The sequence below is a fragment of the Vidua chalybeata genome, chromosome 3 (genome assembly GCF_026979565.1).
Source record: "Vidua chalybeata isolate OUT-0048 chromosome 3, bVidCha1 merged haplotype, whole genome shotgun sequence".
In the NCBI taxonomy this organism is placed as follows: Eukaryota; Metazoa; Chordata; class Aves; order Passeriformes; family Viduidae; genus Vidua; species Vidua chalybeata.
This window is the reverse complement of record NC_071532.1, coordinates 73,822,897-74,379,333: the sequence shown is the minus strand read 5'-3', so window position 1 is coordinate 74,379,333 and position 556,437 is coordinate 73,822,897. Positions and strand designations below refer to the sequence as shown.

The following is a 556,437-nucleotide window of genomic DNA, read 5'->3' as shown; positions in this document are numbered from 1 at the left end:
CAGTATCTCAGCACATGCAAGTTCAGCTGGCTCTTGTACTCTGCCAGTGGACAGGTACCAGGTTTTCTTCATGCTGACTATGGCTCAATGCTACCAGAGGAACTTTAGGAAGGGGATGGTAAGGTTTTGCAAGGAATTCTAAACAAACACTTCCTGGGCCAGACCTGTCACAAGAAGGGCTGATGGGGTGTGTCTGTGGGTGTGTACATGTTCAACTCCAAAGAACTGAACAGCAATTTCAGCACCTGCTCCAAGGTTTTATGAATCTCACTTGGTTCCATAGAACGGGTGTAAAGCAGTGTATTGTATTTCAGGAAGTAAAAATAGTGATTTTTATACAATGACAAATAACAATAGGTGAAGGAAAGTGATGTTAAATGACTGCCTGAGTAGAAACTGAGAGATCATTTCTGTAAATAAAAAAGTTGGAATCTAAATGTATAGCCAGAACAAACTTGTTTACCAAACGAGCAGGAAAGCTGCAATAAATTGTCTACATTCTTGCTAATAATATCTCAAAGAAAATATATGTATGCGCATCCATGCTCGTTCCAAAGCATGAATGGACTGAGTCATGGGAAACTTGTCAATTTAAACCAAAGTACAAAACACCTAGCATGGTTATAGACTAGTATAACCACAACGTTTCAGTTCATAGTATTCAAAAGTGCCATTATCTTGATCAGAAGTACCGGGTACAAGTAGTTCAATACAAGAGATAAAAGTACCAGGTATGACTTGTTCAATACAAGAGATAAGTGCTTTGGAGGACAGACATGTTTGTACTCAGGGACATAACGCTGGTATGTTATCCAAATGGCAATACACAGCTGCAGTGGAGGATTTAGAGATATCAGCTTTGGCCTGGATCATTAGGCTTCTCTTAATTTGTTTGCAAGTATATTTCTCCAAGAGCATCCACTTAAACACTTCTGTAGGCTTTCATCTGCATTTTTCACCCAAATCTTTATTGTAGCTTCTTGAAGATGAGGGCAGACATAAGCACAGTCACACAGACCTGCACAATGCCCATAAGAACCTAGATTTTCTCAGTATAAACCAATTCCATGTCAGAAGAACCATTGCACAACATTATATCCAAGCTAATAAACCTTATCTCTGTCTTGAATATAATTCAATATCTGGTTTCATTAACTTGAGCCTCTGCTGTACCTCTTTTACTGTCCTCTCCAGTAAGATATTCAAGACATTCACCTAATTCACTGCAGATTTTTCACAGCACCAACTGAATTGCAAGTTATTGAATACAAAAAGCTGCACTACCACCACATCCCTGAAAAATAGGAGCCATAAATCCCTTTCATGCATGATGTGTGTGAGACTTTGAGAACAAATCACCTTAAAACAAACAAAAAAAAAAAAAAAAAAAAAAAAAAAAAAAAAAAAAAAAAAAAAAAAAAAAAAAAAACCAAACCCACTCAGCTCCTTCCTGTAGCCTGGGCACAGATACAAAGGCACAAAAACACTCAGATAAGATCATCACTTATTGAGCGAGCAAAGGAGCATGGCCTCAGATGTTTCAAGAACTGTCAGGAAGAATACCTAGCAAAATCAGGAAACAACTGAGCAAGTTTTTTGGGGTTGAGATGTTTAACTCCAGGTCTCAGTGCTCTCTCAAGTCACTTCTTAGCTCACACCCAGCACCTCATGTCCTAACTGTCCTCAGGCGTTCTTATAATTTCCACTTGTGAGAAGGAAAGCAGACCACTGCAAAAGGATGTCAGTCTGGCACAATGACTCAGCCTCAGAAATCTCATGGGTGACTTATTCAATAGAGGATAGGCCCAGCTGGAAGTAACAAAAGTCCCATCAGTCTTAGATAATTGCTCACATTTAAATGCCAGTGCTCATCTTAAGAGTACTTTCATAGCAAAGACATACTTCAAGTAGGTAAATCCAAATTGTTCCTGGATTAAAGTCCTCATTTAACATCTTCATTTTCAACTTGGATTTTGGAATAGCTTTTGCTAGACTTAGTATCAAATAAATAAATAAAATCTCTTCCATCCAAGCCCAACTTGCCTGGATTAAGAAAAATAAAACTACAGTGTAAAGTAATGCAGTTTATCCAGTTCTGCTGAGTTACATTTTTTGTTGTTGTTTCCCAAAGGAAAAAAAAAAAAAAAAGACTACTTATTTCTTGAGAACAAGATCTTTACTTGTAAAAAAAAGCAAATCAAGCACTTAGTCAAACATTTTCATTGGAAGGACAGCAATCTAAGTAGAAATTTATGGCTATGAATGCAGATGACCATAAAAGGCTACTAACATGGAGAATTTCTCACAATAGCCATCTTATTCCCTGTTAGCTTGATTATTTTTTAAATGCTACAGAATTCTTATTGTAATCTTAACTCTTAACTCACTGGAAAGTAAACCCCCCCCCGACTGACTGGGGGGGCAATGTCTGTTATTGGTTACCAAGGTCTTTGATTCAGGGTATGTTTCCACTTGCCCATAAAACACTGACAATGTTAAACGCTTTGTGCTGAGCCCTGTGCCAGACTTCTCAGGCCAGTGCCTGCTTTCTTCTTCACGTTTTTGCTTTTCATTCTCAGAAGATTTCAGTCAAAACCATCTTACCTTTCACAAAACAAAACACAGGAAAATCGCAATGTTTTCCCTATACTAAAGAAGCCTGAACCTTTTCTTTGAAGAGTTAAGGTGCTTCAGGAACCTAATTGATAACATAAAAGAAAAATTTCTTTCATGGAGATGTCTCCTGACAAAAAATCCAGTTGTCCCAGTTGCATGTCTTCTGCAGTAAGGAGCTGCATTTCCCCATTTTCTGAGGCAAATATGTGGTCCAGTTACTACGTGCTCAGCAACAGTCACTTTGTAAGCATTTGAGATTGGGTACATGTCTCAGTTCCTACCTTGAAAATGTCTAGCTAGACAACTGTAAGAAGTAATCCATCTAAAGCACTGCCACAGCAGGCTGCTGGTGACCAATCTGATGAGGTCAACCTCTAAGCTGAACTCCCCATTCGGTCATTAAAATAGTGTTCAGCATGGAGCCACACAGGGAGCAGTGCTGAGAGTCCCAGTGAGCCTGGCCACCACAAATGTGAAAAACTCTCTTCTTAGTCCAGCTTGAATTAAGGATTTGAACTTCCTTAAGAAACTCTCCTGTCCTGAGCACTGGTTATTCGTGCTTTTTGGAATCAAGACAAGCACCACACTTCTTGCTGAAGAAAATTTCCTATTACATAGATGAATTAAACATTCTACCATACACAATGTGAGAAGACCTCTACCATACATAATCATGTTGCTCAGCTGGGAAATCTGGAGTATCCAATTCAAGCTGCAGCAGATGACAATTCCCTATGTGACTGTATCTACCAGCCCCAAGAATCAGACATGGATTAGTTGGGATGCAGTTTTCCAGAGGAAAGGCTGCTTCTGCAGACATCCATACACTGGGGTGGGGGCATTTTTAGCTTCTCTCCTCTCAAGGCTGCACTATGGACATCACAGTATGGATTTAGCTGAGAAAGCCTCTCCAAAAAAAGCATAGAAGATGTTTGAGCATGGTGGTACACAGCCATGGTTATCCAGTACTATTTGCTGTAAAACTCTGAGCAATTTATTTTCCCAGAACAGTAAACAAGGGAAGCAAGAAATTTAGCTCATTCATAAATACTATCAATAGCACCACAGTTTCAAATACTGGTCCTGATGAGAATTGTCTCTCTCCTGAGCAGCAGGAGAGAAAAGGGTGTGCAGAGATGCTGCTGGACTCCCAGGTGCTGGGACAATGACAGGACAAGGGGTGGTGGGTCCCTTGAAAGGCGTAGAAGGCTGTCATGACCTGCCTGTGGCAAAAGGACCCGAGAGCTCCTTTTAGACCAAAGTTCCCATGTGCACTCTGAAGGTGAAGACTCATACATTTTATCAGACAACTGGGAAACCTTTCAAACATATGTACTTTCTGCTTCTCATTCTACGCAGCCAGATGGGAATTTTACAATTATATAGAATGAAAACTCTCAAGAATAACTCTCAATTGGCCTATTCCAGGAGGAATTGATGGGTTGAAAAGGATTCTTTTTACTCTGTTGAATGACTGGATAAAAGTGACTGTCTTTACTAAAGTCCCTGATGGATACTAAAGGGGATAGAACTAATAGTTGGATGAAAACTTCCCAAATACAAGGGTGTGGTGTAAGCAACAAAAGAAGGGTGTATTAATGAAAAAATAAATGCAGCAATAGCTATCAGAATGAGACAGAAAATAAATAAATAGGTCTGTTACAGCTACCTACAGATTTATTTATGGGAATAATGCTTTTAAGTACTGAACCGAAAGCACAGGTGCAATTCCTCTGAATATCAAATATTAAACATGCAGAACACACTCTAAGAGTGACAAGCATAGTAACAGAAAAGTGAAAGGAAGCAAGTGAAATATAGGAAAATAATAATAATGCATCAATCAGTATTGACAGCAGAACTTTCTTATTTTAAAATTATGTAGTAATTTAGTCATGGAAAGATGACGTCAAATCTAAAGACTTTCCACATGAATCAGTAATCTTTAGCAAAAACCCAAACAAAAACCCAAACCATAAAAATAAAAAAAAAAAACCAAAAAAACAAGAAAAGTCTATTTTACTGTTAGAACAGTCCCCATCTGGGTGAAAAGTTAATAAAGTGCTATGACAATTTAAATGCATTTCTCCTTATAAATAATTTATATATTTTCAGCATACTTAGCATTTCTGACACTTAGGCCACATATAGCTGAGTCTGTGTAAAGGCCTATTGTTATAACCCATGCTAGCTGAGATTATTTTTACTTGATGAACACATTTTGTGTTACCACACAGATTCCCTTATCTTGGTAACTGGAGAAACAGTAAATGTGTGCGCATATTTATTTCTCACTTGTCCCAAAGCATTCATCCACAAAAAAGGGAATTTTCTTTGTTCAAGTGAATCTATGAAAAGCAAATCCTTCAAGATTGTCCAGCGCAATTAGGACACTATTTTAAAACCAGTTTGGCTACCCTACCTTATGGCCACTCTCACAGTTAGAAACTCAGTCCTATGTGACATGGAAAACAGCAGAAAAGTTGGTTTTGCACTCACACAGTTTGGAAGAGCTGGTTTCTTCATTCCCATATGGAGGATCTCAGTCAGATAGCAATAAGCCTGCCTTACCTCACTGCACATGAGAAAGGCTCCTCAGGACACAAGCAGCTTGAACAGCTTCTCTGCTGTTACACAGCACCCAGAGAAGCATGAAAGTTGGTAGGGCAGCTACTTTTAATCCAGCTTTGCAGTCCATCCTCTACTGTGCTCAAAGGAGTCTATGATAAATTATTTACCACTGCAGTGACAGATGTAGTCTGTCACACTGTGTGCCAGCCACATGAGATGGCTCAGAGATAAGCACACCCACACTGACCTGCTCAGATGAAGCTCACACAGCAGCCCCCCACTGTCCTGCGCAGCAGACTGGTGCTGAACTTGCCTTCCAGAGTGCATTCTCCAGTCAACTCAAAACCCTCAGCTGTCAGGTCATGAAAGAGAGGTGGCAGTTCTGACAGGTTTAATGAAAAACCACCACAAATGCCTTTTACGCTCAGCCCTCTGGAATGACCAGAAGCTCAACTTTCAGCATGAAGAAGCAGAAATGCAATTCATTTGCCATTATCCTTTACAAACACAAAACTTTCTAAAGATAGCTGTTGAAAGGATGGTCTCTCAGAATTGGTTAAACATCACCTGCAGTGCAGTACTTTTCTTTCCCACCACAGGAATCTGTCATTCATGTGTCAGTCAGGTCAGCCATGGTACTTCTCACAAAGGGCTCTTCATAGAGCCCGTCATTTAAACCCAGACAACTGCAAGAAACTCTCACTAAGTTCATCATTAAGTTCTTCATTAAGTTCACCATAAAACAAGCTCCAGTTCCTTGGAAACAAGAAGTTCAATGTGACATACTTTTGCCATTTCTACATTTGGTTGAAAGTCATCCCTCGCGAAATGTAGCAGCTTTGTGTTGCTACAGGTTCCTTGGCAAAAAGCCTGTCAGAGAAAGTCCATCACCTCTGTAATTAGTCAGGTTTACTGCATGACATTGTGTGAAGGAGAAAAACTACAGTATTTCTCACTTACCTTCTGACTGTCAATCCAGCCAGTGGTTCATCATAGGTATCAATAATACTTGGTGAGTAACATTCACCATCTCTAATGACAAAATCAAAGATAAATCTATCCTGAGTCAGGAGCTCTGGCTCTGCCTGGAGGTAAGGTCTTGCTAATACTGACTAGGAGTACATCTCCTCTTCAAGGATGAACTCTCACTGACAATCTGTCAGCACACCTAAGATCTAGTTGAGTGTTCTGCTTGTAAAGGAAAAAATACATTGGAGACTGTCTTCAGAAGCTGTGGATTTGTGGCCATGTGATGACAACTACTCAAGATCAAGAGAATTTCTACATTTGGCCTGTCAGTACTGGCTAGCTGGTCTGGGGTTGTTTCTGAAGATCATCAGCAGCAAATGCTCATGAATCAGTTTAACACCCAGGATAGGAGAGAAAATGCTTTATTAGGACCATCATAAGAGTGAAGATGGAGGCTTTTCTGACATTGATGCATTTAGAATTGGGGTTATACAATTACTGAACTCTGATTTTTCTTTTTTTCATATCTGAAGCATTAGGCTTTTATTTTTAAATTCAAGAAGCACAAATCTTTATTTAATGATATTTGGTGGTTTTTCACCACAGCACTTCCCAGTGCTTTAGAAACATTAACCACATTTTAAAGGTACAGAATAACAGCTAAATAAAATGATTGATGTATTTATAGTCATAGGCAGTTGGGAAGCAGGGGAAAATGGGCACGTAACTGCAGTTCTTTATTCTGGGGTGAAACAGAAATCTCACCTTCATAAAAACCTCAGCAAGCAAGATAAACAAAACCAAAAGCTTTAGAAGCACAGTGGGAATAAATCAACATGTAAAAATACAGTTCATTTTACCATGTAGACACATTTTGAGACACTTACTAGAACTATTGCTTAACTTTGTTAGTGACCCAAGTAGCAAGAGAGAAAGTACCCCAGGAGGCTCTGGACCACATGCAAGTACATGTGAATGTAATTCACATGCTAGAGGGCTGGATTGCCATTCAGAGAGCCCACAGAAGCTGGGGACGTGGGCCAACAGGAACCTGATGAAATCAAACTGTGGGAATGAAAAATAGACCAGAACAATCCCACGCACCAGTACGGGCTGAACTCCAAACTGTGGTTTGTAGAAAAAGATCTGAGGGCCTGGCAGACATCAAGCTGAACATGAGCCATCAATATACACTTGCAGAATAGGAGGCCAAACACATTTTGGACTGCATTAGAAAGGCTACTGCTAGCAGGTGATGGGGTGTGATGTTTGCCCTTGCTTCAGTATTGGTGATGCTGCATTCACAGCCCTGTGCCCAGTTTTGGGCTTCTCAGTCCAAGAGAGACCTTGCTAATCTGGAATGAATGGGTCAATATGCCATTCTTATTTCTGAAACAGAAAATGAAGACACTTGAAACAGCATGGAAAAATTCCTTCAATTCCTTCCCTCTACATAAAGAAAAAAGTTACTGTGTCACATAATGGCATTAATAGTCTAAGGGAGAAAGCATAGAAGAAAATGTAATTTTAACCAGTGTTCTCCAGAACCTTCTCTTTATATTCTCTGCTGTTTCTGGAACCCAAGTTGCTATAGGAAAGCTTTGGCAAACCAGTGACTATCACACAACATTCTGCTTACAGACAGGATGAATCATTTCCTCCAGTAGCTCATTCCAGATAGATCCCAGAGGCAACAGCCTCCCACCACTGATACTTAATTAGGTCAGCTTGGGGCTGATTCTTTCATGAGAATGCACTGAGAGAGGCAGGAGCAGTACATGGCCCTCAACAAGCTGAGAACAAGGCCCATGATTAGAGAAATGGCTTCTGTGTTGTCAGCCCTGCTGCATTCAATTTGCTGCCAGACAGCCTGACTCTGACCCAGATTAATCATTGTACATGTGCATGTGGTCATACACAGCAAGTGTGAATATGCAGCAGCTGTCTGATGACCCTCTTTGGCAGATGGTATTAGCCCTCACAGGCTGATGCATTCCATTCCCATATTTTTTGTAATATATTGCTCCCATAGATGTTGGTGAAGCTTGTCAGGTGCCATTCAGTACAGACATACATTGAAATTCATGGGGTTACAATTGCTTGTATATCTATGACTTCTAAACATGACCATGAAAACTGCTTCTGTGCTGAACATAATCCACAGTCTCTCATTACAAAATACTTCAATATGCACAATGTAGAGTTCCTATGTTTTCAAGAGCCCCTTCTGCAAAGCTAAATCAGTCAACAACATCTAACACCATATTTGCGACCTTTTATAATAAAAATTTCCTTAACACCATTGATAAAGCTGAAGTGATGCCATTTGTTGCCCATTAATATGGACATTCCTTTCTTCCATGGTTAAACTTTTCTAGTTAACTTCTACTGATGTATAAGGCTTATCCTTGCCATTCATCCATACAGTGAAAACCTTACCCTGAATGGGATCTCAAGCTTGTGTTCCAACATTTTTAAAATAACCTTTCAGACAGTGATTCAGCAAGGCAATGTAACTTGCCAGATTTATTTGATCTGTATCTTTGGAGCAAACAGTTAATCTGCCTGTCTCAGAAAGAAAATAAAGCACTTGAACTCTTGCCTTGGTCCTATTTTAGAGTTCTGTTTGCATGTTTGTTTTAGCATCTTCTGGGAACATTCTGTCTCCTCAAGGGCTATTCTACCAACATAGAAACACAATTTGATTGAGTTTTTTTCCATCGGCTTTGTCAACTTGATTTTGTCTTAAATATGCAAACCACAAAGATATAAGTTATGCTTGGCACGATAAACATATATGGCCATAAATAGAAAATCTCAGCAACAGTTATACTGCCACTAAATGTGAATACAATATTTGGTTGCAAAATAGAATATCAGCTAGAGATTTTTATAGAAAAGCTGAAAGATGACCAGTTTCTTCCTCACAAATAATTTTCTCCAAACTACCTAAATACCTGTAAGACATAATAGCGAAGTGCAAGATCACATTTTTATGGACTTCTCACTTCTGTGTGTTTGAGTGTTAATCATGCCTCATTGAACTTAATGGTATTTTACCTTCTTAAATTACTGCTACAGGAAAGCAAAGGGAGCAGTTCTTTGGGTTTTGATAATCTGATCGGTAGGCTAAAAGTCAATTTAAAGCAATTTCAGCAAGCTGTAGCATTATAATCATATCAGAGTACTTTATAGTAGGAAAAAAAATGTCTTTTTTTGATGTGAGCACAGCAAATATCTGCCAGAATTAGAATCATTGTTCTGCATACATTAACATATTTGTCACATTGCCGAATAACATAAAAACTCACTGTAGAGTGAGCCAGTTGCACAAACACAGGGGAGAAATCAATTTATTACCAAAAGTTTACACTTTAGTCAAGAGGCTGTTTGTGACAACCAAAATGGGACAGAAGTACAATGGGATCTGCGGCGCTGCATTGTTTTCCCCGGCCCCGGGCAGCTCCGGAGAGCCTGGAATGGCGCTGCTTCTCTGCAGGACCCGGGGCTGCCGCTTGTCCCGGGCGCTGCTGCGTTCAGCGCACCGGGGTGGGGCTGGCTGTGCTCTGGAGCTGGCGCGGGGACGAGACAAAGCGGGAAGGAATGTCCAGTCTGTCTGTGCGGTCGGCTGGAGAGCTTTAATTGTCACAGGGAGCTGCGATGGAGAACCGCAGCCACTTCTTAGCGCCACGTGGACAAAACGGCGCTGGGACCGGGGTCATGTGGGATTTATAGGGGGTGGGATGAGGGGGCAGAAGCCCCCCTCGCCCAATGGGGGCAGGCTATGGGAGAGTGATGTGGACTGGGGTAACCAACGGGGACACAACAGGGGCGGACACAGGGCTCCGGGACAAACGGGGTTGCGGGGACGGGGTGACAGACACAGAACTCTCCGGAGAGAACAGGGGAGTGGTTACAGGACTGGCATGGGGATGCTCCAATGGTAAGAGACCTGGAGCGGACCATCGCGGGGGGAACATGGGGGTATACAGGGGTACACAGAACCGGCTAACTAACACATATCAGAACCCCTCATCTGAACCCAAACCCGGGATGCAACAGGATTGACTGAAGAATGGGGCAAGCCATAAAGTAAATAATTTTGGACCACTGTAGCATGTTTACATTGGACGTTCTCAGCTGTCATCCTCGGGATAATCTCAGTTGTAGCCAGTCTGTCAATATGAGACGTTTGCTTTGCAGCTGTGCCAGCCTCAGAGGCTGATCTTCTGCACCAGCCCAGAATGTCAATACTGCACTGACACTACTGCACCAGAAATTATGGAGTTTTAACCACTTGTTTTCTCATTGCTGAACACCACTTACTTATGCTAATTCTGGAGTAATAAAAAAACATTTAAAAGGAGAAAACAGTTCATAGAATCACAGAATATCCTGAATTGGAAGGGACTCACAGGGATTATCAAAGTCCAGCTCCTGGCCCCGCACAGGACAGCCACAAGAATCACACCATCTGCCTGAGAGCAATGTCCAAATGCTTCTTGAACTATGACAGGCTTGGTGCAGTGACCACTTCCCTGGGAAGCCTGTTCCAGTGCCCAGCCACCCTCTGGGTGAAGATTTTCCTAGTATCCAACCTAAACCTCCCCTGACGCAGCTTTAGGCCATTCCCTTGTGTCCTGTCACTGGTCACCACAGAGAAGAGATCGGTGCCTGCCTCTCCTCTTCCCAGTATGAGGATTTTGAAAACTGCAGTGAGGTCTCCCCTCAGTCTCCTCTTCCCCAGGCTGAACAGACCAAGTAACCTCAGCTGTTCTTTGTATAGCTTTTTCCCAGTTTAGCTATTCCCCTTCTACTGTGGTGAAGGAACTGGCTGAAGCAAGCTCAGCATACAACATACATTCTTTTGGGTGACAGAGAATACTCATGTGCAAGGTAATGGTAGATTACAATGGGACACAAAGCTGTAGTGTTTCACAGGTGACAAATTGCCTTTGAGACAAAGCCCAGGTGTCTCTCAGCTGGTGATCCTCTGGCTCACACAACATCACAAACCTGATCAGTATGACATGCAAAGAGCCAAATGGCAGCTATCCATTGCAGTATCAGTGGGTGGGATGGCAGTGTACCCATGGGAAAAACAAGTCGGAGTAGCAGCTGCCATTGTAATTTTTGAGGAAGAAGAAGAAAAGGTAGGTTTGAAGCATAAACAGCTCTTTTAAACAGTCATCAAGATCTAAATATAGTACAAATATGTAAAATAGAAGTATCAAAAAATGAGCACCCCAGAATACAATGCATCTTAGGCCTGTATGAACAACAACAACAATAACACCACCCCAAATAATAAAAACCTATTTAGTAAACATAGTTGTGTTAAGACATTTTATTTTAAAAACAAATATCCTAGACATAAGAGAAATTCTGTGGTAAGAAATCTGTTGATATAACAACATCGCAAAGGATTTAGATCCAGCATATGAGCTTCAATTTGGCTTACCAGCAAATAGGCTTGCCTTCCCTCCTGTTTTACTAGATAAGACAACATGAGTGAAAGACCCATGCTTCTTCACCTACTTACTCTCTTGGTGGAAATAAGCCAGTCACACTTCTCTTACCTTGGTAGGTCTGAGGACTGAAGCAGAGGACAAAAACAGCTGTTCTCCATTCCTCTCTTCTCATAGTTTTTTTCCTGGGAGAACATCTAATTAAGTTTTGCTTGGATGCAGTTTATGTGGTATTGAGTAAACAAACCCATATATTTACTAAAGCAAGAGAAAATTCCCATTGTCTGGCTGGATCCTACTGCTTAAACCACAGCCTGGAGCCACTGCTATATCCCATGTATGACTGCAGGGAAATAGACATCTGAGGCCTGGTGCATGGTAGAACTAACACTAAGCACCTATACTTAGCCAAAAAAACCACAATACACTGGAAAAGCAGCTAAGAAAAATGGAGTCTTGTTGGACTTGAGAACTCACTAAAGGGAAGGTGACTACATCATCACCAAAATAAGTGTCCAGTGGTTAATCCTGTGTTTATTAGGACAGTAAAGTCCAGTGTCTCTTTCATTAAACCAATAGCCCAGATGTTTTGAAAAAAAGGAGCAAAGCTCTAAATCAGGCAATAGAACATGCTCTAGCTGAAAGCCATCAGTTTATTGCTAATACAGTGTAAAAGGCCTTTTCTAGAGCCAATACGACCATTACACAATTTGGTATCTAGAAATCTGGCACTCTCATCAAGAAGAAGATTAACTAAAGAAAAGAATCTGTTGCAGTGCAATAGTATATTGATCTTAAAATCTGAGGTCTATGTTTTCCCCTTCAAAGTCTCACGTAATTAAGTCTTTTCCAGCATGCAGGGAAACACCAAAAAAAAAAAAAAAAAAAAAAAAAAAAAAAAAAAAAAAAAAACCACAAAATATCAGATAATTGTTACAATAAGAAAATAGTAGCGATTGATAAATGGTGACTACTCTCTGGAAATTGTGAAGTAAGTTTAATACAATCAAGGAGGAAAAGGTGTAAGACAAGAGTAAGCTCCAGGCAAGACTTACAGAGGCAATTGATGTTCAGTTCACACCAAAATTAATGAAAACCATTTTAAAGCCCCTTAATCAAAGAATTTTGCCTTTTAACCTACAATCACATTTCTCCTAATTTAATAAAAGAGTTTTATTATAAAGTTCCTAATAAAAGATGCAACAAAATGCCATAATAAAAAGATATTTGAAATACACCTGAAATAAAATGAAAAATAATTCTTCATGATCTTCTCTATATGAGAACATTTGTTCCTATAAGTATTTCCAAGTTTCTTAACTGGATTCTAATTCTGGAGCGGGGGCAATATCATTGCAACCCTGTCCCAAATGCTATTAATTTGGGACCAAAAAAATGAGGCTTTCCCTGTCACCACTTTTCTAGGGAGACATCTAAATAGAACATAAAACCTCATTTCAGTCAAACAAGATATTCTATATCTTATTCAGCTCTACTGAACGAATGCACACCTTCCAGAATGTATGGGCTTCCTAAAACATTCAGACAAATTGAAGAGCAATACAGCTCAATTATTCCAAATGCAAGAGACTACACTGGATACTTTCATACTAAAGCCTTGACAGCTCTGATTATTCACCAAAGTTCTCTGTCCCTCCTCCTACATCTTCTTCCAGCCTCAACTGAATTGCTCCCAGATGTTCTTAAGCTCCCTATATCTTTCCATATCTAACCATCCCTCACTCCTCCTGCATCTTCTTGCAATATTCTCCAAGCCATGTAGAACCCACCTTCCAAATGGATGTCAAAAATCTTCAGAGTTAGCTGAATCCAACACATGGCATTCAGATGCCAAATGATTTTCTCTTTTAAACAAGCTGTGCAACAAGAAATCACATTTTGGAAGTTAGTTTGTAAAGGTGCATTGGTTTTCAAGTTCAGTGTTGTGAGTGACTGAGGGCTTAATAACTGTGTCTGATTATGGAGTTCTACTTCCCCACTTCAGCTTTTCTCAAGACATTTACTAGGACTCCAGGCAGGTTTGTGTACACACAAGTAGTTTTAAAAGCAGATTAAAGTTTTTGGGGAAATGAGTGGACTGCAGCAAATTCTGAGAGCAGAGGTTTCAAAATGCCTTTTTCCTCTCTGATCTTCCTGTCAATTTTCCAAGGAACTGAAAAAAACTATAAATCTATGAAGTATGGTCAATGTCAGAGAGTCCAAAATTTTAAGACCTCAGTCATGAGATTAAAAATAGTTAAAAACAACAGGAAGAACTAAAAGATCTTTTTGTTACTACTGTAGCTTTTGTTAGTATTCAGCTTTCAAAGTCTCCAGTAGTTTGATTCCAGTTGGGGAGGATGCTTGTCTATAGCACAGAGAAACTGAAATGTGTCTTATCTTTTGTAAAATATCTGATATTCTCATTGAATCAACAAAAAATTGGTCAATAAGGAAAAAATGTACACCACAAGCCAGGTAAGAAAATGGGAATTGTGGCAGTACTGATGCCATTTCTCTCATCCTTCCCAGAAAGGCATGGAAACACTGACAGTTTAGTTGGCAGAGAAAAGACAAAAGGAAAGAACTAACAGCTGCAAAGAGCTGCTCCTTTTTAATTCCTCTGAAACTGACACTTGCCAGAGCAAAGATGTCCCAAAGACTTGATCTGGCACCAAAGTGCAACCTTTTGGTACTTATGTTCTTTGTTGTCCTCTGAGTATCAAGGCAACCTCTCTTGAGCTGTAGGAGGTTGTGAGCTGGTTTGTCTGAGCTTACAAATGAGCAGCTATTGTCAGGGTGGCAGCTTGAGCAGAGTCACCCACCAGCCTCACAACCTCCTGTCTTTGGAGTGCCGAGAGCAGTCCAATATCCAGGCCGGGTGGCCTCATTAAAATCATCCTGGGATGCCTCCCCATGTTTGTGTGCTGACTGCCTGTGCCACCATTAGGTACTGTGTCTAATCCTCAAAACTAATGAGGTCTATCTCCAGATCCAAGGCAGGCTCATCATTCTCAGTCTTCATGAACTGACAAATCTCCCAGGGACATAGCATGCTGGAATAACTAACTACGGTGCTAAACATTACTATAGCAACTGGGGGAAAACAGAAGCTCAGAATATAACTCAGCTACATTTTCTTCTTCTTTTATCATTCATACTCAATCTTTAGACAACTGGAGCACAGTCCTTTGGCATTATAAACCTTCCTATTTGTTAGAAATAAAGTAAACCAGCGTTACTCAGCATGGTTGCATTTGCTTCCCTGGAGAATCACCTTGCACATTCATTGACAGGCTAGCTCCCTTTCTGTGTCAACAGAGAAAATTAAACCTTTCTGGCCTAAAGTGAACTGAAGAAGAGTAGGAAGCAGCATGACAGAGTTTATAATGAAAGCATTATTTATTTCAATGTAAATCATATAGCTTCTTTTTTAAATGAAGTGTTTCATAGTTTTTTACTGTAACTCTCATCACATTGTAAGAAGCAGGAGAGAGATCTGAATGCTGATTTTTTTCTGGCTTTCCAGATTTAGTATTTCCCTGGTAGGTGTTTGAAGGAGCAGAGGATATGGAGTTTTACTTGACAGTATGACAATTTTTATATGTTAAAGCCCCAATAATTTTTTCCTCTTTCATTCTTTTATCCATTTAAATGTACAACGTTCAATGAAGATAATTTAGTCTGTCAAAGAGTGTGCTAAAGGGTACTCCAGTACCTGGATTCCAAAACTGCCTGGGACTAGGGACCACACTCTGGATTCCACTCACTGTTCCGGCAATTCCCTCTAGCTTCATAACACTCTGCTGAACTTTGCCATAAAAAAGCCAGAAAGAAAATTCATTTGCTTTCCAAAAATATGAGTTACATCCTTTATTTTTTCTGTCAGCCTTCAGATATCAGTAGAAGACAGTGATTTAAGTTCCACATGTGTGCCCTGCAATGACTTCTTGTGTAAAAAACAAACCTTTTAAGGTTGCTATTATTAACTCTCTATATAGAGAATGTTTCATGGAGGTGGGTGTATTTATCTCAGATGTTTTTTGATTAAATAACTCCCTTTTTTATCATGAATTTTATCTGAGATTTGGGATGATTCTAATAATTTTCAGACACCTCAGATTAGAGTATATTTTAAGGAGATTTTGAAAATTTATCTTTAAAATTAATAATCTTGTACTCTCGTATTTGGAGTAACCAGAATTTGCTTCACTGCACAGATATTTTTTTTCACTTTTGTTTAAGGTGGTACTTTTAATAATAATCCTATTAATGTCCTACCCTACTTAAGAGTTCTCATATTTGAGTAACTGATTTGTTAAGCTGAGTCAAACAATTAAAGCTTTGATGTGCATAAATTTTGATTCTTTTTAATAAATGTCTGGCAAGATATGACTAATTTATTTAATAAAAACAATGCTATAATTCATATTCATTGGCTACAGTATAAATCTGGAAAAAGGACATAATGGGTTCAGGAAAATTTTGAAAAAATCTTTGCAACTGGAAATGGGTCATAAAAACTTGACTATTTGTAAAAAAACTCCAGAATTTTTTTTATTTTAAAGGCATGTGTGTGGTATAGGTCAGGTAAAACAAATTCATATAGCAGTAAGGATAACTGAGGTATTACTTAGAAGAACTCAGCCTGCCTTAATAATCAAATAGTTGCTTCATCATCTGCATTTTTGAGCGTAAATTTACATTTCAAAACATTGAAAGCATTCACTGTTTATAAGTAAATACAGTATAATCAGCGAGAGAGAAAAATTTATGAGAGTAATTGCTGAAACAATAACAAAAAAAAAAAATGCTACATGAACAGAGAGACAGAAGAGGCCTGGAAATATCAATCTATGTTGTTTCTCTTCCCCCTGCCCTGATTCTTACCCCAGCACATCCACATGCTCTGGGACACAGATATCAGTTAATATGACTCGTCTGGGGCAGGGTCCGTGTGGATAGGCCAACCTGTTACGTGCATGCCTTATTACCCAGAAGGTCACTATGAAATAGGGATACTGTGCCTTCCTCAGAGGAGTCATAAATTTCTCCTTTATCCTGATATTTGTTCCCATTAGACTAGGAGGAAAACATCTTTGAGTACTCCACTGTTTTTCAAAGCCAGTTAAAACTATCCAATATCAAAAATAATGGGGGGAAGGGACTTTGCAAAGGGATCAACATGCAAATTATATAAAAGCCTTTTTAAAAATTTATTTTTATAGGAATTCAAGTCTTAAAGGATTATAAGTTGAAGCATTCATGCTCTGTTTTATTATAATTGGTTTTATACCCATCCCAAATGCAGAAAACTGAGATGTTGATTAATTTCTAAAGTAAACAAGTTTTTCACAGCTCATAACTTGAACCCTGACTTGCAGTGAGTGCTGAGTCTGTTGCAAGCCCCACGGGACTCAGTGGGGTTGAAATGTCTTGGATAGAAATGTGGAGCTGCCTACCTAGGTTGTTTTAATGAGAATATTTACTCAGCCAACATTTCTTTGGTAGCTCAGCACCTCATAAACTGCAAGTTCTTTATTTTCATCTCTGTGAAGCACAGAGGCTCCTAGTTTACATATAAGATACTTGTTAAAGTTACCTCCACCAAGGGAGATGACTGAAAAATCTTTTAGCACTGTTGCAGTAAATTTTCGGATGCCAGGTGCCTAAAGAGACATGATTTTTCAGCAGGTCCTTGATTTCTTTTTTTCTGCAAAGCTGAGCAATTTACGTGCCCACAGCGGGGCAGAAAATGTGTTAGGGTACCCCACCTTGTCTCCAGATGCCACTCCAGAAAGAAACACACCTCCAAACCTACTGTGCTGTATCTGTCTGCTCCACATTGATGTCTTGGAAACCAAGGCCATCTCCACTGGCACTTGGCACCTACATTGATGTATCAATGTCCCACCATAGATAGAGGAATTCACAAGAACCAGGAATCTCTGCATAGATGAGATTAAAACATCTTTTTTTAAAAAATAAGTCCAGAATAGGCAGGAGTATTAGAAAAAGTATTGAAGGACTCAAAATTTGTGAAATTTTATAGGGTTTGGGTATCAAGTGGGCAAGCGTTCACCAGGAAGATACTGCCCACACTGAGCTGCAGACATGAAGAATTTTATAAGACTTTGCTTTATCACTGACAAACTAAGGAGGATCTGTATACTTGAGCCAAAATTATTTGATTTGTCATAAAGAACATCTGCAGGAAAGGAGGAAATTTGACCTCTCTCTTCCATCACCTAAAGCACTGACCCATCCAACCTTACAGCATGCTGGCCTGAAAAACAGTATCGTAGCAATACCAACCCAGTCCCTATTTGCTTGATTCTTTATTTTGATTTAATATTTTTTTGTCTTGGAAATGATTCTCAGAGAAGTCTAACTATATTAAAGAGGTTTAAAGAGAACAAAAGGGATACAGACTTTATGGGAAGTGAAAGACAAAGCCTGAAAAGGAGATTGGAGGAGGTTAAATGGGGGTCACTTGTGCTATTGGGAAGTGCCACTCAAGAAAGGTCTTGCTTCCTTTAGTTCTAGTACCATAATTGATGAGTGTTAAATGCACTGGCACTGCAGAATGATTGGTAAAAGAATTGAAAAGCAAAATAAATGGCAGCCCTTACTTTCCCTAATTAAAACAGTTTAGTTATGGCAATTTATTGTCACAATTAATGCAGCAGCAGCCAGGCAGATGTGATCTATTAAACAGTTCTGCTTTTGCCAAAAGGAGTTAATTCAGTACAACTGGATTTTATAAAATCTTCTTTGCATCTAAACATCTACATCTAAATCTTCACAACTTTATGGCATTTTTTACATTCTTTTCCTAAATGTTTTATTACCAAAGCATATTCTATGCTTTAAGGTACACATTTTTAAATATGCATTTCTTTATCTGTGTCCTCTATTGAGAACACAGTTGCACTGTAAGGCTTTGTCTAGATCACGGCGGCAATTATTTCAATCTCACCAAGAAGAGGAAAAATCAAGAAAGCTACAGTTTAAATGGCACTGGACCTCCATCTAGTGAGAAGAATAGTGCATGTTTTTATGTCAAAAGATTTTCATGAGGGGAGTTGTGCTTAGCTGCCAGAGGAGGCGTAGATGCATTTGCATAAAATACAAAGGAAAATGTTATATTTTATGCAAAAACCTTTACAAAATCCATAATTTCATTTTAAGTGACAGGGATTGCTCACAGATTTTAGTAAAGGAAAAAGACATCGATAAAAACCTGCTGTAGTCAGACACGTGTGAGAGCTGATCTTGTTTTGCAATGCCATGCTCCACTGTCTATCCAATTTAAAGACTGAAAAGGCCTCTCAATCCCCTCTTCTGAGGTGGGGAGGTGAAACCACCCCATTTCACAGATATGGGTGAAACACACCAAGCAAGGGCTGGATTTTAAAGGTGTGAAGCTAGACACCTACTGATCTTTCCAGATATGCCTAAGTCTGTATTTTTAGGTCAAGGTGTTAAGTGCCTGACTCCTCCTAAGCATCATGGCAGATGTCTGTCTGCACCTAGTGCCACATAAATGCCTGTAAAAGTTGTCCTGAGCTGCCAGAGTGATGCTCTGCTCTTCTTCCCATCTGGAGGCGAGCAGAACTGCAGAGTTGGTATCTGCTCACTGATATACCTGCAATAATGACAGTTCGACAGGGGTTGCATCAAGGAAACCTTCCAAGCATGCCTCATGACGTCATTGTAAAAATTTTGTCATTAAATTTCATAGCCTGGAACTCACTTCACTTTAAAAATTTGCAATGTCATCATAAAACCTAAGGCAAGACACAAGCTGGTGTTCAAAGCCATGCTCAGTTCTTGTTTTAAAGGTGGTACCACTACACAAAAAGGAGCTCTGCATAAAGCCAAAGTTAACCCCAGGTAAGGTCTATAATGAGAAAAACAACTCATTCCTCAAAAAAAAAAAAAAAAAAAAAAAAAGCAACACATATCAACATATCATTGGACAGTGTTTATGACTTGCAAATTATAGAACACTGAGATATGTTTATCCAGACTGAAACTCTCTACATATAAAGATAAAGACACTAGGCATTCAATTAATTACATCTAAACATCTAGACAGTTACCAAGGCAGCTTAAAATACCCTTTAATGTGTTGAGCTGTTAAATTGCAGGATCTGTATTTGGCACACAAATCAAAGCATCCAGCTTAGCTCACATGGATGCCTATTGCAAAATACTGTCTAATAACTGTGTCCCTTTTTTTTCTGCATTAGCAAATGGGAGTCTGACAGATTAGACATTGGTTCTGTTTATTAAGATGCTCTAGACTGTTTTTAAGAGGGCTGGGAAATTAATTTTCCTTTTGCTGTGGAATTACCTCAGGGTACCAAGAGAGTATTGGCTTTCTATTAATCCTGTTTTATAATCTTACTACAGAATAAATGTATGTGTCCAAAGATAATGTACATCAGCTATTTAAATCCATGTCTTAAACCATGTAAAGAAGATTGGTTTAAACAGTAAAGAAGACCATGTCTGGGAGGGATGCCCAAGAATATTAGAGGAGTTTACAAAAATTCAGACAGACTGGAATGGTTTCTCTGCAGCTGTAATTATAAACATACCATAATGAACTCTAATAAGTTACTATTGATAATCAGGGAAATCTATCAATCATTTGAAATACGTTCATCAAACAATGCAACATTCTGGAAAGAGGAGTTGAGGAATTATTGTAGAAATAATTGAGAAGAAAAGGAAGAAAATCTCTTAAATTCCTCTTGAACACTGCATATAGTTTTTGTCACTTCAACTTGAAGATAACAGGCAAGGGTAGAGGAAAGGATGACTGAAATGATGGAAGATAGGAAATAGTTTCCTAACAGGTTTGGAATAGATTCCTGACAAGGAAATACTGACTAAAGTAGGTTACTTTTATTGAAAGGACACAACTGAGAGAGGATACAAACAACTCTACCCAACACGGTGCCAACAGGAAAGGGAAACGCTATTCAGGATCATGAAAGCTTGGCCCCGCCTTTGCTCCCTCCTTTTCTTGTGCCACGTTTGCGTTGGAGGAAAGCCTTCCTGTGTCCTTGGGGGATCACAGGTGCCTGGGCAAGGAATCCACTGAGTGGGTTCTTCTTATGAGGACCTTGCAACAACAGCCAATGCCTTTGACAACAGGATGAACATCTAACAGGAGGGACATTGAACGAAACCAAGGTTCCAGGCTGTGTACCAAAGGGCAAGGCTTTATTGGGGCTCAGCCAGACTCATCACATCCCCAAACTATAGCTGGATTTCCTCCACTATGCTCTCACTATACTGCCACCTGGCTTTAGACTGTGCTCATTTTACAAGCCCTGAAAGTGCTTTTCCAGGGCAGTGGTATATGTTCTGCCTCACCTTCATCTTCCTGATGTAGAAATAAAGTCCAGGTGCAATTCATTATGTCCTAGTTAGTATAATTTTCCATTTTGAAGACAACAATTACAAGAAAAATATGTAAAATCTTAATTTTGGAAGAAAACAAGGTGGCACTTTTCTTTCTGACTCCCTAAAGTTTCCTTACTTATCTTGGGACCTCAAGAGCTTTTGCAACCCTACTGAAGTTCAGGAGCAAAACACTGCCACACAGAATAAATAGAACAGCTTCAGCCAACTTTATTCAGTTTCTTCAGGTGTTTCAAGAATTTATGAAACATGTCAGGGAAGAGTATATAATTTCCTTATGTACAATAAAAATATATATAAAGTATGTATATGTCATTAAAATTGCCTCTGATGAAATAGTGACAGTAAGATGAAAAGCTATTTAATGAATATTGAGCTTTGCTGCATGCAAACTGGACAAAAGAATGCATAAAAAAATATCAGAGGCATCATTAATGACATGGCATTTTTCCTTCCTCTTTCTTAACTCCCTGAATACTGTGAAGCCCACATAAGCTTTAAGAAACTTCCTGTATGATTGTCAGCCACAGACTTGACACCTCACTCAGAATAAAAATATCAAGGCAGTGTGCTTCTTTTAGTTGAAAAGATTCTCTTTATTAGCAGGAGATTTGCACTACCAGATATCATTTATATCTTCCCTTCTTCCCATTACTTTTCAAGGCTGCACAGATGTAATGGATCGAGAACACTTATTAACTGGCATAACACAAAAGAAATCCAGGACTGGAAATGAAACAGAAATGTTGCAAGAACACAAAAACTGTGTACATGAAACCACTGATTTCCTAAGGCTCATTGCACCTTGCTGTCATTCACTTTTAAGTGCCTTAGCTTGTCTGCAAACACCACTACTTGCTCATAAAAATATTCTTGTGCACTTAATAGAAGAAAGATGTGCTAAATTCTGAGGGCTTTGTGTCAAAAAAAAAAATACATCCAAACTTCCTCTTGAAACTCAAAAGCCTATGACTGGAAAGAATCACTTCACCTGGATAAGACATCTGAAACATGGCCATAAAATTACAAGGTTCTGCAGCCACGTGTACAGTTATAGTCTGCCTTCCTCTAGGTATTTTTGGTATTCAGAGTTACCTCATTGCTTTGTTATCTTGTGAGGAAGCAAGGAAGGATTGTGCATTCATACTCATACATAAATACTCACACAGAAACTTATCACTCTGTATATATCCTAGTTATTCTCTGGTGTTTGCCCATTTTTAGTACAGCTGTCATAACTCATTACTTAAATTCAAAATGAAGTAAATTATTATTCCTTTGTTCTGGTCTGTGTATTTATTTATTTGTTTGAATTTATTCTATGTGAATGTATTATAACACTCTGCAGTAATAATTTACTTTTAAAATTTAAATTCCTGAAATATTATGCATGTTTGGATTTACTTAAAAGATAAAAATGGAGGGGGGGATGTTCTGAATATGCTATTACTTTGTTCCCAGCACATGCAGTAACTTTTTGTCATTTTAATTTCTTATGTTTTTAAATTCCTTATTACATTTCCTGTTGTCCAGTTCAGAAAAGCCACTCTTAGGTACAGCAGGCTCAGGTGTGATGTGATTCTTCACAACTATTTTTAGGATGCCCTTGCACTAAGATTTATACCATTCTCTGGAGGCGTCTGTCGCTCTACACTGATTAAATTGGCAGGCTGTGTGATTATGCTTCTAATTTAGGCTTCTTGATGCTGGGTTTAGGCACAGGCTGTTCTCAAGGGTCCTGGCCACATCACCTGCATATCTGGCATCATTAAGAAAAGCACTTCCCTCCTTACAAAAATTCTTCACCGCACTGACAGTGACAATTTATTAAGTCCTTGGCCATTGGAACAGCAAAATTCAGCAGTGCCTGACCTTCATGTGAAGACTTTGGCCACTTCAAATGGCTATCTCAAGGCAGCTGCCTATGATTTTCTAAGTCCCAGATCAGCATCTCAACACACAACTTGAGTTCAGGTGATGAAGACTGCATATGGGAAGAGTGAACATGTACAAAGCCCACCATGCAACGGGGGCTCCCGTTCAGGCATTATGGGTCAAGAGGTTGCTACTGTCAGTACTGCCAGGAGCTAGCTAGTTGCTGTTCCTATTCCCTCTTTTTATCCCAGATCTTGTCATAAGAGTCATCCATCATTTTTTTTTCTCAGTTTTATTCTTCATAACTGAAATATGTCATGTATTTTCATCCTGAATTTCTTAGATGATTTTCAAATATAAGAACTTTATAATTCAGATAGGGATGGAGAATTTTAAATATTTTCCTATTTTAAACATGAAAACAAAAACATTTCTGACCCCTTGATTCTTAACCATCCATTGATTGGATCACCTAATGTTTTAGGTTTGAAAAAACCTCTTAGATTATTGAATCTAACATTAACCCAGCACTGCCATATTCACCACTAAACAATGTCCCTAAGTCAATGTCTTTTTAATATCTCCAGGGGTGGTGACTCAACCATTTCTTTGAGCAGCCTGTTCCAGTGCTTGACAACCCCCTTTTGTGAAGAAATTTTACCTAATCTACACCTCCCCTGGAGCAACTTGAGATGGTTTCCTCTTGTCCAATTGCTTGTTACCTGAACAGCAAGGTCTCTCCTGAGCCTCCTTTTCCCCCTCAGCTACTCCCCAAAAGACTTTTGCTCCAGACCCTTCACCAGCTTTGCTGCCTTTCTCTGGTTACATTCCAGCACGTCAATGTCTTTCTTGTAGCGTAGCGAGGGGTTCAAAACTGAGCTCAGGAGTCAAGGTGCAGTCTCCCAGCTCAGAGGGGCTGGATACCCAGAGAATAGCTGGTCTTGCTGTTAAAGACTGAGACAAAGAAAACAAGTACATCAGAATCTTCATCATCCTTTGACACTACATTTCCCCCCACACCCAATAAAGGATGGAGGGTCTCCTTAAGCCTCAATGAGTTGCTGATTTATTTATAGAAACAGTTCTTATTGTGGTGTACAGCAGTGGCCAGATTAAATTTTAGTTTGGCTTTTCTCCCTGCATAACCTCACATCATCCTTGTAGTCCTCCTGAGTTGCTGCCCCATCTTTCAAAGGTCATAAAGGTCTTGTTTTTTCCCTAAGCTCCAGATGAAGCTCTGTTCAGGCAGGTTCATCCCTGCTGGTTCATCTTTCAGCACACGTGAATGGCCTGCCCCTGTGCTTTTAAGATATCCTTCCTGAAGAATGTCTGGTCTTCCTGAACTCCTTTGCCTTTCAGGACTATCTTCTGAGTCTGTCAGCCAGGTTCCTAAGGAAGTGATGCCTGCCCCACTGAAGTCCAAGCTCACAATTCAGCTGGCACCCATCCTTACTTCCCTGAGAATTGAAAACTATCATTTTGTGATCTCTGTGCCCGGCATCACCCACCAGTCCTTCTCTGTTCATGAACAGCAGGTTCAGCAGGGAGCCTTCTCTAGCTGACTCCTTCACCAGTTGTGTTAAGAAATTGTATTTCACATACTTCAGGAATGTCCTAGACTGCTTCCTCTCTGCTGTGCTGTGCTTCCAACAGACATTTGGTAAGTTGAAGTTCCCCACAAGAACAAGGCTAGTGATTGTGAGACTTCTGCCAGCTGCATATAGAATATTTTGTCTACATCCACATCCTGTTTGGGTGGTCCCTAATAGACTCCCACCATGATATCTGCCCTGCTGGCCCTCTCCCTGTCTCTTACCCATAAGAACACAGTCCTATCATCACCATCATGGTGGAATCCCATGAAATCCTTTCCTGGTGGAAGAAACCCTGCTGCCATGGGCAGGGACATCTTCCACTAGATCAGCTTGCCCAGACTCCCTTACAACCTGGCCATGAACACTTCCAGGTATGAGGTATCCACAGCTTCCCTGGGCAACCTGGTGCAGTGCCTCACCACTCTCACAGTAAGGAACTTCTCCATATATCTAATCTAAACTCACCCTCTTTCATTTTAAAGCCATTTTGCCTTGTTCTATCACTACATGACCTTATAAAAAGTCTCTCTCCAGCCTTCCTGTAGGCCCCCTTAGGTACTGGAATATGCTATAAGGTCTCCCCAGAGCCTTCTCTTCTCCAGGCTGAACAATTCCAACTCTCTAATCCTGTCATCACAGGAGAGGTGCTGCAGACCTCTGATCACCTTTGTGACCCTCCTCTAGACTTGCTCCAGCATTTTCATATCCTTCTTAATGGTTAATTTTTGTCACCTGCTAGTTCCCTCAGGACCTGATGGGTGCATCTCATAAGTTCCATGGGCTTTTCTGCTTCGAGGTTCCTTAGATGACCTCAAATCTGATCTTCCCCTAAAATAGGCAGTTCTTCATTCCCCCAGTCCCTGACTTTGCCTTCTGTGACTCAGGTGGTGTGGCTGAAGTACTTGTTGGTGAAGACTGAGGCAAAAATATTGTTGAGTACCTCAGCCTTTCCTACATCCCAGGTAACCAGTTCTCCCCTTTCCTTATGGAGAGGGCTCAAATTTTCCCTAGTCTTCCTTTTATCATTGACATACCTATAGAAGGTTTTTCTTGTTGCCCTTGATGGCCCTAGCCAGAATTATTGCTATTACAGTTTTAGTTTTCCTGACCTGATCCCTGTCTGCTCAGATAATTTCTCTGTATTCCTCCCAAGCTGCCTTTCCTTTTTTCCATCCTCCGTGGGCTTCCTTTTAGTCTTTGGGTTTGTCCAGAAGCATCTTGTTCTTCTCTTCGGGAGGCATCTTCAGGATGTATCAATCCTGAGCTTGGAGGAGGTGACCCTTATTTACCAGCTTTCTTGGGCTCTTCTTCTTCCAGGGTTTTGTCCCATACTTTACCAAGCAGATCCCTGAAGAGGCCAAAGTCTACTCATATTATAAGTGAAAATGAGGGCACTGTCTTCTTATCCTCTTTATTTTTAAAAGTATGAATCCAGGAGATAAAATTATGTTTAGCAAGAAAGGCAACATTTTTCTTCCAAGTGGTTCTCTTTAAATGTTTCTTTCTTTGGTGTGTGGGATGGGGTTGTGCTCTAACTATTACATAGTAAGAAATGAGAAGAAAGTTCATTAAATAAGCAGAGAAACTAAACATCAGACCAGCATGATCTATTTCAATTTAGTATTAGAGGTCCACCGAAAAGAGTGCCTCAGGAAAGTAAATATGTGGATTTCTCTGACAGAAAGAACAGTTGCAAACTGTAACAAACATAATAAGAAAAAAAAAAAGAGTCACATGGTGAGTTTGAATGAATCACACACAACTGTACATAGTGTGTTCATATCCAGGAAAGGCATTTTTCTTAATATAGCCCCTTGCTGACTCCTTTAAACACTGTTATTATTTCTGCAACTCAAAGGTAAAAAAAAAAAAACTAGCACAAACTGAAAATGGCTATATCATCCCCCTCCCCAATCATAGTTTAAAGTTATCTAAATGTGGATAATTTTTAGATTTACATTATGTTTGATTACAACACATTTTGGAAACTAAAGCCTTAGGATAAAACCAATGGCTGTGAAGGGTAAAAAATCCTTGAAATAATAAACCCAGCTCCTGCTGGAACACAGATTCAGCACTGCAACAGTGAGAAAGAAAATCAAATAATCACTTTGGATTGCCAGAAGATCAGGACTCCCCAGCAGCTGCCTTTTTAGTTTCTTAATGGACACCAACAAATGGAAAAAAACTGAAGAGAGCAAGCTTGTTTTTTCTGCATGCTGAATTATTTCCTTCTTATGTCTTTTTGTCTATCTATAGCTTACAGCTCTATTTACCCAAAATGATTAGAGCTTTCTGAAACAGTTTCTGTTTCTGAAACAGAAGCTTGGAGGAACATAGAATGCACATTCTAGCTGATACAGTCACCTGTTGTCTTGCCACATTCTCCATTTATTTACTATTGACGTGTCAAATGGGACCTCGATTTCTTCTTTTCGCTTTTGATAATAACATGACAAAAATTGTTTGCCCAATTTTGTAACCTTTCTCTAGTGACATTTGTGCTGCCTTTACCAAAAATCATCACCATCTTACCTCCTGACACTCGCTCAGCCATACAAGGGAGGTGATGGTGCCATGGGTTTCCAGAAATAGGAAACAGTTTTGAGTCAAGTGCACAGTCAGTAAGGTATGAGAGGGGAGCAAGACAGAATATTCATATTGAAGTCACTTCACAATGGCAAAACAACTAAGCCCCTGGGTTATTTTCTGAAGCAACTTGGCTCTGCAAGAGATTAATTTTCTCTGCAGGACTTTTGGCAATGTTGTTATAGCCTGCTGAGACACTCTGGACTGCCAAAATCCACACTAGTAAGGGTCTCCAATATGCTGTCATTTCTAGGTCAAGCTGGTTCTGAGATAAGATTTTTATAGAATATATCACAAGGCATTTCAGAAAATGAAACACCTACATTTTTTATAGCCCCTTCTCTGCAAAATAGGCATTGTCTAATTATGTTGAAACTTTCCCAGAAAAAATGTACCTCTGGCCACAGCTCCACTGTACCTGGCAATTTTAGATTGAAAATACTTTAAAAAAAGAACAAGAAAAGTGGTAATCATTAGTTGATCGGATGAAGATGAAGCAGCCAGAATTAGACTTAGAACAGAAGGCAATTCCCATTTTATCTTTGGATTTACTGTGCAGCATTTGTAATTTCACCTGTTCTCATTTTGCAGGAAGGTAAGGAGATAAAAAAAAGACAGGGCTGGAGATAAGCTGAAGGAGGCCATGGGCACATGCCTCTGACTTTGAGGAGTGCCCAGGGGAAATTCATATAACAACTTCAGTGGCCTTTTGTCACAATCACTGTCTTCTGCTTCTCTGAGAAGCTGGATGAACTGAGTCACGTATTTAAGAGATTTTCCCAATTGCTTTCAAATTTTAATGGACTAACCCTTTAGACAGGTCATCTAGACTTCTTCCATGAAGAAGCAATGTTAGTTTTTATTTTCAATCACAAAGGTTTTAGTTCAGTGTTTCTAAATGGTTTTGGGATGATCTGAGATCCTTTGGTTTCTAATGAAACCAGTTAACTGCGTGGACTGAAAGAGCAGCTGGACATGCACCCTTTTTGGGGGGTAAATCTTGTTAATAATACTTTCAGTGGGAAGTATTAGGCTGTCTTAGCAGCATCAGCATTTTATTTCAGAAATTCTGTTACATGATCTATCAGATTATATTCACTGTTTGAGGTTTTTTTAGGAAGAGGCACTCAAATTAGCCTTGGAAATATTGCAAAGCAATGAGATATGCTAGAGAAAAACCCAGGGAAAAAAAAAAAAAAAAAAAGATGCTACTGAAAAGAGAATGAGAAGAGGTCAGATGTGGTGTGTTATATGGGCTGGTAGTAGCCACCTGCCCAAACAGCACGTGCACAGCTCTAGATTACTTAGGTCTGTTCTGGCTGTCATTTAGATCCTAAGAGGAGGCTTCAGCACCCAAATAGCTTGAGCTGGCTCCAGCAAGCTTCATAGTTCCACACATGCTTGGTTTCAGCTACTTGGGGAGAGCCATTTCTTCTCCAGTGCTATACCAGTTGCCAAGAAGAAACCCATCAAGAACACTTTTTTTTCTACTCAGAAAGTGTCTGGAAAGGAGTATGAAGTTACATCTTGGATAAATTGAAGTAGGGCACACTAGGACAGAGTGACAAAGGAGATTTAAGTAGTAAAAAATGAATAGCTCCCATCTCAAGGGCTAGGATTACATTTCCCATTCTGAGTTTGGACACTGTATCCTACTCTCCCAGTGAAACCACTCGAGAAGTCTGACAGGAAATCTGCTTGTCTAGATCATAGAATGTTAAGGATTGTAAGGGATATTAAAGGTCACCTTGTTCAAACCCCCATTAGAACAGGTTGCTCAAGATCTTATCCAACCTGGCCTTGAACACTGTCAAGTATGGAACATCCACAACCTCCTCAGGAAACCTGTTCCACCTCAAAAATTTCTTCCTTAATCTAACCTTAATTTCCCCTCTTTCTGTTTGTACCCATTACTCCTTGTCCTGTCCCTACAGTTTCTAGTGAAGAGTCCCTCTCTGGCTTCCCTGCAGGCCCCTTCAGACACTGCAAGGTTGCTGTGAGCTCTCCAAACAACCTTCTCTTCTCCAGGCTGAACAATCCCAACTTTCTCAGCCTGTCTCTGTAGGGAAGGCACTCCAGTCCTCTTGTTAACTTCATGGCCTCCTCTGGACTTGCTCCAACTCTTCCATGCCTTTCTCATACTGAGGACACCAGAACTGTATACAGAATTCTAGGTGGGATCTCGTGAGAGCAGAGTGGAGGGGGAGAAATCATCTTCCTCATGCTGCTGGCCATATTTCTTTGGATGCAGCCCAGGAGTCAGTTGACTTTCTGAGCTGCAAGCTCATGATGCTGGCTTATGTCAACCTTTTTTTTTTTTAAGATTCCTGTAAAATTTTAACTATAGAGCCAAGTTTTTAGAGCCAAGGTGTAGCCCTTCTGGACACCACCAAAGCTCCCTCTTCTAGCCAAACCTGAAACTGATAATAAGTGACAGCAAGAAATATTTTAGGTGCTTTTTTCCACCAGCCTCCTGCACAGACAGACTTCTGCTGTGGCCCAAAATATAGGTCCTGAAAGGATATTTCTGTGGCTATATGTGGCAGCCAGGGAGCAAAGAAGTGAAGAGGCTGGCTCTGCCCCAGGATAACACCTGCAGTGATAATCATTATTGATTCTGGAGGCAAGGACAAGATTCTTGCCTTCACCTTGCCCTTGGTGATACAGACAATGGACACTCATGGGATAGTGGCCCCATAGGTGCTGGTTCTGTGGTGTTCAGTGTAATGTTCAGGCCATCCAAGAATCCAGGACATTTAGGAAAGTCCATCAAATGTTAGGCAAGCATCCAAATGCATGTTCTATCCAGACAGAGAACATGGAGAGACCTTATTTTTACAACAGGAATCCAGGGAAAAAAAACAGAATAGTATGTGCCACATCACAAGCTGATAGCCTGGCTTTATTGGTGTTACTCCACTAGAAGGAACAGGTCGTGGGTCTAGCACTGAAAAAGATGAGACTCGTGTTTGACCAAGGGATGTTAGTAGTGCTCATAAGCAAGCTGATCCTGATGTTTCTGCTTGCCTAACTGAGGCATCCATCCACCAGAGGAGACTGGTTTGTGACTCTTGGTCCTCAACAGAAACCCTGAACAACTCTTCCCCTTGCCCTGAGGGAATAGACACTGAGCTCCAGACAATGAGGGCAGGCTGCTCAAAGTTTGAACAGATGTCCCAAGTTTAGGCCTTTTTCCATTGCAGATGGGTGCCTGCCCCTTGAGCAGTGAGTCAAAGAAGAGAGAATTTTGCAACCCTTGAACCCTTGCCATTAAGAGTAGGCAGAGCTGATGCAAGTGATGCTGGAGAGGTGATGCAGACAAGCTGAGGGAGAAGTGTGGGTAGAAAAGCCAGCGTTGAGGACACATGAGAAGTCCATGAAACAGCAAGATGGGATTTGCTTCTGCCAAGCTTTGCATGCTTGGAGATAAATGGCTGCATCTAAAGCAAGTGGAGACCAGAGCAAAAGCCAGGCAATCTGTAGTGCTCTCTTCAAGGAAAGAAGGCTTTTTAAGGTTTATGTCTAATTTCACTGCTAGAATAGCAAAGCACCCAGGCTTCCCAGAAGATAGAGAAAGGAAATTGAAGAATTCAAGCTATAGTGTAATGAAATGCGCTTTCCACCCACTTAGATTTAAGACTGTGATTCAGTACTGCATTTATGCAGTTTCTGGAATGGAAGGGCATTGTGATGCATCTAAATAAGATTTCTGAGCCAGTGCTAGCAGATGGACCTCAAGGAAAAAAACCCACACAGTCAGATAGCTAAAATAAGGAGATCTTTTTCACCACCACTATTTCAGTGATGGTGTCACCCTCTGTCATTGCCAATTCCAACAAAACTAATAATCTCTTTAAAAATTGAAACACATGGGAGATAAAAATATCAAAAGCAGAGATTAGTCAAATTAGTAACCTCACACATTTTCTGCACAATTTGCATCATCTATATCATCTGTCTGACACTTTGACAAACAGTTACACACAGAGCCTTTACTGACAATCCAGGACACCAACCATAAAAGGTTATTCCATGAATATTACTGTAAAAAAATACATTAATAGACATCTTGAGAAATTGATGACAGCCTAACTGATAATTAACTCAATTTTAAGGAAAAGCATAATAGACTGTAATTTTGTAGTTTTATTTCATCATTAATTTTCTTTATTAAAATACAACTCTAAAATTAAATAAACCAATGAGGCATTGAAAATCTTTTAGGTCTAATCTTAATCTTTACAGAGCAAAGTCCCTTCCACTTTAAAGTCACCCAGCCATTCTGCAAATTTTACTTAGTGTTTCCCTACCAAAGCAGCATTTGTATTTCTTATTCCTGCATTGGGAAGTCCTGTACTCTCACTTGCTGTTTTAAAAACCCAAAACACAAAAAATGAAAAGTCAACCAACCAACTAAGCAAATAAAAACAATACAAATGCCCCCCCCCACCAAATTTCAGGACAATATGATTGCTTCTTATTTGATTTGGACAATCTAGTGTTCACCCTAAATATTCAGTTGAATCTAAGGGAGATAAATCACTCCAACATAAAGCCAAACACTGCTGTGGTTTCAAGCAGAGGAATAATTCTTGCTTTCCAAGTCTAACCTAGGTGGGGATATTAAAAACAAGTAAATTTACACTAGCATGTAAAGCAGAAAAGTTCAATCATCCTGAGGCAGATCAGAATAGTTTATAAATTGGGAAGACATATGCGCTGATTTAACAGTCTTTGCTTCTGAGACTTCCAGTTACAGAAATTGCTGTACTTGAATACGTCATTACCATTTCATTCACTGCTTAAGATAAAATGTGGCCAAAAGCATCCATCTGTTCATCTTTAGCACCCACCCAGACAGAATCTATAGTGCCAATTTCTACTCAGAAGTACACTGAGGTAAACCAGTAATAACCACTTTGACAGTAATGTATTCAGGTTTAATATAGAATAAAATTTGTTTCCTGTTTGGTAGCTCTTGAAAGACTAGAAAATCTCCTTGGAGCCCTACCTAATATTTCTTCTGAAAAAATCTCCCTAGAGACCTACCTATTACTTCTGGAAAAAATAATGCTTATCTACAATAGTGTTTAAATCATTGTTTGGCAGGTCAGTGTAAACACTCTGACCATTGTTTAACTGCTGGGCAATCTGCTTTAAGGCATATTTTAGAAAAGCATCATATAATGATGCCAGAGTATATTAAATATATAGGCAAACCCCTCCAAACAACATTCTTTCTCCGGTATCATTTTCTCTAATTAGACAATAAGATATCTGTAGGATATTATAAGTTTTGAGTGTTCTTCTTCAAACATCCAGTTTCACCTTGCTTGGAGCAAAGCTACAGAGGGCTAAGGTTACAACAATCTTCAAATCAATCCACTCTGTGTCTCAAATGGGCTTCATAAGCATATGAAATCTCACATGAGACTCTGCACTCTCATGTTCAATGGAGATCACAAGTGAAATAAAGTTGAGAGACCTCAGAGTGCAGCTAAAGAATCTGTGATTATTCTCACTCTCCAGCAAAAGCCTGTGATAAGTCTGTTTCTTAGTAGAAACATATTAAAGGGTGGAAACAAGATGAGTTGCCCATATCAAGGTCTGGGAAAAACCATATGAAAATTCCATTTTAGGATTTTTCTGGAAAGAGTAGTTGGAACTCACTATCAGTTTCTGAGAACATTAGTGGTTGCGAAAGCCCTCCTAACCTTGGTCTTTGATGACTCTAATCTAAACTATTCATATGGGTTCAAATCTATAATCTTAATTAGAGTTTTGTTTCACTTCTGCAACTTTCAAGCTCTCTCAAAGGCAATGGCATTTCTAAATGTTAAGAAATAAAATGTTTGTGTTTGTAGCAAATGAGTGCATCTCAAGTTCACTGCTGTACTTTCTACTTGGCTACAGAATCTACATATGAAATGAGTAATAAAAATAAATTGATGTTACGTTTGGAAGGCCCACCTGTTATTTGATAGCTTCAGAAATCTACTTTGAAACTGAAACATATCCAATACAATTCATTAAAAATTTATTAAACTCTGTTCAGCCTAAGTATAAGAAGCACAGTCATAATTTCCTGATGAGACTATGACCAATGAAAATGTATGCCATGACATTGTGTGATAAGTGAGGTTAAAATGGCAGTGTCTGGAATTTAGAAACTATCCTCACTGCATTCCTGCAGTGTGACTTTGTTTGCTTTAGTGGGAGTTATGCAGCAATATCTGGCAAATGGGTTTGTCTACACATTCCCATGGCTGACACTCACTAATAGGATTGTGCCCACAGAAACATCGATTATCCTATTTTATTATGATTCTCCCACATAGCAGGGTAACCATAATATAATCTGCATTTCTGTCCATTTTCACATTTACCTTTGCTCAGACAGTAAAGCTACACTGACAGATCAGAAACTGCCTCCGCGTCCACGAGTAACTTTCCAAAAAATTGACCTTTTTCAGCTTCCACACTTTTCAAATAAATGTACCAGTTCTCGCAAGGGCTAAAACCAGTTAGGCCCTCAGCATCTCCAGCAAAGAAGAAGCTCCTGCATAGTTACTGACACCCATTTTGATCTCTGATCAACAGATGTAGAACCATTCAGTGCCCTGGACAGACCTGGCAGGAAACCTTTCTGATGTGTCTGCAAAGGTGTTGATAGCAGCTTGTTATAGTTTCGAAAGAGTTCTTGGAAACTCATCTTGCTTACCCCACATTCTTGCTGGGAATAACACTCTCTGCTATGACACTGGACAGTCCTTCTCCTTCCTTTTTAAGACAGCACGAGGTTAAAGCAACCTGGACTGTGCACCACGGTCCCAGAGTACATTACAGTAACTATTGTGGTACTCCTGTACCACAGAACATCACAAGCTGTGTTGTAGCTTTATTTAGGTCCTGCATTGTGAGGACAATTCTCTGTAGGTGGAATTGAAAAACTTATTTGCTGAAGATATTAAAAATATCATCGGGGAGGGTGGATGAAAGAGAGAAATGCTGCTGGACACAGTTTGGAGCTAAGAGAGAAACTTTTAGACAAATTTTCCTCTGTCTATATTTTATATCAATATTTAAAAAAAAATATTTAAAACAATATCACATAACTGTACCATAGCAGGGAGTGGTATAAAACAACCTAACTAAATGTAACTAACAATACAGTTACAGTTACAGTTATTAGATACAGAATATGACAGTAGCAACATCTTTGTTATTATTATAACGCTGAAATATCTGCTATAACAGAAGTTTTGACTTATTTTTTCAGCAACTGAAAGTCAAAATCTTAAGTAATCATGCAAAGATACAGTAAGTTAGCTAGAGGTAAAATTAATGAACTGAGTTACTGTAAGAAAGTAAAATATGATGAGTCCTGAAAAAAGGGTGAGGGTGAGTGCAAGGCCTGTCACAAGAATGACACTGAAGAGTCTGAGAACTCTTACCTGAAAATTTGAGGAGTCATTTGCAAGCTTTAAGTAATGTCATAAAGGAGAAATACAAGGTGCTCATTATTTCTGCTGCTGACACAGAAGCAAGAAAAAGCAACGATGAGATAACAGTGGCCAGTCAAAATTTGAACTAAAGCAATCTACTGCCTCTTTATACCTCTGAAGAGAGGGGACTACTGCATATATTCAAAAGACAATGGGAATGCCATATCAGGTACCTAATTTGCCTGCTCACATAGGACTTGATTCAGTAAAACTATTAAATAATGGGATTTAATGGGATAATCACAGTGTAATTCTGTGCTTCTCTCTTTTTTGAAACAAACACAGTAATAAATAAGTCACAGATGAAGAGAAGCAAACTCTTAACTTCATCTTACCACACTTTGGAGATGCAAAAGTTAACTGCTCCAGTTTAAACTTACCCTGCTCAAGGGTCACTGGAAGCAGGTGGACATTTCTGAATAATGACTCATCCTTCCTAAAATAAGTTTCTTGGATAGAAGGGATGATTCACCACCTGAAGATACCTAGAGAGCACATGGGAGTAGTTTAGATTAGAAGCCTAATCTCTTAGTGCTGAAAGTTAGGTATAATGAATCCATAATACAGTAACTATCTGATATTTCCCAGAATCCAGAAATAAAAAATAAAAAAAAAAAAACCACAACACAAAAGATTCATTAATTTCCCTCACTCTCCTAGACACCTACATTGCCTTTTAGAGCTGGCAAATAGTTACAGTTCATTCTTGACAAAATTCAAAGCAAATGCTGCTAAAAGACATGTACTGAGCAGATAAATGCAGTAACAAAGCAACATTTTACTGTTTCTTTTATTTCTCACGTTGCTGTTATGGAAAGGAGGCACACAGTTCAGGAAACCATAATGAGTCCTATTATTAACTTTCAAATACAAACCTCTTAAAGGTTCAACATTCAGAATCAGTCATCTGGAAAAAAAAATCCATCATGCAAAACTTACGTACAAGATACAGAATGTTCTGGAAAAGATGTGAGCCATTTCAGGTCTGAAATGAGAATAGATCTGCAGTTGAGCATAACCCTTATCTGCAGCTTCAGGTCAGTCCAATTCTATTTTCAATTTATTTACCTGCTTGAGTATTGAGATAGTGCTTCATGGTGGTATCATAATTCTCATGTGATAAGGCATCTCCCAGAACAGCCAGCCAAACATGAGCTGCAGAGTATTCCTGGGACAATACTAAACTGTGCTGAGATACTCATTAAGCCCAAAACCACTTATTGCTACAAGGTGTGATGGCTGCAGGGGCTTCTGTGGAAGAAGAGAGACCTGAATTTAAGTCCTTGTGTAATGAATACATGTGTTTTATTCAAGTCCTGGGTTCTTGAGGAAAAGAGTAGGCATGAGCTAACTGTACCACCTCTGTAGGCAGGAGTTGCATTAAATGCCTGGACACTGGCAGGGCTTTGGTGTGACTTAAGCACCTCCATCACAGCCAGATGAGGACACAGCTGCTCCTAGACATGTCCAAAGAACCTGCTTCACATAGCTTGGAAGTGTAGACACCTGCTGACCCTCAGTACCTCCAGGGACAAGAAGCATATGGACTAGAGGGCTATGCTTACTTCATTTCTCTAAAAATTAGTGTCTCTTGTGCCTCACTGGTCACTTCATAAAACTCTGTAAAATAATAAGTCTTTCTTTCATGGTGTCAGAAAATATATTTTGAAAAGAAATTGTGAATGCAATGATCAGAGCAATTAGAAAATACTTGGGTTTCTCTGCTAACAACTGCTTTGTATATTCTGTTCTTACCTTTGGGGAGATATTTTTTAACTCAAATATTTAGAATATTTTACTTATTTCCAGAGTGTACATATCCTACATGTACCATGATTAGTGGGTTAAATTGCATGATATTGGAAAGTTCATTAATTCTATTGAACAAATTTGAAATTCACCTCACGCAAATTCTATGCCAGAAAACTACACCACTGACAGAGTCACCCAAAATGAACACAAGAAAGAAAAGAACAAGACAAAATGAGCTCACTTATTTAAAAGGTTATTGGAAGTAATCGAGGGATTTGGGTTTTTTCCCCCTTTACCATTTGTACCTTGTATTTAGCTAAGCTGGTGGATAAAGGCAAATCAAGAGGATAGAATGAAATCTCTATCCTCAAAAATCTGAATATCCAGGTGTGCTTTTTTTAGGCAAGGTGCAAATACGTATTTGTACTCTGACACAAAGCTGCATAGAAGATGACATCATCTTTTGTGACTCAAGAAAGCACTCCTGCATCTCATTCCCTCTGCTCTCACAGCTGGAATATCCATTCTTCTTTTAATATCACTGAAGTATATATTACAGATGATTGCTTTTCTCCAAAGAATTATGGATGCTGAAATGTATTTGGTACTAGTTTTTTCCCCCTTTGTCATGCTCTGGTGTACCTCTACATTTGAGTACAGGCTGAACCTTGCATTACGTTCACCATAGATGGTGATACGGTTCATGCTGAACTTTTGCTTCTGCAGGAGCTTTCCTGCTGGTCAAAAAACAGCTTTCAAGGAAGGAGACTCCAAAACAGGCCCTGGCCATGGTACTATTTGTGGCCTCTGTGTCAGGGAATAGTATTGCATCATTTTTTGTGCTGTGTTTTGCTTTAGGCTTTGTACGTATTACAGTTTCAGCCCTCCAGGAGACATTCTGCAGAATCTGTTGCTTAGTAATAGTAACCTTCATGTAAATTAGCTTGAACTTCAAAAGAACATTAGTCACAGGTTTTCAGTTAATGAATTCCTCTGAGAAAGTTGATTAGAAAAGCAAAGTTTCCAGAATCAAGTGCCACCAATGTTGACCTAGGATGAATTAGCCTCTTGAAAGTGCAATTTCTTTGTCCTCTTTAAATTATGTTTGAGATTGTTTCTATCAACAGTCAGGCTTACCTTGACAATGGCTCTAATAAGATTAAGTTTCATGTAAGTGGAATCAGAATCTCATATAGAATACAGCCAGAAAGTTACTACAGTCAGGTAGTCTGGCCTCCTATGTAATATACATCACATGAATTAATTATTGTGCTAACAAAAGCACCTCTCAAATTTTCTTTCTTCTCGAAGACCTGCTTTAGTTTTTTAAAAAAATCTCCTGTTGTGCAATAAAGATGAGGCATTAAGGACCAGAAGGGCACCAGATTTGCTGCAGCCTCCTGTTGAGAGGGTCAGAGGTAGGGACCTACACCTAATGCCACCTCTGCAGGCTGTCTTAGGTTGTCCAGGTGACAGAAAAGCAGCTGTCCAGTAGAAATACTTGGCAGGACTGACACCTTTCTGCTGAAGTCCTGGTTTCCATCCCCCAACAGCACCTACCTGAAATCCTACATTTCCAGTTCATGTGGAGGAAGGCAGGGATCTAACGATAAAGAACTCACCTCCTTTAAAACACAGACACATGGAAAAGGGCTTACCTCTCAGCAGGATGGTTCAGCACATGCTGCTGAAGAGGCAAAGAGATCCAGGTGCCTCTCTCACCACTTACCTGGGAGGCACAGCACAGTGCAAGAGGCCATAAAACTTCATGGGGACAGAATGAAGGGAACAGGAATGAATGAGATGCTGGTGCTTGGAGATCAGGACATGTAAAGCTTTAGCTCCGACTGACATTTACAGGATTGCTCCTGAACTTCACATTAGGTAATACCCAAAAAAATCTGAAATCAAGCGGGCAGTTAGGGCTGTCTTCAAGGATTCTGATTTGCCCAAATTAGTAGAGGTCCCCTCAATAGAGTCCCTTGGTTTCGTTCTTACTTAAATTTAGTCTTACAAATCTTCCATTGCTCCATCTATCTAGTCTAACAAAATAGATATGAGAGCAGCTCAGCCTATGCAGTGATGTCTTCTGGATTTCTAAATTTGACATAACAGAAATGGAGTAATTTAAAAACACATGGTAGAAGGCTGGGTAATTTTAGAAGTGACTTTGTATCTTGTCTACATTGGAACATGAGAAATCAAAGACCAAGTAATTAAAGGTACAAGGGCAATGCATTCTAGTTTAACAATACTAACTCTCATTGTAGGAGTTCTCACATAGAAGCAAAGGGCTGTAATTCCTTCTGAAAAATTGGACCAAACTGAGCCAAATTTAATTTTTCAGGAGAAAATTCACATCATGGATAGAAGTACAGGAATTTGCATCTCTTCTACAAAGAAGTACTAGAGAAAGTAAGTTCTACATTGCCTAATCTTTTTTCCAGTGGTGTCATCACCAGAAATAATAATAAAAAAAAATTGTTTAGAGCCTTTTCATATTGTTTCTCTCACTCCTTTTAGAAGGTAACCTTCTAGAGGAGCTCTTAAAAACTTGAAAGCATCCACTCATCTCCACTGGCTGCAAGAGCCTCAAGTGATTGGTGGAGTTACCTATGCTACAGATAGCTGAAGTATCAGAAATGTATCTCATCATATACACCTGCTTCTGCATATGTCCACAAGTGCTGCAGCACTGATAGTAGTAAGCCATGCCCATCCCAAACTAGAATTTACAAAACAGGCTTTACATTATGCCACAGAGAAGATCCAGACATAGGCATTTTCAGAACTCAACCAACAGCTTAGGCTGCAAAAAAAAAAAAAAGCCCATAAATGAAACAGAGAGTCTTGGTAGACCACCCCCTTAACCTAATAATTCAGTAGTGAAAATATTAGGAAGGAGATGTGGTTTCAGTCATTCTCAGGATCCCAGGGGATTTTCAACAGTCTCTCCTCATACCTTGAATTGGTGAATTATTACCTAAACTCGGGAACAGAAAGGGCACCCTCCCTCACCTCTGTAAAAGCTGTTTCACTTTTAAAGACTAATTAAATGTTCACCAGAAGGGAGACACCTGGGCTGGGGTAGTTAGTGCACTGATGGAGAGAGCCTGGCTTCCACTGCTGCTCTCCCGACAGCCAAACTATGAAACTCTGTGTCATCTGGTACCAAACAGTGGCTGGAGCACATCCTCCCACTTTCTTCCCACACTCACCCTTTCTCTCCAGCCCAAGGAGTGTTAAGTGTGAAAGAGTTCACAGGAGGGGCTGATGGTACCAATCCTCTTCTCTAGATCAGATGCAGAACACAGGCTGATAAATGACAGCTTCAATTCCCCTTCAGTGAGGAAGGCAAAGAAACCCAAGTCCAGGGAACCAAATTGAAAATTACTATTCTCACAGTTAAAGTGTCAATAAAGAAGCAAGAAATGATGGAAGAGATGTCATTTCATCTCTCTTCCTTTGAAAGGAATTACTATTACAGAAAAAAAGCAGCACCGACACCTGAAAGAACAGTAGGGCTCAAACTATAGCACTGAGATTTTCACATAGGCTTCAGTAGCTTCCTCTTGCCATCCTGGGTGTTCAGGCAATACCCTCAGCCACCAAAAACTTCCCTCTGTCTTTGATACAGAGCCTAAGCCCAGTAAATCAAAAGAAGATATTGTTAAATTTATTACAGCTGTGACTACATCCCCTCTGGAGATCAGATTAACTGACTCTTGGAGGAATTGTCATTTATCTCACAAGACCTTCTCTTTCAGAACACAGGGAAATATTAGTGGAATTTCTACTCATGATGGCAAAAAGGCCTAATTTTATTTCAGGTCAACCATAGAGGTTTGGATTGCAGTAACCTATTGAAGGCAGAGCTCCAAATAAATGAGGAGTATATCTCATTATTGCTATGTTCTGTGCCCACACATTGGCAAAGCTGGTTATGTAGACAGGATAATAATATAAGCCAGGAACAAGTCCTACTTTGGTATTTATGAACACTATGTTACTTGTCAGCAGTACTTTAATGATTTGGTATCAAGCTGCATTCACTGTCACACAATAAGGCAGAACACCACAACCCAAGAATCTGTGCCTAAATATTCATACATCAATTTTAAAAACAAACACTGTCTCTGTAAGGGGCACTTAAGAAGTCCCATCACAACTCACATTTTCCTCCACCATATAGTGCAGCCACTGACTTATGACTCTTTTTCCACTTACATCTGAGCAGAGTTGTGGTTGTCTCCATGTATGCCATTTTGTTTTGAGAGCAAGCTGTAGGAACTTTTATTATGCTGGAAGCTCACTGGCAGATCCTGTGCCCAGAACACTCATAGAGACATAGGTCAGCTCAGGGATTCTTATTGTTATGAACTGTCTGAAGATGGATGCAGCTCAGCTGCTGAAAGATGAGGTAAAATAAAATTTCTAACACTACTGGGGATAAAACAAGGATCCTGCACTTGCACTAGAGGAAAATGTATGTGCTCCTGTAACACCTCTCCTATCCTGGAAGAGTGTTAAAACCAGAAGTGTTAAAACTCATCCTCAGCCTGTCATTGATGGTCCAAGCTGAACTCAAAGACAGGAAAGAGTGGCATGGGGTGAGAGGTTTGCTGCCTCCACAGCTTGCCCAGGGACCTCCACCTCCCTATGCCACCGCTGTACCTGCTGCAACATAAGTGATGCAGAAGGAGCTGCCTTAGGCAGATTGGGGGCACCAAGAGAGGATGAGGGAGGAAAAAGTGGCTGTTGCAGAGGTATGGAGTCTCAGAATGAGGCACTTCAGCAGCTGAGTGCAGCCATTTTCAAGCAACCAGAAATACCTATCCCCTCTCAGACACTCTTTGAGGACATGTCTTTATCACTTAGAGAAATTACTCCAGCAGCATTTCTGCTATGTCATCATCAAGCTGAAAGTTTTCCCCAAAACAGCTGAGATGCTTAACTTTTTTTACTCCATTAACATAAAAAACTAATCCATCACATACAGACCATGCAGCACTTGAATCATAAAGGTCACTGTCTTGTGTTGATATGAATCATGCCCTGCAGTACTACTGCCTGCTTTATTTATTGCACAGCAAGATGATCTTAATTACTTAGTGCAAGCTAAAAGGTAGGACACCCAGTTCAGGTAGTATTTTAGGAAAGTTTCTTATTAGGCTCTCTCTCTCTTGCTGGATACTATTCCAATTGTTTTAGATACCTTGACATACCTCTACCGCAGTGTCTCAGAAAAGAGCATTCTGCAAATGTTTTATACAAGAAACATCAGGCAATCCTGGTTATTTCATAGACAGATAAAAGAAGTGTTTGAAATTATGGAGGTGGGCATTAAATACAGGAAACAAGTTCATTTATAAATGAGAGAGTCAATTCTAAAGACTTTTGCTATATTTTTGAGAATGTTTATGTTTATTTTCTCTTTTTTTGTTGTTGTTTCTCAGATATTTTCATGGGTGTATTATGCACAGAAAAGACAACGCAATTCTACTTAACAACCTTTTTTAAAACAATAATTCAAGGTTTCTCCACATCAGAAAATGACTAGCCAAAAAAAATGAAACCAGTTCAAAGTAGTGGCAAAGTAATAGCTCCTGGAAAATCGGACTTAAGATATTTCTCACCATTCCAACCACAAAAACTTGTGCCCTGAATTTTTAGTTTTATACTAAAATAAATTAAAATCTCAAGGAGGGCGTTGTTGAATGATTTAAGAAGTAAAAATCTCAAATGGGTTCAGAAAGATCACTGAAATCTCACAGTTATTTATGCATACACCCAAAATAAAATATAAAAGCATTAAGCATACAAGTGAAAAAAAATAGTGACAGAAAGCAGTAAGAGGCAAAACAGTTTTCTTCTCTATATACAGAAATATTTTTACATAAGTAACAAGAAATGTCAAAAATACACAATTTTGAGTACAAAAGAATAATTTCAGCAAGAGATTTGTACAATTGAGACCTGTGTAAGCAGCATGCTTTGACTGAATGAATTAAACTGCAACATACTTCAAAATACATTCATTTAAATCCTCCATACTAAAGATGTCTGAAAATAGAACATGAGGGAATACAGATTAGTAATGACTATCATCTCTGGAGAGGAAGAAAATTATAATTTCCCTTTAAAGTCAAGAAGGATCAGTCTGAATTTTTAAATTCCTTGGTCTTGGTCAAGACCATTAAATTGTCTCAGGAGACCCACTTCTGCCAATGTGTATGTATTTTAACATTACATATCTCAGCGAGGTTATGCAGGATTCTTGGCAGGATCACAGACAGCAAGACTGAGCAGTTCAGAGGTCTTCAACTTGGTCCTAGGACTTCAGCTGTAATTATCAAGGCACTGCTCTCAAGACAGTACATAGACACAATAGCTCTAATGATTCTGTAAACACATAATTACCCTGGGGATACTTCTACACTAAACCTTGTTTCTTTTTTTGAACACCCTTTTGTTCAGTATATGCTTTGATCACCTCAAAAAACCTGGCAAGTGTGAATACTGTATCACTATAGAAATCACCTCTGAATTTGGGTAACACAATTTGGGTTTCTTTTCTCCAAGGATCAGTAGATGCAGCTTTGACCAGAAATCTTGTTACAGTCAGTGTAAACAAGTGCTTAATTATCAAGACAAATTAACTGTCTGATGTCTGCAATTTATACTTCACAGCCAGTACATATCAGAGATCACAAAAATCCCAGAAAATGTTTTCCCTGCCTCCTTCAGGAATGTAATTTCACTAAATTTCCTGTATTGCTGATCTTCTTTTCCTTCTTGAATTACTGTGTTTTACAACATTCAAATCTCTTGCACTGTAGAGCTGGAAGACAGCAAAAATACCTGTTCCTGCCATTTGGACAATGTACACTCTCACTCTGCTACATTAACCCTAAGCACAATTTTGCTGCTTTCAGAAATAAACAGGTATAACAGTTTTGAAACAGAAAATTCATACTAACCAGGTCATAAACTTGTGCTATCAATGTAAATTGAAAATGTAATTGAAAAATAAAAGCCTTACTGCAAAAACACACTAAAACACTCTGCTTTATAGTGGAACTCCTTTAGATCAGAAAAATCTATACCATCATCAGTAAAACTGACAAGAAAGGCATAGCATGGCCATCAATAACATCACCACTGCCAGGTGCCTTTACACATAATCCACAGTCTCAGCTGGCAGCTTTTTTTTTTTTTTTAATGAAATTAGTGAATTCAAAATTGTTCCTTTTATACTCCTAAAATTTAATTAATGACAACAGTTTTACTAATAGCTGTCAATGAGAAGAACAGAGCTAACTTAGCTTAAAATAGTTCTTTATTGAAGACCTTTAAAAAAAATCTGGGGTTTGAATGCTTTGTTGCCATCAGGAAGCAAGCAGTCCTTGGACATCCACATAGGACATTTCCTTCATACACACGTGTGTAAAGGATACACAGAAGTAGATGAAATTGCTACTATTTTTGCTCCTCTCATACAAGAACAACAGAGAGCTGCCCATGCTTTGGGGCACTGAAAGACAGATGGAAGCAAGAGAAGTCCAAACCCTAGCTCTGATTGTTTGTTGTACATGAATCCCTCTGTTCTTGATCATGGCCCCAGAAAGTTGATTCTGCAGGTATTCTTCCCAGCCTCAGAGCAACTGGGGATCTGGCTCCAAAGCCCAAACCTAAGTCTTAATTCTACTTGTCTCACAATAAATATTTATTAAGCTGATTGAAAAAAAAAGTATCTGAGTTTGGTTTGCGATCATCAAGGAAAATCTTTGTCTTTCTGCTCTCCAGGAAGATACCAACACACCCTGACATTAATCTGAAAGGTAGTTTGGCATTTTAGGGAGAGAAGCTGATGCCTAATAGATGAGAACAGTGAGTAAACCCTTGAGGCAGCAGCCACTACAGAGAAAAGAGATAAGGAAAAGATCAATGTGAAGTAGTATCAGAGGGAAAAGGAGAATTTAACTTACACCCCCAGCAAACTCTGCCAGCTGACTGTTATAAAGGGTAATGGTTGAAAGAGAGTAGATTTAGAAAAGATCTAGGAAGAAATTCTTCCATGTGAGGGTGGTGAAGCACTGAAACACGTCTCCCATGTTCCATCCCCAGAAGAGTTCAAGGCCAAATTGAATGGGGCTCTGAGTAGCCTGGTCTAGTGGAAGGTATCCCTGCCCATGGCAAGGGGGTTGGAGCAGGATGATATTTATCATTCCTTCCAAGCCATTTTATGATTCTGTGACTGTTTATTGTTTTGATCCAATACTTAAATTGCAAAACACATCAATAATTCTTTTTCTCCCTGCAATTACTATGTAGACTAAATCCTAACCTCAACTATGGTTCATTTGCTATCTGTGTGCTGGTTTACCCTACTATTTCTAATCCTATCCCATCAAATACCTGACAGCATGATTTCAGCATTGTAGAGCACACCTAGCCTTATAGGAGCTCCAAGCAGAAACAACATTTCACCAACACAGTATAAATTGCAGGCCCAAAAATCATTATTTCAGATGGGTTTTCAGGCATATCATGAGGTTTGGACAGCTTGCAACAGCCTCAAATAACAACTACAGTCACCCTTTACCCTGTAACAATTTTAACAAGAACACTATTCTTCTAAACCATGTGTTAGCCTAAATATCAGGTCATGGTATTTTTCTTACTTTCTCTTTCATTCCTCTGTTTTCTCCTTCTAACTTTCCTGATAACTGAGCAGGTAATTTTGATCAATTGTTAGAAAACCAGAAAATATATGACTGCACTTGTAGCTATACCAACATAAATCACCCTCCTAGAGCTTACATGGGTCTTTCATTGAAATTCACCAACATAACAAATAATAACAAGCAATATAATCTCTTCAATACAGAACAAAATATTCAAATGAACAAACTATATAGTAAATTTTGTAAAGTGCACAAAAATATTAATGGAAATATTAAAAAAAACAGGTTTTTAATGTTATCATGAAAACTTCAGAAATATCATTAAATTAGATAGAAATAATCTAATGAGTTTTTGGCTCTAATATACTGGCAGACAACAGCAACAGTTTTCAAAAAAATTACACCAACTAAATACACCGTATCTTAGCAGCATAAAAGAAGTTCCTACAATTAGATAAAATTGCAGGCCTAGTAAGCATAAACCTGACAAGATGTTCCAAATATAGTATTCATTAAAATAATGGATTTCCATGGAATCCTAGAGGTAACATTTGTTATTCTGCTTACATTGTATTCTGGTAGTAAACCAAACTATAGCCAATCATGTTCCCTCCCTCTATCTTCCCAAAATTGCACAAAGTACTGAAAATTTAATCAAGTTATAAGATATGGCCACACTGAAAAAGCCATATGAAACAAAACAAAATTCAACCTAAAGCCTAAAAACAAATTACCCCAGCAAACAACAATCATTGTCAAACAACTGCAGTTTCAAACTACCGACCGATGCTCCCCACACACGTAGATGGCACTGGGCCGGATGCGCCGCCTTGTATGGCCAGGGAGCTGTGGCAAGAATTTGAAGAATCTGGGCATCAAGTCTAAGCATGCATCATGAAACTTCTTAATCCTCCAGTAGTAAATCAGTGGGTTCAGTGCAGACTTGAGGTAGCAGAGCCAAAGGAGCCAAGTGCTTATCTCGAAAAAGTTGTGCTTGTAGTAGAAGTGGCTGTTGAACGTGGCAATAAGGCTGTAAGTGGTGAATGGTGCCCAACAGACTATGAAGACAAGGAATAAAATCAGGATGGTTGTGAAGGCACGAGTTTTAAAGCTCATATCAATATTCATCTGAAAAGGTCTCTGTAAGCTCATGAGACCAAGTTTGCTGGCCTGGCTGAGACATATGCTATCAGGGTGGCTGTGGATACGAACTGCGTTGTGGCGGACAGTGTTGAGTATGCCCATAAAAGAATACAGCATTACCAGGAATGGAATAAAAAAAGCAATTAGCAAGATAACTATCACGTAGGCTCGGTAACCTGGGCTTGTAGAGTAGCCAAAAACACACTGAGGTGCTCTCGAGGGTATCTGCAGATTAGGATTCCCTACTGATAATGGAAAAGCAACAACAAAGGATGCTGCCCAGGAAATCACAATAAGAATCTTTGCACGGTAGGGGTTCAGTTTATCTTGCCTCTGAACTATGATAAGAAATCGGTCAATACTAATAATAAGAAGAATGGCTACCCCCTCTACAACAAAAAGCCAGAAGAACATGGCAGAAACTCTGCAAAATATATCCCCAAAAATCCACTGAGTGGTAATGATTGTTATCAGAGCAAATGGCATGTTCAGCACTGCCAGCAGCAAGTCTGCAAAAGCCAGGCTTGCTAAGAGGATATTAATTGCAGATCGCATAGCTGCCTTCTGGTAGACCATCAGGCAGACAACAAAGTTTCCAAGGAAAGAAACCAATAGGATAAATATCATAGCAGCAGAAAGAATGATCTGGAGTGGCAAACTCAAGCTCCTGAAAACTTCTTGTGGCGGCAGGATAGCTGTGGTGTTTACTAGGAAAGTACTTCTCTCAGTGGTGAGCACAGCACCTGAACTATATCTCAATGGCTGTGTTGTGCCACTATGAAGCAAGAACTGGGGAGTGGTAAAATTTGTGTACGCATTTTCATAAACAATGAAAGTAGCATTTGAGGTCCCAGAGTGGGCCAGCGTCAACATTGCTGAGAAAACCATTGCTTCAGGAAAAATGAAAGCAGAACCAAAGGTCTTCAAGGCATTTCATCTTGTTCAGGCAGTATTTTGAACTGGTCATTTAACAATCAAAATTCAATGTTTGAAAGCATCAAAGTTCTTAAGTTCATGTCAGTACTTCCATCTGAAAAAGAAGAAAGAAATGTAAATTCACAACGTAAAACTCTGAAACCAGTGGTAACCTAATGATTGCTCCGCTTTCCTTAATGAGAATAGTATCCTTGATATATGTTTACACTTCAGGTTGACACAATTTACTTAAGCACCAGACATGGGAGTCTCATAATAGTTGGCTTTTTTCTCATAGGCCCCACTCCCATAGTCCTGCTGATACTGTGCAATACTCTCAACTCACCACACTTTTTTCCTACCATAACCAAGGCTGGAGAACTTCTGTGTTTGAAAACAAACTTTACTGATTAAGAGTGAATAAATCAAAGAAGTATTTTTATTTGAATCTTGTAATTTTTGAACTAGCTTTGTTATTTTGTTTTGAAATTGCCTACAAGTGGAAACTTTAATAACATTTTAAAATAGCTTAAATAGTATCAGTATATTGCCTACTGCCTGTTTGGTAAGCACTGAAAGCCTATTTATCCAAGTTATTGCACATAATACAGAATTCTTGGTTCCTTGTCAGTCATCCACATCAGACGTGCCAGGAAAAACGTGCAGAATGTCCTAACCTGTTATTATGAAATAACATGTCCACAGGAAAAAAGAATTTCTCAATTTGTTGCATTTAGTGGGTCACTGATATTAAGGTGCAGGAAACCATCACTTCTTTGGTCACTACAACTCTTCCCCTGGCAGTAAGCTTTCCTGCTTCCACTGGTCTGGGCATGTTTTTGTTAATTCAGCTTGGTATCCCATATAATTCAACCACGTGTGCTCTCTTTTTCCTTGTAAATCTAATTCTTACACATCCTGCTGAACTCCCTCCCTTGTTATTATAGTCATAGAATGGTTTGGGCTGGAAGGGCCTGTAAAGATCATAGAATCACAGAATAATGAGGTTGGAAGAGACCTCTAAGATCATCAAGTCCAACCTATGCCCTGATACCTCAACTAGACTATAGCACCAAGTGCCATGTCCAGTCTTTTTTTGAACACATCCAGAGATGGTGATTCAACCCCCTCCCTGGGAAAACAATTCCAGTACTTTATTATTCTTTTGGTGAAAAACATTTTCCTAATACCCAACCTGTACCTTCCCTGACGTAGCTTGAGACTGTGTCCTCTTGTTCTGTCAGTGTTGCTCAGTGGAAGAGACCGACCCCCACCTGTCTACAGCCTCCCTTCAGTAAGTTGTAGAGCAATAAGGTCACCTCTGAGCCTCCTCTTCTCCAGGCTAAACAACCCCAGCTCCTTCAAACGTTCCTCACAGGGCTTGTGTTCCGAGCCCCTCACCAGCCTCGTTGCCCTACTCTGGATGCGCTCCAGCAACTCAATGTCCTTTCGAAATTGAGGGCCCAGAACTGGACACAGCACTCAAGGTGTGGCCTCACCAGTGCTGAGTACAGGGGAAGAATGACTTCCCTACTCCTGCTGGTCACATCATTCCTGATACAGGCCAGGACGCCCTTGGCCTTCTGGGCCACTAAGGCACATTGCTGGCTCATATTCAACTGGCTGTCAACCCCCAGGTCCCTTTCCACCTGGACACTGTCCAGCCACTCTGTCCCCAGCTTGTAACATTGTAGGGGATCTTTGTGGCCAAAATGTAGAACTCTGCCCTTAGACTTATTAAACTTCATGCTGTTGGACTCTGCCCATCCATCCAATCAATCGAAATCTCTCTGCAGAGCCCTCCTTCCTTCCAATAGATCAACACAAGCTCCCAGCTTCTAGATCTGACCCCCCTGCTCTAGCAGCAACACTTTCCACCAGACCGTGTTGCTCAGAGCCCAATCCAACCTGGCCTTGAACACTTCCAGGGATAGGACATCCCCAACATCCATAGGCAACCTGCACCAGTGCCTCACCAGTCTCACAGTAAAGAATTTCTTTCTAATATCTAGTGTGAATATCTCATCCTTCAGCTTAAGACCATTGCCATGACCCTGTAGAAAGTCCCTTTCCAGCCCTCCTGCAGGCCCCCTATAGGTACTTGTTGCATCCTGGGATTGGGTTTTAGGGGTTCTTAACGCCGCAGGTACTGACACAATCCAACATTTCCTTTTAGTTCCAAGCACTGTCTTGCTGCATTATTCCTACTAGTATTGTACTGCTACATTTTATTCTTAACAAATAAAATGCAAAGGAATTGAGAGCTCCCTCACCTTTTCAGTGCTATCTTCTCCCCTATGTCTTGGACTACTCAGAGCACACTGGCATCTGATCAAGCTGGAAAGCAGAAGCATTCAATACCCTTTTAAAAAAATGATCACTACAGCCAGAAACAAAGTGGGCTTCACCTCATTCATTCTGGATGGCTGCAATAGTCCCTTCTGGCTGTTTTCATGTTTATCATTAGAAAAGGGATAAAGGCATTTTCAGAGGGCAATCTCTCTCCTCCATCTCTGCACACGATGACAAGCTTGTGCTACTAACACAAGCAGCTTATGGTAGCACAAACCCTGCCCACAGTATTTATGCAGGTTCTGTTCAGTATCAATGTCAGTCAAAAATAAAGGGAGGAAGGGATGTTTTTTATGAATTTACACAAGGACCACATGTTTTGTGTAGGATAAAAAATTTACCTTTTTCTGGATAATACTTCACCAACAAAGAAATTAACTGTAAGACAACAAAATCTGATCTGTGCCCCCTGTTTGGACCTCTAGCAGTCTGAAAGCAAGCCTGCTCAGGCTGCTGTCAGGAATTCATAAAATAAAATCAGTACCCTTTCATTCCCCGACTATCTGCAGGCTCTATCACTAGATGATTTCCAGGGCCAGGCTATCACCAGCATTTTATTTCAGATAAAAGATAAACCTCTCTGTGTCCTCTAATTTTCAATGGTATCACAAAAGCTATTATTACAAACATCCTAATTTAACTGACTCTTGTGGTGGGCTGATCCTGGCTGGACACCACACACCCACAAGAGCCGCTCTTTCACTCCCCTCCTCGACCAGTCAGGGGAGAAGAAGTATTACAAAAGGCTTGTATGTTGAACTAAGAACAGGGAGAGATCACTCAACTGTTACTATGACAGGCAAAACCTCAATTGGGGAAATTAGATCAAATTATTACCAATTAAATCACAGTAGGGTAATGAGAAAATAGAGCTAAATCTTAAAAATACCTTCACCCCACCCCTCCCTTCTTCCTGAGTTTAACCTTCTGCCTAATTATCTCTATCTCCTCCCCACCAGCAACGCAGAGGGACAGGGAACAGGGGCTGTAGTCAGTTCATCACACGTTGTCTCTGCTGCCCCTTCCTCATCAGGGGCAAGACTCAAACTCTTCCCCCCCTCCAGTGTAGATTCCTCCAATGGGAGAAAGTCCTCCATGAACTTCTCCAATACAGTCCTTTGCACAGGCTGCAGTTTTTCTTGAACACTCATGTGTGGGTCCCTTCCATTGGCTCTATAGGGCATAGAGGAAGCTTCTGTCAGCTTCTCACAGAAGCCACCCCTGCTACCAAAACCTTGTCACACAAACCCAATAGACAGTCATACAAATTCCACTTTCTTACTGCTTGAATGAAAGTTATAATTTTCTATTTTGTCCTATTATATTTCAAAGATTGTAAAATTTGTCAAAAGTATATAAAGCTGTGTACATAGACATTTTGCAAAAACTACCAATTCCATTAACCTTATTATAGATTTTTCTTTCCCTCCATTCTCTCTCTTTATCTTTTATTTTTACACTAACTCTTTTAGAGAAAACCTCAATGTTAATTACAGGCTAAAGCATATATACTAGCCAAAGGACTTCTTTCTTTGATCTATATAAACTTTTCCTCCATTAGTCTTCTTTAACATTTTTTAGAATAAACTATGTAAGCAACAGGAAGAAGGTTAACAGAACTTTCCAGAATAAATAAGAAATATTTTAACAATGAACAAGAAAATCTCACCCAAAGTTCCCATGAGGTTTATGACTCCACAAGATGAGAACACTATGAAGGAAAGGAAGCTGTAGCATTCTGCAGGAACTGCAAAAGAACATAAATTCAACAAATAATTCTGGATTTAAAACCTTGGAGCAAGAAAATTAGATCCCCAGGGTAGTATCTTTTAGAGCTGTGTAAGCAATAAGTCAGCAAAGGTAACTTCTGCATTTCTGATTGGCTTTGTATAGGTCTTTCCACCAAGGCTCTAAAAGAAACTAATCTGCCCTTAGATAAATGTAAAATCTCCTACAGACAATAATCAGTTTCAAACAGGAAATAAAAAAAAGGGAGTCTTTAGTTCTGCAGAGAAAAGAGGTCACCGGAATGATCCTACAAATAAAATCTTTACTGGGGTTCAAGCTCTTTAATTTATAGAAATGAAGAGGGAAATGCAAAACCATGACATTCGCTGATGATGAACATGAACTGCTTTTCAGGTCAATTTAATAAAAAAAGGTCAACTATAAAAAGGTACAGAGTGATCTCTCAAGAGTTAGTGGCAAGCTAACTATCTACCCCATAAAATTCAGTGCTAGAGATAAAGCTGTGCCTATACTGAAAAATGTTATCTGCACAGTAACAGATGCTAAACCAATAATTACCATCCAGAAAAAAAAATAGATCTTCAAATTTTCATAGTCTGCTCTATGAAACCATCAGCCATGTGTTCAGAATTGTTAGCAAAGGAACTGAGAAGAAAACCAAGAGCTAGCTATATACACTGTATATTTGGATACACCACCTGCTACAATACACATCTATGGCATCTCTTCAGTACTATGTTCAGTTCTGCACCACTTGATCTCTATTAAAAAGCAACTGAAAAAAGGTATCATAGAGGTCTACCAAGTTTTTAGTGACACAGGAAAGTGAATAATTGCTGTCTCTCATAACAAGAATAGGAAAAGTCAAAGAAATCACAAAACACCTCTGGAGATCATCTTCTCCAACCTCTCTGCTCAAAAATGCTCAGATATTGGTTTGGATTTACACTTATCTAACCTGCAGGCAATGCTCTTTCTTGGCTATCATCCTTCATGGAAGTGACTGACCAATTCAGCCAATAAACTCAAGAGGTTCCATTCTGTTGCCACCATATATAAATTTTTCTCTTTTTTTTTTCCTCCCTCCTTAAAGGCCTTCTTTCATGAGCATGCACATGATTATTAAACATGTCCCTCCACCCTTCTTCCTACCCTTCCAAATTCTCCAAAATTATGTAAAGATAGCAGTATAAGATGAAAGAAACCAGTAAGATAATTTCACAGCAACAGTGTTTCAGTCCTCACTCGTTCTTTGAGAAAGGCAGATCCTGTCATTTCCAAGCCCCAGTCCTCACTGAATGGTAAGAATGGTAATCACACAGCTTGTAAAAGACAACCACGCTTTGATAGTTCAAATGGGTAAGTCTACTGATGGTCAGGTACTCAAGCAAGAGGCAGATAGGTACCTTTTTGTCACAGCATTCTCACTTTTGGAACATAGACTCTCACAGATTCTTTTCAGATGCAAAAAAGCTTCATACAATCACTTTTTTCAATTTCAGTGCTGAAATTTACTGTGCATACACATTTTCTCTCAAGCAAGGTTCTCACTGATATACAACTTTCTTTTTATGGAACATAATAGACACAATTATTTCAATGAAGTACATACTTAAAGCTAAATAACACACAAATTCCATTCATCAAATATAATTATTGCTAGAACTATGGCGTCTGTTTTTAACAGCTTTGGAAGCTAAAAGGTTCCTGTTCAAAATTGGCATAGCATGATCAACTGGAAATCACTATGAACAGCTGCCAAAATGTTCAATGACTTCATAAATTTGTCTGCTAAAATCAAGCATATATTGGCAATACTGACCAGCACCAAGACTTCATCAGACAGCACACAAAAACCATTCCTATTCAGAAACCTGAAGGTAGCACTGCCTGGTACAGTGATCCTATTTCTTTGGGATATTTTAAGTGGTCCCAGAAGCTTCTGCATGCTTTATAGCTACTATCAATGGTCTTATTTAACAGGCAAACTTCAGCAAAAAATGATTTTTTGCAACATAAAAACCATTTCAAAAGCAAAATACTCATAGGGGAAAAATAATAAAAAGAAGCACGAAGGACATCGGCTTATTTTGTTTTCAAAAGAATTTATGTGCCACAAGAAAATACTCGAATGCTGCCTGACACCACATTATTGTTCTAATAAGCCCAGGACACACCCCTCTAAATACGAATCAAGCATTGTTTCCTATGCAATTAAACAGAGGCAGGAACATGTTACAATGGAATCCTTTCTGCTAACACCAGTGAAAAGAATGAGTCAGAGCACAAGGCAGCAGGGACAATGTTCTTACTCACCTAAAAGAAACCAGCAGTTTTCAGTTTTAATACCTATTTACATATAACCTAAATTGAAACTAATCAACTACACTGAATGAGTAGATGACCCATAAAACTGTTCACAAGAGGCATTACTTTAATTTAGGGAATTGTTCTTTTTTCCACACGATAAACACTGCTGTGGCAATTTTCCTAGGAAAGTACTGTGGGAAACTCTGTCACCTCTGCTTTGGGTCATTTAGTACAACTAATTGCTCTCCCGATGATATTTCCTTATGACCTTAATTCAGAGAGCCATTAACTGTCAAGAAACGTCAGTCATGGTAATCATTATCGCTACGGTAAACCACAAATATTCAAAATGTAAAAAATAATTCTGTTTTCTCAGCCCTTGGGAAAAATCATGTTCTCACTTTGCAGACCATGTGAAAGGACTTGGGCAGTTCTAGGTTCATTTCTAGTTCTGCCATATTTCCCCTGACTTCTAACTTTCCCACCAGTTCAATGGTCACAGTAACCATAATCATCATGAAGAGCTGAGTGAGTACTGTAGTATCTTGAGCACCAGTAAACATTGAACATTATTGAAAAGATACTGAAAACATTCATAGTCTCCACCTAGCTATTAATATGCAACTAACAAGTTGAAAGCTTCCTAAATTCCTAAATTTTAAGTGAATCTTTGAATTATACATGCAATCACTGTGTGTCAGTGTAGCAAAAAAAACCAGAGCAAACAAACAACCCAACACACAAAACTCAAAGCATACCAATCCAGACAGGCTCCCATGAAGAACAGGAACCATAAGTCATCTTGTGCTGTTTTGTTCAGCTAATTATTCTCTTCCCAAATAACCTGCCAAAAAAAAAAAAAAAAAAAAAGTTCACATTTAAGGCAGGACAAGACCAGAGTAGCAAAATTTTCCCTGTAACAAAACTTTATTTTTCTTGGGAGAAGTAGAATATTCTGTGTCTCTTGACAGAAGGCAGACTGCATGCCCCTGTTCTGGCAGAAGGTATAGAAAGGACTGAGGCATCAAAGTTTCATCAAAGAAATCCTCAGCTACGTTACCTGTGGATCGTGAGAATCTCACCATTTCATACTAGTATCTGTCAGGGCTGGAGTAACATGTTGTTTCAGGTCTCATTCAGCTATGGTTATTTCACTTGTAGACAAGCACACAGCAGCCAGCTGCTGTAAGTCTTGCTGCATCTATCAAAATAACCTTAACCATCAGGATCCTGATCTTTATATTCCTAAAGGTGCTCAAAACAGTAACATTTGAATCTACTACTGAGCATCATAAAGACCATAAATAAATTTTCCCCAAACAGCAAAGATAACAGCATTGGACAAAAGACAAGAAAACAGGTCTAGTGAGAAAGAATAAATCATTGAAGTTTCAATGCAGGATCTCAGCACTTCCTTTACGTGTGGTTGTACCAATCCATCATCATCACAGTGCTAATATACCTCAGGTAACTATTTCTGCAAACTGGGCCTAAAATAGCTAAAAAACTGCATATTCTATCATGAGTTCATGACAGAATCAGTTATCATCAGATATCATCAGTTCTTAACTGAGAATGTAAATTTTCAAGGTAGTTTTTCCTTATACTCTTAGAAGGAAGCCATAAAATTTCAGTGAGCCTTGAAAATTGAGTTTATGTCACACTAATAGTTTTAAGTGACCTAATTAATTTATAAGTATATATATATATATATATATAAAGAGGACAAATATATGAGACACTCTACATGCTTGCTTTTAAAAGGCTACACAACATTTAATTTCTGCAAGAATAAGCTTTAGGAACATCTCTGAGTCACCTCCACATTGGGACAAAAGATATCAGGATCCTTCAGGAACAGGTTTCTAAATAAATGATGCACACAGGGGCTGAAGGACAAACCAGCCAATGAGTTTACAATGGCCTTCAGCAAGGGAAGCAGTAACAACAAGCTGCACTCCCATAATGTACTGACCCCTCCAGCCATTCTAGTGCTGAGTTTCTGTATCTGCAGCCAACTCAACACAGACTTCAAACACCCAAAACATCAGGCTTCATTTGCCAGACTAGTGTCTGCTGAGACATCTGCCTTCTGCAGAACACATTATCTAGCCACGAGGGAAGCTGGTGTCTGAAATTTTTTTTCTGATAATCTATTAATACAAGTTGTTTTCCATGAGCACAAAAATTTGGTCTTTGCATTTATTCCACTGAACAAAGAAGAAAGGAAAATAATTCTCAGCTATACCTATGCATAAAACAGATAAAATGTAGCCATTGGATTATTATAGACTTTCTCCTCCTCTGTAGTGAGGTAAGTAATATAAACTGGTAATCTTCCATTTTCTGCTTTCTGAAGTGTCAAAGAAGTGAATAGGTTTGCAAGGAGGCAGAAAACTACCAGGAGCCTGGACAAGATTAAATACCTCAATAACCTGTAAGATCTTCCCACCAGACAAGCACATCCTCTGACACAAAAGCCATTTCCAATCTCTACTTATATGATCATAGAAAATATTCCCAACTCTCACAAAAATAAAAGTACCTTTAAAATTAGTTTAGACAAGCATCTGAAACATCATGATGAACTAGGAAATTCTTTCACTTCTAACCTCCAAGAAGAAAAAAAACAGAAGTACTTTTCCAAAGTAAATCTGGAAAATTTTATTAAATTGGAGTACATTGCAGGGCTTGCTAGGCAAGATTGCTTTGGGTAGTTTTCTGTTGACAGTTAAGGGTTAAAACTGTTTCATAATGATATTCCTTTTTTTCCACTCCATTATAAATTATTAGTCACGCTTTTTTCTAAGAACAGAGGGGAAAAGCTTTGTAACCTTTCATAAAATTTGAGTACAAGGATTCCTGATCCTGCAAAGAGCTCTACTTGAGGAATTACAACCTTGATTACATCAGCATTTCAACTGGCAGAGGTACTGAAAGGATAGTCCTGACCTTTTCCTTCTTTATTCACTCATTCCTGAACCCAGCTCCCCAGGCCCAGAGAGAAGGAATAAACTGAACTAAAACAGACCCTGGCAAGCAAATTTAAAAGCTTCACATTCCTGGCCTGAAGCTGTGAGATGCTGGGGAACACAGATCAAGGCTTAAGACATAGATTTAACTTCTACATACTAAGAGGTATTTTAATTTAACAGGCAGTCCTGTGCCACAAGCAAGAATAGTGCAAAACCTGTACTTACTGATGATCATAGAAATATTTGCATCTTTGATTCCCCAAACCAGGAGCTGTCATTTACAAAGAACTGAAATAGTGGAACTATTCAGTCACAAAGATCTTACACATAATTAAACTTAAAGGTGTTTCCCACAAGCATTCAGATTACATTAAAGACTTAGCAAGGGACTAGAGAAGTAATGTTATGAAATTCCTTCAAAATGAGTCATAATTTTGTTACATACTTTACTGACAATTCGCTACATCTCCTCATGCCTAGTTTATAGCCATATTTTATCAAGTTTTCCTAACATATTTTGGGATCCTAAGTCAAACAATGAAGTGAAATATTGAAAGCTTACTTCCCTCACAAAAGAGTCAGTCTATCAGAAGATAATAAACAAGTAAAAAAGTCTGCTTCAAGTCAGAAAGCTTTAAGAGAGTTGTCCTAAGGCTGTTTTGGCTTTTCAACTACAGAAACTTATCCACTATATTCTCTGAGCTCTGTGAAAATGTTCCACCTTCATATACCTTAAGGTAAAGATCTAAAGACTCCTGGCATTACATCATTCTTACTTCCTCTGTAGTGCCCCAGTATACCCAACATACACTATTGCATTGCTTTCTGCTAAAAACAGGGGAAGATGAATTTTTCTGTCAGTAGTTTGGACAACAGCTGTTAGCATACTGTCTTTTGTAAGCAAGGGCTTACAAAACTCAGCCTATAATAATGGTAATGCCAGCAGTAGCACTCTACACTGATGGAATTTAAGCTGTATCTCCCACAGAAAAATATCTGTTTCTTGAAACAAAATTTATGTTAACAAAAATTCATGTACTTGTAAAAAGATGCAGGGATGCTAATGAAAAAGTGATTAGAATGACCAGATGTGTACACTCTTCACATAGTGTGCTGCCCACAAGTTCCTGGGATGTGATTTAGCTCCCAGAGCAAAGTCATCAGCCCTGCTTCTGCTTTTCCCTCAGGGATTCAGGTCATGCTCGAGCCAAGTTCTGTGCCTGCCCAGGAGTCCTGCTGCTGCAATACAGGTGTTATGGATCTCACTTCTTGGCACTTGGCTCCCATGGAAGAGGTGCTGGTAGCAAGTTAAATCAGGTGACTCCCCACTCACAGCATTCTGCCCCGAGGGCTCAAAGGCTGCAATGGCAAGATTTAGCTGAGAACTAAGCAAAGATTTACTTTATATGCCTATTTATATTATAACCTTTCTTCTCATACATATACACACGGGCATATATTTCCAATAGTTATTATCATTCTATTCAGCCAAAGGCAAACATAAAATGTTTAATACAAAAAAAAATCTTAAGTTACAAGGTTCTTTTGATTTTTTTCCTCAGATTTACCCTATACTTTGCTTTTTAGTCTAAATTAGTCTATTAAAAATCAGCTACATGTTACAATAGTAACTTATTTTTCCTAATACAGAAAGAGAGAATAAATAAACAATCAAATTATTGACAGTTATCTGTCTCATCTGATTTGATAGCTTCAGAATTATTTTTGGGTCATGTCAGCCAACTGGAATAAAATTTAAGACAGCAACTATTTTGGAGAAACAATCCTAGTCAGAAATGTATTCATGCTAGAGATTAAAAGACAGTTAAATTAAGAGCTCCCATCTGGACAACTCTCAGGGTGAGATGACGTATTACAGACATTCAGAGCCTGTGCAATACAGGCACTAACAATTTCTGTTCAAACCCAACAAGCAGGGCTTGTAACATGCATCCCAGAGATAAAAAAAATGATTACATTTGCAAGCCAAAAACATTTAAATCAGCTAGTCTGATGATTTTTAAAGCACACTTTCTTTTCATGTAATACAAGAGATCAATACTTCATTTTTTTCTGTGTTTTTTAATTATAAAAATGAAAAGTAAACAAATATCAACTGAAGAATTCAAATCCTTACTAGGAACAAAATTTTAAAGTACCTCATAATTCCTTGTTACAAATAAATTAACAGTCAATCAAATGGATCCTGTACTACTCATTAGTTCTGTGCTACCTGGCACCTTTTAAGCAAACAGAAAACCAAATCATATGCCTTCCATAGATAGTTACAGCAGTTCTAAGTTCACAGACTTCGTATTTAAGAAACGTTTCTTTCCGTGGAAAAGCTCCTTCAGTAATAAGTTAGGGATTTTCACACTATTTTTAAAAAGTAGAGAAATAAAAAACTAAAAATCTGAAAAAACACACCCCCCCCCAAAAGAACAGCAAACCAACAAAAAAACAAAAACAAAACAAAAAAAAAAAACACTAAAAAATAAAAACATCCCAAATCCCTTAAACCTACAAAGAGAAGTATTACCTTACTAGAAAGGTGCAATCCATTAATTCCTGCTATCTTCCACTTTGGTAGCTAAAGATCATATTTCCCTACTCAACCATTAAGTATGCTCAACTAATTAATTTTGCAAATAATAACGGTGTTTCTTCAGTTACTGAGACGTTTACTCACTCTCTGTTTAGACATGAAATTGAACCTGAGAAAATACTGTATGGAATTTATTATCCTGCACCCAGAATAACTCTAAATAGCATAAATGTAACATATAACTTCTAATTCAATTACAGCTACTCAGAAACAGCTGAAAAATTCAGACCAAGAGACTCATATCAACCTTTTAAAACACTAAAACAGACAAAAGTTACAAACACCTCCAAGTTATGGGCATGATTTATAGGGAAACAAGGACAATGACATCTGACATGAGATCAGAAAATTAAACCCTTGCCTCTATGCTCTCTGTAAACCTCTTTATAGACCATAATGATACTGCTGATATTAACATTATTCATCGTTAGACATCAAAAACAAACACACATAAAATCAGAAGTGATGCTTCTCCTGTATTTCCAATTCAAGAGAAAAAAAGAAAAAAGCTCTTTATCAACAGCTTTCTCATGGATCCTACTGCTCCTTCCATAACACAGTGAGCACACAGAGAGTGACTTATAGGAAGATTTAAGGCATCAAGAGCAACCAGCCACCAGGACAATTAAACTTGCTCAGTTCCAAAGCCCTCCTCAGCAAAGGAATGATTATAGAGGAAAAGTCATGTTTTAATGCCATGAAATTCTAGTCTGTGCCTAGCTACTGCTCCAGTGAAAAGACAGTGGCAGATCCTGATCTGTATGCATACTGACAGCACTCATAAATCCAATAAATCCAGTCATTTGACAATCATGGAGGGAAAAGTTATAGTGCCTTAAATGGCATATCCACAAAGACCTCTGTTGCCTACCTGGCAGAAAAGACCAGAAACAGTTCTCTCAAATGTACTCTAAATAACAGTTCAAATGCTGCATGTTGAGAAGCATTTGAACAATGACACGTTTTCCAGAATGTGTTTTACTGGAAACAGTTTAATTTCAATTCACAACACATAGAATGGGAATTCTACCAACCACCTGTACATACTTGAAAACCTTCCTTAGCCTTCCATTTCATATTTCGCTTACAAACTATCTTTGCTTGGCAAGTTCTTACCAATTTCAGACTTACTAAGAGCTCTCCAGACCTTTTTGTTACAAAAGGAGCTAAGGCAAGTTTCTGAAGCTCCACAGACTGAACCATTGCCCATCCTCCCAGTCCACTTTATCAATAGGAGAGGTTGCTGTCTGTCCTGCAGGCTCAGCTTACTTAAGTCTTTATCCCTATTTGCTGTATGCTTAGCTAGAATGCCCTTTTCACTGGTAAGGAAAAAAAAATCCAAAAACACCACCTCTGCTGCATCAGACTTTAACCCTGGTCTGGAAACCTGATACATTTTCAGCAAAAGCACTAGGAAAAAAAGAGCCAGGTATCTTCTTGGGCAGAGCAAGTATCAAAACCACAATTCAATTCCCTTGCTCTGAGCAACTCCATGCATGTGTATCAAATAGCTATAATATATATGTTTAAACATGAAGTTCAAAACCTGTAACTTCACTAGATCTGTAGAAGCTCTGTTCTTTTCCAAGTACTCTGAAACAACTCAGCTCACTTCCTCATATCAGTTTTTCAGTCAGACCATACTGCTGCCAGGTCTTTATACACTGTTACCTATCCACTAGTCAGTAGTTTGAATTATTATTTTAGAACCTGTTTCTCTGTACAGCTTCTGTCCATTTTCTAATTCTCATAGCAATTTTTTGTTCAGTGACCCACATGCCAGGTAAATGAGTGGGAAGTTAAGGTACCTTTTGTAAATACTAATAAAGCAATGAAAATTAATGAACCGTAAAATACAGGAAATTAACTTCTCATCACATCATCCAGCTATCCACCTAAATGAGTTAAAAATACCAGCTTCAAGCAGTCTGATATTCTAGGGACACCCAGTTGCCACTTCATTTATAGTCTGTTTCCTTAGCAACACTATAATCCATCTGTCTGCAGAAAGCTAAATTCTCAAACCATATCCTCCCGTACACCGGAAATAGGCTCAAAACCATTTATATTTTAAACAGTCATCGTGATTACTGAGCATATAAATGAATCTGGAACAGCAATAATGTCCTTAAAACACACATGCAAATTCTCACTGCTCTAGTTTGAAAAACTGGTTCCCATACTGAGAATATCTTCCACCAAGAGTTTCAGAAATGAAAATACTTCATCTTTGTTTCACCATGTCCAGCTGAAGAAGCTTTGAGAACTGCACCTGGTCAATCAGTTCTCTTAAGACTTTTCAAAGAGAAGTAATTTGCAAGACCTAGAATGCAATGCCATTAATGGTGGCCACAAATACCCTGATGAAAGTTGATCACATTACAAAGTAGAGCCACTTGTCTTAGAAGTACTTACTCTTCAACTTTTTGCATCTAAAACTATAAACATCATCTATACAAACCAAACTAAAAATCCAGTCCACAACAGTAACTTTAAACATTGAGGGTGTAAAAATAACAGGTTCAAAAATATTCAGGAAATCCAGGTGAAGAACTGGATGGTAACTAGCAATTTCCCAATGAAACTGCATAACCTTCTATCACAGGATGAATGGATACAACTTAAAATCACAGAATATATTTTAAACATACATGATTTTGCATGAATTTGGCAACTTCAGCCTTGCAAAGTTATGTAGAATAGAACCACCGCTGCCTGTATCTCAAAGACTCATCAGCAGCAAGCCAGTCTTTAATCCACAGATTTCAGTTCTGCATAACTTTGTGTGACTCAACTCTACAGTGGTGGCACACAAGTCCCCATTGCCTGACCTGCTGACAGCAATGAAGAGAGATTTGAGCAGGCTGAGCATTAAACTGGGTAGCCCTTTTGGCAATGTTTGGCAAAACTGGTGTTTATCAATATGAAGTCCCAACCTCAGACCATAGGGAATTCTGTTTCCTTACCAGCATCTGGTTTTACACACACCATGACCCTCCTCCTTTTCTTTCTACTAGGGCTGAGACTGATTTCACCTAACTCAACACAGCTTTGAGGTAACCACATAACATAAGCTTACTCAGCAGTCAGACAGAACATGCATTCCTAGAAAGTGAAGTCACCTAAATAATTTCACCTATTTCTCTTGTTTTGTAACAGTACTCTGTATGAACACCTCAATGGTCTGCACACATCTGCCTGAAAATCTGACTCATCCTTCTATATAAGAGCAACATAATGCTTAATAGGTACATTCTGCAATTCTGTAGTCTCAGCAAACTACAGAAATTGCTGTGTCAACAGATGACACCAGCCTCCCCAAGGAGTGATTCACCAGGGTCCCCCTCCCTGGAGTTCAGATGCTGGGATCCTCAGTGTGCTCTGAAGCTAGCCAGGATGCTACAAACACTAACAGAATCAAGAAAACCCATCTTTCCCGTCATTTCAGAAGTGTGAAATCTTGGAAGACCACCAAAGTTGACTGGTGGGTCTCTGAACCAATGCCTAATTCACACTCATTTATAATGGCATCAAGAAACAAAGAATCTGATTGTTTATTCAAATAACTACATATCCAAGAACAGAGACAGACTTTGCAAACAGCGCAAAAAAAAAAAAAAACAGAGAGAATATTCCAGGGCTATTTTATTTTCAGCCTTGCTGATAATAGCTTGAAGTACATCACCATATTGGCAGTGTACCATGAAGATGCTTTTTCAAGTCTATCATTTGTGGCTGCCTTGAAAACATATTTAATCCAGCTCATTTGGATCTAACAGTTTAACAGCGTAAGTGCTATTACCTGAGATTTCATGCTTTGATTTGATATCTCCAGAAAAGATGAATGCAGTCGGAAATTGCCTTCTAATCAAAATGAAGGGAATGGGGAGGGAAAACACTCCTAACTTCAGCCAGCAAATACACTCAACCCCATCCCTGTCGTCACAATAAATGCAATGGAAATTTCTGACAGCAGATGCAGATGTCCCTATATCAGTAATGCATAGTACAACTTCTCCCTGTTATAAATACTCTTAACGTGCCTTATGAGTCATTATTAAATATTGCCAAATTTCTTTTAAATGTCACCTCCTTATCATAAGTGGCACACTTGGAGCTTGAGCAGACATGCTGAATGAATTCAGTTGTGTAAAGGATAGAATTAGCTTTTCTCAGCTCTACCAACTCACAAACCCTTGAAACCAGAAATAAGGCATGTGGTGGGAGGCCCTACTGCAAGTTGATTTTGCTTCAAAAATAAAGAGGTAGTTCCTTTCCAGGCCACATGATTTTCCCAGAGTACTCAAGCATATGAAGGTCTGGGGTACTAGTGGGCATGTGTGCATTGTTGGGAGAATGGAAGCACAAATACAGCACACTCATTTCGTCTATGTTTCATAACATGTCTTTGGCTAGATGTGGGAAGTTTGGATTTTTGTTTGGAGATTTACTTTGGTTCTTAGTCATTTTGGTAATATGACTGGCTATGTCATTGTGTGAAGCACAGGAAATTTGGATATGAATTTCAGATCATTATTTGAAGTTTATATATGCAAAAGCATATGCACATATAGTTAGTAATATCAAAATATCATGTGTATATGATGTTCAGTGCTTTTAAACACATCCACAAGTCTCATGTAAGACTCAAGAAAATAGTCTAGAGAAAATTCAGAAGTGACAACTGATAAGAGTCAAAATCAAAATTATCAAGTAATAAAAGGCTTGTTGGAACATCCACTGAAAATAAGAACTTAATCAAGATATATAACGTGTTTTCAAATTACATTTCAAGTCTTTGACAAAAGAAAGTCATCTCTATTTTTCACAAGGTATCAGTCTCTTTCTATCATTATACAAAATTAATCTTGTAAAATCCTTTGAAAGGGATAATTTCATGAATTACACCACTGATGTGGAAAACTAGTAGCAATAACTGCTTCTAAGTAGTATCAGATTTTGAAGTTCTAAGACAGCTTTAGAAAGACAGGATTATATCACAATTTGCATTAAAATACATGCATTTTCTTCTGCTTTGTTGCATGGCTTTCCCCTTGTGCTCAAAGCAATCAAAACTGAACACCTCTTGTTTCTGAAATTTTCTGCCCTCGCCCCCTCACTTTTTTGCCTTTTTAAAAAGGCAGGATAACTTGCACAAGACAGTAAGATAATGAAGATAATTCAACTTTTCCTGAAGAACTCAGATACAGAGATGAACATCACTACAAAAGAAATACACATTGAAGTTAATTATTAAGCATTCAGAATAGGCCACAAGTAAGACATGTGATCATATATTGAGCAATGGCAAGAAAATAAAGGACTGGAAAGGTGCTTGCTAAGGATTAACCTTGCCTAAATGTAGCTGGATAGAAAGGCTAAGAGCCATTGAGACTCTAATGATACAAAGCAGAGAGACACTGAGTAAATAACACACCCATAGGTAGAATAAACTACTTTCTGAACAGGCTTATTTTTTTTCCCCACTGATTGTGCCTGAAAGGCTAGTTGAGACTACTTCAGTGTTAGTGTAGTACTCTGTAGATCATTTCTAACAGAGCCCTCAAAAGTAGTCAGTGAGTTTAAATTTGCTATGCAGAGGGTCATTACACCTAATAAGGTGGGAAAAAAAAAATCACACGATGACATAGCTGGCTTACAGAAGCCCAGCTTGAAGATTTAAATTTACCTCCTAAACCACCAGCATTTATTCACTAGACACAATGAGGCAGTCACCTGATGGAAAATACAATGCATGGTCATATGTGAGAAAAGAGAAATTTCAAACATCTAATCTGTTTCAAAAAGCAAGGCTAGCAAAGAACTTTTATTTTGCCCCCATAAACAAAAAAGCAATCCAACCGATTTGATCAGCCTGTTCCTGAATGAGGTGTGCAACCATGGCTGGAACAGAATTGTTTTTTATGTACTTGGCAAAAGTTATCTATATTCCTAACACAAAGTGAGCTACTAAGCATTAGAAAAATATTTGTTGCTTTTAAGAGCACAAGAATCTCATTCTTCTTGGAGGTTCACAGCAAAGGACCAGGACAATCGACACAAGCTACAGTATGGTAACTTCAATTAGGCCTTGGGGAAAAATCTTCAGTGACAGTGGTCAAACACTGGAACAGGTCACTCACACAGGCTGTGTAATTTCCATCCTTTGTGATTTTCAAAACTCCAGTGGACGTGACCCTGAGCAACCTCATCTAACTTTCAAACAGACTCAGCTCTGAGCAGAGAGGTGGCCTACGTGACCTCCAGGGGTCTCTTCCAATCTCAATTATTCTGTAGTTCTGTGCCCCAGCCTCAGTTCACCTAGGTTATAACAGCGATTATTTCCTCGCTACAGCCTGCAAAGCCAAGCACTGGATCTGAAAGCCAGTTTCCTTTTTGCTTTCTAGACCTGATCTGCTTGGCCAGCTGACCTGACCCATGCAACTATAGGGCTAGATTAGGACAAAATAGTCACACTGGCCAAATGAAGTGACTAGCAACTACAATTTATTAAATCAACAAAGAAAAGGATGTGGCAGAAAAATATAGAAAGCAGCAGGGCAACAAGATAGCCCAGGAAGAAACAAGTAAGTAGAATACTACAGGGAAAACAACAGTAAAGTCACCAGACAGAATGGGTGGCCAACAGAATGGGAACTGTGCATCAGACCTTCAAGTCAGTTGTATTATATTACACAAAAATTAGAAGGCAATGTGAGTTATTTCATAACAGATGTATAAAGGCTGCTATCTCTCTTCATTGTCAATCCACCTATGGATCACAACCTACCACTACATTTCAGACAGTTACAGCCTAAGCTGGCATTTAGACATTCTCACTTTGCTAACGACATCAGAAATGATCAAAGATACCCCAGAAAAAAGATACACCTTTTGCCTCTATTTCTTTTAGGGGTGAAAAAAAAATCCACTGAGAAAATTGCACACCCAAAAACTATGCTAAAAAATTAGGGTTCAGAAGTCAAGCTCTGAAGACTTGTGAAGTAGCAGTTAAACCTTGTGACTTCAGTTAAACCCTGTGACATAGGCTTTAACTACATGACTAAATACTACTCATCCACAAAGAATCCATCTTCTTTCAGAAGGTCACCAAGATGAACAAGTGTTCAAAACCTTGCTTTCTCCACAATTATTGTATGTCACCATGTCACATTTAGTCAACGTGATTCAAGCCTTGCTTTAGTAACTACAAGGAGGAAAAAATCCAGGAGAGATGCAAAAGTTATAACCAGTCAATAATTTTGGTTGCCTTATTCGAGATGCAAAGCATTCTGAAAAAAAATTGGGTCCTAGATAGTATAAGGCACAGTTCCCACAGGCCACATCGTCACTACTTCAAAGCTTTAAATTTCCAAACTCTTCTGTGCTTATGTGGTCTTGATAATATTCTTTTAAACACAGCTTGTGTATAATAAACATCTAGATTGAAGTAAATTAGGTTACAGTTATGCAAGAAATTTCTCAAAGTGCCATTCAGACCAGTGGGACTCCTCAGATACATCCAGCATATGTTTAAGTGTAATACACCTTACCAAACCAGTGCTTTTACACAGGCAAGGGAAAAAAAAAAAAAAAAAAAAAAAAGATAGCTCACCTTTCTCCTAAACCACACGCAGAAATAGCTCAATATTAAGAAGTGTATTTTATGAGGTTTGATTCTAATGAAATCAACAGGAATTTCACTGTGCCAAGCTGCCTGTTTGGGAAAGTACTTTAGAGCATTAACCAGTCCCATCACATACTTCAGGCTTACAGAAGTATCTAATTATCCTTAGCTGGAAATGAGATGGTTAAACAATTTTCCTATTCAAGTTCAAACTGTGCTACTAGCTAAGTTAGCAAAATAAAGACTGCCAGCAAATTACATAGATAAAAAGTACACCATTCTATTAAAGTATTTTATACGTCTATGAGAGGCAGCACGACCTGACACTCCACTTTTGCATACTACAAGTAGGATTTCTTAGATGACAGTTACACTTCCTCTTGCCTCACCTCATTTTGAACAACTAAGTCTGACATCTTTTGAAGCATTAAAAAAAAACCCCAAAACAACAAACCCAACTTGCTCTGCCCAAGTTGCTGCTTGTAACAAAATCATTATGGAAGTTCCGTGTGACTGCAGGCCATGGACCTTCACATTTAGCCATCAGGACCACTCAAGGACGTGCACTGCCCTGGGAGCACATTTCCAGACAACCAGAACAAGTCATGTAAGGCTCTTCCTGATCTTCTTTACCTCTCCCTTATGGACAAGTGGGAAAACCACCAAGCCTTCACCTACTCCCTCTTCAACCACTTGCACAAGCAGAGAAAAAAAGGAAGAAAGCAGCCCTGGCACTTCTAAGCAGCCGACTATGAAAAGCAACATTTTGTAGTGCCAGAAATCCTCAATGCAGGGAAATTAGAGCACTACCACTGAGCACAGAGTTAAGGGAGGCTACCTGCAGACAGACTACATTACAGATAGACTATGTCCACACCAGTTAATCCAAGCAATGCCAGGAATCTTTCCCTGGCAATGGAATTCACTGTCACACAGACTGCTGAGCTGCCACATGCCAGCACAGCATCCTTCTAACACAGGCCAGCTACAGGTCTCCCATGCAAATTTCCTGTTCTGGAAGGCAAGAGAGTTAAACAGCATTGACAAGGCCTAACCCACAGCACTTAGCTTCAGAACCAGAGACTGGTCTTGGGTGCATTTCATTAACTGCAGAGAAGCAATCACAGCCTCTCCAAGCTTTATCTGCTATTATTCCTAGAGCAATATTTGAAAAGTGGCAGATGCAATGATGAGGCACACCAGCAATGCCTGATCAGCAGCACCTGACAAAAGTCACCTACACATTGTAGCACACAAGAAGAAAATTAGAAACTCATAGAGTTCATCTTGCCTTCTTCCTGTTTCCTCTGAGTAGGCAGACATTGCATGTGAACTAGTAATTTCCAGAGTCTCATTTATTTTCTCATTTAAAAAAAAAAAAAGTTTTATACATTTAGAATACATTCTTACTGTAAGGCTACTCTCTAATAAAGGAGTAAGGTAGAATAGCTAAGAGAATGTACTTTAGAGTGCTGATCATCTGGCAGTAGATATTTCAAAGGGAAGTTATTTAGAAATTACTTCTAATTACTAGTCATTACCAAATTTGCTTCTGTAGATCAAGAATGTAATTACTAGCGGGTCTATACTGTTATGCTGGAGCTACAGCAACATTGGTAAATACATTTTCATAAAAGATAATTGTGCAAAATCAACAAAAACCCCATATTTGACAAGTGGCAATACACAGCTATTCTGTGTTACCAATCTTGAAACAAATATCTTTGACATTTCTTTACATTTTCAGTTAACTTGAAATAGTCTATTTAAAACTGCCCTTTTCTTAATCTGATGCCTCTGACGCCTTTGCTCTAATGTTAGAATGTGCAATATGTCCCACAGAAAATGCATTATGTAAAACCCATTTGCCACTGCTTAAGCATTCATCACCCATTTCAGTAAGGACAAACAATTTTGTTTAATAACCTCCCTGGGCACGGATCTAACTTTCCGGCCATGCCTAGCTCTGACCATTGAAAATTCCTATGTTACCTGTATCTTTCTGTAAATCAACTGTTTCCTTGGAAAAGTGTTTTTGTTAATTTACAAGAAAAACTTTATCATATACTTTGTTATATACATGCATATATGCACATATACATACTAGGCTGCACTGTACCATTTGACTTTCACAAAACAAGTTCGGAACACCATGGGGCACACCCAGACAAAAATTACATACTCTTTTAAGTAGATGGAAAACAATCAAAACCGAGAGACACGTTTCTATTTCTTTTCTCCAGGAGCGACACGCACACACCGTACCGACACCGGCGGGTTCAAGAGTTGAGAAGCAGCAGCAGCCTCCCGAGCAGGTGCCAAGCCAGCAGACAGCTAGCTCCCCGGTGCCCCGTGCAGTATCCCGGGAGCCGATCCCGGGGAGCCGGCGGGAACCAGGCCACCTCCCGGGACGGCACCGCGGCCGGAACCGCGGCCCCCGCCCGCCGGCCCCTCCGCGCCGGGGGAGGAGGAAGCCCCCACAGGCGGCTCCACGGGCCCCGGGACGCGGCCGAGCGCGCCCACCCGGCTCCGGCAGCGCTCCTGTCCCCGCTGCCCCGCCGAGAGAAGAGACACCCGGTGCCCACGCAGCCTCCTCGGGGCGCCAACCCCCGAGCAGTCCCGGCCCACGGGCACGGATCGCCGGGGCTAGAACGCTTCCCCGGTGGTGGGACCGCGGCCGGGGGAAGCGGCACAGCCGTGGGCGCTCCCTGCGGTCCCCAGCGCAACTCTGTCCCCGCTCCCGCCGCCCGTCCCGCCGTCCCCCTGCCGGGCGGAGCAGCAGCCGGTCCCGCGGAACTGCCGCCGCCGCTCGCCTCGCCTCACCTCACGGTGTGGCCGGAGCCCTGCGGAGCCCGGCGCAGCACAAGCCCGGCCTGATCCCATCCGTCCGGGAAGTTTCCTGCCATCACAGTGGCCGGGGAAAACAAAAGCTTCAGAGCCGGCAGCGGGAGGAGAAGGAGGAAGGGCAGTGCAAGCAGAGAAGTGAGGGGCATTGCTCGCCCGCCGCGCCGCTGCCCTCGGCTGCTGACTCCCGCGGAGAGCAGCCCGCTCAGCGCCGCCTCCCCATTTGCTTCGGCGGCGGCTCTGCTGCCCGGGCAGCGCCGCGGAACCGGCGGACCGAGGAACAGGCAGGCGAGCCAGCGCTCCCCTCGCTTCCCCCAGTCCGTCCCTGCCCGCCCGCCGGCAGCACGCCCCGTCCCGCCCGCCGCCGCCGCAGAGCCGCCGAGCCCCGCCCGCGCCGCGGCTCCGCCTCCCGGGGGCGCGCGCACGCTCCGGCCGAGCGGCTCCCGCCGCCCCCGGCGGCCGTGGGCGCTTCCCGGCGGAGCGGCCGCGCCGCCCCCGCGCCCCGCTCCCGCGGGCGGCGCACGCTGGGCTCAGCAGATCCGCAACCCCCCCCGTGTCATTTCTCACCGCCCAGCGCCGAGCAGGCTGCTGCTGTAAAGTTGGAGGCGTCTCCTTAACAATCCAGGTAAAAGATGCTGAGCAGCAGGATTAACAAATGCAGAGCCTCCTGCCAGGCAGGGACACAAATACGGTATGCCCTTAGTGGTACTGCAGTCCTGGTGTACGTAAAGGGAAAATTAATGTATTTCTAAGCGTCGCTTTACTATGTAGAGTTGTGCCAGCTGATTTTTAAGGACCAAGACAAACCGTTATGTCTCCTCATTGTCCACACGGCTAGCTTGGTAAGGAGTAAGGAGGATCTTCCAAATAGGATGCAGTTGCAATGCTAGGGTTGCATAGTATGTGGCATTGGCAGCCATATCACTTCCAAACTGGGATAGGGTGACTCCTGATTCTGAGAAGGGCAAGGCCATAGATGATAATTTCAGGCCAAAGTCTATATGGTTCAGGGTAGCTGATGTAGTTGTAAGTAATTGTTTTAATATATTAGTATGTATTAGTGCCAAGACTCACTATATCATATTAAATGGCTATAAGAGGATGCAAATTGATACGAAAGCTATATTTTCTTACAAAGCTTGGTGTCTGAAGGAAGAGTCTTTCACGATCCCTATTCCTGTTCAAAGTGCATTTACCTGATTGCCAGCAAACACGTCTCTCTCTCATCAGATCACAACTGCACAAAGTGGACTCAGACCATTAAAGAAGAGAATAAGGAAGCTTCTCATTCTCCCAAATGGATCTCTTAAGCACACGGCTGATGGGATATCAGCAGAATGCTAGCACCTACATCTAATCAAAGCAGTGATATGGCTTTGATTTTTGAGGAGTTCAACTCTAGTTTGAGTTCAGAAGCCTTGCACCCACAAGGCTATGGCTGGGAACTGCAAGGCAGAGAAAAAGCAATTCTTTCTGTCTTCTTTACAAAATTCTTGACTGAGAATTATTTCTTTATTCTTAAAATTATTTCTTTATTCTTAAACTTTCTTTTACAAGTAGGTGTGAGCACTATTTTTCGGTTGCAATTTCCTGTCAGAGTTAAGTTCAGTTCTCATCACTGTTAAGTTCTGCTGCTCATTTTGAATGCAAAAGAAAAGACCTAAAAGAACCTGTGGGCTTTGTTTTTTGGGATGCACTCTGAACTCCTCTCATCTGAAATAGCCACAACCAACCTGCCCCACAGGGGCTTCTGATTTGTCTTGCTGTGGTTGGATAAAGTTTTTAAAGGATTTTTCTAGCATAGGGGAGACATGATATATTGATTCAATTTGAAAATCCTCAGATACTATCGCTGCACTCCATCTTGTGGAAGAGACAACAACATGTTTTTAAATGATTCTGTAGTGGTTTGAGTAATTAAACTTAACAAAGTTTGGCTTGTACTGCCAAAGCAAAGAACTACATATAGCAATGGAATCAATAAGTTGCTTAAGTCTTAATTTGCCTAATTGTACCCAGTGGGTTTCTGTAAATGTCCCTTGGTTTTAGATATGAGCTTCACATATTCTTTGTTTTGGAAAGGAGCTTTAGGAAAGCATTCAAAGAGCCTGATTTGAAAAGCAAAACTAAAGAAGGAAAGAATCTGCTTTCTAGGTGAGGTTGCCAAGGAGCACTCCAGATTTGGGAGTTTTGGGGATGGTGATCCATTGGGAATATGTGGCTGGGTAAAGACTCTGCTAAGCAAGATTGCTCTCTAGGGAACTTGCATGGTGGTTTGGGGTTTGGTCTGTGTGGTTTTGGTGTTTTTTTGTTACCCCTGTATTAAGTACAATAATCCAGTTGTATGTGGAGAGTGTTTTAAGGATCACTCTCTTACAACTTACAAAAAAAAAAAAAAAAGGAAAAGAAGTGATGAGATTCTGAGATTCACTCATGTATTTCTGAAACTGCCTTTCTGAAACTGGCTTGTGACCTTTTTCCCCTTAATGTCTAGTGCTGCTTTGGGAAATCAAAATAGGTTTTGAGGCAACAACTGTGAACTATAGCAGGGGCATAGTCATACATACCTGTGTCTGACCAGATTCAGAGAAAATTGAGAAACTTATCTGAATTCACTGCTATAAAAAGGTTAACCTTATAATAGTTGCCCTAGGACAAGCTTGAAGATAAAGCCATTTAACTTTAATGAATAACTTAAAATACAAAGGGTTAGTTATTCTAACTGTTCCTGGGGCAGAAGCAAAATGGTTTTATTGAAAAAAGACTGTAGAAAAGCTTAGTCATTCAGACCCAAAGAAGCAGGGAAAAACAGGTCTTGCATGGGAAGGAGTTAGGGGAAAATTCTATTGTACAAATGAGGATCCTCTGAATTACCTCACCCCAGAAGTAGGTTCCACAAGGAGACTGAACTTAATTAGCAGTCATGCTTTTCTTTTTCTTTCTTTTTTTTTTTTTTTTTTTTTTTGTTTTGTTTTTTTTTCCCATAACTCTCCCATCTCTTGTAGTAGCAGTAATGTCTGTGCCTGTCCCTGTGATGTGGCATGGAACAGCAGTGCTGAATGAAGCACTGGCCTTTTCTGTACCATTTACCAGCGAGGGGGTTGGACAACAACTTGCTGAAGGCTGGTGTGATTTACTGCTCCAGACTGAGCTGTCTAGTAAGGTTGAATTGATCTAACAAATGCCTCAGTGCAAACAAGGCCTTGAAGGGGGAGTATCCCTGTCTGCTATTCTAATAGTGGAGGCAGGTCTCATTAATTCCTGATGTATACTAAAGGCAGGCAGTCTTCATTGACTACAGTGTTTGTTAGTCTTTTCCAGACTCCTTGGTCATTTTCCTGAAGCAATGACTCACTACTCCATCACTGCGCTGATTACATTAAATTGTTACTATTATTACAATGAAAGTAACATAATGTTTATGTTAATTCACTTTGTGCAAAACTGCCAGAATTCTTGAACCAGTCCTCAATTGAAAGAAACCTACATGAGCATTTTGGCATTATTTCGACTCTTTCTGATTATGCTTTTTGATATTGTAGGTAAAAACTTGGAGCAAATTACCAGACCTTTTTGTAAAACCATTAGTATTGTGTGAGGGAAAATCAGGAGATTACTGCTCTTAAATATCTACTCCAGTTCAGCCTCACAGATTTTTTTTTTTTTTTTTTCCTTACAAAACAGGCCAAGAGTAATCTTGGGGCAGGGGTAAGAGGGAAGATTCCCTAAAATTAAGTCTACTTTTTCAAAGCATTCAACATGGATGATAAAACAATGCAGTTAAATTTGGGGTTTTTTCCAACGGTAGCAAGAAAACATGCAGATGAACAGAACAAAAATTAAGAGAATTTATATTTGCATTTATTTTATTAAGCAGAGAGTTGTACACAATCCCAAGAGTCTTGAGTTTCAAAACTGCCTCTGAACTCTGTGCCCAGGAGAGAAAAGATTTCAAAATGTAGTTTCTGCTATATGCAACATAAGAAAAACCTTTATCATCCTTTTTGCCTGCTTTTTTCTTTGTAATAGAATGAATTTGAAGACATGAAAAAACACAGTATAGTGTAACAAGAAAAAGACAGTACTGAGGTCTGACCTTGGTGGATTATTCATATGCTTGAAGTTACACAGGTATTTTGTTCTGCTTACCACAGTAACTGGAGCAAGGGAAGAAAGACTGGGTGAGTAAGGATTATAGTGGAAAAACAGGTGCTGTTTTGAAATGGAAATTTATGACATTGACCTGAGCATTGGTGCAGAAGGCTGGTGAATTGGAGCTGAGTTTGAAATGTAACACAAAATGCTTTCATGCCTTTTCTCTAGAAAAATTAAATCCTCTAGAGCTGTGTTTGCAATGGAGCACATATCAACTAATCATTTCCTCACAGCTTCATTACTTTGTTTTCTATCCTGTTTTCCCTCTGAGAGAAAGAAAGAAAGAGAAAGCATGTCAATGAATTTTTTCTCATTGCCAAGCAAATATGAGATACTTTAGTATACAATTTCAGGTATTGCCACACATTCAGTGTCTCTTGTCCTCCTTTGGCTATCTGACTGCTATTGAATTCCTCTTTTATTTCTTATAACAAAGATGAAAAGATGGTCAACAAACCTCATGAATTCACCTGCCTCCCAAAGGCCATTTGTGGCTTCAGTTGCTACTGTTTGCCTTTGAAGCAAGATAAACCAAAGCTCTATTGCATCTGTGCACCATCCACATCAGCATGAAAAGAATGTTTTGAGAAAATTCAGCTTTCAGTTTCCAATCTACAAGACCCTGTCATGTCTGGGCTGTAACTTAAGTAACTTAAATCCTTCAGTAATTATAATAATTTAAGGAGCTTGGGGAAGTGGAGGACAAAGCAGAGAATAGTCTCCAATTTTGCTCTTAATTTTTTTGCTCAATTCTGAGAACCACGTATATTCATCCCATATGCTAGTTTTAAGAAAGGAATGAGACTCACAACATTTCTCTTCATTTGAACTCTCCCATCCATAATAGAACCAGCAAACTTCTTCTTGCAGTTAATATTCTGGACAGGGAGGCTATGTCCCGTATTACTGAAATTGATAAATTCTTTTTAATTTGTTTCCTTTTGTTCTGTCAACCAGGAACCAAGGGCAAACAATATTTCCTGGATTTCCTAGAGAGAAACTATAAACTTTTTTCCCCACTCTCTGCCCTCCCCTACTCCCAGTTCAGTGTTTCCCATGCTTCCATGATTAGAGTGTAATAAAAGAAGTGTAGTCCTTCCCCCATTCCAATTCCATCTGTGCCTGGTTTTGGAAATTTGCTATTGTATCACTTTCAGCCTAGATTTATATCTACTTCAGTTACTTGATATAATTTTCAGTAGGATCTCTATGATACATCCTGGTATATCTGTTTCAAAACAGTTTTTTGTACTGATAACATAGGAATTAAAATTAGCAATGTTAGTTTTCAGCAAATCCTTTAGGATCCTTACATTACAGTCTAGAGAAACTGGCTGGAATCATTTTCCATTGTCTTTGTGAAGGAAACTACAGTGAAGGAATCTACAGTGCAGTGTCTGAGCGTGTCCAGTTTTTTGTTTAACTGCACTCTAAGAAAAGAATAACAAAATAGGACTTCTGCCACAAGCACCTTTCTTTTGTGGTGGCACAAATTTGGTAATCTAATTCTGTGCATCATGTTAGAATTGTTGCCATTCATTCATTGGCAAATGTGACTTCTAGAAGATGCTAGAAGTGAAGATGGACAACCTAGATGCTATTTATTAGAAACATTTTAGTTTCTTTTTATCCAGAACCAAAATCAATGCCCCATGAACTTAATCTTATGAAATTATTTTTATAATAAAAGAGGTTTCTGAACTGAAAACCAATAATGAATGCTACACAGATCCTCCAGTTAAATAAAAATATTGGTGAAAAACTCATTTATCATTGAAAGAAAGCATTACATTAAATAAGACATTATTCCGATTTACCACTGGAAAATACCTGTGTTGGAATCCCCTTCTCTGAACTGGTAAGTAACTTCAGCAAAGAATGAACATGAAATAGTACTTTAAAACAAAATTTTCTCTTCAGTCATTTTAATGAAAATATAAGAATTTTACTGCTGCACATAATTTTTAGTTCTCTCTTTAAAATAGTTGCTACCCTATTTTAATTGCACCTGGGATTATCTAAGTTTTCAAATTCTCTGTAAGTTCCCTTTGTCCTAAATATGCCATACCATTTTTTGAACAGCATTAGTAACTCAAGAGTGACTTTCACCTGTGGAGGCCTTTACAATTCACACCCCTCAGAGAGGAAAAAAATGTCCTAAGAACATCCCTGAATGGGGAAAATGCTCTACTGAGTTGGACTGTGGATCTTTTTTTCTCAGAGGGTGGCGAGAGACCCTCTCGCCAAAAGACATCAGGTATTTTGATGGCATTAAATGCCATCTCTCCTCCAGATATGCTCATTGAAGTTCCTGCTGTGCTTTTCCCTCTGCACTTTTTATTTATACGCTCCCTAACCAAGACCCTTTCAAGTTGCAGGATCTCCTCATCAACAGCTTCCTGGTCCTATTGGTTGTTCATGTCACCAGAGGAAGGAAGCTGGATGGAGGGATCCTGGTGACAGTGGAACCTGGAATATTCATTTCATCATTCTCCCACATCTCCAGGCAGAGCATCACTGGGCAGCATCCACCTGCTCCTTGGTTAACCTTCAAGAAGTGATGAGTGATGTCAGGGTTTCTCTGCTTCATGCCCTCCTCCAGTTCCCTAGCTCTGAATTTTCAGAGCTGTAATGCTTCCCTTTCTGTCATTTGTTGTTTGTGGTTGTCTATTTTTTGTTCTTGTTTTCATTACCTATAGCCCTCTCCCTCCCTTGGGGGTCTTCAAGGTTTTGCTTATGCAAGATTCTGTTTTTCTAAACAGAAAAGCAAATAGAAACAGCAACAGTAGGAGAAACTATTTACAAAGTGCACACAAGCTTGGGCACTGTCTTTAAACTCTTCTTTGTACTCCCCTAGCTTCTGTGGCTCTTACAAAGGTAAATCCTTGCCTAGTCCTTTCACTGTCCTTTTTTAGGAATTGTTGTACATGAACTTATCCAATTCCTGTCTGAACTTATTGCTGGGATCTGCTTCCACAACATCTTTTGGCAGCAAGACCAGAAATACACTAGCCACTGGAAAGTAATGTGTTATTTTTATCTGTTTTAATTTAATTCCACTGAATGAGCCAAACTCTGAAAATTGATGAAAAATATTCATCCTTATAGCCACCTTCATGATTTTATGAAACTTGAAGTTTCACCACTGCCTTCTCCCAGTTGAAAATTTTTGAGTTTGATCTCCTAAGATAGCCTCTCCCTTTAATAATTTCAGTTGTCTTCTGTGTATCTTCCCTACCTTTTTCATGTCCTATTCCAGATATTAAGACCAATTTCTTTTTAGGTCTCGTGAACTTTTACCGTCTTTTGTATAATGCATGAACATGTCTATTGATCCCAGTGCTATAAGTCTTCCAAAGGAAAAGCTCTAACTGGAGTGAAATGGAATTCTTATTTAAATAAGCTCAAACATATCTTTGTTATAAGGTAGATAAGGTGAAAAATCAGTAGATCCTAGCTAGGCAGACAATAAAGGGAGCAAATTAGAGTTGTTTTTGGATCAGTACGTGAGACCCAAGATTGAAAAGCCAGCTGCTTATTTTGGGGCTGGTGATCTCCATGCTGAGGATGGAAAGAGGAGAGGAAGGAGTGTTCCTTAAAATCATTGAAGTCTTCATACATTCTGGGTTTTTTTCTTAATTTCATTTCCAATTTTCAGATGCAGAAGTGCCAAAAGTGAACAACTAGGAGAGGTTTTTGTGACAGCAGCTCTCTGGCCGCAGAAAGCAATGCACAACTTTTCCAGGCATTGTCCTGGGGAAGGCTGTAAGAAGATCAGAGAAAAAATGATGAACAATTCTTATCTTCACTTGCTGCAGCTGTTGTTGTGAACATGTAGAATGTGTTATGGAGATTTGTTTACCAAAGGATGGTTTCTTAATTGGCCAGTGGTGATGGTGTTTGGATTCAAGGGCCAATTGGGTCCGCTTGTTCGTGACTGTCTGTAAAGGCGAGGGGTTTCTTAATAAGTGCAGAATAATAAAGTGCTTGATCAGCCTTCTGAGAATCATGGAGTCAGTGCTGATTATTACCCAGCTGGGGGCCTGTGGCGAAAGGTTTTATCAGAGGCTTTATGACATTGAACTCTTTGTGTGTGTATGTGTGGAGATATCCCTCATATGATGCACTCCTTGGCTTGAAGGCCTTGCACTAAAGTTCAAAGAGACACAGGTTGAGGAAAGAATTTTTTTAAAATCTATTTTCCTTAAATAAGTAATTGCTTTCTAGAAATGAGACATTTTGAAAATTATATTTTTCTTGGCACATTAGCTCTTGTCAATTCACTATTCATATCAAATAACAATGTAGGACACCTGTAAAGGCAATTGCACAGACAGCAGACTATTCTCTTATAAGGTTCTTTGCTGATTTAGTTTTGTATTTTAAAAATCCAGACATTTTAAATCCCATTTTATAACAAATAAAAGAAGGTGCTATCTTTTGGGAGTTTTTAGGGAATGTTGTAAAATATCCAAAGAATACATAAAATACCTATTTAAAAATTAATATTTTCACATTGTTCTATTCTTATGCATGCCCATTACTGGAGAGGAAAGGATTGGTAATATGAAAGCCCTATACCCTTTTGAAGCAACTCTGTATTACTAAAAGTAAACAAGTTTGAAGAATGAATCTTTTACTAATGATCAGCATACCCTCTCCATTTTTGTCTTCAAATAGACCAGCTGACTCCAGATCTTAATTTTTTTTTTTTTTTTAATGCAGGGAGGAGATGATTACAGCAAAACTGTGTTTTAACTAAAAAAACTTGATAAAGCCATCCTTTTTTCAATTTCACATCATGTCTACTGAAGCATATTTCTCCAGATTGCTCTGCATAAAGTCCTTTATAGTATTATGATCGATGCCTATAAGTACACAGGCAGTGAGATGGCAATCACCGAAGAGGGAGAAGAGCTGTGAATAAATTTAAGGTTGAAATTTTGAACATTTCTAATAATCAGAAGAATCAGGTTCTGGAATAGTTTTTCAGCAGAAGTCTTGGTAGGATGATCTTGGTAGAGACATATGTGATTTCTAGCTCTGCCAACTTAATCACAAGACTGTAACACAGTCTGCAGTCTTTATTTTTTGTGCAGAACCAAAAAATAAAAACCCCAATCCTGAATTCCATAGTCTAAGCATCGAACTGTCGGTGTGGGACATAGCTGCATTTCTAATTTAGGGAATGAAAGGAAAAAAATCTACATTTTTTCTCTACTACACCTTGTGTGTGAACTCTTACTGAGCTGTGGATTATTTAACATAATTTTCATGAAAGCATCGGTGGATGTTTTAGACACAAATGTTTTTCTGCTGGAGGGCACTGCCGTCAGAGTAGAGCTGGCAGAAAGGCTCATACAAGAGTTTCTTATTTTCTTCAGCAAAAGGTCAGCCAAGATTAGCTCAAAATACATTAATCAGTAGGTTAAACTATGCCAGCTGACTTTGTGCAGAAGTAGATTAGGAGTGCCCACAAAGGCCATCCCACAACTGAGCTCCAGAGGCAAGTGAACTCAGAAAGAAAGGACAGCTTCTGCCATTTCTGTGGTGACTGACACAGCTCAGTAGCTGTATCCATGCAACCAGTTATTTCTGCTTCCATCTGAATTACAGTCTCCTTGCAGAGAGGACTGTTGAAATATTAGGCTTGTAATATTTCTGGTCAGGTTGAAAATGCTGTGCTTCCAGATATATGCATTCTGAGATGCTTTCCTGTGGTGCACTGAGAAATGCCTGATAGATGGAAGGAAAAATCAATGGGCAATACAGACTTGTGCTTGCTTCCATGCTGCCCTGGTGCCCATTTCTTCTTGGCCTGTTTGGATGGTTCTGTACCACACTGCTGGTCCTTGTAAGTGCTGAAACGCTGCTGAATGGGTGTTTGACCCCCTGACCAATGAATGTCAGTAGATCTTCACAGGAGCAAGAAGTAAGAAACGTGTACCAGATGATAACATCTGCTTTCCAGCAGTGAGTGACTTATGAACTTCCTAAACCACTTGTTCTTCCTAGGAGTTACATCCCAACTGCTGTGTTTATTAACTACACATGAACTTTTACTTCAGTGTTGATTTTTTGAGATTATTTTCTACTTTGTTTGAAATCTGCTTATGCTTTTATCTCATGGCAATGAGTTCCACAATTTAATTATACATTAAAAGAAGGACTGGTTTGCAGGACTTGCAATGCACTGTAGCTACACATTCCTCAAAGCCTGCTTGCCATTTTAGCGCCCTCGTTGCAAAGTTCCAGCCTACAGGGACACACAGAGAAACTAGAAATGGAAAAGATCTATTGTATCACAGGGTTAGCTCCAGCTTTAATAGAAAATGTTTCAGTCACAGCTTGACATGATAACATCAATGTACTTAAAAGATACAGCAGGTCTCAGAACAGTCTGCAGGGTGTGAAAACAAAGACTTCTACAGCCCCCAGGGTGTTTTTCCTCAACAGAATGAACAGGGCAGGATTCATGCTAGAGCTGCTGTGAACATCTCTATTGGAATAATTGATATTTTGAGTAGGCTTGTCATTTTCCTGACCACTGTGGTTCTAAAGATATTTCCTGTCCTTCTTCAACAGTTGCCAGACTAACACTGTGTGCATTTCCTTGTATAGGCATTACAGAAATTACATTGTTGTATTAATGAACCACAGATTGTAAGTATCTTCATGGGGAATACAAGTGGTTTTCCATACCATAAACATTGGTTAAAGAAGAGGCAACAAATTGGTGACAGTTTACCAGTCAGTTTAGAAGTAGAGCTCAGTCTTGAAACAATGAAGGTAGTAACTCACTGTGGCAATTTTCTCAAGATTAAGCAGGATTGTTTCTCACTGGAAATTACTTGATCAATAGTGGGTTTCTTATTTTTCCCCTAAGCTGCTTCTGTATTTCAAAAGAAATGGGAAATTAAGGAAGCATTACATCACTTTATTTTAGATCAAATTAGTGTATCACAGTGGTCATTTCTAAGATTATATAAATTATGAAATAAAAACAAAAGAATAACTCAGAATAACCATGAATGATTGAAAACCACAATTTCCTCTGGAATAATTCAGAATAAATAAAGATCTGCTAGTTTAAACAAAAATTCCTTCAGAAACCTGCTGAGGGCTTTTCCTAACAAACAGCAACATCAACACTGCAGATTTATATAATACATTAATTTAGTGCCTGTCCAAAGTGGTATAAAGATGATTTATGGGAATATTTCATACACTTCTAAAAAACAATCTCTTCTTGAATAGAAAAATTGTAATTATCAACAATAATACACTGTATTCTGGATCAGTGGTGTGTTTTCTGGGTATCTGAATAATTCCATCTGTAGGCAAAATATATGAGCTGCTGTCCATTTTCCTCTTCTCAGAAAATAATAGGAAACAAATGTTGAAGAAAACGCCTAACTATGTGCTAAAAACATTCCTCCAAATCAATCCTCAGTATTTGATTAAAATATCATAGATTTTACATTAACACAGATATTTTTTTCTCAAAGAGGAAAACTATATTATGTTTTTTTTTTTTTTTTTACTCAGGAAGTTTTAAATCATTCAGTCCTGTTATTGGATGAAAAGTTTTATTTTCATCCTTTTTTAAATGGAAGTTTCTAAGCCTTATGATTGTAGAGAAAATATTATAAACCTGCAGCAAAGCTTCAGTAATTGTAAACCAAATCAACCCTAGGATCCCCATACTTCTTTTAAAATTGTATGATGCTTGAGGGCATTAATACAATTCTTGACAACTGGGACAAAAGACTTTACCATGCTTGGAACTGAACAGTATTGTAATTCCTACCTCTTTGCAGCCATTTGTTGTGATGAGAAATGACTTAGATGGTTTTATAGCCTCACTTTGCATTCCAACAAACTCATACAGATTAAGTGACTCCAAAGTGAAGATGTTACTTATTTTTAAATGTATATCCTTTGTTCCAAAGTGCTCTCAATTAATGGGAACGTTCAGTGGTATGCTGAACAAAGACAAAAAGCTTTTGTAACAGATAAAATTTTGAAAAACTCAGTAAGTCATCACATCACCTGCCTGAGTTTATTTTACCTAGATAGAAATGCCATACACATTTTAATTAGCACAGTATATACTGTTGCTAGGTTTTAAACCAGGTTCAGGTTTTTAATATCTGATAATATGTGTAGCAAGAAGAGTAAATTGCCAGTTATAGTTAGCTGAACACAAAATTGGCAAAATTTAGTGTAGGGCAGTTACTTAAAAGAACTCAATTCTATCAACCCAGATCTCAAAGCTCACCATAGGTTTTTTATACACTTTCAAGCATTATAAGTGGCTCTGATTTATATACATTTCTAACTGAAGCAAGCCTTCCAGACTGCACATGCATGAAATCCACCTACTAGGCATATGGGGACTGTGGAGCAAATAAGATACAAGCAGCTCCACAATTGTGCATTGACTTTGAGGAAAAAATGAATGCCTAGTGAAGCATTAGCATCAGCACAAAAGTTTTGGAAGTCTGGTCAAAGCTGCCCTTCTCCACTCCCACTGAGAATTCGCATAGTTAAAAATAGTAGTTGTATCCAATATTCCTATTCTTTTTTTTTTTTTTTTATACTCAACATTAATTTTTGGTGTAATTCTCTTCCAGGTGTTTGTGTTCTACAAAAGGTTTTTGTTTCTAAGTACATGTTCTGCTCTGGTAATTATCCCTCCTGCACTGTAATTCAAGCCTGAAAGTTGATTTATTCTCCATGTGTTCTTGTTACAATTAAATGTCTCGCCTTTATAACTGACTTACATCTGACAAAGCTGATCTAAACAGTTGCAGAAATGTCTCATTGCCTTCGCAGTTATGAGCCCAATTAACTTGTCAGCATTTTCCAATGGTTATTTACTACAGATTTACCACAGCTCTAATCAGCTACAGAGGCAGGAGAAAGACAATTGGGGTAGGGAGTGTCTTTCCTTGCACTTTTCTAGTAACAAGTGGATCCTCATGACACAAGTATTTCTGGATCTGTAGGAGTCAAAATGGTAGTGGATCAGAAAATCATAAAGAGGCTTGTTCAGTGATTGTGATCTGACTCTGAAGCCTACTGAAATTAGTTTTTGTATGAATAATTATTTTATTCTTGGTTATTTCTACAGCCACATTTAAAAATTAGATTATCAGATTATCCCATCTGTCTTAGCATACTTCAGATGTCATTGGTGTGCAATTTGCTACTTAAAGACCAGCTTCTGCTAGCTTTGTTCATCATATCTCAAAATACCACAGCTGCATGGAAAAGGTGAAAACAGAACAAAATGACAACATAAGCTATTGTTCTGATAGCATTAATCCCTTTCATAATTTGCTTTTTGCATGTATGCTGTATCACCCAAACTAAATTACTGTAGAATCCTCCTAGGGAAGTATCACAATTAAAGTTGTGTGATTTAAATACAGCTAGAGACAGCAGAGAGCAGGTCAGTGTACATTGTATTTTCTGGAGCTGTTGAAAAGTCCAAAGATCAGAAGCTGTTGATCTAGCCTGACACATTTACAATAAATACTGTGTTCAAAACACCTTCATTCTTTTATGAGACAACAAGCAACTACTCCCTTTGAGAGGGCTCTGCTCTCCCACTGCAGATCTGTTTTCCTCACTGTAACCAGAGCAGCAGAGCACTCCCTCCTGGCAGAGGGGCAAGAGCAGCAGCAGCATTGGTGCTGCCAGAGGTTCCCAGCAGCCTTCTCCAGCTCTTAGGTCCATCACTGCCCACTAGTGACATGATGCTGCCATGGTGTTGGTGGTGCCAGATGGATTGGGAAACACATTCGCTGTCGGAGTGCATCAAAACCTGTGATGTCCAGAAGGTTTGGCACTCTTTGTAAAAAGGCATCTCTGTGAGTGTGGTTATTTTCAAACCTTGCTGTAGTGAGGGGAGATGGTTTGGGTCTGGGAAAGTATGTATGGTGTTCAAACACAAAAGCATGTTGATCTGTCCAGAGATAGGTCAAGTTGTAATCCTGGTTTTAAGATAATTTGAGTTGTAATTTTGGTTTTAAAATACCTAGGAGTTACATGTAATGAATATAAAACAGCAGTTGTTTCTTTTCAAAGAGGGCGCTGTGGCTGAATGGAAACCGTGGTAACTAGGGTGGCATAATGCTGCTACCTTGCTCCTGAGTGATAAAAATGCACACAGAGTAGGTTTTGTGCTTAGCAACAAAAAGGTTGGGTTTTCAAATAGCTCCCTCTAGCCCTCCATTACAGCTGCCACCCTTGTCCTATGCAGTATGTATCCCAAGCTTCATACTTTCATGTTCATTAATCCTTTAGGCATTCAATAAGCAGCAGAAAATACATTTCACACAAAAGAAAGTAATTTAATTTTTTTGGCTATTGCTTCAGAAGAATACAAAACTCAGATCTCTTCCCTGTAGAGCTGTTGTGAAGTATGACTCATCCTTGCCCAACATGTTGGATGTTCAATTTAATTAGATATGTGCATCTAAAGATTGTTGTAAACACTTGCAGTTAATAGCGTATTACTCCCTATTTTACAATGGGAACCATAAGCAATCCTAAAACATTTAATACATTAAGCTGTACATTTTAAGTCATGTTAGGGCAGCACACTGACAGAAATTAATTAGGGAAATTCTCTAATTAGCATATGTTGGCTGCCTTACAAATCACGTTGGGATGAAAAATTGGAATAATGCAAATTTTAATCTACAATGATCCTTAAATATTTTCTAAACACTAAATATTGTTACACAGATCTTTGGTATCTGCCTATATGGTAAATCTGGATGGAGCTCCAGTTTATTTATAAGAATGAGTGAAAAGAGATAAAGTATTGCTAATTTCTTGTTGGTACATGTGAAGTGCATGTGGTACAAAATAGTTTGGGTTGGAAGGGACCTTTAAAGGTCATTTAGTCCAACCCCTCCACAATGAGCAAGGACATCTTCAACTAGATCCAGTTGCTCAGAGCCCCATCCAACCTGACCTTCAGTGTTTCCAGGGATGTGGCAGCCACCATCTCTCTGAGCAACTAGTTCCAGGGTTTCATAACCCATGTCATAAAAAGAAAATATTCCTTATATCTAGTCTGCATTGACCCTCTTGTAATTTAAAGCCATTCCCTATGTTTTTATCACTGTCTGCCTGTGTAAAAAATCTGTCCCTTTCTTTCTTAGAGGCCCTCCTTAAGTACCAAAAGGCACCTATAAGGTTTGCCCAGAGCCCTCTCCAGGCCTCTCCAACCCCAACTCTCTCAGCACTTACTCATTAGGAGAGGAGCTCCAGCCCTCTGATCATCTTCGTGGTCCTTCCCGGGAGCCATTCTAACAGGTCCATGTCCTTCCTCTGCTGAGGACCCAGGCTGGATGCAGTACTCCTTGTGAGGTCTCACTAGATTGGAGTAGAAGAGTCCTCCCTTGACTCGCTGGCCACACTTCTTTTTCATTTCACATACACATTTCTTCCTCAGTACAGGCAGGCGAAATGTCTTTATACTTAGCTGGGATCTAACCAACCCACACACCAGTGCCAGCATATGACACAGCACACATTGATGATCCAGAGACTTTACAATCTCTCTCTTGGGAGATTGTAAAAAAGAACAAGAATATTATGTCTTTCCAAATGTGGCTTAGCATACTTGAGTAAGCTTGACTGCTCTCAAAATCTAATATGAGAATGATAATATCATGTGGTATTTTTTGTGTATATGTCTTTCTCTGCTGTGCAGAAATGAATCATATTTGTCTGTAAGCAACATATCTTTTTTTCTGTTTTCAAAGTTCACTGACATTTACTGACTCAGGATGTACAGTATTTCATAACCATAATGCTGTATCACCATGTGTTAAAAGGAAGGCTCTAGGGTGTTGCACTGACTTTATTAACATCATCTGTACTTTAAGAGTGTTTTCACATGGTCAAATCAATAGCACATGATTTAAACATTATCGTGCCTGTCACTGCTCAGAAATCTTCACAGGGTACCATGACACTTTCACAGAAGAGTATATTTCAATGTTTTTAGTCTGTCAGCCAGAAAAATATCTGAACAACAAAATCTGAACTAGTCTTATCTCTGAGAAATTTATAGACACCTTAGTGTTAATCTGAAGACCTAATTGTTCATACTTTTGATAACACACATCATTTCTTTTGGTGGAAACCTGACCATTTATGTAAATAAAGATTTATATCTAAGCTGCATGATCAGGACTTGAGAGTCTAGGTCATTCCATTCAGTTAATGAGGCTAATGGTGCACCCCTGCACTGGCACAGGCTGGACTTCACCTTTTCTCCTACAGTCCTTTTGTGGCAGGTCAGAATTTTTTGGCTTTCTTTTACCTTTAATTTGCACTTAAACACCTGCCAGAAAGACAAATGCTTATATGTCACAGGATTATCAGAGAGTCTTCCTGGAGTGATTTAAGTGACATGACAACAACTTGGTGTATGCTCCTGAGGCAATGATCAAAAAAATAGCAACCACATTTTTTTATGTGTCTGATGTAGACCTGAGGCATAAAGAAATTGTGGAAATTTTTGTGTTGTGTCATTAAGAAAATGTGGAAGAACTTGAAAGTAAAATGTCACCTCACTTATGCCTTTCGATACCATTAAAACATAGAATCAAGGCATCCTAACAGTCTGTAACAGATTTGTTTCCAAATATTTCATTAAGTTTGATGCCTTAGAAAATGAATAACAACTATGGATCTTTTAAGCATGTAATAAATGGAAACAATTTTCAGAAAGTGTTCAGACTGTAATGTAGATTCTGTAACCTTATTACCAGAAAATGTTACTACAGAGGAGTTGCTAAGAGAAGAGGAGCAGTTGTGAGCTTATGTATAATTTTTCTACATTACTGTTCATTAAATAAAATAAGGCAGTATTATTTCCATTGGTAAACCACAGAAAAAAACAGGGATAAGTTTTGCCTGGATTTTTGCTCATTTCCTTGTTCACCCACCCACAGCCCTGGCTGCTGCTTTCCAGAGACAAATGCATTGCCTGGTACTAAGTATATGTAGAGAAAACATGCAAGCTGACAGGAAGAGTGATGGTGTTACTATTGCAGGAATAGTCCTTAAATTGTATGTTTATATTCTGTTGAATGATTTCTTTGTGTTTTAAGCTATATTATAGTGCCTTTTCCATCTATTCATGTTTTATAGATGAGGTGGTAGAGTTAGCTCCAAGTAGAAACAGGAACTGGGAGGATGATATTGCCAGCAAAGGAGTAAAGCTCAGATGGATGGAACAAAGTTTCTTTCCAATAATTTTTAATATTCTGGTGATGCCGAAAGATATTTGGCCAGGCATAAGCAATATGGAGAAACTCTTCCATCTCCCAGTCTTCTAGCAGAACAACAATGGGCAACAGTCAAAAGTTGCAACAGGAAATTTCACCCAGCTGTTAAGAAATTACTTTTCTCACAAAGACAGTTAAGCACTGTTAAGCATGGGTTGCCCATGCTGTAGAATCTACAGGTTTGGAATGATTCAAAGCTAGACTGCACAAGATAAATTATTCCTTTGCAATCTAAATTACTCTGTGATTCTATGAATTCAAAAATGTTTACAACAAAGCGCCCGGTGTTTTGAAGTAGCAAGTGTTCTGCCTCATTCCCAGATGAAATGCTTCTTCCAAAATCATTCCTCCTGCCATTAGATCCCAAGTCTCTAGATGGCTTCCTGCAGTTGACTTGGAAGCTGCCCAGCCATGGTTAAAACTGTCATCTAGGTCCTGCAGGTCAGTAAGACCCCAGTGCTCCTTATTCCTTATTGCCTTTGTATAACCTTGATGGAACAAGGACAAGCTTTGGAAGTATTACAGGCCTTATAGATGCTGCTAATCATCTGCAACTTTATGAGCAAAATTAAAAAGTGGAATAGAAATATTTTGGTAGCATGGCAAGAGATACATACGTAAAAAAACGTGCCTAGGAAAAATCTATATTGATTTCTCATACCTATAATTTTTTATTCCTACTCTGCTGCTAGCAGATCTCAAAAAAAATAGGTAATATTATTCCTAATAGCAAAACAGAGAAAAAACATAGCAGTAAATCAAGTAATGTTTTGTGTTATGACTTATCCAAGAGCTATGAAGTGTCCTTGCAGAACACAGTGAAAACAAATATTATTCTTGTTATCGTAGTTTACATTTAGTAGCTGATCCTGGTAAGTCACTTTCCCAAATGATGCAAACAGCTCCCTTGAGATGTCCCTGCATAAATTTAAGGTTCTTATAAAAATATCTGGCCACCTGCAGCATATATAGATTTGCCAGGGCTTTGGGGGAAAGTTTGATTTGCAGAGAGGGGTTATTTGCAAGGATTCAGCAACAAAACCATCCGCCTGCATCTCCTCCACAGCCTGAAACTCTATTTTTGTCTAGTGTATCTAGTGAAGGGATACAACAGATAAGCTGTTTTCTCATCTTTAAGCCACATTTTTTCAGCTGCATCTTTAGATAACCACTCTGCAACTCCAGAGACGGTTTGACCAATTGGAATAAACATTGGATTTTTATCTCTTAAGTAACCATTTTTTCTTATCATGAAAATACCTTGAAAACCAATAGAATGTGAAGTTAGTTTAGATTCAAGTTGTCTTCCATTTGAAACAAACCTTTTGTAGAAGACTGGAAAAATGCAGAGCATCCATATCTAGTGCCATGTGTAGAAAGGATGAAAATCCTTCATGACACATTCTTCAACCTGACATTTGACTATTTATCTACCATTTTCCTCTCTCATTCAGGAAGCCAAGATAATCTGTGCAGGAGAAGGCAAAGGAGATGCTATCATTTCACCAAAGACAAAAGATGATTTTAGAAAAGGCATTTCATGTTGTTAAAAACTAAAAACAAGGGAAAATGTCACAGAGCCTGTGTTAAATTCAAGACAGAAATGAGTAGTAGCACGTCAAGAGCCCCATGTAATTTATATCATCATGTCCTGCATTTTGACTTGATTTTTACATTTAGGTTTTCATCTTTCATTTTGAGAAGTATTGAGCAGCTAAGACAGAAGAAGCAGTTCATTTTTCACAGTGTGTTTTAAGTTGCAGCAAACTCAAGAGGATTTCAGTAAGCATGGCTTACTGAAAGTTCAGCTTTTGTTCTTGATTGAGAACTAATTACACTTTTTTGGCAACATTAAACATGTTTTGCTATAGTGCAATGTGGTAGCAAGGGCTGAATTCTGTAACAAGTTCCAAAGTAGCAGAATGATAGCACAAATTTTTGAGCCTAGAAGTCTAACAAGGGTTTCTCATACTGCTCTGTCAGTAAAATTATGTATTTCCTGAACATATCTCCAAAACATTGCAGTTTCACTGATTTCTGAGGGCTAGAGAATTATATATGTATGTATAGGGTCATGCATCACAAGCAGGTATTTATGCTATCTATTGAAAGAACAGACTTGCTTTTAGTAGCATCTTCCCAGCTTTTAGTCATAGCTATGTGTCCATGGTAAAATTCAAATAATTTTATTCAAAATGTACTCAGCAGTACATTTATTTCAAAAGGGTTAAGAAGCCATGATTAAATGTCAACCTATTAAGAGAGTCACAAGAAAAATGGCTCAATTTCTCAAATTGCTACATTAATGAAAACTTTGCAATATAAAAAGGGTTTAATACTGAAGAATTGCATGTGCCGAAGTGAGCTGATAGAATTTATCTTTGTTAAGTGATGACAGCTGTGAATTTCTTCCCACAAAGGAAATCTTTAACTGGTGACAGGTAATTGAGAAAGGCAGAACACAGTATGAAATTTATTTCCACTTTCTTCCTCTGCAGAGAAGCAAAGGCAGGAGTCTGGTATTTTTTCTTCCTGAAGACATCTTCAGCAGCCTGTTTTATACTGATTCATTGCTATTCAATGCACTTGCTTTCTATTTATTCCAGTTTCACTATAGCTTTAGGTAGACAGTAAATCAGCCTCACTCAATGTACACAATTAATTGCCTATCTATGAAACAGGACTAGAAACCTGACAGATGATGCTTGTCAGCAAAGTAAAGGGTATGAGGAGGACTGGATTTAGCTAAGGGTAGGAATGGTAGTAAGTAGAATGTGACAAACTTCATTTAACACAAGTCTTAGCATTTATTTTGGAGATTGACCAAAGGAAAAAAAGAGCCTCTGAACAAAATATTTTGTATTGTTTGAACTGTTCTTAGAAATAAATGTCATCTTATGCCACCACACTTAAATATGCTTTTAAAATTTAAAATTTAAAAAAGATTTTAACAGTATGCTTTTCAAATAAATAACCTAGGGATAATGCATTTCAAAACATTGAAATTTTGCAGCAGCAGTTTAGTACATCTGCATGTTCAGCTTTTTGACCCTAAATTTTGTGCAAGAAGAACATGCCCAATTGCAATAACTTGTTTCTCCCTGTAGATATGTCCAGTAAGCTGAATATATGGTGGTTCCAACCAAAGGATAGCTCCTGATGCTGAGAATGGTAAAGACTTTCTTCTTCTCAGTTACAAAAATATCTCTTTTGCTTTGTTTTCTGCCATGTTAGTGAATTAAAGTGGTTCATCAAGTGGCCTGAGCTAGCAAAAAGAGAGGAGGTAGGCTGTAGTGGGCTGTAGCACTGGGAAAGGGGTGGGGTGGTAAGGAACAAAGAAGTCTTCGCTCCCTGAGCAGCAGTGAGCCCCTTCCCCTGCCCACCATGCTGTAGCCCCTACCACTGCCCCACCAAGAGGGACTTGAGCCCTGCTGTGCTTGGTTGTCGTGAAGAAAATTGATGGTGTGGAGGAATTATGCAACTGAGATACACAGGTTCCAGGTTTTAGGGGGCATGGAGACTGCTAAGATAGGCTCTACCTAACATTCAATTTCTGCTTGACCTTAAGAGGGATGCAAATCCACAAGCCCACTTTACAAGGGGATACCTAATCATCAAGCCTGTGGCATCCTTTAGGCCACAGTGTTGTGCTGTGAGCCCCAGAGACTGGGACAGAGGGCAGTGAAGGGTGACATGCAATGCACAACTCCTGTACATATGGCAGCTGAACGAGGATCTGAGCATCCAGCCTTACTGTGCTCTGCCCCTACTTCATTGCTCTGCCTCTACTTCACACTCCACACATTGCTGACCAGTCACGAACTGTGTTGATTTTTTTGGAACAGAGCCCTGTGCAATTAACAAAAGGGCATACTTTAGGTCAGAGAAAATGTCTCGAAGACTCCACTTTTATCTCTTCTCACTCTGTCAACACAGGCAATTATAACCAGCTCTGCAGTCCCAGTGCACCTAGGTTACCAGTGCTGTCTGTTGTCCTTTCTCCAGACCCCAAGCTCTGTGTAAGTAGCTTCCAGCTGTGACTTTACACTCAGGCTTCCAGTTCCTGCAGCCCTGGCAGGACTGACTCTAGCTTTCACCAGCATCACATGCAGCTCATCCCACTCAGCAGTGTGATTCCTTAGTCCCTGTGTGATCCCAGCTTCCAGGTGTGGGTGCCACTGAATGACTTTTGAAAAAGTAGAGATTCATGCAAGCACACCATCATTTCCCTCAGCTTGCTAAAAACAGTGGCCCCATGCCACTCATGCATTTTCTATTCCCATGTGAGAAATCCTTATAGGAGATAACTGTGGTGTCTGTCTGGCCTCAGTTGCTTCCCTCCAGGGCAATGCAGCACTACTCCTCTCAGGAGGTCAAAACATCTCACCTAAAAACAGCTTCTGCAGTTGAAATAACCTACACTGAAGGGAGATTTTGCACAACAGTCACAAAAGAACCACCTTGGCAGGCTTATTTTTTAAAATTCTTTTCCTGGTGGCAGACATCAAATCCCATTCTACCCTGCAGAGGCACAAGAGCACCAGAGTGCTCTCCCTTCAGCATGATACAGATGTACTGCTGTTACTTACCACTGCTGCTGTGTACATCAGTCTCTGTTTCAGACCAAGAAAACTAATGTTAAGGTTCTAAGAGAATTTAATCCACGGGATCTGTGGCTTTTTTCAGGGGAGAATACTTAGCTCTGGTAACAACATGGCAGTACCTAAATTGTGAAAGGTTAACAGATTTCATGAGACTTGTAGATTGCTGGAAACAGATTTAATAACAGACACCAACAGGGTGTTTTGATTGGAAATAGCACATCAGTTGTTGTACAACTTGCTACAGTCTCAAGTACCAAAATCTGTTTGTGTTGTTCTGTTTTTTTTTAAGTTTTAAAGTTCTTTTAAAAGTTTTCTATACTTTCTGATGTTTACATATTTTTACTGGAGTTTCTCATGCACTGTTCATGCAAATGATGATTGTTTTATATTTTTCTTTGTGGGAGGAGGGAATTGATAGAATGTTAGTTTAACTAGCGTGGTTGGAGAGGTGACAATTTCATCCTCCAATTCACTGTCACTTTTAGAATTCTATATATTGTAAAGTTAGAAATAAAATTAACTTTTTTTATTCTTTTACATTTTAGAGTGAGTGTGTGAGTCATTTCGTGTCGTAGTGCGACATCTTTGCACTTGAAGCTCCCCTGCTCTGGTCATGCCTGCCCTGTCACTTCAACAGTGGCACTGTCTGATTAAGAGCCAGGAAACTCCTGTATAAAGGGGCTTCAGAAAGAGCTGTGAAATGTGAAGCTTCATGCAATCTCAAACATGCAAGCATGATGCTCACATATAACAAAGTGAGACAGCCACCTATTTTAACTTCCACATTTTGATCCTGTTGTATGACTACTTGAGCTTTGATTTTTCAATACAGAAATAAGACATTCAATTTTTTAAGTTTAATATACACCTCACAGAAATACTTTTCTTTTCTCCTTGAGCATAAAACGGCAGCTTAAAAGACAAGTTCCCTGCGCTGGGAGGCTACAGAAAACTCACATTTTGTACTGAAGGTCCCTCTGACTAAACTGCGTGGGGAGCAGAGTTAAAACTCACTCCTGCCTCACAGCTCCAATCTTGCTATCTTGCCATCAGTCTGCAGGAACCAAGCTACAATTAATACACATGTGGTGAGACAGATTACTTTGAAGATGTCAAAGCTAAATTACTTTTGAAAACCTGTCCTATTCATAAGTTCTGCAACGCAAAACGTGTTCAGTCTTCTCATCTTTACTTCAGCTGATGTGCCACTCTTAGAAGGCAAGAGAGCTCTGCAAAAATAAAATAGTTATTACTGAAAGGGCAGAATACAACCAACATTTGCATGTGATGTAGAACAGAGAGAGAATGCAACTGCATTAAGTTTTCATAGCAGCAAAGACTGGCTGCAGAAGGCTGGGAATAGACTTAATGATAGAACAAGACTAGAGAAAGAGGACTATATCCAAGAAAACCTGAGTAAGTTAGCTACTTGACTCCCCCTAAAGAAATTTTCTTTAAAAATTTCAAGCCAGGAATTCCAGCATACCTGCTGGAACTCCCCTGAAGAAATTAAATTTTATGACTCACCAGGAATGTAACCCTCGTTATCAAATGAGGCTCAGCCTGCTCACAGTATTCACTCTGTATCAGTGCTCAAAGTGGCCTGGGGTTTATTCAGTGATGTTTGAAAGACTGGTATAATAATGTCACATATAAGAAGTTTGTCCGCTGTGTGCCACACTAGAAATGAAACAAATCCCTGCAGGCTCACAAAGTATTTGCAACACATTGTACATTAATTCCATAATAACACAGCAGTCTGAGTGAGACAGGTTGTTCCCTACCAAATGTAATGTTTCTACATGGTGGCCAAAACCACCTGAGCTAAATTTGTTTCACCACATGAATGGCAATGAGACATGAAAAATTCTTCACATAGAAGTACCTGAAAACTGAACTTCAGGTTCCCACAAATTCCCCATAATTACCTCTTCAAAACAGTTGCTTGAAGAACACCTCCTTCTTAAGCTGACAGCCAAACAGGAAAGGGATACAGACACAAACGGACACAGACAAAACCATGCTTCAAGTGTAAAGAAAATACCATTATTCTTCCAATTAGAAATTAGTAACCAGTAAAATGTACCTTGAAACTGGAAGAAAGGATATAAGTAATTCTAAAAAAGATGCAACAGTGAGAATAGTCTTGTTCCATACATGAATCCTAAAGACAGCATTACTGTCCAACACATACTGGAACACCATAGGCACACACACATGTTGTCAGCATCCTACACGGGACAGGATAGTAGTGTTGGAGAGCTTGACCAAGGACAGGCTTTCCCACAAGAGCAGGGGAAAGAACCATGCTCTTGGCTCTTGTGAGCCTGGGGGAACTAACATGCTCCACGTTGGAAGACACAGTGAAAGCTAAACATTCAGACCTCAGATGATTTGGATAGATAATGGTACAGACTTTTACATTATCCTGTACCATTGTAATACCTTTGTAATACTGGTTTGATGCTGCCCACAGGTGGGGCAGATGGCCAGCACAAGGGTCTGTGCTGACAAATTGCATTGCATCAAATTTTCCTGGGGTGAACACACTTTGCCAGAGAACTACCCTGCTCCAGAGAAGCCTTCTGGGCCACAAGTTCACCTGCTTGCAGGGAGATGGATTCCTACACCAACTCTTCTGTGGGACATCTGCTTTCCAACTGTGGATAATATATTCTAAGGAAGAGATCCTGGCTCCACAGAAACAGGGAACAGCTTTGCAATCATCACAGCTGTGGATAGGATTTTATCCTGAAGGTGTGGCTGGGGCACTGAATGTGACAACACCAAACATCCCAAAGTACATGCCTGCTCCTAGAGGGTGTAAGCAACACAGTAGTATACCATGAAGTGAAACAGAGCACTGTCATGGTGCAGCCACATCACAAGACTTTCCATGAAGGCAGACAAAAGCTGCCAAATACGTATCAAGGTGGTCAGAGGGCATGGTTAAACTGTTGTCTGGTGCTGGTTGTACTGTTTTGAATCAACTTCATAGTAAGATTCATTTTACAGGAAATTGCAGCATCTTTGAAATCAACAGTATCTGTACTAAATGCATTCCACAGCTGTTTTCTGAATGCTACCTTAAATATTACATTGGGATGAACAGTACTCAAACAATTAAATATTTCTGTTATAACGTTTTATAAAGCAGTATTTTGTGCAAAGCAATCTTAATAACTCAGGTGCATTAGTTTCAGAGTGCAGCTCTGTACCCCACTGTAGTAGAGGACAAATGACAAGCCACACATCCAAAGACTAACAATTTTGAATTTTTATACAATGCACATAGTGTCATCTTCCACTATCGTACAGCGTTATGAACTTCAGAAATGAATCAAACAAAACCTTCAAATACACTGTGGCAAACTGTACTGGAGATACCGTGTTCCAACTCAAAGAAGGTGAAGGAATCTTGCTGTGAAATAAAAAAGCTGATCATCTTCTTGGACATTTACCAGACTCCAAATCAAAGACTTGGCAGAAAGGTTCTTGAAAAGAAAGTTACATTGTATGCCTGGCACTGACTTATACCCTTTAATTTCACTGTCTTTGGTGACAGGCATAAAATGAAAGATTCTGGGTTTGTTTTTTAAAAGAAGGCAATCATAATGCATTTTTAAATATCAATTCTGATTATCTGCTGCCCCATCTCCCCATCTTATCTGACCATGTTTTGCTACAGGATTAACCATCAGTGCAAAACTTCTTACCTACACAGACATGAACAGTCACAGTATCAGGGTTAAAATCTACCCCTACCTCACAGTTTGTGTCATCCTTGTGTCATCTGTGTAGATGTGTGCTGTGAGTAAACATGACCTGATCTAGCCCACAATGGGATCAGACAAGGCTTCCACAGGGGAAAAGGACTGTTGTAACAGGATGGGCAAACATTCACAGAAGTCTTAGTAGTGGGTCCAATTGGTACATCCATTTACATGTCCTTGCTACCCATTAATATGAAGCATTGTTCCTCATACAGCAGATGCCACAGGCTGCTGCAAGAGACTTATGCCAGAAGATTATCACTCTACAAATTCCCTAACAGCACCTGGAGAGGTGCAGGTATTTAAACTAAATCAGAATAGAGAAGAGGAGTTACATATGAGCCATTACTGTTCCAGCACTAGAAAAAGGCTTTCTTGCTTCACCTTCTTTTTATTTTGTGTTTGACACAGCTGAATTTTCCAAATGCCCTTGTGGTTAACCTTCTTTACAAAGTATAAATACCATTCCATTCTTATACAAAAGAAATAGTTGTTTGTTACATACACACACCTTGACAGCAAGTCCTTGAAAGAACAGTACAACATGAAATTATAGAGCCAGCATCCACAGAGCATCTCTTTATCTGCACACCAGGAAGTCTCTGCTGAGAAAGGCAATCTTTTAAGGTAAAATGCTTTAATTGAACTCATAACATTTGAATGGGGTATTCAAAGCTGTGTGACATGCTGTGATACCACGAATTAGTCATATTCTGATTTACAAACTGTAGTTGCTGCATTTCACTGAAGCCATCCAATGTAGAATGGAATTGGTTGAATACATCTCACTGGCATAAGGAAGTAGCCTTGCTGGATGACACATTACTGACTGAATTTCCAGACATGGAATATACTTGAGAGTAAAATGAAGACACAAGTGAGATCACAAAAGGTTTTGGCAAATATTTTTATGTTAACTGTTTTGGTTTATGGCTTGTTATGGCTTTTTTGGTTTCTTTAGGAAATTCCTGCACAGCAAAAGGAATGAAGAATTCCAGAAGAGAGTTGACCTCCTTCAGTTCCAGACTGTATTCTGCTGCTATTTTCTCTGCAGTCCATATTTGAGGTTGAAGTTTATGATTATTAAGAAGTGTCAGAGCCTCCACAAGGGAAATTTTGCCTTTGGGAACTTTCTTAACATCTAGACCTTCCAAGTGGCCTAATTTTGTAAGTCTCTTTTCCTCCTGTTTACTTGGAAGATGTTCACCACCTCCGTCTTTTACCTAATTGAGGGAAGGAAAACAAAACGAGCTCAACAGCAGTTCTGTTTACTGTGCATACTGTAGTACCTAAGTTGCCTTCCTAAATATTTTTTCTGTTTAGCTTTTCTTGTTAGCTTTCCCCATTAAAAAAAAAAAAAAGCTTAGCGAGCCTAGCTTCTTCCACAGCCATTCTACACCGTGTCAACTCCCAAGCAAATGCTGAAAAGCTCCTATTCACTGCACTCTAAGTGTTGTATTGGCTTGGCAGCCCTTCATACAAGGCAAACTACAGATTCTGGTAGGCCAATATAAGTCCAGATAGCCTAATATTGGTACTGATTCATTGGAAGGGACAAAAAAAATCATGCAACAAATTCGTATCCTTCTGATACCACTGGAAAACTTTTTCATGTAGTCTCTCTCCCCTTTCTTTTGTTTCCAAATTTTAGTTTTCCTACTAAAAGAAATTCCTTCTTTTGCTCTGTCTAGAGAACAAGCTTTCCTGCTATTTTGCAGCATCATATGGAGTTTAATTGCCATGACTACTGCAACATGTAGACATACAAAGTGTCTTCTCTAAGGTTCCTTCATATTTCCAAAAAATCTCCAAAACAGCTTTCACTTCCTCACATTTCCTTTTATTAAGATTTAATCAGGGAATCACATTGAAAAAAAAAAAGGCACAATTAAACCTTTCTTTAACTTTGAAGTATTTATATAGTAATCAGAGCCCACAACCACTGATAATTACACAGACATTCTGTATTAACTCAGATGCTGAGAAGACTGATGTGGATATTACAGCACCTGTGTGTGTCTGTTTCTGAGCTACAAGGAATATCTGGCCTGTACTCCATGTGTTCTAGTTTTTGCTACAACTGTGCTTGGATAATGAATGATTTTTCAACTCTAAATTAGATCATCTGTCTCTGGGAATCTGCCACTTCAGGGCTCTCAAGTTGGTGTTTTTCCACTTACCACAGGCAGACATCCCAAACATACACAGAGTTGTGTACACATCATGTACACAATGCACAAAGTCCTCAGGATAACATCAGCAATGGGAGAAAGCTTTTGTATTGCTCTGCCCACAAGTCTCTGTGATTACACTTCAGTTGTGCTCTAACAGCTGCAAGCAGACAGCACAAGGGCAAGTCTGTGGCAGCAAACTCAGAGTAGGCATGGAATCAAGCAAACATTTGTTCCACTTTGGGCTTTTCCTCAAATCTCTCTTGACAGGTTTATACATTAATATTTAAAGATACTGAAATTAGACCTTCAGCACTTCAAGATTAGAGTCCTAACCTCTGTGATGGAAATTAAGGATAGAGATTTCTTGAAAATTTCAGGTAGAGACTGAGAAAATCTATTTGCATTTTAAATATTTTTGGACTTGAATACCATATAAGTGGCAAATTAGAGAGACTTAAAGATTTTGCTAGAAGACTATAAAAATTTAACTGCTGAATCAATCATCTGGAATAAAGTTGTCTGATAATGAAACAGGTAAAACACATAAACCATAGCAAAATGTGATGGAAAAGAGGACACTGAACCCCAGTCTGCATTTTATGAACGAGTATGCTTTGGCTTTCAAGTAAAAGATTGCAGCCAGTGGCAATAAGGAAATGATGATCACACAACCCACAAGGTTATGTAGAAAAAAACCTAAGGCACTTCATGAGCTGGGTAAAAAAAAAGTCTCTGCTCTGTACAACATTTAATGGAGTTAAAGACTCCATTAAAGTGTAAGCATCTTTATCCTCTACCACATCCCTGCTCCCCCAGCAGTCCCAGTCTTTTTGAACTCCACAAATGATCTCTGGCAAACTACTTTATCTTTGCAAAAGGCTTGAGATGTATCCTGCCTCATAGGAAGCAGAAATAGGAATTTAGGTGAAAAACAATAAGATCAATGCAATATTAAAAAGGAAGACTGTGTCAGCATTTACAAGCTTGTATAATTACAATCTGTCACATGTTTAAAACCGGGGGTCAGATACACTCAGTGTCATTGATGTATAGAAGAGTAATAAAACCACCACTTTTATCTACTGAAGAAAGGTAGCTTTTATGCACAAAGAGCATTTTTCTCGACACAGCCTTTGTGCTGAGTTTGAAGAGCACAAAGCTGATGCTGGTATGGCTCGTACAGAGATGCACTCACCTGCACCGGTGGATCTCTGGACTCGACATAAACATCTTTGAGCAAGGTGAGGAGCCTATCGTCCTTTCTGAGAACTTCTTCTTTTATCTCTGGGCTATCTAAAGGCAGTGAGAAAAAGAAGGGACGGGAGGAAAAAAAAAAAAAAAAAGAAGAAAAGATTGATCCGAGTCAAATAGTTTCCTTTTTTGTTAGTTCTGCCGGCTCATCGCTTCCCCAGCGGCACGGCACGGCTCCCGCAAATGCACCTGCCTTCTTGGGAAGGCGCCATTCTTCCCACAGCCCTGACCTTGGCGACACGGCTTCACATGGCGGGGCTGGGCCGGTCCCCTGTCACAGCACAGCGGGACACACACGGTACCCACACGCTCGGTACCGCTCCGCAGCGCTGCCTCAGCAATGCGCGCTGCCACCGCCCCAGCTACCACCGATCCCAGCAACTGTCCCCAGGCCCTGTCCCCATCAGCCACCTCCACCGAGCGCCCCTCGCAGCCGTCCCGGCAGCCGCTGCCATCAGCCGGCCCACGCGACCCGGCCGGCTCCATCGGCCTCCCTCACGTTGCTGCGCGCTGCAATCGCGCCGGTCGCCGGCAGCCGTCCCGCAGCCGCCCCATCGCCGCGGCTCCTCCCGGCATGCCCCGCGCCGCTCTCAATGTCACCGGTGCCGCAGCGGGAGCGGGCGAGCGGGAGCGGGCGGGCGGGCGAGGCCAGCACTCACCGGCCATGGTGTCCAGCCGGGCGGTGCGGTGCCGCGGCGCGGGCGTGGGCTTCTCCTTGCTGATCTCGCGGCGGGCCCGGTTCTCCACGTTGAAATTCCGGAACACGCGGGTCACCCGCCCGCCCATTGCCGCCGCCAGCCGCGCCTGCGCCCGGGGGCACGCCGGGATGGGGCGGCGTGCCGTGCCGGCGAGTGCACCGGAAGGAAATAAAGCGAGTACCGCGGGCACCAAACACACACACAAACTAACTAACACACAAACAAATACACAAACAAACAAACAAGCGAGCGGGAATACGGACAACGCGATTCGCTCCGCATTCACGGCGCCGCGGCGGCGCTTTCTCCTTGCCCTCGGCGCTGCCTCGGACGGCGGCCCGCGGCGGCGGTGGTGCTGCCGTGCCTTTTCCAAAGGCGTGCGTGGGCGCAGCCTCCGGGACGGGAGTGCTCGCGAAGCCGCGGGCTGCCCCGGAGTTCCTCTGCAGCCCTGGCTGCTGGCGCCTGAGCCCCCGGCCGCGTCATGTCGTGATTGTCGCTGTTTGTATATCGGCGGCGATAGGCACGGGTCGAAACTGCGGCGAGGGACAATTCCCCCATAGTGTTAAGAATTTGTAGGTTACACAACGCTTTCAGGGTGCAGACTCTTTTATTTTTTTTTTTCAGCTCAACCAAATAAACTTCCTTCTGACTTCGCAAAAATTGTGAAAACTACTTGTGAGAAAATGTTCTGAAGGCCTTAAGCCACGCGTGATAAGAAAGGCAGATTTGTCAGCAGAATCAAAATTGTTGAGATGGAGTCAGCAGTACATGGATTCAAGAAGTGAAGTGTGAAAAGATACAGAATCCTCAGAGAAAGGAAGGCAGAAAGAGTAAGAGCTGCTGGCCTGATGCAAAAAGCAATAAAGCCTGATGCTTGACTACTTTATTCAGCCACGACTGATATGATGTCTTACCAACAGAGATTAATGACTCGTTCATTCCAGCTGCTGTGTGAATTAGCCAATAAGTAATTCCCTTATGGCTTTAAATTGTGTATGTGCTGTTTGCAGAGTCTTAGTGCCTTCTGGGCCACTACTTAGTTCATGGTAGTAGTTGCCTGAATGAAGTGACCTGAAGACTGTTAATGAATTTAATGAAGGACACAGAAAAGACCAGCCTTCTTGTGGTTTTATTTTTTGGTTTTGCTTGTTTGTTTGTTTGTTTGGTTTGGTTTGGTTTGTTTTAGGTGGGAAACACCTTTTTTCTGCCCTTGCATCTACCTAGTTTTTCTTATTATTGTGGGTATACAAAACCTGGGGTTCAGAACTTGGTCTTCTACTAGCAGCATTGTTTAGTAATAACAATTATGATGCGATAGTTTCAAGGCTACAGTGTGCTTTAATGCTGGATTAATGAATGGCTCTGTTTTCCTTAGAGAGAAGCCAAATAGATTTAGAAAGGCAGTGGAGACAAGGCAGGACAAACATGGTGTGTGCTGGATTTCTGCTCACTTTGGGAATCAGGAAGATGCAGTTTCTCCATTTGTTTATTTTAAAGACTCTCACAGTCTGTAGGAAGATAGAAACATGTTTTTGTTCTCTGGTAATAAGCTTACTGACCCTGTCTTATTTTAGATATTGCATGCAAATGAACTAGGGACATGAGTGATATAGTGATAATAGGAAGCTGTTAAAATCTCCTGAAGTCAGGTGACAAGTTTAATTAAATATTTGTAGTCAATTACTTGCTGACTAAACCTGTGTCCTTGAGTCCAGGATTTGATACTTTTGTAAGTGGTGAATCTGTGTGGTGTGGCTGTAATGGAGAAATCCACGTGGATGCCTTTGGTGGTTGTAGACCTTTCATAGGTACTTTGGCATTTGTGTTCTTACTGATCTGTCTGCGGATCAGCTGTTGTGGCAAATTTGAAATAAAGTTTCTCCTTCAAAAGCTAAGAACTCCCAACTTGTGGAATCAAACTCAGTGCAGGGCTTCTGTCTTCATAAAGCCTGAATGTGATTAACACTGCTGTAATATGTACTGACAGCAAAATAAATTCACGAGAAAGCAGTCAGTTAAAAATAAAGAGTGATGTCATGCTCTGCCTGTCACTTCCTACGACTGAGGATAGCACAAGGCTGTTCTTTTCATGTATAGAGATGCATCAAAAGTTCAAGATTTTTTTTCTGAAGAATCTTTCTTAGACTGTAGCAAGCAGAAGAACTGATATTAAAAACAATCTTTTTAATATAATTTGGTATTTTACCAATGTGACCATGTTGATATTAAATGTCAGTAATTAAAAGGTTGGATTTTTTTCCATATAAAGCAACTGCAAGTGAGATGATTTAAAAAATGAATGTATGTGTACTCAGCATAGATAGAGTTTCAAATGGGATGCATTTTTCTTGAACGAGGAGTCTGAATTTTTCCAGGGAATTCAAAAATAACAAAACAGCCCATGAGAAGAACAGAGACTATCCAGCTGGATTCATACACACCTGTTCTCAACAGGTTCTCATAGCAGCCTGTTCTCAACACTGGACAGCACCAAACACATCAGAGAAAAATACTGTAACTCTCAAGATATATGTGTGCCATAGGCTGCCACACTAGATCTCCTTGTAATCCTTCCATACCTCTTAAGAGAGAAATTTCTAAAGCTACAGGGTGCCTGGAAAGTAAGAAGTATGTTTGTGACTGTTCTTTGAATCTGTTTGGTTTTCCATCTCAATTTTATATTATATATGTTGTGTGTACCTTTTCTTTCTCAGCTAGTTCTGACGCTGAGTGGAAAATTAAATATTAATTTTTGTATTTAACTAGCATCAAAAGTCTGATTGACCTACTGAAAATTCCCTTTAGAGAAGAGAGAATAGGAATGTCTGTCGTTAACTTGTGTTACTGTGTGGGTGGGTACTACTAAAGTTTCTTTGCTGTCTTTACTATTCAGAAGATCAGGAATCAGAATATGAGTCCAGATGGGCAGGTAATTTCAGTGAAATAAGAGTCCTTTTTTGGTAATAGATGCCCAACTGGAGAATTTTGGAGAGGAGGCAGGTGAGGTTTGCTTTGTGATTTGAGGTCTGGGAATGGCACAGCAGTTGACCACAGAGGAAAATGAGGAATGCCCTTATACAGCAGCAGCACAGGTTTATGTTTGATTCTGTCCACATTTTCTACCCTGAAACTGTTTTCCTATTCTCATCTTTCTGCTGTTGTTTGTTCATAATTGATATCAGTCTAAATGGATACTTGAGCAAATTCATGTATCATTAGGATTCAGGGAATTGAGTCCTCTATGCTGATTACTGGTTTACCAGTAAACACAATGAAAGCATTGATCCTTTTGTTCCTTATCTCATCAGTGTTAGGCAGAACCAGAGAACATAGCATTAGCAAGAATTGATTATGAGCCAAGTAAAAATGACCTGCAACTTTTTAAAGACGAACTCAAGAGAGATAGACTTACTGATGGATCACTTTCACCTTTCAGTGATTTTTGGTTGTTCTGTTACTTAATTCAGATTATTTCTCTGATCTTTTACTGGCCTCTGAAGTATCTACTGAAGGATCTACGTTGAAGGATTTTGCTTAATTCCAGTCTGTGATCAGAGTGTTCCTGAACACTTGCATATTTTCAAGGCTAGGTGGCTGCAGTGCTTTATTTAAAGGAGTTTTTGTCAAGTCCTTATGTGGATGAAGTTTATGGCAAGTGCAGCAACTCAGTGTTGCAGACTCACACACCAGCCCAGACAGATCACTAGCTCCTTGGCAGATAATACTAATTTCAAAGACATTGCATTTAAATTCTCCTGATGGACTGTGGCTTGATATACCTGACATCATCTTCCATATTTTTCCTGTCTGATTGTACTTTCTCAATTAGCAGGTTGCTTTGACTTGGAAACGCACAGTAGGAGCCAGCATATTTGAGAATGAGGCAGCCTGGTACTGGAATTAATTAATTTCATCAGTTACACGTGCCTTTTTACTTCATTTTTACTCACAGGATTCAGTACCCCATGTTCTCTTCTCAGTTGCAATACTAGTTGAGACAACTGACAACCCTATTATTTCTTGTAACTCTGTTTCCAGTTCATCCTTCTTGCCAGTGTGAGGGTGTAGGAACACCTCCAGAGCAAACAGCATCACACAGATGGTCTGATTTAAGAAAGAGCTCCCACAACTTTTCGAAGCTGTATCAATCACTGATGGTTTGGCTGGTCCACAGAAAGCTACTGGAAACACAGGAGGAAAAAAAAAAAAAAAAAGGCCTGTGACAGAAGGAGCAGGAATACTGTGAACTGATATTGCTGCCAGGTTGGCTGGTTGGTTGGTTTGTGAGAGTTTGCACTTTGCTCCCAGATTGTTTCCGTGCAGCAGTGAGAGAAAGCACTGTACCAGCTCCAGTGACAAGGAGGTGAACCAGCAGTGGGAAGAGACTGGATGGAGTGGAGTGGTGACTGCCTTATCTTGAGCTGCCTTTGCTGGTGCTCCAACATCACCCAAGGCAAACAACATCCTTTGTACTGACTTGAGGCAGTAACAGTAGCCATGATTTTACTGCTCTGCCACTGCAGTAGCTCTCTGATAGTCCAGAAGAGAGTTGGTGAATGGATTCAGAATATTAGGTATCTGCTGGAGTTTCTTTTATGAAATATAACGCATAAAATATAATAAATATATAAGCTAAGTGTGCTGGCAAGATGCTCTTCTACAATAATGTAATATTTTTCCATTCCCAAATGATATTTTAGTCTCTCTTTATGGTTTTAATTTATGATGATGATGCATATTTATACAAGTGTGATGCATTTTTGTATACATAACTTTATAATTTAGTTGTATTATCTGATGTATCAAGGGATTGATTTTCCATGCTTTTATAAGTAGTTGCAGAACCAGTTTTATTTATTCATTTTACACTTTAATTGCATTCTTCTGCAATTTACAATTTGGGTGTTTGCAGGTGTGAATTACATGAAAAACTGAAGTCTTTAATTTCCTATGGGGAGGCAAATTTTGTGTAGAACAGGAAAGCTAAAATGACCTCAGTGAACACTTCTAAAACCATTTTATATATATCTCAGTCCTAAAGAAGGCTTATATATAGATCTTAAGAAGCTGGAGAAGTTACAGTGTGGTTTAATAGCTCAGTGGCTTAATCAGTGTTATGCTGGGTAAGTAGCATTTGAGTCCATGTCCTATACCTGTATTTTTGTAGATGCAGTAGCTAAAAATCTGCCTGACACATGCAAGGGATTCTTTGCAGATATTCAAGGAATACCATACTGAGATTACATATCTTTCTTGGCAGCTTCCACAAACTATTTCAAGTCCTCTAATTTCTAAAATGCAAACAGATCTACACTAATTCTGGAAGAGGATTCTATCAGGGGAAGATACCAGACTGCAGACCAAAGAAAATGTGACCATAGGGTTACAGCCTATAACCTTTAATTAAAAGCCTTGAAGTAAAGATGAATGTGCAATATTGCATTACCAGAAGACTGGAGAAATACATTAAATTCATTTAGTCAAATGAATATTCTGAGATGTGCGGCCACCAGTAGAGTTACCATATTAAAGTCTGGCTGATTTAAGCACAATTTTTCCTTAAATTTCTGGTTGAAATAACTTTATTATAAACCCTAAGTTTAGGAACTGATCCTAAACATATACAACAGTTAAAATCCCTTTGGCTTCAATAACATTTATACAGAACAGGATAAATAAAAATGAAAATAGTGGGAAAGAATCCAAAGCTCTACACAAAAATCTGCATTTGAAATTAATCAAAAATTCTTAGAATTTGGAGTGCAATTCAGTGGGTGTCAGAAAAGGAATCTACAAGGGAGGATTTTTCATAATTATGTTCTGTCTACTACATGGATTTTGTTTCTTTTGTATCTTACTGTGAAATAGCCTGTGGAAGCCCTTATTAGAGAAAACATGTATTCATATTGATGATTAGGGAAAAATAGATTTATTTTCTACTTGCTTTATTTACCATAAAATATCACATTTCATTTGATTTAGGAATATAACAGTATGGATTATTGTAGCAGTGTTGTAACAGGAATAATGTCCACTACAAAGGATTTGGTCTACACATAATGCAGTAGTACCCATAAATGTATGTCACAGAGAACATAAATAATGCTGCATTGTTTTAGTTAATTTTGCATTATTCCTTAATACTCTATGTACAATAATACAGAAATTTAATTGCATTCTTCTTCCAGGTCTCCTGAGCATTTTCATGGGTATGTATCCCCATTTACCTGAGTGATTACATATCCAAATTGTGCTGGTAGAGAATGCACTGAAGAACAAGAAAAGGTTTCAATGATACCAACATATGACTACCCGTATTAGAGTTCAGGTGGAAATAATTATTGAAGTTAGAGAGCCCTTTTGTGTGCCTCTTCTTCCCACAGCATCAAAAACCTAGGGGCAGCATGTGGGACACAGATGTATTTTAAACAGTTACATTTACTAATTATATAGAGAGATACAGTGGTTAAGTATGCAAGTGTCAGGTTGCTCTGGGGGCTACTAAAATAGACCATTAACGAGGTCCCCAAATATTTAAAGTACTACCTCTATATACTAAAAGTTCATTTTTAGATTGTATAATAAGGACATGATTAATCTTCAAAGCTCCAGCATTTTAATGCAGATTTACTGAGACTCCTTGAAGGCAGAGTTCTTTCTTTGTGTAAGATGTCTTTGGGATCATGATGAAGTTACCATGCTTTCCTGTATACATAATAAAATACAAAACCAGTGTTCTCAAGCAGTAATTCAGGTACTCTATAGGTACTATTGTACTTTTTGGGGCTAGAAAATGCTGAAAATGGTCAAGTTTTCTTTTTAGCTGATAAACAGTTTGTCAGGATGTCTCATGTTTTTCTAATATAAATTAAGGAATTTTCTACAGGATATATTATGAGTGATAACATGATAAAATTCAAATGAATCAAATTGGTAGAAGTTAGGTGCTCAGAGAGATTTTTGTAACTTTCTGTGGGATTAGGTGTCAGCATAGAAGAGCTGTTGGGAGATGAGGTTCCCCTGCTACCTACAAGTAGCAGGTTTCAGCCTGTGGGTGACAGAAACTTTAAATAATTCAGTACACTGAGTTACTCCAGAAGAAATGTCTGAATTATGGCAGCAAAGCTTTTCTTGTCAGAAGTACTGCCAGACTCATCAATGGATTGTGACATGGGCCAGTTCCATCCTGGTGTAAAATCTCTTGTCAGACTGTAGAAATGATTCCTGCAGGGCATCTCTTTTGCAGCATGAGGAAATTCACCTCTCACCCCAAGAACAATTGAGATTTTTAGATTTCTGCAAGCTGCTCCTGTAGTCTTTCCTGTAGTTTTTGTTCAGACATCAGAGGGAATGTGCTAAGTTGTTTGTTCTTGTTTAATACTTTAATCTGTTTGGAAAATGTGGGTCATCTTGTAGTGGTTAATTCCTACAACAATGAGGTAATTTCAGTTTTTTCTGACACCCCTGTGGATGGACTACACTCTGTTTTTTGGACATGGGGTCAAGCAGAACTACAGACTCTTCACATGGGAGACAGAACAGCATTGATTTCAGAATCTGTTCTCTCTCTCTCTTCAAGTGCTGAAATGCATATACCAGTGATCTCCACAAGTTGTTGCAGCTCCCAGTAAAAAAGCAAGATACACTTTTCTCTATTTAATGGATGGATTATTTTGACCATTGCCTTTTGTTCTATTTTGTTCTATTGGTTCACATGTATTTCAGACTCTTCCACAATATCCTAAGACAGGTTAGAAAATGGAGTGGAAGGTAACACTGCAATATTTTTAAAAGAGCAGTTACACTTTTTGCTAAAATTAATTTTTTTTTCAGATGTTTTGTCTTTCTGAGGCATAAATAAGGTGTGGGTTTTTTTTTTTTTTTTTTGGTAGTGCAGTGTATAAATTGAAAATAGAGCGCACAAGGCTAAAGTATAGTCAGCAGATGTATAAGAGCTGTTATGAAAAATTGATAAAGTGTGTTCCTGTTTCCTAATAATAGGGGAAATCTGAAAGGTTTAAATTCTGATACCTTTTACAACTTAGCATTTTATTAATGCATTACATGTGTTTGCCAGAGGTGACCATACGTATGTTTTCTTAACTGCCCCTGTAGACTGGGGCTTAAATGGGAACAATATTTGGTTTAATGCTAAAATTTTATCTGGTGTTTCTGGTTTTGCAGGTTATTCCCACTGGGCAAAACAGAAGATGGCTTCAATGACTCTTCTGAAGGCATATTGCTCATTTGAGTTCTGCTCCTTTCAGACTGTACACATAAACCCCTTTTTTGTCTGGGCACAGCAGGAAACAGTTTCCATGCTCAGTCTCAGGTTTACCAGGCAACATTCACACACACGTGTACACAGACACACAGTTGTATGCTATTGTTGCTTTTTTGGACAGGAGAGGCTGTTGTCCTCTATAGCCCTTGCTGTCACAACCCTAATTTTTCATTAAATGACTCTATAACCTGTCTCACTCCATGCTGCTTTTTTGTATCTTCATCTTGGATGTACAGAGTGACTCCCCAGAGAACACCTAACCATCCTGGTTTCAGACCAGATTATTCAACTTGTACTCCGTGCCTCTCATTCTGGTGAATGATTTGGGCAGCGACTTCAGTTGTTTTGGATAAAATAAATTTAAAAAAAAACCTAAAAAAAAGTATTTGATTGTAGTTGGAAGTAGGCTATCAGTCCTAGTAACCTTAAATAGGATTTAGACTTTTCATAAATCAGAGGTGCATCTCGTGAAAGTTAGTTGCAATCTGCCTTTTAGTGTCTCCTGCACCATTATGACTTTCTGTCTATTTGAGCAGACAAGTGCCTGCTTCCCAGAGTGGAATCCATCATCCTGAAATTACTTTCAAGCATCTTTTTTGTGTGCTTACCAGAAGTAAATTAAGTCTGCAGTCTAACAGTGCATTGTCTCTAAAGGAGAATCTTCTGCCAGTGGTCACCCCTCAGCCCCCTTGGTAAGAAGGGCTCTTCTGCCTGCATGGAAAGCCAGCTCAACCAATTGACTGTGCAGAAAACCTCTCACTTTCTTCTCTATTGTTTTTCAGATACCCCTTGTTTAAGAGGATGACTAAGAAGCATAGCACATACGTCTTCTCAAGATTTCTTTCAGGAAACTGTCTATTCCAGATTTCTGCTGTTCCATAACTAAGGAGTTAAGGATTGGAATGTCAACCTTTGAGGGTTCAGTTACACTGTTAGGTGAATCTTTGGTCTGAATATGTATAGCCACTATTCTGCCAACAGTTCTAAGGAAGTTCTTCCTCTACTGATTTAACAGCACCAGTCATGTACATGAAAATAACAGGCTTTCAGAAATTAAGGTGCTCATATTACCCAAGTACCACTGTGAGTAGAGTCATCTATTCTATGAATGTGTTGACTAGAATATCTTCTGTTTCCAGTGCACAAATCCTGACAGAGGTGCAGGGGTCTTAGTTCAGACACTGAGGAGCTGAGTAAGCTGTGACCTTGTTGCTGGTACCTACAGAATATCATTCTTTTGGAAATCTACCTAGCCTTTCCTGCCACTGTCTATGAATTCATGCTCTGACAATATGAAGCCATACAGAACCTTCAATAATGCCCTAAAAACCACAGGGAACTGTTAGAACACATACTGAGAAGGATAAAAGGCTGGTAGCATTTGCTGAAACAACCTAAAATGTAATAAACCTCAAAATGTAAGCTCTGAGTAACAGCCTAAGATAAGTGATTTCTGCAGGTGCTTTTGCATGGGGAAATACTGGAAGTCCTTGATAAGATATGGAATCAACTATTCTCAGGATGGTGCCTGGAAAGTGAATAGTCCCAGGTAGAGGAAAACTACACATGCTTACTGTCCCATGTTGTGTTTCTAATGTGTACCCACTGGCTCTTCTTATTCATTTCATCTTCAGAGGTTTGAAACTGGGAGAGTTTTAAGATTAAACAGTTAACTTTTTTTTAACTGCGTGAGGAAGCAGTTGCTGCTGTGCATAGTTAACTAGGGGTCAGCTCTGCCAGCTGTAGTTGTGGAAGGGATGATAGAAAATCCTTTGGTTCTTCAGACAGACTAAGCTCAATAAATTACTTTTATGAGCTCTCCCTCTCCCTGAATGTTTCTAACACCAGCATTCTCCCTCTTATGAGGAGGAGGACTGGTTGTCCTGGAATTAAAAGTGAAGCAAACATTCAGTCATTCTTTCAGATCTTCAGTATCCCCATGCTACTTTCTGTTGCAGAAAGGCCCTGGAATGCAAGTAAAGGTTGAAGGAAGAGTAATCTAAAGACACTGTTATACAAACAGAATAGAAGTCCAGCATTTAAAAAAGGAAGGAAAAACTCACTGGTTTTGAAAACAAAGGCATGCAGAGTGCTCTACACAAAGGCCTATGCTTTTGTTAGCAGAGTGGCAGTGCCAAGGCTTGCAACAGGCTCCATAAAGTGCTTTCTGTCACAGTGTAAAAAGCACTGCAGGAGTGCATGGTCTTTCTCCCTCTTCCTTACCCCAAGTTCTATCCATACTCTTCCTTTTGCAGCCATGTCATGATCCCTTTCATCTGATCATAGAGGTTTTCACACATCAGAGCTTCCAGCCTGATGTTCTTGCAGCAGCCAAATGCTGAATGGAGCCGCTACATTTTCAGAGTACTGGCAGTAAAAATGTTTCCTTGATGTTGGAAATACACCTCCTACTTCACAGAAATAAAATCTGTGGAGTATCACATCTAATGTGCCAGACTATTTTGATTTCAACAGTTTAGAAGTTGAGAATGATTTTGTTTAAAGCAGCCTCAGGCTGAGCCATGCTCAACTATTCTTTGGGAGTTGGGGAATCTGGGAAAGGGAGATGGAAGAATAAGAAAATTGTTAATATTCAGTGGCCAGCAATTTACCTACCAAAAGTACTATACAGACTGCTTAGAGAACTGTTTTTTTTTTACTTTCTAGTCTAACCTCCACTTCCTTTTCCCCTTTCTGTAAATGTTAAGGGCTGCATCCAGGGCTGTATTCAAAAAACTTACGTAGCAGAGGAAGCATTGTAAGGTTCAAGCAGGACCTTACACACCCTGCTACCTGTCAGGAAGCTTCTTTCCTCCTGTAGGGGATGTCACCTCATGTGACTAAATCTGTTCCAAATGAAAGAATCAGGTCAAAGCAGTAACCTAGACAACTTCAATGTTACAGCTAACACTACTATTTATATAGCTTTTACTGAGAAGGGAATAGTTACTCCCTCACTTGTTTTAATTTTCTTTTGCCCACTGGGCTTTTTCTATTTAGGTGCTCTCATGTAGTTTATGCTTGTCAGCTTCACCAACAAGCAGAAAACCCAAGGCACTTAGGGGTTTTCTTCTAGCTCCAGTTGCAATGAGGATAGAGGGTGGGATTCCATATACTATGTTTTCTTCCTTTTTTGATGTTGGACTTCTGTTTGTTTCTTTTAGAAACATTTATTTGTGGTACTGACATTTGATGTTTGTGGTACTGACATGTAACCTAGAAAATGCTCAGCTGAGAGAACTGCTCAGAACATAATGTAGTATTTAATGTTTTCATGTTTTTAATCAAAATAGTGGTGCTGGGTATACTTTCAGATGTAACTAGGAAATGCTTGTGTTTATCTGACTAATTTTCAGAATGTTGAGATAACATGCACCACCAGTACAGCAGGTTTGCATTCAGCTTTGCAACTCAGGGAGAGCACTGTAAGAGGAAATGATGGGCTGAGTACAGATGAGTTGTAAAAAAACCTCTGAACAGAAAGTTTACACAAACATTGATTGCACGTGATCAGAGATTGCTGTAACTTGTGGCTATGTGGGGAACTCATCATAAATCACTGTAAGATGAGAATTTTGCGAACCCATACTGGAATCTAAACTGCAGAAGTTTTCAGTATGGATAGCTGAGTGATACATGATCCTGACACAGTGACTGTTAATCATTTTAGATATTATCAAAAAACTAGAAGGAAAAAATACTTTCTAGTGTCACTGGAACCCCAAGGCACTGTAGGGTTCATAAAGATTCCAGCGACAGAAATGTTATATTTACTTTTCTTCATAGTGTCTGAAGGGGTAACACAAAATTCTGTATTTATGTTTGAAAGCAGTCTCAGTTTTAAGTTCAAGCCAGCTGTACCCTGAGGCTGAAACATGGCCATGTTTTGGCAGCAGGGAAGACTGCCATATGTTGCAGTGATAAAAAAATTACACTGATGCCAATCTCTGAAGTCAGTCTTCTAAAAAATATATAAGAGAGCATATTTGTGGCAATATAAGCTTTTAGAGAGAGAGAGTAAAAGAGCTTGACAAGCCTTTATTTAATGATAATTTTTCTGTCTCTTTAACAGTAAATGCTGTAAGTCATAATTCACTGTTGCTCTTGAGAGGAGTTGTATATAATACATAAATCCATTGCATCTCCCCGTTACACGGAATTGCTTGCTGTCTAGCTCCCAGCTTTCAATTGCCATAGGACAATTCCATTCATTGAATAAGTTCTTACTTTATTGACTGGCTTTTAGTGAGCACAAACTGGAAATTGATAAGAAGACATTTTTTAGGAGTCTTTCAGGCAGGCCTCTAAATGAGAGCAGGGATGTGGACCCTGGATCTAGCTGGCAGCACCATGACATATCCTTTGCTTTTTTGAGGTCAATATAGGCTATTGGTTTGTAGCTCTCATGGGTGATTTCCAATGCTTTTAAAATTGGAAATTAGTTTGGTTTAGTTCCAGCAGTATATCAAGGATCTTTGAACACAACTATTTGTATTCTTGATATGCATATAGTAAAATGTAGGATATATTCTTACAGTGCAGTATTTTCAAACTGTATCTACTGCAATCTTAATGCAAAACAAAATATCCAGTAAAAAATACAAATCTCAATCATAAACCTTCTGTTCTCTACTGTAAACACTGAAGCTGCTGTTTCTTTTTGCTGAAGAAGGAGCATTACTGATCCATAAAGCTGACTATTTGAGTAGTTTTAAATTCCCTCCATTTACCAGTATTCTAAGGTGCATGTTTTAGATTGCTAAGAAGTTGCTGAGAACAGACTATGGATTCCACCAGCATCTTCTTTCATGTCCATGAAACATATGGCCATAAACTACCATTTATGTCCTTGAGCTTTGGAAAGAAATCATCCAGAGATGCAATAAATTTGTTTTGAAGCAGATGTTTTACTACTGGCTAGGTCAGTAGTTTCCAGATAAACATTTTCTTGCCCAGCAGTGATGGAAGTCATCAAACTTGCATTTTTTGACAGTATATAAGCTAGAGTTCTTCTGCATTTCCTGTGCCAATACATTCAGCTGGCTTTGAAGTGAGGACACTAATTCATTTGCATTCTTTGTATATACACACTTTTCCATTTCCACTTCTCTTAAATTCCCACAGTACTTTGCATCTGAGAAAAAAAAAAAAAACAACACTGGCTGTTTCTGTAATTTTTTCAGAGTGAGACAAAGATCTCCTAAGAAGATATTAATTGTTTTTTATGGTCCTCGATCTCATCAACCAGAAAATTTCCTTATGTTATTCTGAAACAAACAGTTTAGTTCCAAGACAATTTCTACCATTGCTGTCAAGATATTTAATGCTTCTCCTGATGCAGATATTTGCTTCTCAGTCAATTTGAATGGCTCAGCTTTACTAGCAAATGGCACAGTCCTACTTTGTTACACATTTTCAGACACTTGAGAAAGTTCAGTGGTCAGCAATTTTTTAACAGAGGTGAAAGACCCTGATACAGCTAAGGCAAATACGTTATCTGCTGAACAACTGATAGGAGGACACCTATAAAATATGCATAAGATGGCAACATCTGTTGCTACTTCAGATAGTTCTCACTAACTGAATCGTGTACTTTATTGACCAGAACATTAATTTCTCCTGCAAATCTATTTGGATGATAGCACTGTGATGATCAACAGCTTTCTTATGATACAGCTTTGCTTAGATACATGATTATATTAACAGTACTGACCAAATGGCTAGCTGTGCTGTGAAGTTTTTGTGTATTCAGAACTGAAACCATATATTCTTTCTCAGCTAGAGAAATCTTGGCTTCTTGCAGATCTGTCTGTGCTTCATTTCAGTTATTTCTCCTTGAATTGCAGATCTGTTTTCATTGTTTCATTGCTTTCATTAATTGTGAATGGTTTAGTGATAGTTTTCACTACTTTTTCCATGGTGCTCATTATCTCAATATACTCTGTAACTTGTTCTTCCCAAACTGTCAGCTTTCCTTTAAGGGCTACATGAATTTTCAATGAAAATGAAAATATAGATTCCATTTTACTCTTGTGCAGCAGTGAGGTCTCCTTTCAGGTGCTTAATCTCTTCAGTATCTTCCTCAATAACAGCTCCTTTTGGCAGCTGCTGGTTAACTTAAGGTTTTATCACGTTCTTTGCTCTGTGAGCCTACTCCACTGTATTCTGTTTTCCCTTGGGATTTATAGATGTAGGAGAAACTCTGGCTATTACTGATGTCCTTCTTGATCTCTTAGAGTCTTGAAGGATCCTCTTAGGATGTCTTCTGTGTTTTCTTCCACAAGAGCAGCAGTAACTCTTTCATGGTTCAGGATAGATTACTTGGTATTTCCAGCTTCATAAACTCTTTTATCAGCTGCCCCAAGCTGAAGTGTTTTTACCTCATGCAAGCTTGTATTCCCAGTTCTAACATGCTCTTGTCCATCTCAAGTTACTTTCATACAAATGGTAAAGGAAAAACAGGATCAACTGGAACATGCATTCATGTAAGTAGTTGCAATAATTCTTTTTGCTGCACCTTTTCCCAAGATCTGGTAGGCTTCAACTTTGTTGTGTTCAGGTATTTCTTTGGAGCCTTTCACATTTACATGTGTCTTGTGTATGGGATCATCAAACACCTGCAGTATTTCTCTAGAGCTAGGATTACGTATTCATTATGTATTTCCAGAACAGAGAATTTAAAAAAAAAAAGAAAAAAAAAAGAGAATAAAAATCATTGTCAATCTCTGTGATTTTTTCCTAATATTTAATATGATGCATTGCCAGACTCCTTTCAGTGATGTCCAGCAACAGGACAAGGAGCAGTGACCATAAACCAAAACACAAGTTCCACCTGAACAAGAGGAAGAACTTTACACTGAAAGTGGCAGAGCCCTATAAGAGGCTGCCTAGGGAGGTATCTCTCTCTGGAGATATTCGAAACCCACTTGGATGCAATCAAGGAAAGGTACTGTAGCCGTAACAGTTCTGTGTTGCACATGAATTAACTGATTCTAATGAAGCACTGGCCTTGTCTTTATGCCTCTGTTTTGTAACAAAAATGGGCCTCTGCCTGGTATTGCACTGTAAAAGCACCAAGCTGCTTGACCCTTGACTTGGGGAAGCTTTGCATTTCTACCCAAAACACTCCATATACTGCATCTGGTGCACTTTCTGAACTAACTTTCCAGTTGTTACTGTCGGCTCTGCAGATGAGAAATAGGGGTATTTCTAGATACCTTTCACAAACACCTAACAACAAAATAACTCTTCTGTCAGTAGGCTTAACTGAAGGCCCACATGCTGTAAAAGTGTCTTAAGGGATTGTCACCTGAAAAAGACTTGAACTCCTCTAAAGCGGCATGTATGTAAAATTTAATCTGGAGGTATGTTGGAGATGGAGGCAGAGATTTTTAGGTTCTACTGTTTTTGTATTAACTTCACAGATCAGAAAACAGAAACTAAACTCCTAAGAAAATCCAGTAGCAAGATGAAAACTGCTCAAAAGTAGAGGTGCTCTGTGCAATTCTCAAAATAGTATTTTCTCCTGTATATTAAAGCATGTTCCAGTCTTGCTGATTATGAATGGATCACTAATCATTAGATTTATTAATTCACCTGAATGTTCTTCGCAACCACGGGATCAGTTAGAGGGTGCAGGAAGAAAAGTTTCCACCACTTCTCAGTTTCGTGAGGTGAGGCTGAAAGAATAGCATTGTTACTGAGCCTCACTGCAGAGCTGGGTCCTGTGTCCCTGCAAAGATGGCATTTGGAAAAATACACAATGGCGCAGCACTTGTATCTCAGACGGATGTTCCTCATCACTTTCACACAGAAGATTTTTAAAAATTCACATTAAACCCCATAACAGGATGATAAAGCAGTAATGCCTTAATATCCTGGGATGTAGCGCTCTGGCCCTGACCCTGCAGAAGCCTCATCCTTTCCAGCCGTATCTCTTGTCCTAAAGTCCTTCCTCCCAAATGCCCCCCTAACAGCCCTCCTGACCCCGCCGTTATCCCGCCTCGCAGGTGCTCTTCCTACAAACTTAGCGCTACTTAAAGGGCTCTCTGCACCAGGCCTTTTCCCTGCAGCCCTCCCGCAGGGCCGTGGCCCCGGCGGGTGAGCAGCGCGGCAGCCCTCGCCTCCCGGGGGCACCGCGGGCTGCGCTGCGGGCCCTCCCCCGCCCCGGGCGCGGCCGACCCCCAGCGCCGGGATCCCGCGGCCCGACCCGCCTCCTCCTCCTCTTCCTCCGGCAGGTGCGGCCCTCCCGGGCCGCCGCTGCGCGCTGGGCGGGGCGGGGAAGCTCCTCCTGCTCGGGCACCGGAGCGGCACAGCCGGGACGGCGGCTCTGCGGCGCGGGAGCTGCTTGCCCGCAGCTCGTCCCCCCCGCTGCCGTCGGAGCGGAGCGGGGCGGAGAGGCGGCGCCGCCACCGCCACCGCCGTGCGCGGCCCCGGCACCTGCCCGAGGTGAGCGAGCGGCCGGGCCCGAGGCGCGCCTCGCCGCCCGCGTTACCTAACCGGGACCGGGGCGGGGGGCGGCCGCCGGTCGTGCCCTGCGGCCCCGGCCGCTCAGCACCGCTGCGGTGGGGAAGGGGGGGGGCTCTGATGGGGAAGAGGGGGCGGCGAGGGCGAGTGTCTCCGTTGCCAGGGAGACGGGTCAAGCGGCAGCTCCAGCCGCCGGGGCGCCCCCGGGCAGCGAGCGGCGCTCCCGCCGGCCCTCGGCTCCGTGTAGGAGGCGGCGGGGAGCGGCGGTGGGGGGAGGATGAGCCCGAGCCCGAGCCCGGGGTGGCTCCGGGACGCCGTGAGTGCCGCTCCCCGCGGGGTTGTGCGGGGACGTGCTCCAGGTGCTGGGCTGGCGGCGGCTCCGTGAACCGTGGCTCTGCCGCCGCGACACGGGCGCTGCAAGGCGGCTCGGTACTTGGTGCGAGCCGCGCTCTCGCGTACCGGCACTTGAAGCTACTCGTTTGACTGATAAAAACGAGCTTTTTTTCCCCTCCTCTCCGGCGTTTAAACATGCGAGAGCTCACAGCTGCGAATGATCCAGGCACTCGGATTGCTGGAACATTGTATCTGCAGCCCTCGCGATTGAAAAGGTGCTGCTCAGGTGGTTGTAGCTGATGGTGGGGAGAGATTTGGTTCCCGGCAGGAAATTTCCAGCTTGGTGGATCTGGAGCAGTTGTACCGAAGAAGCGCGGGTCCCCGCGATGCCGCAGGCTGCGGATTGCTCAGCTCATTGCTGCCGCTCTCCCAGGCCATCGGTGCTGGGTGGATTCCGCCCGTGGAGCGGGGTCGGAGTGACAGCTGATCCACGGCTGTCACACCAAACACCGGGAAGCAGCGTGCCTGGCACCAGAGACCGCAATGCAATGTGAAAGAAATGGAATTATGGTTTAAGTTCTTACCACGGGGAAACAAACTACGGACGTTGATGATAGCAAATCGCGTGACTGTAGTTTTTAAAGCTTGTCATGAATTTTTCCAGTTTCGTAGGGCTAGGAAAATATCTTACAGACGTTTCAAAAGAAAGTTTGGGTTAGTCCTGTTTGGGTAAATGTTCATGGCAGCATTTGTTCAGTCGTGAAAAGACCAGGAGCAGACCCAGAGGCCACAATCCTGTTAACTGTAGCACATAGGGTAAAGGATTACTGGAGCCCTGCCAATCCCTGTTGATTCTGGGATCTGCCTCCATAAAGCAGTTGGCAGGAGCAAGACCGCTGAGGCGTGTTCAATTCTTCAGAGTTTTTATCTGAAAACTGTATTTGTTGCTTAAATAGATCCTACAGAAATCCAGCGATGTACTGAATAAGTAATACAGTTGCCACAGATGCTTGAAAAGCCACCCATATATAGCTACTCAGTCACATCTCCTTGTGTTATTCAAGTTCACAGATGATTACAGAGAAATTTTTTCTTTACTTTGAAAGTACTCCAGAAAAACTCCTTTAATCTTTTGTCTGTTTTTCAGACTGAATAATTTGACAGCATCTGTAAAGCACTTTACAGTTATTATGTACAAAGTACTATGCTAGGTATGGGTATTCTCAGAAACTGTTAAGAGAATAATAAGTTCTTGATTAGCAGGACACTAAAAATAATGCAGTTGTGCCAATTAACATCTCCTAAGCACAAGATTTTAAATTTTTTAGGTGTCTGCAATGTTTCTAAAAATATTGTATTATACTGTACATACAAGCAACAAAAGGCCCTGTTAATTTCTGTATAGGCATGCATGGAGAAAATGTACATTTGGGCAGCTATTGAATTGGCAGATGGGGCAAAGATTGTACTCCCAATATGTCAAGAGGGAAAGAAGTTGCCTTGGGGTTTCTTTGAAAATGGTCCAGTTAGATTGGCAGGTATACCTTTCATTTAATCCCAAATGAGAGAAAATGCTGTTAGGGAAGAGAATTTTAATATGGAAATTGAAGTAGTCTTTATTTAACGCTTTGTAGCTCAGCACAAACCACACAGAAGATGGGATTAACCCCTGTTTTTACTGTCAGAAAGCAATGGAATATTTTAAAAGTAAAGATGACCATGCAGAAATTTAATTTATGGATATATTTTTATGAAAGTGAGCTTGGAAGTAACTGTGCTTCAAACTGCCTCTGAACAAATAGTGTAGAATCTTGCCGTGGACAAGGCAATGAGATTCCCACTGATCTTCTAGTGGAGTTGTAATCTTTCTTCAGTCTTCTGTCTTCTCTTTAAGACAGGACATGAACAACTGTGTTTAAAATGGCAACTTCTGTTGAAAAGTCTGTGTATTGCCAATCATGTAAGTGAATTTGACCCAGGACTTGAATTTGAACGTACAAAGAAATTTGAGTAGCATCAAGGGAGGTGATTTTGTTTTGGTTTTTTGTTAAGGGGAGCAGTAACTTTTGATTTTACAGTAAGGAGAAGTATGGTTAGAAGATCAGTAGTAGATGGAATTTTATGCTTACATGGGTCATTTCTTCAGTGGGCACTTAGAAAGTAAAGTGCAATTTGAACTGAGAAAATGCTGTGTTCATTAAAAAAAAAGACTTTTTTGTTGTCTATCTTTGATTCAGAATATCTTTCTTTTGCCTGAAAAGTCAGAAATGGTGTAACAGCTTCTGACACTGATGATCAGCTTCTACAAAGCAGCAAAAAGGAATGTATTCAATAAGAAATGCATGGCACTGCTGTGGTGTTTCTGATCAATTCTGTTGACTGGAGTATGATGTGCTTAATGGTCAAGAATGACAGTAATTTAATGCCACACTAGCATGGGGAAGTGATGATTATAAATTGAACTAGAAGTGGGAATTGGATTAAGTGAAAAATGAAATTAGTCACTTGTGTGAGAACAGATGACAGTTATTGGGAAAAACTAGCAAAACAAAAATATCATGCAGTATAATTATACTTACCTACAGCAACCACACATTTCTCTCATTTTAATTCTTTTATTAAAAGAAAGAGTTATCCATCATATTCTCATCCATCTAAGACTTCCATATGATAATTGCCAGTGTGTTCTCTGCTCTTAGAACTTCAGTTACTCTGACTACCTTGATTGCAGGCAGTGGATGGAATCTTACTTTTGATTTTTTTCTATCTCTTCTTTGGAGATAGAAGAATAAATTTTAGCCAAAAGGCTAAAAATTGCAAGATTTTCCTAAGAAATTATTGAATTTTTAGTAACCTAATTTAAAATTTTTTTTACAGTTTATTCCCCACACAAAAAAAAGAAAAAAAAATAAACCCACCCTCATATTACTAACTGGTAGAAGTAGTATATCCTCTCACATTTCTTGAATTATTTGATGCTTATACTTAGTAGTGAAAGACAGGATCCTTGACATAGTGATTTCTAAACCCTCACTTCTTTGTGTTCTGACTTTGATGGCTTTTTGACTGCTTATGAAATAAAATGAGGTCTCATGCTCTGGCATTCTGTGTGCATACTATATTGCATGACTGTGTGCTTGTAGATGGGATGCTTTTATTTCCAAGAGATTTTTGAAATTTTCCCATCAAATTCTGATTGCTGAAAATAAGTAAAGAGTAGAAACCCTTCACAGGGTCTTGTAATTGTTTTAATTATTATTATTATTGAAAAATTTTGTCTAATGTGTGGGTTTTACCCCTGACTGAATTTTGGGCTTTGAACAGTTAGAACCTTCACATTGAGAAGAAACATACTTAGGAGACCATTTTTGGTGGGCATTCCTGCTAAGCCTGAAGAAATTTCAGGGACTAGAGGCCACTCTAGGAGGTAGCTTCAAGAGAAGAAAATGAAGCAATTCTGTTGGAGTTTGACAGTTTAAACTGGGAGACCAGGAGAGCTTTGAATCTCCTGGTTTTGGGTGTTCCCATGTGGACCAGCCACCCTGAATCTGCCTGACCTTTATAGAAAGGGAAATGTCTCATGTAGGCTGGGCAGGTGCTAGCCTGTGTTCTAGATTCTAGAAGAATGTTCTGTCAGGATTTATCAGATGTATTTTAATTGCATTTAAACTATAGAAAAATCTGGACTAAGCTAAGATTCAACACTGAAGTCTGTTGCTGGGCTTGCTGTGGACCTGCAATGCTCATCTTCCTTTCTGGGGCAGGAGTTTTCACAGACGAGGTACCTGAATTAGGAAGCCTTTTGTGCTCCTTGCTGTTAGTGGCCGTGAAGTCACTCAGGGCAGACAGCTTGTGGGAACTGGGCCAGTACCAAAGATCTTCAAAATCCAGCTCTTCTTCGGCTTGAGACAAGAAAGATGCTGTTTCACAAAGTGACATTCCAGTAGTGAATGCTGTACAAATTCCAGTCGCACTCATGCCAGTTGGAAGCTATTGACCTTGATATTGACAGTTGGATATTTCCCTGTGATGAGAAAGCAATGAAATATGTAAACAATTATGAGTAAAATAAATCAGAGGCTTCAGAACATCAGCAATACTTGAGAATGCATGGGTTTTTTTCCTCGAAGTTAGGTGACTACTCTCAACAGTTATGTAAATTAAGAATTTGTTCTGCCAAAATTTCTGTAGCGATATGCTGTGGCAGTTTAGAAGAGCTTTAATTGTAGGGAATGAGCTTTGTAGGGGGATAAATATTGTAAATATTTTGATTTGTCAGTACGTGAAAGTTAAGGTTGTTCTCAAGAGTGTCTTTTTCTACAACCATCTGTCTTTGTTTTTCCTGACAGGAATGATACATATAGTGGTGGTATCTGACAGTATAGATGTTGTAATGTTGGTGCCTAATTTACTTTTGTGTTTTTCCTGAGTGCTGTTATTGTTTAGGATGGATTTTAAGATCGTGGATTTTTCCCCTCAGTAGTCTAAACTCTTCAATTTTTTTTAACCCCTTGTGCCTCCAGAATAACTTTTCATTCTAGTCTTCACTAAGAAACCAGTTAGATTTACTAGTTTGGGTTACAGGGGGGTTTTGTTTTGAAGGTATCATACCTCAGAGTGATTGAGGTCCATTTCTGCACTGTTCTTAAGGCTTGATTTCTGTTCTGTATGATTTGTTTGTTGTTAAAAGTGATCGCTTAAGTGAAAACAGCATTGCTTAGATTAATAACAAATTTTGAAGAAGATGTGAGCAAGCTTATGGCCTTATTATGTCTGAAACAGTTTCCATCAGGTTTCACTTCAGGTCAAATAAAGTAAAAGCGCTTCTGCCCTTTGTAAGGTAAACTGTGCCTCTGCCTGGCCTATAAAGACAAAACAGATACAAACCTGTGGTTGAAGAAATGTCATCAGGATATGTGGAATGTATATTTTCCAAGTTTATTTTTGAAGTTTTCTAAAATTTGTCTTATTGGTTTTTTTTCCCCCAACAACTACTTTTATAAGACAGTATTTTTAATAATAGTTTTTTTCCTGATCTAATACAGATTTTAAAATTATGTCTTTAAAACAATAAGAAGGTTCTCCTTTTGAGGCGATACATCTTCTGTGGTTTTTACCTTTTCTCTGTTAGTTTTGAAAGCCCCCTTTCAGTCAGTGACCTATATTTTAGTTGCATAGAACAACAACAAAAAAAAAAAAAAAAAAAAAGAAAGAAATGAGATGATGCTTTCAGAACAGAGCTGGGACTTTGACTTTAGTGAACTGTGGAGATGAAAATAGAGGTCTCAAGAGCAAGGCTGAACTGACATGCTGCCTTCTTGTGGGGATAAAAGTACCTGTTTTGTGAGTTTGGTGTATTCCTTAGCTGAACCTCCTTTTTTTTCACTTTTTCTGTTTCCGTAGAAAACTCAGAGAACAAGCAGGAAGGGAGCAGAACTCCTTTTGGCAGGGTCTTAGTGCATCAGCACTGCCGAGTGCACTGAAGAGCGTGCCACCCTCCTGCTGCACTGGGCTTCCCATCCTCAGTGAGGTTACATTAAAGTACACTGGCCTTTCTTGTGGTCTGTGGTGACTTTTGCATTTAAATGCAGAAGGGAAAGTAGGGAAAGTGTGTAGGAAATTGAATGATGGCAATGCAAGTGTTGTCCATTTGCATTTCATATATGTGGCTCCATCCTCCAAACACACGCACAGAATTGCAGAAACTTTCATGTTGCCGAAATGTAAATAGAAGAACTAGGTATGCTTTGCTTGCTTACTTAGGGAGGATAACTATGAATGGAGGTGAAACAGAAGTAGGAATTCAGTATTAGAGAGCAAGTCAAACTCCAAAATATTTCAGTAGCCAGGGCTGGCTGCCTAATAAAGGAGGAAGCTCTCCTGGACCAGTGTGACTGGGTCCTCAAGTATGTATTCAGTTTGAATGATGCCATTTCTTTTTTGTTTGTTTTTCTTTTTATTAGATTTGCTCTATTTCTTTAAGACCTTTTGATCAGGTCCATCATGCATAATGGCATCAGATTCCATGCTTCACATCTTTGGATGTAAGTGACAGCAGATGAGAAGAAGTCTTACACAAAATTAGTGGAGTTCATATTCCTTGCAGCTGTTCACATTTCCCCAGGATTCCCAATCCACTGTAGTGCAGCTACCTTAAAGGCTGGAAAGCTGCTAGACAGGCTGTTTGAATTTACTGTCTTTGCTAATTACAACTAACTATTGCACTATGGACTTGCATTGATTTTTAGCGGTGTTGCTGGGTAGGTGAAGAGAGTTAAGGCTCTAGTAGCAGAAGCTTGTCAGTTGTAATTTGCAGCAGTTTAAGACATAAATACCTCCAGCTTTCCACCTCCCTCTGCATGTACTGCAGAGCTGGGGGAGTAGAGCAAGTGCCTGCATTTTGTCTGGTGGCAACACAAGTGTCACCTGTGCACTGAGGCAATAATATGTGGCAGAGCATGGGGCATGCAGGGGAAAGGGAGTCAAAGCATCTTCAGTGGCATAGGTTGATTCTGTGAATTACACATTATGTTTCTACATTTCGTCCTGTCTTTGAGTGTTGAAAATTGTAGTGGGAAACCCAAGGAGTGAATTTTCATAGGCTGTGTCTTTAGCTCCTGATATATTTATTCTTTGGCCCTGGTAGTGAGGGAGATTACTGTGTGATCACCAAGTAGCCCATAGCAAACCAGATCAAGCCCTGAACACCTAAAAGGAGAAGGAAAAAAAAAAGTGGTGATATAGCTACAGGGATCTAAAGATAGAAGAGAGAAGGGTGCTGTTCTGCTGTTTGTTTGGGATTTTGTGACTTTGTTGTTTTGTTTTGTTTGTTTTTTTTTTTTTCTGAGCTAGTTCGTATAGTCTGTGGGAGGAAAGAAAAAAGTGTGAACAGAAGTGTTTCTTTTGCTTAGAGCTGGAGAAGGCACAGAAGTCTAAACACTTGTCCATTCTTTTTATAATTCAACTTCTGCTCCTAATTAAAGACCAGAGATTAAAAATTATTTAATATTTTATTTTTAGGTATTTTTCCTTGAAACAGAAATTTTTGTCCAAGTAAAGAAAAGTTGTGTCTCAGACTGAGGAGGGCTAGGGAATGGTTGAAGAAAATCTTCAGCTGTAAATTCAGACCCTTCTATTTGAAAGGGAAAAAAAGCCCCTCTATCTGTTGTCAACTAAGGTTATTTTCCATCTCTTTATCTCTGTTACACACATTTGAAAGCTGTCAGAAGAATCAGACTTTATCAGAAAATTCCATCTAATGGGTTTATGACACCTTATCCATCTTGTTTTGACACAAGATGTTCTGCAGCTCTACTGGCTTGAGGTACTCCTGATCCCTCTGCCCTCCTGCTGCAGCTTGTTGCTCATGTGCTTTGCTGGCATCACTGTGATGTATTTTTTGTGATGTATTTTGTGGGTATTGGGGATTGGATCACCAGCATGTCTCTTAGAGCTTTAAGAAAAAATAAAAAACCTCCCCCTAAAAATTAAAAAGCAGCCCCATAGAAGTCTCTCTTACAGGCTTAAAACAGGTCAGGCAAAAGAAGGAAGTACAGAAGCCAGCACTGCTGCTGAACTTGTACCCATTCTGTCTTGAAAGAAGAGAAAGTTGCTTTGACCTGTGATGAATATATGCAGACTAGAGAAAGGCATGTGGACTGTGTTTGGTTTTCTTTCATATAGTTGGGGGTAAAAGGTGTTAAAACAGTGGGTTTATTTAGCAATTTCTGGCACTGATTTGTAGTAAGCAAATGTTTATACTGCAGCTTGCCATAAATAAACAGAAGGGTGTTTGGAAACCCTGACCAGCTTTTGTGTAGGAGAGAACAGTCATAACAAACTGGTTCTGTGAAAAACTGAAAACAAATAAAAGATGGGCTGTTATTCATTCTTTGCAAAGGCAGAAGAGACTGTGAACAAAAGAAGCAAGTAATTTTCAAATACTGAAAAACGTTGTTTGTGAACCTGGGATAAATTTCAGTGACATTTCATGTTCTCCTGTTTTCAGTCTTTAGAAAATCTAAAGAAAAGAAGGGCAAATTATTTTAACTAACTCCAGCCTCAGAGAAGGGTGAAAATCTTCAGCTGCATTCAATACTGCTGTGAGTCTTTTGTGTCTTCCCAAGATATTTTCAAGAACATTTGCTACCTGTTTCTGAATGTTAACAGTCTTACAGCCACTTAAAATGCTGTAGTTAGCTGAAGAAAATAATTATTTCAAAAATCCCCTAACAAGCCTTTTCTCACAAGGAAAGCTCTTCTTTTAGTACTTAATGAGATTATTACCTACTACAGGGAAGTTATTTTCCTTATTATTTTGTGTTCTTGGGATTTTTTGAGTTTAACATTATGGTATAAAGAAATAGGTAGTCAATAGGGCTTTTCCAGTTGGATAGCTGAAGGATCCATTTATGGGGTTTTTTTTAAGTAGTTAAATGGTACCAAACCCCAAAATCAGTATTCCATTTTTATTTTATACTGACACATATTTTTCGTGATTGAGTAATATCCGAGTATCTTAGTAGCTGATAACTCATATTGCCTTTTTTGCAAATTTTTTTGTGGTTTTCGTGCAACCACAGCAATATAACAAAGAATCCCTAGCCTTAAAAAATAGACTAGATCAGATTTGGAATGGAGCTGATGAAATGGTAAGAAAAATCATGGCTAAGGCTGATCCTTTTTCTTATTTATTCCCTGTGTGGAATGGAAATGTGTCTTCAGCAATCTTAGGGTCTTCACAGAGAATCTCTTGGTTGTAGGGTTCCACTGGAGACAAGTAGGCAGGGAAATTTTATTAATAGCTCAAATGTCTTTGTGACTGTGATGGTAGGAAAAAGAAATGTGTTTTACAGAAGAGATGAAACCCTTTACATAAAATGCCATTAGGGCATACAAGTTGACTATGCTGTGTAGAGGTACCCACTAAGCTCTGAACAAATTAGTCAAATATGTAGGAACACTATTTGTGGTGTAGTATTTTGTGTGAGTAATGTGTTTAGAAATTACTTGTATGTTTGCAGGTCTCTGCACTGGGCTATGTGGAATGCAGGTGAGGTGGTGATCCCTTGGGAACTGCAGGTCAGTAAACTCCTGTCCAGATTCAGAAATGTTATTCTTTCTCTCTGTGAGAAATAGACTTCAAAGACCACACCTACATGGTAATAAGTTGAGGAAACTATTGAATCCTAATAGTATTGCTGCATCAGACTCTGATTCATCTTTGAGAAGGTTTGTATTGCCAGTAGAACTTACTAAAGGAATTTCATAGATAGCTTTTAGTTCTAGTTAGCGTGCAGATTGTGCTCTTCCTCTCCTAAAAATGGGTGGCAAAGCCTTTATTTAGTTATCTTGAAATTGCTATAAATACAGAAGAAAAAGCTTGCATCTGTGTTTCAAATATAACCAAGAGTTAGCCTGAGAGTTGCTAGCAGTGAAGCCAGTCCTAGTGATGATGCAAGAGCTTCTATATGCTCAGTGACTGACAATACTGTCAGATCTACAGGTTAAAGTGCTTTCAAGGTGGGGAGAGATCTTTCAGACTCTATCTATCTATCTATCTATTGGAGATCAGTTGTCTCCTGATTAGATGGGGGTGACTGTAGTGTTGAATAACTAAGGTAAATGAATAAACCTGGCTGAAGTAGTCCTGCAATTCTTGTCTGCATTTGGCATCTTACTGTCCAAAGATGGAAAAGAAGCAGTGAATGTGTGCTTAGAGTGCTGGATCATGTACAATGCAATGGCTCAGTTCCTTGGCAAGGTGAGGAGCAGTCTGTCCCCTGCAAATTCTCTGATTCAAATCCAGCTTCTTGCGTGTGTGCCATTTGATAAAGAGAAATCAAGCACAATTTAATTATCCTCTTAGTCCTTGGATGTATCTGCAGTATCCTTGGGCTTGGCCATTGGAGGGAAGAAGGAGTGGGTGCTTCAGGCCATCTTTATGCCAGTCAGCATTTTTTGGGCCACTGTGTCTCTGTTCCCAGCTCAAGACACTGATGAATAGCTTCTACTTGTTATATCATTGAATGGCTTTTAATCTTAGCACTGTCATTCTCAAGAATTCAAAGTCTAAAAGTCAGTTCCCAGACATCAGAAATCACATTTATTCAGGCATTCCCCAGTAGGAGTCATAAGCCTGGTGTTAGAGTATGTTTTCAAGATTCTCTCAGTAATCTTCAGCCCTATAAACTTTATTCTTTTTTTGTGAGGTGAGAGCTTCAGGTACAGTTTTATTCCAGGAGATACATTTGGTGACAGGGAAGGAAACCACCATGAATGGCTTATTTTGGTTATTTTGTACCTTAAAATGTGTTTATTTTCTGATCATGGCTGACCTGTGATTGCAACAAAACTATTCTCTAGTGTTAGAGCCTGAGTTAGCATTTTCCTTCCTAAATCAGTCTGTGTCTAATTTTGATTTAGAAACTCAGTTGATATTAGGGATCCTGCTGTCCCATTGATTCTTCTAGATCTGTACTAACAGTAATGTATTTAAATTTTATTATTTGCTGTGTGATCCAAATGTAAAAGCAACGTAGATAGCTTCCATGTGGGTTAGAGGCTAGGAATCTAAACTAATGAAGAAGTAGCTGGACTAAAAATAATGTGGAAGTGTTCTGATACAGCATATAAGTCAGAATAATATAGGAAAATACAACAATTCAGATTTCTCCTGAGCAAGTTAACTTTTTAAAATTTTGCCAAGTGTCTAGTATAAAATAGTATAGTTTTGTTGGACATAGGCAGTTCAATTTTATCACCATTCTTTTGTGGAGTTGGTTGTCCCTTTTATGTCAGCAAATGTTGCTTTTGCTTGTTTAAAGGTCCATAGCAGCTGGAATCAAATGCTTTACTCTCAAACAAGAGTGATTATTAAGAAGTTAATCTCCTCCTGCTGGTACCAGCAATATTTAATGTCTTTTAAATAATTAAAAATGCTAATGTGAACTCTTGTAGATAAAGTGCACAGTTAAAGCAATTAACAATATAAGATCTAGTCAAATGAATTATTTGATGAAAGTTCTCTTCCACTACCAAAAAATCCCAAACCAGCCAACACTGACGTGAACCCCCCCACCCAAACCTGTGTAATGCAATCTTGATGACTCCTTGCTCTGCTAAAAAGATTGTGGACCTTTCAATTTTAGTTGGAGCTTTGACTTCTTTGAGTACTTTAATAACATTTTTAGGAATGAAGGGACTATTTTGGCCTTACACATGTCCATGAAGAAGAGATTTGGAGGAAGAGCCTCACTTCAAGGCTCTCTTGTAGAGTTTTGTTGCTACCACATCCAGGAAAATATTCATTGTTTTCTGGGATATGATAGTAATTGGCCACTGTTGTCCCTTTGATGATTCATGGTTTCCTTTTGTTTTGATTTTCTTCTCTACCTGGCAGTGTAGTTTTAGTAGAGATGTCCACTGTGGCCTCCAGGAGCAGTGGCTTTCCCAGACATCAACAGTTAGCAGAATTATCTTTCCAGAAAGCTTCTTAGTGCAGCTCAATTCTGATACATTCTAATTTGTTGCCTTTTGATTTTCAGAAGCATTACATTTAAAAGCAAAAATTTTATTGATTGTTCAAAATTTATTCAAGATGCTTTAAATTGCTTGCATTTTTTTTTTTAGCTGATGACCATCTGTTGGAAAACTTTGAAAATACCCTCACTGAAATTTAGTTAAAGAAAATAAATTCTTTTGCTCTTTGTCAGGAGTCATGCAGGGCTCAGCTTACTCTCTGGAATAGGAATGTCTAGTGCCACTTGAGATACTGGTGCAGAAAGGACTGAATGTCCTGTGTGTCCTATGTCATCTTTCTCATCACACCAGGAAGATGGCTTAGATACTCTACAGGGTCTGAAATAACAGTAAATTTTTGTATATTATCAACTGTATTCAAGTCTTATTTGAGTTTAATTGGAAAAAAAATTATAAAGTGCATGCATATATTGATTAAAATATTATTTTTGGTTATCAAGTGAAATAATCATCAAACTTCATATGAACAGTAGTTGCACATATATTGCTACCAAATTAAAAAAAAAAAAAGAAAAGCTACTTGCTTATGACAAAAGAAGTATTTAGTGCTACATACATTTGGTTTGAATTGGTATTATTTCTAGACAAGAGTCTAAAGGATTTCTAGGCAGTTCCAATAAATGGAAAAGACTGAAACTCATAAATGTGCCCTACTTGGACACATAACAGAGGCATGTGTATTTGCTATGGTTTTGATAGAATTTCCCCCTTTTGCCCCTTCTGTTTCCTTTTATGAGATAAAATGTCTTCAAGAAGATTGGAATGTGGAATAAATAGGTCATATGGGACTAATATGCTCTTGCATGCAATGCAGTACATTCGTAGTCTTCTCAGCTGTACCACAGAGAATTGCACAAAGCACAGACTTGTTGAGGTTGGAAAGGACCTTTTGACATAATTTAGTCGAAGCCCCCTATTTAAGCAGGGTCAGCTAGATCAGATTGTCCAGGATGGTGTCCAGAGGTGCTTTGAATATCTCTATGAATGAAGACTCCACTAGCTCTCTGGGCAAGCTGTTCTGATGTTTAACAGTTCCTCACAGTAAATAGCACTTTCTAGTGTTCAACAGGAATTCCATGTCTGTTAATTTGTGCCTATTAAGTAATAGAAGAAACAGTGTTTTAACTTAAATTATAAGTAGCTATTTGTAGCACTTAGTGGTTTTTATTGCCCTTAAATTAAAAATAAATGTTATTTTAGAAACAAGGAAACAAATGCCTTTTTAATTTTTTTCCTCCTCCTCGGCACTGTTCAGCTTTCTCAAATATGGTGGGATTCTAGTGACTGGCATTCAATTTACAAACTTCAGTTAGGCATGTAGGTCTGTCTGCACAAATTGTCTGATGTTTGCTTCTAGGAGTATTCACAAACCCTAGAGACTTGCTGAGCCTATCAGTTTAATGTCCTGGTGGTGACAGATGCTTCAGAACAACGACTCAACAAGCTGCAAGTTGCTTGCATGTATATAAAGATGTCAATTTAACTGATAGAAAAAATCAGAAATATACAAGTATTAAATTCTTCACTTCTGCAAATAAGCACTTTAGCTTTATACAGACTTTCATAAGTGCCCTTGGGAATTTAGACAGCCACTTGTTTAAAAAAAAAGTTTTTACTTCTCTTTTGAAATGTAGCTTCTGGTTTGTTTGTTTGAGGTTTTTGTTTGTTTTATTTGTTTTGTGGCTTTGTTTTGTTTTGGTTTTTTTTGTTTGTTTAAATAATCGAAGAAGTATTGATGTAACATTTGCCTAAAAATAGATCTAGGACTGTCTTTAAATCTGTGTGTACCCAAAGGATTTAAATTATGAATTCTTGGATTGTCTCTGAAAAGCAGAGAATAGAGCACATTCAAATCTGTTGTTTCCAAACAAGATCTTATATGTTTCTCTATTAACCTATTTGATAGAGCTTAATTAGAGTGATATTTTACTTTAGTAAAAAGTATTTCCTTAAACTGAGTTTTTAAAGACATTGTCAAAGTTATGACTCATACTACAAATATATCATATGCATTTTTTAGACTATATTTCCTGTCACCTCCCCTCCCTACCTGGTATGTCCCTTCTGCTCTGAGGGAATTTTCATTTATTGTATTGACACTGGGTTTTAATGACAGTGGTTGGTATCAGAACATTTTCTAGATAGCTGGTCTGGAATATTGAATAAAGTCTTGTTAGGAATGAAATGTGTTGAGTAAAGGATGAGAGAAAAAAGGAGATCTCTTATTTCAGTAAAATACTCTAGCATGAAATCTAGATTCTGGCTAAATCCGTGGAGAAAAAGAATCCACTCAATCAATTACCAGCTTGGGCAGGACATTCAGCAGTTTACCAGTGTAAGCAGTCAGGTGTCCTGATGTTTTCCCTTGTGTTCCCAACAGATACATGAACCACAGCTTCTTCTGGTAGGAACTGTACCATTCCCAGCTGTCCCAGTGCTTCAAAAGCTCACACTCTAGCAGACTGTACTCACAGGCAGCAGGGAGAAGGCCACAGTACCCTAACAAATCTGCCCATTGATATCCCTCTTGAGTGGAGAGCATTTTTCCTTCTAGTGGTATTGTAAGAGCTTTCTCCTTTGTCCAGCTATGGTTTGTAAGGTCCTGTGTGCATAGCAAAACTCCTGCAGATTTTTGTCTATGCAAAAAATCCATCTGACATCTTCAGTGCCATTTTGCCTGTCCCAGGCCAGGCTTATCTGTGTACTTGTCTAGCTAGGCTCACTGAGGTTATAGAGGTAGCAGTGACTGTGTAAACATGTTGCTGGTGGTGAATATAAGAAATCATGGTCTTACAGTAACAAAATATTTACATAATGGAAATTCTGTCTTTCCTAAAATACAAGTTTTTGGTTTTTTAATCTGTAGAAGGCACTGTAAAATAAGGTAAAGAGCTAGAAGAAGAGATGACTGTGCAGGCTTCACTGCTTATGGCTTTTGTGATTGCAGTGTGTAATACAACTTGGAGACAGGCAACCCTTTCCACTTTCTCCCACTGTTTCTCACCCACAAACAGAATTTTTCTGTAGATTTTATTTATTCTGGTCATCTAATTAGTTTTGATTTTCAATCTAGATTTATTTAATGCTTAAATCAAATATATCTTTTCAGTAAAGAAGTGTTTCAATTGATCTGAGTTTTTTGTAAGGAAAAGGTCTAAATTAGATGGATTTACTTCTTCTGAATTCTAGCTAACTTCAGGTCCTGTCACTCCTACTTACACTTCTGAGTCAATTATGAACAGCTATATGTAGAAATTTCTTTTATACTTGAAGCACCTTAAAGCTAAACAGTAATCCAGACATCCTTGTAATACAAGAGTTTATGCTGGAATGGCATTAGCCAGGCTTTTAGAAGTTTTGATGCAATTTAAGTGTAGAAAAAGGGCCCTAAGGGAGTTCAAACATTCATATTTTAAGAAGTGATGGACTTAGGAATACCTGTGCCTTTTCTTGTAGTAAGCTGATTGTAGGGGACTTCAATTTTGGTATTGGAGCACATAGCTTTTTGCCTTTTCCAGCATTCTTAGTTTCATGAGCATGTAAGCCTTTCACACTTTCTCAAAGGTAAACTAAAAAATTTTGAAGAGCTGTACCAAGTGAATGGAAGAGCAGCCTGATTGGAACCATTAGCAGTAAGATAAGTAAACTGTTAGGAATTATTCACTATAATCCACACAGTAAGCAGAAAGGGAAAACAAATGTTCTGCAGCTGTTTCTCCACACAAAAAGGTGCAAGACTTGGTGATCTTGATTTCTAGTCTAAAATCTAGACAGAATGGGCTTTAATAGACATTGATTATTTTATTTGCTTTCTTCTCAATCTGCTGGTTTTGTCACATACATGTTTTAGCCCAGGATCTTCCCTGCCCTTGTCTCTTTGTCTTTCTTCTGTGTGCTTTCACAGTCTGCTCTCCTGAGCATTCAGGCTTCTTGTACAGCAATTGGAATTATTCCCTGATCACCTCTAGCTTCTCTTCCTACGATTGCACTGCAGAAAAAGACATGCTTTCTACTCTATTTTCTCAGATATTAATCTGATTTTAGAATTGTGTACTATTCCACTGTTTCCCCTTCCCCTTTGCAAAAGAGGAAACCCAGGAAGTAACTGTAGCAGGTCTTCATCCAGCTTCCTCCATGCTGTTTTTGTTTCCTCTTCCTACTTCTTTCTCACTTGACATCTCCCTCTTGGCCTCATCAAAATGTGTTTCATTATCAAGGTGAATCACACTGCCCAATTTGCTTAAAGCTGTTGAAAATCTTCTGATGCCCATTTCTCTTAACAGAAAGGTGTTTGCAAATATCTTTGTTCTCTTACATTGAAGAGTGGAGGAAAAGTCCATAAGCCAATTATGTGTCTAGTTCTGGGGTCCTCAACACAAGAAAGAATCCAGGGAAGGATCACAAACGTGGTCAAAGGGCTGGAGCACCTTTCCTGCAGAGACAGGCTGAAACAGTTGGGATTGTTCAACCTGGAGGACAACTTGGAGTCTGGCCTCACAGTGGCCTTAGAGTAAGGGGCCTTATAAAAGGAGACTGACTTAGGCAGGTAATGATAGGGGAAGGGGAATGGTTTTACAAGGTTTAGGTTAGATGCCAGGGTGCAATTCTTTATTCAAAGGGCCAAGAGGTACTGGAACAGGTTGCCCAGAGAAACTGTGGGTGCTCCATTCCTGAAATGTTCAAGGTCAGGTTGAATGGGACTTTGGTCTAGTGGACCCTGCCCGTGGGAGGGGGGTTGGAACTAGATGATCTTTAAGGACCCTTCTAATCCAATCCATTCTGTGATTCTTTGATTCTGTATGGGGTAAAATTGATAGGAATTTTAGTGATCAGTTACTCTATGACTTGAATATTTTTTTCAAAATAGAAATATGGAGGTCAGTAACACGTTGCAGTGTTTTGATGTTTATAGAACTGCTGTGTAGTGGTACTTTTATGTACAGACATTTTTTTTTCCCTCTGATTCCTGGCTTTGAAAGCACCAACTGGACACTGAACAAGTATTTTACATTGTTGTAATTATGCTGTAAGGGGGGGAAAACCCACTCTTTGACATACTGTCACTGTCCTGAAAGTTATATTGAATTATAGTTCTGCCACCCTGTGGCTACTGAAGGCCATTCTTAGGAAGTACATGTTTACTTAACTGCTGGTAGTCACAGCCTTTTAACTTCATGAATGCTATTTCACAGAGAAAGTTGAATGGCTATTGTAGGTCCCATAGAGATGTATAAACTCTCTGATTTTATTCAAATATATAAATAGTTGTTCACTGGAAATGCCATGTAGACACATAACTGATCACCTCAGTTATGCAAGACTATGCACTAATAAGAAATCACACTTTTCTTAATATTTTTATGTGGTTTTTTTTATGTTCATAGATTTGAAAAGTTCATGTGGCCCTATTGTCAAGATACAGTACTGTATATTCCTATCTGGTGTAGTCTATATGCAGATTTGAAGTGGTTTCAAAAACATGTTTATGTATTTTTGACTCTTAATACTCTAGAAAAGAATAATTGTTGTGTTCAATAAAAGCATCTTGATGGTTGTGAAAGTTAAAAATCTAAGACTTATGTGTGAGTGAGGCCCTGGTGAAGTTGACACCATTTCCGACCACACCTTGCTATTGTATGTCCCTTTCCATGTTTGTTTCTAGAATTATCAGGAGAAATAATTATGATCTTTCTAGTTAAATTTCTGTTACATCCCATTATAAAACATTCTGACTTGATTTGGAGAAGCCTTCCACATTTGTGGACTTATTAGAGCAGATCCAGAGGAGGGCCACAAAGATGATTAGAAGGATGGAACACCTTTCCTATGAAGACAGGCTGAGAGCTGGGGCTTTTCAGCAATGAGAAGATAAAGCTCCAGGGAGACCTTCTAGCAGCCCTCCAATACCTAAACGGGGCTTGTAAAAGGTGGGAGAGGGGCTTCTTACAAGAGCATGTAGTGTCAGGACAAGGTACAAGGGACAAAAGGTTTAAAACTGCAAGGGAGCAGGTTTAGTTTAGATGTTTAGGCAGGTTTAGTTTAGTTTAGGAAGAAATTCTTTACTCAGAGGGTGGTGAAACACTGGAACATGTTGCCCAGAGAAGTTCTGGTTGCCTGGAAGTGTTCAAGACCATGTTGGATGGGGCCCTGAGCAAACTGGTCTAGAGAGTGGTGTCCCTGTCCCTGGCAGGTGGCTGGGACCTAGATGATCTTTAAGGTCTCTTCCAGCCCAAACCATTCTATGATTTTGCAACAAACTTGACAAATTTTCTAAAAATATAAGTTTAGACTTGAAGAACAGGGTTCTTTGTTTTTTTTTAATCCAATGAAAATGCAAATCAAATTCCAAAATAACATGCTGTTACAAACTACTAAAGTTGCCTTGTCTTTTATTTCCTTTTTATGAAGTCTAGAGGAAAAATCTTGAAAGCATAGTTTTGCAAAGTGACAAAGATTTTGATTTATGCCAGCAGCAGAATGCCTTAAAGCTGACCAGAGACCTTTTGACTTGTCCCTTATAACAACGGTGAACTCAGTGTAGATACTTCACTTTGAGATTGCTTTGCATATTTGTTGCTTATCTTTCAGAAAGATGAGAAAATAAATTCATAGAAATATAGAATAGTTTGGGTTGGAAGAGACCCTTGAAGGTCATCTAGTCCAGTCTTCTGCCATGAGCTGAGATTTCTTCAATGAGATCAGGATCAAGTTGTAATAGTGTTCTCCCAACCATGACTAATGAATCTGCTGGGAGTTATGTCCTACTCCTTTGAGCAGGTGAGTAATTAGTATCAGAGCTTAAATGACAGCAACCGTGAGTGCTCTGAAAAGCTAAGATGATAGAGCATGAAGGTGTGTTACTACAGTTGTATAAAACTGTTGTCTTTTTTCAAATGAAATAATGAAACTGTGTGCACACATCCTGGAAGCAAATCTTGTCTTCAAAATCATCAGACTTCATCTGTGTCGTTTCCAGTTGGGTTACATGATTGTCTATGGTTTTATCACTGTAATGCAACAACCTCTTTCTCAGGTGGTAGTTTAGATAAAATATGCCTTAAGTTGCACAAATGACCATGAGCCTGGCTTTTTATTTTATTTGAATGTATATTCAGAAAAAAAAAATCTTCTGAAAGCCGATATATTGAGATATGTAGAAGATATAATGCCACAAAGAAGATGCAAAGGCATAAAGATGTTGTTCTACTCATACAGCCCTTAGCCCTGTTATTTCATTTTATATTTTTGTGGTTTAAGATCTTAGTTATTCTGTGAAGTCAGATGGTAATTTGGTAGTAATAGAAAATAAACCTCATTATTCTAATTGACTATAGCTGATGGCCTGAAGATAGCAATGCCCTTTCCAGTCTCACAAGAAAATAGTTTGTAATTAATCAGAAGACTGTAAGAGTTTGAATTTTTTGTGGTTTTATTTTATATTTATTTTACTGAATTTTTTCTTGAGGTGTTTTGACTGACTTCTGTTTTCCCAAACAAGTCCTGGTTTTCAATTTTTTTATTCCCTTAATTTTGTAATTTATATTAAATCTAAGGGGTTTTCCAGTACTATGAAAGCTTTTTCTGAAATTCACTGTATTGAGGCATTAAATTAGTTGACCAATTTGTGTTTGAGCTGAGTGATGATTTCACTGACAACATTGGGTAGTGGCAGAGTTTTTCTCACACTTGACATTCTTGAACATTTTTTATGGAATGAGAAAAATATGTCAATTCTCAAAGATAGTGAAAAGAGGAAAAAGTGTTTTCTCCCAGGCATGTGGGAAAAGTGTGTTAATATAATCAGAAGAGCAGGTTTGTGGTCAAACTTTAAATCTGTTTCCAAGTATTTTCCTTTTGACAAATTAATTTGGCAGAGATGTGATTTAAAAAAGTAGAAGATAATATTGTCTTTTAATTTCTGTGAATTAAAACCCCATAGTTTTGTTTCTGAAGAGACTCTTACTTTGAGAGAAGGTGAAGTATAGCTTGAAAGGATGATTTATTTTGACTTACTAAAACCACAGGCAGAAGCTCCTGTGAATAAGGAGCCAAGCTGGAATAGAAAATTGTCATGGGTAAGTCTTAATGGTCTAATTCTGTATCCATGGCAGCCTCTCAGGATGTGCTACAATGCCATTCTGGAATGAAATTAATATAGTGTACTGCTGTTAGCTTTTCCTTGTTGTATTTTCTTTTTTTTTAAAAAAAGGCCAAATTTAAATGAGATATTTGGAGCTGTCAAAGTGAAAATACCATTTCATTGCATACAAATGCTTTATCTTCACGACTTATCCAGTTGGTTCAAAATTTGAATTTTTTGCAGGAAAGAGCTCATGATCCCTTCACTTTGTCCATGCATCTTGTTGAAGTGGTGTGAGTTTAAGTAGAAGTGTTTTTCAATACTTAAAATACACACTTGGAAAAGGAGTGGCTTGAGGGAAAGAAGATAAGTAATTAAAGATAACTGCTTGAAAATGCAAAGTATCTTTTAAATTATTTATATATTCAGTATTTTTAGTCTTTTTAGCCAGTTCTTGAGAATGTGAATTTTAATAAATTTCTATGTAAAATAATTTGGCACACAGCAAGTTTTATGTAATTTTGAGTTACTGTTTTCCAACATAACAACAGTCATAATTAAGAATGTTAGTAAATCTATCAAAATGAAATATTGCTATCTGAAAAGATACATTATCTGTACACAGATAAATGAAAAAAAAAACACATTTAATGTGAAGTTTTATGAATCAACAGTTTTTTATGGTTACTGACAAATGAAATGAAGTCTCAGAATGTAACTAAAAGCTACCTGTGTGAAATGAGATTAAAATCTTTGCTTAAATACTCAGAATTTGGCTACATGGCTTGAGTGAGTTAAAATTAATTACTTGAAATCTATTTTTGATAAGCAGCATTGTTTTAAGTAATGTGGTAATCGATAAATGAGTAGCTTTCCCAACTCAAAGTAAAAATTTAAAGAAATTAGAGGGCTTTTCATACACTGGAGGACTTTGAAGGCAGAGCAGTACTTAACTAATGCAGTACCATTCTGTGAAGTTTAGTGGTAAACAGAAAATCAGCAACTTTCTTTGTGATCAGCTAGGTGAAAGGTGCCTTAAGTGGTGCCAGTGTAAAGGACTCCACAGCTCCCAAAGGCCATGGTGAGGAGCCAAGCTCTGGCTCCTTGCAGACATCCCCAAGGGTTCTTGGCTCTTCTGCCTCCCTCCAAATGTGGATTGTCACAAGAGCAGAGATTGCATCTGGCTGCAGTGAAGATTTATGTATGTTGGCTGCCTGCATCTGAGTGAACAGTTTGAAAGATATTTAGCTTAAATTTTGTGTTGCAGCTTTTCACGGTTAAGCTATTTTCTTTATGGGATAGAAGACATCAAATGCTCTGTAATTTTCCACCCTGTCTTTTAAAGGAGTTCTGATCCTGGCCATGTTTGCAAGAGAGCATTTCTTCTGTCTACAAAAGCATCTTTTATTATCTCTTGAATCTTGTATTAAGCTGAACTCTGTGAAGTGGTAGTTGCCTGTGTTTCACATTGATTTTTCTCACTTTTTTTGTCAGTTTCACCAAATATCTGAGGAGGGCAGAGTCTCACCTCTCCCACCACAGCACAGTGTGTTCCCTAGAACCGTGGAGGCAGTCAAGTGGGGTTTTTCTGACTCCTGCATAGGTAACAGAACTCTTGCTTTCCCCTAAACCTAGGCTGGGACTCAAGGGATGGGAGTGGGATAGTTTAGTAACTCCTGCCTAAGAAGGAATTACCTTAGTAAAGAAAAGAGTACAAGCTTTTTATCCAATGCTATTTTATTTTTGTATTAAGAACACATTTAAAATCAGGGTTTTAAAATAATTTCATTTTTGACCTAACAGAAATAATGCTTATATCGTGTTCTGTAAGTGAGTTCACACTGAAGTTGATTGTAACTCAGTTCTTATTTACTTAGAGCAATTGGGAAAATTAATGATGAAACCACCAAGGTAGTAATTATTTTATATAAGTTTGAATTATGTAGAAAACCTGCATGTTTTCAGTCATTATTAATAGATTTTCATTTCCATTATGAATATACATTTTTTACTAGTTTGCAAGACAAAGGAAGCATAATTAGGGTGGAAAAAATGTTTCTTAGCTACCCAGTATAAAATACAGAGCCTGTTTATGCAACAGAATAAGTTTTGTGATGATCTGACTATGGTTTGGGCAACTCTGTAAAATCAGGTATGTGAAATAAAAAAAAGCTTGTTACGTCAAGGGGGAGGAAATAGTGAATTTCGGGACATTTAAATTATTTTCAGAAAGTAGATTGAATATGAATTTTATTTTGATCTCCTACACCCTTCCCCCCTTAATCTACTTCATATTCTGGTGGCTTGTATTTTCAAGAATTAATCAGAAATATTTTCTTGCTTTCAGTTTGTTTCTAAATGACACAAGAAAAACAAATAAACCCCCCCAAATAAACCCACCAAAAGGATGAGAAAAGGTGTAACTGAAATTCTTCCAATGCCTCATGCATTCTGTGTGAACTAGGAATATGGTATTGGCTTCTCAAGATCAGTTTCAATGAATGAGACTTGTTCTGGAAAAGGGCACATGCATTCTGCCAATATTTTTGGATGCTAAACTACTTTGTCTAATATTTCCAAACCAGTGTTATATCCAATTCAAATAAAGGAAGAAATACTACCTACTTAAATGCTTTTTTTTTTTTTTTTACTAATCTTTGAACAAATAATTCCTGAACTCTACTGGTGATTCAGATTAAAGAAGTGGCATAGCCTAACAGTGTGCAATGGATGCAGCAGAGTGACTCTTCATTCCAAGATTTCCTGAGAGTGCAAAAAACTTTCTGTTTATTTTGCTGTGTCATAAGACTGCAACATAAATATATATAGAAAGACTGACATTTTGTCAGGCAAACAGAGCAAACACTGTTTTGATGTATTAGTTTGTCATAATCGTTTGCATGGACAGTGAGATTTCTTTTGAAATTTCTTTTACCTTTGGAATCCTTAGATACACTGTGTTTACATAAGGAAACCCTGTTGTGGTTTTTTTTTTTTTTTTTTTCCCATTTAGGAATGGTGCACCATTCTCTACCAAAATATGATGTTCTTCCAGTGCTAGCTGGATCATTACTAGTTTTATTAATTTTTAATTTTAGCACTTTTCTAGGATGTGAGAAAACTAATGGAGCAATAAGAAAATATATTTTAGTTGTAAAATACTATAGTATTGGGAATTATTGTTCATCACAAAATCACAAAAAGTGAAATAATATATTATTTTTTAAAAAAAGGGTTTTGGCAATTTTAGCATGTATCTCAAACCTAGGATGTAATGAGCATTTTCTGTCTGGCCTATATTTTTCCTGTTAATTTCCAGAATTAAGGAGTATTTCACTATAACAGAAGGATTTAGGTGGATTTAAAGTTTTCCATTTAAACCAAAAGTCTTATCCTTAAGTTTATAAACTAATCTTTTAAACCGATTTGATTACTTAAAGTAGTTAAATAGAAAGACAATAGTATGTCTTAAACATTCTAATGCAAAGAGTTTCCTTAGGTATCACAATTTATATAATGGAGATGTATCCAGCTGTCTAAAATAGAAATAAACTCTTGGTGCAAATGATTTTAGAACTGTTCCGGCACAGCATTTGTATACAACAGGTGGAAGTGCCTCCTTAATTCTTTTTCTTCAGTAAGGATAAATAATGCTTTCAAATTTCCTGTTATTAAAAATGTTGAGCTGACTTAATTCTGTATGGCTAGATAAAATTAGTGCAGTATTGATATAATGATTTACACACTTGTGTACATGGTGTACATTTAAGTGAGGCATGCAGTGCTGGAGCTTTGGAAGAGAAAGGAGGAGTGCTGAAGTTTAGGGAAATTTGGTTTGATATTGTAAAATCACTAAATGCAGTGTGGGACTGTTTGAATATTTTGTTAATTCTTTGATGTATGTGCCTTAATTATTGTAGAAGGAATGCTTTTCCCTGCAGGTCTTCATCCTTCCTCTCTTTGCTCTCACTGCTGCTTGTGGTTTGGCCTTTTTTTTTTTTTTTTTTTCTGTGTGTGGGCCAGAGAGTTTGGACCTCTCAAAGTTCTGAGAAAGGCTGAATTTTTTCTCTCCCTGTCTCTGGATGGTGTAGCATCTCTGAAAGGCAGACATCAGTACTGACCTATGGGTGTATGCAAGAGCAGGTGCATTGATCAGAAGTGGTTTTGCTTCCTTAGTTGATAATACCAACTTAATATGCTGTGTTTTTCTGTCTCTTGAAGGATAAGGTGAATTGCCTTAATAGAACTAGAATGGTGATCATTGATGGAGAGAGCAAAATGTTCTGAAACCACCACTGGAAAGCACTGCATACCCATTTGCTTAGTATCCCACTGAACCATCAGCATAAGTTCTCTATGACCTCACCCATCTGCTCAGAATTGCAGTCTTTTTGGAAAAGAGAGAAAAATACGGAAATCTTTCCATTCTTCAGATTTTGCTGAATTGTGTTACTTCAACTGAGTTACATTAGACAATCCACACATGGCTTAAATAAGCAAAGTAGTGTACTTTTCTTTTTTTGACTATTCAGTTAAAACCTATTTTTTCTTTTATAATTCTTATATGAAGTTGAAATGTCAACTGTGCTGGCTGCTACACCAGTTAAAAATTTGCTGTACAGCCCTGTTTTCAATAACTTAGGTCTTTGGACACTTCAGCTGTTCTGTGTTTATTCATATGGTCACTGCAGTATTCTGCCTTTTAAAAAAAGAGCTGTTGTGTTTATAAAAATGATTGTACTATACTGCCTATATTTGCCAGAATCATTATAGCATCATAGGGTCCTTTAGGTTGGAAGAGACCCTTAGGATCATTGAACATAAAAACTGTGTGTTATTCTGGGAAGCAAGCAAACACTAATACCTGCCTTTGGCTTGCTCTTCCTATTGAAGGATTTTGGGTACAGTTACTTCCCTCCTCAGTATTCTTCAGCTTTTTTGAAATTATGTGTGTTCCTGAGTTTGTGGAAAGCATTCCTCAAGGGCAGTAGATGCAGGATGTTCAGGTGGCAGGGTGTGAATCTCAAAAAAAGACTAGAGGAAAGGCCACTTTCAGACTGTACTCAAATCTAGACAGTGAAAGTTGCTTTTGAATTGCACATCATGAAAGTATTGATCTTTAAGGCTGAGGCTGTGTATGCTTTGAATTTTAATGTTCCTCTCTATTCTCTTTTTCTAGCTGGAACACTCACAGCTTTCCCTAGAGGATTATAAATTTTGATATTCAGAAGACTGAAGGATGCCATCTGAGAGGTGCCTGAGGTATAGTACTTGGTAATGTGTAGGAAGTTATTAACATTTAGGATGATGTTTACCAAAGATTTAAGAAAGTAGAAAAGAGTAAAACTAATGATTTTGTTCATTAGATAGGAATTCACATTATTAAATACATATCCTTGTTATAATCTGCAAAATATTACCTTGTTGCTTCTTATCTCAAGCAAGGAAGACTGTGCCTGGGATTGATTGGAGGCCCACAGTCTCTTCATATCTTATCTTATTTATGCCTTAGTTTATACTTGGAATTTTTGGTTGTGGAAGCAACTGGAATTTTACATTTATGCATCTGAAATGGTGGCTGGTGATAATTTTGGGTCTGTGTAGTGTTCCACTGTTTGGGACATGCTACTTTTCCAGTTATGTGAAATGTCTTCCAAGGTTCTCTCCAAATTCATCTTTCTGCCTTCCCTTCTGTCTCTTTCCCAGTGTAGCCTTTCTCATATGTTTGTACTACCCATTCTTGCAGTAGAGAATTTGTCATTTATAACTTAATTACTTTCTGGGAGCAGAACATGGTTCTTTCAGACAGAACACTCTGCAGAATTTATTAACTGAATTGGTTTTCTGCAGAACTTTGCAGTAGTGTGATATGGTGGTGGTTCTGTTTTACATAGTAGTTAACATGCTGATCTGGGAGGTCAGAAAACTCTGTGATATGACTGGGACACCTTATCATTCCAGTTGTGTTCTCCCTTCCCTGCCATGATTCTGCAGCAGGAGAGAATCAGAACTTGCTTGCTTTTATAGCTATTGAATTGATCAGCTGACAATATCACTACAAATAATCAGTCATGTTATGCTTAATTATTCTATGTATTTTCATTCATAAATTCCAGTTAAATTGCCTTTCATGTGTATGCATTCTTCATATGTTATTAGCACAAGTGTTACAGGCAACTGATTTTTCACTTTAGTCACTGAATTGAAAAATGGATTATGATAGAACTCAGTTTAAAATCCCAGATATGTTCTCTATTGAATGAAATAGTCCTCTGGATGATGGTGAAAAAAGCAAGAGGAATTAAGGTCTTGATTTACCACACTTGGAGAGAGGCTAATGAAAACAGAAGTAAAGAGAAACCATTTCAGGGTATCGTTAATATATTATATTTGCCCTAGTTTTAGTTACTTTGCTATAGAAATTACAGAAGAGAAATAACTGTTAAAATAATTCTCTGGTGTTTAGCAAGTTAGATTTCTTGATAACTCTCATTTAGAATGAGTTGGGCTCCACAAACAGAACAGCTGAAGAAAAAAGAATAATTTGAATGAGTCCTTTTGAAATGTATTTAGGGCATGTCCATATGTGAAACCTAAACTGTCAGAGAGGCAGTAAAATTCAGATACACTTTGCTCCTGTGTTATTTCTCTTTGGCCAGTCTTCTTCTAGAAGTAATGTTTTAGTTGTTCTCTTTCTAAAAGGTTAGATTAGAGCAGACAGTCTGCAAGGCAGGTCTGCAGTAGTTTACAGGTGCCTGAGGTGCAGGAGTAGGGTGGGCAGAGAAAGATTATTGCAGCCACACAGCTGCTGCATAGTACATGTATGCAGTGAATGACATGATTGTGCTGGAAAGATGATGGGTTATTCACACCTTTTAAAAAAATCTTCACTTTCATTTATACTGAGATGACTGACTCTCTGTAAACTCACTTTCTATAAACACATAGGTGGATTCTCTGGCAATTGAAATTGGTAGTCTCACAGAGCTCAAATCAATTGCATTGTTTTGTACCAAACAGGATTTGCTGATATGTTTTGATTTGTTTCCATTTACATCAACAGTTATCTTGTCTCTTCCTTCTGATGCAAAAAAAGGAAGCTGCAATCAGACCTAGACTGGATTATATGCAATTCATACATGGAAATATTCAGAGGTGGAGGAGACCTTGGCATTTTAAAATTGAGCAAACATCTTCTCCCTTCCCCCAACACAAAACAGACAATCAAAAAAACACCACAGCATTTCATAAATATGAATAGCCTGAAGTAGTCTGAAAACATTCAGTAACTCAGCATCAGACTTAAACAGGCCACCTGAGACCATGAGGCATCATTCTTTTTAGTAGAACTTCTTGCATATGTACATATACCCTCCTTTTCACCAGTGCTTCAGTTTGAACCACTTAAAGTTTTTTGGTGATCCACTGACCTAAGCCCTCTATCGTTCTCATTTAATCCTAAAATGAATTAATCCTGTGAGTTCAGCTGACTTCTGGTACATGAAGTGAGAAATCAGAACCACTGAGGTTTTTAAATTTGAGTATATAATCAGTTTTCATAATACTTTGTTATATTGAGCTTTTCTTCTGATGTCTATGCTGTGTAAAGATTTTTGCCTGACAGGGTTCATGACTTTTTTGCTTTCCAAGAATTATCAAACTATCTTGTCTTAAAAAAAGTTGTTCTGTATTCCTGACAGAATGTGCTTGTTTTGTACATGGGTTTTTTTTTGACAGAATCTTTCCCCTTTCCCCTCTCAGTGTTCAGGAAATGCTGACAGGTCAGAGGCTTTGTCAGTCTAGCTCCCACAACGATGCTGTCTTGGCAGCTCTGAACCAACAAAGAAGTGATGGCATACTTTGTGATATTACCCTAATTGCTGAAGAGCAGAAATTCCATGCACATAAAGCAGTCCTGGCAGCCTGCAGTGACTACTTCCGAGTAAGTCCCAAGACTTTTCTCTTTATATAATAATATTAAAAATTATCATTGTGGGGGATGGAGGCAATTATAGTTATCATATTGAACAAGATTTAAATTTGAGCCTTTGGAAAATGCAGGATTATTGCACACTTGGTAGAGTATGCAACATTAAATATCCATAGGAAAGAAATGTTAAGCATATAAATCAGATTTTTAAAATAATTATTTATTGTAAGTCTCCCTCTCCCTCTGCCCCCAACAGAGATAGGCAGTGTACATCTTTCTATGAATTTAAGGCCCCAGTAAAGTGAGAAAGTGGAAGATATTTTAGTATGTAGAAATTTTTGTAGAACATATGAGAGTTGTGATTAGAAGATGGTGGAGAGGAGACTGAGGGAAGACCTCACTGTGGTTGTCAACATCCCCACGAGGGGAAGCAAAGGGGCAGGCACTGATGGCCTCTCTGGTGACCAGTGACAGGACTCAAGGAAACTGCATGAAGCTGAGTCAGGGGGCATTTAGGCTGGATATTGGGAAAAGTTTTTCACCCAGAGGGTGGTTAAGCACTGGAACAGGGTCCCCAGGGAAATGGTCACAACACCACATCTAACAGAGTCCAAGAAGCACTGGACAATACCCTTGGACATGTGGTGTGACTCTTGGGGTGTCCTTTGCAAGGCCAGGAGTTGGACTTGACGGTCCTGATGGCCCCCTTCTATGATTCTGTGATTAAAGCATGGAAGTATGGGCTGAGGGAGTTTAAATTTAATCTTTGCTGTGAGGCTGGTGAGGCACTGGAACAGGTTGCCCTGAGAAATTTTTGCTGCCCCATCCCTGCAAGTTCTCAAGGCCAGGTTGGATGGGACTCTGAGCAACCTGGTCTAGTGGGAGGTGTCCATGGCAGCAGGTTTGAAACTAGGTGATCTTTACCCTTTCAACCCAAGCCATTCTATGATACCATGATTGATAAATGCAATTTATTTCAACTTGAGATTGGATTTTTGTCTGTAAATGATTTTTGATGTAAATGGTTGCTCTCAAAGAGGAAGCCATAGTAATTTCTTAAATGTGATAAAACTTACTTTCATAAACAAGTGTTTCCAAGATGTAAAATAAAATATCCCCTGGGAAATCTGATTCAGACAATTCCAGTCTAATTCCAATCTAGAATTGGAGTAACTGAAAAATCATATTTGCTCATAGGAAAAGTATCCTTCATATAAGGCAATTCTACTAACCTTCATTACCATGTGCCCACTCAAAATGTTGGACCATCTATAGCTCTGTAGTTGACTGGTATTTTTAAGTGTGAGTCATCCTGTTGTTAATCAGAGAGTAAAGCTGAGATTAATTTAAAGATCTATTTTCTCTAACAAAGTAAATTTATTAAATATTTTATCTACACAGTAATTGTAGTGTGATGAACTTCTTTATGGGGATCTTTTTGTCTTGTTACAATAGTAATACAGTGTATGACAACTTCTCTATATCTCTGATTACCTGAACAGGGTTTTTATCTTCCTGTCAACTCTCTCTCACTTTTGGTTAGAATTTCGACTTAATTTATTCTGTGTATTTAAGAAATGTTATTAACCTTGATGTGACTTTTGCTGTAATGGTTTTGAGCCAATTGATTGCTCATTTTTTGAGCTTATCTGCATGCTTATGGGTTCTGCTACAGCATAGTTTGTGCTGCCATGGTTGCTGATGTTGCTTCATCATGATCCCCTGCTGTAACAGAAATTGCTTTGCATTTTTATTTCCTTTCACCCCCATGCACAGAGAGGGAGTCTGGACCTTTCTATTTGTAGCAACTGCCAATGATAGATATAGTGCCTGTTGTTCTGGTTTGGTTGAAATATTTTCATAAGGGTGCCATATCATCTGCACCTGTGACACTCTTTCCAGAGCTCATTGTACCCTGTGCACAGAAACATCATGCCCAGTGTTCCAGCAGTGTGGTAGGAACATACTTCTACTTTGGTCACTTATTGATTGATGTTGAGATTTGGGGCGCTGTGGTTTATCCTGTTATTTCCAGTTGAGTTACTTGTCCAGTAACTGGGCAAGTTACTGTCCAATAACTCAAGTTACTCAACTTTCCAGTTGAGTAACTTGAGTTACTGGACAGTAATTGTAAATTAAAACCTGAATGGTCATTATTACTACATAAATATTTTCTCTTTAAAAAGTGTTGAGAGAATGCTTTATGCAGCATTGAGTAATTTGGTCTGCCTCTAAACTCTCATGCTTTGGTAGAATGTATTCTTCAGACTTTAGGTATCAGCTATAAATATGGAACCTGTGCTTTCTGAAATCGGGCAAACAGGTTTTTTATTAATAGGCAAACATATTTTTTGAGAATATTGTGAAGTAAGATCTATATTCTGGAGGAGGGTGGCAAGAACGTTACACTATGTTCCTGATTTTAATAATTTAGAAAAAGCAGGCGTCGATTAAAAAGTAATAATATTTTGTGTTTATCCTGAGATTATGAATCTTTTTATATCCAGGGGGATTTTACCTAAGTTGAGCTACTTGGGTATTCTTTTTCTAAGACTTAGAAGAATAAATCAAGCTTAATTTTAGAGTTGGTGAAAAGAAAGAGGCATTTCCAGAGGATGATAAAGGAGAATAGCTGTTAATATTATATAGTTTTTAGTCTTATTTTTTTTTCCTGGAGGAATTCTTAGCTGAAACTTTCAGATTTTCTAAACCTAAAGCCATTCATGAAGAGCTCATTGCCTTGTGAAACTTATCAGGATGGACCCACTGCCGGCCAAGGCTGAACCAAGCAGATGATGACAGTAGCACCTCTGTAATCTGTTAAGAAGGGGGAAAAGTTGTTGTACACATGTAATTGTGGCCAGAGCAGAGCAGGGTGAGAACATGGGAGAGGAACAACTGTACAGACCCCAAGGTCAATGCAGAAGGAGAGACAGGAGGTGCTCTGAGTGCTGGAGCTGACGTTCCCCTGCAGCCTATGGTGAAGACCATGGTGAGGCAGCTGTGCCCCTGCAGCACATGGAGGTCCAGGAGGATGCAGAGATCCACTTGCAGCCCGTGGAAGATACCCTAGCCAGTGCAGGTGGATGCCTGAAAGAGATCTGTGAAACCCTGGGAAACTGTGCTGGAGCTGAATCCTGGCAGGGACATGCAGACCCGTCGAGAGAGAAGCCCATGCCGGAGCACGTTTCCTGGTAGACTTGTGGCCCTCATGGGAGCCCAGGTTGGAGCAGCCTGTCCTTGCAGGACTGCACCCTGTGGAAGAGTGAGCCACATGGCAGCAGTTTGTGGGGATCTGTTGCCTGTGGGATGGACTCAGACTGGAGAAGTTAATGGGGACCTGTCTCCCCTTGGAGGGACCCCATGGTGCACCAGGGGAAGGACTCCCCTCCCTGAGCAGTGGGAGAAACCACTGGTGATGAACTGACCAAAACCCCCATTCTCTGTCTCCATGCACTGCTGGGGGAGGAGGGAGGGCTGAGAAGGAGGAAGAGGTGCAGGGAAGTTCTTTTTAAGGTTTATTTTACTTCTCACTATCCTGTACTGATTTTGTTAGTAATGAATTCTGTTTATATTCCCAATTTGAGTCCATTTTGCCCATGATGGTATTTGTTGAGTGATCTCTCCTGTTCCTTATCTCAACTCATGAACAATTCATTATGTTTTGTCTCCCCTGTCCATTTGTGGAGGGGAGTGAGAAAACAGCTTAGGTGGGTGCCTGGCATCCAGCCAGCATCAGTCCATTACAGTCTTTTTTCCAGGTCTCCAAATATATGTTCAATTCTATGCAGGGCTCTATCAGAGTGAACAGTTTGTTTTTCCTTTTTTGCCCTTATTGCAAAACAGCTTCTTCAAAATACTGATGTTTGCTTTCTATGGAGGGTTTGTATAGTTTTCTGTGGTTTTGTTCTGTGTCTACTTTGATTCAGATGGATTTACTTCTTAAATTGTAATGTTTTCTTGATCAGGTATTTTCTTAGAAATTGATACTTAGGTCTTTCTTTTATTGGAAAGAAAATTTGTTAATGCTTTAGAAAGAAAACTAACTGTGTGTCATTTTACAGACTGGGGCAATTGGAGCCACTTATGTGAGGAAGAGTGGGCAGAGAAGGCCAGAAGTTTCCTTATCAAATTTTCTTTGAGATTATACTTTGGAGTAAAATCTTTTGCTTTCCTAAGACAAGCCAGAGATCTGAGCTTCAGCAAAATACTTAAAGGCCAGCCTTCTAGGGTACCAACAGGCCTTCCATTCTTCCTGTTGGTATAGTTAGTCTCACAGTTCCAGCTGTGCAGAAACATTGAAGTTAAATCCTAGGAATAACTCCTGATTTGGTAGTTTGTTACATTTGTACACCAGAATTTGATGGGTTTTCTCTTTATGAAAAAAAAAATCTCTTAGGGAATTCGATACAAAGACTCTTTATATGGAGTAAAACTGCAAGATTAGACACTTGAAAATTAGGAGTTTTAATTTGTTTTCTGCTCCTGAAGTACCCCTTCTTTCAAAATGTCCTAAGGAATATAGTAGTTATCTCCATACTCTAAAAGACCACCATAAAGAATAGTAAACATCTGTATTTTTATGTGTTCTTTTTAAAGCAAGAAGCATCATTTTAGGCAAACTTGTCCATATTGACCTGCTGTGATTTGCCATTTGTCTCAATCTATTGCACTGAGACAAGGCAGTTGAGTTAATATGTGTAACTGTGATAGCTCTAGCAAGCTAAGTCATTTCCAATTAAAAGATTCCTCTGCTTTTTTCCCCTCTGGGAGCAAAATGAAATGTTACTGCATGACTTCATTAGTAGGCATTTACAGTGTTGGCAGGTGATTATATAACCTCAAGATTTTCTTCTACAAAATGCATTGGTTTTCCAGTCAGAAAAACTCTTCTTCTTCCCTACTTTTCATTTGAGTGGGTTTTTAGTTGCAGGACTTTGATCTTTCTCAAATAGATGCAGATTTTCCATCTAATTTAGATGAACAATTATATCAATTATCTGGAATAAGTTTTAAAATGTCAATAATATTCTGATTTTTTTTCCACAAGGAGCATGCTCAATTCTTAGAAGAATTTTTCCTATCTAGAATGAACTAGTAGATAGTAATTTTGTACACAGACTTTGTACTACTAACTGCCACAGTTGATTCTTAAGCAGTTTCTTCTCGGGGGCTTTCTGTGCTCTCTTTCCTGCCCATTGTCAGATAGTTTCCTCCTTTGTCCACAACATTGCTGATTGTTCATATTTTACAGTATATTGCATTGTTTTATTATAAGGTTAGGGGATTAATTTTTATAAACCAATCCCTGAGGACTGAAAGGGTGATTGATGCAAATAACTTTCCTTGTCTTGTTATATTAATCATAAAGAGGAAAAAGCTCTCCCTGATATGTCTTAGAATTAGATCTAAAGACCTAGTTCTGAAAAACAGGGTTACCTGCTGCTTTTGCAGTATAATGTGATTTTGTCTTTCAATAGTTTAGTACACACATTGCTATGTGTCTACTAAAAAAACAGTATCTTCCTTTCTATCATACCCTGAAAGTGATGCTACTTAGCAATTGTCTTTCCAGATAACCTTTAAAAATGTAAGCTCTTCCCATTGGGCCAAATCAGCTCTGTTCTTCCAAACAAACAGTTCTGCTTGCAGTCCTTCCCTAGCCCCAAGCCACATATGGATCGGTATGGCTGCTCCTGAACTTCCTTCCTGGAAAACAGGATAATCAGCAATGGCCATAAATTTAATAAGAGAAGTTCCACCACAACCTGAGGAAAACTTTACATTGGGGTTAGCACAGCACTGGAATGGGCTGTCCAGGGAGGTCTTGGATCTGTCTGGTTTTGTCAACATGTTATTTTTATGCCACCTGTTGAGAGTGAGAACTCAGTGCTGCTTGCTTCTCATTAGAAAAAAAAAAAAAAAGAACTTGTCTAAAATAGGAGGAGGCCTGGAAAAAATGGAGTTAATTTACTAGGATAGTATAAAAGTTTAAATACAAGTTAGAATGTTACTGCTAGTTATTCAGTAATCCAGTTCCAGTTGAGTATCAAGAAAGCTGCACATTCCTTCATTTCTCAAAATATTGTTTGATATAGGCACTAAATTTAATCAAAGCATTAGAAGTAATATAGCATGGACAGGTGTGACGTGTCTTCTGTAGTGTTCATCTGAACAAACTCTTCTGGAGTATGTACAAAAATGGTTTGCAAACTTTTTAAAGCTTTCTAAATAAATAATATTCTTTTGAAATGGAAAAAAAGGGAAATGTATCTGAGTTATTTTATTTTGTTCCTCCTTATCTTTGTATTTAATGAGTTTTTATTCTGTGAGGCTCTGAAGCAATTTCTCTTTGCTGCAATCAGAATTCCCACAGCTCAGCAGTGTTGGTGCTAACAAAAACATCTACAAGAATCTTCTCTTTTCTGAATTCTGTGTTTAAATTCCCAACAGTTGTTATTCTGCCTGCGTAAATATGTTGATGTTGCCATTCTCATAGCTCATGAATGAATTAAATTCAATTCTGTCTGTGTTGGATGGTAGACAATATGCTGTGGTACCATCTTGGGGTTTTTTTTGTTTTTTTTTTTCCTTTCCTTTTTTGAAGTGCCTGTATCAGGCTGTAACAGCCTGCTATGGCCTAGCTCTCTAACTGCAGAGTTGATTTTGCCATGTACAACCATGGTGCACACACTTAACCATACAGGCACTTCAAAAAAGGAAAAGAAAAAAACAAAAAAAAACCAAGATGGTACCACAGCATATTGTCTACCATCCAACACAGACAGAATTGAATTTAATTCATTCATGTGGCTGCCTGTCTCAGATTAGTGTGCTAACAACATGTGCTGTTTGGCTACTGGATTGATGCGTTCTCTCAGTTCAAAACCAGGAGAGAAAGGAGTCATTACAGCCATGTTCCTCTGGTTGCCCATTTTCTTTACTGTTTTCTTTGCTTGCTTCAGGCTACCTCAGTTCAATTTTGCAGTACTGCCATAACAAGAATTCTGAGTTTGGGCTGGGCTCAGCTGCATTTCTATGTGGCTTAGTGTTTGCCCATAAAAACCAATTTACTGGGGCAGGCCTGTGGCAGAGAAGCATTTTGTACCTGTTTTCTTCTCAGTCTCTATAGCCTGGTGGGAAAGTCTTGTGTTTCAGTACATTGTTGGATGCAGTAGATGCTCTTGTATATCTTGTAGTCTCTGTCAGTATCTTCCTACACAACCTCGGGAAAAATAAAACTATTCTGTGGGTGTAGTGAAGCTGAAAATACCCGAGGGAATTATTTGGGCAGCGTATCACTTTAAGCTTCAGTGACTAGTACCCACATACTATTTTGATAACATGAGAAGTATCCAACAAAAAAGACAGAGATGTGTTAGAATTTTTTAGCATTCTTGAAATAGCTGTTTTTGTTTTGGACACCCCCTCAGGGAGTGTTCCAGTCTCCTTTGTTTGTATAAGAAGCCCATTACAATGAAGTTCTGGCTTTTGTGTTGCACAACATGCTTGTTTGAAGTTTGGAGGAGATACCTTTCTTTAAATAAATTCTTTAGTTGCTTCATTGTCAACAATGCCACTGTTTTACATCCTTGTAGCATCTTCATTTTAGTAGACTGAAATATAATATTGGCAAATTGAATTGATGTCACTGTAGGGAGCAAATCTTGTGAAAGGCTGGATTTAAGCTGTGGAACCTTTGCATTTGATTGTCCTGAACAGCTTTGTGGAGTGCTGCTGGTCCCTTGTCTTTGGCAGGAGTTAGTCTGCCTGAGCCAGCCAGTTTGCAAACTTTAGACATCAAAACCATCTCTAATCCCAATCCACTCTCACTGAATGACCTAATGTGTGTCTGAATGGATCGAACTGCCTCTCAATCTGCTACCTGATAGGTGATACCCCAAAGGAGAGAGATGCCCTTAGCAACCTTACGTGAGAGCATAAGAACAGCCACACTGAGCTGGATCATTGGCTACTTGCTTTAGCAGTAACTGTTTGTGATGTCTGGTGAAAAAGAGTAAATCCAGGGTAAGTGTATGTGGTGTGTTCCAGAGAATTCCCCAGCTGTTTTCATCTCAGGGACATTTCAGAGCAGTGTGTTCCTGTCTGTTCAACAATCCTTAATATGTCTTTCTTCTAAGCTTTTATCTTCTTTCCCTTTGGGCCTGTGTAAGATTTCTCATCCACCTTACAGGGTGGACAACTGCCTGTTGTATGAAGATCTGCTTTTGTTTATTGTCAATCTGATTTCTACCAGTTTAATTTTATTCCTTCTACTTCTTTGTCTGGAAAAGATAACCATTGGTTCTTCTCATGTCACTCAATCATCTCTCTTCCAGGCTAGAAACTTCTGTCTTAATCAGATGCTATTTAAATGGAAGCTGTGCAGGATGCTTGAGGAAGCCTCTTGCCCTTCTCCAAAGTTTTGACAGCTCTGGTATATGTTTTGTGAACTGAGGGTAAGGGAATTGCATGCAGTAGGCAAGGTGTAAATTTCTGTTTGGGCACAAGATGGATTTCTGGTTTTTGTCTCTTGCAAAAAAAAAAATTCTAAGATTTGATTATATTTTAATTTTTTTTTTCATTTTGTTGCTGAGGACTGGGATGATTTTTTATTAACCTCATATGTTCATTTTTATAATTGCCATTTTAGAAGCCAGCTGTCTATTCCATGCAATCCTTTTACAGTTTATCACATTATCCGTGCCTTTACTACTTTGCATAGCTTTGCCTCAATGGACTTTCTACCTGCACTGCTCTTGCCCTTTTCCAAAACTGTTCTGCATATGTTAAACATGAGTTGCTCCAAAGGAATCACCACTCCCTGTGAAAACTGTCCCGTCTTTCCTTGTTCACTGTTTTATGAATTCAGTCACTTACCCAGGCAAAGATCTCTCCTTTTTTCTCTCTTGCCTAGTTTGCCTTCCAGGCATTTAAAGGCCTCTGTCAAAAGTTTTTTGTGACTCCATATTGTGAAAAAGTGATTGTTACAGCCCAGCATAACATAGCCCTCACCATTAGGCTGCATCCATTACTTCTGTATGTACAGAACACAATATGTGTGTGTATGTGTGCATACATCAAATTACCATCTCCTTAGACATGTGGAACCTTCTTAGCTACTGATGAAGTAACCTGCCCCTCCAGTGCCACAGAATGCCAGTTATGCAAATAGGCAACAAATGTACACAAAGCACATTTTATATAAAAAATAGGAATATTAGGGCAACTTATGAAATGTTCATCTGCATTTTCAGGAGCTCTTGTATCTGACACTTAATCATCTACCTTGTCAGAGTTAGATTTCAGCCAAGAAGCAATAGGTATCAAGCCTGGAGAATTTATGGGAATAACTAAATTAATGTTGTCGTGGTCTGTTAGCTCAGAAGGGGTTTGTTTGTTAGAGTTGAAGGAAAAGCCAAAGGATAAATGAGCATGGTCAAGTGCAGACAACTAAAAATAAAGTGAAGAGATGATTTTATAGAGGCATTTTTTCCAAAGGAAATAGCTGATGGAGGGTAGAGCTTAGCTGATGATGAAAACTACTGTGACAAATTACTGCAACATTAATACAAGTTTGGTTAGTCAAGTCATTCTTCTTTTATTTTGTAAATTGTTAGTGTTTGTTTACTTTTTTAGCTTTTATCAGTAGAAGGGTATGAAAAAAACAAAGAAAAATAGTCAGTAAGCTGGTTTTATTACTTGGCCTTTGTATAGAAGAGTTTAATAAATATGTTGGTGGGAATTAAGGATAGTACTTTAGCAAAATTGCACTATATTCTTAATGGAAAACAAGATTTGGAATCATAATGGAAAATAGAATTATTTTAAATGACAGGAAGGTTATCAAGTTCAAACTCTCATAAAATGGGCCAGATAGGAAAAATATCTAGTGCAAACTTTCATAAAATGAACCATTTAAAATTTCAGCATTAGACTTCTCACATAACAAGTATGCTTTTGCAGTTACCATGCAGACTAGAAGTAATTGCCATAGTTTACTACTGCTTGGAACATTTGAATGTCAGTGTCTGATGATGTTCACATCCCATTATATAAATGGCTTCTTAGAGAGGTAATTATAATAACAACTAAGATTGTTAGTACAGCTCTGTTAGATTAAGCCTTGCTGTACAACTGTTGTATTAGAGCCTGCATACACTAAGGTGGGGCACTTGTCTTAATGGTACTGTATGAAGTGTGTTTTTAAAATCAAGTCCCTTAAAGGTGTCTGAGTTTGGGTCATGGTTTTTCCTTGGAGGGGGAAAAAAATCACAAGAAGTTTTGCCTTCCTGAATTAAATGTATTGTGGTAGTTAAAATGCTAGTTCAAGAGCCAAGTGACTTTTATTGCAATTTTATTCTGGGCTTGCTTTTGATATCACTTGTTAAAATCATCGAAGGACGTGAACAATAGGCTTATGCATTCACTGGGAAGCATTAAACCAATTTAAGCCAAAATTTGCAAGTGTGACTCATACTTTTCAGTGCTTGACTGGAGATGCTGGCATAAAAGTCTGGTTTTAGTTTTGCTGCTTTCTTGATTCTCCAAAAGGCAAGCCTGCTTATGGGTGCCTATTGTTAGGACAGACTGTACATTATTCGAGTTTTATGCAGTGCTTTGCACAGCTGTGCCCTTGCAATTCAGTTTTCTTGCATTTTCCATAAAATAAACAATAATATTGATATTCAGGACCACCTGTGGTGACTTATTCATTTTGAAATATTTAAACTAATAACTTTAGTGTATCTGTAATAGTTCACAGTTTTGTGTGTTTTTTTTAATTCTGATACAGAGTTGCACATGGAAATTGTAGAATTATTTTGTTTTTATGGCACTACTTACTTTTTGAATATGAGTCTTTTTAGTGATGATGCAGCAACTCATTATGAGTAGCATGCTACAGAGTTCCTTTTTCCACGTGGCTTAAATTAGGTTTGTGTACCTAAGCAGAGCTTTGGGGAAGGCACACTGTTAAACTCTGACTATCAAAACATGAGTTATGTTTGATGCAGGTTCAATCAGGGATATAACCTGCTAGCAACACATTTTGGTTTTTTTTTTTTTTTTTTTTTTTTTTTTTATTTGAAATTTTGTTTGTTTTTGTTTTGTTGTTGTTGTTTTAGGGGGATTTTGTTTTGGTTTTTTGGGATTTTTTTTTTTTTTAATCTTGAAGTTTTTATTTTGACTAGGAATAAAGACCTTGTGCCTTGTTACAACCAAGAAAATCACTTTGTTCTGGATGGAATGTCCAATATACAACAGGAAAAAAAATCTCACATCCTTAGGTTCTGTAAACACTAAGGTAGTTCTTTATTGCAATTTTCATTACTTATTTTGAACGATACCAAGAAAGCTATATCTTTTTGTATCCAGAATGTGATGTAACAAGTGCCTTGTATATATCCTTGATTTGGTAAGCTCTTTGGGGCTGTGTAATTATGTAAGACTGTCTGACACTGACATACTAAAAGAAACTCCAAAGGTTCAGTGGAATTTGCATTACTAATGGTAATATGTTACACTTGAATATTGTGCATAAAGTTGTATAGCTTGCTGCTCAGTTTTATTTCTTTAATTATATATCCTCTTAAACTATGAATGATAGCTGACCTTTCCATTTCATGGGATTCATTTTAGTTGCTTGACAAATGCTTAAAAACCAATATTTAGGTAAATTTCATAGAGGAGATGAATTACTGTAGGCTCAGTTATCAGTGACTGATGTTATGTGACAATTTCTCTGTGAATTTATATAGAACTTTTTTCAGAAGAATTGTGTAATGAGCCTCTTAATCATATTTCATGCAGTTGGTATTGATGGATATGTTTTTCAGTGTTCAAGGGACTCCAGAGGACATGGCTGATTGGCTGATGATTGATTTAGGATAGACAGGCTTGAATTGGGAGGGAAACAAAGCTAGTTATAAGAAGAACAAGGCACATTTTTATGTGCTGTAAAGAAACATTCACATATTAAATTGGTTATTCAGATAAGTATACATTGCACAACTAGAGCATAGTTGATACTTGATGTGGGCATGGTCATCTGTCAAAGCTGTATTTTAACTCCTCTTCATAGATTCTGAATGTATTCTTTTTTTGTTGTGATAGGTGAAAACAGCAAAGGAAAAATGACATGGCTTATGTAATGAAGAATAAGAACATGAAGCTAAGGACACCCAAAGGTTATTTCAGGACTAATAGAACAAAGTAGATGAAATAGATTATGATTTATTTCTTTAATATTACCGTTACATGATCAGGGAATTGCTATTTTTAATACAAACTGCATACTGTAATGTTTTGGCCTGAAAAAGTTTATAGCCCAAATAGAAAAGATTAGGTCAGGACTGGATGCTTTGTAGCCCAAGTGACAGACAAACTGAGGTCCCAGATCAGAAAGAATGTGCTGTTGATCAATAGATCACTGACGCCAGTAAGATTTTTCACAGGCCTAAAATTACACGTGAAATGGAAACAATCTTCAGGTATCACATCACAACTGAGTTCCCTGAGCAGTGTGGGAAATTGATCTGAGATCTCTGAAGTGCTGGCTTACTTTCTTCATAGCTTTTCTGATGCCTGAAATGAGAAGTACAATCAATTTCCCATAAAGAAAAGGCTATGGAACAGGTGAATGTAGAATTAAGTGCATTCCCCATAGGATGTGGGAAGTGAATTTGAATAAAATACTGCCCTTAATGAAGATGCCTATGTATTTTAAAATAATTTTTTAAAGAACTCAAATCTGTATCGTTTAATTGTGGAGACAGAAATTTGAGATGACAGATCATCTCTTTTAAAACAATGCTAGATAGTGTTAATTACTTAGAAAATTCAATGCAACAAGATGAATAGCTAAGGAAAACCTTGGTGACTTCATTGATCAGTTCTTTAGCAATTAATTTGCTAAGTGGAGGTAATTCTAAATTACCTGGGTAATTCTATCCCAGGACATTATTATTGTGCAGCTAAGTCTGTGGTTGAGCAAGAATTTGTGTAGATCAGGGCTGTGCTTTGGTGGGAAGTTCCAAATGTTTGTTTTGTGTTATAGTGGACTTGGATCTAGGGCTGCTGGTTGTTACAGAAGCAGTGTTTGAGAAATCAGAGGGAGGAAATGTTACTCTTGGAGTTACTGTAGGTTGCTGTAGCAAGCTCAGTTTACTTGCCTGTTTTTGAAAGCTTACATTTCTTTTGAATGTTGCATTTAACGTTGAATCAAACAAAAATGGAAAGTGATGAATGTCTCTTCACAATCATGCTGAGGGAACTTTGAGATATTGTAGAGGTTATTGCTATGCACTGGTACCATGTACTTTACATAGAAGGGAGGGTATTTCTTGAAGGCCTCAGGTCACAGCAGGTAGTTACTTATGATTTCAGTCACAGTGCTGTCTTTTTAACAGCATAAGGCATAACCATTTGTTCATTTTATATAATTTACCTGTCTTCTGACACTGCATATGTTTTGATTCTGTTTCTTGCCTTTAAAAGGCCACTAAGATTTGTGGAATTCACTGACAAAATGTGCTTGTTTAAAATACGTACAGCTTGGTTAAGTTGTTTTATAATCGTTTGCTGTTCGCTATGACTGCCATGGCTGTAAGATTGATGTGTACAGATGAGGAAAAGCTCATTACTCTCATGGATATGGAACACCTGAGTAAGTAAGAAAATGACTCAAAGGCAAGGAGCAATTTATATGTCACCGTTGTGACAGTGAGCAATTTGTATTTTGGGGATTTTGACACACATCTTGTGTATTTTTACCCACGTATCTGAAGTGGTATGTTGTGAAGTCCATATATGTTGCTGCAGTGCTGCCTGACTGGTACAATCAAAGTGTCTGGACATTTTAGCAGTAATTTGGTGTTATTTTACAGCTATTGTGCATTTTCCTTTTGAAAGCTAAACAACATGCTGAGAGCATGGAAAGTCAAACACAATGACTGTGCTAAACATCTTTGACAATTCTGCCTGGTTGCATCAGATCTGATCCCATCTAAGTCTATACACCCCATGGTTGTGTGTCATTCAGTTTTGAGCTCTTGTTGACTTTTGTATTCTATGTTTGTAGAAGAAAATGTTTTTATAAAGGTGCCTGTAACTACTCAGGGCCAAGTGTTGAAAGTACGGGTGTGCTCTGTGTTAAATGCTCACCAGCTTGCCACGTTTCTTTGAAGTTCTCAAGAGCCTGAGAATTTTTTTATGGCTTGAATATTTTTATCTAAGGACTGTGTTTTGTTTTCTTTTTCATTTGGGTATAGTTCTGTAGCTTTGTTTCTGTTTCAGGCCAAGATTAGAAGACGACTGGAGGGTTGATTCCTTCCTTCTTCCAAAAAAAGGAGCTAATAAAGTATCTGCCTGCCTCCCAAAAATAAGGCCATCCAAATCCATAGTATCTGAAATAAATGTGACCTCAGGTGGAATTCCACAAAAGGAATACATCCATTTGTGTCAGCATGTTGAGACCTGAATTTTGGAGCAGTTGCCAAAAAATCGCAAGTGGATTGCACTTACTTTGCTTTGGGAGATTTGCTTTACTTATTTTAAATCTTAACTGAAATATCAGAATTTAAACAATCAATTTATTTACCACAATGTTACCTAGCTATATGATTGGGTGGCAGAACAAGATATGGATATTTAAGAAGCTAAAAAAAAATGTTAAGTCCTCTCATTAGTGGGTTTTATTATAAAAGAGATCTTTGATTAACACTGGCAACCTGTGCTTTCAAGTCTCACAAAGGTCTTGAAGCAGAAATGAGGCATAATCAAATAGATTTTATTTCAAGCTGAAGTGCTTTAAAATAAAGTATAATAGCAATGTTGAATGAAGTCAATAAATAACATTATTAACGTTTCATGCTTAGTCAAATTTGGTAGCTTTTCTGATAGGTTTGACTTTGAGTCGTGCATTTGTCGAAATATTTTGTATTTAGTTTGTTTTTCTTGTCTGTCACTTCTGCATTCACCTGAGATATTTATCTTATTGCCTCATTTTTAATGTACCCAAGGGAAAAATAAAGTAGGCTTTGTATTACAAGGCCTTGTATTACAACCATGACTGATGGATCTATATAAGCTCACAAAACCTTTGAGTGTTTTCAGGGATGCATCTGAAATTGGAGTTTAACAGCTCAACCGTAACTCATTCTCCAGGTTTTGGTGAAGTCTCAAATCAGAATGTAATGGTCCGTATTTTTTTTACAGATAAAACTACAATATTCAGGTATAGGAGTGCAAATTAAAGGCTGAGTTTGAGTTCAACTTCTGCCTATGGTAGAACAGTTTTTTTCTCATGCTGGACTAAATGTCAAAACCATGAGGCTAAGAAGGAAATTTGCCTGTTGGTGAAGGCAGTGTGGATCAGTGAGCAGTACAAAGTTCATTTAAGTAGGAGACTACTTTCCTGGAGGCCAGTCAAGTTCAGCTGAATGTGAACTGTCTGAGGATCATTGCAGGCCTTGTCTTTTGATCTAATTCTTTGGCTTTGTTTCCTGAAAAATAGATGTAGTTCCGACTCAGTTTCAAAACCCCTCACAGAATATTTGAGGCGTGACTACCCCAGAGGACAAGGGAAGAGCTACAGACATCACCTATCTGAACTTCTGTAAAGCCTTTCACCCAGTCTCCCACAACATCCTTCTCTCTAAATTAGAGAGAGATGGATTCAATGAGGGGACTGGTAGATGGATAAGAAAGTGTTTGGACAGTTGCTTCCAGAGGTCAGTGGCTTAGAGTCCTGATGGACATCAGTGACAAGTGGTGTCACTCAGGAGTCTGTATTGGGACCAGTGTTATTTAATACCTTCATCAAAGTGCCTCACCCTTGGCAGGTTGGCAGATGACACCAAGCTGAGTGTTGCAGTTAACACACCTGAAGGATGGGATGCAATCCAGGGGCCTGGACAAGCTGGGGAAATGAGCCCCTGGGAATCTCATGTGGCTTAGTAAGACCAAGTGCAATGTGCTGCACCTGGGTCTGGGCAGCCCCCAGTATTGAGGCAGGCTGGGGGATGAACAGATGGAGAGTGGTTCTGTTGATAAGGACTTGAGGGTGCTGAGAGATGAGAGGTTGGACATGAGCCAGCAACGTGCCCTCACAGCCTGGAAAGCCAAACATGTCCTGGGCTGTAGCCAGCAGGGAAAGGGAGAGGATTTTCCCCTCTATTCTGTTCTCATGAGACGCCACCTGACGTGCTGCATCCTGCTTGGAGGTCCTCAGTATAGGAAGGACTTTGACCTGTTGGAATGAGTCCAGAGGAAGGCCACCAAACTGATTAGAAGGGGCACTTCTCCTATGAAGAAAGGCTGAGAGAATCATGTCTGTTCAGCCTGAAAAAGAGAAGGCTTCAAGGTGTGTGTCCTTTCATTATGTAGAGAGAATCTTCAAGAAAGCTAAAGAGGGACTTGTGCTAAGGGCATGTAGTGATAGGAGAAGGGGAAAGGCTTTCAGTTTAAGTGAAAGAGAGTCAGTTTAGATTAGATATTACAAGAAGTCCTGTACTGTGAGGATGGCCAGAGAATTTGTGGGTGCCCTGTCCCTGTAAGTCTTCAAGGCCGGGTTGGGTGGGGCTTTCAACAAACTGGTTTAGTGGAAAGTACCTCTGTCCATGGCAGAGGGGTTGGAACTAGATAATCTTTAGGGTCCATTCCAACCCAAACTGTTCTGTGATTCTCCACAAAATCACAGTTTTGTGTCTTACTGGCAGGTACAGTTCTGATAGCCCACTGCACTCTTAGACTAGATCTGTAGTTATAAATAAGTTGAACAAGGGCTTGTTTTTTGGCCCTAGAAAGACTGGCATAACATGGCGTGTTGCAAAATGGCTAAACCTGTGTGAACATTTTGGCTTTGTCCATGCTACCTATTTGGAACAGTCATGGCTTGAGTTATCTCCTGGACCATAGTCCAGGCATTGCCTGGGAGAGTGCTAGTTGGCAGGGTCAAAGCTCTGCTGGAGGCTGTGTTTCTTAAACACTGTGGGTGATCATGGACAGTGACTGAGTTAGTGGCCTGATCTTGCTGACTTTACGAAGTTAGGTGTAGTAGTAGACCCTGTGTAAAGACCATGTTAGAATCTCTGTGTTAAAATAATCTCCTTAAGGTAAAGTTAGTAAGTGTACACAGAAGTCATATAGGAATGATTTTTGGTTTACAGATAACATTCAGTTAAGTGTTTCTTTGTATTTGTAAGCTTAAGGCTTTGTGTGGAATATTATTCTTTGACCAGAAAGAGAGCTGTATTGGTAACCACACTGTCTTTAGAGGGCTCCTATGTTCAGGTCTGTAGTGCACAGGATGTTACTGTAGCATGGTTGGAGGACACAGAGCATCTTTTGCCTCTGAGCATTTCCAGCCTTTCTGGAGGCATCAGTTATGGGGTTGAGCATACAGAAAGTGTGCAAATCTACCCCTCAGCAGACAGGTGTTTCTTTGAGACTTCACTCTCTTTAGTCAGGAATTGGTGTGTGAAAGGAATATTTTCCAAAATATATATCTAGTTGTGAATTTCTGAGAAGAGAAGCTTATCTCTCCCAGACAGCGACTGCAGGTCTGCTTTTCCAAAGAGTAGGTGGCTGATGAGTAGCTTGCAGCTCCTGACAAGCCTCACATTAGCTACTAGATGACAACAAAATATTCACCTCTTATTACATTTTTAATGGATAAGAAAAGTGACTGAACTTGTTAGAATTTTTTTTTTTGGGTTTTTTTTTTTTCTCCTTAGGTATATTTCATGGCTGTGTCTTACTGTATTTGTTTGATAAAGCTTTTAAACTATTTGTTGCTTCTTTTCTGTTGCCAGTTTGGAAGAAGCCCTGATAGCACTTTAATTCAACAGAAATTGCAAAATCAGAAGGAATGACTGTATGATAAATGTCATTCTTGTTTATATTGGATGATTTCCAGGAAACAGATTTATGCCAAATTATGGTGTTTTAACAATGAAAAGTACTAATATTTTCTGAAGAAATTACTTATTTGCAGGAAGCACTCAGTTCTTGAAGTCACTGAGTCTAGGTGAAACATGGAAAAGTTTGGGTAAAGATGATGTAGTCATTCATATGTGCTAAATAGTTAGAGAGAAGGTAGAGCTTATTTTTTCCCTTCAAATTCAGCACTGCCTGGAGGACAGATTGCACATATGAAATCCAGTGAGCTTGTTGACTGTCTCAGCTTCTGCAGGTATCAGCCAGAGTACAGAAAGAAGGTAGCAGGGGTTATGTCCATGAGAAGTGCTTTGTTACTGGAGTTCCCCAAGGTGTAGTTTGGTAGCCTCTGTAATGACATTGAGTATAGCATGAAACCTACTGGGGATAAGTTTAGACTTCCTTCAGTAGTGGCAGATGGCAGAACTGTTCAGTTTATTTATTCACAGTTTACTGTTCAAAAACTCTGAGTGGTGTATTTTGTTAAAAAAGTGTGGGAGGGTGCCAAAGAATGGAGAATGGGGCTGAGAAGTAGAGAAGGAATGGTAAGTCGAGGTAGTGTAGAAGGAGTACAGGTTGGGAGGGAAGAGTGAAGGGCAAAAAGGTTTACTGGAGATGAGAAGAAAAAGATTCTCACAAGAATTGTACTCAAGAGACTGAGTACAATTGTTTAATTCCAGGGAGACACTGAAGACAAATGATCTGGAAAGTAAGACAAATGATCTGGATGAAAGGGAGAGTTGCTCTCCTCAGTGGTATATTCAGGGAAATTCCATAGCACCTTGCCTGTCTTCAGTTTAGACTTTATGATATGAGAAACTGAGGCAATAACAAGTAAGGGGAGGTTGTAAGTTTAGGTGTCTGCATCTCCATCATTCCTTCTTATTAATAAGTTGACTACTGCATTGCTCATGTTTCAGTCTGAGATGCTTATTTGAAAAGGATTGCTTCTAAAAGACAGTTTTAACTGCCCCTTCTTCTCAAGTAGTTGTGTATGGCTTACTGCTCCTTCTTATATACAATGATACTATACATAAATATTACTTTTAGTGGTGCTTGTGTAGATTATTCTTTTCCCAGAGTCCAGTTACCTTTTTTATTGAATTATACCTTATTGTGTGACTGTTCTCACTGATTTCACCTGAATTACTTAATTAAGAAGTATATGTATATTGAAGAAAAGGATTTCTCTCAGTTTATCTAGAATAAGTTTTTATATTTCTTTAATGAGAGAAAGACTCAGTTACAAGATTGCTGTGGCGTTACTGGAAACTTGGTATAGATCTCATTCTGACTCTCAAGGCTGTTGCTATTTGGAATTCTTATCTAAAATTGCTTAATGGCATTTCTGGTTTTTTTTCCATAGGCAATGTTCAGTCTCTGCATGGTTGAGAGTGAAGCTGATGAGGTGAATTTACATGGTGTCACAAGCCTTGGTTTAAAACAAGCCCTGGACTTTGCATATACTGGACAGGTATTGTACAGTTCTTCAAATTAAGAAATGCAATCAAAAGCAACTGCAGTAAAAATTGACTATGACCTTTTTGGAGATACTAGAAAATATCTTTCTTATACAATGCTCAGTACAAGCTATTTTGATTTAACAGATTTTAATTTTCTTATACTGGTGGTGGATTTTTTCTTTAGAAGAATTGTTTACTAAAAACACTGTTTTATGTGCATCATTGTCAGGTAGGGAACCATGTAGGGCTTGCAAGCCCTTTTTATGGTTGCCTGACTATTCATAAAATCTTAATGTGAGTTACATCTCCTTGCTAAATTTGCTAAATTACATGTAAAGAAAAGTGTTTCCCTTATAATAAATATTTATAAACTCTGCTGTGTGTGAAAAATTATATAGTTGAGGGGGAAAGTAGTCTCTTATTCTCTGGACAGATGCAATTGAGGCATCTTTGTAAATGCTTATAGGTAATATACATCTTCATTTTGGCCTATTCCTTATGGTACTTCAGAAAATGCAGAGTGATGCTCCTTTTCCCTCTGCCTCTTACCAAAAAAAAAAAAAAAATAGGAAAAAAATAAGTATTTATGACCTGCCATATTTCTGAACTGCATGCTTGGAGAGTGTTGCTGTGTGACTTTGTCTCAGTTCAGAGTTCATGGATAGTGGGCTCAGTACACCCAGCTATTTTTGCTTTGGACTTTAAAATTCTAGATAACCAAACTATTTCTGGAATATCACTACAGCAGTTGAGTCCATTGACGCACTAGTGACGTTTATTAGTTAATTTTGAAAAGGAAGGCTTAAATGCATGCTATGATATTCTGAAGAGTTGTTGGGTTATAAAAATTTAAGGCATCTGCCTCCATACTGTGAATTGAGTATACAGCCTTATGTGGGTTTTTTGGTTTTTTTTTTTTTGTTTTTCTTTTTAAAGGAAGCTAAGTAGAAATAAGGGGAGAAAATATTCCTTGTTTTAAATGAGATATTTTTGTCACCAGCCCAGAAAACAGTTATGCTTTAGCATTGGTCTTGGAGATTAGCACTTGAATTTCTTTGAAAAAATATTGAGTTTGTGCTGTTTTGGAAAGCATAATTATATCTTTGATATAAATGATAAACAGAGATGCCATACTATATTAGTGAATTAGCTGAAGATCTCAGTACATGACTTGTCATTGGTATGCTTTTTTTCTTTCAGTTGAAAGCTTTTGTTAAAAATTGAGTGTCTTTGATAAAAATGAAAATGTTAGGTGCCTATACATCATCATATTAGTAATTTAAAACTATAGGTTGATTATTCTGAAGAGAAAACTTTGGTTAAACAAAAGTATCTTTTTAAAAAACGGGTTGTAATTGATTTCTATCTGACCCACCCCATCTGCTGTGATTAGAAGCATTCCCCATCTTTCTGCAAAATTCAAAGTCTAACAAACCCATGTAAAAGACATTGAGAACCTTTGGAAGGATGGATGTGGCTTTTATGTAACCCAGCAAGTGACCCCAGGTTGCTTCCAGGATAGTATCCTCAGATCCCTAGGAAATATGTACCTTCTGTCATTGGCCCTTTAGAGACTTTTGAGTCTCTCTTTTTCAGGTATAACCTACTTTGAATAAGTGAGTGGGTTTCCTGAGTTAAATATAGATGTGCACCTATGTACAGCTGCTCATACATATAAGTGATTGTAAGGCAAGGCTGGCTCTGTCGTGTCTGTCAGATGCACCAAGTGCTACTTTGATGCCCAGACAAATGAGAAGGGTTCTGTAGGAGTTGTCATGTAAAGATGCCTTTGAAGCACAACTCAGTGAAATGTGGGTCTGAGAATTAGCAGTGTCTCATTTCCCTTTCATCCTTGGAATTCTCTTGTGGCATTGTGTATGTATTGAGCATTGCTTGTGTTCTGACTCAGACTGACAGAATCTGGGTGAACATTTCAAGGTAGTGAGTGGGAGTAATCCACAAAGGCTATTAATAAATAAGTGGATTACTCCATGCTTATATCAGAGAGTCCTGAAAACAGAATCATCTTTAGCTTGGTTTGCAAACTCTTCCTGTTTTTATAAGACAAACAAAATATTTCTCAGTAATCTGACAGTCACTCATGCCAAATATAACCTTATATTGCTCTCTTAAAATTGAAAACCATGAACTAACTGTTACTCTTCTTTTTTTTTTTTTTTTTTAATCAAATTTCACCAAAATGTTAGTTCAAAAAATAAGAGTTTCCCTAGGTAACACTGTGGAACTCCCTAAAATATCCATGTCTAAATAGATAAGTAATTAGTTGCAGCTTTTTTCTCTTTACTTCTTTAATATGCTACACTTGTATTTGGCACATTACACTCCAAATTGAGTGCAACTTTCTGTGTAAACTAATATACTGGAGACATCTGGTGGAAATATTTAATATTACATGGCAGTATTTGGTGTCTGCAGTTTTGAAAGTTATTAAAATGAAGAAATTTAATTTTTAGGATGACCATGAAATCTGAAATTAAACTCTGTCATCCTTGCCTCTTTGTTAATTTGAAATCCTCCTGCGGACTTCAAATACAGCCTTCATTGTCCTGTCTACTTAAGCAGGACTTATTATTGTCTTATTGTAATTACTGTTGAAAATATTTTGGTTTATAGGAAAAATTGATTGTTCAGAAGAAAATAATGTTTCAAAACTCAAGTTAAATATAAATAATATAACTCCAACTGAACTAATCTATTACTATGGTCCTTAATAATTACAAAGAAAGAAATTTTGGTACAGAAATAGATAAAAACTGACAAAAGGAATGGCAGTAGACTTTGATTATGTTCTTTGCATGTATGTTCTCAGTAATACTTTAATAATAAAATCTTCAGCAAAAAATGTCTTAGATATGTTTCATCTTGTCTGCAGGCATTTTACTATGTAGACCCCATATTCAGAATTCAGAGATACAACTCTTTTCCTTTTTAGTTGACTTTTTTCCTGTTGTAGTTGCTGTGTCCTTTCTTCCCAAGAGGGCTTTAAGGTCATTCTCTCTTCTACCTCATAGCTGGCAGTGGTAAGGCCAGGCCAGAGTCTCAGTGAGTAGATTACTCACCCTTTCTTCTCACAAGGGCATTTTGTGAGTGTCAGATGTGCCTTGGAAAGGAGATGGATCAAGTACAATCAGTTTACAAACTATATGTTTTAGAATACTCATATAGAGAAGCATTTCTAGGCAAAGAGTTTGGAGCTCACAGTTCCTGCTGTCAAAATAAGAGCCATAATCACTGTGTCAGAGACTCATGGGCATTGTTGTCTATTCTTTTTGACTACCTTTTTTAAATTTTAACTCATTTGTTAGAAAGAGACATAATCTTACTTGGAGGAATGGGAGAGCCACTAAATAGGCCAGTGTAGCTGGCTGACAAGTGCTCAAGAGGAGCACTGGCTTTAATTTGCAGTGGATGATTGTGATCCTAATTCAACAAAAATACAAAATAGAGTCCCATGCGTACTGAAATGCTTCAGACTTGGATCTTTCTTCTTTGTTAATATGTTCTATCATATGGCTTTAATTTATAGTAACAAATATTTTGTATTTAGATAGAATTTTATTTGAGGACCTCAAAACACATTACAAAAGCAAGTAATCCCTGTCCTTATTTTGTTGCATCACAGACAGGAAATTAATTTGGGAGAAAATAACTTTCCAAAGACAGTACAGCACACTAGTGGCTTCTTAGTACTAATACCAAGTTCTCCTAAGTCCTATTTTCCTAAGTGGCTGGTCTGTTTTTTCCCCTAAACACTAATATTTTGGTTTTGTATTAATAGAAATTACATCTTCCTTAAGTTATAATATTATTCTGAATTAGTAAAGCTGAAGTGAAAGAATTAGTGAGGACCCCCTTTATATGAGGCTTTTTATGTTCAGCTCTTTCTCCCATAGTGAATTTTGGGGTAATTTGTCCTGTGATGCCTTCTTAGCCCAAGGTTAACACAGCCTTACTTCCTAACTATGCCATGTCAAAATGTTTCCTTGTATTAGAAGCCACATACAAAGTTGCACTTACAATGATTCAAAAATAGGCTTTAAACTTTCTGTTATTAGCATATTTAACAGGTTTTCTTTTACTCACAAAATGCTAATGTAGCAGCAGCATTTCCATAAAGGTAATATGGGTATATTATTCCAGTTACAAATCTAGAACTTCAGTTTATTTCCAGGTATGTTGCTCCCAATATTACTTCAATGTATTACCAGTGTGAGTCCTACTTAACTATTGCCTTTACTTTGTATTCAGTTAGTTTGAAACCTGTCATCCTCTTAACAGCTATTATTACTTTACCAAACAGGTTTCAGGAATTGGTAGACTACCATTATGTGATTTTTCACATTTACACACACAGACCCCTGATTAGTTAAAGTATTATCTTGCAGCTTCTTTTTGAAATTGTTCTTTTAGCTTTGCTATTTATTTAACAAAAAACATGAAAGAGTAAAATACCTTCTTAGATAGTAAAGAAATAGTAGAAATAATTATTATTTCTAAGTACAATTATTTGTCCTTATAATTTTTTTGATTCCTTTGTAGAATCTTGGCTTTCATCTCTCATCAATTCCCCATCTCATCTGATGCTGACAGTTTTTCTAGTGATCAGCCACTATTTTATCTGCCATTTTTATTTAAGACCAGGGTAAGGCAGCTGTCAATATCTTAGTGCCCCTTATTTTGTTAATCCTCTCTTGTGGGTGGAGGTGTATTGCAAAGCTGTATTGTGATGGTTGATTTTCTTGGGTAAGTGACCTCCTGCATCCTGTGCACAGCAGTTCCACTGGCTGCTTTTAGATTAAAATGATTCAATTAAATTACCTGCTGTCCCTAGCAAAAGTGATTTCAGCTCTTTTCTACTGGGGACAATATGCCAAAGTCATGGATAACTGAATACAACAGGTCTGTGTCTTACTGCAAATACTTAATATAATTTTTCAATGCAATTTCAAAGCAAAAAATATGAATTTGATACTTAGATTTGGACCACTTCCTTTTTAACTTCTCTCAGGATAATCTTGTTTCTGTATCTAGCACTAGGGGTTACAGCTAGGTCCTAGTTTCACAGTCCAGCTACAGATTACCTAAAAGGCTTAGATGAATACAGAGCTCTAATTAACTCACTTTATGCAGTTTATTGTAGAGAAAATTAAATCTTTCACTTTTTTGCTCTGGACAGAAATTTAGCTATGGACAAGACAGTTTTTCTAGTGCTGAAAGTGATTAAAGAATAGTGAATTTGCTTGGAGTCTTCCTTATCCAAACCCTCTTTAATTGTGGTAATGGTACTTAATAGTGAATCTATGTCAGGGAAAGTTCAGGATGAACATAATGAAAAGGTGACAGGTCACTGGAACAGGTTCTCCAGGGAAGTGGTCATGATACCAAGCTTGTCAGAGTTCAAGGAATGTCTGGACATGTGTTTAGTTTTGGATAGCCCTGCAATTAGAGGGCAAGCCCTGCAAGCAGGGAGATAGGACTAGATGATCTTTATGGGTGCCTTCCAAATTGAAATACTCTGTGATTTTATGATGTGTATGCTGTGCACTTAACATGGATTTTCTTCTAATTTTCTGGAAAAATATTATGACGTATCAGAGAAATGCTGGTCGTGATGCTTTCTGGCATTGGCTAATGAGACATCTGGATTTTGTAGCAAGTGCTGCCAAACATTGTGTGCCAGGGCTTTGGGCAGTTGCCTGCAGGGGACTAGAACATTCTTTCCTCACTCACTTTCTTGAAGCTGCACTTGTCAATGTGCAAGGAGCTCAGTATTCAACTGAATCATGAATGAACAGGGAGACAGGTAGAAGTGCTATCTAGTTGGGAGTGAAAAGCAGTCTAAATTACTTTAAAAGAAAAGTTAAGGTGTTTGATTGCTCTTAAGCACACGGAATGATCTCCATCAGGCAAAAACAACTGATACTTGTGTTTGATGCCTGTCCTGTTCAAAATGCTGATCACTGCAAGTGGAGTCAAGGAGGATTTTTTTTCTCTTCAGAGTGGCAGGAATCTTAGAATTATTTTTCTTGTTTTCTGTGTTAAATTCCATACAGTTTACTTTCTAGAATATTCTGGCAGGGCTGCATATTTCCTTATTCTTGGGAAATGGAACTTAGGAGAACTTGGTATTAAGCACTAAGAAGCCACTAGTGTGCTGTGCTGTCTTTAGAAAGTTATTTTCTCCCAAATTAAATATGACTACATATTTCCTTACTGTTACAGCATAAAACTGGTGTATTTTTAATGTGAATCATGCCACCATCTCACTTTTCCATTGTCCCACAAACAGCTGTATGGAAATGAGAAAAATATGGGGGATATATGAGTAGCTGGAATGCAGGTGATAAAAGTCCATCTTCAACCTCTCAATCTTTGTCTGGGTATGCAGTTTAGTCATCTTGGGCCTAAAGCAGCCATTATTTAGTGTCTTTAAAAATGGTGGATAAATATAGTGGCCTGCAGTATTCAGGGAATAGAATGTTCTAGTTGTTCTTTCCAGATATAAATCTCATGAGACTCCACAGATGTGACAGTTAATCTGGATCTTACCTTCTCCCTCAGGCTGTAAATTGATTTGTTAGAAAGGACAGTTTAAGGAGTTTCCTTTTCATTCTTTTTTTTTGGCTGTTATTGCCCTCTTTGCTCTGATTTTTTTTTTTTTTTTTTTTTTTTTTTTTTGGTAGGCTGTAGGAGGGTGGGTTCAGGAGGCATTAAAAGAGTAGGAGGACATTTTTGATTTGGACAATGTGGAGGTGAGGCCTGAGTAGTTGTTCTTAGGAAAGGTTGGTGGTTCTTACACACTGTTGCCACAAGTCTCAAAGAAGATTGAATAGAGAGGCAAGATACATGATACCAGTTAAGTATTTTCCCATGCTTACCCAGAGACCTAAAGTGTTGGAGGGGGATGCAGGTTGAGTTGGGAAAAGAAGAAATAAATCTTGGACTAAGAGGGAATAAATTCTAGTTTTGAACTGCTGGCTGGAGGGTAAGAAAATGGGGCAGGGTGTTAAGGTCCTTGGGTTTCTATAACAGTGGGACTGGTTATAAAATTCCCTTTTCTGCCTCAGTATTGTGCTTTACAAGGTCAGGTTTAATTTACCATTTTCTAGTTCTTGCATTTGAAGAGAAACTTTCTGCAATATATCCAGGAAGTATAAGTGGATAAGTTTCCAGATAGATTAATTTTGTATGTCTAAAAATAATGGATCTAAGAAATTATGTAGTCTGCCTTTCTGGATCTTGTGACCTCAGCATTCTGTTACCAACAGCCAGATTTTGCATTGCTTCAATCCCTTGGGCTGTGGAGCTGACCACAGTAGGGACCAGACTGTATTTTATGCATCCTCTCTGGAGGGTTTGTGGCATGATGGAGAGTAGAAAGGCTGCTTTGAAGGAACAGGTTTCCTGTTTGAAAACAGTCATTGTAAGAGCAAAGTAGTTTGTCAAAGTAAATCACTTTGAAAATGGAGCAGTATGTCAGGCTTGATGGCTTAGGAAAGAAAGTTACTCATGTATCACAAGATCTGCCTGTTGTATACAGGGAAAAGTTGCTTAAGGGGATTTTCTTGGGTACCATCATATGCCAGAGAGAAGTTGAAAGTGTAATGAAAATTAACCCTTCAAAATAAGGATTGAATACAGGGGTGATTGTAAGGTGCAGCCAGGTGCAATACCAGAATTGCATCTAATTAATCTTAGTGTAAAAATAGTACAGCAACCTGTCTAATATTGCCTGTGTCATGAGAAAGCACATTCTTCACTGGTGAAGGTTGCCATTTTTGTCTGAATTTGATGAGTCCAAATTATTTTTAAGTTTCTGCCCCAGTAATTATGCCTCATAACGCTTAGGTTGAGGATGGATTACAGAAAATGACTAAGCTTCTCTCTATTTTTTCATACTAAAATTTGTGATGAATTTTGAAGTTGTGAATCCAAAGTAGACCTTAGTTTCACTCTCCTTAATTGCAATAAGCATCGTTCTGTAGACCTCAGAACTATTGTTTTAAGAGTTAGACAAGCAGAGGTGAGTCAGTCACTGTGAGTGCTTGTGGTGTGCATTTGGTGGTATTTATGTGCATTTACTGTTAATATTGAAATGGAAGGCCTGTATAACATATAAACATCTATGCAGGTAATTAGTAAAAACCAAGAAATTTCTTTAGTGTATAAAAGCTCAAAGGTGTGGAATAACTGTGAATTACCCCAGTTTCAGTAGAAGGAAGGCTTGCAATATTTTCTTCCTTCTTTACTTATCATTTTCTTTTCCTTGTGGATTTTACCAGCATGCAGTTTCCCAATGGTAAACATTGAGCATGGATGAATTAGTATTTTTTACCTATATCCAAATGAGTATTGAATAAAACATCAGGTAGTTCAATTTAAAGCAAAGTTTTGTGAAAAGATAAACTAGACTTTCAATCACGAAAGTGATTCTGTTTTCTCAGTAGAATATAGTTTGCATGGTATAGGACGGCTGTAAAAATGGAAGAACATCTGTAGGAAATACATCTGCCACCTTGAAATGAACTTTTGTTGGTGACTTTCTGCAAATCATCTCTAGACAGTAGCCAGCCACTCTCCTTGCCTCTTGTCCTTGTACTTATCTCAGTGCTACTAGTATTACTTGTAAATGGATTGCTGTAGCTTTAAAATACATTAATATTATCTCAGTTAAATAGTTTGTCTGTGCCTACAAGGTACTAATCTGCTTTGGGTTCTGGTTCTCTGGCTGACACTTAGTAAGTGATGTGCCATAGGATGGCAGCTTCCTCAGTGTCAATCATGTGTGAATGAAAACCACTGCAAGGTCTATACCAGCTTGTTTAGTCTGACCTTGAGTTCTCACTTGAAAATACTTGAGAGCGACATGCTTTTTTTTTTTTTTTTCTTTTGTTTGTTTGTTTTTAATATCCGTGTCTGTTGGAGATATATTTGTCTCTGAAATCAATTCTAACTTTCTGTTAAACTACCTCTCATCATTCATAGCAACCTCAGTAGCACCAGCCAAAAACCTGGACTGTGCTGGGCCTGATTCTCATTTACAGTAGGATCCTTACATGAATTTCTGGCTAGATAAAGAACCTTCATGTTTTATATAGCATGTAAATGACATATAATGTTCACTTAAAACCTGGTATTAATAAATGTAGTGATTTGCACAAGCATTAAGGATTTCATACGCTGCCAGAACTCAGTGTAAATGAGTTCTTGATATAAGCAAGGATCAGTTGCCTACTCGCCTACTCCTAAAATATCCATTATGTTGGAGATATTTTGTGGTTTTGCTTGAAGAAATGTATACACTTCTTTTTCATTTCCTTCAAAAATAGTTAAACTACAAAAGATGCAGTTAAGCATCTTTCTTTGTGTTTTCCATTTTCCTTATTCCATTTCACTAGAGGTATACAAATGATGCTATGACATAAAACTGAATTGTGTGAGCAGAAAGAAAAGGATCTGTAAGGAAGCTTTACTTCTCTGTGAAGCAGTGAGAGACTGACCTCATGTGGTGTGAAACCAAAGGAGCCAGGGAAAGTACAAGGATAAAATTGAATAAAGTGAGCAGCTTTGAAAATTTAATTTTTCTCATGCATTTTTTTTTTTTTTTTTGGATGTTGTGCTACTTAAAAAAATTTAATCTAGATAGTTTGTAGTCTGATTGCTAATAAGAAATTGACCAGTGTCCATATTCCCAAAGACATTTTTGTGTCCCAAAAGGGATGCTCTAACAAGCTGACCCCAAGACAGTGGTCTATGAGCTGTGGCTCAATTATCCTTACTGCTGCCTGTACATGATTTTAATTGAAATGAGTAGGAGTTTCATGTGAGCAAGTAACTGAATAATCAGTCTTGGTTTCCAAGCCCTTCCTGGCACTTCCCCAGCAACATGCTCATTGTGCTTTCAGAGCCCTGCTCTCTAAAATGAAGACAGTGGTTAGGAAAATTATAAAGTGGTACCATGCAGAATAAGTGGGGTGTTCCTAGTCTGTATGTGCTTTACATGCATGAATAATATTATTAGAGGAGACTTCTGAGTCAATTCTGTTGGCCTGATTCATCAGTATATGTGGAAGGATCTAAGTATACAGATAAGAAAAGGAAGTTCTGTTATTTTGAAAAGTCTCCTTCTTAAACAGCACACATTTAGTTTCAAAGGATTTAGGGGGTATTGTGACATAGGGACTCTCACAGGAAAAAGAAAATAACCAAAATAAAGTTTAAAAATCCTTTGGGAAATTCAGATGAACTTTAGAAAATCTGTCCCTATTCTGTAAAGTCTTCCCTATTTGCTTTATTGTATTCTGTTCTTTATGTTGACTTAAATATCTGAAATAACTAAGGCCTTTAATGTTTTCTACAAATACTCTGAGTGCATCTTCCAGATGACAAACCTTCCATTTTCTTCTTTACAGATCCTTTTGGAACCAGGGGTGATACAGGACGTCCTAGCAGCTGGGAGTCATTTGCAGCTGCTGGAGCTTCTCAGTTTATGTTCTCACTATCTTATTGAGGTGAGGCTTTTTGGCCTGATAAGCTGTTTCTGTTTGGTACACTTTTGTTTCAGGCCTAATTTCAGTAGGAGACTATAAGTACAATACCTGGTGTAATCTAAATGGCAAAAACTGGATTTCAGAAGAACTTTTTTGGGTGTAATTTAGATATCAGTTTATGGTAGATGCTTTATCCTTCCATCCATTTTGTCCATTTCATTCCTGAAAACAAGAATGATCTACTGATTAATATCCACACGTGGGAGGTTGATTCCCCCTTTTATCAAGGAATTTGCTTTCTTCTACTTCAGTGTACCAAATGTGAAGATATTTCCCTATTAGGATCCATGATTATTGTGACAAATTCAGATGTGTAATTCACAACAGAACATTGACATGTATTCCAGGGCACTACAACCTCCCACTGAAGGAGTAGGGCTTATTTTAATGGTAATTTATTCTTCATAAAACTTATGCCCGTAATGCCAATGCCTTTATCAAGCAAAAAAAATTTGTGTTGTGGTAAAGATTTTTTTTCATGCTTGGCTTTTATAGGAAATGGCTTATGATGGTAGCAAGAACACAGCTTTGACGGGTGTCTGTGAAAAGCCTTCTAAAAATAAAATGGCAGTAGCAGTTCTACAGAACTGTTTGCTCCTCTCAGTAACTTTTCAGCACCGTTTCTGAAATGGGAATGTGTTAACTGCACCTGGGCAGCACTTGGGCATGGAGATGCACATCAGCACAGTGCTCTTAGTGTGCTCTTGCCTTCCAACAGCGTAACTGCCTTTGAGCAGTTGGAGCGTGCTTGGCAGCATGCTGAGCTCCTGAGCACCAGGGGCATGCAGAACCTCGTGTTAAGAACTTCAGCATCTACTTAAAGGCTTTGTGTCTTACAGAGAAAGAATCTGCTCTTTGAATGTTAACCTTAGGAACCCCTTCAAAATGTATATTCAGATAATAAGTTGGTATTAATTTGTGCATTATAAATGGATTACAAAGTTAAAGGAGCTGACAGAGGGTGCAATTTTTTTTTTCAGGAATGCAGGAAGAGATTTAATTTTTCTGAGAAAACAGACATGGGTTTGATGGGAAAGATAGTTGGTTTGAGAAATAAGAACTGCGAGATACCAAATAAGCCACAAAACCATTTGTCAGGCAGGCATGGGAAGCGGTTACTATAATGAGAAAGATGTAAATATAACACTGGTAGTCATATACAATGTATTTAATGGTCCTCAAACAGACCAGTTGGTGTGAGTATGTCTTTGATTCTTATGTGGCTCTTACTTTGTCAGAAATTGAACTAAAGAGACTATTACAGCAAAGAAGCTACAGAACATATTAAAGAGTAGGGAAAAGTTTGTTTGTTGTGCTCATCAAATAGGGATGTGAGAGAATGTAGGAAGAGGGCAGGTGTATACTCAACATAAATCCTTGTGCTAACTTTTTCTATTACCTGTGTTGTGTGGCCTTTGGTATTTGTAGCTCTTCTCTTAGCACCATCTTAGTACTTTTTGATCCTAATGCCATTGCAGGGGAAAGACAGACAACTACAGAGTTAGCAGTGCTTTGAATCTTGTCCTTAATGGGCAAGCTATAGTCAATTATTTAGAAATAGATTTCTAATGAATTAAAAAATTAAATCAACCCCAAAATCACACTAGCCCCATAAAAAACCGAATACTTTGGAGTTAGTAAATATTTCTTCCAAATTACTTGGTAATTAATAGAGCAGTAAAAATTTTCTGAACACGCCGGAGAAACCTTTAGGTTGGAAAAGCCCTTTAAGATGAAGTCCAAGCACAAAATAACTTGCAAAAGAATGAGAGGCATTTTAATTCCTCTCCTGCTAGTGCTTTTCCTGTTGATCTCATGTCTTTTGATGCATTGTGTCTCATGCATATGTTTATTTGCATGTTTTTTCTATTTCTACAACTTACAAGATTACCGTGTCTTTCATGAGTGATAGAAACCACAACTTTGTGGCCTGCAGTTGCTGGAGGATGTGTGAAAGATGTGAAAAAGCACTGTTGTGCCCTGAACAGTGTGCCAGGTTAGGACAACTGGAGCTACACTGTTGTAAAAATTAAAGAGGAAGTGGGACCCACTGTCCAGATTTACAGTAGTGGAGGTAGGGAATAAGGTAGTGGATGAAGGGGAAAAAAGAGGAGAATATGTGTTGGAAGACAGAGAGCAGTGCTAGTTCTGTAAACTATTTTTGAATCAGGGTCTGATCGTAAAGGTTTGGAATCTGCATGCACATCTGTGAGGTGGCTGTAGCTTATATCATGTTGGGGTTTCGGCTGTATTTTACTCTTTTTTACGGTGTTTTTTTTACCAAGTTCACCTCAGCAAGGCATACATGTAGACAGACCTGCAGTCTGAATAGATCACAGTAAGAATTCACCTGTCTTGTTTGTTTTGTGTGGTTGCAGTCCATACAAGTAATCAGCCTTGAGTGGTTGCTGTAAGTCTTTTTAACAGAGGTCAACAAAGTACTGCATGTTAAAACTGTGATATCTTTCAGGTCCAAACTAATTAAATCAAATATCTGTTTATGTTCTACATACTATTGTGTGACTTTAAAAAATAGCTCTTGCCTTATTTTAGTACTATCTGCAAATAAAATCCAAGTAATTAAAAGAAGGCTTATCCTCTCTTAAGAGCACTTATCCTCTCTGCAGTTGGTAACTGGGGTGTCTTGTCACCCCACGTGCTGCGATACAGATGCTGGAAAAGGAATAGTGCTTGCCCTTTCTCTTCTTTCTGATGAATGAGTGTGCCAGAGTTCTTCATTTACAGTGCTACTGAATTACTTTGAGCTGCTTTGAGCTGTTCAGATATAATGAACTTAGCTTACTTTAGCCTAAATTCAGGAAATACGGTGTGTGGGATCTAGCTGTCATTTACTGTTGTGTAATGATGACACAGAGTTTTAACTTGTTAGGATTGTCTTTAACTGTTTTGATTAGACCAAGCTTTTCCTGTATGAGTGCTGCTCTTATTGTTAGCACTTGTTTCAGCTCTTCTCTAGATGATCCAGCCTGACAGTTCATTGGAACTGTCTTGAAGACTTTCTTCTCTTTTGGATACTTTTATCTGGGACCTGTAATAATGCCATGCATTTCAATAAGGATGGGGGTTTTTGGCACAAATGCAATTGGCATTGCCCGCTCATGTATCTGTTTTGAGGCACATTGGTAGTCTATGAGGTTCCAAAGAACACTGTAATGATCTGATTCATCTCAGTTGATTGCTGAAGTGTCTGATTGTCAAGAATTATTTCTAGTTCACTGGGGACAGAATAATTTCCAGCCGACGCTGACTTTTATATTGACTGGTCTTTAAGGAATTTCCTCTTGATTGTCTCAGAATAAACAAAATGTTATTTTGACTATGACAGATCCTCTTTTTTGTAGGCTAAACAGATTAGAGGACTTTAATTTTTTGATGCATTAAAAAAAAAAAACTTTAACAAACCATTTAAATTGCATTTATGGCAATTTTTTAAAAGAGTTCTCAATCAAAGGAAAGACAGGAAAAAGGAGAGGAACATTTTCTCTCTTCCCTCAATAATGTAATGCAATGGAGGTTTCTGACAACACTTCTAGTTTATTAAATGCATTTTTTCATCTATAAACTTCTCATTATCAAATGTTCTGTGGCATCTAATGTTGATTCAATATTTTCATTTGAAAACACACGCTCAGTTTAGATTGATAATTAACTAGTTTTTATTTTATAACTGTGCTAAATCATATTTTCTTTATTTCCAATCAAGAGAAATGCCCAAGTATTCCTTACTTTTGGTCTTAATTCCAGCTTTGTGTAGTGCAGACTTCTCCCCCCATATCAGCATTGTCATACCTTGAATTATGATTATTTCACAACCTCTGCTGTTTGGGGGTTTTGTTTCTAGCTTCATTTGTAGAAGGGGACTCTTTTGAAGCATGCTGATGTGTTTTATTTGAGACACATACATATTCATGAATCTCATGTCATCTGCATAATTCTCAGGTACATTAAACATGGAAACAAGGCTTGTAAGCGCACACATCTGTCTCAGGCTGAACAAACGGTAAGGCAATGCGCTTTTCTTAACTGCTACAGAGGTGTGGGAGAGCTAAAGACTTGAACTTTGTCTATCTTCAGTGGCACTAAGGTCTGTCATCACTCACACAGCATTTGCTTGCAGCCTGCACATCCAGTTCTCTTAGGTTCTTGTTTCCCAACTTCCTCCTCCAGCTCAGGTTGATTGTCAGTTTTGGCTGAGGTTTTTCAAAGGAGGCTAAAGCAGAGAGCTGCAGCCAATAGGCAAACTTTGAAATGTAACAGGAATGGGTTATCTGAATATCTCCTTTGCCTTTTAAAAGTGCACCATATTTGTCATATGATATAGGAGAAAGCAAGAGATAGCTAGTTAAAGGCATTAAATGTGGTGGCCATCTGAAAATGGACTTTTTAAATGGTACTGTAGAGAACATGGCATTAGGTAGTGTGTTTGTGATGACCTATTTTTGCACTTTAAAGCTTGTGAATGTTTTTCTGAAGGATACATGGCAACTTTATTCTTATGCAAGAGAATAAATGTGTTAAAACATTTATTCAGAACATCAAAATATTTGTTTCATTAGTATGTCTGAGTTAAATAACTAGTTGTAGATCTAAGAAATTTTGTCTTTTTCCTCAACTGTTTGGTTACTCAGTATCAGAGAGCCACAAACTGCAAATTATTTCAACAATCAAAGAGTCTTAATAAGGAGGGAATACTATTGAGAATATAAGTTTTTAATGGAATTTCCTTCTACTGATCAACTACAGCTCAGTATTGTGTGAGGAGTAATTGGTTTTTAAAGCAGAAGTTGATTTCCACTGGTATTCAGGGATCTGGGATATTGGACTGCCCATAATTGAAATCTTAAAGCTAAGTGATTTTTCTGTATATTCTGAAGTACTTTTTTTTTTTTTTTTCAGTGGAGTTCTAGATACATTCTGAATTATATTCAATGTATGTTATTTGTGGGTTAGGAGTTTAGAAGTTGCAGAGAAGTCCAAAGCAAAGCTTGGACTCATTTCTGAGAGGCAGGACATGGTATGACTGTTAGATAGCATTTATCCCTTTAATTTTCTGCTGCTAGATTAGGCACCTTTTGTGAAGAACAAATTAAGTTTATACACTGGACAGAGTCTGGGATATAATTTATGTATATTATGTATACTGTTTGGACAGTGGCATAGTTTCTGTACAGACTTATTTGAAGTGACAGTCCTTGTACTTAATTCTGGAAATGATTTATTATTCTCATAGGTCCTAGGAGGAGCAGGTATAGTAGACATGAGCAGTGGTAGTCCTGATAGCCACTGAAATTACTCTGACTTGTAAAAATTCTTCTTGGGATCCTAAATGTTTTTTGTGTCAAGTGAACTTGAAGGTTTGATGCCAATTTTCCCATTAGTTTTAAGCACATTAGGTTCCCTGCTAAATGGTAAATGTACCAGATTACTTTTTAGAAACTTTATTACATTAAATGGAACTCTGCTTGCTTGCTACTGATGTCAGTCATACCATCTTTAAAGGCAGCTAATTTAAGATAAGAAGAAAAGAACATTATAGGTAAGTTACTAAAATAAGCTTGGGCACAGCAGTGTACAACAGCAGTCAGTTGGAATTTTCTTGGAATTGCCTCTGTACTGTGCTGCTCTGGATTCTTGTGTACAGAAGCAGACAGTGAGGAGGATCAGACCTGGAATACAAAAATAAGGTTAATCAACTCACAAATCCTTATGGTAATAATTGAAGCAGGCAAATTGTCTTGGGTAGAGGCATTTGATTTTTAACCTTCTACTGTAATGGTCAATTTAGGCTTAAAGAACAAATTTTTTTTCCTGGTGTACAAATGCCTAATGATCTAAATCTTTTCTTCTTCTAATTTGAAACTATTTGAATGTGTTGTAGATTGAAATATGTTACTGTTTTTAAACAGAAGAAGCTACAAATGAATTTGTGAGTGGAATTAAAAGGAGGAGTGTGCATGGTTTATATATGTGGGTAAGCCAGAGCTTCAAAGCTATTTATTTTTCTTAAACCCAACTTCTCCATTTGGAATGGTGCCAATGACAATCCCAACTTTCACTAAGATAAACTCCTTCAGAGATGAATTAATTTGTACACCAGAGATTGAGAGCATCACCTTTGTATTGCTAGAAGCCCCAGATCAGTTGGGATTTTAGCTCCTGGGTTTTTCATATAGAGCGAATTAAACTGCTGGAAAGAAAATCTAAAGGTCATCTAGCAACCAAGGCTTGCTTTTTTTAACTAATACTGAGTTTTTAATCTAAGTGCATGCATGCACACTCCGCACACTTCCCTCAATCCCCCAGAATTAGTCACCACCAGCAAGCTTAAGTCTATCAACTTTATCCTGTGGTGAAGTAACCTTCCCAGGCTAAGAATACAAAGTAGACAAAAATAATGTCATACATTTTCCTGGTTTTAAGTGTTACACAACCAGTTGTTGCTGTGCTAGCCTGCTATTTTTTGAAGGAGCAAGTTTTGTCAGCTGTTGTCATTAAGCTATTGATAGTCATTAGAAAAGTTCTTGGAGAAAACTCAAAAATAACTTGGGGAATTTTTTTCTTTTATCTCTTTAATATACTGATACATTACAGAGATAATAATCTATATATATGAAATGTGGTTGCACTAGTAAGGATTCCAACTTAAAATGGGACTCATGAAAAAAATGATGGTGGTTTTTTCCATTTTTCAGTTGGTGTCAGTAAGGAAAGTGAAAATATACGAAAGTGACAATACCCAGTCACTTTGAATCCCATTCTTACTGTAATCCACTTGCTGCTATTCATCTGCAGTGTGAATTGAAACTGATGATGGATGTATAAAGAAATGGTGCTGCAACATCTAGGTTAACTATTGCTGGCAAGATCAAAGCTCCCAAGCTGTCTAGGTGGTTGTATGGATACACATTGCCAGTCCTCTGCAGCAAAGTTGCAGGAGAGGTCACAAGTTGGGAAGAGGCAGTTAGTGCTGTATCTTCCATCTCTTTGCAGGTTCTGTCAGGAAGGGCAAACAGCTTCAAGTATGTATTTTAAATAGGAGCTGGGAAACTATATTGCTTCACAATTTCCCTCCCTGCCCTTCTCATGTTGTCATTCTAGCCAGCGAGGACTCTTTAAATGACCTTTCTGTCCATCATTCCCTGAAAAATTTCTGCTTCTGGAATCTTTCCAGTATTTTTATAAAGCTGTAAACGGGGGCTGATGAATGCCAGAATGCTTAGTGTACAAAATTCTTCTTTGGTTTTATTGCCATCTGATCGATACTGATGTTCTCCTTGTCCCTCCCGGTCCCCAGTGTATTTCACTTTAAATTCTCCTTACAAGTTGAGGCAGTTTGGATGCATGAGCCCACAGAATGGACGTATTTGTAACTGGGTAGTGCAGCTATCTTTATCTGCTTGTGTTCTCAGCGACATGTCCACTTAGAGGTCTGGAGGAAAATTTTGTTTATTGCAAGAAATGACACCCAGAAGGCAGAATGGCTGAACTGGACTTGAAATGAGTCAGTCGGGCCCTTCCTACCCGGGCCTGGGCAGCAGGTGGCAGTGTGAGTCCATAACAGTTTGAGCAGAAAAATTCAAGCTAAAATCAGAAAAAATGAAAAGAAAAATTATTTATTTTTACTCCGTATTAGTCTTCTGACCTAATCAGTAAAAAAGTCATTATTCACACAACACTGGGCAATATGCATTGTAATTTTTAACAAATAATAGGAAACTGTTAATGTTTTCACAGGAAATACAGTTCTGTCTTGTGCAGCAATGGTCATTTATCACTGCACTTTGTGAAATCACTCATTTGTTCTAATTTGAATGTAAATGACTCTAAGGTTTTACAAATAAGGTGACAGACTCACATAAATGTAATTGCAGGGTTCATCTCTCTCTTTTTATATATCACTCATTAAGTTATGAATTAAATACATCGTATTAAACCAGGGGCATGTCCAATGATGATATTGTAATGGCAAATTACTCTATGCTATTAGAGGTGTATTTTTTATTCATGGACATTAATTTGTCATTAAGCGGCATTAGTTTAGCACTTTTATGTGGAAGACGTGACCTGAAAGAAGAGACTTACAGCTCTAATGTGAAAGAAGAGGAATATAGGCACCAGACATAGAGAGGGGTTTTTTACCTCCTGGAAAGAAGCAGAGAGAAATTTTACTTAAATTTGCTTTCATCTAAAGCACTTTGAGTTGTATTGAGCCATTTTAGCAAAGGTATTTCCGAAACAAGAAAGTACTTTGATGGTAAAGTATTTACAATATGGGAAAAGCCAGAATGCTAAGTACGAAATGGTGACTATCAATCATTTGTAACCTATGAACCTGAAGAGAACATTGGGCTTGAAGTGAGTTACAATGAGATTTTATCTCAGAAGTATCACTGTAGTAGAGAGCTAATTGTTCATCTTTTCTTTCCTTTATACTAGCTTACCCAAAATAAAACTGATATTTTTCATTCTTCATTATGAAGTAAATGTCTTTTATCTCTTATCTACTTTGTATTTTTAGATACACTAGTATTATTTTCATGGGAGTCAATTTCAAAGTCTAAATGCAGTAGCAAAATCTTTCTTTAAGAAAATGAATGAGAAAATGTATTATTTGATAGAATTTCAGGAGGCAACTTAGTGCCTGAAGTATTAGGCTAAGGAAAATAGTGAATGATTCAGTCTGCTCTGTCTTTAAAAGATGTCAAAAAGACCTTGTAAATTAAATTTTTCAGTCAGTTTAATGGAACAGACTTTCAAAACCTTGTTTATTGAATGGTGAAGAAGGACTGAAGTAATGAGGATCCAAGTTGATACATTCTCCAGTTATGCAGTATTTGCATTTTAGTCTTTTTTATAGACTATATCTCATTGAAGGCATAAGAAATCTGGACTTGATACAAACTTAGGGAATTGGCAGTTGATACCCTGCCCCACTATTTTTTATGTTTTTCTGATGGCTTAATCATTACTGTGTGATCCATCTACCTGAACTGCTTACGACATACTTAACTAATTGTGCTAGTTAAGAAAGATTTGTAAGGAAAATTACCTAAGCCTAAGTTATGTATAAGTAGCTTTATAAATGGAAGTATTTCAGATTATCATCTCTTTTTAGCTACTGTTAGATATTATTAAGCCATTTGTATTGATAGGGTACCACAAAGAAAGGAACAAGTTCCATATAAGCCTGTTGATTTTCTCCAGTAGATCTTGTAGCAGCAGTAAATGAAACAGCATTTTAGCACATTCCATCATTTATGGTATTTTGTTTGCACAACTGCATGAGTAGAATTTGTAATTTGTTTCATAATAGTGATGTAGACTAACTCCATTTAGAATAAAAACACCCTTTCTGTCCAAGGTATTGAATAGGCCTTGAAACCAGAATGAACATAAATGTATACATGCTGTAATGACTTACTGAATCTTCAGCCAGTATGTGATCAGAGCTTTGAAAGTTATAAACTGTCCTCATTCTTCTCACTAATTCTAAAAATTAAAGATCCACGCTTAAAGATTAGTGGCATCAATTTTATTAACCATCAATAACATCCTGTGAGTGTGTTATTTAAAACATGAAAAACATGAGAAATGCCTGTAACTTCATTCACCTTTTCTTGTGTAATAATGTGATATTATATATTATATTATATATATTAATAATATTCTTGTGTAATATATTGTGTTTTCTTGTGTAATATATTCAAAACATCTGTTTATTAATTTGGAGGAAGTTTTTGCTAGATTTCCCATCTCTTTAAACAGTTTTATGGAATTTGTGTTTTCTGTCACAGAGTGTGTCTAGCTGTGTAAGCAGCATTAGATCTTAAACCAAGGCTTTTATTTACAGTTCAGTAGGAACTGAACTGGTAACACGTGGAATTCTTTATACAGTAATTTTTTGGGAGCTGTTGTGTTCTCTGGATTTGGGGAGTAGTGATATATTGGCTGAACTTGTCTTGTAAACACTTTGACCTTTGTTGTCGAAGTTCTCAAAGCTATATAGTGGAATTTCTATAGAGGAATTTGTTTCTAAATTGCTTCTCCTTGTAAATTGGAAGCACTGTCTATTCTAATCACGTATGTGATTAGATATAGATATGGCCTTGAGTTTCCATAGCATCTCAGCACACCTGATTATCATGGGAAAGTATTGTAGTAACCCCAGGTATGTTCAGTTGTCAGCAGTCACTAGGATTGGAAGTCCAACTGACTTGAGGTGGCATGTTGTGAACATGAAAAACACTGGGGGACAGGCCTACTGTTATACACCATGCCCCAAATCAGTGTTTATATGTGTTTGTGTTTGGGTTTGCCTGCCTCTCAGTATTTTTACTCATATTTGCAGCATTACCATCTTCATGGGGAACTGAAGTATGTAGGAAGTACATGTGTGCAATGATGATGTCCAGGACCCCCGAGACTGCTATTGAAACTTCACTGTAACCAAACACTTGAAATGATTTGACTACCCTAGGTACTATTGTGAGTCTTAACTTCCATGTATTCCTAATCAAGATCTGGACTCACATAGCACCATTCAGCCCTGGACCAAAACTTGAACAGGTTAAAGAATTTCTTGAAAAGGAGCAAAGCAAGTGGCAAAAATGATCAGTGTGTGAATATTTTGAGTTGGGGGGAAAAAAACGGTATTAGACCTGTGTAACCTTTTATAAGCTGTTGGTAAGGTTTTGCTTATAAGTGTGGTTGAAATCTTTGAAATTTGATTGTTTTAGCAACACTTCTTACTGAAATTTGTATTTGAGAAGGACTAGCTTTTATAACATTGCATAGAACAATCGTTGGCTAAAAACTTCTTCAGTAAGCTGTAGTTAATTTTTGAAAGCAGTGACTTTTCTGCAGAAGTACATTCCTTTTGAAGCAACTCAGCTATGTCTCATCTTTAAATACCCTTCCAAGGTTCTGTGAAAGAGTGTTACACAATGGGTCAGGTTGGAAGGTAACCTGGGGGTTGAATGATCCAACCTTGCTGCTCAAGCTGGGTCATCCTACAGCACAGAGCACAGGATTGTGTGCAGACAGTTCTCAAATATTTCTAGTGATGGAGACTCATAGTAGAGATGCTTCAGTCCCCTAAACATCTTTGTAGCCCTTTGCTGTACCCACTCGAGGAGTTCCATGTCTCTCCCTTTCTGAGAAGCCTGGAGTTGGACACAGCTCTCCAGATGTAGCCCCACCAGGGCAGAGTAGGATCACCTGTCTTGACCTGCTGGCAATGGTCTTCCTAAAGTACCCCAGGACACCATTGGCCTTTTTGGCCACCAGGACACACTGCTGGCTCATGGACAGCTTGTTGTCCACCAGGACTCCCAGGTCCTTCTCCACAGAGCATTGCTTCACTTGATTCTGTTATGTTTAAAGGGAAATGCTGGAGAGGTGCCTTTCAAACTCTACAGGATTGAAATCCTGGCAAGTATCTGTAGTTGTGAGCACTTTAAAAACTGAGCCTACAATGATTTATTCAGCTCTTAAAGGTGGTGTCTTTAAGGTGAAATCTTGAAGTCACTGAGGATTTGTCATTTGGTTGTGTTACATATATGGTGCATTGATTAAATGTTCTTCTCTGTGGAAAAAAAAAAAACAACTTTATGCTAAACAAGAGATTCTGACTGTAAACTGTTTGAGATTTGGAAGTGAGGGATTGAATTCTTTTTTATTCTTGGTAAGAACTGCTAGAAACAAATGGACAAGAGTCATCATGATCTTTGAAGGCTCATGCATTCCTGCTGGTGATTGGCACCTTCAGCAGTGTAAACATTCACATGTATTAGTTTTGGGTAGACTTGTGACTTGTTTAGCACTACTGAAGGTCAAATGTAGGAAATGAAACTGGATGTTGAGTCAGGGCCCATTTTTTACATTTGGCCTTCACCCTTTCTAGGTTTTCTAGTTTTGAAAGTCAGACTTACAATAATTTCTGACTGAAAGAAAGGTAAATCCCTAGTCAATAATGCATAAAATATGCTCAGCCTGGAAAAAAAGAGGAGGCTCAGGGGTGACCTTATCACACTACCTGAAAGGAGGTTGTAGCCTACTGGGTGTCCATCTCTGCTCACAGGCAACCAGCAACAGGAAAAGTGGACACAGTCTTAATTGTGCCAGAGGAAGTTTAGGCAGGACATTAGGGAAAAGTGCTTCATAGAATGAGTGATTTGCTGTTGGAATGGGCTGCCCAGGGAGGCACTGTCCCTGGAAGTGTCTAAAAAAGACTGGATGTGGCACTTAGTGCCTTGATCTAGTTGACAGGGTGGTGTTAGTTCATAGGTTGGACTCGATGATCTCAAAGGTCTTTTCCAACCTAGTTAATGCTGTGATTCTGTGAAAGACAAGCAAACTCCCCTTGATCTTCACATGTCCAGATTTTTTTTTTTTAATTCAGTGGTTCTTCAGATTTTTCTCATTCTTTTACTTTTCTGTCTATATATGGCCTACCACTATCCCTTTTAGTGCTGTATATGTCCTGAAATAGATTCTGATTAATACATTGTAAACCTACTAAAAACACAGCTCCTAGTTGTGGGAGAGTTGTGGGACTCTCCCCACTGCATAAATCTGGGGAGAGTCGTAGAGAGGTTTTGTTTTTTTTTTTTACTGGGGTATAATGCCTATACAATACACCCTGCAGACGTTTTGCTAATATATTGAACTGTATACATAACTTAAAATGTTGTTAAAGTTGGTAAATACAGGAATTATATAGCTACTAGAGCACTGGAGTGGGTTCCAGGCATTTGAGGTTCTCTTCTTTGTATATTCTGCATCATGGGAAATCTTCTTAAATTATTCTTCTGCTTCTCCTTTTTTCCTCTGTAAAATGAGAATTTGCCTTGGTTTAGTGCTATGAGCAACAAAAATAAAATTATTAGTGATTTTTGAGCTGAGGTCAGATATTGCAGGAGCACAGAGATACCTGAACAAATAACAGTTTTCCAAATAAAATGGAAATGTTGCCTTTTTATCATTCACATACTTACAGTCAGGTTCTTTTAACTGCTGAGTACTCTCATATCTTCCTGCAGCTGCAACAAGTCTCTTGCTTTTGAGAGGAATGAGAAACCATTATAACCCCAGCAGTCAAATTGCACAAATATTTCCTTCTTTACCTGTACAGACAGTTGTCAAAAAAGCTAGTTTTATTGCAGTAATTTTTTTTTTTAATGCAGAGCTGCAAAATGTACATAATCCCATGAAGCCAATGCAAACAGTCCTGTACTTTCTAGTTACTTGTCCAGGGCAGCTCTGATCCTACATTCATGCACCAGAAACTATTCTCTGAAAATTTAGTCAGAGCTATTTTTCCTTTCATATATTCTCTCCATGTTATAAATATCTTTGCTCAAGATCAACTCCTCCAGGAGTCTTTCTTCAAAAAAAACTAAGTTGAGCACCTGAAATGTTGCAAAGGTCATTTTCCAACCTGTAGTTTTTAAGTATCCTTAAAGTTTGGACTTCAGAACTGGGACCAATAATTGAAGAGTAGATTTAAAATGTAATACTGAAGCAGCAAGAAGGCTTGTTTCTTTTATTGGGCAGCACTGGCTGTGCATTTTATGACATGAGTGTTTTTTTTGTTTCTTTGTTTGTTTGTTTGTTTGTGGGTTTTTTTTTCTGCAGCACTGTGCTGAGAACTGATGTTGCTATTTATGACTGCTTGTTAGTGCCTCCTGATGGCTTGTCAGTGTTGTCCCAAATAGAACCTGGTATATTTTCTATATTATGTTACTGGTTCCCAGATAGATATAGATATGTCTACACGATTTATTTTTTCTTTTTATGTAACAGAGAAAGCCTGACAATACTCATGCTGTCCTTACATAGTCTTCTGCAGACTCTGCAGGCAAAACTTATCATTCTCTACTTCAATTAAACTGTTAACAGTATTGGATCCAAATTGATTCCTTGAGGTCTTCTGTCTATCAAAGTTCTACTCATCATTGAGTTATCCTGCATTGGATTCAGCATTTCAGTAGATGGAGTATCTCACACTGCCTTAAAATTCTAAAGAAGTTTTGTTGCTTTGGGTTCTTTTGCAAACATTTCTGAGACTTTAATTGATCTGTGTTATGTAACCTGTTATTCCATGTGTTTTAGGCAATTTGTTTAATTCTCTGATGTTATTAGATGACCAGCCCACTACAGCTACCCTTTTCCAATTCTTAGTTTTTAGATGTGTCAGTTAGCTTTGTAATCCTTAAGAATTTGGTGACAGGCTGTTCCCTGAAACATGTTTTTTAGAAAAGTGACTCCTTGCTGGGCTTAATACAGAGCACATGTATACATCAATTAAATGAGAGTTAACATTAGTATAGTGATAATTTTAAATAGGCTTCCTGTTTGTTATTTAGTGTAACGTCTTGAGTTGTTAATGTTGCCTTTTTTAGTTAGTGACAATGATGCTTTTTATCAGTCTTGATCACTTTTCACTTACATATATGCAGAGTAGTTGGAGGAGCAGTCACTCAGCCTCCTCGAGAAGCCATGTCTTCTCTGAATTGTGGTTCTAAATCTCTTGCTATATTCCAGTACTGTTTGCCTCCTGTAATCCCTGAGGTCTGGATCTGCTCTCGTGTTCTTTGGCCTGGGTTTTTTTCATGCTTCTGCATCTGAAAGTGACAGTGTCTTTTTCTGATCTGCTGGGTCTCCAAAGTGGATCCCAAGCAGAGCAATAAAAACAGACTTTGGGCATTCAGGTTTTGTCATTGTGATTAGGCCCACAGTGCACAATGATGCAGACATAATCTTGCTTAGCTGTGGAATAGATTATGGGCAGTGCAGCTAAAATGTGATAAGATTTTGGACTGAAAAGTTCAAACAAGGTGTTATTGAGCATATCCAAATTATTTTTCTAGAGGCTTAATGAGGAGTGTCAGTGGAAGTTGTTCACAGGGATAGCAACTCCTATGATCTATTTCCATTCTGAATATTTTTAATATGGAAGAGCAATGGTCTTTTCCTGTCAGGCTCATTCTTAATAATGTATAATATGCTTTTAGGGATGATTTCAAGAGGTTTCAAGTGATTCATCTTGAAGCTGGAAAACTTCAGCTTGACTTATTAAATGTTGGCAAAATAGCAAGTTATTTTAAAAAAGGCATTGGAAAGGGAAACTGTCAGGTACACTAATACCTCTATTAACAGATATATCAGAAATGTTGATTTTTAATTTTTTTTCCATCTTCCTCTGTCCTCCATGCTGGTAATGGAGATATGAATTAAGAATAAAAATTGCACTTTAATGTACTGTGAATTAGAAATAATTTTTCTTTTTCTATTTTCTATGTCTAAAAGTTTCCATATTTAATACTGATTTAAGACTTACTTTGGTTTTCAGTATATTGAAGAGGATTTACTTACCTACTTTCATCAGAATAGAATCATAAAATCATTAAGGTTGGAAAAAATTTCCAAGATGGAGTCTGACCTTTGACCAAACACCACCATGTCAATTAACCATCGCATTGCCATGTCCAGTTGTTTCTTGAATACTTCCAGAGAAGGTGACTCTACCACTTCCCTGGACAGTATGTTCCAATGCTTAACCACCCTTTCAATGAAAAAACTCTTCCGGGTATCCAACCTGAACCTCTCCTGGTGAAGCTTGAGGAAATTTCCTCTTCTCCTGTCACTGGGGGAAGAGACCAACCCCCACCCGGCTACACCTTCCTTTCTGGCAGTTGTAGAAAGTGATGAAGTCACCCCCAAGCCTCATTTTCTCCAGGCTAAACACCCCCACTCCCTCAACCACTCTTCCTATCAGTCACTCTCTACACCCTTCATCAGCTCTGTTGCCCTTCTCTGGACTCTCTCCAACCCCTCAGTGTCTTTCTTGAAGTGAGGGGCCCAGAAATGGTCACGGCACTCGAGCTGTGTCGTCACCAGTGCTGAGTACAGAGGGACAACCATTGCCCCAGCCCTGCTGGTCACACTATTATTCTTTATACAGGCCAGGATGCAGCTGACCTTCTTGGCCACCTGGGCACATGCAGGCTCATGTTCAGCTGCTGTTGACCAGCACCTCCAGGTCCTTTTCCACTGCACAGTTTTGCAGCCCCCAGTCTGTAGTATTGCATGGGGTTGACGTAGCCAAAGTGCAGGACCCAGCACTTGGCTTTGTTAAGTCCCATACTGTTGGCCTCAGCCCATTGGTCCAGATACAATTTGAAACAAGTCTTAAAAACTCATTGAAATAATTTCCCCACCAGTAACTGGTATGGAGCCAGACAATTACAAGATCTGTTGCTCAAAGACAGAATGCAATTAAAGAAGTGATTGGAAAATAGTTTCTGAGCATCCTCAGTAGAATCTATTGCATCATAATTACACATCATATTGCATAATATCTATTATTGCATAATATCTATTGCATCATAATATGTCACATTAGTTCTCTCTTACCTGCCAGACTGACTGGCTGTTTCTGCGTCTCACTTGAGGACCAACTTCAGAGACTTTTCATGCATTAAATCATGTGACTAAGAGCTACTAATGTGATGGCATCAAGAAAAAGGCAGTCTGACTTTCATAAAAAAGTTAATTTATAACGCTAAAGAAGTATTAATGCTATTTTACAAGGTACTGCTGGAAAATCAGGAGTACTGGGAAGAGTTTGTCCATGCAGAAGAATAAGTGAAATCAAAACTGTGAGAGGTGTAGAAAAGGTCAGCTAAGAGGGCTGAGGAGGAATATCATTGTTTTCTGTAAATATATAAAGGGAGTAAATACCGAGGGAGGGGGGAGCAGAGAGAGAAACATTGTGCTGTTAAATCTAACATATATAAACATATATAAACTGTTTGAGTAAATGAAACGAAATTAAGAGATGGAGTCTCAAAATCAGCTGAGCCTTCTTGTAATACTGGTTGGAAACAAGATGGATCTTTCTTAATTTATGCTGAAGATGCTTGTGGTATAGTCGAGGAATAGACTTCCACTTTTGTATTCTCATGGCCTTAAATGGTTATGGGAGCCTGTAAGTGGGAAAAAAAAAAAAAAAAAGTAGTAGTAGTATCATACAGTCCTATTTTTTTCTTCTTCTGGTTTGTAGTTATTTATTTATTTATTTTGGCTGCTACTCCTATAAGCTTTGGGTTTCTAAAGGACAACACTTGCTCTTTCTAGATTTGTCAATATTAGGAAACAAAAAAAAAAAAGAGAAAACTTACCATCAAAAATTACTGGTTGTTGATGCATTAGCCAAGTAGTTTTCAGCTTTCCTCTTACACTATAGTAATTCCAAAGAGCTAGCAAAAATATAAAATGATAACTCATCTGTAGAGACTATATTCTGTGATTTCTGCTGGAGTAAAGGATAGATGAATGTCTATGAGAAATGTTATTTCTCACAACACATTTGAAAAAAAGGCAAGCTCCCATAATTGGCAAAAATGGTAAATGTTGATGAATCTCATTAAATCCTTGCTTTGTGTTTCTGCTGTGTGAAATGATATAAAAGTGCCAGGTGAAGAGTTAGAAGATCTCCATGTTCCTTCATCCCTGTACTTTTATTTGTTAAATACAATATATTGCTACAGTTATATTGGCAGGAGTAGCTGGTGAGATGTGAAGCTTTTCATTTAGGGGGTTCCTATGCCAGGGACACTTAAAATAATTTTAAAAATTCTTATAGCAGCATCTGTTAACCAAGGGAATGCAGCTATTGAAACCTCTGCAGAACCTTAGCTGTAGTTGTTTCACTGGTACCATGAAAATTTAACTGTGTAGTCTTAATATTTCATTATTTTATTTCTTTCCATGATACACATAATTGTATATGTGGATTATAAATGTTATATATAATCAGGGTCACCTAAAATATTTAATTGGATTGGCAGTTGAAGATTTTTGTAATATTTAATAATGTAGATAAATCTGAGTTTCTAGAAAATGTTTTCTTTTTTTTTAGTTTTACATATGGCATGCTTCAGTTTCTTTTTTTGAATACCACACATTTGTGTCATCACATGAGCAATCTGAGAATGTCATGTCTTTCCTCTGTGCTTGTGAAGCTCACAGGCCTCCTCTGTGCCTTCAAAGAGGATTCTCACTAGCACCAGCCAACAGGATTAAATCTGAAAACTGAGCAGATATAGAGAAACAATAAGTGAGAAGGGAAATGAATTCCCATAGGGTAGAGGAAAAATAATAGGGCTGAAATGTTTTGATATTGTTGGTCTTTTACTTAGCTCTAGACCTGCTTTGAAATAGCAGCAAGAGTGCAAATTAACTTTTCATGCTCAGAGAGGAAAACAAAAGCAAGAATTACAGCAAGTGGTGAGAAAGCAGTGATCTATCAGAAAAAATAATTGTATAAAATGAGTCACTTAAAGTCATCTTTTACTTTGTCTATAAACACATCTGCAGCCTGCACTTATTTCATAATAAGAGTAATCAGTTCTGTACATTGAAAAATTCTGAGCCAGCTGTTCCACTGTGACCAGCCTTCAGCAGAATGCTTTTAATGGTTCAACTGGATGACTTTGGTGTTTAACAGAGGCAAATTTCAAATAAGATCTAAAATATACTTTTTGTGCTTATGCTTATTATGAAACATTTGTGTCTGTTGCTGTGCTGTTGAGTGTGTGCCTGATCTGTTAGTTCTTAAGTAAATATGTGTGGTTTTGCAGAACTAAAACTTTTAATATACAAAGAAACAGCTAGACCCAGCAGAACTAGTTTTCTTTTATCTTAAAATTGTGCTGATCCCTTTTGTTGTCTGGTAAGTGTATTTTTGTCATTACAATTTTTCATTTTGTTACCATCCCTTATCTATTTGTAGTCCATCTTTGCTGTAATTTTTGTCAAGGCTTTTTTCTGAATGGTGCAGCTGGTTAATAGTATTTAATGTGGCAGAGAACCTGGAGATGTAGGGTCAAGACCTGTGCTGCTTAAGGATTTTGAATAGCTATGTCCCTCTCTCAGAGACCTCACACTTGGGGTTGTTTTTGGTTGTTTGTGTTTTTTTTGTTTTTTTTTTTTTGCTTTAAAGAGGCTGAACCCCTTTTAGAAAAGGGGGAAATAGTGAATAGTGTCACCATGCAACTCTTCTCTGTGACAGCAGCAGGGCTAGTAATCTAATACCTTGATTTATAACAGTATTGTAATCTAGGAAGCAGGTGGAGTTACAACTGGTTACAGTACTTTGGATATTAATGGCTTGGCTTGGCAGTGGAATTCTAAAGCTGTATATACTTTTGCTGTTTTAATTATGCATTCATTAAAAGCTTTTATACCCAACAGAATAAAGTAAATATTGTTTGATCTCCGTAGTGTGCTCCCAGACTGTAGATTTGCACAGCAGGGTCTTGATAATCTGAATAAATTGTATTTCCCCAAGGAGTTTATCTTTCAAATAAGGTCATAAAGAAATGCATTCTTTCCCCTTAGTTCTCCTTGTGCTTTTTCTGCTATTTATAACACGGAGCACAGGAATAGAGGTATATTGTAGTCTGCTGTGTACTTGGTTATGATTAACTCTAATTTATCAATCTGTTACATCCTTTTCTGTGGCTTATGCAAGGCAATTATTCTTTAAAGTACAAACGAATAAATATGATTTTGGAAGCAACTTAAACACAATGTTTATATCTATTTTTCCTGTTTGGCAATTTATCATATCTCTATATCAAAATACACCTCTGTATCAAAATATTCGCACTGTCACATCATTTATTTTGAATATTTTATATTGTCATCTTTCAGATTATGTTTGTTTGTAGAAGACATTTTCTTTTATGAGGCTTTTAAATGTCAGCTTATTGTTGAATTGGTTTGGCATCTAAAGGTTGATACTACTGAACCAGAAGACCCTTAATGTGGAATAATAGATTCCCTTGCTTCAGTGGGGGGATGCACACTGAGTAGAATGGATGGGATAGAAGGTAGACACTGATAAATAATTTGGACAATTTACTAAATTGGTTTGAGTTCACATTGAGATTTCAGAACTATTTCAACTTAGTTTTAAGTGCTGTACCTGTAATTTTATACATATTTTCTTAGCCTGAATGTGTTTCAGCAGTGTAACATGCATGGTATTAGAAGAGATAGGATCTCTACCTTCAGCTCTTAATGACAGTTCTGCTTGTGTCCATATTTCATCCTTCAGTTCAAAAAAGATAAGTGGCATATACATAAAAGTTTATGAAAATGGGGTTAAAAGTTTCAAAAATTTACATAAGCCTGGTTTGTAACACCTGTTTTCAAAGAACATGTACTGCAATACTGTACCACAAGAAAGTCGCACACTACTTCAAAATTTTGTAGTTGCTCAGTTAATTCAATAAAATAAAATCTGTAGAAAGCAGAGACTGCCAGTACTCTTACTCATAAACACACCTAAATTTCCTGTTTAGTCACTATTTACCAAAGTTTTTAAATTCAATTAAGGTTTTAGCGTGAAAAATCTATTCAAATCAAACTGAGCTGACAGTGATTGCTTTGATCCTTCCTGTGGGACTTTTTTAAAGCTAAAAGATAAGATGCATTTTCCTTGCAACTAATTTACATACTTCATTTTAGACTATTTTGGAAGTTTAACCACTTATAAGAGCAAAGTTATGTGGTCTGGGGTATACATTGAGCAATCTCGATGTGACATTTTTGCCCTCTAGGATCATAACTAAGGTAGGAGTGTATAGTACTGTATAAACTTGATTTTAATTTGTAAAACCTAATGCAATATTTGCCTCTTTGTCTGTGCAATACAAGCCTGTAGATCAAAACTAACATTATAAAATCAAAAATGAACATTACTGATTCCAGGCCAAGGCCATTTTTAACAAAACATCCTTTCAGTAGTCATTAACATGTAGACTGTAAGTTCAGCAGGTAACTAACACATTATGTTAGGAAGCATCAAAAGTCATCTGAAACTTTGCAATGGAAATAAGTAAACGCATAACCCCCCCCCCCCCCAAAAAAATAAACCCACATACATAAATAAGCATCTGAAATAAGTTACTACATGCAGTATAAATAACTGGTGAGATTTTATATATACATCCATAAGTATATTTGGCCTCTTCAACTGTAAGACAGCTTTCATAAAAACAACTTTGATTGCTGCTGATTTAAGAGGATAGGGGAGTTTGGAGTGCATGAAAAATATTCAAACCTAAAATGAAGGCTTACCAGTGTCTTTCAGATTTCACTGAAAGTGTGAAGATGTTTCAGGGGTAGATTGCATTTCTGTGTCTCATTACTGGTTCTCTCTAATAACGATTCTGTTATGTTATCTCCAGTATTTCCTCGTCTGAAATTTGCTAAAAGCCACCTCTCCTTCTCAACCGACACTTAATGGGGTTTGACCAGCCACGTATTTTAGTGGGACTGTTGATCCTCAGCTCACAGTGCTTGATTATTTATTTATTTCCCTAGACATAGCCATTGACCACAAAAGAGCTCAATAAATACACACTGAGCTCTTCTATTCTTTCTGGCATTTGGCATTTATTCAATCAGTGAGTTCTTTCAAAAGATAGTTTTCTGAACCGGGGACAATAAACTGTTGTTGTTGCTTGTCAAATACTGTGATGTTTGCTTTGATTAGACTACTATGTGTTGTTGTCACCATTGCATGGCCATCACAGGAGTGGGGTTGTGAGGTGCCATCTGTGATCTGAAGATACTAAATCACTAAGCAAGCACACAGACCAGATACTTTTCATGTAAAATTCATTCCTTTCTCTTTCTTTCTGCAACTGCAGATTTATCCTTACCTCCTCTGTGTTAGTGTGAGGAAGAGCTGACACTAGAATAGCTGTGGCTTTTGGGATGATGACTGTTAGTGCTTGTTCTGACAATGAAAAGAACTTACCTTTGTTCTTCCAAGAAAACCACGGGAAACTCTTATGCAGAAGTCTAAGTAGATAATGAATAGTATTTATCTTTAGTGTACAACTCTGCTAGGGAAGGTGAACTGTTCAGACTGAGAGCTTATGTAATAAGCAGGAACCTCCACATAAATTTGATTCCATTTCCTCCAGTACTGACTCCTCTAAGCAGGTTAAAAAATTCTTTCTCCACTCTCCGTTGCATATGCATAAACAGCTCCACAGTCATCAGGACAGGCACCCAATTCACACGTTCAAGATGTAGTCCATAAAACATTCCAAAAAAACCCCTCTTCGCACTTTCCCATCTTCCCTGTTGCTCTGCTCTATCTGCCAGCCGTGCAGCTCATTTGACATTTACAAGATTTCTTGTCAGTTTCATTTGGTGCTGCCATTCCATCCAGCAGAGCAGTGAAAGTGAAATTGACTTAATTTAGTCTGTTTCTCTTCCTTGCTCCAGTCCCCGTGTTAACTCACCAGCAAAGTGAGACTTGACGAGGCTCCTTGTCATTCTCACACATGGGGCTGGTCAAGGAGAAGGCGGCTGATAGGGAGCAATGCGGTAAATTGGAAGATGAAAACCGGGATTGCGGAGGAGAGAGGAAGAGAGGTGTGAGCACGCAGCAAGAACAGAGGAAGCGGGTAAACATGATCATTTCCCAGCTGCACTGGGTACTTTTGTCTAATAGAGGTGAATTCTTGGCCTATTCCCTGAAGGGAGCAGTGTGGTCTGGAACAGTGGTAGTTAGTTGTCTAGCTACTAATTTATGAGGGGTGCCAAGCTGAAAACATTAGCCCATAAATATCGGTCATCTGTTAGCAGGATGGGCAAAGCTTCCTGCCTTGAGCTACTATAGCTTTTTTCTCCTCACATTTTCAGTTGCTGGAAGGAGAGGGAGAAGGAGTAGGAGGCCAACATCCACTGTATTTTGATGCTAGTGGTTGGAGAAAAAAAAAAGGGTTTATTAGTTCAATTAAGAAAAATTAATACGTAATAAAATGGAGCCCAGCATCTTGTATTTTGAGAGGTTTTTTTATAGAACAAAAATTGTGCTACACAGGTGCTCTAGTTCAATCAAAACAGTAAATAATGAACAAACACTAGCTGTGTAACAGACCATTGTAGTTAAAAAATACGTTTTTTAAATCCACTTGTTAGCTCCTGTGAGCTCTTGACATACAGTGTAAATCATGCTGGTTTATTATATTATGTACTAATCCATATTTCTTACAGATGCTTTATGCATATATAACCTTAGGAGTTGCAATATAAATTAGTACTATCATATATATTTGCATATGCAATGGTAACACATATACATTTTGAATGAGGCTGTGTTAATTAACTTCAAGTTATATTGCTTTCCTTCTACACAACTCCAAAAGAATAAATAACCATTTTTCATTATCTGAGACCTGTGGATTTTTATATTCTCTATTTCATGTTTGGGATATTTTTGTGACATGTATTTTGTTTGCTTCATCCATTTAGGAATTAAATAGTTTTAATTACTTGGACCTGTACAAGCTTGCAGATCTTTTCAACCTCACTTTGTTGGAGAATGCAGTCATTGGCTTCTTAGTAAAACATCTCTCTGAGCTATTGAAGAGTCATCCTGAAGAAGTTCTGGCACTCCCATACTGTCTTCTTCGAGAAGTTTTTAAAAGCGATAGACTCACTTCACTCAGTGAAGAACAAATCTGGCAGGTAAGGAGATTGGTGAACAACCAGAATGTGTGACACTCTATAAACCATAGCAGTAATCTGTTGTTTTGAAACCCTGGAGCAATCTCGAGGGAGAATAAGCACTTGAGCAAAAACTGTGAATAACAACTGAGGGAAATTTCTAAATGAAATTCTAAAAATGTTGTGTTGTGTTAATGCAATTACTTTGTTTGAAAGAGAAATTTGTCATGCTGTTTCACTTCTGCTACTTAAATACAGCCAGAGATTTTCCTCCAGATCCAACTTCTTTGATGGGAAGAGATGGCTGATGCATGCAACTCAATTATAATTGCCTCTGATGAGGCTAGTGCCATGAGTCTGGTGGCAAACCTGCTTCTGCAGTCTCTCTCATTCACTTCAGACAAATTTAGATGTATAACTTCAATAGTCATTGAAATTGTTTGGGCCACCACAGCTGACTTTGCCTGAAGCAAATGGGAGAATCATCACACAGGCAGCGCTGCTCCAAGATGAGTGGAAGCTTCGACGGAAAGTTTGTGGCAAGAAGCCTGAGATCACTTCCTTTTAAAAAGCTGGATCTAGAAAAGGACCAGATTGCTAGACATAAAGTATTAACAAGATGAAAGCATTGTGTTGTGACCTTTAGTGTGTATGGGCTGGGAGAAAACCTAATGTGAGTAAAACACATAGCCTATTAAGAGAAACACAAAAACTAAACCAAAATCTGTCCTTGGAAATGTTCCCATCATATGTCTGTAAAAATTCACTGTGGAGTGGAAGGAAATCTCTGTAATATTGATTACCCAAAGATGTTTTTCTGTTTCTTTTTTACTGTCATGTTTAAGAGAGGAAAGTATTTCAGTGTATTTCAAGGCAGAAGGAAACTTGCTGAAAGGAAACCTGTGCATTCCTTTTAGGAAGTGGGTTATATTGGTCCAACAGAGAAGACTGTGATTCAGAAAACTCATTTATTTATTTTTTAACCTCTATTATTTATCTATTTATCTTTTGGATTATTCTAAGGTAATAACTACATTTAGATGTCATCAGTTTCTCAAAGTGTAAAGTGTGTATTCATCAGCGGGATGCTTCATGTTCTGTGGATGAATAATGTCATGCAGGATAAAATATTCATTCTTAAAAAAATAAAAATGTCAGGTTAACCATTATGAAGATGTAACATAACCCTTCAGTTATGTAGCAGGCATATTTTTTTCCAAAATTTTGAGGCTTTAGATTATGGAGTATGTTACAAAGATGATATTTTCTGCAAATACCAAAATGAAGTTTGACTTTTTTTTCTCCTAGTCCCTGGAGGATGCCTGTACAGCAGAACCTGCAGTACACTACACATGATGACGGGTTGTGTTTGGTTTAGGTTTTTAAGGCACACTACTCTGGAGTCCTAGCCCATATTCCCTTTATCAGAAGCAAGTTTTGATGTATAAGTTTATGCATGGAGCATGGATGATTGGCTGATTGGTTTTCATCATCATTTCTCTGCAGAGCCAGTAGAATCCCCTGGCTACATGCCTGGGTATGCTTCTGCTAGAAGAGTTTCTGTGGGAAGCCATACAAGTATAACTCGATATTTGCCCAGTCATATGCCCTCTGTAACCTGCTATAATGATGTTTGGGAAGTGGGAGTTTTCAAATCCTGTCTAACTGTCCTGTTCTGCAAGACTTGGACGTAATTTTCTTAATTGTGTGCACTCCAGTCAATGAACACTTCATGAGGCAAATATGACAAAGCCTCTGTTTCTGTTGCAGGGTCATACTGGGGAGAGATAGGTAATATGCTGCTTTCTGAGTGACAACAAACTCCACACTGTCCATTTAAGTGTTATCATAATAGCCTCCCTAAAGGTTACTAATGCTGTTCTGAAGAATTTTTTAAAACTAGTTTTCTGCTGCAGGCAAAATGTGCATGCATCTTTTTAATTCAGTTTGTAAAACCAGGAATAAATATATATTTATAAATATTCCAGCTTCCAGAATGAATTAAAAGACACATATAAATATTTACCAATTTGGGCATTCAGAAGGCAATAAGAAACTGGTTTCTTGCTTTATCTTAGTAAATAAGTAATTCCCTCATAGTCAACCCAATAGAAGAAAATCAAATCAGACCAGCTATATTGCCTCAAGTACAGTTAAGTTCATCATTTTTGCTAAGGTTATAGTGGTAATGCAATATACCATGGAAGAATCTAATATTCAGCCCAGGGTGAAGATTGGGTATGCCAGAGGATTAGTGTCAGGCTGCTTTATAGAAGTGAAACTTGATGGACAGGCTGGAGACAGATCTACAGAATCTCATTAAATTGCTGAATTGTTCATTACTGAGCACTCTCACTGTAATAAAGTGCTCATTGACTTTGACAAATCCCCGTCCCATGTCTTAAGGAAGAACAGCAAAGCAAGAGGTGTTGGGGAAGCTGGAGGAAATTTGCACAAAGTGGGGCAGATAATAGAAAAGCTGATGGGGGGATGCTAGCATTTGATTTATCTGTCTTACCTGTGACTAGTGTGGCCTCTACACACACACATGGCTGCGTGTCACAGCAATATGAATTCAGCATGTCCCCAAGGCACCTTTGCTAGTAGGGCTGCCATGAAGCCCTAAGCACAAATTAAAGCTTCCCTCCAAGAACCTCTGGAAAGGGTGCCACTGTCTGCAGAGCAGTTTTTTACACCAGTTTGAATTCCCAATGTCCACTGGGTGATCTGATCCTAGTGCACATCAAGATTAAGGTGGTTATTTTAATGCATCAGAAGGTGTACATGGAGGGATGCTTGAATATTATTAAACTGAAATGATTGCAGCTCTTATCTGTCATACTTTGGATTTTTTCTAGGTTACCAATCCACAATTGGCTAGTTCTAGTGAGTATGGTGAAATATAACTGTGAACAAACCAAGTATGAGAAAATTAAATGGTAATATTAGTGGCAGTGTGCTAGGCTATGGGTTACTGCCAACTACTAATACAAATTCCTGTTGATTTTTCAGACTCTTTGGCTTGATGTGTCTTATTTTAAGTGGAGACAATAGACAAGCACTATAGTGATGTGTTTCTTAAAACAAATAAAAACCAAAAACCCCACCAGAAAGCCTGTGAAGGCTGTGAAATTGGATCAATTTATGAGCCTCTTCAATCAGGGCTTTCTTAAATAAGCTAAGACAGTAATTATGATTATTAGTTGACATAACATATGTTTTCATGTTGATTTTTACATTTTATTAGCACGTGAGATTATAAAATATTTTTTTAATAAAAAGTTTTTGATTTGTCAGCTGCATTAAAATGTGTAAAGTTAAGTCAGTGACATGGCAAAAAGGATTAAATAAAAAAAATGAAGAAAACAAAGGAAAGAATCATGAAGAAGGTGGAGGAAAACAACCTTTTCTTCTGTTTTGTTCTTCTTCATCATGACCTGTGAAGCACTCTTCTTTTTTCCACAGGAAGCAGTCATGACAAGGACATAAATGTCTAGTTTTTCATGAAATGAAAAGTGAATCTTTTCATAATTGACCATTACAAGAAAGAATCATTGGCTGTACTTCAAGGAAGCAGGTGAATTCTTTGCCTTGATAATTGAAAAAGTAACCAATCCTGTAAGATGGAACAAGTTTGCCAGAGAAATATAGTGGTAGAGGGCTTGTTGTTGGAACCTTAGCAAGTAGAAAACAAGCCAAAGATTTAAGTAAAAAAACTAATGTTAGCTTTAGTTATGATATAATTATGCCTTATATTTGTTATTAGAAACTTCAGTGTCATGAGGCTTAAATATTCATATTTCAAATATCATGCTAATGGTTAGAAAGAGAACTATTTACTGGATTATTCTGTCTCCATGCAATAAATTGGTCAAATGGTTCTGTATTAAATACTGCACTTGATCCAAGGTAGACTCTTAAATCATATTTGGAAAAAAATCTTAAGTGAGATCAGTATAGATTAATTTCTTCCATCAGTGCTACTGTTTAAGTAGGTTGTTAAAGGATACATATAATTTTTAAAAAGCTAACAATAAAAGCAGATCAATTTTAGTATTTGTCAATACTTCTTTGGACATGAGGTTAGAAGTTTTCCCGGGCTTTCATTGTTTTCTTCTTTTTTTCTTTTTTTTTCTTTTTTTTTCTTTTTTTTTTTTTTAATCAACTGATGAGCAAGCAATATAGGAAAATATGGTAGATAAAACTGCATGAGTGGTTTATTCAGCTAGGATGCATGCAAATGTGTTGTGCCTTTTCCAAGGCATTCCTAAGACATTCTAGCCCTGTTAAATTCTTTGTGTGTAACTTCTGAACTTGTGTTCTTGAAGTATGTGTTCCATGTGTGAAAGTATAACACTAGTTATTCCTTTAATCCCTGTGGATGTGCAAAAACAGTATTTGGTCTCTGTATTGTAGAAGTGTCTTTGCTTGAATAAATAGAAAAATAAATGACAAGAATACTGCAATGTTATAGGTCAATATGAGCTTGTAATGTATCTTTTATAAAAATAATAAGTGTAGAAATCCAATTTTCTTGTTACAGTCCTGTTTATCCTCTTCTGTGCCTGGTTTTCAAGAGCCTTTTCTTACTCTCGAGCTCCATTTTGGATTTCCTGATGGCATTTGTGAAGGGCCAAAATTATTTGTCTGCAGAAATATTTGTCTACAGTTCAATGCTATAGGGAATTTTGTGGTGTACCCATTGTGGCAGCCTGCTATGATGGAACAGTTCTGTATTGATGATAGATCCAAAGACATCTTCCATACATCTCCAGTGATGCACACATTTACCTATGCAGAACAGCAGTTTCTAAAGTGGGTTGTCATGTTCTGGTACAAGCTTGCCATTCCTTCATATCAGTACTTGATTTTTTCTTCTGTCAATCTTTTGGTATTACAGAGCAATTTTTCACATGGAGAGAGTAGAAGTCATTTTTCTCAGGGGTATATATATATTTTAATGAAATGTGGTTTAAGTGCTAAATGTGAACTTAAGTTTTACTGCAAACAAGTAACAACATAAAATATATGTGAAGGAAAGCATCTCAGTAATCAATGTTGTGTTAAGGCAGTCTATTAGCCTTCACTATTCAAGAAATAAGCTTAAGTGCTCTCTTGGGCAATAAGTGAAATAATGTCTACTCTAATGCTTGTTCCTTGTTCCTAAGCAGACAACTACCTCTCTAAAATATGGCTGTCAGCCTCTCATCAAGAAAGGCATAGAAGAGAAAAGAGGGGCTTGATACATATCAAGGCTGAGGTGAATTGGTGAGGCTAAATGAGAAAATTAACATATTACCCATGTGTGTTTTCCTGTGCTTTTACCTCCTTTTTTGTACCCTTTTAGTGAAAGTCTAAATAAAAGTGCCAGAGAGCCGCCTGTGAATGCCAGCATCCAGCGTACTACGTCTGTGATGGTGGTACTATGTGTGTCGTGACTAGCTGCAGGCAAAATCACACAGTTACCCTCAGATAAAAGTAGTATGGAAACATAACCTGTGATAGGCTGCAGGTTTCCTTTTCCTTCGTCTAATCCTCATAAAGTAGGTATCTCACCTGAATTGACTCTGTGCACTGGTGTATTCCTTGCCATTTCTCCAGACTAGGTGGGATTAATTTTTATAAAGCATGTGCAGTATTGGTAGGACATCGATTATAGGTAGGCCAAGCTGGCATCGTGGCCCAAGGTGTGCAAGGAGGTTGGTGTCCACTGGAACTGCAGACTGGCCAGGGTTCATACAGGATACACAGGGTCAAGCAGTGGATGTAGGCAGCAGGAACTCACACTGTTCAGCTGATGTGCTCAGGTCACACACATTTTTCCTGATATAATTTCTGTACAGTTTGTAATAGCAATGGCATTTTGGCTTATAGGGAAAATGAATGCCATCCCAGCTGGCACTGTTCCCTTATTTTATGAAACACCTTTCCCCTTTGTCTACTTTGGTTTAATTCGAATGGGCTCTTAATTTTGTCCTTTACAGTAATATCTTGAGTAATATCTTGTGAACTTTATATATGCCTTTGTTCTGAATTTTTAAAAGTTTCAGATTCCTGGTTTTTTTTATGTTAGCTCATATTTTTACTGTTATTTATCAAGTATAACAATATAGAAAGCAATTTGCAGTATTAAAGCGATGTTAGGAGCAGCTGTTTGTTCTTCTAATGTTCTTTTTGATACATGTCAGAAAACTTGATTATTTTGCTGCTATTGTTGTGAGCACTGGAGAATTACTAGAGAGCATTACTTTTGTCTTGCTGTCCTACAGTAATATTGCCTCAACTTATTTATCCCAGATTACCTTCAGAAGTGCACAGAGCATCACACCAGTATTTAGGAAGGCTGCTGTGCTCACAGCTTTTGGATTTAGGTCACTTCTTCAGCTAAGCAGTGAATGTGCATTTTGATTTAGAAAAAGACACCAAGGTGTCCACACAGCAAGACTTCTTCTGTGTTACTGCATTCTACATTTGAATTTGTCTGCTGTGGGGGGATTTGTAGTGACTGTTGCACTCTTTGTGGCTCGGATCTGTGGGATATTATCTGAAGTATAATTGTATAAACATACAGATATATGTGGTTACATAAAAAAAAAAAGATCCTGAAGCTGTTTTGAAAGCCAAGTGTGGTTGAAAATATACATCAGTTTTTAAGTTAAAGAAAATAACGTAAAGTCTAAAATCCACAGATACCATGGATGATCAAATATGGCAGTCTGTTGTTACTATCTTACTTAATGTTTTCCATTCAGAGATATAAACGTTAGTAATCTTTAGTCTTTCAAAATCTTAGTAAAGCTGTTTAACACTGTTTCCAGTGGATTTAAACTTGTGGAAAATTATAGGAAATTAGAAACTCTTCTGAGAAGAAGCTCTGTATTTCAACAAATTTTCGTTTGGGAGCTGATAGAAGCAATTACTTTCATTTGTAACCACAAAGCCAGAGAAGACAGTGGAAGAAAGCTGAATTCTGTGTTTCCTGAACCCATGAGCATGGTCATCAATGTGTTAAGGTAGCTGGAATCTCGTTCTGGGGTTAAGTGCCCAAAGTGCTCCGAGTTAGATGTAGTGAAGCTGCACTCGTGTGTCTGGAGCTGTGAACAGGTGTGTTGGTTCCGCACGACTGCTGAGATCTCATTAGCTGTTGCCCTGTGCTACCACTCCCGCCCCAGGATCAGGACACTGGTGGCTCCAGGAAGGTGAGGAGGCAAGGAGATGGAAAAGCAGTGTCACTCCTGCACAGCCTTTCTTACTCCAGCTGGGACACCCTTGGCAGCTTCCAGATGTGCAAGTGAGCTGCAGAGCTGAGGCTTTCCTTGCTTTGTGACAAAGGGTTCCTTTTACTCCTTTGATCACTTTGGACTCCCTCGTGCCAGGGAGAAATGGAAGAAATTATGACAAATACACTTGTCAAAAAGATCTTAAGAAGCTTTCCTGTGAGGTGGCTTCCAAGCTAATGGTCTATGTGGGATAGTAATGACAGATTGGAAGATCACAGTGTCTGAAGTGAAAATCTGTGTTGAAGAGCTTTCAAAGTGCTCCTTTAGGGAGGAACCTATTTTATTGTTTGAGTGAAACTATAGGACATAATTTTACAAGGTTTATCTTATAGCAGTTACAGGTGTTTTAGTTTGCTTCAGGTATTATTTAGTAGGTTTATATAATAAATTTATGTTTGTTTTAATCTTGTTATGGGGAAGCTCTGACATTCCCAATTCATTAGATACGTTTGGGATCTCAAATGCAATTACAAATGTGATTCTAAGTGTTTAAGTAACTTTTTGAAAGAAATAGCTTTCTTAGAACAATTAGTTGACTTTGAAAAATTAATGCAGGACTCATTTGCTTATGCAGTGAGTTAATATGAAGCCCATCCTGTGGGGACTAAATCAAAGTCAATAAAACTGACTCAGAGAGGGGGGGTTGTTCAGCCTGGAGAGGGCCTCAGGACAACCTCATAGCAGCTTTTCAGTATCTAAGAAGGCAGACAAGAAAGATGGAGAGGGACAGTTTTGAAGGGCATGTAGTGATACAACAAGGGGAAATGGCTTTCAACTGAAAAAGGGTAGGTTTGGATCAGAGATACAGAAGAAATTCTTTATTGTGAGGGAGGTGAGGCACTGGCAGGGATGTTGTGGATGCCCCATCCCTGGCAGTGTTCAAGGTAAGGTTGGATGGAGCTTAGAGCATCCTGGTCTAATGGACACTGTCCATGACAGAGTGTTGGAACTAGGTGATCTTTAAGCTCCCTTCCAACCCAAACTGTTCTGTGATTTTGGTTGGAAAATTTGACGTCAGAGGTTTTGTAGTAACACCGCGTGTTGAATACATGCATATTTATAAACCAGCTAAGGAGAGCATGTACTTTGAAGTACGTTTTTGTGTGTGATCAACATATTGATGACATACAAGTCCTGTATAGCTGTTGTAAAGAATATTATAGAAAATGAAACTTTTTTTTGTGATTTGTTGGATTTGCCTATTAAATCCCTAGAAAATTATACCCTAACAATAGGGAAGAAAGGAATAGGAATCCTTTTACATTCAAGAACCATTTAGACTAATTTTCACAGAGCTGAATTGCATTTTTATAGAATTTTGTCAATTTTGTGCCTATTCCATTTTCTAACAGTTTTTTACTGATGAAAGCTTGTAGATTCTTGTCTCTGGAGTGAGCTGCTACACTTCTAAAATATATTTCAGAGGGAAAAATAGCAAGAGAGGAATAGGAATAAAACCAGTGTGTGTCAGATGGTAAAAATTGTCTTTTCCACTTATTAATTATGTACCAGCAACTTGTTTTAGTGCTAAGTGTGGCTATGTAGAGTTGCAATGCATTTGATGTCGACCTGAATGTTTTCTCTAAAAATAAAAATGAGCAATTCTAGATTTTGAAATGATGGCTGTTGGAGGTAGGTCCTTTTCCACCTCCCATGTTCTCTGTCTTTACCCTGTTTCAGAAAAGATAAATGCTATCATAAACCCTAATCTCCTTAAAGTGAAATCAAATCACAGTTAAGAGCCCTAGTTAAACAGCTGTGTTTATGAAGAGATAAGCTTCTGTTCTTTGCAGCTTCAGAAAACTTACCAGATATAAAGCAACTAGCAATGTTGGTTCTACCATCACAACAAATGATGGAGGATCCAAACTTGAGCACTTTGTGATGCATTTGAAAAGGGACAGCAAGAAGTTTTTACCTCAGAGTTTCTTGCCATTTATCCAGTTATTAAAGAGAGGCAGGTTTTATGGACCTATGAAGCTACACTTCAGGAATGTTGATGTGACAATGCAGAGTCCCCAGCAGTGCAAAGGAGAGCTGCTTTATTGCAAAAACCTGGCTTTGTTAAGCAGTTAGACCTTTATCAGCTACATAGTTTTAAATCATAACAAACATAATTCAACCAACCACCATACACCACAATGTGAACTGACAATGGTTACAGAATTTGTTTTTCTACCTCTAATTCAGCTGAGTCACTTTCCCTTTTCTGCTTAGCCGAAGTTACAGGCCTAAGCCATGGTTTTACAAGGCCTTCCCTTTGTAAGGTTTTACCTAGATGCAACATGTTTACGGTGGAGATTGATTTCCTTGTCATTTCTAACTCTCTGTGGCTGGACTTGTTTCAAAGGAAAAAGTTGAGATTGTGTCTCTGGAAAAAGCAAGGTTGAGTCTCTGGATGCCATATTTTGGATTTGGTTTTATTGCTTTGCTTTGCTCTGGTTTCGTTGACTTTGCATTGTCACCCTCCACACTCCTTTTTGATGATCTCATTAAAACAAAATCTGCCTTGATTACAAGTGTAAGCAGAGCCTTTCCAGTATGATCATTCCCAGCTTATTTATTTTATGTGTGTAGACTCCCAGGTGTGCCAGCCATTGCAGTGCACAGGAAAACAGAGTGGCTGTGAGTGGTGGGGTAGCTGTAAAGCCTGTTGCAATAGGAGCTACACACAAGCTCCTACAGCTTTTAAACACATGCTAGTACATGTGGAGTGTCACTGAGAGAGGTTGCACAGGGCCTTGCTTGCCCCTTCTATCACAGTGGAAGGACCAGGTTTGAGAAGCAGAGTTGTAAATCTGCCTTGGTAGAGAAGCTCCAAGTGACTGTAGAGGAAACTCCTTCATGGTTTGAGGACCTGATCACACAAGAGTAGGCTTCTCTTGAAGCACACTATGGGACAGTTGTGTCTGTGCTGCTCCAAGGTTAAGAAAGGATGCACTGTTTGTTGCCTGTATTGCCTTGCACTTTTCAGCTGCAAAAATATCTCAAGTACTTTTGGCAGATGATACTTAGGGAACTGTTTTGTCCTCACTTTCAGATACCTGTATATCACCAGACTTTTTTCTGTGCCATAAGCACCAAAATTTCCACTGGATTTTTTGTAATGGAATGAAGACACTCAGTTGGACAGACTGAGGGGACAGATTTTGATTAAGACACCTAATTTTTCTCTTAGTTCCCATTTTGAGAAAGTGGTTGAAATGTAAACTTCTCTTGGGGAAGCCTGAGTTTTACTGCTTATAATTTGCTTTTAGATACTTGGAAGGAATATTCTGTATAATTTTGTAGTTCAGAGTCCCCAGAAGGTGTAAAATGGCAAGCTTTCATGAGCTGTGATAATTTACAGCAGCTGAGAGTTTACCTTCTGTCTGTACCTTCCTTCACTTTGAACTCCAGTAGATGAGAACAGTTTTTCTATTACAGCAACTCATTGCTTTAATATGATTACTTACCGTATATAATGTTATATATTAATGTAGTTCAGCCAGCCTTTTGTAAAGCTGATTTGCAATCATAGTTATTTTATTGTAAGTCTAAAAAGATGGAATATCTTCACTGAGTTTAATCAATGTCTTCTAGGTAAGCTTCTTACTCTCATGACCAGTAAATATAAGAAATGGAGAAAGTGTGTAAAAGAAGTGAATACAATTCTGAATGCATATATACTATTATTTACTTTTATTACAAAACAGGCTTTTTTTTTCTATGTATTTCATAGGAAACACATACATAAAAAGATGAAACTAGCATTTTCTTTCATTCCAACCTTTTTCGTAAAATAATGGCCCTTTTGAGAAAGCCACTATAATTATGTGGTACTAGGGGCGAAGGAAGCTTGCAGTAAAGCACCAAACTGACAATGCAAGGGACTCTACTTGGTTGGTGGAGAGTTTGTCTTTAGATAAAGAATTCCTCTCTCTCTCACAAGGATACTGTGCAGAAACAATTCTTAAAAATTTCTGAAATGGAAATACAGGTGTTAAAGTTCTAACTCCTGAAGCTGTTTGCTTATGAGTAAGAAATCTGCCAAAGATGTATATGTTGTGTTATCCTCCTTGCATCTGTTGAAACAGGACAGGACAACAGGACACCTATTGTGCAATATTTTTGTCCAGCAGCAATTGGTGATGGATGCTTTACTGCTTAAATGCTTTAAGGAGATAGATATCAGCAGTTATTATTATCACTAGAGGAAAAATTGAGAAGTATTTTTAATACATTGTGATTTGCTTTAATGCTGTGAATTTTTTTATAAATGTGTGTTTTTAATACACCTGCATTATCTGTCTCTGCTTTAATTACATAATATCAGCATAATATCATGAAATGCATAATTTCTGATGCTAGAGACTTTGTCCAATAACTCTGCTTGCTGCAGTTTTTTTCAGCTGAAAGATCAAAATCAAATTTCTGCCTCTTGCAAAGTGACTTACAGACTGCAGGACTCATGTTCTGAAAGTTGCAGGTTGTCACCAGGACATCACATAGATCCCAAACCAGCAAACCAGCCAAGAGATAGAGCATTTCTTATGTAGGTGAACAGTTCCCTGTGTAGTCCTCTGGATAAATCCACTGCAGCTTCTGCGGAGCCTGATCAGAGGTCAGGAGGACATACTCTAACAAGTGCTTTCACTCCCCAGAGATAAGGAACCTTGGTGTTCTTTAATTTTCCTTTGGGGCTGTGTATTTCCTGAAGTCAATTCATTTATATTTGGCTTCCCTCTTTATTGCTGGAGCCAATCCCTCAGTCCTCCAGGCCCTGTCTATCTGTGAAGCTGAGAGTCTGACTGCATCACAGGGATAATATTTGGGTCTGGAAGGATGCATATTTTTTCTTTCCTGCCAGCTGTGGTCTCAGTCTTCAGTTTGGGAACAGACTTCAGGGGTATCCATGCACACAGTTCCAGTGCCACTGCTGAAGCAGAGTTCTAGCAGTAGTGTGGACTTGGCTGGGTAGGAGTTGGGGACAAATAGCAGAATGACAGGATCTTTGAATGTGTGCAGTGGTCCCTTGTGATGGGGAAATGTGAATCTGAGACACTTCTCTTTATGTAGAGAAATGTTTGCTTTGGAATCTTCTTTCTGCTGCATCCAACAAAACACGTGTGGGCAGCTTCCCAAACTCTTACTTACTTTCTTCACTGGATTGTGAGGAATGTTTTGGGTTCATTCCAAGAGTTCACTCTATATATATATACACACACACACACACTCATATATATATATATATATATATATATATATGCACACGCACACACACATATATTTCATAAACAGTGTCTTTATACTTGGAAAAGTATACACTTCAATAATTGTAAATGGCACCCTGTGTGTCAGTAAGGATGTGCAAGCCTGCTCACAGCTTCTTTTGCTGAGGGTACTTTCACTTAGATGAATGTTCTGCCTACAGTCCCAAACTTTTAAGGAAGTAAAACTTCCCTTCTGTAGTGTGAGAAGAAATACAGGACATTAAATTTCTTAAATTCTTTGTTGTTTGGATCAAACTTCTCTATCCACTCCTGTTTCGGACAAATCAAAATCTTTGCTTCTGGGCTGCCTGTTTTGTGCTTTGGTATGCTGACGTGAACATTGGTATGAATTTTGTAATACTTGACAAACTAGAGAACATGTGATGATGACCAAGATCACAGAACAAAAGATTTACCACTGACCATTTGAAATACTTGCTCCTTTCAGAGGTACAATTAAATGAGATTATTTTTATTTACCTCACCTTCCTTGCAGCAGCCTTGTGAGAAGGGAAAGCTATATGGGTGGAGCAGGGTGAGTCTGGGAGACAAAGTGAAACTAGCAGAGGAGGTGCAGGACACTTGAATCTTTCATTCTTTCCAAAATTTCTGTAAGCAGCCCCTACATTTTTTCTTTTTTTTTTTTTTCCTGTACACTTGTGAAACACTCTGAATCAGTGCTGATGAGTAAGGTAAGAAACACCTAGTGGGATTGATTAATTTCCCGTCTAAAATGTGAGAAGGAACAACCCAACCCACCAGAAAACTAAATATTGATGCTGTCAGTGGCATGATAATTGGTCTCTACTTTCATCTGCAAACAAACCCTTGCTTGGATTCTATTATTCATTCGAAGACGAAAAGGGTTATTAATGCAGTGTTCTTTAATTTATATTTTTTTGTGTGTGAGAGAGAGAGAAAACAGGAGAGCAATAATACAATAAATGTATTGGCTAAGAGAAAACATTTGAAAATGATCCTTACCCATTTTTTTAAATCTTCTCTTATCATGAAGAATGTGAACTGTGATAAATTGTTCTGCTAATCAAACAGCACTGAAAGGTTAGGTCATTGGAAGTCTTTAGTCATTTTGTGCTTTTCAAGAGTGAATTTGTTAAAATTATGCTGAATACCCACTTAAAGCCTGGGCTGAAAACCCTACCTGTGTTTTATAACTCTGCACTGTCAGAACCCATAATAAGTCAAACATTCTTTCAGAGGTACTCATAAGGGAGAAAAAACCCCGTAAATTCAAGAGTAATTTCAGATTGTAAATGAAAAAGAGAGGCACGACTGTTCATTTGCACCAATCATGCCTTCCTTTCATCTGCTCTGATTAGGCCTGGTGCGGTTTCATCAAACTACTCCATCACTGAGCTGTCACTCCAGTCGTCTGTTGATTGAAAACAATCAGGGCTCTGATGGCACAATTATTCTGACCCTTTAACTAGAGGCTGCTGTGATAATGAAAGGTTGATTATGATAGTTTGTGCCTCTTTCAGTTTGCCAAGAAGGTTAATTTGGGCATCAGACGGATGTTTAATGGGCGCTTGCTGGCTACACTGAGGTAAATGAGAACGTGCAGTCTTCGATATTGCACGGATATAGTTTGGCTGTCAATCATTGTCATTTTGAGTTTGTGCCTCACACTCTGGAAATCACATTTTATTTTTTCCTTGGGATTTAATTTATTCTGTGCCCTGAGGAAGTTCTTTCACTCTGTGACCTTCACAGTAGCTTTCTCTGTCTTTTTTCGCTTCCCTCACATGGAGCCCAAAGGCATAATATATCTAGAGGAACGTTTTTTCTTTAAAAAAAAAAAAAAAAAGTAAAATTTAAAATCCCTGTTTATCAGCTCACCCTGAACAGAGCAAATGTTTTAATTCTGATTGTAGAATCCAAATGTGCAAATGGAAGCATGCCTGCTTGCTAACACAGCGCCACACAGGGAGCTGCTTACGTAGGCACACATTTGTAAAACTGACAAACAGGTAATTTAAAAATGTCTCTGTGTAAAGAGGGTGGGGGATGGCACAGCTTTATTTTCACAGGCTGCACGCATATGTCTTAGCTTGGTGCCATGTAAATGTGGTCTCAAGTCACTGCACTGCAACTTTTTGGTTAGAAAGTCTCTCTTCAGGGGCAAAAGGTATTTCATTGCTGATTCATAGATTATTAACATTTACTGTGTTCAGATTGAGAGAATCATATGCATGATTTTGTAGTTGTTTGGCTCAAGGTGCAAAAGAAATGCAAATACCTCATAATTTTGATTGTTCCACATGCAGCTCATTAGAGTCTTATTTTTATGCACATTTTAAATTCAAAATAAAAAGAAGAAAAAGATTTCTATCTTTAAGGCTGTCTTGCATCTAGGCTTGAGACACTTATTTTTCCTGCTGTCCTCAACTGTGTAAGATAGTACCTGACTGATAAAATTGCAGGAGTCTGGAGGCTGTGCTTACATGTTTACTAACTTCTAAAAATATTCATGTGTAACTCATGTCTTCGAAAAATTGTGTGCGTATGTTTTGTTGTATGGTGGGACTTTTTTCCTCAGCAACAATTCTTACATTTTGCTTCCTAAATGGATGATACAGACAAATTTAGTTCATCCTGCTTAAAATGCTTCAATTAATATCCTAGACCCCCTCGATTTTGTCCTTCCAGAGAGAGGATGACAAAGACCCTTTAGAGATCCCAATTCAGGCCCTTTGGAAATCCCTGTTCATTTTAGATTAGGTGAAAGTTCCTCCATAGCCCTCCATGGACTTTGTTTCAGACCTTTGGTAAATGTCCTGGTTTACCCATAGATTCTGCTCCTGTACTTGCAATTTGAAGAGTCAGGGTGTTGCTGACAATTGCCAACTGAAATGTGGTTTTGAGGCAGGAGGTCCCAGTCTGGAGCACCTCAGACTTGCTGATTTTTAGATTTTTATTAGATAAAATCTAATAAAAGGCAAAATTGTGTGCGACTTTACAGCCAAAATACATATTCCTAGTGTTTCAAAGACAAAACTAGTAAACTCCAAGTTTTGCTTTTTAAAGTTTGCTTGGTGGTGCTTTAAGGTGATTACCGTAGTAACTGTGTTACTTTCATGACTCTTCTTGGCTTCAAAAATCAATAGAATGAGGTCTATAGCACTGTCCAATATGCTAAGGATACAAAGATATTAATTTGATTTTTTTTTTCCTGGCCAAAAATTTTTGCTTCTGTTAAGGAACAGAAGAACTCTTCAGGTGAGATTTATAGCTCTTTCTCTTCCCCTGATTTAATATCATCATCAGATTGTCACACACAAATAGAGTCATTTATGTTGCACGTATCTGATCTCAGTCCAGGAAAATGCATCTTTCCACTTTTAATTCCATATTTAAAATTTTGTTTTCTCCTAAAATGAGAACGTTCACTAGGTTATCATAATTAGGATTTCCATTTGTTTTAATGAGACAGTGTGAATTGTTTTAAAACCTTAGCAAATTTGTTTCCTTCTATTTGTTGTTGCTAAAACAAACAAAACACAAGAAAACCCAACTCTCCAACACCCTCATTTTTTCCACTGCTGTCACATTTGCTAGACACCTTGGATGATATAAAGTAGCATATTTGCAGTCCATTGGGCTACTACATGAATACATCAACTAAAGAGCGGGCCAAGATGACTTTAATAGAGTTCCTGTGGCCCCTGCCTCTCACAGAGTCCAAGCTTAGATAAGTTTTTTCTTTCTTGGAACTCTGTCAACAGAAACTTTCCCTTGGCTTTGTGACTTAGAGTAGTTTCTAAGTGAACCTGAGTCTAATAAATGTATGTCAAGCTTTTTGCACTCATGAAGTGGTTTGGCTTTTCTGATTAGAAGACTTGGTGTGGTGTCAAGTGGAGGTCTGGCACGTTTCCCAGCAGAGTGGCTTGAGAAGGACTGCAGGGGGATGCTGAACAGGCAAGGCACAGGTGTGATGGTCTCTCTTGCTCCCTGGAATAGGCTGGCAGCCCAAAGGACCAGGTAGCTATGCTGGAAGCAGAAGCAGGTGTTGGAAAAACAGTGAGCTCGCTATCCAACATGCGAGATGTACTTTGATGTGTGCTCCAGCTCTGCCACAACATATTTTTCCATCTCTTTGCTGCTGTTTTGAGAATGCACTCCATTGCTAAATCACATAATATAACCTTGGAGAAGAAAAATCCTGCGGGTTAAGGCATTAGAATAAGAGAATTAATCTGGTTTGAAAATCCTGTCCTTCTGAGGGTCTACTTTTGTCATTTACTTAGTTTAGAAGATAAATATGGCAAAATATATTATTTATTAAAGTTGATATAGGCACTAGGCTGTGGCTTCCTTTACTCACACACTCATACATTAAAATTAATAGAAATGAAGCTTCTAACAGTTTAAACAGAATTTTTCTATATGACTGTAGGAGTAGGAGTCTTTTCTTATTTTTGTAAATTATTTAGCACTGATACAAATATTTTAAACCTCAAAATGATGTGTCGTCTTTTGTTTTTCTTGCTTGCTTGTTAGCATTTTAAGTACAGTTGTAATTTCAAGTGCAATTGGTATTTCCTTAGAGAAGCCAGAATGTCTTTCTTGCAGCATCATAAAGCCTATAATGGCTTTGAGTTTATTTTGCCAATACTGATTATAGTTGCTAATTGTTACTGCCAGAGGGGCGAAAACGTAGGCACTATAATCAGTGTATAGATGGAGTGAATTCTGGAGTTTTTATGTAGGCACCAGGTTTTTGGGTCTAGATTAAACAAAACTCGAGTAAAGGTGTTAGAAATTGTGTTGATAAATATACAGATGTGAGCTGGTCTCGTACATGGAAGTTTGTGTCTGCCATATGCTGATGAGAGTTATGATTGCCTCCTTTGCACTGAAGGAAAGTTAGAACTGTGTTACAGTCCACCAGTGACGACTTCTTCTACAAGTGAAAGATGTGTTTGGGAATTCAGCTTTCTTCCCTTTGAACTTTTTCAGCCCTCAAATAGCTGCTAAACTGTTCACCCACACTCAATTTTCTTCCATGCCTCCATAGTGTGAGACACCATGTTCTGCTAGAGAACATGGTAACAGTGTGCTGCAAAACCAGTGTGGAAGTCTAAGGCTCAGCTGGTGAGTGTTCCTGAAACCAGATGACCTGTTCCATAGCCTTGTGTCACAATTTAGGAGTTTGTCCTGTATTCTCTAAATATAAATCTAGATACCTACATTTGTAGGTTAAATTCTTAAGTAGTTTAAGTAGTGATCAACCACCTGTTTAAAATTCACCAAAGTGAATTTTAAAACTGTAATTGTCACAAATAGCAAGACAAGGCAATAAAAAATAATATAGCTTTTAGCTCTTAAAGGCCTTTTTTCCACCTTGGAATGTCACAGATCAGGTGTGGGTCACACAGGGCACTGTAGTCAGATTGTGTTCAAACAATAGCATGGGTTGATTTGGACGGGAGCTTCTAAACACATTGTGATTCACAGACCTCTGTTGCTTCCCCAAGACTCAGTGAAGCTTCTCTGCGTTCTGTCAAATGCCTACAGAGCATCCAGAGGTTCTTAGCAGGGCTCTTAGCCCTACTTACTAAATTCATACAATAAAATGAAATCTTCCACAGCAAACTGACCTCAGACATGGAGTCTGGTAAGACCCAGTAGCACCCTACACAAGAGACAGCCTGGGATTCACGTTGCCCTCCCCTCACGTTACCCTATTGCTGCTGCAGCTGCTGGTCAGAGGGGAAAGGTGGAAGTAGGCCAAAGTTGCCTTGAGGTGCAACACGTGGAGAATCCCAAGCAGGCTGCAATAAACTTAATTTGGAAAGGTTCAAAGGTTTTCATAAAGAAGATGCAGGACAGATGAGTGAGGATAAAATAGTGTGGAATGGATAGAGAAGGTTTAGGTTCAAGATTTGGAATAGATTGTACATCTCACGTGAGTGCCAACAGAATCTTTGTATCACTTTGCAACCATTGCTGTAGTGGCTTAGGGAAAAGTTAAACATTACTGGTTTCAGTGAAACATTTTTTTACAACTCCAGGACTATTCTCAGTAGAGAAATAACTCAGTATGAATCAAGTTGCATATGCCAAATTTCCTACAGCAGAGAAAATGTATTGTAATGGAAATTTCAATGCCTTCTGTGCAGATCATCACACATCCCATATCCAGAAATGAATGCAGGTGCCATTTCTTTGAAGTTATGAATGTACGTGGTGTTGCTCATGTGTTTATACAGTATTTATTGGGGACCAAAGGCAGGACAATAAAGGAAATCGGATGGATGAAGTTCTAAGATATTAATAAGGCATTAATATTAAACTTCCTCTAAAAGACCTGTGGTTACCAAGTCCTGGTTTACATTAGTGCCTGTATTTTACAGAGTCTGTAATGTCTGTCATTGTAGCCCAAGTGACACGTCTGTGATACCATTTTACGTGTGAGCAAAGGATGAACTTATAGCTCCAAAAGTAACCAGTCTGTTGGATACAAGTGCTGAGAGATAGTAACTCAATTTTTGTAAGTTCTTCTAGCTCAATATAGTAACCCACATATCATTTAGTTGATATATGCTGAAGATAGCCTGAATTTCTCCTCAATTTCAAGTGGCTGGATGTTGGGGGCTAAGTGTCTTTCAGGAATCATTCACATGGCTAAAGACACAGAATAGGAAGTTGCCTGATACAACTCAGTAGGAGACACCTGACACATGGGTTTGGTGGATTTAGAACACCTGACTTTAAAGCTCAATGATTTCAAGTCCACAAACGTTTTCAATACATTTAAATAAAAAGTCTTTTTTGCTAACAAGTCAAAATACATACAGCTAATGCATGTATTTGAAACTCAACACAGCATTTAACTGACTGAACTACTGTTGCATTTTTGATGCCCTTCATTGATTCTTTGTTTCACAGAGGTTCACAGTGAGGAAAAAATGTTTCAAATTAATCTTAACAAGAAGGTGGTTTTGGTTTTTCTTCCCTCTCTGACAGAATACAGAAATAGTAATAAATTTAATACATCATATATGAAAGTCATAAATAAGAGCAGCCTTTATTTTCAGCTCCTTTATGTGACAACAGCAACAGTACGGGGCCATAAGATTTAGCTGAAAATTTTTTATCACTCAGCTTCTTAGAAACACCTACTCCACGAGATCTGTGTCAAAATGATTTGAAGTATCAGGTAGAGTTAGTCCTTATCCAGAACTAGTCAATGTCTTTGATAATGACTTGGATTAAAGAATAATAAGGGATTTATGTTTTCAGAAAATCAGAAGGTGAAATGGTTTTCTAGCACTTTTGAAAATACAGTTTGGATTGAGAATGATCTTGACTGGAACAGTGGCCTAAAGGAATAGTACAGAGTTGGGTAATGACAGAGAAAGCATGACAGCCTGTGGAAGTTCTGCAGAAAAAAAAAAAAAACCTAAACAAACAAACCAACCAAGCACAAAAAAAAAAAAAAAAAAAAAAAAAAGAAAAAAAGGGGTAAGAATAGTACTCAGTCACAAACTTAAATATGGATCAGCAACATCATAGTGCACTGACAGTCTTATGTGGTGATGTACAAACAAGAATGGCATAGATTGTTAGAATCAAAGAGATTCTTCCAACCTATTCACTACTACTTAAGAGGAATATTATGTCCAGTTTTCAACAGCAAACATTAAAAATTTTGATAACAGAGAACTGTGAGCCAAGCAACAGAGATTTAGAAAATATGATCTAAGATGCATTGAAATACCTTTTTCGTTCACTGAAGAGGAAACTCGCACCAATATTAAAATGCATCTGAGGTGGAGAAGAAAATGCAGGTAACAAAATACTTTTTGTCCTGTATGGTTGAATCATTTTCAAGGGTTGCTCTGGAATATGAACCCAAAGGTGGAAAATGTAGTGATGAGTTTAAGGGTTTAAAGCTTCTGCATATGTAAGAAGAAAATCTGCCTGAGAGGATATCAGAACATGGGAATGGTTTTCCTTAGGAAGTTTTGGTATCTTCATTACTGGATGTTTTCAAAAATTACTTACACAACAATTCCTGAAATGGTTTAGGCTGTTCCTAACCTCTTTCTGGAACCAGTTGGATTCAAAATAAGCTTTATGTGATTTGAATACTGTGTTTAATTTTGAATGTTAATACTAGCTGCAGTTGCTCAATTGTTGCTTTCTGTCTACCCCAAATTAGCAGAGCCTCTTCTGTGCTTCTCTCTTCTCTGACTTAATTTTTTCCCCCCTTACACCTTTCTCCACTTTATAAATAAAATAAATGAAGAAGAAGAAAAAAAAAAAGAAGGATTCAATGTGTTGTAATATGTTATATTTCGTCAATATTCTGTCATAAATAGGATGAAATATGGAGGGCAGAAAAGGCTTTTCTTTGTAATCATTTGACATTAGTCTTTTTTCTAATGTACCTGTGGTGTCCAGTGATCCCATAGCCCCTATGTTAATATTATTTTTCCAGCAGCTTGATTGAGGGATAGTATGGTCTCCAGCAACACTAACAGATTGCACAACGTGAGTATTGTATAGCAGCTGATAATGCTGTGGAAATTGTTTCAGGGAGCTGGTGCAATACAATGCTTTTGTTAAACACTGTATCTTTTTATGTGGACTAGTAGGCTTTCACAGCTGCTTTTTAGGTACCACGACTGAGGCAAGTATATATCTGCTCTTGGAATGCAAGCAAATTTCAAAAGATCATGTTTTGACAGAATTGTGTGCAAATAACGTGTGTCTTGTTTTTTCCCTTCCTTCCCCCCCACTTTTAGCTGGCTGTGAGGTGGTTGGAACACAACTGCCGCTACCAGTATCTGGATGAACTTCTCCAGTATGTCCGCTTTGGCCTCATGGATGTGGATACCCTGCATACTGTAGCTCTTACTCATCCTCTTGTCCAAGCCAGTGAAACTGCGACAGCGCTCATTAATGAGGCCTTGGCTTACCACCAGAGCGTCTATGCACAGCCAGTTTGGCAAACTGCAAGGACAAAGCCTCGCTTCCAGTCAGACACTCTTTATATTATTGGTGGGAAGAAACGAGAAGTCTGTAAAGTGAAGGAATTGCGATACTTCAACCCAGTAGACCAGGAGAACGTTCATATCGCGGGGATCGCTAACTGGAGCGAGCTGGCGCCTATGCCTGTGGGGAGGAGCCACCACTGTGTTGCTGTCATGGGAGACTTTCTTTTTGTAGCTGGTGGAGAGGTAGAGCACTCCACAGGGCGCACGTGTGCCGTGAGAACTGTCTGTCGATATGACCCCCGCACCAACTCCTGGGCCGAGATAGCTCCGATGAAGAACTGCCGGGAACACTTTGTGCTGGGAGCCGTGGACGAGTACCTCTATGCCGTAGGGGGCAGAAACGAATTGCGTCAAGTGTTGCCCACAGTCGAACGCTACTGCCCCAAGAAGAACAAGTGGACCTTTGTACAGTCCTTTGATCGGTCGCTCTCATGCCATGCAGGATATGTGGTGGATGGTCTTCTTTGGATATCAGGTAGAAAACGTTTCACACAATTTGAGGTACTAACAAAATACCAAAATACCGTCTTGAATTAAAGTAATAAATCTTTGGTTTATATGTCATGATAACTTTTCTCTGTGGAGAGGACAAAGAACTGAAGCTTCATTAGGAGTATAGGAGCGTAATGTATCTTATACATTACACTCGGTATTTCAGAGCTGCTGATATCATATGTGCTATCTCCAGCTGCCATTCATAAATCACAGTGAACTGGAATGATAATGCACTTTTGGACAAATTTCCAATGATAAATTCTGTGTGCTTCCTAAAAACACACTAAAAAAGACATTGTTTCTGTAATAGGATCTGGTACTTTTTACAGTCACAGGACCCGAAGGAATGGCCTGAAGTTGTGTCGGGGAGGTTTAGGTTGGATATCAGGAAAAGGTTCTTCACCACAGGTTTGATTGGGCACTGGAACAGGGTCTCCAGGGAGGTGGTCATAACATCCCCCTGACAAAGTTTGGGAAGCGTTTGGACAGCACTTTGGGGCACATGGTGTGGTTCCTGAGCCTGTGCAGGGCCTGGAGTTGGACTTCGATGATCCTTGTGGGTCCTTTCCAAGAATATTCTATGATTCACTTAGTCCTGATGATGAAATGGAAAATTAAGTGCTTGATAGCTTGTGTTGTTCCAGGAGTTGAAGGCAAATGTATTATTTGCTCCCACTTGCTCTTCAGAACATTCAAACACACTGAGATGACCATTTTTAGAAATCATGCATGATTCTGCCCATAACAAGTGCACAAGGATGTCTGGATGTAAGCATAGCTTTACGGCACAGATAGATGTATGTATAGACCCTATAATCCTAGAAGAACGTGTTGTTTGCAACTGAGTCTTTAGTTGTTACGTTCCATTGATGAGGGTGGGAGGATTTAGTTACCTCAGTCCTCGTAGTGGGTATTAGTTATTTTGGAATACAGCCGATGCTGTCTACAGAAGATTTGACAGAAAAATATTCCCCGTTTACTAAGAAGTGTGCCACGGAAGGTTATATAGTTATAATAGTTATTAAGGAAGCTAATGAGTAAATGGGGCCAGCCCTTGAGGTAAATGTTCAGTGATTGGCATCTTCACCATAGATACCCTCTGGGGATTTTAATATGGTCTGGAAGGCCTCTGGTGAAAAGTTAGAATATGAATGGAAGATTAAGTTAGCTTCTTAGGCCTGTGCTGTGCTTCTCAAAGTGTGTCATTTAGGCTAGCGGATAAACCTTTCTGTCCCTATGGATTAAGTGCCTCATGGGAACGGGGATTCCCAAGCATTGGCACAGGAATTAGCAGGTATCTCTTTTAATACATATGCACTAAAGTCATGAATGATGACTTTGGCATTAAAAACAGGACAGAACACAGCAAATCACCAAGATCCCTGGCAGGTACTGTGGGTCATTTTCTTTAGTGACCATCATTTAGGGAGTCTTGTAGAGTTTGTGCTGTGTGAATCCTGAGGTGAGACCCAGGTAGAGTACAGGAACAAGATTTCTGCATTAGGCTACCAGCTGGGTGTATTCAGAGCATTATTGTGTTTATTCACTACTTTTCCTATTTTATTAGCAGAGAGGGATGTGTGTCTGCAGTGGGCACTTCAAATACATGGATGTTACTATTGCTGTGTCTTGATTGCTCTTTTTTTTTTCCTTTTTTTGTGGTTTACATTTGTCAGTATTTATGAAGAATAGGACCTTTTAAAAAATGGTGTTACACATCCTCACATGAAATCATTGAATGTGCACTAGAAATCCATCAGGGTGGTCTTTCCCCTAGTAAACGAAAAAAGTAATATTTTTTGTCTTAATCTTGTGGGGAAAAAAAACCTAAACAAAACAATACAATCAAAACTCAAGAAAGTATTTGATACCAGTTTTTAAGTCAAACAAGGGGCTGATTGAAGATTAAATTTAATCTTTGCGGATTTGCTAGGCAAGGGGAAATTATCCTAAGGATTAATTCATGTGCTTAGTTATGTAGGTGAAATGCATGCCTGTATATTTTAAATTCCACTTTTGTTTAGAAAATTATGCAGTGTGATACTGTGTTCAAGGATATGCCTCTAATAGAGCTGTAGAATCAGTGGAAGCAGTAAGTGGAAGCCTACTGGATGAATTCTTTAAAACTGGGCAAAACAACAAAAAAATTTTATCAGTATTGTTCCATTTATATTTGAAAATGCTACCAACAGTGGAATAAGGTAGACATGGCTTTTCAGTTGTATTTTGATAGGTTCTGAAAAAATGCTTAGAAAGTTTTGAGTTTCTCAATTATGACAGGTTATTATGGAGTAGGAGAGCGCACTTACTGCACTATACTTCAGTAGATATCGATCTGAATTTTGTCCTCTTACACTGAAACCTGGTTGTGTATTGAATAGAGTTATTTTAAAAAGAAAATTGGATGGAGATGTAATAACTATCGCTAGCTTTCTATTATTAATTAATTGCTTAGGACCAGAATGTAGCTCGTGGTACACGTACATTCAGGGGCAGGGGAATAGTACAGAGAGACGTTTTATTGTATCATAGTCACTGCTGGAAAATCCACTGTTCATCTTTGAATAGAAGATGTTAGCATAAAAGTAATTAGTAATGCAGGAGGGAACCTAATTTTGAAGTATGTGGCCTGAAATTAAGTAATTAAAAAATTAGTCTGAGTTAGAAATGTTTCTGAGCTGTATCCCTGCTGCTTTTTCTGGGAAATACAGGCCATCAGCAAAGAGCTCTCAAAGTCAGTCTGCTGCTACCAGCTGGCAAGGGAACCATGGAAATGTGCCCAGGTTTTTAGTGAGAGAATAAATTAAATAGTGATAATATAAGTTTCTAGCCCTTCTATTTGTGGAGAGCATCATCAAAGCTTGATCTGCACACTGAACATTTACTTACTCAGTGCCTCTGCTACAGCCCCATGCCCTCTTGAAGGCTTTGCTGATCAAAAGGTAACTAGACTTAAGGAATTTCTATTATTATTGGGATTCATTTTCAGCTTTGCTTTGCTGCTCCTTTGGGACAAATATGACAAAGATTCAAAACTAATAGATAATAAAATCATGGCAAAGGCAGCAGGAAAGGAAAATGGACAAAACAGACCGCTGTATGAGTTTACACACTCAATATGACAATATTAGGTGGGTGGCTGGTGTTCAGGTGACAGAGGGACTCTTAAGCTGCTACAATTTCTTTGGGGTTTTTAACCTGACAGAAGCAAATTAAAAGAGGGAGCCTTTTGCACACTGGAACTAGTCAGTCCCTCTGCTCAGCACAAGTGGGTTCAGCCCTTGAGTTTTTCAAGCTCCCTATTTTCATATTTATGTCATTATTTATTGTTTTTCCCCCACAGTCCTCATTTTATTTTCTTATTTAAAGAAAAACAAAACATGAGAATTTATTAAAATAATGTGCTGGTTTTGACTGGGATAGAGTTCATGTTTCTCCTAGCAGCTAGTCTGGGCAATGTTTTGGATCTGTGCTGGAAACAGTCCTGCTAACACAGGGATGTTTTTGTTATTGCTGAGCAGTGCTTCTACAGAGTGAAGGTGTTTTTTATTTCTCACCCCACCCCACCTGTGAGGAGGCTGGGGATGGTCAAGGGGTTGAGAGGGGACACAGCCAGGACAGCTGCAGCTGACCCCTGCTGACCAAAAGGATATTTCTGATCATGTGGTGTCACGCTCAGCATATAAAGCTGGGGAAAGAAGGAGGAAAGGGTGTTCATAGTGCTGATGTTTGACTTTCCAAATCATCATTATGCTTGATGGATCCCTGCTCTCCTGGAGATGGCTGAACAGCTGCCTGCTCATAGGAAGCAGTGAATTAATTCCATGTTTTGCTTTGCTTGTGTGTGTGGCTTTTGCTTTACCTGTTAAACTCTCTTTATCCCAACCCACAAATTTTCTCAGTTTTACTTTTCCAGTTGTTTCCCCATCCCATGCTGGGGGAGTGAATGAGTGGCTGTGTGAGTTGCTGACTCGGGTTAAACAACAACAAATAAGTTCTCTGTACCGACATTGCATTGGGCAGATGGTTTGGAAATTTTATAGAAAGGTGATTTTTCTAGGCCCCAGTTAACATCTGATGCCATGACCAAGTTCACAAACGAATTGCATGCCACAATACTTGTAAAGTGAAGTATTTCAGTGAAAGAAGAACTAAGTACACTAAACACTTTGGAGTTCAACATGACTAACAATCACTGTCTATAAAAGCGGGGAGATATTTTCCATAAGAGCGAGGACTTGAACTATGCCCATTTCCCAGCATCCTCTGTGGAGTGCACATGCAAATCTGGAGACCTCCTTTTCTACCCATGTTAACCTTCCTCCAGTGGTGTAGGTCTAGTGCCCCTGGGGACATGGAGGGACAGGGAACCTCTGCCAGGCATTCCAGCTCTGAGCCATTCCTGCACCTGCATCTTAGGATAATGACACTTCTCTTTGCCTTAGGTGCTCCAGAGATTAGCACATGAAAAGTCTTGTTTAAAACAAAGTGTTACACTGGTGTTTTGCAGAGGCCCAAGTTGTCTGACCTTAAGTGTGTCAGCTAAAATAACATCTTGACATGCACATAGAAACTCAGCTTGGGGGAAGGGGGTAAACAAGCCATCCCTCTACAGTTGCTTTGTACTTAATATAGGAGATAATTTTTTTTTTTTTTCAAAATTCAAGATTCATTCTTCTGGTTTTTAAACTGTTGTTTTTTTTCCCTGATGGTGGAGATTTTGACCAAGGAAATGATGGTGATAACGTATCTTGAAGAATTATTCTGAGTTTGCAAGTGATTTGGGATGAAAAGTATGATGTTACTATCAGTATGCTGTTGTGAAGTAAAGAATTTTTTCTCAGGAAAAGTCTATAAAATTATTTTATAAAAAGTAGATCTGGAATAATAGGAGTTTACAGAATCTATCTAAATCAAATTTTACAGTGTGGCTGGCACAGAGAATGGGAGGTTAACAAGCGCATAAAAATTGCCTTAGTGGCCCAGTCTTAGTCTCTATATGTTCCATATATATGCAGACTTAATTTTTACTGTATTTGAATGAATGATCTCATACCTTTCAGTGATGGACATTATTGGTTTGATGCCATTGATTCTCCTTAGATTGAATGTAAACATCCAGCTTTAATGATTTAAACAAAGCTAGGGCTTGTGCCCCTCTTGTTTGTGGCTCGATTGCATCTGGAGTCAAAGAGCACTAAGCAGAGCTGCTGTTGGCCTCTCCCAGGGGACTCCTTACCTTGAGAGAACATGCTCCAGCTCAGCTCTCCTCACTGCACCTGGGCTGGCTGCAGTAAGAGGCAGCAGGTTTGCTTTGCACGTTGAGGAAGGATTATCTTGTGTTTAACACCCAGACACCTAAGAGAGGAGCAATTTCTGTTTTAAAATAGCAGAGCACCTTAGGGTACATGTCGTGGGTTTCTATATATTCCCTGGATTTGCTGGAAGGAGCACACATGGGAGCTCTTTGCCAACGTGTTGTTTTACACGTCTCCCAGTGAACTCGGATTGCTGCGCACAGCCTCGCGCTTGGGGACTGCGGGGAGACTTGTGATATTTTCTGGGGGATTTGGATTGGATCAGATTTCTCAAGTCACATGGGGCCTTGCTAGGCCACGTTATAAATATGGCTTATAAATTGTCATTGAGGAAAATATTGGATCTACTGCCTCCTACCCTTCTCTTTTTAAAAGTGTGTCTTGAAAGTGTTTCTCAGTGCGGTTTGTGGAGTGTTTGGGAGGACTGTAATAACACAAAATGTGTATCAAGTGTGGGAAAGGGATGGACAAGGTATGTTTTTTGTGTCCTTGAGCAATTTCCCCATGTAGAGGGGCACTGTTGCATGAGCTGGGAATTTACAGGTCTTGGAAGGCTTAAAAAGGAACATTTGCAGCCTACAAGGGAGTTGAGCGACAGTTATTGTGGCAATGTGAAAACACTGTGAGCCCATGGGCTGGATGATGGCCTTTCCATGAGGGTGTGCTCCTGTCTGTAAAAGCAAGAAAGTCAGTCTTGTCCTGAGGATGCTCCTTGCCTCCCAGGAACTGGAGTCCTCAAAGCAAGCTGCTCATATAAGGTGATGTAATCATCACTCTGTTTATAAAAACAACAAATGCTGACCAAACTGTATATTTTCTGTCATTTAACCAGAAGACATTTTTTTTTTCTCTTTATCTAACTGTTGGGTTACTACCACATTAGCTGTTATTGCTTGACATCAAATTTAATAGCATAGTTTGTATTTTTAACTGCTTTCGCTCATTATGATGGCTCTCTATCCTCTCCTTTCCTCATAGAAACACAACAGAGAAGTGTAAGAAATTCTCTCAGAACTACCCCATTTCTTTTCTGAGAAAGTATGTATTATTTTTAGTACCATTTAAACTCTTCTTCCCCTTCTTTTCTTATTTTTAAGAGACATATTGATGCTGTTTTGCCCTTTCCCAGCTGTCTGTAGTATTTTAAAAAATAGTTCAAGAGGACACTGCAGACTTGTTAAATCTGAATTTTGGCAGAAAATTTTAAACTTTTGCTATAGCACTTCAAAGTTAGAAGGAACTAGAGTTTGAAAATTGATGCAGATATAAGATGGCATATTTAATGACAGATGTATCTATAGAAACCTGTTAAGATGCAGATTATCCCCCTGGGGAGGGGAGATCAAAACTGCCAATCTATAAAATATACTTGTTAGGGGAAGGCATGGAATCTATCTCTGCGAGCACTTTGATTGCAGGGGACAGTGTAGCAGCATGTGGCATCATAACCTAAGAGCAGACAAATCAGCTTGATGACTTTCAAAGCCAAGAATACTGCTGGAGGCAAGGGTACTCCAGTCTAGAAGAAATTAAAACATATAGAGACTGTTATTAATTCCAGATCTATTTTTGTGTAGTCAAATCTGTATGCAAATCCTTAGCATCTCATTTTGGCAGATTAATCTAAAAGTGAAGAGCGGTATGTGAAGGGAATGTAATGATAAAACACCAGAGATGAGCAATATTGCAGGGGAAAAGATGTAAGCTGTGTACTTGATGTGAGGGGCCCTTTGTGAAAAGAAGGAAATAATTTTACTTATTTTATTACTTTATGAGGAAACAACACTCTTCTTTCTCTTCTTCCTTCACATCTTTCCCCCCATATTAAGGTGTCCTTTCAGAATGGAAATGTATGACCCAAAATTGTGTTTCAAATGTGTCTCCTGTAGTTTAATATTCTGGAGGTAATAATCCAAATAACTATGATTTTTATTTTTCAAAATAGTAATCTGATGTGTCATTTTAGACATTGTGTTGGGAGTTTACAAAACAGATATTAGAAAAGGTTGTTTTGTCTCGCTGGCTGATGACCACTAGGAATGTGAAGGCTGCACAACAGTGTAGAGACAAATAACAGATTGTAAGATCAGACACAGGAGCAGTCTTTGCTTTCCAATGCCTGTTCTTGTGTGTGCTGTGATGGGCAGGGTGTGGCATAGTGTGATGGAAACAGTTTGGAGAGACTGCATCTCATCCCAGCTATGTCTTAGCCTGTGAGCATCTCTGAGCTGGGAGTTTGGGCTGCCATCCCTCTGGAGGTGCCCAGCACAGGCTGCTGCTTGCAGAGATGAACCCAAGTAACAGCATCATTTCTCCTTGCTGCTGCAGTTGAAGAAAAGACTCTAAAATAGATACATCTGTAGTCTCTGCTATAGATTCTTGGCCCCATTCAAGTATTTTTGAGTGATCAGAGGATACTTCTATGTCAGCAAGTAGCTCAGCACAGTAGGAGCAGATCAGCAGGTAAAACCTTGGCACCAAGTTCTCTGTGTTTACTCCACGTACACTTCACACTTTTTGCTTTGGGCGAGGTTTGTTCTGGTCCTCTGGCTCAAATGTTCCCAGTACTCAGATGGTACAAATCTAAAAGACCAGTTATTATTATGCACCCTTATGCTCCCATTAGGAACTGGAGTATGGCTGGTGCATATCTGGAACAGAGCTTCTGGTTAAACTTGAATGCACACTAGTCCCAGCCTACAGCCTAAAATGACATGGGGGAGGTGGCAGAGTTGCTTCAAAACCACGATATGGCTCTGAACCACAATGCTGCCTTCGGCCTAGTTAGAGGCTGGCAAAATGAGAATTCCCCAGCACAGGGCTTGCGGATAAAAGGGAAAAAAACCAACCCAGCAACCTTAGGGGGACTGGGCCATAGCTCAGCCAGCAGGAATTTAAGTCACTGTGCTGCTGTCCTGGATGAAACAGGGTATGCCCAGACAAAAAGGGAAGTGACCACAAAATGAAATGTAATAAGATGAAAATCCTTCCTCTCACTGCTGCAGATTTTGTCCACTATTGGTACAGGCCATTAAAACTGTAATAGAAATAGTCTGTCAGTATGAGTGTCACTGGTGTGTGGCCACTGACACACTCTAGTTCTGCCCAGACCTCGTGGCAGGATGAAGGTGAGGCGCAACTTGCAGACATTATTTCTGATTTCATCTTCCCATGGGCCCAGCGTGGTGACAGAGGGGGACTGGGACCTGTGGCAGTGCTGCAGTGACACCATGTCCCCAGAAGGCTTGAGCACATTCAAAAACATGTTTGCACAGGTAAGATTACAGACTGAAGAAGTTTTCCGTGTTTACTTAGTGAAATTTGCCATTGAAAACAAAACAAGAAAGGGATGACGAGGCATTAAATGTCTCTTTACTGTGTTGAGGTAAGCAGCTGGTTTGCAGCATCTAGCTGGGTCAGAGTCTATTCTGAGCCTTTCTGAGGTGCTTAACACCATGCTTTCCTGATCACTATTGAAAAGTAAATGGTAGGGCTGTTTCTGGTCACTGTGGAGGAACCTTCCAATCTAAGTTTACAACTAAATGAGATGTTTTCTATAATACAAACTAAGTACAGAATTTCTTTCAAATGTATAGAAAGCACAGTTGCACAGGCTTGACCTGTGTTTTTAACTGGCAGTGGTAGCCCCCTGTCACGTTTTTGGTAAGGCAGAGCTTCTCTCTGACCTCTTCCTTCTCACTGATGCAAGCCCACCTCCTCCTCTTTTAAACCCTGTCACACACTGTATGTTCCGTGGAACACGAATGGTTTTATCTTTGTGTCTTGATGAACGCTGAATGCACAGTTATGGATAAAGAGATCCATTTTTTACTCATTTTTGGCCCACAGAATTAGCTCTACAAAGGAAGTGTATGGGGGCTGTTTATTGATGCTGTTCTGTGTTTCTGTATATTTGACAAATGTGGCTCCTTTTTTCCCTTGTAACCAGATTAAGAAGTGCAGTAGAATGTAAGCAGAAATGGTGGTATGTAATGTAATTATTATCTGCAGATGAACTCTAGAATTGGTTATTTTGCTGTACCTGATCTAAGTCCTGGCTTTGCCTATATGAAAAAATTTAACCTGTATGAACTCTTTTATAGGAGGAGTAACAAATACTGCACAATATCAAAATAGACTCATGGTCTATGATCCTAAGCAGGTGAGTATCTGTGTTATATATGTTCTGTTTTGCTTCAAACAGATCTCTTGGCAAATACATACAAAAATTTTGTAAGGCTAAAAGTGCTGACCATTTGAATTAGTGGTGTTTTAAATTCACTTTGTACTGATGTGTGAGTTTAACAGAGTGATGGAGACCCTGACAACTTATTATGTCTTTTAAGCCTGTAGGAATTAGAAACATCCTAGATTAAATACAGAAATGTTCTTTCAATCCCCTGTATTTATCAGTATTTTATTTTGCTTGTTTTTTTGTTTTTTTTTTTTTTTTGTAATCCAGCAGCCCTGGGCAATGTATACTCAAAGTCTGTGTTCCAAAACTGCTCCTTGTCATTGGCATTTCTGTTTTGAATTGCATATATGGGCCTTTTTGTTTCCTGAATACTTTGAGAACTGTACTACTTGGCCGTGACTTACTCTGCTGACTGCAAGGGTGCCTATCATTTCATTACCCAAGCACCTAAAATATCTTTTAGGGATTATTTCATACATAATGTATGTGTTTTGATTAGGTTAGCACGGCTCAGTAACCATTTCAGAGGGTTAGGGCATGGTTATGCCCTCTTGCTTGTATTAGGAATTAAAAGTCCTAAGCTTGCAATCAGAGTTACATAGCCTTATTTACACCCACGTGGAAGAGTATTGACTTTTCTGATTGTAGGATAGGGGCTTTGATTGCTGTATTTGGAACAAAAGTGTGCCAGGAGATACTTCTATGTGGTTCCCACTGACTATTTAAAGCATAGCACATACAGGGCCTGAAGCAGAAAGCAGGAGATGACACACCTGCCTCGTTCTTTTCGAGGTGCAGTTTTGTCATTGACTACAAATGCTGACTGTCCTAAATCCAAGTAGCAGTTACAGGCAGCAATCTTACTTTGCTTGTGAGGGGGGCACACATTTGGATACCCTGTCTCTATTGTGTACCTTTCACTTGGGATTCTTCACCTACTGATGTGAAAGTTGCATCCCAAATTACCGGGGCTGCCTCAGTGTGCCCTGCTGATGGCGAGGAACCCAGCCTGGCGCGTGAAGAGTTACGGAGGAATTGTGCACTTGCATTCTTCAAATGATGTCTGCTTCGTGTTTGTACACACAGGCTCTTTTTAAAAATTCTGCTGGCATATTGTTTACAGTGGGTACTGGAAACCATCACATCTGCTTGCATCTCGCACGGAATCTCAATAGCTCCATCACGGAGCCCCGGCGCCTGCTCCTGCGCGAGGCCTTTGTGGCGAGTCGATAATGCCTGCCATCTGCCACCGAGCACACAGCTACCTGCCAGCAAGCCGGCTGCGCTGACCTCTGCTTCCCCACCACTGATTAGTATTCACACACCGCCTTATTAGAAATGACCCTGCCAGGCCCCTCTGTTTCGCTGCCTTTGCAGTGCTTTGAGGCTCACCTGGCAGGCACTGCAGTGGAGGAAGCTAAAGATATAATCAGGGGATGCAGGCAGGCTTTGCAAAGCAGATGGTGTCTATAGTCTGGTGTTAAGAGACTGGACTACTAATGCAAACATTAATGCCTAATATTCAACTATTACACATTGAGATGTATAGCTATATATTGTGGAGGTTAAAAGGCAGAAGGCTTAGAGACTCTGGAGTTGCTGCACATGTATCACAAAAAATTTCCTCACAGATTTTTAACTTTCTCCACTTAAATTAATCTTATCCCTTGCCAGGTTGTTTGATTTGGTAGGCATAGCAGGAGCAATTGTTTTCTCAGGTATAAAATACTTTGCTTTAATCCCTTGTCTTCCATGTCTTCCAGCCTCTCCCCTAAACAGGTAAAATTCTTGAATATTGTTAATGAGTAAGAAAAATATGCAAAGGGTTGGAACTTTAAGTTGCCACAAATAAAGGGTTGACATTAAACCAAATTAATAATTTGAGAAGATTCTTTAGGAAATTATTTCTCCTGTTGCTTTATTCCCCAAGGATAAGATCAAATAAGCTTCTGAATAACAAAAGGCAGAAGAATCTCTCTTCTCACATAACAGAGCTCATTGGTACAGATAATTTTAGCACTGTATACAAAGGAGACATTTAATAGTCTGGTTTAAGGAGAATTTGCTACTGAGTTATAAAGGGAAAAAAAAGACCTTTGAAACCTGATGAGCTAGACAGAAAAAATAGAGCAAGAAATGCCATTAAATTAATGAACTTAAACGTGAGAACTATAAAACAATGTGTTGAAAGTCCACTATCCTTATTCAGTGTTACAACCAACGCACATGTCTAGCATATGACCAGAACCAGTACATGCACTTGTGATTCCTGACCAAGGGTAAGAAGAAACCGGTACTGTGCTACTGTTCATTGCGCTACCACTGTGGGTGTGCCTTCGAGCAGCGCTTAGACAAGCTCCTTGTCTTTCCAGAATAAGTGGTTAAGCCGTAGCCCGATGCTGCAGAGGAGAGTGTATCACTCCATGGCCGCCGTGCAAAGGAAGCTGTACGTGTTAGGTGGGAACGACCTCGACTACAACAACGATCGGATCCTGGTCCGTCACATCGACTCCTACAGCATAGACGCCGACCAGTGGACCCGTTGCAGCTTCAACATGCTGACAGGTGAGCATTGTACAAAAGGGGGGCTCGCTACTGTTGAACTGAAACGTCTTTTCCCTTTAGATGCCTTTAGTACGTGGAACTCCGTGACTTTGCGACAAGTGCTTCCAATTTAGGGACCACTGTTAGCCAAGAAGACACTTTTCATTACAGTTCTGGCATTCAGTGGTCTACAAAACATTTGTTTCCGTACATTGTACATTAAATTTTGAAGAATGCGCAGATAAATTTCATTTAATTAAGCAGTCAAAAATAATTTGTCATAGTATTACCAGTACTGTTTTTTCATTCTCCAAAAGCTTGCCTGTGGTATTGGTTTAGCTCCCTGAGTGAGTGTACAAGAGACTGATGTGTCTTTACCATGTAGCATTGTTTTGTAGTGGTTTCTGCTGGCATTATAGGGCAAAGCTTTCACTGAAATTTGTTAACTCTTGCTTATTTCTAAATAGTATCTTCTTAATAAATTACCCAAAAGGGCATGTCCTTGTTGGAATTCCATCAAGTCAGAAATTAATTGAGCACTTAGTTAACTACAGGATCTGTAAAGTTCTTCTTGACGTATTAGGAAGAACTGTTACAGCTGGAACTTGGAAAACACTGCAGCTCACTGTCCCTGCCACCCAGTCCACCAAAGTTCACCTCAACCTGATACAATTCCCAGATGTAGTATCCCCTTGAATCCCAGGGAGAGACACAGAATTGTAGAATGGTTGTGGGTTGGAAGGCACCTTAAAGATCATCTAGTTCCCACCCCCTGCCATGGGCAGGGACACCTCCTATTAGACCCATGTTGCTCAAAGCCCCATCCAACCTTGAGCACTTTCTGGGATTGGGCATCCACAACTTCTCTGGGCAGCCTCACCACCCTCACAGTAAAGATTTTCTTCCTAATACCTAATCTGAACCTACTCACTTCCAGCTTGAAGCCAATCCCCCTTGTCCTGTCACTACATGCCCTTTTAAAAGTCCCTCTCCAGCTTTCCAGTAGGGTCTCTGCTGGTAGTGGAAGGCCACAATTAGGTCACGCATTCTCTTCTTCAGGCTGAACAGACCCCAATCCTAGCAGCCTTTCATCCTAGGAGAGGTGCTCCATCTCTCTAATCAACTTGGTGGCCTCCTCTGGACTTGCTCCAACAGGTCCCTATCCTTCCTGCAGTGAGGTCCCCAGAGCTGGGAACAGCACTCCAGGTGGGGTCTCACCAGAGTGGAGCAGAGGGGCAGAATCCCCTCCCTGAACCTGCTGGCCACACTTCCAGACAGGCATGTGACACATTGTTAGAGAAGTACCAACAGTAGGGTTGCTTGGTTTCCAAGTCAGACCATCAGAGTACTTGCTGGACACGAGGGAGAGAGGCATAGATTAAAAAGGAATTGCACATGGTCAAACAGAATTAGTTTTTCATGTGTCTTTTGCTCACTAGTTCATTATTTTATTATGTGGAGGAACTGACAGCCTTTGAGAAGGATGTCATCTGATTTGCAACTGCAAAACCCTGGCAGTGCAGGTGCCCTTCTCATTCTGGAGCTGACCCTGTCCCACTGAATGCTGTCAGGCAGCCTCCTCTCCACTGCCTCCAGGTTGTTTCCACAACCTGAGCCTTAAGAAGCTACCTAAGCCTTTCTTTCTGTCAGTACAACTGGCAGTAAATGTGCCTGGTGAACTGTGTAGTGCAGATTTTTTTTTAAGCTGTATTTTTCCTTCAAAACTCCCAAACTTGTTGGGAGACTGTTGCTATGGGGATGAACTTGTGCAGCAGCTCCTGTGATTTTCACTGTACTTGTACCTGGAGGAGCAGGGCTGAACAGGTGTGGGCAGCACAGGGGGGGCACTCGGTGCTCTCAGCCTCTGTTTGTTTGTTCGTGTCTGATGGAGGCTGAGGGGCAGGTGGGGACTGTGTCTGTCACCTGAGACACACGTGAGGAGGGAGTGGATGGTCCTGCACAGCCACACCTGGGCAGCACCAGGCAGGGCTCCTGCAGAGAGCAAGGAACTGCCCCCCCCACGCCTCACCTTCACTCCAACACGCTGGGAATTCTGAAACAGTCAAGTCACTGCCAGGAGTGTTTGCATCCCATTACAGAACTCCAGCATTCGGTGTTAAAAGGGTTAATTAAACACTGAAAGTGGTTTCTATTTCCTTCTTTGCTTTAGGTCAAAATGAGTCTGGAGTTGCTGTCCACAATGGTAGAATATATTTAGTTGGTGGCTATTCGATTTGGACAAATGAGCCTTTGGCATGTATCCAGGTGAGCGATTTAGGTTTCTTTTAAAGTCTTTTCCAATAATCTTGCAAGTATAAGTTTTGCACAGTTGTTATTAAAAAAGGAAAATACATGTGAAGAGGAGAGATTAAGGATATTTCTTATGCAGCCACTGAACCTGCATAAACAGAGGAAATACTGTAGAAATTAAAAGTATTTCCAGATGAGCCAATAGATGCAATTCCTCTAAGATATTCCAGTAACCCAGGGGTGAATTGTCTTTCCTTTGGCAAGGTTTGGATAAAATAATGTGTATATATATTCACTGGTTACACAATCAAGTTCAAAATTAAAAGGGTTGCAGAAATGGATGATGGGGCTAAGAATTTTTCAGCCCATATTGGGATTTTTCTTTTCTTTCCAAGTTGTGTTTCTGAAGGGCAGCCAGAGTTAACTAGTTGTTCATTGACCAAGTGCAGTCAGCCTGCTACCTGCCCTACTGCTTATTGCTAATTGAAGTTTTTTGATCCCTGCCCTAGGCAATAGGTTGTCCAACAAACTCTTCTGCTCTCCCATCTTTTATAAAAGCAGCTCACCCGCAGATCCATGGCTTTCAGGTATTTTGGTACAGAAATTAGGAATTCTTATCTTTCTGCATGTTTCTGAGTGAAGCAGTTCTGCATCACAGCCACTGCTTTGTCACCAGCTGGGCTGTTAAAGGCAGAAACTCCTGTTTATATCTCAGTTTCTGCACTTTTGCTGATAAATAACATTTTTACTAGCTCCCAACTTTTTGGATTTTAGAATTTCACCTCCAAACGGTCCCATAAGACTAGAAGTTAAGCTTAGCATAAGAAGGGAGTATATTAGGCTGCCAAGCTGCTGGTCTTATATTGAGCACTTAGTAGCATGAATTTGTAAATAGTAAGATAATGCAAGATAAACAGTTAAAAACATGTTCTGGTCATTAGTATAACTGTGTTTTAGCAAGTTGTTGGATACCAAACCAAAAAATTTACTGGAAAAAGTCATTCAGTCTGGCTTGGATATGGCTGACATACAATGCTTAGATGGAGTAATAGCACCATATAGAGGTAGCAGCTGTGCTCCACCAGTGGGCTCGTTTATCATCAACAGGTACTCTCAGTATTGCACCTGGGTTTTAACACAGCTTAGTGACAAGTAAAAATAATCCTGGGATCTTGCTTTCTTAAATGGACATTTTTCCATATCCCCAGACTGGTCGTGAACTGGCAGCCTGCCTGACACAGTCCCCACATAGAGGGAAAAGAAATATAATGAGTGATTTGGCAGAGCTGTGTGTGTTGTCCCTTCTCAGCTGTTGGCAGTGTGCCTGGCTTTAACCAGCAAAACTAGCCCTTTTATTTTCCAGCTGAGGAAATCTGAGGTTACTTTCTCCTTTGGAAGAAAAAATTCCACTTTTTCTTTAAATTTCTTTACTTACTTTAAGTCAGTCATTTATTTGGCATTCCCATCTTCCATAGAGCTTCTGTGCCCCCTAAACACCTTGGAGCTGACAAATGATTTGTACTCTGTGCTAACAGGAGCCCTTCTGTGCAGAGTAACCCACCTGCACGGCTGCACATTCTCCTGCCAGGAAAGAAGGATCCAATGTCATTGTTTGCTCCCAAGTGCCTGAGCACTCAGGTTTTGGGTTGGGTGATGAGAACAGCAAATGGATCACCAGATCCATAAATGATCTAAAAATTATCTTAAGCTACCTTTTCCACTGGGACTAATAGTAAATACATGAGGTGGGTGCCAAATCTGTTTCAGCTTTCTTCTGTGATCCCAGAAATATTTTGTATGCTTTGCCATGCAGGTGCTGGATGTTAGCAAGGAGGGGAAGGAAGAGGTATTCTATGGGCCTACGCTCCCTTTTGCTTCCAATGGAATAGCAGCCTGCTTTCTTCCAGCTCCTTATTTCACGTGTCCCAACCTTCAGACTCTGCAAGTGCCTCACCACAGGATCGGCACAATGTGACACATTCCTTGCGCTTCACGGAATCGGACGTGGAGAAGGAAAACATCAAACCCTGTGTATAGAAGGGTTTCTCTGGGTCAGTGAGAAGAATCAATCCACTTGGGCTGCTGCTTTACCATCACACATTTGTCTTAAAGTCAGATCACAGCAGGCAGGAAGGAAGTTCCAAAGCCGGCTTGCAGTTTCTCTCCTCAGCCTCAGACGCAGAGCAGATACGTGAGCGCGTTTTGCATTTCTGCCGGTGACCACTTGCTACGTGTCTTCGTCATTTCCTTATGCAACTTCGTCAGCCATCGTGGATGCTCTCAGCTCTTCCTGGGCCGCTGCTCTTTGGAGTCTGCACATTCAGTTGTTCCCCAGTGGCGCTTTCAAAGACAATAAAAAATCTCTGTTTATGTTGACAAAGATGATACAATACCGTGCTAATTATGCAACTTACTCAATACCTTTGGCAAAAAGAATAACAAATGTGTTGACTTCCAATTCCGAACTCCATCGTTTACAGTTTCTCATTTAATAATGCTTCATTTGAAATTTAAATACTTCAAAACAGATTAAAACAAAAATAAAAAAAAAAAACAAACAAGCCCTATAGGATATGAGGAACACATAAAAATTGTCTCAGCTGAAAGGCAAAGAAAATGAAGCCTCATGGTTAAACTCAAGTCTGAACTGAATGTGTTTGTCTGAGAACCTAAAGATTGTTTGGGATGTCATTTACCAAGGTCTACTACCAAATAAATGTTACCTTCTGTCATATGATCAATTCTTCCTGACAGCTGCAGTCTTTTAATGGTGGAGATAAGCCTCTTTACTGTATAATTAAAATGTGCCATTTACTTAATATTTTTAATATCCAGTTTGCAAGGGGTCACCACATTTACAATTATCAGTGAACAGTCTCATTTTGTTCAACATATGGTCCCACAAATCACTGGTCTCCAGAGGCTAAACAGGTGTAGAACAATGTCAATATTTATTTATTTATTCTTTCATTTTGTATAGCGTGTCTCCATTCCACTCTCCAGGCATATGCCAGCTCACAGCAAATACTCTAACCTGGTGTATTTCGGCTTTGCTTGGCTACTGCAGTCCCTGTCTCTCATCTCTGTGTTTTATTTACATATTGAACAAAAATGTCAATGTTTGTAAATATTAACCAAGCATGTAATTAAATCTTTCTCTATTTCTGATTTATGAATAGTCTGCACTTCTCTGCCTTACCTACTGATCAGCTCCCTGCCACTGTGCTGCCTGAGCAGACCTATCAAATTCCTGCTGATGCTCCTGCTAATGCCACATGTGGAATGTGCTGCAGCAGTAGCCCGTGCCTGCTGGACAGGAACAGGTTTGACTTCGTCCAGTGAGCAGCGCTTTCTAATCAAAACTATCTTTTAACTTTTAAGGGTCTGATTACAGGGAGGTAACTCCTTATCATTTCTGTCTCCCGCTGGGCAGTGTATTGGTGGAACATCACCTTTCCTTTTCCATACTTATCAGGTTAGAATTTTTTATGGTCGGGTTTTGGGATTTTTTTTTTTTTTTTTTGCTGAGCTTTCTCACTTTCCTTGCCTCAAGCTGAGCTGCAGCTGCACAGTCTTTGCCTGGCACACTGGCTCGAGTTGCTAACACCATCTCCCTCTGTGCACCAAGCACACCTATATCTACGCAGGACTTCTCTCTATGCTGCATGGGAGCTGAATAGGCTGTACATCAAGACATATTTTAATTTCTTGGTTTAATTTGTTTAATCTCCTGGAAATCTGCATGCAAGGGACAGCTCTCTGAACCATCCATTTACAGAAATTGTTTTCCTATGTGGGCTGCGGGGCCCAAGCCAGGCAAGTATACAAACTCTGACTTAGGTGTGGCTTTCAGGGACACAAACAGAGTACATGTCTCATTTTCAAGAGGAGGGTGGCTAAAATAATAAAAACCTGTGCAGGGGCTTTGAGTCTCATCACAGAGGTGTCACACCAGGTGAGTGATCTGCTTTTGTTTTGGGGGCAGAACTGACACTTCCTGTTTGTAAAGCCCAGGGCACTTCTGGACAATTGTGCAAAGTGTGTTTTCTATGTCTCAGCTTAGTTTGGACACTTTTATTCCTAGGTCTCATAGCTTACCACAGCTATGGAATAATTTCTAAACTGCTGCTTCTCGAGAGCAGGGAGAGGGATTAGGATCAGGATGACTGCTGAGCAGTGGCAGAAAGTGGCAGCAGTGGCCTGGGTTTGAGAAGCAGAGGGGGGCAGCTTCCTTATGCAAAGCAGCATGTGCCTCTTGGTTCGAGGTCTGAAAGGCACGAAAGTTGTTTATCATGTTTGTTCTGCCCTTTAGACACTTCTACTGCTCTGCTAGTTGTCACCAATTGTCTACACTGTGAATGGCAGTTTTCAACAGCTGTGCAATTGCATTATATTGGTTAGGGGTACCTCTGCCACAGAGCCTCAGGACAACACATATGCTCCTGTTAGTGTCAGGATCCTGCTCTGGCTTTTAATCATCAGGCTCCATTGATTACAGAGGTCTTTCACAGCAACCTCTTAGTCATTTGTGTCACACTTTCCTATCTGGGTTTTTCTGCTTTTGTTGCAGGCCTACAGGACAGATGGAGGGTGCTTTGCTGCACCTGAAGTCAGAAAATGCCTCATAGCCCTTGCCAGATGAGCAAAACCCTGTTAATTATTGCCAGGTAAGAAAAGGGAGGAGTGTGGATGCAAGAGCAGACAGAGAGCACCCTGCTGTGGCTGAGGGGTCTCAGCTGGAAGGAGTGAGGATAGGAGAGCAAAGCTGGCTTCATCTGCCACCTGCAGCTGTGCAGGATTCCTGCAAAGGCTGCCTAGTGAGCTGAACTTTTTGAATCACCATGTCCTTGCTCTGCAAACTACCATGGTTGCAGAATCCTGTGTGTGACCTCCTGATCCACCTGTGATGTTCTAAATTTTGTACTATTTTGGGCAGACATACAACTCTGAACCTGACCTTTGTCCCTACCCAGCCTACTGGTTTTGGTATGTACCTCTGACACAGTTTAGCTCAGTTTTTCCACACAACCTTAAAGCTGTCCAGAACAAGAATATTATTTCCATGCTTGTTGGTTCTGTTGCCAGAGTCTGATCATCACAGTGGGAGAGCAGATGCCAGCACAAGTCATTTATCTAGCTGGGAGTGTGCAAGGTAAGGGGACAAGTTGCAACCAGTGAGAACCCACTACTGCTTCAGGGAAAGAGGTGTTCTTACCAGTGAATAATGCAGCAGTCACTGACTGTCCTGTTTGCAAGAGAGTGCAGTTCTGTGCCCTGAATTCCTTAGATTTACACATTAAGGCTATTTATATCTGCAGCTAAGACTTTTGGGCCACAAGGTCTTGAAGATCTGTATTGAAAAGCTGTTCTCTGATCTTTTTCAGGCCATGCCCATAAAGAATAATATTCTATCCTTTATATAGCTTTAATTAAAGTATATAAATATATACTTTACCTTTGAGTCCTAAAAAGTGTTACCAGCTTTTAGCTATAAATAACCACAAGTGAATCAGCTGCTTTCTGCTTTTAATCCATAAAATGCCCAATTTTCACAAGCAGCAGCAGCAACAGCCTCTTCTGCCACTTTGGTGTCTCTTGAGCATTTCACACCCAAGTGCTGACTAAAGAAACACTCACATTATGAGCCAGTGTGCAGCAATTCTGCTTCTGTACAGTAATGGTTTTGTAATCCTTTGACTTCTAGTTGTGGCTTAGGATTTTCTTCTTAGTTTGGCAGCTTTTGAGCCAAATTCCTGACTCTAAGAAGAGCTGAAACTGCTGTAACTCTTTTTCATCTAAATTCTGCCTTCCCCAGTTACCCTCCCCCAAACCTGTACATACATTTAGTACATCAGTTGCAGAATCGTGGAGAAACAGATAATTGAATATTCACACATGCAGAAACAACCCAGGCAGAATGTGGAACAATGTGGAAACAGGCGCGAAAAGAGGCGGCATCTGTTTATTGAAAATTAAAATGTAGAATAAATTAAGAGGGCAAGGTTAAAACACTTCATCTGCAGACAGAGTTTGCAGGGGAGGAAGACTGCAGGAAGTTTAGCACACAAGACTGTGTATAAAGGACTTATGCAGTTCTATTTTTGCAAAATGAGGGGTTTTTTTTCTCCCCCAAGGACACGTTGCAAAGGGATAAAGTGTCCACATAAAGAATGGTTTTCCAATAGAGATGATTATATGTAGCAGTTTCACAGTAATGCCAGAATTAAAATGCTTAAAACATTAATGTTGCAATGTTTCAAGTTCTGAAGAACAGAGTAAGTATTTTTAGCAACATCCTCAATTCCTGTAAGTAAATGCTGTGCAACTCTCCACCAGTGCCTATGCAGGTCATGCTGGGCCTTTCTAAACCAAACAATGAATTTAGCCAATTTGCATTTTTAATGCCTGTTTTGGTGTCATTCTGCATAGAGCCAAGATAGTGTTTGATGGACTGACAAATGCAGTGAATTTGGTTGTAGTGTGGAGTTATACTCTGCTGGCATTTCCAAAGGCCTCTAAAGATACCACATATACAAATAGAGGATCTGAGCTTTTGCTTTTTTTGTTGTTGTTGTTCTGTACATACCTTTGCACTTTGTACATTAAGTTTGCAAAAGGTTTACCACGTTGAAGCTGCTCAAGTAGACAAAAGCCATATCCTAGTCATTCATCATAAAACAAGCTTAATTATGCTAGGACATATTGACACTGCATCAGATTTTTAATCTTCAACATAATTTTATAACCATTGCTAACAGATGGGCTGATTACACTGAATTTGAGTTTTAAGTAATAGTTAAAAATTCTAAAATATGATTAAACTGGAAATACCCATTGCATACCTAATTTTCAAAAAGCTTCTGAAAGAAGGAAAACCAGAGTGCAGTAAAACCTCTTTTTTGTTTCCTGAGGGAACTATATTGCATTTAAGTGCAGAGTTATCAAAGTTCCTTAGATGACCAAGCAGTTGGCAGCTCCTCTTCTGTTCAATTACAACAGATAGGCCAGGACCTTATTCCTTCCATGGGTCTGCTGCTCTATTCTGGCATAAAATGTGTGAATTTTCCTATTTCAGAACCTCTTTTTTATCAAATCATGTACCTCCCCCCTTTTTTTTGTTTTTCCATTGAAAATGAAAGCAAAGAGTAATTTAAATTAGCATAGTTCTGCTCTTCAATAACAATAACAAATGTAAAATTCTTATGAAACAGAGGGACAGCTTTGTGGGACTAATGGAAGTCATATGTGAATTCTGAAGGGAAGGTTTTTTTTTTCATGTTATCTTGTTAAGGTTACTAAAGGAAAGATAAGCCAGACTTCCCTCTGCCTGCCATTGTTCATCATGTGCTGGACATGTGCTTCATATCACAAGGATGATAATGGGTCAGAGGTGATTGGTTTTCTGAATTCTGGAATAAGGGAAATATAAAGATTAAATACTGTTTATTTAGATCTCAATTCTATACATTGCAGAAAAAAAAGGGTGCTAAGTATATATAAACACACATCACAAAACTGTGTCCTCTTATATCCTGGAACAGTCCTCTGGCCAAGGAGATCAGCGTGGAAAATTCTGGCAAGGCTCATGATGGCTTGGTTTCAGACAGATATCCTGTCACCAGTATTAGCATTTCCAAATGAAAGGACATTCTGGTCACAGACTAGGGCAATTAAAAGCATACTTAGGGCACCAGGTTCAGGGCAAAGAAAAGCATACTGAAATTAAAAATTTTGTTAAAACTCCACTGACAATCATTCTATAGCTATCAGTAATTAAGATGTCTGCTAGTTTTGGCTAGGGTAGAGTTAATTTTCTTCGCAGGGGCAGGTATGGGGCTGTGTTTTGGATCTGTGCTGAACACAGGGTTGATAATATAGAGATGTTTTTGTTATTGCTGAGCAGGGCTTACACAGAGCCAAGGCCTTTTCTGCTTTTCATACTGCCACGCTGGAGAGGGGGCTGGGGGTGCTTGGGAGGCTGGGAGGAGACACAGCCAGGACAGGTGACCCCAACTGACCACAGGGACATTCCAGACCATGTGACATCATGCTCAGTACATGAACTGGGGGAAGAAGGAAGATATTTGGAGTGATGGTGTTCATCTTCCCATGTTACATGCTACACTGTTACATGTGATGGGGCCCTGCTGTCCTGGAGATGGCTGAACACCTGCCTGCCCTGGGGAAGCAGCGAATTCATTCCTTGCTTTGCTTTATTTGCATGCCATTCCTAGTTATGGCTTTTGCCTTCCCCATTAAACTTTGTCTCAGCCAAGGAGTTTCCTACCTTTTACCCTTTCAATTCTCTCCCCAGTCGCACTGGTGGGGGAGCAGCTGTGTAAGGCTTGGCTGCTCGCTGGGGTTAAACCATCACAACATTCAAAACAGCTTAATACCACCAACTTTTCATTATATAGATGGGTTTGAATAATGAAATTTCTCTGAATTAGGTACTCTAGCTACAATTATTTTCAGGATCTTTTCACCATCTGTTGCAGAATTTACAGCTGCAGGAAATGTTCATCCATGCAGCAGTGGTATTTTTAAACGTGCTGGGAGCCATCCTTGCCATCGTAGAAATAAAACACCCCTGCAATGAGTAGCAATCTTCAAATGAGTGAGGTTGCTTAGAGCCTCATCTTACCTGACCTTCAATGCTTCCAGGGAGGGAGTGTCTACCAGCTTTCTGAGCAACCTGTCCCAGTGTTTCACCATCCTCATAATAAAAAAAAATTCTTCCATGTATCTAGTCTGAATCTACCCCTTTTTAAACCAAATTGTTCAGTATAAAATAATAAAGGTTTAATTTAAATAATGTTTATTGCCTTAAGCAGCCTTTATACAGACACCATCTAATAAGATACTTTTTTTTTTTAGCTTTTAGATTTTTTCTATGTTTTAGTGAAAACCAGCATTTTCTTTGTTCCTCCTGACTGGTTTTGGACTGCTGTTTGGTTTGTGCTTGGTAGGTCAGCATAAACTAGCACTCTGCAAGTCTTCCTCTCACTAATATTATTGGAGCTATCAGTCACATCTGCAAATGTCCATACAACCCATCAGATCCCCCATTTGGCACTGGTTGATGACTACGATTCTGTTTGCATTAACTTTGTGACAAAGAATGGTATTTTCCAAACTGTTTAAATTAGTTTCTCATGTGCCAGGAGCTGCTGTGCATTTACATAAAGTCCTGTTGCTTTTTCAGAAACTTCCAACCACTAGAGATAGTATTAAATATGTCTTTAATAACCTACTAAGCACATCATTAAATGCTTCGTTGTAATATCTATTCTATCCTTTAAAATCACAGCTTTTACTTTCAGGAAGTAATACTACAGTCAGACATCTGTTCTGGGATCTACTGTTTGGTAGGACTCAAATTTCAAGGGCATCTCAATTAATTTCTCTTCGAGAAGGGTGTTTTTAATTTTTTTAAAAAAAGCTTTTCAGAAGCAGAATGCTCCTGGGATGAATAAACTCCCAGGTACATAAGCTGAGGAGAAGCTACAATGCAGGTTCAATAAGTTACTTTCATAATGAAAAGAACCTCCATGTTCTGCACTATTAAGTAGCCTAAAGAGGCTTTTAGTTACTGCATTATCTGAAGTACTGATAGCCGATTTAGGCAAGAAGATTATCTAGTTCAACTTGATAAGATTACGGTAACGAAAGGAAAGCTGCTCTGAACAAGATTTTAGGGATTTTTATGGAGCTATTAGGCATAAAAATAATTTTTCCTTTCTGTTAACACTGGAAAATTAAAATGTGAATAACTTTAAAAGTAAGAGCCTGCTCACTGGTGTTGCCATTACTGGCAAACCCACTCTGAAGTCCAGTAAGTAGTTTCAGAAATTTTCAGAAAGCTTCAAAGTATTGAGGGAAGTGAAAAGTGCGGATACCACAGCCATTAGTGAAAGTTTCCTAAGCACTTCAGGAAAAAAAATGTAGAAAAATTTACAGAGCTAGATCCACCCTGGAAAGACCCATAACACAGCAAAATGTTTGAAAGATCTAACTTTCCCAGCAAACAGGAATAATTACTAGCCTATTATCAAATGATGAATATTTTAATTAGAAGTCTGTCCTCTCTTCTTTTTCCCTCACACCTTTCACACCTAGTATAGGTAGGTAACTAATAATGTCATGACCAATTAAAAAACCATTGGGACCCCTGGAAAATATAGATCAATTTTAAGAACATAGCATTGAAAAGGAAGGGAACAGGAAATCTAAACCTGCCTTTTCTTATATTACCCACAAAGAAAACAGACAGGTTTTACAATGGAGTATGAAATACTGAAATGTTTTAATACAGGTGGAAGTTAAAGACAGCTATATACATTCTGTGCAACATAAACATATTAAAAAATACTCTCTTAACACAAGCTTTATCACATTGGCACAACCCTGGTGAATGCACTGCATTCAACAAGTTGAGTACTAGAGAGCACACGTTTTTCCCATTCTACTAAAATAATAAATTAGAAATTACAAAATTATGATTTTCTTAAGAACAGACTGAGTAAGATTTTCAAAAGTACACTATTAAGAGGGACAGGTCTCATTCAATGTGAACTAAGTTGTGAAATTCTATGAAATCCTGTCTTGTATGTTGCAATATAGGCTCTGTTCATACAGATATTTGAATCTGTAATAAATTAGCTTTCAATCTTTCTATTGCTGTTCATCAGGATATTGAGTCAATCTTCAAATGCATGACAATAATAAAATACCAAAGTTTTTTTTTTTTTAATTAATACATAAATTGGGTAAAAAACAACCACAAAAATTGATACATGTATTTCCATTGTGAAGATAAAGAACTTGTCTAGTGTGTCACAGTCTGTAGTTTTAGGTACCAACAATGTCATAATGTCCAAGAGGAAAGGATTAATCACCAGCACATAACTGATCTGTCTCATTTTCCAGTTTTTGTATCTCATTTTCTCCAGCCTCTGCAAGGTGAGATAAGAGTCTCTTATAGGCTTCTCTGTTGGGAGAAAAAAAACCAAAACATATAACATGTTACTTTAATAATCTCACACATCCTAGGAGTAAAAGTGTGTAATTCCCAAACACATTGCTTAGATATTGAGATATTAAAACATTTAAATTTCCCTCCACCTATTCAACTGCTTTTTTGCTGTGACTCTTTAGCATGGCTAGATCAGAGGAAGAACAGGGACTGCACTGTTTACAGCTAGAAGTATAGTGGAGCTGCTTAGAAGCCTACTTGTTTAGTAAACTGCTGTGAAATATAAGTTCCTTATTTAAAAATGTGGAGTTTCCAAGGCCTAGATGATATTGGCATTCAGACTTGATGATGTTTGCTCTCTCATTTCTGCCTAAGTAATCCCTGTGACTCTCACCACAGCACAGTGATGTGAGCCCCTTGCACTTGGGTGCAGCCCAAGCACTCAACCAGATTCAGACCACCATCCTCAGCCAAGGACAATGACTGTTTTAAAATAAACCTGGAATTCAGAAAGGAACTGTCACTCAAGTGGATTTTCCAGAAGAGTGCATATGTGTTGATGAGACTTTTCACCTTAAGTTCATTCTAATACTCTCCAACCCAGACAATGTAATTATTGTTAAAGCACTGCCTCTGACATTTAGGTCTTTTCTAATTATCTATTTTTGTCATGAAGTATTACCTTGAGCAAACAAAACTGCAGTTTTCATACTAGTTCCTTGCAATTACAACACTGGACATCACCACTAGAAGTTGCATTTAATGCAACTTCTGAACCTTACTTCTTTTATAGATACAGATTTGCACTTTAATGTCTGCAGTAATTGCATTGAATACGTAAGTATCATGTTATTTGGAGTCTGGGACATAAGAGAGAAAATCAGGTGTTCTTGAAGAGAGAAAATTAGTGTTCTTACAATAAAATGCTCATGGATCACCTCAGCCTGCTGGGTAATGGAGCACATTCTAAATACAAATTACTAATAGAAAACATCGACAACAGATCAGCTAATATATATGGTTTAAATGATAAGGATAAAGGAAATGTAGCTCTTCAGTAATCTCCAAGTATGTATTTCAGGAAGCTCAACCAACCTGCATGCTTTCAGCATTTTGTAAATAATGGGATGAATGTTATCATATTAACAGTATTTAACAAAAGAAAAGCAAAATTTTTAGCTATGAAACACACTGTCAAAGGATGGAAAGCAGGTCAAGTGGAAATCCTGCATATAACAGTACATCAGGCTGATCCTGGGCAAATTCTCTTAAATAAAAGCAAATGCAGTTGTTGGTAGTGAACAGAGTTGGTAGTAAAAAGTGAGTATTATAATTACAAATTAATTAAATACATTTTTCATTAAACGGAAGATGAATACTCTGTGAGTGCCCATCAGTGTCTCAAGAGTTGTTATTGCACAACTCTGTCTTTTGGACTTTTTATAGCCCAGGCCCTGCCAACACACAGCTCAAAACTTGCCCAGTGTGAGGCATGAGTGGATCCTCCCCTTTGAGTAGTCCCAGGATGTGAAGCAGTGCAAACACTGGGGCCAATTCCTTGCCCAGACCACGGGAGAGTCATGGGCAGTGAGCAGCACTAACAGGAGAGGCTCCACACAAGGCAGAGCTTCCTGCAGTTTTGTAACAGTGCTTGCATAGATGCTGACAGGTCAGTGCTGCATCTGCACCCAGACACCAGCATCCCTGCAGAGCTGCTCCCCTCCTGTGTCAGTTCTCCTAAGACCAGATGGATTCACAAGTCAAATATTTCTGGTTTGAGTTCTTGGCGGGCAAATGGAGGAAGTGTGAGCCTGCTGTGCCTATCGAAGCCAGCCTCTCCTGGACACCCACAACTCTTCTAAGTTTAGATTATGAGAGAGCTCTTGGTATTAAGTTGGGGGGTATTTATTTTCCAAGCACTCAGACCATACCTGATTATACTATAATTTCACATATGACCCATACAATCCTCTAAAACAGGAACTAACAGGAAAATTCGTTGGGTAAGGAATTCTTAATTCTGTTTTGCAACCTACATTGTAGAAACAACCTGGCTTCACATAAATTCTACTCTGTGGACCCTAGTATCAAAACATCTCTGAAAATATTTATCAAATATAGATAGCTTAAAACCATGAAAGGCTTGAGTTAAGGGAGATTTCTGGCTGAAAACACTTAAAAATCACTCACTTTTGAGTGTCTTAACACTGCTTGCTTTCAACAGAATAAACCTCTACTATTCATTGTCAGAAACAGTATTAAATGAAAATCAAACCTCTGTGCAGCATTTCTTCCAAGGCCTTGTTTGTGCTCAGAATCCTTCAGAGACTGTGTGATTGTGGGAATCAGGCTCGTAACTAAAGTCTGATCCAAGACTGCCACTGTTTCCAGTATGCTGAAAACCCGGTGATCATAGACAGCAGTGTATTCCTGGATAAACTGCCTGAGGGGGATACAGGGGCATTTAATGCAGGGGCAAAACTAGATGCAGAGAGCATGCCAACAACAACTGAAGAGTCTAATCAGAACAAACAATCTGGCTGCATAGCAATTTTCATATTGTTACACTGGAATGATCTACCTGGAATACTTTCTCTAAACAAAGCCATGGTTTTGAAACCTAATGCTGAAAATTCCACACATTTATTTTCAAGTAATTTGGAAGATTCTGCTGCTGTTTCACCAGGACTGCCTTGTTCCAGAGCACTTTACTTTGTAGTGTTTGTGAATGCAAAACTAAACCATATATTTCTTATTTAATAAATAATTGTAATAAAACGACTAATAAAACAAGAGTTTAAGATTCAAATTTGCAGAAACAATGTTGGCATTCCATATAAAGCTCCCCTGGATCTTAAATAGGGCAGACCATTAGAGGGAAGCACATCCATTTGCTGTCCTGAGGATCTGAAGACTTTATGGCTCACAGATTACATTCAAAATTAGCATCCTAGGGATGACACATCCCATGAAAGTGATGTACCACATACAGACTGGCATTCCCACAAATACCCATTCTTTTTTCAGTGAGTCTCTCTCAAGGCTTTCACCTAGACCTAGCCCAGTACAGCAGCAGTGCTTAAGGCTTGCAGAATGTCTTTGAGTGCCAGGTCATGCAGCTCGTCAACTGTATCCATGCAAGATACAGGATTCATTTTGCAGAGCTCTGAAATAAGGATAATTTACATTATAATAATCTATTATTGTCACAAAGTCAAATTAAAAACCCTAAGCTTGTTATATGAATATTAGCTGCACTTCAAATTAGGCACACACATCTTTCACAGCACCATCAGCATTCCCAAGGTGTTTTTCCTATTGCAGGAGCAACACACCTCCCTACCAATATGCTTCTCAAAACAGTACCTCATCCATGAGGAAGCAGCTATGCCTCTCACTTCTGTTTTTCTGCTCTGGCTTTTTGGCAAAGCTGCGTTCAAATCCAGTGCCAAAAGTACCATTACTAAAATACCATAAACAAGCAACAATGCAGCATGTTAGGAGAATTAGTTATTAAAAAAAAAAACATGTTTGCTGTCAATTGGCTTGCAGCAGCTTTGCTGCCAGTTGGCATATTTTCTGGTTACCTAAATACAGAAGTCAGCTGGGTGGCATGTTCTCCTCCTGACCCTGCTTGGCAGCCTTCTACCATGTACTGTACAATGTCTGTAGATATTTTTTTAACTGCAAAAGAAAAATCACAATATTCACACAGAGCTCTTGAACTGACCATCTGGAGAATGTCTTTCACGAAGACAAAAATTTTTAAATGAGAAAAAAAAATGTTTTATCTTTGATGCAAGTGAAATGATTGTGAGAGCACTTAGTTAGATTGGCTATAAAGAACAGAATGAGTCAGGTTTATGGAAAAGTCTTATTTTCACCACCATTATCCTTTAAACAGATTTTTAAATACACTATGGTTTTGTAAGTTAAAACCAAGAGATATACATTTAGAGGAAATAGAGGTTTTAAATATAAGTTCTGCTTACATTCTTTAAGCATTCCTATTTGATTCAAAAGAAAGGTCATCACAGCATTATATTCTGCTCAAAGCTATGTGGATCTACTCCACTTTCAGTGGTGGAGATTGTTCTGAAATGCACCTTAACTTCTTTAAGGGAAAAAAGCCCTAAAAAACCCCACAACCTTCCCCACTATTTTCTCAGTAATTATTTCCAAATAAATACCCAAGTTGCAAGATACAGCTCTTCTTTTATAAAAGTGAAACTGGGCTGTAAGGCTTTTCTAGAAGGGTGTGGCAGAGCCCTGTCCAGGCAGGCAGGGAGCTGGTGGCTACAGCAGCACAGGACTTCCAGCTCATTACCCGGCACATTGCAAGGTGCGTACTCGGCTTTTAGCTGATATGGCTATGATGGCAAAAGGGGGAAGAAAACTGGTCATGACTGAGCCAACTTCCTAAGCACATCTTGTCCCTGAAACTATTACAGACCAGAATCAAACAGTACTTTATTAGAGAAAATTCCCAGGAGACGTCAGAGGTGAATCCAAATTTTGCTTAATGCCTCTCTAGCAGCAAGAAATTGAAATTTTGAGCTCAGGTACATTCGTTATACAATGGTGAAAAGATGTGAAAATGGGTGAAAATGGTGCTTCATTCTTTAAGTACCTAAAAATAAAGATGTTCTTGCTACAAAACAAAGCATGCTAAAAGAAGAAAGAAGATTCAAAGATACGTTCAGAGAGCAACATGCTACTTTTAATCCATTTATAATGCCTCTATGGGGAGAACATGCACTAGTCTTATTTGGTCTCAAAACTTTAGGTGGAAGAAAAGTGCCACAATTGCTAATGGAGGAGATTATATGGGAAGGATGGAGAAAAAGGAAATACCTTCAGATTCCTGAGAAGGTGATTAGTTTATTAGAGAGTTAAATGAGGCAGGATTTCTCTGCCTGAGAGGCAGAAGTCCCAGAACAGTTAATGAAAAAAAAAGCCTCATCCAGTTTAGCTGGCCAGATTGTTTTATTCACCTCATCTGAGAATCTTAAATACTGGTATGAAAGATGCTCAGCGGTGCAGAAATCTTGCAGGCGTGGAGAAATGTACTTAAAGCAAACAAACAGCTCACCTTGCAGCTCATTAACCAGAAGCAAGCACTTCAACACGGCTGGGAGAACCAAGTCTATGTCACACAGTTCAGTGCTCTGGGTTCTCTGAAGTACTTCAAGAATGAAAGCAAGAACAGAGGCCAAGCGAGGAGGTGGAGCATGCCCTCTGAACTGCAGGTAGCTTTCCCTGGGAAGACAAAGCAAGCCAGAACAAAGTCTATTATTTGGGTTTTTTTTTTTCCATGCAATGCAAGCACCATATACCTTAAAATAACTGTGATATTTCAGCAGGAGGCCTATTACATAGATTTTTATCTTTATCTAGGCTTAAATAATGGCTTCTATTTATCTTAGTCATAGCAATGACTCTCAGTTTGTCAGAGGACAGTGATATCTTCTGACTCTTCTGTTCAGAGAGGAGTGAGAAATAAGAGGCATCATAATTACAGTTAAAAACCCAAGTGTGACTATTAAAAGCTCAATACAAAGGTAGCTTCATAATATAATTGAATTAATGAAGGAATCAAGTTTCTAAAATCCTAAACCAACATGCATAATACAGCTGTTATTTAATGGCATTATTTAGCTTTATGTGCTTTTGCAAACTCACAATCATACTTGTGGTAACAGCTCTGCTATTACACTGGTACTGTTATTTGATTTTTGTCAATAGTAAGTTGTAACAGGACAGCCAATGACTGATTTTGTTCTGTCAGAATTAACACAAACATCTCTAATATAAAATCTGGCACAAGGATAAAAGGTGACCTGTCAATCTGCAACAAGAGCAAATTTTAACATAACACACATGGAGTGTTCCAATTGTAACACCTTGATTTGTTCATTTTCCACAAAAGAATACAAGAATATGAACTACTGTTGGTTTGGCACCACAAATTAATGGAATCTGAAGACAATAAGTTTCACAGGTGAAAGAGAACACAGCATTTATTCATCAGTCAGCAAGAGCAGAACCTTCAAAAAACATTTTAAGATATTTAATATTAGGTACTCTTACCTACTCAAACAAGGCACATATGTTGGCTGAGAAATGCATCAATTAAAAACCAGCATCCTTATTAAAAACTCAGTAAAGAGTGCTTCTGCAGCTTTCAAATGAAATGTGACTTTCAGAGCTCTGTGTACTTCATTGCACTGCTTCAGAGCACTGGTAAATGAAAGCTGTGACACCCACAGTTCTTGTATCATGTGGTCTGTCTTATTTAATATTAGCAATTCTGAAATCTTCTGTCTCATTAATTACTCTGAAAATTTCCCACAACTATTTTTGTGTGTTCTTCCACTACAACAGCTGAGTCAGACAATCCTGATGGTGTGGTTCTCTTTCCTCTCTGCAGCAGCAATACAGTCACTGCTTTCATATGGCCAAGAGGCCAACAAACTGCACCTATTTGTGTACAGACCCCGCGACTGCCTCATGACCACCCAGCACCTTGCAAACCAGAGTGCTCCTGTTCTAACACATTCTTCCCAGACCACTAAGGAATGTTTCACATCTTAAAAATCACCAAGTGCTATTACACCTTCAGAACTTTCCACTTTCAATCCCCATGTTCACACATGCATGCACACATTCAAAAATAAGATGACAAAGTTTGGGTATCCAAAAACATGTCAGAACTAAGATTGTGAAATCTTAATTGACTCCCTTAATAGATGACAATGCAGGGTTTACTTTCAGATTGCCTATCATATTTACCCAAGATCAGCACTGACATTCTTTTTCTGATCAACATGTATACCCATTCTTTAACAAATAAAGGTCCAATTACCATGGATATAGGCCTGTATTTGAAGGGGTTTAAATCCTTTCCCAGCATGGGGGAAAAGTACAGATTGTTCACTATTCTGCAGTACATAAACCCAAGTGTTTACAGCCTCTCAGCAGCAGGAGCAGATATTTGTAGCTGCTGTTGACATAATGTGAGTGGTGACAGCACAGTGAACAAATACTGTCTCCCTGCCTGTCTTCCTCCTCCCACACCCCCAATTTTCCATGTCCCCTGGGCAGCTGGCACACCTGTGTATGCCCTGACACTTAGAGAGCAACAAGGCCCCCCATGCACAGGTAACTGTGCACTACAACTCTGTGCCCCTAAGTACAGCCTGAGACACACGTGTGATGATGTCTATTGGAGCACAATTTTTCTAGAAAAGGACTTGCTTTTCATGTGGCCTCCTGCAATATATTTTGTTGTGGCCTAGGACTTTTATCCTTAATTACTCTGTCACGAATCTTTCCTATTTTATTCTCCTGATATAGAAACACTCTCCTGCCTTTGCTCCTTGCCCAGCAACTCCCAGGCTCTTCCAAGAGCCACCATCAGCTGAGAGGAAAGCGGAGGCCTGAGCTCACGAGCAATTTGTGAAATCTGAATTTGAAACCTGAGTAAGTGATGTTTCATATCCCACTGGTCCTTACCTTATGACATGCAAAGTGGTCTTGTGGAGATGGAGCAGCTGGGGGGCTGTGATGGAGCTGCCTAAAGCAGTGAGCAGAGGATGCTGCCCAGCACCGTGCACAGTCGGCGAGGAAGGGAGGAATCGTCCAAAATAATGGCGAATAATGCTCCCAAGGAGTTGATTTAAATAGGCAACCTGTGTTTGGGACTGACAACATATGAAGGACAGGCCCTGTAGGAGAAGATTTTAGAAAGTGAGGAATTAAATACATTTTTACCAGTACAGTTGAATAAATCTTGAACAACTGTATGCTAAACACTCACTACATGCTGTGTAAACTGCTGCACACTGAGTAACTACGCCTGACAAATAAGCATCACTGATTTGCTGCAGATAGGATGATCTACAAATGAAGAGAGAGGCAGGCAAGGCTTAAAAAGGAGAGAAAAATCTTCCACTAGACTAATATATTGGAAGACAAGCTTTGGGACATGCAAGTTCCCCTTCAAATTCAAAATAAAACCTTGGCATTTCAGAACTGAGAAAGCTTCTGAGCCCAAAAGCTTTTCATTTCTGTTTTCAATCCTGTATGTGGTCTAACAAAGTATATTAATCAGGTAAGATTTAAGATGAGACAGGAAGAATAAATACCTCATCTGCTTGTAAAGGGCTGTGTGAAATTTCTGTATAAATGATATAGCAGAAAAATGAGCACTTAGAATAAGCTCCAACAAGAAAAGATTTACTCATAGTATGAACAAATTAGGGTAAATTAGGAACCATTTATAAGGGACTTAGAGGAGGTTTTAAACTCTGTTTAAGATAAGGCTAAAACTGCTGTGATTTATTCAATATAAGCTATATTGATTGAGAGAAAAATCTATAATGAAAGTACTTGCCCAGAAAGTGCTTATCTGAACTACACCTGTAGTTACAGAAAATATATATGGTCCATCCCTAAAAAAAAAAGAGTAGTATTCTTACTGGAATGGGTTCCCATAAGAGAAAGTTAAGATCTTGTTTCCTTCCCCCTCCTCTGATTACTGAGAGCAAGAAGAACAAATCACTAAGAAAAAAAAATAAAAAGGTCCCGTGATCTCCTATCTCAAGGGTCACAGTCAGCAGCACAAACAGAAGCCTCTTGAGAACTCAGTTTTCACAATAGTTTTGTCCAACAAGAATAATGGTGTAAAACAAGGTCAAGCACAGAGCTCCCTAGACAGCAATTTCAACAGTACTTCAAATTTCCATTAGCATTGCAATCCAGGCTCTAGTTTTGGTAGGAGGAGTGTCTGACTGAATATTTATGGTTGCTGAGGTAAACTAATGCCCCGAATATAGGAATGAACAGATCAAGTTAAGCTGCTTTTGTTCTCCAGCTACGGAAAAAGTGTATTTCTGTTGCTTTTTGTATAGAAGTCCCTCCCCAAAAACATTTTCATCTCTACCTGTCTGTGTGAATGTGACAGAACATTCAGGGAGAAAAAAAGCAGGCTGAGGCGTAGCTGAGGGTCCCACTGAATGGTTGAGTTCCCACCTTTGGTTCCACAGTAAACAAATACAGGAAACATGAGATTTCAAGAAATGAGGTGCCTGAAACTTTCTATTAGTGGCTCTCTTGAATGCAGATTTGGGTTAAGAGTTTCACCTCACATACTTCTGGGGCTCCTTGATAATTCTGGCAAGTCTCAATGATAAAAAACACTCTTTCTGAACAGAGGCTTTGAGTAAAACTTCAGATTTTCTCCTCCTTTTGTGTACATATAGTAGATTATTGTAGGAAAAAGCTGCTGCTGTATCAGAATTCTTAAAAAAAGAAGTCTGTTACTTCTTGGCAAGGAGCAGGCTCGGAGACTGTTAGAGATGACAGACTATTTAGTGTGTAAACTTAAGTGTTTGATGTTTTCAGTAAGATATTGCAGCAGGCATAAAGAAGAGTTGCCTGTGCTTTCTGTAGTAAAGCTCATACAAAAAGACATCATATATTTCATAATCCAAATATCTGAACTGGCACCTTAAGACTCTAGACTGTTTTAACACTAAAAGAACCCAGACATCCATGACAAAGTGTATTAATTTACTGGATAAAAGGGACACAAAGAACATCACAACCTTACAGAGGATACCTGCAGGAATATATGAAGAATGCAGCACCTCTGAAGAACTAACAATGACAGTTGCTAAAATGAGAGTTCTTCCAACTGAGGATTAACAAATGATACACAGTATCAAGAAGACTTGTATCAGTAACTTGTAGTTACTGTTTTTAAGAATGATCCTAAACTTATCAAATGGCTGCAATAAAAAGAAAAGAATATTAGAATTTAGATATCTGAGGGAATGCTGACTAATTTCTGCAGGTCTAATAATTTCATTTCAAAGTGAACCAAAAAACCTAGCCTGATCCTTCATAAAAGTATTTTCATTTTTTGGGTTGAAATAAATTGATTTGGAAATTGAATCCCAAAGAAATTAAAAAAGAACTTGGATTTCTCGTTTGAACAAAAAAGTCTACTGACTTCTTGTCAACACTGTGTTCTTTATTTTGGACTCCTCCTTTTCCTTACAAAGTGCAGAGAGCGACAGACCTGCACGTGGTCTGACAACACCATATCCCAAGTGGCACAAGGCATGAATTACCAACACTGCACAGCAGGTGCAAATCTCTGGCTACAATGGCACAACATCCTAGGCAGTGCTGGCCAAGGATGTGATTGCAAGGTAATCACACAGAAATTTCTTCTTTTAAATCCCACCAGTAATTAAGTGAGATGAAGGAAGCTACCGTTCAAATGAGAGAAAAAAGAAACACACGTGCAATTTGACTGCAATTCTGGACCAGAGATTTGAAATCAATCACATCAGGCCCCCAGGACAATCCCTGCAAAGCAGATGGACTTTAAAGGGCTGAGGGACTTGCTTTCTTTTCCTTAACTATGCTCTTCAGCCATCTTCTTCTGAGGTTAAGATTTTAAAAAAAGGACATTTTAAGGGGAGAAGAGAAGCATGACATCATCTGCTCTTCATTTTAACAGAAAGGCAATGGATTCCTGTGTGTGTTCACTGCAGGAACCTTTTGTGGCCAGAGCTGCCTCTTCTGATTTATCTGTGTATCTGTAAATCACCTGTGGAGAGCAAAGAACGATTAGTGTGGATTACTGGAACTATTCACTGCAGAAATGCCAAGCTACCTAATGATGACTTACACTGTAAGTCCCTCTGTTGGAATAAATCTGCTGTCCACCAATTAAAGTTGTACAATTCCTATTAAATACATATTATAATTCACAAAATGTACTAATAAGCTTGCTCAAATATCGGACCACAGATGTGGCTCATGGGAGGGCTTTTAAGGGCTGCTCTCTGACAAATGCTGAGCCTGCACAGAGCCATTAAAATCACTGGGAAGTGTATGGGCCAAGCACTACTCAGAATGATGCTCTTCTGCTGTTCTCAGTACTTAGACAGAAACCAATAAATCTTCTGTATTTGGACAGGATTAACACTGATAAATCAAGTAGGGTACCTTACCTTCCCTGTCGTCATGTATACAGTGCTTATTCCATGCACCCACACTCTGTTCTGCAAGATATATTTAAACTAATATTTCTTCTCCAAAACAAGTTCCTTACACTGCTTCAGTTCTTTCCTATGGTAGATTTTAGCAATCCACTACCACACAAATCAACTTCTTTTTGCAGTAGTGAAATACCTACTGTTAAATTTTACATACCTCACTATCTCATCATTAGGAACAGTCCCATACAATTGTAAAATGGCTGTTCATTCACATTCTTCATGCTTTACTTTCCAAAGTCAGTCATTCAAACAATTCTGAGGGCAATTTTTATATCTCAATAAAAATCTTTCTTAGGTCATCAAGTATTATCAAAACAGATGTGCAGTGAAAGAAATAGTACCCAGACAGTAACTCTTTAGGCAAGATAAAAAAAACCCCAAAAAAGTTTAAAAATTACTAGAGCTAAGCTATTTTAACAAGGCAGCATCAGTGACTGAGTTTGAAAAAAAAGTCTTGATAAGCTCCCTGTTAAGTAGAGACCAGACCAGCTGCCCAAAATCTGTCAAAAGGCAGGGGTATAGCCCAAAGTTCTGTATAAGCACAAACATAACAAGCACAGTCAGTCTGAACTGAGGAGAGAGAAATGCAACATCCAGTCTTAATTAGTGCCTTTGACAATTATTTGTGCTTGTGTAAAATTAAAACAAATAAATATGTAGGTTTGGGGTGGTGAAGGACAGTGAAATACAGTCATTAGTTCTGATGAATTGTGTAGTAATAAGCTACATTGTGTGGAGAGACAGAGCTTTGTATGTTGTCCTAAAAGATGAAAATATCGAGGAATTCTATAGAATTTCATAAAATTGTTGCACCAGTGGATATGTAAAATAAACTGCTACTAGGACTGACTTCAAACCCCTTTAAAACCCAAAAAAAGGATAAAGCAAACCACATTAAGATTAGCTGTTAAAAACTGTGGAAAGAGGGAAGTTTTTTCAGGTCATTGCTAGAAAAGCTAAAATGTTTTCTGAGATCTGAAGCAGTCTTTTTGAGCAAAGCAGGAGAAGCCTACACTGTAGGAAACGGAGAAGAAAAAAAGATGGAGAAAAAAAGATGGAACTTGAACTTTTCAGAAGACAAAAAAAAAAAAAAAAAAAAAGGAAAGGCTGCTGAGTAAAAATTCCACTCAAGGGCTTTTATACTTTGACTACAAATAAAGAACTCGCATGTATAAGATGCTTTGCATGGTCTCCAAATTCCTGTTTCTTTATTTTCATGTAACTGTGAAAGGATTAAGTTGTAAGCTGGAATATTAACAGAGACAGATCTACAGAAGAATGCTTGTCTAACATTAGGGTGAATTAAGGCTCCTGCACTAAATACCAATGCTCTACCTCCACAGATGAGCACCAGGCACAGGGCAGGTACCCAAGAGGGGCCTCATCACGCATTTCACCTGCAGTTTAGGTTAGTTCAAGTGAGGTTATTCCCAAAGAATTCTCTTTCTCTATCTTCTCTTCCACATATACTGTTTTATCACTTATCTGATAGGCTCATTTGGGTTTTTGGGTTTTGTTTGTTTTGTGAGGCTAGTTACTATTTGATTCAAGTCACAAATTGCTATTCACAGAAGCATTAAAGTAAATTAAATGAGAATGTGTATGGTGGTGAAAAGGAATGAATGTAGCTTTAAGCCAACTGTGAAAGAATAACCTGAGATTTCAGAGAGTGCCTAGAATCCATTCAATCTCAAATGATCTCAGAAGAGTTATTTTTTTTGTTGTTGTTTTTAAACTGATCTTGAAATATTTTTGTTTTGAGCTGATTCTAAATTGGAAGTTTCCCACTTTTCCACATAAAAGAGAAGGAAGTACTTTTGAATAAATGAAGCATTTTGAAACAATTAAAAATATTGGAACCTATACAAAAATTAATAAAATACTAAAGTGTCATATTGAAACAGGAAAAATAACTCACAAATTGTCATTTTTTCTCCCCAAAAGTGTTTACCAAATTAAAGAATTACTTGTTCTCTACAAGAAGTGTTTGTCTAAAATAAAATATTTGGTCACACAAGGTCATCTAGCATAGCTGAAAAGCACAGGAACAATGCAATAGACTGATGAAGAGTACAAAAGTGAGGTCTGGAAGTCAGAATCTGGCAAATAAAACAGGAAACAAGGGTACACAACACTCAAGACTTCAAAACCAACTCAAGTGGTTTCATCTGAAGACTACATGTGTCTGTGCTGGCTCCAGAGGAACTGGCTCTATAACTGAAATACCAAATTAGCCAACAGACACTCACAGTCCAAACTAATACCATTGCCCAGATGGCCCTACATGTACACAGCTTCTGAAAATACCTACAGAGCAATAAAGCAAAACACACTGTGCAGAGCCTTGCATAACCATATTCACTTCCATACAGTGCCTTCCATCACAGTGAACTGCTTTTGCAACTAATCAATTCAAGTGATGTTTACAATGCCACCACTGCATTGTTTCACAATACAATCCTGCAAAGCAGTGAGCTAAGACTGCAATCAAAATGAAGACTAAAGGAGAAGGGAAAATGGTAAGCAAAAAAGACAAGGAAAACATGTCAACTTTTTTATTTTAAAATACAGTCTTTTCTCTTTCTCACCGGCAGAAATTAGTCTCTTTCTACAGCATCAACAAGCCTTACAGAGTTTCAAGAGTAACTGACAGGGTAAGTGAGGGAAGAGTAGGACGAATAATAGGAAAAGAGGCTTTAGTCATGCAATCATAAGCAGCAGGAACCTGATTTAGCAAAACATATTCTCCAAGTGTTAAGACAAACCAGTGGCATAATACACCAAGGATTTTCTTTTGTTCCTAAGAGCAACAAAAAAAGGGGTATCTCATCTGTAACTATCTACAGTTAGCCAAGTCAAGGATGATTTAAAATACTTGTTCTGTCATCTTCACAATTTTCTCACTCCATGTTATGATTACTTGATGCACTGTTTGAGAAATCCCTCACATTGGAGACCAGTGTAACCAGCAGGTTGGCTAAAGGTTTTCCATATGCAGTGATGAGACCAGAAGCTCTGCAGTGTACCACAGCATAGCTGCCTGCAACGAGGAAAGCCAAATGGGTGGCAATTTTCCTTTCACTTCTATAAGAAGAAAACAACTTCTCTTACTGCTTCAGTAAATTCAGTCAATGCTTGTTCTGACTAGGGAAAAAGAAAACATCCCCTGCAATATTTATCTTTTCCTAAAGATTCATTTGTGTGCTGATAACAGAGCTGAGATATTTACCTGGAGATAAAGAGGCAGGCTTTCCTGAATGGCAGAGAGCAAAGCCACAGGCAGCTCCTTGTCCTGCTGGAGCACAGAGTGTGGCAGCAGTAAGCAGTCCACGATGCGAAACAGGAGCTGCTGTGCCTTGGAAGTAGCCAGTATCGGTGCACAGAACTTTACCAGACATCCTGTTGAAAAAAGTTCAAAAAATCCCAAACCAATTCACAGTTAAGAAAAAAAAAAACTAAGAAAGCCTTAAGAAGCAATTATGTTAAATTAGATAATCTGAGAGTAGCAAAAGCAACTGAATTGTCTCACTCCTATGTGCTCATTCCATAGCAACCCGTTAAAAAATCCCAGTCAAAACAACTCAGAAGTCCATTTACAGTTCATCAAAATAAAATACTATATTGATTCAACACATTACAGTTAGAAGTTTTTAGGCAAGTGAAGATGCTTTAGGAAAAGTACAGCAATGCTGAAGATAGGACGAGTCTCTTAGATCCCTGCAGAAAACTTAATTAAACTTGATCCATAACCCTACTGCAATCAGCACATGTGCACTTGAACATTTACCTTGCTGTGTGCATTCATCCCTTTTACAGAGAAATGCTGCTTTTGCCTTCCCTTTACATTTGTCTAACACCACTGTGGCAACACCACATCAGCAACTACTCACACAGCAATTTAACATTAGCAAAACATTAATACCCTTCAAATTGCATTTAATTTCAGCAGATTAAGAAGAACGAGGGGCAGCCAACTCCATTAAGTCTTGCCAGGTCTTTGTGGGCTGTCAGTTCACAAACTGAGAGCCTCAGAGAACATCTTTCTTGATTTCAGCACAGTAATGTATCACTTGCTCAGCTTTGAGCCAGTATTAAGATTGTTCTTTTGACTTCCAGAAAAAAAAGGTAAATACCCCAACTTTGAAAAACATCTTTATTGCAAGCAAGGTGTAATTTTTCTTGAAAAAACTAACTCCATACTCAGAAGTGTTAATACTTAAAACACATATTAAATAAAACAAGATTCTTATGTCAACATTTTCAACTTCACATTTTATTAGAGGCAAGAAGATGTTTTCTGTGTAGAAAAAACAGGAATATCCTGAGGAAACAAGTTTAAGACTTTGAAAATAATGGAAAATCAAAAGTAGGCTGTTACAAGATATTATTAATCTATAAAAGTCATTCATTATCATCTCTAAAAACAACGCAAAACAACATTAATCTTGTGGAGTGAAAGAAAACACAATGATCAATCATAGAGAAAGAGAAGGATCACCTAACAATACTTCTAATAATGTTGTCTAAGCTTCCTGCTTTGAAAGAAACATGGTCATTCCAGCTGAAAGTACTCCTTCTATTATCACTGCTGTGATGTGTGGGACAGTACAAGACACAATCTGACTACTGACAGGAGGTGTTTAGATTTGTTAAGTTTTGTGCTTTGTCCTTATAATTTAACAAGCCCACAGAATGTGAAGCAGTGATTGAAATACACTTGAATATTTTTTTTCTTTTAAACCTTCTTTAACGCTTTCTTAAATAAAAAGAAAGGACATTTTCTTGCACACAACAGCAAGATTGAAGATTAATCGTTTCCTATTGCAAAGAACAAGAAGGACAATACCCATCTAAAAAGGAAAATACCAATGTAAAATTACTTTCCAAGGCTCCAACCCACATCTGGGTATCTAAAAATGTTTAATTTTATATACGTCTTGTGTATCAAAGTATGCTGACTTCACAATATAAAAATTAAGTATTTTACAAAACTCTAATTCCAGTACATTTGATGCACCTTCTGCATCTTGGTCATGCTTTCCCTGTGCTCCTTAGAATCATGATGCAAACTGTGTGTGCATGCAAATCATTATCTCTGTTTTAAGATACATAAAGTTTACTCTGTTTTTAAAGGTAAGTGGGTCAGACTGGTACATTCATTGATAATTAAAGCACTCTTCTTTTTCCACCCTATCAGTGCTTCCACACTTAATGAATAAATACTAGAATTGCATTTTAGTAAGGTACAGAGTGCATATCAGAGAAGCAGTTCCAAAAAAGAAGTGAAGTACATACCTAAGCCAATTTGGCCACTAACATAACTCCACTACAGACCATGTAGGCTGTCATAATACTGCTTATCACAGAATATCCTCAGCTGAAAGGCACCCACAAGGATCACCAAGTCGAACTCCCAGCCCTGCACAGGACACCCACCAAAAGTCACACCATGTGCTGGAGAGCGTAGTCCAAGCACTTACTGAACTCTGTCAGGCTGCTGCTGTGACCACTTCTCTGGGGAGCCTGTTCCACTGCCCAGTCCCCCTCTGGCTGAAAAACCTTTTCCTAAACTCCTTAAAACCAATTTTAAACTCTACCTTACCCCTCCATATTTGCCCTAACAAAATCTGTCTACAGTTTGCTGAATTCTATGACTCCTTGGCTGCACTTCCACTTCTACCTTAACTATACAATGATTGAAAAAACCCATTCAAATAAGTGATTACTACAGTGTTTTCTTTGGTGAGTCAGGCTTTGCCCCATAGCATGGATACCAAACACCAAAGCTGCAAGTTGTCTCAATCCACATGGCTCAAAACTTGGAATTCTTTCAGAAGGGTGTACACCTACTTTTATGTTCTACAGGAACAACTCAGAGCTCATCACTTCTGTTTAAAATGAGTGGGCAGAGGAAGGAAACAGTAAGAGACCTCATACAAAAAGATTTCATGACCCTCTCTGGGAAGAGTAGATCTACTGTGGGTATAAATTGCTGTAACTTCAGGAACTGCTATGATTTACAACAATCCTCACTACAGCTAAAGAGGCAGCAACCAGCTCGTGTCACTGTTTCTGAGTTTGTTTAGGTAAAACAGATGGTTTTCAGTAATGAAAGACACAAAAACATCTTACTTCCTTTTGAGAATACTGATTTGCAGGGGTAATAAAAGAAAACCCCATAAACAAAAACCACAAGGAGGTTAGACATCAGGATCTAGAGAAAATCTGGAAAAAAAAAATCTAACTGCAGCATCTTGGTGACTTTCTTTTTTTGAACATTAAATAGTATAGAGCAAATATATATCTGGATAGTATAGAGGGGAAAAGAAGTATTATAAATTTATTTTACTGATTCTTTAAAACTATTTCCTAAAAGATAAAAGGTGTAAAATAATTACCTATGATCCAGTATGTAAGCTGCAGACCTTCTGGAGGTCCTTTCGCCTTCAGATAGGGTTTTACATACTTTAACACATCACCCAAATACTCCAAAGTCTTTGCTACCATGGCAGATTTCTCAGGGAGTGTCTGAAGACCACTGTAAGTTCTACCAACAGCCTGACAAAACAAAAACATTGAAATAAATATAAATCAGTCTCTCATGAGACTTTTGTGAGTAATTTCTTTCTCAGCACTCTAAATCTGATAATAGTCTCTTTTCACTGAAATTGTCCTATGAAACTAACACAGGGTAGATGTACAGTACCTTAATGAACTGGACAAGAGCATTTTTTGGGTCTTGCTTGAAAACTGACTGTCCAACATTAGCCTTTAAAAGAATGTTTTCTACTTCTGAGAGTTTAAAAATCAGTCTTGTCATTTCCGTCAGCTGCTCCATGTAGGCTTTTCCTGATTATTACAAGAGAGCACATCAGTAAATACAGTATACAGTTATGCTTTTAGATTTAATTTAGTCCCAAAATCATGAAGTGAAGCGTTATTTCAAAATATCTAAAACAACAACTATTTGGCAACCAACTGCATGTCTCCAGACAAATAAAAAATTCCAAACCAGTTACTTTTCTGATATAATTTATAAGAGAATAAAGAGTTTTTAGTATGGCTAACCAAGCTGATGGGTTTTTTTTTTTTTCGAAATCTGCAAAATGTGTATGAGAAATAGTGACTGGAAGACATGTTCTAGAGATAATGAGAACTGCAGTGGTTTTAGAAGAAGGGATGAAGTACTGCTCTAAGAAAGCAAAGTATCCAGTGTAAAAAAGGGGAGAATTAATTGCAGCTAGATTCCCCCACCCCTCCCTTTTTCTTTTAAGCCATTCACAGCATGATTTCTGACTATTTACTTCAGATTTTCACTTTTTTTAGAGCAGTTTCTCCATGGGGGAAAAATAACTTGTCTCCTTGGGAGCAAGTTTTTATTCTTTGCTTCCAAGGAAACAAGCTCTTTTATCTTTGTTTGTGATAAATTTGTCATATGCAGAGCAGGCAAACTATCAATAAATAGCACAAGCAGTGTAAAGAAACACATTTTGTAATTAGGTAAAAGTAAAGGAATACAAACAAAAATACATTTTGTAATTAGCTGAAAATGTTTGCCAGCTTTGCAATATAGCCCCGTTACTGCAAACATGAGGGAAATGTGAGCACTTACCAACTGTTCTCTCAGCATCTGTCTTGGCCAAGGCGCCACTTGGTTGATCGAGGAACATTTGCAAAACGCAGCGCAACCACGAGCGTACTGTCAAAGCTTCGTAGGATGTATAGCCCATGCTAGAGAAAGCTTCACACAGTGAACTGCGTAGGTGGAAAAGAAAGAAAAAAGGTACAGAAATCTAATAAAAGTAGGCAGAGAGGTGACAGAGTGGCTCATTTGCCTGTAGATGCATATATATATACACATGTACATATGTTTTGGCTAAAAAAATACAGAGGGAGGAAAATTCACACAATGGGAAATGCCTTACTGTAACAATAGATGATTTGACTGTATTATCTAAACTGACAATGTACAATGCTGGAAATAGTTTATCTGAATCAGCTTGGAACTTCATATTGACACTGCTCATGCTGCTCCAGCCTTTCATATAAAGCCAGCCCAGGTGTCTGTCCCATGCTACTCTGAAGTCTGCTTAGTTCCAACTACATTAAAGATGGAGAAGAGAAGGTCTGCTTTAGCAAATAAAGATATGCCATGTTCAAAACAGATCCAAAGGGAAACATAAAAGGGCACCTTGGAGATGAGAAAGGAAACTGCTGTACTGCAGCACACTTACAGACATATTAATTTAGGTATGTATACACACACAAGTATATCCATTCCCACACAAACGTGCTGTATATACTTTGAAACACTTGCTACCATTCTACAAGTCAGGTGTCAGACCAGAGTCACTCAATGCACAGTCCCTGTACCTTACTGCTCTGTATTCCCAAAGTTTTATTTGCCTCACTACCAAGAGTAGCTGCTGCAGTTGTTTTTCCCAAGCATATCAACCTTGCATCATTAATTCTGCAGAAGCTCCTTGCTAGAAGACAGCAGGTGTGTGCTGCACTCTGTTCCCAATTACTATCAAATGAGGTGCATGTGTGCTTCAGGTCAGGGATATTTCTTGAAAATACTTACACTTTTTATTTGAGAGACTTCCTCCCTGGTCAGTCTGAGATACTTCAACTTTAATGAAAAATTCTTGTACTCTTTCTTGATATGTGTACATGTAAAACTACCTATTTTCTATTGATTTTTTACTCATGCCTGCAACAGAATGTCAGCAAAGGTCCAGATGGAAACCAAACTAGATCCTACTTCTCACTAAACAACACTGATGAAGTTGAGGGGTTTTTCTGCTTCATTGACTTAAAACCAGTGATACCTGTTGTGTATATTTTGTATGAACATCCCTGCTGAAGTACTACTGACAAAAAAAGTAAGGAGACCAAATGAAAGTAAATAAAAAAAATAACACTGAATTCCAGGACCAAAAGAGAACAAATAGGCTGCCTATGGACTTAATGCTACTTGCAGTATCATGTAAAGAGGTTCAGTCTTGTGTAATCTTGATGTACACAGCTAGTCTACTTGGTCCCAAAGGCTGACAAAAGCACTTTCTGTTGTAGTCTCACTCTTGTTTCTCTTGCTTGCTGGTAGGTGGGCCACTTAGGCATCTTCCTAGAACTGGAAAGGAATATGCTCCTAATCCTTAGAAAGGAAGGAACAATAACTACCTGCCGGAAGCATGGCAAGTGGTCCTTTTAAAACAGTGAGCTTATTCACATGCTCAGAGTTAGTTTAGACAGGTTGTAACACTATCATGCACTACACAACATGGATCTATCTGGAGAGCAAAGTTTAGGCTCTACTGCAGAAGAAATCCCAAAGCTCATGCATATGCTGCCAGAGCTTGCAGGGTATAACAGTATTGGAAACAAAAGAATCTTTTTACTTTTTAACTGAGAATGTTTGATGAGAAAAATTATCAGAGCACAGTGACCATGAAGTCTTAAGACCCCAGCACTTAGATACTTTGACAACTTTTGCTATAAAACTATGTAAGGTAAATAAGTACATGAATCATGCTACAAAAAAGTGCTTTCAAGACAACAGCGACACCTTTATATTCTACTAAAAATATCTTGCCTTGGGTACTCTCTGTCCTTTCACAAAGAAGCTGAGCCAGGATAACAATGTATCTATGTACACATTGTTAACAATATGTAAGATGCTTAATGAATATTGGTGACAAATACTTAAGTAATTGCTTTCAAACACCGACTTGAGTGAAGAGAATTGGTAATTAATCTTAAGATCTAAATAATACCAAAATTCAAGTTTAGGAGCCAAAATTTTTTTCTTGATCTCACCCAAACAGCAACAAATTCAAAATTACAAAATTCAAATTATAAAAGGAATTTATATACCTAACTCTTATTTCATTCAGCATATGCTAGGTATCTGCAACCTTGAATGAAACTCATCCTATAAAAATCATGAAAGAGAAATATAGCAGAGGACTGAACACTCCTTTCCCAAGCTCCAAATTGATACACAAGGAACTAAATTCAACCTTTTCTAACACCTCCCTGCAAGAAGACCATAGCCTCATCTTTGTCAATCACACTTAAATAATCTTTACCATATCCTGATTTACAGATACTGTCCTTTGTACACTATGTACCCTAAAAATGTGCAACATTTTTCACTTTCAAATAGAGTCCAACACAGAAATATTCCCTCTTTCTCTCTCATTTCTCACCTCCCCTGCTTCCAAAGCCCGATTCAGAAGCGGGCAAGGCAGGCAAAAAAAAGCACACAACAAAAACAACCACCTCCCATCCATCTTAGGTTCACAGAGGCTTACTTACTGAAAATAAAATTTCTCAGGTGTATAAAAATTTGACTGGATTGTCCTGGGCAATCTGCACTAGCTGATCCTCTTTGAGAAGATTCAAAGAATCTGGACTATTTTATTGAAACATTACAGTCTGAAGCAAGATTTTCCTCAAGCCTAACGAAGGATGAAAAGGTACTGGAGAAACAAACAGTCATAATTTTTCACCTGTTTTCAATTAGATGACTTAGATATCTTGACACCAGCTGAGGCCACACCATGTCATCCCACCCAAACAGCCGCATCATTGACAGAACAGGCTGTGGCTGCAGATCTGACAGGGCTTTGCTGGGTATATCCAAAGCTAAGAGAGTAAAACCTGTTTTTAAAGAGAGAAAAACATGGCACCATTTTGATAATTTCTCAGTATAATCCCTGTTCCATAAAGAGTACTGAAAATTAATTACTATTACTAATGTGCAGTCTGGTAGTACCAGAAATCTCAATTAAAACTGGGCAACTGTTCTAACAGTGATTGTTTGTATCCATGTTAAAAATGTAGTCTCTATCCCAAGCAGTTTGTAAATCATCAAGACACATGGGTGGCAAAGGAGGAAAAATAGATCCTAACACATGCAATTTTAAATAGATTCACAAAACCACAGTTTATAAATCCTGAAGGCATAGTTTTACCACCTCTGCAATGTCTTAAAACCTGCTTTTTCATCTTCTTGACTTCCTTTTCTTACCTCCATCACTATATCTTGCCCTGTACACTTAAGTATTACTGTGCTTTACAGGGTTGAGTTTTATTTATTTGTTTTGTTGTTTTTACACACTTCTCACAGTGAAAAACTGTATCTGGAAAGAATTCACTCAGTAAAAGCTGGTACCTCTCTATTTTTAGAAGACTTTCATCTATCAAAAGTTACTGTATAAATAAAGCACTACAGAAAAAAAATTACTCTTGAAAAGGATCTCCATATAACTGCTGCAGATCTAGAAACTGGGGCAGTACTTTGTGCAGAATTTTGTTAAAGAAGCATAACCTTTTGGTGTTTCTGTTAAGTCTATTGTAGAATCTGTATCCAACAGTACCAGAATAAAAACATATAATGCATTATTAATACTGCAAATGACAAGTACATAAAAACTCAGAAATTAGATGTAATCTTAAATGCTGAGCAGTTATTGGGTTACAGGAAATGAGAAGCATCAAATGAGTCAGGAAAACTGACTTTGGAGGGCAGTGAAAAAGGGGCTCATTAGTTCCCAGACTCTCCAATTCAAATAAATATAAACCTGCATGCATTGACAAACTGACTTTAAATTAGACAGAAAAGGCTAGTTTTCAGAAACAACAATAAAATTGTTCTAATTAACAGTACAGGGACAGACTACCTTAAGCCATGAAGGACTTCCCATTTCCTTATGTGCCTCAGAATAAACAATAAGGTCATACAGAGTCCCTACTCTGCCTTAGGTGAGGAAACAATTTGTGCCAGCCTTCTTCCAGATTATCACCTCGTTTCTGCAGCATCAGCCATAAGAGAGGCTGGGGAGAAATGGGAGGCAGAACAGTGCTGTGAGGCCCAGGCTCTTTGCCTGGCAGGGGGAGCAGGAGAGCTGTGACAGCTGCTCTCTCTCTCCTCTGGGCTGCAACCTTAAGGCAAGAAGCTCAAACAGCATGGGAAAGGTTTGCCTGTCTCTGTAGTGCTACCTAACACATCTCTACAAAGCAGGTCACAACTGCACTCCCCTCCTTCTCAGAGGAGTTTATAATAGCTTGCTGCTCTTGCTATTTCACTGTGCTAATAATAAATAGAAAAAAAAATTATGTCACTGTAGGAAATGAATGAAAGTTTTGACATTAACAACCTTCTCCTTTGATTTGTATTGCTGTTTCTCACACATGTTTCAGCAGTGTGAGACCACTACTGTTGCACACTGCCTCTTTCATTAATGCTGCCTCCTAACTACCACAGAGCTGCTTCAAATGAAGGGTCTTTTAGCTTTTCTATTACCAACTCAGTACTCCTGAGCTTGTAACTTTATCTAATTCACATCATGATGGGAAAGACTATTTCATGTTTCACTCTTCTGAATTTTAGTTAACTGGATACAAGATTTCATTGTAACTGCAGAATGCCATGTTAGCTACTGATGTGAAAGATCAAACTGGGATATCTTTCTATTCACTGCCAAGCTGACTCGCTGCATGTGGAGTTCACACACATATGGAATGTTGTACTTCAAGATTAAAAGCCTTCAGTGTAAAGCAAGACAAATAATTAGAATGAATTATGAAATAGTTTTATGACCACAAATATAAGAGTTTTGCAAAAAGCAACAGTCAAGCAAGCAACCTTTTTAAAATTGCTTTCAAATGAAAACTATTTTTAAAAAATTAGTTTGAATCTCAACCATTATGAACAGTTCAACACAAATAAACTTCTACAAAAACAAGTAAATTCTGAATATAGTGAAAAACAGTATTCTTATTTATATTGTATAACACTTGCATGTTGATTATAATCTGTGACTAGTAGTGAAAAGGAAGTCAGGTTTTTATAGCTTCAAACCCCTTTGGCATTCTCAATGCGTTTGTAACCTATAAAGGAATTCAACACTACAATACTTCCTTCTGTCAAAACGTTCAGCACAGATTCTATTTTTTTTCATTTATACACACTTAAGTTACTACATGGAAGGAGAAATATCCCAAACTCCTTGAAAGTTTGTGACCCGGAGAATAGCACCAAATCCAGCAGGTTGCAGCAGGGTCAGTGCTAACCTGCAGCTGTATCAGCAAGCTGAGGGGAAGGCGGCGTCTGTGACATTCTCTGGCTCTTCAAGTAGGGAAAGAAATTTCTCCAGAGAGCACTGGCGACAGCAAGGTGGTGCTCTTTAGCCACCAATGGAAGCTCTGCGGCTGAGGCTGTGTTTCCCAGCTGAGGTCCCTGGCTTACACGTTCGTGCACGCTCCTAGGGAGGAAACAAAAACAACGTTTACGTTCAATAAATGCAAAATTCACATCTTTTAAAAACGCATTTACAGCTACTTTAAACCGTAGAGTCTGAGAACTAAAGGATCATTTTGAGCAATTAAAACCTTTATGCAAAGACATTATGCATACCAGTTATTTGATGGATGAATGATGGCATATTAAGCACCATAAAGTTAATGTTAATTACTAATGTCAACCATTAATTATATGCTTTTTAATATGTCAGATCAAAATGAGAAATTGGCAGCTTTAAAATTAATATCTGCATTTTGCAACTGTTAGCATGACAAGCCAGTCTGCTTCCAATCTAAATGCAGGTGCTTTTATAAAATTTTTGTCACTAGGATTTTTAGGATTGAGTTGTGTACAGCAAATAATGGCAAATGATTTTGATCAATTGTAAAGCTTCCTTCTGAAATCTACTTCCCACTTGTAAAATCTCACTAGGTATGAGTTTAGATAAAAGATTCATTTTATCCTGATGCACTGCAGACAATTAGGTTTGACAGCAATGCCCACAGCTTTGTTAGTACAGTAAAGACAAAAGTTACCACTACACATAACTCCAATCTCTTCCTCAGACAATGTGGCATGAATTCAATAACACACTCAATTTTCTTTGATTCTTCTAGTACCATTCCTGCTACTTAATCTAATTTGGAAGTTGTGACTTTCTAGAGGTTTAATAGAGATATGTCTGCAGGGAATCAATGTTCTCTGAGAAATGGGGGGGGGGGGGGACATTAATAAATTTGTCTAGTAGAGCAGGATAGGAGGCATTACAGTACTGGGCTGATCAACTAAATAACATGCTTATTAAAAACAATCTGTAGGAACGCACTATCATTCCTGTTCCTATTTATCTTCTGGTCAACCCAATTGAGATTGTGCATTAAAGCACAAGCAGCATTATTACATTTGCTTTATTAAATTCTATAAACAGCACTGTAAAGTCAGAGTCAAGATATTTATAAGATAATGGCAAACCACAGAGGCATTGAGAATTGCCTTAACACTAATATTTCTAGACTACAATGTTTTTTTCTTAACTGCCATTCTCACAATAGCAACTGTTTCACAAAAAACTTCCCCTAGATCTTTATTTTATGCTTACACTAATTTGAAATAGACCAAAACAAAAATAGAAAAAACTCCAGCTCCTAGTCCCCTTCTGGGAACGGAGGAAAATTATGAAAGAATTACACAACTCACAGCACTCATTAGGACATCTGAAATGGAATAATTTTAAATAAAGAGTAGGTTGGCTGCAAGGCCTTCCCGTACTAGGGTTGATATTAGAAGTGCATCTCATTATATCAAATTAGTATCCAAAAATTCTGCCCAACACATAATTTAAAACATAAAACATACTGGCTGTCAAAGGTAACGATACCTTATGCCTGCCTGCAGGCATTCATTAGTTTCAATAGGACAGACAGGGAGAATTGAGTACCAGCTACTTTTCGAATAGCTACATTTAACAGACAAGGTATGCAGCATTAGGAGGAATCAAGGATTTCTTTGAGACATGGCATGAGTCCAAACACACGAACAGAAGCCAGGAATTCTAAACCCAACATTTATTCCCTCTGTGGCTTCACATAAATCATACAGCCTTTGTTAGCCTCAGTTTCCCAGCCATGATATTTGGATAGTGAGACAGCTTACCCTTTAAGGATGCTGTGAAAACAATCAATGCTTAGAAACTGAGGATTATATTCAGTATGTCAGTTGGTATTCCTATTTACAAGGCATATTCTCCAAGTCAACATGAACTGAAATAGAAGCAAGATTAGCATAAAAAGTCAAGCAACACTTCTTTGGGAGCATCCCCTTATGAAGAAAAAGCAAAGAAAAGAGTGTAGAAACAGTGAGGTCTAGAGGTCAAATGATGAAAAGATAAAAGAAAGGCTAAAGACAAAAGTCAAAAAATTATTTTCGTCTATTGCAAAAAGCAAAAGTTTAACAGTAAAAACAAAGGGCTTTTCTGTTCTATTTTGTTAGGAAAGGGAACATGATGCCTCATAATGCAGAGAATAAAACTTCTGGGACCAAATTCTGTCTTACTTACATCCAGACTACACTGTAAAACTGCACAAAGACCTTTTTCTCTCCTCTAAATTGCCTCTCCAAAGACGGGTGCCTTGCATCTCCTTTAGCCATCTATGCAAAGTAGAAGGGTGCACAGACTTCCAAAGTAAGGTAATATATCTCTGTGTCAGTGGAAGGGCAACACGTACAAATCAGTATTTATGTTTATTCATAGTAACCTACACAAATGCTGGCAATAAGGTAAATGCTTAGAATCGATGGGACATCAATATATGCTGCAGCTGATGTAGCCAGCTACTTCTACAAACTAGCACAATTTTTAACTCTACTAAAATATGAATAAATGCAATTTTACTTTTTATTCAGGTTTCTACTTTTTTCTAACACTAGATAAGCATACCATCAAACATTACTCAATTTCTAAAACTTTATACATTTAATTATCTATTCTGTTAAGAACTCTGGAACCACCAGTTGCCTTATTATTGGTAATAACTTGGTGTGATTTTTACTTCTTTTAAATAATGAATTTTCTATTTCTTAAAAAAAAAAAAGTGTTTTTTTTTTTTCATTTTACTATCAGATCAAATAAACCCTGGGTTTATTAAAGAAGGGAAAGGCTTGTGCTACCTGAATGACGATTCTGCTGGATGTGTAGGTATAATAGTAGCATACAGGATTATTTTCTATATCCTACACCTCGGGTAAGGAATTGAAGCCATTTATCTGGATGTAGATACTGTAATCATAAAATATGCCCTTGCAAGCCTGCATTACTAAAGAGAGCCAAACTTTAGGTCAAGCCAGAAGAGTAAAACACAAAACTCATCAGCCTGCCTATATAATGGAAACTTTCAAGTCACTGCTAGTCTATAATCTGCACTGGATGCATAATAGCATGCAGACTTAATGCAATGTAATTTAATTTGATCTACAAGGGTTCAGTACTTCCCAACATGAAAGAAGACCTCTCTCCTACCAGCATTTCCAAGGGCTACCACCCTCAGGGTCTCACTGGCTATGAATACAGACACGGGTTTCTTCACAGACAGTATTCCCAGCTCCTTGACTCCCAGTCCAAGGTAGGCCAGCCACAGTACCTACAAATCTCAGCTGCCCAGTACAGCCAAGATTATGCTCAAGAAAGTATTTTTAAAGGACCTGAATGACCTTTTGATGTTGAAACAAATAAATAATTTAAAATCATCACCTGAAGGACCAACACGCTTGGATACAACTAGGGAGATTGGGAAGAGATATATGAGTATTTCTAAAATGGTGAATGGTTTTGATGCATAGAATTTCAACTACAGTAATCAGTTATTTCCAGAAAAACACAGGCAAAGTGAAAGGAAGCAAAGCACCATCACAATCAGATTCAAAGACAGGTAGTAAGTGCTTTGCACCCTTTGCAAATCAACGAAACTTCCACAATATTTAGATTTTGAGATTTCCCTGCCAAACATTCTCCCTCTTTTGTATCATTAAGATTATCAACACAGTTCATGGAATCATAGAATTGTTTAGGTTGGCTGGGACATTAAAGATGATCTATTTTCCACACCCCTCCATGGACAGGAACATCTCCCACTAGATCAGGTTGCCCAAAGCCTCATCCAACCTGGCCTTGAATACTTGTGGGGCATCCACAACTTTTCCAGGCAACCTTTTCCAGTGTCTCACCACCTTGATAGTAAAGAATTTCTTCCTAATAGGTAACTTAAATTTCCCCTCTTTCAGTTTGTACCCATTCCTCCTTGTCATATCACAACAAGGACAGATGCAGAGCTCCTCTCTGGCTTCCCTGTCAGCCCCTTCAGATACTGGAAGTCTGCCATGAGGTCTCCACACAACCTTCTCTTCTCCAGGCTGAACACCCCCAACTTTCTCAGCCTTTGTAGGGGAGGTGCTCCAGTCCTCTTGTCACCTTTGTGGCCTGCTCTGCCCTTGCTCCCACAGGTCCATATCTATCCTCTGCTCAGGTCCCCAGATGATGCCATGATTGACAGCTCAGCCAGGGCTTGGGGAGGGCCTGGGGGTGGAGCTGGGCACTGCCTCACCTTAAGCAAAGCCTGGCCTGCCCCTCCCAGCAGACACAGACACTGGGATTCCAAGGTGTTTCAAGACATAAAACATCCAGTCTCTGACAAGCAGTACACTCAGCTTTTAGCAACTAAACAGCATTGCAGAATTACTTACAAACTACTCATTCAATTTCACTTTCTTCAAATGCCATAAAACACCAATACTTCTTTAATACCTCTACTGATTTCTTCCTGCCATACCACCAGAACTGCTATTTACAGTGACCAGAACCACAAGCAAGGTTTCAGCAGAAGCTACACACATTTCCAGTAACTAAATCTCTCCAAGATTAAGCTGAAAAAGTTCCTTGTGTGCCCTCCATACACCTTTGAAAATCCAGTATGAGTGTTGAACTAGTTGACTATCATGTCACTTAATTATATGTTACAGAAAATTGCAACTATAGCACCTACTTCATCGATGCCTGTGGATACCAACTCTCATGTTAACAAATTCACTGTTCAACTCCTACTTAGTAATTTGTTCATAGGCATTTATTTTTTTTTTGCCTGTGCTTCAAATATGCAGTTAACACCAAATACATGTAACATTTCTGAATCACAACCATAAAGTATCATACAAAGTGTAAAATCACTTTTAGAGTGAGTTAAATACTTTTATACAGGATTTTTTAAAATATTAAAAAAGAAAAACTAGTTTCAGTCTGAACTGTAGTACTGGCACTCAAAAAGGCAAAACCAAAATGGTTGCATCTAGGTTCAAGTCTGCTTTCAATGCAGTATCATAGCACTTTGCCAAGATATAAGTAAAAAACTGTATGATCCTACCTCTTACAAATGCAGATTCATGCAAAAGAAATGGATCTGGATTCACAGAAAAGGCACATGGTGCATGGTGGTGCAGCTTAGAGAGTGGTGGCAAGTCAGAGATATGGATTTCAGGCATCTTATGATAGAGGCTTTTGGTTTTCTTTTCACTGGTGAATGACTATGACCATCTGACCTAATGTGTGAAAAGGTGAACCTCCTTTCTCTTGGCCCCATTATGTATGCAGGAGTGCCAAGTGGCAGAGCTCCACACTGAACTCCTGGTTATCAGTATGTTTAGTAAGGGCACTGACAGCATGCTTACAAGAATGTTAAGTGCTAGAACATCTACTTTATGGCCTCAAAGTGCCCAAGCTGGATGCTAAACAGCTGAGGCCTATCAAAACAGCCTTAATGTCTCTGGGCACACATTTTGGTACCTAGGGAAGTTGGGTGCTTAAAACAGAGTCACTTACACACTGTCAGACACTTCCATATTCAGTCTGTTTCAGTGAGACATGCATGAAGGAAGTTGACTAAATTCCACCCAAGTCTGATTCAAACATCCAAGCCTTCTTTGAAATCTGTTTCTAAGCTCTCTGGGATACAATTTATTTTCTATATCCCTTTATATAGCACCCAATATATTGAGGCTGTATGACTGCAGTAGGAACTCTCAAAGTGCACAGAATTTTCACCCACCTTTGTGGAATTAAAAGCTACGTTTCAAAAAGCTAAGCAAGATGAGAAACTGAAGACCAAAAATACATTTTCCCATCCATTAAAAGAAACATTTGGAAAAAGATCCCACAGTTTATAATGTGTCAGCACTGTGTAAGCAATAACAATAGCACCATCACCACCACCACCGAGCTGTACAGCAGACTGTATAAGCAGAAGTGGAAAAATCATGACAGAATATTATCAAACATCAACTTACCCCTATGGGTTCAGTATTTATTAAATGAGGTTTTAGTGTTCTCCACTTTAATTTGCTTCAATATACCATTTGTTTAAATGTTAACTCAAAAAAGGAAGTCCAAATAACATGCCTGGTTATGAATGTGTATGATGACTACTGACTTATGCAATGAAGTAGGGAGGACTAACAAGGGAAGAGGGGTGTTTCTAAGAACTCTAATATATAGGACTTTTATCAAATGCTTAAATTCAGTCATGGCACTTAAATTCTTTATAGTGGACTTGCACAACACCATTAGCATCAGTGTTACAGCACACCTTCGTCAGGAACAACATGAAGCATACACAAAAGGATGTCTCTTAGATGTTAGATGAGATCCAAAGGGATACAAGGATGTAATGGTGAAAAAGCAGGGCACAAACAGATATCAGACACCTGAATAACAATTCCCAAACTGCTCACTTAGTCAGATCACCCTCTTTTGACCAGAAAGTTCCCCAGGTGCCTGCAACTAATTTATACAAAAGCCTCAAGCTGAGCATCTGATTCCCAATCTCTGTTTACTGGGGCAGTAATTTGATCATGACTAATCCACACCAAAAAAGCAGGCAGGTTGCATAAGGTGCAGCAGTAGCTACTTGCATTTTCAAACACATTTCTTTAGGTAACAACCAAATGAATCACAGCATCAGGGCGTAGGGCAGCTGGGTCCATTTTGGGCTCTACTCTTGATTGTGAGTTCTACATTAAGTTAGTTACTGGATAAAAATGTGAAATACCAGAACAAGGAATGGAGCCCGTGACACTCTTCTCTCCCAATATTACATACTAACCCACTAGAGAGCAGATATTTAATCATTCCAGCTGCTGCCTGTGATTTAAATAACAAACAAACAACAAAACAAAACCCCAAGACACTAAAGCACGCATCTTCAGCAGTTGGGCTCTACAAGTGGTTCCAAACACAGAGATTTCTGTTTCCATGACACTAAATCAGATGTCTCTGGGCCCACCAGACACATGCTAGATTCAATTCTTTACATTTTCTGTAGGTTAACAGGAGACAAAATCCCAGAGAGAAGGCAGGAGTGGTTTGTTGTACAAGACATATTCACTACACATGTCAAATGATCTGCTAGTGAGCTGGACCTGTTACTGTAGGTCATCAGACCATTGTATCTTGGAAGACCCCTACACCATTTGAGAGCAGAGTTCTTCCAAGTGCTGGTAACCTTTAAGCTCACCTGAACAGAGCTGTCAGGAAGAGAGATACCCAGGAATAAAAGGTCAAAGGAAGCCAACATCACCACAACACTGTAGAAAGAAACTGATTCACAAAGTTCCACCTGAACATGAGGAAGAACTTCCTTATTGTATGGGTGACTGAGCACTGCATCAGGCTGCCCAGAGAGGTTGTGGAGTCTCCCTCACTGGGGATACTGAAGAACTGTCTGCACACAGTCCTGTGCCACAACCTCTACAATGATCCTGCTTGAGAAGGGAGGTTGGACCAGATGACCCCATTGTGGTCCCTTCCAACTGACCCAGTATATGATTTCAATTACTACTGCTTCTCTGTAAAACCTCAGCTAACCATTGCTAAAAGACACTCTACCTTTCTCCACCCAACACTCCTACTCAGACTGTATTTGTTTGGTTTTTTGCCACGTGCACATTAGGAATACATCACCCCCAAACATCTTAAAACGTATTTTGTATTGTGTTGCCTTAATAGAAAAAATGCCTTTTAACAAAATAGAAAAGGCTACAGATCCTTTCAATTTACCACACATTGATCATTGCTTGTGTAGAAGCAGATCACATGCTCTGTCCTACTGAAGATACAGTAGGTTTAAATACAGCCATTCCAGTTCTTTCATTGGTGGTATAAATCTTCAAATCTCAGTGGAAGAGCCTAGTATATTTCTATTGTTAGTGAATCATTGACAGAACAGACTCAACAGTTAAGAAGATTCTAATGTGACAATTTATATAAGCAGAGTAATTAAAGTATATTAGAAATCCAGATAATCTCTCCCAATCAAGCCAATGAAGGGCAGCCCATGGGCATTCAAATTACACATTGCAATTTAGCTCAGGGTCACCTTCCCAAGTTAAATAATACCAACAGAAAATGCCTTCAACAAAATGATCCTTACTCATAACTAAACCTATTCGGGAAATTACATAAAGCTCTTTGAAGATATACACATTTTAAGAAATTAACCACTTTAAACCACTACTTTTTTCCTTCTACTGATTTGAAGACTAGGGCCAAATTTAATTTCTCAGACATTACTTGAAATATTCACTAAAACATAGGGAAGAGAGGAGAAAGTGTTTCAGACCACTCTAAATGTTATAGTGAAGTATGGCAGTAATATTTTCTCACATTACCTGAGAGGGTGTTAAACCAGATGATGCAAGATGTAGTAATTAAGGAATTGTACTAAAATCAGATAGGGAATCTAGTGCTTATGGTTTTTTTTAATATTCTCATAAGCAGTTTTCTTTACTGCTTTTTTTTTTGTTTGTTTGTTTCATGCATCTTCTGCAAATCAATCTATGGACTACACAATTAAAAGCAATTGATTACATTTTGACTTAAAATGAAAAGTAAATCAAAATCAGTGCATATAGTTTTCCAACTTTAAAGCTGTATGAAAAACAAAACAAAGCACACAAAAAATTCCCCCACAAAACATAACCATTTCAATTGATCCCATAATACACAAAAATGGCAAACATACACTATTCAAATTTTAAGTCCAAGTTCCTAAATTTTTTAATACACAACTTAACTGCTACTTCTTTACAAAAATACAATTCTAGAAATGGGGCTCTGTCTGAAACTAATACAGAGGAATTTGCTAGGTTTATGTTCTTCACTGAATTATTTAGATTTAAATGTAAGAGAACAAACAGTATGTACCACAGGAAAAAAATGAACTGAAAGTCTCAGGCCTTTAAGACAGCCATTTTTTCTACAGCAACGTGAAAACAATAATGTGCTATGATATATAACCAGCAACGTTCTCACTGATTAAATGATCTTCCCAGTCAAGGAATCACCAAAACTGGCAAAAGCAGCCATGACCTAATCCTCTTCAAAGTTTTCAAACCAAGCATTCAGAGTAAGGGATGTTAGTTTGTCAAACCGCAGCACTTCTGAACACAGCAATCCCTTGAAACTTCAAATATTTTTTGGGAATTCACCTTCTGGACTTTTAGAAGGAAACCATACACTGGTGTGACAAAGACACAAAATCTAGGTGCAATTCATATAGACCCCTTTACTTTTTTCCTACTGGATTGCAGAAGTTGCACAAAGGCCAAAGTGGTACTAGCCCAAATATTCCTGCCCTTCACTGAAGAGCAATGAAAGTTCCCAAGATATCACCTACTGACTTGGCAGAGACAAGAGAATAAAAGAAGATAGCATTTTTAAACTCATGAAATTGCAGGAAGAAATTTGTCTATTCTTCAAAGAGGGAAATGGGCACACAGCAAATCCTATAGAATTTAACGAAGAAAGAAAAAAATAATACACAAATTAAATGTCAAGCAGAGACACTCCCTACTATATTATACCACTTTTACTCCATTCTTCCTGCAGTGACCTTTACCCCATGCACTTACAACAGAAGAGACACTTGGATCTTCAGTGAGACTTGCAATGATGCAGGCCAAAGAAATGATACAATCATGAGATCCAAATGAATACTCCATATAAACACTTACAAGAACTTTCCACTGATTGCTTGATGAAAGTTGTACATAAATGGAGAAATGAGTCAGCAGTCTACCTGAAGCAATTCCTACTAAATTACAAGAAACAGCAAGGATTTGGAAAAAGAACTAGCATATAATATAATCTTGGACAAAGTAAAGGAAATCAAACTTGGAATTCTTTTATACTGACTGGATTCTCTTTATTTTAAAGACATGCAGTACAAGTATCTCCAAAATTCTGATTTTATACTGTGCAATATTGAAGATGGAGCAATAAGTTCCAATGAACTTGTATGCATTTAACATCAGATTTTAGAGGAAAGCTGTTCATTACTAAGTCTGCATTAATGACAGAAAATGTGAACAAATCTTATGTTGCTCCTTCAATCCACTGATTCATAGATAATTTGTGGATGGGGAACACTAGGAAACGTTTTTCTTAGTTATTCCAAGATGTTCTTGTGTATTTCTTTTAGAACACATATATTTTCCAAAAGCATTCACTATTTTGTAAACAATTAAACAGCATAAAAGCCTCTTAGTTAACCACTAATTCATTAATCAATAAATTGTTTTACCCATTTTTGAATGGCTAGGCTTTATGATTATTCCCTCTGTATGCCTAAGTGAAGAATGTCCAAGGCAACAGTTGAAAGACCACACTAATAAATAAATTTTAAAAAATAAGAAAAATTATCTGCCCATTGAGGGACTCATCTCCTGATATAAAAGATTCTAATCTTCACTGGGAATGAAAGTGTTAATGCTGTGAATAAAATATTTTCAACTGCAACTGAATCATGAGAAGATTATCAGTATAGCAGCAATGTACAGAGGTGCTCCAGCAAGGTTACAGAGTTTAATATAATCCTCTCTATAGCTAAGCACAGTAATAGAGAAACCTGCGCTCACTGTGACAGCATGTTGTGTGCACTCAGAGTAATGCTTTTAAAATACATGGGGAGAACAAGAAATCCCCAACATCCTTACCATTCTCAAAGACAAAGTAAAGATATTAACCAGAACAGACACACAACCCTAAAACACAAAGATACGGAAAAGCCAAACATTTAAACCTGCAGAATATTACTTTCTCCTTAACCCTTCTCAGTGGGTTTAACTGCATCACTGAAAAGACAAGTTGTTATGAACGTAATTGAAATGCAAGCAACAGAGCTTGAGCTTGCTTTGTCTAGGTCTGTTATGAGGGAATATTACATCTGCCATAGCCACCCTAGCAAATTTGTGTTAGAGAGTTGTTTTCTTTTCCTAATCACATTTAGAAAAGATAAGATTGGAAGAGCAGCAAAGACAACACAACCTATGTTAATTCAGTGCAACTAGTTCACATTTCAGTTTGTGGAATACTGTTGGGGAAAACAGACATCTGATTTGAGCCCAACTGCAATTTTCCTGCATTACCTTCACTGGTGTTCAGCCATACTAGCTTCTCCCCTGTACTACGCAGGCATATGCTAAGATTGCAGTTTCCTTTTTATCCGTAATGCAAAATACAAACTGGAAGGCACAAACACACAAAGTGACCCTTTGTTGTCCCAAAATCTGAAGTTCTAGGAGAGTGTGTTCAGACACTCATTTTAGCATAAGGGCTCAGTCATTCACAGATCTCAGCCAAGTAGTCTCTCCTAGATTCTGCACTATTCAAGGCACTCAGAGTCTTGTTGCTTTGAACAGGTGCCTGCTCAGTTCCTTTGAAGAAACAACAGAAAAAGTAGCGATAAAATGACATTTAGTTTCCCTAAGCAGACTTTCAGTATAGGTCAGATACGGAATTTTTTAATCCACTAAAAGAACAAAGAAAAATAAAGAAAAAAATGAGACAAGCTGCATTGAAACAGATACCATTCCAGGCTGTTGTATTCCCCCTTTTTAGTTCACATATATGGAAAAAATCCCCACCTAAACCAAATTTAATATTTATAAGTCATTGCCTTATCGTAGAACTTAAAATAGCTGCATTTCAATTTTTAAAAGCCTGATTTTGAATAGAAATCTTCTGCAACATTACAATTAGTTTTGATCAAATTAAGACAAAATTCCCCAGAATTCCCTTCACCTCACAAAATTAGAGTTCAAAAGGGAAACACAAAACAGGAGGAGGAGGCCTACAGAAATCATTGGAAGTTCTGTAATCTGCCCTGACCATGAGACACTTCAGCCTTTGGTTTTGAAGATTTTGTTAATTTTTTTTTTTGTTTAATAAAACACTAGTAATATTTAACCTAAAATATTTCTTAAAGAACTGAGGAACTGTCATTACACTTCTGTAACTTTAAGTTATCAGGGACCAAAGTTCTTTTTCTTGTTTTTTTAACAGGAGATTTTGTTTCCAAACCATTTTATATCTGAAAGAACAGGGAGCCCAGTTCACTTCGGGTTATATTTATTCAAGTTCAGACTTTATCAGGAACATAAATGCTAATATCTGCCACATAGGGAGCAGAAAGTGTTAACTGTTAAGTATTTACATGAAAACAACACATCAGTGCTGGTACCGTGATTCTTTCTTTTTGCCATCAGAGTGGAACACTTACAACCAAAGACTTGAGGGTCACAGCTAAAAAGTTTAGCACTATTTGTTCCCTGTTAAAGGGAACTTCCTTCAAAATAATCAAAAGAAAGAGCCACTCAACCCCACCAAGACCTTCTGACTGAACTCCTTGCTTGCAGAAGCTGATTGCCCATGACCACATCCAGAAGGCTTTTGAATAGTTCCAAGTATGGAGACTCCACACTGTCCCTAGACAACCTGTACCAGTGCTCAGCCACCTTCACAATGAAAATAAAAGTGTTTGCTGATGTTCAGAAGGACTCACCTGTGCCTCTGGTCTTGTCACTGGACACCAGTAATAGCCTGGCTCCATCTTCTTCGCACCCTCCCCTCAGATAGTTCTATTTACTGATAAAATCCCCCTTTGCCAGTCCAGGCTGAACAGTCCTGGCTCTCTCAGCCTTTCCTCACAAAAGAGATGCTCCAATCCCAAAATCACCTCTGTAGCCCTTCACTGAACCCTATCCAATATGTCCACGTGTCTCTTGTACTGAGTAGCCCAGAACTAGACACAGCACTCCCAGCTGTGGCCTTACCATAAGCAGAGGGGAAGGATTCCCACCCTGAACTTGCTGGCAATGCTCTGCCTACACCAGCACAGGATGCCACCAGCATTCTTAGTGGCAAGGGCACATTTCTTGCTGAAATCCCTGATGAAGGTATATGGAAACCTTCTACATCACTATAAAATGACTCATATGTGAATATAAATTATAGTGAGAATCAGAATGCCAGAATACCTGAGAAACTAAAATGCTGAAGTGAGGAGCAAGTGCTTTTATAATGTTACTTAATAAACAGACAAACTGCAGATTCTGTTAGATACTGCAGTATCTTTCATAAAACTCTTCCATTTAAGCAGCACTTCTAAAATTCATCATGCTCTAGACATTGTGTTAAACAGGATTTCCATTTGTATTTTGTCACTTGTTGGTTTTGTCAGTTTTGTTTTGTGCATGTTTTATTAAAAGCTAAAGTCATAGAAAAAAAAAACTTTTTGGAAGGGACCCCCGGCAGTAAAAACCTTGCCTCAAAGCAATGCCAATCTTCAATAAACTAAGGAGGGAAATTCTACAACCTGTCTTAGAAATTTGTTCCAATGCTTGTGAAAATTTTATCCTTGTTTCTAATAAAAACTTCTTTCCTCACAATCTCAGTCCATTGATTCCTACAACCTTTGTGACGAATCTGATTCCATCTTACCTACTACTCTCCTTTCCTAAGGATGAAAACCTCATCTTTCTCTATCTCTCTTTGTAAAAGCATTTGCTTCTGCCCCCTAATGATCTCGTTCATCCTCTGCTCACCTTAAATTGGTATTTCAATGCTTTTCTTTTACTGGGAACCCAATATACTGCTTACTTATATACCATAATTTATCTGAACCGTATTCGTGTAGAACACCAGGAGGGCAATGAAATGTAGCAGTCTATAGCTACACAACAGCCCAGACTCAGATAAAACAGATTTTCTGAATTCTTACAAGCTAAGTATTTTTTACCAATACCTTACCATCTTTTTTTCTCAGAAAAAAATTTCATGAAAAACAATAACTGTATAGTGTGACTAGAATGCCAAGTAATGGTGCTGAAAGACCAGCACTGAAATCCAGTTTTAGGTATAGTAATTTCCAAAATCCTGCCTTTAGCTCTTCTGTGGGACTCTGAGATCAGCAGCAGCTGACAGAGAATTATAATGATGGGACAGGTTCATCTCTTCTCTAAACTATTGTTTACACTTGAAAAAGTAATTTCTTACAGTACTGATGGCTGAAATAAAAAGTAAAGCTTAAAGGTTGACCCTAAACAGATAATTTCTTACAATTCAGACCCCAGTACTTAATCAGACTCACAGTGCTGATGGACTCCCCACACTGGGGAAGAGATACCCACACACTGTACTAAAGTGGATCTCTCTTTAAGCTCACAATGTTTCATTTGAATATATCAAAAGAATACAGATAATTTTGAAAGAGTTTACAATCTTAGAAATGTGATGGCAAAATTATGGCTATGCAAAGATCATTAAAATTCTTCTTAGCCATGCTATAAAAAATTTAAAAAAAAATTCAAAGTTCAACAAATTGTGTGAAACGTTCACTGAGGACAATTTCTCCATTACCTAGCACAGCTTTAAAAATGCAGTTTCTCTCACTGAGCATGTCCTTACTCAGGCTCAAGTACAAAGAAGCAAAGACAAACTGCCAAAATTGTTATTCTGGCTGCAGATATTTAGATGCTGAGTTGGTGCCACCTCAGTTAAAATTTTCTGATGGGATCAGATGTGAAATGGACTCTGAAGATAACTGCACAAAGTCCTGAGGAGAGTATCAAAATATTAAATATTAAAACCCAAACTAAAAGTAGTTGGCTTGTTCTCTTTACCACAGTTTTACCCACAGTTCTCTCTTCAGATATTCTGAAATAATTTCCAGTAACAGACCCAGCACATCACTAACAGCCAGTATTATCACGCAACTCATTTTTCAGGCAGGAAGCATGAAAAATACTTTAAAAATACTCTTAATTTAAAACAAGACTGTAACAGAGATAGGAACTGTAGTTCAAATAAAGTTTTTCTTTTCCAAAATGAAACTCTCTTGCTCTAGCTTCTCTAGCTGTCTTTGCAAAAAACCAAAACCTATATGCATATGGATACTCTCTAGCAAGTTGCTTGGAGTCATACACTCTAAGTGGTTTAGGAAAATCTTCCTCTCAAGAGAGAAAACATATTTTGGAAGGCAGGGAAACTTGTACTCAAGATAATGAACTAACTTGTTTCCAAATTCCAAAACAAAGTATTTCATTTCCTTCCTGCAAAATCAATTTTGTTCCTTATGGAGTGTCTGTTGCAGGAAAGGATGCTGTTCATGTAATATATCTTTTTAGTGGAGGTGATTACTTTGGATACAAAACATCCCATACTGACATTGTTCCCAACACTGGGTAATACAGACAGTAGAGCTAATCTGTCATCCAGGAAGGATGGCAGGCTTGCTAAACTTATATCATCATCCCCTCTGAAACACAGTAAAAATCACTGTTAAAACTGATCGTTTATTAGATCAAAGGTACCATCAACAATATCAATTCTGCCTGGTAGTGTTAACAGGAAAATGTTTTACAAGTTCTACCACTGGGCATCCATTTAACTTCCAGCACCAGCTACGCTGTAAAACTGTGCACATAATTTATCCTGCGACCTGTGTGCGTGTGGGAAGCATTATCCAGGCAAAACTTCTCACTGTCTGACAAAATGCTGTGATTTGCACTGTTCAAATGCTTGAACAGACTTTAAGCAATCATCGACAATAGTTTTTATCTTCAACCATTCTAAAATGTAACACTACATGAGAGCAACCTATTGCTTTAAGACCAGATTTGATAGAATAGAACTAAATGAACAATTACTACATTTTAAACTTGTCCATGTCTTATCCATTAGGCTTAAGTATTATTAAAGTTCACATTTATCTTCCACATTTATAGCAATTTCTCCACAAAATTCTCCTAATTCTTCCATGGTGTCCATGTTAACGTCTTTGCTTACATACAGCTTAAATAGACCTTCATTCCAATTAGGTGAGATAAACAGGAAACAGCCACTCATAATTCCTCAAGTTACTGTCATCTTTTCTTTTACAGAGCAATCAACAGCCTTCAAACAGTTTCCAGTTTAAGTCTGTCACATGCAGTTGATGACAGGTGTGCCAACAAATTCTCTTTTCCATATCATGGCAAAAACAATTTAATTACTCCCAATAATATACAAAAAAAGTATTTAGTAATAATTCTGACAATGTAGGTTTGATAACTTACGATGTTTCTTTCCAGTGTAAATGTATTGCTACTACTGTGCAAGGCTTCCTAGAGTTTAATCTAATATTTTTTACACTATAAAAAACATTTGATTATAATGACACACGCTGTAATGCCTTCCAAAAGACTCACTTCAGATAGAAAATATGCTCAGTAAAATAGGATTGTATGAAATTGTACTTGTTTTGCAATATTGTATTGTATTTAATATCAAAACAGACAGAGATGTCTAAAAACTTGCAGAACATTATTTTTTAAAGCATTCTGATTTTATATGCCTGTTTGTTACTTAATTTTTTAAGATGCACTTGCCTAGTTTGCAATATTTGTTTTTTCACTGAGAAAGTAGCTGATGAAGGCGTTTTCTGATATCAGCATCACCTACCACAGGCAGACAACACTTTGTTAATAATGTCACAAATAACTTTTAAAGTTTTCTATGCAACTGCTGAAAGAATTCAGAGACAACTTCAAGACACAGAGTTAAATGTTGAAGCTGTTTTTCCTATTTTGCTCTTCAAAGCCCTAAACTAGAAAATCTCTTGAGTGAAAAGTCAGAGAAAGGCTACCATCCCTTCTAGGGTTAAAAGATGCTTTTGTAAGATTTTTAGGTCAGATTAACCTTTTGCTCACAATAGGGCTGGTTATTGGTTTTATTTTTTACTGTCTTTAACACAGGTAAAAAAATCAATATGAAGCGAGACAAAGGGCTCTGGAGGCCCTGGCTGCACCAGCTTTTGGTTTGGCTCATACACAATCCTACAACATGCTGAGGCTGGGAAGGATTAGCCTGCTTGTGTTGAGTAAACCGATGATACTCAATAAACAGTTTCTGTTGTAAACCCCTTAGGACGTGCAAAGCCACACTAGTTGGCATTAGACCAGATAAGCTGCCGAACCAGCTGTAATCTCATTTAGACCTGAGCTGATCCTCCTGTCCTTTCATTCCACAGGATCAAAGCAAACCACTGAGGAGGCAGCTGTATTATAGCAGCAGTGCTTGCTGGATGCGGCAAACATTTCATAAATTCCTCTCCTTGAAGCAAGCCTGCACATAATCTACCCAGAGCCAGTTCAATCAATGGATTTCTGAATTCATTAGTCTTATTATTACAGGATAACTGTTTTCTCCACATAGTGTTGTAGCTTTTGCAAGCCAACTTTGCAAAACAGCTCTTATTGCTGACCATTTCTTTCTGGTAATGTGCCTTTGCATTTTTGCAGTGCCACATGAAAATGATTTAAATCACTTCAATGCAGTATTTTTTTAAAGACTAGAAATAAAACCAATTCACGAATATACAAGTAGGAAGCCTTGAAATATAGTACACTCTTCCAAGCATAATTACTGGCTACCTGTTTGAATGCGTCCATGCATCAGTAATAATGACCAATGTTTTCTGAGCTCAAATGATAACAGCAAAAGTAGAGATTATATCATTGTAGCAGCATAAATACAGAAAAAAATGCAGATGCAAAAGCAGTAATTCTAAGAAAGAGATTTCTATTTGCCTTTTACTCTTTGTGTTCTCTGGAATGAAAAAGAAGAAATATTTTCATTGTTGAAGAAATGAATAGCACAACTTAGGAAAAGTGGAAAACCACATAAGCAACAAGTTTTTTTAAACTAAGCAAAAATTAAAACCAAGGCACTGGATCAAATAAGACTAGAAGGTGCAACATTTGATTTCTGTATCACATTTGGAGTTTTCACTCCAGTTGCAATTATAGATAAAAAATATTATAGCATAACCTTAGAGCTTTAGAAGAACAGAATGTGTAATTCAGAAAATGCATCAACTGATCCATTTCCCACCAGTGAACTCTGCAATATAGCACATATTCACAAATAAACAAAGTACAATTAAAGTTTTTACTTACAATGGAATTAGGAAAAATTATTAAAAATATTTTTCAGTCCTTTTAATTGCTAATTATATTAATCCTTAATGTAAAGATTTAGGTTTTCTGAAACAGCTGCAGTGGGGAAAAAAAAAGAAAATTGTTGTAATAAGAATTATGCACCACAGAGCAATTTTTTTAGGTCATATACAAGTAACATTACTGATTCTTGGATCACTCCTTGAGGAATGAATAGTAGCCAGAGAAAGAAGTTTGGTCCAAAAAATAAGAAAGGCCAGGTAAAGTAAAAATAGCAGTGTTTGTGACTTACTGTTATTTGCAGCCAGTATAAATATGCAGCACATTCATGCACAAACTGAAAAGTCAGGAAGATCCCTCACAGAGAACTGCTCTGAGTTTACAGAGTGCAAGAGAAAGATCTGTATCATCTTTGCAGGCACACCCTACCCTACACAGATCTATTGTGCATCTGTATCTGGCTGCTCATGTTTTTATAAGAGTATAAAAAAAAGTTCTTGCAATAAAAAGATTCAATGAAGTAGAATAAAATCGAAGTTTAACACATACAAATGATTTTTAACAGATTACAGAGATACTTAGTATGAAACTTTTTCAAGCACTACAGCACAGATGTGCTAGAGCATGTCATAGGCAGCTGGCATAGAGGAACAAAAGGTATTTGCACCTATCATCTACAGATGTGTAAAAAAGTCACCACACATCTCTTCCGCAATCACTTAGAAACCATCTGATGTGCTAGTTAATGATTCCCCTCTCTCCACTTCATTCTTCAGACATAAAGGGGTCCCATTTAACATAATCACTTAATAACAGCAAAGTGATGGGTATCAGAACTCTAATTCTTCTAATATTTGCAAAATCCAGCTCTTTGTAATAATAATAACACCATGATAGCAAACTGTAAAACTGTGTAATTATACTTTAATTGTATTGTGAGGCATGCATTAATCACAAAGTTTAAGTACCAAGGATGGAATTATAATAATTCTGTAAAACAAATTTAAGCTAGCTAAGTAGGTCAGAACCACTAGCATGCAACAGGAGACCTCTGGGAATTTATCAGTTAATGGCTATTTATGTGCAAATGAGTGCCCTCCAACCCTCCCAAATCCTGTGTAGCTGAAGGGTATTTCTGTTAACCAGGAGCATGCTTAACTGCTGAGGCATAAATTAAACCATTTATTGGAATGATTTTAATTCTTCTCTCCCCCCACCCACTCTTACTACTCCCCTCCACCCTCACTAGCAGCAAAATTTACAGTATTAATTTACATGGAGATAGGATTGCTGAAGAGTTTTCAGAAATTACTCTGTTTCAACAGAGAGCAGGAAAAAGAGAACAGAAAAAAAAAAAAAAGAGCAAGAGACAACCTTTTAGTAAGAGACAGTAGCAATGCTACAGTTAATCTTCAAATCTTTGCAGGTTGAGCTATTAGAAATTCCAGAGGTTCAGTATCACAGCAGTGCAGTGGAAACACTTTCATAATGAACTTTAATGAAATGAAATTCTGTTTTGCATCCTCACAGAATCATAGAACCGTTCAGGTTGGAAAAGACCTTTTAGATCATGAAGTCCAAACATTAACCCAGCAGTGCCAAGTCCACCAGTAAAGCATTTCCCCAAGTGCCACATCTCCTTTTTTTAAATACCTCCTGGGCAGCCTGATCCAGTGCTTGACAACCCATCCCACTAAGAACTTTTTCCAAATATCCAGTCAAAACTTTCCCTGGTGCAACTTGATGCCATTTTCTTCATCTCACATTCTAAATTTGGAGAAGACAATGAAGCTCAAGGGGGACTGCATCCACTGTATTTTCTGTCCTAACGTTCAGACTGTACACATATCAAAGGTTTTCTTTCACAAAAGAAAACAACAAAAATTTCTTGGCTGCAAGAAAAGAACACCTTCAATTTTTGAGTTTGACTTGGATAAAGCTAGTCATTTTTCATGTCTTGGGAAAATAGATACCTTTACAAACTACTCGGAATCAAGATGTATTGAATTTTCACTGTGATGTAAAATGGGGATGATTTACAGACAATATAAATGATTTCTCAACACTTATAATCATAGCAGTAATTCAGTACAGCAAGGCAAGATAATGTAAGCATAACTTCAAGATTCACTTTTAGGCTTATCATTTCATATGCTTGTTTTTTTTTTTTTTTTTTTTCCCCTAAGTTCATGCACACATATCCTAGGGTCTCAGGACAATAAAACAGCAAAAATCTGATTATCCTAGCATCAATTAACCACAGCTCCCCATTACCCTAAACAGGGTCACATCTCCCCAGTGCCTAATAATTATATTGTAAAATCCCTTAATTGCCTGAATATATTCACTCTTCCTATGATGTTTGGATGATCATGGTTGTGTTACAGTTAATTATTATTTAAGAGATAATCACAGTACATTGACATCTTTCTGATGTCATCTTTGCATCTAATACAAAAGTCCATATAAATACACTGGACAAATACACACAGTTTTTCCTCACCAATTCAAGCTGTTGTAGAATACCCTTAATATAAATAGGTGTGGTGTGAATCAGAGGAATTCCCTGTCAGTAAATCTTTAGCAGCTCTAAAATGTTTTTAATTGGCAGATGTGTGAAACACTTAGTCAAGTATTTCCAAAGGCACATCTTCAATAGCTAAACAATATATTCCTGTCCAGAAAATCAAAAGAATATCAATGAAAATACTCTGGTTTATTCTCATGGTTGACTTTTTGTAAGGAAAACAAGGCTGCAAAAAGCAGTAGAAGGAAACCTCATTGTCCTGGCAAGCACATCTGTACTTGCCTGCTCTCCCCTTCTCCTGTCCCTCAGTAAGGGTTGACACATCCCTGGCAGCAGGATGCTCCTGCTGCGTGCATAATGGCTGCTGTGGCTGCCTGTGCAGCCCCTGCATTAGCACAGAGAGAGCCAGGAGCTTTCTGCCTCTTAACACAGATTTGCCAGCATGCACGTTAAACCAGACACTTCATACAACTCTTTGATAACAGCCAGAAATTAATGAATGAACAGAACTATCTGACCAAAAATAAGTTCACTCATGTGTTTTCAGACGCATTAGCACATCTGCATCATCAGAGCCTGTGACAAGCCCATGGTTACCTCCCCCTTCCCTACAGTGAGGGGCTGCAGCCTGGATTATGTCTGTACCTTACAGTCATTGGCAGGGGCTCAGTACTGCCCTCAGGCTTTAATTAACCCCAATTAGAGATAAACAGGGCCTTCTGGTTGTGAAAGAGGGAATAGACAGCATCTTCAGCTTAATCAGACAACTATGTAAACCACAAACTGCTTTCACCTTTCTCTACTTGATCCTCCCAGAAAAAGAAATGTTAGGAAGAGGCCCTCAAAAGATCCTGAGATGATACACAATGAACATGTTGCAGAGCATGCCTTCCTCTTCCCAGTTTGTTTTTAGGGAGGATATATAGGGCGACCTACTATTTTGGGCTCATTTCCCATTAAACACATTTTCCCTGTCCCTGTTTTAGTACCACTGTAAAGAAAGCTGGAGCATTTAGCCACTGGCAATTAGTGACACTTGGACTTGCTCCAAACCAAATAAAACATGGCAATGCACATCTACATGCCCTGTATCAATTCCTAAAAAAGCATTTGCAAAGTGATTTTCTAGGAAGATTTCAAGACTCAAACAAAAAAACACCAAAAACCCATCAGCCTTTTCAGCAGAGCCACTGTCCAGTGCATAGTAGAAGTCATCTTTGCACTCCCACCTCAGAAATTCCAAGAACAAGTAGGCTACGGTAGCACTAAACAGGTTCAATTCTTCTCCCCCAATGGAACAGGGAAATTTTAAAAAGATATAAAAAAAAAAAAACTAAGTTCGGTTCCACAAGACTCTCCTGAAGCCTGCAAGAGTGCTACATTTGCAGCCTACTCTAAATAACCACTTTAAACTTCTGTCCAAAATTAAGCAATTCTGTCTCCAGTAGCTTGAAGAATAGCAGAAAACCTGTAACATTCTTTTACATACTGGCTAAGTTCAAGCATGTCTCCCCTTAACTGCTCCTAGCTGAAATAATTTCCAAACTTAGACAAACTGCCTACTCTAGTCATTCATTTCTGTGACTCTCTCAAATTTTCAATTTATTTATAAATATTTTATAAAATGACATATCCAGAACTGCATACAGAACACTGCAGCTAAAGACAGAATAAGCAGCTCTTCTCACCTGCAGGAGTTTTATTAATACACTTTACAACAATATTTAATTTTTTTTTGTTTGTTTCTTCCTAAAGCAGAGTCATATTAGGTCCTGCTTTGTAATATCATACAGGCTGTGTGCATAAAAAAAACACTGTTAAAAGTTAGTTAGCCAACAGATTTCAGTCAAATTTCAGATTTTCTTGCAGATACAATGGTCTTTGAAACTCACATAAATAAACATCCTATAAACAGAGGTGAAAGCATAAATACCAGATTCACTTCCCACTTCTTGCAAGATACAAGGGAATACACAAACAATTCCAGCTTTTCCCCCTGCAATAGGTGGCAACTGTGCTAGCCCAGGGACAAAATAATTTAAAATCCTGGCTTTGTTTTCCATTTGAACACAGAGAAATTACCCGCTAATTTCTGGCTACATACAAACTTAAACCCTAGAATTTTTCATCTAGTCCAACTTGTGCTAAACAGTTTTTAATTTTCAGTGATCTGAACAAATGCCATTAAACAGTGATAATACTAAGATTACACAAGTTACACTGAAGCCTTACACTATCAATGATTTTTGTGACAATTTTCTCTCTTATTCCCATAGAGTCACACCATTTTACAGAACAATTTGTTTGTGCTTTTAAGGCTGCTGTTTTCTTTTTTCTGCCTTTTTTTTTTTTTTTCCGTTTAGGATACCCAGGAATGAGTACATTAGAAGTTGTTTATGTCCAAGAAGAAATTCAGTCATAAGCAAAAGCATCCTAGGGGATGAAGAATCAAACAGTATATACCCAGAAAAACACTAAAGAGTAAAAGAAAACACAATGTATTGAGATTCATCCCTTCTCTTCACTTGGTCATTGCTTTCAAGAAAACACACTAAATTGTTTTTGCTGATTAGACAGTCCCAGAATTTAGTAGCAAGAATTTATTCTAGTAGGTTACAGCTGTCAGTAACAGAATCTGAAACAAATTTGGAAAAAAACAAAGGAAGCGGCTATTTCTCATCACTGCAGCTATTACCCAGTTTCTGAAGTATGAGTGATGGTGGGGGGAAAAAACCCAAAAGCTTGTTCTACTGAACCACAGAACTGAATCTTTTAAAACTGCACAAAGTGCTTCAATCTATGTTGTGTCCAGCATCCAGCAGGTGCTGGATGCTTTTTGTTTTCCTCCATTAAGACAAGTACATTTATCTGTTTGGTTAGCATAAGGAATCTTTCTTGGAGTTTGTTCAGATTTTTTTCCTCCACTTTAAAGGTCAACTTTCTTTAAAACACATAGGCACAAATTAATTCATCTCCCCATCCCAGGGGCTAGCAATGGAGAGAAGAGCACAAAGGGAAATGTTCTGGGTGAAGCAGAGCCAGATGTGGCTGGTTCAGCGCACATAATTGACTCGTCTAAACATTCTTGACACATCCAAGACGGGGGCTTGCCGCTGTCCCACGATGCACACTTGCTGTTTAATCAGTCAGGTTTCTGATTCTCTGCCGGGAGCCTAGAAGCCCCGGGCAGAGCTGGGCACCTGGGCAGGCAGGGCCGAGCCCTGGGCCCGGAGCCAGCTGCCCGTGGCTCCTCCATCCTCCCGCGCAGGCTGTCAGTAGGAGGCAGCATTGGCTCTGCCAGCAGCAGCTCCGCACCGCAAAGTACTTGGGAGCGGGCTTCATTCTTCTGTCATTATATAAGCAAGATGACACTGTTCTCTAATCCAGCCAAAGCTGATAAGTACCATCAACCTGTCACTTCCTACATTTCAAATTCTAACATTGCAGCATCAAAGAGTTTTTACATTTCGATTTCTTTTGCTGGCAGCGGTCGGTAGCCTCTCATTCTCCCACGGTGTTCTAATGCAGCATTTGCACACCGGGGTTACTCCCAGCCTGAATAGCAGGTCATCCCCTACTCACTGAGCTCATCTGCGGCCCATGTGCTAGGCAATTTAGATCCAATCAGCCCTTATTTAGCTCAAGAGTAATGAGCAGCATAGTGACACAGACTTAAGCCTGACCCTCAGGACACTGCTCATCAAGCAGTAAAACTGTGACAAAATCATTCATCTTCCACCCGCTGGCAAGAAATAATACTCGCACTCACTGTATTACTTTTTCAAGACATAGAAAAAAAAAAAGGTCCTGAATTTTCATGATGTGAGACATTAATTTGCAGAAAGCTGAATTCCCTTAAACCCCCCTGTTGCTATGAGCTCACCAGGGGGAAATAGGCCTTAGGAGACTGAAATGGAATAAAGAAAATTGCTTCAGCTTTCTGTTCATTTTAAATAAGCCTTAAATCTGACATGAGATATCCTAAAGAGAGAAGAAATATAGATCTTGTAAGGGAACGAAGAAACAATCAAAATTAAGAGATTAGAAGGCTACTTGCATATAATGATTTTATTGGCAAAAATATTTTTTGTTTAACATCCACCAAAAAAAAAAAAAAACCACTCCATACAAAAAGCCATTTTCACACCTCATGTGAAGAATAAAAGGAAAACCAAGATGAAAGTTAATTTAGGGAAAATAGTTTCAGAAGTGAGACACTTCCATCAGAAAACAAATATGTGCTTTATGTCCTTCAGGGAGCACATATTTCTCTAAACAACTGCAGGGTCCCAAGCAGCAGGTTCTCAGTACACCTGGATATGGTTTTACTCTTTTTTTCATGGATTTACTCTTTCACAACAGAAGTCTTGTACTGTTCTCAGGTAGGCTACAGAAAGCTTATGTGGATTAATCTTTGGAAGATAAAATGGATACAATGGAACACAAAAAGTGCTTCCATCTGTAGCACAGGCTATTGAACTGTGTATCTTCATGATTCATGTCTGAGTACTAGATTAGAGTGAGTTTCTTTAGCTTTGGGTACCTACTGAGACTGACTTTTTTTGGGCATCAACAACTGGAAGGTTTTTTGATAGCTTTTAATGTTTCAGTTTGCTTCAAAGTGATTCTAGAATAGAACAGTAGAATAGAATATTCTATTATAATAGAATATTCTAAGAATAGAAGGAATGCAGAATGGCCATCTAGTCCAACTGCCTAAGTAATTCAGAGCTGATCAAGAGCTAAAGTAAATTATTAAGGGTGTTGTCCAATTGCCTCCTAAACATTGACATGCTTGGGGTAATAACCACTTCTCTAGAAAGTTTGTTCCAGTACCTGACCATTCTCTCAGTAAAGAAATGCTTCCCTATGTCCAGTCTAAGTCATCCCTTGGTGCAGCTTTAAACCACTGCCACATGTCCTGTTAGTGGAGGCCAGGAAGAAGAGCTCAGCACCTCCTTCTCCACATCCCCATCTCAGGAATCTGTAGAGAGCAATGAGGTCATGCCTCAGCCTCTTTTTCTCCAAACCAGACAAGCCCCAAAACCTCAGTCAATCCTCACAGGACAAGCCTTCCAGCCTTGTTGTTCCTTCTAAGGCAGATGCTCTCTATTACATCCTAAATATCGATGTGAAATTAATGTTAATCAATTGTTCAACTTTCACATGTCTACCTACTGATTCAAGAAAATGGGCACTGAGAAGGGGAAGTGAAAATTCTTGCAAACCTGAACCAGTGACAGACATATACAGGAACTTTCTATATGCAAAGTATTTAGGGACACATTTCCAGTTCATGCTGATGTCCCATTTCATTTCTTTACATAGTAATTCTCTAAGAGCAGAGGAGAAACAATCAAAACACACTAGCTAGTTTTAGCTAGTCAACTTTGAAGGTCAGAATACAAGGGACAAATTTGTAAAACATTATTTTAGTCTCCAATAAAACCCTAAAAAAAATACCTCAAATCCCACAAAGTAAGAAGAAGAAAAAAAAAATCAGTATTAATTACCAGAGCCATACCTTAAGGCAACAACTGTAGCTAAGAACACACAGTATTTGCTCAGAAGGTGGTAACAGATTATTTTTAAGGATTTAGACATAGGAGACCTCTCAAAATGCTGCTATATTCTAAATCTGTGTTTGGTTCTCATGCATTAGAGCATTTAGAGACAAGATTTTCATTACACTCATTTAAACACCAGTTTTGTTAATGGAATACCTGAACTTCAAAAAAAAAACCCAGTAAAAATACTTTAAAAGATAGGTCAAGTTAGCATAGCAAGGCATGCTTGACCCCAAGCATAGGATGTTTGTTGCAAAGTGAAAAAGGATTTACTTCCTTTTTTTTTCCCACACAGGTGAGCAAAGTTCACAGCAACTTTTAGTGGTCATTCATTAAGTGTGGGAGATCTTAGAGCTAAACTAACATCTTCTGACTCTCAGTTCAGTGGCTCAGTCACAGAGCTGCCTTCTGTGCTTATCAGGACATCACAGCTGGTAGCCCTAAATATCTTCACAGGATGGGATGGGTAAGCAAAGACTCATGAACTTCCAAACTCTTCTGAATACAGTTTTCAAAAGCTCAACATCAGAAAAAAGATTTTACAAAGACTAACATTATAATCCCTGAGGGGAAAGAAAAGGAGGAGGGTGGCCCTTTCTATTCTCCTCCTGAGCTTATCTACTGACTTACACAGTAACAGAGAGGGGGAGAGATGCTTCTGTTGGTCTCAAAAAAGCTTCCCACAGGCTGTTTTGATGGCAAGTAAAACTCAAAAAAAAATTACAAATGACCGTACATTTCCATAGCAAAGATATACTGGATAATCCATTCCTATTGTGGTTTCTCTCACAACCTCAAGGCTAAACACACTCAAACAGATAGAAACATCCAGTTCTCCTGTTACCCATGGCCCAATTATTAATGTAACTTTCTGCTAGAGACAGTTTACTTGGTCAATATTGCTGTAAGAGCATATAAAATCGACATATTGAAATTTTCAAAAATTAGCAAAGAAGTACAAATAGGCATATATGCTCCAGAACAGTTTTCAAAGCAAAATTACCATTTATTATGGTATTAGGTTAGTGGTACTTCTCATTTCTCCTACAGGAATTAGTACCAAGTCTCCCTGAAACTAGGCAAAGATGTTTGGAACACAGCAGGGTATCTAGTCACATTTTATAGTCCTCTAACTCTGTACTAACACTCAACAAAACCCAGATGCCAGGATGACAATAATAAGAGAAAGCTCATGTCAAAGCAATACCCCATTACAATACAAGACATTTTAGCATGTTTCAAACACTTCTTTTAAGTATAACATATTGCAGTGCCAGCACCTACAGCCAATTTCTCTGAGCCTTCTATACATTTTTACAGCAAGTTCTGTCAAATCTATTTAATGCCTGTATTTTTATTAACCTAGGGCTTCTTTTTGGGCACTCAGATGACAGATAGTGCTAGAGATTTGGAACAAATGAAAGCACACATGGGCAAACATCCCACATTTACCTTTCAGTAAAAAAAAAGAAAATAAAACCAAAACAAAACAATAAGTATTTTAAACCATTGTTTAAAAAGGGAAAAAAAAAGAAAAAACTTATGTCTGAGCAAGAAGCAAAATAAGTAAACATAGGAAGGAAACACTGTTTGATTTAGGGAGTTTCTTGGTTATTTACTGCTTTTTAAAAGGACACAGTATTAAAACACAATCTTACACTTCACAGTGAATTTTACTATGAAGATCAAATACTTGCAAGTGCCAGCAAGTAGCATTTGATTCCAATTACCCACTCACCATGTACCAAAAACTGGTAAAAATGAGTTCTCCTGCCAAGACATAGTTCTATTTAAATATATGGATCCCACAATAATCAAAATGGTAACAATCAATAAAAAAAAGTGGTTTAAGAAGCATTATTTAAAATAGTCTAACCATAGGTAAATACAACAATCAAAAGCTACCAGTGCTTTTCTAGAAGACAATACAAAAAAAAAAAAGCTGGAAAGGGTTATTTTAAAACACTGTGGTGTAAAAATAGTGAAGGTGGGGGTCTCTTTTCAGATGTCTTTTAAGAAAAAAGAAAGAAAACAAGTGCACTTTCAAATCCTTGTATGCCAAGTTTTAGCCCAGAGCAAGTTTTCACTGCTATGTTACAAACCCTTGAAAATAAAGGTTTATAATGGAAATGCTGACAGACCCTTAACCACAGCAGCATGAATAGCTATAATTAAAGAAGAGCTTTTGGCTACACCTCACTCTGACAATGAAAGACTAGAATTTTTACAGTATCCTCAAATAAAAACAACTGGGAAACGTGGAATGAGATTCCAGCAATCCAACAAGAAATGTTAAAGGGGACTGCTAAAACTATTTGACATTTTAAGCTTTAAATATTGAGGCACTTAGTTAACACAACCAAGTCAGTATTTTCATAATGCTACTTAATCAGCAATAAAGAATGCTCCTGTGAGCCATCATCTGGGGTTAGCAGAAAGTAACACATGAAGTTATTATTTCCTAACAGCCTAGAGGGAGCTGCTTGTCTCTTTAATCAGTGATCTCACTTCCTTCCTACCTGTAAATTCCCTGTTGTACAGTTATAAAATTATTAAGAGTGCAGTGTACAGAAAAATTACATTTATGAAAGGCCTACTATCTTGTATCAGCCTGGATTTTAAAAACAAGCATTTCATCCATTTCTGAGTTTGAAAACAGACCAGGCCTAATCAGTCTGGTCAATTCAGTAACATTCTAGCACCTGGTTAGCACCAAGTCATCCAGATCTTCTGAATTAAAAAAGCTGGTTTTAGTGTTGTTTTATTTGCAGGGCAACAGAAGACTGACTGTTTTCAGTGAGTCTGTCAAAGCAGGAATATCACTAACATTTTCCTGTTCCATACAACCTGAAGATCAAAGTCTTTCATAAGTGTAAAGGTATTTAGTTCCTCTGTAGATGGGATAAACAGGCTGGTAACAGTGACCAAATGTACAAATACAGAAACTGAGATAAGTGTTAAAAGCAAGGTTCTAAAAATCTACCTCATACCAATTACCATTTGAGCATGTTGGTAATTCAAATATTTCAGCAGAACTACTTTTTGTAAGAAAGGTACTAACTAATACTGTCCTGTACCTTGTATGTGATGACCTGAGAATGTGTTACAAGGGGGCCACATAAGCCCCAGTCCTGGAAAGCTTAAAAATAATGCCAAGTTATAAAATAGGCAATTTTTTCACCACTCTGAAATTTCTCCCTATTTCATCTTTAAAAACAACACAACAAATGCTGTGTATTAGCTAATAGAGAAAATGTCAAAGTATTTGTGAAGTCTCCAATTTATTCCAGGAAATACATTCAGTTGAACTGAAATAATAAATAATAAATCAACTAAACTTAGTTTTGTGCTTCATCTTTTTTCAAAAGACTGCCTGAAAAACAGTTGTCTTTGGATCTATAAGCTATTGACAGCTGCAGTCAAACTACTAGACAATAACAAAGAACCTAGTTAAAGAGAGATCTTGCATATGGGCCTCAGTATTCCTATTATGCACTCTTCCACAGCTCTTTACACATATTTCAGTCTTGCACATTTGAAGTATTGGCAGATCAATAGCTACCTCTTAATATCTTATGAAAAAAAAAGCAGTTTGGGCTTCAAACTGGAGGACTGCTTCTCAAAGGCATCAGTAGACAAAAAAATATGCTTATTGAAGGGCACTGTAGATGTTGAAAAATGAACTAGTACATCAAAGCAAAACTGCTTGGAAGTGGTAAAATATTATTTCCTTCTTTCCTATCGAACCCCAGACAAGTATTTAAATCTCCCTAACTGTAGTATTTGAATGCAACCTTGGTAAAAGAGGAAAAAAAAAAAAAAAGAGAGAATAAAAACTTGGGAAAATGAACTCATTCAATGGAGAAACAAAAACAAAAATACAACATCCCCCCCCCAATTAATTAACACAGATGATAATTTCCAAATTTCCTGTACCAAAGAAAAGATGATATTGTCTGAAATAGAAGCAACTGGATGACTTTCTAAAAAGACACTGATTAATAACAAAACATCATGACGTCAACCCTTATCTCCTGAAATAGTAAGGAAACATTTCAAAGATTCTACATGCACTTAAGTATTGGTGGATTTTGAAATTTGACATATCATTCATAGCCCTTCAGAGATTTCTCTTTCCATTTACTGAATTTCAGTAAAAAAAATAATAGGAACTACAGTTTAACCCTAAAAACAAAAAGTTAGCCTAAATCCACAATTTAACTAAATAACTTACCGAAGTCTGGCCAGAACAACCTGAAGAAAATTCAGCACCATGCTCAGCTCAGCTCCTCGACATGCAGGCAGCAGCATAGTAAATCCATCATTTAGCAACTTTTCCTCAGAAAGGCTCAAGTAGCAGCTGGTCTCAAACACTTCCTGGACCCCATCAATGTAGGTTGATAGCAGAGTCCAGAGATTTTGTCTCTGTGTGTAGTCGTTTTTGGTTACTAAAAACTCCTTTGCCTTCTCACGGAAAGCATTTGAGACTTTCTCAGCCAGGGCACTAGTGTCCATGTTCTTCTCAACATAAATTAAAAGGAAAGCAAAATGTCCTCTCCAGATGAGAGCTCTCCGAGCTGTGGTGATGGAGGATGGAGTCAGGAAATCCAAAAGATCCAACACCCGACTCACTATATCTTCTGTCTCCACAACAATTGCCAGCACGAGGAACAGGCTAAAAAAGTTCTGCATCCCCACTTCTGTCAGCTCCTGCATTCTTTTCCGATGGAACTTGGAATAAATTCTACATTAGAAAAGCAAATAAATAAATAAATAAATAATAATAAAAAAAAAAAACAGGAAAAAGAAAGTTTCTTAAAGTATGCCATTTTCTATCTTCTTGAGTGACTAAAACTGTATTTTCATGCTATTAGTTTATGGTTATCCACTTCTAGTAACCCTTAAATTTTAAATACTCTTTTTTCTCATTACTCTTATAGCTACTGGAACAAACATGCTCTTTCAGTTTCTGCTTTTGTTTCCAATTAGAGGTGCAGCCTAACCCTTCCCCCTTATCTAACCTCTAGTACCAAGCTGAGCACAATGTTATGAGCAGACTCTCTACTCTGTCTGTGTACTCCATACTGTGCCTTCAAATCAATCAAGTTTAGCCCACGAGGGCTCCTAGGAAAGGGAGCTTTCAAGTGACGTCTCTTTGCAGCAGCAAACCATTCCTGTACACCAACTTCTTCCCTGGAAACTTCTTCATTTCCACATAGAAACCAGCTACTGGTTTCTGCTATTATGTTATAGTGCTGCAACTGCAGTGATCAAAGTCTCACCGACCAAACCATCATTGCAGTAAAAGGACAATTTCTGTGGGAAAATTCCTTTTCTCCACAGTGCTTTGCCAAAGTCTGTATCAACTTGTACTGCTCACCTATGGTATGGACAGATTTGAAACAAAACAGAGAAACTGAGGCATTTGGAAGAGAAAGCTCTCTCCGGGTAGGAAGATGTTATGAAACTTTATCTGCACTGCTTACAGGAAAATGCTCGAGTCATACACAGCTGATGGTGATAAGCATTGCGACTTAGAAACTTTAAAGTGGTTGACAAAAAGGAAGAAGCTTATACAAAGACATCTTTTCTGGGACCTTTGCTTGGATGTGGACTTGTATTTAAAAATCACCATTCCTACAACAGAAGAGTAATATGAAAATGGTATATAACTTTTTGATTTTTGTGTTAAAAACTTTGGGTATATCCTTCACCTTTAATTTAAATTAAGTTCCACCTACAGTAATTAAACATCCATAAGTGTTGTTTTCCTATTTTGTCACCTGGAAAATAGTTGGAAGTGGTGTTGAGGTTATCAAATCTAGCCACCAAAAATCACAGCAAATCCAATTAATGTTGTTTAGTAGTAAATTACTACTGACAGGCATTTATGTTTTTCATGCATCAATTAAGGCTTGGTTAGCTGCTGAAAACAGAGTTCATCCCAAAATCATAGCTGTAGGCTGTTAAATTTTGCTACTTGTGTAATTGATTTTTTCAAGGTAGAAATGAAGAAAAGTGGTTCAGCAGACTGATGCACTGTGTGTTGTATGTTATTATTCCCCCTCTTAAAATAGGGGAAGAACAAGCTATAAGACCACAAAAATGTAAGTATAATTTTATTTCAGTAAGAAAGAGTAGGCTAATTAAAATTCTTTTAAAAAGCAAGACACTGATACAGAATCAAACAACATATTTGTTTCTACGAAGTAGCAGTGATTCAAAAAGCCAAACTTTAGTGACTACAACAACTTCTGAAGTGTATATAGACATTAGGCATACTGTTCTTTTCTGATAGCCAAGATAACCCTTCTTTTCTGGAAGAAAAACACCACAACTTTGTAAGGTGTGTATACATATGGGCATTTTTCAATGTTTATTACTTGTGTACATTAAGATCTTACTAATGCTTAATAAAGTTTTAATTAATTTTACTAATAGTTAATAAAATATTTTTTAAAAACTTAAAAGCCTAAACCAGAACTATTTCTGTTTTCTCTATCTAATGAAAACAATTTAACAAGTCTGTACTAATCATTACAACTGCTATCTCGTTACTATAAGGAAAGTCTTATGGATTAGTACGTATGTAAAACATCAAGGCTTTCATTTAGAGCATACATATTTTATGGCTTTTTGTATCATGACTGACTGTACTTAATTAGTATGTTCCAAGATTAAGTGAAATATTAAAATCCTCACAAAAATATTATGAGAGATTTTGAAAACAACTGAAAAGAAATAAAATATTTAAATGAAAATGCAGGTCTAGCAAGTGTCAGTCTGCATGTTCTTGAACAACACATGGCTTACAGGCAGCTCAAATGCAATTTCTGTGCTTTAATTACATTACCTGTCTGGCAACTGGGTTGTACCACTGCATTGGTTGCCAGTCTACCAAATTCCTGGCCAGTGGGACGAGGTAAATCATCCCACTCTATGGATGCCAAGGTGATTCTTGGACCCAATTACAGCCTCAGCTGGCAACAGGAACTTCAGGGAACAACTGCTTTCTTCAAAATATGAGTCACCCTGGATCCCTCACGCCCTTTACTTTGTCATGAGCAGAGTGCCCTCTGCCTCACATGTGGCTGGAAGGGCCCCTAACCCACTACACTTGTTACAAAATGAGACAAACTAAATAGCACCCATACCGTCCTTTAATCTGTTTCCAAGGATGCACACCATTGTTTTCTTCTTTCATAATCTGTGCCAAAATGATGAGGAAAATGAAGTAACTGTTGCTGGAGTTGTACAGAGAAGGGACCTGCTGTTCACAGCAGCAGCGTTTCACCAACTCAAGCATTGACAAAGAAGTCTTACTAACATTTGCCAGATCCTTCAGACCAAGCCAAGGAACAGTAAAGCAGCTGTTCTAAAAGAATAGATGAAAACAGAAGATATTATAAATAACAATAAATGCCAATATTAAAAAGGCAGTAAGATGCACTCCTTCACAGGAACAAAAGGATATGTTCCTACCACAGCTAAAACAATAAAAATGCATTGTAACTGTGCGCAAAGTATTTTTACAAGATCTTAAACTCAGTAGTCCTGATGAAAAATAGGACTTAAAATATATGATCATATTCTATAATTTCATAAAGTAACAGACCATAACAAATTTAAACATGATTACACAAACATAGCAAATTTAAGGATACTGTCATCGATTAGGTAGTTCTACACAAGTATAGTAATCAAGCTGGGCTACAGGAAAATCAGAATTAATTGGCAAAAATCAAGGACTGTCTACATGTAATTCTACATTTTTATATATTCATCTACTTACCAGATTCTTGCTGTAATAATCCCAGAGTATGGTGACAACAGATAAGTTCAAATCCCAGAAACTGCACAAAGTCAAACAGCACTGAAGATGCATTCGTAAGTGTTCCTCCAACACACCAGTCTTGAAAAGGAAGTAAAAAATTAATTGTAGGATACCTAAAACCAGTACTACCAGACTATTCAAAGTAATTTCCTAATATAAAAAATATTTTTAATTATATACTGTTGAGTAAATGCATCTGCTAATACAAGCAGTGAACTCGAAGAAATAAGCTGACAATTGCACCCTGCAAACCAGCCAATGCTGGTTCATCCCAGAATCATAGAATCACAGAATCATTTAGGTTGGAAAAGACTTCTGAAAAGGTTAATAGGAAAGAAAATAGGAAATACCAAACAATTTGAACACAGTGAAGCATTCAGGTAGTAATTGTGTGATAATGAGTTATTCTCATCCAGCTTTTGGTAACAACAAAACAAAACTTTCATAGGAGGTAGGATATTAATAGCTCCATGCTCTGAACTAAAATTATATGTTTAACCCAGCCTATTTTAGGCATCCTACTTTAGAGTGATAATTCCTGTAAGGGCTTAATTATCTCCACTGGCTGCAAAAGTGGCCTAATGGACCAACTTGTGTGCAGCTGTCTTAAGAGCAGACTTTTACATGTGTGAGTCAGTCCAACACCTCTACCCCATGGCAGGGGTGTGGGAAGTAGATGATCTTTAAGGTCCTTTCCAAGCCAAAACATTCCATGGTTCTATGACTTGCTCACAGTGCTACTTCTTACGACTTACCATGTCTTGGAGTGTGTGTTTTTTCCCCTGTTTTCAATGCCTCACAAATGAGTCTAACTCATAACTTGTCTCTACCTGGCTATACTTTCATGTGGAAAACTTGACTTGTTACACTTTCTCACAACACTGCAAACAATTGTACAATCACCTACAAGAACTCCTACCACGTCTGCCTTCTCTTCTTATGAACAATTAATGTAGAGCATATGGCTTCTAAACCAGTACATTCCTAAAACAACTTGAAATTGAAAAGACATTTTCAATTGTCATAGAAAATTATATATTCAAGACATTATGTGTAAGATACAAAAACCAATGAAATAGGAAAGTAACTTTCCAGTAAAAACTCATTAAAAATATTCAGAATAGTAATTCAAATGTAATAAAAATGCCTACAAATGGTGAAAGGTGATACTCAAGTATTTTTTAATATATGACATAATTATTAATTCTGCCAAAAAGACTTCCCCCAAAAAAACGATCTTGCATGAAAAACAAGGGACAGAACAGCTGGTTTTTTTGTAACAAATAAAAGCAAGAGTCTTGATGTAAAACAAAAAAACCTGCAGCTGAACATACCTATTTCTCTAGAGGGATTTACCCAGTTGCAAAAAAAAAAAAAAAAAAAATCAAAACACACACCATTAAAAAAATTCCCAGAAAGGGAATGTTTAGTCTTGAAGTTGTATTTTGAATCTAGGGTTATGTTTAGAATCTAATTCAACAAACAATGACTGCTTCAGTTAAATTAATTCAACAATAAACACAGCAGTTGAGAAGCTTCAATTTGAACCATTATTTATCTGTCCAACAATAGTTTTAGAAGAGTTTCCCAAACCAAGATAGCACTGAAGGCTTTATCTCAAATTTAATATAAAAGAGTACCCAGACTTCAAATATCCCTGGGATTAATGGATTCTCTCATTGCTCTTTTGCTTAAAATGGTCTCTTGCACTGCTGGAAATACTATCAGAACTCTTGAGGTAGTCAGCTTTTAATTTATCACAGAAGGGAGGAACACCTGATACTATCAAAATGATAGTACTATCTAAACATAACATTTTTCTCTTATGACCTCCTACTGTAGTAACAAAATTGGTTTTCCTAGAAACCCAAGAAATACTTCTCTATCTCTCTTAAGGTAGAATTAAACAAAAAATACAGTGAAAGTATAACAAAATTGAGGCAGAACTGAAACAGCACGAAGCATTTATTTTCTAAAATGAGAAGTCTAATAAGACAGACTGTTATTAGTTCTTACAAACTAAAAAGCTTTTGATTCTCACAATAAAACTTCATAAACACAAATTCCTCTTATACTGACAACCCACAGTCAGTTTGATATTGCCTAGTAGACAAATACAGTTATGATAATATTACTACTACAACAATTTTCATTTTGTAGTACAAAAAGAATTGTAAACCAGCTTTTTTTCTTCTTTTGGATAAGAATTCCAAATCACAGAAAAGGTAGGAAACATCTCATACAACTAGTTTCCCCAAAAATGCCCCTTTTTTGTGGTAGAACTGGGTGTTTTTTCACATAAGCAATTTTTTTCAACTTTTATACACCTGGAGTTTAAGAAGAGGGCAACTTGTGGCTGAAGAACTCAGCAGTTGGGCAACTGCTTGAAGCTGAAAGGATATATCCAAGGCAGAAGCACACTACACTTGCCCAGGTATCCATGATTGCTCCTATCTTCTCACAGGGTGCTTTTGGTTCCCATCACTATTGATCCCGTAGGATGAACAGCACTTTCACATCTTTTCCTTGCTCAGCAGCAGGCTGACTGGATCTTAAAGGAGTTTGTGTTGGGAACAGGGCATTAGGGCATCCCTCAACCTCCTTCACCTGGACATGCAGCATCATGTTCTGGATGGACCCACCTGGATTACCATGCCTTAGTCTCTCTACTGCCTGCATGTGGACCACTAAACACAACAGTATTACTGAAACTACCAAAATGCTGCAGATTTACCACTGGTTAGGCATTTTTGTATCCCAATGTTTAGCTGTCCTAAGGATGTTAAAGCTAACTTCAGCTTCTGCTGCTTCGTTATGCTCTGCTGCCCTCAGTGGCTGCAACACCTATTGAATCATCTTTTCACAACACAGAATTTGAAGCTCAAATGAAGAGACATTAACAGTGATTGGTAGGAGATGATCAATTTACCTTACAAATCTATGTTCTGCACCTTTTTCAGATGCTTTTGAATACAAAACTATACATACTTGTTTTCTTCTTAATTTCCCCCCCATTCAGTGTAAATTGCCATTCTTCTGAGCATGTACACTCTACAAGCTATAGGGAAATTAGGGAGTAACAAGGACAAGATTATGAGGTTGATGAACACAGTACTAAATATGGTTAGTTTTTAAGTTGCCATATACCTAAAAATGAAGTTTTTAACTACCAACTCCTGCCCTCTCTAGCACACAGACAATTCAGCACTACTATTTCTTATAATTTATTTTGTACAGTTATTGCTGTGCATCTTTAGTAGATAAGAGGCCATATGCTGAAAAGGATGGCTCAGATAGGATTAACTTACAAAGTCATGCCAAGTGTTAATAGGCAGTATCATCAATTCTGTCCTGCTGTTCATTCAAAGAGTACTATTATCAGTTTTGCTTTTTCCCATTTTTCAATGTTCCATTTCATTACTGACTTCTTGATATCTCATTGTGCTTCTCATTACTACATTTTCTGGACTCAAAAATACTTAAGAGATGCAAAAGATAAGATAAAAGGCAGGAGTGGCCACTGAAGCTGACAGACCAACAGAGGAGATGGACATGTCTACTGGCAAAAGAATTCTCCTTCCTAGACACTGTCAAGAAGGCTGCAGTGCAGGGACAGGGAGCAGGACTCATGTTTTAATAAAGTACTCTATTCACTCATGCATGCACATATAGGAATTAATGTTCCCCAAGGAGCACTTCCCTTGGGCAGCTAACTCCATAATGCAAGAAAAAATAATGAACAAATAAAAAAAGGAAATAAACTAGATGGCTCCTTAGATGGGTGGTAATAGTTACAACCACGTCTTTGGCAAATGAGGGTTTGTTTTAATTCCAACAGCGATTGCCTTTGGAAATTAAAACACATATTTACTTCATATTACTGTGTCATGACTGACTCAATATGCAAGTAGTCTGAACTTGGCCACTTAGGTGCCTTTCTAAACTGTCTACAGTTCAATACTTTTTTTAACAGAAGCATCAAAAACTGTGTATTTTATGTATGTTCTGCTTCAAAGTAATCTTTATTCAAAATAATCAACAACCACAAGCAAAGGGGATTATTTTGAAGAAAAGAACTTTAACTACAAATATGTGTCTCAGGTTGCTGCCATACAGAAGATGCAAACAGGAAGGTGGCTAATAAACTACTCAGTTTTTATGCATCTTATCTAAATCTCTCCAGTTTCTCTCCCAGCATTGTAAGCATCCAATAAGTAATGTCATTACTTGTAGTTGTAATGTATATGCACAGTTTGTATTTTCAGTCATATGCTGTAAAATCATTCAAAAAGACTTAAGCTTTTAAACTGAAAGACTACAACTACATAGCCAAGCATTTGAGTTTATGTTTAGAGTATTAAAATCTGAAAAATCATGCTATCAATTTCAACTCTCCTAACAGCCAAAATATTTTCTTATTGAAAAGTTGTAACAAGTATTGTTCTGCATTCCAGCTTTAACTATGGTTGTTGCTACTCCATGAGCAACACAGATTTAATAATTTAAAAAACTGAAAGAACTGATTCCCCTTCTGCTTTCAACAACAGAACTTTTCAGGATTTTTCTTAATTTCATATACCAAATGAAAAAATAAACGTGTTTATTCTTGTCTTAAACATACCTAAGTAAAAAAATTATTTTTACAGGCATTGCCGATACAACATTTGCAATTTGTACCATGCAACTTCAGAACAAATTTATAGAGCTACAATGTAACTTATTTTAAAATAACTTGATGAACAGCATATTTAAAAGCATATTAAAAGGAGGTCAATTCTGACCTCTGGGCCATGAAGCACTGCATTAACCATTCTGCAGAAAGAAAAATGATAAGGTATGAAATGAGTGCTCAGAAACTAGAACCTTATCAGTAAGAGTTTGATTCAAGCCTGTAAGACAAATTGCTCGGCAAGGCAAGTCACCTTCCCGCTGTGATGAGGATATAGCTGAATTTTCAATGCAACTGACTATCTCCTTCATCATGTCTCCTCAACTTGATATCCTTACATTCAGTATCTGATTTACATTTTCTAAGCATCCAGTTCTTATTCTGAATACATCTTGTCTAAGAAGCCATATACTACCCTTCCAGGATAATTATCTTTTTTCTTTATCTGACGATTTAGCATCAAGCACAAGCACTTTAAACCAAGTGGAACTGCTAACAAGGAAGGAACTGTACACTGTCATAGTTTAGCTATGTCAAGGTTGTTCATTTACCAGTGATAAAAACACCACAACTCCAAAAATACACTTGTTAGTTGGACTTTGTTTCATGCACTGTCTTTTCCTGAAAGCATCCCTGACACTTCCCTTGTTCATTATTCTTGCCTTTATACACTTACTTGAGCATCAGTGGATTTTTTAAGGAGTTCCTCCACAAATTTCCAATTGGATTCCTTCTGTTTCTGAAAAATAATTATGAACATGAATAGCTTACAGGAAGCACTATGTAATAACACAAAAGTAAGCACAGAAAATATTTAATTTTATGACAGAATACAGTAGTCATCACCAAAAAGAGCTTTTCTGTTATTTGAATGTAATTGATACCTGTCCTAAAAATTAGCCCTCAGAAAGCTAATAAAAATAATAACTATGCAACTTGAACCACTTCAGGTGACTCATTTGCAATCCCAACCTTCACTTTTAATGGAGATGAAAAAGAATCAGGCATTTTTATTAGCCCAAGAAGAATGCTTTACAGTTTCTTTCTTTAATGTTCTGTAAAAAGGAAGCTATAAGGGGTAAGAAGGAAGAAAAGGTATAGTCTCATATTTTCTTGCTTTTTTATTTTCCATCTATTTATTCAAAGTGGTAAAGAAAAGGGTAGAAGGCCTTGCAACTAAGGCCCTTTTCTCAGGAGAAAAAAAAAAAAAACAAGGCCAATATACTTACATTTCTAGGATATTCAACCATCTCTTACTTACAGCTACGTATATGGCCTCTGTAGATAAGTAGATGTGTGAACATAGTACTTCCATCACTGTCCTCCCTTACTTGTTCCCTCCATTACCACAGCTGTTAAGTCTTGTACATTATTCTGCAGATAGCTGTCCTTTAAACATCAGCTTAGAACTTACAATAAAGAGCATTTTATGCTTTGGTAATTGAAATATAACTATTTTCCAGCAGCAACACCATTGTGCTCCATTCTTCTCTGCTACTGATTCAACTGGTTAATGGTGTGGCTTGGTGACAGTTTCACACAGAACTCCAGAAAGCACCAAGATAATTTTACAAATTGATTCTTTTAAAGGATTCACTAATATTCATCCAACACTATTTGACTACTTGGTGACTACATTTTTGCACCACAAGAAAAAGAGAATACTGAAAGACAAACAATGATAGCAAGTCACAGCCCAGAGGCTGTTTATGGAACAAATATAAATGAAAGGACAGATCTATAGAAAATTACCCTAAAGCTGTGATTTCATGATTCAGGAACTTGACCCATATCAGTTAAGAAATTCCCACTGCTTCTTCCTCATCCTGAGCTCCTCTTTCTGCCCTCACAACTATACAGCATGCCACCGCTCGGTTGTTCTCGTATTTCTGTTTGTGGGACTCTGAGCCAGAACAGTGAATCAACACAGAGCTTTAGGAGAGGAAGAAAGAAAGAAAAAAGGAATAGGGCCTGACTTACGTCACGGGAAACCAAAAATTGTGCCAGAAGAGCAGAGGATATCATGCCTAGGGTGGTGAACAGGATTTAAGCTGTTACTGATGCCAAAGGCTCTGTATCATGAAACCAGAGCCAGCATCGTGTCAGGACAGGACATTGCATCAACAGACAGTCAAGGAGTAAAGGCAGCACTTCAATAACAGGTAAACCCAGGACGTGAACAACCAGCATTTCAAGACAGATCTGGCCATTATGTACATTTGATTTCTGACTGTATTTTAGAGCCTGATGTTATGTGAATACCTACACACAGGCAACATCCTACTGCAGGATTTCAAGGAAAGCTAAGGAACTGCTAAAAGCCCAGTTTTGGCAGCAATAAGTAGATATTAGAATTATGCTAAATGTCTGTGAGAGCACTTGAATGTTTGAATCAGTCTGCTTAGAACATGTTTTTAGCAGCACCATAGACCAAGGACACATGTTTTATACAACAGGTGTTTATTGCCAAAGTTCCAGCTCGTCTGCAGTATGCAGATCACCTTACAAGATCTTGGAGTAATCTAGGGCAAACTCCTGACACCAACTGGGATTGATTACAAGAGTGCGCCCAAGTTCAGTCCGAGGTCAGGAAAGAAGGACACCAACCACCTGCTGCACTCTTTTTAGTTACAATTGTATCTATATTTTAACAGACTTGCTCCATTCAAATCCCAATAGATTTATATCCAAACAGTACTCCCTATTGCACGGGCAATATGGCACAGCACCTGTCTATCATTGTTCACAATCTGTCCTGGTCAGAACACACACAGAACCTACATCTTCAACTCCAAACTGTGTGTCTTAAAATATCCTCCCCTCCACCCCCAGAGAGTCCTAGAAATTAACAAAACCTGGAGACCTCACAGTGCATACCAGTGCTGCTAAAACCAAAAACTTGAGCTGACGTTGTAGGAAAAAACTTTTGCAACGCCTAACAGCTGAGTGCCTGGAAAAGCTATATTAGGCTTCTTTGCTGAAATCCATGTTTGCATATCTTGCCACATAGTCATTTCAGATTATTCTATTCAAAGGAAAGAATTCTTAGCCCCAAGTAACTCTGCCTATATTACCTTAGCCTACAGGATATTAAAATTGACCCCTGCAATGTTCAGAAGTAGCAAATTTTCTCATCAGGTCCCATTTGAGTTTTAAATATACAAATCCTGCTTTTCAGAAGAGTGAAGTGGGACCTGAACAGGGGAATATGGAAAGAGACACATCCCTCAGAACAGTCCCTAAGAAACCTGTCTAAAACTTTCTAGTTTAAAAATGTGGTTTCATGTATGTGAAATATATATTCAATATATATGAATCACTGCATATTTGAAATTGCATTTTATGAGCTAAAGGGGAAAAAAATAAAAAGAAGGAAGTCTGAAACCTATTTAGAATTTTAAAAGCTTTCTTAACAACCTTACAGCCATGCAGACCACATTAAAAAATTGAAAATCTTCCACAGATGACATAGGCTTAGAGGCAATTGCTGCTACAGAGCACATGAATAACCATCATTATGACACATCACACTCCCACCTCTGATCACAGTTAATTAAAAGAAAGCATGTGTCACAAAGCCATTGCATCCTATGTTCAATCAACAAAACAAGACTACAGAGTCCTCATGTAATTCTACCCACTTCACAAATTCATATCACAGACTGTTTTACCTTATAATGTTCCAAAAATATTTTGAGGTTGCAATTCAAGGAGGGGAACAGGACCCAAAGGGATGGTTACCATCAACCTGTCTATGACAGATTATAATACTGTGGTGGGTGAGAAGGCCCTGATGTTACTGATAAGATTTTTTTGTATGAGAACAGGGATCCCTGGACAAACAATAACTTAGAAATGCAAAGCACAGCTAACAGTTTGAACATAAAAACTACTGGAAACATCAAGAGAACCATGCACAGGATGAGCTCATGATTTACAAATCAAGACTTGGAAATGCTCTTCTCCCAGGTGAGGTCTAAGGGAAAAGTATTATTTAATCTTGGGCAAGTCACTTCCTGTCACTGTGTCTCAGATTCCTATTTTAAAATAAGAAAAACAGGAATCCTTTTTTCCATTCTACATTTTTTTTGGCTTATGTAAATAATATAGTGCCTGGGGCAAAAAATAATCTCTCATGAAGCTAAATACAGAGTATCTATCGGAGTGAGATACAGGAAAAAAGCCCCAATGATAAAAGTAATCAGTATCACTCTATTTGGATTAGGGCATTAAATATAAGAAACCCAGTATAAATGTGTGCTTCACACTGATTTCTGTATTTCACCTGGGAATAACCTCTTCTCACTTTCTAAATTCTCCTAAGAAGCAGAAGTGTAGTAATTCTATCTTGCCAGGTCCTCTATAAAACTCTCTGGACTGCATGCATCTCCCCCACCAGATAGTAGTAACATGCAAAACCAAGGGAAGCTTGAGACAACCCTCAGTGTAACAATCAGACCTGGTCTGCACCGTTACATGGTATAAATGTGCAAGAAGTTGCTTCACTTTGCCACATGCTAACAAGGAGCCTGCCATGGCCTGCTAAAGGATTTGTAAACTGGCAAACAGAAGAAGCATAAGTAGCCTACGTGGGCCAAGTCCTCTAGAGAACAGACATGGTCATGAGTTTTTCAATGAAGTATTCAAGGACTGAATTAACACACCTTTGCTACATTTAAAATTCTTTTAACAAATTTGCAGATTAGAAAATCCAAGTAATTCTTATTTTCTTTGGAAAGTCTAATTTTACTTAGGATTGTAAGCATTCCCAGAATTTCAACATTTTTCTTTCATTCTCTATAGACTTAATGCTTTTAAAAATCTAAAAACAAAGAGAGGAATTTTAAGTTACCAAAACTGCTCAACCTACATGATCATTCTTCCCTTCTTACAGATTTGCAGTTCACAAACACATTTCCAGGTTTTAACCTTTCATCCTAAATCAGGAATAGAAATCACAGTACCAATTTTAACAGAATGAACAGTTTTAATACACACTGTTAAATTACAAATAATAAAGACAATTCACAATAAAGGGCAATTAAGCCCAGTTTGTGGAAGATGCCATAAAGTTTATGCTTGGAAAATTAGGGAATATGGGCAATGCAGCTGAAAGGTTAAAAAAAGCCACCACACTAAAAAACCCCAAAATCAAACAAAGAGACCACCAACACCCCCATCCCAAAAAAAAAAAAAAAAACCAAACAAAAAACCCAAAAGAAAAAGAAAAAAAATAAGAGTAAGAGCACAAAAGAACAGAAAGATAAATGACAGAAGATGGCATGACCAGAGTCTCCATAGTGCAAAAAACACTGCTGGGGAGAAAAAACCCAAGCAAAACACTACACCAAAACCACCCCAAACCCTCAGTTTCTGGGTCTTCATCCATCTCACTTCTAACAAGCTTCCTCTATAGACAATTAAGAAAAATGGTCAGCTTTTATACATCTCAAAATGGATGAATTGTCTCAGCAAGTGCAAGTTTCCTAAACTGAAACCTGAATTCAAGTTATTAGACACCATCTATTGGTAGCATACCAACATAAAAGTGAAGCTGTATACACAAATATATATACATCTTATGATGTTATGGCTGGGATGCAAATGTAATGCAATTAGACAGATTGAAATTTATCCAGAGCAGAGCTATCACTTTAGAAAAATAAGTGACATTAATAATTACACAGTCAGTGTTTGAGATTTATACTTCATAAACCACAAACTCATGTGCTCAATTCCTAAAACTACAAACCCAGTGAAGCATTTATGCAGCAGGCAATCTTAAACCATATGCTATGTCATTAAGTATGTGTTACTAACTAGTTGGGGTATTTCAAGTTTCCTTCACACAGTACTCTACTGAATATGTGGTATGTAACATGAGTATGTGTGGGGCTCCAGAACATTTACCAGCTTGTACAAAGCACATTTTAACACTTCCAACCTAAAAACTATTTCCTTTAAGGAGTATGAAAATTCCTGCATTACAAAACTAATTGTTTTCTGTCAACAAAAATAACCAAAGAGATCAAAATCAATTATAATAACTCTTAGGCATTTAGCAAAAAGCATACCCACCTTTTCATCTAGATTTCCATTCCGGTCAAACTGGTAGAGTGGTGCTAGATGACTCATCATCCACCAGCTAAAACTCAATGGGTCTTTACAGTGAACTGTTTCAAACCCAGACACATTTTCAGAAGTACTTGGCCGTTCAAAGATATTCTTCAGGGTTGTGTTTACCAAGCTCCAGAAACACTGCAGAAAACGCAAAAGTTAATTTGAACTGTCTTCAATAACAAAACCTATGGTAACAATTTTCTCTACAACACTGTCCTATTGATTAATTTGCTTTAACAGAGAACAAGCAAGATGACAGTCATTTAAAGAAAATATCAAAAAGCAGTGGTGAGTATTACCACAGAAAACTCAAGGCTACCTTGGAAAGTCCTCTCTCAAATGTCAGTAGAAAGCAAAGTGAAAGGATAAACTTGGGTCACCAGGAAGAATCCAGTGCAATACCTCACAAGCAAAACTACAAGCTGATGGACTGATGACATGCAGACAGGATGGTGCCCCAACACTCAACAAGAGAAAGGTTAGAGTTCTTTAATGAAGAATTGTTAAAACATATTTCTGAAAAACTTCTAGTGGCAGACTATCCTAATCAAGAGCAACACAGTAGGTGGTAGAAAATCAATCTGAAAGACAGCAAACAGAGTTTCCAATTCCCTGTTTTGTCAAAGTCTGCTCCAGCACTGACAAACTGATTAATTCTCATTGACTCAGACCCTTGCCTATATCACAATATTACTATTTCTTCCAGCCTGTGCCTATCTTTCCTAGTTTTAAGGAAGCTCTCTAGGACTTCTTTGCATGTGTATTTCACCCTCCTTAGCTGGGTCTTGATCCTAACAGCTGCAAAGTGCTCTTGCCAGTGCAAATGCTTAACAGTTAACACAGTAACACCTGTGCTGTCCACCTTTACATCTGTTGGCATTAACAAGCAAACAGCCATCAGTGCAAACCCTCTACTCTGAAGTACTTCATTCTCTACTAAGTGAACTGTACTCATGGCACAGATGGCTGCTTTGGTTCTTACTAAGATTATTTCAGAGAACAAAGGGTTTTGTCACTTCTTAGTATTCATTCAGAGAATCATCAGTTCAATCCCAAACAGCAGTCAAAGAAAACAATTAAAACGCTAGAAAATATCAGCAAACGAAAAGAACAAAACAGAAGATATCATTATGCAACGTATAAAACCACATGGCCTCCTAACCCATGTTTGGAACACTGAATGTCATCCTGGCACTCTGTTATTCAAAACAGGACATGGTAATATGGAAAAAGGTTCAGAGAAGGGTGACAAAGATGACCAGAGGTAAAGAATAGCACCTGAAAAAAAGAATTACTGTAAGAAGTAAGACTCATCAGTCTAGAAAAGGCAGAAGGTAGGATATATCAGGAAAAAAAAAAAAAAAAACCAAACTGAAGAGGCATATAAGGTTGTACTGGTATAAAAAGGAGAACAGGCAGTGATTTGCTGATTTCCAGTAGAAGTATAAGGGGGCATCCAGAGAAGTCAGTAACTACAAGATTCAAGACTATACACAGGTTGTTCTTGTACAGATGGGTAACAGAGACAGCAAGATGAGCTAGCTGGATCACGTTTCGAATGCCTGGAGATGACTCATTGCGTGACATATCACAGAAACTAGAAATAATTTTTTTAAAAAGATGTAAGCATGGCTTTTTGTGTTTTGCTCCTCCATAAAAAGAATAGAACTTGCACAGTATCTTCCTTTGCTTTGCTTTCTTTAGCATTAGAAGTGCTCCTTATCAATGCCCTAGGTCATAACCCAACAGTATACTGCAAACCTAGAGTCAGGATTTCATGCACATTTAAGACAATGGCCCAAGGCATCACAGTTAGCATGCAGTTCTCCTGGAGCAAACAGGAGGTTCAGTTCTACCACCAGATCTGTGCATTCATGGCCATATGGGAACATTTGGTGACTGTACTGCAAATGTAACAGTATTCTTCCTTTACCTCTGTATTAGACCCTTTATTTCTGTGGTCCAGCAATTGAATAAGTAGAATCCATAGTTCTTTCACGCAGGTACAGGAATAATGGCTACTGGTAAGAGCCTCAGAAAGTCGCACCTTAAAGAGAATATGGAATAAAATTATTCACAGAAGTGTTAATTTTTGAAATGGTGTTTTATATATCAGTATTTCCTCTTGTCTTGGCTGTTTGGTTTGAAGGTGGTTTTTTTGTTTGTTTTTTTTTTTTAAGTAAATAATATAGTTACAATTACACCTTCAAAGGTGCATTATTCACTAACATCCAGAATATCTCTCTCAGATAACACAGACTCTCTCCTATTTCTACATAAATTATAGGTTGTGCTATTTCCTCCTAGTTTCTTCTGATCCACTCTCAAACATTATTTAATCACATAAAAATGGCATTCCATGTCCTAAATGAAGTTACAATAAATACTAATCCATTGTCTGATAGTAAGGAAAAGAAAATGATTGATTACATTTTCTTGATGTTCTTGAGAAGAAAAGGATTTCAAATTACTTACCAGCTACTATTGTTATTTTTAACTGAAAAATCCTTAATGACTAGGCCTAATGCTAGTAGAGTATGTTGTTGTTGGCATGAAGAGGATGTTAATGTTCCCACAACATTTCACAAAAATCTGCTTTTCGGTAAATTTACTGCAAGGCATTCTTTTAATATGCAGAAAACAGCATATTTCAAGTCATGTACATTACTTGATTACTATTCCATATTTAACAAAATTCACTCAGACTGATGCATTTCAAATGCAAAATAGTCTTCTTGTGATTCATCTTTCAATTTTACATTCTCTGAATTGTGAAACAAAACAAAACAGCAAAAGGAAGTGTTAAATACATAAAAAACTCTGTATGCTTTAAGGATTTTAACATCTGCCAGACCTGTATTTGAAATAATCATGCTATAGATAAAACTTCACTTAATCTATCCTTAGACAACATGAAGCCACTGAATAGTATTCAGAGGTGGCAAAAATTGTGAGAAAAGCTTTGTTTAAACAGCTCAATTCAGCACTTTTTACCTTCAATCGAGGACACAATGGCAGAAACATAGAAAAAAAAGAGGGAAAGCAAAGTAGCTTATACTCATTTTATCCCTAAACAATAAGTAGTCCAAGTTTGAATAATCAACCTACACGTCTCTAAAGCAAACAGAGGGGAATAGGTACCTAGAGAGATTAATGAATCTCACTGCAGAACAGTTGTTATCCTTCCATAACAATAAAAAGTACCTTGGGTGACTAGTTTAGCCAACTAACTCCTATCCATCTACATCTGATGAGGTGGAACCTGAATTTTTATATCCTCATGTTTTTTCTGATCCATTCACACACAGCTATTCTCAAATCACACTGGCACTTAAAATATTTTCTGAATTTGGAAACGTAACAGTGCAAATTAAAAATTAAATCAAAATATGCAATGCCAGTGACAGCAGAGACTGTGTGAGACATATAGAAGTGGGAGTGAATGACTAAAAACCTACACTTTCACAGTTAGAACAACAAGTATATCACCAATAATTTCAAATCTGTATAATATTTTATTAGGATGTAAACTTATTTATCATACACCTTTAGAATATGTTTACAACTACAGTTTCATACAGCTCCAAACCAGGTTTAAATAATTTTAATTATAAATATGAATTTACATTCATATATACATGTGAAACAACTTGTTTTTTCTCTCTCAAGAATAATCTTTATCCTATAAATTGTCATAGTAGACGTGATCTATTTTAAATAATGCTTTAGTCACTTTCCACATATACTCACAGTATGTCACGTGCCTCTCTCTCTCCTCACACTTTTAGTTAAAGATCTGTTACAGGAATTTCTCAACAACCTGAACTAATTTTATGTAAATATTATCTTGAGAATAAACAGTATGGCCACTAAAGTCTCTTGAAAAAATTCATTATTTAACTACTAACTTTCCAAAACTGAAGTGCCTCAAAAATAACTCTGGTTGTGACTTACCACCAAAGAACAAAACAGATCCATTGGAAATGAGCAGTCTACTCATTACAGATGCACTGCAATATTGGAGGTTTTTATAGTAGTATTAGGCATAGAAACTCTCTTAGAAATGAGTTTCATGCTTTCTACATGGACTACCAGCTGTGGCAGCAAGGTTTCTTCATCCACTGTTTACATTTGTAACTGTGCTACTCTACAAGACTGCAGGATCTCTCCTGCAGGAAATGTGCATGTCCATTCAGGATAGAGTCTGGGCAGTAGCATCAAGGCAAGACACCATACAGATATTGCTTAGACTACACTCTGGATTTCTTCTCACAACATCCTCATTTCAGTATCTTGGTAAGAATGTTTAAAACCCCAAACTGTAATGCTGTTGGGACAATACAGCTCGGGTGCCAGAGGTATAGCTGCTAAAGACAGAACAAAGATATCCACGGACATATATTTCTCTGCCAAATGTGTCTCAGAGCACACTGGACTCAGTTCATGATCCAAGTCAAGCATCCTCATCCCAAAGCTGCTCAAGAAACCAATCTGAAAACATGAGTCTAGAACACTCTTTCCAAGGATATCCACAAATGTTGACCTGCACTCAAGAATGCTCTCAGCCAAAAGCCCAAGGACATGTTTTAGTGATGAGCTGATGGTGCCACCTACTACCTACGGGTATTAGTTGCAATTTCAACAATTTTGAGGGATGCTATTTCCATAATGGGATGACAGAAAGGTTCTATACTACAGGAGTCACCAGATCAAGCGCAAGCTTCACTTCAGAAATTAATCTCAAATAGAATTAATTCAAGCAGTGTGGCCCACACCTAGAGAAAGCTTAAGAAAAAACAGGGACAAAACAATCTTCTCTCTTTGTAATGTGGCTCTGTGAAAGTATGTAGAATCTGTCATTTTATCATCTGACATTTCCAAGCCTACCATCAAGCACTGTGTTCAACAGATACTATTTGAATTTTCTTTTCTAAAACATTATTCTCACCTATTTGCCTTTTGTCAGGGGAGAACGTTGCAGTATTATCTGATAATTTAATAGATCAAAACTGATTTTAAAAGGTAACAGCTTTCTACAGGAAGGTATTTTAAAAGAACAGTTATCAAAGGCTAGTACAGCCATTCCCACCATCCTCAAAAGTAACATGAAGAAGAGGGACTCTATTTCTTATGCTTTTGTACTAGGAAAACATAAATCATACAGTGGTCACTGCTACTTATTCTCAGAGTTCAGTCCTGCATTCATGGATCACACATGTCCATCTAAAACAGGTTTCACAATGACACAAAGATTACACAGCTGTTTTTACTGGCTGCTATATGGAACTATTATGACTTTCTAGCTTTGCAGTGCTCAAAACAAGTGAGAAAAACACTGCAGCTATAGAAGAAAAGAAAAAGCAAAAGAGAAGACATGGAAAAGTTTTCCCATGACAAATGCAAAAGTGCTGTAACGGAAAGATGAGGCAGTAGAAATAGGCACACTGCAACAATAAACCGTAATATGACATTCTCTAAGTGTCCAGGGTAGGTTACTGCCAGGATTAGAGTTATCCTCTTTTTGTTCCTGTTGAGAGAGTTTGAAAAGACCTTTTTTTTTGCATTTATCTAAACCTTTTAGACTGTGCCATGTTTGGCATTAAACCTGGAATACTGAACTTAGAAAATGTGGCACTCACTTCTGCTCTGTACACAGTGCATTTCAATATTACTGTCTCATTCAACTGCCAGATGGTCATGAATAAATATAACACAATTTGAGCTCCTAACAAATAACACTCTTTAAAACATGGAAATACAAAGCCATACGTAACATTTACAATTAAGCACTAAGAAGTCATCTATGCACTGGTGCAATACCCAATTCATATGGTTCCCTGTACAAGCATCTAACTGCCCATGGCCTGTATAAGGAAAAAGAGTTACCTTTGTATACTTGTTGATGGCCAAACTTATTAAATCAGATATGAGATTTCCACAGTGTTTTTCAAATAAACTGATATTGGTTAGATTCTCTCCGGTTAGATTAATGAAATGGTTTGCATATACAACTTGTCCTAAACACAAAAGAAAAGTAGCATGGTTTAGTTCCAGGTTTGGTTCTAGCAATATAAAACAGATAGGATTTCTCTTCTAAGATATATATCCATATTTTAGAATGGGCTTGTTGACCTGTATGTAATTTTAATTTAATTTATAAATTCATGTGAGAAAGCTCATCCTAAATTCAAGCTAATCTCCGTCATCATTGCACTGAAATCTGGTATTATTCAGGCTGACAGTAAAAAAGCTTGGCACTTTACAGCCTTTTATTGGCACAGATTTTGCAGAGGAATAAGGATTTATTTATCTGCAAGTTCCTCTTTGTCACATGGCAGTGCGCATGTTCTGGAATCATGACATGTTTTGCAGATATGCAAGTTGATGACAAACAATTCTGGAGAGGTCTAACACTTTCTTTTGGATGTGTTGATGTAGAAAGCTGGCATGATCATGTTCCAACTTGAGCATTTGTAGGCATTAACAGATAAAATGGTGAAGTTAAGAGGCTGTAAGATCTTATTCCACAAGCTTTTCAACAGTACACCTCCCTTGACATCAGTGGAGCAGACAATACGTAGAATGAGACTGTATTTTATTCCTGGAAATATAAGGTGAAACCCTGAATCCACTACCCTGCCACTGGTCTCAGCAGTGTGAAGTTTCCATTCAGAACACTTTACAGAATGAGATAAAAACCTAGGAAATTCTAAGCACGTAAGAATACAAGATAATGTATGTAGAGATACGACTGTCCTGACTAGTAAATTTTGTTGTTAAAAATCACGAGCTTTCTCTTACAAAGATAGGTGACAGCATTATAACTCAGAACATTATCTAGAAATAAATATTGAATTCTGGAAAATAAATTGCTTCCAACAGTTTCACTATCCTTTCTCCAAAATGCTCTAAAAAAGGCAAACACGCTATCCCACAATGGATCATAAAAGAAACTTAGAATTATGGAACAAAAAGCCAACCTACACACTATACAATAATGTAGAAACAGAGAAAATGTGTTAATGGGAGCAAGGCTGTGTTGTGACAGCACTCAGAGCAGCCAAAAGTTAATCCAAGAGCTCAGATTCAACACCAGTTACTGGGGTAAGCATATAGTGTGCTCTTTCCATATCTCAACATTACTTCAACTGTTGCAATTCCTATATGGAATTTATATTCACAACGTATAATCAGGTTGTGTGAGGGAAGGTATGGTTGCAGTGACACACCAATTATAAAAGAAAACACTTTTGTGATTTATTTTGGTAGAATGGACATGGAAAACAGATATAAGCCTCCCAAAGCAAATAAAGTTCTCTTCTGTATTTTACCAATTCTTCAGCAAACTGAACTACTCTGAAATTGAGTTTTTCAATTGCATTCTATGACCTTTTTAATCTAACTTCTTTGAACAGCTTACTCTTATCAACTTACTTTTTGCCCTTTTAAAGCCTTATAAAAATTTTTAAAAGATATTGCCTTGCCCTTTTCTTTCTGTACTTTTATAAGCTCCCCTGATTGAGGCTTCTTCTTTTGCCCAATATTTTCCTGGTGTTGCACATGATTAACAATACAAATTCTCTCCTCCAAGGATCCTTGTTCTGGTCCATCCTTGGACACTTTTCCTACATTGTTGTCATCCAATTGCCATTCATTGTTATGCATTCTGGATATCTGTAAATGCATTTTTATTTGTGATGTCAAGAAGTGTATTGTTATTAAATATTTAATATGTTGCATCAGCTGAGTACAAACTCTGTGTTTTGACTGAACAAATTCCTAATTCAGTTTTATTTAATTTGAGCACACGATGATTCACAAAGAACCTACCTCTACCATATCTGAGTTTACCCCATTAAACACAGCTATGCTTAAAAACTACCAAAAGTAGTTTTGATTCTGGACAAATCAAGATAGGAAAATTAGGTAAGTCATATGTAAAAGAATAAGTTCAATAAAAAGGCCTGCATACTTACTCTTCAGTTTTTCACCTAGTACATGAAGAACTTCTAATACTAGCCACTTAATATCCAAATGGAGATGTAGTAAGTGCCATGATGGAGGAAAGACCTGTGATTAGAAATATATTTACATATATTTAACATTTCTTTAGTGAATTCTGGATACTGTGCTAAGACAGGGTGGTCAGGCTTTGGAACAAGCTGCCCAGGTTTAGTGGTGGAATCACTATTCCTGGAAGTGTTCAAAAGCATGTGGATGTGGCATTTGGGGACATGGTTTAGTGGACAACATAGAGGTGCTGGAGTAATGGTTGGACTTGACATGCTAAGATGGGCTGCAATGAACATTATTAATATCTGTGATCAAATACAATCTAACATACAAACATGTCATTCAGTTCAAGAAAAAAAAAGAAACAAAGTTTCATTACAATTCTGTCTGTAAGAGGCTATTTATGAAGTTTTGATTCAAAGTTGACAAATTACAACACCCTTTGTTAACCTTTTCTTTAAAGAGAAGCATCATGAAGCACAAAAATTGCTAAAGTGAGCTCTTAAAATTTTAGTGAGCTCCAAAATTTTAGTATTCTCTTTCTTAAAATTTAATTGAAATTACTGTTTTTAATCAGCTCAGCCACTACTGACAAGCTAAACAAAGATCCAAAGTGCTGCTTCTCAGTGCATCATTCCTCTCCAGATACTAGTTTATAAAACATAAGCCAGAAATTCCTTTTCTGTCTTTATAAAAGATTTGAAAGCATTAGCTATGTGTATGCACAAATCCTAATGGTGTATGCCACAGTAGTATTTAATGCTGCTGTGCCTCCTTCCACATCTACACTTTTCTTTGTATAAAACATCTCCCATTCTGAGTCAGATTTCAGAATGTATTTTTAAAGAAATGCCCCTCCTACTGGGATACTCAGAAATTTTAAATTACTACAGACAAACACCAAAGAATTTTTAAACAAGCTATGCTAATTTAAGCCTACGTATCTACCTGTAATTGGTATTATCATTTGTATGCTATAGGAAGAATTCTAAAGCTATAGAACAAAAATACATAAATAAAACAGAAAATCCAGATCTCATCAGTTGTGTTTACCAAGTACAGGATGGCACTTAATACAGAAAAAAAAAACCAAATCAAAAAGATTAACTTATATTAAGGCAAAATTTTTCAAGTAGAATACATAATGCTACATAAAAAAATAAAATGATAAAAAGACACCAACCTTTGCCTGATTTTGAATAGTAAATGCTGCCAGAACATTACTAGGAAGTTCACAAAGGCGACCAACATGCACGGTCAAAGCATGAAGCTCTTCCACCAACAGTGATGGTAACTGAGCTTCTAGTTCTTCATAACTATGCAGCACTCCATCATTTTCCACCTTAGGGGGTTCCACATACCTGAATGTACAGAAAAATACACACAACCAGAAGACAGGTAAGTAGCAGCTACACAAAGCTCAGTACCCAATTTAGTAAAATGTGTGCAAATCTCACCTGAAGATGAAAACTTTCACATAATGCAAAAACTTAACACATTGATGCCTGATGTTCTCTGCTTCAGAGTGCAAGTGTGCAGCTTGACCTGAAGTAAAAGAGATCAGTAGCTTAAAGCAGATGTGACCACACCATGACTTGTTTAACATTTGCATTCTCCACAGTAATTAGACCAGACCACTGGAAAGACATCCTCTGAGGACAAACTGGGAGGTGACTGATGGTAAACACCCACTTCTAAATGTCATCTTGCCAGAGAGATCCATGCTTTGTCTTATCATCTCAGGCACATATCCAGATACAGACAGAAAAGAAGACCCTAGGAAAGGTGAGAGTAAGTACTCTCAGTGCTAGAAGACATCATTCAGCCCAACTGCCCTGCTTCCTGACTGCTTCCAAGACACCTTCAGTAAAGACATGGGTAAAACAATTTATCAGTACCCTTTTCTCTTGACAGACTTAAACTGTGATAAGGCTCAATAATAAGGTACAAGTAAGTTCAATAAGGTGAACTTATTTGTAAATACGCTTTGTAACTCTCCCTTGGAAGCATCGCTGTGGCACAGGATCTTCAGCTGTATAATACTAAGAGCCATCCATTCACAATCCTGCCTTTCACCTGCAGCTCTGTATGCCTTCAGGCAGTTATTCTGGCTATATGTCTCCTTGCCTTTGTTCTTTGAAGCTGTTGTTCTCATGGTGTTACCATCCTCACCTTGCATCTGCAAGCTCAAACACCCTGATTAGAGCAGAGATTCATGGAAGTTATTGCCACTGTGTGAAAATCACTGCTTATTTATTCCTACATCTTGCCTTGTATCTTTCAGCTTGTATTAGAGAAAGATGAAACTTAGTGCATAACAAACAAAATATAGTCCTTTAAATACCAAATAACTACTGCCCAACAATATATATACACACAAAAGCTTAGCAAGCAGTCAGTCTGTAACACATGTACCTGATCACAACACATGCTGATTATTCAGAGCATCTTCAATGCAAGCATCAAATGAGGACCCTGAGCAGGACCAAATCAAAGTGCATCACCCTAGAGGAGATGCATGGCAAAAACTCTTGGTCACCTACTACACTGGACTGCACAGCCAGGGAAAGACAGTTCTCCTTGTCCTCCCTCTCCCTTTTGTTTTCCCCCATCTCCTCCAATTAACCTGGAATTTCATGTCACAAACGCCAAAAATAAAGCTTTGTGCATACAAGCTTTGTGCATCCTCTTAAAGTGATTATTTATAGATATTACTGCTGATTTATACAAATAACAAATACTGTATCTTACATTCTCAGAAGCTCTGTTTAAGCAAAATTTCATATTACAGTATTTTCACATGCCTTCTACATTACACAGCTCTCCAAAGCTCATCAAGACTGATAGGAAACAAAATTTAATGTACAATATTGATATCTATATAAACACACAGTACAACATAGATTTACTGAGCCAAAACTCTTAACTGGGGTTTTAAACAGTGGTGACAGCACATGTATTTAAGACATCAATAATAACAAACATCACCCTGCTGACCATTTTAAATACTTCAATGCTCATGACACCCTTCTACTATTAGACCACTTCTATAAAGGGTCAGAGTCACTGAGTCACAGCTGAACCAGTGACTTGCTCTGATTCAGAAAGAAAGCCTGGTGCAAAGCACAAAATTCAAGTTCATTTTACTAGCTTAATTGACAAGTCGAAGAATGGGATACAAAGAAGAGAAGACAATCAGGCAGGTGGTTAAATTTAAGTGAAAAAACCCCAACAGAACAGTTCCTTGATGTCCAGCTACAATATACAAGTTCAAACATAATTTAAAACAGGCTCTTTCCATTTACATCAAAAAAATAGATTTTTTTGATACTATCAATAACTGCATGTGAAAGAAGCTTGATGATAAATTCACATCAATGATTTAAATGGCAGAACATCACAATATTAAAAAACCAATAGTAATGTGTCAAAATATTTCACTCATGGAACACTAGCACGTTATCTATAATGAGAAGGCACTACAGTTTATTTCTGAGTAATTACTGAACTTCTCAACTTGCTAAGTAATTCAGCCTTCAACTTACAATAAGCCCAAGGCTGCAATAATCCTTCAGAAACATGCTGCTTCTCATGCCCCAGTATTTAATTGAAACAAAGCATTTTGTAGTGATCCTGTTTTATCGATCCTACTGCAAAGATAAACTAAGTTTGTAAGTAACTCAAAACTAAGCAAATCTAACTAACTCTTTTAAATGTAAGCCAATGAAACACTGAAAAAAAATCCAAGACACTACCTTTGTAACTAAAATAATTGTTGGGACGATCAATGAAATTTTCTGGTTTTAAAAGAGTTAATAGTTTTGCCAAATTCTGCTCTAGGGGTGACACCTTAAGTCAAATTAATGCAAAATGCCCCACTAAGGATTGCTCTTGTCCATCTACCATTACAGGCAAATCTGGCTCCAAACTGACTCCCAGCATTTCCACTACCTATTTCCCTACTATTTTTATCTCATTTGGTCGCCTATATTTCTACCCTTACTGTAGCTTTATGCTGCTTATAAAGGAGCTGTTCTGATGCACATTCCAAAATCTCTTGGTCAAGAGTCAAAGCACAAGCATGATCTGTGAGAATTTATTTCTTTTATGAAAGATAGTCAGTTGCCTATTGCAATGTCAAATTAAATTTGTAAAACTTACCAAAATCAGATGAACCCATTTGTACTAGGTTTTCCAGTCTGTATATCTGTTGCCTGATTAAAGGAATACAAAGATGTATGGTATTTATATAGGTAAAAGTTGTTTAACTACACTTTAGGAAGCACAAAATAGAACCGAGAAAGGCAAGATGTGTTTCTTGCTTTGTAGTTCTGAAAAAGCTTATAGAAATGTAACTCAGAAAAGAGTTTTAGTGAAAGGCAATGGATGTATCTACATGCGAAGGGTGATATTGAATAGACGTTGTGCATGTTTATAAATCATTAAACACAGTAAAAAAACCCCAAACAATTGGCTGAATATTGGGGAAGGCAAAAAACAGCAATACAGACAAAAACTCCCAAAAGCCATTCCCTGCAAGTGATCTTAGCACACGCATAACTCAACTTCATATTTGACTACAGATTAAACCTAAAAGTTAGCCCTCATGGCATACACTCAGTACACACTAAATTAATCCACTTGTGAATGTGCATTAGTACATCCTGTCTGCAGCTTCTCCTGCTTCCTGCTTAGGGTGGTCAGCTCCTTAACTCCAGCACAAAGCATAAACAGCAACAAAGAGAGTAGAGTAAAAGGTAAAAGTTAAAGCTCAGTTCAGTTTTGGAGAGGAAAGAGAACATTTTCAAAGAAGCTAAGTGACACTGCAAATGAATATTTAAAAAAAAAAAAGCTGTAACATAGGCAAATACTCAGCCACATTCTGTAACAACAAGTGGTCTTCCAGTAGAATCTGCACAGAGATAAAGCAGTACTAAATGGAATATATGAAAAGCACAACTGTGTTAGACAGACTTTTGAAAGAAAATGCTGCATAAATTGAGGAGGGAGTTCTCTGCCTCATTTCTTATACAGTCAAAGCAATAACTACTGAAGGATTCTAAAATAGGCTACTTGGATCTAACACAAATTAAAAAAAAACATGCTCTTATTAAAAAACCATGAAAATTAGGAAGCATTTAAAAGACACAAGAAGCATCTAAAAGACAAAACTACAGTTTGTAACTTGCATATTAAAGTGCATACACACAATAAAATGATCTCCCTTCACTCTATCTTGTTTTCTTGGATAAAGCCATGTCAGCTACCCTTCCATCATTTAGGTGGGTGTAGAGTTTTTTGTCTGTTTTGAAATCAAAGTTGAATTTCTGCCTGGATTTTTCAAGGATTTCAACCATGTAAAAAGGAGGGAAGTCTGAGGCAGGAGGGCTTTATGAAACAGGGCTGTTGAGACTGGTGTTTAGGGAAGGAAGGTACCGGAAAGGAGTGACAGAAAAAAAAATAAAAAGAAAAATACTCTCCAGTGAATTGACAAAGACAGAATACAGCAGGCTGATAAAATTAAAGAACAAACTGGGCACAAGAAACATAACAAAAGTACCATTATTTAAATAAATCATTTTAGTTTCAATTTGCATTTGTACCTCAAGGATTGAGCCTCATGGCTGTTAATCATGAAATCATTTGATTTGCAAATACACATTCTGACAGATAAACTGGTACTTCTGTTTTTTAATCAAAGACATATTATCTTAATATACCCACTTAAATGGTTACATAGTCTCATTCACTTTGACTCATACTTCTATCAAATGAAAACCCATAGTAAAATTTTTACTATGCAACTACTATTTTAACTTGCAGTTCTGCAGTATGCTATTATTTACAATATTTTAAAACTGTAAATAATTTTAATTACAATATTAAGTATAATCTCAATAATTAAAAGAATTATAATTAAAAGAAACTAGCTTTCTGTAAGCATATATTTAAACATGGATATTAACTGTACTTCATAAATGTAACTATTTACAGCCACCCCATCCTCAAAAACTATTGTAACTTGTACTTAATATATTCAATTTCCACAGTGGAAAAATGAGTTTTTCTACTTTCAGTTGTCAACTGCTCTATAAATGAAACTGTTCCATTTTATGACTGAACAAATGAACTGAATGTTTGCAGAGACATCCCCCTTTGCAGAGAGACTTGTCACACCAAAAGACAACTTAGCAACCAAACACCTGGCCAAGAGTTAGCAGAAATCCATTATTCCTACCAGGTCAGTAGGTTTTAAAGAACGTACAGCCTGAATAACTTAATAACCACATTATGCCTTATGTTCATCTCTATTACAATTACAGAGAAATTTACATTACAGGAAAAAAACTTTTAAAATAGCCATTTAATTCAACATTCCTGTGTCACTGCCCAGTGATTTTATGCTAATGAACAGTTAAAATATCAAACTAAATACTGAAACTTTTAACTACATTATACTCCTATCTCCCCCTTTATCACTTTGGGTTTTTTTAAAAACACAGTGAGGACAAAGCTTGCATCAAGCAAGCAAAACTAAATAATAGTGGTTTTAATACACTTCAAGTCATCTATGTCACCATGTTCCAATAAGCCAGACCCTATTAATGATGTTGCACGTCAAGCCCTTGGTCATACCCTAAAGGGATGGAAGAATCCCCTGCAATGAAAGGAACGATGGAATACATCACATATATTTGTGCAATCATACAAAAGCTCCTCTCCCATCCCCTCTCTGTATGTGCTGTACATCCTGAGGATTATCAGTAGCAAAGAGGATTATCAGTGATCTGTGTATTTGCATTGACCAGATTATGCATCTACATTGAATTAGTCAAACACTGAGTAACTGTATCTGAAGAGATTGCTGAAGCTATCCTAATCCAAACAATTGAAGAAAGCACTGCATCCAGCATTTAAAGTATTTGATTTTTAACCTCCACTTTCCTTTACGCACAGAAAAGGACTAAAAATCTTCAAAAGACAACTTCAATTATATGGGTAGCACAATCTCATTCAAGGAAATCTTATACAGTCAATTCATATAATTCTGAAGCTAGAGCTTTCTAAATTAACCCCAACACTCTGTTGTAATAACTATACTTATTTTTTTTTATCTGGTGATGCCTCAGATATGCATCACACTACTTAGAAACTTAATAAGTCACATATTAAGAATCCGTGACACAATGTACTTCTTCCTGCAATTCCATCTGGGTCTTATCCATCACTTACTGGAACATTAAACAGACAGCATTAATCTTTTTTAGATGCATTGCACAGCCCACAGTGTTTTATGATGTTACTTTTAAAAATGTGAAAACTTTGTTACACCCTTACAGCAGGTATAAGTACAGATGTGGATTAATTATAAAATACAGTGTAATCATACCTAAGTAATCCAAAGAGAAATCCACAGGATTCAACTAATGCCATTTCAGTAACCCACGGAAAGCCAAACAATTCCACTGTATTTTCTTCATAGTCATTTGGAGAAGGATCTAATCTCAGCAAAACCCTGCAAAATAGAGCCAACAATACTCATACATTTTCCAGTAATAAACCTATGGAGTACAATATCTACAGCTGGCTTATGCACCACCAATAGTTTCTGGATATATCAGCAACACGTACATGACAGATGCCTCAAACACAGCCATACCTTTTAGAGCAATATGATCTATAGAAATATGACAACTCCTAGCTTCAAAAGCATAAAAACAGGATATAGTCACAGGTCACAGTAGATTTTGGAAACAAAAATTAACAGGTATGATGTATTTTCATACTTACAAAGGGGCTGAGACATAACATACAGACTGTGAAGAGAAGAGGCTGCTATGTAAGATAACACTGCTCTGTATGCTTGAGATCTGTCTCAAGGCACACTATGGACCTAGTAATTAATGCTAGAACATACATTTGTTCATTTACATACATTTAATAATATTTATACTGAACACACTGCTAAAAGCACACTTTTAGGCAGATGAACAGATGAGAGTCAAAATGGGACCTAGTCATTATAACTCAAGCTAACACTAGGCCATAATTACCCTTTGCTCTTGCTAAAGAAAAATTAAATAACACCAGAATTACCATTTTACTCAAAGTGAAGAAAATTAGATACCTGTGTTGTTAAAACATTATAACTGTGCAAATTAAAATTGTTTCATAAACATGCATTAAAAAAAAAAAAATGCAGCAAACTGCATGACAGCCTGGTAAATTATTTCAGAATTTTCCCATTGCCTTTCAAAAAAATAATCTCACCCAGATGAAGCTCAATTTTCTAATATGTAAAAACTACTTTTATTTTAAAAATTAAAAATATATACTAGGCAAGCACTTAAGTTTCCATTACATTACACACCAAATTTATATTCTGCTTGAACTATGCACTATTTCCAACTTCATTCTCAGAGGCAAAAAGAGAATCTGATGAATAATTGGCTCATCCTCCCATAACACTTTAGTTCACTTGGTAACTTGCTGAACACTGGACTGTTTTGAAGCCTCTAGCAATTAAATCCAACTACAACACTTCCAAGCAATGAAGACAGAAGAGTACCTCGCAAGGAGGCTTTTCAAGGACTTTGCAATCCAGGTAGACAACATATTTACACAGCAGAAAACCAGCATTATCACAACTATAGTGACTGGGGAACCTGTCTACCTACAAGCTCCTCAGTGAGTTTTAATGACAGAAACAATTTCAGGTGAAATGTTTTTTGTCACTGTGGAATCCACTACTGATATATTCATGCAGGATCCCTCAATCATCTACTTGATGTAAATTTGAATGAACGTGCTCTAGTGCAACTAAAACATATGATAAATAAGGCAGAGAAAGGGGGAGGTGCAGTCGACCCCCCCTCCCCCCCCCCCCTTAAGCCTTTACAGAAAACACTGTGGAAAAAAAGTAACAACACAAAATACAAAGCTTAGCAGGAAGACAGACAGAAAGATTAGTCTTCTGTAGAAAAAACAAGACAACCTCTGTAATATGAGCAAACAGCATAGAAAACTAAGCTGAATAACAGACAAAGAGGCAAATAACAATTAAACCGAAGTGACATTTTAAAATCTCACAGAAAATACTTATTTTCTATGCCTATGACTTCAGAAGCTTAAATCCAGAATGCATGCAAAGGTGAAGCTTTGAGAAAGATGGTCTTAAATCTACTAATTAGGGCAAGCTCCAGTAATTTGGGGAAGCCAGGCAGAGTGGAAAAGAGAGAAAAATGACCAGCATTTAATAGAGCACATGACAGGGAAAAGCAGAGTTGAAGCCTCCTCAGAAATTCAAGTGATCTCAAATGCTGCTGCCCAACAGTCTGGTTTTTGAATTATCCTAACAGACTTGTATATGTCCTAACAGGCTTGTAAATGTGCATTACATTATCTTAAAAGTAAGCTCAGAAAGCTAAGAACTGCATCTAGAGCACTGTTCAAAGCTGTTCATCAACACAACAGCCCTTCCCACTTTGGTATCACCAAGTTGATTTCAGGATCAGAAGAGCTGGAGAACAAACTGATTTCAAACCCTGTCAGCATCCAAGGGCACCAAACATGAGTGGAAAGAACATCTTAGAAGGCTTTTATATTTGTAATTCAAAAAAATCCCATACCTCTTTAGAGATCCACTTGCTAAGTAAGACTCTGCAGAGAACCTTCTCCCTCCATCTTGGCTGTCAAAAGCACAAGAAAAGAAAGACGGCCTTGAGTTCTCATGCTCCACTTCCATCGCCAGCTCCAAGCTTTCAGTGAGAAATGGGGATGTGGAGGAAGCCCCAAAGTCATCCTCCATTGTTTTCACCTGGTCCAGAAAATAAATAGATAAATGCAAAAACACTCATAGCATTTCTTCAAATAGATTTCTCATAGTTACAACTCCATGTCATCCTTCAGCTCAAGTGAGGACGCAGATCTGACCAATGGTAACATTGAAGTAAAAGCTGAGACACCACCAAGAAGGGCAATCATGGGCACATGCCCTGTCACACAATTCTACCACTTCGTGCAACCACATCTTCCTCGTTGAACAGAGAATGTTCAAGAAGACACATCAGTGACTTAAAAAAGAAACCCAAACATCTTCTTCTGGTTTAGCTCTCTAAATTAATTAGTGATAAGGTTAGACTAGCAGTAGGTTATAACACGAGGCAGGAATGCATTACAAAGCTACTTCCAGCAACACTTTATTTCATGACCAGAGTAGCTATGCTATGGATGTACATCATGTATTACAGGCTCCCAATATAAAAAAAAATCTAAATACCGAGGAATCTGAAAAAAGAGAAACAAAACCAAAGAAGGATTACCATGTCCAAAAGACGTTCACTGTAGAGTTAATATTAATGTATTCCTACTTTATGCAATACACTGAAAGAGCAGAACTAGGCAACAGGTGTCAGAGAGTCCTCTAAAAATATGCAAACAATATAACTAAAACTCTAAATTAAAGTTTTCAACTTCTTTGCTGGTAGATTTTTATATGATTCTTGCAGAAACTAGTTTACACAATAGCTAGAGGCTGGTAATACAGAGGCTTAACTAAAATATAAGCTCAAGGGGAAAATAAAAAGAAAACAGTTTCTGCTCTACTTTCTCACGTTCACTCACATTCCTGGAGAGCAGGCGACTGGGAAAATAAGAAAAGAATGACTTTGTACTCCAGTTTACAGCAGGACCCTATGTACAGGTGCTGGGACAGCTGGTGTGGCAGCTGAAGGGACCAACCACAAGGAAAGCCTGTTCAGTTCGGGGAATCAAAATCGCCCCAGACGACAGAAAACCCTGGGGGAACAGTTACATAAGAGGGCACCTCTTCCCGGCCATAACTCACATCAGTTCCACACTTGTCTACCGCATCCCCGATGCACCGGAGACAATTAAGAACTTCAAGCACCTCAACCTCCTTGTCCTCCAAGCAGAACCTTCCAGGTGGCTGCAACCCGCGAGCAGGAGCCGCAAAGCGGCGGGAGCGGCAGCGCTGCCGGCCACCGGGGCGCACTCACGAACACGACCCGCACGTGTAACGTCTCGGCCCCGCGCCGCCGCCCTCTGCCCGGAGGCGCTTCCCCGGAGGCGCTTCCCCGGAGGCCCCGGGCCGGCCGCAGGAGGACTCCGGCGGTACCAGCGCGCCGCCCGGGCCGCCGCTCCGCTTCCGCGCCCGGGCCCGTTCCGTACGGCCCGCGCGCCGCCGCCAGCCGCGCACTGCGCAGGCGCCAAGGCGCCCATTGGCCGCCGGCCGCCCCGCCCCGGCCGCGCTTCCTCCTCCCGCTCCTCCTCCTCCCCGGCTCCCGCCCTCCTGCTCCCCCTCTCTCCCTTCCGCTCCCCGTGCCGCCCCGCCCAGCCCAGGGCGAAGCGCCGCCCGCCGCTCCTCCCAGGACAGACAGGGCCGCCTGGGTTTCCCTGTTGAGGTGCGTGGCCCTTGGCGGGCCAGCCGCCGCGAGTGGTTTCCGGCCACCTCGCGCATGAACGCCACCGTCTTGCCACTGCTGTTCAGCTGCCTCCCTTGTGCCCACAGGATCATGGAATCATAGAATGGCTTGGGTTGGAAGGGACCTTAAAGATCATCTACTTCCAACCCTCATCTAGTGACTTCAACTACACCAGGGTGTTCAGAGCCTCGTCCGGCCTGGGCTGGGACCCCTGCAGGGATGGGGCATCCAGAACATCACTATTCAACCCGTTCCAGTGCCAACCCACCCTTACAGTAAAGAACCTTTTCCTAACACCTCATCTAAACCTACTCTCTTTCAAACTGAACCCATTCCCCCCTGTCCTGTCTCTACATGCTGTTATAAATAGTCTTGGCCCATCTTTGCAGTAAGTTCCCTTGTGCTGCCTGGCCCTGTCCCCTACCTTTCTCTGTTGTCTTTCTTGTCTAGACTTTACCTGAACCTCATTTCCCTTCTTCTCCTGAGCTTTCTCAGTTCACTCATTCCCATGTTCCCTCACAGAGATGGGCATGAGGTTCTCCTGGTCTTTTCTGATGTCTTACACATAGAGATCCAACCTTCCTGTGTCTGTAAGGTAGTGCTCATATCCCCAAACACACACAATTCTCATCGAGCTTGGGAAGTGGTGTTCAGTGCATTTGAAATTCAAGCTAGATACCACTCCTATCATTTACTGCAGCATCTCCATTGAGTGTCACAGCCACCACAGAATGGGGGCCAGGGAAAAATCCTAAAACCTGTGGCTGGCATATCTCAGCTTAAAGTGCATGCTGTGCACCTAGAGGCTTCTGAGTTTTTTTTTTTTTTTTTTAAGCGTTGTATTATTTTGGATTGCCATGGATTGTTTTTTTTCAAAATGAATGCTTTTCCAGTTTTGCCTGGATTTTGGGTGCAAAATAGCAGCAGTGCATGAAACTTCCTTCTAGTAAGAAAGTTGCTATAAAAAGTTTTGCTGTTGCTGCTACAGCTTGCTCTGAAAGCTTTGCTGTGATTTAAAATGCTTCATTTGCTCCTGTGTCTGTAAGAATCTCTCATTTCCTTCTTTAAATTCCTGTCTAATTAAAAAAACAGTACATCATGGTTAAATAAAACTGTACCCAGGATAACCCTGATTTCCATATGCAGATTTATCTGCACTGACAGCCCCCTCTCCCTCTCTTAGTCTTTCTGTTTCCTCTCCCTCCCTCACTCTCCCTTTTTCTCTTCCCCTCTCTTTCTCTCCTTGTCTTTTTGTCTCTTTATGTCTATTGCATTATGCCTGAATAATTTTCAGTCTTTTTTTTTCCTCCCCTCTTGCACGCACATGCTAAAATAACTAGACAAAGATACAAGGTGGTTGCTGCAGTCCCTGTCTCTAGGACAAAACCAAGAAAGCTTGTGATTGCAATGCCACCTTTCCTTTTTTTTTTTTTTCTTTTTTTTTTTTTTCCCTTCTTTTTTTCTTCCCCAGCCATGCTTGGTGATTAAACTTCCTCAGGATGGGGAAGAAAAAGGAGCTGGAATTGAAATAGGGTTGAGGAAAAATCCCATTGCAGCAGCTGCAGCCAGTGGTGTCTGCTGCCAGATGTGCGAAGGTTCCTGGGCTCCTTGTCACTAAAAGGCAGTATTCAAATATTTGGAGACAAAAGCTGCATCCTCAGTGATCATTTTCTTTATTTAACATGGCAGCAGGCATCGTGTGGGGAAAAATCAACACGCTGGATGTTAAATCGGACTTTTCTCCTTTCTGGGATGAAAGGATGTTATCTATCCCGTGCCAAGAGGGAGCTGAGGTAAGAGAGCTGATCCAGCTCGGTTTTTTTCCTAGTATATTTCCTAAGCATCTTTTCTGAAACAACCTATATATATATATGAGAGTGTGTGTGTGTGTGTGTGTGTGTGTGTGTGTGTGTGTGTATACATGTTTCTATGTTTGTATATTTGCGTATTCGATTTCAAGGCAGTGAGTGGTAATGCTTTTTTTTCCCTCTGCCTTCACATCAACCCAGAGAAAGTTAATTCACAATATATATTCAGAGCTTGTTCAGAAGGGTCGTTTTGTGGGATTTTTTTTTAATACCTTTTTGTTTCCAGAGAAGACTTCAGCAGTGACATCATGGTCGGCTGCTGATATTAAACCCTATTTTCAAAGTCTGTAAAAAAAAAAAGCCAGTAACTTTGTGATAAGAAATTGTGCAGGAGATTCATATACTCTATTTTTCAGTTGCACTCTAAATATTGGAAGTCTTATTAAAGCGATAGTGAGAATTTTTTATTATTATTATTTCTAGCACAGAAGCGATGAATGCTGCATAATTAAGTACAGTATTTAATTTGGCTGTTGTGAAGCAAAAGAATAAGGTAATAATTTTTATTGTACTAATCAGACTCAAGATGTTCTCTGTGTTAATTGGGTTAAAAAAATTGCAGTACTTATTAGAAATTCTAATTTCACAATGCAGCACTGACAATAAGCTCAGCCAGTGAATTATTCACATCTTTAATTTGCTCTCTTAATGACAGTGTTCTGTAATCAGAGTGCAGCGACTGCTTCCTATGCATTATGTATGATGTTCAGGACTTAAATGCAGGACATTATGAAGCCTCTCAGTGGCTCAGTAATTAGTTTTCCACAAGACAGGGCTTAGATATTCACAGATAAAAGTCTACAGCTGAGATAATGTTAAGGTGGTGACTCATGCTAACAAAAGCAGGGAAGTTCAAATTTAATGCTGAAACTGCTCTCCATTCTCCCTCATTGTGCGTAGGTGCAGGGGGAGGGGAAGAAAGTCTTCCAAACTAGCCCGCCACGGTGAGTACGCCGCGGACAGCCCGCACGGGCAACCCGGGCCTCCTCTCACTCCGGGCACGTGTTTTTGGCAACTTTACTGGTCGGAGGGTGGAGACGGAGCTGCTCTTGGTGCCTCTTTGTAGTGGTTGTGGAAAGGGCAGTAATGTACACACTATCAGAGAGCAATCGTGTATAGGTGAGATGTGCTTTAAAGGAGTTCATTTGAAGCACTGACGTTCGTAACTTTGTTAAATTACGGTGTTTTGAATGGGAGCTACTTTGTTATGTGTAGAAACTTTGGGAACACCTGATACTTGCTCTAGTGCTGTTGTACCTGTTTCAGCTGTCATGGTCATTATACATTTTAGAAACTTTATTTTCTAATAGTTTAGTTCTCACCATCCAAAAGATGAACTGTGATGCAGGTTTGTTCTTTTTGCATTGGATCATTTACCTGCTGTTAGATCAAGTGATTTAAATGTAGGGAATAACTATGGCTATGTAAGTTTCCTACTTCTACATGCTGCTTATTGTAGAATAATAGGCACGAATACTGAAATTAAGCGGGAAAATAATAGTTTTTCCATACTTAGTTGCTAATCAGACTGGGAGCTGTATATTTGTCCTGTGTTCTCCCATTAATCAGACATTTTAATTGGAAGCAAAATAACTGACTAAAGAAGATTCTTTACTTTGTGTTAACTCTCCAAAGACTCCAAAGACTTGTGGCCTTTGTACAGGAGTGTGATTCTAATTATTAAAGTTGATATGCCTGTAAAAAGTTTTAGGGTTAAATTAAAAACAAACAAAACACTAACGATCCCAGCTTAATAGTAATGTACAGATATGATAATAAGAATTTGGAGTACATCTTGATTTTTAAAGCAAAATATTATAAAACTAATTCCTTTAAATTTTTCAGCAGAGTCTACATCTGGAATTCAGTGTTATTAGCAGCTGTTGCTAATGTTGTCTGGCCTCAAAGCCATGGGACATATTACTAAGTAATTCCTCTTAGCAAGCAAAATCCTATATCCTATGGCTGGATCAGATATTGGTTGTATATAGTCCAGCCCTGAAAGTCATTTTCATCAAACTGTTGAATAAAGAAGCTGCAGATTGGATCAATGGAGCTAGGTGATTCATAGATTATATCAGAATCTAAGTGATTGTATATATGAAGAACTTGATTTGGTCTTTTCCAGAAAAAAAGACTTTCCTTCCAAGTCAAGATCCCACAGCAAGTGGGTCACTCACTACCCAGCTACATTTTGTCAGTCACTTCAGGCTGGAATCATCCAATCGAAACTTATTCCCTACAGGCCTCGTACCTGCCCCCTCCCTCTTCCTCCAAAGCCACAATCAATATAAGTTGTCTTTTTAAGAGAGCACTTGCATGTCTGCCTAAAGATTTGTTATGATTACTTACTAAGTAAGTTATCTATTTTACAGCATTTCACCAGTTTTCCCATTAGAATGTTTTTTGTGCTTTCTGATCTTAAACTTAACCTGCTAAAAGTAAATTACTTGAACCCATTTGCTTTTGTTAGTTAGTAGTTAATAGGGATTTTTATTTTCCTCTTTGCCCCAGACTCACATATTTGAGATTCTCAGTCATGTTTCCACTGTGTTGTTCTTTTAAACAATCCCTGGTTGTTGTTTTCTTCTTTATAGAAAAAAACCCCAATATTATTCTTGTATTTCTTTGATTTTTGTTGCTGTGATCTGGACGCTCATTATTTCTACTGTCTTGAAATGTAGTGTTCTAGACTTAGATGTGATTTCATATGCCATATAAGTTCTATATTTTCACTTAATGAAATGGGGTTGTCACTTCTTAAGAAAATCCAGTTTCCCTAACAAAATGACTTGCACGTGGTTGGTACAAAGACATCTGTTAACTCAGGATACAGTCTAGGGTATCTACATTACAATTGGAAAAGGTACAGCATGTGTTTGAACAGGTTTTTAATTCAAGGACTTATGTTTCTAGCAGGAGTCTTTATGGATATTGCTTCCAATATCCTTATCTCACAAGATAAGTACCTGTGACTGACCTAATTAATGATGTCCAGATGTGAACTATCCAGCTGTAAAGAATATCTGAAGTGTTCAGTCCTCAGGATTGTTTCAAGTTGTAGAAGTACTAATGCAGAGTGAAAATTTTATAATGCCAGTGTTATAAAGTAGATTGGTGTTTAGAAGTTAAAATCTTTTCCAGTCAGATTAGACAATCTGAATTTGAGGCACTATTACAGGCAGGTGAGAATACTTTTTTTACAAAAGTGGCAACGGTGTTATTAGCAATCAAAAATAACAGTCCAGGGTTAACTGTGCAGCAGTATGTTTTAGGTATAAAAAGAGAAACATTTAGAAAGCTATCCCATTCTAACTAGCCTAGAAGGTTGACTCTACATCTGAGCTATGCATCTGTGAAAGAGCCAATTGTTGTCTACCCAATCTGTTAAAATGGAGGTCCATTCAATTTTAGCTCAGAGAAAGGAAGGGCCTAATATCTTTCCCGGGTCAGAGGAAGATAGTTCATACTATCCTTGAGTGGTCATGGCATGGGAGGAGAACAATACTTAGGGAGTCAAAATGGAAATCATGTGTCTGAAGAGTTAAAGATGACTGGCTATGCTTCCAGAGGTCAGATTTAATATGTTAAAAAAGACATATGGATACCAAGAAAAATTTTGAGGACATTTACATGGTTACACAGACATCTAGTTCATATATCTGCAATGTATTTTTAACTTTTACTGTCCTCTTACTGATATGTGACTTCTCTGGTTTAGGAGTATTGCAAGTTTTTTGGAGTGATCTGATTAATATTTCTTTATTTGTTCATGTATCAAAAAGCAAGAAAAATGATTTTAACTCAGTTCAATTTTATTGAAAAACTTAAGAAAAATCCATCCATCGTATATTTCCAGGAGTTGTGTTTTGTACTTTTTATATTGCTCTGGGCTTAAGTACCATTATAAATATTAGGTTCTGAAGTGGTATGATGAGTTAAGTATTTCTGAATGTCTTCTCTTAATCTAGCCTAATAATACTGTCTTTTCATATGCATAATTCCTATGAAAGCCAGTGGGAGTACTACATTATAGAAGGAATAATAGATACATATGCCAAGATGTCTTCATTTTGAGTCATTGTTTTAACTTGATTGACAAAGAAGAAAGTTGACTAAAGGAGAGTGGAAAGAGAGTTATTAATAGCATTTTTAATTCCAAATTTATATGTTTCACCATTGAAACATATATGCCAATAGAATGACAGTAATCAGAATATCTAATAGGAATCTCAAATGAATTTATATTCACTAATGCTTTCTAGGAAATATTTCACAAGTAGAACATATGAATTCTAGTCTGTAAAGTTCCATATAATTGACTCACTATTAAGAATTCCAACCTATATATAAACCTATGTATATATTAGGCAAAATAGAATAGTGATAAATATTCATAATATAAACCAGTTTGGCTTTTTTTTTTTGCAAAGTCAAGCTGGAAATAAGATAATATACTGGGTGAGTTCAAATACTCAATCTTCTGTAAAATGTAAATCCATAAAACTTTGCAGTTCTTATCTTCATCTCTAGTAGGCCAGAAAAAACAGTAGTAGGAATACTTAATACTGTACAAAAGCATCTCACTGCTTCCAAGTGGCTTTTCTTCTGTGTTATCATCTATTCATATTTTCTGTACTGCCTCTCATCCAAGGAACTACTTCATATCCTCATTAAACCCGTTTTCATTTCTTGTGTGCAATTTTTCTGCCTTTCCTTTTAAGCTTTTCCCCATGCTCTTTTTGAAGCTCATGAGGCTTTTCCTATTCCCAAAGCATCCCTCCTTAAAATTCTTGATTTGTTTCTACATGTCTTTTTAACAGTCCTTGAAATATTTATATCACACTATCTTTTTTTCATTGTTTTCTTGAAGTATCCCATTTCTTGTCTCTTCCAGTATTTAGATTGCAAGATCATTGGTGAAAACAAGGGGGTTCTCCTGTGCTTCTAGAGAGGACAAAATAAAGAGGTTTAGACTCTTTCTAATGGTAGGAATACAAAAAGTGTGTGAAGTTAATAATTTTAAATGCCATCTTTCTAATCCCTAGTAACACAGCCTTTTCAACTTATAACAGCTTCTTTGCAATAGAATTTCATCTGGATTCTGGGAAGTTGACAGGTTAGGGCACAAGAAAACTGAGAAATAAAGGGGCCACCTACAAGCAAAGCAGAATGTATCCTAAAATATGTCTGTTCAGTGCCCTCTGTTTACTATCCTTGCTCGTCCAATATAATACTTTGTCAGAGAGATCCTAAGTCCAATAAAATATTCAGAAAGCTTTTTGTCTCTCAAGTACATAAATTCTAATGGACTTAGTGTGTGGTACACAGTGACAATACAGACTCTGTTGGTCCAGATGAAGGATTGTGTCAGTCCAGCTGTAGACTGAGAGGTTTGGGATTTTTTTTTCCAGAAGGAATAGCTTTAGCTGAGAATAGTTGTTGTGCAGCTGTCTATCAGCATTTTGGTGTACTGTGTTGGTAGTATTAAATATGAAGGTGTACTTGGAGAAGTGGAAGGTACAACTATGCACTCCCATATGAAGCTTAGCAGAAAGCTCTGGCTAAACCCATCACAAACTTTTTGATGCTGAATTTTTTAAAACAGAATATTTGCTTTGCCACCACTGCCTGGATTTTTACTTGACTGCAATGATTTTTAGTATTTGAATGAAGGTAGTTAATTTCAAAATGCTGCGGTTCTCTGAGTCCAGCTATCACTCTTCACCTTGCACTGTCCAGTGTTGGGACAAAAGGCTGGGCTCCCACTTTGCTTGTCAGCAAAGCTCTTTCTCCTGACTTCTCCAGGGGCTATAAGTTTAGAAAGCAGATCAATGTTTTGTGTGGATGTGAATGTGGATACAATACAAAGGCACTCAGTGTAAACCATATTTTCAAAGATGTGTATAAAAAGCAAAATAGCTAGCTTTGACCAGTGTAATTTGAGAATTACAGAAATCATTCAAGAAAGTGCATCTCCCATAAGCTTCAGCTCTGGTTTCCAACACCACACTATTTTGTCCATTCTTGTGCAATCTCAGAAATATTCCGTTTTCCTTTTCTTAGTGCTTTGTGTTCTTTACCTCAATGTAACCTGACAAAAAAAAAATCAGATGACTATTGGACACTTAACATAACTTCAAAGATTTTGCATTTAAAAATAAGTTGATTTTTTTTTCCCCCTCTGAAGATTACAATAATATTTATATAGTGGAAGGAAGAAAATGCTCGGCATATCTCAGGCCCTCCTTTATCAACTTAGGAAACTGAGATATAATTATCAAAAATGATTCAAAGGTGATGGCTCATATTCAGTTTCACATTCTACATAGTTCATCTGCATGATTTCAGGAACTCACTTCATTCTTGCATCTCCTTTCCTCAGCTGTGTAATAGAAAAGGAAACCTTCCTACTTTTCACAGAATCTAAAGTTCAAATCTCTTTGGACAGTATGAATTTTCATGCAGGTTTTGTCTCTTAATATGTCATTAAAGCACACCGGTGGCATCTTAGGATCGTTTAAAGACCATGGGAGACTTCTAGAGACTCTAGGACTTGAGCAAATGTATAAAAACAGGTTGATATGAGCAAGTATAGAGATTAACCAATGTTTCTAATGGTCATCGTAAAGGAGTTCTGATGAGCATCTGTGTAGTGAGATTCTTGAAAGGAGGTGGGGAAAGAGTTGATTTTTAAAGTGATAAATTCTTTGCAGAAGGGGTCATTTAATAAGCTGCCTGTGAAGCATCTTTTACATAAAACATCTTTTTATAACTCTCTTTCAAGATTTGCAAGAGAAATTCGTCAAAATACTAATTATTAGAAGGGAGGTCTGCATTGAAGCCTTCAAATTCAAATTGTGTTCTTTAGTTTTATTTTGCTTTTTATTTATTTCAGGTCATGTTTTTGTGATCATGTTTTGCACACCTGTAATATGATTTCCCATTGCTCTGTTTCTTAGAGCTTGGTAGGAACACCATCATATAGCCCTGAAGCTTTTCCTCACCCATTCAGATTTCATTAACCATGGTACTTCACCTTCAGTGTGTGGGATAAGGCTGTCTGAACTGTGTCATACAACTATTTTTAGCTACCTATACTGTAAATGTATTTATAAAACTATTTCTTACTGCGTTTGTGGAGTTTGTGTTGTTTGGGTTTTTTTTTCCTCTGAAAAAAGGATTAGTGAAGAAAGGATAACCTTTCTCTTTAAAGGCATTTTGAAACATAGCAGGAACCAGTGAAAACAAATGCTTTAAAAAAATGTAGCTAGAAATCAGTACAGGTTGTCCAAATATGAGCTGTTAGCCAGGACATTAAGAACACTGTGTGCAGATACTGTTTTTATCAGTTCATATCAAAGCCTTTGCCAAAGTAAATGAGTTTACCCTTGGTTTTGCATATGTCTTGGCTACCTAATTTGTAAGACATGGGTGTAAAATGATGTAATCTTTGTTTTGACAGCAACAACTTAAATAAATATAGCTGAAACAGGCATTCTGGCTGAAGAGTTCATAATAACAAACTTTAACATGACTGTACAAAGGAACTATTCTGCAGTGTCTGTCAGTCATGGATAAAAACCAGAAGAGTTTTGTTCCTCTATCTGGTATCTAACCTTCAAAGGCCTCAGTCTGTACGATAACTGCAAATAATGCTATTTTATAGAATAGATGATCCTATTTCCAGATGTCCATGGTAGGATGTGAATAGGAGTTGTATTATCCTTTTGGCAGAGAAGGGTTACACTAGATAGAAGGGTGAGGATGATATTTGATGACTAGATTGGAAATCTCCAGAGGGAAATTTCTTCCTGGCAAGAGAGAAGAGGAAATTTGTCTGTCTGAAATAGTTTTCTGCTTTGTAAAATCTCTTAAATTTTATTCTGTCTCCACTATTTTTATAAATACACACATAGAAGCTGAAGGAATTATTTGTATTTTTTGGAGACTTCTCAGGTTTCCTGATGAGAATTTTCTTTTGTAATTTTCCAGGTATGCTTGCAAGACTTAGAAGTACATTAAACTTTCCTTGTTGTCAGTCTGACGTGCAGTTTAAGCTTGGAGCAATAAAAGTAGAGAGCAATGAGAATAAACTGACAGCTGTCTTACAGCAAGCTAAAACTAGATAAATGAAAATACATTATCATGAAAACTGTATCAGAAAAATGCGTCTCAAATTAACTACTGGGCATAAGTAATGAATCATACCTAATTGCATGTTGCATATTCTAATAGATTTAACAATACTTACCAAAATAAGGAAGCCAATCTATTTGAAAAATGAAAATTATGCAATGGTGTCATATAATAGATTAGTCCTAATAATTTCAAGTAGATTGTAAAAGCTGTAAAATTGTGCTGTAATTACATTTAGAGCTAGATGCTTTTAGTCAACCTTATCCAGTAAAACAACACTCCAAAGATACTGTAATTTATCCCCTGCTCAGACTGATTTGGTTTTCAGTATATGGCTATCCTTTGTGGACTAAATTATAAAAATAACCTCTCCCACTTCTATAATGAGTACAAATTCAAGCTGAACGTTGCAGGAGATTGTGAAAGCCATTGTAGAGGAAGAGCTGAGTCAATGGACCTCTCTTATCACTATGTCTTTGGGAAAAAAAAAACAGGTTTTCAGAGGTGCATTGAATGAATGGTATTTGTCTTTCACCATGGGATGAATTATAAGCAGTCCTCACCACTCTGAGCACATACAGCTGACTCTTGCACTTTGATGGGAAAAGTTCCTGCAATTCCTTCATAGTCCCTTGTCCTGGTGCATGAACAAATATGGTTCTTAGTAAAAAAAACCAAACAAACCCTAAAAATTGACCATTTGCAATAGTGGTGAAAATTTAGAGTTTTATTTCAGTGTGATGGACAGTTGCTCACTGAGGCAGACATTTCAATAGACAGATATTTGAGAAGAAATTCTTCCTACAGTAATAAAAGGAAAGAGATTTTTGGTTGTTTGTTTGGCATAATGTTGAAATTATGAAAATTTAGTTTCATCTAGAGCCTATTTAAGCTGAATTTTAATTTTTTAATGGAAGGTATGATATCATAAATCATGCAGAAACAATTAAAAAGAAAGCCAACAGGAAACTCACCTAGAAATTTCAAAAAGAGAATGAATGTCACGGTTTGACTGTCATTCAACTTTTTTGGGTATTTACCAATAGAGAACACCTTTGTACTGCTCAGTAAACCAGCTGCACAACAAAAACTTGCCAGGTTTATGGAACAGAATGTGTTGGAGAACTTACAGTGAAAATCTGGCAATTTAATTCAAAATAGATTAATTTTAGAGTTTTTTTAAAAATAACAGCTAGTTATTTAGTAACAGCAGTTTGAGATACTTCAAGATCAGTTTTTCTGAAACTTTATTTTGTGGAAACTGCTTCTCGTTCCTGAAATTTTACAATTCACATTTTTGACTGCTTTTGAGTATTTTGATTTTGATTTTATGTATTTAGCTAAGTTATACTTTAGATATTCACTGTAGAGGAGGGAGCATTTTTAGATCAATGTTGCCAGTCATCATTACTAATTGAATAATCTCTTGTATATTAGCACAGTGGTTTAATCTTTTTGAAATCAATACTAGATCTTAATACTTCTTAGAGCGAGCTATTATTAGCAGAGAATCAGCTAGATATATGAGATAATCACAGCTACACAAAAGCTACCTATCCATTATAAATAAACAGTAGGATAATTAACCCACAAGATTTTTCCTGACCCTAAATCGAGGGTCAGTCAAGCCAGTTGTGTTATATTTAAAGTGCAAGTACACTGCTAGGATCTCAAAAATATTATCACTGAACTAGCATATTTTTTTTTGAGCTGCTATATTGTACATCTTGACACAGCAGCTAAATTAAACACAGCTCTGTGGTGATGCAATACTGCTGTCTACTTCTGCTTCAGGACATACCTTGATCTGAATGAATATTTGGGATATCTTCCCAGTATAAACTGTTGCAAATACAAATTGCAATCTGTCTCCATATTCATTTTGAATAGTAGATTTTTGAAACTTGGGGTTCAAAATGTTAATGCTTCTTAAAATATTATTAGTTGACAAGACAAAGCACTATTCTATTTTACCGGTGTTAATACTGTTTATGAACTTTCTCTCATTCCAGCTCAACTGTAAAGATTGTTAATAAAGCCAAGTGAATTTGTCATGGGAGGCTCAGTATCATACAACAGTCTGAGATGAGATTTTTTCCCATTTAAATTCTGCATCGTTAAGTTAGAGTAATAACAACAGTGATATCATCTATGTCTTGTTACTAACAGTGTTGGACTGCTGCTTTCAACCTATATTGGATACTGAGCCAGTTGGACTTTTGATCTGATCCCATTCAAATGTTCTTAAAGCAACTGCTATACTAAAATCTGATCCAAAGAATAGATGAGCTTCCTATTGCAAAGAAAACAGTGTGGCATAGTAGCAAAATGCACGTTTCCTTACACATTGCACATTTCGCTAGTTATTTGCAGCATTTTTTGGCAGAATGTTAGAAAAAGTAGAAGATATTAAAGATACTTCAATTCCATACCATTTTTGGACATTTTTTATATGCAAGTTCAAGAGCAGTGAGAACTAGATTGCCTGTCTTTATTAAAATGAGATTTGTGGAATTTTGGTGCATAAATGCTAGAAAATGGCAGTCAATGGAAATCAGTGCTCTTACAGTTGCCTAAACCAGCACATCCCTTAAACTCAGCATATATATATTACTATGATCTTAAGTTCACCTTAAATGTAGGTTCTTGCATTTAGCTACCTGGTGCAACCACTGCACTCTTGCTTCTCTTCAATGTCTGTTAAAATCTAGTGATAAAAAGTGTGGCACTGAAATGCTGCCTTCATCTTTGGAGGTGTCTGATATGTTTTGGGAGAGGTACATGCTACGCTTTCAGTGCAGATGGGCAGCACTAAGATCTGCAGAAATCCCTAAGTGTGATCACATCTGTGTTTTCATGTAGCACGTTTTAACTACCAGGTTGTTCAATAGTCTGAGAGGGATGATGGGGGAGCCAGTGGGTGCTGCGCCACACTGCAGGCAGGAATGCCAGATTCTTAGTGCAAGGGAGAAAAAGAAAGAGTCATGGGCTGCATGCCAAAGAGATGGAGAGAGTGGAATGAGCAGCATATTGGTTGGTTTTATGCTTTGAATTAGAGAGTTTTGGTTTAAGAAATAGTCCTGTAAGACTAAATTAATGCATATTACTTATGGGTTTGGATTTGTGAGTTGATATTTTAATTGAGTAATACTCAGGCTGTAATACAAACTTACCCTGTATTGAACAAGAGAGAATCCATTTGAAAAGGGGGCCTTTACTGAGAAGTGAGGTTTACACTACTAAGTAAAAGTTGCATTCATGTTGCATTTTCTTTTTCTTGTAGCTAGCAGACACCAAATACAGCTATCTGCTTTCACAAAGTTTGTGGGAATGTTAAATCTTTGAGACCTTTTCCCATGTATTGGACTTAGATGGAATTGGTTACTGGAAGTGATCAAGAGGAGCTGAGCAAAGCAGCTCATTTTTTTCAGGAAACCATGTAAAAAGGAACAATAGTCTTTGGTTCAAGGAGCTTTTTGTTCTCTCTGAGTCTACAAAAAATGCTGCCAAGCTTGGTGTCTTAGTAAAGATATGGCGTTTCTTTCATTTAAACTAATTTAAATATACTCATTATTTCTTATTCATAGAAACCTGATCCATATCCTGAAGAATCAGGTCAGGTGCCAGGCTTTTAGGAGTAACAGCTTCTGATGGGAAGCTATTACTGATGTTTCTTTCTACTCTTACCCTAGAAAACTGAACCACATGCCCTGCATTCCTATTTCCTTACTGTCCTCTGCTCTTCATATCTCTATTATTATGTGGTCTACAGTATTCACTGTTTTCTTTTTTTAAGTGATTTTTTTATTATTTTGCAATAGATTATTCACTTTCCTAGCCCCAAATAATCCATTCATTCCTCAATTATTTCAATAGCAAAAAAAAAAAATCACCAATTATTGCCAGGTAGACATTTTCTGAGCTTTTAAAAAGCATCAGGTTTCTTTCTTATTGCTATAAAAATCTTCTGAAGTTTTAGCTAAAATTATGTCACTTTATGTTTTCTCCGTGTCATCCATTTTCTTAATCTAGGAACAGAAAAAATATTGGAATATACCTACAAACATGAAGTGATAAATAGTAAAAAGTTGACAGTTGGTAGTAGTACTTTAATAGAATCATCTTCAATAACAACTCCTCTGGTACCTGTTATATGTGCTCATGAATAGCCACTGAACTAACACAAAACATCTGCTGCTTTGGCTGAATTTAAATGCCCCAATCTGATAACCTTGCCGAGAAATTTAGCAGTCATCTAGAATGGAAATTCACGTACCAGTCGTGATCCATCAAAGAAGAGAATGAGACTCCACACACACAGAAATACATGTTAGCAGATCCAAAGGTTTTGTATTGAGCATTATTTTCTATTGCTATGTTTTACATTGTGGTTAATGGTTCAGAGTTAGGGAGTATTGTAATTATTCAGGTAAATATGCAGGCACTACCTACAATGTAGCCCTGAAAAAATAGGCAGAAAAATGTGTTTATTTAAATTGGATTCACTGATGCATGCATGCACAGATTTTATAGAGTAATAAAACTCTACATGTAAAACCTGTTCCTATTCCAGATTCTTAAAATTTTCTAGAATTTTTCACCTAAAGAAAACAGTAAGAAATATTCCTTTTACAGTATCGCAGGCATTTACAGTGTATTTTGGGGGAGTATTCTATATGATATATGTTGCAATTAATTTTCCAAGAAAAAAAGCACTCATATATTTTTAAATTTCTATGACTTTTCTTGCAATGTCTTTTTTCTGATTGTGTCAGTTGTATGACTGAAGCTTCTTACCACTTTTATCAATGAAAGTGACTGATACAGGTTTTATTTTTGGAAATTATTGACTGGACTTACTGAATTCAAGGATATTTTAAAGATACTTCTTCTTCTTCTTGTCTAATTAATAGCTGTATGACCTGCAAGTAAAATCTAAAGTAATCTCATGAGTTTCTTGATCAGTGGATCACTCTTAATTAAAAAAAAAAAACGACCCAGACCCAATCTATAATTGCTAAAAAGTTACAAATGTTAGGGAGTGTTCTGAAGAGGCTATATTGAAAGATCTTATAAACTTCCTTGAATATTTTATCTCTAAAATTCACATATTTGTGAGCAAACAAAACAGTGCAACTGAAGAAAGTGACAGATTTTCATAGAAGAACTTAAGGAAAATAGGAATGAAGTGGAGTTTGTTTCACTTTTGGTTGGGGATTTTTTGGGTTTTTGTCCCTTCAACTGTGCAATTAAAAAGAGTTGGCAGCAAATGAAAGAGTTTGAGTCCCAACACTGGGACATGACAAAATGCAAGAATAATGCAAGCTTATCAATGACTCCACGTCCTGATGGGTGTTGGAGACTAGTGGTGTCTGTACTGGGGCCAGTGCTGTTAAATGTCTCCATCAGTGACACAGACAGTGGAACTGAGAACCTCCTCAGCAAGTCTGCAGTTGACACCAAGCTGTGTGATACTGCTGACGTGCCTGAAGGATGGGATGCCACCCAGAGAGATCTGGACAAACTTGAGGAGTGAGCCCATGTGCCAAGTGACCTGGGTCCAGTTTACATGCGATGGAGATGAACCTAAAATTTGCAGGATGTTTCCACACTGGTCTGTGCAGTATTAAAATGCATTAAACTAACAAAAGGTAAACCTCGCCAGGTAATAATAAAAACTCCAGTGAGACCCTGATGTTTCTTAAATACTTTGTCAGACAGACTGGAACATCTGAAAAAAAAAAAAAAGCCACAAAAAGTGACTTTATGAATAAAGTTGTCATATATGTAAGGAGGAACAAAAAGTACAAAACTGAGGAACTGAGGTCAGTACTATTTTCATTTATCTCTTTCTTTTGACATTTTTGTTAGTGAGCTAGGAAATCAATAAAGACTAATTTCATTGGCAAGGATTAGAGAGTACATAGGAAGGAACACTATACACTCAGGATGTGTATAGTTGCTTTCAAGGGCATTTTGAATAAAATGTATTTGTTATAAAGTAAATTGAATGGTTCTTTTCATCTAATTGGCTCATATATCAAACATTAATTCTTTGGAAGACCCACTACACAAAACTAAGTTTGCAGTATTGAATATACTTAAAGTATTTTGTTTATTTCAGTTATTTTTACACCCTCATAATGAATTCTTCTCTGGTAACCAAAGCCCTTTCATAGAAATAATAAATCATGTAACTCAGAGTATCAATATAATAAAGGAAGTGTCCTTTTTAACACCCTCTTAATCAATAATGTTCAAAAATTAAATCTATTCCATGTGCATAATCTGTGATGTAGTTTCTCTGAAAGAAAAATGCAGGTGTTTGTGCCTTCTGTAGGAGATTAACTAATCAGTATCTGGAACTGTTGGGACTGTTGGTTCTGGAGTTAACAATGTGGTTGCGCACTGGATACCCAGCAACAGAAAACAGGCTTTGGCAGGAGTAAAAAGAGATTCTTCAAAGCTGAGGGGGATTGGTGTGCTTTCCAGCAAAGCTTCTGGGCCAGCTGACCCTGAGCTATGCAAGGCTGATAGGAGGAAATGGGGAGTGATGGAAGTAGGAACCTCCATGTGGTAGGGGCTGGAGACAACTGTTTGCCAACTCAACCTGTCACCTAGAGAAATGTTCTGCTTGCCTGAGATCTGGATCCAGGGCTGTGTTGCCAAATCTTGTCCAGACCTGTGGCTGTTCTTCTGTGTGGGTACTGGTGATACTGCTGGTGGCAACCTGGAGAGTATCAAAACTGACTGCAGAGCTCTGGAGGATATAGTCAGTGATGTGGGGGCCCAGCTCTTGTTCTCAATCTTGCAAGGAAAGGGAGGGCTGCAAGGATACTGCATGTCAGGTTTGATTATAGAGCTGCTGGTGGCAACTGAGATTGGGTTTCTATGACCAAGGGACCCTGCTTGAAGATCAAAACCTACTTGGAAGAGATTGGAATCCACCTCCATAAGCAGGCCAATGGTGCCTTTGCCAGCAGAATGTCTGACCTGATATTAGGGCTTTCAAATACCCATGTCAACAAGCACAAGAGTTACCACCAGCCCTGTGAGAGAGTGATGGTCAGGGTTAACAGCAAAAAGCTTGGGGTGATGTGAATGAAAGGGAGCACAAAATTAACCAAAAAAGGCTAAAGCGGGGTCCTTTCTAATTCAAACATTTGTGTGTGAACAAGGAAGTGCCTTAGGAAAAGTGGCATCATGGAAGAAAACCAACAACCCAGACTCTTTCTGAGAAATCAGCATGCTGGCATGTCTCTATGATGGTCTGTACACTGGTGTGGAGAATAAATATGAGGAAAATTAGAGATTTATATGCAGTTGCAGGGATTTTATCTTGTTGGGATCAATGAGATGTGGGATGGTTGCATGACTGCAGTAGAAGAATAGATGGCCCTGCTTAAGCTGGGCGGGTGGACCAGATGACCTCCAGAAACCCATTTCAACCTCAGTCATTCTGTGATCCTGTAAATTCAGCTACAGTTAATACATGTTACATTAAACTCACTATTTCTGATCATATATTCCTAATAATCTTGGGTTACAAACACTGGCAATAAAGGGCATCGTAACTTGTGTTTTCCAGTGAAGTAATGCTGTCTTAGCTTATAGAAGAAATGCCTTCTAATGGTTTCCTTTGGAGGAAATAAGCAGAGGAAAAGGTCCAGTGTCATGCATACTGAAAGTTTGATGCAATGCATCCCAAGGTGTGTTTGTTCTTTGCTTACCGTCTTAGCTAAGCATTGCTGAGAGGAGAATTATGTTCTTCACATCCACTTTGAAAAGACTCCTGTAGAAGCAATAAGTCTGCTTCTTACTTCTGGTCAGATTTATTTCAGAAAAAATTAAGTCCTCAGTTTAGTTCCAATGCATATTTTCCATAAAATCAAGATTATTTAATCATTGCTATAAGTCAGTGTAGCTTGCAGTCATGAATAAAAGCATGAGTACTTAATTCATTGTTGACTTCTTTGTTGCTGCCCAGCTGACATAGAAGACAATAAGAGCACCAAGATGTTTTTAGTGATGATTTACATATTTCTCATATGGCCTCACCCTAGCTATAGAATAAATCTGTAAAGGCAAAACATTTGAAGACAAAAGATCTAATTCTATACTTTAAGGTCTGCTGTGATTATTGTTGTAATTGTGAAGGGGCAGACAAGGGAAGAATTCTGAAACATCCTTACTGTGCTTAACAAATTCAAAAGGAAATTTTAGGAAAAAGGACTTACTATCACTTATCAGTGCAATACACCCCCCGTGACTTTATCACACTTTTGGAGTTGCATAACTTTTCTATTCTTCCCATTCAAAATATTGAATAGAGTATGTATGCTGCCAGGTAGTTGTATTATGTGCTTCTAAAGAACGCTGGAAAAGATAATGTAGAGAAATCTGTATTCCCTTCACAGTATCAGCACCCTGCTGAGCAAGTACCTCCTCTTATTCTGGAATAGCTGCATTCCATTAAGTGTTTCTGAGGGAATTTTCTAATGTAATTTCAACAGAAATCTAACAAACAAATGTCTTAGATAATATCTTTTCTGCTTTAGAAAGTTTTGAAAACCTAATAATTGTCCTTTAGAGAAGGTATTATATTTTTATACCTGATTAACGCTATTATACAATGTAAACATACTACTCTTGTTTAGTTTTGTTTAGTTTGTAATTGCCTCAACATCCCACACTAAATCACTACTTTAATCTAGGAGATGTTTATATAAAGATGAGAAATGATGATTCCTTTAGAGAAGCTACATACTAAAGACACCCATATACCCATATACTACATATAAAACTAAAGACACCCATATACCAAACGCCTCATTGTGACTTCATTGGAGCTACACACACATTAGAATTAAGAATGTGTTTGCAGTGAGCTTGAGACTCAAACAGAAGAACGTCAGGAAAACGAGATACAATCAAAATATGTAGAGTTATAGGCATATATTTCCCTGAGAACTGTGTAGATATACAAAACTTCAAAACATTAAATTTAATATAAGCAAAAAATTTTAGAGGTAATGTTGTTTTAGTCTTTGTTGTCTCTAAGTCTTTTTTCTCTTTGGTTTGTGTTGTTATCTTTTTGATCCTTCCTAGTCTGTGTTATGTATTCACTTACACATAACACTGAGACCTTCAGTGATTACGTGGTCAAATAGCTCTAAACACTGGGATTCTGTTGGTACAATAACTGAAACAACAGGTAGGTTCAACAAACAAATTTCATATGTTAAACATTTATTGTGCTACATGATTTAATTATAGTGATGCCTTTGCACCTAGATTTTCTGTCATCAGAATGTCTTTTTTTTTTTTTTTTTTAATACATGGAACAGACCGAGCTAAGAGTTAATCTGGCATTTAATTATACACTGAATTATTATAATGACAAGACTTAAACCCTGTTGTATGGAGTCCAAACAAATTTAGTTAATGCACATCATAATTCTAAACCTGGAACTTGGACTGAGCAGAGCTTGTAGCTCTTATCACTTAATCTTTGTAAAACTTCATCGGTTACTTATAATAGTGTGTTTAGCGTGGTGTCAAGCTTCATTAGTTGATGTCTGCCTGTTGAGACATGCATCTTTGTTACCAATAGTTCTTTAGCTAGGAGAAATCCCAGATACCTTTTTGCAAATTTTAGAATTTATCAATCTGAATGGTATTGCAACGGAAAAGTAGATGGCACGATTTTTATGAGCAGCCATGGGTTGATATTGAACAATTTTTTGGGGGGAAGTTCCATCATCATACTGCAATGTTCTCATGAGACTGATGATGTTGAATCTGCCATTTTTGATGCCCTAATATCTGCTGCCACCAGAATTTCTTTTCTTAATGTCAAGGTCTGCTTTGGCAGTGAACAGGGGTCATGTTGTGGAGCTGAAGAAAACACAGTATCAGTGCCAAAAGACATGAAACAATTGGTGCATAAGGTCAACTGATGTTCTTGCCAAATGCTTCATGGCATTAGACCCTTCTAAATCTTTCTTTAAAAATCTTCCATCAAAAGATTGGAATACATTAATCTTGTCCTTTAGTACTCCACAGAAAGGATGAATAGTCCAGTATTAAATTTGAAAGTAATTTTCTAATGAAAAAGAATCTAAAGTTTTTTTAGAATGGCATTTGCATCTTTGAATAAAGCAATATTCTTTTATGCTTTCTAACCCAAGCTGGTAGCTTTTTCATGAGTTTGTTTTAATTTTCCTATGAAAAATTGAGAACTATTGTTTTTGTTGTTAGAAATGTCTAGATATGGAGAATTAATAGTGTAAGAGAAATCAAACTAAAGAATACTTCCTTTTATACAGTTTTATCTAGCACTTGGTAAAAATGGCAAACAGTAATTCCTATTTACATCCCCAAGATACATTATTTTTGTAATTGGTGATACATGGCTACTTTCCTTGCAAAGCTCTCTCTAAATTGATTTCATCGTATTTCTGTTTCTTTTGCATGCAATTCTTCTAAGACAATACTTGGCTAAATTCTTCAACCCTTGTGTGCCTAGTATGGGTCCTAATCAAATCTGTAACACCGTATTAATTTATTTTTAGGTTAATATTTCTTATAATTTTCAATGGTAAATTTAGTAGGACCGAAGGTGGAAAATTGGTGATATGTAATTTTATACTTTTTAATATACACTAGAAATTGTTAGAGAATTGTCTTCATATCAACATCCTCTAAAACTTTTTTAAGGTCAAATCTATACAGAAGGTCATCTCAGGGCACAAGTTTGGCTCTCTGAATTAAAACACTGTGCAAAAACACAGAGTTGAATATAAAGGGGGAAAAAAGTATTGGCAATATTTTCAGTTACTTTGGTTGCCATTTTATACTGGCAAAATTTACTCAATGGCTTTGCTTTCCTTAGTTGTGGGTGCAAAACTGAGCCAGAATCAAGCACTCATCTGGAAGCTGGCAATGGATTTGGTTGGCTGGCCCATTTCTTTTGATAGGAAGGGTGTTTTTCCTTAGCATAAGATATAGTTGACCTTGAGTTGTCTGGAATGTTGTTAATGCTGAAGAAATGGCTGACAAACAGCAATTATGGTGAAACATGTGGTTGTTGCTATTCTTATGCTCTCATCAGGTATTGTTACACAGTTGAGGTCAGACCGTGAGAGGTAACATTGTGGATGAAACAGTGAAAAAGAAATAGTGTTATTTTCAAACTCTTTATTCATGACTACAGATATTTTCTATATGATTTGCCCTTTCTGTCACAGTGACCTCTACAGATATGGTGATGAAAAATATTAACAAAAAGATAACTACTAATAGCTGGCATAAGAAATTATTCACAAACACTAATCTAAAAGCAGACAAATAATTGCATAAGTTGTTGTTGGCATCACAGGAAATATAAAGTCAGAACTGGTTTTCAGACTTACTAGTACAAGTACTCCCTGATAAAGCATGTAACAGATGCAGGATTTTCTCAAGGTTAAATGTGATTATAGTGAATGCACACACACAAATTGCAGTCAGAGATTGACTCACAAAATAATGAGATCTTTTCAGAAGGTAGTAAACTATTCTGATTATCCTTTCTACCTTTAAGATATGCTTGTGTTTTAAGTCTTTATACACTGTGTTTATTGGGTAACTGCATTTAAGCTGCTATTATGTCATTGAACTTGAAGGTTTCTGCACTTCATTGTATTACCTGCAAAAAAAATTAATAATTTCACGTAAAGGATCTATAGTTTTACTTCTGTGTGTCAGCAGTCAGAATTATCTTAATCTTTTTTTATATTTTTTTCTTCTTCTTCCTTACACATCTGAAATGGGATAATAAAAATCACAAGAACATATTAATGAAATGGAAACTGCTGTAAGAAAATGAAATAGATATGAATAAGTAACATCCTGTGCCCTGTACTGAACACAGATTAGTTTAAATTTATTGCTAACTGTCAAAATAAGTGACTTCAAAACTCCAAAATCCTATAGTGAGGTGGATTTAAAAAAAATAATTTATTATCTAATATTATCAAGTGATGGTTTAATTCAAATGGACAATAATGAACTGGTTAGATTGCCATAACCAGAGGGTGTCTGAAGGCTGTGTCTGCCCTAGTGATTTGCCTTGGTGCAATAAAAAATATTCTATGTGAACTGCCCAATGTTATCTATTTGTCTTTTTCTGGTTCAGGTTTCCATGTAGTTTGATGCACAAAAATAGAATTCCTTTTTGAAGAAATGAAATCAGAAGTCATGATCCAAACATATTCCAGTGTAACACTTTTACATTAGACCCCTCCATTTTATGGTGATTTAAGAGAAAGTATCGGGTAAACCTAACCAAAAAATTAGGTTATGCCAAGCGATTGTGAAATTCATGAAATGATGGTGCAACTGAGGGCTTAAACTGATCCAGTGTGATACTGCAAAGAGTTAATTTTCAAATTAATATGTTAAACAAAGCAGTTTCTACTGTATTCTGTACTTGGTCCCAGCTCTGCCTCAGAAAGGACTGAATGCTTCCTCCATTCAGAGTAACACCATATTGTGCTATCCAGAAGTTTTTCACAAGCCTCCACCAAAAGAGTGCTATGCCTTCAAGGCATAACTAGAGCTCACTGGAAAGCTGTTCCTTTAAAAAATGCTCATTGAAAGATGCAGTTTCATTGAAATGGAAATGTACACAGTTTCATGGATTAAAAAGCCAGAAGGGAGTACTGTGATCATCTAGCCTGGCATACTGTACAACAGAGACTTCATGGCTGTCTTAGTTTCTTCCCATTTGAACTAGGTCATGTCTCTCTAAAGATAAAAAACCTCTCTACCTTTCTTTTTAAAAAGCATACTTCAAGGATGGGAGTGTCTGTCACAATTTTCAATGAGGTACTCATCATTGGTAATTAAGATGTTAACTCTTAAGTTTGTCTGTCTTCAGTTTGTAGCCCCTGGGTCTTGTTATGCTTTTGTCTGTGAGATGGAAATGAATTTTGTCTTCCTGTGTATATATTTATAGACTGTAATATAGTTATCCATTATACTAAGAAGGTGAAATTTCTTGATTCTCTCACTTTAGGTCATGTTTTTGAGTACTTTGATGGTTATATTGTGAAAACTTGGCTACTTACTGATGTTATTTTTGATTTGTGGATGCAGAAATTGGATGTGTTACTTGAATACTTAAGTAGCTGATGCTAAGTAGTGTCTCCATTCCTGTTTGAGATTCCACTGTTTATAAATCCATGTTCATGTTCTTTTTTGACTGAGATTAAGAAAAGTTTGGAGCTATCCAGATGGTCTAAACCTGCAGGGAGTTCTTTGCTTGACAGCTTGTATTGTAAGCTTTTAGGTGTTTGTAGTTTACAGCTCTGTTGTCACCTCTAGTGACACTAAATCATACGTTGTTGCATTCTTCCTTGATGCTAAGACTTTTTTTAGGCTACTAATTCTGGGTGAAGCTTTCTTTTAAAAAATCAGAGACCTACTGCATTTTTTTGTTTACTTAAATGCAGTCTAGATCTCTGCTTTTGGTTTACTTAAAGCAAATCATAGTTTGCAGTTTGCGATGGACTTACCCAAACAACAGCCTTCAGAAAAAGTAGAAAAAATTAAAAAGAAGGAGAAAGACTGGACTGACGATGTCAATGATAGTTGTGTTACCATATCCATTTTGTGAGTGTTCCCATGCTAGAATTCAGCTCAGATGTGGGAGATCTTAGTGCACTTTCTTCCTTTGTGTCAGGAAAGACAAATTTACTTTTCCTACTCTCCATGAGAATACTTTTACTACCTAGGCCGAAAGTGATTTTTTCTGTCTGCCAGAATGAATGTGTAAGTATTTCATGTAAAGCTGAGTAGAGGCATGAGTTCATCAGTGTACTTCAGAGTATCTTATTTCTTAACTAGAGCAAAGAATCACTTTGTCCTCTCAATGGCACCTCTTGACCGCCAAGACAATGATGATGCAAGTTTTTTCCTGTTTTGCTAATTACCACTTAAAAAAAGATAATTCCTTATTTCTTGAAAAAAATAATCTCCCATTTATGCTCTTCCTTCCAGAGTAGTGAATGTTTAAGCATTTTTTCAAAAGCTAGACCTTAAAGAATTTCTAGAATATCATTAAATTACTTTTAACCTTATTTTGCAGTACAAATATGCCATCTCTGGGATCTTCATTGTGGCTTATGCCAATATTATAGACAGGCATTGAAATGAAGTTAAAAAATGGATGGCATCAAGGATAAAGTTATTATGTATCATATGGTAAAATGTTTTTAAACATTTTCTTTCTAAAAGACAGAATCATGTGATAATTACAAATAGTTCAGTCTTTGCATAGGAACAATATTTCCCAAGGAAGAGTGTGACAGGTATGGATATAGGATCAGTAGTATTACAGGCCCATTTTCATTTATTTGAAACTTGCCTAAGTTTAAAAATCTGATGCAAAAATTTTCATGCTAATGTCTACCTCAGATAGTTTGTTATGATCATTGGAGCAAAAATGTCCCAGTTATTTAATAAAAAGAAACTAAAAAGAAGGGGGGGGGGAGAAGGAAGAAAATTGCTATTTTTAATTTAAATACTTTGTGACTCTTGTACTTTGACATGGGACTAGCTGCTACATCAGAAGTATGACTTGGTTTACCAGGTGCAGAAGGCTCTACCCAAAGCTTCCACACTTGATTCTTCCTTCCCTGTTCCCTTCCTTCAAGATTTATTATCTTTTGAAAAACTGGGGTTTGTGTGCTCAGTGTATTAAGTGGAACTTACTTTCTAATTCTCTATCATAATCACTAAGCATGCTCTGTACTTTCATAGTTTATAAGTGTAAGAGATGGCAGCTGAATATATTTCTCCCCTTTGCATCTCCTATATCTAACAAGAGCTTGCGCATCCACCCCAGATATGCAGTTTTCTCATCAGTTCGTACCTGGGCCATTCCTACTGAACTAGTTCTGACTCAGAATAAATTTCCTTCTTAGAGCAGTTCTGAGTCAGAATAGCAATGAGGCATCAGCTCCGTGATTTGCAATGCAATTCTTTTCAGCTGGGCCACTGTGAGCCCTGGCCTGGCTGCTGGTGCTTGGATTGGCTTGAGGTTGAAAACAACACGTCTGCTGAGTCTTAAAAGATTGAGAGAGAAACTGAATGGAAACTGGAGGATAAAGTAGAAAGTAATTGTGAAAAAAGACTTTTTGGAAGGTAGCTTTAAGCTGAGAAGCTGAAACGGAGAGGTGAGAAGTGTAAAGAGTTTTGTTTGCCTGTGTGTCCACTGTCTTCATCAAATCTCCTTTCTACTTTGCATATACAGTTCCACATTTCCTATGTAGCCACTCTAGTTCTTACTCCAAATACTTCTCCCAAATTTCAGTCTCATTCATAACCATGTCCAGTCTCACCTTTTGCTAACATCTTAGCAAATTTTCCTCCCTACTCTCCACGTGGCAGAGGCTTTCTGATATAGTACAGGTATTAAAATAAAATGAGTGTTTATCTCTCTCTCCTTTTGGCTTCTTTTTTTCCAGTTTTTACCCAGCTGCTCTTAGGCTTCTCCTCATTCTTTGCCTCTTTGTCAGAATGCTCTTTCCAGACTCCTTTTCATGTCCATCCCCTACTTTTTCCATGACCAGACATTCTTTAACTCTGCTCCCTGACAGTTAAGTGAATTCCAGTGCTTACTCCCTCACTGCAATCTGTGCAATTGAGATTAAATATGTAGCTATTAAATACAGGTCTCAGTTACAACTGTATTTCACTTTTGTTGGCCTGTCATTTGACGTGTAACCTTCTGCCTTCTCTGTTGCTCATTTTTGCTCTGAAGTCTGAATGACTGCATTTTCATGATGCTCAATGTCTGAGTCTTCATAATCTTAATTATTTTATTTCTATAATCTTCTAGAGAAATGAGGGAGGAGAGAAAGTGGTTTTATCTATATAAAATAATCCAGGATATACAAATTGAAAAAAAAAAACCTTATAACCTAATTTTTCAGAGTACTTAACGTTATATGCTGTAAATTAACTTCTGTATGTTGAAAGCAAAACTCCTCTGGGTTACATTTATAACTATGTTATCAGAATTTTTGCAAAAGATATTTAAGGAATAAGTTGGAATGGGATATGTGTGGGCACAATTAATGATGCCTCAGAAAGGCTACGTTTAAGTGCCTTATCAATGTTATTAAGGTATGCAGCAGGGGAATACAATCCAAGTTTTCCAGGGAAGCTATCACTTGTTTTCATCATGATACCTTCTTTTCAATTGTGCAGTTGTTTATTACACAATTTCCAGGTGCTGCAGCAAATGAAATAAAAATTGTACTTACAATCATGGTTTTCTATCAGAGCAGATTTCTCCTGAGCATCAATTGAACCTGGAGTTTCCTGGGAAAGAATAGTGGATTTTCGTGAAGTTCCATAGTGTTGTTAGTCAAAGGTACAGGGAGGCAGAATTACTTCTGGATTGGTGGCTATAAGTCTATTTTGAATCTATGATGTGTAATCCTGATAGCATTGTATTAATTTATCAAGGTAACTGTGATAGCTGAAGTTGAAATGTTCATCTGTGATAAATATCTACTTCTCTGTTCTTAACATAAACTTTGGAAAAGTATTAAATGGTAAGAGGACTTTAAAAAATAAGTATAGTGTTACACAGTGCAAATGGATGTAGTTTGGATGTGATTGTTTTAAAAAATCAGCTGCTATAGTTGCTGATAAGCAGGGCTTAGACAATAAACATTAATTATCAGAGTTTCTTTGGCTGACTAGGGCACCAACAGCATGCTTTGACATAAAAGGTGTATTTATTGGCTATCAAACTCTTATAAATGGAAATGTGTTTAACTGACATTTGAGACTCTGTAAACCTGAGCTACTTCTTTCAACATATAAGGTAGGATTTAATAATCAAAATAGAAGTGTCTAGTGCTATTTGAAATGCCCTACCACATTTAGGCTAGCCTCCAGCTGTCACTCCAGAAGGACTCATTTCCTCTAGTCTCATGCCTGCTAGCCCCAGGTCTCAGATACCCTAGGTATCTGAAATGTCTATGTTTGAGCCACTGAGTTGAAGTTCTCTATTTCAGATGTACATTTTTGATCTAAGTTGTACAGATCTTGGTCTGGGAATCAGAGCTTAGAGATCTCCTGAATTAGGGAGATATTTTTCTTAGGGATTTTTTATTTTCATAGCCCTTGGTAGAATTTTGTTTCCCCATGAATAATTTGATAATGTTTGAGTGAAATTTAGCATCCTTGGTTCTATGGATGCGTTTGAAGGATTATCTTCTTCTGTTTGTTTTGAATCTTCTGATAGCTATTTTCCCTTATTTTTCCATACTGCTTCTATGGGGAGGGAGAGTAAAAAATGCTTTTCTTTCACATACTTAATGCCAGTTTTAATGTAAGGTCTTTAGTATGTCCCTATTTCTTTTCTAGGCTAAAGAATTCTGGTCATTCTTTATACAGAAATTGTGTCGACTTTGATCCATTTTTTTTCCTTTTTATGTACCTTATCCAATTATATTTCATTATTTTTGTGGTAAGAAGGAGCACCAGATTTACACATCCTATTTAGACTGAGCTGTGCTTTTTATGTTTTCTATGGCAATAATAGTAATCATAATAATTTTTCTCTTTGCTTCTTTTTATAAACTACTATTAAGTATATTCCTGATATTTCCAGAAAGTGATCTAACTCCAAAGGTCTTGCTATTTAAGAGAATATACTTCAGAGTCTATCACTGTGTATGTAAAATGAGAATTATTTTTTATTTGGTCTGTGAATTTATATCTGTCTGTATTGAACTTGTGTCTGCTTCTTAGTTGCCATAGTCAGACAATATAGCAATATTTGAAAAAAACATTACCATCAAAGTGAGTAAACTCTATAATCTTTCAGCTTTCACATAATTTATGAACATGTTGAGCAGCACAGGTTGCAATACAGGTTCCAGGAAGATACTACAATTTTTATAGTGAAAACTAACAAACTACACAGCTCTCCAATGGACCCAGAGCTGGCCAAAGCTCAGCTATCCAGATAAGTGTCATGGTTTGACACTGGCCAAAAGCAAGGCACCCATGTAAACTGCTCTCTTACCCTCCCCTGCTACAACTGGGCAGAGGAGAGAAAATTTAATGACAGGTGCATGAGGACTGGGAGAAAGCACTTCCAGGGCAAAATAGACTCCCCTTAGAGATAATGAGTAAAATTATTACTAACAAAATCAGAGGAGGATAATGAGAAGTAAAAGAAACCCTTGAAAATGCCTTTCCCCCCCAACTCCTCCCTCCTTCCCACTGATAGTACAAGAAGACAGGGAGTGGGAGTTTTGGTCAGTTTATCACCTGTGGTTTCTTGTGCTGATCAGGGAGACAGGTCCTTCCCCTGCTGCACCATGGGGTCCCTCCCACTGGAGACAGTTCTCTGTGAACTTCTCCAGCACGGCTCCAATCTCACAAGCAACAGCCCTCCCAAAACTGCTGCAACAGAAGTACATCCCATGAACATCAGTACCCCTCAAACTCCTGTGGTGTGGGTCACTCTTCCATGGGCTGCAGTCTTTCAAGGACAGGTTACTCCAGCCTGGGAGCAGGGCCTGCCTCTCTCTCCATGGGTCTCTCACTGGATCACAGCCTTGTCCAGGCATCCACTCACTCTGGCATGGGCACCTCCCCCATGGGCTGCAGGTGGATCTCTGCATCCCCCATGGATCCCCATGGGCTGCAGGTGGATCTCTGCATCCCCCATGGATCCCCATGGGCTGCAGGTGGATCTCTGCATCCCCCATGGGTCCCCATGGGCTGCAGGTGGATCTCTGCATCCCCCATGGGTCCCCATGGGCTGCAGGTGGATCTCTGCATCCCCCATGGCTGCAGGGCACAGCTGCTTCGCCATGGTCACACCACGGCCTGCAGGGGAATCTCAGCTCCAGCGCCTGGAGCCCCTCCTGCACTTCCTCCTCCACTGACTATGGTGCCTGCATGTTGTTCTCCTCTCACAAATTCTCATTCCTACTCAGGCTGGACTTAAAACTGGGGCCCAAACTTTGTTTTGATTTCTTCTTAATGTGTTATCACAGAGGCATGACCACCATCTCCAATTGGCCCAGCCTTGGCCAGCAGCACGTCCGTCTTCAGAGGCATCAGGGATTGGCTCTGCCAGACATGGTGGAAGCTTTCCAGCAGCTTCTCACAGAGAAGCCTCCCCACTACCAAGAACCAGGCTGTGCAAAACCAGCACAACTTGTGTTTGGCAACTTCCCAAATACACGAACATATTTAAGAAAGGGCAGAAAACACCAAACAGAAAGAGGAGGAGGAAGAAAAAACAGTGAAACAGTGAGAGAAACAATAGAGGCTACATCAAGGAAGAGGAGGAAGAGATGATCCAGGGGCTGGAGCATATATACATACATATATAAGTATATAAATATTTTGTCTGACTAAATCTGTATCACTATGGATGATCAAACATGATCAAACAGTATTGCAAACATGGCTGCAGATGATCCATCAAGAATTTTTCCCTGGTTGTCATGCAGTAGAATCCTCTTGAATTTAAATATTTTTGGTAATGTAGCAAATGATACTGTAAGCATTAGATAAGTGCTCAGATCTCCTTTTTGTCTTCTTGCTCTTTTCCCTCACACCCACTTTAACATGTAAGAGTCTGTGAAAAATTAAAAATATTTTAGACTGTAAATATTTTATTATTAATCTAACAGAGGTATAATTGCTAAATTTCTCACAGTAACTTTGAAATATATATGCACCAATCAGAAACCACAGGGGGAACATGATAAAAAAATCACTCAGAAAGACTCTCCTCATTACATTATAATATCTTTAAAGTATGTCACATGTTAGATCTAAATGTCTTGACAGGTAGCCATTTTAAGGACTTTTATGAATATAATCAATGTAATTCTCAATAGTTATATTTCTAATAACCAATTTGCTGACTTCATGTTCTTGTCAGGATAATTTATATATATATACACCATATGTTCTGTGAAATTTTTCTTTGCCCAGGTGAGCATTTAATCTTCCTTTCTCCCTAAAGGAATTATCCACATCCTTGAAATCAGAGGATCCTCCACTTATTTTTCCTGTCTGTCAGACCTTCCAGCCATAAGACCGCAAGTCATAATGATCATCTTTTCAGCAGAGGGCAGCATATGGCATTCTCAGAGTCCATCAATTCCACGGTTTAATTGGCTGCAGAAATCACTGTTGAGCTAAAGCTGATTCTGAAGCCCTTCCAACTCTTCTTGACTCTTAGGCAAGATTCAGATTTTGGTATTCTTTGTGATTGTATGGAGTATTTCTCAGGGGAATGATCTGTAGTAATGAATCCATTGAAGAAAATGAAAGTTGTTTTTCCTTTTTCTTTACGGTTACAAGAAAGGAATATTCATCTGGTTGAAATTTTTTTAGTAATGATAGTAAAGATTACATTGTTCCAATAAATTGAATAGATGCTAAATATTTGCATATCAGATAATTTTCATCATTGGTAATCTTAAACCCTTGTCTTCATAATAATGGTAAATCTGTTATGGGGAGAAATGCTTGGCAAACCATTTGATATTGGCAATCAGACTGCCTAACACTCTGAGCTACTAGTTCTGTTATACAATAATTTCAAAAAAAGAAACATTTTATTTCTTTAACAAAAATTTTCCCCCATCCTTTTTGTGTAGAAAGAAGAATGAGTTTTCATCATGTTTTGTTATTCACATTTTGATTTTTTAATTATATCACATTTTATTATTTTTCTTTCCTTTTTTTTTAACTAACAACAAATGCTTTCTGATTTACATATGTTCAAAAGTTCTCAAAATGGCAGTTCATTCTTTTTGCATGCTGCAAAGGCCTCTTGATAAATTATGAAGTTTAACACAGTTTTTACAATATCCCACAGTCTCTGTTTTCTCTGCGCTACAAAATCATAGAGTATTTGGATTGTAAAGAACCTTTTATGGGTCATCCTGTCCAACCCATCTGCGATGAGCAGGTACGTCTTCAACTGGATTAGATTGCTTGAAGCCAAGACCAACCTGGCCTTCAGTGTTTCTGTGGATGGGGCATATACACAAAACTGTGTGGAATGACTGATTCTTGTAACCTTGATGGTTGAATAAAATAAGAGAAATAGGTGTTTTAAGAATTGCTCCACATTTTTTGTTCAGTGACTCTGGGAGAATATATTGTTGTATGAGTCATCCTGAATTTCTGTTTTGCTGTTGCTTTAAGTATATGTTGTTTTTCACAGAAGGGCAGAAAATTTGTAGGTGACTATCTTTTGACAAAATTTCCTGCCAGCAAGTGTCTTGGCAGTGACAATGAAATGCCTAAAACTCAAATGTAGAAATTTTTTGTTGCTCCATGTACCATAATACCATAAGCATTAACATTAAAGAGGTATTTTTGAATCACTTTAAGGGGGAAAAAAAACCAAACCTAGTAATTTGCAGGTTTTAACTAGTTAATAGGTAGTGCTGGGATTATTAAGTCTTACTATAAAGGAGACTGAAAACCTGTTGACTTTGCAGAAAGGAAAACATATTCTACACACAGGCTGACATTTAAGCATAGTTGACATTAAAGACAATACCTTGAAAGAGGCTTGGATTAGCTCACACTCTTTGGAGGGCCAGGTAGAGGTTTGTTGGTCTAGCAGCAAAAGGTTTTTATTCAAAGTGCTTAAGTTGTTCATCTTTGGCTGGGTGTTAAGACTGCTGGGCTTCATGAAAATATATTTTTTGGATATGATGGTTAACTGTCTTGGGAAGTTTCATTCTAGGCCCTTAGAAACTTTTGAAACATTTGACTCAGTCACTTAAGCATTTTCCCACTGTTAATATAATGTGCTTGTACAGTTCCACTATGCCTCCTCTTTATTCTGTTTTATTTTTCATATTTATTTACAAACCTTCAAATGTATTTTCTATATATTAAATGTGTAACAATAGTTTGTCTGGCCCCATCTTTTTCAATTTAGTTTCTTCTCATTTCTTGAAGTAGCATAGTGGAGGATCTGTTCTTTCTTCTCTTTGATATCCTCAGATATCTGTATCCTTTCCAAAGGAATTTTTCCAACCTTATTACTGACTAGCAAAGAAACACACAGAAGTGAGTGTGACAGCCTATGTAATTTAGAACACTTAATTTATCTATTATATCATCCATTGAGTGATAGCATAATTTGGGCAATTTTAAATGTGGCATAACCACCAAGTGAGTGGTTAAACCTCTACAGTGTAGCATGTCTGACATACGGTTTAGCAGCTGAAATTTACTCTCTAAAAAACCCTAAAAGATCCCTCAAAGAACTTCAGCTTGGAATGCTTCCTGAGTACAAACACTGCTTGTGGTGCTTCAGTAAAGAAATCTTGGAGACTCCAACTATTGTTTCAGAATGTTTGAAATCGTTATGGCTCTGCATACACTGGGAAAATGTACTTCTAAACAAAGAGTTTAGATGTAGCCATTCCTCATTTTTCCTGACCCTGAGGTTAATATGTATTCTGAAAGTCCTTTAAAACAAGCTGAGGAGGTTATTGAACTTATGCTAGGGAAAATAATGTCTCAAGACTTTTCCTGAGTTTTCTTTCTATTTTGTCTGAGCAGAGGATAAGTTCTCAGTATTGGGTATAAGCTTTCCATTTTCTGTACTGGTTATATCACCATCATAGTTAAATAGTTTTCTGCTATCATTTAAGACTTGCTTAAGGCTATTTCACACTATTTTAACTGTTGAAAATTACTTAAGCGGGGGCTTTGCATCACTTTTGTTTCTGGGAGTGCCCACTCTTGGCAATTAAATAGAACCTTGAAGTAGGATAGCTCTACAAACCTTATGGGATTTTGAATTCCTGCTTGCATAGCTATGTCACATTTGCTTTAATCCAGAACAGCCACTTCATCTTCAACCTCTCAGCCCTGTTGCTCAAGGGAAACATACAAAATACCTTCAAAAGATAATTCTGGAACTAAAATTCATAACTCTGCTGGGCACTAAAAACCATGGACTCAACAGAGACATTGGTTTTATAGCACATTATATTTTTTGCCACCCTAGGATAACCTTTCTGTGCTGCACAGACAATAAATTACTTGTGACTCTTTTCCTCTCCATCTCCCTGTCCCATAGGAGCAAACAAATGTATTGTCTTTCCCTTTGTAATATTTCTCTGCCTCATATTTATGAGCTCTATTATCTTTTAGTAAATTCAATTGGTTTGATTAAATTAAAAACCAAAGCACTTGTTCTTAACTTTCATTTCAATTGAAAGATTGGTATTTCTACTTTAGGCTGGAGGAAAGTTTTGAATACCTGAAAGCTCATCATTTTCCCCTCAAATATTAAATTTGTCTACTAGAAGACAGCAACACTTATTACAAACTGTCCATATTTGTACTGTTAGAATACATGGCTAGAGTAGTACCACTTAATGCACATTAACATGATGATTACATACAACTAATTTCTCCTATTTGTTTCCAAGAGTTCTATTGTATTTCAGTCTTGTAATAAACAATTTCACCTGTCTAAACTCCTAGGTAGCGATGCTTTTGTATTTTTAATATTTTCCATTTATTATTCTTGTGTTATTGTGCATGTGGTTTATAAAACATTTTGAGACTGAGTTGGCTGAGAAGTGAAAAGTGTTTGTCCTGTTTCTTATTTTCCAACAAAAATGGAAGCATGTAAAGGAACAAAATGCACTTGATCACCAATGTCCCTGTTTCCAAGATTAAACACTCTACAGAATTTGTTAATTTCTTGGTGCCCAGTGACATGCTCTGAAAAGGTAGTAAACTTCAAGTTGTATCATCAGTAACTCAACTCTACTCAGTTTCTAATACAGTCAGTAGTGCTTGATAAAGCTGGAAAATGTGGAAATGCTGGCAGTTTTTAAGATAATCCTTTAAATAGTGGTTGCTAGTACCAATAAATTTTAAAAAAACAAATCGCTCAAAAAATGCAATGAAATGATGTGTGCAGTATTACATACTCTTCACATCAGAGATTTCTCAGTGAAAAGAAAGCCCCAAAATAAATAGCATATGCTGTCTCTGCAGGTCTCAGACATCACAGGAGATTCTTCTGAATACACCCTTATGGTTTAGTACTTATTCTTAGATGGGAGAAACAATGCCATAAATTCGAATCTTGCGCCTGTCTCTGGTTTTATAAAACTTCAGTAAAACAAATGAAAGGACACAAAGAAGGGACAGTATTTGGGCTCATGGCATTATGACATAGCATCTGAGTAGACAACACAAATAGCCTGCAGCATAGATCAACTTTATCTGTGGTGTTGTCATGTTTCATAAACTGGAGTAAAACTGGGCTTGGTCAGCATAAGATACAAAGCCTGTAAGAAAACTGTTCATAATTCACAAAGTGGTACATGTGGTTCAGCTGTTTTGCAGTGTTTTTTCAAGATCTATAGAATGTCTTATTAAAATTAAAGGGGATTTTTTTTTTTCTCAATTGAGGATGCTAGGAGAAGAAACCCAAATCTTTTAATTAGCACCCTCCCCTTACTGTTTTTTCTCTCCTTTTTGCCCTTATTTTTTCTTTTTTTTTTCTTTTTTTTTTCTTATTTTTTGTTGGTTTTATCAACATTTTTTTCAAATACCTCTAGTGGTATTCACTGGTTTTTACTATTAAATATGACTGAGCTATATTTAGCTTCAATCACCTTAAGAAATTTAGATTTACATCTGGTTATTTTTCTTTATGTGACTAAACACCTGTACTGTCTTTTTTTGGTATGGATGGGCCTAACTAGCATAATTACAATTCAGAGACATAAGTGTGTGTTTTGTAATAACATTAGGAAGCTACTAAATTGTTGTAGGGTTTACTATGTCATATTTAAAATTGAAACTTAAATCTCTGTTATAACAAATCCAGAACACTCTCAAGACTAGTAATTTTTCAACATGATGCTCATCTGCTACTGACCCTGTAGAAAAGATTCAGTGTTATTTCAAAATGCTCTTTGTTGTGACAAGCACTTAATGGTAGAAACACTACTGCCATAGCATTGGTCCTAGCTGGTCTACTGAGTAAAGACCTGTTACAAATCCAGTCTCAGTCTTCTCTCTACCCTTTTATTTAATACAGAAAATGTGTATCATTTTTATTATATTGTCTCATATTCCTGACCTAGACCCAAAATAACAGTGGAGTTGGATTTTTAAATTATTTCTATTTTTATAATTAGATTCTGTTAATGGAACACAAATTGTGTGTTTAAATTATATTTTCTGTTTAATTTATATTTTTATTTGCTCTTAAATATATTATGGTGTTAAATATAAATCTATTCTGTTCTTGTGTATGTGCAGTTAGAAAATTCTAAGGTTTTCATTCATTTTGTGAAATTTCAGTTGCATAATACTGCAGCATTTGTTGTGCCAAAAGAAAGAATTTAAGTCCATCCTTGCCCTCCCTCCAGTAGAATTTAATAAAATTATGAATCTTCTTTATTGATAGGTTAGTGAAATAAAATTGTGTTCCAGTGTATATAGGTAAAGTTTAATCTTTGCTGGTGAAACCAACGCATTTTCTTAAAAATCCATTGCTGTAGGAACAGAGGATTAAGGCAGGTTGAAGCACTGACCTGTACAGGATCTCTCACCCTGTACAACATTAATAATGGATGTCACTATTTACTAGCCCTCAAGAGCCCACTTTAGAATATATCATATTTACTGTGAAACTTGAATAAAGGCAGATGCTGAAGAAACTGTGTTGTATACAATCAGCCATGAGTGAGTTTATTGCTATAAATCCTGAATGAATCCTAACTACTTGGATTTCTACTGTCCTTCTTCTTAGCCTTTAAAAATACCTCTTACCTCTATTTAGAGTTAAGACAAGTAGTCTCAATTTGGCATTTTGTAATGCTGGATTTAACAATTTTTTTTTTTTAATGTGATGTGTTCTATGTATGATTAATTTATACTGGGAGTTCTCTTAACAGGGTGATTTGAGTGGAAATGCCATCCTTTGGCACTTGCTAATTTCCTCATGGAATAGGGTTGGCATTTGTTACTTCCAAAGAAGACAATGTTGCTTTTTGAAGAAACAAACTCACACTCTTCCAAGACCAAAGCTTTAACTATCCCTGTGGCCCAGCAGGTGGAATTAAGACGCATAGTTCCCTTGTGTTTTCCAGTTTCAGTGGAATGATGAGATTGGGAACTAAGGATTTGGTTCCAGGCTGTAGAGAACAGCTAGTCTGGTTATGGAATCAGGTTATGGAATCTCCTGGTTGGTTCTTTACAGCCTGGTTGAGTTTTACTCATCATTTGTTCTTTCTCCTCCTTTCTTCTTTCCCCAGGTCTCTTTACCTCAATCATCTTGATTGCACATTTCCTGCATTTGTTCAGCTCTTCCCTTCTCTTATCTATCCCTTCCCAAGTCATCTAATGCTGGACTTTTCCAGACTCACTATCATTCCTGACACTTATTTTTTCCTTCTGTTTGACCAATTGTGCTTCGAATCACTTGAACCAGCTGACTTTTTTCTCAGCTGAGGTCCCACCCAGTCCCCCTGTGCAAATAATTTTTTTTATTTCAGTCTCTCACTCAGTTCATTTCATGGTTGGGCACCACTTGCAGCTTTTATTCGCTACGGCCTCAAGCAGCTGGGGAGCCCGGCCAGGCGCTGCTTTCGTGAGGCCGCAGCCACCGCGTGCGCAGGCGCTTCAGGGCTATGGCGTTTGCCTCCCTGCTAGTGCTGAGTGCTCCAGCATGGGTAAGCAGCTTTGGGAGCTTCACACTGAGAGGAAGCGAAGGGACGAGAGAGGCACACTCTGCTTGCTTGCCTGAGAACGTTTTATTCCACGCGTGGTCGCAGCGACGGCTGGAGCGAGCATTCCCAGCGCGGTGCAAGGCAAAAATGGCCAATGGACAATGAAAGCATTGGGTTAAATAGGGGGTGGGTGGATAGGGGTGGAAACCCTCCTGGCCCAATAAGGACAGACAACAGGGGAGTGACATAGATCACAACCTATGGGAACATAACAGAGGTGGGTACAGTGTTCTGGGACAAATAGGATTGCAAAAGTGGGGTGATTGGTACAGAACTTTCAAGAACAATCAGGGAGTGGCTACAAGATTGACATGTAAGAGCTCCTGTGGCAAACAACTTAGAGCGAACCATTGTGAGGGAAAATAGGGGTACAGAGAACCAACCTAACTAACATTTATTAAAATCCCTAACTAAACCAACCCAACCTACAACAGTAGTTATTCTGTACCCTCTTTTGCTTTCATGCAATAGTCCCACTGCTCTTAGTGGGGTGCTTAGTTCTCAGTCCTAGCCATCCTAATCAGTCAATCCAAGGCCTCTAACATAAATCTGGAGTTTTACTTATGCCCTTTCTGGTCTTTCTTTCATTCTACTGATACACAGATCTTTCTCTCTCCAACTTACCCTCTGTTAGTACAGCCTTTGGGGAGTATACGCAAGACAATCTCTTTGTTCTCCCAAAATATGGATTGGAATATAACAAAAAAAGTGCATTTTTTGAGAAATATAGGAAAAGTTTTGAGATGGTGATTATTTTGTGCAGGTGGAATTGTTCGTGATTTTGGTTTAAAACTGTTAGATATCTTTCCTGCCCTTGTTGTGATAACAGCTTTTGAAGCATTATTGTCTTATGTCCAAGTTTGGGTAAATTTTCATATCATGCTGACATAGTTCGGAGATTAGTTCAATTGGTTAATGCATGGTGCTAATTGTGCCAAGTTTGTGGGTTCAATCCCCATAATGGGTCATTCATTTAGGAGTTGGACTTGATCTTTGTAGGTCGTGTCCTACTCAGAATATGCAGTGATTCTGTGATTATGATTGAGACCCAAAAATTTTTGCAAAGGAAGTAGGTTGAATTCTTTTAAAGGTAAAATAATGTAGTCTCCCCACCCACTTTCTTTTTGGGAGCAAATAATTGGTGTATATCAAACTACACTTGTTATAGTTTGCTTCAGTCACATTTGAAGTTGTCAGATTATTACTTGTACTTTTGAAGTATTCTTTGAATTGCTGAGTTTGCCTTTGAAGTTGTTTGAGTGGGTTTACCAACTCTACTTTCTAGGATGGATTTATAGTTTTTTGGAAAGCAAGAATCTACTGAGTTAGTATTTTTATGGAAATTTTCACCTTGAAAAAATTAGTAATTTCTGCAGATCTTTAATTTAGTACAAGCAAAATAGTTTTATTTCAAAAGCAGTGAAGAGAATGTTGAGGAATATAGTATCATAGGATAGAAATATCTCAAAAACACTTTTAACAATACCTCAGTGGTGTCAGTCCTTTCCTGAAATATATGAGGTTCTATCTCTATATTTTCCTTTTTCTAAAAGAAGGCTCTGGTGATCCAGCCTAACCTGGCTGTGGAGATCAAAATGGCTTTAGACTGCATTATAATGGGTAGGAAAAGACTTTGGTTGAAATTCAGTCTGAATCATGTTTAGAGTAGGTTGAGCAGTAATGTCTTTTTTGTTTTGTTTTGTTCTGATTCAATCAGCATTTAAGTAAATAGCCCATACAAAGTAGACTGGCATTAGCAGAAGAAACAGCAAGCCAAAATCCCTTTAGCCTCATGCATTGTCCTGGATAACACTTGATGAAATTTTCATCTTCTTAAAGGTGGGAGCTGAAACTTAATCTTTCATGATCTTCATGGCTTCCTTTCCACTGAATACTGGAGTTCATTTCATAGAGCTGTAATCTGATTGCTTAGCTAGACAACAGAAATAAATTGCAGTTCCCACCATCTCAATCCTTAGCCCCAGAAAACACCGTGTGGAAAATTGCAATTGCCCATACTGCATAATTAAGATTTGAGGAGGGACTTTCGAAATTTAGATTGCTTATGTCTGCCTATAAAAATGCCTTGTAAGGCTTTGTCTGTGCTTTTGATAGTAATCAGCATCCAGAAACACTTTAATATAGTTAGAAGGGATTCTATATGATAGGCTTTACTAGACCTTATCAGAAGTATCTAGCTGGTAGGATCTCGTTCAAGATCTGTTTTTTAGATCTAACTGTGCAGATACCTTAAGTATATTTTTCAGCATGGCAGTGTTTATTAAAAATCATAGGTTTATATTATTATGGACTGCAAGATATGAGATTAACTGTTTTTATCTGTTGCACCTTAATTAGCACTTAATGTTAAAAAGAGTTACTATTTAGTGTGGAGTCGAATTCAGTCACTGGCTGCTTTGTCCTAATTCTTGGACTTTCAAGAAGCATGTAACTGAAAGATGTGGCTGAGGAAAGACAGAAGTATATATATTCAAATTTAATTTATATCTAACTGCTGTTTCAAAAGACCATTTGAATTATAAGTGCTGCAAACACTACAAGAATATAAATGAACATGGCCACCCATAACATGCAAAATTATATTGTCCCATACATTTCAAAATTAAGTTTTAAATTCTGATGTTGTACAGCTCTTAACAGGTACCTAAACAAAGGGGAATGTAGGTGAAAAAGTAAATTGAATATCTACCACTGTTTACGCCTAATATCACATCTACTTAAAAGATATCCTTCTTGTTTTTTCATCACAGATGCAATACCAGCATATTACTCGGGATGATTTTCTTATTTGCTGCTGCCATATTTTTAAAACCAGGATCTAATGCCTAAGAGTTAGCATGTACAGAATAAACTTTCAACCAGATATTAATATTGCCTAATTAAGATACCTGTAGTATTTCTCATGTGCATAATCTTGACTTAGTCATCTTTTCTGTAATTAATTTCTCTAGGCAAATGACTCCATTTTAAACTGATATTTCAAAGAATATATAACAAAAGGACTTAGACCAGATATTCCGATATTTTGATTAGTCATTGTTATTAAAATTGCTATACATTCAAGTGGTCATCTTCCATTTTGAAATCAAACATTGAAATTTTTCAGAGAATGCCATTTGACCTTCAGATCTAGTGAACAGCTGGAGATTGGCAAACCACTGGATAAAACTAGTTAAATGTGTATAATAAAACAGAAGTGGGAAAAGAAAATAGTCATGTAAGTAAAGCTACAAAGTAGTTTTTGTTTTAATTTTTGAATTTGTATGAATAAAATCATATGGCCCAATATCACTTTGCTTTTAAATATTGTCAAACAGCATATGCCTCTTAGATTCCCAAAATATCGTTTTGTTTTGCTTTTATCTTTTTAGTTTAATATTGAAACTAAATTTTAAAAAAATCTAGGACTTCATTCTTTTTTATCCAAAGAAGAGGAATATAAAATACAGACACCTATGGGTAAATCCTCACTGAGAACAACAACAACAACAACAACAACAACAACAAAAGAAGATGCTTACACTTTTATCCCTTGTGGATTTCTTTTTAATATTTCAGAGCAATGAACATATGGCTGTTACTATCAGCACTGGTGTATTTGCGGCGATGCCTATCAACATCCACCAGAGAGCAGGGCAGCTCCAAAACCCACATCTTTTATGCTGTGGAAATTGATGGAGACAGCAACACAGCCAGCTTCTTGGCCAAACAACATGGAATGCAGTTCATTTCAAAGGTCAGCGCATATTTAAACTTGCTTCATTACTCCCACCTTTATGCTTGAGATTTTCATTTTTTTAAAATCAGTTTACCTAGAGGTTCCTTTAGAGACAGAAAAATGAAAGTGCTGAATCCTATTTTCATTTGGGGATATCAAGCTTTTTATCAAATTATAGAGGTGGCGTTTCAGAATATTTCATATCTGATCAGGAGGAAAATCCAAAAATAATTTTCTCTTTATTCAGGAGTCTTTCAGCCACTGGGACTGTTTTATTTATTACTTAATATTGTGCTCCAGTCAATCATTTTGAATTCAGACAGGAAAATGGAATTTTTATTTTTAAAAGAAAAAAATCTAGAGGAAAATGCTATTGGAATAAAGGAGATTTTATTATTTTAAAAAATAAAAATATGTCTTTTCTTCCTCTGCTGTTTTATTTTCTTTTAATCGTAGTGCATTAATATGAAGACATATATTAAACAAAGGATCTTACATAAAATCACATATTTGTTAATTACAGGCATTTTTTAACAGAGCATTTCTACAGCATTTATCACTGAGCTTGAGAAATTATGGCCTTGTAACACAATAAAGGAAAAATGTTTTTCTTCCTTTGGAATAGCATCTCAATGCACATATTTTCTGTATATGTACTCTATGTGTGTATAAACATGAAGTGTGTATTTATATTACATCTAGCTTTATTTTAACTTTCTCTTGAAAGAAGGTTATTCCTGAGCTGTGTGTTAGTACCCTGGGACACAGCCCAAATAGAAGAAGCACATCAATATCTTTCATTTACAGTTACTGGTCTGCAAAACTGGACATGTATACCAGTGACACAGTGTTAAATTTTCCTGTTGCTTCTAGTCTAGAAGCATATTGCATCAGTTGAAGTAGATCACAAATAAATTATTAAAACTTTTAATATGTTAATCTGTTGCAGCCTCCATTCATTAACCTGGAAGTTCTTTGCCAATTTTAATGAATTAAGCCTTGAAGTGCTCCTTTTGCTTTTATCTCTACTTCTCAGATGTGAAAAGCAGAGGTAGAGTTAGTAAAACAATTTGTTCAAGATCCACACAGGAAGTCTGAGGCCCGATGAGAAATGGAAAAAAACATTTCTAAATTTTCATCTCTGTGCTGTAGCTGTAAGAAATTATCCTAAGAGAGAAACTGTAATGAGCTTATGAAGAGGAGGCAGTGCATGTGCTTCAACAGCCACTATGGTCTATCCTAGGCGTGGAAATCTCTGAAGGGGCCCCAGGAAAAACTGCACCCAGTTTTCTGTTAGAATGACAATGACACAACCTTCCCAGTGTGTTCCCCTTAGTGTATAACTATTAAAATTACCACAGGCTGTTGTATTGAGGATGCTAAGAGAAAAAGCCCAGCAAACAACACTGAGGAATTAGACAGTATTTCTTTAAAGGGTGTCTTCAATGATAGGGTTGCAAAAAAGGGTTTCTTCAGGGTTTGAGTAGCACAGAGGTACTTTGTACAAGGGGAACAGGTGACAGTTTCAGTTGCTACATAATCAGGGCACTATTTATAGCTAGGTTGATGGGAAGATGTTTGGTAATATAACAGAGGAAGTCACACTGTGTTCTTTGTTCTGTAATATTTATTTAGGAAAACACCTTTTTTATTACAGTGATTATGAATAAGAAAAAGGAAAAGATGTAGAGAGAAATGTGGGAGACGTACGAAGGGTTTCCTCCTATGTATTTGCATTTCACAACCTGTTCTATAAGCAGATACCTTTCTAAGCATCCTTATTTCATATGTGGGAAAAAAAATCTTCTGTGGTACTTAAAGCTTATGGTCTTTAAGCCATGAGGAGCACTGGTTAAGTATTAAAGATTCAAATATGATTAAGCTTAATATTTTTTCAAACTTTTTGTTGGCTTTTAATGAGCTTACAAGCATGTGCTATGTGGTAAGACAAGATGATACTAAAATATTATTTGAAAAATAAACCTGTAAAACATGATAAAACTTGTTGTGACTAAAATTCCTAGATAGTCAGGAGTATTAATATTGCAGTTAGGAGTTTAGCTCCTATTTCAGGTTCCCATATGACACAGCATTTGAAGCACATACTTGAGTTCAATCCTTTTTCAGAAAAAAAAAGTCCTAATTATGTACCTAAGTTAAATAGGATCTAGACATATCCTTAAGTGCTTTCTTGGATAAGTCTGGGCTACTGAATAGGGCTCTTGGTAAAAAAAACAGTTTTGTATGAGAAAAGTGACATCAAAGACTGAAAATGCTATCTTTTAAATATGCTACTGTCACCACAGGAAACAGACTCCTGTAGAAATGGTAATTATGTGTAACTGTGACATCCTTGCTTCAGCATGTTAGCTGCAATTTAGAGTTGCAGTTTAAAGGCCTAGCTTCCCTTTGGCATTAGAGTTCACTTTTACTATGATACAGTGAATAAAGGCAGTGAATTAAGTGTGTTGCATTGGATTTTTTTTTTTCTCTCATTAAATGGTGTTATTTATTAATATGAGGGTGCTTGGCAACAAAGTAGGAAAATTGCAAGTGTGAAAAAGGCTACCAAGTAGGTATCGCAATACACTCTTGAATGACATTTGAAGAAATCCAAAATGGTAAACTTTTGCCATTGGTTGCAATAGTATTTCATTTCACATTCTGTACCAGCTCTAACTTACAAATGAAAATAGTGTGGTGAAGAGGTTTTTTAAAACTTACTGTTATGATTTCTCTTAAACTCAAAACCACTGACTTAAAGTTTCTGTAAATCAAAACACTCATAAGAAACTGTGGAGATACTCCCAGCATGTAGGAGAGTCTCATCAGTTCAAACATCATCAAAATATTTTGCAAAGAAATGCTTACTTAGGCTGTAAGTTTTGCATTTCTAGATGATAGCAATACCCTTAGTAAAGATTAGAGAAGACAGCAGATATTAAATATAGTTATATATCAGAGGTATACATTAGAAGCAAATGAATGTTAGTATTCTTTCCCACTGTTGAAATTTGAGTAAACCAAATTTCTTTGTTTTTATCCCTGTTGACTGTACGCAAGTCTAAAAGTCTTTGCTTAAGGCCCACTGTTTAATTGCTGAACAGTTTTCAAGACTTTGGTAAATACACACACACACATATATAGATATATATATATATATAGATATATATATCTATATATGTGTGTGTGTGTAATGCATACATGAGTGTGTGTTTGGACACAGACAACCTGTATATACTTATCTAAGTGTATAAATGAAGGTATGGTACAAATTTAATTTTCAACAAAGTTTCCTAGATATATTGGGTATTTATTTTTCATCAGCAAAACTCTGGAAAGTATGATATAAAAGATACATGGCGTTTGAGTATTACATCTAAGAATTTGTTCTTGAAACACTGGGAAAACCTGCAGTGAAGTTCAAGGTCTTGATATTCCTAAACTTGTACAGAAACTTCAAGCAAGTCTTGGATTTAAAAAAAAATGAAGATTTGAAATGAATTATTCTGGTCATGAGTCAAAAATTGATTGTATGTCTGTATGTATATATGTATTCAGAAGGTAAAGTCAAGCTGGGCAGCAAACCCTACTTTTAATAAAAATGGGTTTAATACAGATACTTTCTAGAAATGAAAGCAAGAATGATGAATGACATTTTGACTGTGAGCAAGGTTAGTTTCATATTTCTCTCCCTATTTTTTCTTTCTTATCTTCTTTTTTCTTTTAATTGCCCTTTCTCATTGATTCTTTTTTTTTTTTTTTTTAATTTCCTTTTCCAGTCCAGAGAAGTTCTGAAGTTTTTAGTGGTTTCATTATCATTTCTGTTTCCCAAAGTGTATTTTCCTTATTAAGCTTCCCTGGATATTTTGCAAGCTGTAAGCAGAGCAGATATAACATAATGTTTCTCAGAGTATTTATTACTTTTATTTTATGATATATCCCTTCAATATTATTGTACCTTTAAAAGTCAAAATACACAAAATCTAAGGTAACTATGGAAATGCTTCTTGCTGAGCTGGATATGGATTTAATAGATCCCATTCAAGAATGACTGTTAATTTACATGACCTATCTCTATGGGCAATTTTTTTGAATTGGTTTTTTCACTTTCAAGTTTTACAGCACACATTTATTGGATTGTATTTTCTCAGAGTAGTTATGGGATGGGCATTTGTCCTCATTACCTCCCCACTCTTCTACTTATATTTATATAGAAAGAATATCTTACATTCAAATTACTACTTTAAAATTTATTTTCTCCATGTGTGGTTGATATACCAAGCTTTTTAAATGGGAAAAATATATTTGTTATGGGTTTTGATTATCAGTATAGTTAATTCCTTTGTCTTGGACTGATGTGCAAGAAAATCTAGAATTTTTTTTAGAAGGAGGAGGATTCTGGAATTGTGAGAGATACTTCTGTTACTCTTCTCTCTGCCATCCTGTGAAGCTACTTAAGTGTCCAGAAAGTCTTCGTGTTCCACTTTCAGCAAAGTGAGGAACAATCTCTCACTTTGAGACGTCACACTGAAGTCTAAAATAGCAGTAACTGGGGAAAAGCACAACCTGGGTGGTGCTGTTTGTTAACACAGCTGATGAATACGTGATGATTTGAAAAGACCATCAAGGTTTTTAAGACATATTACAGAATGAGCTTTCATTGGTTTTCACTTGTTTACATATGTGATCATAGAGTATCCCAAGCTGGAAGGGACACACAAGGATCATCTAAGTCCAACTTCTGGCCCAGCACAGGACAGTCCCAAGAGTCACACCATGTGCCTGAGATCATTGTCCAAACACTTGATGCTGTGACCACTTCCCTGGGGATCTTTGCAGTGCCTAAGTGCCCTCTGGGTGAAAAAGCTTTTCTTAATATCTAGCCTAAATGTTACAACTGATGTTTTCTTTAGCATGAGAACTACTAATTCATCCTATTTTTGTTAAAAGAAATGATACTTTCCTCAAATATTCTGCTTCTGGAGTCATCTTTGCTTTCAAAGAAAGTCACATTAGTCTATCTATAACATAACGTTAATACCTTGTTCAGCCAGTTATTGCATCATTATTATTTGGTACAAGTGTAAAGTGGCAGCATCTATTCTTGTAATCTCAGCTGAAAATTTTCTAGAATATTTTGACCATTGTGAGCTGTAGATTCAGAAGGAGTGTAATATTTCCCATGGTTTTGTCTGTGCTGTGCATCACTATTCAGTTGTGTGTGTGATAACAGTTAATATATTCACCCTTCTACCAGGTGAATGCTCCTATGCTTGAGAAGGGCTTACAAAAAGGCAGAGAGTTATTAGCACTCATTAGTTATTACCAATTTATGCTAATATACAAGGAAAGTAATCATTTAATCGTTCTGATTGAAATGATGGGAATGATTCACAGGAGATGTAAATTGGTATAGCCCTATTTAAATCAATGATACTATACTGATATGTGCCAGCTGAGAATCAGGTCCCTCATCTTTATTTGAATAATTTAATGGTAGGCTGACCAGACTATTAGAGAATACAGTTAATAGGACAATCCTATATTGAAACTGGAATGTCATATTAGATTAATTTTAATTTTTTTTCCTCTCTATTGTCCTGTTTAGTAGACAGGTCTTAGGTCAAGTTTAAGCTTTGAAGTTGCTGGCGTAATGGTACATTTAGCAAACAACCATAATGTGGAAATATATTAGAAAATATATTTTCATATTACTGCCAAAACAACCCACTTTTTGATGACTTTTGAAAAAAAGTAAAAATACTTTTTTTACCTCTGTTTTCTGTCTGTCCTTAATTTTATCTGGTCTGGTGTTAAAATAGTAACTACAGTGCAAAAGCAAGATGAATGAAAAAGCTAAAATTACTGTGATTTAGCCAGGTCTTGCTAATGAAGGAACATTTCCCATTATATATATTAATTTCAGATTCTGGATACCAGTCATTGTAAGGAAATAGTATAAACATGGTTGCCAGGGTTTTAATTTTTTGAATGAAAATAACTTAAATAAAATTATGAAATTTCCAACTCTCCCTGGAACTACAACAAATGTTTCTTCTCAGTTCATATACCTCTGGGACTGTAGCACTGGAAAATGGTTGCAAAACTCTATTAATTTTCCACATGCTTAGTACTGGGTTTCTGTCTTACATTTTACGCCTCACTATTTTTCCCCTGAAAGGAGAAAAAAAAAAGGCAAGATAAATTTGGTTTTGGCTTAATTTAAAACTTATTAGTGAGCTAATATATGTCTATTTTTTTTATTATTGCCAGAGGCGTTTAGCAAACAGATGTCAATACATTGTGTGTGCATACATTACATGGGTTCCATGTATGTATGGACTACATGGAGGGCCACGTTATTTATTTCTATCATTTTACTCTGGAAAGTTCATGGTTTCTTAAGAACCATTTGATTTTAAGAATTTTGATGTCAGGCATTTGAAGTTACACAGTTTTCTGCATCTTTTAATTTGCTTTCAGAGACAAAATTGCACTACTGAGATCCAGCTTAGTTTTAGGACTTCATTTGATTGGCTGCTTTACTTTGTAAGTTGATGTAATGACAGGTTTAAGCTGTGGAACACTGATTTTAAAAGAGAAGTGAGACTAGGAAGAGAAGAAAGGATTACCTCATTTGAACGGTCATTGCACTGATTTTGTACTTCACTTGATTGTTTGACCATCACAATACTTTTTATTTGTGTAGCACACTGCATTCAATGTGGTAAAGAAAATTTGCACAGTGTTTTCTTCAAAATGAAACATCCCAGCAAAATAGAAATAAATCTTTTAATGTGTAAATGTCTTTGGAAATTATAAAATAAAAATAAAACATAACAAAAAAAAAAAGAAAATACCAATTATTAGGCAGAAATTTTACAAAGTTTTTTGTGGTTGGTTTTGGTTTTTGGTGGGCTTTTTTTTTTTTTTTTTTTTGTCTGTTTGTTTTTTGGTTTTGTTGTGGTTTTTTTTTTAGTTTCTACAAAATTTGCAGAATTAGTGCATGATTGAGGTTGGAAGGAATCCCTGGAGGTCATCTGATCCAACCCCTCAGCTCAAGCAGGGCCACATAGGCTCTGTTGCCTGGGAAGATACTGAATATCTCCAAGAATGGAGATTCCACAGCCAGTCTGGGTGGCCTGTGCCACCAGTGCTTGGTCACTCTCACAGTGAGAAGAGTGTTTCTTGTTGATTCAGGATGTGTGTGTTTCATTTCAGTTCAGGATGTCTGTCCTGCTCCTTGTCCTGTCGTGGGGCACCACTGAAAAGAGCCTGATCTTCTCTTTTCCATTTCCTCACTTCACATATTCCCCCTGAGCCTTCTCCCCTCCAGGCTAAACAGTCCAAGCTCTTTCAGCCTTTCCTTGTAGGAGAAATACCCAGTCCCATCATCATCTTAGTGGCCCTTCACTGCAGGCTGACCAGTAGCTCCACATCTCTCTTGTACTGAGGAGCTCAGAGCTGCAGCACTCCACGTGTGGCCTCACTAGTCTCCTCACCCAGAGTTCTCACCCCTTCTTCCTAATTCTCTTGTTCTGTCCAGCAAACCAAAGTTTCTTGGGTTTTTCCAGCTCTGGTTATCACAGCCATTCTGTATATTGATAAGATCATTTAATTTCAAGGACACATTATTGCTTTAATAGCAAATGATGGAGAATAAAGTCCATAAGTCCCGTTTGCTGCTGTTTATGGGAAGACAATGCTAGTGAAAATACAAATCAAAGCAATTTTAAAGAGGAAATTTGGACAGTGGTGAGGAGAGATTGCAGTGGTATTGAGAGGGTAATAGCTCAGAAAAGTTAATGCTTCTTTGGAAATGTTGATTGAAATAATAGTATAAATGTGATGTAATATTTTGTTTAATATTAAACTGCATTAAGCTAAGTGGAATTTACAATGATAAGATAGGTATTTTTATTACTACTTTGACTTGTGTACTCAGAGAGTTTTCTATATGTGGATTGCTCTTCCTTTCAATCAAAAAGGTTTCCTAATGTAGTGTGACCTGTCAGAGTCTGTATATAGACAAAAAGGAAGCAGCAGGCAAATTAGTATTTTGCAGGTAGGAGTGCAATAATAGGTAAGGTTGAAAATATTTCAGCATCAACAGACATGAAAATTTTCTAGATAAAAAAATCCAGGAATAAATATCATCTTCTACACCTTAAATCATTGTCATCACCACCATCATTCTCAATAAGGCTTTCTCAAGAACTTTGCTATGCAAGATAACAGCTGGGATTATCCAGCATTTCAGTGCCAGGGAAGAGGTGACTATGACATGAACATAAAATGTCAGTGTACTTGCAGGTATTACTACTTTTTCTCATGGACTGTGGTAACCACTGCTTTGCAGGAGATGACACAGTGCCAGTGCGAATCGTGAGTTTATCCCCAGGAATATATAGGGCATGTCTGTATGTATGTAGGAAGCAAAAGAAACAAAGAGCCAAGAAACCTAAAAGGTTTTCCTTGGCATTAGTTTTCATATGCTGAAATCTTCCTGGAGAGCCTCAACTGTTTTCATCATCACCTGAGAAAGCTTTTTTGCAGTCAGGATCAAAATTATGTTTGTCTTTTTTTGGCATATGTTAGCATCTTGAAAGATTTGCATCACTCCTGATCTGTGTTTCTAATCAGTGTGTGTGTCTGAGTGTGCATACTGCAGCATGCACATGCATGCACATACAAGCAAAGGAGCACCTGTGTGCAGCTTTACTTGCACTTCTTTTGGGGACTAGCACAGCTTTGTGTGCCCTCTCCACATGTGATTAAATATTAATTAGGCTTCTAATATAAGAAAGTGAGTTCACAGGCCTGAGTGCCACATAAATAATGCATGAGGTACCCGAAGGCTCAGCCCGAGAAGCTGATTGGCCACCTTGGATTTGTATAATTATGAAGTTTCATTATTAACAGTGGAAGCAGTGGAGAGATTTGCTTAGCTTGAGGGACTTTGAAAGCATAAGCTGTCTCATTAGGGAAAAAAGGGAGTAAGGCATAATATGCAAACTTGTTAGTAAAAAAAAAAAAAAAAGGAATAAAAATTAAGCATAGCTGTTTAACAGGAGTATTTTTTATGTATATATAAACATTTCTAAGTTTATAAAAAGACTGAAATTCAAATAGGTGAGGTTTATACTACAGCTGTTTAACAGTTTTGTTTGTAAGAGCTCTTGGTTAAAAGCTTTTGTTCTTGGTATAAAACAATCTTTAATATTTTACAGAAAAATCCACAGGTAGCTTAATGGGTTCTGCAAAGTGAGAGGTACGGAGGTGAAAGAGAATGAGCACAGTCCAGGGTTCTTGCTAGAATGTGTGTTGTGCATGCAATTAAATCTCAAGGTCAAACAATTTACAGACAATTACTTTTCTAACATCTCCAGAAATGCCTGCTTACACGTCTTTAATTTTAAATGATACTGATATTCCAATTCTCCCCAAAGGTTAATGCTGACTAAATCCAGCTGTGACCTGACACGATGCGACAGCACAGTGCCTAATTATCCTCTGGATAGTCATTTACTTTAAACCATTAAAGAAATAGGCTGAGAGGAAGATTTAGGACCCAGAAAAAATGTTAGCCTGACTTCTTTCTTTTGAGGATGGGATGGGCTGAAAAATAAAAATAAAATCTTGCTAAATGTTAGCCATTTGCTTTGATGGCAGAAAATTGTTCATCCCACTCTGTTTTTTTACAGGTTAAATTGCTAACTAGTTCATTTTATCCATTGCCTACGGCTGGCGCTAAATGTCAGTGACAAATTTTGTACTTGTCTTGAAGAATGAATTAAGTTATGCACAAAAGCTATAGTGCTTTTTTTAAAGATGAGTGAATTGCAGAGAGGAAAAAAAAAGTTGCTCATTTGAAAAAGGATTATTTCGATTAAAGGCCTTTTCTATTGTAGTGGAAGACAGGTAGTGGTTTAAGGTAATTCTGACAGTTACCTCCCACAGAGGCTGCAGTCCTTTACTAGAAATTTCTTTAAGAGCACTTGCATTAGATTATGCACTATGATTGTTATTGTAAGACCATTTGTGACAGTAAAGGGGGGGAACAATTACAGAAAATGGCAACTATTATTCATTAACTAAGGTAAAACTGGTCTTTCTTCAGTGAGGTCATCATTCCGTCACCTTCAGAAAACCTTTCTATGGTTTGTAGCAGTGGCAATTAAAACCCCCCTAGGTACTGTCTGCCAAATATTGGTGAGAAGGAACAGCTCATTGAGAAATTTCTATTGAGAAGACCTGGCACAGTCTTAACAATCCCTCTGGTTTTCAATTGTCTGGCTCTGGTAGCACCCCATAATCTCTGAGCAAATAGTGTACCTAAGAATGATTGTTACTGTCAGTGTTTGAAACTCTGTACTGGTTTACTATCTGTAAGCTTGGCCTAAGGGAGCTCTACATGTTTGTATTTTATTTTATTTGATTTTATTTTCATGTGCACTCTATCTGTTTATTGAAAATCTAAAGGGAGCTTAAAGTTAAGACTAGACTTTGAAGCTATGTCTCTTGCAGGGGTCTTCATTAGAAAGTCTAGATCTCTCACACTGCTGAGGTAGCATAACTGATGTTCTCTTGTATTTATAGTGCTTAATTTGGGCTATGGACAGTTACTACTACAGGGCAAAAATTACTTTTGCTTAATTTTTTTGTATTATGGGAGTGCCTGGTATTTCCAACTGTAAACAGAATTCCATTGTGCTGTGCACTGTAAAAAACCACAGATTTGAAATAAATGTTTTTAGTGGCACCCACAGGTTTTGGCAGATACCTTTCTTCTCTCACTGTGTGCATAAATATTTTCACTGATACCAGCTGTAGAAAGTGGTATGGTAAATGCTAATCTCAGTACAGTCATAGCAGTCACAAATGGAAGTTAGATCTGTAATTTCAAGTTGAAAGCTGAAATGAAAAATCTAGTGATTATGCACTACTGCCCTAAGCTACTTCTCTCTTTCTTTCTCCTCTACTCTCATTCTCAGGCAAAAGGATAAGGTTTCCTCCCCAGGAGAAAGAAAAATACAGATTATCAGTTTTCTGGTGATAACAGTGCAACTCCTGAAGACCGTCTGGCTCTAAAAAACAATACATTCTGGGATACATCTCACCTAACTTTTTAACCTACTTTTGGATGTAAAAAACATAGATGTCTCAGTCTGAACTAGTTATTTTTGCCCCTGTTCTACTGAGGAGAGAAACAGGTATGACCAGATGCATTCCATGTAATTTCAGAGTTCTGTTTAGGATGAGATGAATTGTCCTCTGAGCTGCTTGGTTCTTTCTGTTAACTTTAAAGAGAAACCCAACTTGGTTGCAGTTTTAGATTCCCACATTTGGGCATCACACTAATGATGATTTTCCTCTTCCTTAATTTTTCACCTCTGTCTTGCCTGATTGCTCTTGAAGAATTTATTTCCACTCCATACGCATGAAATAGCATCCCTCGAAATTTTTATGAAGTCTATTTTAAGGGATTTCTCGGATGTATTTTTTCCATTTGTAAATGCCCACACTTTTGACCTTCCCTTTGATAAGCTAGTTGGAGCACCTTTGATCCCATATTTTTGGTTTTTTTTAGGATCTTGCATCACTTATGTAGTTTGCTTCTAAGTTTTGTACTTCACACGTTTGTTGCAATGCAAGTAAGTGTTACAAGAGTGGTCTCACTGAAATTTTGCACTCAGAGATACTATTCCTTGCTTCCATTTTGTGATATATGAAAATTTTGTTAGTGACAAAACACTACATGAAGAAATTAAATTATACTGAGATACATATTTATAATTTCCTGTAATATTGCTTTTCAAGGAAAATTTTGGGGTTTTGCTTCAGTTACCTCTTCTGTTAGACTACATAAGTTATTATATTTGTAACTGTACATTTTGCAGGCTGCAGCCCTTCAGCTAAGGGGTTGAGTTTCATTCAACCCATTGTTTATCATCCTACAGACGTCTCTGTATTGTTAGCTTATCTTCCTGGAAATTATTTCTAAAAATATTGTGATATCTGGCCAACAACTGTATCTTAACAGTTTCTTTTGGCACTTACTTAACCCAGCATTGCGTATTGATAACTTGATCTATTTGATGATTTAAAATCTTTATAAAGAAACTATTGCACCTGACAGTGAGTCAGATTAGCTACAATTTAGTGGCTTACCCAAATTTAAACATTTTACCTAAGCCATGCAGGCAAGCAATTGAATGAGAGAGGCATCTTCAGAGGTCAACCCGTCTCACCAACTCCAAAGGAAAAGCTGATCAAAACTTAAATTAACATGAACAAGAAAAAAAAAAAAAAAAAAAAAAAAAAAAAGTAAAGCAACAACAAAAGAAGTCTTTTCATATGTAATTTCTCCAGAAGAGAAAGAGTGAAGGTGAAAACAAATGAATGGTAACAGATCAGTAATATCCTGAAGGTGTGCGAACTGTAGAGTGGGCTTTTTCAACACTGCCATGTTTCTCTTTGCTGCCTTCTCAGTAGATCTTGGAAACTTATACTAAATATTTAGCAGTTGGATGGCATAATTTTCATGGGATGAATATCAAGTTGTTTGAAAATGAGTTTCTATGTTTCCTGTTTTACGTATTTGAGGAATAGGAGAATGTTATTTAGGAAAATGTAATGTATTTTAATATGTCAGATATGATGTTCAGTTCTGCAGAGTAAAATAAACATTTCAGTTTTATATTTATTCTTAGAATAGAATTCTGGAAACTGTATCTTTTCCTTATAGCCTTTTTTCATGTCTTAATTACTGGATGGTCTCCTGGTAAATTTTAGCTTTTACTAAAGTTTGTAATTATGTTCAGATGAAACCTCCAGATTGGGTTATAGAACTTTTCTGCTGAACCTTGTTACGAATCCCAGGACAAATCTGTACTGAATCACAGATTCTGATCCATAGACCCTGCTTGTGGAAGAGCACTTTTAGGAGTAAGAAAAGACATACTCATTAAGAAAATATTTCATCACTGGTATAGCTGTAGTTTCAAGAACCATCTTCCTAGTAATATTACTTCATAAAATAAAGAACTGAGTGTGAATATGTTTTGGTACCAAAATAACTTAAAATATTTGAAATATTTCCAGTGAATGAATTTAATCTAATTTTTGTAAATGTTGGAGGAATATCTGTTTAGTACTAAGAAGTACAAAATATACCTCTCTTTAATTTTATTTTCCTTTTAACGCTAAATGCATCAACTAATGTAAAAGTTCTGATTCACTAGTTCTGTATAGTAATTTGCTCCATGAACATTTGGACTGAAATCAGTGGGAATTTTGTGGAACAAGTTAAAATTTTCTGTGACGGTGGGAATGAAAATATTTTTCTGATTGACAATACCAAGAAGCAAACAAGGTGTAAATATATATAGATTAAAAATCTGGTTAAAAATTAACAGCTAATGAAGTGAGTACAAGACAAGGAGGCTGGTGGTGAATAAAGCAGAAATCTCATGCTAAAATAATTTTGCAGTATATATTTAATTTCTTTCCTACAGTGCTATCCTTTACTTGTTGAATCCAAGTGTCTGGTAACTTAGAGTATCAGCAATTTTCCTTCCTTTTTCCTCTGAATACTTTTCGTCTCAGTAATGAATTGATGGTATATCCAGGCAGAAGTAAATGGAGAAAATAAAAATATCCCTTTGGTTACAGAAGGAAAGAGCAGTGCCCTTGGCTGCAGGCTCAGGTCCTGACAGCTGCTCCCAACACCCAGCACAGCGATGACGCTGTTGAGCAGGACAGGAACAGAGAACTCCAGATCAGGAGGCTAAGAAAATGAACTCTCTTTTATTTCAAATGTACCACTCTATATATAGAGAACATCGTGCAGATTAATTTCATTGGTCTTAGAGTAAAAACATCTCACACCATTGGTGGGCAGTGAATGACGCACGGTAGCAGAACATGTCTATAAACAACGTGAATAACAAGATAGATTAGAGAATTATTTACATTCTTTCCCAATTGCTTCCCAGGCTCTTGCCTGGTTAGAAAACTTCTCTTTCTCTCTGACTGAGCTGAGAATATCCACAGAGCAGGACTGCGTCCATGGGATGAGCAGCATCAGGCACTGGCCTCCCTCAGCTGAGCATGCCTCAGAGGCACGTTTGTGACTAAAAAGTGTTGTTAAAAAGAGAAAGGATGATGTGCTGTTTGTCTGGAGGGAGTCAATCTACTTGCTGCTGGCAGTAAGGCAGTAGAAATCATACAACGTGCAACCATGGAAAGATTAAAAGCCAATCAGTGAGGTTGTTACCTTAACGATCATGAAATAATATGAAATAGATAGTAAAAACCTTGAACTCTGCTGCATCCCCATGCAACAATTTGTGAAATCTGCGCTTCACAAATGCAGATTTGAATTCCAAATGTCCATTTTCACTTTGAGTTAATAATAAAATCTTTTTAATGTTTCACTGAAGAAAACTTTTCTATGCATAAGAATTCCTTTTGTAGATTTTTGAAATGCAATAGTGATTGGCTATTGTGACACATTATGGGATGGGTTGTTTTGTTTTGTTTTAGAGTTTTTGTATGTTTCTTTGGCATTGTTTGGTTTTGCTTGTTTTTTTTTTTTTTTTTCTGAATGTGAAATATGTTTTCACCTGAAAATCCCTACCAACTGAAATTTATGACTTGGTCATGTTGCCAAAAAGCTGTTCCAGCACCATTTTCTTCTTTCCTCCTTTTTAACATTCATTTATCTTGATGTTTTCTTAAGTGATGGTTTCAGTCACATTCTATGTTTTTCTGAATAATAATAATAATAATAATAATAATAATAATAATAATAATAATAATAATAGTTTTACACTTTCAGAACATCTCTTGAGACCTGCTTGTCAGACCACTTCCCCTCAGGAAAGCTCAGGGCCCATTGGGAAATGTTGTAGCTACTCAGGATCCTCTAAAGAAACTTAACCCATAGTGTGTCCTCAGTGTCTGACCCATTAAAAAAAAAAAAAAGTCCAGTTATTTTCAGGTCCAAAATCCGAGCCAAGCCTAGAGTAATCTTAAGCTTTTATTGTTCCAGTGATGTAAGGATCCATGATTCTGGATAGGTTCTTTCACAATGAGAGATAATTCAGTTTTATTTCTAGTAAAAAATAATTGTTTATTCTTACTTTTTTTTTTAATTGTTTTACATAGATTTGCATACCTCAGATGTATGCCATTGAAAAAAAAAAATGAGATGAACTATACTTAGAAATTGTTGGCTTGCTCCAACCTGAAATATGATGAAAAGGGAGCAATAATCACCTTTCTAGTTCATTTTTCCCCTGTTATTTCAAATTCACTACGTCCAGGAAAGAACATATTTGGGTGTTTGTCAGAGATTCGTAAGTTGTAGCAGAAGCAGTATACAAGCAAGAACAAAGTCAGATTAATTTATTTGTGTTTTTTTAAATACTGTCTTGGCATGTGAAATGTTCTGAAGCTAAGGGCATTGCATAAATAGAAACTGTATTATGCTATCGTGTTTATCAAATGCTCCTCATCTACTGCACCACCCCCATAAATCCACCAAAGCTGTTATTATTCAGGGGTGGGAAGGTGGGGAGAATTCAGTGAAAGCTACAGAATGATTTAACACTGTGGGAACTTAATCAATAAGACTGTTGCAGCGAACTCCCAGGAAAGAGTGTTGTTTTCCATCCAGATGATAATGAGGCAGGCTAGCAGCAACCTCTGGAGGAGGAATGCTGGAGCACTGAATATGTGGTACAGCTTTGCTAGTTGCTAATTAATAGTTTGAGGCTAGACACCTTTTTTCCATCCTGCTACTTGCAGTTTCTTTCTGGCTTGTCCCACATACCTCTTTCACTACTGGGGTCAGTTGGTCCTAACTTAAATTCTGGAAACCAAATTTAACAACAGTACTAAAAATTTAAGTTTACCTTTCTTCTCTCACCTTTGTTCTTGGCATTATTAGTACATTTTGTATGGCTGTATAGCATGTAATCCTTCCTTACATTGCAAAAATAGTTTTTTTCTTACTCCTTGTGCCTTGTATTCTAAATTTAGACAGCTGAAATTATTTTGGTGTTTGAAAACTGTCGTCAGACTGGAAAATATCAGCAAAAGCCAAGCTGAATAAAAGTTTAACATAAGTAATATTTGTGATATGCAGATTTAATTAGTTTTAGGTGGTGGTAGCTTGAAGAGGTTGGGAATGCTTGTTCAGTGGTACTTAAGCTCAGTATTGATTTTTCTTACTTTTATCTGGAGTCCAAAACAGAACAGGGATCCACTTTAACAAAGCTAAAGCTCTGGCTGAATGATGCCATTATATCTCTATCTTTGCAAAACATATAAGAAGTAGAGAGAAAGCAAGTATTTCTTCCATTGCCAGGGAAGAATTGAGGCAATGGAAAATGAGACAGTGAGGTCAAAGTTGGCTGTAAAGTAGATGGCTGTAATACAGTGTTAGACACTGCAGTCTAGTAGTGTATTGAATCCAGGTTTTTGAAGCATATTTAATGGGAACATCTAAAAGCATGTTATAGGTAAGACTGCATTAATGGATTGTTTTGCTAAAACATGAGTAAAACCTGCTACATTCACTAGGAAACACAAGATGAGATTTGTTTTAACATAGTGAAAATATGAATAGCAGTCAGCAGCCGTCCTTCCAGGTTTCCAGTCTAGTAGCATCACTTCTACACCACCTTACTTCTCTAAGATTATTTATTTTAAGATACTTGAAAGCTTTTCTTAAAATGTTTTCCACACTTGCTATAATTAATCAATGCTAAGAACATATTAATTAAATTCTTTTTATTGGTGATGCATAATGGCTTTTGTTGCATTTAGTTTTAGTTTACATGATATTTTACTAATTATTTTGTTTTCCTGACTTTTGATTGTCTCATCTTTTTGCTAAGCTTGTCATGACTCTTGTAGTCATCCAAAGCACCAGTATGATAGCAGGGGAAGCAGTGGAGAAACTGTACCTGTGTGGCAATGTATTTTTCTCAGCTTCAAAACAAAAGGCCATTGAGACTGAAAATGCTCATTTGATTTTTGCTGATACGAGAGGTCTGTGCAATCTTTGATATTTTGCCACAGCAGATCAAGATTTATATAAAAAATATAGCATTATCTAGAACTTTCTAGTGCTAAAAATTTTTTTAGAAATGATATTTAGACTTTGAAGAAGCAGTGCAGATAAATTTTTTGCTCTAAATAAAAAAAAAAACCACATTAAATCACTTAATCTACTAATGAGCAATGTGAATCAAACTAATATTCAAAAGCATTTATGTTTTACCTAGAAATTCAACTGATATATGCAAAATTACCTAGAAAACTTAATTTGGATACAGAGCTTCTGCAGAAATTAGGTATTCATTTCCCTAGGCAACTTTCATTTTTTGAGCCTAAAAATGGCACATTCACAATATAATTTGTAATTAATAAATCCAACTGGTATTTAGAGACTACTGACAATTCCACTGGCAGTATTATTTTCCATAGCATTCCTCTCTGTCCCTCAGTAGTGGAATTGCTGTTGGTCTTGTGCTTTCAAAGATGTTTTGGGCTGACACCTTTCTAGGGGTCAGTGTCTGGGGCAGCACCTATTGCTTTGGTTTCTCAGGTCAAAACTGACATTGTAAGAGACAAACATGCCATTAGTAAATTACTTAGAACTTTAAGTGTCTGACATTTCATTCTTTAATGCTGATTCTCATCAGTGACTTATGCTGCAAAAAGGTTTGATATCACATTTGTATGGGAAGGTTGAGTAACACTTCACAAAATAGAAGATATCTTTATAACAGAAAGAAAACAGCAATGTTTTATTCATTGGTACACTGAAAATTATAGTGCAAATACAGATTTAATTTGGATTTCAGCACAGGGCTGTCACAATGGCATATGGGCAGAAATAGCAGATACCAGACCAGGAGTCGTGCCTAGTAGGCACCACAACAATGCGTGCACGAGCACATGGGCACACAAATACACACACAGTTCCTAAGTACAGTCTTTGTCTTAATAGATATCCATATATTGCTCATGATTTACAATGATTTTTTGTTTGCAAACCAATTGTATTTTCATTTTCTTTCGTGCTTTGACAGGACATAATTATTTCTGAAACATATAATAGGATCAAAGCATACTTCATTATTAAAGAACTTATTGCATTATGTTAGTGCCCTCCTGAATGCATGAAAATGTTAATCCAGTTTTGTCATATTTTTCAAATAAGCAGTTTTTTCTTATGAAAATTTTGTGGAATTAATTGTTTGCTTTCTCCCAACCTCTGAGGGGTCTATAGCTTCAGAAGATATCAGATAAGGGATGATGACATATAATGAGAGCAAGATTTAGCTATTAAACTTCCTTTGACTCACTTTAAATATTGATTAGAGAAACACTTCTGGGCAAATATTTATATTGAGCAATAATATAATTCAGTGATTTTTTAATTTTTTTTTTTTTACTTTCTGCATATCATTATGTCTTCAGTAATTTAGCTTAGAAAAATATATTGTTAGCCATTGGTTATATGAAAAAGTCCTAGATAGAAGAGACCAGGAAAGAAGAGTAACATTTTCCAGCAGTAAACCATCATTCATAAGATGCAAAGATGCTCTCTGCTGCATAGCTTGTATCTGGCCTTTCCCAGGGTTTAGGACCGCTGTACCTGGGATATTGACTGCAAGCAATTTCTTCTATAATGCTAGTGTTGTGACAGATACTAATGAAACCATGCTGTTTCTAGATAAAGCTGATATTGCATACATAGGTAGAAGAGGTAATTTCCTTATTCACTTTCTTAATGAACTCAAAGAGGACGAAGGAAACTTCCTGCATCTATGACTATCTCCTAGATTTTATTAGTTTTTTCAACAAGAATAATTTTTTTGCATGTTTTTGTTTACTTGGTGTATACCATATATAACAATAACAGCTGAACCTACTTGTATAAATGAGTGATGTTCTCTTTGTAGGGGAAAAAAAGCATGTAAAAATTATCAGAAAAAAAATCTTGTAAGAGTAAGAAACATCAACATATTTGTGTTTTAAAACTTCTTCCAAGTTCTTGCTCAAATGGTGAAGAGTCCAACATGTGTGCCAAACATAAAAGGACTGAGTATGTATATTATACATAATATTCACCATCATCTCGGACTGAAGGCTGTGTGTGTTGTTTAATGACTAGTTTTTGTTTCTTTAATTACATTGAACCTTTGGTTACTAAGCACTCCAAACTTTCACTGAAAGTTTGAGGTATCCAGGTTGGAAAGCACTGTGGACCCTCCCCAGCCCAAGGCAGCACTCTCAGCTTATCTGTCACATGCTGAATGTCTTGCTTATCTTACTAGGTGTTGCTGGTCCAGTCTAAGAACCAAATACTGCAGAGGGGGCTAAAGAAGTAAGTGCTTGCTATGCACTTGAAAGGATATAAATCTTGACAGTGGTAGCTGAGGAGGGAAAGGAGGGTGTGAAGCCAGTTATCCAGATATATTGGCCGTATCCATTGATCCTTTCAGCAAAGTTAGATCTCTGACAGAATATTTTTGCCTTATGTAGGAAAATCATTACAAATTTAACAGCCATTTTCATGTATTCCTATTATTCTAAGTCCTTAAAAAGATAATTTTTAGCTATAAGAAAAATTCTCCTTAGTCAGTTTCTGACCATTAGTGTCTGTGTCTGTGCTGCTACCTAGATTTCAAGCAAGCTGCTTTAATTTTGGGAGAGCTACAGAGTTTGGTCTATTGCCTTCAAATACTTCATGAAATAGTCAGATCAGTTTTACCTTGTTTGAGGTTGTAATACGTCAGTAATGATTGTATTACAGATGTATGCCATGACAAAAACCTGGCTCTATATTAAAATTACATCCATATGTACATATTTCAGTACAATTGAATCTTTCAAAGTTTCATCTGAATTTTGAACTAATGCTTTAATAATTAATATTAGATTGTATTAAAATAACAAATTTATATAATATTTGATTGCTGATGTGTAATACTGAGATTCCTTCGATTCCTTCACCTGAATCTTACTTTCTTACTGGAATATAGTTTCTTATTGCTCTAATTCATATTGTCCTCTGTCAAGTAAGAAGTAATACAACTTATTCTTTAGACCCATTTATTGAAGTGAGAGTAGTATGTACTATTCTAATCGAGCCAGGACCAAAATCCACATAGTGGTTTGTAACAGAGAGGAAAGAGATGTTCTAAATACTCTATAATGAAAAACTCCCCAAAGAAGCCTAGGTTTCAAAATCTTTAAGTGGTAAACTAAGTGAATAGGTACACACTTGAGGTGCTTTTTGTCATCTCAAGGCATGCAAAACCATATTCTTTGATATATATGGTCTGTCTGGTAAAATATGGAGTCGAGCCTGAAGTAATGTTCTGGGAGAGTACTTCCTGCTTTTGCCAATGAATGATCTGGCCTTAGGGATTAGTCCACAGCCTGGCTGAAGGAAGGGTTTTTCTCAAACCAATGAAGGTATAATAAGCCAGAGGTATGTGGATGTGCAATAGCTGCAATTTTAAATTCTAAGATTATACAGATGTCTCAGGAAAAGCCCAAATGCTCTATGAAATGAAAAATATAATTTTAATTTGTCTCAGGAATGTCAGTGAATCTAATATAATTTATCAAAGGAGGCATTTGACAACAAAGCAAGTGCATGCTAAATATGTTTCTGACTCAATATGGAGGTTCATGCTGTGGCAGTGTAGCCAAATCAGTTTTTCTGATCATTCAGTTTACATGTTAATCTAAAGTACCATAAGGCTTTTCTTTAGTGTATTATTGATTTCTGATTTTTCTAATTACCTGTTTTTTTTTTTTTTTAATTTATTTTTTGGTCAGGTATTGTCCCAAATTTCTTCGAATGTAAAATTCTGAATGTGATGGTGAATAAAAGCATATCTAGTTCTAAGAGATATCTTGCCATTTTTTTCCCTTCATGCTTTCTATCAGTGTTTCTGACTTGTTTCTGACTTCCTGTAATTGTGTTCCTACAGCAAGTTATTTCTCCATATATCTAGGCTGATAGATCTTTCACGTTCAATCACATTTTTCTTATATCCAAAGTGACAGATTTCCAAAACTTCTGTAGCTTTGTAGTTTCAAAACTTCTGTAGTTTCTGAGGTACTCCAGGGCTTATTATCTCCTTGGTTTCTTTTTTCATTTCTGTAAATGCGTGGTCCGATGTAATGTGAAATTCAGGATCTAATTTATTTAGTTCTTATTTTACTTTTGCTGCTTTTTGTGTTCAAAGTATCTTCTTCAAATGTCCAGTGTCATCTTCCCCAAGCTACTGGCATACTTGAGTTAGGTCTCTCCTTCCAGCATAGAAGCTGAGTATCCTTCCTTATTGCTGTGACATTTCATGTAAGCACAGATTTAAGTCTAGCTTTGCTCACATTTTCTTGTATAATTGCCAATCTGGACAGCATCCTTATTGACAGTTATTGTGCAATGTCTTTTTTTTGTAGTCCTGCCTATGCTATTATTCACATGTTTTAGACTTGTCTGTGTGAAACTGTAGCTGTGAAGGCCTTACTACACACTGTATTTCATTAGTGTGCAGTACCCAGTAGTGTGTAGTTGGGAATGACTGAATCTAGGATAACAAAAACACAGGCCTCTGCTGAACTCATAGATCCTCAAGAAATTGTAATTCCACAAGTAAAATGACAGAAAATACCACATAGAGAAAATATCCTTGATGGAAAAGGAGATTTGTTAAAACTCCACTCATTACAAATTCTCTGAAGATATGTAGGACACCAGAATAAGGCTTAAACAGCACTTTCAGTAAGCAACTGCAAAAAATAGATATCTTAGAATAAAGATGTTAAGTGGTGGTGTTACTTCTTTTGATAGGATGACAGTCACGATGTTTTCAGTTGTTCTCACTTAAATCAGCTAAGAAAACTAGCTGTATTAGAGAAATTCAAAGAGTATTCAATTCCATATAAATATAAACCACATGCTTTTTCTAAGCATTTTCTAAGCAAAGATGTAAGTCTAAAAGTGTTTGGGAGTTATTTAAAGACAAACTTAAATAATGCAGGCGTGGGGAGCTAATTGAGTGCTTTCTCTGGGACCCTAATAGGTCTGGGACCTTGGACTTTGGGAAGTTGCTGACTAATCCAGATTTTTAATCTTTAAATTTTATTTTCCTAAGTGAGACCAGGAAGATGCTCATAAGAGTATAGGCAGTACCTTGATGCTGTGGGTACAATAGAGGGTCTGCAGTGCTTATAAAATACCTTAGGCAGAGCAGCATTTGCAGACCAAAGGAAGCACCACAATTGTAACAGTCATAAGGATGAAAAGTCCAGGAAAAGTCTGCTTTTTCAGAAAAAAAATGCATTAATTGAACTGCATAGATTTTAAGCTTTTAAATTTCAATATTTTCAGGCTCTCACAGGACATCACTACCTGAGTGCTACCTCAGAGAACACTTTTCACAGAATCAGTAGTGGAAAATGCAGTTAAAGATGACTGTTAGCTTGGAAGAAGCAGGACATAGAGTGATTTATATCTGAGCAAAAGCAGTAATGAGATTCTGTAACATTAACACTACGGGAAAAACTGACATAATAGAGAAGAGAGGTTGTGCTTTTTCATTCAAAGTGTATGCTGAATGTGTATTGTTCAATAAACAAAAAAAAAAAATTAAGAGAATCTGGGAAGAAATCCCATGACAAAATTAAAATTTTGGCAATTCTTTAAATTAATCTCTGACTTCAAGTCTGGTCCCTGTAGAGGTAGGGACCTGATTAGGAGAGACTTTGGAAACAATTGCTGGGAAGTAGTAAGATCTCCACAAACTCAGAGTACACTAACCTAACTTGCTTTGTCAGTAACCTTGTCTAGGGTGAAATATGGACTGAAATTTTTAGTCATGCATGCTTTTTGTAGAGACTAACTAAAATCAGTACTATTGAGTACATTGACACCATTCTTTGTACTCTTTGCTGTTGTTGAAGTCTCAGACCTAAATGGGACTATTTTTATAGGCACTAGGATAGTGCTGCTCAAATTATGAAAGAAAAATATGGTGATAAGAAGACAGAGATTAGAAGCAGAAAGTCCAAGGGAAAAATATGGTATCATGGGTATCATGCAAAAAAAACATGTTAGAGATATCTGTTTCAGCCTGTTGCATATGTCAGAGATGTTGAAGATCAAGTTGAAAGAAAGATTCTTGTTGAAACAACTTGTAAAGTTTCTTCCATGGGACCAAAGCTGGAATAGATTTGAAGCTAGTTCTGGGCTAAGATTCACATTTTCAGGACTGCCCTTTGGAATCTACTCTAGGTAAAATCCAGTCATATATGTAAGTTTATTTTCTCTTAACACAGTAAATTTAACATCTGGTAATCACCCATATTGTAGCAGGCATACATCTTATTAGATTTAATGTTCTGATTATCACATTGAAATACATACACTGATCTTATGAAGTGGTTTAACAAAGGGAATTAATCAGACTGTAATACACAGAGGATACAAATCACAAAGGACCAGCTCTGTCACCTTTAGTTGTCCCTGAAGTGTTGAATTGCCTGTGTACTTTATGCTTGGATGTGCTTCATGCTCAGATCTGGAGAACTACTATATTCTATACTAACAGTAGTTTCCAAAAGAAATGTGTTTAGATGTAACAGTTTTGGATTAGATCTCTTTAATTTCTCTCTCAATTTGACAAACACCCTCAGCAGACACACAGAAATATGGAAATGGAAAAATCCCCCAGCCCCCAAACCAAAAGCCACAGACTGGGAGGAAATACTTGTCAGAACTGGGAAATGATCAGAAGTACTTAATTTCTTAGATTCTTGGTGAATCCTACAGAGTCATTTACAATTAAAATGAAGAAATTCTTAGAAGCTTTATCTTAGGTTTGGTTGTGGGAAAAAAAAAAAATCTTAATTTCTAAATGCTTAGACTCCATTTTTGATTGCCTAAACCAACAACTTTTCCAGCCTCAGACTGCTCAATAAAAAAAAAGCACAATAATTTTGATCATTATTTTAATTAAATATAGCAAATGAACTTTGAAGTATCACAGCAAGTTAGGGCTTTATTGCAGGGATTTTATAAGTTTCACCTGTAAGAGCTGGGGCCAGGGTTTGGAGGTGGGGCTGTGCACTGACAGTGTCATGAGTGTAGTGATAGCCAACCTTCATTGCCCACTGTTTTGCATCATTAGCACTGTAGTGAATCTCACAAAAAAAAAAAAAAAAAAAAAAGAAAATGTCCAGTCTTTTTTATTATTTCACTTTTTTTTTCTTTTTTTTATTTTTCTTTCTAAAGCACCTAATTTAGGCCACAGACAAAAAGAAAATGTATCTTGAATATGCATCACAGGTTCCAAAAATGAAAAGAAATTGGATTTGGATAGCACTTACTCAATAGACAGATATGATACATGGTAAGAAGGTGCACTGTCTGCCCTGTGATAGATTAAACTACTTTGTAGGAAAATTACTGTGAGCCAGTCACCACCACCACCGTGGCTAAATCTTTAATAAAATTCTCTTCCATATTCAAGAGCGAGGTATGAAGTACACAATAAGCAGAGTGGAGTAGAGTGCCATTTATCAAACCACAGCTAGGTCTGTAATCTCCTGCTTTATCCTTTTTTAGTACTTTATTTGTCTTTATTGTTGCAAGGAAGCACATTTACCCAGGGCAGTGGGCTTTTGGTGCTGATAAACCTCTTGCTTTAAATTCTACCTGTGGGGTTTTTTTTCTTTTTTTCTTTTTTACTTTTTTCCTCTTTTTTTGTTTGTTTTTTTTTCTTGATCAGATATCCATCTAGTCACTCTATGGGAGTAATTAGTCTGTTTTGGTAGTCCCTGGCTTGTTACATATTCTTTCACCCTTCCTTGCCTGACCTGACCCTACCTCTCTTGTCTCTATGCTACAAAAAAAAAAAAAAAAAAAAAAAAAGGGGGAAAAATATTATAACATCTAAGACTTTTTAAAAAGAATACTCATGCCTGTGCAGAAGACAGTCTGGAGTGTATTGCATAATGCTTTTTTGAGGCTATTTGGTAAGATGGCAGTGTTGAAGCGTGTTGCAGTTGGCCCCTGGGTGGCACTACATGGCTAGATCTGGGACCAACAAAAACAGTTTTGGATAAAGGCAGAAAACATAATTGAAGCATTTTTCTTCTTAAAAATTAAAGACTTTAACTAAATTTGTTGTTATTTGCTGAATTCAACACAAATTCACAGTATTAAATAATTGTGTTGCTCTAATTGAATGACATTCCAAAATGTTCCCTGTATCTTGACTACCTGGTAATATCTGGATAATTTCTGGGAACACACTGATATTAAGTACAGATTCAGTGGAAGGGTTCCTATGGGTAGAAGTATGTGACTAGAACTGCTTTGTGCTGCCTGAATATGCATACTACCAGTCTGTGCTGCAGCCCTGGGGGTGATTTTTTTAGTACTATTATAACCCTTTTTATTGTTTGAATAGCAGTTTTATGACAAAACATTTATATTCAGCCTGCCTTTGTACTTGACTGAAAGAGAGCAATCACTGAGAATGATAAGGCAACAATGGTAATGATAACTGCATTTATGGAGGCTTACAGAATTTAAACGGGCATGCAAAAATAGACTTAGAATAGTGCTCTACCTGTATTTGAACTGGCTTGGGTATATTTCTTGTGCCTGGCCCATGTTTGATTGTTGATGGATATGTTGCATTTTCTCCTGTTTTTCTCTCCTATGGCATTGCTCCTTGTATGAGTCTTACCTGTGTGAACATCAGGTTTACCTTAGCACTGAAAGATGTCCTAGTAAGATGGGGGAACATAACCATTTGTTAAGATCCACATCCCTGAAATTATTGCTTAACTTACATATTAAGATTTCAGAGTTTGTGGTATTATGATCGTGCATCAGAATGGTCATTACCTGTCTTTCAATGTTCTATCTCTCAAGAAAAATAGGCAATTCTTTCATTCTCCCTTGAGAAAAAGTGAAGAATAATACTGGACATTGGAAAGCATTTAAGATCAGTCCTTCTGTTGCCCAAATATTGTTAAGCCAAATCAATTCTAATTTTTTCTTCCTTTGCTATGAAGTTTTCTCCCCTTTGAGGTTCACTCAGACACATCCACAAGGATACACATGCACATTTGTGTATTTCCTTAAAATGTCTTGCTTATACAAGAACATAAGACAGCAATGAGAAGGTTCATTGTGTTCTGGGAGGAAACAAATAGTTCCTAGATCTCCAAATTTTGTGTGAGGGGAACAGAATTACACCAAAGTCTACATATATTTTAGTATGGGTTATGAAGAAAGGAGGTGTGCACTATACATTGTCCTAAAGATGTTTTAAGGCTATGTCCAGCCACGGTGCTAGAGGGTTTCTTACCAAGGAAGAGACTACTTTCATGGAGTTAGAATGACACATTCAGCCTACTCACCTAGATTGTTTTTTTTCAATATTTTGAAATAATTTTTTCAGGGAGCTATTTTTTATAAAAACACCTTTCTGTAAACAAACCAGTGTATATTTTCATAGAAGTGAATGACCATTTTAAAGACCTTTAAAATTTTGAGCCATACATTTAGATTTGATTGTTTTTGAGAGATGGGAACTTCAGTACAGCCCAATTTCTTCCATAGTATAGTTTTCCTATGATGTAATTTCTTTCTTCACCTGTATTTTAATTTTTTTGTACTTACCCATCCATTAGAAGTTTACAGTATATAATATCTGGGGGGCAAAACATTGTGAAAACTAAGTGAATAGAAATGTGAAAAAAAAAATGGTGGCAACCAAAGATACCTTTTATTTTATTTGTGTGTTATTTTTCTATTTTAGAAGCTCACTAACTACACTACATTTTTTAATGTATGTATATGGTCATGCATGTTACCCTCTTCATGTGCTTGTCTGCACTAGTTAGGCTTTAAATATGCTTAAATTAATAATTCACATTCTCTGTTGCAAACTAAATATAAGTAATGCAAACATTAATTCACTTTGCCTTATAATATTCTGGAATGCTACATTCAAAGATACGTCATTTTCTACTGAATGTCTTTCTAATACATCTGTGCAAATGATACCTTTTCCCCAGGCCCAGCTACTTAGTGGATATTATTGAACAAATGTCTTTTATAGGATCGAAAAAAGTGAGGCATTATGTGAAAGAAATTTTTGAAAATGTGCATGGACTATTTCGGAATATGCTTAGTGAATATTAAGCAAACACCTGAAGTTCCTGTGCTGCTGCCTAGAACCAGCACTTCATTACCTATTACGTGCAGTGACTTTGAATTTTTTATTAGGTACTGGTCTCTTAGCCTGTAAGGCTTGTGCATGATGTGTATGAGAGCAATTTCCAGCAGAGCAAAGCCTTATCACAGATTCACCTAAAAGGTAAGGATATTTTTTAATTTTTAGTTCACATGCTGAACAGCTGCCTGCTGAACACCTGCCCACGGAGCAGGAAAGAAATTTGGTTTAAGGGTTGATTATGCATGTCTTACTCATATACAGTAAGTCCAGAAATAGGCATGATGAACTTCAGATAAACCCAGGATATGCAAATGGAGAGTACAATACCAGAATATTTACCCCCTAATTTTGTGCTCCACTACATTTTTAGTGGTTTTTTTTTTTTTTCAGGTTGGTGAGGACATAAGAGAAAGGCTTATATATACTTCTGATTTATTTAGTTTCTTCCAAATCTGCAGTGTTAATATTTTAAAAAAGCAAAGTTGAACTATGAATCTGGCAGGTAATGTAAAAGAATCATTGTGCTTGGCATTCCTCATATTTGCTAAGGATATTAACAAATATGAATGAGTATTAGGAAAAAAACAGCAAAGCTGGAGGAAATGATGAAAAATCAAGAAAGGTAACTAATAAGAATGAGAGGAGAAAAGACACAACAGTAAACCTAGAAATCATGAAGGAATACTTTGATTACTTTTTCACTGAAAACGGCTTAAATGGACTTTTGAGAGTGAGGGACCTTATTGCAATGGATCATGAGTGATAAGTTTTAAGACTATTAATTACAGGAATTCAAATCAGGTAATTTAGGGGAAAACAAGTCTTAAGAAAGCATGGGCTACATTCAGAATGTGGTGATAAACTGATGGTTAAAAGAACTGACTTTGGTAAAAGAATAGAAGGAGTGACAAACTTTGAAACACAACACCAACAGGGACCTTCTTGGTCTCCAGTTTTCTCATATTAGCATCATAAATTTAGCAAAAATAACTTCCATCTTAGAAGTTTTTTGCTTTTTTCTGATAGAAATGTTCTCTTGGACTTTCTTTTAGAAACTGATTTACTTTTCCAGTTTTTTTTTTTTCATTTTCAATTAATAAATAACTCCTGTGCCAAAAATTGCATCTGGATTAGTAACTGTTTTTCAGCCTGATGTTTTATATTTCAGAGCAACTTATTGCCATTTCTTCTTTAGCCAATCCTTATCAATTTCACTGCTTGACTAATTTGACTAAATGTTTTCAGTTTTAACTAACCGTTTCACATGTGTTGTTTCATGAAATACCTTGCTGAAATCCAGATGGATATATCCTCAAGCACATCAGTTATCTTATTAAAAGAAAACTATTGGTTTAGTCTTCTTGCAATAAGTATATGTTGTATTATAAATCTGGAAATGTCTTCTTTTCTTGATCATAGGAAAACAGAGATGTTAGTGATAGTGCAATGAAATCATTGCTCATGCAAAGGGAGAGTCTTGTCATCCACACTTTCTGAACAGAGAATTTGGGTCATGCCATTAAAAAAAAGGTTTTCTTGAAGCAGTCTCTTTTTCATACTGGGGCCTTAATCCATTCCCCAATCAGAGTGAGCGTGCATATCATGACAAATCTTTCCTCCATTAAAATCGTTTGCTATCCTAAAATGAATTAGCTGAATCAATATACTCTTCCCAAGGTTTCCCCGAGGAGACAGGAGCAGCTGCTAGAGCAGCAAGTGCTGCCTGAACAGTCAGACACCAAGGCAATGAAGCCACCACTGGTGTCACCAGACAGCAAGAAGCAGACCCTTGTGGGGAACTGGGGGAGAAGGTTACTCATGGGTAACTTTCTTTTTTTTTGCTGAGTTTTGCTGAGGCAAAATCAAAATTCTGCTATGACTGTCAGAACTGGCAAAGCTGTGCAATGCTGGAAATGTACAATAGTAATACAAACTCCAGGACAGCAAGACAAGAAAGAGGGCTGCTGTTGTTTCTGATGTGTCGTGCTCTTCTGACTGCTTGAGCTTCTTGAACAGCTGTGTGGAGACTTATCTTCAATTAGTTAATTAGATTAATATGTTCTCAAGGCTAGTTTGAGCTAAAATTTCTTTCTATTTTGTTTCTTATGCTTGATAGATAATATGTAATAATGAATGTATTTAATAATGAGCGTATTCTCCACCTTTTTCTGAAGACTGTTTTCTTCTAAAGACCTGCAATGCTGCAGAGAATAGGAAAAAACAAAGTAAAAAATAAAAAGTCAGACATAAATAAGTTGAAAAATTTGAGCTGGATACTTTCAATTGGCTTGGTTTGCACAAATTAGCAGACTAGAATTTCTGCAGAGGTGGTAAATATACTGATTTTTTGAAATTTTTTTTTTCTAAATTGAAGTAGAAAAAATACCAATGACATGGAACACATACTTTTTCAATTGCAATGTATTGTTGGTAGATTTTTATGGCTTATTATTTTTCTTTTTTATTCTCTGAAAATGAATAATTTTTATGAAAAGACTGTAAACAAATTAAGCTTTACAATCAAAATTTGTTCTCAGCCTCAGAAGAGACGATAGTAGAACTTGATTTGGAATTCTCCATCAAAATTATTTTTCAATAGAAATAATTCATGCTTTGAAATTAGAAATGGCATTAGTATGAGCCAACAGTAGAAGTCCCCTAACTTAGTTTGAAAAAGAATTCTTGACATTTTTGCAATTAGATAACTGAAAGTTTGAAAAATGAAATTTTTTTGAAGTGTAGCTTTAAAAAAACTCTCTGGTCATAATAATTTTCTAATTTGTACTAAAAATTCCAAATCAACATAAAAACATTTGGAGTGTTTTCAAATTACTGACTATATGTATACGAAATTTTCGTAGTTTATACATTTTTTTCCTGATTATTTCAATAGGATGGTATTTTGAAATTTAAAATTCTTCTTTCCTGTCTACCCCATTTCCTTGCGATGTTTGCTTGATGTACACTATCAGCTGGTCTTTCAACTTGTCTCCTTAAGCAGTGTATTTTAGTGTTTACATGAGACTTTAATTCAGTAAGCAGCTGATATAGTTTCTGTTTGTATGGCAGGGGTACACACTTGTACAAGTTGCAGATTTGTGTATTATGAAATGACTGAATATGATTATGAAACTCTCGGTTGTTTGACTTATGATGGTTACTTTCATCAGCAAATAATATAATTTTCAGTATATAACATTGATTCCTTCTTATACATTTTTTTTCCTCATTATCAAATTGATGGTGCATTTAAATATCAAGGCTCTATTTCTTTTCTTGGTAGTCATTTGAGCTGTTAGGATTGTTCTTTTTATAAAAATTGGGTCTTTTCTTAAAACCTCTTTCTTTGTTCAGCACAACTTTAATGTGTGGGACATATCTCCTTTCATCACAGCAGGGGACACTGTATATTTGTGGGATAAACTAGTTCCATATTAGCAATGTGGAATTGTTTGAGCTTGTTTGCATGTTGATAGTGCCTTTTGTGGTGGCAAGTGTTGGGGAATTCTGTCAGCAATAGTATTTTTTTTTCTCAATAGTTAATTCATATCCTGTACATATGCTGTTCCCATTAAGCCTAAATGCTATTTTATTGTCTATGAATATAGGATATGTTGATAATAGCACAAAAATAAACTCATCTGAAATTAATGGTTAGTATTGATGACTGAAATGCCAACACTATAACTCACATTTCACTGCTTAAAAGAGAATCTCCCATAGTTGCAGTGCTGAATGCTTTCAGGGTTGTTTGGAATATGTGTGTGTAAGAGTTTATTCAGGGAGCTGGAGCTGTGAAAGCACATAGCCCATGTGAGTCTCCACATTGCATACTAAAAGTTTGATGCATGGAGAACTTTGGTGGGAATCTCTCACAGCAGGTCAGGTGCCAGGGCTCCTTGTGAAATGTCTGGTAAGGGAATTTCTGTGCTCCAGTGAAGAGGGGAACTTTTTAGTCTGGGAATTTAAGTCAGGTTTAGGTAACCAAGTACTCACGTTGATTGCTCTGGTGTAGCTTTAGATGTGCATGGAAAAAGGAACCTAGGCAATTTAGGAGTATTAGTGATTAAAACTTACATATTTATGTATGTATTTTTAAGTCTTCACATTACATATCACTATTTGATCCAAGTCCCACTTCAGATGCCTCATTTGATTTGTAAATCTTACTCTTTCCTTCTTATTTTATCTAAAGGTGCATGTTGATATAAATTATCACTTTAAATTACTTTGTATTTATCATAAGAACAATCTTGACTACTTTACTTGTGAGTGCTCTGCTGTGCCCATTAGAGGATATAAAGAGGAGAGTGAACATTTTGTTATTTCTGTAGAAAAATTAATTTTCTAATTTGATTTTTTAAGTCTGCCTAAAGAAAGTCAAACTTCATTGTAGCTACACTATTAAATCCTCTTGATTTTATGACATTTTTAAGGTTGATTTTATTCTTATCAAGTAAAAACAAGAATTATTTTAGACTCAATTTTGTCTGGGAGGGACAGGAGTGAATATGCAGGGAGGCTGTTTGGAACCTACACTATTCTATGCAAAAAATCAGCAAAGAAATAATTTACCTAGGAAGATCTTTTTTTAAGAAACCTGCCAGCAAGCTTTTTCCTTCCTATAAGGTTCACATTTAAACAGTTTCTAATGCTGACTTTTGGCCAAAAATGTCTCTTTCTCCTTCTATGATGGAAAGCAACAGCTCAGTAATAAAAAAATACTAATTTCTATGTCTTTCACATTCATGTCAGAGAAGACATGCAATTTATAGAAGATAATTACAAATCACATTATGAACTACTTAAGAATTTAAAGAAAAAAACAACAACTTCTGGAAGAAACCATGAAAAATGCATATAGGGATTAATATTTTTTCAGAAGTTTAGACATGGTATTTGCTTTTTTTGAATGTCCGTGATATCTTACAGAAGAAGTTTTAAAATTGAATGACAATTCCCATCATGAAAACAGAAGGAAGTTTTTTGGTAAGGTCAAAAGAAAATGTGAATATTTCTTAAGAGGACTATTTAAAGGAAAGTATGTGACTGCATCCAAACTGTTACTAACCTAAATACAAATTCACCTACACATTTGCCTCCCAAAGAATGTGATTTCATCACATTAGTAAAGTGTATTGGTGAGGAATTCTGAGGGAGTGGATATGAACTGGTCATCCTTACAACATGACTATATTGCAGTCACCAGGCTTTGAAGTGGCAGTGCCTGACCTTTCCAAAGTATAGTTGGGATATGCTTATTTGGAGCACCAGGTTCATAGCATGGGAAAAATATTCAAGAGATCAATTATTGCTCCTGACTCACAGTGTGTTCAAGCTGTCTTTATGACTCGTCACTGAGACAATAATTTGATTTGACAGGCAGATTGGATGTTATTAAAAGTAAAGGATTTCAGTTACCTTAATGCACAGGCAAGGTGTTACCAAGATCTTTGTGAAGCGAGCCAAGTGCACTGTGGCACGAGTGTGGTCTGCAGGTGAAGGAGCTGGAAAATTTCCCACTTTTGTAATTGGGTGGTGTATTAATTGTATATAGTTGTCCACAGAGGGCATTAACTAACAAAATGCATCTCTCCCATTAAACATTAAAGTTGATATGAGCACCTTTTTCAAGGAAAAGAGGAATTAACAGTTTAGACTGAGGGCTCTATCGTGCTACTGGTGTTATTATATTATTTTTTATTATCTCGTATGAAAAATTCATTACCATCTGGATCCTATTTTACTAGATACTGTATATTCATATAAACTAAAAGAAACCTATATAGAGTTATGAAAGCAAAAGGGAAAATATTGAAAACTAGATAGATATAGGAGACTAAAAGAAGCAAATCATGTATGATTTAACAGCATTCTTTAGAAACCTTTTATGAATGAGTAAAGCATAAGAAAATATTATTTGGGATTCTCTGGAAATGTTCCTTCAGAAAAAAAAAAATCACTTCATTATTATTTCACCAAAAAAGGCAAGTACTGATCTCATCATGAGAACATTTAGAATTTAGTGATCCTCAACTGTACTCTTTTACATCTGTTTCATTATTTTGCAACTGGTGAAATTGGTACAAATGCATGATCTCTTTTTATAAGAAGGGTTGCCTCTTTTATATAAATCCCAATGAATTTAGGCATATCTAAAGGGGTTTGTTTTAAACTTTTGGTGATTTATGTATTATTTCTTACAATGTAAATTTGTGAGGGACCATACACTCCACTAAGGGCCTGTGTTCTGGGCATTTTACACCAGTCCAGTTTTAAAATACCTATTTTCAGATATTTAAGAGCAACAGTTTAGAAAATGTGACCCAGGAAAGTCCTTCTGTAAACATCCACTACCAGCTGGTAAACCATTTAAGCCTTTTAGGCTGCTCCTTTGAATTTTTAGAAATATTCATAACAGTAACAAGTACCCATTACTAGGATTTTTAAAATATGTTTTCTCCTATCAAAGAATGTATTCTATTGTGCTCTAATTCTAACCCTTGCTGTGTTGATTTTTTTTTAAGAAGAGAAAATATTAGTAAATGAAAGCAAGTATTAGTAAACTTACCAATTAAGTCTACATGTAATTAAGTAAATGTAAATTGCCATATGCTCAGTAAATTTCATAACCATGAAGATAATAATTACCATACCTGTCTTATAATGGCCTGACTTCCAAAACAGGTGGGATAGTCTCTGTCTTTTTGTTTTTATTAGTGGTTTTTGGATGAATACTAAAAGCAGTTACAAAATGTTATGAAGAGCAAAACTGTGTTCAAATTTACCAATGCAGACTTAAAAACCTATAAATTCCTATCCTTGCAGGTAAGGGTAAACAAAGAACTGATTTTCAATCTGTCACATGCAAGCTACAAATCTAAAGGTGAGGCAATTAAAAAAGTTTCTTCAACTTTTGAATTGTAATTACATGAAACTTTACAAAAAAAGAAGGAAAATATTTAAGATATTGACACTGAAACTTCACTTTCTGAAAGATGCCATTTTTGTCTTATTCCATCAGACAATCCTACCATGTCTGAAGGGCAAATATAAAGAAATGTGAATGTGCTTAAATAATAGTCTAAAAAGGAGAGTGAAAGGATTTTTTTTAGAATTTAACCAGTCCTAAAGATGACTCATCAGACTGTGCATCCCAAAATACTTTCATCTTTGTCTCTGACATGCCCTTAGTAATTCTGTGATTTCCCTCAGTCTCTTCATGGTTATTAAATACTGAAATATTGTCAAATATAGTGTATACCCTATATGTATATTGATGTTATTTTGTAATCTGTATTTTGAATACTGGGAACAGTTAGGTGTTGTTCTTGCTAAATTGGCACACACTACTCCATGAGTACTTACCCTCAGGAAGCTGGAGCTGGTGATCTAGTTTTGTTTTGTTTCACTTCCGAAGTGAAATGAAAGAAAGAATAGCAGTTGAAAAGAATCTATTGGGGAAGTTATTGATATTTTCATTCCCACTAAAAAAAAATTGGTGACTTCTTTAAAAATCTGCTTAGAATAACGTTTTGTAATACATTCTACAAGCATTTTAAATAAAGATGGAATATTTATGTGAAGGACCTTTAATTCTTTACCTACATCCTTCCTTATTCTCTTCACTTACTCTTTCTCCAGTTTTTGGATGAGAGTTTCTACCAGTGTTGGTAATATAAAAACCAAACCAAAGAAACCCAAAACACAACAACAACAACAAACCCAACAGAACAAACAAACAAAAACCCCACAAGTCCTGAATGTCAACAGAAGATTTACAGAGGAATGCAATCAAGAACGATGTTGCAAATCAAGCCTAGAATCAGACTATCAAGAATTCAAAAACTTTCAGCTGTTTGCAATTACGGTGGTAATTGCTATTTTAAAATGTTTTCCTTCTTCCAAAGAAACTCCATGTTGTTAGCTGAAATTCTAGGGATTTTAAATCACAGCAAATCTCTGTGCAGCTGATGAAGGCTAAATATTATAGGCAATCAAAACAACATATTATCTACATATTTCAGCTGATTAAAAAAAAAAGTAGCTTTTCTTTAAGAAGTTATTTTACTATGTAGTTCTGGCTAATTACAGCATATTTTTTCAGACCAAAACATTAGCATTAGATATTTTAAAGCAAAATGTGATGGATTTTTAAGGAAATTGCACATGAAGTCTTTGCTGTGTTGTTTTAGTTTAGAAAATGATTCCTTTTCTTTCTGTTTTGAATCAGTTTTGCATTGAAGTCTTGGTTGTAAACCAACTTGTAATATATAAAATTAAAATTTCTTTCTTTAAAAATACTGTAATTTAAAGTTTGATGTATCAACATTACATAACATGAGTGGAAGGTGTCCCTGCCCACGGTATAGAGGTTGCAATTGGATGATCTTTAGAGTCCTTTCAAACCCAGGCTATTCAATAGTTCTGTGATTCTGCTGGGTGTTTTAGCAACAGTTCATTAGCTGATGTCTGAAGAACAGATATAAAGGTAAAATTGTCAAATGTTTGCTTTATCAATACCCAGCAAATTTACAGAACTTGTTTTGAAGATGTATGCAGAAAAAAAAGCAAATGAGTATTTTTATAACACTTATTATATACCCACTAAGTCTGCATGAAGCAAATGCAAAGGATTGGCAGGGCAGTGATGACACAGCACTGGTACCACTGCAGTAGAATCAATGTTGCTGGCAGAGCCCTGTGTGGAATTTTTTTGAAGTTGGAGGCAAATTTTTAGTGCAGGATCCTGACAACCAGACCTTATTTACAGAACAGTCAGAATGAGCAACTGTATTAAAGTACTAAAGTTAAACTGTGTAAGTTTTGTGCGTGGTTGGGGTTTTGTTTGTTTGGTTGCTTTGTTTGTTTATTTTTTCCCTGAAGTGGGGCTGGAAAGTCACTGTAAGTTTAGGATAAAGGAAAGTCTTTAGACACCAAAATAACTGCAACTATAAAATTGGTATAAAATTGAGACTTGGGTTAATCTGTTAAACACCTAATTTTGTACTCACTGATTCATACCACTGAGGCCAAGAGCTTCATAAATATTTAGCATCTTCAGTAAGCTTGTGTGACACTTTCAGGCAAAATAAAGCAAATAACCTTAAAAAGGAAGCAAAAAGGGCTCACAGGTTGAAACCACGTGAAACCACATAAGTACAAAGTACAAAGTTTAATCTATAGTACTAAATTATTAAATCCTCCAAGGAAGAGAAATCTCATATAATTGAAAGAGTATTTGAGAAAATGACTTTTCAACATTAGGGTAAATCTGTTAAGTGTGAAAATATGATTTTAATCAGGGCATGTATGTTGGGGATTTTTGAACAAGTAAGCTAGTGTTATGAATCATTGAAGAGGATCACTTGAAACTTATTTTTATGATCTGCAGAATATAGGAAAGTTAGGGAGGAAAAAGCCTATCATGACTTTGAGTCATGACTTTCGAGTTTTAAGTATATGTTGCTTTTCTGAGTTCATAAGTATCTTACTTTTTTATAACTAAAAAGTGTGCTAGAAAAAAATCCAAAAATACATTTGGATCACATTTATAATATGGCTACATATTTAGAAACAGACCTCTCCTACATCATCTTATGCATTAGCAATAAAGGGATTTTAGCAGAGGTCTTCGGTTTCTAGGACCTGTAAACCTGAAATTAATTATGAAAGAGATACCATGGAGGTTTTTCCCTCTTACAAGATGTCTCTAAATCTGATATGACATGATACTGTATGAATGAGAAAACAGCCATGATTTCAGATATAAAAAGCCTGAAAAGAAATCTGTAGTATTGCAACCATACTTGGGACAAGCACCTCTCATTTTATTCTATGGAATTCCTGAGCCAGCTGATAGATTAATCACTTTTGACAGTAACTCACTTTTTGACCTGTGTGGCAAGGAGAATGTCACAGCAGTAGGAGAGGTTCTGTGATAATTGGAAAGTGAAGGGGACTTGGTGGTGCAGTAGCTTAGTGCATTAGCCTTTCCCCTCTGGAGACATTAGTTCACATTCTGCCTTAGGGTCACTAGTGAAAATTCATGCTTTGGTATCCTACCTCTATTTGTACATATGACACAAAAAGACCCCTATTTGGAAAAATGTTGTCTTTCTTCACTAGAAAACACAGCATTGGCCAGGATGTTAGGGCCAACGTACATTGGTAGAGAACTTAAAAAGCTTTTATTCCTGAAATATGTGTCTGCCAAGATCACCTCCCTGAAAGAACATTCGCTCAATATAGTTCTAAAAGGAAAAAAAAAAAACAAAAACCAAAAAAACAACGTCTTCTAAGCTGATATGCATGAAAATAATGCAAGTAATGAAGGAAACTCATCTGCAATATAAAAGCTGCAGTGATATTTTCCCCACTTCCATTTGGAATTAACTCCTGCTAATCTTTCTTGCACTGAACTTATATTTATCGTAAACTGTTTTACTCAAACCTCTTTCTGACTAAGATTTTCAAGTGCCAGAGAAGTGCTATTTCATATGCAGTGGAGTGGAGCAGTGATTAATTAATTCAAAAAGTACACGTTCCCTAAAGGTATCCTGGGAACCACTTTCCAAGCCTCTTTAAAAGAAACATATTGCCTGCTTTTACAGGTGGTAGTAAGCTGAATATAGATTGGTTATCAGTGATGTACTGCCTTTTATTACATCTGAAGTGCTTCTCTTATTGCCTTGTAACAAGGGTGCTGCAACTAATTGTGCTTAATGATCCAATGCAAAGAGTCTGAATTTTGTATTATTAACTCCTCCTATGTTTATCTTTTCATCTCCTTCAAAATTTACAAGTTAGTTACATTGAAGCAATGTGTGAACACCTTAACTTGAAAATCCCCACAAAAATGTTAGCTGTGTTTACAATTGTGCAAGAGCTTCCCTCTTTAAATGTGAATTAAATGTTCAGGATGGGTCCAGCCTGAGAACCTTGGTGACTAAAGCAGTCTGTTTAAGGATGCAAGAGGCATCAGGGAAGGTCCACAATTTTATACTTTTCTCCCAGGCAAGAAGCAATAACAAATATGGCTCCATCTCTGGAGCAGGTAACAAGAATTTTCAGCTAACCACAGTATCCAGTGTCTATCCCTTTTTGACAATAGTTTCCCTCTTACTTTAGGGAAACATGGAGTAGAGATTAAAACCTATTTTCTCCTTTTTTCCTTCAATAATTATAAAAAAGATAGAGGGAGTAACAGAAGAAGCAAAGGATTAAAGGACAAAGACTGGACAGAGTATACTTGAACAGAAAGCAGAGGACAAGAACAGAGCTGTTTGATAAATCTTTCTTTTCAACTGTGTGAGTCAAAAAAAGCCTGAATAAGCATCAACAAATTAAGAAACTTTAATTTAAATTTATACCTTTAAGTGCAACCTTTTAAGTCACCTTTTAATAGGGTGATAGGAGCCTTCATTTGAGACCTTTTCTTTGCTTGCATGAAAAATCTTCCCAAACTGTGAAAGCCTTTAAGTGGCTTCTATAGTGAGTAGACCCTAGATCTCTTTTAAGTGTCCTAGATTTCTTTTCTTTGAATAGTTAGGTTCAGTGGTTAGGTTTTGTTGTTGCTGGGCTTTTTTGTGTGTTTTTTTATAATTTTAGGGTTTGAGTGTCTTTTTTTCGCTAAATCAGATGGAGTTGATTGGAAATCCTGAATAAGAAGGAGAAGCAAGAAAAGATTGAACGGTGATTTTTCTATACATTGTAATGTTCACATAAAGGAGTAAACTAAGATAGGCTTTCTTTTGGTACGTCTGCATCTTGCAAGATCAGCAAATGGAGAACTATGAGTTGCAGGATGTTGGTAAATAAAAAACCTGAAATAGTCCTTCAACAGCTTAAGCAAGTTGGTCCAGAACATTACTTTTAATTTTTTATTGTAATTGTATATCTGATGTCTTAAACCAAAAACCTTATGAATAATTCTCTTCCTAAATCAAAATACTGCATTATATACAGCACATTTTCAAAATTTGTTCAGTAAGCTGGGCCACATCACAAATGAGGTTCTAAATGAAGTGAAAGATGGCTGGATTGATGAAGCCCTGCTGATGTAAAAGTTGTACAAAGAGTGTGTGCTTCTTCTGGAAGCCTACATGAACCTCCCAAGGAATTTTTTAGGACTGTTAGTTTTGGTTAGCCCTCTTTTCTCAGAAGCTAGATAGTATTTTTACTCCAATTTAAGTCTTCAGTGGTCAAGAGTGCTTCTCAATAGTAAGTGGTCATTCATCCCGAGACAGCTGAAATTTGTCTCTATTTGATCCTATGCTCTCACAGATGTGTAGAATTTAAATATGCTAATTTTTAGAGGTTCTTTTAGCTTTTGTTTTTAATTATGAAAAATAGAAGGTAAAGGTAATGTAGCAGTTGCAATGAAGTGTTCAGATTTCTAGCTGTTAACAGAAGTGTGTGTACTTTTGGACTTGATACTGAGTTGAGAAAATAATCTGACAACTTATTTTTACACCACTTAAATATTGGCGTGGGGTTTTTTTAAGTTTCAATGTTGTTAGGTATGATGCACAGAAGCAGGGTGAGAAAGTGATTTCATGCTCTATTTCTCCAGATGAAGTTTTGTGCTTTGTTGATGAATACTGACATGTAAACACAAATTGCAACTTCCCAGGTCTAACAATGGTATATTAAAAAAGTGTTTACAGAAGCCAGAGGTGGACTTTTATAGGCCCCACAAAACTTTTGAAATGAGTTGATATCTTATCCTGAAACAGGTTAGCTTGAAAAAAAATAGACATTATTGGTTTTAGTACTTCTAAGATGATGAATGGTTTACATGCTTTTTAAATAGGTTGTTTGTTGCCAGATTTTTAATTTCATTGAACCAAAAAAAGTTTTTAAAAAATGGTGACCATGTTGGAGTTTTATTTTCTTGATTGTCTATTATCAAATAAGCTTACAGTACTTTGCAAGATATAAAAGGACAAAGTTATCTAATCCATGAATATAAGAATTCATCTGTAGCTTTACTTTTGAAATCTCTAGAGTAACTCTGTCTTTTGCTATTACTTAACCCAGAATTTTACCACATAACTGTTTTTGGTTTTGGTTTTGTGTTTTTGGGTTTATTGTAATATTCATGGCTCTATCCATGGCTCATGATGTCTCTGAGAACAGAGTAGATAGGAAGGAAAACTTCTCCAGCCAGCCATCAGTCAGTGGCAGCCCAGCCTCAGCCTTTAATTAGCTAACAGTAACTGGGCTCCTTACTTGGTTGATACATTTTCTACATGCAATTTAAGAAAGCACAGTTTTAATTTTAAGTAAAACAAAGAAATAAATGCTGCATATTTTCACTGGGAAAAAACTTCTTAGAAAAAGTTTCACCCAGCTCTACTCAAAGTCATTTATGGCTGTGATTCTTGTTCCTACTTCATAATCTCAAAAAAGATTGTCACCTAATATTATAGCAAAATATTAGGCTGGTTATCTGGCCAGATATATATTTCTGAGCTATTTCTAGTGTTTTATGTTTATCTTTGTTTCCTAACGTAGCTTTGTGAACATGGAATTTGATTCCATTAAAAAAGTGAATACTGTGGGTTGTATATTGTTAACCCACAGCTTTGGGATATGAGAAAAAATGGTGGAGAATGAAAAAAATTAGGTTATTAGTTTGATAATAACAGCAAAATATTTAATAATATATCAGATAACATTATCAAAAGGTTTATGTAGCTGCCTACTTTCCTAATGAGAATTTCTGAAAAACAGTCATAATCACTAGTTTATGATAAAGTATCTGAGGCTTCAGATACTTGTTGTTTTGTCCAACAAGCACTTATATCATTATAGTGTGTAAGTAGGTTTACTAAATAGCTATAAATGTAATTATGACACTGATATAAAATTGTTTCAGAGGCAAAGTTGTTTCAGTCAACAATAATGGAGTACTTCTGGATGAAGTAAAGTTATGGCACTCTGTGTTCATTATAGAAACCAGCATACTGCTAATAAGAGTATTATTTAGCATGAAAATAAGTTTTATAGACCCTTCTTCAGGCTCTGTTCTTTGTTGTTTGGAACGTAGAAATTAGGTAGCTGCGGGTGAGTAAGGCTTTGAGCTGACTTTTTCATCCTGCACCCTTGACTTTGCTGCAAAATGTTCCCAGTCATAACTCTACATGACATTAGGGTTATAGCCTGATTATGTGACTACAGCCAGGTGCTGTACACCTGACAGATTTCAAGGGTATAGAAAAGGTGTTAAAGAAGTGTCTCAGTTTTCCAAAGTCTGTATCAGGGAGGAATTGGCTACCTCTGCAAGTATTTCTAACTCTGTTTTCCTCAAAACAAATCTTGAAGTTTGTCTTTCATGTATTTAGAACTCTTTAAAGGAATGATTCCTTCAAAATGACAGTGACTCCTGAAAAGATAAAAGCTTAAGAAAACACATAACATACTGAAATATGCACACATATTGTACCTCATCTTGCCTAGTTCTCCATGAAATGTCAAAAGAACCTCCTACTGTGATATGTCTGTGAGCTCTGCAAGACTGATTAAATTTCTATATAATGTCAATCGTTGCATCCTGTGAACCATAAATTATAAAATTTGTTTCTATTTTATCACTCCATAAAATGCTTTAAAACTTTTTTCGTATCTGATACAAAGAATAAATGGTGACTCTCATTTTATTTGTGGCAATTTTATGCACATGGAGAACCAGAATAGAAGTGTGGAGTATATTCTTTATATATGTGTGTGAAAGGAATAGATTAAGAAAGCATTTACTACAGTAAAATATATAATATTATGATTTATTTCTCAATTTTGCAACATCCCAAATTAAGGGAAGAAAATTAGGTGCCCAAAGCCGGATATGTTAAGGTCCCTTGAGAGCAGAACAGTAAGAGAATGCAGTTTCCTCCCTTACACTTTTAACTAGTGGAATAGAGAAGTATAATCAGGAGATTGGTGTTAGAGAAGATCTGCTTTGTGACAGAAACTAGTGTTAAAAGGGCTTGTGGTCATTTCTCACACCGCTTCAGAATGTGTGGTTTCTCTTCAGAGTCTCAGCTTACACATTTAAATCATATTCAATGTTTTTGACCTTTTGGCACCACACACCAAGAGGCTCATGTGAGGAATCTGTTCCTCTTGAATTGCTGACTGTAGTTTAAGACCATTGTTCAGAGAATTTCAGGATTAGGAATTTCAAACTGAGACGAATGTAATAAAAATGCCTTTATTCTCATTCTCATCTCTGTCTCACACTCTGTCACTCTCTCTCACAGGGTTTTGTACTGCAGCTCATCACCATTGCATCTGAGTGCATTCCAAATAAAATAAATAACAGTAGCAAAGCCTCTAGTGAACATCATGGGGAACATCAACATCGAGAGGCAGGGCTTATAAATCTGCATGCAACACTGTATGAACGTGCTTAGATTGCTTCCAGACTGGAGCTGGCTTACATCCAACTCTTGAGTAAAGTGTACTTGAGTGACTCCAGGTCTATATTCTCTTTATGGATTTTTATTTGAGTTGATGTCTCTTTCAGGGCAGGGATACAGTGGAAGAAAGGTGAAAGAGGGAGGACTGTTTGCAACAACTATGTGTTTGTGATAACTGTGCACAAAATTTTTATTCAGATTGTTAGTCTCACAGTTATGAGTATCCCTGTGATTTCTTGTGTTACTTCTCAATGAGGATAAGCATAGCTTTAATAACTTTTCTTATTTAAAAAAATCACAGTGGAATTAATTTGATTTTTACATGTAAAACCACATGCTTTCATATTTTTTTGTTTTTACAGTTTCATGTATCTTTAGTATTGTAGTTATCCTGAACAATATGCCATTAAACCAAGAGCAAATGTAACTTGATCATAATGGAGTGGCTTTCAAAAATGTAATATTAATTTTGATAATGGATCATAAACAGAAGCCTCCAGCAGAATTTTGTGACATATAGTCTGTGGCAAAAAGCATGAATAGAAGTGGCAATTGCAGGAAGTTTGAAATTTTAAGTGACAAGTATTGTAATAGCAAAATGTAAACAGTTACGAAATTCCTAAAATCTGAGTCAGATTAAGCCAAGTGCAAGGAAAAAAAAAAAAAAAAAAAAAAAGAGGAATTTAACCCCTTTCCCCACTGAAAACACAGTTAGATTGTAGGCATCATAGGGCAGATATTGTGGGTGATTTTCTGTATAACCTAGATGCTGCTAACCTAGATTCCTGGATCTCATGAAGGGATTTCATTCCAGCCTATTCAGAGGTTTTCTTTATGAAACTGTCCTACAGCTGGCTACTTTCTCAAGAGATGACAAAGAAATGGTTTGCTGAAACATTTGAGCATCATCAAAAAGACATGGTAACAGTGAGATATTCAGTAATAACCATTTTTTCTCTAACTGCTGATAAAACCTCTAGAGTTTGGATAACTTCTGAAGGGTTAATGAGTGCAACTAGATTTTTTGAGTGAAATCTGCAACTGTAGGAATTGTGGTTCTAAAGTCAGAGGCCTTGATGCAGTACTGTGCTTTGATTTTGGGCCTTCTGCTAGGTTTTAGGTGAAATACACTTTGTCCTGGGAGAAGGAAACAAGGGTATAGGATCATCTATGATAAGTAGGTCTTCTAAAGTTCTCTTATTTTGGTATGTTGTCACTTGCTATGTATTCTTTGCATTTCTTGCCTAATTCATGTAGTCTACTTAAAACTGAAAATGTTATCAACCCTTGCAAAATTACTAGTCATTTACCAGCTATTTTTGAATCTGCAGAAAAAACCAAACCAACCAACCAAACAAACAAACAAAAAAACCACCCAAAAAAACTCTAGTATATTTGGAAAAATGTTGATTTTGTTATACATTGGCATGATTCCCTCAAGAGTGATTCTGACACAAAGGTTCTCCTGGAGAGGATCAGCATGATACATATAGAACAACTGAACAACTAAGAGAAAGCTGTTGAGTTCCTAACCTTAGAGGAAAAGATAGAGGAATTTAAACTCCAGAACTCAATGATTGCATGGTTTTTTGCTAAGCTGGGTTTTGTAATTTCCATTCTTAAAGGATGCATTATTTACTTAAATAAGGAAGTGTCCATTAGTGTTGTACATAAACTTGATGACAATTTTATAAGCTAAATGAGCATGGCATACCGTTTTCCAGTTTTCCTGGTGTTGAGACAAATATAAAGACAATATCTCTTAGTTTAAATTGTAAAGGAATTAATGACTTGTGTTCTCTTCAATAACCAGAGATGAAAACACTACTGTTTAGAAACTAGAGAGTAATAGATCTGTTTTTATATGTAACTCAGAAAGTACAAGAGAGATTTCAGTGATATCTTTAAAACATTTAAAAGTAATTTGATTGGAATACAGGAAAAATACCAAAATATCTATCTAAATACATACATTTTTCCTTAAATATTGGAAAGTTGAATAAAATTCATTTCCTGAACCCAATAAGCTATTCCTACATGTTCTATGTAAGCCTTTGTAGAGAATATTTGGTTAGAGCATTTTAGAAGACACCAAGGAAAATAATATTTCTCCTGTACAGCTTCTATTTGATCATTAAAAATTATTTTGACATCACAGGTTGATACTACATCTGATGAAGACTATGTATGTTATTAAATTTGTTTGCAAATGTTTAGTTATATTATTATTATATTTTGAGAGTGATTTTTCCTAGGTATTAATCAAACTCCTATTTAATTTTATTTTATTTTTATTTTACCTGGAATATTAGAGCAAAGTGGCTGTAAAGCTAACTAAAGACAGCAAAAGGGGGACATAGGAACTTGAATGTCCTGAGTTGCTGCTTTTGATATTACTCAAGAGGTAGTGTGGGTCTAGACTGACAGCTGAAAGAATGCAAAGGCTGAAGATTTGTATCTTGGTCACCAAACAACTTGCAATGATTTTCTGGCTGGATTTTGCAGAGGAGCAAGAAGGTATGTATGTGGGAAGGAAAGAAGAGATTTATAGTGCTTTATCAGAGTTCCTGACAGAACTGAGCCTCTAGAATGTCAGCTAAAAGGGAGAACAGAGAGAATATATCAGTAAACTTACTAAAACTTAAACTTTTTATTCTTTTTCAAGTGTTAGGATCTTTTCTAGAAGCCTAAAGAATGTATCAGATTTTTAAAGTTTTTGTTTGTTTGTTTTATTCAGGGGGGTTCTGTTTTAAAACCTTCACATAGGGCTTTAGGTTTTAGGATTTGGAACAAAGGAATTTTAATTAATAGATGCTTCACACAGTTCCAGTCTGTATTTGAAATACATTGGTTTCTATAAGGAATAGGTATGTCATAATTTTATTTCTTTAAAATGTCCTTAAAAATCAACTTGTTTAAATACAGATTCACTAGAAACCATTAAGGCAGCAGAAACCTTCATCTCTTTTTCTTCCATGGGGTCACAGATACAGAACTTAATTCAATTTGAGAAACAAAAGTGAGTAAATAGAGAAGTAAACATCCCAGAGATGCAGAAAATTACTCAGAAATGTGGAGGCCTCTAAGGTATTCCCTAGTTAAAGAAAATGTAGGAGGAATCAATAAACGAGGATGCCACTTATTTGAATTCTGGGAATACTGCTTATCCCAGCAGAAAGATACCTCTTGTCAGCTCACTTTAAGGAAGACTTAGGAAGTAATTAATATTTTGAATCAAAAAAGATAGAAACATGTAGAAAGGTCAAATAGCAAGGATTTTTCTAAGGAAAATAACCAGTGCCCTGGATCTGTAGATGAGAGCTTGTAGACTTGCCCATGGGAGGGGCAGTAAAGAAAGTGACAGCTAAAACTTTTCAGCTTTTCATTGCAAATGTCTTTCATTGCAATGTCTTTTGTCTTTCATATGTCTTTTTCCTTGTTTAGATAATTGACTTCCTGCAGAGTCCTTCCAATTTTGACATTAGTTGGAATAGAGGTTTGTTAGATGTTGGCCCACTAACAACTGGGCTTCAGTAACCACTGTGTATCACACAGGCTCTTAGCTACCTGCCAGACAAAGATAAAGGTCCACAGTATTCAGAAATAATCACAAAGGTGAAAATTTTGGATGTCTGTTTTTTATTTTTACTCAGAAAACTTGAAGATACTTAAGTATCTTCAGTTTCTTCAATTCTATTTCTTGGTGGCTCAGCATAAGTCTTCTTCAAAAACTGAAGAATTCATGCCAGACCTTTGACGTAGAAACCCTAACAACAATTGAAATTTCAGCTCCCAGCCTTGTTACCAGGTGGAGATGTTATATTTCAGTAAGTTATGATACAAGAATGAGTAGCATTTAGAAGGGCAAAGGCATGGAAGTAAGCAAAGTGCTTCCCACCTTTCTAAAGCTTTGTAGCATTTTGGTTTGTTATCTAGAATAACTAAAGTTATATGAAACATCATTCTTGAGAATCTATTAGTGTGTTTTGAGAAATATTGATGCTAATCTCATGTCATAGGAACGATGTACAAGAATTCATTTTTCATTTTCAATACTATAAAAATAGGCAAGGCCAACAAAGAGAGGAAAAGAAACGAAACATGTGGACTTACAGGATGGGAGCATAACTTTATCATCTCCACATACAATATCTATTTCTAGTCCCTAAATAGGTTGCAGAAGCATTCATATTGGGAGTGAGAGGTGATAATAGGTGAGACAATTACAAGGTGCAACTGTTTACCTTGGCTATCTAACTTCTAACCACCTATAATTAAGCAGCCAACTTAGTGCTCTATGAGAGCTAGGTTAATGTAAATACTTTCAGCTAGTTGTTAGCAGCCTTTACTCTGCAGAAATTGAGCTGCTGCTGACTCAGAAAGTTTCATGACAACTGGTGAGACAAAAAGAGGTCACAATTTACTAGGAAGTTTGAGAAATACTACATTAAACTGCACCTTTTCTCAAATATTCTAGTCGTCTTCTGATTTTACTTCACAAAGCTTGACATTTGTGGTTTGCTTTTACAGATCATAGGGTCTGTTCATACATTAACTCTGCCTATAATTAGGTGAGTGTAGATAGCAAGCACAGCAAGAAATTCAGCTTTCTTCTCTGTGGCTGAAATTCAGTCACAGTAAAGTTTTCCTGCATGGTAGCTCAGGTATTCACTGTTAGGTGGTTCAACAGCTTTATTTTTAATTTAGTCCTTAAAATCTGGTTTTGTACCTCCTATGACTTATAAAAGTCTGTGACAGTCATGTGAATACTGGAAATAAGTCTTACACCTCTGTTCTTTATAAAGAATTTATCCTTCTCTGACTATCTGTCATGGTTTAACCCCAGCTGGCAACTAAGTACCACACAGGTGCTCGCTCACTGCCCCACTCTGATATATGGGATGGAGAATCAGGGAAAAAAATGAAACTCATGGGTTGAGGTCAGAACACTTTAATAATCAAAACAAAGTAAAAAGAAACCCCACCAAACAAAAACATAACAACAACAAGAAAAATTGTAATAAAAAGGAGGGAGAACTAAAGCCCAGTAAAAACAGCACAACTGCTCATCACCTGCCAACCGGTGCCCAGCCCTTTCCCAAGCAGTGACTGGCCCCTCATGGGCCACTTCATCCCATTTACATACTCAGTAGGATGTTCTATGCTATGGAAGATCCCTTTGCCTGTCTGGGATAGCTGTCCTGGCCATGTTCCCAATCAACTAGCATTTTGTGCAGCTCCTCATTGGCAAAGCTTGAGAGACTGCAACAACTAAAACATCAGTGTGTTACCAGCATTATTCTCATTCTTCATCCAAAATACATCCCTGTAGCAGCTACTAAGTAAAAAATGAGCTCTCTCCCAGCTGAAACCAAAAGAGAACCCAGCCTCTTATGTTCAATTTCTCTGCGCCAGCTATTCAAGGAAAGCTTTGATGTGTAGTTAGAAAAGTATTGTTAGGAGAACATCTTTTAGTGCTCCTATCAGAATGTCTCCCCCATAGTCCCCTCCTTGGTTCCCTGTATTGTAAGTTTTTCTAGAAGATTTTGGCTTGACTCACTGTCTATGTTTTTCTAAGATCTCCTGATGTGGAATACAAGTGAATGTTGTCTCTTCTGATGCGTTGGTATATAACCTCTAGGGAGCAAAAAGACTGCAGTTTAGTTGAGCCTGTGTAGCAGTTGGCTCTCTTGTTCTCTATAGGGAACTCAAGAATGGAAAAGGGAGCCAGTCATGCATGCTATAATTTACATCTGATTGATGAAAGGTTTAGATTCACAGGAACAATTTGCACTGGGGCTCCTGTGAGCATAAAATTGAAATATTTTGCCACTGCTATCCAGCATTAAGTTTTCTCTTGATCAGTCTCATATCCTTTCATGTCAAGTTCATCCTTGGAATTAACACTTGAAGTTATATGTTTAGATGATGTAGTCTTTCTTCCTGTATTCAGCAACAGAGGAAGTTAAGTTGTAGCTGAAAACACTGCCTAATAAACAGAGAAATACATTTTCATGGGAAAAAGCACATCATACAGTATTGTTATGCTTTCAAACTCCGTTTAAACTTCATTTATATAATAACCAAATACCTGCACATTAATTCATTAAGATCTTCAGAAAAAAACACAGTTTCCAAGCAAAATGCCAGCATCAAATAAAAGCTTTTGGAAATCTCAAAAAGTACAAGAAATTAGTACTTATTAATGAAATAGAATCAGGCCAATGAGGTATTATCAGTAACTTCTCAAACACACATACTAACTTAAATACTATCAAACTTACTATTATGTAAAAACTATAGTTACTATCATACCCCAAATATAGCTCCTGTTGCCCAATGAATAAGTGCAACCACCTCTAGGAAAATTTTGTTCTGGGCTGGCATGTGCCACACTGAAGCTACAGAACTACCAAATCCTTGAAACAGAACCATTAAGGATTGTTGAGTTTGTTTGTTTGTTCTTTTCCTGAACTTTGCTATTTCTGAAATATTAGGACACATTGAAAAAAAAAATAAATTAATTTCTGCAATGTAAGAATAGTGTTGTTTGCAAAGTCATACAATTTTTTTTCACTTAAATATGCCTTACAAAATGAAACACTAGAAAATTCTCATTCTTTATGTGTATTTCCAAACTAGCCAAACATGTAAATATATACATTTGCTGTAAAACTTATTAATGGGTACTTGTTTACATATTTTTATCTCAATTATCAATACCCATAGGACCCATGCAATCAATTTTTCACTAAGTAGTTTTCAAAATATAATTACTCTTATGGGTAGGTCTATGAACAACAGTGTCATTTACACTATCGTTCACTAATTGCACTTCTAAGCTGTTATAATGAATTATACTTGTACATTCTTTACAAAGATCAGTTAATGCTAATCATTTCTATCACATATATCACTGAGAAGACATCCTTCTATAACAGCCTTTTCATTTACAGCCTCTTTCCCTTTTAATTTTCTTGCATTGTCAGAAAAGGCAGTAAATGAATGGTGTGTGGTCACACATTGTAAGCCTTGTAAACTTAGCAATAAAAGTTGAGATTTGAAATTTAGAAGATGTGTTTTTCTATTTTTTTAAAAAAACTTAATATGGATATTTTTAGCTTTGTGATTATTAAATGTGCAGTTCTGGGACACCAATTCAGGAATTACTGGCCATGGGAATAACAGAAATAAAGAGTAATGGTATGAAACTTGCTGTATTTATGAATGGACTGTATAGAACTTCTTTTCATGTTGGGTGACCAGATTGATCAACCTAGATGCTTTTTAAGCCCATTTTTTGTGCTTTAACAAGACAGAGCAATATCTACTATGAAGCAAGGAGCTGAGTGCTTTTGTGTAACCAATCTACAGACTGCATTCCTACATGTAGGCACTAAAAAGATTCCTTTGCAGGAAGAGATTTGCTAAAATAATGATCTTGTTCTTTCATGAAATCCTTGTGACTTGTTTGACAAGGAAGGTGTAATTTCTTAAGATGTGGGAAATTTTGCTGGGGATTTAGGTACAAGAAGCCCAGAGTCCTTGAGTGTGAAAAAACAGCTGCCACCTCTTCTCTCCCTGTTATCATCACAGAATATTAAGACAATGTTTCCCTATTGCCTTACTGGAATTTCTAAGAAGTTGTGGCAAGACCTATAGCAAGGATCTTAAAAACACAATATGTAAGAAAAATGAATTCATAATGGCATGTGTATCTAGTATAAACAATAAGCACTAACTGTTATCACAATTTTTTTGGTTGGAATCCTCTTAAAATTTCCATGATACCTAAGCTACTGGGGTCTTTCTCACATTTGAGTTTCTAAGTTATAATAGTGGAAAACATGTATGAAAATAACAGAAATATGAAAGAAGTGGTTAGGTTCTTTTGTTAGGTTTTAAATGTGAAGGAAAACACTGAAAAACTAAAATTGTTTTTTTGACACCAAAATTGCAGCTTACTGAGAAAGAAAAGTTAATGATTAACCAAAAAGACCTATGGTTTAAAAACACACTTTGAAAGGGTGTGGGAAATTCTTTGTGAAAAAGTACAACATAAGAAAACGGGATAGAGCAGAGTTTTATAGTGTCTGAGTAGTATACCTTCCTCAGGAGAAGTCACACTCCTCTCATCTCAGTAACTGAGCCATCCTTTTTTACAGATTAAGAGAAAACGGACAATAGGGCTTAAAAATTACTTTATTTTGTATGTGCTTAATACCTCTAGTGGGTGGTTCTTCACAGACTTTCCAAAGACAGGTTTTTAATGGTGCAGTTTCATTAACTAGTTTACTACATCAATTTTATCTATGGACGTTGACATGCATTCAGTAGATTTTGGCATCTTCATGTATGACTTTTGGAGACTATTATGTAAAGCTAGGGAATTATCATGCTGGCAAGCCCACATTCTCTCCAGTTAATGTGGACAGCTATAAGAGAAAAATTATTAGAAAAGTCTGATAACTGGGGAGTTTCCTAGCCATAAATAGAAGTTGAAGAGATAAAGTGAAGGAAAATGAGAAAGCTAACTTTGCACAGTAAGGGAGGAAGTGGCTGTGTAAATGAACCTGGGAGATGAAGTAAAGAAGCTCTACAGCAGACTAATTGCTGAAGGGAACCTGGTTGTAAGAGGTACTGCAAATCCCCTCCAAAACCAGGAACATTCAGATTCCTGCAGCTGAAGTCTGCTTGTCAACAAGAATAGTGTGCCCTGGAAAAAAAATCCCAAAGAAGAGCTTTTCCTTGAACTATCTGCCAGCTGCCAAACTATGAAATGTGGATCTTATTATATATTATAAATCAATTTTATGGGAGCAAGGAAAAAAAATCCACCATTATTTTTTATATCAGGAAAAATCTATAAAACATTGAATTCTTAGGATTTATCCTACAGTTTTGTCCTTGTACTTGTAACTTTTTTTTTTTTTTTTTTTTTTTTTTTTTTAGTTATTAGGTATAGAGATTTTCCTCACTATTTCTTCAACATCTTGAAACAAGTATTCTGATAGAGATATCTCAGCTGAACTATTGTGGTGTTTTGTAAGTTTAAACTGGATGGGACTGCATTCCCCTGGAATGGGGAATATGTACACTGCATTTGCCTTTGTTTCTCTACCCAAGAGTTTGTAGCCACCAACTATGAAGTATTATCAGAATGGGTAAAAAAAGTGTGTGGAACATGCCTGGAGTCCTTTGGCACCCAGCACATGAGTCCAAAACAAAACTAAGTTTTATTCTAAAGTTAGGTCATTGACAGAGTAGCTGAAAGTAAGGGGTGAGTGAAGAGACAATAGACAGTGCTTTAGCTACAGACATACATTTCCATAGAGTCTGCTTTTTCTTCTGCTATAGAGCCCTACACTGTTTGGTGCAAATCCATGGCTGTGAAAGGTCCTCTCCTATGCCCATCCCTCATCCATTTCTGTTATCCACTGATAACCTGTACCGAGCCTACTGTCAGTGCAGCCAGTATTAGTTTCAGACTATACTTTCAGACACACTGTGTGAAGGCAGACAATTTTATTCAGTGGAACAGCCCTAAAAGCAGCCTTACTAAATAGTTATAGTCATTAACCCAGAGTTTCAGTACTGTAACTTTCATTTTCTTTGTAGTTCATAGGTCTAGTTAACAGGAAATAATCCTAAGAATGGTCAAAATATAGTGTATCAAAAGTATATCTAGTACAGCACCTTGTCTGTTACACAGATGGGTAGTGAGCACTTAAGGAAGACACTAAGAACATACAGGATTGCTTTCACTCCAGCATTTTCAGCAATCAGTGCTTTAGGGCTTACAAAAGTGAGAGGTTGCAGTTGGACTGCTGTGTTTAATAACTGCTGATGTACCTATTCTCTGTCAACTAGTCTAGTTATTCTCAGAAGTCATTTATGCTGCTAGAGATTCAGAAAGAAAATCTGCAGGTCCACAGCACATTATGTGCTGTAAAAAGCAGTACTTCTTTTTTTAAAAAATCTATTGTTTGATGATGTCACTGAGAGTGTGTAATTTTAATTCTATGACACATAATGACTTATTCCAACCTCCTCTTTTCCCCTCTGTTTATGACTTTAGATTTCTATTATATGGCCACTCAGTCATGCTGTCTGTGTCAGGTCCTGTCTGCTAAGCTTTTTCTCTTTTAAAGCACTACCACACTTCTGACTATTGTTGCCTTTTTCTACTTCTCTACTGCCATTTTTTTTTCTTAAAGAAGCCAGATGAGAGTTATATGCTGTATTGGTTAAGTAGAGGTATTTCTTGAATAGTGCATAGTGATATCTTCTGTTTAACTGTAAATTTATTTTTCCACCTTCTCTATGACCACTGCCAATCTGTTCATGTCACTGCCTGACTAACTTAGTGGATAAAGGGAGAACACTCGGTGTTTGTCTTCAGTAAGGCTTTTGGAATGGTCTGAAGTTGTCAAAGTGCAGGTCAGATTAGTTCAGAGGCACAGAGAATTGTGATCAGTGGTAGAGGGTCCATCTGGAAACAAGTCACTAATTATGTACCTTGTGGTGTCCACCTGGGGTTGTTAGCTGGGCCAATACTGCCAAACACTTCTATTAGTGACCTGGATGATGGGGAAGAGTGTACCTTCAGCAAGCTTGCAGAGGATACGAAACTGAGTGGTGTGTAAAAGATAGGCTGAAGAAATGGAGCTGAGATGAATTTCATGAAGGTTTACAAAGGGAAATGCCAAATCCTGCCCCTGGGAACAGCAGTCCAAGGCACCAGTACACACTAGGGGCTGGCCTGCTGGAAAGCTGCTCAGCAGAGGACATCAGCACCTTGGTGGACAGTAAGCTCATCAGGTAGAAGAAATGCCTTGTCACAGCAAAGAAGGCCAATAACAGAATCACAGAATCATTAAGGTTGCAAAAGACCTCCAAGATCATAGAGTTCAACCTTTGAGCAGCCACTACCTTGTCAACTAAGCCATAGCACAAGGAACATCCTGGGCTACCTTAGGGAGGCCATTACCAGAAAGCTGGGAGAGGTGTTCTTTGCTGTCTACTTATCACTGGTGAGATACATCTGGACTGCTTGGTCCACTTCTGGATGATCAAGGAATTGGAGCATCTTTCATGCCACTTAGAAAGGTTAAAAGGTTGTTTGTTTGACCTCAACAAGAGAACATAAATAGTTTTGTGATTCTCTGCAATATCTTCAAAATCTTTCCTGAATGGCAACTAAGAAATTATTTTGATTATTCAGCATGCATTCTTCCTATTCAGTGCATTGAAATCCATCTGCTGTTCCATCAGTTGGTCACTCAATGAATCAGTGAGTCATATCCTGTTGTCAATTGGCTGGGTATTGAAAGGATAAAAAGAAATGTTGTAGGAAATATCCTGGGAATCCTGGTGGATAGGTTGACTATGAGTCACCATGGTACCCTCACAGCAATGTTGCATAGTGCAAACGTGGAGGGAAGTGTTTTTTCATTTCTGTTCAGCACTTTTGCTGCTGCTCTGATTTTATGTTCTGCTAAAGGACACGTGACATGGAAGGTACAGCTGGGAGAGGTGAGTTTATTTGGCCTTAAGGAAAGAAGGCCCTGGGAGGACCTTGCCACTGGCTTGAACTATCAGTGGGACATTACCAGGTATACAGAGTCAGAAACTTCTCAGAGGTACACAGTGAAAAGATGAGAGCTATGAAAAGGGAAATTCCAATTAGACTATGAAAAATTGTCTTGTTTTGTTCCATCAAGTATAATCAAATGCTGGAACAGGCTGCAAAGAAGTTTTGTAGCTGTCATTCTTGGAGATATTCAAAATTCAGCCACCCAAGTCTATGGCCCACCTGATCTGACTTCAAAATAGTGCAGCTTTAAGTGGGAATAGATAACCTTTCATTCTAAATTACTTTGAAATTCTGTACTTTTTCTGTACCTATTTCTAGCCAGAAATAGATACAGTATGTGAAATAATGTTGGGTCATCCCATTGCTTTTTCACCTCAATATTTACCCCATTTTTAAGATTAGTTTAATAAAGCCTGTCTTCATTCGGAATATCGTTTGCTGTCTTTTAATCAATAATGAATTCTTAAAAGTATCTTCTATTTTATCTCCCAGTTTTTGCAGTTTGATTTTAAATCCTTTGGTGAGGAACATCTATCCAAGAGATCAACCACATCATACATTTCAAAATCCTCTAAAAGATTTGTGAAGCACCCATTTACAAAAAGCCTGTTTTCTGGTGCTCCCTATGTTTACTAACATAAATATAATTTTAATTTATAACAGTTTGTTTGATAAAGTAAGAATTTCAAGTCCTTAGCTCCTAGATCACCTCTGGAGACATTTTAATGAATTGCCATTATTAAATGCTATCTCTCTTTCCCTTGTACAATAGGAGATTTAAACAGTCATTTAAAGACCACTGCTAATATACCAGCAGTTTTTTGTGTGAATTCTTTTAAAAATATATGTGGTTACTCCTAAGTCATGGTGATTTTTTTGCTACCCAACTCACCAATTTGTTCAAAATACCTCTTACTTTCTCTCAATTTGAGATAATATTTTAGACTTTTCCCTGTCAAAGAATTGCTCTGATAAAGAATTTTCTTCTTGATTCTCTAGTGAACATGAGATGCTGTATTCATGTGATGAATACTGAACTTGCTGAAGTCAATCTGAGTTTTAGTTTTAGGAATATAGAGTTCAGCCTTGGTGTATATCCACTGACAAATACTCTGTATTTATGCTTGGAATCCTTGATTGTTTACATTCAAGCCAGTTATGTCTAAATAAGGAGACAACAAAACAGGAGGCAATCTTTTTTTCCCTAAATATATTGTTTAAAATATGTGAGTAAAATCCAATAATTACATAAATACTGTTAGGTATTTAAATTCTGATGATTGATGTTACAGGTCTGCCCCTGACATAAACTGCCTGTGTGAGGAATCAAAGCTACTCGAGAAATCAGTGAAGACTGGGATGTTCTGTATGTATTCTATTCTTTAAGACCACTTAAACTGTTGAAAAAGCAAAGCCAGTTTATTCAGTGACTGAAGTATTTAAAAAAAGATAGAATAATATAATCAGGATCTATATTAAGCCTAAATTTTGCATTGTGCCCTTTATGCACAGTTATTATCAAGCAGTAAGCTGTGTAAAATATGGAAACAAGTTAGTAATACACCAGCAAATAGCATAAAAAATAAAATGAGTAATTATAGCATGTACTTCAAAATAGAAAATAGGGTTATTTTAAAGTAATACTTGACACTAAATATTTGTAAGACCATGCAAAATAGAAGATTAGTCAAGAGGAAGTTTAGTAAATCAGCTTATTATAAAAGACAAAGGAAAGAGTTTGCTTGGAAGTAAGGAAGAAATATTCATATGTGCAAGAATTCTACTGCAAGAAAGCACAGGAATCAGATCAGTATAATCTGTGCATCATTCAGCATGGAGGCTAGTACAGAAAGAAAGGATCATTAATTTAAGCATTTAGGGAAAATGTTAGGATTTGTATTTGGTTTTGCCTTGTCTTTCTCAATCCAGTACTCCACCATTTCCTTCCCAAACTGCATACAATCAGCAGTTCTGTATTCTAATCTGTCCCTTGCTGCTTAAAATTATCACTCCTTTATTTCAAATATGGCTTCTTATCCTCTGCTCTGCTAACTGGCTCTATTACCTTCGACCCCTTCTTGCCTCCACTGCAAGCAGCTTGACATTTTTACATCAGCTAATCCTCACTCTTCACGCCCTTCCCTTCTCCTCCCCCACCCTGTATTTGCTTCCCTTTCCTCTTTTGGTGTATTCAGAGCTGCAGAGAGCTTTTCAGCAGATATTCAAACCCCTGGAGAAATTCAAAGAGATTGAAGCACAGCACAAGAGCTAGGGGTGTTTTCTTCTGGACTGCCAAAAGCATAAGGTAACATTCAGAATGAGGTCACTGTACCATGATCTCATTTTGAATTGGATTTGCTTCTGGGGCATAGGAAGCCTGATAGGGAGAGCATATTGTTTTGGTAGTTAATATTACATCAACAAACTGTGAAAAAAAATTAGGCATTTACCTTCATTTCCTAATTTATAAATAAGTGTCTCAGGAGTTTAAAAGAATTATGAGAAGATAATAAAATAATGGCTAAAATTAGGCATGAGCGTGGCTTAAGCTAGACATGGACTGGACTCACAGCAGTCAGGTGTACAAGGCTCATATGTACAGAGGTGCCAAAACAAAATGAAAGGTTTGAGAAAAGTATTTTGCAGGATAACTGAAAAGAATAGCATTTTTTTTTTTTTTTGTGCTAAGCAAAGCAAGAGAGGATTGGCAGGAGAAAGCATGGCATGACTGGGTACCTCAGAAACTTCCCTGCTGCTAACAGGCTGTTTAGGAAGAATGAATGTATATTCTTTCCCCTGAAAAAGACAGAAGTAGATATTCTATGTCACAAAGAGCCTATATAATGTAAGGAACAGGAAAACAAGATGCACTGGAAAGCTCTACCTGCTATCAATTAAATTTGAAAATATCATCAGTAATTCTGCCCATCAGTAGCATTTTGACATAGGGTACTTCACAGGACTTCGCAGTGATTTGAAGGAGAAGTTAAACAGCCATTGTATTAACTTTGAAACTGGTAGTGCAAAACAAGGCAGGTTATGAAATAAAATGTGTGTAGGAGCTACAGCTGTAATGGCAGAATGTGGATGGACATTGTTGGTAACCTAACTAGTCAGTGGAAAGAATTAAAAATCACAGAGAGAGAGAAAGAAATGCAAGTGTAGAGAAAAAAATCATTCTACTGAGCTTTAGACATAGAGCAAAATTTGCAATAAACCTTCAGAGTGGCTGAGTGATCCTCAGCTTCAGTATGTGCAGAAAAAAACCCTGGTGGAAGGAAGACACTTGACCATAAAAAAATTTGTTCCTGTGATTAAACACCATAATCATAAACCCAGAGGAGGTGGCAGAAATAGGGTTAGGTTTGTGGCTTTTTGTGAGAACACTTTTGCAAATCTCTTTTTACCATTATTTTTGAAGTGAATATATAATTTCTGTTGACTCCATGGGTTCTAAGCATGCCACGTTTTGGAATGTATATTTTTGAAACTTCATTAGAAAAGCTAATAAATAAATTTTATTTTTTATTTTATTATATTAGAATTATATCTTAAGTATGCATTTTAAAATAGGTATTTCTGTGTCATAAATTATATTTCACTCTTAAGAAAAAGATATTTTATGAAAATTTTCATTTGTGATTAAAAGCTGTATTACTGCTGTAAAGAATATTTTTTATGTGTAGCCATGCAGGCTGCAAAAAAAGATCCAGCAAAACTCCTTTCTGCCTGAAATCAATAATAAAATAAGTTCATTTCATACAAACACACATCTAAAGCTTTCATGACAGTCTAAAAAATCTAAAAATGCCTGCAGAGGATATGAGTTTATTGAATTTTCTTACTTTACTGTTTCATAGACTCTACCCTAACCAGATAGTATAATCTGATTGTATCAACCTAGAAGTATATAGGATTTTATTTTAATGTTAAAAAGGTCAATAGCTTTGGAACTTAAATTCTTTCTGTCTTCTATACTGCACTAGAATCTCAGCAGTGAAGTATTACCAGATAACTTTAATAAAAAGAGGTTGGATTTTATAAACTAAAATTTACTTATTCATTTCCTATATATACAGTTAAATTCTTTAGATGAATGCTTTCTAAGTATGTGGCAAAGCAATATATACTTTATTGAATGATGAAGGAAATTTATATTAATGTGGTTGATGTAGAAATAAAATTTCTTCCAAAGCATTTTTGCTGTAAAACTGTTATTGAATATTACATCTTTTTATTACCTCAGATGATATTCCAACATTTTAGTGCTTTATTCCAGCTCTGAAAATGTTTTAGTCATACCAAAGACATGTTCTGCTAAGTTCTGCATTGAAGCACTTTTGGTTTGGAATGTGAGTTAGATTTTAAAATTTGGTGACAGATCTACCAATTGCTGAGCCATGCCAAGGCTTTCAGTTGGTCTGCAGAATAGATTCATTTTGAAAGATTTTTTTTTTAGATTTCCATGAAGCTTCTGAAAATATGGATCACATTAGATGTAAAGGCTTAGGCATTTTCAGCACCATAGAAGAAGTTTACAATCATTTTCTATAGTACAAATGGGCTTATTTAGCACTCCTGTTATGGAAAAGATTCTACAATAATAATACTACTATTATAATACCATTTCTGTAATAATAGCACTTCTGTTATAAAACACCATTATTATAGAAATGCTATTATAAGACAAGCTCTGTTATTTAGAATTGCTTCTGCAATAAAAGTGCTAAAAAGTCTGCTTGTATTACAGAAAATTATTGCAAATTTTTCTTGCCTGGCAGTGAAATTTTTCATTCTGAATCTTTTCTGTCGCTGTTGGAAAGCCATTCTCATACGTACTTTGAAGCCTGTGTGAGTTACTCAACAGTGTGTATTTAAAATAGGGAATTACTGAATAGGCAAATGGAAAAAAGGCCAGTTGTCATCTATGCCATCTTCCATGTTCCTAATCTGCTGCTCACTTTTTGTCATAGACCACAACTCTTATGTGGAAAGTGTATGCAGGCTCATAGTGCAGGTTTTACCAATGTGCATGGTAAATAAAAACATTTTTTAAAAATTTTAAAAATATGTGGAGTGAGGGAGCAAACTCTCTTGTTTCATCCTGTTAATTTTTCAAATTTTGAGCACAATTCTCAAGAAACAGCTTCCAGTTTTTCCATTTGACTTTGTACCATACTCTTACACTCATAATATTCAACAGGAGGTAGATTCAACGGGAGTAAAATTCAGTCCATGGAGAAAGGCTCATATTAAACACTTTGAACCAATTAGGATCAGAGGTCCTTAATGAGTACTCAGCCAAAGGACCAGACTGCTCCGATCATCATCCTCCATTTACAACCCACCACCAGTGGTGCATTCCAAAGCCATAATGAATATCTGTCTTTTGGGAGAAAAGGAACAAAAGGAAGAGCAAAAAGAACAAAAGGAATCCTCAAATTCTACTCCTGATTCCCTCATATCCTATGTTTTCTTTAAAAAAGCTTCTTTTCCACTACTACAGCTGTTCTAATGCACTCTCTGCTTCCTTCATGTGCAACTGCCAATCCACCAGTGTTCCTGCACACAGAGCAGAAACGTTAATGGGTAAGGCATTTTAGAAAACTATTAGGACAAATTTCTGAGTTTAGGCCTCAGACAGTCTTTGCCTAATCCATTAATTTTAGTGTGAATGAATTACCTATAATTATTTTGGGAATGTTTGGGGCACAGTGTGAACTTTGTGCTAAGGACATAAAAGAATTATTTCCCAGAAATTTCTTTCATGTTCGCATACACTCTGACACAAAAATTCGCTTGTTTGTCTTTGCCATCCCCCCCAAAAAAATCCCAAATATATTACATTTGTTTCATCTCCTGGACAAGGGTCATCTAGAAAGTAAAAATTCAACATGAAGTCTGTTGAACTGTATCAGTCATATGTCAGAAGAAGATCCATCTTCTACGTTTCTGGTTTTTGTCATAGCTGTTTTCTGCTGAAAACAATGAGCCTCAAAACTTGAATTAATCCTATTTTTTTTCCTTTTTTCGGTTTACAGTTCCTGTACCAAGGAAATGCCTTTATAGTAATTGTTCCTCTACCCATAATTTCAGTGTAATAGTACTTTTAAAAAACATGCAAATCTAATCTTGAGTTTTGCCTTGCAGTTCTCCAAGAAAGTAATTTGGGCATGAATTGGAGTCATTAAATAGCAACAATATGACTATTACTGTGCTAAAACTTTTCCAGTAGCATAAGGAGAATATGAAGCCTTTCTCATTTAAAATTTCTTCTCACTCTCCATCACTAACTAATATTTTTTAAATTATACCATGACTGTCATCAGACTAGAATTTTCTTTTTAATTATTTTAAAATCAGTTTTGTTATTTAGTGGAAGGAAAAAAGAGCTAGTGAGTTTTGATGCTCTTCTGTACTCCTGTAAGTTGCTAAAGGCTTTGTTTTTACACTGCTAAATACATTACTTAGTCCATAGAGTTTATTAGTGCCTTTGGGTACCATATTTTCTTGAAAATAGCATACACTTTTGTGCTTATTTGTATCTCCTAATGCTTAAGTGCTTGTGCTCTCTTTTGTGTGTTATTTTTCAGTTGATACTTACCAGTACTTGTATTGGGTAACATCTGCTGTTTTGGTTCTTCATTGCAATAGCTCCCTTAAGACTTCTAGTACAAAAAGTGAGTTTATTGTTAGCAGCTACAGTTCTACAAAGACAATCTTGTGATAGCAGTGGAATGGTACCTTTTTCTTGTTGGATCCAAGAAAAAGGCTCTGTCAAATAATTTGCTCCAAAAGTTGAGTTTTTAGTAAGGTAAATTATTTCTAATTTAAAAGGAAGAACATGTCCCATAGCCTCAGGTGAAAAAAACCCCAAACATGAGCAGTTAAAAAAAAAATCAGGTATTTATTTTTGAAATCTGTGCAGTGGAAATGTTGGCTACTTTTGGTATTTAAAAACAAAGCGCTTATATTTTCTATTTCAAGCATACACTTTTGGTTTAAAATTAGGTATAAACAAAAGAGCTAGACAATCCCAGAGCAAAATACTTATTTTTAGTCTTAAGAAAATTTAAATATTTCAGGTTTTCTGTTTTTCTGGGAAAAGAAGATAGACTGGTGTAAGGACTTAAAGAATGCAATTGCATGTCTCAAAACACTGTCCCCATAAGATAAGCCACCACAACAGAACTTGAGATAAGTGCAGACAGCAACAGGAAGATGCTCATCCCAGGCCTGGGGAGGCAGATCTAGGTAAGGCACCCAGACAAAAATTCCCCCCATGGCAAACTGTGGGACAGGCAGTGAGTGCTTATGCACAGCCCATCTCACATCATGGGAACAGCACCCACACCCTGTGGGTAGCCAGGACTAGACAGTATAGAAGTGGTACCTCCAGAAGAGCTACTCTGGGACCCCACCCCACTGAAGGCCAGGGTGAAGAAGGACACTGCAGGAATCCACATGGGATGATATCTATTGCTTAATTTCTCTCTCTCACTCTCTCTCTTTCTTCCACCCTTCTTCTCTCCTCCTATTTCTTTCTATCTCTTTACCTCTCATTTACTGCTAAATAAAATCTGTACTGTTGACTTCAGCACATGGTCTTGTTTGCACCTCAGCTCAGGGAGAAGCATTCATTGTAAGTGGATCTTACCAATTGGTCAGAATAAAATTTTCCATTATTGTTTGTTTACCTATCAATTCTAATCCAAATTAATAAGCCCCTTTTTTTCTGACTACGCCTAGTGAAGCCCTGGCTATGGTTGCACCTTGGATGTGGCGTCTATATGGCACTCTGTGGTTCTCAAGTTTAAAAATTAAGGTGCTTTTTGTTTTCATCCTTCATTCATTTTCTAAGTCATTGTACCAAACCCAAGAAGTTCAGGCACTTCTGTACTAGAGGGTGCACTCTTCCAACATCTAAGCCTCAGGATAGTTCAGAGGTTTCCTTTCAGAACAGCTAACCTCTGGAAGTGCCTGCATTCAACCAGTCAGGTTATGCCTCCTTAAGGTTTAATTACGTCTCATGATAACTTTGGTGGGTCAAACACATGACATACATTTCCAGATTCTCTATTTTCCTGAATAGCAAGGTAGATAGATATTTCTTTAGTAAAGTCTATGAAAACTCATTACTAAACTTGCAAGGTGTCTGCTGGATTAGGTCTTAGCGGTATGTCCAATGCACAGACATGAAGAGGGAGCAACAATTGCCTGCTTCTACTTAAAAGAATGGTGGTAGTAGCCATGGTGTTGTTATCCACCTTTTTCATAACAGCCTAGTTACTTCAGCTTACACACATGAAGTAGATCTGTTTTTTTCCATTTTCTGCTGACAGATTTAAAACTGAAACATCTGACCTCACAGGAGGGGTGGGTGATATCATGCCCCACCCTCACGCAGTATTTTAAACTTAAGCACAAATGATGCACTAACACAACTGTGGAGTTCTAAACTGATGTTTGTCTGTTGCCTGTCCCATTTGTCCCTTCTTAAGCAACCAAGGAACCAGAAGCTTTTGATAAATAGCTTTTGATACCTATCTTTATAGGTTCTGACACCTTAGTTTAGTGTAAAAATAGGTGCTTAAAGTGAAAAGAAACATGGAGAATTTGAAAAAATAGATAAATAAGACTTCTTTTTTGAAAACAAATTTTTTTTTAGGGAAGCTGAGCTAATACAGATAACTTTGGTAGATGACAGAATGCATAATTTTATCTTGCCTCTGTTGTGTTAAAGGGAAGCTAAGCCTTTACATAGGATAAGCATAAAAATAAGACTATATCTTGTTTTCAAAAGAAGCCAGTCAAATCATTTGGTGCAAATGATCATGGAGTATTGACAGGATCAGGTGTCCAAAATTCAGCCTACCCACTGTTTTAATACAGTTTTTAGAGAGGTTGTCTAGCTTAGCATCTAGTTTAAAAGTGGAACAATTATTAACCTTGTGCCAGAAGAGGTAGATGCTCAGAGGGGTAAAATCAAGCAAGCCAGAAAGAGAACAAGCAGGAAACTGCCCATAACCATGACACAGGGGAATTCCATTAATGAATCTGCCTTTTCACTATGTTGTCCCCATCATTATTGTTCTATAGGGGCCTGGATAATTAATGGCAGCTTCTTCACCAGTGCTCTGCACAAGAAGAATTGTGTACAGGGTACAGAGGTGTTTCTTTGGCTCTTAAACAAGCAAAGGAGTTACTGCTGACTTTTCCACAAGAAAGTGAATTTTGGCTAGGGACACTTTTTTAAGAAACCATAATTTGCTTGTTATTGTTAAGATAACAGAATCTGAAAGAATGGGCGGATTTAACGAGGCTTAAAATAAGTGTGTTCACTTCTACAGATTGTTCTACAATAGCCTTTTAAAGATCATCACTTTGGTCATATACTTCACTGCAAATTGCTGCAAGTCCTCCCTAGTAAATTGTGGCCCAGTGTTAAACACTGTGTCAGATATTCTATGTCTAGCAAAAATGCATTCATATAATCACCTGTTCAACTGCAATGGAATCTAGTAATGCTATCTCAGGAAAATTTAAATCATAGTCTAGAATTAATACATACATCTCCCTAGTCAGTTTAAGTAAATCAAGGACTACTTTACTCCTGGGAACAATTTATTCTGTCCTATCATATAGGTTTCTTTGGACTGTCAGAGCCTGTATTTTGCACATGTGACAAAGCCTAGATAAATTCTCCAATGGCACTATTCAGGAGCAATATCAAATGTGTCTAGTCTGTCTCTGGGATTTATCAGTCCTTTGATTTATCTTTCAGTTATCTGTTTAAAATATTTTTTCAGTAATTTTGGCAACTCCCCATTTGGATAATTTGAAGTTCCTGTATTAATTCAGGCCTTGATTTTGTTTTGGGGTTTGAAAAGTGCTGTTCTGGCTAGGCTGTACTACTAATAATCATATTGTCATCATGAACTACTGCAACCTGCACTTCTGTAGTGGGACAGTTTTAAAGAACAGTTTGCTAGTAACTCAAGGTTTGGATTTTATTCAAATGAAGTTTTATCAAATGCTCTAGAAAATATTCAGGCAGCAACCAAGTTTTCCTCAGCTTATAATTAGTTTGCAAATAAACAGTTTTTAATTTAAAAACAGTAGCCATACTTTCAGGGAGGCGCTGTGCTAAGCTGACCTTGGGCCTCTGCTGCATTTTTTACAGTTGAAACTGGTCTTCTGTAAATAAAGACATGAATCTTTTTGTCATGGGCTAAACACAAACACAATTTCTTTGCACTGGACTAAGCTTTTGTCAGTGGCCAGAGTGAGTAAAATGCTGATTTACAATTCTGACCATATTGATTTATGAGAATTTGCCAGTTCACTCCATTGACCAATCTGTAATCAGCTTATTTTGCACTTTGATACTGAGTTTCCTTGGGTCTGTGCCTCTGCACAGTAGTGAGTTTAAGATTTTAGTTTAATAACCTGGTCTTCTATTAAAAAAATAGAGTAAATGAAATGAAACAATAATGCCTGGTGCCTTTTAGGCTGGGAGCAGACATTTTACTATTTTATTTATTTAAATTTAAAGAAAAAAGCACCCTCCTTTGTTTTTCTAAAGAGTGCTTGCAGCCAGTTCTTTTAGTTAATTTGATTCCTTCTGCCTAAGTCAAGCTTTTATAGGAACCTGAACAGTGGACTTGGTAGATTTTCAGCTGCTCTCTGTTCTTCACTGTTCTCAATACATTGCTGAGAAGTCTTCAAACTTCCCTGTGTTTGTTTTGACTCCTTGACCCGTCAATAATGTCATGCTTTTGATGAAGCATGTATCTGCAAATTACTGCTGCATATTTTGTCTCTAGCAGTTTACTGTCTACCTTCTCCTCTGTTTTGCAGATATTTTTAATTATATTTTATTACCTCATTCTTTTCTTTTAATGCTGGTAACACTGTCTTTGACATCCCACTGACTCATTGCTCCAATGCTCAGCTTAAAGTTAATAAATGTCCCATTTACTTTCAGGTTGACAGTCTATTTATCTTCTGATGATGGGCAATACTGCCAGAAAAAAAGCCCATCCAAGGAATTCATGCTGCAGTTAGCCTCTCTGGCTGTGCTATGCATACTTGACTGGTGTCTGCAAACTTTCATGCACTGATATTAATGAGTGCATGTCTTTAATCTTTTTTCATCTGACAGATATTGTGCTATTTTTCATAGACTGTGTAAGTCTGTGGTCTCTACCGAAGTGGCTTTGATTTTGTGCTATTGTGCCTTAGGTATCTCTTCTGTAGTCTGGATTTTCAGTCTTATTTATACTTTAAGATACTGTCCATTTCCATAAGCATTATCCTTGAGGGAATGTGATTCCTACTGCTTAGCACATTCTGCTTATGATATCAGGTTAATCTGCATCTCCCATCTATCCTAGTAAGACACACAGGGTTGGGGCATGGACCTGAAAGCTCCCCTTTGCTCATTCCTAATGTTAAATGGTGAGCATGGTCTCTGTCAGAATTTAACCGCACCTGTAGAAGGGTGAGTAGCCCGAGTCAAGCTCTGTTCTCAGCAGGCAGTCTGCATGTGGCCAGTCTGGCTTCAGAGACAAAGTAGAGAAGCTGTATGGATGCAAGTCACACTGTGCCATTGGACCATAGGACCAGAAAATGGTCCCTGGTGCCTGTAATTCCTAGTCTAAAACTAACCTTTGAGGTCCTTTTCTATAATTTCTTCCCCTTGTCAGATTTTAATAACAATCTGGTCTTTATCACAGACTGAATAAGTTAAGCTTGACAACGTCTAAATAATGTGAAAATTCTTTACACTTTCTTTAGTTAACTTTCTATTTAACATATCCCCCTCAGAAGACAGAACAGTACTCAAAGTTTTGCAATGTAATTTCATAGTTGGCATCTTTTATCTGAGCTAGCTGAAAATTACTGAGCACATGAAATGCATTAAAATCTGCTGTTGTCAGTAATAGGGTTATTTTTTTGATGGTATTCTCTGACATGGGCAATTGACATTGATTGCAAATACAGAATGAGACAATCTGATTCTCTTTGTCAGTTGTTTTCATTCAGTGACCTGTCAAAAACTGGACCTTCTTGACACAGTTTTAACTCAGTCATAAGTATTCTTTTCTCTGGAACTATTTCAAATTGTGTACCAGAGATCTTCAATTCTCCAGTTGTGTACTCTTCCACTAGCATTTACTTTTGGTTTGCAATTTCTATTTATAACATGGTGCTCGACAAGGGTGTCCAAGCACTGGGCATTGTAGTACTCAGTTATTGCAAACAGTCTGCACAACAAAACTGTTCCCAAAGCTGAACCACTTGAAAGCACAGATCCCAAATCATGCTACCTGTCTGAAATGTTCTTTTTTGTGGAGGGTCATGTTTCAATCTGTAACTGATAAAATAATGAGGAGGGTACTGTGTTGCATTAAGTCATATTTCAGTTCAGGGAGGCTGGGAAAAAAAACAGAAGCTTTCCGCATCACTGCATCTGAACTGCAAATGGATCATCAATTTTAATTCCTTACTGAATAAAATAGGAAAAATGGATTTAACAAAGATACTTCTTTTATGAGTTCTCTTTCAGCAGTTACATTTGAGAAGTGAAATGTTATACTGAACCGAAATTTTCTTTAATTTTAAAATCTGTAAATACAGAATACTTAGATGTTTCTAGGTTAGGAGCCCAGCTTTCCTAAATTCACTCTATTGCCAACAGAGGGAGGCAGGCATTTCCTGAGGGGAATTATTTAAGTACTCTAGCTAATAATGCCATTTGAATTCACCATCCCAAACCAAGATGAGTATTATTTAACTCAAGCAGTGCCTGCTGCCTGTAAGGAAAGACATCATCTAATCCAGCCTTCCCAAACAGATGATTTTACAGACTCATCTACTTCCTTGGTGTTTCCTTTGGGATTAGCTTAGTTTTAAACACTTAGATGTCAAGATTGCATAGTCATTGATATGCTGGCTAAACATTATTTAGGGTTCCACATAGGCATTTCTATACTGGTAGGCAAATCTATATTGATTTCATTTTGTAGAGTGGTAGAATTTATTCCTCACTTTTGTGACACATCATATTAATGACTGGGAGAAGCTAATGTTTTTGTTTATTCTGTCTGTGAGTTTGTCATAGCTCCCTGTGAAAATTTATATTGTATTGGTCACTTAATGGCATGTTTTATGGATGTTTTAATTCACCTGTGTGAGGAAGCACTTGTTAAAAAATACACAAACAAAAACCCCCAAGCACCCTCCCCCTTTATTATAGCAGAAGTGTCAAGAAATGCATTAGAATATAATTGTTATTGAGGTGTGATCTAAAGATGTGTGACCATAATTTCACTTCCCTGGAGAGGCTTGGTCAGTTCACTGAAGTATGGAGGGTATGAGTGATTCATCACTCCTTGCCACCATGCATGTGTTGTTATCAAAGCAAATAAAGTTGTATTGCTATCTGGGGAGAAGAAGTTAGGACGTGTAGTTGATAAGAGTTTCATATGTGGTTATTGCTGTGTGATTTATCTATAATTGTAAATATTTTATTGCTTTTCACCTCTTTTTTAACTACAAATGTGTATTGTGAAATAACTAAACTAGTCTAGTCAATTACTCTATTTTATAATAAATTGCTTTCTGTATTTTCTTCATGGACAATTGATTTTTCTAGTAGATGTCTGAACTTTTTGTTGGTAGCTAAATTATCATACATGTTGTGATCCTGTTGCTTTTGCCAATGCTGCAGCAACATCTGGTGGTATGGTGAAAGCTGATCAAGTGAAGGCTTCCCATCTTCTGAATTCAGATAAGTTTTTGAAATGCCATCCTGCATTTCAGACATGAGCTCTGCAGGAGTTATGCAAAAGTTTTTCATTTTGCTCCTGCTGCACTGCCATAGTCTAAAGTCATGTCAAAAGAAATAAATTTGTGCTATGCTTTTTGACTTGAAATAGCTCTTCTGTTTAGAGATGTTTGCAGAGGTGGTTTGATAAACTGTGGTTAGCCCTGAGCTCTTTTCTCCCCCAGTGAACAAGTAATGTAAATCTTCAAGCAGTTTGAACTAGTATAATGAAGAAACACTTAAGGAAAAACAATAGTGCTGGCATACCCGTGCTCTCTTCCTTGACATTTCACATGATCCTACTGGTCTTTCAAAACTGTGTGTAACCTCAGAGGCCATTGTGACTCATCTTTTATGGTTAGTAAATCATTGAAAAATTATCAAAGATGGTTACATCCCAAAGTTGCCTTATGATAGATCTACATTGTTTAAACACTTTTTTTTTTAATGCCTCTCTTCTAGAAAAGCTAGGACATTCAAATTATTTTAATGATAATGAAAGATTTTGAAATGGAGTATCTAGACCAGTGCTGATTGTGAAGATATATATATATTTAAAATTCAAACTTGTTTGATTAAAATACTTGTATATATGATTCAAATTGTAAATGGAACACTATGAATACACCAGAGAGTATAAAATCCTACCATGAAATATTTTCATGATGAGTTCCTATTTTGAATTCAGGCTTACTTATCATCATGAAAATTCACACATAAAACTATTTTGAATTCATTACATAACTGCCTCCAGTTTTTATACCAATAAATTAACTGATTTCAGTAGAATTACTCCGGGTTTACACTGGTTTAATTGAAGGGAGAATAAGTCTTTTAGACTTACAGTAGTAAAAAAATTTAAAATGAGGCACTAAATTGCATGTAGTAATTAGAATAAGTGGAAATGTTTTTAGTGTGTTGTAAACAGTGCTGAGCATACTCAAGGTCCATGACTTTTTCAAGGGAAAAATCCAATGGAGCCACTAAAAGTTAATGTGTACCTCTTAACTTGTCTTGATTACTGAGGACTTACATATAAAAGAACTTTTATGAAATCTGAAGGAAGTCAACCAACAATGTGAGAGCTGTACAATCCACTGGCTGAACTTCTGTGAGCAGCTAAGCAAGGCTAAAAGCTCTCAGCAGCAGAATTTCATTCCTCCACTTCCACAGCTTTTACCTGTGGCAAGGTGGCCTCTGTCTCCTCTTGTTGTTGAAAGCACTGGTGCTTGCTGAACCTTGAATTGAGGTGATTCAGTTTAGAGAGCTATCAAGTTTGTTTTGTTTCTGGTTTAATTTTACTTCTGTTAGTGCTAGTTCCCAAGAAGTCCAGTAGTCAAGTGATCAGTGTTGCTATCTCACTTCTGTGCAAAAATGCTTTCCAGTTCAGCAGGAGATGGTATTGGAATATGTTTATGTTGCCCTATATAGAGCAACTTGGATTGCTGTCTGTTTGTGAAGTGACAGCTTTTGCTGAGTTTTGGCTGGCAGTAACTTGCTGTTGTCTAGTGATGAGAAGGTATCAACAAAAGTACAACTGACCAGCTGACTTGCCTCTCTTTGTATTATATTAGCACCTTACTCTTTAGCCATAAATACAGATTTAAGCTAGTTTTCCTGATTTCTTATTTTAAATAAATAATTTTTAACAATAAGTAGGTAAGTGGAGTGACAGTTGACAAGTAAAAGCACAGTGATCCCAGACTTTTAGTAGCCAGAAAACATGCACTTATCTGTGCCCAGTGAGCCCAGACCTTCACACTTTGTCCAGAAACACTTGCAATCCATCTCTAGCACTTTTCTGGTGCCTTAGTAGGGCCACAGGTCTGCCACTGATTTCTCACTTTTGCTCTCACACTCTTCAGAAAATTAAAAAGGCCAAGCTAATAATCACCTGGCTGCATTGTATTTGCCCTGGCAAACAATGCCCTGGCATTGTTATTTCTAAAAGTGTGGTCTTGGCACCTGGGCTGGCTTTTCCTAGGCAGAGTTTCTTTGCCCAGGCTGCATTCTGTGTCTTATTTGTGCAGCCCTTCACTTCAGAACGCAGTGCACAAGTAGAAGCAAGAGATTTTGTGTGGTTTAAGTGTGTCCAGTGGTTCAGGTTCAAAAGGCAAGTAGCACCATGAGGTTTACACCTGGGGATGGAATTATGAGAATCAGATACATTTAAATGTTTTTAACATTACAAAATTACATAGTTTATTATGTATTCATGTGCTGCTACTTTGCTGTTCCTTGTTTTTTATATGTTTCAGCACTTTAGTCTGAGGTATAGAGTATTCTCTATACCTTCTATGACATAAAATGTCTCATAAGAAGAATGCTGGTTCCCGAGGTACAGAGCATCAAAAACCTGAAATTTTAATCCTGTCAGTGCTGCAGACTTGGTGTATGACCATGAACAAGTTATTCACTGTATGCCTCAGTTTTCTTTTCTGAAAGAAGCATAACATAGCAGAAGTGTAATATTTTTTAGTAATATGAAGTATGTTTTTTTCCCCCAGGGATGTTAAGAATAGTCATAATAATGTTTAATTATCAAATTAGGAAATGGAAAGCACCTTCAGACTTCTAAGGAAGTTCATATGAACTCAATACATACAGAAATGTCTTACAGAGCTGCATCCGTTTTTACTAATTTATATTAGACAAAGGTCTGTAATTGCATTTCTCAGCATCATCAAAGAGACATTAGCTATTAGCTAGCATGTGAGATACAGAAGCTTTACTAGAAAACCTGATATACTTGAAGGTGGTCCCAGAAACAGACTACTGTAAGAAGAATCACAGAATTGTGGGATGGTTTGAGTGGGAAGGGACCTTAAAGATCATCTAGTTCCAAACCCCTGCTTGAGCAGAGACACCTTCCACTAGACCAAGTTGCTCATGGCTCCATCCGCCCTGGCCTTGAACACTTCCAGAGATAGGGTGTCCACAGCTTCTTTGGGAAACCTCCTCACCACTCTGATAGAGAAGAATTTTTTCCTAATATCTAATATAGACCTACACTTTTTCAGTTTGAAGCCATTCTCCCTTGTCCTGTCACTATATGTCCTTGTAAAATGTCCCTCTCAATTTCTCTTGTGGGCTTCCTTCAGGTACTTAAAGGTTGCCATGAGGTCACTTCAAAGCCTTCTCTTTCCCAGGCTGAACAGACCCAATTCTGTCAGCCTTTCGTCATAGGAGAGGTGCTCCATCCTTCTAATCATCATCATGGTTCTCCTTTGGACTCACTCCAACAGGTTGACTTCCTTGCTGTGCTGGAAAGCCCAGAGCTGGATGCAGCACTCCAGGTGAAGTCTCAGAGTGGAGCAGAGGCGCAGAACCCCCTCCCTTTCCCTGCTGGCCATTTTGCTTTGGATGCAGCCCAGGACATGTTTGGCTTTCCAGGCTGTGAGTGCACATTGCCAGGTCATGTCCAGGGTCTCACCCAGCAGACCCCCAAGTCCTTCTCAGCAGTGCTGCTCTTCATCTGTTCATTCCCCCAGCCTGTGTTGGTACTGGGGCTTGCCCTTACCGAGGTGCAGCACCCTGTGCTTGGTCTTGTTAAACCTCACGAGTTTCACATGGACCCGTTTCTTGACTTTGTTCAGGTCCCTCTGGTTTGCATCCCACCCTTCAGGTGTGTCAGCCACACCACTGAATTGGTGTCACCTGCAAATTTATGGAGAGTGCACTTGATCCTTCTATGTCATTAATGAAGATATTAAATATCACTCATCCTAATACAGATTCTTGAGAGACACCACTTCTCAATGATTCCATTTGGTCTCTCAGTGATTCCAATGGGATCAATGATCCCATTGATCACAACCCTAAGAATGTGATTGTCCAAGCACTTTCTTATCCATCTAACAGTTCACTCATCAAATCCATCTGTCACCAATTTAGAGAGAAGAATATTGTGGAGGACCATGTCAAAGGGTTCTTTCTCTAGATCCTCCTATCTCTCAAACTTTCCTCTCTCTAGATCCTTCAAATAGTAGTTGTTTTGGATAAAACACTGTTGAGGGAAAGGGATTCTAATCTAAAAACAATAATTAGAACACTGGATTATAATTAATATTTTATAAATAGAACTTTGTGATATGGAGGAAGTTGCCATGCTTTTTAAAGATTAAATTGTTGATGTACTTGCACTGTAATCTCAATTCTATAGTAGATATTTCCTTTTTGCTGCTTTTTTCTGAATAGTTCCAATGTATTGTAATTATCTACAATTTTTCATGGCCTCACATATTCTAGCTGATCTTTCTGTAGCTGTAAAAAGGAAGCATGTGTAGGGGAAGGGAGGTTGTTTCAGAACTATTGGATTAAATACTTCCATGGTGCTGGAAATTTACTATGTCATGATCAACAAATAATTATTCCTTTCCACTGTTGATAGGGCCTGTTGAGAGTAGGGTGGATATGATTCATTGTTCCCTTTGAAGTTGCCAACAAAATCTAGAACTATTAAGCATATTTTAATTATTTACCATTTGAAAGGTGTCTCTAAGAGTATATTCAGGGCTTTTTTGAAGATTGAGACAAGTAACAAACTAAACATTTGGCACAATTAACATTGGGAAAAGTGTGTCAGAGTTGAAATTCACAGAAATACTAGTTCTAGTGTTCCTTAAAAGGGCATTGTAAATATAGTCATCTAGCCTTCAAACATAAACATGTCTCAAAATAGACAGTCAGAGATCTCTGAGTTGGTATGAAAATGCCTTTTTTTTTTTTTTTGTATGGTATCTTTTTACCAGGGTTGCAGATACCCATAATGTATGTGACTTAGAAAATCTATGATGATGATTTTCCCAGAGTAAGGAAAAATTTGTTTACTTCATTAAAGGAAAATAATTTAAGTAACATTTTTTCTCAGTAAACAGTGGCAAGGCAAGGCAGTGGTCTGTCTTTTCTCAGTCTAACTTTCAAAATTCAGTTTTTAGTACACTGAAGAAAGTGCTTTGTATTTGAAATATATGTATAGTTTCCTGAGTCAGAAGTTAGGTTTGTTCATAAAAATAGAAGCTGATGTGAGAAGCTAACAGGTATGACAAAGATTTTGATCTGGAAAATTTAGATTTCAACTGTAGTGTGATCTTATCTAGGAAACCAGAAAACTTTTAGTAAAGCCAGTGCAGATTCAAAAAAGACAGAAGATATTTATATACCCAGGTCTGAAGTAAATTTAAATACCCAAATCTAAAACTGAAAATCCACAGTTAGCTGCCATCTGACCACTGGATTAAGTAAGAAGATTTGGGCTTCTTATTTAAGTTAATATGCCCTGTCTACATGGAATTGCACTAGTGAACTTTTTTAGGACCATCTCAATATTGACCATGTTGAAACTGGGAGTCTAGACCAGATGCAAGCCAGGTAATGTTCAGGAGCATTTGGCTTTGGTGTATAATTTTAAGAAACTCAATCAGTTTGCAGTTTGAAAATATACGTCACGCATGGTAAGTCCTGTATGCTCCTATCAAAACATGGCTTTTGAATTAGTATCAAACTCCTAAAATATATCAGTAGAAGAACAATTTACTATTTTATAGAATGGCATGTTTTAAAAAATTTGTTTAATCTTTAAGCTTGGGCTTAATTCCTTCCTTTAGTTGAGCAGGTTCAAGTTTACACTGTTCAAAATGTGTCTTTTACACTGGTAGATGCAAGCCTACTCTGGATGGAAATTGTGCTCTCCACTCTTGCTGTTGGACCTGCCAAAACTGAGATTTGCTGTGTCAAAGACAGATGCCTTCAGTCTGAGGAGTGAGAACACATCAGTAAATTTCACGGTTGTGACCTCTTACAGACAGAGGTACTGCTTAAGTTCCTGAGTTAGGAGGGTTGAGAATATAGGTAAAGTGCTGGTCTTTTCTCCCTAAATGCATTGTAGGTGACTGCTTGTGGAATATAATAATTTTAGGTAGCTCACAGCTCAGGGCCTCACTGCCTTCTTCTAAAATAACCCATTTTCCCCATGTACTACTTAAGGAACCTGGAATAACAGATTTTTGATTTCACTCCAAGAATCAGAAACATAAAAATTATCTCCATTTGGCAGCTAACTTTTAAAGACTGACATTTCCTCCTGGTCATGGTCTTGTTGCTTGCTGATGGATGGCATAAAACTTAAAAATGCCAGAGTGACAGTTATTTTTGAGGATTATATTTTTTTCTTGGATAGTGACAGAATCTGCTGAAAATGAACAGCAAAGACCCCAAGATTTAAGTCCTGACCTGAATATTTTTGAAAGCCCATCTTTAAATTAGCATGGTTGTTGAACACAACATTACTGTTTTGTTTGTACAACACTTTACATAACATCCGTGGCTTGGTGGTGCTTGCAGGTCACACAAATATCCACAAAGTACTGTAGTACAATATACCCATGCTACTTAACCATGAATTATTTAACCTGCAGCTCTTTAGTACAGTCCTTGGCTTGTATTATCTGTGGCCTTTCCTGGGCAGAGGCTATTAGTAATACTGAATGTAGCCCAACAGTATTCTAGCACTCGGATATTGGTTGCTCCTTTCTGAGACTTTCTAGTATAGATATAGTACGTTTATTTTAATTAATTTAATAATTGTTATTTTATGGTGTTTTAATAAACTGTGAATTCTTAGAGCATATTCTATTAACTTGATAGAAGGTATTGTTTAGGTTTTTTGGAGTGTTATATGCACTGTGTATTTTTGTACAGTTGCTACTTTTCTTTTTGCTTTTGTTGGCTCTAAAAAGGGTGTGTGATCCTGCACACTTTGCTCTTTGTTACCTGTCTACAAGGGAAGGGGTGAATGTTGTCACTCGCTTGTGGACATGGCTTGAGTAAATGCCATAAGATATTACAGAAAGATTTGTAACACTTAAATGTTGTATTATTTACAATATGGTATTTTTACGAGACCTCAGTTATAATACCCTTTTCTGTTTCCATCTGTAAATGGGAATGAGAAGCAGTAATTAGTAAAGAGGCCTTTAATAAAAGGGAAAAAACAAGATCAGAAATGGCTTTCACACATAATAGGTGTTTTTTCTCCTTCAATTAGAAAAAAAAAATCCAAGGAGATTGCTTTCTTTAGGCAGGAATCATCCTGCATCAAGAAATGGCTGAGAAATGAAGAGATGGAGAAAATTAAAAGCCTCCAAGTCACAAAAATCCTTCAAAGCAGACTTTTAACCACCACACACCTACACACACATGCACACCTTAACTCCTACAAACTATCTCACCAATTCAGTATTACCTGGGAAACTGTGGCTTGTGAGAAATGGTCAGCTAAGAGAAGGCAAGAATTTGGTGCTGCAAACCCCATGTTTTACCTGGCTTTATTGGAGAGGGTAAATCAATTTATAGGTTGAAAAATCTCTATTGTGAAGACTACTACAGTGCTACGAAAATATTGTAGCATTTCAAAAGACAAAAGGTTCTTCTAGTGTACCTTTATGAGTATGATTTGGAGACAAGCAGTCATGGAGCATCAGACCATTAATATCAATATTTTGCATTAAAGGCTTTAAATGACTGCTTCAAATCAGGTCATGAGAAAAACCATAGTTCCACACAAGGGCCTTCAGCCACTACATTTTGCATTTGAAAAATTAGTGTTCAATAAAAGGCAGCAAAGTTGCTTGGTCTGTGAGGAGAGTTTATATAGTTTTAAGTAGTAATGTGAGGATGCAGTACTTCCCTCTGCTTTTTCAGACTTGCCAATGTGGCTATTGTTACTGACAGCTTGACATGATGTTAGTTATTTAAAGTGTCAGATGAGAGTGGCTGATGCCATGGTACTGCAGTGCTCACATTTGTTGGAAAATTAGATGGTGATTTTTTTTTTTTTTTAAAAAGGCCTAAACCCCCACAACAACCCAGCTGCTTAAGCCTCTGACTGCTTAGCTTTTTTTTTTTGTGCTGGATGTATAATTTGAGAGAGCAGTAGTGAACATGCCTGAGGTGTTAAGAGAATGATGCGTTTTCTGTAGGCATGAATACACTTAAATAAAACAGGAACACCTTCCTGTCATTTGTTGTCTTCCAGAAAGAATTTTTAAAAGGAAATGGAAGCCAATTAGCCCGGAAGTTTAACCTCTTTTAGCTTAGCTTCTTTTATGGGAGCTTTTTAACCTTTTAAATAAATCATTTTCTTTCTTTTCTCCCCTCCCCTCTGAATCTGTTAGCAGCATTTCTCATGCTGGGCCCAAGGAGCAGGCTGCTTAAATTCAAGAATGATTTTGAGGGGATAAAGTGTACAAGATTTTGAATTCTTGCCATAAGTCCCTGGCAGACAGCCAGGAAACCTCAGAGGAATAGGACTAATGAAGGGAGGGTAAAGGAGATCTGGAGTGTGTGGCTGGTAATGCAGTATTCATTTAATTGGGAGCAGGTATCGGTGCAAACTTCTCCATTTTAATTGGAAAGAGAAGGAGGGTTTTAAGGAAGATGGAGAAAAATAAGAATGCATAAAGTTTTCAAGCTCAGGAGCCAAAGGCAGGCCTGTATATGGCAGAGAAAGAACTCAATTTAGGGCAATTTGCTTTGCAAGCTGGGCTGCAATCTCCCCTGGGGATAGGGATGAGGAAGAAAATGAAACCAAAAGAGAACTTGATAAAATCACCTAGCACAGACAATCTCAGTAGAATAGGTTTTACTGAGTTAAATCTGCCCCAATCAATGTGATTCTTTTCATATAAGTTACAAATAAAAAGCCACAAGATTACAATAAAAATCGAGGATGTACTGCTGCTGATGTAGCACATGGGAGTCTTAAGGACTTGTTGTGGAATATGGGTTTTTTGCAACCATCGTGTTTTGTTTTTGCTTTGTTTCCTAGCTAGGAGGGAAAAGCCCCTCATTGCTGCCTCCTCCCTAACCTTTTATTATCCTTAAAGTTAGTGGTAATGTGTGAACCTTACAGAGCACAATTTTCAATGCTCTGCAAAGCTGAAAATGCTTTAGTCCTGACTGTTGCTAAACCTGCAGATTTTACAGATATTCTTTTTTGCCTTTATACATGATGGAAGTTAAAATAAGGAAAAAGACACTTCTCACCCATTCCACCTCTTTCCACCCATTCCCACAACTGGGCATACAGAAAAATGAGAGTAAGTGCTGGCATTTTCATGATGCAGAGGAAAGGTGTTACGTTGTAGTTTTCTGTACTATACATATGCAGCGTCTTTCTCAGTACAGATACTTGGTGTATCAAGTGCTAAACAACTATTCATTCTACTGAGGACTAGCCTGAGTGGATTTTCCTTTTATTCTCAGTAGAGTGTTAACCTAAATATTTGGTGTTTAATGGCCTCCTGGGAAATGGCACTGTTATGAATGGTGAGTACCTGAGGTGGACAGCTGCTCTTTTGTTTGCACTGTCACACAGCTGAGAAATATGAGGTGGTTCCTACAGGGTCTTCAGTTGTGTGGGGAGGTTTGTACCAGAAGAGAGATAATGTGAGATATGCAGCTCTGAGGGTCTGGAGGAAAGAGCCAAAATTGGGGAAGGGAAAATGCAGAACTAGGCAACAATGTGACGACTCATAGTTGCAAAAGATCAGCTGTGATCTGTAGCTGTAACTAAGTGCTTTTCTTTGTCAGGCTGCTGCAGCACTAATTTTACCTCATTAACTCTCCACTGGCAAAGGGAAAGGTAGGAAGAGTATAAAGGGGGATAACATTGCTACCTGAAATGCACACAGTTCCTGGAATATGTGGGTATTGCTGGTTTTAGCTTTGTTTCCTAAGGATGCTTTCCATTAGCCTGCTGGTAAATAGTTTGTCCTGCCACTGGACATTCTGATGAAAATCTGGAAACCTTAAAAGTTTGAGGTTCCTACAAGTTTTGTGAAAACAGTTGGCTAAGAAGAGAAGAGAGACTCAACCTGAACATCTCTGTTGAGATGGTTACAGCTCACTCTTCTGGAGGCAATAGTCAGTGAGAGCCAGTCCACAGAAGCCAACCTCTACACAGGCTAAAGCCACGGGCAGCAAACAAATGATACCAAATGATAGCAAACATATGGCACCAGGAAGAAAAAGGGTGGGCTGGGAACTTAACCTCTGCCTTGAGGACAGGGATGTTGAGAAGATGCTGGAAGCTCCAGTGTAACTCCTGAAGCTTCTTCAGTGTCATCACTGTGAACTTCATAGACAAAATGCTTGGCTGTGCTTGCCTTGAGATGCCTTATGCACTGATTTCCAAAGCCATCTTATGCCTAACTGTGTTTCTGTATCTGTATGAATATGTGCATGGAATTTTGAGCTGTGGCTGAATAGGATAAGGAGATTTTGTCACAACAATGGAGAATGACAATGGAATTAGGGGGATTTTCTAAAGAAGAAATAAAGCATTTTTGTATCTAGTATATGTATATGGTTATGAAAGCTTAAAAGATCAAATGGAAACAAAGGATTTGTGTTCCTTATGCATGAATTTCACATAGGTCCATCCAAATGTATACAGAGAACTTACATGTAGAAATGTATATGATGGTACAGATAAAACAGTGTATTTTAGTACTACAAAGACTAAATTCTAACTGAGGGCAAAAGTTCTTGTTGAAATGTATGTCCACAAGTACATGTGCCAATAGTGTGTGGGTATATACATATATATTATTTTTTTATAAATAAATTTTATATTGCATTCAAATATTATTTTCTTTCCATTTAAAAGAAATAAGGGAATAAGAGCACTAAATTTTACATATTACTTTCAGCCCCTGCATTATCCTGTGACATTTTCAGAGAGCTAATTTTTTAAGATTTAAGAGAGCTAATACATCATATGTAGCAAAAAAGACTATTTAAAGTTACAGTAGAAAGATGGGAGAAAAACCCTGTCTTCTGCTAGTGATGATAGAAGTAATGGTGGAAGTGAATTTATTCCTTTCTGATCATATTATTTAAAAATTCAAAATCATCTGTGATAGTAAGCTGGATTCTGGTTTCGTGTAATGACTACAGCACTGTCAGACATAGCTACGTTTATATGATCTGACATGCTGTCTTTTATTTTAAACACAGCACTTGATGAAAAGACCGGGAGCGAAATTCTTGTCTTTGAGACAGCAAAGAAACTTAGCTCAAGTCTCATTTCACTGGTGTAAGTGAAAGGAAAATTTGACCCAAGGCTTCCTAAGTAGTAATTATGGAAAATTATTTTGACACAAGGTAAAAGATAGTCATACAGTTACATTTTCCAGCATATGGGGAAGATTTTAAACTAATTGGAATTTATTGAGACACAAATCCTGAAATTCCTTCAATGCTTTTCTTTTACATTAACAGACTGTAAAGTTCACTAACTGCAAACTTCCACCACAGATATTAAAAAAGAGTAAAATATTTTGTATCTGCAAAGAGCATCAACACCTTTAGTTCTGTGAACCCAAGAGTGACTTTGAAGATCAATTTGGTGTCTGCTTAGTTATGAGAAGAGATACTGGTAGTGAAAACTATAACTTTTTTTTGTTTTGTTCAGGTTTCAGTCATTTGGTCCTGTTTTGTTTTGCCTTGAAAATATGCAGTTTAGTTTAACAGCACAAAATACTATCCATAATTACAGAAAAACCTTTCCTGATTTTTCTTGTATATTGACATCTCTCAGCTTTAAAATCTCCCTCTAATTTGTTGTACTATTTATTGGCTGTTCTCTCCTTCCAAATGAGGGAACCTAAAGGATTCCTTCTTTATTTGAACAGCATGTATTCTTTCTGATTTCCTCAGTCTCTGAAATAGTAGAAATTGTCTCCTGCTGAGTATAAGGTGCTTTATCAACTCACATATCACTCCTGTAGGTGATAGGAATGATGCCACTTTTGTCTTAACACTACTACCATCCAGTGTAGGATTTGTTAACTATATTTACAGGTTTAAAACAAATTTGCTTTTTATATAACTGTACATATGATTGCATCGACATTTAAATGATTGCCTTTCCTGTGGGTGATTTTCCATATGAATTTCCTGTGGTGGGTGTAAATGAGCCCATTTACTTTGGAATTACCCATCTGGTGCATCTGTGTCCATGCTTTTGCAATGGACAGAACACGTGGCAAAGTAAGGCTACATGGAAAATGCACCTTGGGGTTAAACCATGTCCTACCCTTTCTAAGTCTTGCATTTATTCTGTAAAGCTTTTCCTGGATTGCTTTAAATCTTCTTTTGTCTATGACTCTTTTGTTATTATTTTTTAAACTTTTTATTCTGTTCATGATTTCCTTGGTGGATTTCTTAAACTGCTTCATAAATGGTAGCAAGTTATACCTTTATCAAATGGTCATACTACATGTCTTTATTGTCTCAGAGATAAGCCTCTCAGAAGATGCTTGGGGATCTGAATTCTGTTAAGAGAGGCAGAAGAGGTAAATCTGTGAGATCTATCTCAGATCTGAGTAGCTTTGAGCATCTGGGTGGTGTCCAACCCAGCCTTTTCTTCCAGCCAGAAAAAGGGTGTCTTACAGCTCAGTGACTATGTTAAGAGATCAAGCCCCTGTGCACAGCCTTGTGAAAACTGTTTTTCTAATGTCGTACTATTCTTTGCATTCTTTGAACTTCCATCCTCAAGGGGACGGGAAGTACAGAGAGTCTCATGAAACCTGCTTTTGAATTTCCTTCTGTGATGAGAAGGCAAAGGACAAAAAAAAAAAAAAAGCCTGGGCCTCTCTACTTCACCAAATAAATGTTTAGTTGCTTTGAATTTTCAAAATACAGAATTTTTTTTGTGTTGCGTAGAGTATCCTATGTTTCCTGTTAGGAACTGCTTATGTTGCATGAAGCCCATATATTTCATCTGACTTGCCACCAATTTTATCAGTGCCTTCACTCACAGTTAGCTAGTGGTGGGAACTTACTCTGACAGCTTTGCCCACACCTTTATTATTTCTGTTAAGATGTGTAAGTCTACATTTCACCTCTCTCCCCATGTCCTATTAGGCAGCTTTCCTTTTTTTTTCAGTTGAAATTTATTCCTTCAGCTACTTAGGCAACTTACTAGCTGCTGGCAAATGATGTATCAGAGCTCATACAAATTGCAATTTTCCTTTGATTGGTAAAAAGATGAGTAGCAGAGACTGCTGTTCTTCCTCCTTCTTATTTTGATCTGGCACTTCAGGCAGGATGCTTATCCATATACGTCCAGGTCACAAAGCAGCCAGTCTCCTAAAGACACATCATTTGACATCTTCAGTTGCTCTTAGCAGAATAAAACTCAGCAGGTCCCTCCAAATTTTGAAGCAGGGCTTCAGGATTCTTTTGGGCTTGTCAGGTTCTATTCCTGCTCTGACTCTTAAATGCCTAGACAGAAAGTACAGTCATTGTGCAAATGAAATTGTGCAACTCTAATAAGTACCTCTGAAGGTGTGCCAAAACCTGTGACTCTGTCTTTACTGACTCTGTCCTCTCTATCCAAATGTGGGTGTTATTTAGCAAAGCAAATGAGACATTGTCAGAATTCTGGATGCTCTGTGCCCTGAGGCTTTGTAATTGCTGACTTTTCACCATCTTAACCAGGGAAATGCAATACTCTGTCATCAGTATCTGCTGCAGCAGGTTGTGGCTTTGCTTTTGATTTTGAGGGTCAGAGAGACCTCTCCATGTTTTGGAAGGAAAAAGATTTTATGAAAGCTAGAAAAACAGTGAAAGCAAAAGAATAGAAGCTCTTCTGGGCCTTATGAAAGCTAAAAGTCTTAATTTACTTTTTGCCTATGATGCATGGCATCACGAGATAGTGAGTCTCCAGAAATGGTTTGACTGGCACTAAATTAGCTTATCAATGTTTTATCTGCTAAAAGATCCACTCCGATGGATGGTTTAAACCATTTCAGCCAATTAAATTGTGATTAGGAAATCCAGGACCACAGTCTTGAAATGTTTTTCTGCAATATTAGGTCAGTCAGTATTGTTTTTGTAAGTTGGCAGGGGGAGATAAAAAGGTGAAGAATACCTTGAGAAATGTTACCTTCTAAATGTTACCTTCTACGTCTGGATCTTTACTCTGGAAGAGTCTTATGAGACAAATTCTTGTATTAGGGCCTGGGGTTGTCAGAGACAAGATGAAAACACCTCCTGTGGTTTGGTCAAGCTCACAAGGATTATCTGAACAGCCTCTTAGAGGCAGGTTCTCATTTGGTTGCTCTTAATGTTATATGTAATCAATTGTGCTTCACAACAATTGGATATTCTTTGGGATATACTGCCCCAAGATACAGCTAAACCTACTCCCCTTGCCCACTTCATTTGAGTCCTGCTAGTGTTTTAACTGCAAGAAACAGAGACACCCCATTCCTTTATTCCTCATGTACAGAGGGGGAAAAGGTTCACTTACATGGTAATGCTGGGACTTAAAAATTAGGGGTATGTTCTTTCAGCCACATTCATGCAGACTGCATATGCCTCTAAGTACCTCTTACTGTTAAAAAACTTGCATAAACATTATCTGCACAAGCAGTAGGCTCTTAGGTCTTAGCTTTACTCTGCTTTCAGAAGGCTTCTCCTAATCAAAGGAACTTCTGGAATCATAATCCATACTTCTGCTCTAAGGAACAATGAGGATGTTGAATCCCTTCTGAAAGGCTGATTTTATTGAGAAATTGCTGACAGAACTTTATTCTACATGAGATTTTTTTTTTCCCAACTTCCAACTTGACCTTACTCATGGCCATAGTATTTTCCTTTGCTCTTGTATCTTCATTTTAGGTGCTGCTTTGTCTTCCCAGGTGAATTCCTTTCTAAATAAGGCCAGTTATTGCCCTTCAGACTCCATTCTGCTACTTAAAAAAAGTCAGTCTTTAGTTTTCTCTTAAAAGATCCATCCTATTCTGGTCAAGATAATAGCTCTTCTCAGCAGCTCTGTTAATAGTTCCCTCTTGCTTTAATAAACATTAATAAACATATCAAGAAACAAATGCTCTGTTTGAGAACACAGTCCAGTTAGCACACCGGTGCCTTTTGGATATCAGGGTAGTGTTTGGTTTTTGTTTTTGGAGTTGTTTGGTTTGGGTTTTTCTTGTGGTTAGGTTTTTTTTTTGTTTACTTTTTAATGTTTTTTTTTCTTAGCCATGTTGTAATGCTCTTCATTAATTGTTCAAAAGATGAAAATTTATTTTTTCCTATGCTGTTTCCATCTGATGAGCTCCAAATTTAATGCAAAAAATTCTTACTACACTGCTAGTGATTGACCTTGTACTCCATACAGTTAAATGTCACTCATTTCCATTATTCCAGTCCTAGAGATCTTCTAATTTTTTTTCTTGCATGATATTATAATTCTTTGTATTGAAAAATACCTTCAACATTGTCATCTGCATATTTCATCAAGCAGTTCTGATTTCTTTTCTGATTAAGCAAGGTGGGCCTCAAGAATGAGCCATGAAAAATTTTAGCAGTCCCAGACAAGGGATAAATCTGTAACTATAACCTGTTTCTGTCGTGTATAATTAGTTCCCTTCCCCCTGTACACCTTTCCTTCTAATTCCCATCTTCTTCAGCTTCTCCAGCAATTTGCTGTGGCACTCTGCCAGTTCCTTCTCTTGTCTGGATAAGAGAGAATTACTCTTTTTCTTTTGTCCTGAAAAATCAGATGTCTTAACAAAGATAGCTGTTGATTTAAGACTGCTTTAGCTACCCTTGGGAGCGGGGTGTTTTTTTATTCTATATTCAACTTTCAAAATTTCTTCTGCTCTTTGTGTAATATAGAGGTTACCTTAAACATGAGGGGGGAGGTGGAGGGGGAAACAATCCCAGCTGTGACCCAGGTACTTTCAGGCCTCTTAGATGGTTATTTTACAATGTAAGTATACTGGGGAAATGGGGATCCCAACTACATAGACTTCACTGTAATGTCAAAGTTAGAAGTCCAGTCAATCAAGATACCTTTCAGGCAGTGGACAGAAAATAGATGTCTGTGGCACATGATTTCAGTCTTTATGAATTAAGGCTCCATGAAGACAACAGCCTGCTATAGTGAATTTGTATAACCTTAGTCATGTGTGATTTCTCAGTGGCCTTCTAAAGAGTGATTTTTCCAGCACAAACTCAGTTCCAGATTGATCAGTTCCAGATGCTTTTCGTAATCTCCTGGAATGTTCTACGGCATTTTGCCTTCGTAATACATCTGTAAGCCATCTATCAGTGATCAGTCATCAGGAATGTGGATAGTTTGGATTTTTAATATTAGCATTAGATGATGCATGGCCGTTTTCCGTAAATGGTTGAAAGGGACTCAGGTTCTCTAGGTTTATGCCCTAAAAATTTTGAAATTTAGGGTAAAGTAATTGTTGAGAGAGGACCGTTAAATTCATTAGCTTACACCTGGATAAGATTGCTGTGGAGAATTGCTGTTGTCTGTATGGCAACCCTGAAAAACATCTTGATTTATTAAAGAAATATGGATATTGATCTAGTACCGATATCCAACTGTGACGGACAAAAACTCTCTAACAGTTTAAAGTTAGAAAGTGTATGTTTATTGTGATGCCGGGCAGCGTGTGGGATAGCTCCCAAATACACACCGCACCTTTCAAATGATTACAGAGTCCTTTTATCCACACAAGAATTGAATACCCAAAATACAAATACATATTCATAATTTAGTACATCCCATTCCTTGCTTCGTGTGCTAATCATTCCAAAAGCTATTAAGCATGCGTAGTTTGTTCCTTGAAATGGGTCGGTGGTCCCTTTCATGGGGAGGGGTCCCAAAATGAGGAAGTAAATGAAGTCTTCCTCATTCTGACCTTTCTACCTTTTCAATGCAAATATGACAAATGAACCTTGGTAGAACTCCCATTCCCTGTCTTCAATTGGTTTCAGAACAGAGGAGGCCCACAATTGTCTTATGTTCCTAAAAGCTGTTTTTCAGTTTCTATATTCTCCATTATAAACCCAGCTAACTAAACATCGTGTTGACAAGCAATCAGTTATTAGTTAAGTACTAACTCTTAAGTTCAAGGCCTACTTACAGAGTCCTTTTACTTTAATTAACTCTAGTAAGGCTTATCTCTAACTACAATCTTAGCTCCTCTAAAATCTCTAAATCTCTTAATGTTTATGTTTCAATCTTACAATAAATACAATTCACAGGCCTAAGTTTGGTGGGGTAATTCTTGGCACATGAGTTCATAACTTCAGTTTTGATAAATCATTATTATTTAATCATTCATATCACAGAGTCACTGCAAATACTCTGCAAACTCTCAACTGCAGATGAACTCACTTCAGCTGAGTCACACCTGGAGTGTCCCAAACATAGCATTTCAATCATTACTGAATTTTTTTGTTTGTTTCTTTTTTGGGGCTTTTGTTTGGGTTTTTGTTTTGTTAACAGAAGCTTCCAATATATAAAATTTTAAAAATTGTGATTTCAACTTTTTATTTTTGAAAAATGATATTGCCAAGAGATGTGTCCTATTGCCAAGAAATAATTGCGCTACTGCTTCCCTTTGTCCCCCTATATATTATCAAAATATTATTTTTAGGAAAGTGTGTGTTATTTGTGTTTTTCACAAAAGCAAAATATGTAGAAATAATTTAAATGTTGTGTTATAATCACATTTAGCACAGATATAGCAAACAATAACAATTTAACAGTATTCCCTATGTTTCAGTTAACTTTTTAAATAATTTTAGATTTTTCAGATCTCTTTGAGACTGAGGAAACTGTTTCTGCATCAAAGGAGAAAATAATCTCTGATTAAATCTCTGATTAATCTCTGCATTTAAATGAAGTTTCTTACAAATTATTCTGAATATGAAATAGAAAATCACCCCATTCTATCATTGTTAACACATTTTATTCTAGAGAAAATTTCAGCTAAGCTGTTCTTGCATTCTCTTTAGCATGAAATTTTCCAGAAAACCACACATCAAATTCCAAATTGGGAAGCAAATATTTTGTCAGACTGGGAAAAAATATTTTACCACCTACTCTAGGATTTAGGTAAAACTCATAAAAATGTTGTACCTAGACATTTTAATTTAGCAAAGTTCTCCCTATGATAGACTTTTCCATGCCCAAATGTTGGCTGATATTAAGCCCAGGACTTTATCAGTCTCTTCACAAGTTTACACCTGAGCAGAATTCTTAAAAAAGATAAAAGCAGTAAGTCCTCACTTGAAGAATTAAAGTAGATTACGCAGAAATTGTTCAGAATCTTGCAACTTTTCCAAGGTGAGGGAGAGACCAGGGGTGGGGAGGTGCAATGGGTATTTGCTCCTCACTACTAGGACTACATGCTATGCAAAAATCCAGGCAGAGAATCAAACTTGCTGTCTCAAAAATTTCTCTCATCCATTCCTGTGATAGCTTCTGGTTAGCGAAGGGTGTGTGTGATGGGAGGGTGAGTGTGTGTTTTTAAAATTTTCAATATGGAAATTTATGTATCAAATTCACTCCTTTAGCAAAAACACAATTGAAAGCATCCTAGCATTCAAAATCCAGTCTCACTTGTGGTTCCAAACTGAGGAATAGACAATCCTACGCAATTCAGAGTATTTCCTGAGTACTGTGGTAGGATCAACAGGCAGGGAAAAAATCCCTGAAATGTAGTGAGAAGTATTCTCTGTCTGGAAGACGTTCAGAATGGACAATGATCCATGATGATGTCTACCAGTTTATATTTTGAGTGACAGTAAAGACTGGTCAGACATGACTGATATGAAATGGAAGAAATTTAAAACGGGAAGAAAATAATTCCATTTCCATAAACTCTAATAGACAATAACTGGACTTGTTAAGCACAGCAGTATAGTTGTGGTCTTTGGGTTACTATGCTGTAATCCTGAGAAGTTATGGCTTCATTTTTACCCTGGGTCAGTGGCATCAGTAGAAGATAGATGTCAGTAACTTTAGGCAAAATCAAACCATGATGGTCATTCACCACTTTTAATCATTCTGTGATTGGTTATATGAATATTGCTAAGAAAAATTTTTCTCCATTCACTGAGAAAAGTATGGGATACATGAAAAGATGGATTTTAAGGCTAATTGAAGCATTATAAGGATCTAAAATGTCAAAGCCAAGGGGAAAATTTCTGTTTATAATTTTTTTTTTCCTTTATCAAAAGGATTCAGTAAAATTTTTCTCATACTGCTATAATTACCTAAATGTGTTCTGGTAAAAAAACCTAAGTTTTTGTCTCATTCAGATTGTATTAAAATCCTCCTGCTGTCACTTGAGAGTATTGCTAAACTTCTACAACTCTGAAGTCCTCATAAATGTTCTATTGGAAGAAATAGGACATGACAGCTATCATTTATCTCTAAAATATTACTATAGATTTATTACATTTAATATATAGAATACAGCACAACATTAATAAATTACACAGAAGAAGAAAACAAGGTACTGCCAGGTCAGTGAAGTGTAAACAGTAAGAGGACTGAAAGAGAGGAAAAGAGGACTGAAAATAAAAATCCCAAAGAAATCAGTCTCCATCTATGCCTCTCTAGAAATCCTCTATAACATTGTAATCAAAAAGGGCTAAGTTCAAAGTACAGCTGAGATAGTGTTAGAGATGCTGTGGAAGCTAAGGCTGCACAGAAAGAAAATACATAGCTGGGAAATTATTAATTCTTATAAAAGTAGTGTTTTATCCTTTGGTACTGTGAAACCCCACACAGGAGATGCATAACCCACCTTTCCTTATCCAGCTCCCTAAATGCATAGTGTATTTTTGTTGCAAATCCTCAGCTGGATACACTTGGGACAAGCAACTGCCTAGTGGCAAATAGTTCAGAGAAACAGCACTGAGAGTCTGTATCTGGTAATTGCTCCAAATTCATTGTTACCCACTTGATTTTATACAGCCATGGCCAAGTCTTCCATCTGTCTCTGTACTCCAACAATGATTTCAGGACACTTCGAGCTGAAACCAAACTGTGTTGGGTTTGTTTTTTTTTTTTTTTTCTTTTGGTTGGTGTCTGGGCTCTTACCATCACAGCCCTTGATTAAATGACAGCTTTTTGTTTTCATTGTCTTACCTTCTTTTCCTATTCAGTTCTTGACAGCCTTCCCTCTCAGCTGAATACTGTTATCACTTCTTTATTCTAATCCTCTCCCTAGCTGCCTATATTATCACCCCTCTGTTTCAGAACTTGGATACTTACCCTTTAATCCATTAATTGGCTTTTTACCCTCAGATCTCTTTGCCTCCTCTGAGTGCAACCTGACTCTCTCAGCCACCACACACCCACTTTGTTCTCTGACTGTCCCTCCCTTGCACCTCCTGGCTCTGACTACATTTTGGTGCTACTTTCTCTTCTTTCCAGATAATCTTGTTCTTTATTTCCTTGCACAAAGGAGGGCTCTCTAGCTCAATATCACTTTCAGCACTGCCTCTGTTTCCTCCCTGTGTTTACATATTGCCTTTCTACATTGCATTTAAACAAGGGTAGATGTATATAACAGGAATAATCTCTGCAGCAAATATCTATGTTGCCCTCAGAATAGGTCCATTTCCTTATCAGGGTTCGAAAGTGTTGGGCAACCTAATAAAATATGGGTTGTTACAAAGCAAACATATTCACTTCAACGAGATTATCTTTTGATTCTGTCGGGTTTCTATTACTGTTTGCATGCAGTGGAAGTGTACATTTCTTAACGTTTTTTTAAGTCGTGTACTCTTTGTCTGTAAAATCTGTTTGTATTAAAAGGAAATACTTCGTCTGGTGGCACCATTTAGTCCATGAATAATATTGCTTTAATTTAAGAAACCCTGCCTACTTTTTTTTCCTTAGTCAACATTTGAAAATATAGACTGTATTGCAAAGAGGCTTGCTAGTTGTTTTGGTTTGTCCTCTTTGATGTTTTCTTTATATAGTGTGTATGGATACACGCATTTGATATTTAGAAAAATAGGGAAAATTATCCTGGTGCTAATGTACACAAAGCTATTACACCCAGTCATGGTTAATAGCACTAAATGGATTTAGAGTGAGGAGTCTAGACTGCAATCCTGTCAGCATCTGCCCCTTCCCCAGTAATTTATTTGGGATTTGCACCTGCAGGTGCTGAATTGGGACTGAATTCATACAGAATTTTTTACTTGGATAGCAGGCACTAAAATAGTAACATTTAAGAAGAGGATTAAATAAAAGTAACTGCGTTACCATTAACTTTCCCTCCTTTGTTGTCAATATTAAAACAATAGAATCCTGATTATCCTGGCTCTTCCCAAGAGGATCTCCTTCTCTAATTAACTCCCTAATCTATTGACACCCTGATTATTAGACGTATCTTGTGCTGCCTGGAATGTTTCATTGTTAGAAAGCTTTCATAAAATATTTCAGTTTTAGCTCACTCATTGACTAGTGAACCTTGAATGTTTCATGCAAAAATAGTGACACCTTTCCTTTCCTTTCCTTTCCTTTCCTTTCCTTTCCTTTCCTTTCCTTTCCTTTCCTTTCCTTTCCTTTCCTTTCCTTTCCTTTCCTTTCCTTTCCTTTCCTTTCCTTTCCTTTCCTTTCCTTTCCTTTCCTTTCCTTTCCTTTCCTTTCCTTTCCTTTCCTTTCCTTTCCTTTCCTTTCCTTTCCTTCCCTTCCCTTTCCCTTTCCTTTCCTTCCCTTCCTTCCCTTCCCTTCCCTTCCCTTCCCTTTCCCTTTCCCTTTCCCTTTCCCTTTTCCCTTCCCTTTCCCTTTCCCTTTCCCTTTCCCTTTCCCTTTCCCTTTCCCTTTCCCTTTCCCTTTCCCTTTCCCTTTCCCTTTCCCTTTCCCTTCCCTTCCCTTCCCTTCCCTTTCCCTTTCCCTTTCCCTTTCCCTTTCCCTTTCCCTTTCCCTTTTCCCTTTCCCTTTCCCTTTCCCTTTCCCTTTCCCTTTCCCTTTCCCTTTTCCCTTTCCCTTTCCCTTCCCCTTCCCCTCCCCTTCCCCTCCCCTTCCCCTCCCCTTCCCTTTCCCTTCCCCCTTCCCCCTTCCCCCTTTCTCCATGCTCTGGAGCATTAAAGCCTTTCTGAAAAGGGAATCAAACCAGCATACCCAGGCAGATCTTTTGCTTCTTTTCACTCAGAAGTGTTCGACTTCTGCAGGAAACAGGGAAAGAAAACCAGTTTAAAGATTTTTTTAATCAAGAATTCTGTACCTAAGTCTTGGTTATATAGATTTTAAGTCTCAAACATCCCCCATTGTTTATTTGAGTAATGTTTTAATTTTGTTATGACAGACTCCTTATTCTTTGGGTTTTTTTTTTTTTCAAATATTTTTAGCATTGGGCTATTCCCTTCTCTGTTTAATTCCATGGAGTGTCAGCATGTGCAGCTCCCTTATGAGAGGACACTTTTAGTTGCTCTAATTGAGGTCTGTCATCCATACATAGTCTTGTAAAGACTTATGATGTGCCTCTTGTCCTACACCTAGAAATGTGCCTTGGTGTGGTAGCTTTCAAGCAGATGCACATCAGTGTGTAGACCCTCTCCAACATGTTCAGCCTGGATCTGTCATTCATGCGTGTGCAGTTCACAGATGGATGTGGTGGCCTTCTTGTGGTCTCTGAAGTCTGTATTTTAAATGCATGGAGCCTTGCATTAATCCTGCTTATGTGTAGAGATAAAGGCATGGAAGGTGTCATAAATCTCTCCAGGATCTCCCTTCAGTATTGACAGCAGCATATACATTTTTAACACGAGCAGGAAGAGCACCCTAAAAACTGTGTTTCAATCATGTAGTGAGAAAGAGACAGCAAAAGACAGAAGGGTAAGAGAGATCATAGCTGTAAATATGTGCTGTAGGAAACCTTTATCCACTGCATACAATGTATTAATTCAATTCATAGTAACCTTAAGGTACCATTGGGGATGCTAAAAAGCTTTGTAAAGAGACAAGAGTTTTTCTTGAAATGAATTGATAATCTTTGAAATATATAACCCTTCCCCCCCCCCACCTCTGGCTGATCTTTATAACAGCTTTTATAATTCAAGACTGATTTGTAACTTAGTCATTCATAATGCTATTTATTTCTTATTCATTCTTTCCTTCTTTTATAACTATTTCTGAATTTCATGGACTTCTCATAAAACACTGTAATGCTAATGCTAAGGGTAATTTTTTAAAGGTGTTTCAAAAAATATAGATGTTTAATATGCAGCTGCTCTCCTAAGGGGCAAAAGGTTTCTTCCTGCCACTTCTTTCAAATTCTGTATTAAAAAAATATTTTATTTTTCCTTCAACTGTCAATATTTAAGGAAGTATCCTTTCATATTTTCTATAATCCTGTTAAAAATAGTAGGCATCTTCTGTATCTGTGGCTAGACATAGAGCATGGTGCAAAATAATCTAAACACTCAAGGTTTGTTTGCAGATGTTCTCTAATGAAAAAGGCTTAAGATACATAATGAGACAGCCCCTCTGATACAGTTAATCAGTATCCACACAAGTTGATCCCTTGAATGCATTACATAATTCGTAAGAAATTGCTTAGTACATAAGAAATTAAGATTGAGTAATATTTGCTGATGTCTAATTTTTCAGCTAAGAAATCTAATACTTTTAAGGAAGAAGAGGGGTTACAAGTCCTCACTTATGTTCCTCTGCTGTCTGCAAAATAGGATCTTTAAGACACAGCTACATTGTAAAAAGATTTCCAAATAACGGGAGAAAGGGTTCTTTCATTCAGTTGAACATCAGAGGATTGTGGCACCATGCCTAAATTGTAGAAATATTTTTATTTCAAAATGTGTTTAATAGGTTATACTTTTACAATCACAGCTTAGAGTTAATTACTATGTCTAGTCTCAAAACAGGTCTGTGGTAATAAGTGTCTCACTAAATCATTGTCTTCACTGTGTCTAAACTGTCAGGGTGGGGATTCTTACAGATGCCTAATCAATATATAAATAAAAATCCTCTTAAACCTCTCCATGGTGCTGGTGAGCAGTTATGTGCTTTAGAAATCAGTAGTTCTTCAGCCCAGGTCCTGTTTCATTTTGCATGGGAGTAGTTGAAAGGGAAGAAGGAACACCATGTCCTCAAGTGGACTTGCAGAACGCTTGGTCAGGACACGTGGCTGACAGGGAGGAAAGGTGCTCAGACCTGCAGGGAACAGCAGAGGAAAATCCTTTTTCAGGGGTAGTGGGTGTTTTGTCATACAGGTGCCTTTAGCACCTGTCCTCACAGGGTGGCTGTGGCAAGAGTGTTCAGCCAGAAATCATTCCATCGCTCCATCACTGTGGCAAAGGTCTAAAGCAAAACAAAAGTGGAGGTGTGGGGGAAGGCATTGCTGAACTTGTTTTTTTGAAGGAAGAAAGTTTGGAAGAATTGAAGTTACTGCTGATGTAATGCACATACCAACCTCTTTTGGTCTTTTAAATCTTCACAGCTCTCTTACAACAGGTTATCTTCATGTCTAGAAAATGCAAATCTCTGGGCTCCTAAGAGCAACTGAATAGGGATATATATTTCATCTTGAAACAAAGAGGGAAGAGGAAGAAAAAGAAAAAAAGGAAAAAGTTATTCAAAGGATTTTGGAAACAGGTGTTCTGAATCAACATTAATTGGATTTCAGTTAATTATTTCTTATACTTTGGGGAATCTAGGAAAGGAATATAGGGGGAAAAAGCAAGAACAACTTCTCTGACACACTAATTGCTCTGATATTATTTAAACCAAGCAGCCCCTCATGCCTTTCACATACAGCCCACAAAAATTGGTCTCCAGATAACTCTTACAGAGGCTAGGGAATAAGAATGAAGGAAAAAAGAAAGATACAGTCTTTGGAAGCCACCTTTACTTGGGAGGGTGGTCACAAATTTAGTTTGTTATGCATACCATCCTCTACCTATAATTACTAGGATAGAGACAGCTGCTAAAAAGCTGTTGTATCTTGACTTCAGACACCCCATTTCCAGTACAAATATTATGGGATTATCCTCATACTTTATCCCTGGCAGTGTATGATCTATGCACACAGTTCAGAAGGGCTGACAGAGAAAGACTGGATGGAAGATAGGATTTTGACTTTCAGCTTTCTGCTCTTATTCTTCATGGGAATGAGGAGCCTACTTTTTGCCCAGCATTGGCATTGGTATAACAGTTGATATGTAAAATTGTATATGGAAAGGTTTAGTTCACCTCTGAGAACCAACTAATTACAAAATTAAAAGAAGTGGGAGACAAGATAAAATGAGATTTTCAAAATTATTATAAATTGGAGCAGTCTAAAGAAGTTTTAAAATTCAACTGCATGTAAGGTGCAGATGGTTTTATTTGTTTATTTTTTGTTTGTTTTTTTTTAAATATGTTGTATAGTTTGTTTGTTTGCATGCTTTATTTGGGTTTAAACTTTTAACTTTCTGCAAAATTTTGGCTGATCCCTCTTAGTTTTAAATTGAATGGGGATGGCAGCAGATGTGACTCCTGCTAGTCTCCTCTCCCTGTCCAGCCTGAGAGAAGTGAATGATACTTGTGATAAAAGCAACAGATTTTCAAAGTTATTTTTAAACTTTAATATGATAGAATAATCAGAGCTTCTAGTAAAAACTAAGATAATGTTTTACATGTTTTTTGCCTTAATTATGTATATTTGAAGAACTCCCCACCCCATATGCTTGAAGTATACATGAAACTTGTCACTTTTGAACAGGAGATATAGTCAAGTTACATGTGAAGTTATTTACACGGCAAATTTTAAAAGATTTTGGAAAGCCTAATGAAACTTGCCTGAGGGCAGATAGAATTTGCATTCCAGCTTCCTGCATGTGTGACAAGTTGCTAAGTATCTCAGTTTAAAAAAAAATGGAAGGGAATTTCCTACCTTCAGTAGTTCTTATCTGTAACTGAGGTATATTACTAAGGAGATACACCAATGCCCACTCTATGTGTCAGCATATTTCCCACCCCTACAAACAGATGGGAACATAACTACATCACATCTACAGTCACTCATTTATCTGGCTTCTGTACATATTTGCATAATGTCCTGACAGGAACTTTAAAGAGCTGAGATTTTTAAAGAGCTTATGAAAATATTATTCTTAAATTAAAATGATCTGTTGTAACCCAAATTTCTACCACACCTGCAAGAAATTTGTAAGAACAGATGCTTTTGTTACTGCTATGAAAGCACAGCAGAAAGCAGTGGAGAAAAGAGTGATTTCATGTGTTGGTAGCCTTCAGAGAATTGGTCAGGTATGTATCTGTATTGTGCTATCTGCTCTTATTTATCTCTTTAACCCACAGCATTTAGATGGCATCATTTCTCATACTGTGCAGATGATGGTACTGCATTCTGTAGAAAGAAAGTATTTCTCTATCAAATGTCACTATTTCTAACAGACAAGAAAGTGCAAAAAAAAATCTTTAAAATTTTGTTCAATAACTTTAAAAAGACAGAATTCAGCATATGAAAAGTAATTATGAAAATGTCTGTAAGCTATATATGCATCAGTACTCAATCATTGCTTTCCTGAATGTGGCAGTTCATAGTTTTTTTCTTGGTCACCAGTATTTGGGTTTTGGTTTTTTCTTTCTTTTTTTTTTTTTTTTTTTTTTTAAATCTACTGCATGCAAGCTTTATTCTTGCTTGTACAGAATGAGCTTTTACTTTGCAAATGAATATGGAAACTTTTCCTTCTTGTTAAAGAAAAAAAAAAAAAAGACACTCTAAAATTCTGTTTCAGGGTTTTTTTCTTTCCCAAATCAATTCCCTCAGTATCAGGTTGCAGGAAAATATTTCTTAAATTAAATATTCAGTTTGGAGCCCAGATGTGCTTTATGCTCTTTTACACTGTACATATCTCAGCACTAGTGGCATTTTAATGCTCAGAGTTCTGCAGGTTTTTTTTTCCTACCTCGCTTTTTCCCTTTGCTTCCCCATCTGACCCTTCTGACCTTTGCTAAAATCTCCACCATGGTGTATAGGTAATAATTGACTGCTTTCTAAAAGACACTTTTTGTATCAGCTGAGTGCTGCTTGTTTGAGATGTGAACACATTTTATGGACAGACTCAAAGCCTGGTTGTGCTCAGTCATATATGCAAAAAAATACATTGTTAGTTGTCTGTAATCCCTAGCCCATGGTGGTTTTCTCCAGATTATTCGTGAGAGGAGATGTGCTTATTTAATTACAGAGCAGATGCGGGGCCTAAGGGCCTGATCCAAAGCCCATTGAAATCAACTGGAATCCTACTGGAGGTTTTAATGGCTCTACATGTTTAGATAAAACACCTGACTCATTTTTTATGAAAACTAAACAAACAAATGAAAAGCAACTTTTATTTTTTTTCTTTCCTCGCTCCTTTGCCATTTGCCTCAGGAGGAAAATCCCGACCTGTACTCTAAATACAAACAATTTTATAACCCCCACCTGACAACTATTCTGTTAGGAAAGTGTTGTAATAGCAAGCTGTAACATAGCTTTATAGCACTGGGGTGGCTACAGTACCTTTTAGCACTATGAACATTTTCTGATAATACTTTGCATGGAAAGGTTGATGTGCTTGCACAGAAAACAGTTTGTACACAGTATGGTCTTAGGACTACATGCTAAATATCTGTGTAGTCAGTGTAGTCTATTTGTGAAATATAGCAGGAGAAAATATTTATGAGCACCACAGGACATGAAGCTCAAAGTGCAGTCATTTCTAAATGAAAATTATGTGACAGTTCATCAGTATTTAATGCTAACATTGCTTGATCTAGACATAAAGAATTTAGCAGCCATTTATCATAACATACAGTACTGTTCATCTGATTTGCTTAGAATACATTGATATTTTAATCTCAACAGGAGCCACAGGTCTAATTTTAGCTATTTAATGAAAAGAAAATCCGGGGAGAGAGGGATTTTTCACATGGCTATTAGAAGCCTACTCTCACAACTTGAATTGGTCGGTCTTTTTAATGCGTGCTCCCAGAAGCCACTGCTTGGTCCCTGCGCCAGATGCAGGTGTTCCCTTGTGCTGTCAGCCAGGAATGATTAATGAGGATTTGCCCCTACTGAAAGCAGTCTTTGGAGCATTGTTCAGGGCATCTGTGGAACTGTCGGGGGAGACAAGGACACAAGTGAACAACCAATTATTTGGCCATCACTGAGGCAGCATGAAAAAGACATCAAATTGGACAGAGGAGCAAAGCTTTTGTTTCATGATCATATTTTTAGGTGTTAATAGTAACAGAGGAATTCTACCTGTTTTGCTTTTTTTCAGGGAAGAGGGGAAGGGCTCAAGCACTGCTTTAAAGCTAGGAAAAGATGTGCAAAAGAAACAGAGACAAAAACTGATCACAGTCCTTTAGAAGTGTTGAAGGGAGGAAAACACACAGAATTGATTTCTTGGCAGTTGCACCGTGTGTAAAAAGAAACACCGTTTTGCTCGGCTAACATTAGGGAACGAGGGCTAAGAATTCTGTGAAGAGGAGGAGGATTTCTTATGCAGGAAGCTTCTTAATAGCTGTCCAAATACAACAGTTCAGGAACAAGGGCTTGAACACGTGGCAGCACAGGGAAATGTTACATTAGGATTCTGAAAAAGAAAATGTGAGGAAACAAAACCAGAAAACATTTGCAAGATTTGGTTCAGCATTCATCCTGCATCCCTCTTTCTGTCTCCAGGAAAACGCGCTCAGGTGCAGAAGAGTGAAGGAAAAAAAGAGGAACAGAACTAAAAGTGCTCTGCCTAGGCTTAGACTTCTGCATTTTTTTATTTACCAAGATTTGTGATTATAGATGCTAATTTTAAACTAGAGGGAGAACGTTTTCAGAACACTCCAATTACTGAATGAATTATTTGTAAAATACATAATATGCTCCATCCTGTCAAGCTTCTTTTCACCACAGTATTAAGAATAAAAAAGTTAATTATTATAGCTTAATTCTAATGAGGACTATAATGTTTTAGTGACTAATAATAGATATAGAACAATTTCTACTGAGGTATTGTAATTAATGTTTATGGTGGCTAATTCCTAACCTCAGAAGTTTTTCTGCTCCCACACATTCATGCAAGAAAAGGAGTTTGGATCCTAAAAAAAATCACCAATCATAATTCTAAACTATTCCTTTAGAAATAAAGACATTTATATTTCTATAATTTATATAGAAATTAAAGAAATTTATATTTCTAATTTAACAGTTTAATGGTATTTGAGCACCTGGATTTAGGTTTATTTTTTGGGGATTTTTTCTGATTATTTATCATTTGATGGCTGCAAGGAGGACTCATGGCATTCATAGTATTCTTTGAATCTCTGCACATAAAGGCTAGTTTCCTTACCCAGCTTTTAGGAAGTTTTAGTAAGCAAAAAGTTTTTGCTTGCCTCACATTTAGAATGAGTTGCCACAGGTAAAAATTTGACTTATGATATTCAGATTTTTAAAATTTGCCATCTCAGTGTCAAATGGCTGGGTCTGAAACCTGAGCAGTCAACTGCTGTTTCTATTTACTATGGGATAATAATTTTATTAGAGAGTAAATGTTCAAAACAATAATTAAAACCAAAGTATTTAATAGCCACTTAAAAAAAGAAAAAACAATGTAATACACATGCAAATAAAGCCTTTGCATTTAAAGAACATCACAAATTCCTTTATACCACCCAGATGAGAGTCTTGATCAGAAGGAAATCACTAAACAACTTAGAATCTTTAGGACATTCCAGCATTTCTGATAATTGTGCAAAGTGTAGTCTGGAATTTTATACTGGGAATAGAACCATACAGATAGAACAATACAACCTTGAAGTGCAGTACTGCAGGTCTGTCCTTTCCAGGAGTACAGCCCTCTGTTACTCTTTGCAAAGGGCACTGACACTTTAAACAGAGCTTGTCCTTTCTTGCCTTTGGTGTATGTGCTGGAACATGCAGTGACTTTGTGAGCAGCTATAACTTCAGTGTACAGACACACTCAACTCTCTTTCCTTCTTGTCACGAAGAGACAATGGCATCTCTTCTTAGCAATGTGGCCCTGTGTCTGACATTACTCCATGGAAGAACAGTCTCTTAGACTCCTCCTGGGCATGATAGAAGTGATGGAAGTATTTCCAGGAAGTAAAGGAATGATTATAGCATCCCTAAAGGGGACATTTGCTAGTGACTGTCAAAGTGCTCAACTGAGTTTTCTAATCCTAGATATGTAATTAGAAAGGGAACTTCCTGCTGCTGTAGACCGAGCTGAAGACTGCACCTTTTCCTGCCAGATATAAACTTTGCCACAGGTATTCAGTGGCTGCTCATCACTCTGTTGGATTACTTCAGACTCTTCTACTTGGACTTGTCAGTTGGAGAGAATGGAAACATCTGACATTAAATCTTGAAGAGGAAATTTCTGAAAAACATAAAGCAGAGCACAGCCTGTTATTTACATGTGCCAGCAGTGTACAGCACCAGAATGTCCTCCAGGATGTGAGCATTCTCTCCAAGTCTCCTGGTGGGTGAGCACCTTTGGGATGGGGCTCCTGCAAGCCCTCATGGGTGGCCCCATGGGAAAAAGGTCAGGACAATACTTTAAAGACAGGACTGAAATCTTTTAGTGGCAGTTCTTTGGCCTGAAAATAGGGATAGGATTTGCCAGGTAGTGCCCATCATGGCACCCCTTTTTACATACCATTTCCTCCAGTACAGTGACATCTCTTCCATCCATTACACTCCTCTGCAATCTGCATGCTTCTCAAAAATAATGATGTTTCTTCCAGTCCTTGTGCTCAGGTTGATACATGCTGTATTTTGATACTTTCCCCGTAAATTCTTATGTATGTATTTTCATGATACTTCAATTAAACCATCAAAATTTAATTTCAAAGCAAACCAAAAGCAATGGGCAAAAGGGATAAACCCAATAACATCTTTATTATGAGTGTTGCTTGTTCAAAACATCAGCTTTGATTTGGCTTTATCTACTGCATATTTATTTCACAAAACTATAAAAAAATTCTGAAGCTGTCACCTATGTTTTTACAAGGATCTCTAATACTCTGCAGAGTGCATAAAACTATGAAGTAGTGGATTAGTAGGAGGTTAGTACCTGTGAGATTATTTTCTTCCATGTTCTCATGGATCTTTGCAGTGCTTTTGATGATTTTTTTTCTCTAAACAGCATAGCTACTGTAATAAGTTCTTAGGGAAAAAAACAAGCAGAGAAAAATCATTAAAGCTCAAATAAATAATTTTTAGCGTTTAGTATCTAGTATTTAGCTTTCATTTCATGCTGGAAAGAATGAGGATTGTTAGAAACATGCTATGATTATGGGTGAGTGTTTACTTCTTTTATTCATGCTAAGTGAAATCTAACAGCAACATGCTCAAGGATTCAGGAGTGTCAGGAGTTGCCTTTTGACCATCAGGATTTCTCCCTTTGTCCCTTCTCTTGCTAGTTTAACACAGCCTGATGATTCTGGTCACTACAGCCAGTGTGTCTCTGCTGGTGGTGACGGTGATGGAGCTCCTAAGACTTGTGACTGTTATTGCCTCCAGGCCTGAAATGCACACAACTGGGGCAATGTCATTAGAAACTCATCAGCCCTGGTTGTTAATGAACCATTTGATAAAGCAGAAGGAATTCTCTCTGCTGTTTGCACTAACTGCAACAACAACAAAAGGGCAAGGGTAAAGCTTTGGATACAAAAATACTCCCCTTTGCAGGAGCAGTGTGAATCAGCACGCACATGACTTGGTATAGGGATAGGCAGGGTGGGCAGGGATTTTGCAGATGACATTTCCATATTGATTTTATAAAATAGTGCTGGTCTGTGCTTAGTTTGGGCTGAAAAAACTGCAGTGTGAACTACTTAAGTTCTGGCTTTTTAGCCAGAGAATTGTGAGGCTAAATATTACTTCAGTTCCTTTACCCTTGATAGCTGATTTTTGCACCTGAAATCCCAGAGCTAACACTTTGGTAAGTTTGTGCTCACACATAGGTATGTATTCACTTTTAAAATCTATTTTGTACAAAAATCCATCTTAAACCCATAGAAAACTATCTACAGGTTTTATAAACATCATTGGTTTGTTCAGCTTTTATTTCTCTTCTGTGCTTAAGAGCAGGTTACACTAAGGACTGATGTGTGAGGTCAAAGGGCTTTTCTTGCCTTATAGCCCCCAGACGTTTTTTTCAGCAGCATACTTCCCCACCATTTCTTGATTTGGCTTTCTTCTTTCTAGTCCCTCATGTCATGCAGGTTTTTTTTAACTCTTAACACTACCTTGTGCACATATTCTTTTCCATTTTCCTCCCTCCATCTCCTCACATGCTCCATTCATACATTCCCGTTGCATCCTATTTCAACTCATAACTTTTTCCTATCTTTTTTTCCCCACACCTTTGTTTTTCTTCCATTCAACTGGGAAAATGATGTTCTTCACACCTAAGGAAGCAGTTCTTTACTAATAATGGTGGCGTTTCAGCATGTATATTCACATATATGCTGGAAATAACAACATGGTTAAGGGTCACTGACTATTGTTTTTTAGGGAGAGGACCTTTAAATTAAGAGGCTAAATGTTTGTAATATAAAATGATTTAGCTTAAAATTATTCAGTATCAGAATATGAATAATACAAAATATTTTTCAATATTTGGATGGATTATGAAGCCTCACCTTATATATCTTAATTATTACTTTTTTTTTTGCATTTGTATGACCTGCCAAGGTTTACAACTTGTGTGTATTCACTTCAGTATTAATTTCTTGACTGCTTCAGCCTATTTTATTGTCCTTTGCAGTGCTATGTTAACAGCAAGCATAGCAACATCAGTTGCATTTATTTGTTTGAATACTACCCATCATATGCTCCTTACTTAAACCACATTTTAGCCTATTTTTGGAAGATATAAAAATGCATACAATCCTCCCAATTCATATTAGAAATAAAAAATGGCTTATCAGATTATTTTGGCGAAATAAAAGATGCAATCCTTTGTGGGAAAGAAAGAGAAACACCATTTGAGCTGGGATGTAGATGGTTAAAAGAAGTGGTGCTCCATAATAATTAACAGGAAAAAAAAATAGTAGAGAAAGAGTATTTCTTCTGAACTATCAGAGCCTAGCATTTTCATAAACCATAATCTTGATGTCAAATCTTGAATATTAATGAAATAATGATTGTAAGAATACCAATGTAAAAATATTTGAGATAATTATTTCTGAGGTTTGTATTGCCCCATTCCACCTATCAACCAATAGGAAGTCAAAGAACATTTTAAGAGAAGTTTATTAAAGTCAATTGCATTTGAAAAGACTATCTACATTTCAGGAGTTGCTTCAGGTTCTTCCGCTATGGATAACTTTTCTTTGTTTTCAGAATTGCTGAAGCCAAAAGTACAGCATGTAAGTTTGAGTGAATTTTTTTCACCTAATTTCAAATCTGCTTGAACTTAGTGACTTTGTGTATTTGATTTAAGCTTCTTGCAGATTGCATTCAATAAAGGAGAAGAGTACAGGTGAAGGGATAAGAAACAGAAATAACCAAGAAAAAAAAGCTTTATATATATAATATATATATATATATGCTACATGTGAATTACTTGCTTCTTTTTTAGTATATTCTGTGTTTTGCAGCATAGAAGTTTTCTGTGGGAAAAAAAAATAAATCAAGTAGTCCTTTTTGGTCTTAATAGAATCATGCACAATGTGTTTTTTCCTTCATCAGCTGCAGCCTTAGCGGACAACTAGATCTTATGATTTATTTGTCCAGCCTTGCAAGATATTCTTCCAGAAGTGAATCATGGTATGCCAGAAGACACATGAAATGGACTGATCTATGTTGTTCTTCTATTGTCTATGAGAAAGTCTGTCCATTCCTGATTTTAATCACACCCATTTAGTGGTCAAGCTAATTCACCCTGCCAGCCAGATGATCTAGTTTGGTGTCCACTGCTGTTATTAGAGACTGGAGGTCAAACCTTTTATCTGTTTTTGCCAAACTCAGTGGGACACAGTTTCTTGCTGGGAGTCTTTGGAACGAGGCAATAAATCTTATTGCTAATATCCCAGTAGGCAGTAACATGTCTTCCTACAGGCATATCTTCAGAATTTTTCCAGGCTCTGTGAACATAAATAAAAACTTTTGAAAATCCTGTGGGGATTTTGTTTTATTTTTATATCTGTCATAAAAGTGTCTCCACTTACTCAAAGCCTAATTGTGAATTGTCAGCACAGAGCCTTCCAAGATTTTGTCTTAATTTTCATGTCCATAAAAAAAGAATATAATTGAACCATGCTAACAATTTTATGCCTGCTTGTGTGTACAGGTAGATTTTTGTGGCATAACCAGTCTACATTGCTTGTAACAGTTTGGTAATATGCCAGAACCACCAAAATACAATGCGTGTGGATTTGGGGAATGCCACACAACAGAGAACTTGCTTTGCCTAACAGTAATCCTTGGATGGTGAAGAGCAGTGATTTTCTACCTAGGATCTGAATCAATGGACACAGACAGAGAGCTGTGACTCGATGACTCGATGTCCAGATGCAGCCCAGTAATGAGTGGTGTCCCTCAAGGACTGGTGCTCTTTAATATCTTCATCAGTGACAGAGAGAGTGAGATCAAGTGCACCCTCAGCAAATTTGCAGAGGACACAAATCTGACTGTGCAGTTGACACACCTGAAGGATGGGATGGCATCCAGGGGAACCTGGACAAACTCAAGAAGTATGCACATGAGGTTCAACAAGTCCAAGTGCAAGGTGCTGCACCTGGGTTGGGGCAATCTCAGACATGAGCACAGACTGGGAGAAAAATTTGTGGAGAGCAGCCCTGCAGAGAAGGCCTTGGGGGTTCTGATGGACATGAGCCAGCAGTGTGCACTCATGGGCAGGGAGCCAGCTGAATCCTGGGCTGGATCAAAAGAGGGATGGCCAGCAGGACGAGGGAGGTGATTCTCTCCCTCTTCTTTGCCCTCATGAGACCCCACCTGGAGTGCTGCATCCAACTCTGATGCCCCACATAAGAAACACATGGCCCTGTTAGAGCAGGTCCCAAGGAAGCCACAAAGATGATCAGAGGTCAGGAGCACCTCTCCTGTGAGGACAGGCTGAGAGAGCTGTGATTGTTCAGCATTGAGAAGACAATCTCTCTTCCAGGGACACTTTACTGCAGCCTTTTAGTACTTAAAGGGGGCTTATAAAAAAGAGAGAGAGGGACATTTTACATGGGCAGATAGTGATAGGAGAAGGGGGAACAGTTTTAAATGGAAAGAGAGATTTAGGTTTGATGGTAGGAAGAAATTCTTTACTCTGAGGGTTGCAAGGTACTGAAAAAGATTACACAGAGAAGTTGTGAATGCCCTATGCCTGGAAGTGTTCAAGGCCATGTTAGACAGGACTTTGAGCAACCTGATCTAGTGGGTGGCATCCCTGCCCATGCAGGGAGTTTTGAAGTAGATGATCTTTCAGATCCCATCAAATCCAAACCACTCTGTGATTCCAAGATTTGAAATCCTGTGGAGAGCAGTACATGACTTTTGTGGTGCCTGCAAAAGGTGATTTGAAAGAAGCTTTTATGTTACAGCACGGTTTATGTGAAATTTGGCATTTACGGGTCAAAACCAATAAAGCCACCTGTGTACGACTGTAAAATGGCTTATGCTTTGCTTTGTCTCTAAGCATTAATTTAAGATCTAAGGTTCGCATTGCCTAGAGCCTTTGTGGATACCATGAAAACTTGCTTCATTGTTTTTTCTGTTATTGAGCTGACAGCCAGATTAAATGTTGATTGTAAAGTTCTTTCCTGCTCCCTACTACTGCACTTAATGCATCCTGGCCAAATGGAATTACATGGTTGTATAACAGAGGTAACTTTATAACATAACTTATTATAATATATTCATATTATATAAAAAATTCAAAACTTATAATGTAAATTTATTATAATGAAAAGGCATTGCAAGAGTAAAGATGTTTTAAAAGAATGGATTAATTGTGAAATTGTCATAGCATTAGAAATCTTGTAATCCCTATGCAGGGCCCAGTTGGGTTTGTCTACCCACATAATCCTTATTGTACCCTGCAGACTAACCAGCTCTGATTCACACTAATTAACTGCTTTTAATTGTAGGTGTTTTAACAATCCTCAGCTTTGGTTTTTCTGACACACTGGTTACCGTGCAGTCAGTACTAAGGGTCATCCCCTGCTCTCTTGGGGGGTTTTGGGTTTTTTTGGTTGTTTGGTGGGCTTGTTTTTGTTTTGGTTTTTTTTTTTTTTTTTTTTTTTTTTCTGGTTTTTGGATTTATATTTTTTTTGCCAGAAGTGTCTCATCTCCCATAGGTCTCTATGACTATCTGAAAGTGTCACCTTCCCATTCTCCATGCAGACACATCTTTTGCACTAGTTCATTTTCCCTTTCCAGGGTCTCCACTGCTTCCAACAACACTACAAGAGAAGAACCAGTTCAGGAATTATATTTCACCACTCTGTCCACATTTAATTATCAATGATGAATCTTTCACATTTCACAACAAGATCCTTGGAATACCTTCTGAAGAAGAAAGAAGCAATGAGCTAGGGTTGCTATCATAATTCTTTTGGCTCAAACTGGAGGATAGGCATTGAGTTTGCCTGTAATCCCTGAAAATGAGGAAAATTCTGATGCTTTTTCTTTCAGCAAAGGATTAGTTGGTGACTTATTCTTTCTAAATATAAGAAGGTATCTCAGATTCCATATCTCCTCTGATAGGGAACCAGCTGGCCTGGTGGACAACGAGGAACACAGTACAGCTGTCTTTGCTCTAGTACCACATTTTTTGAACTGAATCCAGAAAGATTTTTTTTTTGTCTCAACTCTGTTCCATAATTGAAAAGCAAAAAGCAAATTTTCTATCTCTCCTTCTTTTCTATAAGTCTTCAAAGGAGTCTGTAGTGCAATGTGTAGAACACCCACAGCACTGTATCCTAAACTGCAATTAGCTCTGAGAAAGAGCTGTAACCATGAAGTACACATTTTAAAGCATCAAGGAATACAAATGCTTTTTTCCTAAATTATTCTTTATTATGATGTAATTGCCTAATTTTGATTTTGCCTTAGCACATGCTGAGAAACTCCAAGTAGACTGCTGTATTGTGCATTGATATTCTTCTATGAATTCCTGCTGAGACAAATATTAGAACATATTTAATGCAAACACACGTCTAGTCAATGTATATGTTCATATAAATACTAAAAGCAAGTGTTCTCAAACTTCTATATTATAGACTGAAAAGGACTTGAAAGAATGCTTTGTGGAAGATATGCCTTTTTCCCATCAAATAAAATAATTTGCTTAATTATTTTTTAAATCAAGCTTATAGAGGTATGTCATGACTTTTAAAGGTGACTTTTTGACAATGGAAGCACAGGACAGAGTGTAATTCCTTAGGTATATTTTTCTTGAGTTGGTTTATAGTGAGAAAGGAGAAATGTCCCAGCTCTGTTGCAGACAAATTTTCTGACCTTGGTCAAACTGCTTAAATTTTCTGAGTGAAATCCTACCTCTACTAAAGTCAAGAGGATTTTTGCTATTTATTCGAATGGGGCAAAGATATCACATTTGAATTCTGAATTGTTAATAAGAATGGGATAACATGTATCTAACTCTCACAGCTCTTGTGAAGCTAATTAATCAGCAGAGTACTTTGGGATCCTCAGAAGTATAATAGGAGCTGCAAGTACTATTATTTATTTGTCATGTAATTGGAAACCAGCAAGGTAAAAAGTCATTGATAAAAATCCACATCACAAGGTCATTTCTTTCAGTGTTGCAAATCTCTTCTTCAATCAAGAGCTTTGTAACTGATGAAAAGTACTGCCTAATCATAACATTATCAAGTCAATTTAATTGGTGCTCTGGCAGCACATGAGATCATAATGAAGTCATTTTTGCTAGTTACAGGCTTAAAAATATTTTTATAGCACCCTTCATCCTAGTGGAAGCTTTAAAGGCCTTGCAGATAGGATTAAGGTTTTCTGTCCCTGTTATACAACTGCCTTTGTGTGGTAGATACCAGCTGTTTTAATCATGTCTAAAAAAACTACTGGTAAGCATGATATTACTGTGTTTATACTTATCCTTTATAGGATAGCTATTACATAGTTTGTGCCTTTAAAATTAATGTTCAGATATGTCAAGGTAAAGAAGTAGCACTTTTGGATTAGAAGGGCTCTGATTTTTTCATGTTTGAACACTGGTAGTTGCCGAAGCACAGGTTTTTAATACGCCCCGTTGTCTTTGAACATCCCGTTTTTGACAACAGAAAGGTCATGTTTTTGCACAATGCTCTGTTTCACTTTGTCAGGAACTTAAGGCCCCAAAACTGATATTGCCTTCACCAGGTGAAGGTTTGGAGTAAGAATGGTTGGTTAGGTTTCTATCAGCATTCCCTGTTACATCAAGTGGATTGCTTAATTTACCGTGGTGTAAGCTTCTGTATCGCAACAGATGGAAATAATGTCATTTGTCTTTTCTTTGCCCCATCTCTTTCATAGCTGGAGTGACTGAGTTTTGCCAGCACCAGGGTCCTCCTGCCTGCCATCGCTCCCCTCCTTGAAGAGCTGGATGCCGTGGCCACAAGTCCCTGCAGTGAGCTCCTGCCACCTGCCACGGCTTGTGGCCAGTGAAGGGCAGGCTGTGAGTTTTATCTCTCTTGCCACTCACTGCTTTAGCAGGCAATCTGACTAAAAAGCTCATTTAAAAATGCAGCCTTCAGAAAAAGCAGCAAATGCAAAGCAGCCAAAAGGCAAAGTGTTGTGGCTCAAGAAGTGATGGTGTTTATGAAGAAGAGAGTTTAAAATCAGCTCCTTTCCTGCCTAGTTTCTCATTTCCATCTCCTTACCTCCCTTCTCTGTGGACTCTTCTTCCTCTTTGATATTGCCCAAGCTGCACAGCCGACTTTAAATAAGTTGTGCCCGAATGCATCTTGGGTGCTGGAAAGCTGCAATGTCTTTCCCTCTCGATGGAAGGCAAGGAACTGTGGCATTGAGCTCTGGCTAAGCAAGACTGCTTTCCACTGCACTTTATCCAGGGAAAGGTGAGAAAAAGTGACTGGCAAAGGAGACAAATTCCTGTGGGAGCTTAACAGGTGTGGGTGTTTTGTCTTTATAGGCAAAACCTCATATGTCAAGAGGGAAAAAATGTTACAAGAGCCCTGATAGATAAGGCCAAGGACCATAGGAAGTAAAATAATGAAAGACAGACAGCATTTTCTTCCATTTTCCCTTGTTTAGCACCACATCCTTCCTTACTCATACTGAAGTGCATTCTGTATGGACATCACTCTGGCAGTCTACAAGAATACTAAAGTGAGTTTAAAAAGTAGCTTTTCAGATGCAATGGTTTAAAGGACCCTTCTGTGTAACATTTGTAAAGCAATGAGCGTGGTGCTTAGTTTCATTGCCTTGTTCCCTAAGCAGCAGCAACTTGACAGTCTTAGCACAGAAGCCCCCGACTGCTCTAGTTTAGCACAGCCAGTGCCAATTTGCTCACAAATACAAATAAAACCAATAATTCCACCCCTTCTCTTCCCAAAATATGCCAGGTTTTCAGGAAGCAGAGAACAAATCACCCCTACAGCTGGGGCAGATCTTTGCTTAAAATGTTCCTGGATAATCTGAGAAAGGGTATGTACTTACAGAATTAATGTCAACATTTATTTTTTTAATATTATGAAGAAAATATTATGACCAGCACCTATGAACTTCATCTGAAGGCACTCTAAACGACCTTCATGTGTTTGCAAGGGACTACATCTCCAGTTCTCCCAAAGGACCCCAGCTGCCATACTGAGTGCCTGCAACTGCTGTGTGCACTTCTGCCAAACCTTTCACCTTCTATCATTCTTTCCATTGATAAATTTAGTCGAATTTTAGTCTACTTCATTTAACGTAGAGCTCTTTGTCTCATAATACTTATTACCTGGGATAAAATCAGATGTCACCTAAAGCTTAGGCTTTAGATTTGCAAGTTCTTAACTTCAAATCTCAGTTTAGGCCTGTTAAAAGCTTCATTTTGATAACATTCTACCCCAGTTAATATTGTGATGAATTTGGATTTTCTGTTTACCTCAATCCACCTCAAAGGTAACAGGTTTATCTTGTTAGTATCTTTCTGGTTAACCCTGCAAAGGGAGTACCAAGTTCATTGTAGATGCAGCTTGAGAAGTTATGGTCCTCGCTGGGTGATCTCATGGAGATGAGATGTGGTATTGTGCTTGCAGTGTATTTGGAAATGAAGTGAAAGTCTGATTATTTTTACAGAGGAAAAATAATAAAAGAAGACAAATTTAAATCTTAGGTGTGGAGAGAACAACTATGTGTATTTTGTTTCCCCGCATTTTTGGTTTTTCAGATGTATTTCTTTTCAAACTTTGTTTGCTGCAGGATTTAATCAGAACTGCTCAAAAATCAAATGTTCCATTTTCATGGGTCTAGTAGCCACCTATTTTTTCTGTGCACTTGGAAAAGGAATGCATAAGAACTGTAAGTGCACATATTTCACTTAATTTGCTGGCTTCATTTGCTGGCTTAATATTTGTGCCAGTCAACAGGGCTCCTCGAGTTTCTGCAGGTTTCAAATCACAGTGGGGTGGGAAGAATGATTTTAGTTGCCTGCCTTACAAATTTAAGGAAATAGCATGAAAATATTTTAACAGTACTCACTTTCAGCTCAGTAGCCATGTACAGAACTTTATAAAAGATGACAATATTAGTCAACAGTCAAGACAATGGTCTGAGAAAAAACCTTATTGTTTCAGACAAAGAGAGGGAAAGAGCATTGGGTAGGGGAGTGAAATTTCAGGGCAGCAGCTCCACTGAGCACTTGTTAAATCTTTCATTTGGGCCATTCACCTGCTGCTTATAAGCAATGAAAATGGTAGACAGCAGATTTGAAGGCTAGGAGGGGCTATAATGATGTGAAAAAGAAGTTGGGTGACTATACAGAATTAAGAGAAGGATTAAGACTTTTTTGTATTTGAACCCTCCTCTTCCCATGTTATTATCATCCCAAACACTTTAAAAACTTCCTTTCAAAACAAAATGTATAAAAATAAGAAAATTAAAATTAATAAACTAAGCATTCCCCGTTTTTTTTTGAGTAAATGGAAAAAAAAAGGTAATCTTGAACATGATGATTCTTGATCCCTGCATAACTCTCATTAACATTCACCAAGTCTGAAATATGATCCTCTGATTATGTGAGGTTTAGAATACATAAAATTTCCCTAACACAGATGATGGGAAAAGTCTGTTTATTTTGACCACCAGGATGTAGGTTGGATTCTCCTATATTTCATCACTGCCATATCACACACCTTGCTGATGTTGTCTCCTATAGAAATGTGTGTGTTTTAATTTAAATTGGACAATAAAAGAGTTCGAGATCTGCTAAATTAGGAACAAAAGAAAAGGCTTTGTGCTCTGCTGCCTATAGTCTAACCATTATGGTTGTAGTAATGTGCTGTGAGAAGCCATTGGCATGCTAAAAATACACTACTTTAACAATAATCCGTGCATAAAAGAGCCTGAAAGGAGATATGGCGTATACCTAATGAATTCTGGACTTTTCCATGCTTGCCATTTATAGGATTTGAAAATTGCCAACCCGTCTTAATATGTTATAATGTTTAAAGTTTAACAAACAAACAAACGCAACCTCCCTAAATGAATTCAGCAATAGTAGCAGGAATTGAATGCTCTGTGTGCTAAATGACTCGGGGTTTGTTTCTTTTTATTAAAAAAAAAAAAAAAAAAAAAAAAAAAAAAAAAAAAAGCAGATTTTATATATATATTTATTTAAAACAGATGCATGGTTGTAAATACAGGGTAGTTGTAATATTCCAAGCACATATTTAGGGACTTCCTCCCTTTTCCAAATCTCACTCAAGTGGAACATACACTCATTTCTGTAACAAAAATTCTTTCTACTCTATTGGCAAAATGAATAGCATCAACTCAAAATATTTAAAAATTTAGTCACATCCACATCTCGCAGCCTATAAGGAGCTTTCACGCTTTTGGGCTCGCTTTAGATCTTTAATACCCTTTCCTTTTGTGTCAAGGAGCTCACGAGGCGTAAAGAAGCACTGATAAACCCACTTAGATCCCTTCCTGGGCCGTCACCTCTCCCTGCCAAGCGGCTTTAGGTGGTAACTGATCTGTGACAGGCTGCCAGTCAAACAGAGCATTTCTGAAAGCTGACACAAAAGACTGAGCGCCGGAGAAAGGAGAGGGGAAATAAGAAAAGAAACCAAACTGTATCAGCGGCTCTCTGCTCGGCGGCCCCCTCCCGCTCCCAGCCCCCATCCCGCAGCCAGGTTCACGGCAGGGGCAGCCCCGCGATAGCGATCGGCGGCCGCGCCGGGCGGGGCTGCCCCGCTCACGGCCCTCAGTAGCGGCCCGAGGCAGAGTGACAGCCGGACCCGGAGTGACACGGGCATGCTGTCAGCGCCGCCGCTTCCCGTGGGAGCGGGGGGAGAGGGAGACGGGGGGGGCAGCGGCGGAGGGACGGAGGGAGGGAGGCAGGGGCCGCCCGGCGGCTCCCGCTGGCTGCGCTCCCGGGGGCGCTGGGGAGCGGCCGGGACCGCCCGCCTTGCCCGGCCGCCGCCTGTCCCGGCAGCGCGGGGGGACAAACATCTCAGACATCTCCAGCGATGTCCAAACATCTGGACATCTCCAGGTGTGCGGCCGGAATGGGGGCCACACCTCTGCCTTCGGGGCTTCGCCTCTGAGAGACCTTATAGCACCTTCCAGCGCCTAAAGGGGGATACAAGGGGGGAACTACGAGGCGGCTGGAGAGGGCATGTAGTAATGGCTTTAAACTGAAAGAAGGGGGATTTGGATTAAATATTAGGAAGAAATTCGTTACTGTGAGGTTGATGAGACGTTGGAACAGGGGGCCTAGAGAAATTGTTGATGCCCTTGTGCCTGGAAGTTTTCCAGGTTTGGTTGGATGGAGCTCTGAGCAACCTGGTCTAAGTAGAAGATTTACATGGCAGTGGGCTTGGAGGTAGGTGATCTTTAAGATCCCTTCCAAACCAAACAGTTCTGTGGCTCTATGATTATATGATTCTGTGATTAGAGGAGGTCGGTGAAACACAGCAGCAGAGAGAGTGAAAATGTGCCTTTCAAATTCTCTTCTCCTCTCTGTTTTTGTACACCTACTTGCATGCGTCTTGTAGTGATACAAATGAAAAAAAATCTACAAGACAAAACCCCACCTTTAATGTGGACCTTAAAGTCTTATTTCTTGTTTCATCAGACAGAAAATTCAATATTTTTTTAAATGTGTTACTGACTTGGTGAAACTTGCTCAAAATTGTTCTGCTGGCTCTCTTACAATTGGAAGAACAGAGACCCTCAGGTTGGGTCTCTGGAGCAACTCCCTCCAGCATTTCTCACTCATCTCCCATACTGTGGCGGTCTGCTGGTTGCAGCAGCAAAGTCACAAACTCTGAGTTATTCTTGGGTTGTTTGGGAGTCTATGATGGCCATCAAAACAAAAGAGAGTGGAGTGCTGCTTGCTTTGGATTAGTTCCCACAATTTGAATGTGCCAGCGTGGTCACAGGAGTTGTTGGTGTAGTGGAGAGGGCTCCTGGCAGCCCCACCCCACCACCATGCCAGTTACTGAGCTGCTGTGCTGGTGAGCACTGAGCTCTCATCACCCACTAGTCCAGAGAACAGGGTCAGGCATTTCAGGACACAAAGTCTTCTGTATTTTTTTTCCCATCCCTGAAATGTTTCTTTCCACATTTGTATGACGTGGAGGGTCTGGTGGAGAAAAAAATTGAGTCAAACGGCAGCATTACACACTTCAAGATCCCAGAGTATCTTAAGATCATGCACAGGAAATATAAGAAGTGACTTTACACTCCCCATCTCTCCATTTAGTATCCAGTTTATCATCCAATTTAGTAACTTCTTTGAGCAAATAATCTATTAGCAAGAAGAAATATATTTCTAGTTTGAGATCCTTCAAAAAGATCCTCCCTCCTTGGACTAACTTGTGCAAACATGTACCAAGAACAGATTCAACAAAATTTGATTCTTTTAAAGCTAAAGTAATTTCTCTTAGTCTGTCATGAATAGAGAACAATTCCAATTGTTCTACACTCAAGAGGAATTTAGTCCTTAGAGAAGCAAAAAGTCTCAGCACACTAAGCCTTGGTTTATGCCTTTATACAGAGGGGGATACTCCCACTGGCAGCAGTTTTCCAGTGTAACTCTGGTAGATGAGAACAGAGGAAGCATTAAACAGCCTCTGCACTGAGGGGATGTGTGAAAAACTCTTTTCAGCTCACTTTCCATTCAGAACTGTTCTCTCCAGGTGGTCCCACCAAGCCACAATCCTTCCTTTTTCAAAGTTCTGTTATCTGATGGGTGGATCTGGTAAAGGGAATACGTTCTCCACTTAGAATGGAAAACAATTTTCATTGCTTATATCTTAAGGACTATTTATTTATGGAGAGGAGAGCAACTCATCTAATTGATTAATTGTGAAAATCTGCAGCCTTATTTTAGTTTTTTTTCAACCTTTTAAGATATTCTCATTCCTTTTTTTTTTTTTGTCTCAAGCATGGAGACAACAAAAAATGAGTGCTTTTTTTTTTAAAACCTAGAGCAAAACCAAATGAGAGCTGATGGTTTTGACTTGGAAAACCATTCTTCTTAGTTCAAAATCTTCTCAAATGACTATTGAAAAGTGATGTTTAAAAAAATATGTTACCACATTTTTAAACTTTAGGACATTAGGCAGGTTGGTTTTTAAAACATATTAAGAGGTTGAGGTTTTCAGACAAAGAGAGGGAAAGAGCATTGGGTAAGGGAGTGAAATTTCAGGACAGCATTTTCCAAGCAAGCAGATTTTCAAGCAGATTTTCCTAAAGGGAAATCTATGAAGTTATTAGTAGAGCTTATTGAGCTTATACACTTTTTCGGACATTATTTACCTTTTTCTCCTCCTGGCCTGAGGCTTCTGGAAAGGCTGAAGGCAGCTGATTTCAGATCATTTCTGTGTGCATAAAGGGAAGTCTTAATTACCGGATTAAATTGCTCAAAGCACTACAATAGTCTTCAAGACTGAGGAAGCTGAAATATTATTTACAGATTAAAAGTTCTAGATTTTCGTCCTGTCATGACCATTTTGAGATTTTGGCTCAAAATTTATAGGGGTCATCTTGCTACTACACAAAATAGTTGTAGTAGCATTAACTACATTTCTCTTTTATTTGGATAACCTTGTCTTACAGAACAGTGCCGAACAATGGCTTCATGGAAGGTAGGAACACATTTCTCTCCCATATGGTTTACTTCAATAGGCAAACATCAAAGTTGAATGCTATTGTAAGCTAAAAAAAGGGGTTTTTTTCCCACTGAAAGAAAATAAAATATTTTTAAATGTCATTTAAAACTGCAGTTAAAATTATGAATAATTTAGCTATTGGAAAATATGTGCTTATTGGCCTCTTTTTTCTGACTGGATCTAGATCTAATAGTGAGCACTTAGATAGTTTTCCACTTAAAGCCATGACTACAGTTCCTCTCCTAACATTTACAAAACAAGTTTGCTTTCAGACTTCACACATAGCAAATGTAGGAAAGGAAAGTCAAATCTGGTAAAAAATAATTAAGATGCATCTGAAACATACAATTTTGTGTCCGACAGTTGTGGTTCAGTCCTCAAGCTTTGTCACACATTTGTTCAGTTACAGATACTTCAGGTTTCATTATTTAAAAGATTCTGGAGAGATTTAGTGTCCTTTAATGTGTTTGAGAAAAGAGAATGCATTATTTAAAATGCATTCAGTACTAGTTCCTGTCAGTCTGCACCACAAGGGGCTAAATTAATTTTATAAGCCTGAGAACATTATGATGGATATTTGTAAGCACTTTTGCTGTCTGACAGTGAGCCTGGCATAGTTTGAGGTAGAAACCTACTAATACCTTTTTTTTTATGTGTGAGATTTTGTAAGGATTTATAGACATCATAGTCTCCACTAAATTCACACTAAGTCACACATCCACTAAGTCTTGAGGCTAAGCTATAACCCATGGGGAACAGAACAGAATTCTTATCATAGATCACATGAACTCCAGTAGAACTAAAAACATTCAAGGGCACCTGCATTGGTTTATATCACATTAATATTTTATAGATATGTTTCATCCCTAGAAACAGGCCTGACTATCAATGTTTAAGGTAGAAAATCTAAAATTTCTTAATTTTAGGATACTGTAACTTAAAAGAGGAAAAACATGAAGAAGTATTAGTGATTTATAAAACTACATCCTTGGAGATATTAAAATCTTGACTGTATAAAATCCTGAGCAACCTGATCTGTGCTGGTTCTTTATTGAATTAGGGGTTGAACCAGATGACTTCCAGAAGTTCTTTCCCAAATAAAAGTATTTTGGTATGCTGTGCATTGGAGAAGCTACTTGCAGGTGGTAAAATCTAAAATGATGGCAGCAAATAGTATTCATTTGTGACAGAAGTTCATTATGCTGTCTGGGGCTTTTCCATCCATCACTGCATCACCTGCAAGAAACCAAAACAACTTCTGTATGGTTTTAAAACCTGAGGGAGACATTTGGGGTCACCTAATCTGATCGATTCCCTCCACTTACTTGTTTCTGGTGCACCATTATCAAGGTCTATTCAAATTTGTGTTGATGTCTTTCTAGCACCTGGTTAGAACTGAATAGAATCCTTTCAGAACTGAACGTTGAAACCTCATCCTACCTGAAATGTCACTGGCTGCCTCATACATATCTCCCACCATCCTGCCTTTGTAGCAATAAGTTTGACATTGAGTTTCTGTATACTGTAGCTCTTATGTGACTCTTATGTGACCACCCACAAGGAAGGGTTTCTTGTTTGGCCAGTATGACTGGAAAGGTGGCTGCCATGCAGAACTGAGAGGCATCACAGACTGGAGTCTGTATTTCATAGCAGGACAACTTGCATAGAAGCAGAGGATCTGCTGGGGCAACACAAGACCTCTCTTCCTCTGCGGACTTTTTTTTTTTTTTTTTTCTCCTGTAGTTGAGATGTAATCTTTAAATTTTAGACTTAATTATTATTTTCCTGTTCTGTCAATATTGTTTCAGGACTCAGTGTACTCTGTGTTTCCCTTAAGAACAGCTAATTGCAAGCCTAAACTCAGCTAAATTATATATATACATATCATTTGCAAACTTAAGCTCATCATAATTAAAGTTTTGGTTGGGAAGCTATTACATATTTGATTCAACTTAAACATTGTCTTTTTTTTTAAATTTAAAATGTTTAAAACTGTTTAAACCTGGCATTCACACTTTGAAAATCAGCTTGCAAACTAAGGGTGTCCAGTAGTTTACTGAGTTTAGGGAAATATTTGTAGATAATCAAAGGCAAGGATAAGAATAAAATAACTCACTTCTAATGTTTTCAGCAACTCCTCCTGCCAGAAAACCTAGCATGGGAGAAATAACAGCTAGGCTGTTATTTGGGAAGGCTAGAATTCTGTCCTGTTGTGGGTGGGCTCTTCATACTTCTGAAGTTATAGTGTTTTTATTTAAAACCTGAATTGGATTTCTAGGCATGTATGGTACACGCCAATTTAAAATTATTGAAGTTCTTCATAGTGTTAAGAGTGCTTCAGTTTGAAAGAGTGAGGCTTTCCTGCAAATGCCAAGTAAATTGCTCTGCAAGTCCAGAATCTTTGATCACCTCTGAATTGAAGTGCTTACGAAAGATGTTGCTGTGTTCTAATAATTTTACAGCTCTCTCTGATTCATATGCCTAGAACCCCAATCATTTCCAAATTGAAGAGCTCTCATTATTTTGAAGTCCTGTGTGCAGTATAAAATGATTTAAGATTACTCTGCAGCTTTTCATTTTTATTTTGTAAAAATGAAACTTTTTTTTTTCTTCTTTTTTAAAGACTAGCTCTTTCCTCTGCAAGCTGGGAGACATTATGAGCTAATTCAAACATTTCATGTTTAAAATGGAAATGGAACCAAATTCTCTCCAAATAACAGTGATGATGGCTGGGGGAAAAAGAAGGAAAAAAAAATCGCTGCCTGAAAAGCCGAGAAAATACAAAGTAAGAGGCTGTCAGTGATCCTTACTGGGAAAAGTGTGAAGAACAAGAAACATATTGTCACTGTTCAGATGCGGTCAAGGTGAAGTGGGGAGACTGAATGAAAGTTACAACAATGTGACAAAAGAGAGACACAGATCCATTTAGTCTTGGAAGGAAGAGAGCAGGAGGCACAGAAGGCTAGTTCACGTGTTGCTTCTAAGCTGATTTTTGCTGTCATTTTATCATACAATTTCAGAGGGAAATGATGTATGCCCTTTTGTATCTTCTGACTTTGTCTTTTAAGAATAACACTTCGTTTCTTTCTCACTAGAGACCTTGTTCCTTTTTAGCACGTGGCAGTCATATATTGTTTATAAGTCACATAGCTTTCTAAAGAAAAGTCTCATCACTATTTCTTGGCAGCAGTAGAGATTTTTCATATGTTTATTTTTTCTTTTTCCCGAGCACATGCTTTGGTCTTTGTTCCCAGTGACTCATTATTGAAGAACTAACAGGGGCAAAAAAGAAGTGTTCTGGAGGAGGAAGCACACCAACCTGCTAGGGATCCCTATGACTGCACCCTACCTTGCTACAAAAATCTGCTTACTTCCCACCTGGAAACCCTCACCTGCTCACCTTCTGGTCCTGCTATGGGAGCTAGAATGGGAGCTCTTCAAAAGAAAGGGGAGAAAATTAATTTTAAAACATTCCAATCTAAACAGAGAAGTGGAGAAGCATTATTCTAACGTATCGAAAGAACAAAGGATTAGGGAACCTACATTGCAGATACTTCAGCAGTAGGGCAGAAGTTGGTGTGGAGGCAGGATGAAAAAGTGGCAGATCAGAGCAGAGTTTTTAAAAGTTTCACAATTGTGTTGCTACGGAGGTAGCCTGTAAACATCTGGAAAATCTGGAGATTTTCAAAACAGATGTTGAAAGAGAAAAAGAGACATGGTCCATCACAGCATCAGCACTTCAATCATTTGAGAGAAAAAAAAATCAATTTTTTACGTCATATAATAAGTACGTCATACCTTCCTCTGGAAAAAAAAAAATTCACATTTTTTGTTGTTCTTGTTAAGAGCACTGAGGCACCTCGGGAGATGAGTACAGCTGCTGTGGGTTTGGGTCCCAGTTTATAACCCTCTTCTCCTGAGCTATTTAGTGGGGCTTGTCAGCCTTTTCTGCTACACCTCTTTTCCATACAGAACATGTTTATGTCTGTGTGGGGAAGAGTTATACAACCTCAGAAGGCACAGTGGGTTTACAGTGTGAGGGACAGGAAGATGAGCTCCCTTCACACACGTGTCCTTTTGGAGGTGTAGCTTCCAGCAGAGGGAAAGTGTGATTTCGTAGCATTCAGAAGCCAATGTCATTAGTTAATGCCAATCTTACCTGTGTGGAAATCAAGTCTAGAAAAGCTGTGGTTATTTAGGACATTGTGCTCTCCAGTGTTTCCAGTGAATCATTCATCTTAAGTATATTTATAAATAAAACTTACAAGGTTAAAAATGTAATTTGGAAATCTGTTAAGAATAATCAGGCTCAAAAACTCCTCCTGGATTTTTTGTGGCAGGTACCTGAGCGTATAGGGAGAGAGATTTGTTTCTTTGCTGCTGTACCAGGAAACATTTAGTGAAATTGGTATTTCCCTTGTTCCTCTCTATTGAAAGTTCCCCATTTTTTACTTTTTGCAGTTTTCTTTCTTTATCCACACTCCTCATATATCTAGATTTTTTTATTCCCCCTTTCTTAGCTTTTCCCTGAACTCATGTTCCTTTTCACTTTCCCATTACCAGTATTTTTACAGGCATTCCATTTCTTTTGAATCCTTTCCATCTTTCCTGCAGAGACTCCCTACTGAAATTCCTACATAAACTCCTGTTATCCTTCTTGAAGTGACTCACTTCTGGCTGAAATCTAGAGCTGTTACAGAAGTTCCTGTATACACAGGAAAAGTTGACAGGGTTTATCTACCTGTTGTTCAAATAGAGGGTCATTACATTTCAGCTTTCTGATTACCTCAGATTTTGGAGAGATTTTGGTGAACAATCTCTCTGTCTACTAAGCAATGCTCAAACTACAGGGTATATAAATAGCATTAATGTAATTTTCATATTTGCATAATCAGTAGTCTCACTCAGCAATTAGTATTTCAGTAATAATATCCAAACAAATAAAATTTCCCAAATTATAGAAAACTCATTCAGAAACTATGTTTTATTGTATGTAGTAGTCTGTTGGAGAATATCAAATACTTAAAAGAATAAACATTATTTCTGTTAATTTGAGGATTACCAAGTTTCAATTTACATGGGTACAAAAAAAAAAGTAAGTAAAAAATAATTCAGGGTTTTTTTTTTATTCTTCCTACGAGTATTTCTTACTGTTATACAGCTTGGTGCTACATAACACCAAAAGTTTAATTAATATTTCTGGTTGATTTTTAAGATAATATTTATTGATTTCCTTCTAGCATATTCTGGATTTTGAGATATACTGTTCCAAAAGGTGAGTTAAATAGGGAACTTGGTCCATTAGAGGCCTCAGTGCATTAGGACCAATACAAAGTGGTGCATTTGGTCCTTCAGCTCCCAGGAATCTGTGAAAGACAAGTGCACCAGACCATGCTGTTTTGGGCTGAGTCCTCCAACCAGCAGTCCGTCAGCTTCAAAAGCAAACGAGACACCAAACACCATTAATCACAGTTGTGTTGAGTACTCAGAGACTGAAATGTGCTGTTTCCAGATACTAAACACCACTACAAACCCCATTATGTGTGTTACATGTTAGCCAGAGAGGAACTCTTAATCCTGGTTTGCTGTCTATAGCTGTTACAGATACACTTTAAAGAAGTATCTCTAAATCAAAAATTACCTTTTAGCTGCGCCATATTTTAAAGGAATGTAAACATGTTAAAGTAAAGGTTTGTGTATTGTTGGTAATGCACATGACTGCTTGCTGTGTTATGTACAGGATGATCCATATGCCACCCATACTGCAACTGGTTATTACACATGCTGGCTCAGTTTACTGGTAGCTCTAATACACTTCTGTAACGAGGCACTACTTGTAACATCAAAGCAGGGGAGACATTAGCTCTTTTCCCCTATAGCCTCTGACCTGAAAGCTTTGCTTTTTATCTCTGTATAAAAGGGAAATATTCTTTTCAAAGAAGCCTGGCTAGAATGTGGATATTTTCTCCACTGTAGAATAAGAGCCTGTGAAAGCAATCTACAATTTTTCATCTTTTTTTCAGAGTATTGTTTCTTTTTGGACTTCATGCCTTTTTTAGAGTTAAAACTCTCGCTTTCAAGTAATAGTGACTGGGAAGTGCTTTCAAAATCCTGAGGTACTTCTGTTTTCTGTAACCCTGTCAGCCTGAAGAAAGGTGATGGAACATTTCTATTTTTGAAAGAGCGATATATTGTGTAAGAGAAAGAAAATAAAGTTTGAAAAATAGTTCATACTCAAAATAATGGGTAATATACAAATCCAATTAATTGTACACAGGGTTTGCAAGGGAGCCAACATTTGGCAAATAAAAACTATCTTTTATCTTGCAGATATTTCTACTTATTTTTTAAAAATTAAAAAAAAATCATATAGCAAGTGATTTTCTCAAGTGTATTTGAACTTTTAAATGGATTGGATCATCTTCTGGCCTTTATGTATCAGGGTTTTTTTGTGTAATCTGGCTTGTCTTGTTTCAGTTCAACATTTTAAGATTCTTGACCTTTTGGCTTTTAGATTCTTAACTTGAGCTGTCTTAGACAGGGGTTGGACTTCAGAAACAGCTAAGTATGCAATGCCAAATATTTTTGATGATGTATGACCTGCACAATTACTTTTGAGTATCAGATCCCTTGTTCGGAAGGAATCGCAAGGAAAGGAGTGCTGACTTAAACAAACATAGGTGCAGTAAACAGAAAAAGGAAGACCAAGCAGAAATGAACATATAATTTCACAAATTGTTGGTATTTTGCTGCTTATAAAAATATTTCATTCCTAAATTTTAAATTATCTTCCAAAGAATTTCCTAAACTCATGAGCACTGATTGTATTACAGGTACTGTGGAGTGCCATACTAGCATGATCTGGATTCCCAAGATTTCAAATATAATCTGAAACTTCTTTTTCTACCTGTGTTTATTGCAATGACTTTTTCTTAGAATCCAAATGGGAAACCAAAGAATAATCTCAGTTCTTTTCCACAATTCCTGGCTTCTGAGATGGCATTAAATATTATTCAGTCTATGACACTTAACTCACAGTGATGTTAAGTCAGTGATTAATTCAATGAAAACTCATTGATTTTTGGATGCTTTAGGTGGGCCTTCTTATGAATATGCATAGTTCCCTGAGGTGGGTGTTTTAAAATTTAGCCTGAGCTTCATTGCTTTTCCACATACTTCCTAAAAGTTGCTTACCCACAGCAAGGGTGGCACAGTCCAATTCTGTTGTAATGGCATAATTAAAAAGAAAACAAAGCTTCTCAATTTTCTCTGTAAGACTTCTTATGAATAAAAAAAATTCAATCTTTCTTCACTGGAAAAAAGATGGATCACTTGTTTGGGTTTTTAATAAAGGTACATAATTTCATCATACAGAAGTGCATACTAGCATATACTTTTAAGCATAAATACTTCTAGTTACAAAATAAGACAGAAAAGCATTAATGTAACCTTTTAAGAATGTCTTTTTACTTTTTGGTTTTAATATATTATTTTTCTTCTTTGGCGTTTGATTGTAGCAGAGAACAGTTTTTCTTGCAGAGTTGATTTTCTTAAGAGGAAGAACATATGTGTTCTTAAGTTATACATATTTTATCATGTGCTAGACATAGTAGGAAGCATGTCCCTAAAATACATTCCAGGAATTTTGTAAGCAAAAATGTAAGGAGAAGAAAAGAACAGAGTTTATGGGTTGTTTGGTTTTGGTGTTTTTTGTTTTTTTGGTTTTTTTTTTTTTTTTCCCCAGATTGTAATAATTAATAATTTAGAAAAATCAAAATGCTTTCAAAATGTAAATGTAAGTAAATTATGTATTAAACTTGTATTGCTAGTTAGAATAATCTGAAACCATCTGCCAAAAACAAATATCTTTGCTTGCATTCAACTAATATGCCAACTTATGGTTACTTGCGTTTTACTCCTGTTTGCTACAGGTGAAGTGGGTGAATATCAGACAGCTCATTATAGAGACATGCATGCTGCATTCCCAAAGTAGGATGACAGAACAAGTCATGGTATGTATTGTAATTTCAGTTCTACAATGCATCTTCAAGCTGTCTGAGGTAAAATGCTTACTAAGCACTGCATTGGGGCCGTCAGATTTCTTCATGGGGTGGTAATTAAATTGAGGCAGCTCTACCATTTATTTTGTGGAACTAAGCCAGAATTATCTGTATCCTAAAAATATGCTGCTGTAGACTGCTGCTTGTAGAAGGAGCACAGTTTTTTTGCATATAAATTATCTTTTATGGAAAACATCCTCTTTCTCCCTGTTTTTTCTCACCTCCATAGGCTGTGGGGGAGGAGAGCTGTTCTGTCACTGGACTTGTTTAAGTCTGAGGGAAACTGGTCATGATACCATCAGAGATGGTATCTTGCTTAAAACTGCAGACATTTGGGCTGGATTCAATTTGTGACTAATAGGGATAAAGGATTGATGGTCGTTGTGGCCAAGGGTGGCAGTAACATTTCCTGCCTGATTTACAGTGTTCCTAGCCCTGGTATAATTTATAATGCCAGGGGCCCAGTTGGCCATGGCTGGCCACTGCCACAAAAATAAAGCTGAATGCATGTGAGGATGCAATGTGATAAATGACCAGGAAGTTCCTTTCTGGAGACCAGCTTCATTATTAAAACACACGGGAGCCTGCTGCGCTGGGTCAGACCAAGGGTTCTGGTAGCTCAGTCGTGTGTCTCTGCCAGCACTCTGGCATTCTGCTCTGAAAATCAGAGCTATTCCAAAGTGACCCTGGCTTAGAAATAGTGCTCAGGATGCAGTGTCTTCTCAATACTGTCACTCATGTTCTTCCTGAGAGAAGGCAGTGGGAATTGCAGAGAACTTTAATGATATACCCACACAATGGACTTGTAGGGCAGCATGATTATGTTCTTGCCTTCTTACCTGCTTGCTTTCTAGTGAATCTGAACTGTCTGAAAATTGTAAGTTACCTAAAAACTATGGTGAGATAGGCAGCACAATTGTAACTAGTTGAATATCAAAAGTATATGCAACTCATATAACTGCAAATTCAATTCCAAAGATATTTTTTAAGATTGGAAAGGGTGAGGCTGATGTGCAAAGGAGGCTTTCATAGGATAAGTTTCCTATGATGCACAAATGAGTTTATTTTATAATTCAACATCCTTTAGAAAATTGTTTGGATTGAGTTCAGTTGGTTTAGTCAGACAGTGAGAACAAAAACTGGGGAGGAAATAGCATAGAGATGCAAAACTGTTTTCAAGTGTACAGTGTGGAAGAACTGTTAATGGATTATCTGGAAATAAATGAAATCTCCTGCAAAAGCTATAATTTATTTTTTTTGAGAAATGGTGGTGAATATGAATGCATGATCAGAAATGTTGAAACCCACTGTTTACTTTAAAAAATGTGTCAAAATGGTTATCCTTTTCCAAACTGAAATAAATAAATATATGGAAGTACTTAAAGCAGTGTCCAATAAATAGCTACATTAAACAGAAACATATTACATAGGAAGGAAGTTGGAAAGGGTAGGCTTTATTCATGGGCTCCCAACTGCTCAGGGTCTACCTATAGTCAGAAAAAAGAGAAAGGTATGGATTCCTATGGGGGAATTCAGAATAAGAATCTGAACTAACTTGGCTCTTGCTTTGAAGTACTACTTGTCATCAAAGGATATTGTGACAGGAGACACTGCAACTGTTTCATTAAGAACATTTCTTATACCATTCTCTGACTATGAAAAAGCTTTTTGTTGTTGAAAGCTGTGATTTGCCATTTAAAAATATATGTATGAATCTGGCTCAAGTATCTTGTACATCACAAATATTACTTTTTAATTATATAATTTGCCTTATTAATTATCATTTTCTCCATGATCATTGAATTTTGAAACACATTATCTCCTTGCATGTTTGTATTTTCTTTTACCTTTGGTAAACCATATATATATATATACATATATATATATATACATACATATATATATATATATATATATATATATATACATACATGTCCACATGCTTTGATTTTACTGCTGTTTTTTTCTGATTCCCTTGTCATATTTGCTTCATTCTGTTTGATGTATTATACTTAATGAACAACAGTTTTCACTTAGAATAATCTTTATGCTTTTTTGAATTTTAAATAGCATATTGTGCTGGTATTAGTGATGTTACACTAAGTCCCTCATCCTGCAAAGTCTAATTCATGTTTCTCACTTTGCACAATCTGAACAGTCCCACTGGAGTTCAAGAGTTACACACGAGAGCATAAAGCTCTTAATTGCCATTAGCAGACTCATTTCCAGTATCACAAAGCCCCATTTTAGGGACTGTTGCTTAGATCTGAAAATGCACATTTCACTGGAAACCATTGTAAAAATATGTCCTTAGCTGGAACCTGTAGAACAGAATTTTAGTCTGGAGTAAATTAAGCCTATATTTTGAGGCGTACATCTTGGCCAGCAGCATTTTATGACTATCTGACAACCTTTTACACTCTTGAAACGCAGAAATAACTTTGTTTTTGTACTAATGTTTCCACAGTTGCAGTTCATAGCACAAAGCAAGAGGCAGTAAAAGTAGTGCATTTGATTTTGTCCCCCCACTCTTCTACTTGGAGGAAAGGAGCTAGAATAACAGGCAGTAATTAGCTTTCAGGCAAATTGTGTATGAAATTTTAGTCTGTAGATTCATTGCGCCTCTGTCAGCCTGAAGATTAAAGACTTCTTAACTACATAGTGGCACAGCAGCTGAGCAAGCTGTGAAGGAGTCAGTGGGGTTTGTTGTATAATAACTGGTCTGCTGATCATTGGAAGAGACTGGATTTCTGTGTCCAATCCAGACCAACAGAAGTCTACTTTCTTGTCTCTTTCTGTTCCAGTAGATCACCATATATCATTGGGGATTTCAATGTAGCTGACACAATTTCTGCAGTGCTGGAAACATAATATTCATTGATATGGCAGATGCACAGACCCCAATAAAGTTAATGTTTAGCCATCCCTGGTTTTGGCAGCATGCTGCAGCTTACTAATTAATCTGGTTGCTCTTTGTGCTTTTTCTCTTACCAGTGTGGATATAACCAATGGATATCAGGTGTTCTGCAGTCAGGAAGACAGCTGTGAAAATGTACTCTGAAGTTATATTGAGATTATCCTTCAAGTTTTGTTATTAGCACGAAAATAGCAAAAATATTATTAGCAAAAATATTCTAATGCATTTTTAAATAGAGATCTTATAGACAGTGAACTGTATTCTCTTCCATTGGAGGTATCCTAAACAGAGCCAAGCCAAAGTAAATAAATGTCAGATAATTTTGCTTTTTTGACTTGGGACAGCCAAAACTTTCTTCAGCTGTACCAGACTGCCATCTTGGCTTTCCATCATGGAGCACTCAGGATGCCAATCTTCAATTACCCTTTCTCACTGTTGCCTTGTGTTACTTATTTCTTCTGGCAAACATATAATTTGCATCTGATCTGAGATAATTCATTTCTGTTTCTAACCAGCCTGTGAGTTTTGTTAGTTGTTCTTTCTTTGCTTGGAAATAAAATTAGGTCAATTCCATTTTGCTTCATATAACATGTAAATGAGTTAGATGGTGCAGACAATACTGAAGACTGATCATCTGGAGACCTCAATATGCGCTCAGATTGCGTAAAGGAGGGTTCCCAGCAAAGTTTTCTTCTTCAGTTAGCATGAAAGAGTACTTTTTGATATATAGGTTTGTTTTTTTTTTCTGTATTTCTTAAAGACATCATCTCTACGATACTGAGGGAGGAAGAGGAGAACAGACAGAATTATAGTTTGTGTCCTTTTTTTTTTTTTTTACTAGAATGTTGGAAAGAATCAAAGATGGGTGGATTCAGTGGGTACAATCTCCTTGAAAATGTCATCCTCCCACATTAATTTTCAAAATATTGATGACTTTGGTTAATGTTTCAAAGAACCAGCTTTAACAAATAATGTCAATGCAAGTGACGGTGATAGGAGCTCCGTGGTTAAACAGGCTTGGAAAAATGTTTTGATGAGCAAGGGACGTACTATGATGAAATCCTGTATTTATATCACAAATTTCAATTCAGCAGAACAGAAGTCCATACTTTTGTATGTTGTAAACCAAAGAGGTAGCAAGGAATAGTCCGTGATACTCCCAAGATTTAATGTATTCTCTGAATCTCTGCTGATGTGAGGTCGTATGATCCATTTGGTGTCCCTGTGCCCCTTATGCTATTTGCCCAGTAAGGCTGATCTAGAAAGGGGATTAGAAATACTCTAGGCACCACTGCATTTTAAATTTTCTTTAAATGAAATCAGAGGGTGTTTTTTCCTAATAGTTACTTTCCAGGCAGAAATCAATTAGTCTAATAGCACTACTCTTCTCCAAAATGGAATTGTACTGGACTGGTTTGATGTCTTATAATTGCACACTGTATGGTTCTTTGACTCTTATCTCTCCCTCAGTCTGTGAATTTGAAACCATCAGGAAGATGTCACATTGGTATGAGTATTCTTCAGTGATAAGAACAGTAATTGTTGTAGGGAGACTTCTTAATCTTGGGTCACTCAAATCCCTTTTAAAGACAGCAGGTGCTCTCCAGAACAAGCATTAACAAGAAGAGATTATGAGGTAACCTGTTGTTCTTTATATCTCAGCATCTCTTGACAAAGCTTACCATCAGGCACTGTGTTCAGAAGCCAGTCAGTACAGGAAAAAAAATCAAACATGACTCAGGAAGGAGCTAACATTTTCAGTACTAAAGAGTGGATTCATTTTAAAGGGCAAATATCGAGAATTACAGAGAAATTTATATTTAGATAAGATAATTATATGAGTAGATTATAAAAGCAAGAAATAAATTGACAGGGGCTAAAAGAATAGAGCTGCAGAAAGCCATGTTATAATGCAACCAGAAAAAAAAATTTCTACTTCCTCAGAAATCAAAATCTGAAACTGCATCTTGCCAAATTTGCATTGTGTTGGAATTCCTTGTACATTGTACCCCTCATCTTCTTCCCAGCTGTGGCAAACATGGTGAAAGCAAGGCAGCCATTCGTATTGTCAGACTCTGGCACTGCTAGCAGGATGACTTCATCCAGACGTGCTGCTGCTGTGGGCTGCTTAGCATATACAGGGTGAATTCTTGAAGCTGAACATGCTCAGGATCTAACAGCTCTTCCAAGTATGATCACAGTGGAACAGAACTGTTATTTTCAGCTCTCAAAATTTATGAACGTCTGGATCCAAATGCCAACTAAATTATGTTCAAATAAGACGTTGTTTTTTAATTCTGTCCATTTCCATCAAGATTATGACACAAAATTAGCTGTGTAAAGCAGGTCTATGGCAATCTTTGGGAGGTCAGGAATTAAGCATAGGATAAATCATTGCATTCAGATGATAAAACAACTTTCAAAACCAGTTCAAGGAAACTTTTTAAAAAGGTATTTAGATCCAAAGGTGTAGTTAGCACTTTCTAAGAACACACATCTCAGGGAGTGTTAGGGACTTAACCCTTCTTCACTCTACTTTGAAAAAAAAAAAATCAGCTAGGCACCTATCTCAGCCTCTAAGTTCCTCAAATACTTTTAAAAAAATCTGGCCTTTGATAACTCAAATTCCCTTGACTTTCTGTAAAGCTTTTCATCCTGAATTCTAGATCCTCATAGGTTTTGAGTGCCTAACTCTCTTAAATTAAAATGTGAGTTAAAGGTGAGGTACTTTTGAAAAGCTGAACCTTGGTGCTCAAGACACTTCTGAAAAAGAATGTTAAACTGCTAATTCCCTCAGGTGCTTGAGAAATATTTTCATGTCACCTCTGAGAAAATATTCTAGAGAAATTTACTTTCTTAATCACTTGCTTTGTCCCAAACTTTGTATAACAACTTTGTGTAATATTTATTATGGAGAATTTTTTCCCCCAAAAGAATGATAAAACTCTTTTATAAAATGAAAAATTATGACAAAAGTATATATTTATGCTTTCAGGAGGCAAATGTGTTTTTTAATGGAATTTAAATAAATGGAATTTTTATGATGAAAAAAAGCAACAGTAAAAGTAGTGATTATGTTTTTCATAGTTCATTTGCTTCCCTTGCCCTGAAGATCTTGTACAGAAGTAAAATGAGATCCGTGGTGAAGCCTACAGTGTCATTGACTCTGAAGAAGGACTCAGAGGGCCATTGGTGTTTAATGACCCTTACTAGCCTCCACGAAAGAAACTGGTATGATCCACTAAAGGAGACATATGGTTCTGTGGAATTATAAAGAAACACTGTTTTCTTCATGGGTAAACATTGTAGTCATGCATTTCCTAAACACTGCCTGGTTTTAGATGACTGCTTTTAAAATGACCATCCAAATTTGGTGAGGAATTGCATTCATTTTTCATTGGTACTTGACCAACAGCAGTGGTATTTTTTCAATACTGCAACCATGCAATTTTAATGCTGTTATCATTCTGCACTATCATATCAGACTGAAAAAACACAACAGATAAGAGAGCTGAACTACACAATAAAGAACAACTGGACTGCTTTATAGGGCATGGGCACATCATATAATACAATCATGTGGTGATACCCAAGAGTTATAGGTAAGTGTTGGGATATTAGGGTATTTCTGTATTCATTTCTTCATGAAATTAAAGTATATACTTTGCTGCAGTTAGACATAGGGTACAGGGAAGGGAAGGGAAGGGAAGGGAAGGGAAGGGAAGGGAAGGGAAGGGAAGGGAAGGGAAGGGAAGGGAAGGGAAGGGAAGGGAAGGGAAGGGAAGGGAAGGGAAGGAAGGGAAGGGAAGGGAAGGGAAGGGAAGGGAAGGAAGGGAAGGGAAGGGAAGGGAAGGGAAGGGAAGGGGGAAGGGAAGGGAAGGGAAGGGAAGGGAAGGGAAGGGAAGGGAAGGGAAGGGAAGGGAAGGGAAGGGAAGGGAGAGATCAGGGTGAAACCAAATATTTAAAGGCAAATTTAAATAAATACTGATTTGACAATGAAGTAAACAGTAGTGGAGATTCAGATAGGACAATATAGTAAACAAAAAGGAAATATTGTACTGCAGTCATATCACAGAATGAACAGGGTCAGAACTTGTTGCAGGAGTAGAGTCTGGTTGCAGACCACAGTAAAGTTCTGAATATATCTAAAAAGTTTCACTAAGTATCCCAGTGTGGACAAAATGTGATCAGTAATGTTGTACTTCGTGCTTCTCTCTCTCTGATGAGAGAACAAAAAAATCTCTCTACAAACACTGGCATCTTTCACTGGTTCTAGAGATGCTGTACCTATGGTAAAACAAGTGCAGTTATCTTAGTTTCAATTTCTCTAAAGGCTGTGTTCAATTTCTAAACTTGAACCATCCAGAGGAGAAAACATATTAAGCTATTGGATTTTTTTTTTCTTGATCAATCTTTTTAGTAACTATCTTTTCACAGCTGCTTGGAAAAATAATATGATTGGTTCTGCTGGCTTATAATTTTTTTCCTCCTTTAGTATACTTCTCCATGCTCCTTACAAAAGATAGAATTGAATCTGGCTTTTTTTTTTTTTTTCATTTTGTGAAATGTGACAATTTATATAAACTAAGATTCCTCTTGAAAATCAATTCAGCAGTTTTAAGTAATGTACTTGTCAAATGGGAATATTAATATGAAAGAAAAATGACATGGATATATAAGAAATTGAACTAACTGCCTGTTTAGAGATATCAAAAAGCACAGTGATGAATACTCTGAAATATGTGTTGCAAGATCCAACCATTCTACAGTCATTAGAGATGCAAATGTTTAAAATTATTTTTATCTAATGTTATCCCAGTGATTAAGAAATGTATGTATGTATACTTCTACATTGCATATACCATGTGTCATAGCCTTTATATTGCTGAGTAGAATATTCTAAAAAAAATGCATGGTTCAGCTCAGATTTTGAAATGCTGTAGTGGGAGGAATATAAAAGGTGAGTTTGCTTCTCACACTGGGACTGCAGGAGGGAGAAAAATGGCTAGTAGGAATAGTCAGAAATTCAGACTTCAGATGGGACTGATGAAATGCAAGGCAGGGACAGTGCCCTGTAAAGGAGCCAAGTCATTCTTCCTGGCAAGGCAAGAGTAAAGCAAGATAGACTGTGATGCTCTGAGTCCCAATAAGACCTTTTTGCCCCATTCTGCTAATGTAAAGGGCTATAGGATGGATTTGCATTAACTTTTGAGATACTTTGCACTATTAGAGAGTTTAAACTTGACATTGCCAGTCAGTATTCATTCTCTAGGCTGCCCTCTGGTAGTACAATAGCCTTCTCTTGAACTGTCAAAGAGCTGTGTTTCAACAGCCCATCAAGATAGTAACCAAACTTGAGTGTTGTTTGTCCAAAGTATTCAGGAGGAATCAATTGACCCCCTTGCTTCTTTTCTGAATTGTCATCCTTTAAAGGTTAGTGTTGACAACCATAAAAAACACACTGTTTTAATAGGATCATGCTAGTTTCAGTATCCTACCTGATGAAGCCTGGGGGAAATTGCAGCAGCTTTAAGGGACACTACTGCAATTTCCCTTTAAGAAATTTAATATTCATTTCTTTTACTTTTTGTTGCATTAGTTATGAGGTGACTGAGGTGACTAAATGAATATGAAAAAAGCTGTACATAAAACCAAATAAATTAAGAGTTATCCAAAGAATGTAAATATATTTGATACTGCATTCTAGTTTGGAAGAAACTCAAATTTGAATAAGAGGTCTATTTTTCAATGAGCATGCCCTGCACAGACATAAAAAATGCCAGTAAAACAGATGGCATAATGATTTTGGTAGCTTGACAGACTTACCCCACCGCTTCATTTCTCTCTGTGTTGACTTTGTCCCTTACATTCCAAAGATGGATAAATGTATTAACATGTAGTTTACCATACAGGTCAGGGGATCTTTCTCATTTGACCTTGAAAACAAATGTTCTGTCTGCTCTGCATGGATAATTCATAAGATTTAGTGGCTCATCTCTGGATGTTTGGCATTTAGAAATGTTGCTTCCCCAAATGTCTCGTTGTCTTCTGCACCAGTTAGGTAGTGCACTGCAGCTGAAAGCTGGTTACACATTTATGGGGCCAGACTCGTGTCACACGGTGATTTCTGGTTCTTAACAGGAAGGCACAGAATGCTGCTAGCACCATGAAGGTGTTCCATTTTCCTGAGTATCAGGACATACTGTTTGTATGTCCTTTGGACTCGATCAGTTGAAGAAAAATGTTTGATCAATTTAGACAAAAGAAAACAGGTAATGGACGAGCAACAATCACTGTTAGAAGTTTGTGGTAGCTGAATTTCTAGACAGTGATATCTAGTAAGCAACAGTACTTCAGTATAGATAAGATGGAAGAAAAGTAAATTGAGAGACTAAAAACTACAAGAATAAGGTCAGTTTTCTAGGTGAGACAACTAGAAGATGAGACACCTCTGGTGAATACTGTACAATTGTAGGGGGTATAGTTTTAAAGATATTTCTGCTTAACTTCATACCTTTATGAGCTGCAGAATTCATGCTGGCTACAGGGTTGATAGAAGAAAAATCTGATCCTGCTTCAGAGAGCTTGCAGTTAAGAGTAAGGTAATCAAAGATTTGAATACTATCATGTATCAGGATACACCCCTACACATCAGGAGGCAGTGAGAGAGTATTGATCTGCTGGGTAAGCAGCAATCACATCTCATCAGTCGCTTAGTCATTATTGAGTCTCTAGTCATCATAGTAAAATAAAGATTTAATATAGGACTATGTCACAAAAACTAAGCAAGTTGTTCAGCTCCACTTTGCAGGACTATAGTTTCTGCCTAGATAGAGAATATTTGTTAAGGTACATGGATGGGAACGCTCCTAATATTTTTTCTTACACCAAATAAAATATAAATGCATTTTAAGGACAACTCATATTCTTGAAAGCATACATACAAAAAAGCCCCCTTCAATTGGCACAAGATATTACTTCCATAAAATTAGGCTGGTGCCATAACCTTCTGTTACTGTTTATTTTTCTTCTATCCTTTGTGCAAGTCCTTGTGCTACTACATGGTGAGCCTCAAAAACTGACCCAAACCAAAAATAGTATGGCAAGAAAAAAGCATAGGATTTCAGCTCCATAAGTTCTCCAGTCTCTTGTGTCACTACAAACAGGGTTGTACCAACAGAGGGAAAGAGGTAAGAGATTAAAAAATGAGAGCTATCACCTCTTAGGAGCAGCAATAACTTTTTCTAGCTGAAGGTGTGCCTGGAATTGTGCTAGTAGAAAAGCTGTCCCCAGAAATATGAAAAATAATGATAACAGTGTATTGCACCCTACAAAGCATGGTATTGATCTTGAGCTTATTGAATATTTGCCATTTCTATAAAATCCTTGGCACACTAACACCAGTAGTTGATTAGATATTTTTAAGAGATCCTAAAGAATTTAATGCTTTTTGTTATATTGTGTCTGTGCCTATTAAAAGATATACTGGATACTGTGCATAATTATGTTCATAAGAGAACAGTAGTAGGATAGCAGCTGAGATTTGATTAATTTTATGGAGAGATAACAATTTTTAGTTGACAGAAAAGTTAAGAAAGATGTGCTTGACTGGAAAAATCTAAGACCATGAATGCAGTTTTGTCCTCGTGCTGGTGGCAGAGTAGCATGCTGTTCTACAGAGATTTGGGAAATAGTCTGTTCCACCCAGGCTCATAGGTCTAAAAGAGCAACGACCCCAGTGTCCATGGGCAGCATGAACAAACTGTCTGTGCTCCTTGCATTTGCTCCTACTGCTGAAGAGGAACCTTTATCTGAGCTTTTTCTCTCTCTTTCTGGTCTCTGTGCTGAAGCTGCTTCAAAGGGCAGGCACTCTGTGTACCCCACAATTCAGGCATAGCTTTAGAGATCTTTGTGCCTTGGAGTTAAATGCATGACTGGTCCCTCTTATGCTCAGGCACCAAAGATATGCCCAGTGAGAGGAAAAGAGAAATCACCTGTGGGACCTCCTGCCTTTGCTGGTGAACCAAAGCCAGCCACCTCCTGCATCTGAGTCCACAGGGCAGGTACACTGGCACCCTGGTGTGCCACCAGCATGCAGATATTGGCATCCAACAAAGGCACCAAAACCACAGCCAGACCAGACCACAGGGGCTGGCTGCAGAGGTCTTCTAAGCTGAATTTGAGAGTACATTTTATTTCATCTGTAGGTGCTGGGAGATTAGTGCATTCAAATTCTTGAATTGCATGGCAGTGTTAAGGTTTGTCCAGTATTCCCCACCATGCCCTTTCCAAAGGATGAATTCAAACCAAGGGTGTAGTAGGTCTGGCAATTTCTCCTACTCTTCCCTTTCTCTTCCTACTCCCCTCCCAGATGACACAGAGTGACTATAGGGGGCAATACAACCTCACCATACACTTACAGCCTCTCGACATCGGTAATATGCCACATTAATAGGTGGAAACATTTAAGAATCAGTTTTTATGTCTTGCTTTTGAATAATTTGTGTCATGATACAAATTATTGTTACCTAGCCTCCACAAATGGAAGGTTTTAACTTCAGATAAGCTTTTACTGTTTTGATGGTTTTTTTTTGTTTGTAAGTGAAAGTTAATAAATAGTGATTTTACTTCATATTACTAATTCAAATTAAAATCTAAAATAAAACAAGCCATAAAAACCAAACTAAGGTAATCTTGAAATCCATTTGACATTGATCTAAGCAGAACTACTCCAAGTCTGTATGTATCTCATATTCATGTAATTCAATCTATATGCCTGTCAATATTTCTGCTGCAGTTTAATTTCTTCAGATCAGCTTCTTTCTCACTTAATGCAGATTTCCAGAAGTTACTCCAGTTTACAGGGCTTAAATGATATTCTTATATTTTCTGGTATTTTTGTGTAAAAAATATTTACATATTAAAATTCCTGAATGAAATTCTAATTGTCATAACAAAAAAAAAAAATACATGTATTAGTTTGGTCCCATTTTTCCTACATTGATTGATGTGCACTTCACAGTAAGCAGGCAAAGAATGGTAGCAAAGATAATTTCCAGCTCTTCTTGTTCAATGGTGTAAAATTGTGTACCTGAGCTTTTCTTACTCAACCTTCCTGCTTTCTGTAAAGGAATAGTTAGAAGATGCAGAGCTGAACTTCTGTTAACATGATTAGAAAAGCTGTTGTTACAGACTATTTTCTATTATTTTAATTTTGTGTCATTATAATTTTTGACAGTTACTGTTTACCAGAGTTTCCCTGAAGCAAAAATGATTTAATGTTCAACACACACATTAAAATGTGTTCTATTTTCATATGTTAAAGCTGATAGAATTATAATTTAAGCAGAAATCTGTGCTTAACAGTGCAGCGCATAGAATCTCTGAACACAGATGAAACTGAAACTTCTATCTGAAGGGAAAACAAAGGCAGCAGCAATATGCCTTAATAATTACAGTTAGAACGATGTGATATTTTTGTAATGAAATTCAAGCCCAGGTGAGGATAATGGTTTTGTTGTAGAAGTGAGGTATAGTTTGAAACCTGGGCTTTCATACTTGGTGACTTTATGTTGGCTTTATATTGGCTCGTAACCAAACCCATAATTTTCACTAGAAGTTCCTTTTCAATTTTCTCATCCATTCAAACTCAGATCTGACTGCTAGGGACAGTAAGTCTCAAATTCTAGAGGAAAATCCACTGACTTCACCAAATGCTGAAAATTCTCAGTTTCTAATCCTCTAATGTGAGCACTTCAGGTTTACTCAATAGCTTACTGACCTTTACTTAGCCATGTACACATTTCAGTGGGAATTTTCAATACTTTTTCACTAAAAATCGTGTTCAACAATATTTCCTGATCATTAAGACCTGTGTACCTAAAGCATAGACCAAGAACATCTCCTGCAAGACCAGAATACAAATTTATACCTTTTCGCAATCTCTTTCTTTCTGTCATTTGTCAGATTCATATGAAATCCAGTTTTAATAACTCCTGGTATTGGATATTGCTGGTGAGTGTGACCAGTTATTATGTATGGTGGTGTTCCTTCCTTTCCACTCTTTGTCCAAGAAGAATGCTCAAAGCTAAGCTAGAAAATAATCCATTGAGATTGATGGTCCATGTCTATCCACAAAAACAAAACCCAAAATTCCCCAAAACTGCAAAACTGATTTTATCACTTTGAAGGAAAAAGTGAATAGTTGCTCATCTGAGTACTTGGAGGGGGAAAAATAATTAAAACCAACAAAAAATATCAAACTAAAACTATATTTACACACTCACCCTGGAAAAAGGGTTCAATAGTTATATAGAATTTCACCTTGTTCTTTATTATATATTGTGCTAAATATATTAGAGGCAGAGCAGCACTAGCAAAATTTTTGGTCTTTTTCAAGGGAAGTGCTGAGTAATTCAGAAGACACATAAAAATGGAAAATAATTTAATGCAGATAGCAGAATATACATCAGAATAGAAGAGACACTTGCAGGAAGATATGATATAGATCAATGGTGGCTGGAAAATTTCTAATATGGTGTCTGTTGTTAAAACAGGATCAAAAAGACATCCTGGAAATTAAAACCATTGAACTCCACCCTGCTTCCAGGGAAACTGATTGAGAGTCTAATTCAGGATAGAATAGTTCAGTGTATGGATAAGTATAACCTAATAGGGTCACACCTGCACAGCGTTGGTAGAGGGAAAGCATACTTCTCTAACCTGCTGAAGTGCCTTGGAAAAGTTAATGAATTAGAAGATAAGGGTGACCTAGTGAACATAATTTATGTGGATTTTCAAAAAATTCCTGATATGATCCTTCATACAAGACTATGAATGGGAAAATATAACAGAGGTAAGAGGCAAAATCTCACAGCGTAATAAAAACTGGGTAAATGATGGAGAAAAACTTGCACTGAAAGTCTTCTCCTATAAGTGGAAAGAGGTTAATAGTGGGATGCTTTAAGGATTCACACTGGGGCCAGTGTTACTTAATATTATTTTTAATGATTTGGAAATTATATCTGCTAAAAGTGGCATTAACATTAGCTAGTCAAGTCAAGAAGGAGAGATTGGTTAGATTAACAACACATATATTTTACCTTGGATAAGTATAAATTTCTGTACTCATTTTATGGGTTATTTTCAGTTCCAGCACCATATTTTACATCATATTCTATTGAGAATAATTTATCTGCTCTCTGAGTAAGGATACAATAGCCATCCCTGCAGCAGCCATGTGGAATGATTTGCTCTCTCTAGGTATAGGAGTAGACAGAGTTACACGAGAATGAGGAATTCCCATCTGTCAGGTCACTGGACCTTTTCCTCAGGGCAGTCAGGCTGCATGGCCAGAACAAGAGCTGTGTTTATCATAAAAGATAAAAATCCTTCTTCATAAATACTTAAATCACATTCTTGTTAGAACTTACTGGAGTGTCTGTGTTTTTGAGGCACTCTTAATTACAGCACTGACACTGCTGCCTACTGTCATCTGTGGCCCAGAAGGTTGTAACCCACCACTGGTGTTCTTTGAGAGCTCTTGCCTGTTCCTTCCCAGCACGCTCAATCCGGTCTCTTCTTCATGAAGAGGAACAACATTCAGTCCTGCATCTCCTTCTGGTATGGATATCTCTGCTGGCTGTCACCTACTTCTAAAGATGATCAGGAACCCTTGGCTGATTGGGTTCATTCATAAGTGACTGAGCAAATTGGCTCTGGGGGTTGGGGTTTGAGTTTGGTCAGGGTTTTATCTTTTGCTTTACTTTTTTCCCTACTGTCTTTTCTACACTGCATTGAATGTTGAATCTGTAAGATTCTTTAAAACACCACCCACTGAAGGACTAAAGTAGCATATGAGAAGACTATATGATCTTATATTAAGTGTATTATACATGAGATACTCAGTTCATGGTGTGCTGCAGATTTCACATCAACTCTGTCTAAACTGAAGTCCTTTCATTTTTTAAGTAGTTAAATAGTGAGTGTTAAGAGATGATATCTCCTTCAAAACTGAAATGGGTTCATCTAGTTTTAGAATAAGCACAATGAAGAGATTTTGTGTTGCTTTGTATGATGATTATTTTAAAAAATCTATGTTACTATTTTTACTGAGCCAAAAAGGCAATCTTTATAAATGCAACATTTTGGACTGTGAGTAAACACAGTAAGGAAAAAAGATTATTTCTTGGCAAAAGAAATGTGTGGAAATCACAACACTAAAAATAGCATTTATCTTAATCAATAACTCATGCTTTTAATTTTTTTTCCTGAAAAATATTAATAGAGTTCTTTAAATAAAAAGAACCAATGCTTTTTTTTTTTCCTCTTTTGTTGTTGAAGCCCTGTTTGTATTTACATCCAGTCATTTAATGCCCATTAAAGAAGTAATGCTATGTTAATGTAAGGGAAAAAATCAATGCTACTCAGATCAGTAGCTGTGGGGAAACAGTGCAGCAGCTGGTTTGCAAACAGCAAGCCCACATAGATCAATGAAATTACAAGCTAAATCTGCTGATGCTCACAAACTGCTTCAGCATTGTGATGTCTAACCTTTCTCAAGTTCAAGATCTCTGGCAAGCCAGCAATAGCTAAATGAAGGAAAAAAAAAAGAAAAAAAAAGGGAAAAAAAAAGGCAAGCACAGAAGAAACAAAGAAAGGACATAATGGGCTGGTGGAGAATTTTAGCATGATATATAATATTCCACTTTTGAAGTTATCAGTGTAACTGCAGGTTTGTAACAGATATAAAAGCCACTGTAATCTCCTGGTGAGCAAAGCTGCCATCTACACACTCTGGAGATTTTCTTCCTTAAGAATGTTCAAATCTGTCACATATTACCTTGAACTGTAACACTGGAGGGCTAGAGAGCACTTCAGTAATGTGGTTGTTAATGTGAATTCTAGAAGATAATTTATCAATGAACAAAAGTACAGCTTCTGTCATGTGCTATGTCTTTTATTTTATGGTAGGCTTGTAGCTCTTAAAATGGTTTGAATTTTGTTAACTTGTAAATTAAACATGCAGAATATTTGACTTGTTGAATGCAAGATTTATTTGCATATTTTATGGTATTTGTATGGTAAGGGAAGAAACCCCCTTTACCCCGAGGAAAACAACACTGGGCTTTATCAGAATCATGTGGATAACATGCCTGTCAAGTAATTCTTTTCGGGGCAGTCCTCACCCCATTTGTGCCACTTTTTTAAACACAGAAACATTTTTCAGGCATTAATCAGCAAGAAGATAGGGGGAACCAATCTCTGAAGATTGCTATAAAATGGAACACATTTTATAAAGGGAAATAGGTTCATTCCAAGAGCAGAATAAAAGACATCTTGCATTTCCTTCAACTATTGACAGTTGTATTTTATGGGGAACAAAATGTGTACTTGGCAAATATATAATTCTTATTGTCTACTGATGTCCTATTGCTTTACAAATATTAATTAAATGTCACAGTTGGATTCTGTTCTATTGTATCTGTTTTGTAGGTTGTAAATAATAAAAAAAAATATCTAGAGGTTGGAAATATCTTTTTTGGTCTTCCAGCCAGGGAGTAGCAAAACAGAAAATGGAAATCTTATTACCTGTCTTCTGTTATTATAGGCTTGCATTATTTTACACACCAAGCACATTCAAGAATCAAATCAACAGTGAGGTGAAGTGTGAGTATTTCTTGTACTGTCAATTGTTTCTGCTTAAATGACCATTTTTGGATTTGGCTTAAAAGTTGCTTTTCTTGTCTACCTTTCTCAGATACTTCATAATAAAAAAAAAAAAAAAAAGAAGGTATATTTAAATTTTGCAATGTCACACTTCTGTTTCTCTTTTTCTTATAGATATAGATACAGCCATTTTCCTTCCATTATTGATCATTATATCAATTCATTACTTTATGGTGCTGCTCAGCAGTGCTGATAGCCAGATATTTCCTGTTGGATGTGTAGGGAAGACTGACTGTGACAATAGTTACTAACAAGCTAAAAACTGACTGCATACACCAACATTGCTGGTGGTATGCAGGTACTGATGGAAATCTCTCCTTCTACTCCACATATTGGCTAGGAATGAGAGAGAGATGCCCAGCAGAGGCTAGGATTTTTTTCTTCCAAGCCTGATCAAAGATCCACAATGATTGTAAGGAAACAGCAGCATTTCCTTACAGGGTCATAGATCATCAACACCTAGGTGTGCTCACATGCAGGATAGGATTTCTGAAAACTTTGTCTTCAGATTTTGTTCAGGCCCCTTTCTTTATTTGGAGCTTGTTAAGAAAACTCTTGTGAAACTGCTGAGCTAAAGAGAAGGGTCCTGTTGATGACAGCATGACCAGCATTTCTTCAAAAGTCTTTTTCTTTCAAAGCAAAATGTGAATTTGTGATGAAGACTTTGTGGTCATCATAAATAAATGAACAAGCTTCTATAGGGAAAGCTGTTCCCATGAAGAATGTGAGAAGCAAGTACATGAAGAAAAGCAGCTCATCCAGTCTGTGTGCCTCACTCAGGTTTGCTTTGTCCATCTGGCAAGCAATACCAGCCATTATTTTGTTGCTCTCTTTCTGTGCATTGTAGTTCAGATGTCAAAGTATAAATCTTGCACATCATAAAGAGTACATCATTGCAGGGGAGAAACAAAAAGGATAATTGTGGGGGGTGCAATTGCATTGTTCAGAGTTTTTTATTATAACAAAAACATCACCATGCTTGGAGAACCCCAGCAATAATTCCTCTTGACTGCAATAAGTACTTTTGTGGAAGAGAAAGCTGATGAGCTGCAGGCTTCCCTGCTGCTAAATTCATCTAACAATCCACTCATGATGTTTCCTGCTTTAAAGACCAATAGGAAGTTTATAGACTGGTTAGATGCTCTTCTTTTCAGTATAGCTCAGATCCTGAAACCTTTCTGTTGATCTGCAAAGCTGGATGCAGTTTGGTTACTAGGCAGCATCAGTTGTGAACATTATTCAGTTACCCTATCACACTGGCCACAGAGTTACATGCACTTTTACAGAAATTTGTGATTGTGGATCTGCCCAATCACCCTGAATGTAAAAGACCTGTGTGGTTTGGAGTTTGGCCATATTCCTACACCTTCACAATGTGATGAGACTTCATCTCTGCAAGGATAGAAAACAAAATCCTGAGATTAGCATCCTGAAGTATCTCAAAACTTTGAATATGGGCTCAGGCCAAATCTAAATTTTGATGCTATTGCTTCTATCTTGGTTGTCATTTATGATGGTGATCAAAATGAGAAGAAAGAAACTAAAATCTATTTTTAATTTTTTTTTTTAAAGAAAGAGCATCTCCTTTGACAAATAGGAATATGGTTGGGCAATCTTTTCCTCTGATCTCTGTTATTGTCAGCAGTGTGTATGTCCTGAATTGAATCTGGATGAATAAGTGCTATAACAAAAAAAGCTATACTTTTATTATATCAGAACATTGTTGGAAAGTACAAGCAGAAACCATGAAAAATGCTGTTTTGATGAGACAGCTAGGCCTCTAACCTCGAAGAGGATAGATATACCCTGGGTGCTCATTTGGAAAGAACAGAATGTTTCACATCCACTCAGTCATTGCACAGAAAAAATAATTCTTGAGAAATATATTGGTAAAATTCATACAACTTCAATGGAATTACGTATTGAGGTATTAATTGTATTTGTATATGCACTGCAAATTTTATTTTAATCAAATCCCAGTTTTACTGATCTTTTTTGGCTTAAATGCACCCAGAATAGCATCATTCAAGAGACAAGCAAAGCTGCACGGGCTTTTAGAGCCTAAGGATCATTTTTTCCTGAACTCTAGAGAACATGTTTCTGCCCTTGGTGTATGCCACATGTGTGCAGCTTCTGCAAGGTTCTTCTCATGCTGTTCTGATTTCCCATCATGTTGTGACCCAGCATGGCCAGGAACACCTCGCAAGCCTCTTCTTTTCAAGCGTTGGCAGATTGGTGAGGGGAGAGGATGGCCTTGCACTTGATGTGCAACTGAGCCTCTGGGACAAATTTTCCAACTCTTCTCATTCAAAAGCTACTTCTGAAATTTGGCATATCCATTATATGCCATGAGATGCTCTGTGTCCCTTAATGCATCTCTTTGTGGTTTGCTTCACTACTGGCAAAAAGCACTTAGAACTTTTATTTTCACCAGACCTTAAGGTTTGTAATGGCTGATCCTACATACTTTTTGCTGCTTTTAGCTGGGATAGTGTCAATTTTCTTCACAGTAGCTAGTATGGGCTATGTTTTGGATTTGTACTGAAAACAGTGTTGTTAATGCAGGGATGTTTTCATTACTGCTGACCAGCGCTTGCATGGAGTCAAGGCATTTTCTGCTTCTCACCCCAATCCAATAGGGAGTAGACTGGGGATCACAAAGACTTAGGAGCAGACACAGCTGGGACAGCTGATCCCCACTGACCAAAGAGACATTCCACTCCAAAAGGCACCATGCTCAGCATATAAAGCTGCGGGAAGAAGAAGGAAGGGGGTGGACATTGAGAGTGGTGCTGTTTGTCATCCCAAGTCACCACTGAGCATAGTGGAGCCCTGATTTCCTGGGAATGGTTGAACACCTGCCTGCCCATGGGAAGCAGTGGATGAATTCCCTTTTTTGTACTGCTTGTGTGCATGGCTTGTGTGCATAACAGTTTATCCATCAAACTGTTTTCAACTCAAAACAAGGATTTTCTTACTTCTATTCTTCTGATTGTCTCCTCCTCCCTCCTGCAGTAGGAGTGAGTGAGCGGCTGTGTGGGACCTAGTTGCGGTGAAACCACAACACAGCTTCTTTTCCAGAGCAGGATTTTCCACTTACAAGAGTTGGGTTTCCATTCCATCTCTTTGTCAGTATTCTACAATGAAAGGTGTTGGTTTCTGCTCTTGCACTGGCTCAGCACTCTTGAGCCCACAGTGAATAGGAAAAACACTATGGAAAGGAACTAAGCTGTACTTCCCATCATGAGCAAAGATTTTTTCTGCAGCAAGGGTAATATGCAGTAAGAGAAACTCATATATAAATACACAGGGGTATAAAAACATTGCCTATACCACATTGACAACAACTGAAAAGTAGCATAAGAGATGCGATGAGTTAAATATATCTTGTATATTTATAATACTAGGACTCCTTTCTCTGTGTCTGTCTCTGTCTGTCTAGCTGTGCACATCCTGCCTCCCTGAAACTGGAAATTAATGTGTTGGATGGGCTGTCTTTGACATTCATTTTCATCATTTCTATGCTTAGTAATCCAAAACAACTTTCTGATAATGAAGTTCATGTTAGAAGGAGACAGTGGACTTTCATACATTAGACAGTCTAATTTGTGTGCAAGACTAGTACTGCTTTACTTTGTTCGTTGTAGCAGCACTGCTAAATCTGTGCTGGTTAGTGGCCTTGTCAGCATTCCCATAACAAATTTCAGCTCATTACAAATTCCATTACAAATTTTAGGGCTTAAAAAACAACTGTTGCTTTTCATCAGTGGTGCTGCTTGATACATGCTTAGCCAGCAAGAAAATGATTTTGCAGATTTTGTGTTTAGGTTGTTTTAGCCATTTAGCTTTTTGATTGTAGATGCCTCAAAAATACAAAACAATGCGGGAAAACAGGAAACAAATGAGGGTTTTTTTGCAAAGCTCGGTCCTGAAAGAGGTTTAATTGTTCTTCAGCCTGCCAGATCATGTGCAGTTGATGTGTTTTATTCTATTAAAAGGCAGTTACTTTATGACAGAAATAGATACTCTAGATTGAAGGCTTTGGGTGTCTCAGCAATGACAATCTCACTGACAACTGTTTCCCATTGCTAAGATGTCCATGCATACCTGATGAGGACCAGACCTCATCAGATTTGGACATTTTCAGATGCCAAATCTGTCCAGCTTTCTTAATTTTATACATGTGAAAGTTGGCCTTAATACTGAACTTAGCAAAGGACAACCCTGAGCATCTGCTTCCTCTATCAAATCTTCAGCACCATTTTTTTTCCCCTAACTTTGCTTTAACCTTCAAAAATGGTGACAGACTCCCATCCCTAACCCAACAGATAGAACATGTTCACCTTTATTTTACCCTCACCACTAACTCCTCTTTCTCACGGATGCTTTCATGGAATAATGTTGCCATTATTTCTGCTCAAGGTACATTACAAGCTGTTGCCTTGCTGCTGGCATCTTATTTGGGCTTCAGGATGGCAAAGGTTGTCATGTGGGGCAGCTGGCCAAGTCAGTGCTCCAGGCAAGAAGCCAAGGCTGTCTTCTTTCTAATGTTCCCACTTTCTTTCGTCCCTGGAAGATCCCTCTCTTCCTCTCAAACTGATACAGAAATACTATTAGAGAATTAATCATACCTCAGGTGTCTTGGGGAATATTCTCGATTTTCCAGTCACTAATGTGTGAAAATCTTGCACTGGAATAATGCCATATGTCAACCTGTGGCAATATCAGGGAAATATCGACAGTATTTCATTAATGAAATGTTGAGCTTGAATGACCTGTAGGCTGAAAATTGGGGCTACATAAATTTAAAAGAGTCTTTCAGCTATCATTTGATCTAGGGCTCTCGCATGAACAAAAATGTTGTCCCCGTGATCACCAGAAAAAAATGTGTTATTGTAAGACAGAAAGAAAATCTTGCCCAAATACTAAAACTGAGAAATCTCTCACATTTCTATGATAGAAGGACTTTCAAATTTTATAGTGGCTTTTTCTTTTCTTTTGTAGCCCCGTGGTAGTGTTCCCAATAGGATCTCCCTAAATAAACTGAGTGTATGGGTGCATGCCATTGAATTTAAGCTCTTCATTGTGAATTTCTGCATTGATTATGTCATGTGTGTCTTTACACTAAATTCAGGGCAGAGTAACCATTATAATCTCAAAATTATTATTACAAAAGAATTGCTTTTCAAAGACTGTTACTGACAAATTTTACCTGTGTGTCTTCAAAATGTGAGGAAAAGAAGCCATAAAAAGCCAGAATAAGAAGTGCAAATTAAGCAACACAGGAGAAATATTAATTAAAAGAGGTTAATTGGGTTGGGGCAGGGTGGTGGGAAATGCTCTAATCCTCTGCATTACCATGTGGTGTTTTTGTGCTTGATCATTCTTGAGGCCAGGAAAAGAAGGGGTTGGAAATTACAGCATGGAGGAGGAAAGAAATGTAATCAAGATTTTCATTGCTTATTATTTTGCACATTCCAATGGGAGGGAGAGAGGTTGGGTAGCCTGCTTTAAAAAAAGGAGAGTGCGCATAGCACCAGGATCTCTCCAGAGAATGCCAGTCCTGTCTTGTGCAGTAAATTCTTGTGACCAGCCCCACAGGGTAGCTGGAATTGTGAAATAATTAGCATAGCTAGACCTCAACAGTTAAATAATTTTAGAGATGTTCTTTCTTATTTTTGACCTTTCCTTTGAAATTAATTTCCCTTATTTGCAACTTTTAAGTGTTTTTACCCTGTCTTTGTAAAAGAAAGTAAACTCAACCTTTTATTCTCCAATTCTTTTTATTAGTGACCTGATAAAGATGAAATTTTCCCTAAGGACCAAAAAACAATACTAAAGTGTGCATGATTATTTGTAGATTCCTGTTTCCCACACAATTTGTGAGTTTGCAGTAACGTACTATGTCTTTTTCCCCCTAAATTACAAAATCCTCATTGAAAGAGAGCATTTGGTTCAAGAGTTTTCAAAAAACTGCCTCTCTGCAAATAATAGCTAACAACATGTAGGCAGCATGAAACACATTACTTTAATAATCTGTCACTGAGATTCAAATCTGGATTAAGACAAACTTAATTCAAAATTGTATGAAAAAACCCATGTAGAGTTTGCAGAAACATAATGATTTGCAGGCAAATATAAGAAATAATAAACCCTCTCAAAAGTCATCCCCTTTTCCTTCAAAAGTATTTTAGTATTTTCATTTAAATCAATGTTTCTGGACCCATAAGACCAACCTTTTAAATGTAAAAAGTCTTAATATCCTTAATTTCCTTCCTGGCAAATTTCTGTTTGAATTTTTAAAATAAAAAGGCCAAATTGGTTCTGGTGGAGCTGAACAACCTGGTCTAGTTGAAGGTGTCCCTGCCCACAGGAGAGGGGCTGGAAGCTGATGATCGTCAAGGTACCCTTACAACCCAAACCATTCTACAATTCCACGATTCCCCAAAGGTTTTTCTCTGCCAGCTATCACTATTGCTGACACATGACTTTGTTTCAGTTTTGAAGGTCCCTGGATGACAGCTGGGATGTTCACAGTCTGGACAGTAGGGCATTTGGAATTGTGGCTGGAAAGCCAGTAGGGAGATATTTTATGCAGTATTTTTCTTGGCAACCAGTTGTGGGTTTTGTTGTTGCTGTTGTTGGTTGGAAGTTTTTTGGGGGGAGGGTTGTTTTCTTTGATTTTGGTGGAAGTGGGGCTGTAAAATGTTACTTCACTGCTGAGATAATTGTTGTGGGTGAAAAAAACTTTACTTAGAAAAGCAAAGTCCCAAACTAAACAGCTACAGTAAGAGTAACACTCTAACAGGAACCTGACTCACAAGAGCTGCCCTGCTATGTCTCAAGATATATGTATATATGAAATTAAGCAGAGAGTGACAACTTAACTTGGATTTTGTTTTCCCTTTTCTCTGTCAAATTTGTTAAGTTTCTCTTAACCCTCCAATGATGCCAACTGGTGTTTTGTCAGCTACGATTTAGGAGTATGTCAGCACATTCTCAAGGATTTTGGTTGCCATGGATAAGTGTATTTCTTTGATTTTTCTGGGACATTATATATTAATAAGCAGGGTATTTTGTTTATTTTTTAATGCATATTTAATTTTGCAGCCTATTCATTCCTTTAAATTTTGACAGAAAAAGTATTGCAGAGTGTGGGGCCAGCTCAAAGACTGTCAAACTTCTGCCAAACTTTAAAGGTCAAAACCAACTGTGACACCTACAGTTCAAATGTAATTAGTTGGAGATTTACTGGGATTTTATGGCAATCTCCCAGTAGCTTAGGAGTGACATGATATCCAACCTTATGGGATCCCAGGAGAAGTACAGGTGGATGTGAGGATAAGCAGTAAAATATACTAGCTAACATGCTGCACCTTTAGCAAGTCATCAGTCTCCTAAACTGTGCAAGGAACAAGAGAGCATTCAGTATTTTATTTAAAATAAATAACCTGCCAGTCTCTGACATGGCCATCTAGTACAAAGTTGATGTATTTATTTAAAGCTTAGCTCATTCTGTATGTTCTTGGATCATTAAACTGAAGGACTTGTACAGTCGTGATTTTTAATGAAGCATGTTTGAATAATTATGCTAATTTGCAAAGCACTAGAATCAAATCAAGTGATCAAAGTTTTCATGATTACTATCGTGTTTTTGTAACTTCCCCCATCACTGATTTCTGGATAGACTCTAACCCTGGCTGCTTTTTTTTTTTTTTTGTCATTTATTTAGAAATTGCCACTAATCAATGTAGAAAGTTTAAAAAAATTACACTAGAAAAGAAACACTTTTTGTGTTATATCGCCATAGTGGACTTTGTATGAGTTTGAAAGTAATATAGCTCCAACAGACACCAGCCTAAATACAGTCTACAATCAATACAATATTCTGCCTTGACAGAAAGCTGAATTTTTATCTGTTAAACGTGTGAGCTTGGGGCAGCTCTGTGTCTGAAGTGGTTTAAATCTGAAATGTGATGTGCTGCAAAGAAAGTTGATTGACATCTTTGTTTATTGAAAAGTATTACATGAACAACAAAACATGGCCAGATACAGAGCACTCCATTGCAAAGTGCAGCTGTGTTATTTTTCAATCCTATGTGTTCTGCCCCTTTGATGCCTGTCTGATATAATAAAACTGCAAGGATCTTCTTTTATTCAATAGTAAAAAATTTGGACAAGGGTGAGATATGGAGATATGTGTTAGTTGCAAGGGTTTGGTGAATATCTCTCCCAAAAAAAAAAAAAAAAAAGGAGTTGTAGGTTTAACGCATCTGAAACTTAAAATAAATTAGTATACATTTAATAAGCAAGTTGTCTGAGTCTGCTTGAAATATTTTTAAGTATGCATTGTAAGAGGGAGAAAAGAACAATGATGACTAATCTTAAAGCATTAAATATGCAGAATACAGAATTAAGTTACATTTAAATTTCATGTTAGAATAATTATGCTGTTCATTGACATTTTCCCATGTTTTATTAAATCTTTATTATGTCAAGGTAAATAGAGGTTAATTCTGCTGTTATCTCTTCCAGTAAAGTATTATCTTTAATCTTGCATTAATAAAACAGTAGTAAGTTGCACAATGTGGGTAATCACCATAGACTAATTTAGCCCATTCTAAAATCTTGCCTTTACAGTAGGGTGTAGTTTAAAATAGATGTTACCAGAAAACATGGAGCATAATTTAACTTATAGAAAAAAAATATTTTTCTCCAGGAAATTTATAGCTGCATTTCCTTAATATATTGACTTATTGGCAATATACACTGCAAACTTCCAGCTCTGTTTCTCCTTTCTAGTGTTACTTTATCTTTAGTAACTGCCAGCTCCTTTGACTTGCTTCTGACACAGCACAAACTGTTAAGCAGAAGTCCTTGTCTTTAGCACTTTTCTGGAGAGTCCTCACTTTGAGCATTTTTCTGTGGTAAGCATAGAATGCAAAATCCCATGCCTTTGATTCCTGTGCACCTCTCTTCAGTCATAGATTCCTAAAGGGGTTCACCAAAATACACTGCACTGTAGTGATGGCAACAGACACTCACTGCAACATTGCTTATGTCTGCCTGCACACTACTCTTGACCCACAAAGTCTCAGCTGGCTCATCACTCACCCCTAGGCAGAGCTCCAGGCATCTCTGCTGCTTTCACATACAGGCAAACTCTTCCTCCTTTCCATCCTAGCCCATCCCTCCTGAAGGTCTGGTATCCACCTATTGCAGCACCGCAGTTGTGGAAGCTGTCCCACAACATCCATGTGATCCCAGTAAGTTCCTAGCCCTGCAACTGCATGCACAGCTCAAATTTCTTCTCTTTATTCCTCATGCCATGTGCTAATGCACGTTTAGATGCACTTTACACAACTTCTTAGAAAGTCCTATCCCTTAGAAAAAATAGATTTTTCAACTCAGAGTCTGCATGCACTTTTTTTTTCTGTTTTTGGGAGGGGTTTATTCAACTTAAAGAGATGATATATCTCTTATTGCACTTAAGCTTACATGCTGTGGTGGTTTTGTGGTTTATTTATACTACAGTTATTTTGTTTGTTATTCTTAGCTTTAATTTTTTGTTTCCATCAAACTAGAAAACTCCCCATTGAGTTTTGTCAGGTTTGCATAGCAAATCAATCCTCACATCCTTCCTGCACACCACATTTTCATTTTGCCAGCTTCTGTGCAAAGCCCTCCTCAGACCCACAAGTAAGTAGATGGTCAGTTACATTTTCTCATGAACTCTATTTCATTATCTGGAGTGTCCATAAAGTTATTATTTTAAAAGCATGAATGTCAATAGATCTGTAAAAGGCATTTACCAAGCAGCTTCAGTGCTGCTAGGAAAGAAAGAACTCATTTTGGAAGTGCACTTGAGATCCATGCAGAGAGTGGGATAATTCTGTGGTTGCATGCTAGTACAGCAATATGACCAGAGCACTAGAAGATATTTGCTGCTGCATGCAGGACTAATTTTCAAGAATTTATTCCCAGTGTGTCTTTAAGATAAAACCCAGTTGAGAAGCACTAGGATGTCTAACCAAAGTTACTCAACTAAGCATTTAGAGATGTTCAAAGAATCAAATTACAAAACAAATAGTTTTTTTTTAAAAATAGTATGACAGTGACATTTTTTTCAGCCCTACCTGTCTACTATGAATTATTATTATAACATGCCGTCTTATTTAGATATTTTATGTGGAAATTCTTTGCAATAAAAATGAAAGTATGCAAGGTATATTAAAACTCAGGCTTATTCACCTACTTGGAATGTAGGCATTGCATGTTGAACCTTTAACTAAAAGTCGTATCTTGTTTGTCTGAAATTAACCCTTCTAATAGATTAGCTCCTACCATTATATTGAGCTGCATTATAGCATTTAAAGACAAAAAGAACACAGAGCTTTTTGAAAGAATCTCTTTGGAGTTTACCAGTTTTGCCCCAGTTTCTCTTTGGCATATAGGAACTGCTCACACCTGAAATTCAAATGCAAGCCTCTGAGATGGGAGTCAACTGAAAGGGAAACAAATATTTGCATAAATCTCCAAGAGATGTTTTATATGGTCCCACCTCTTGTTTCTCCTTAACTGTAGGATGACCTGAAGCAAGATTATTCTTATCGGACATGTTTTGGGCAAGGAGCTGTTTTCCTCAGTATTTTACAAGCTCTGGTGCCAGTGAGGTGGTACATGGACTCTCAGTAAGTATTGAAAGCCCTCTTTAAAGTGGAAATATTCAAAGCATGCAGGAGTCTCTAAGCATCTGTTCCGGGGACACATTAATGCATTTGAAAGGATATTAAAGCTTAGCACAGAGGAAAAAAAATAAAAGTCCTAGTGGCAAGATGTAAAACTGCTTAACAGAATTACATCCAGAACTTTGTGTATTTGATCTGAAAAAAAATAAATCATCTTACAGTTGCTCACATTAAAGCTGCATGTCGGTTTGGGAGCTTTTAGGATCTTGGACAGGTTTCATTTCTCTGGTTCACGTTAAGCTCTCTGTGTATTTGTGCAACTGCTGAACCTTAGAGCATGATTTCTGGTGACCCCATGCACTGTCTGAGGATTTGCCTAATGTGCAAATTTAAGACAATCATTATGTATAGTAAAAAATTATTATCCACATTTACCCCAGTACTCAGTTGCTAATAGCGGTCATGGCTTGATTCGGAATCCTTCTCAGTTTAATGCTTGCAATTAACTCCCGTGGTTTTGTGGCTGACTTGATGGCCCAGATAAAGCCTGGGCTCTTCTGAGAGAGATACCAAGCTTCATTTCTAGACTATGGGATAAGGAAAGCCTTGAGCCATGGTTCAGCTCTAACTACTGGTGGATTAGGAATGTCATTCAGACTTGAGTAACCCTAGACTCTTTATAGGAACCAGATTAAGACATAGAAAAGTGGAGCGCTGAGAGAGAGTGAAGGCATCTTCTGACAAATGCAGTAGACTTGCTCTGGGTCCAAGTGGTTGGTCTGCAAGGAGATGAAGGGTTGGTAAGTCCTGGAGGATGGAAGGCAGAGGCCATGAGTAGCATGGCCCTCTGTTGGCCACTGGTCTGTTGGTGACAGAGGCAGGCATGATATTGAAACCTATCCTCTGAGTCAAAGTTGACTTTGGTGTGAAAATTAAAAAAAAAAAAGAAAAATGCTATTTAAAGCAGAACCTTATACAAAGAGTATGCAAAATTCTGTCCTTGGCCTTGTGTTGTCCTCAGCCTCATGATTACCTCAGCGGTAACAGTGATGACAGTGACTAGGGGACAGTTGTACTAAAAAAAAAAACTTAGGTTTTTAAAAAAAAACCCTTAGGTTTATTTTTTTTTCCTTAAGCCAAGGAAACAGAGATAGTTTGAAATGGCAATCTCTTGTACTGCATGAAATAAATATTACAAATGGAAAGGAAAGAGCAAACTGATTACCCTAATATTAAGAGCATCAAGAGGAATTTATAAATATCTTTGCGTGTTCAGCACCCAGTCCTGCACAGGGCATGTTAATTCTTGTCACAGAATTTGAAATTCATTTAATCAGAACAGAGCCTTTGAGATGTTTCACACCTGCAAGTGCATCAAGTGGCTAAATTTTACAGTCATTCTCTATGATATGACCTACATATCTCATTACAACACCATGTTCACTACAGGTGCTTCCTACAAGAACATTTGCATGAATAAAAACATGATTACGCTCATGTATAGTGAATGTTAAAAAGTGTGCTACATATAGATGTAATATCTAACAGGGGTTTTCATTTATCTATATTCTTAATTCGGGGTAATATTTAAAATCAATGGTTAAAGGACAGTTTAACATTTCCACTTTCACATATCCCTTTTTTTTAAGGATGAGTTCATGGTATCTTATGTATAAGCAGAATACTTTGATTAAAAAGGAAAAAAAAATGTGTAGATTGATGAAAACCAGTTTTAAAAGCTCTTTTATTTTTTAGACAATGAAAAACCTATATCTACCTAAATGCCTTGGAGTTTTAACCATTTCTGAATGCTTAATATTGACTGCTTTAATGATGATTGTTCAGTACCCATACAAATGTTTTGGCACCAAGTAATAGCTTGTTTGTTTGTGTGAATATAATCTGAAGGCTGCCACAACATCTAATAAAACTGTTTCCTCTCAGAGAGGCGTATAGACAGGAATAAAGGGCTGTTAAAACACACAGCATCCCAAAAGAAATTCACCACAGCCAGTAATGAGCTTACACGTCCTTTATTCAACTTCCAGTAAGTTTGTAGTGCTCTTTAGAGAAGTGTGATTCAATGCCTTTCATGTATATTGTCGTATATAGGAACATTTCAAGATGAAATGTACTATAACTGGTCTTACTGCTGATACATCTTCCTCAAAAATAGTCCAAAAAATAACTCGGAAGAGAGTAGAGCGGATCAAAGTGTTCAGATCTGTGTATATATATGCACATCAGGACTTTAACAGTTTCAAATCTTCCATGCTTCTAGTGAAGAAAACTAGTGCTGTCTCCAAGGTCACCAGTGTCATTTTTGGGGCTAATCAGCGAGGTTTTAATGAAAAACCTTTGTCCTCCTTGTGACTCAGGCTCGATGTCTCTATGTAAGCATTATGCCCGTGACGCAAATAAAACTGAAGTCAAACAAGGTATAGAAGACAACGAGGATTTCTTTTTTTCACAGCAAAAAATTTTACACACATATATGCTTATATGTGCATCTTCATTTAGCTATGTGCACATATATCTATATATTAAACAAAATTGTATGCTTCTTACATGTGTTAACATTTAAGATGTTTTCACAGTAAATGGAAGCAACAGCAGCTATTAGTTATTCAGCAATTTAGATTAATGCAGTGTTCTTTTACATTTGGAAAACAGAAGTATAATAATTAGATAGGTGGGAGATTCAGGAATCTCCAGAATGTAGACTAACTACTTGGTGTAGTATACAGAAATTGGATGCAATTGTACACATATGTACTTATCTATTTGTTTCCTTTCCAGTGAGGCAAAGACTCTGCAGTCCCCAAAGGAGGGTTTTTTTTTCCTGGTATGCTAAACTATTTTTAGCATTCCTCAGCAGTGCACCAAAAAGGAGAATTATTTTATCTCTGTGGGGGCCTGTGAATTTCATGCAATGTGGGCTTCTGTGAACAGAGTTCAAAATGTATTAGAAAAAACAGGTTAATTTTTACAGTAAGAGGTTGAAATGTTGAACTGCCCTACTGTGGCAGTGTGAAGCATCCCACAGATAACGGTGGGGGACCGAACTCCTAAGAGCTACACAGAATATAATACTATTTACTGTTTTAATTGTAGACAAAAACTCTATTCCTTTTCTGGAATTTGTAGTTCCCTTTAAAGTAGAAATAGGGTAATACTTCAAAATCTGCTTAACATATTTAATATCCTTAATTTGATGTTTTTACTTTCAGATTTGTTTGTATTCAAAATAGCAGTAATTGGCAGCTGAAGTTGAATCATAGCATCTGGGTTCTAGTCTATTCATGACACCAGTATATTTTTACTGCTTGTAAACATGCCCTCAGATCATCACAAAATGTCACAGAATTTGAATAACTAGAAAAAGCAGAGAGAATTTATGCTGCCATTGCTCCAAACACTACACACAGCGTGTGCTGATGGGGATTGAGTTAGAGACAAACTGGCCCAGAGGAAAGGCAAGAGCAGGACTTCTTATAATGCTCTTCCTCCTCCTCCACTTCAGACTGAAATTCAGACTAGTAAAGAGGAAAAGAAACTTACAATTGGTATGTACACTGAGAAGGAAAAAGAGGGTTTTAGTCTCAGAAAGAGGAAGACCCCATTCAGAAAATTGGAAGGAACTCTTTGCTATCTTCAGAGCATTTTACTGTATACTACAAGTTTACTACAAGCTTCTGTCAACTATTTAGTTACTGTCTGACAATGAATGCCATTTAATCCTGTGAGGGTCATACGCTGGGGACTGAAAGATACTATTTTAATAGTGCAGACAAATAAACTTATTGCTTTGGGGCTGTAGGCACTTTTCCCCCCAGTATTCTTTTTCAATTTATGAAGAGCATTTGTATTGTAAACCTCGAGGCAAATACATACATATATTCAGACCTACACATGTACTAAGCAGAGGTCTTGGCTGGCAATTTAAAGGGGAGCCAGGAAAGCCAGCAACCCCATAGGTCATGGAGTCCAAACTCCTTGATGGAAAAAGTCCTAGCACCACAGCAGTCTGATACTTCAGGCCAGAGCAAAGTCCTTGAGACATCAAAATGTGCACTTACCACCTGGTTTCTAGCAGGCAAGAAGCCAGTGACAAATATTCTGCATGCAATGACTAATTTGTATGCTGGCAAAATGCAGGATGCATTTGTAACTAAATGAGACATTTGATTCAGAAGTGTCTTGAAAAATTGGGAAGTTCTTTCTTCCTTGGTCAAATATTGATGTGGGGCGGGAGGGGTTTTGAAACTCCGTTGGGGCTCATGATCAGTGTCTACATCCATAGTGTTCTCTTTTACAAGAGTGTATCACTTTTACAAGTGATAGCCATGAAGAGTCTCAAAAAGAGTTCTTCTGAAAATCTACTAGATATTCCAAAATGTGAAAACTCAAAATGCTAAAAAGTTAGTCTTTAGGAAGCACTATCAGCGTGTTCCCTAAAGGACATGACATGATGCAAAATAAGCAAAATTCCTGTCTGAATAAGTGAATTTAAGATCAAATATGTTGTAGCCAGATCTCAGCTGGGAAGGGGAAGCCTGTATTGGTGAACTGTATAAATTTGCATGTCTCTTGATTATGGTATAAACAGAATACTAGAGAACATGGCCTAGAACTCCAAGCATCATACAAAAGCCTGAAATTTTCCTTTGTGCCTGAAATTTCCCCTTGTGGTGCTTGTTTCTATATGTGGAACAATGAAAATTATTAGATATAATAATAATAATAATAATAATAATAATGATAATAATAATAATAAATACCATCCTTTTATATAAAGATCTTTCTAAAGTATCATACTTCTATCTGCAACTGGGCACTTAAGAGAAAGAGACATAGTAGTCATTGCCAGTAATTCCTTCAAAATTATAACCTCCTGTAAAAGATATTATGAAATAAAAATGTGCAAAAATATCCATCTAAAACCATTACCATTTTCCATTTCTGTTTCTTACCTAGGATAAATGTTATCATGCTGAAGGGAATCAGCCCCTATAACCTGCGCTTTTGATTGTACTCCCTCTCCAATTATTTGTGGAAAGGGTGCTCACTAGGAAAGCTAGTCAATGTTTCATTTTATGTGTAGTTTCCTTCATTCAATGAAAATCTAGTTAAGTTCTCCCTAAAGGATTATTTTAAAAATATTTGTAAAAAAAAAACACCTTTTGGACTTGAACTCACCATCATTTTCACAAAACCATCAGGAGCTGTTAATGTATTGACAAACACGTGGTGACAACATTAGCTATAAAATCCCTTTGCAATTTGCTGGGAAAAAGAGATCTCCAGACTCAAGTAAAACTTATTGCTTTGCTAGCCCAGCATGAGGAATTTCTGATTCCCCACTTGTCTGCTGTGTTTAAATATTATAACTCAAATATGCTTACATAAAAGCTTATTGATTGGAAGAATCACTTGCTTTTTGTGCATTAGTTAACCAGGCTGCTGTTTTGAAATCTGTCCAGGAACCCACAGTGGAACCTTTCCTAATCCATCTGTTTAAGTCTCAAATGGTTTCACTGCTCCAGTCACTTACCAGCACTGCTGGAATGTTAGTGCTTTATGATTAAAGGATATTGTTGTTCTTTTCATCCATCATCCTGGAGTCTGCTATTAATAATACACTCCTTTTTTCTTTCTTTTTTCCTTTTTTTCCTTTTTTTTTTTTTTTCCTGTTTCCTTAAAAAGCTGCTTAGATTTTCTGTTCTTTTCTGTTTTCCCTTATTCTGATCAGTCACTTACAGCAACGAAGGTAGATGGACAAAAAAAACAGATTGCATCAGTTCTTTCTGGAAAATATGCACTGCCTTGCAGTATTTGAAAAATGAATGGGGGAAAAACAAAAGAAAATTAAGCTAATTGTGAGAGGAAAAGATGGAATTGTAATTGGAGACATCAAACGATATGGAACACTCTGTGACTCCAGAAACATGTATGAATTATTGCTTCCTACTCATAGTAATGTCTAAATGCATTTTTTTCAGCATGTGCTTGTGATTAAATTATATTATTGGGAAAAATCTGAGATTTCATTTCTATTCAGGTATACTATAATATGTGAAAAAGAGCCCACTGTACTTTACTAAAATAGCTAAGCTGTATTTGGATATAACTGTTGATCAGTGACATTTCAAACAAAATGAGGAACCTTCTTGGTTTTTCTATCTCTCTCCAAAGGAAACGAGACTTAAATTAAGAAAACAATAAGGATTTTATTTTCTTCCTTTATAGGTGGATAAGAGTCATGGATGTTAAAGGAGACATTAACCAGGCTGTTGTGAAAGATCTGATACCAGCTTTGGTCAATGGGGACAAGTGTCATCCTGAGAGTGCTCCTCTCTGGGACAGGAAACCGACGGAGCGAAGCCCTGAGAACATGCCGCGACACTTCATATTCAATCTGCACACCTATAAAGAGATGAAAAATGAGCCTTGTCCAAAGCTCTTACTTCAGCACCCAGTGGCAAAAATAAAATGTGAGCTTGGGACCAGGTCTCTTTGAAGCTGATTTTTTCTATTTTTTTTTAAACACTCCAACAGGCCTCTGGTGGTTACAGGTATTGATCGTCAGAAAGTAATCTGTTCAGGTTTGGGGGCATGCCAGAATCCTGGAGTACATTCCTTCCTCTCCAAGGACACGTTGAGCTTTTTACTGTCCACACTGACATGCTTGTCAGCTGTCTGGTTTCTTTGTCTTTACTGCTTTCCCTGTTTGTGGAAAGCATATAATTAAACCTCCCTCATACAAATATTATACATTGCTACTCTTGAATTTTCTGCCAGTGCTGAAGGTTTTTTACCCCATTTTTTAACCCTCATTTTTCTTCTATAATCATTATTTGATTCCCTCTGGCTGCCTGCTACTTATTTGTAGTAGTACCATTCATCCATTGAGACTTTTACATCTGTCACACAGTTTTGCTTTCTCTCCCCAGAAGCTTTCTTCTCCTACTGTGCCATGCTTGATTTTTTGGGTTTAGTTGCATGTTTGTATGCTCTTTTTAGTATTTCAAAAAATGCGTCAGTATTCAGAAAAAATACAACAAGAAGAGAAAAAAGAATCCCAACACAGTAAAGAGCAGCTCAAATCCAACACCGCACACAGAAATAGGATGAGGAGATTGAGATTCGTGGTGAATTAAGGAATCAACACATATAGCCAGGGCAGAACTAGTGGACAGACCTTGCTCTCTCTGAATTGTTTTCATTGCCTTCAAAATCTTTCCAGTTTTGTGCTAGATAAATAGGTAATGTCAGGAAATGTTGCATTCCCTCTGCTGTGCTGAGTCCCTTTGCTGTATTGATTATAAAGACTATCTGAAGAAAACCAAACCTCAGTATGAGGTACAATATTGTGATTAAGAAAAGAATGTTTTGAAGTGTCAAACAGTCCCTTACTAAAACAAGATCATGGTCATATCCTACATTTAAAATTACATGAGCAGGTTTTGTGTGCAGAGATTAGATATTAAAGAAATGCAGCACTTGTTAGTGTTTCCCAGGTGAAATGCAGGAAGGGCTAAAGCCAGCAGCATAATCCCTCAGAATTATTGTTTTTTCTCTGTGTATCTTCAATCACTATTAAAGCAAATCTTAGTTTTTGAGGTGAGCAAGAATAGGAAATTTAACAGCAGCTCTACAGATCACTTGTGATTGAATCAAATCTCAAATCTTTAGTCTTGGAGAACTCACAAAATTACCTGCTTCCAATAATACATTTTGAATATCTCTTTATTAATTTTCTCTTCTTTTCTTCTTAGATGTCTCATTGTATCTTCTTATGTTCTTGTTTCAAAAGTTCCTGCAGGTTTATCATTATTGTTAGGATTAGTAAAAAGTATGTGTTGTGTTTTCAGAAATCTTTTTTTTCAGTAGAAATGCTTCCGTTGTTTATAAAATTGCTTCTCTGGCTGTATAGAAAGTGCTGGTAGTCTCCAAGCAAACACAAAAGCTGTGAGTGTATCCTTGTGTGAATGGCAATCCCCAGAAAGTTCCATTTGCTACCAGCTACTTCATTGCACAGTTCTGAGAATGAAGTGGGTGAAAAAAAATCAGAATTTTCAATATCTACATGTATGGGCAAATGTCTGAAAATGTAGGTGTTTTACAAAAATCCTAGTTATTAAGTGTAGTCATGTGAAAGTAAGGGTCATTCAGACCCAGCTTTTACTTTACTTGAACCTTAGGGTGCTTTGCAAAGGAAAATAATTTTTTTCCTTTCTGGAATAAGTTATGAAAATAAAATTTATGAAAATGAGTGAGAAGGCAAAAGGGGAAGGAACGTGAGAGAGGCAAACAGCTCCTGCAGTCCCTCTTGACCACTGAAAACTTTTCTGAGTTGCTTCTCAAGAATAAATGATTAAAAAATAAAAAGGATGAAAGTGGTTTTTTTGCATTTGTGTATGTAATCACAAATTTGATGGTCCCACTGCATGATCAATATACACCTGTATCATTCAAGTCTGTCCTGCCTGCTCTGGAAGACCATCAGTGGGTGAAATTTCACTGTTGCACAGGGAAACTTGTCCAGAGCTTTATTAAAATCAGAAACTTCGGTCTATTCTTTTTTTTTTTTTTTTTTTTTTTTCCCAGAATGGCTTAAGCAAATATATAATTATCTTCTACACTGCAGTCATTGTTCAAATGCCTCCTTCCATTTTCTTTAGTTTAAGGTTAAACAGGTTCAGTTCCTTCGGGCTTTCCTCACAGGACTGATGATTTACATTTGACTCCAGCTGATCCACTTTCCAACATAAGGGCTCAGAGGAATGTGCAAACTTTCATATGACACTTCTTGGGCTGCACAGATAGATTATTTCATCTGCCTTGCAGATGTTGATATTTTTTTTCAGGTAGCCTCAACACATTGTTTGAGTCTTCTTTGAGGTTATTAAATTTCTGTTCATTTGTTTGTGTTTATGAAACAATGAAGTAAATTTGGGTGGCAGTATGATGAAAGAAGGAGGGCAGGGACCTAACAGCCATGAAACCAAAACCCAACCCAGCTTGTGGATGTGATAAATCAAACAAATGGCCTGCATGGGCTTCTGAGTTAGTTTTTGGTAGTCCTGTGAGGAGCAAGGGGTTGGATTCTATGATCTTTACGGGTCCCTTCCAAGGCAAGCTACTCTGTTCTGTTCTGTGGAACATGAGGGGATGCTAACACCAGTGGGAATTTTTACATGTGTAGGAACATATTCTCATAACCTCACAGGGCCGGGAGCATGATGTGAAAGGCTTGCTATTGGCCCTGTTTTGAAAGTGTTTTATCCCCATGTGTGTAAACTTAATGAAATGGAGAGGACAAAGTAGTAGAGAGGGATTGTTGCTTAGCCTAGGGAATCTGTAGCACAGGATGAAGGAATTTCATCAGGCACTTAGCTTCTATAGTCTTGGCAAGAATAGAAAAAAAAATAATACTGCACACAAATAGCTGAACAATTTTAATTTTTTTTTTTAATACAACATTTAACAATACTAAATCTACACCAATGTCGAAAACTGACCCAAGTGATGAAAGTAGTCTTCAAGTCTGGACACAAGAAAGACTGTATGCATCTTCAAGTGTATGATCAAGTAGGTTGTTTTTCATGTGAGGCAGTTACTATTCATGTGAGTAAGTTACTATTTTTCAGTAGGATTGTGTACAATCCTTTGTGTACATCACTAAACTGAAAATCCAGTTCTGTCTTTGTGGCCAATACTTTTTGTCTTTTTCTTTTACAATGAACTGGAGTGGCTCTATCCATTAACTGAAAATTTTCTTTTAAAAGCTACTGCTTTTTTTTCCCTTCCTTCCTGCTTCATGCCATCACTTTAAGATTTCAGAGTCATAGACCAGAGTGCTTGTGTTAAATGAATATATTTGACAGGAGTTAAGTCTTTTGGGCATTGCAATAGGTTTTCCTCATCTTGGCATGTGAAGACTGAGAGTGTTCTTTGACACCAGCAGCAGAGGATGTGAGCACAGCAACTTTCAGGGCATCAGAAGTGTCAGCATAAGGAAAAATCAGCAAAAGTAGACAGTATTGAGGTAATTTTCCCACACCGTGCCATGAATTTAGCCAACTGGTGCTCCTGTGAATTCTGGGCTGACAGAGTTTCCTTCTTTGTTGCTAAATATTACATAAAGTGTTCTGTCAGCGTCAAGACTTGCTCACTCCCCTTATGTAGTAAAATAAAAATATAATCCTTATGCCCATGTTTGAAATTTGAGCATAAGTTAAAGAAAAAAAAAAAAAAACAAACCCTGAATAAACCTTTCCAACAGGCCTAAACTGCATTTTGGAGGTTCATTTTTCAGAACATCATGTAGTCAATGCAGTTGAGAAGAGCTGAAGGCGAAAGATATGTAGGGCACAAGTACTAAAAATTGAAAATCTTACTCCCATTAAAATGCATGGGATTTCTGCCAGTTGCCATAGACATCAGTGGCAGCAACATCCTGCAATTTTTTTCCTGTTTTTACTTTCTGCTTTCCTCATATTTTTATTTATTTTTGAATCCTGAGAAAATGACATAAAACACACATTGCTGGAATGGTTTCCAGGGTGTATATCAGAGATTTACTAATGTTATTAGGATTAAAACTATGGTCCAAATTTCATAGTGATGATTAGAACCTATGGTCAGCAGGAAATATAGGTTAGAGACATCTGATCTCATGAGTACTGATAAATATGGTTATCAATTCACCCAGCTGGGATTTAGCTAAGGTACTTAAGGGCAAAAGTGAAAGGTTGGGCTCTCTTCCTGTGTGGCACAAACATCAGATGAGTAAGTGAAAGCTATGAATCACCAGAGAGCTTTCAATTCTAGCATGGTTTTGAAAAGGAAGATTTCTGCACCTGAAGGGTTTTGCATATGTGCATTACTGACAAAGTATGACTGCACATTTGTTTGCACAGTATAATTTCTTCTGTTTTTCTTGTTCTATTTCAAATTTCTAACCTCTTTAGTAGTGGTATTTTGCATGTAATCTGGATCTAATATCATTGCTTTAATATGTGCCACAACCTTGAAATGAAGTAATCCACTGTAAAAAAGGGCTGCAAAAGTTGGTCTTTGAAGGAATTTCCTCTCCTTTCAATGTTCCATAAATGTCTCCAAGTCAGAATTACTGCTGTTTCTTTTCCTGCTTCAGCAGCTGAGATGCTTAGAGAGATTGTCCTGCATCCTCCATCCCAGCCACTGCCTGTGGGACGGGTAGATGCCCAGAAGTTTCCTCTCTGTCAGGGCTTGGCACTGCCACTTGCCAAGAGCAAAATGTGTGTTCTAGGCTTAGGAATCCAGATATTGGCAATAACCTGGCTGCCTTCCTTGGGAACTTCTGAGTGGCTATTTTTATAAATATATCTCAATTTCTTTAAGATTTTACTCAGGAAAAGTATTGACTGAAAAGTGTCAAGAAACACAAAGACCTCGACTGTACTCAGAGCAGTAAAGGTTCAGAGTTGGAACAACTTTATCCAGTGTGGAAAGAAGCCTCTTAGTGTATTTTTCTCAGGTGTCTGACAATTGCCTAGATATCAATTTTGACACTTGTATTTATCAAAATGAAGAATGTCTTCCTACAACAACAGAGGGATCCTGAGTTTCCCCTTTCACTCCTCTTTCTGTCAGTGCTGTTCTGCAACTCTTACATGTATGGATTCATTTAAACTCAAAATGTTAAATAGGTTCTTTCTCTTTAATATTTTTATATTAAAAAAGGCTTATAAAAATATATTCTGGTCCTCTTGACCTCTAATAAAAATGTCATGATTTTTCTCAGCATTTTTATTTAAAACTATGAAGTCAAATTGATTTATTGTGAGAATTGATTAAGAAAAAACAAGAAACCTAGATAATGTATTTCTGAAAACTTAATTTCCTAAAAGTACAATATTTTTCTATACCTCATAAATATTAGAGAGGATCAACCCTTGAAAGTAAATAAAATGTAATTACTATTGATGCTTTATGATATTCAGCATCTTTAAATGATAATCCAGGATTTAATCTTTGTATAAACTAAAGTTGTCTGAGGTATTTCATTTAATTAGTGTGCCTTTTGTTTGTGTAAAAAAACTATGCTGATTTTTTAAAAGAAAGTTAAATACATGAAGTAAAACAAGCTGCAAGCACACAAATTTAAGGATAATTAACACACAGAGCTTCTCAATTTACTTTTTTTTTTTTTTTATGGAAAGGTCAGCAGAGAAGACTGCAGAGATCAGTTTGGAAGGGTAGGTCACTGTAGAATGTGTGGAAAACCACGTTGCGGTCTTTGTCATGGCAAATTGTTGGTACCACTTCTAGCAAAACAAAAGGATACCTTAAGCTTCTCTGCTTGCAGTGTAATCAGTTTTGAGGCAGCATTTTTCAGTTTAGGGCGAGAAATTACTCAACCATGTTTCCCTCCAACCTGCATCCCCATCCCTCTCCCCCTTTTTTTTTTTTTTTTTTTTTTTTTTTTTTGTCACTGATAAAACTGTAACTAGGTTTTCTGAGAAAGTACATCATCCAGTGCTTCCCCACGTCTTTCCTTGAACTACTTCTTTTGTCTGTCTCCATTACACCCGTGTGCAGTGACACAATGTTTCTGCACAGTGGGAGCTTGCAATCTCTGAAGAGGCTTTCCAGCATGGCTTTTTAGACTGAAATCATTACAATCTTCAATAGGTACTTGGATTTGAAAAACTAGCACATTATTATTCTCTGGACTGTCTGGATGTAAAAAGAGGCTATTTTCTTGCTTCCTTTTATTTATTTATGTCCCTGGGTACACATTGCCCTTACACCTAACTTTAGTTTGTTTGGATCTCAATCGGAGCTGCAATTCAGATGTCTTGTGCTGTTTGTGTTTTTCTTTCATGTAAGGTTTTACATTATAAATGAGAACTCTGTCAGAGAGATTTATATTTTGGTTCTACTTAATGCTTTTGAGTTGCACATCCCTTTTTGTATGTGTAATTATCATAGTTATTATTATCACTAACACGGTGCAGCATATTGTGCGGTATGTTACAATAAATGTTATGATGTGTAGCGTAACAGATGTTTGTTAGTACATCTATGATTTTTAAATGCCAACAAGTTGCATAGCTTCAGAGGACCTTCAAGTTATCTCATCAGATATCCTCTAAACCACAAGCTGCATCTGTTGTACCAGTAAAACATTATCCTGTGCCCAGGGACGTTGGTTAGGTTAATTTGTCAAGGGACACAACAGTTGTTTCCTCTAGCAAGAGGAGGAGAGATCAGGATTCTAGCAGAACCTGAGGACTGTGTTGTGAGTGGAAATGGATTAGGAAAGACTTGCCCAGGTGATCCTGGCTATGCTCTGTGGCCCTTTCTGCAGAAAAAAGCCTCCAGACTTGTTCTGAAGTGCTGCTGAATTCACCAGAAAGGAAACTCCTTTCTAAGCCTAAGCCTGGTGCATGTTTACCCTGGACATGTGAGCAAGTGGTGGTCAGACATCTCAGAGAGTTAAGGAAATTAAAAAGACTGTGCCATCATGTCAGGGAACATGTATCAGCCTTGTTCCTTTTGCATAACAAATACAGATCTCCCCTCCCTCAGCTTTCCATGTTGACTGTTTAAAGGCTGTAACTTAATAGAACATTAAAGATTCATAGTACAGACTTTTCTAAAATATGCAAAATGGAAAATTCAATTTTTTTTTTCATTGCTATTTCAACCATACAGCAAGGCAAGAACAGGTACAGACCAGCCTCTACAGTCTTTGTTTGGTCTTGTAATGCATACAGTGGTTTTCTCTTAGACGATCAACTTCTGGAGTTCTGTTGAATGGTTACAGCTCTAGGAAAACCTGTATGACAACAGTTGCATAGTCTTTCCAGGGGAAAAGCACAGATCAACAGTATCAGCTGAGAACTGCCCAGTTTGGAAATTACTCACATTGTAACAAAGATGCATCAGAGCCATGGTTTGTTTAGAAGTAATGTCATCTTTAACCAGTCTTGTATTGGCCACACCTGCAGAGACTCTGGACTAAATTACACAGCTCTGAGTAACTGTGGATGTCTGTTTCCTAATGCTCAGGAAATTTTTATTTTAATGGAACCTTTACCTGCACTCAAAAGAAATAAAAAATCAGGCAAAAATTCCTGCAAGTGATTTTAAAACTGTCTAAAAGCATTTTGAGGCTCTCATTGCTAATAGGTGATAGAACACTCATTGATGCAAAGAGCTATGTTATTCCTGGGCATCAGTTTGTTCCCTAAAACACCAAGAGGTATCTTGAAGCAGTGAGAAGAATCAATTCTTCTATCCTGTCTTGAATTTTTACTCAGGCCCAAGGAAAGAAGAACAGAGCACAGCATTTTCTATCAAAATGACAGAGCTGAGATTTGCTCTGTTTTCTAAGCAGTAAGGTTGCAGCCTGTTGCATTTATTGATAAGTGGCTTATTGTGCTTGTACTGCTTCCCAAGATTTTTCTGTCTTCCATTAATTTTGTGGCCTTTTGAGGGTTCACAACCCTAACTAACCTAAATTAGCACAGAATGGGTGCTGCAACTGTAAGCTATCCCAGGAATTTCAGTATACAACCAGACTTTCATAAACACAAACACTGGCTTGAATCAATGCCAATGCCATTCTTGCTGTCTCTGGATAATATAACTCTGTATAGTAAAGTGTATGTCAGGTTTTCCTAGCATCTTACAGTTACTCAGCATTAACCTGCTGGACACACTGGGACTCTAAGGAACCTGGACAGAAAAACAAGCTGCTGCTGAAAACAGCTCAGGAATCAATATCTTGTATTACTGTAAAAATCCTTCTGGGCTTAAAACCTTATTTTCTTCTCTTTGGCAGGGAGCCCCAGAGAGTAGCAAGGAAGGTGAATCACAGCAGTTGTAGCAAATGTGTTCCAGCAGAAAGTGTTCCTGGGTTTCATGGATTTGAAGATTTTTAAGGCCAGAAGGGGCTGTTGGATTGTCTTGTCAGACCTCCTAGTTAGCAGAGGCTGTAGGACATCCTGTCTTCCATTCAGTAACTGCAAAGAAAAGGCTGTCCTTTCAGAAAAGTGACTGATCTTGACATCATTTTGGCAGTGTTTTCTGCTGTTCTGATGACTAATTGTCCTTACTGTGATAAATGTGGGCCTCATTTTCTATTTACTTGTCTTTGACTTCCAAAAATCAGATCTCACCATGCCTTATTTAGGCTAAAGAAACTTTTAAATGCAGTTTCTGATTTTTGTGTGATCAGCTTCTCTCTTTAACTCTTTCCTTGATAAGGAGAAAACTATCTCAAGGACTAAAATGAAAAGTAGGCGTTTCAAAACTTTAATTCTTCTCATCATTCTTTGTCAATTTGGACACATTAAATCATCTTCACATTTTAGATTCCAATAATACACAAAGTGTACAAGATATTCAGAGAGCTGTCTACAAATCCATTTCCCACAAAAAGTAATATTAAAAAAAAAATTTGCAACAAGGCACATTTAGGAAACAGCATATTTTACCCTCAGAAAATCAAATTTGTGAACTCCACTCTACAAGACACCTTCATTTCCTGAAACAGTCAGGCATTTCTCAGCTGCACCTAGTTCAACAACTAGATGAGTACATGAGAAAGAGGCATCATGAGAAGCCTCACATTTAAGGCCTGATCCTGCTCCTGCTGCAGAATGTGGTGGGGGGGGGTTTGTCCACCAACTGCACTAGGGGTTAGATCAGGACTTTTCTGAACTGTATGACTGTTCCTTGCAAAGATGATACATTTAAATATGAAAAGTAATGAAGTAAGTGTGGCAAATTGTGGTTTAGTTGGAATCTAATTTTCATAGCTTTAAAAAAAAAATTAGAGATAGATATCTCTATTATAAGTATAGAAATACATAAAAGTAAGATACAGGTAAAAAAGATGGCTGCATAAATTAAATTGTGTCTGCTGAAGTTATTAACATCACAAAGCTACATGTTAGAGGTAGAATCCTGACCTCACTTAAGTAGAAGAGATGTGCTGCCTTTAGAAACATAAAATTTTCTTATTGATTTGAATTGGGTAAACTAAATTTTTCTTTTACTCTGTTAAAGAGCATAAATTCAGTTGCAAATATAAACTTGTGGCAGAAAAATTACCTGTTATCACAGATATGCAGGGGAAGGAAGTGGGGAAATAGGGAAATATAATTACCTTTTGGTTCTGTTGAACTGTGTGTGAGGCCAGGGAGGCACTGTTTCATCTTGGATAGGTAAGGATATTCTCACCACTTAAAAAAGGGCATCATGTTCAAGGATGTATTGGAAACAACTGGAAAAGGGTGGGTAAATTCACCTAAGTTTTCCAAATTGTTTTCAGGATATGAGAGATTAAGAAAACCTGCTGTCTATCAGTATGCCATGACCACAGACAGTGTTGGCCAGAATGTCTTAGCAGTAACAATCACAGGTAAATCCAAGTGTGGATTTTTGCACGTTGGAGACGGATGTGTTTCTATCACCCTCATTTATGGGGTGATTTCACCTAGTCATTTAGGAAAATAGCTTAGTGCAGGAGAAAATCTTAAATGCTCAGAGTTCTGAATGCCTGTCTTCATGAAGGGTAAAGAGCTCTCAAAATCTTCCCTGGATTTTTTCCTCATAAGGAATTATAGGTGGGTGTTTCAACTTGGCATTTTAAATGTAGGTTAGATATTTAGGGCTGGCATCCTGAAGAATTACCTAGTGTCCTAAATGTTGTTAATTTCTCTTCTTCTGTTATGTAGGAAGGAGAGAGGAGCACACTAATAGGGTACTTCAGCCATATATGCTGAGAATTTTTCCAAACAGCAGAAATCTTTTCCTTTCAGAGGTCTGGATCATTTCCCAGTGCATCACCATTAATGTCTCTGTTTATCTCACTTTATCCTTACTTCGAATATGAAGTAACTTCTAATAATTCCACTTTTAGCTTAGCACTGCAGAATCTATTATTGCAGGGCTGGAATCACATGCCATCTCAAAACCCAGTCAGTGCTGCATAAGTGCTTTGAATGATGACAGATCAAGAGACAGTGGGGCTGAATACATAATTGCTCCAACACACAGTTAATATTGGTGGATAAAGCTGTGGACACACAATTAAGAAAACAAGCCTGATAAAACAGCTCTTTTTAAATAGATGGGAATGAACTATAACTAGTTACAAAGGCTTGTGAACTTCCCTTCCCTTCCCCAATGTCACTGCCTCAGATTGCTTTGGCAGCCTCGTGTACAATGTTTGCTTCATGCATAATGATTTCCCTTTCCCCCTTTCCTTGAACGGTTTTGCCTTTTCGACTAGTTACTGTTACCACCATTTAATAAGAAGCCTTTCCTTGGCTTTCTAATCGAAAACTTGCTTTTATCTTTCTTCATAAAAGAATTGAAATGGCTTCTCTCAGGTTTCTGTAGCCTCTGGGGAGATAAGGACCCTGCGGTTAACAGGATGAGAGATTTTTGTTTAGAAATTTTTATTTAGACAATGAAAAATGACCTCTGTAAACTCAAAGCGATCTTATTTTGGGGCTTTGGGCTTCTGGCAGATAAATCAATTGGGCCCTTGGGACAGCAATGGAAAAACCTTTGCAGTAACTATGTCAGGACAACGCAATAGATTTGTTGTGAGGATGCAGTTGTGTTGAAGGTAGAATGCACTTAAAAATAAATATCATTTTATTTTCTATAAAATATTCAGGATTTGGATAGTAAGCTTTTCAGCTGCCACAAGAAAATATATTTTTTTTGTTTGATATAAACTTGGGAAAAAGCCTGATTTCTTCTGGGAAGGAGGAAGCAGAGGGAAGGGAGTTGGGAGGATACAAAGGAAAGATGTTTTAACAATTAAATATTCAACTTCACAATAAAGAATCATAAAATTCTATCTTCTCTATTCTTCTTTTAAAACAACAACTCTTTTTGCTGATATGAAAGTCTCTTATGTGAATACAAGGCCTTAATTTTATTATTTTTAATTTTTTAAAATGACTTACTTATTACCTAGCTGAGGCTATGGCTTCAACAGAGTATCACAACAGTTTTCACACCTATGTGTAACCTTAAAGAACTTTTCAGATCTTCACAGCATGAACTTGCAGAACATATTTGCTCTGAAGAACAGGCATAGCATTTTGCTGTGCATTCTCTACCTGTTTCATGCAGAGTGCAGCTACAGAGTGAAAAGTTATGCAGACATAAATTGCAAATTTGACAAGGGAGCAAATGAGGAAACAGATGCTTAACTAAAACGTATTGATGTGCAATTGTCAGTGAGTTGGTGGGTGTTGAATAACGCAGTTAAGATGCATCAATGAAGCCTTATTTCATCCTAAATAAAAACTAATGTAAATAGAATTGGAGAGTGTGATACAAAGTAATGAAAGGCAGATAAATGTGTGTGAAGCTATTGTCACCCCACCAGATGCAGTCTGACAATTGATTGTGCAAAACACCCACCCCTGGCAGTGGGCTCTCAAGCCGCCACAAAGAAGCAAGGTCTGTTGAGGAGGGTGTCTTATGGATCCAGTTTCCCATTAGGAGGCAGCTGAGTTTGGAGAGGTTGCAAGTTATGTAAGATGCTTGGTTGTGGTAAATGCCACAAAAACCTTCATTGCTATTTACTTGGTCAAGGAAGGCATGGCACTAGAGCAGACTGAGTTTGCAAGTTTGATGGTTCTATATTACAGAAGAGGACTGAGGATTTGCATCTTATGTAGTGCTATTGTTTCAGTTTTAGTTTATATTCAGAAGAATACAGCTTCCTATTTCTCTCATATGTTTGGTTTGTTTTTTTTTTTTTTCTTTCTTCAGGAGCAAGCCAGATAAAGAAAATCTAAGAAATTAACACAAGTGCCTTTTACACCATAATGATACCATGTGACCACTTAGCTATCATCTACTTGTGGGTTTGTTATTTTGTTGGTTTTTTTTTTTTTCAGATCATAAAGTTAGCCACAAAGCAGCACTTACCTGGATTCCTCAGTACCCTTCAGCCTACCAATAACACTGGTGCCTTCTGTATCTCATTATCCCTGGGGCAGTAATACAGGGGCTTGTAAATAAGGTATGAAATAATTTATCGGAATTCTAACAATCAGCAGAACTGGACACACTCACATTTATTTACTGTGAAACAGTAAGCAGAATGTCCTTGCAGTGAGTGAAACTGAAATCAAGCAAAATATCAGAAAAAAGTGTCACTTATAGGTTTTTAATGCTCCAATCACAAATGTCCCAATTATATATTTTGCTATTGCATGATGGGAGAAAGTTTTTGAGAATGTTTCCATTTTTTCTCCAGTTTGCAAACATTAACATTGAAATTCAGTTCAAAATTCCACTTTTAAACAGAATAATCTCTTTAGAAAGGCTGGCAGTGCAGTTAAAATCAGACAAAATACATTAATTCTGGTTTAGCCAATGTTCATCCTGCTTGTCTCTCTTGCAAGACAGATATTCTGGAAGACTGTCCTTCTGTGGTTTTATTTTTAGTTTTGCCTATGAAACCAAGGGCAAACTCTATCCTTTTTGCTAAATAAATGTATGTTTATGACACCACAGAATTGTGTGTGGTCACTGTGTGTGCAGGTGACTTGTTCTTGAGGATAGTAGTCCAACTTTTCTCAGTTTGAATCTCATGGATTTCTACTCTGTAGTCTTAAGGCTTTTTGTGAACATTAGAGAATTCAGCCTTGCAGCCTTATGACACAGGCTGCAGTTTTGCTTGCAATATGACATAGTGGTGGGCAGCACAGGCCCCTGGAACACTTTTGCCATGTGAATAGTTTTGGTATTGTTCCCATTCTGGGCTTATGCTGCAGGAAAAGCAGTTGGGCTCTCCTCACAAGAAACATTAGTGGAAAATCAAATGCTTGGCAAGATGAGAAAGCAAACTGGGAAAGACTGCTGGGAGAAACAGCGTTGGCATCTTGGATACATTTGGCACATTCATCTGGGCTGTGGGGAAGCAGGGTTCCTGGAGAGCCACCCTTACTGTTCTCCTGTGGGGCTTTTTTCCTTTTCTTCCTCTCCCTTTTTTCCTCTGAGATATGTGTGAGAGTTTGCTGTAGGGTTTGCTGTGGGTTTGCTGTAGTTTTGCTGGTCTTTTTGAAATCAGCCATTTCCTAGAAGAGTGATTATTCTACTTATACTTCATAATTAGCAAATTTATGTTCCCTTACTCTATCAGAGTGCTTTTTCATGGGGCTCAGAATTCCATTTCTGAAGGCATAACATCAATAAATACAGTAGTTAAGGATGACAGCAGAATGGAATTCTTGTGCTTGATGATTAGAACCTGGAGAATCCTTCTAGACTTTATATTATGTTCTGTAATGTTATTTAACTTGCTTGCAATCTGTAGTGAAGTTCCAGGTAATGAGCTGAAGACATTTGGCTCCATCCTACTGGTCTGTCAGTGTCTTTAGCTTTTTTTTTTTTTTTTCTGGAAACCTGGCTGATGTGCTGTAGCCTAAAACCAGAGTTTGTGCTAACATATGACTTTACACTGATGCTAAGGAAGTTTAGGTTTAACTCCATGCTGGTCTAGTACAAAAGATTAGTGTGGCTCACAGCCTGAGACATTCTTTTCCACTAAACCTTGTCAGCATTCCCATTTTAGTGCCCCTTTGTACCACAAGAAAAATGCTGAGGGACGTTGGTATTAATGACAATAAACCTTTTCAATGCTAAGGAGGTAATTCTACAAAGCTGACATCATCTATTTCTGAGTTTTGAACTAGGAACTAAAGAATATTTGGTAAGTGGCTTCTCTTTTCCAATGGAAACTGGGCACTCTGTTACTGTAATGGTTACTGGGAAAATGCTTTCCAAGGAATTTTTGTCATTAAAAAAAAAAAAAAGAACCCATAGAGGACCATAACTTCTAAGGTAGCAAGTGATTACCTTCCTAAATTTTTCTACATAAACAATGTGGGCTGTAATAAAAAGAAGGAATTTGTCTGTTTGAACATTTGACTTTCTCATGAAAGATTTGTCTGAACTGGGCCTTCATGCTGGTTCATGTCCACATAACTCATCCTTTACAGTCATAGACTGATGTGACACAGGGTAATAGAAAGTGATGCATTGCCTGAATTTAAAGGAACACGGACTGCTTCAGGATCGGCTGTGCAGTATGAGATCTGTATCAGATTCGAAACAAAGCTAACCAAGCAGACAGAGCAGTAAGATATCTATAGCATCCATTAATCAGTATATACTATGCTGTTCCTGGTTCCTTTTTTTTTTCATTTTGGCTTTTCTGTGTGTGTTCACCATCTTAACATTATTTTCTCAGTGCCTTTTTAAAGAGAAGACAAATATACAAGGTTACTTGGGAAACCATTTACAAATATTTTCTACTCTCTGTTCTTTAATTTCAAGGCAAGAAATAATTCTTTTCTAACCACAAATACCACACCAGAGTATCATCTGTATGTCTACATAAGCTTATAGTTGTCAAAACACAAAGAAGTCACTATCTGTTGTTGTTGGATTGTGTTGTTCAAGTGTTCTTTCTGTATGTGTGTACCTGCACTTTCATGTCTTTACATTTGACAGGAGATAATTATGGCAGTGCCCACATGAGAACATTTCTACAAAACCTACCTTGCCCTTAGTTTGTTTAAATTTCCTTTCATATCAGTAAACTCCTTGGAATCTTAGCAGAGAAACAACATAGCTCTTCATCGTTGAATGATCAATGCACTTTGCTGTGATTTAAATTAAGATGAGATCTTCAGAAATGAGTATCTTTATAATCTATATGCTTCTGAGGAGCTAAAGCCACCCTTTATGCTAGGACAATGTTTTGTATTATTGTCCTCAGTTTTTTCCCTCTGGAACCTACTTGGGAAAGTGCACAGGAGCTCCAGGCATTCTGTACTTCTGAAGTAACACCTATCGGTGTTGGTGTTCTGCTCTTTTTCCTCCAACAGCCAAGAGTTTAATTTGTCTTTGCATCAATTTGTCCTTTACCTCTATTTAATCCAAGTTCAGTTGTACTACACCCAGATATTAGTAATCTCAGTAGAAATCTCCAAGTCTTCAGCTATGACAGCCTTGGAGGAGAATACTTCAGTAGACTGCTTGTAGTAACAAGTCTGGTATTTAAGAAAAATAAGTAGAACTCGCTTTTTATTTTGAATTTTATTAACTTGTAAGCCCTTTGTTAGAAAAACTACGGAGGACAAAGCGTTCTTCTGATGTATTACAAAAAGACTTACAAAACAGACTTTTTTTAAAAATATTTTTGCCATCTAGTATGCCTGCCTTCCATTTGAAATTTCAAATTGTGCTTCCTCACTGTTCTTTTACCTTCTATCTGTTACTTTCTCTCTTGGTATGGTATATGTTTTAAAATATTTTTCCAGGGAAGTTCTTATTAGGAGCACTTAACAATGTTAATCTTAACATATTGCTTCTGCCAAAGGACTACTCAGGTTGCCCAAATATGAACCAGAATAATATGAACCAGATAATCATACAAACAGTTTGTTTAAAAGAGCAGAACTTTTTTTTTAAGTTGTCAAATGTTGTCCATCAGAGACTTTGTTTATTAAGAACATTTCTACTGACATTATTGTAGTAGAGAGAGCACAATCCTTACACTTAGCACAAATTATGCATTTATCAAACAAGCAAAAAGGTTGTGTGCCTTTAAAAAGTTTTTTCTTAGCAGTGTATTTCATATTTCCTTAAATAAATTAATGCTACTTTTTCCATAGTATTGCTGTGACATTGTGTACTATAAAGTTTTAAAGCCAGACACCTTCTAGCGATAAGAACTTCAGAAGCAAAGCCTGCTGAAACCATCTGAACTGCTTCAAAAAGAGCATCCTCCTCTCAGGGATCAGCTATTTTTCCCAAGTTTGAAATTCTAACCTGGTAAATAGCATCAACAGGGGACTTTTCCCCCAACTCTTTTGGAGAACCCCACAGATATGAATATCTTCAAAGGAGGATCTGTTAAAAAATGTAACAGTCTTCAAAGGGGAAACACCACCCTCAGCAATCTGAAGTTCTTTAAAGTGGGAGCCCACCAGCACTATGAATCCTCAGAGGACTAACTCCCAGAGCACTGTGGAAATTTGTAAGAGAACAAGCCCTCTCTCCCAAATACCCAGTAGGCCATTATTTTCCTTTAAAAGGACTCTTACATGTGTACATTTATAATTACAGAAAGGGTCTTATTTAACCAGAGCCCTGTAGAACTCTCTTACTTTTCAAAACAAATATTGATTAAAAGAAAAGAATGACAGAGGAAAACAATTTGACTTTGCTGTTTTCCTTTTTCTTCTTTTATTTATACCTGATCTCAATATAATACACCAATAACACTTGGCTGGTGTAGCTCTTTTGATCTCTGTAAGTCGAAAGTATTCTTCGAGGGTTGTGAAGAAATATTCTCTGAGCACAGTTATCCACTTACACTGCTGGTTAACCAGGAGTCCAAATACTCTGGCAAGAAGCACATTTATCACAACTGTAGCATTGCTGGGTGTGTCCTTTCAAGAGGTACTTTCTCAAATAAATATTCAAGGGCTTGGGGTACTGGCTTCCACCCTCCCCCTCTGTGTAAGAATTTTATTAGGTAGGGGTAGCTAATGTAGGCATTAAAACCATTATCAGCTGCCAGATGATTACCTTCCAGGCACACCATGAATGTCCAGGTAAGCTGGGCAATGAGGCAAGCTGCCTGCAAGAGAGGAGAGATGCTGAGGTGGCTTGGGCTACTCATGAGCATCTTTGGGTACCTTTCCAGATGGGGATGTGGGCATGTCCTTCAAGCAGCAGGGAATTTACCATGGGCTGTTGGGAGGCAAAAAAACCCTGTTTTGCTAAGATGCAGAATGGCTTGTCTGACAAAAGTGCCAGTGTCAAAGACAACAACTGAAGTCAGTTCTCCTGAGCCCCAAATCAGAAGAATGGTTGGGTTTTTTTGCATGTTTTTGCATTATCAGTCCATCATTTGCATCTACATTTCAGACATTCTACAGTCCATACATTGCATCTACATTTACAATAATTTGCATCTACAATCAAGTAGAGCAGAATTCTGTCTGACCCCCAAGGTCTGTGAATGTATAACTCAAATGCTGAGATTTACTAGTAAAATTTCTGACTTGTTGAAGAAACGACAGGAATAACTAAATTTTACCTGTAGAAGAAAAAACATCATGCTCCATTTATGTATTTATTAGCATCTTCTCTTTCACAATGCTGTATTATTTATGGCTTCTAATGTAACTGTAAAATCGGAACCTCTCGTATCTTATGTTTAGTGATGTTTGATGGTTTGATTTCTTGCTATTAAGCCGATCCAAAAATGTGTGCCAACAATATGATGCCTGATAGTAACCTCGTCTCCTACTATATGGAGAGAAAAAAATCTTTTCCAGTATATGATATATTTATCTTTTTGTCACTTTTTTTCTTTTCTTACTGAAAATGACATCTTCTGTTAGGAAGTTACTTAGATGTTTGGGTCTGATACCAATAACCACATTTATCCCATCAGCAGACTGACTGTGTTTTGCTGTGAAGCACTGATAGTTGCAGCAGTGTGTATATCCAGCAGAATCATTGGCTAAATCTACTTGCCAATGTGAGGGCAAGAAGGGAACAGATAAGTCAAAGGATACTTTGATAGCTCTGAGCAGGCTGCAAGGGGTCTTTAACTACTTAGATGAATTTCCTTCCGTTATGAGATCTGATAATTAGTCCTTCCATCCAGATGTGACAATCTTTTGCTTTTTTTTTTTTTTTTTTGCTAGCAATTATGCCAGGTGGGAGAACTTGATAAAAGAGAGATAAGTATGTTCAGAGCAAGCTTTTCATTGCTGTAAAGCTCTCATGGAGTCCAGATGTCAGAAATATGAACGTAGACATGGATGTAACTTACACTTCTGCTGGGTAAATCCTGTATTTGGATATGAAACCCAAGAAAAAGACAAAATCAGTGGAAGTTTAAACTACTTGCTGAGAAAATTTTCTCTCTGGATTCTGCTGAAGCAAACTATCTCAAAAAAGAGAACACGAGTCATAACAAACCATAAGTTCAGTGTGCAGCATGAAATGCTGTATTTTTTCTCATTGGAATTATTGCAATAGTTCTGTTGCATTCAATGGAGTTACATCTGAGACAAAAACAATTTGGTTATTCACAAGAGATGGGAGGAATGTTTTTTTTCCAGTGAATCTTACTAAGTCTTCATAATGCAAAATTTACAAAGCTACTGACAGAGGAGAAAGGTGCAGAAAATGGCTGTAATACCTGTATTTTCCTACTCTTATGTTAGCTGCTAATAGCACAGAAACCTTAAACATTAGTTTTGAACTGCAGAGCATTTGTCAGTTTAAAACAAAAAACCATCACATTTAAAAAATGAAATGTTTGAGGCACACTGTAATGCTCAAGCCCAAAAGGAAAATAGGAAGACTCTAAGTTTCCTGAATCCCGTCCCAATTATATTTCATTTAATAACACTCAGTGAAATATCTGGTGGCAGGGGAAATGAAACTACATGATTTTATGGGATCATTCATCAAGAACTAATTGAAGCCTTCATACAGTTTAGTGCTGATAAAACACTGTAACAATAAACAATAACAAAATTCGCCAGAGAAGGATTTGTTTTGCCGTGAGGAAAATGGTTCGGTTTCATCCTGGGGATTCCTGGTTAAAAGAGTCTCCAATTTAAAAAGGGATAAGCACAGGCTCCTGTGCATAATGACAGAGTGGGAGCTGTGGCAAATGTATTAGTGTTGCTCCAGTGGAGCTATTCTCATTGTAAGTATTTGCTATTGTGTGTGGCTGAGGCAGGATGCAGAACGACCAATAAGATTTTTTAAAATTTGATTTTTTAAAGCAGTTCCCATGTAGCTTTATGAAAAGTAAATTACAGTTCCAGCAGAAGCAACTGAATTTCTGATTTCAAAGTTACTAACTAGTAGTAGTTTTATTGACTGCAGAAAAATTGTTCTAGCCTATATTTCTTCACAGAATCAGGCTAGTCTTACAGTGATACTTCTTTTTAACATGTGCGAGAGTGATATCTTGTCAATACTTAAATTGTTGATATAAAACATCTTGTCTCTTTCCTTTTGATCTATTTTCTCTGACCAGAATATTTTGGCAGTCCAGAAACACACCAAGGATTATGAAGAATGTATTAATTTTGATTTTAAAAAATGAAGTAATGAGTATTTAATCAGTCTGCATCAGGAGCCCAGGGAGATTCCTAGGAAGGTGGCACTAGAGTTCAGAGGTTCCAGACCTTGCCAGGCCAACTCAGGCAAATAATTTCTGTTCTTCTCTTCTTGATCTCCTTCTGCCCTCTTAAAGTGCAAGTCCTTCTGGGATGAGGAAGTTTCATACCACCTGTCTGTAGAACAGTGAGCCTCTTTTTTAAGCTAGAACTTCTGGAAGTACAGTAAAACCAAAATTAATCTATAATAAATAACATTAATGAGGAACAATACCAGATAAGTGATTTTATCTGCGATCATACAACAGAAAACATATTTTATGACATTCCAACTAATTGATCTTTTTGGATGATCCTATCAGAGAAAGGCAGGATAAACAATCATATTTTGCTAATTAAGTCTACTTTGGTATTTTGCTTATTGGAATTAAATATTTCATATATCCCCAGAAACATCCTCCTGAAATTTTAGTGGTTGTGTGGTTTTTTTGCTTGCTTTCTTTTTCTTTTCTTTTTTTTTTTTGTTGGGGGGGTGGGGGAAGGGGGTTGGTTTATTTATTTTTTAAGGGAAATGGAAAGCTTAAAGTATCAGCAAATACTATTTGGAGTTTACCTTCCCTGTGTTTGGGGTATATTTTCCTCTGAGATACACGTGTACAGATCATTCACCTTAAACCAGTCACTTGTGTCATGCTCTGTGCTATCATGTTGGCCTTCAGTACAGCTGCATTTCTGTTGTAGATGTAAAAGCAATAAAAGGGGGCTCAATCACACTCAAGATCCCCAGGTATGGTTGGTATGGACCTGTTTGATGGACCTTGATGGCTGAGACTGCAATTGTAGGAGTTTCAAATTTTGGCCAGTAAAAGACTAGAATGAATTGAATCTACTTCCATATCTCAAAAGATATCAATATCCCCAGAATTCAGGAATATTTAATCTGAACTTAAATCAGAGATGATATATAAATGAAGAGAACACATGAAGACATGATAGAGCTATGGCTGAGCAATCTTTATTGAATGGTAGATGTTTTTAAATCACTGATATGCAGAGCTTGGAAGAACCAACCCTAAGCTTTCAGGGTGTTACATGTTATCAAGTATTACTTTTCTATATCATTTGAACTTAGATTTATTGGACTATGGCTCCATTTTCTGCATTTCATTTTACCCCAATAAAGTTTATTAAAAATAATAATATGATATTTCATATTAAAATAAAATAAATACATTGTAATGTATGGAGATAGCTGTTTCCTCTGGATACATAATTAAGCAAAAGATTGCTTTCAGCAATCAGCCAAAATGATATCTTTAGGATTGTCTTTTACATTTATTTTAAGGTTTCTGAATGGTCACATATTCCAAGCATTTTGCACTTCTATTATGTCATTAAAGTTTCCTTTTTCTCTTAAATTTTCAGTGCCTCTCTTTATCTTCTTTCCTAAGTTTCTGTATAAATACTTCCATTCTTGACAGCACAGGCCCAAAGAGATAAAATACAGGGCAGATTCTCATGTGGGAAGATGCACCAGGCACCATCAGCTGGGGACAGAGATGATGCAGTATTTGGCATCATCTCTGGGGACTATTTGTGCTCTAATTGACAGAGCTATAACACCTACCTCTTCCATTATTCATACCTAAACGAAGTAGGAATGGAATGAGCAGATGTGGCAGCCCTCACCACACCTGTCCTTTCCTGCTCTGCAGTACGGGCCCGTGCCCGTTTGTGAGCACAAGCTTCAAAGCAAGGGATACAAATTCCTGTGCTGATCTGCCACAGGAGCTTTGGGTTTACCAAAGTTCAAATCTTTACCAAGTCTCCTGGAGGATACTCCTGTGTATCTTTGCGATATATTAGTCTTATGCATGGTGAGCAGACCTTTCTCTTGGTTTCAATGGGGCTTTTCCTAATATCTCTCTGATTCCCATAGACAATCCACTCTTTATTAAAAGAGCATGCACAAGCCATCTGGGCCTGTCAAAATCGGAATATTGCATATTTCTCAATCAGTATGTGCTGATATATTTTTACTCTTAAATTCTACATGGATAACTATATTTATTAAACTTTAATCTAATTTTGTTTTAGTGCAAGAAGCTAACCTTTGGCTTTTGAAAATTGTCGGTATTTTATCTGGGTTGTAGGCTGGTTTTCAATTTTCCTAGAAATGTCTATGAACTGATCATAATTAAAGTAATTTTAGCATGTAAAAATCGAGGAAGATTTATAGTTATTTTTATTGTGTATTTGTTTATTAACACAAATTAGAAAATACATTTTAAAAAAAAGCTCTGGGAACTTCTGTGAGCAGCATCAATAGTTTCTATCCAATGGCCATTGCTGAGACCACCACTGAATTTTCAGTAGTGTCCTTACCAGTATTTCACTGAGTATCCTTAAATTTAAACTTTGATTCAGAAAAACACATGTGAGCACACCATTAATTCCCCCTGATGTAGACAGGTGCCTAATTTGCAGGATATATTAGGAGTACCCAATTGCTCTAAATTGAACACAGGCTTAAATGCCTTGCTGAATAAACCCTTACCATTGAAATTGAGCCATGGAAACAATTCAGCCACACTGGAATCAGCCACATTTATCTATTATATAATGAATGGAAAGCTATCTGAAGGGTAGTAGTTGTGGCACTGATAATATAGGTGCTTGAGGAATGGAAGCAATTGCATCAAGATGTGCATGTATGTGCATTATTTTATGGGAAAAATAGGTGTGAAATTATACATAATGAGTAAAAATAGGATGCATTTTTTGTGTAAACTCCTCTCACGTACAAAAATGAAACAGAGAGAAATCATTCTTTGTTATTTCTCGCCTATAGTTATCCTGATACTTCTAGGCTGGGATATTAATATGGGAGCAATGTGAAAAATTTATCAAGTGGTTTATCTTTCTATATTACTAACAAATATAAGTAGTCTATAGTACTTGCCATTTAAGCACTTTGAGTCATATGTAGTTGAAGCTCTGCATGTCTTATGTGAACATAGAATTTTAGTTGCTCCTAGCACGTGCTGTGCCTGCCTGACAGGATAGGGAGAGAAACTTCAGGCAGTTTACTATTTACCCACCTTCAGCTTGGCAAGTTTAAACTGTTCTAGCTTCTGCTGAGTGACTTTTTCAAGTGATTGATACTTCACAAAGAAAGAACAGTACTCTGTATATATTTTTATTCTTTAGGTCATGGCAAGTCGTAAAAAGCCTCAGAGTAATGCACATTTGCACCTTGGCTATTCTCCCATCCTTGCAAGATTCCTATGTGGCTAGAAGTCAGCCTTACTATTTATTTTCCACATCAGATTGTATAAACTAGAAAAACAAGGAACCTAAACATTTAGCATGGTGGATTATATTGATATCTCCTAAAATGGTCAGCAGTGGAATTTAGGATTAAAATACCTACTCTAACATTAAATACTTGCAGTGGCAATGTCCATATCCAAGTTCATCATCCCAGATTCCTTCTTTAGTGGCATGGCACACCTACATCAGTAGCACTCTGATTTATATTTCGGGATATATGTTTGGATATAATTAACATCATATTATAAATATTTACATTAAGTCAGATAAAAACCTATCTCTGGTACCTTAATTATATGTTTTCATGACATACCTTTTTTTTTACTGAAAGAGCTTACTGGGCACTGATGCTGGTCTTACAGTGTTTTAGGTTCTGTTTTGTGTGGCAGAAATAACAGTAATATTTGATGTGGTAGAATAATAAGCTAGTCAAATGAGGAAAAGCCCTGCCCTTACCTGGGATCAGATGCCTCCTGCTCATTGGTCTGGGCTCCTTTCACAGAGGCTGTATTTAACTGTGCTCTTCCTTTTTCAAAGAAAAACCAGAATGCTTAAAGACAGGAATTAAAAAAATAAAAAAAGACAGGAATAAAAGACAGAAATAAAATACTCTGTGTTCCACAGCAGAGAACATAAATAGAAAAACAAGACCAATTGGGTTTGCTTTCATTCTTTCATTTCAGCAGGTGTATCACACCTAGAGGAAACTCTACAGTAGATATATGGTTCAGAAAAGCCTATGGTGTGATTCACCTCATAATAGAACCCTTCCCCATTCCCTAAAAATTGCTTCCGACATACTAAAATGCCAAAAAAACCCATAATCAGAATACGCCAGAGGAAGAGAGAAGATCAAGCCAGCCTCGAGCAGTAACTATGAGTGACCTGGGGAAAACAATTCCTGCAGTCATAAAATCTGGCAAATGGTTTAACCCTGAGAAAGTGAGCAGGACCCCAAAGCACACACCCAGCTCATGTCATTATGTTACAGGGGGAGTCCACCCTGCTGTCTGCCTTGGTCCACTGCCACTTTCCAGGCCCTGGGAAAGTTTTAAAGACACACAAATTATAGCTACTACTACCTGAAGGCTCTTCCTGCACATTTTTTTTGCTGTCTAAAAAAAACCCATCTGGAGGACTATAACACCTAAAACACCTAATACTACACCTAAAATACTACTACCTAAAACACACTAATAACACCTAAAAAGTATTATGAAACAACAGGTTCATTTCAAATCCTTCTAGAGATGCCATGACATCAAGTGCCCCAGACCTCTAAGTCCCACTCCTTTCTATCTCAACTGAGTGCTGTCTCTGTGCTACAAATTACCAGAGACAAGGAGGGAACAGTGGAAATACTGTTACATGCAGACACCTTTTCTCTTTGTTACACAGTCCCTTCCCTATTTCCAGTCTTAATTTTAACACGTTCCTTGACTTGTTAATCTGTTTGCGAGGCTACTCCAGTGTTTTACCAGATAACTAAAAAACAATCTCAGATGGAATAGTTTTAATTTCCAGTCTGAATTTATTTGTGACCAATTTGTAACCATCTAATTGTGTGCCTGCACTAAATGGGAGTTTTCCCATTGAGTGTAATTGGATCAGGCCCCAAACCGCAAAGACAGCTGCTCTTATTACAGCGTGGAAAACAGGCAGGGTCTGGGTGTTACTGCATAATGACAGCAGTAAATTATATTCCAAGGGCAAGATCAGAAGCTGGTGTAAATCAATACAACTCAACTGGCTTTTAAAAAGTTATATCAGTGTATGCAAGCTGCTAGGTTGGTCCAAACATTTTCTCAGTAGATTTTTAAAGCTCATCCTGCTGCATAATGCATGCTAGGGAATTGCTCTGCTCCTGCACCAAACCTAAGCTATCTGACTGAACCCAGGCTTGTATTTCAGAAAGTCATCCAAACTTGATTTAGAGAGTGTGTATCATGGAGAATCTGCTCCACTCCCAGAGTCACTTTTCAAACATTCACTCTCCTTGTTCTTAAAGAAATCACTTTATTTTCTTCCTCACTAAGATGTCAGGTTCTAGCTAGATTTTCTAGCTATTTTTTCCTAATATATGTAGCCTCTTCACTCAATATAGTTTTTTCCTAATATAGCCTCTTCACTCAAATTTCCTCTTCTTATACTTGTAGTTCTGCAAAATTGTTGTTACACCCTTTAGTCTTCATTCTCGGTAGACGAGTTGATTCAACTTTTTTTTTTAATTTGGTCATTATTTCACAATTTTTCAGTTCAAGCATTTTCTAGGACCCTTCTAATTGTTCAAACTCACCACACTGGTTGCTTTACAGGACAAGCAGGTAGCTTCTGATGCAAAAATTTACAGTCTGATATATTTAACTAGAATTAGAAAAAAATAGTATTTGTTTGTTTCCTGGGAGAGAGAATGAAAAAATAACAAGCAGCTACATTAATTTGACTATGACTCAGTGTGTTTATAAGGAATGATATATGTAATGGAATTACTCTGTGGAACAGTTTCTGTTATTCCCTTTGAATATATGGAAACAATTCACTGATTTCTCCAAATCAGGTGAGATTTTGAAAGGCGTGCAGCCACACTCCTTGAAGCTAGTTCTGAAAGTGTAATCAACTTTGATTTACCCGAAGATAATAGTAAAATTCACTAGTTTCAAATTACAGCAAAGAAAAAGGAAGTTTTCCTGAAGAGAAAAATACTAATTAAATGATTGTATGTGTGTTTTGTGAGGACTTAAAGAATGCAATTGCATGTCTCAAAACACTGTCCCCATAAGATAAGCCACCACAACAGAACTTGAGATAAGTGCAGACAGCAACAGGAAGATGCTCATCCCAGGCTTGGGGAGGCAGATCTGGGTAAGGCACCCAGACAAAAATTCCCCCCATGGCAAACTGTGGGACAGGCAGTGAGTGCTTATGCACAGCCCATCTCACATCATGGGAACAGCACCCACACCCTGTGGGTAGCCAGGACTAGACAGTATAGAAGTGGTACCTCCAGAAGAGCTACTCTGGGACCCCACCCCACTGAAGGCCAGGGTGAAGAAGGACACTGCAGGAATCCACATGGGATGATATCTATTGCTTCTCTCTCACACTCTCTAACCTTTACTCTTTACACCTCTCTACATTTACTCTTAAATAAAATCTGTACTATTGACAAGGCTATAGTCTTGTTTGCACCTTAACTCAGGAAGAGGCATCCATTAGAATAAGTTCTTTATATGTTTTTATAAAGATAAAATTGTTGGTGACTCTGTAACTAACTTTCATGCTTGACATGACTTTGAGTATGTTCTAAAGCTGACCAGGCAGACAGTGCCCCAGCCTAATGCTATCTTGATCCTCAGTGCTGAGGAGTAACAGGAAAACAGTGCAGTAGTGATTTTAGTACCTACCTTTTATTTCATAAAGAAATTTGGATGAAAAGGCTTTAATAGCCTTAGAGTAAAAGGCTTCTGAGATTACATCTAAGATGATAACTGCAATCTATGTATGTTTATTGTTACAAGTTTTTCAACATTATGAACTATTTTGGAACATCTAAGAACGATAAAAAACATGAAGACTAGTAAAAAATAAATATATTTACAGTTTGGAAATGGGAGAAAGAGTTAAAAAAAGGTTAAATATGAAGCAAAACAATTAAACCAAAACATGTTCAACTGGTTCATTAAAGCATAATAAGCAATTAAAAAGCTTGTATTTATTTAGTGCTGAGAGAATAATTTGAGTATAAGCCTTGTTAAGTTCAGTTGTCCAAATCAAGGAGGATCTGTCAAGGAGGTTCTCATCAATCTTGTATAATGACTACAGAAGCATTTAGCTGATCTGAGGGGCACAGCTGGATTTTCATCCAACCCTTTCATTTGGAAGCTCTAATTTACCACTTAGAGGAAAAACTCCTGTGTTGCTCTGTCAAACTTTGTCTGGATAAACATTTTTTTAATGAAGAATTCTCTTGGTAAATAAAATTTCAAAGTAAAAAGTGTTACTAAAGGTATAGCTGTTCAAGTTGCATTTATTTTGTAGTAGTGAAGGATGTACCCCACAGAGATGGTTTCACTAGACCACCTGGATAAGTCAGCCTTGCAATGATATGGAACAAGACTCAGATTAGACTATATCTCATGAAAAAGAGTAAGAATATTAAGTTTACTCCCGAGAT

General features: G+C 37.6%; 5 protein-coding genes and 1 pseudogene across 24 annotated transcripts; 2 read left to right on the top strand and 4 right to left on the bottom strand.

Annotated features, from left to right (window-relative positions):
• Positions 1-41,875: 41,875 nt before the first annotated feature.
• GPR63 (G protein-coupled receptor 63) lies at positions 41,876-47,096 on the bottom strand. Its single transcript, XM_053939628.1, has one exon. It carries the CDS (start codon positions 47,094-47,096, stop codon positions 45,837-45,839), a length of 1,260 nt encoding a protein of 419 aa, XP_053795603.1. The 3' UTR covers positions 41,876-45,836.
• Positions 47,097-94,925: 47,829 nt separating this feature from the next.
• Positions 94,926-99,752, bottom strand: NDUFAF4 (NADH:ubiquinone oxidoreductase complex assembly factor 4). Of its 3 annotated transcripts, none has more exons than XM_053939198.1 (3): positions 99,521-99,752; positions 98,806-98,903; positions 94,926-96,659 (listed from the first exon to the last, which is right to left on the bottom strand). In XM_053939198.1, the coding sequence occupies exons 1-3, from the start codon at positions 99,645-99,647 to the stop codon at positions 96,345-96,347; spliced, it is 540 nt and encodes a 179-aa protein (XP_053795173.1). In that variant the 5' UTR covers positions 99,648-99,752; the 3' UTR covers positions 94,926-96,344. The 3 variants fall into 3 exon arrangements, with proteins under 3 accessions (XP_053795173.1, XP_053795174.1, XP_053795175.1); XM_053939199.1 differs by lacking the exon at positions 99,521-99,752 and adding an exon at positions 99,361-99,433 and having other exon boundaries at positions 98,806-98,899; XM_053939200.1 differs by lacking the exon at positions 99,521-99,752 and adding an exon at positions 99,273-99,331 and having other exon boundaries at positions 98,806-98,899.
• A 12,154-nt stretch (positions 99,753-111,906) lies between these two features.
• On the bottom strand, positions 111,907-115,643 carry LOC128785221 (kinesin-like protein KIF11; annotated as a pseudogene).
• A 424-nt stretch (positions 115,644-116,067) lies between these two features.
• Positions 116,068-237,251, top strand: KLHL32 (kelch like family member 32). 5 transcript variants are annotated; one of them, XM_053939076.1, is made up of 12 exons: positions 116,068-116,291; positions 125,666-125,723; positions 141,443-141,525; positions 144,025-144,205; positions 163,497-163,604; positions 174,027-174,125; positions 197,529-197,744; positions 219,030-219,756; positions 229,198-229,256; positions 231,662-231,854; positions 234,004-234,098; positions 235,897-237,251. In XM_053939076.1, the coding sequence occupies exons 3-12, from the start codon at positions 141,503-141,505 to the stop codon at positions 236,056-236,058; spliced, it is 1,863 nt and encodes a 620-aa protein (XP_053795051.1). In that variant the 5' UTR covers positions 116,068-116,291; positions 125,666-125,723; positions 141,443-141,502; the 3' UTR covers positions 236,059-237,251. The 5 variants fall into 5 exon arrangements, with proteins under 5 accessions (XP_053795051.1, XP_053795049.1, XP_053795052.1 ...); XM_053939075.1 differs by lacking the exon at positions 116,068-116,291 and adding an exon at positions 124,699-124,744; XM_053939074.1 differs by lacking the exon at positions 125,666-125,723.
• A 7,121-nt stretch (positions 237,252-244,372) lies between these two features.
• MMS22L (MMS22 like, DNA repair protein) lies at positions 244,373-333,032 on the bottom strand. Of its 5 annotated transcripts, XM_053939459.1 has the most exons (26): positions 332,833-332,910; positions 331,616-331,803; positions 329,377-329,502; positions 326,148-326,200; positions 323,444-323,531; positions 323,170-323,347; positions 321,950-322,043; positions 319,860-319,990; positions 315,907-316,020; positions 313,932-314,111; positions 308,530-308,592; positions 303,143-303,262; positions 302,678-302,725; positions 302,505-302,557; positions 299,585-300,094; positions 269,214-269,404; positions 266,648-266,798; positions 263,746-263,888; positions 262,840-262,982; positions 262,532-262,691; positions 259,363-259,532; positions 252,574-252,785; positions 250,151-250,317; positions 248,646-248,742; positions 247,334-247,501; positions 244,373-245,073 (listed from the first exon to the last, which is right to left on the bottom strand). In XM_053939459.1, exons 2-26 carry the CDS (start codon positions 331,792-331,794, stop codon positions 244,974-244,976), a joined length of 3,639 nt encoding a protein of 1,212 aa, XP_053795434.1. In that variant the 5' UTR covers positions 331,795-331,803; positions 332,833-332,910; the 3' UTR covers positions 244,373-244,973. The 5 variants fall into 5 exon arrangements, with proteins under 5 accessions (XP_053795434.1, XP_053795437.1, XP_053795436.1 ...); XM_053939462.1 differs by having other exon boundaries at positions 302,505-302,725; positions 331,616-331,675; positions 332,896-333,032; XM_053939461.1 differs by having other exon boundaries at positions 302,505-302,725; positions 332,833-332,988.
• A 186-nt stretch (positions 333,033-333,218) lies between these two features.
• Positions 333,219-529,278, top strand: LOC128786510 (uncharacterized). 10 transcript variants are annotated; one of them, XM_053939806.1, is made up of 8 exons: positions 335,134-335,223; positions 335,722-335,791; positions 336,199-336,242; positions 373,396-373,506; positions 373,848-374,025; positions 495,268-495,348; positions 522,626-522,732; positions 528,979-529,278. In XM_053939806.1, exons 4-8 carry the CDS (start codon positions 373,466-373,468, stop codon positions 529,247-529,249), a joined length of 678 nt encoding a protein of 225 aa, XP_053795781.1. In that variant the 5' UTR covers positions 335,134-335,223; positions 335,722-335,791; positions 336,199-336,242; positions 373,396-373,465; the 3' UTR covers positions 529,250-529,278. The 10 variants fall into 10 exon arrangements, with proteins under 10 accessions (XP_053795779.1, XP_053795778.1, XP_053795781.1 ...); XM_053939804.1 differs by lacking the exons at positions 335,722-335,791; positions 373,396-373,506 and adding an exon at positions 333,219-333,409 and having other exon boundaries at positions 335,123-335,223; XM_053939803.1 differs by lacking the exons at positions 335,722-335,791; positions 373,396-373,506 and adding an exon at positions 333,219-333,409 and having other exon boundaries at positions 335,120-335,223.
• The last annotated feature ends 27,159 nt before the right edge of the window (positions 529,279-556,437 follow it).

Bases quoted from the DNA above. Each gene is read 5' to 3' on its own strand.
- LOC128786510 (XM_053939804.1), top strand. From the start codon at position 335,191: ATGTTATCTATCCCGTGCCAAGAGGGAGCTGAG. The intron at 335,224-336,198 runs GTAAGAGAGCTG...CATTGTGCGTAG, and splicing joins CGTGCCAAGAGGGAGCTGAG to GTGCAGGGGGAGGGGAAGAA. The intron at 374,026-495,267 runs GTCAGCGCATAT...TGTTTGCTACAG, and splicing joins GAATGCAGTTCATTTCAAAG to GTGAAGTGGGTGAATATCAG.
- KLHL32 (XM_053939074.1), top strand. From the start codon at position 141,503: ATGCCATCTGAGAGGTGCCTGAG. The intron at 197,745-219,029 runs GTAAGGAGATTG...CCCCACTTTTAG, and splicing joins GTGAAGAACAAATCTGGCAG to CTGGCTGTGAGGTGGTTGGA. The intron at 231,855-234,003 runs GTGAGCATTGTA...TCTTTGCTTTAG, and splicing joins CAGCTTCAACATGCTGACAG to GTCAAAATGAGTCTGGAGTT.
- NDUFAF4 (XM_053939198.1), bottom strand. From the start codon at position 99,647: ATGGGCGGGCGGGTGACCCGCGTGTTCCGGAATTTCAACGTGGAGAAC. The intron at 98,904-99,520 runs GTGAGTGCTGGC...CACTGCCTTTAG, and splicing joins CCGGCTGGACACCATGGCCG to ATAGCCCAGAGATAAAAGAA. The intron at 96,660-98,805 runs GTGAGTGCATCT...TCCCTCAATTAG, and splicing joins CCAGAGATCCACCGGTGCAG to GTAAAAGACGGAGGTGGTGA.
- MMS22L (XM_053939461.1), bottom strand. From the start codon at position 331,794: ATGGAGGATGACTTTGGGGCTTCCTCCACATCCCCATTTCTCACTGAA. The intron at 300,095-302,504 runs GTATGGGTGCTA...TTTCTAATGTAG, and splicing joins TGGAAACAGATTAAAGGACG to AATTTATTCCAAGTTCCATC. The intron at 248,743-250,150 runs GTGAGCTGTTTG...TTTCTTTTGCAG, and splicing joins TCTGGTTAATGAGCTGCAAG to TTAAAAAAATATCTACAGAC.
- GPR63 (XM_053939628.1), bottom strand. From the start codon at position 47,096: ATGGTTTTCTCAGCAATGTTGACGCTGGCCCACTCTGGGACCTCAAAT.